The sequence below is a fragment of the Microtus pennsylvanicus genome, chromosome 9 (genome assembly GCF_037038515.1).
Source record: "Microtus pennsylvanicus isolate mMicPen1 chromosome 9, mMicPen1.hap1, whole genome shotgun sequence".
Classification (NCBI taxonomy): Eukaryota; Metazoa; Chordata; class Mammalia; order Rodentia; family Cricetidae; genus Microtus; species Microtus pennsylvanicus.
This window is the reverse complement of record NC_134587.1, coordinates 101,287,767-101,829,975: the sequence shown is the minus strand read 5'-3', so window position 1 is coordinate 101,829,975 and position 542,209 is coordinate 101,287,767. Positions and strand designations below refer to the sequence as shown.

At 42.4% G+C, this 542,209-nt stretch overlaps 3 protein-coding genes, 1 long non-coding RNA gene and 1 pseudogene across 5 annotated transcripts; 4 read left to right on the top strand and 1 right to left on the bottom strand.

Annotated features, from left to right (window-relative positions):
• Positions 1-43,046: 43,046 nt before the first annotated feature.
• On the bottom strand, positions 43,047-43,780 carry LOC142857053 (transcription factor A, mitochondrial pseudogene; annotated as a pseudogene).
• A 93,253-nt stretch (positions 43,781-137,033) lies between these two features.
• Klhl2 (kelch like family member 2) lies at positions 137,034-253,640 on the top strand. Of its 2 annotated transcripts, none has more exons than XM_075986879.1 (15): positions 137,034-137,195; positions 151,676-151,801; positions 163,352-163,458; positions 174,663-174,784; positions 209,520-209,682; positions 229,293-229,402; positions 233,889-234,005; positions 235,154-235,303; positions 240,099-240,216; positions 241,846-242,043; positions 242,767-242,868; positions 244,874-245,002; positions 245,576-245,716; positions 250,515-250,658; positions 252,523-253,640. In XM_075986879.1, the coding sequence occupies exons 1-15, from the start codon at positions 137,170-137,172 to the stop codon at positions 252,549-252,551; spliced, it is 1,782 nt and encodes a 593-aa protein (XP_075842994.1). In that variant the 5' UTR covers positions 137,034-137,169; the 3' UTR covers positions 252,552-253,640. The 2 variants fall into 2 exon arrangements, with proteins under 2 accessions (XP_075842994.1, XP_075842995.1); XM_075986880.1 differs by having other exon boundaries at positions 245,612-245,716; positions 252,523-252,699.
• A 7,025-nt stretch (positions 253,641-260,665) lies between these two features.
• Positions 260,666-276,735, top strand: Msmo1 (methylsterol monooxygenase 1). The gene is made up of 6 exons (XM_075986875.1): positions 260,666-260,778; positions 266,073-266,357; positions 270,520-270,668; positions 271,688-271,814; positions 274,271-274,425; positions 275,762-276,735. Exons 2-6 carry the CDS (start codon positions 266,103-266,105, stop codon positions 275,955-275,957), a joined length of 882 nt encoding a protein of 293 aa, XP_075842990.1. The 5' UTR covers positions 260,666-260,778; positions 266,073-266,102; the 3' UTR covers positions 275,958-276,735.
• A 5,089-nt stretch (positions 276,736-281,824) lies between these two features.
• LOC142856932 (uncharacterized) lies at positions 281,825-303,059 on the top strand. The gene is made up of 4 exons (XR_012911751.1): positions 281,825-281,882; positions 301,123-301,224; positions 302,163-302,302; positions 302,857-303,059. It is a non-coding gene; the product is annotated as an uncharacterized LOC142856932 (long non-coding RNA).
• A 4,445-nt stretch (positions 303,060-307,504) lies between these two features.
• Positions 307,505-401,174, top strand: Cpe (carboxypeptidase E). Its single transcript, XM_075986874.1, has 9 exons — positions 307,505-308,320; positions 374,062-374,258; positions 376,574-376,741; positions 383,714-383,831; positions 385,422-385,604; positions 387,810-387,949; positions 395,659-395,758; positions 398,823-398,941; positions 400,493-401,174. The coding sequence occupies exons 1-9, from the start codon at positions 308,014-308,016 to the stop codon at positions 400,589-400,591; spliced, it is 1,431 nt and encodes a 476-aa protein (XP_075842989.1). The 5' UTR covers positions 307,505-308,013; the 3' UTR covers positions 400,592-401,174.
• The last annotated feature ends 141,035 nt before the right edge of the window (positions 401,175-542,209 follow it).

Genomic DNA, 542,209 nt, shown 5'->3' with positions numbered 1-542,209 from the left:
TTCTCTTTAAAATATTAGCTTATTTCTGTTTCATAGTTTTGGTTTACAGCAGTAGCTCTGTGTTTGAAAAAAGACAGAGTAAAACCCTAGCTCCACCTGTAGACTGACTGAACTAGAATAAACATTCCAGTTTCTACAGCACGTTTGATAGATGTCTCCACGGAGGAGCAAAGCCGTTAGGTGTTTTAGGGGTTTTGTTTCTGTTGCCCCCTCCTCCTCTCTCTTTTTGAGACAAGGTCTCTCTAAAGAGTCCTGGCTGTCCTGGAACTCACTATGTAGACCAGGCTGGACTTGAACTCTCGGAGATTTTCCTGTCTCTGTCTCCCGAGTGCTCTGATTAAAGACGTGTGCAACCACACTAGCCCAAGATTCTGTCAGTTCTTTCCTTCCGCCATGTGAGTCCCAGGTTTGGTAGCCGGGGCCATTTGCCAGCTTTGTTTTGTTTTAATTAAAACAAGGTCTCATGTTATTCATGCTGACCTAGAACTTGATGTACATTGAAACTGGCCTTGAATTCCTGGTCCTCGGGCCTTTACCCATTGACACCTGGCATTGCTAGTGTATACCATCAACCCCATGAGTTTTGTTTTATATACAAAGTATTTCTTTTAAAATTGTTTTTATGTGTGTGAGTGTTTTGCTTGCATGTGTATCTGTCCACTATGTGCTTGCCTGTTGTCCAGGGAGGCCAGAAGAGGTCCTTGGATCCTCTGGCGCTGCAGTAAGAGACAGTCGAGAGTTGCCATGTGGGTGCTGGGAATCGAACCCAGGTCCTCTGGGTTAGTGCATTTGAGATATATGGAACCAAACTGGGGAGCCAGGTGTGGTGGCATACGTCTTTAGTCCTAGGACTTAGTGGAGGCCGGAGGATTGAGTTCAAGGCCACTCTTTGCTTTATGATGAGTTTGAGGCAAACCTGGGCTACCAGAGACTATCTCATGAAGAAATAAACAAGAATGTGAGTAAAAGTCCTCAAGGACTGTGGGTGACGACGAATTGGGGGGCAAAGGTATCACTGATCCAAGCTTACTGGACCTCAAGACAATGACTGGACTTGTCCATCGGAAAGAATGCCTGTCCTCCTGTCCTGGAACAGCTAGACAAAGCTCGTTGCTTCCTCCTCTCCCTCGGAAGCCTCTCTGCAGTCACTGGAAAGGAACAACCCTGAAAACCTCAAAGCATTTTCCCTTATTACTGTACAGTTTTAATTGACCTTTATTCTTTTTCAAAAGCTTCTGCTGGCATCTGTTAATTGTATGTAATGATAGGTTTCATTTTTATATGTGTGTCTGATCATACTCGGCACTCATGCCTTCTCATGTACCTTCCCTCTGAGTCCCTGCCTTTTCTGATGTGTGTGTATGTGTGCGATATGTGTGTGTGGTGTGCATGTGTGGTGTGTGTGTGTGATGTATGTGTATTTGGTGTATGTGAGATGTGTGCATGTGTGTATGATGCTATGAGTTTAGGATTACATACTTACAAAAACATGTGCCACTTACCAATTCCTCGCTCCTGAAGAATCTTTCTGTCTCCTTTGCATTTATTCCTTTGTTTTGCTTTGTTTTGTTTTCAAGACAGGGTTTCTTTGTATATCCCTGGCTGTCCACAGTCACTCTGTAGATTAGGCTGGCCTCGAACTCACAGAGATCCACCTGCCTCTGCACCTAGAACAGGTACTAAAGGAGTGCACCACCACCACCCGTCTTTGACTTCTTCTTTATTGAGTTAGGAAAGTTAAACCATAGAGTGGCTTAGCAGGTAAAGGTGCCTGCTTTGCTAGCCTGATCTGGTGACTTGAATTCAATTCCCAAAACTCATGTAAAGGTAGCAGGAGGGAACCTACTCCACAATGTTATCCTCTGACCCCCACATATGACTATGCCTTGGGTACCCCTACCCCACAAAATAGCAAAAGAGATAAAAATCTAAATACATTTGAAAAATCAGAAAGCTTAAATTCAGAGATGTAGTTTAACTGTTGGACTTTTTTCTTTTGCTTTTGGAGAGGCAGAGTCTTGTGTAGCCAAGGCTAGCCTCAGATGTGGGATTCCCCTCTGTATGCTGTGAATGCCATTGGTTAATAAAGAAACTGTCTTAGGCCTGTGATAGGGTAGAGTAAAGTTAGGTGGGGAAAACTAAACTGAATGCTGGGAAAAAGGAGGCAGAGTCAAGGAGAAGCCATGGAGCCTCCACCAGAGACAGACAAGCTGGAAACTTTCCGTTTGGCCACAAACCTCATGGTAAAATATAAAATAATGGAAACTGGTTAAATTAAGATGTAAAAGCTAGCCAATAAGAAGCTAGAGCTAATGGGCCAAGCAGTGATTTAAATAAAATGGTTTCTATGTGATTATTTCGGGAGTCTGGGCAGCCGGAAAACAAACAAGGGGCCTCCTTACAACAGGCCTCCAATTCAATATATAACCAGAGATGACCTTGACCTCCTGATCCTTCTACTTTCACCTCCAAGTGCTAAGATTACAGACCTGGGTCACCACCTCCAGCTTAGATGCTAACTTTTAACTTTTTTCTTTTTGACTTGGATCCCTGTAATAATTGCTTGCTGCAGTCACTAAGAGTATCGTGGTTATGTCTTGTTCTCACAACTGAAGGGCACATCTTGTACCACACAGCCCAGCCATCAACTTACAATCAGTGGCTGGGCTCAAAGAGAAATGAGGGCAAAGTTATAGACATTAGATACTACTGGAAGGTTGGGAGTGGGGTGCATGGGAGGCAGAAGAATGGTTACAGAGCTATGAGAAGGACAAATGGAGAGAAGCGGGTGGCAAGGAGCAGAGTAGGGCACTCATGCAGGCTGAGAATCTTCTCCAGTGTGAAAGAACAGGTAAGAAAGGCTACCACCTGCAACGCATGCCATGCTCCGTATTTCTTCCTTCCTTCTGTACTTCTTTCCTTCCTCTCTCTTCTTTTTTCTTTTCAGTTTTGCCTTTTTTTTTTTGAGACAGGGTTTCTCTGTGTAGCCTTGGCTGTCCTGGAACTCACTCTGTAGACCAGGCTGACCTCAAACTCAGAGATCTGCCTGCCTCGCTGCACAGCATTTTTCTCTTTCTTTATCTTGTTCTCTTTCCATTTCTTTCCTTTTCCAAACGGAGTCTCAATGAAGTCCAGATTGACCTTGAATTTTCTATGCAGTTGAGAGGATGACCTTGTTCTCCAGTGTTTATTTCTGTCACCCAAGCACTGGGACTACAGGCATGAGCCACTGTGCTAGCTGATTGTATAGTATATTATTATTCATATTTGTAATTATTGGATGTGTGAACATATGGGTGTATGCACGATCCATGATGTGTGGAGGTCAGAAAACAACTTACAGTGGTTCCAGTGATCACATTCAGGTCATCGGCTTAGATGACAAGTGTCTTTCCTGCCCTAGCCATCTCATCAGTCACGTCTTATCGTTTCAAGGAATCATTTTATTCTGAGGACATGTTTCTTGTCAATCTGCCCTCCTTCCAGGGCAAGCGAGGATGAGAGAAGAGCCTTGGAATTACCAAACTCAGCTAGGATTTGCAATCCAGCACTTTTCTTATCTGTAAAATATAAAATCAAATCATAAAGGGAGGGTGAGGGCTGACGTGTTAATGTGCGCCTTGCAGCTTGAGGGAGAGCGGCTTCAATCTCCAACACTGAAAAAGAAATCTCTTTCCTTGTGTAAGATTGTTACACTTGAGGAACTCATGAAATGCTGGCTTCCTTCCTGTCCTCGGCACCCAGTCTCTGCACTTCTCCATATTATGTATGGCCGGGGAGGAGGGGCCAGGTGCACGCAGTGCTCTTCCTGGACATCCAGCACTGCACTGAGCGCAATTAAGTACTTAATAAATGCCTTTTGATTAAGTTCAGCATCATCCTGATCAGGCGAAACCACTCCGCTCAATCTCCATGATTAGATGATTTCCCCAGCAGAAGTTCAGATGCTGCCAGTGCTAAATTCAGCGCACTGCCTTAGCCAATGGCATAACGAAGCTTCAGTTCACCTTCCTTGAGAAGGGATGATCACCGACACACCTGTCTTGCAGCCCCACCTCTATGCTTTCAGACAATCACATGTCTGGGATCTGAGACTCAACCTTTTGGTCAGTTACTTTTCTTGTTTTGCAGATAGACTTTCAGACAAAAGTAACTTAAGGAAGGAAGAATTTGGGCTCATGCTTCATATGTACAATCCATTAAGACAGGATACGTGGACAGAAGGAGTTATAGACAGTCTGTTACATTGGGTCGCACAGGGGGTGGAGCAAGTGCTCAGGTCACAGGGATGCAGCAGGTGCTCAGGTCACAGGGATAGAGCAGGTGCTCAGGTCACAGGGATGGAGCAGGTGCTCAGGTCACAGGGATGCAGCTGGTGTTCAGGTCACATGGATGGAGCAAGTGCTCAGGTCACAGGGATGCAGCAGGTGCTCAGGTCACAGGGATGCAGCTGGTGCTCAGGTCACAGGGATAGAGCAGGTGCTCAGGTCACAGGGAGGCAGCTGGTGCTTGGGTCACAGGGATGGAGTAGGTACTCAGGTCACAGGGATGGAGTAGGTACTCAGGTCACAGGGATGGAGCTGGTGCTCAGGTCACAGGGATGGAGCTGGTGCTCAGGTCACAGGATAGAGCAGGTGCTCAGGTCACAGGGAGGCAGCTGGTGCTAGGGTCACAGGGATGGAGTAGGTACTCAGGTCACAGGGATGGAGTAGGTACTCAGGTCACAGGGATGGAGCAGGTGCTCAGGTCACAGGGATGCAGCATGTGCTCAGGTCACAGGGATGCAGCAAGTGCTCAGGTCACAGGGATGCAGCATGTGCTCAGGTCACAGGGATGCAGCTGGTGCTCAGGTCACAGGGATGCAGCTGGTGCTCAGGTCACAGGGATAGAGCAGGTGCTCAGGTCACATGGATGGAGCTGGTGCTCAGGTCAGAGGGATGGTGCTGGTGCTTAGGTCACAGGGATGCAGCAGGTGCTCAGGTCACAGGGATGCAGCTGGTGCTTGGGTCACAGGGATGCAGCAGGTGCTCGGTTTACAGGGATAGAGCTGGTGCTCAGGCCACAGGGATGGTGCTGGTGCTCAGGTCACAGGGATGCAGCTGGTACTCATATCTCTGGGGGTGAGTGATGCGCTCAGGTCCTTTGCTCTTTTTATTCAGTCCAGGATTTCAGCCCATGGAATGGTGCTGCCCATATTTATGGTGTGTTTTTCTGTCTTAATCTTATCTAAAAGCTCTCACTATACAACCCCAGAGGTTTGTTTCCATGGTGATCCTAAATCTCATCAAGTTGACACTCGAGATTAATCATCACAGCCATACAGTTACGCAACCTAGAGCCAAGGAGGCTGAGCAGCGGAGGCTCATGGGCGAGACTGCTGGGTTCTTGTGGCTCATCATTGTCACCAGCCGCCTCACAACAGAGGATGAGCACACAGTTCTGGGGGAGAGGCTTTCAGAAGTAACCCACATTTCCCTCCTGCCATCGCTCTCCTGCAAGAAGCCAGTCTATACCAGATGTTTATCAATTCTGCAGAATTTCCGGAGGGGCTGGGGAGGGAGAACAGGGCCTCCTCTTGCTTCTGTCTCACTGGCTCTGCCCTTTTCTCTCCTCCATATTTCTCTCATTTGCTAAAAAACCAAAGGAGCATTTCTCCTTGTTTTCAGTATAAGTGTGTAGCTCACATTTTCTTGTCTGAGCAACTCTTCGATGCCCTAACCCTTCCCCAAAGAGGTTATCAATATGTGTGTGTACATATATATATATGTATATTAATAATATATATATAGTTTTATGTTTATTGAGACAGGGTCTCATGTAGCCCAAGTTGGACTCCAACTGTGTAGTCAAGGAAAGCACTGAACTTCTGATCCTCCTGCCTCCACTTCCCCAGTAAGTTGTGGGATTGCAGGTGTGTTTCATCAACCCCCTCAGACCCTCCCACCCCAGGTATTTCTTCCCTTCAGATGAGGAACTCTTTTTTATTATTATATATTAATTGTATAATAGTGTTTCATTACGACATCTTCATGCACAAAAGGAACGTATTAGATCACACCCGCTCACTAGCTCTCCTCCTACCTCTCCTGTTCCCTTACTTTCCCTACCTGGTTCCCTTTTACTTTCATGGGTGTGTGTATGTGTGTGTGTGTGTGTGTGTGTGTGTGTGTGTGTGTGTGTGTGTACAAACCTACATGTATTCACACACGTTCCTCTTTTCCTTCCTCTTCGTATTTTAAAAAACATTTTCTTGCTCAGCCTGGTGGCACATGCCTTTAATGCCCCAGTACTCAGGAGACAGAGGCAGGTGAGTTCAAGGCCAACCTGGTCTACAAAGAAAGCTCTGGGACAGCCAGGGATTCTACACAGAAAAACAAAACAAAAACATTTTTCTTTATTATGGCGCACGGGTGGGGTGGGGTGGAAGTCACAGGTGTATCATGGTGTAATGTGGAGATTAAAGGATCCGTTCTTTCCCTCCACCACATGGGTCGCCAGACTGAACTCAGGTTATCAAACGTGAGGACTGACACGGTTCCCAGCTGAACTATCTCCCAGACCCTGTGATGATACAGTCTCTCCACCTCTTTACATAAACCCCTACTGAGCGCTGTGCCCCCCACACCAGTAACTGCTCCCTACATTCAATCAATGGAGTCAGGAAAGGGTGTGATTTACATTGTGTCCTTTGGGACCTGGTAAGCTTTGGAGGGAGGTGACTTGCCTGAAGCTAAGAGAGAACTAAATTTTCTCAAAGCCAGCAGACGTTTAGAGGTGCAGTTTCCAATCTTTCCACTGAGAGGCGCTGTTCCCCTTTAGTCAGGTCAGCTGTAAACTCAAAAAAATCTTGGGTTTCTGGCTAAGCCCTTGCGATGGATGTTCATGCTTCCTTTCGGTGGTATATTTGAAGAGGATTTTGAGTGACTCTTAAGAAAGCAAAGTGATCCAGGCTTTGAAAAGAACTTAGTGTCACACTTGGTTATAGATAGATAGATAGATAGATAGATAGATAGATAGATAGATAGATAGATAGATAGATCGATCCAAAGTCCAACAACAGAATTCAATTAATTTGATCTTTCGGTTATGTAGCCCTGGGTGGTAGAACTCACCGTGTAAACCAAGGTGGCCTCAGACTTGGGTGATTCTCCTGCCTCTCTGCCTGCCAAATGTTGGAACTGCAGCCTCACTACCACACCTGGAGACAATTAAAAAAAATGTTAGCATTCCATAGGACAGAGTAACATAGACTCCAAAGCCCAGGCACCGGGCAAGAGGATCATTTGAGTCTAAAAGCTACAGGCCAATCGGTGCACTATAGTGAGCTGTATGTACATCACAGCCCTCAGAGCAGGAGACTTCAACCATTGGTCCCAATCTCACCATCACCAGGTCGCTGAGGCCAGACTTTGAGCACCCAGTTAGCAGTCCCTACATCTGCGTGGGTGGGACATTACTGTGAGTGGGCAGAAGTATGGAGTCAGGGAGAACAAGCAGAATACTTTAACTCCGGCTTTGAGGAAACACAGTCCAGGTCTCTTACTGTCCCTTTAACAAGAAGAACCCTATAGGAGAATCGATGTTCATTGAGGACACACTAATATCAAGTGCCCATAAAGTAAGGGGCATTACACTCATTTTGCAGAAAAGCAAGCCAGACTCAGATAAAGTAGACGCTTTGACCACTCTGAGCCCTACCGAAGAGTAAGCGCCTGTGAAAGCTGAATCCTAGGTTTTTCGCAGCCTCTAAGAAGGCGTGGTGATGGGCTGGGAACGGCCCCCACAGGCTCATATGTTTGCCTCTGCCTCCCAAGTGCTGGGATTAAAGGCGTGTGCAGCCACCACCTCCCGGCCTAGATAGCTTTTTTAAAAAAAAATTTTTTATCGATTCTTTGTGGATTTCACATCGTGTATCCTGAGCCCACTCATCTTCCTGTCCCCTCACATAGGTCCTCCTGCCATTGCAACCTCCCCGCAAATCAGAGCCAATCTTAAAAGAAAAATAAAAAGCCAAACCAAACCGCCAAACAAAATGAAGAAGAGGAGGAGGAGGAAGATTAATTAGAATCTGGTCGTGGAGACTGCAGTGTGGCCTGCAGTTTGCTCTTTAGTCTGTCCATCTCTTCCCACAATGATTCATTGTCTAGAGTCATTGGTCTGGCTGGGACCTCTGGTTACTCCTACCCTACAACAACGGGTTCTCAATGGGGCTCCTTTTGGATGTTCTGTTGTTGTCCTGTGTCATGGAGAGCCTGCTGTTTTGGGTCAGCAAGACCTGCCCCTTCACGAGCTCCAGCAGATTGTAGATGGGGTGGACCAACTCATAGCCCTGGTTCTGGGCCTGGGTGGTAGCTGGGTTGGTAGCTGGGTTGATAGCTGGGTTGGCCAGCCCACCAGCTTTCCCTCACTGTCACTATGGGGGCGAGATCTCCAGCACTGTCTCGTCTAGCTCATCCAACGCAGCCTACAGCAAGGAGCAGGGCCAGTTCTTCTGTTCTCAGGCTCTCCCTAGGGGTAGAGCCAGCTCTTCTGCTACTATATCCAGCAAGAGGCAGGTCCAGCTATCCCAGGGCCAGTAAAGGACAGGGCTGGTTTAGCATAGCGTGGTTCCAATGATTCCTTGTGTTAACATGGGTTATGGACATCCTCACAGATGCCAGCTGCAGGACTATGGACCCAGACATGGCCCTTGTCAGAGCTTGGGCCAGATGTCATCACAGCTCAGGGCCAGCTCAGGCCAACCAGATCAGTATGGGCTCCAGCAATGGCATGGTGCTTGGACACCAGCATGGTCTGAGGTGGCTGACCAGACCCTGATGATCTGCAGGGCCCTTGGTGGCCCTAGACATCAACTCAGACTCTGGATGCTACGGTCTCAGACGTGGTCCTCGGCAGCAGCCTTGACCCAGCTGACACTATGGCTGGGGGTGACAGACAGCACAGGCCATTCAGATCAGCATATCCCTGCTGGCAGCACCGACCTTGGACACCCTCATGGCCATGGGTTGCAGGCCAGAGCCTGAGCATCTATGTCGTCTTTTGATGGCCCAAGCTGGTGGCCCAGATCACAGGCCCTTTCATGGCTCTCAGCTGGGACTGGAGCCACAGATATCAACACAGGCGCCCTCCATGGCTCTAGGGCCCAGGGCAGGAAATCACTCTGCACTCAGGTGGCCAGCTGGTCATTCACAGCAGATCATTCCTCATCACCCTCGACTCTCTAGGTCTTCCTCTCTCCCCAGCCCGTCAAGAATCCTGGCTCTGCCTCTCGTCCACCTCCCCACCCTGTGCTTTCTTACTACAATGGTGCCTGACCACCCAGGACCAGGGCTCTTGGTTTGGTCACAGGTGGTACTTGGTTAAGTCACAAGGCATGACACAGAGCTGTCGCCTTTCCTTTCTGTTGTGCCCGTGGCCTGTAAGGTGCTGCTTCGTATGATGGTATCAGAACCCTTGGTGCCAGAGGCATCCAGCAGGCTTCTACTTGATTTTGCCCCTCCCCCCCAAAAGTCTGGGAGAGCCATCTGTGTCCTGTGCTGCGGATTCAGGGCCATTATGACATGTTTCATTAGATTTATTCTGTTTATTTTATGTGTGAGTGTTTTGCCTGTATATATTTAGGTTCACTATGTTTGTGCTTGGTACTTATGGATGTCAGAGGAAGCACTGGATCTCTTGGGACTGGTTATTGATAGCTGAACCACCCTGTGGGTTCTGGAAATCAAACCCAGGACCTCTGAGAGAGCAGCAAGTTCTCTGAACCTCTGAGCCACCAGTCCAGCTCCTCATGACTACAATATCTAAGAAGAATAAGAAGCGATGGAAAACAGGTTCAATGAAGATTTTAGGTACTGGCCCTTTCTTCCCATTTTCGAACTGATGTATCCAAATAATCGCAAATTTTCGGTAGTTTCATGTTTTGCTCTTTACATGTGAACATACCTACATAATAAAATTGGAGCAATGATTTTATGAGGCTTGGTCTCAAGACATCTTAATCCTGTTATAGAAAAGTAAAAACGTGGGCTGGACCAGCTGCCATGCCCCCATTCCTATATGGGCAGATAGCCATGGCTCAGGTGCAGGATATGCCAGTCAGAAGAACAGAGACACTCCCACCTGCTAGGCCAAAGAAATAGTAGCTGCCAAAACTCCAGCCTCCAACTCTCACAAAGACTTGCTGTGAGACAAGAGGTCATTCTGGGCCACAAAGACCAAAAGACAAAAGAGAAAACAGAAACTAAGGAACAAAATACCTATTCAATAAACACAAACTCAGAAATAAGCACCTAGACCTATATTCATCCTAAACCCAGATGTGTAGACACCAGTGTAAGAACACAACCAAGTACAGCCAAGGTAATAGGACACCACCAGAGCCCAGCTATCCTAGTAGTACAGCAACCCTGGAATATTCCAACATAGCTGGAGCCCAAGAAAACAACCTTAAAACAACTTTATGAAGATGATAGCAGGTCCTTTAAAAGAAGATGAATAAATCCTCTAAAGAAAGTCAATAAAAATGAACAAACATGCGAAGAAAATGAATAAAACTGTTCAGGACCTGAAACTAGAAACAGAAGCAATAAGAAAACACAAACTGAGGGAATCCTGGAGATGGAAAATCTAGGTAAGCAAACAGGCACTACAGAGGTAAGCTTTACAAACAGAATACAAGAGATAAAAGAGAGAATTTCAGGGATAGAAGATACAGTAGAAGAAATTGATTACCAGTCAAAGAAAATATAAAATCGAAAACATTCCTAACACAAAACATCCAGAAAGCCTGGAACATCATAAAAAGACCAAACAAAAATAATAGGAGCAGATGGAGAAGAATTCCAGTTCAAAGGCCCAGGAAATATTTTTTGTTTTGGTTTTGTGAGACAAGGTTTCTCTAAAGCTTTGGAACTTGTCTGGAAATCACTCTGTAGACCAGGCTATCCTCAAACTCAGAGATCCACCTGCCTCTGCCTCCCGAGTGCTGGGGCTAAAGGTGTCACTGCCACTACTTGGCTCAGAAAATATTTTTAACAAAATCATTGAAGAAATTTTTCTTAAATTTAAGAAGGACCTACTATAAAGGTTCAAGAAGTTACAGAACATCAAATAAATTGGACCAGAAAAGAAAGTCCTCTTGCTACATAATAATCAAAACACGAAACATATAGAACAAAGAAGGAATAATAAAACCTGCAAGAGAAAAACAAGATATTCCATGACAAAGCCAAATTTAAACAATATCTACAAATCCAGACTTACAGAAGGTACTAGAAGGAAAACTGCAACCTAAAGAGGTTAATTACACCCATGAGAACACAGAAAATAATTAATTTTACACCAGAAAAGACAAAGCAAGGTACACACACACACACACACACACACACACACACACACACACTCTACCACCACCATCATCAGTAGCAGCACCACCCTCAACAACAAAATAACAGGAATTAACAATAATTGGTCACTAATATTTTTCAGTATCAACGGGCTCAATTTACCAATAAAAGGACACATGTTAACAGAATGGATTCAAAATAGGATCCCAGCCTTCTGCTGCATACAGAAAACATACTTCAACATCAAAGATAGATATTACCTCAGAGTAGAGTGTTGGAAAAAGATTTTCCAAACAAATAGACCCAAGAATCAAGCTTGTGTAGTTATTGTAATATCTAACAAAACAGACTTTCAACCAAAATTAATCAAAAGCGATGAGAAAGAACAGTTTATACTCATCAAAGCACAAATCCACCAGGATTACTTCTCAACATGTAATATCTATGCCTCCAAATGCAAGGGTACCTATATTTATAAAAGAAACATTACTAAATCACACATCAAACCTCATACATGGATAGTGGGAGATGTCAGTACTTCTCTCTCACCAATGGACAGGTCAACCAAACAAACTTAACAGAGAAGTAAAGTACTTAACAGACATCTATAGAACATTTCACCCAAATACAAATGAATACACCTCACTGTACTTTCTCCAAAACTGACTACATAAGTAGCTACAATGCCAGTCTCAATAGATACAAGAAAATTAAAACTATCCCCCTGTATCCTATCAGACCACCACTGATTAACAGAAACAACAAAAACCCAACAAATTCATGGAAACTGAACAACTCTCTGTTGAATTACCACTGGTCAAGGAAGAAATAAAGAAAGAAATGAAAGACTTCCTAGAATTTAAGGAAAATGAATGCACAACATGCTCAAACTTATGGGACACTATGAAAACAGTGCTAAGAGGAAAGTTCATAGCACTAAGTGCCTACATAAAGAATCTGGAGTAATCTCACACTAGCGACTTAACAGCACACCCAAAAACAAATGCTCAAGAAGAGTAGACTGTAGGAAATAATCAAACTGAGGGATGAAATCATTAACACAGTAATTAAGAGAGCAATACAAATAATCAATGAAGCAAAGAGTTGGTTCTTTGAGAAAATATACAAGATAAACAAACCTTTATTCAAACTAAAGAACACAGAGAAACTATTCAAGTTAACAAAATCAGACATGAAAGGAAATATACCAACAGACACAGAAGAAATTCAAAGAATCATTAGGTCAAATTTCAAAAACCTGTACTCCACAAAATTGGAAAATCTAAAAGAAATGGACAATTTTATTGGTAGATACCATACACCAAAGTTAAATCAAGATCAGGAAAACAATTTAAATAAGCTTATAACCCCTAAGGAAACAGAAGCTGTCATTAAAAGTCTTCCAATCAAAAAAAGTCCAGAAAGCTTTAGTGCAGAATTCTATCACACTTTCAAAAAAGAACTCATACAAATACTCCTCAAATTATTCCACAAAATATAATCAGAAGGAACATTGACAAATTCATGTTATAAAGTCACAGTCACCTTGATACCCAAACAACACAAAGAAAGAAAGCAGAACAAATTCCCCCATGAATGCTGATCAAAAATACTCAATAAAATATTCTGAAACCAAATCCAAGAACACATCAAAAAAAATCATTCACCATCATCAAGAAGACTTCATCTCAGAGATGCAGGGATGGTTCAACTTATGTAGTGAGGGGAGCAGGCCTGCTTTTCATCCCACCTGGCTCCCACGTGGCTAGCTTAGCCCCAGAAATAACAACACACAAATTGTATTCATTTAAACACTGCCTGTCCCATTAGCTCTAGCCTCTTATTGGCTAATTCTCACCTCCTGATTAACCCATTTCTAATAATATGTGTAGCACCACGAGGTGGTGGCTTACTGGGAAAGATTCAGCATGTCTGACCTGGCAGCTGGCTCCATGGTGTCTGACCTCAATTCCCTTCTTCCCAGCATTCTGTTCTGTCTACTCCACCTACCTAATTTTCTGCCCTATCAAAGGGCCAAGGCAGTTTCTGTATTAACCAATGAAAGTAACACATAGACAGATGACCCTCCTCCATCAAACTTACAAAAACTTGTCAAGGTAATCCATCATATAAACAAATTGAAAGAAAAAACATGTGATCATCTCATTAGACAATGAAAAAAAAACTTTGACAAAATCCAACACCCCTTCATGATAAAAATCTTGGAGAGATCGTGGATACAAGGTACCTGCCTAAACACAATAAAGGCAATTTACAGCAAGCCGATGATCAACATCAAAATAAATGGAGAGAAACTCAAAGCAAACACACTAAAATTAGGAACAAGACATGGCTGTACAATTTCTCCATATCTATTCAATGTAGTACTTGAAGTTCTAGCTAGAACAATAAATCAACTAAAGGAAATCAAGTAGATACAAATTGAAAAGGAAGAAGTCAATGTATCACTACTTATTTGATGATATTGTAGTATACATAAGTGACCGCAACCACAGAGCTCCTACAGCTGATACACACCTTCCTTAAAGTGACTGGATACAAAATTAACTCAAAAAAGTCAATAGCTCTTTCATATATCAATGACAAGTGGGTGAAGGAAAAAATGAGGAAAACAACACCCTTCACAATAGCCACAAATAGCATAAAACATAAAGCATGTTGGTGTAACTCTAACCAAGCAAGTGAAGGACCTGCATGACAATAACTTCAAATCCTTGAAGAAAGAAATTGAAGAAGGTATGAGAAGCTGAAAAGATCTCTCATGCTCATTGATCGACAGGATTAACATAGTAAAAATGGCCATCTGACCAAAAGCAACCTATGCAATCCCCATCAAAATTCCAAAACAATTTTTTACAGACCTAGAAAGAAAAATACTCAAATTCATATGGGAAAACAAAGAACCCAAGACAGTTAAAAACAATTCTGTACAATACAGGAACTTCTGGAGGACTCACCATCCCTGACTTCAAACTCTACTACAGAGTTACAGTAATAAAAATAGCCTGGTATTGACATAAAAACAGATAGGTAGATCAATGGAATAAAATCTAAGACCCAGAAATAAATTGACACATCTGAGGACATCTGAGTTTTGGTCAAGAAGCCAGAAATACGCAATGGAACAAAGAAAGCATCTTTAACAAATGGTGCTGGTCTGACTGGATGTTCGCATCTAGAAGAATGCAAACAGGGAGTTGGATAGTTGATATTGAATGCTGGGAGGCCCAGCTGGTCAGAGGTCACAGCCTACCATGGCCTGACAGCTTTCTTCAAGCACAGCAACATGGATGATTCCCTCCCCAGAGAAGACTTTCTGCTCTCTTCCTACCCTTATTTGGAGAATGTCTCTCGGTCTGGAGGCCTGACATTATCTGAAAGTTGTCCCTAAGCCTGAACACCCAATTTATCTCTAGTGTGCCCCTCAGCACAGTTCCCTGCTAGAAGTTTTCCCTCTGCTGCCCAAGTGGTAACTAAGACATACCAGAAACTTGATGATAGGAACGTGCTGTTTAATGCAAATTAGGTGATTACCCAGCCACTGTCCCCAGCCTTTTTATCTCCCTCTCTAGATATGAAGGTGAAGCTGTGATGCTTAAGCTGTCTCTCCAGAGAGCAGTCTCTGTCAATTCGCAAGTCGCCGGACCAACCCTATTCATTTGCTTCTGCTTCCTCCCCCTTCATGGACCGGTAGCCAATGATTCCAAGAAAGACAGAGAAACACAATACATATCTATCACCCTGCACAAAAGTCAAGTCCAAGTGGATCAAAGATATCAAAATAAAACTAGATACACTGAACCTCATAGAAAAGAAAGTAAAGAAGCCTTGAGTGCATGGGCACAGGAGACAACTTCCTGAACAGAACACCAAGAGTGTAGTCACTAAGACTGACAGCTAATAAATGGGACCTCATGAAACGGAAAAGCTTCTGTAAGGCACCGCCAATAAAATAAAACAGCCTACAGAATGGGAAAAGATTTTCACCAGTTTCACATCTGATAGAGGGCTAATATCAAAAACATAAAAAGAACGCAAGAAACTAGACATCAACAAACCAAATAATCCAATTAAAAAGGGGGTACAGATCCAAGGTACAGATTCTCAAATGGCTGAGACACACTTAGAGAAATATTCAACATCCTTAGCCATCAGGCAAATAAATACAAATCAAAATAACACCGAGATTCCATCTTACACATGTCAGAATGACTCAGATCCAAACCACAAATAACAGTTCATGCTGGCCAGACTGTGGAGGGGGGAACACTTCTCAATTACTCGTGAAAGTGAAAACTTGGAAAACCATTTTGGAAATCAATATGGAAATTTATCAGAAAACTGGGACTCCATTTACTTCAAAACCCATCGATATCACTCTTGGGCTTATACCCAAAGGATGCTCAATCATACCACAAGGACACTTGCTCAACTCCATTCATTTCAGCTTTATTTGTAATAGCCAGAAACTGGAAGCAACCTAGATAACCATCAACCAAAGAATGGATAAAGAAAATGTGGTACATTCACACAATGGAGTATTACTCATCTGCTAAAAACAATGACTTCAGGAAATTTGCAGGCAAATGCAGGGAACTAGAAAAAAAACATCATCCTGAGTGAGGTAACTTGGACCCAGAAAGACGAAATTAGTATGTACTCATTGATAAGTGGATATTAGCTGTAAAGAATAAACATACTATAATCTGCTGACCCAGAGAGGCTAAGTAACAAGGATGGCTTAAGGGGGCTGCATGGATCTCTCTGGGAATGGGAACTAGAATAGATTTTGCAGGTAAAGTTGAGCAGGTGGGATGGGAACAGGTGGGGTTGGTGGAGGGACAGTACTGAGAGAGATGACTGGAACTGGGGGGCATTTTAGGATTGAGGTATAAACCTCATGTAATGGAAACTCCCAGGAATTCACGAGAGTGCCCCTAGCAAAGACTCCCAGTAGTGGGGGATATTGAGCCTGCAGTGGTCATCTTCTGCACCTAGGCAGGTCTTCTAGCAGAGGCAGTAGGATACCAACCCAGCCACAACATGTTTGACATACGATTTGTCCTGGATACACTGGGGTAAAGGAGGCACAGAAATTGTGAGAGTCACTAAACAATGACTGGTTCGACTTTTGAGGCCCCTGCCATGGAGGGAGTCCATGCCTGAGCACTGCCTGTGGTGCCAGACCCCTGCCCTGAGAGTCAGGATAGCTCAGAGACCTAGGATAAAACCAAACATGACCTGAAAAAAAGTCAATAAAATGATTCTTAATGATACTCTGCTGTACTCATAGATTGCCATCCAGAATAACAGTCATCAGAGAGGATTCATTCAGCAACTGAGGGGAGCAGATGCAGAGACCCAAAGCCAAACATTAGGCCGAGCTATGGGAATCCTGCGGAAGAGGGGGAGGAAGGATTATAGGAGCCATGGGGGTCAAGGACACCACAAGAAAACCCACAGAATCAACTAACCAGGGCTCATGGGAGCTCACAAAGACGGAACCAACAATCAGGGAGCTTTATAGGTCTGACCCAGGTCCTCTGCATGTATGTTATGGTTGTTCAGTTTGGTGTTCTTGGGGGCTCCTTCCTAACTGTGGGAGTGGGGACTATCTCTGATTTTTTTGCCTGCTTTTGGGACCCCTTTCCTCCTACTGGGTTGCCTCATCCAGCCTTAATATGAGGTGTTTGCCTTGTTCTATTGCAACTTGATATGCCATGTTTGGTTGATATCCCGGGAAAAGCCTGCCCTTTTCTGTAGGAAAATGGAGAAGGAGTGATCTGGAAGAGGGGGGAGGTGTGTGTGGTGGAGGACTGGGAGGAGAGGAGGGAGGGAAAACTGTGACCAGGATGTAGTATATGAGAAAAGAATAAATAAAAAGGGAAAAACAAACAAACAAAAATGAAGGGGACTGGAGAGAAGAGATGGCTCAGCAGTTAAAAGCACGGGCTGCTCCTACAGAGGATTTGGGCTTATCCTCAGTGCCCACACAGCGGCTCACAACCATCTGGAACTCCAGTTCCAGGGGTCCCCAAAATCTTCTTCTGCCCTTGAGGACACCAGGTACATATGTGGTGCACAGACAAACATAAAATAAAAAAAGTTTAAGATGGAAGAGAAATTGCCTCCTGGAGGGGATCTTTAGAATTCTTACAGTTCTCCTCTCCCGCCTCACTAATTCTACTTGAAATTGTGGGGTTTGACATACTTAGGAGTATCTAGCGCCTCTATAGATATCTTAACCTGTTTTAGAGTCTCTCTCTCTCTCTCTCTCTCTCTCTCTCTCTCTCTCTCTCTCTCAGTGTGTGTGTGTGTGTGTGTGTGTGTGTGTGTGTGTGTGTGTGTGTGTGTGTGTTGGAGAAGTCCAGAAGGAGAGTGCTGGGTCCCCTGGACCTGGAGACTGACAGTTGTGAACTGCCCTATGTGGGTGCTGGGTATCAAACCCAAGTCCCCTAAAGAGCAGCAAATGCTTGCTTAACAAGCAAGCCACCCCTCCAGCCCCACCCAGAGCAATCCTGATGAGCTTTTCAAATTCTCCCCCTCATAATTAGATAACAGTGACAAATGAATCAAGAGCAAAACTGTTTGAATTTTCGTATTACAAACGCTCTTGCTTCATCTACTTTTGAAACAATGTTTAAGGTTTCCTGTCATCTGTTTCTAAAAGAGGAAGAAAGGGAAATGATTTGCAAGTATTTGAAATACACTGTTTATATTTAGGTTAGGGCTGGAGCTCCTATTTTTGCAGTTTCTATGGTTTGGGGGGAAGATTTAGCTAGTTTTTGTTGCTCCAACTGACAAAACCCAAAAATATTTCAATTTTCTACTTTTTAAAATATAATATGTATGTATGTGCTTGCATGTGAACGTGCACCACACACACGCACACAGGAACTGGGGGAGGTCAAAAGCGGCATCACATGCCCTCGGGAGGAGTTATAGAAGGCTGTGAGCTACCATGTGGGTGCTGGCACTGAACCCCAGTCCTCTGCAGGAGCACTAAGAGCTCTTCACTGCTGAGCCATTTCTCAGCCCCTTACTCTCCATCCTTCTTCTCTGTGGATTTCTCTGTATTGTTAGATAGAAAACATACGCTTAGTTCCCTGCATCCGGACTTCATGGGTGTTAGGTGACACGCTGCTGTCCTGTGGTGAGCTGTCTGCCCTCAAACTTCATTCTCCAAAAATCTTTGGTCCAGCAGGAACAGGGGCAAAGCTGCAATACTTGATAATTTATCAGAGACGCAATTTCTTGGGTTCTGCTTCAGACCTTTTCTGTTTAGAAGCTTGGTTTTCTTTCTTTCATGGGGGTGGGGGTGAACAGGGGGTGGGGGGGAAGTAGGGATAGAGGGGTGGTGGGGATTGGGTTTTGTTTTGTGACAGTGTCTCACACAGCCCAGGCTGGCTTGGATCTCACTGCCTTGTTGAGATTGACTTTGAACCCCTGATTATTCTGCAGATTCTACTTCAGAAGAGCACGGGTTACAAGTGTGCACCACCCCTGATGGAGCCTTGATTTGAAGCCGAGCAGTGTGTGTTTCCCTATGCATGTTAGCACAGATGTAGTTCTTGGCGGGTTCAAATTTTAGAACCTAAGAACCGATTAAGATGTGTTAGGAAGTTTGTTAAAAGAACAAAAAGCTTTTGTGCCCCCAAAGTTGACCCACGTCTAACACACAATTTCAAAATACTTGTGGGGAAAATCTGTGAGTAATGCTTCTACAAATGTTCTTTTTGGTGAAAACCAGAAAAGTAGAAAATTTTCTAACAACTATGAAGGTCAACAAACTTGAAGGTAGCCTGTTTTCCAAACCAGGAAATTGGCTCTACTCATAAAATATATACAAAAAGTGGATTTCCTCCCCCCTCCTCTACTATTATTGAAAGACCTGGATAAATCCAGACTCCTCTAGCAGGAAGAGAAGAGCCAAAAATCTAGGATTAGCCGGTTCAGTGACTCTGTTTCAGGAACTAGCTGAAGATAAAGTTAGATTGTAATCTTGAGAATAATCTTGAAAAACATGGAGTTACCCCCTCGTGATTATCACTGGTATTTTTGGAATTTTCCAATGACACCCTCCCTACCCCCTTTGGATTACTGGGTTGTGGTTTCTTCCCTTAAATACCCCTCCTCCCAGCTACTTGAGGTCGAACTTCTCCCCTGTGAGGGTTATTAGTCTCGGGCCCCAGCTCTGGTACCTGTCAATAAACGTCGTGTGATTGCAGCAAGTATGGTCTCTCGTGAGTTCCTGGGGGTCTTGTGTTATCCCAAGACTTGAGTGAGAGTCTCCTTATACCGGGGGTCTTTTATTACCTTAACTTAGGCCATTAATACTTCTTACCTGGACTAATTCTGTTTGCTTGTTTGCTTGTTGGTTATTTTGTCAAGTTCTCACACAGCCCAGGCTGGCCTGAATCTTGGCCAGCAGCTCCAAATGCTGGGATTACAGCCTGTGCCACAATGCTCAGTGCTCCTGGGAACTTCAGTGGCTTTGTAAGCTATTTCTTTGTTTCAGTCCCAATTCTCATCCCGACCTGTTTTCTATACATTAGTCACAGTGATCTGCGAGAAGCAAAAATCAAATTATGATGTTCCTTTGTTCAAAATGCTCAAATGGCTTTGCCCTCACACTGAATAAAATCAGACTCTGTTCCGGGCCTTTCAGGACATGAGACATTTCATCACTTACTTTAGTCTGAAAGGTTCTAGCTCTCCACCCACGGGATTCTTACAGAGGCATGATGGTCCTGGGGCATTTGGATAAGGCATTTAAGGTAACATACCTTAGAACTGACTACTGAGAAAAAACCCTGAGCTTCTACACTTCAGCTTCAAAAGGAGAGTCTGTGGAGAGAGGGAAGTAAGTAACTAAGCCCATCTGCTTTGAAAAGTTGAGGTATTCCCACACCCAGTACAACTCCCACTCCTGTAGTGGGAGCAGTGGGCTGCGTTCCGCCACCCGGCTAGCTTTATACTCAAAATAATTACACAGGAACTGTATTCTTTTAAACACTTCCTGGCCCATTATATCTAGCCTCTTCTAGGCTAATTCTCACGTATTAATTTAGCCCATTTTTAATAATCGGTGTAGCACTTCTAGGTACACTTACCGGGAAAGATTCAGCATGTCTGACCTGGCGGCTGGCTGCATCACGTCTGGCTCTGAGAGAAGCTGCCCTGCATCTGAGCTCACTTCCTCTTCCTCCCAGCATTCTGTTCTGTTTACTCCACCTATCTAAATTATGCCCTATCAGATGGGCCAAGGCAGTTTCTTTATTGACCAATGAAATCCCACACCCAGTACAACTCCCACACCCACCCTCACGCCCACTCCCACTACCATGGTACTAGGGCCCAAATTCAAGACCGTGCACATCGTAGGCAAATACGTTGCCATTGAAGGACATAATAAGAGTCTGTCTTAAGGAGTAATCATAATATTCTTATGAAGGAATAAGGGCCTAGCTCTTTATTTACTTTTATCAGAGTGTGAGGTTAACATCCAGTGTTTCTGTGTGACATCTTCATGCTACTTTGTTCTTGTCTGTTCCTTCTTCGATTACCCTCCCCGTCTGTCCCCTCCCACTGACTCCCTTACCCGTTATTCTTTCTGAGATAGTGTCTTGCTAGATAGCTCAAGCTAGCCCTGAACTTTCTGTGGAGCTCAATCTAGTCTTGAATTCACAGTACTCTTGGTTCAGCTTTCTGAGTGCTGGGATTACAGGCCCCTTCCACCATGACTGCCTATGTCTTTTTTTTGTTTTTATTGCAGCCCTTGCTGGCTAGCACCTTTAATTTTTTTACTTAGTAAATGGAAACATTAATCATATCTATTTTAAAGAGTTGTGGGCAATAGTACACATTTGATGCTTACAACTTGTCCTCATGCATTCAAGGCATCTCAGGAACTTTACCTAGTGTTAAGAGACCAACAGCCTCTTGCCATAGCCATTGGTAATTGATGGCCTCGTTTCAAGCAGGAGCTATTTTTACAGGCCTACACTGATCATCATCAGCTATTTATGCAGGCTGTGACAAGGGCGAGTTTATCCTAGAAAACTTTGATGAAGCATAGTGGGTGAGCAAGACAACCTGTGGAGTTTACAAAGTCATGGTTCGTGAGGTCATTCTGTAGACCTCTAACTGCGAGTGGGCGTGGTGAGACTGCTCAGTGGGTATGGGTAAAGGTGCTAGCCGTGCAAGCCTGACCACCTGTGTTCAATCCCGACAACCTAAATAGAGGTGGAAGGAGAGAACTGATTCCATGGAGGTCTTCTCTGACCTCCGTATTTGTGCCTAAGCATGAAAGAAAGAGGTAGTGGGAAAAAATTGTCTGTGCACAAGCATGTGCACACAAACAAACTTAAAAAAAAAAAACCCAGCAGACTTCCCGATGCAGTAATCACTTGAGCACATCCCAAGTCTCAGAAGTGAGGCAGCTGTACATTCTTCAAAAAAATCTTTTTTTTCTTAATTTTTTTCATATGATATATTTTGATCATATGCTTTCCCTCCTCCAACTACTCCCAGATCTTCCCTGCCCACCCATCATGTTCTCAATCTCTAAACTAAACAAAGAGTGCATAAGAACATGGAGTTTATTTTGTGTTGGCCAACTACTCCTGGTCTTGGGGCCCTACCCGTGGAGTGTGGTCGATATGTACTCCATTGGGAGAAAATAAGAAATATAAGAAATATAATTGCCTTTCCCAGCAGGCATCAGTTGCAAACAGCTTCTTGGTTAGGGCGGGACCCCATGTCCACTTCCCCCTCTCAGGGCTTGAACCTGTGCCTGTCTTGTGCATGCTCTCACCATCTCCATGAGTTTGTACATATTTGATCCCATTGTGTCTGGAAGACACTATTTTCATGGAGTCTTCCACTGCCTCTAGCTCTTACAATCGTCCCATCTCCTCTTCTGCATGGCTCCCTGAGCTCTGAGGGAATGCGTTTAATAAAGACATCCTACTTAGGGCTGAGTGTGGCAAGGGCTCTCACTCTCTGCACAGCGTCCAGCTGTGGATCTCTGTGTTAATTCCCAATGACTGCTGGTGTCTAGTATGAGCCCGTTTGTTTGTTCCCAGCTTCTCTGCCCTGAAATAATCATACAGAAACCATATTATTTCCAATACTGTTTGGTCAATATCTTAAGCACATTTCTGGCTATATCCCAAACTAACCCATCTCCATTAACTTCTGTATCACCACGTGGCTGTGGCTGACCAGTGAAATTTCAGCATGTCTGTCTCTGGTGGCAACTCCATGGCTTCTCCTTGACTCTGCCTTTTTTTCTCCCAGCATTCAGTTTAGTTTTCTTTGCCTAGTTCTACTCTGCCCTATCAACAGGCCAAGGCAGTTTCTTTATTCATTAACCATAAAAGCAACACATAGACAGAAGGACCTCCACACCACAGAAGGAGGAAGCTTCTTTGAGGAGGGTTGAGGAACACTCTGGTTTATGGGTACAGCAATAATATAAAAGTACCATGAGAGGTTGTTTGGAAGTTCAGGAACAGCACTGAGGAAATAGCTCAGGGGGTAAGATCACTTGATATACAAGCATGGGAAACTGAGTTCAGATCCCCCAGCACCCAGGTAATAAGATAGATGTGGTTGTGCATGCCTATAACCCCAGTGCTGTGAGGACAGGGACAGAAGGATCACTGGGGTTTGCTATCCGCTTTCCTACTTCCAGGTTCTGTGAGATACCCTGTCTTCAAGGGAATAAGGGAGGCTGATAGGGCAGAAATCCATATAGTCTCCTTTAGCTTCTACATATGCATGCATGGCGCATACATATCTGGAAACACACTTACACATATACCACACATACCAAAAATCACGAAAGTGTCATTCTCTGTCTCTGATCATGGAGCCCCAGAGGCACGCTCATGGGGCAATGAAGAAGGACGAGGACATCAACCTAGTCAACCAGATCAACTCAATCAATTCAGGCTGCCCACTGGGTAACAGTGGTCTCAGTGGGACTGCCCTACAGCGTATTTTGAGACAAGGTCTTATTATATAGTCCAGGCTGGCCTTGAACTCAGGATCCTCTTGCCTGCACACACCAAATGCTGGGAATATATTTGCATGATGCCATACTCAGCTCATATTCAACTATAATTTTGAGTGAGAACGTTGATACTGAGAGGATAAAAATTGGCAAAAAGGTTTACCTTCGATGAGTTCTGCCATGGTATGCCTCTAAGAGATGCCACCCTACCCTGTGCAACAGTTAGTGTAAGAGGTTTATTGAGGAAGGGAGGAAAGCCACAGAGTGAAAACCCAACTCAGAAAAGGGGACAGGAAAGTGGCAGGCAGGGAGGCAGGCAGACAGACAGAGCAGGCAAGAGAGAGGACTGTGGCGGCCAGGCACTTTTAAGAGATGAGAATGTTGCATAGCTGACCATGGATATGCGCAGCACCTGGCCGCAGGTGATGACGTAACTGTCAGCCTGTCGGAAGCATCATTCCTTCCCTTTGTTTATTATAAAAAAGTGAGGAAATAGGCAGGGTGACTGGTGAGGCAGAAATAGGGGTACCATGCTCCTTATACTGCTTCCTGTTGTCTGGAGACATCTGTTGTCTTGGATGCTGACCAAGTCCTGGGAGAGCTGGCTGTTTCACTCCATCGTCCAAGCCCTGAGGGATGGTCTCACGCTAGGAAAGTGCAGGCCTAGTTGGGGCGGTCTGTGAAGTCGGACCACCTAGGGGACCCACTTTCAAGCTGTCAGAGATGCAGATTTTGGGGGGACACCTAGACCTGGCACGATGTTGGCAGAAGATAAAGTTCAGGAGTCCGGAATGTACTTTTGAAAATTTTTGGACCACGCTCTTGGTAGCTAGGGGAGGGGAGTTCCAAAGTCAAGTAAAATGGTGGTGGAGACCCCACTCCCAGGAACAGGCGGTGGTGGAGAAACTTAGGGTGCTGATTGACAGCATTTACCTGAAGCTCATTTGAGAGGTGGAACAGGTCAGTTCCCCAGAGCTTACAGGAAGTTTTTGAGTCTACAAAATGAGATAACTTTTAGATATATTAGCATTCACACTATGATCTGTACTGAAATCCACACTGTAGAAAAGGTAGTTGACTCGGGCCATTTAATCATAGTAGAAGCTTGAGGACCCAAAAATGAACGTGGTTAAAAGCATTAACACTCTTTCCTCTATCCAGAAGATTGGGTGTACATAGATTAGAAAGACATTTTTTTGCACAATGAAAAGAACTTTTAAGTCTATACTTAGAAGACCACCAAAGGAAATATAAAATCTTGAGCTCATGACTATGATAATACTAACCCAGTGCTTTCCCTGAGCTAGATTAATAGCTTATCAGGACTCAACTGATCAATATCAAAACGCTGAACCTTTGAAGTCTTAATACAACAGTAGCACAATGAGGAAAAGATGTCTGAAGCATTTTTCATTCTTTTTATCTTCCTTAGATGACTTTTTTTATCACCACGTAAGCTTTCATATCCTCCGACCTTAATAACTTTTATTTACACATCTTACAACACCTAAAATATCTCTTAGATTTTCACAACTTAGGCTTCCATGTCCTCACATAAACTTTACACCTTAAAACACCTTCTTAGGCCATAAAACATTCCCTGCAACCTGCACAACTTAAGCTTTAACATTCTACCCTTCTTTCTATCTAATCGGTCACCAGGAGACACAGGTGGCTGATTCCTAAGGGCAACTATCAAAGAGTAAGTTCTTCTTGATAAAGGGATAGTAAAAAGTTACATTGAAATCTGTTTTGTGAGTTTATCTCTTTTCTGAATCTGGTAACAATGTAACCGTGTACAATTCTGGGCCCTGAATTTTTTTTTTCCTGTGCAGCCAATCAGCATTTATTTAAAACATGATTGACAGAATATAGACAATTCTCCCGGCCAATCAACTGATGAGTGGACAATGAAAATACAGTATTTTTACACAGTGAAATATTATACAGCAGTTGGGAAAAATGAAATTTACAGGTAAATAGATAGAGCTAGAAAAAACACCCTGAGTGAAGAAACACAGACTGCAAAAGACAAATATTTTTGTCTTATACAAGGGTATCAGCTCTTAAGCCTTTTCTATGAGTGCTATAATCTGAATAGCCTCAGAATTTAGGTACATACTAAGGCAGCAGGGTGGAAGGAAGGATATTCCAATGAAGGAGAGAAATATAATATATTGTTATGGAGTGACAGAGGGCAGACTAGAATCAAAGTATGAAGTAGGAAGAAGGAGGGAAAATAGGGGGAAAGTAGACCATACAGGGAGGGGAAACTAACAATAAAGGCCATTTGAAAACCTATTACTATAAAAGCTTCTTGACAAATATATGTATGTACCAGAAGTTAAAGAGAGACCCCAAATAAGGAGAAAATGCCTCCAAAACATCAAGTAAACCTTCAGTATCAGAAGTTACACCTCATAGAGTCATTGGACAAAGATGGCTCATTGAGAAACCCATAAACATCAAAAACTATTGCTTAATTTCCACATCCCAGTGGTAAGGTCCAAACATGACTGTTCAAAAAAAGTCTATGAAATGATTCCTAATAATTTTTTACTATAATTATAGACCAAAGTCTATAAAAAAATTTCCCCAGAGAGGCTTCATACAGAAACTGATTGGAGAAGATAAAGAGAGCCACAGCCAAACATTAGGCAGAACTTGGATAGTCCCAACAAAGACGGGGAGAAGAAATTGTAGGAACCAGATGCATCATGGACATCACGAGAACATGACCCAGAGAATCAACTAAGCAGGGTTCGTAGAGGATCACAGAGACTGAAATGACAACCATACAGCCTGTATTGGTCTGATCTAGGTATTGTATTATACAACTGGGCCCTGAATTTGACGAGGCTGCTGGACCTTGGTTGCTGCTGTTAAGCTGACAAAGTTATCACCAGCCGAGTTGTCAGAGATGGAGGACTGTTCCCATTCAGGCGTTTATCCCAACCTGCTCTTGGGGACCCAGTGATTACAACAGGAAACCTCGGCAGCCAAGGTGTGACACTGCAGCTATCACTGCCACTGAATCAACCACTCTCCCTATGCACATGCGCTATATCCCCCGGTAAAAATCAAGTGCCTTCTCTCTCGCTCTCTCTCCCTTCCACTCTCCCTCAGGGGCCTCATCTATATGCCCTTCCCCAGTAACCCTCCCACGTGAGCTCTGCTGCATGGGGTGATTCTGTGGTGCCCCTTGACTCCAACCCCCTAAGGTACCTTCTGCCGTTAATCATTACAGATACTATTTTAATTAGTATTATTATTTTGCACAGTAGATGCTATTAGGGCTGGAATGATGACTCACTGATTAGAAACATGTACTGCTGTGCCAGGGAACAAGAGTTTGGTTACCACGTCCACACTGGACACTCACAATTGTTTGTAACTGTAGCTCACAGAGACCTGATGTCTTGTAGCCTCTGTGAGTACCTGTAAATACACACACACACACACACACACACACACACACACACACACACACATACTCATGCACACACACACACACACACACACACACGGACTGGTAGATGTGTTTTCTAGAGTTCATTTCCACAAGATACTGTGGAATAGGGACAGGCTTGGGGACAGCGCTCTTGCGTGGCTACCTGTGTAATCTAACTGAGACTTTTCCTAGCACACTCGGGAAACCCCGTGCTGTAAGACATCAAGGATTCAAACAGTTCTCCATGTGTTGCCTGGGGAAGAAGACAAAGGTAAGCTGCAGGATCAGAGTGACTAAAGGCCCACATCGGAAGGCCATTCATAAGTTAACTTTGTTATAAAGTTTGTCTGTGGCAGTAGTTCCGATGGAAAACACTGGATTCCAGGAAGAACAGGATTTATCCACTCTGATGACTACTTTCAGCACTGCCCCATTTCCTGAACACTTCCCCACCCAGACACCTTCCTTTCCCCTTTCTTTCTCTTTCCTCCCTTCCATTCTTTCTTTTTAAATTTAGCTTACAAAATGAGAAAGGTTCTTACCATGCAAGTGTGGAGATCAGGAGTCAGTCCTTCTTCTGCCCACCATGGGTGGCAGGGGCAGAACTCTGCTCAAACTTGCCCAGCAAGCCTGACAAACTTGACACTGAAACCTAGACATATCATACACACACACGAGAGAGAGAGAGAGAGAGAGAGAGAGACAGGGACAGAGACAGAGAGAGAGACAGAGAGAGGGACAAGCATGATTCAAGGATATATGGTGGACTAAAATGATGACCTATTACATCACCACGAACCAAGAAAGCATGCCGCCTGATTTCCCATCTTCCATCTTCTTTCTACCCACGGAGCTCCTTTGTTTCTCTGGCCACATGGCTCTCAGGGCTTTTTTCTCTGTGCTGGGTTGGAACTCAGGACACTGGGGAGGTCAGACAGCATCCAATCTTTCTTAGTCCACAGATCAGCGAAACACCGACAGAGTTCTTCACTGACGACTGGGGTTGGGCCCTTCGGGCACAGATGGCCACAGTATTAACGGTCACTTAGGTAAGTTTTTACTGAGGAAGAATGTTCAAAAGAAGACTAACCTGAGTTATCAAAAGGCTTTCATCAACTGGGTGTGGCAGTACAAGCCAGTAATCCTTGTACTTGGAAGGGGGAGGCAGGAGGATCTGGAGCCAGTCTTAGCGAGTTCAAGACCAGCCTGGACTATATGTGTCCAAACCAAAAGAATCAAACAACAAAAAAATTGGCAGAAATGGAGAAGATGGCTTAGTGGTTAAGAGCATATATTGCTCTTGCTGAGGATCATGGTTCAGTTCCCTTAACCATTGTAACTGCATTTTCAGGGGATACAATGCACTCCTCATGTCTCCACAGGCACCAGGCACACACATAACACATACACATGCACTCAGGCAAAATACTCATACACATAAAATATAATAACACATGAAAATAATGAATAAAATATGTAACTCATACCCATAAAATATAATAATAAAATGTTATTATAATAATTATGTTTTTTAGAATGGGATGGTATTATAGTAATCTTCAAGGTTTAATCCATATCCATCATATAATTAATGCTTGAGAGTTCTACATTTCTCTACCCTCACAACCTTAGCCAGGAAAGAAAGAAATGTACTGACTACCCTGTTTGAAAATTAATTAATTAATCAACATTGAAGAAAGCAAGGAGCCTACTCAAGTCATAACTGACAGAAAGGAACAAAGACATGGCCTGGGTGTGATAGCGCACATCTTTTAATACCAGCACTCCAGATGAGTGAGTTCAAAGCCGGCCTCATCTACAGAGTGAGACTCTGCCTTGCAAAAGAAAACGATATGGGTCTGTTCATCTCAGTCTTTGGAGGAATCAACATGAAGATTGACTACAAACCAGCACCCAAGATAACAGAGGCTCCGTTACTGGCTGAGTCTCAGGTATCCACTGGAGTTTTCCATCCTCTCATTTAAATAATGAAGGGCTATCAGGATCAGAAGCCAGATGCTTTTATTAAGCAGACACAAGCCTGACAGGACTTTGAACAAAGCCATCTTCTGACGAGAGCATCGCTATTATGAGTCTAATTTGTCATAGTGTCTTTACTATTGCTGTGAAGAGACACCATGTCCACGGCAACTCTCATAAAAAGAAAACATTTAATTGAGAGTATCTCGCTTACAGTTTCAGGGGTTCAGTCCATTATCATCAGGACTGAGAACACAGCAGCGTGCAGGCAGACCTGGCGCTGGAGCTGAGAGTGACGCATCTTGCTGGCAACAGGAAGTCAACTGTGATGTGAGAGTGTCATATATCAATCTGTTCATTTCATTGGCTAAGCAATAAAGAAACTGCTAGGCCCATTGGATAGGCCCACCCTTAGGTGGGTGGAGTAAACAGAACAGAACGCTGGGAGGAAGAGGAAGTGAGGTCAGACTCCACAGCTCTCCTCTTGGGAGCAGAAGAGAGGCCATGCTCCGCTCTCCCAGGCAGGCGCACGCAATGAAGCAAGCCGCCAGGTCAGACATGCTGAATCTTTCCCGGTAAGACCGGTGCTCACAGATTATTAGAGATGGGTTGATTGGGATATCAGAATTAGCCAGTAAGGGCCAGAGCTAAGGGCCAAGCAGTGATGAAAAGAATACAGTGTCTGTGTAATTATTTCGGGGCATAAGCTAGCCGAGCCGGGCAGGCGGCTGGGGTGTTTGGGGACGCAGCCCCACCGCTGCCATATTACTACACAACTGACTCTCACAGTGAAGGAAAGCCCGCCCCACAGTGATGCACTTCCTCCCACAAGGCCATACCTCTTAATAGTGGCACACCCTTTGGTGGCTTTCTTCTTTCAAATCACCACACATAGATCGCCTTAAGAAGGGATTTTAAAAGTGGTCTGTGAGGGCTGAGGGAAAGGCTCAGTGTGTGAAATGCTTACCGTACAAGTTCTGACTCCAGGAAGTCGCAAGTTTAGTGAGGTAGAGAGACTCTATCTCATAAAAAGTAAGGTAGAAGCTGTAAGAGAAGACATCTAACACTGACCTCTGAGTTCCACACTCGTGTATAGGCAAGTGCCTTCTCACAAACACATATACCACACACGTGTGTGCACCTTGTGGGATATTTGTACACTGCGTGAAAATGTCTGCTGTGATTGGCGTAGACATATACCACACACGTGTGTGTGCATATGTTGTGGGATATTTATACACCATGTGAAAATGTCTGCTGTGATTGGCGTAGACATATACCACACACGTGTGTGTGCATATGTTGTGGGATATTTATACACCGCGTGAAGATGTATTGCTGTGACTTGCGTAATTAAAAGCTGAATGGCCAATAGCTAGGTGGGAGGTTTTTGAACAGGGAGGACTCTGGGAAAAAGAAAGGCAGATTTGCTAGCAAGACGAGGTGAGAAAATCGAAGGTGGGAGACGGAAAAAAGGTAACGCCATGTGACAGAATGGAGTTTAATATAAATGGATTAAGTTAAGTTACAAGAGCTAGTTGAGAACAAGCCTAAGCTAAGGCCAAGCTTTCATCATTAATAAGTCTCAGTGTCATTATTTGTGAGTTGGGGGTCCCGACGACAAAGTGCTGCTACACGCATACTATGAAATTATCTATGAAAAAAAATACAGCTCAGTTGGAAGAATGCATGCCTGTCACACACAAAGGCCTAGGTTCAATCTCCCGCATTACGTAAACTGGGCATGGTGACACAAATCTACAATCCTAGTACTCAGGAGGTAGAGGCAGGACCAGAAGGTTAAAGTCTTACCTGAGCTACATTTGTGAACTTGTGCTCTAGAGTCACCCTAGGCCTGTAGGCATGTTTTGAGAGACTTGTCTGGATTGCTTTATTTTAAGTAGGAAGACCCAGCCCTCTATGTGCAGCGCCATTTCCTGGGTTCGAGTCCTGGACTGGAGAAAGCACGCCACACATCGTTCATTGTCTCTCTGTGCTTTCCTGTGTGTGTAATATAACATCTACTCCAACTCCAGCTGCTGGTTCTCCCACACAGTGAAGGCTACAGCCCGAATCGCTAGGTAAAATAAAACCTTTCTCCCCTAGGTTGCTTTCCGTAGGCAATGAAAACAGGACACCGGCAGAGCAGAAGCGTTTATGTCTCTCTGCTGTGTGCTGTGTGCCTGTTAATGCAATGTGGCCAGCCTGCCTCAGCTTCCACTGCCATGCGAACTGTATCCTCTAAAACTGCGAACCAAATAAAGTCTCCCTCCTTTGGTTGCTTTTGTAACAGCAACAAGAAAACGAACACAGGGACAAATCACTTAAGTCCCTAGTTTGCCTATCTCTTTCACTTTCATTGCTACAGCCCCGTCATGAGACCCCTCCCCCACTTCACGTTCATCCGCACATTTATCTATAATTTGAAAAGAATTGACAGGTTTTTATTTTTTTTACTTTGATTTTTGTTGTTATTGTTTTGTCTGTTTCTTGAGACAGTAGCCTAGGCTGGCCTCAACTTCCATGCGTAGCCGAGGAGGGCCTTGAATCGGATGCTCCTGCCTCCTACTCCCAAGCGAGAGAATTGCAGGTGTTTGGTATGGCACCTGGCTGAACACAGTGCTAATTAGGACCGTTCCATAGTCAGTACTCCAGCTGCGTTTCGTATGCATCATCATAACAGAAAGAAAGACCCGAGGCAAGATCAAAGCAGCCTTTCGGCCCCCCTTCTCTTTGATTCTCCAAGCCTGTGTACATTCCTTTCTATCCCATGTCTTCTGCACCTCCAAGGAGCCATTTACTGTCCTTTCCCTCCACCAGTAAACAAATACCGTCCAAGGAAACAGCAAACCCATTCACTGTCTCCGCCCGGGCAACACGGAGAATGCTGCGTCAGCTGAGATAGATTTGCACCCAGCTCTGCCGTTTGCAGTGGAACCTCATGGCCCTGCTCCATTGGGAGCTCAGTTTCTTCCTCCAGAAAACGAGGCCGTTAGTGCCCAGCCTGGGCTTCCGAGAACCACCTAGGATAATTGTGAGAGAGTGTGTGATAAACTGCTAGGTTAAATCCAGGAATGGGGAAACTCAGTAAGGAGGACAGCTAGACATCCAGAGCTTCTGGGTACGATGCGACTTTTATCCAGAATAGCATGCATCAAACACATTTGTTTTTTTTTTTTAATTTAAATTAAAAAAAATAACACACAACGAGACTGCAATAAAAACACCTGGCTTGTGGATATATCACCCTGTCAGTCTCTGGCTTTTTCTTGAGAATTCGTTCTGTGCTCAGCATTTCGGTTCATCATGACAAGTAAATCCCGGCTCCTTAAAAGTTGGCAAGCAAAATTCTTGTCTCTGGGGATATTTAAATCTTTCTTGGCTCCTGATTGTTCCCTCTTGGGTGTTGAAATGAAGCGATGCCTCCCAGCCTCTTGAAATAGAGCTGAGAGAAACACTGGCGGTGCTCGGATTTTGACAAAACAATCTTCATAAATCACAGATGTAATGGGCTGTGGGCACAAGGCACAGCTTCTTTAAGGTCTCTCTCTCCTCCCCTCCTTTAGTTTCAGATTCTAGCTATTTTGATTCCCTTTCTCCTTCCTTCCTACTTTTAATTAACTGAGGATATTTACTTGGTATTTTTTCCTATGTTTCCCCCCCTAATGCTTCTTCCCTCCACACAGTTCTAACAGACCATCTGTCAAAATTTTTGCTGGCTTCTTTGAAGCATCATGCTATTTTTTACACTTATCTGTTATTAAAAACATATACAAATGACATTTACCATTGCAAATGGTTCACACAGTACTAAATTTATGAGGGGCGATAATAATTCACCCCATTTCCCTTCCTGATTTTTCTCCACGGTTAACCACCACCGACAGTTTCATCCATAGCCCCACTGTTTTTTCTGCACACAGGAGTCATAGGCACACACACCTGTTACACATGGGTGCTCATTTTATCGCCTTTTTATTAGGCTAGTGTATTTACTAGATAAAGTAGTTGGTTTCATTCTGGCATTGGCATACACATTTGTTTTCATTTATCCCTCTTTCCCACAGTTAGTCTCCAAACTTCCTGTCCCATGCCTCTACTTCCTTTTTGGGGGGAGTCTCATATAGCCCAGGCTGGCCTCAAACTATATGCAGCTGAAGATGGCCTTGCATTCCAATCCTCCTGCCTCCACTTCCTGAGTGCTAGGATTATAGGCATGTGCTATCATGCCCAGCTTTTCACCCCAGTCTTTCATTGGCTGCTTTTTTCCTCTTTCTACTTTATCATTCCTCCGGTGTTAGCTGTTGTTGACATAGAAAATGGCTCCAGGATTTTACTTGTGCCTACGTGGATTTCAGAATGTGTATAAATCTGAGCATGGTTGTTCACACCTGGAATCCCAGCGCTTGAGCACTTGGAAGAGCAGGTGAGGGAAAGGGGAGTCTTCGGTCACATAGTAAGTTGGAAGTCAGCCTGTGCTATGTTTCACCCCATCCCTAAAAGAAAAAGGGAAAACATTTAAGCAAACTTGTAGCGAACTTCTCGACCAGCGAGGAAGAACAACCACCACACGAGGATTCTTCTCAGATCACGCTTTAATGAAGTGCCTCTTGGTTGAGGGGGAGCAGGAAGCGAGGGGGCCGAGAGCACTAAAGCAGCTGCTTATATAGGGAGTAGGCACACGGGTCGCCCTGTGATTGGTTGCCACCATCAGCTGTCACCAGACTGCATTGGGATAGGTCCAAGGGCCCTTATCCACCGCGCGCATGCGGCAAGCAGGGGACACGCAGCTCCCAACGGGACAGGATGTCAGAGCCATCTTGTAATGGTGATTCTGTCCGGCTCCCTGCACAAACTCAGTACACCATGAATAAATCTCTGGAGCAGAAGCACTGGGTTAAATGCATCCTCTGGCATGTACACTTTTGCTATTACTGTTGTTTTTGAGACAGTGGCTCACTCACTAGTCAGCCCAGTCTAGCCTCAAACCCATAATCCTCCTGTCTCAGCTATTCCCACTGATAGTAGTAGAGTCCTGTGTCACTACATCTGGCTAGAATATACAATTAGCCAAAACAAATAATTTGTTTAAAGTTTCTTCTATGCCAGGCAGTGAGGGCACATGCCTTTAATCCATATACATACATTATTCTTATGAGAATAAAAATATATATTATATTTATTTGTTGTGGTGGGGGGAAGGTGTCTGTCTGTCATTGGACAACTTACAAAAGTCATTTCTCTCTATTTGCCATATGTGCTCTAGGACTGGAATTCAGACTAGCCAGGTGGGTAGCAAATGCCTTTCCTGCTGTGCCTCCTCCTCTTCTTCTTCATGTCGTGTATTGAAGAACACAGACTCCCGAGCAGAAAGGGATCCATGGAAGTGTTATCCTCACCATTGTTGTAACATGAATGGGGCCTGCTTGTTGGGGTTTTTATCCTGCCCAGTACCCCACAGCTGCCAAGCCCCAAAGAAAATCACACAGAGATCTCCATAAGTTATAAAGCTGATTGGCCCATTAGCTCAGGCTACATATTAGCTCTTGTAGCTTATATAAACCCATTGTTCTTATCTATGCTAGCCACATGGTTCAGTACCTTTCTCAGCAGGACAGCTCACATCTTGCTTCTTCGGAGTCTAGGCAAGAGTGGGAGGAATCAACTTCCTCCTTCCCAAAATTCTCCTGTTCTCATTGCCTCGTTTCTACTTCCTGTCTGGTTTTCCTGCCTATGCTTCCCTGCCTGGCCAATCAGTGTTTATTTAAAACATGATTGACAGATTACAGACAATTCTCATGCACTATATTGTTCTTTATTATTATTACTCTATTAGCACCTTAAAATGTAAGAATGAAAGAGACCGAAGAGATCCCTAAGAACTTTTTTCCTACCTGATCTATGTTACCACGTCACATGACCACATCACAATGTCAATCTAAAAAAAAGAATAGTCTTCATTCTGAAGCCAGCCATATTTTCCCATACTTTTAGCTCAAGTTCCACCCATTCTTTAACTACCTGGGCCATATAATCTTTTTTTATTTGTTTACTTTTTTGTTTTGTTTTTTGAGACAGGGTCTCTCTGTATAGCCCTGGCTAGCCTGGAACTCACTATACAGACAAGGCTGGCCTGAAACTCATTCCATAGCCTGAGGCTGGCTCTAGGTTCCTGATTTTCCATTCTCCATCTCCTAAGTGCTAGGAAGAGGTGTGCGCCACACTTCTTCCTTTGCAGGAAGCACCCTGCACTCCCCTGAACACTCATTCTCCACATGGACCCTCTCTGACAATGCAGCAAACTCCAACTCTCTCCCCTGCAGGACACCAGTCTACACAGCTGCCTGGATGGACCCCACTTTTGTTCTTCCTCAGTAGTTACAATAGAGGAACTCTCTCTCCATCATCTTCTCAACACAGTGGTGGTTATCTGTAAACCCAGCACTCAGGAGACACAGGCAGGCAGATCACAGGAAGATCAAAGCTGGTCTACACAGCACATTCAGGCCAGCTAGTGTGGTGTTATAAGACCCATCCTAATCCCTCCCAACCCCAGCTTTACCAAAAAAAAGTGAATGGCATGTATAATTGTGTGATAAAATAAAACTGAAGAAATCGATGCTCCTGGGTTGAGATAGTCCTGTCTATGCTTTTCACTGAGATGAGACCCACCTCACACTGCTTCTCTTTGCGTGCAGCTTCTTTCTTTTAAAGGGTTTTTAAGGGCCAATAGGATGACTCAGTAGGCAAAGGTGCTTGCTGCCAAGACTAAGGACCTGAGTTCCATCCTTCAGTCCCACATGGTGTAAAGAGAGAACTGATTCTGGCAAATAGCCCTCTGACTTCCACATGCACGTGTGTGTGTGTGTGTGTGTGTGTGTGTGTGTGTGTGTGTGTGTGCTTATGCAAGTAGTTTTCTTCGTTCCTGGTCCTGGGTATCAAACTCAGGGCCTTGGAAATGTTAGGCAAGTACCCTACTACTGAGAAATAGCCCCAGTTCTAAAACATTTTCAGCATATGGACTGAGGATATACAGCTCAGTGGGAGAGTGAATGCCTCCCATGTGTGAACTCCTGGCTTCGGTTACCACCCCTCACACACCAAAAGCAACCACCAAATGATTTTGGTTTGGGTGGGAAAGCCTGTGCTTTAGCTAAAGTGAGGCCAAGGCAGACCAATCACAGGAATCCAGAAGTTGGGAACCAGCAAGGGCAATATAGTTAGACCCTATCTTAGAGAACAATCTGAACATGATAGACCACAACTACCTGTATCTGTAAGTTGCTGAATTAAAACAAATCTGAGACAAGACTTGGGCCAAAGTGCCTGGGAATTGCCTGCAATATTGTTAGGGGAATATCTAAAAGTAGCTTGAATACAAAAACATGATGCAACTCAATTGAGCTCTTGTCTTATGAAATGGTTCCATGAAGTATAGCCGAGACAGCAATAAAAATAGAGATAACTCAAAATCAATTTTCTAAGGAAAGAAACCTCTATTCTGTTTAATATAGTTTTCTAATCATTCTGGCTATAACTTAGGCTTTTTAGAAACACAGATAAGTTTTATTTTCTGTTACTTTTGCCTGCTTTGGTTACTAAGTTCTACAACAGTGAGACAGCTCTCTGTATCCAAGGACTTCTGAAATTGGATTCTGGTTCTCCAATAGTCCCAGACAAATGAATAGGCAAACACACAAGCATATTGGTTGCTTGGCACAAACATTTAAAAAATAACGGAAAAATCAAAATAAGATTTGTGTTGTGCCTGGTGATGAACACTTGTAATCCCAACAATGTGAAAAGAAGAGTGGGTGCTCAAAAACAAATAATCTTGGGAGACCAATAATCTGCCATGGAAGCCCAAAAATGTGAGCCTATTTCCACCTTGTCTAAAGGTCAGACAGTTTCAGCTTACTCAAAGTTGTTGCCATTCAACCTCAACCAAAGATCAGAGAGCTGGAACTTACTTTTCTTCTTTCAAGGTTATTGTCTGTTTCTACCTCAAACAGAGGCCCCACCTAGATTTAGAACAGAGAGTTCTGCTCTCTCAAGGTTATTGTCAACTGGTGTGGCTAACTGCCAGACCTTACAGGTAAGGAATAGAGTTGTAGAAGTGTTTCAACCCCAAACAAAAGTCTAAGGATCCAACCGAGTTCTTGTTCCCTTAAGGAGATAACAATGAATTCCACCCAGGGAGTAGTTTGCCTACAGAATGTTTTGGTCTAGGGTGTGAGTGATACTTGTTTTGTTCTAGCAACAGAATGTTTAACTAAGAATGTACCCTGCAATTTTCAACTCTTATGTTGATTTCCTTGTATCATGTTAATGCATTTTTTTTATCTTACTCCTACATTTTGGGGCTGGGGTATTTTAAGTAGATGGAAATTAAACATGAGAAATTTCAGTGTTCACTGGAACTCCCTCCCAGTACTAATCCTAGGTTTTCTGTTTTATTATTTTCACTCACATCTTTATTCTTTTAACTATTTTTCTAATTCCCCCCACCACCACTTTGCCTGCTGGTGACTTGTGTAGCTTCTGGTTTGTGCTCCCTGCTCATGAACTCTGCGTTCCTTAATATTCTGGCCGCCAAAAAAATCTCTCTGTGTGTACAGAATTGATTTAATTGCTCTTAATTTGTCAAGCAAAGCATATTTGTCAGTATTTAAGCAGGCACCAATGTGGAACTGAGAGGGACTATTCACGCTGCCCCTGGTTGCATCTCTCTGTCGCCGGTTGCATCTCTCCACCATGTGGCTGTAAACCATGACACTTGCTGGCCAATAAAGATTATTACTGTCACAACAATTTACTGAAATCTGCTAATGAGGTAAGTATAAAAAAATTAATAAATTTGAAAGTTTTATGATTATAGACAATACCACCATGCAGGAATTTAATAACCTTTTTGCTTACACTATGGTTGGCATTCTGCAAGGCTTATGTAACATTTCTGATACATCCATTTATTTGATATTGGGAATTAGCTTTTCTTTTCATATTGTATCCTTAAGAAAATGGTTTGATAACAGAGCTAAGAATGAGGCACTTTTAGAAACGATACAGTCTTTACAGACTAATAATGAACAGTTAACTGACAGGATTAATGCCATCAAAAATCAAGTTAGCTGAAAAAATTAATAGCATTGAAAAGGATAACATTAATTTGACAGACAAAATTCAATCCATGTCAAAGAGTGCTGAGAAATTATCTGAAAGAATTCACACTGTTGAATTTGACAACCAAAATCTGTTAAAAAGTGTAATAGGTTAGCAGATAGAGTATTTTTCCAGGAAGGCAATCTGCACACTGTTGTAGTAGGCCACTTGTTTGTTCCTAGATGCCCAGACTCAAAATAACCCCACAGAAACTGTATTAATTAAATCACTGCTTGGCCAGTCACTTAAGCATATTGCTAGCTAGCTCTTACATCTAGAATTAACCCATCTCTATTAATCTGTGTATTGCCATGAGGCTGGGGTTTAATGGCAAGGTTCCATCTGGTGTCTGTCTCTGGCATGGCTACATGGCTTCTCCTTGACTCCACCTTTGTCCCAGCATTCAGTTTAGTTTTCCATGCCTAGCTCTGTTCTGCCCTGCTATAGGCTCATAGCCATTTCTTTACTCATTAAGCAATAAAATCAACACATATACAGAAGGACTTCCCACATCAGCACTATATCCAAATAATGTCCAAGGATGAGATGTTATCTTTACTGAAAAATTTCATATCTTGAAATTGTATATATAGAATAAGGACCAGAGGCTAGATGACTCAACGAAAACACTAGAATTATACATAGATCAAGAGATTTAGGCTTTACAAAAGGGAGTGGTGAAAAAGATTTGAAATGATTGAGGAAATCATTGAAATTGATAAGCAGGGAGAGAACGTACAAGGACAGGATTTAATATCACCAGTACATGTCAGAGTCAGAGGTGAGTTCCTTAGGGTTTTAGCTTCCTACCCTGTAATCACCTCTGAAAAACCATCAAGTTCTAAATGCCCAAAAGAACCCAAAGAATATAGATGGAAATCTAAAGGTATAAGCAATATAAAAGAAATTAAGCAAGCAGTAGTATCTATGACATGCATTTACCATTTGTTAGGGAAATGGTGATAACGTGGGCTTCATGCAATAAGGCTACCCCACATGAGGGTCTCAGTGGTCCTTGAAGATGGACCTCAACTGCTATGGAAATGCTATTAGTGAGAAGAGGCAAAAATTTTTAGAGCAACAGGAAAAAACTGACAGGACTTGAGGCTTCCCATGATCAAATTCTTGGCCAGGGCACTTATGCTGACCCACAGGGTCAAGCTCTTTATAATGAATGTGTCCCTATGCCACACAGCAGCCTTAAATGCTTGGGACGGGAGTCAAAAACTAGGAAAAATAATTGACTCATATATTAGGATTAAGCAAGGTCAAAGGGAACTCTTTAGTGACTTTTTTCAAGACTAACTTAGGTTGTACAAATAGGAGTAACAGATCCAGGAGCTAGACGAGTACTTATTGAATCTTTGGCTGTTTAAAATGCCAACTTAAAATGCAAAAAGATACTTGGACTTTTAAAGGTTAATCAGCACCAATGGATGAATAGATTCTGCATACAATGAAATTTGAGATATTTGACTATAATATTGAGGCTTGGGTAGGAGAAGCAATTTCCAAAGGTGTAAGAAGACATCAAGATACCAAATGTTTTAATTGTGGCAGATTATGACATTCAAGAAGAGATTGTTGACAAGGAATTTCTAGAAATAATGTCTCCTCTGGAATTGGCAAAAGTAGTAGAAGGTCTCAATCTTCTGGACGATGTAGAAGATATGGCAAAGGCTGACATTGGACCAATGAATGTAGATCGAGAAAAGACAAACAAGGCAACCCAATACCATTGGGAAACTCCTTGGGGTGGCCTCTCACAGGCCCCCAAGTCAAACATGGTTTAGTAATTTCTAGTCATTGTTGAGGATGTGTCTCATCAGGAAAAATTTAAAATTCCATTGCCTGCCAAAAACAAAAAACAACCAACCATACTGTTCTAGAGGATGGAATAGACATGGAATCAAAAACTCCGGTAAGAAATAATAAGTGTGTATATTTTGCAGACCTCTATAAATGATCAAAAACCAAAGCTAAGGGCACTTATGAATCACATTGTAATTGAGGGTTTACTGAACACAGGTATGACTGTTACTATCATTACTCCAAAATTTTGGCATCTGAATTGGCCTCTTCAAGAGGCAGATGTTTGCAGGCAGTGGTGGCACACGCCTTTAATACCAGCACTCTGGAGGCAGAGGCAGGCGGATCTCTGTGAGTTCGAGACCAGCCTGGTCTACAAGAGCTAGTTCCAGGACAGGCTCCAAAACCACAGAGAAACCCTGTCTCAAAAAACAAAAACAAGAGGCAGATGTTCAATTCCTAGGAACTGGAACCCTATCTCAAGTAAAACAAAGCATGAGATTGATTGTATGCATAGGGACAGAAGGGCAGAATGAAAAGCTGAGGTGATATATGTGTAATATCACAGTGAATTTATTGGGTCATGATCTGCTGCATCAATGGAATACCCAGATTAATATTCCTGCAGTCCCAGAAACTTATGTTTCTGGGAAGAATATTATAAGGTATTATAAACCAAGGTTACCAGCCATTCAGTTTGTACAAAAACACAAGGCAACTAGCAAACTTTTGGAGGTACCATTGGCCCTACCTTTAAAATGGTTAACTGAGAAACCATTATGGGTTAAACAATGGCCTTTAACAGAAGAAAACTGTAGGCTTTAAAACAGTGGGTACAGCAACAACTAGATGCTCACCATATTGAAGAATCAAGCAGGGGCTGGAGAGATGGCTCAGAGGTTAAGAGCATTGCCTGCTCTTCCAAAGGTCCTGAGTTCAATTCCCAGCAACCACACGGTGGCTCACAACCATCTGTAATGGGGTCTGGTGCTGTCTTCTGGCCTGCAAGCATACACACAAACAGAATATTGTATACATAATAAATATTATTTTTTTAAAAAAATCAACCAGCCCTTGGAATTATGTATTTGCTGTTAAAAAGAAATCTGGAAAATGGAGAATGGTGACAGATCTAAGAGCTGTCAACAAGGTAATTCAGCCTATGGGCCCTCTCCAATATGAAATTCATTTGCCTTCCCTATCCTTTAGACATAAAGGATAGCCTCTTATAGTTATTGATTTGAAAGATTGTTTCTTCTCTACACCTTTACAAGAAAAGGACAGAGAATAATTTGCCTTCACATTGCCTACTTATAATAATTCTCAGCCTACTAGGAGTTATCAATGGATTATCCTTTCACATGGAATGCTCATTAGCCCCACCTTGTGCCAATACTTTGTAAGTCAGCCATTGGAAATAATATGTAAACAATTTCCTAAATCTAAAATTTATCATTATATGGATGACATTTTGCTATATGATTGAAACATAGATACTTTAGAAAGAATTTTTGAAGAAGTAAAGAAAGTTTTGCCAAATGGAGATTATGAATTGCTTCTGAAAAAATAGAAAGAGGAGATTCTGCCAATTACTTAGGTTACAAAATAGGTTTACAGAAAATTAGAACACAAAAGGCACAAATTAGGAGAGACCAATGGCGGACTCTTAATGACTTTCAAAGATTGTTAGGAGACATTTCCAGTCTATGACCTGCTGTTGGGATAACGCCTGATCTAATAATTCATTTAAACCAAACCTTAGATGGTGACAAAGACTTAAATAGTCCCAGAAAATTAACAACTGAAACAGAGAAAGAATTAACTGTGGTTGAAGAGAAATTATAGGAGACACATATGGATCAGGTGAATCTAAATCCTAATTGTGTTCTAGTCATATTGTCTTCCAGAATTTCCCTTGCAGGAATTTTAATGAAAAGGGAAGATATTATCTTAGAATTATCTTTTTACCATGCAAATTAAAAACTTATGTGAAGAAGGTCTCTGAATTAACTATAAAAGGAAATTGAGACTTCAACAACTAGCAGAAATAGACACTGCAGAGATTATAGTGCCTTTTATTAGTGATGAAATTTAAAAAATTATGGGAAGACAATGAACCCTGGTAAATAGCTTGTGCTAATTTTTTAGGAGAGATTAACAGCAATTATCCTAAAAGCAATAGAATTAACCTTATAATAAGAATTACTTGTATCCTTCCCTGAATTGTATGTGACATACCAATAACTGGAGCATGTACGTTCTTTTTATTTTTATAATTTTCACATTCTTTTTTTAAAAAACCTATTTAAACTATAAATACATTTCTAATAAATAAGCCCTGAGAAAGAGGTCAATAAGTGGCTGGACTTGGCTGGCTCAGCAGCTGGCTCTCTGTTAGCAGCCATGGACAATGTTTCAGGACTCTGACTTTGGAGACTTGTTTTTTCATATTTCTCATTTAAAAATTTAGACCACACAGCTCTGTGAACAGTCTCACATGAAACAGTAATTCAGGAAAAAAAAATCTTTACCTTAAAAGGAAAAATCTGTTAACCAAATAGTTCATCTTAAAATACATAATTCAGAAACATGTTTGGAAAATTAGAATTTTTATTCTATGCAATAAAGACAATGTGCATTGACTTGGTACATAATTTCTTAGTTTTTGCTTTAGGGAAAAATAATGAGAAAGGTTTGTAAATGTCTTTGTTTAAACTATAAACAGCTATTATAATGTCAGCAATCACTTACATGTATAAACATCAACTCTACACGTGATTTATGCCTAGGAATCACTTCATCTAATGAGTCTGAAGGCTTCTTTGAATACACAGTTATGCCTCAGCTTTGCCATAGCTGTGAAAGCAGCTCTGGCCCCAGAACATGGAGGGGGCACACTTCATGCAACCATCATCAGTGTACGAACTTTTCAAAACCACATGCACCTGTTACGAGTATAAAAGTTACTTCACAGTCTATCTACCTCCATAAAACCTGGAATGATTCATCCACCACTACATGAAGATGCATGGACAGTCCCATCCCAGTTCTTAAGTAAAAAGCAGAACTCTGCAGGATATTCCACTATCAGGGCTTGAGATCATAACAGAAATTCAGTGGGTAAAAGTCCAAGGGCTACAGAAAAAGGAACTGAGCATCAAATGTTAACAGACCTTATCCTTTCTAATTTGACAGCTTAAGGCATTGAGACCTAATTGGTTTTTTGTGTCTAGTTACAAAGACAGCTCCATCTTCTATCTTAATTCTCAGGGATGTCTCCCAATAGTTTCACACTGCTACTGATGAGATCACTTCATCCAACTTCAGCCATTTGCTCTTCCCAAGACTTCATTTCATTATCACAACAAATTCTGTCATCTTTAGCAAACTGAATGCATGCCTGCCTTTCATCACTAGATAGATTTTTCCAAGCCTGATTTATAGTCTTCAGTTTTCCCTGAGCAGACTCGTGTCTAGCCTCTTGGAAGCTTTCAGACACATAAATGTTGTATGCTGATCAAGGTCCTTTTGGTTTTCCAAGCAAAGTTAATTCTCTCCTTTTTATTGATGCTTTCTTTTTTAAACGTTTTTACCTAACTTCTTTCTCAAAAGATACTGAGTTGGAGTCAGCAGATCTTTAAACTTTCTCATAGCTTCTTTGTATGCTTTCCATTCTGTCTTAAAATCAGCTTCATACACTTTTTTTTTTTTGCATCCAGTAACTCCCTCCATACAGCTGCAATTTTTTCTGACCTGTTCTGAAAGATTTGCATCTGGGTGTGTAGCTTTAAATCCAGTAGTTGTTCTGTAGAAAATCGAAGGTATGAGGTCTTAGGTTTCGTTGGATAATTATCCACGCTAGATGAAACACATTTCAGAACACAGACAAGGCTGAGCCGCAAGGGCATGTGACCCCATGCAGCCCACGCACATCTCAGCACCCAGGTGTCCAGGTGCCCTTAGCACGCCCACATTCCCCGGGGACAGCACCATGGCTCAGGCCAACGATGCTCTGGCTCAGTATTGTCATGACACACACCATGGTACACACACAGCTGAACAAGCACCAGGGGAACCCTGGGAATTTATTATCATGCCCGATGAGCTTGGGCGCCGAGTATGTACATTCTATACTGATGCAAATAAATCAGGAAAGGTAGGTTACAAATTAGAAATATTAAGTTAAGTTGGACAAAGCTCTTATAATTCTGTCCAAAAGACAGAATTATATGCTATCCTCATGGTTCTAAGTGATTTTAAAGAACCTCTCAATATATTTTCAATTCACAATATTCAGAAAGAGTTGTTTTGCATATTGAAACCACTGAATTTATACCAAATGATATGGAATTGACTTCATTATTTATTCAGGTTCAAGATATAATCAGGAATAGGCTTTTTGCCATATACATAACACACATCTGAACTCATATGGGTCTGCCAGATTCTCTAGCACAAGGGAATGTGGAAATTGATCCATTATTGATTGGAAATGTGCTGAAGGCCTCAGAATTTCATGAAAAGCATGTCAATATCAAAGGTTTAAAGAAAGTTTATATTACCTGGCAACTGTTGGCAAAGTTTCTCTCCTGCCTAGTCACACAGAAACTATATTGTTTGCAATACTGTTTGGTCAATAGATTAAGCATATTGCTATCTAGCTCCTATATCCTAAACTACTCCATCTCCATTAGTCTATGCATCACCACGAGGTAATGGCCTACTGGCAAAGTTTCAGTGAGCTTTTGTGGAGGCATCTGTCTCCTGTGGGCAGCTACATAGCTACTCACTGACTCCATCTACTCTCTCTATATATCTTTTCCAGCCTGGCAATATTTATTAAGTCATTGACCAAAAGCAGCTTCTTTATTCATTAACTAATAAAAGCAACACATATACAGAAGGACTTCCCAAATTATCTCCCCTTTACTGTCTAAATGAAATGGAAGGTTTTAACTTTAGAATAGTAAAATTGCATATAACAAAACAGGTATCAAGCAAGAATTACAGTTACAATATTTAATCTATTTTATCTTTTATCATAACTACAGAAAACTATAACTATCTATTCTTCAACTCCATCAAAGACCCCAAGATATATTACCTAAGTTAACAGGAAGTGCAGCGTAAGCAACTTCCCAAACTCTAGAATTGACAGAGACATCTCACTGCCTAGAATATCACCGAAAGCTCTTCTGTAACACTAAGGCACCTATCTTTAGCCTACAGGCCCATAGTATCCAGAAGATTTTTCCTTAAAGCAGGAATTTCAAAGACAGTTCCACCTACATTGGCAGTTTGTCAGTCACTTTCTTCTGTGTCCTACAGAATGTCTGAAAGACTCCTTCACGAAGTAGGAACCCTGAAGGACTCTATCACATTCTTTAGGCAAGTTCAGAAGTCATTTTTCTGTGGGTCCTGAAAGTCAATTCAAGCAGTTCTGACAAGAGCAGTCTCTTGCCCAAATGGTGAACAAATTTCATAAGGAACCTCTTCTATGCCCATCATCCTCTTGAAGTAGATTGGTGCTTCCAGGAGCTGATGTGTCTCACTGTAGTAAGAAGTCCTAAGTGTTCTTAAAACATTTTAAATGGCATATTCTCTAGCCTTTGAAAGGTTTGAAGATGATCTATCCATCTGAAATACATCTCTGTACATCTAGAAAACCTAACTAACATGACTACAAGCTTAGTTATTATAGATGACTCTCTATTAATCTATGTTTCTTAATTATATATTACACTTTTAAATGAGTTGCACAAACAAAATACTTTAATCAAAAACAGAAATATATATATAACAAAAGTGACATAAAATTTGTACAATAGACCAAGATCCATACCAATGCAAATCTAATTAGCATATCCCCCTTTAAATGTAAACAATCATTTATAAACAATATTCGAAATTTTGGGCATAATTTTCTCCAAACTGCTTCCTGCTTTTTGTTAGGTAAAGTAATTTTTGGTGGTGTTCACAGAAACCTTCCAGGGATGTCTCTTGGTCGATTAAACCACATTAGTCTGGAAGGAGTCCATAGGTTCTCATTCTCTGTGGAAAATAAAGAACCTCTTTTTCAAAGCAACAAATCATAGACCCAAATTCTGGAGTCAAGATACCGTTAAAATATATAGGTTGGTTTAAATTAGTAGTCCATATAATGAAATGTCTCTCTGTACTTAGCTCCTTCTCCGCGAAATACTTTTTAAAAAACACAATAGTATACATAATCCAAACTCTGTGTATATTTCATCTTTATGTGGCTTATTTTTCTTACTCTATTACTTTTCTACAAGTTTAATATTTATTTTATTATTTTTACTACTTTAACCTATGACTGGCTATACTTTTTTATATTATAACTGTCTATACTCTTTTTCCTTTCTCTCAAGCTTATGTACATTTACCCAACACTGTGGTTCATTTAGAGGTCTTTTCCCATCTGGATATGTTTTTATTGTGTATCTACAACTATCTTTTTAAAAAAAATGCTAAGCAGGTATGGCTAGGACCAACTCAGCAGTCCTGCCTGCTTGTTCTGCTCAGTTCAACATGGCAGAGGCATGTTTGCTGCTTCTAATAGTCATGCACATTGCTCCATTTTCAGGCATACAGTGGGACTATGTTGCCATTAAATAAGTTGTAGCACTCTGCTCACAAACCAGATTTAAATGCTCAGCCTCCTGAAATAACCATACTTCAGTCCATGGCAGCATGGACCAGGGAGCCACTTTTTGGAAACCACACTTTCTCTTTTTCTTTTTCTTCTGCCGGATCAGGAAGACCTCTCTTAAAGAAGCTGTAGCATGCTGCCAGCAAACAGAGTAAGAATCTGTCTCAAACTCTGTTTTTTATGTGTCTAGAATTCCTTCCCAAATTCTCTCAGGTTTTAAGTGTATTTAGTTGGCCATGTTGGCACCAATTTGTTGGTAGAGGTTTCTGTCCTGCCTGGTCCTGCAATAAACACATAGAAACTATATTATTTGCAATACTGTTTGGTCAATAACCTAAGCATATTGCTAGCTATCTCTTATATCCTAAATTAACCCATCTCCATTAGTCTGTGCATCACCATGAGGTCATGGCTTTCTGGCAAAGTTTTGGTGGACTCCAGTGGAGGCATCTGCCTCCTTGGGCAGCTATATGTCTTCTCACTGACTTTGCCTACTATCTCTATATATCTTTTCTGGCCTGGCTTTATCCTGTTAAGTCATTGGTTGAATACAGCTTCTTTATTCATTAACCAAAAAAATCAACACATATACAGAAGGACTTTCCACATCAGGCAACAAGATAAGGAGATTATCAAGAGATGCCCTACTTGTTCTTTCTATAACCAAATACACTATCTGCAGGGAGTAACCTAAAGGTACTCAAAGGAATGAAATCTGGCAGATGGATGTGTTCTACTTCACAGATTTTGTAAAATTAAAATATGTACACTGTAATATTGACACTTATTCAGGTTTACAAATGGTTAACTGCTTTGAGCTCAGAAAAGGCTGATTCAGTAATCATGCATTTATTAAAAGTTATAGCCATCATGGGTATACAAATAAAGACAGATAATGGTCCAGCATATGTCTCTAAGAAAATGAAACTGTTTTTTGCTTATTATAATATTAAGCATATTACAGGTATACCAAACAATCCTATAGGCCAGGTAGTTACAGAAAGATTAAATTAGACTATAAAGGATATGTTAAGCAAACAGACAGGGATGGAGAATACCCCAGAAATAGATTGCATAATGCTTTATTAATCTTGAATTTTTTAAATGCTAATGAGAAAGGAACAATAGCAGCAGAGAGACATTGGTATTAGAAAAATCTTCTGAATTAAATCAGCCAGTGTATTTCAAGGATATGTTGACCTCACAATGGAAACCAGGAGATGTGCTACTTCAGGGAAGGGGTTTCACTCTTGTTTCCACAAGGAAAGAAAAACTATGGAAACCATAAAAACTAATAAAGATTCAGTTTGAAAAAGAGAAACCTCTTGAGAAAGAGAAATGACAGCTCATCTACAAAGGTGACAATTATACAGTTGGTAAGGAAACCTCATAAGGGTTGGGGCAGAATCTTATTCTTGTCTTTGCAGGGAAATACACATCTTCAAAATATCAAGAGACCTTAGACATCTAGTTGCCTAAGAAAGAAAGATACTTATTCAGAAAAGATCACTGACCGAAGAGAAATATGATTTATGATGATATTCATATGGCCATAAATTCAATGATGATACACACACACACACACACTTCCCAGTAGAATAATAGTCATGACTCACTTAAAAAAATCAAAGCTGGCTTTGGAGTTGGACAATAGCTATCCTTCTCTAAATCCCAGTATGTTGTTAAAGAAAAAATTCAGAGTTTCTGTCTCATATTAGGAGCCATCTGGTATGGGACAGAAAAAAAGAAAGAGTTTAGGAAAAATTTTACTTTTCACCATACCTATTATTGTCTCTATCATATCTTTCATTGAATTTATGGCCATATGAATAATATTTAAGTTTTCCACAATGAACAATAACTTTTCCTTCAGTAATCTTTGAAGCTTCCAGGAAGAAGATGGGGACCCACAACAACAATTTCACCGGGTTGATACGTTGTGATGGTGTTGATAGAGCTACTTTGAGATTGATTTTGGGTACCAGCTGCTCAAAATGATTCCAACTTGGTTAGCTGAAATGGTGTACCTTCTTACTTAATTCTGGCCAGAACTTCAAAAACCCCTGTCAACTACTCAAAGACTATTTATAATTATACCAGACAGTAATCTTGTAATTTAACCATTATTTTAGTTTTGCAGGATCCCAGAGAAAGAACATTGCCCCCATGACAGTTGGAAGAAATTCTAGAAGAAATCGTCTCCTCCTAACAAAGTTTGTCCTCAGGGTTAGGGACGTCATTTAGGGTTGAGGGTTGTGTTGGAAATTATGTAAGCTCGTGGATCTTTTTTTTAAAAAAAAGAGGGGGAGAGATTGGGTGGGATAATAGGTAGATTAGTGTGAACTCACACGAATAATAATAGTAATAGAGTGAATATTTGCAAGCTATTATTTATAGACAATTTACATTGGTATAGATTCTTGTATATTGATACAAATTCAAATTATATTTGTTATATTGAATATGCTCCTATTTCTGTTTATAATATTTCTACACCTAGGCAAAGTTATTTTGTCATATTGTATGCATGCATGCTACTACCTCTGCTTAAGACATTTTGTATATTGCTACAATTTTATGATATATTTATCATATTGCAATTTGAATTTCTACCTCTGATCAAGATACTTATACTTGATCTCTGATCAAGATACTTATACATTGTTTACATTTTGAAGTCATTGTCCTCAGTTGCATAATATTCTAATATGAAATCTTAGTCTTTAAGCTATATAGGTATTACAGTCATCCCTGTTTGTCATACTTATAGTTAGACTAATCAGGTTCTTTAGATACATAGAGATTATATTCTGCATAGATAAGTAATCTTCAACCACTTCAACGACCTGTAGAATATGGCATTTAAATAATTTAGGGTTCTGTCGTTTGTGAGACACAATTGCTCCTGGAAGCACCGATCTATTCCTGAGAGAGTATTGGATACTGAAGACACTCTACTTGGAGTTTGTTTTCTTCTTGGAAAAATTGGCCTTTGGGCAAAGAACTGCCTCTGCCTCAACCACTGACAAAATGCATGGTGTCTGACAGGACAAGCAGGATACAAGACAAAAGATTGTCAAAACTTGCCATGACAGGGTAAAACAGTTTTGAAAATTTTTCTGCCTCTGAAAATGGTCTGTTAGTTACTTGAGGCCTTAGCCAAAGTTGGCTATTACAATGCTGCAAATAAGACTATGTGTGATTGCCCAGGTAGCCAATTGTCTCTGTCATTTATTGCACATTTGGAAGTAGCTTGATTGCACTTCCTGTTTACTCAAGTAATATTATTCCTTTCTCATGGGGTTGAAGACTAGATAGTTGTAGTTACTTTCCCCTCATGACTTGGCCAAGCCATTTCTAATACAAGACTTAGACTCCTTAGGATAGGATAATTTTTGGAACATTCAGCATGTTTCTTGCTTGATACTGTATATGCTGGTTGTAATTCTAATTTTTATACTTGATATTTGCTCTTATTGTACATCGTTTTGTATTAGGCTTAGAATTCTCTTATTTAAACAAAAGGGGGAGGTGCTGTAGGAATTCCTTCAGCCAGTAGCGGGGGAGGGAAATGGGAGGCGGTGGCGGGGAAGAGACAGAAATCTTTAATAAATAAATAAATTAAAAAATATATTAAAAAAAAAAAGATACCAGCCTACTTTGGCGTGGTCTCTTATACTATAAATGCAGCTGGAAAGTGTGTGTGCTCTCTCTCTGGATTCCAGTGAGTCCTGAATTCTGTTCATGCAGAGGACTGTGAGCTGTGAGTTCCCCCTAAATAAAGAACCCTTCATTATACTCAATTCTGATCTAGTGCTCTCCAACTCTGCACATCTTGGGAGAGATTCCAGAATACTTAGACTAAGGATGCAGGAGAAGGAGGGTCTGGATAGATGGCTCAGAGGTTAAGAGCTATTGGTGCTCTTCCAGCTCACTCATGCTGGGTGGATCACAACTGCCTGCAATTCCAGCTTGAGGGGATGTAATGGCTACTTTTGGCCTCTGCTGATAACTACAAACACATATCCTATACACACATATACATAAGTAGCAATGAACACACTAACTAAATAAGTAAAACCCACTTTTTAAAAAAAGAAGCAGAAGGAAGAACAAGTGAAGCCTCAGGAAAAATAAAAATTAGGAGATGTCTCAGTATGACAGTCTTATACTATGACATGTTAAAATTAATGTAAAATAGACACAAGCCTGTAATCCCAGCTACAGCAGACAATGAGGCATAAGGATCACAGGTTCTAAGGACTGCTTTTGTGACAGAGTGTGTTCAAAGCCAGCCTGCGGAACTTGATGAGATCTTGTCTTAAAATATATAAATAATAAATAAATTTAATAAATTTTAATAAATAAACACCAAATATCACACTAAGAATAGTTTTTAATATCATTCTGTGGCCTCTCGAAGTCTTTGGTACAATCGTCAGCACCAAGCAAATAAAATAGGACTTCAAACTCGAAAAGCAAGTTTCCTTTAACACAGCCAGACTAAGTAGAATCGAGAGAGAAATTAAAAAGAATCTCACATGAACTTTCTGTTCTTTTTAAGAGTCTCTTGTTGTTTGCCACAGTAACCCGAGTACTGGCTTCTCTGACGTCATCCTGCCTCCCAGCATTCACATAAAGCTATCTCCTACACCCAGAGCCCAGTGTTGCTGGCCCTTTTCTTTTCTTTAATATTGTTCTCAGTTAAACACAACGGGGACTTTTTAAAATATCTGATCCTACATCTTGGGAAAGGAAAAGTCCAGATAAGCCTGGACCTTTTTCTTGCAAAGATGCTTTCAAAGCTGTGTAGTGTGAAATAGGTAAAGAGGCCGGTCTGAAGAGCAGGGGCCCCTGATGAGAAGCTGAGGAACAAGGGAAAGAGCCATAGAGTGGAGTTGTGGCTCAGATGGCAGAGTGCTCACCTGACATCCACAAAGCCCTGGGTTTGATCCCCAGCACCACACAGTACCAGGCACAGTATCACAGATGCCTGTTACCCTGGCATGGTAAAGGCATGAGGACCTCAAGCTGTAGGTTATTCTATATAACCACGTCAAGGCCAACACGGGCAACTTTGGAATTTATTAAAAAAAAAAACAACAGGGAAGTAACAGAAACTGTCTCTCTGTTTCCTTCTGGGTGAGTCTCTCTTTTCCTCCCTTCTCAGGCAGAGTCCCACGTAGTCATGGTTGACCTTGAACTGTCTGTGTAGCTGAACTGCTGTTGAATTTCTGATCCTCCTCCCAAGTGTTTGAATTACAGGCAACATTTGTTTTTTTGATTTTCAGCACTGCCATTCTGGAATTTTCTCCAACATATGCAGGTCCAGATGAACCTCCCTCAGAAACCAGATTTCAAATGTTGCATAGACAGCCAGTATAATAAGTGAGATGAACAGAAAAATATGTTAATATCTGCTAAACAAATTATCTTTCTTTTTGTGGGTTATATTGCCTTAAACTCCCACAATATTTACTATATATATCTTGGTTGAAAAAGTTAGGTGTCTTTGATGCGTTTTTAGTATAGATTAATTAAACACACTAACGGGTTTGTCGTGGCATTTTCATATCTCTACATAATTTATTTTGATCATATTCATCTCCATTTCCACCACTGTTTCTTTCCCTTCCATTCCTCTGGTCCCTCCCTCTTCTCAACTAGTCCTTCTATTTCTATGTCTTGCTTTTTTTGCCTTTCTGTTTCTCCCTGGATCCTCCAGAAACAGTGATATCAACTGAACACAGTTATTATTGCACAAGATGCAATAAGACTAGGAATTAACACTCATATCAAGGCTGGATGAAGCAGAGTGTCCCCAAAACAGGCAAAAGAGTCAGACACACCCCACTCCCACTGTTAAGAGTCCCACAAGGGCACCAAGCTAAACAAACACAGCATGTTTGCAGAAGACCTAACACAGATCCATGCAGGCTCCTGATTGGCAGTTCAGTCTCTGTGAGCCCTGCTTAGTTGACTCTGTAGTTTCCTCAAGCTCTCTGGCTCCTACACTCCTTCCTCCCCTCCTCCAAGGGGTTTCAGGGGCTCTGCCTAATGTTTGTCTGTGGGTCTTTGCATCTGGTCCCATCAGATGCTGGAGGAAGCCTCTCTAATGATGACTGGGCTAGGCACTGATCTTTGAGTACAATTTAATCACTTCTGGACCTTTTGGTTAAAATCAAGTGAAGTATTTATTTTACTTATTTATTTGTATTTCATATATCCTAAACTGCCTGTGATTTGCTGCATAGCTGAGGATGACCTTGAATTTATCTCATTTCCCCCCTGAGTGCTGGAATTACAGAGGTGTGCCCACACCTACTTTATTTCATGTCGAGGATCAAACCCCAGACTTAGTGCTGAGCTACTAACTGAACTATATCCTCAGCCCTTGGTTCCCCTTTTGAACACAAAAATAATTTTTTGCTGAATGTAGAGGAACTGTTTTCCTAAGTTCTAGCCAAACCTATAAATAAATCCATTTTACTTCGCCAATTTCTATTTTTTTATATTTTGCTATACAGGGAAACTAAGGTTACAGGTTAATGGACTCGTTTTCAATAACAATACCTTCCTCAGACAAAGGAAGTGTGAAGCCTTGCAGAGCATATATGCAATCGTATAAGAGAGCATTGAAAGGATGGTCACACACCTAGCCATGCTCAGTCAAAGATTGCATTTCTGAACATGCTCAGCTTAAGGTCATTGTTCAAGAGATAGACACAATTTTAGACCTAGTGCAAGATCAAATGCTTCACATGTGGCCAGGACACAATTCATTAACTTCTGAGGGTGCTTTTAATGCCATCAACCAACATTTGGGTATCAGTTTGGGACCTGCTATGACTTCAATCTTACTTGAAGTCAGATTCTAACACTGGAGTGTTTGAAGGTAAAATCAGCACCTCACCTGGTTAGAACTGGGTCCTCCATGTTTGTCCAGTAGACCATAGAAACCCAGCCTCCCTCTCCTCTATGTTTTTAATCTTTTGGGGGGGACAGGGTTTTGAATAGTCCAAGTTGGCCTCAAACCCCTTATGTAGCTGGGGATGGTCTTGAATATCTGGATCTTCCTACATCTACCTTCTAAAAGTTGAGATTTAGGTGTGCACCACCTGGTTTATGTGCTGTTGGGAATCAAACCTAGGGTTTCAAGCATGCTAGGGAAGCCCTTCACCGATTGAGCTACACTTCAGCACCAACCTGTTTTCATTTCTCCTTCTTCTTTCTTCTTTTTCTTCAAAATAGGGTTTCACTGTATGGCTCTAGCTGTACTGAAACTCACTCCATAGACTAGGCTGGCCTCAAACTCAGAGATCTGCTGGCATCTGCCTCCTTGAGTGCCGAGATTAAAAGCATGTGCCACCACCACCTGGCTGTTCTCATTTCTGTAACTGAGTAGCTCACATGTTCTCTCATGAATATTAACTACTCAAGAAAAGTGTTGAGTAATTGCCCAGTGAATGAAATGAATATCTAGAATCAGCTAGTGTATCTGGCCATGGTAGAACACATGCCCATCATTATTACAACAGCTACGAAAAGGAGGTACGAGGATTAGGTACTCACAGCCTTTTTCACCTACGTACTGAGTCCAAAGTCAACCTGGGCCACATCAGACCCATTCTCAAAAGAAAAACAAAAAACGAAAAGAAGGAGCAGTGAAAGGGCTTGGTTGGTAAAGGTGGATGCTGCCAAGCCCGATGACCTGTATTTGAGGATCCATACCTACATGATGGAAGGACAGAACTGACTCTTAAATATTGTCCTCTGACCTTACCTTCCGTATGTGCTATGTTTGTGCTCATGCCCTGACAAACACAAAATAGATGAACGTAATAAAAATGTTTTTGAAAGCAATAGAAAGCATCAGCCAGTGTAAGCTAGTAACCAACCATATCGTATCTTAAAAAGATGTACTTTTTATTCCAAATTATTCTGGGGGCTTGGTTTCCCAGAACAATACCCAATCATTCCACTCTGCTGGCAGAGAAGGCATAAGGTATTCTGTTGAAAGCACAACGATGGCTAATACCTCAGGGGAAGGGTGAACTTCACTACAATTAGTAGATGTGTTCTCATTAGAAGGAATGCAAGCCAAATGCAATCGCTTTGATTCACTGATGGCTGGCTTGATTTTGTTCATAAAAAAATGGTAACAGTTGGCAATTAAACAGATGGACAGACTCAGTAAAAAACCTGCTGCATTATCTCTCATGGAGAAAACTGCTAAAATGGCACCGTCGTGTCGTGGGGTCTTGTAACTGTCCTGCTGTCACATGGAGTTTGCAGATGTGACTGTGCAGGTTTAATCTCATAGCTACACTTGAATCATAGAGAAGAGAATATTAATTCCAATAGCAAGTCAGGAAATAATTAAAACATGTTTTTTCTCCTCCTTCATATTTTGTATTATTCATTTTTTAAAAGGAAATTATTCTTAATCATGTGCATATATTCATGTGAGCGTGTGCACACTTTTGAGCCTGTGGGAATGTTAATGTGAGTACAAGTCCTCGAGGAGGCCCAGGGAGACTCAGGGAGGCCTGGGGAGGCCCGGGGAGGCCTGAGGCAGCAGATCTTCTGGAGCTGGAGTTATAAGCGGTTATGAGCCATCTGACATGATCAATGTGTGTGACATGACCAATGTGACATGATCAATGTCCCAGTTCTCTGGGACAGCAGTAAGTGATCTTAATCACTGAGCAATCTCTCCAGCTCCAACTTTCGTATTATTCTACCATGGAAATTTTGCTGGGTTTTGTTTGTTTGTTTGATTGATTGATTGATTGATTGGTGTGTCAATACACATGTAGACATGAGCATGCCATAGTACTCTTGGGGAGGTTAGAGGACAACTTTTGGGAGTTAGTTCTTGCTTTCCATTTTGAGAAAGGGCTTTCCTCCTTTCTTCATACTCCAAGGTGTGAGTGCAGCTGATTCTCTTACCTCTGCTCTCTGTATGTTATCCCAGAAATAGCAGTGAGTATCACAACCAGCTAAACTTTTAAATTCTATTGCTTTTAGAACATAAATTCAGTATGTTAGTCATTTTCATTGTTTCCGTGATAAAAAAAATACATAACAATAAACAGCTTAAGGGAGGAAGGTGAATATTGTCCCTCGCACAGGGAAGCTGTGGCAAGACCTTAAGGCATTTGGTCACATTGCATCCGCAGTCAGGATGCACAGTGTGATAAATACTGGCACCCAGCTCCTCTTCTCCCTTTTGTTCAGTCTAGGACCTCAGCCTATGGAGTGAGACCCCTACAGTGTGGTTTACCTAATCTGGGTGACCTCTTACAGCCATGCCCACAGTTTGTCTCGTAGACGAGTTCAGATCCGCTCAAGTTGGCAAACAGTACAAACTTCAGAGTGACTATATCTCTGACTTGCTGTATGTATGTAAAAGAGGACTAAAGACAAATGGGAGGAAAGGAAATGCTTCAGTCACCGATTCTTCTAATGAAGACCATGTGATCTGCACCTCGTTACACTGTGGTGAAGCCAAGTCTATTATTTTTGTTATAACCAAAACAGTTATTTGGCATAAGCTAAACTATGCACCTAATTTCCTACTACAGGTCAGCTTTATATGGATGTACTTTTTTTTAATTCTTCAATAGTTTCTTTGATGTTGGAACCTCCAGCTTGCCCCTGCATGATCTGGAAGGCCCCATTCCTCTCTGTCTCCAAGTCCCACCCACTCAGAATCCCCCAACAAAGGACAGGCACCAAAAAGCCCAGTTATAATTTTTGGTGGCTAAGGCAGCTTCTTCCCCTGAAGCTGCCAGCTTTCTAAGTCCTCACCAAAAGTGCTCAGCTTTTGGCCATACTTGGGCACAAACCCAGCTCATGTTGAACATGTCATCACCACTGGCCTACAACTTGTAGAGTCTCTGAACTTTGGTTTATGGGTGTGACTTCTCTGGACTTTATCTCTGGGACTGGAAAATCCACCTCAGGGGTTTTTTGTTCAAATAAATCTGTTGGTATACTTTTTCAGTTTGGCTTGATGTAGCTTACTGGGTTGGCGGAAAAACTATTTGGAAGGACCAGAAAACCCATTAGTTTCATACATGTCTATAATGAATTTTAGTCATTTCATGCCCCATTCCTCACTCTTTCTCAATGAGCTCCCTCATATGACGTGGGATTCCCCTCTGTATGCTGTGAATATGATTGGCTAATAAAGAATCTGTCTTGGGCCTGGCAGGGCAGAATAGAGGTAGATGGGGGAAAACTAAACTGAATGCTGGGAGAAAGAAGGCAGAGTCAGGAGACTCCATGTAGCCCTGCTGGAATCAGGTATGCCAGAAGCTTGCCGGTAAACCACAGCCATATGACGATACACAGATTAATAGAAATGGGTTAAATTAAGATGTAAGAGTTAGCCAATAAGAAGGTAGAACTAATGAACCAAGCAGTGATTTAATTAATACAGTTTCTGTGTGGTTATTTCAGGTCTGAGCAGCTGGGCAGTGGGAAAATGAACTAGCAGTCTCCCTACTACACTCATGCGTTTGTCTTCTTTTTCACATGTGACTCACTGAGTTTAGTCTGTGCTTGTAATAGTTGAGTTGCTCACATGAGCATAGATGGGAGGTTGTTTACTGGAGCATGGGCAACTTCTCAGGGACATTCCCTTTCTCAGCAACTATTAAATATCAATAGCCCCTCAGAGTTAGGTGGGGGTTAGAGCTGTTTTACTGAACTGGTACATATTGCCAACCTACTAACAAGGGGTTTAGAACATATATTACTTGGATTGTTTGTATAATAAGCTATATGCCTCAGTGTGACTGCCGTGATGATGATGACAATGATGATGATGATGTAAGTTCTAGTTTGATTGACATAGAGTTTATTTTGAAAGTTGAAAAAGTTCTGGAAATTGGTGACTGTACAAAGTGATAAATGTATTCAATGTTAAGGACCTGTGTCCTGTAAATAGTTAATGTGATTGGGTGTGATGGTGGCATGGCTGTAAAGGATCACCCAGGTTAGGTAAATCACACTGTGGTGGCCCCACTCTGCAGATTGGGATCCTAGACTGAAGGAAAGTGTGAAGGGGAGCTGGGTGCCAGCATTTATCATACTTTGCTTCCTGACTGAAGATGCAATGTGACCATGTGCCATAAACTCTTGCTGCCATGGCTTTCCTGGCATGAGCGACTGTATCCCCTGTGACTGTGAGCCAGACTAAGGCCTTCTTTCCTTAAGCTCTTTTTGCCTTGTATCTACCACAACAGAAACGATGAAGGTAACTAATACAGCTGCCAAGCTTACACCTTACATGCAACAGAATAGGAAGAGGGCAACAAGGTCATCCTCACTTAGAAGTAACACTTCTCTTTTAAATTAGGAGTTTTCTCATGGATAAAACTTGAAGAACTGATGTGAATAGATCATCCAGGAACATTTCATTGGCCAAATGGGTGTGATCTCATTATTTTTCCTGAACTACTTTTATTTGGTGGCTATCCCTGTGAGGGATGCTCTGTTTTCTTTCTGAAGGAAAACAAAGGAGGAGTTGATATTGGGCAGAGGGGAAGAGGAGGGAGAGTTTGGGAGGAGTGGAGTGAGGGGAAACTGTGGTCAGGATGTAATGTATGAGAGAAGAATAAAAGTTAAAAGCAAAAATTTTTTAAAAATGCCCTATGGGTATTGCTGAAAATTTTTTCAAAAAAATAAATAAATGTCTGTCTCAATGCTTTACTGCCTTTTCCTGGTAACAAGATTGTTTTCTTTCCTTTTTTTAGGTACCCAAGCACCCATTTTGTTTTTGTTTGTTTGTTTGTTTTTGTTTTGTTTGAACTCTGCAAGACTTTTAGGTTATATTCCACCCTATGACATAATGGATGATAGAGGTCAGATTTATGACAAGGACAACCTGTTTGCATTGTTCTGTCTGTGTATGGTGCTGAGGATTGAACCAAAACTCTTGCATTTGCTAGGTTAAGTGAATTATATATACCTCTTGCCCTACAAGAATGTTTATTATTTCAAACGGAAAGATTATTTATGTTTTGGTTTTAGTTTTTTGAGATAGGGCTTTAGTATCCAGTGAATACCCTCAGATTCTCAGTGTGGCTCAAATAACCTCAGTCTCTCAATTCTCCTGTGTCAGTCTTCTGAGCAATGTTACCCTAGCTTGGGTGACCTTGTGTGTGTGGTTTATGTGTGTACATGTGTGGAAATGTGGAAGCCAAAAGTTGACCTTGGGTGTTTTCCTCTATCTCTTCTCATCATGTTTTCTGAGTCAAGGTCTCTCACTGAGCTGGAAACTCAGTAACTGTCTTGATGGCCAAGGAGCCCTGTGGATTCTTACATCTCTGTCCCCTGACCCCGGGACAATGGGTACACGCTCGATACTCAGTCTTTTCTTTCATCTTAATGTGGGTGCTGGGGATCCAAATTCAGGTCCTCATGCTTTTCCCCGTAAGAGCTCTATGCATGGAACCATCTCCTCATTCCCTGGGGGTGACCTTTTGATTTTTCTCAATGACCTTTTGAACATTAAATCTGTTAAAACTGTAATATATTTAGAGCTGTTTTCTAGGTGGCTCCAGTGTTTCTGAGGATTTCAAAGTTAGATAAGCTACTTCTGACTCCTTTAGCATCCCTACATTCTCCCTTGTCCCCCGTTTGCACCGTCAAGTCACCAGCGATGTCACATTTTAGAGTACAATGTGAGCAGTCACCTCTTACTCTTACTGCCCCATGGTAGACTGCACCTGTCAACTTGGAGCCAAAATTAACCTTAAGCTTCCGTCACCAGATAGTGTGCCCCCGAATCATAGAAAACAACTAATACAATGTATTGTGCAACATCAAATTTATTTATTAATTAATTATTTATTTTTTTATTGATAAAAGGAGAATAAAGAAAAGAAAAAAAACCAAATTTCCACCTCCTCCCAGCCTCCCATTTCCCTCCCCCTCCTCCCACTCTTCTCCCCCTCCTCCCACCCCTCTCCCCTTCCCCCCACTCCTCTCCCCCTCCCTCTCCAGTCCAAAGAGCAGTCAGGGTTCCCTGCCCTGTGGTAAGTCCTAGGTCCTCCCCCCTCTGTCCATATCTAGGAAGGTGAACATCCAGACTGGCTAGGCTCCCACCAAGCCAGCACATTGCTTAGGATCAAAACCGCGTGCCATTGTCCTTGGCGTCTCATCAGCCCCATGTTCAGAGAGTCCAGTTTTATCCCATGCTTTTTTGGTAACAGTCCAGCTGGCCTTGGTGAGCTCCCAGTAGATCAGTTCCACTGTCTCAGTGGGTGGGTGCACCCCTCGTGGTCCCGACATCCTTGCTCATGTTCTCCCTCCTTCTGCTCCTCATTGGAACCTTGGGAGCTCAGTCCATTGCTCCAGTGTGGGTCTCTGTCCCTATTTCCATCCATCGCCAGATGAAAGTTCTAGGATGATATGCAAGATATTCGTCAGTATTGCTCTAGGGTAGGGTCATTTCAGGTTCCCTATCCTCAGCTGCCCAAGGAACTAACTGGGGACCTCAGCTTGGGCACCTGGGAGCCCCTCTAGGGTCAAGTCTCCTGCCCACCCTAAAGTGGGTCCCTTAACTAAGAATTGTGGTTCCGTGCTCCCCTATCCAACCTTCCTTAATCCCGATCCTCCTGTTTCCCCAAGTCCCCCCTCCTTCCCTTCTACCTTTTCTCTCCCCATCTCCCCTTACCCCCATCCCACCCCACCCCCAAGATCCCACTTTTCTCCCCGGCAATTTTGTCTACTTCCCTTATCCAAGAGGATAACTATATGTTTTTCCTTGGGTTCAACTTCTTACTTAGCTTCTTTAGATTCGCCTATTGTAGACTCCGTGACCCCTATTTATGGCTAGAAACCAATTATGAGTGAGTACATCCCATGTTCATCTTTTTGGGTCTGGGATACCTCACTCAGGATAGTGTTTTCTATTTTCATCCATTTGCATGCAAAATTCGAGAAGTCATTGTTTTTTATCGCAGTGTAGTACTCTAGTGTGTATATATTCCATACTTTCTTCATCCATTCTTCCATTGAAGGGCATCTAGGTTGTTTCCAGGTTCTGGCTATTACAAATAATACTGCTATGAACATAGTTGAACAAAGGCTTTTGACATGTGATAGAGCATCTCTTGGGTATATTCCCAAGAGTGGTATTGCTGGGTCCAGGGGTAGGTTGATCCCGAATTTCCTGAGAAACCGAAACACTGACTTCCACAGTGGTTGCACAAGATTGCATTCCCACCAGCAATGGATGAGGGTACCCCTTCCTCCACAGCCTCAACAGCAAAGGCTATCCTTGGTGTTTTTGACTTTAACCATTCTGACAGGTATAAGATGATATCTCAAAGTTGTTTTGATTTGCATTTCCCTGATTGCTAAGGAAATTGAGCACGACCTTAAGTGTCTTTTGGCCATTTGAACTTCTTCTGTTGAGAATTCTCTGTTCAGTTCAGTGCCCCAGTTTTTAATTGGGTTAATTAGCATTTTAAAGTCTAGTTTCTTGAGTTCTCTATATATTTTGGAGATCAGACCTTTGTCTGTTGCGGGGTTGGTGAAGATCTTCTCCCAGTCAGTAGGTTGCCTTTGTGTCTTAGTGACAGTGTCTTTTGCTTTACAGAAGCTTCTCAGTTTTAGTAGATCCCATTTATTCAATGTTGCCCTTAATGTCTGTGCTTCTGGGGTTATACCTAAGAAGCGATCACCTGTGCCCATCTGTTGTAGGGTATTTCCCACTTTCTCTTCTATCAGGTTGAGTGTTTTCGGGCTGATATTGAGGTCTTTAATCCATTTGGATTTGAGTTTTGTGCACGGTGATAGATATGGGTCTATTTTCATTCTTCTACAGGTTGACATCCAGTTGTGCCAGCACCATTTGTTGAAGATGCTTTCTTTCTTCCAATGTATACTTTTAGCTCCTTTATCAAAAATGAGGTGTTCATAGGTTTGTGGGATAAAGTCCGGGTCTTCTATACGATTCCATTGGTCGACTTCTCTGTTTTTATGCCAGTACCACCCTGTTTTCATCACTGTAGCTCTGTAATAGAGTTTGAAGTCAGGGATGGTAATGCCTCCAGAAGATCCTTTATTGTATAGGATTGTTTTGGCTATCCTGGGTTTTTTGTTTTTCCATATAAAGTTGATTATTGTCCTCTCCAGATCTGTGAAGAATTTTGATGGGATCTTGATGGGGATTGCATTGAATCTATAAATTGCCTTTGGTAGAATTGCCATTTTTACTATGTTGATCCTCCCAATCCAAGAGCAAGGGATGTCCATCCATTTTTTGGTATCCTCTTCAATTTCTTTCTTCAATGCCTTAAAGTTCTTGTCAAATAGATCTTTCACTTCCTTGGTTAGATTTACCCCAAGATATTTTATGCTGTTTGTGGCTATCGTGAATGGAGAAGCTTCTCTGATTTCCCTCTCTGCTTCCATATCCTTTGTGTATAAGAGGGCGACTGATTTTTTGGAGTTGATCTTGTATCCTGCCACATTACTAAAGCTGTTTATCAGCTGTAAAAGTTCTTTGGTGGAGTTTTGGGGGTCTCTTATGTACACTATCATATCATCTGCGAATAACGAAAGTTTAACTTCTTCCTTTCCAATTCGAATCCCCTTGATCCCATTATGTTGTCTTATTGCTATTGCTAGAACTTCCAGCACTATATTGAAGAGGTATGGCGAAAGTGGACAGCCTTGTCGTGTTCCTGAGTTAAGCGGGATGGCTTTGAGTTTCTCTCCGTTTAATTTGATGTTAGCTGTCGGCTTGCTGTATATAGCTTTTATTATATTTAGGTATGACCCTTGTATCCCTAATCTCTCCAAGACTTTTAACATAAATGGATGTTGAATTTTGTCAAATGCTTTTTCAGCATCTAATGAAATGATCATATGGTTTTTTTCTTTCAGTTTATTTATATGCTGGATTACATTGATAGATTTTCGTATGTTGAACCAGCCCTGCATCTCAGGAATGAAGCCTACTTGATCATAATGGATAATTTTTCGGATGTGTTCTTGGATTTGGTTTGCCAGTATTTTGTTGAGGATTTTTGCGTCAATATTCATGAGTGAGATTGGCCTGTAATTCTCTTTCCTGGTTGAGTCTTTGTGTGGTTTTGGTATCAGAGTAACTGTAGCTTCATAAAAGGAATTTGGTAATGACCCTTCTGTTTCTATATTGTGGAATACATTGAGGAGTATAGGTATTAGGTCTTCTTGGAAGTTCTGGTAGAATTCCGCATTGAAACCATCTGGTCCTGGGCTTTTTTTGGTAGGGAGGTTTTTGATAACAGCTTCTAGTTCTTCGCGACTGACAGGTCTGTTTAGATTGTTCACCTGGTCCTGATTTAATTTTGGTAAGTAGTATTTATCTAAAAAAGTGTCCATTTCTTTTACATTTTCCAGTTTAGTGGCATACAAGCTTTTGTAGTAAGATCTAATGACTCTCTGAATTTCCTCTGTGTTTGTGGTTATGTCCCCCTTTTCATTTCTGATCTTATTAATTTGCAAATTTTCTCTCTGCCGTTTGACTAGTTTGGATAGGGGTTTGTCAATCTTGTTGATTTTCTCCAGGAACCAGCTTCTTGATTCATTGATTCTTTGGATTGTTTTCTGTGTTTCTATTTTGTTGATTTCAGCCCTCAGTTTGATTATTTCCAGTCTTCTACTCCTCCTAGGTGAGTCTGCTTCTTTTTTTTCTAGAGCTTTCAGGTGGGCTGTTAAGTCTCCAATATGTGCTTTCTCTGTTTTCTTTAAGTGGGCACTTAGTGCTATGAACTTTCCTCTTAGGACTGCTTTCATGGTGTCCCATAAGTTCGAGTATGTTGTTTCTTTATTTTCATTGAATTCAAGGAAGACTTTAATTTCTTTCTTTATTTCTTCCTTAATCCAGGTATGGTTCAGTAGTTGACTGTTCAGTTTCCATGAGTTTGTAGGCTTTCTGGGGGTAACATTGTTGTTGAATTCTAACTTTAATCCATGGTGGTCTGATAAGACACAGGTGGTTAGTAATATTTTTTTGTAGCTGTGTAAGTTAGCTTTGTTACCGAGTATGTAGTCGATTTTCGAGAAGGTTCCATGAGCTGCAGAGAAGAAGGTGTATTCTTTCCTCTTTGGGTGGAATATTCTATAGATGTCTGTTAAGTCCATTTGCTTCATTACCTCCATTAATTTTCTAATTTCTCTGTTAGGTTTCTGTCTGATTGACCTGTCCATTGGTGAGAGAGGAGTGTTGAAGTCTCCTACTATTAGTGTGTGCGGTTTGATGGCTGCCTTGAATTTTAGCAAAGTTTCTTTTACGTACGTGGGTGCTTTTATATTAGGGGCATAGATATTCAGGATTGAGACTTCTTCCTGATGAATTGTTCCTGTTATGAGTATAAAATGTCCCTCTCCATCTCTTCTGATTGATTTAAGTTTGAAGTCAACTTTGTTAGAAATTAGTATGGCCACACCTGCTTGTTTCTTAGGTCCATTTGCTTGATAAGCCTTTTCCCAGCCCCTTACTCTGAGTAGGTGCCTGTCTTTGTGGTTGAGGTGTGTTTCTTGTAGACAGCAGAATGTTGGATCCTGTTTTCGTATCCAATCTCTTAGCCTGTGCCTTTTTATAGGTGAGTTGAGCCCATTGACATTAAGTGATATTAATGACCAGTGGTTGTTAACTCCGGTCACTTTTTTAGTAGTAGGGTTTGTGTGTTTCCCTTCTTTGAGTTGCGCTGGTGAAGGGTCTCTAGATGTCTGAGTTATTGAGGTCTTTGTTGGACTCCTTGGTTAGTGATTTTCCTTCTATTATTTTCTGTAAGGCTGGATTTGTGGCTACGTATTGCTTAAATTTGTTTTTATCCTGGAAAATTTTGTTTTCTCCATTTATAGTGAACGAAAGCTTGGCTGGATATAGTAGTCTGGGCTTGCATCCATGGTCTCTTAGTTTTTGCAGTACATCTATCCAGGACCTTCTGGCTTTCATGGTTTCCATGGAGAAGTCAGGTGTAAGTCTGATAGGTTTACCTTTATACGTAAGTTGGCCCCCTTCCTTTGCGGCTCTTAATTTTCTTTCTTTATTCTGTATATTTTGTGTTTTGTTTATTATATGGCGGGATGTTTTTTTTTTTGATCCAGCCTATTTGGGGTTCTGTATGCCTCTTGAACCTTCATAGGTACATCCTTCTTCAGGTTGGGAAAGTTTTCTTCTATAATTTTGTTAAGTATATTTTCTGGACCGTTGAGCTGCACTTCTTCTCCTTCTTCTACTCCAATTATTCTTAGGTTTGGTCTTTTTATTGTGTCCCATATTTCCTGAATGTTTTGTGATGAGAGTTTGTTGGACTTGCTGTTTTTTTTTTGGTCAGTGCATTTATTTTCTCTATGTTATCCTCAGAATCTGAGATTCTTTCTTCTATCTCTTGTATTCTGCTGGTTATGCTTGTTTCTGAAGTCTCTATTCGTTTACCTAGATTTTCCATGTCCAGCCGGCCCTCTGTTTGTGTTTTCTTCTTTGCCTCCATTTCTGTTTTCAAGTCATGAACTGTTTCCATTATCTGCTTGATTGTTTTTCCTTGCTTTCCTAGGGTGTCATTCACTGATTTACTCAATTCCTTGAACTTTCTGTTATACTTCTCATCCATTTCTATGAGGGCGTTTTTTATATGCTGTTTAAGGGTGTCAATCACTGTCATGAAGTCAGTTTTTTCTCCTTCTTCTTGATTAAGGTGTTCATGTCCTCCTGTTGTGAGGTCGCTGGCTTCTGGTGGTTTCATGTTGTTTTTCAGATTGTTGGGTGAATTCTTGCATTGGCGTCTCCCCATCTCTTCCTCCCAATATTCTCCTATGGATCTTCTTTTACAGGATCAGATCTTCTTGCCTACTGATGTACCTTCCCAGTGATGTCACTCCCCAGTGATGTTTCTCCTGGAGTCCAGTTCAGATCTCCCACCCTGCTTGCTGCAGGCAGGCTATGGGGACAAAGGAGCTACCGAGCTCCCCTTTACCCTCCGCTTTGGGTTAGGACCCAGCGCTCAAGCAGGCAGAGCAGGGAGGCGCTCTGCCACCAAGGAAGGGAGGGGGAGAGAAACAGGGGATGGGGGGATCTGGATGTAAGCTGGATGGGATAGGAAGAGAGAGGAGGTACCAGGCAGTATAGTCCCGTAGATTGATCAGGAAGTGTAGGCGCCATCAAATTTAATAATAAAATTTTATTAATAGAAATTTAATAAAAAATTTAAAAATATTTTGACAGGATTTCTCTTTATAATCATGCTTGGCCTGCAACTCACAAAGTAGAAATCAGACTAGCCAGGAAATCACTAAAATCTTCCTGCCTCTGCCTCCCCAGTGCTGTGTACCATCACACCCAGCTACATTAACCATTTACAGGATACAGTTCCTTAATACTGAGTACATTCATCACTTCATATGTTGTAGGAGGTTGCTTGTCTGTTCCCAGATTCTCAGCCCCAAAATAATCACACAGAAATCATATTATTTGCAATACTGTTTGGACAATTGCTTAAACATATTTCTGGATGACTTAATTAACCCATCTTCATAAATCTGTGTATCGCCATGAGGCAGTGGCTTATTGGGTCTGTCCGGTGTCTTTCTCCCATGGGGCTACATGGCTTCTCACTGAGTCTGCCTTCTTTCTCCCAGCATTCAGTATAGTTTTCATCCCATAGTTCTACTTTTCCCTATCAACAGGCCAAAGCAGTTTCTTCATTCATTAACCAATAAAAGCAACCCATACAGAGAAGGACCACCCACACCATTTCCCCTTTTCTGCTTGAATAAAAAGGAAGGTTTTTAACTTTAACATAGTAAAATTACATATAACAAAAGAGGTATCAAGCAAGAATTACAGTTACAATATTTATATTTACTTTTATCGTTTATATTTAACTAAGGAAAACTATAACTATTCTTTAAATCTATCAAAGACTCCAGAAGGATATATAATATTACCTAAGTAAACAGGAAGTGCATTGTAAGCAACTTCCAAAACTCTAGAATTGACAGAAACATATCACTGACTGGACAATCACCCAAAGTTCTTCTGTACCATTGGGATATCCATCTTCAGCCTACAAATCCATAGTATCTAGCCAACTTTTCCATAAAGTAGGAAATTTCAAAGACAGTTTTGTTATATTGGCAGTTAGTCAATGACCATCTTCTGTGTCCTACAGAATGTCTTGCAGACTCTTTAATGAAGCAGGAACCCTGAAGGACTGTTTCACCTTTCTTAGGCAACTTTAGCAGTTATTTCTCTATGGGTCCTGAGTGTTCAATTCACACAGCATAACATCAAGCAGTCCAGGCAAGAGCAGTTTATTGACCAAATGGCTAACAAACTCCATAAGGAGCCTCCTTGTGGCCCATATTCTTCTTGAAGTAATTGGTGCTGCCAGGAGCAGATATGTCTCATTGTCATGAAAAGTCCTAATTGGCCAAGCAGAAAGTATAGGTGGGAAAACCAGACAGGAAGTAGAAATGATGTAATGAGAACAGGTGAATTCTGGGAAGGAGGAAGTTCATTCCTCCCAATCCTGCCCAGACCACCAAAGCAGCAGGATGTGATCTGCCCCACTGAAAAAAGGTACTGAGCCACATGGCTAACATAGATTCAGAAAAATGGGCTAATCAAGATGTGAGAGTTAGCCAGTGAGAGGCTAGAGCTAATGGGCCAATCAGCTTATAATTTATGGAGACCTATGTGTAATTTTCTTTGGGGCTAAACACTTGTGGGGTACCGGGTGGGACAAAAACGCCAAAAACAAGCAGGTCCTCTCTCATGTTACAGTTATTAAAGCATATTAAATGCCATATTCTGAAGGTCTCTGAAAGATTTGAAGGATACCTATCTAACTGAAATATATCTCTTTATATTTAGGAAACCTAACATGACTACAAGCTTGAATATTATAGATGATTATTTATTAACCTATATTTATTAATTATACTTTACATTTTACGTGAGCTGCACAATCACAATACTTTAAGATCAGAAATACATATACACAGCATAACAAAATTAACCTTAAATTTGTATCAATAAACCAAGATTTATAGCAATACAAAACATCCATCTCTATAGCATATCCCCCTTTAAATGTAAACAAACATTTATAAATAATATTTGGGAAATTGGGCATAGTTTTCTCCAAACTGCTTCCTGCTTTTTGTTGGAGGAAGTATTTGGGGGGGGGTGTTCATAGTGACATTTCAGGGGGTCTTGGCCCATCAAACAATATTAGTCTGGAAGGATCCACAGGTTCTCACCCTCTGTGGAAACAAAAGAAGACCCTCTCTTCCAAAGCAACATATCTTTAGACCCATATTAGGAAATCAGGATACCTTTAAAGTATATATGTTGTCTTAGCTTAGCAGTTCCCAGAATCAAATGTCTCTCTGCAGTTTAAAAAGTCAAAGAAAGCACAATAATATACATAATCCAGACTGTGTATTTTCCATCTTTACTTGTCTTATTTTTCTTTACTCTTTTTAATCTATGACTGTCTGTACTCTGTCTCTTTAAAGGCTTTGTTTTTTTAATGATTTACTTCATTTTATAACTCTCTATACTCTTTTTCTTCTCTCCCCCAAGCCTACGAACCATATATCCAACACCGTGACCCATTTAGAGATCTTTTTTTTTTTATCAGAATCTGTCTTTATTGTGTATCTGTAATTATTTTCTGACCAGAAATGTTTCTTAAAATGCTAAGCCACTGCCTGACTAGTACTAAGGCTCCATCTGCTTTGCCTTTTGGTTCCACCCAGTCTATCATGGTAGAGGACCATTCACTGCCTCTGAGACTGCTGGGTAGGAGCAGTCCTCACCACCTCAATTCTGATAACCAAACTGGACCATGCTGCCACCAAGTAATTTGTAGTATGCTATCCACAAACCCCATTTAAATGTTCGGACGTCTGAAAGAGCCAGAGTTCATGGTGGTAGCATGGCCCAGAAAACAGCTGTTTTGAAACCGTACTTTTTTTTCTTGCTACCGCAGATTCAGGAAAACCTCTCTTAAAAGAACCACAGTCTTAAGCCATGGTTAACTCTGTTCTTTTGTGTCTAGAATTCCTTTTCAAGCTTTCTCAGGTTTTTATGTGGAAGTAGTTACCCTTGTTGATGTGCCAACTTGTTGTAGGAGATTGCTTGTTTGTTTCCGGCTTCTCAGTCCCGAAATAATCACACGGAAACCATATCATTTGCAATACTGTTTGGACAATAGCATAAGCATATTTCTGGCGAACTCATGTCTTAAATTAACTCATCTCCACTAACCTGTGTATCTCCATGAGACTGTGGCTTACCAGGTAAAGTTCTGGTGTCTGTCTCTGGTGGGGCTACATGGCTTCTCCTGACTCTGTCTCCTTTCTCCCAGCATTCAGTATAGTTTGCCCCGCCTATTTCTACTCTTCCCTATCAACAGGCCACGGCAGTTTCTTTATTAATTGGCCAATAAAAGAAACACATATACAGAAGTACCTCCCACACCATTCATATCCATAACAACCACACATTTCCAGGAATTTTTCATCTCTTCAACATAATCTCTGTGCCCATCAAACTGAACTTCCAAATTTCTTTTTCTGGCAGCCAGTGGTAATCTCTGTTTTATTTTCTTAAATGTTTTTATTAGCATATATTAATTAAATGTAGTAATAGGTTTTATTGTGACATTTTTTCTTCTTTTCCTTCCTTTCTTTTCTTTTCTTTATTTTTTTCTTTAAAACAGGGTTTCTTTATGTAGCCCTGGCTGCCCTAGAACTCACAGAGATCCACCTGCCTCTTCTTCCCAAGTGCTGGTTATTATGACATTTTCATAGATGCATACATTTTGGTCATATTCACATCCTGCTACCCTCTCTTGTCCCTTACATTTCTTCTGATCCCTTTTTCTTAACCATACTCCTTCTCACTTTGTTTTCAGGCTTTTCTTCCTCTTCGGTGGCTAAAGGAGCTTAATTAGAATTTCTCACAGGAGCACGGTTTGTTTACAGGAAAGTGGGCACCTTACCAATAGCTAAAATACTGAAGAGACCATCTCTCCCATCCTTAGCAACCACTAACTGGTGATCCTGTGGGGAGGGAAGGGACCACTACTCATGAGCCCCTCCCCTCCTGTGTAGATCCTGTTAGTAAGTCACAGCTTCTGAGAGGGAGTTCAAGAGTGTAACAGCTAACCTGAAGTGATGACTCAGCTGTTGAAAGTACACACTGCTCTTCCAGAAGACCATAATTCAATTCCTAGCACCCTCATCAGGTGATCCACAAGTGCGTATAACTCCAGCTCCAGGAGATCTGATATACTCTTCTGACCTCTGCAGTACATGGAAATATGTGTACATATAAAGTTAAATAAATCTAAAGTAAAAAGGAATTGATCAGCTATATCATGCCCCTAGACCATGTTCCGGAACATTCCAGGTTTCCCTCCAGCACCTACATTCTTTCCACTGCCTCACCCATGTTCTCTTTGCCTTGTAGGGATGATATAGATGTCTCATTTATGACTGGGCATTCAACAGTCATTTATTTTAATCACCTTGATCAGTTATGAGTTTCTGAAGTTATTGCTGATGACTGACAAGAGAAGTTTCCCTGACTGAAGATGGCAGCAAAAATAATCACTGGAGTCCATCTTACACTTCCTGCATCCCTTCCTTGACTTCTAAAAACCTGTCTTGTCGATGAGAACTCTTCTCTGTTCTAATTTCTATCTATATGAATTTTTTTTTGTTTTTTCGAGACAGGGTTTCTCCGTAGCTTTGGTGCCTGTCCCGGAACTAGCTCTTGTAGACCAGGCTGGCCTCGAACTCCCAGAGATCCGCCTGCCTCTGCCTCCCGAGTGCTGGGATTAAAGGCGTGCGCCACTACCGCCTGGCTATCTATATGAGTTTATAGATATATAAAGCTTATATATCTGTTATACTGTAATAACATTTGAGGAAAGAGAATTTTAAGGTATTTCTGTTGTCTGGCTTATTCTACTTTGCATAATGTCTTCTATATTCAATCATACATTAGAATTTCAGAGGAGGAATATACTACTGAAAGTAAGACACATAAAAAAACCAACCATTCATCGGTCTACCTCAAAATCCAGGTGTAACACATTTAGACGAGATACATTAGTACAAGGGTGGCACAAAACTTGGGGGAGTAACTAACAAAGACCTAATGTGACTTAAGACCCCATGAGATGGAACCCATACCCAACACTGTTTGGGTGGCCAAGAACCAGAGACTAGACAGCCCATGGATCTAGGGGAAAACCAAATATTGTTCTAATAAAGGCATATAGCAATAATATGACTCCCAATGGCAATCTGCTATACTTATGTATCAGGGCCTTGTGCAGTCATTGTTAGAGAAGCTTCCTCCTGCAGTAGATGGGAACAAATAGACTTACAGACAGACATTATGCAGTGAGAGACCTTGGACCACTCAGTCCTAAATGGGGTGTCTCCATCAAATCCCTCTCCTTGGTACTTAGAGAACCTTTCAGAAAAGAAGGCAGAAAGAGTGTGAGAGCCAGAGGGGACGGAGGACACCAAGATAACCAGGACCTCTAAACATAGGACAACTAACTCACCTACAAACTCACAGAGACTGAGGCAGCAGGCAAAGGGCCTGCACAGCTCTACCCCAGATGGGGTCCTGAAGCTTAAAGGAGAAGTGGACACACACTACTATCCATAACCCAGACACTAGCTCTAATTTATAACAACTTGCAAATGAAAACTTAGTTTTTTTTCCCAAGAGAGTCTCACTGGGGAAACAAACTACTCTTAAGGACAGGCTGTATACTCAGCAGCAGATGGGCCACAGAAAATGAACTCAGTGGCATCTTTGGATACCCCTTGTCTCATGAGGTCCTGTCAGGGCTTTTAGTTTTTTAATTTATTTTTGTTCTTATTTTTTATTTTTACTTATATTAATTAATTATTATTTTTCAAAAATATATTTAAGCTTAATACAAATTTTATAAAAAGAAAATGTGAAAAAATACTCCCATATTCTAAAAGCAGTTATTCTTCCCAAATAAGGCCAGCTAGGCTAGATTGTTTGTTTGTTTGTTGTTTTGTTTTCTTTCTTTCTTTCTTCTCTAGTGGGGTAAACTAGCTGGACGATGCACAGCTTGCGTTCTCTTAGCAACAATGAAGAGAACGTAAACAAAGATGAAAATGTACAATAGAATGTATTGAAAAGATATACAATTAATATACACACATCACCTGTTGCTTTGATTGATGCTCGTTTTATACAACATACAAAATGGGAATTACAGCAGATGTAGCAATAACAGACAGCATGACTGGTCCTGCTTTCTCTCACACTGCCTATGTTTCATGCATATATAAAAACATAGAGCTCCAGCATATAAATAATATATACATGCTCCATCCACAGGCTCACACGTCCTCACCGTGCACCTTGCTTTTGAGTCCTTGCTTGTGAGACATATATCTTTTCACAAATATGTGTGAGTAGGGGATGATTCAGGAGAGTAGGTCCTCTAGATAAACAGAACTTACAGAATTAAAAAACATACACAAGGGAGATTTATTTGTACTATTTATTTATTTACTTATTTATTTATTTTGATACAAGGTCTCCCAATGTAACTCTGGCTGCCTAGAACTTACCATGTAGAGTAAGCTCAAAGTCATAGAAGTCTATGTGCTTCTGTCTTCTGAGTGTAGGGATTAAAGGCATGTGCCAACATACCATGCTAGAAACATTTTTAACATATCAACAGATATAGAATTGAATAAAAACAGGTAGCAAGCATCCATGCTCTTGCTATACAAGCTGATTTTGAGATGAAAAGTGACTTTCTAAAGAAACAAAGGTTTAGAAGTCGAAAAGTCATTCTGTTCCTCTATTAGTTTTCTTTCATTTTCTCTGACTGCAGAGAAAATTGCTCTTATGGGTATGGTGTTTCTGGTTAATATTTTCATCTATTAATGCCCACAGAGTTGCAGAATTATTGACAAGAACATGGACCTTGATGTGCAGATGTGAATCTTTGCTCTTCTACTTACTACTTATTTCATCAAGGAAAAATATTTAACCCCTTTGTGTACCAGTTTTCTTGTCTGTAACAAGAGATTACCATGTCCTCCTCTAAAGGCAGGTTGTGTTTAACAGAAAGATTCCTTGGAGAAAACATCTGTCAGAAAAACAAGATAATGGGCCTTATGGTTACTACATACAGCATGATAGATTGCTCTAGAACTGAATTGCATGCCATAATACACACTTACTAGCCCAGGCTTCTGTAGAATATGGGGATTGGCTCAGCTGGGCTCCTAGGCTTCAAAGTCTCTCACAAGGCTCCAAGGAGAGCTTGTTTGAAGGTTCTAGCAAGGGAGCACAGCTACTGGCATACCCTTAACTCCAGAGTGACTCTCTTGAGGCTGGAGTGATGCTCACTGCTGAATAGGGCATACTGCTTTTGCTGAGTACCCAAGTTTAGTGTCCAGAACCCACACTGGGCTATTGGCTCATAATCTCCCATAGCTCCCATTTCAGGGATGTGATACTCTCTTATTGTCTCTACAGACACCTGAACCCATGTGTATGTACCTACATGTACACATATATACACATAATTAGAAAAAATAAAATCCTCTTTGAGAAGGTCATTCTCCTCTATGAAGCACAGTTTTAGGAGGTTTATACATGGAGTGGTGAAAGAAGAAGACATCTACCCATCCAGCTGACTCAACCCTTAATGATCAACGAGTAACAGTTATCATAGTAGATCATCCTCATGTCCAAGTTCTCAATGTCAGCCAGAGCTGTGATATCATTTTCTGATCAAACTTGACTTAAGTAATATATACATCCAATTTTACTCACCAGTCTACTGTCAGGATTCAGTCAGTAACTGTTAGGTTGTTGGATGAAGGCTTTGGTTCCTTACTGGATGTTGCCCAACATCACCCCATAGTTTCTTCCAACATGATCCTCTAATGGAGATAAGCTTGTGATATAAGAGCTGTCTTCCCTCACAGCAAAGGAGAAAGATATAGTGTTCAAGTTTGAAGTCATGGTGACCTTTTGCTTTTGTTTAACTCTCTGATATTTAAGGAGAATAGAGCTATGCGTGAAGGATTTCCCACATTCACTGTCTATGCAACATCTTTCTCCAGGAGGGTGCTCTGATGTTGAAGGCTTCCTTGTATTTGCAATTGAGGCAGGGTCTCACCTGTCCTAGGCTGGCCTCAGACTCACTACACAGCCACGGATGACCTTGAACTTAGGCTTTTTGTCTCTGATTTCTGAGTGCTGGGATCACAGGTGTATACCACCACACAGCTAGTGTATGTGGTGCTGGACTTACTTAGGACTTTAAGCATGTTAGGCAGGCGCTCAACCAGCTATGCTATATCCACAATCCCTAAGTTGGTTTCTTCTAATGTATTTGTGGGCTTCTGCTTTTGTAATTTATTATTGGCAATGACATCCAATATCTTTGCTGTGTTTTATTAGCTGGAGGCAAGACTCTAGGCCCAATCAACTTCACAAGGAAGAAGATAGGCAAGGATATGAGTACCAGGTGGTGGAGATCACTGGATTCCATCTCAGATACTGCCAGCTACAAGCTGAAAGGTTTGGGAAGGCTTGTCTGTGTGTGTGATCTACTTAGGTCTCTTAGTGGGGATGAAGAAGAGTTGGATAGCACGGTTACAGACTACAGCAATGTATTTGTTCTTTGTGCCTTGACCAGGCTTGGCAAATACTCCACCATGAGCCACAACCCTGGCCCCACAGCACAGTTTTAAGAATGTTTTAGCTAGGATAACAGTTAGTCCTTACACCAACATCACCCATCAGAGGAATCCCCATAAAACAGGAAGAGACTTGCCTTCAGACTCCTATCTTACTCATCCCTGACTGAGAGCAGCAAATGGTAAATGTGGCTTCAGAGTGAATGAGATGCTGGTTCCCAGCTGGTTCTAAGAGCTGGGCTGCCCAGTCAGCTCCATCCTCAGCAGCAGGTATAAGTGGTACATTCTGCTGGACTGCACTGAATAAAGATGATGTGTTCCTCACATGACTGGAGAATTAAATGGATTATAGGAAGACCACATGTGCCTTATGTACAATGAGCTCCATATAAACTCATTATCTATATTGCCTCAAAATTGTTGTAGTGCTTTGTTGTTGTTGCAGCAAGATTTTTTGTTTTCTTTTAAATGAGACAGAATTGCATACAGACTAGGCTGACCTCAAACTTGTGTCCTCAAGACCATCCTTGGATTTCTGATGCTCCAGTTCCTGCCTTCCATGGGCTGGGATTACAGGGAGGTGCTTTAATGTCTGATGTGTGTGATTCTGGGAGAATTTAATCTAGGACTCCATGCATACTAGGTAAGCACTATGACTGAGTTACATTCCCAACTCCCCTTTTTTGGAGTTTTTCTTTAAAAAAAAACAACAACAACAAAACAGGGTCTCACTATGTAACTCAGGTTATCTTTGAACTTGCTACACTCCTCCTGCCTCAACTTCCTAATAGTTGGAATTGTCAGTGTGACATAAGGCTTGGTTCTATTGTTGCTTTTTATTTGTTTATAAAAGTTTTACATATTCTTTTCTATTCCTAGATGCCTTATAGGTTTATTATAATTGTAAATGATATCTTAATTTTATAACATTTTCTAATGTAGAGAAACAATTTTGATTTCTAAAAATTAATGGTTCGTGCAGTAACCATGCTGAATCAATTTTATTAGTTTCTCTAATGATTTTGTTATTTTTCTAAGTAGGAATACACATTATCTTTAATAATGACAGTTTTTTCTCTTATTTTTTAATTTTTATATATTTTTGTGTCTTTCATTTTTTTCTGTCCTTTTTTCCTTTCCCTTGTTCTTTGACAGCAGAGTCTCATTTATCTTTGGCTGACCTCTGAACTCAGCATGTAACTTAGGATGACCCTAAACTTCTAATCCTCTGGCTTTCACCTCCCAAGTCTGGAATCAGAGGTGTGCATCATCAAATTCAGTTTTATGTGGCCCTAGGGGATCAAATCTAGGGCTTCATGCATGCTAAGCAAGCTTTCCATACAAACTCCAGCCCCCACATCTCAGTTCTCTTCTTCTTCTTCTTCTTCTTCTTCTTCTTCTTCTTCTTCTTCTTCTTCTTCTTCTTCTTCTTCTTCTTCTTCTTCTTCTTCTTCAGGTTTTTCAAGACAGGGTTTCTCTGTGTAACAACCCAAGTTGTCCTTTAACTAGCTCTATAGACCAGGCTGACCTCGAACTCAGAGATCTGCCTACCTCTGCCTCCCAAGTGCTGGAACTAAAGACATGCACCATCACTGCCTGACTCACATCTCATTTCTTTTTTTTTTTTTTGCTTCCATTGGAATGTCTAGGACCAATAGGATGGACTGTGTTAAACACAAATAAAAATGAGGATTCTTTCCTAGTGTTTGATCCTTCCACAATGCATTCATCAAATGCTACTGTAAGTTGGTTTCTAACCTTTAAGAGACTTGTCATTTATTCTTAACTTATTGCTTGAACTATGAGCAGCAGTAAAAAAAAATTATCAAATGCTTTGTTCTGTATTGATTCACATAATTGGACTTTTTTCATCTTCAGTCTTCTAAAGTGGGAAATCACCGTTTTCTCTGATGTTGAATTACTCTTGCTTTGAAAAGATAATTCCAGCCAGATCATGATATATTACTTTTTAATAACCCAATTAGACAGCAAATCACTAATGTTGTATTTAGGTACAGAGTAAAAGGGACCTATCATTTTCCTCCTTCAACCATCATTCTTTGGTTGTAGACTCCGTATTAATTTAGCCCCATGCATTTTCTTTCTTTGCACCTGTTACCTGTTCATGATGGCAATCCCTCTGAAAAAGAGTAAGGACTACCACCCAAATTAGCCAAATTTACAGTAGGCTTTATTATATGTGCACAAAATAGTCAGTCCAGTGGCTGCCTCTTCTTAAATGTGGGACTGGAGAGGTCATCCCCAAACACAGGAGAAGTGGGGTTTATAGTCCCGAGACTGTAAAGCAAAGGGCCTTCCAAGGGTTGAGGAATTTTAATTATGTAGGAACTTCAAAGAAAATATAAAAATTATTTGGCAGAACATCTTATCTTATGATGGTGCAGTTCAGGGTATAGAGTGTAGAGCATGGCAAATTCCAGAAACTTAAGTTTTATATTAACCAAAATGAGCTTATTTTGACCTTATGGCAAGATGTCTTCTGATCTTCAAATGGAGTCAGGCTGGCTCATCAGTGACTAGCTTCATTTCTGTTGGATTGTGTGGCCTGTCAGGACCTGTCTCCTAGAAGGGACTTAGTATGTGTTGTGTCAAGTTGAAGAGGTCTGTGTCTGAGTTACCAGAAGTGCCCCAGCATCTCACTGGTGTCTCCCTTCTTGTTATCCCTCCCCGTTCTTCTGCCAGCTCCCATAGATCACAGCAAGAAGGGGACACAGGCTCTGCATCGGGCCTTTTCATTTTCTCTGTTGTGTCTATCAAGATCAGGGCTTGTCAATCATGATGAAATCTAATTAATAAAGTTTTAAATTTATGGTTTGTACTTTGTGCTCTCAAGAAATCTTTATCTATTCCAAGATCACAAATTATGTCCCTATGTTTCCTTCTGAAAGTTTTTGTCATGAGATTTACTTATGATGTATACGGCTATGTAAGCTTTCAGCTCTTGTCTTAGTTTCTTTCCCTGCTGCTGTCATATAAATCTCCTGACAGGAGCAACTTAAGACAGGAAGGGCTTTTGGTGCTTCACTATTCAATGAATTATAGTCGATGATAGCAGAAAGGTGAAGGCAGCGTGGGTTTGAAGGAGCTGATCAAGTCATATCCAAAATCAGAAAACAGAGGAGCGAATGTATGGTGCTTCTCAATTCTCTTTCTGCATTTCAGAAATTATATTTTACTTATTTGTGTGCACATGTGAACGTGTGCAGGTGCATGAATGCATGTGTGTGCACCTTTGTAACTGTCCTAGTTAAGGTTTCTACTGCTGTGAAGAGACATCATGACCACAGAAACTTTTATAAGGAAAACCATTTAATTGGGGCTGATGTACATTTTCAGAGGTCCAGTCCATTATTATCATGGCAGGAAACATGATAGCATGCAGCCAGACACATGGAGAAGGAGCTGAGAGTTCTACTTCTTGATCTGCAGGCAAGAGAAGGAGACTGTGTCACACTGAGCGTGGTCTGAGCAGATATGAGATCTCAGAGCTCACCTCCACAGTAACACACTTCCTCTAATGAGACCACACTTCCTAATAGTGCCACTTTCTATGGGACAAGCCTTCCAACACATGAGTATATGGGGACCCGTCCTATTTAAACCACCACATTCCACTCCCTGGCCCCCATAGGTTTGTAGTCATTCAGAAATGTATTGAGTCCAACTTCAAAAGTCCCAATAGTCTATAACAGTCTCAAAATTGTTTAAAAATACAAAGTTCAAAATCTCTTAACTGCAATCCCTATAAAAAAAAATCAGGTCCCCTTCTTCCATCATATAATGGCACAGAATACACATTGCCATTCCAAACATAGGGCAGAGAGCATGGTGAGGAAATAGTGGACCGAAGCACAGCTGAAAACCAGCTGGGCAAGCTCCAAACTCTGCATCTCCATGTCTGATGTCAAAATGCTCTTCAGATCCTCCAGCTCCTTTCAGTTTTGTTGACTGTGACACACTTCTTTCTCTTAGGCTGTATGCACTCCCCGCTAGTAGCCTTCCTCAGCAAGTATCTCATGGCTCTGGAATCTCTAACATTTTGAGGTCTCTAAGGCAACTCAGATTTCACCTTTATAGCGTCATACCATGGTCTCTTTAGGCCTCCATGCATAGACACCCCTGACACATGCCTGGCTTCAACAGTTATCCTTAGTCACAAAGGGAAATTCCATGGCCCCTTTCTTCTATCCTTGTCTCTAAAGCCAGAACCACAACTTGAAGTTGCCAAGTTCTGCTGCTTGCTGGGGCTGGAGCATGGCCCCCTCGTTTAATTGCAACTTCATTAGCTTTCTGTTTCTGATGGTTTCCTTTGCTGCCTAAATTTGACTATCTAGAACTTGCTGGCCTTGAATTTGGACATCTATTACCCTCGGCTTTAGGGGTGCTGGGATTAAACGTGTGCACCACCACACTCTGCCCTAAGCTTTCTTTAATTCTTGTTCACAAGCTGGATATGTTAGTTGGGTGGAATCTTGCCCTGATGTCACCAATCCCTTTATATCGTTTAATACCAGGTTTTCCTTTAATCTTCTTATCTCCTTGAACAAAGAATTTCATTCCGCCTCACTTCCTGGTGCCCCTTTTATCCTAAAATTGTACATTTTGTATTTTCCCTGCTTGGTTTGCTCCTTTTCATTATAGATCTTCATAAGAGTGAATGCTAATAACTACACAATAGATAGTCTGTGCTTGGCTGTTTTGAGATTCCCTTGGTCAATGGAATGAATCCAAAACTCTTTACTTTAGCCTCAGGTAGACTTTTTGGACAAGGGCCAAAAGCAGCTACATTCTTCACTAAAATCCTTTAAGATCAATCCCTAGGCCACATACTAATATTTTTCTCCTCTGAAACCTCTTGAACCAGGCCACCACACTTAAAATCACTCTCAGTACAATTGTCTTCCAAGCTCCTATTGGGATGGCCCATTAAGCCCCACTTAAAGCTTCCAACTGCTTTTCTAATCCATAGTCCCAAAGTCCATATTCTTCCACACAAAGACGTGGTCTGGCCTATCACAGCAATACCTTAGTCCTGGTACCAACCTCTGTCTTAGTTTGGATTTCTATTGCTGTGAAGAGACACCATAACTACAGCAATTGTTATAAAGGAAACATGTAATTGGGACTGGCTTACAGGTTCAGAGGTTTAGCCCATTCATTGTGGGAAACATGGCAGCATGCAGACAGACATGGTGCTGGAGGGGCAGCTGGGATTTCTACATCTTGATCTTCATGTAGCGGAAAGAGACTGTATCACACTGGGCATGGTTTGAGCACACATGAGACCTCAAAGCCTGCCTCCACAGTGACACACTTCCTCCAACAAGGCCACAACTCCTAATAGTGCCTCTCCCGATGGGCTGAGCAGAGCATTCAAACACATGAGTCTGTGGGGGCCATTCCTATTCAAAACACCACAGTAACCATGTTCATCGAAGGTCAGAAGACTTTTGTGTTCTTGGGGTTCAAATCCAGGTCATCAGGCCTGGTGGTGGGCATCTTCATTTGCTAGATCAACTCACTGGCCCTCATTCTCCATTTTAACAGTCCAGTATCTCCCAAGAATAATGCTGCCCAACAGGGGCTAGCTCTTTCACCTATAGATAACCTCCCATAGGCATATCCAGAGGTCTCTTAGAGTCTATAAAGAGCTCACCTGTGCACACAGGCAAGGTGCTCCTGCACGTACCCACAGAGGCCAGAAACTGATGTTAGTTGTCTCCTATTGAGCTCTACATTATGTTTTGAGACATTTTTACTGAACCTGTGGTTTGCTGTTTCAGCTAGACTGGCTAGCCAGCAAGTCCCCAGGATCCTCCCCTTTGGGCACCTCCATCCAGAATACTGAAGTTATAGGCGTGGACTACCACAGCTGTATCCTGTGGGTTTAAACTTGGGTCCTCAGTTTTGTACAGACTACACATCACTCGCTGGGCCATGACCTCAACTGTCCCTATCTTTCTCATGAGTCTCAAACCAGATTTGTTCTTCTCTCACCAAGCCTTGCAGAGTTTGAGGTTATGGAAAATTGAGAGAAAAGATGATAAAGTGAAGATTGTGTGTTGACTGACCCCATCTGAACAATAACTCTGACCTTCCTAGCCAATATTCTCCCTGTAGCAGGATCTGCATGACATCCACCTGACATACTTGTGGTTTCTGAGTTATGAATTCCAGTTAGAATGTCTACCACACAAATCTTTCTCTAGTGAGAAAATCCTGGCAAGAAACAGACACGGCTCTGCAGAAATATGTCACCATTACAGAAAAGAATCGGAATATTTAAGCCAGTTATAAAGAATGGGGAGGGAAGGCACAGGAATATGTCACCATTGTAGAGAAGATAGATGGAAAGAAAACAGTGATTGGCAGCCAGGAATGGAGCTTCCCATATGTAAAGCCCGTATCTGGAATTGGAAGATCAGGAGTTCTAGGTCATCACCTTCTACTACAGAGTGACCTTGAGGCCAGCCTGGGCTACTAAGACCCTACTCCAGAATAAATACAAACAAAAATAGTGAATAGGGGACTGGCAATGGTTCAAGAGCTATCCAGGAAGTCCTAGGCTTGAAAATCAGCACTGGGAAAAGTGAATGGTACCATGCCCTGCCTTAGAAGATTGGTCTCACAATGCTCTCTTCCCCTGTGGTGCCTACAGCTGTAATAAATAACCCAGAAACTGTTATTTGATGGTTCAGGATGCTTTTCCTTCTATGCACAGACGACAGAGTCTATGAGTATTACAGAGGAGCAGCCTAGCTGAATGTTAATAACAATTCTACCACTCTGATTGTCGTACTAGAGCATTAGGGCTAAGGCAAGGAACTATACTTTTTAGGGTTATTTTTTTTTTAATTTTATGTGTTGTTTCTCAAAGCAGACTCAACTTTAAAACTAGCGTTTCAAACATCAAATACAACGATCCGAAGACACACGCGCATGCTCAGTGCTTGCAGGTGAGGGCAAACACAGAGGCAGATTGTTTTCCTTCGTGAGAACTGAAATCAAAGCTACTGCACCCTCAGGCACTGTAAGTTCCACATTAGCCCAGCTCATTAACATATCCCCCTGAATCGGGAATTAAATATTAAATGAAGATTTGATTACTTCTTCCTAAGAGGTCCCTGGGCCAGATTCTGATTGCCTGAAGTAACCATATTTAGACAATAACAACAGAAGGTTGAGCTGGGTTTTTTTGTTTGCTTGTTTGCTTTACTTTCTCTTTTGGAGGACGTGGGTGTGGAAGTACATCTTGGAGGGCAGGGAATGCCAGATTTCAACCTTGAGTGTAGTTCTTCCGAAGTTATCCCCCATTGGTTTTTAATTTTACTTGTTAATGAGTGTTTTCCCTGCCTATATGCCTGGTAACTCTTAGAAATAAGAAGACAGTGTTGGATCTCCTGGAACTGGAGTTACAGGTGTTTGGGAATGGCCCTGCGGGTGCTGGGATTTGAACCCACGTCCTCTGCAAGAGCAAGTGCTTTAAACCTCAGCCGTCTCTCCAGTCTTCACTTGGCTTTCTACATCTTCTACAGTTCCCTCCCACCTTCATGTCCTCTCCCCTTCTCCTTCCCTCCTCCCTCCGTCCTTCCATCCATTCCTCCATCCTTCTTTCTCCCTTTCCTTCCTTCATCTCTTCCTCCAAAAATCCACTTGAGTCAGTTTGGTGCTTCTCATATTCTCATGAGAGCAGAATCATTCACTGGAGTTTGGGCAATCTACCAGGTGACACACCCCTGAAAAAAATGGACTCCTCTTCCCCTCCTCCATGGCAGCATCAGCTACAGATAGCTAGATTTTCAGCTAGGGTGAGGCTGAGGGAGTCCCTTCTCCCACCTTATCTTCGAAGACACAGCCTTTCTTTGGTCTGGAGTCTACTGGGTAGGCTGGGCTGGTTGACCAGTGGGCCCCAGGGATCTGCCTGTTTCTCTCTCCTCAGTGCTGGGGTTCAAGGGTGGGGTCTATCACAAACACTTTACTGATTCAACTCTTTTCTCAGCTCTCTTTTTCCTTTTTTTGAGACATGGTCTTGCTATTAATCTCTGAGGATCTTGGTGTTCACTATGCAGTCCAGTCTGATCTTAAACTCATGTAATCTTCCTGACTTAGTCATCCAAGTTCTAGAATTATAGGTATGTGAAACTTTGTCCAGCTATGACTTGGATTTCTTTCTGTTTTGAAACATAATTTTTATTGATTCTTTGGTAGTTTTACATCATGTACCCCAATCCCACTCACCTCCTAGTCCCTCTATATCTGTCCTTCACCCTTGTAAAACCCTCTGAAATATAAAAATTAAAAAATATTAAAAAAGCAAACAACAACAACAACAAAAAATCTCTTCAACCCTCCCTCTTTACCACCTCTCCATTACCTATTCAGTCATCTTAGTGACATTGAAAGCTGTGGTATGTGTACTCTTTTTCCCAAATAGCTTTACTGGCAAATGTTTATTGTAATGAGTTGGTCTTTTTTTGAACTTTTGACTTCTGCTGTACCATGAATAGTAGACCCTCACTGAAACACTTCTTGAATATCTTGCTGTTTCCCTGAGTTATGGAGAGCCTGTAGCTATGGTTCCACAGGACCAGCCCTGTAGTAGGAGACTGTTCATTCATTTCCTGGGTGCCCAGACCTGAAATGAGTACACAGAAACTGTATTATTACAACATTTCTTGGCCTATTAGCTCACACTTCTTATTGACTAGCTCTTATATCTTAAATTAAACCATTTCTACTAATCTGTGTATCATCACGTGGTAGTAACCTACTGGTAAGGTTCTGTCTGGTGTCCGGCATCTGTCTCCTGCAGTGGCTACATGGCTTCTCTTGACTCTGCCTACTTTCTCCTCTGTCTCTGCTTGGAATTTCTGTCTTACTCTATTCTTCCCTGTGTTAAGGCCCACACGGCTTCTTTATTTATTAACTAAACATATTCACTGCATCCAGAGGAATCCCACATCACCTTCCCTTTTCTGTCTAAATAAAAAGGAAGGTTTTTAACTTTAACATAGCAAGATTACATACAACAAAACAGTTTTCAAGCAAAAATTATAGTTACAATGTTTATATTTACTTTATCTTTTATAATAACTAAAGAAAACTATAACTATTCTTAAACTCCATCAAAGACCCCAGGAGGATATAATATTACCTAAGTAAACAGGAAGTGCATTGTAAGCAACTCCCAAAACTCTAGAATTGGCAGAGACATCTCACTGCCTGGACAGTCAAACAAAGTTCTTCTGTACCGTTGGGCATCCATCTTTGGCCTACAAGCCCATAGTATTCAGCAGACTTTTCCATGAAGCAGGAAATTTCAAACACAGTTCTCCCTATATTGGCAGTTTGTCAGTAACTTTCTTCTGTGTCCTGCAGAATGTCAGGCAGACTCTTTCATAAAGCAGGAATCCTGAAGGACTGTCTCATCTTTAGGCAAGCTCAGCAGCATTTTTCTGTGGCTCCTGCATGTCCAGTTCATCAAAAAGTCCAGACAAGAGCAGTTTCTTGCCCAAATGGCTAAGCAACTCCATAAAGAGTCTCTTCAATGCCCGTCTTCCTCTTGAAGTAGATTGGTGTTGCCAGGAGCAGATGAATCTTGTCATGAAAAGTTCTAAGATCTTAAAACATTTCAAATGCCATATTCTGAAAGTCTTTGAAAGATTTGGAGTGTCCCTGTCCATCTGAAATATATCTCTATACATCTAGAAAACCTAACTAGCATGATTACAAGTTTGACTGTTATAGATGACTGTCTAATAACCTGTATTTCTTAATTAAATATTACATTTTTAAATGAGCCACACAAACACAATACCTTAATCAAGAGCAGAAATATATATATATATGTGTGTGTATAATATATATTAACAAAAATGACCTTAAATTTGTATCAATCAATCAAGATTGATAACAATGCAAAGTATTCATCTCCATAGCATATCACCCTTCAAATCTAAACAAATATTCATAAACAATCATTTAGGGAATTTGGGCATAATTTTCTCCAAATGGCTTCCTGCTTTTTGTTGGGAGAAGTAATTTTAGGGTTTATGGAGACCTTTCAGGGGTGTCTTGGTCCATCAAACCACATTTGTCTGGAAGGAATCCACAGGTTTTTCTGTGGAAACACAGGCAGAACCTCTTTTCCAAAGCAACATAGCCTTAGACTTAAATTTTGAAGTCAAGATACCTTTAAAATATATATGTTGGTTTACCTTAGCAGCGTGTACAATGAAATATCTCCCTGTATTTGGCTTATTCACAGTCAAAAAAGTCAAAGAAAACACAATAATATATATATATAATCCAGACTCTCTGTGTATATTCTATCTTTACATGGCTTATTTTTCTTGCTCTATTGATTTTTCAATAAGTTTAATATTTATTTTATTATCTTTATTCCTTTAATCTATGACTGTCTGTACTTATTTATATTACTTTTACTGTCTCTTTACTTTTTTCTTCTCTCTCTTAAGCCTACATACATTTATCCAACACTATGACCTAATTAGAGCTCTTTTCCATCTGAATTTGTCTTTACTGCATATCTGTAATCCTTTCTGACCAGGACTGATCCTTAAAATGCTAAGCATCTTGACAAGGTCTGAGGCTGCTTTGCCTTTTGACTCTGCCCAGTCCAACATGGCTGAGGTCCCTTCATTGCCTCTGAGACTACCATGTGGGAGCAGTCTTCACCACCTCAACTCTGGTAACCAGTTGGCATATGCTGCCACCAAATAACTTGTAGCATGCAGCTCATATACCTCATTCAAGTGCTCAGTCTCCTGAAAGAGACAGCGTTTGGGCTGCCCAAACCAGGAAGCCACCACAGTGCGATTTTTTTGATGCTAATGATGAATTAGGAAAACCTCTCTCTTTTTTTTTTTTTGAGTGGGTATAATTTGCTTATTTAAAACTAAGGTTTATTATTTGAAATTAAAATTAATTAGGTTTCTTGTATTTTAATCTCTTAAATCTGGCAGCTCTATTTTTTTTCTTTTTTTATGTATTTTTTTTATTGATAAAAGGAGAATAAAGAAAAGAAAGAAAAAAAACAAATTTCCACCTCCTCCCAGCCTCCCATTTCCCTCCCCCTCCTCCTATTCTTCTCCCCCTCCTCCCACCCCTCTCCCCTTCCCCCCACTTTTCTCCCCCTCCCTCTCCAGTCCAAAGAGCAGTCAGGGTTCCCTGCCCTGTGGTAATTCCTAGGTCCTTCCCCCTCCGTCCATATCTAGGAAGGTGAACATCCAAACTGGCTAGGCTCCCACCAAGCCAGCACATTGCATTGGATCAAAACCGCGTGCCATTGTCCTTGGCGTCTCATCAGCCCTCATTGTTCGTCATGTTCAGAGAGTCCAGTTTTATCCCATGCTTTTTTTGGTAACAGTCCAGCTGGCCTTGGTGAGCTCCCAGTAGATCAGCTCCACTGTCTCAGTGGGTGGGTGCACCCCTCGTGGTCCCGACTTCTTTGCTCATGTTCTCCCTCCTTCTGCTCCTCCTTGGGACCTTGGGAGCTCTATCCAGTGTTCCAGTGTGGGACTCTGTCTCTATCTCCATCCATCGCCAGATGAAAGTTCTAGGATGATATGCATGATATTCGTCAGTATTGCTCTAGGGTAGGGTCATTTCAGGTTCCCTATCCTCAGCTGCCCAAGGAACTAACTGGGGACCTCAGCTTGGGCACCTGGGATCCCCTCTAGGGTCAAGTCTCCTGCCCATCCTAGAGTGGGTCCTTTAACTAAGAAATGGGGTTCCGTGTTCCCCATCCAACCTTCCTTTATCCCGATCCTCCTGTTTCCCCAAGTCCCCCCTCCTTTCCTTATACCTTTTCTCTCCCCATCTCCGCTTACCCCCATCCCACCCCACCCCCAACATCTCACTTAAAGGAGCTAAAAGTATACAATGGAAGAAAGAAAGCATCTTCAACAAATGGTGCTGGCACAACTGGATGTCAACCTGTAGAAGAATGAAAATAGACCCATATCTATCACCGTGCACAAAACTCAAGTCCAAATGGATTAAAGACCTCAATATCAGCCCGATAACACTGAATCTGATAGAAGAGAAAGTGGGAAATACCCTACAACAGATGGGCACAGGTGATCGCTTCTTAGGTATAACCCCAGAAGCACAGACATTAAGGGCAACATTGAATAAATGGGACCTACTAAAACTGAGAAGCTTCTGTAAAGCAAAAGACACTGTCACTAAGACACAAAGGCAACCTACTGACTGGGAGAAGATCTTCACCAACCCCGCAACAGACAAAGGTCTGATCTCCAAAATATATAGAGAACTCAAGAAACTAGACTTTAAAAGGCTAATTAACCCAATTAAAAACTGGGGCACTGAACTGAACAGAGAATTCTCAACAGAAGAAGTTCAAATGGCTAAAAGACACTTAAGGTCATGCTCAACCTCCTTAGCGATCAGGGAAATGCAAATCAAAACAAATTTGAGATATCATCTTACACCTGTCAGAATGGCTAAAGTCAAAAACACCAAGGATAGCCTTTGCTGGAGAGGCTGTGGAGGAAGGGGTACACTCATCCATTGCTGGTGGGAATGCAATCTTGTGCAACCACTGTGGAAGTCAGTGTTTCGGTTTCTCAGGAAATTCGGGATCAACCTACCCCTCGACCCAGCAATACCACTCTTGGGAATTTACCCAAGAGATGCTCTATCACATGTCAAAAGCATTTGTTCAACTATGTTCATAGCAGTATTATTTGTAATAGCCAGAACCTGGAAACAACCTAGATGCCCTTCAATGGAAGAATGGATGAAGAAAGTATGGAATATATACACATTAGAGTACTACACTGCGGTAAAAAACAATGACTTCTCGAATTTTGCATGCAAATGGATGGAAATAGAAAACACTATCCTGAGTGAGGTATCCCAGACCCAAAAAGATGAACATGGGATGTACTCACTCATAATTGGTTTCTAGCCATAAATAGGGGCCACGGAGTCTACAATAGGCGAATCTAAAGAAGCTAAGTAAGAAGGTGAACCCAAGGAAAAACATATAGGAAAACCTCTCTTAAAGGAGCCACAGAGCACCTGCTCACCACCAGCTAACAGAACCCTTCCAAAAAAAATTGTGACTACCAAGAAGCTGCATTAAATTCTGTGTGTGTGAGATGCACAGAGGTGGAGCGGCGGCGCCAGACGCACAGAGGCGGAGCGGGGGCACCAGACGCGGCGGAGCGGCGGCGCCAGACACGGCGGAGCGACACCACATTCAGGAAGAGGCTTTGGGAGACCAGCAGGGCAGCAGACGCAAGCGGCAGGGTCAGGCGGGCAATAAGGAGAGCAGATCGCCCTACTACAATCAAATCAAAGAGGTAGGCCTTTGGTTGGCCAGGTCACTGGCAAACGGGGAGCCTGGTCCTGTCCTGAAGACCCTTCGGAGGGGTGAGAGGGTTCTTGGCCGGCGGCAGAAACCAGGAAACAGAGCTAGGGCATTTTGTAAGCGGAGCCCTGGGCCAGCAGGGAAACCTGATCCGGTTTTTATAAGACCCATTAGATAGGATTAATAGGAGGAGATGGGCAGACGCCAAGGCAAGAACTCACCCAATAATCTGAAAAACAACATGAAAACACCAGAACCCAAGGATCTTACAACAGAAGTATTTGAACAACCTAACACAGAAGAAGTGGAAAAAATTGACTTTATGAATGCAATAGAGTCCCTTAAACAACATGTAAAAAATGCCCTTATAGAAATGGATGAGAAGTATAACAAAAAGTTTGAAGAAATGAGTAAATATGTACATGATACCCTGGGAAACCAAGATAAAACGATCAAACAGGTAATGGAAACAGTTCAAGAATTGAAAACTGAAATGAAGGCAAGGAAGAAAATACAAAATGAGGACCAGCCAGATATGGAAAACCTAGGTCAACGAGCAGAGTCTACAGAAACAAGCATAATCAATAGAATACAAGAGCTAGAAGAAAGAATCTCAGATGCTGAGGACACCATAGAGAAAATAAACGAACAGATCAAAGAAAGCAGCAAAGCCAACAAATTCTCAACACAAAACATTCAGGAAATATGGGACACAATAAAAAAACCAAACTTAAGAATAATACGAATAGAAGAAGGAGAAGAGTCACAGCTCAAAGGCCCAGAAAATATATTCAACAAAATTATGGAAGAAAACTTTCCCAACTTAAAGAAAGATATTCAGTTAAATATTCAAGAAGCATACAGAACACCAAACAGACTGGATCAAAGAAAAACATCTCCTCACCATATAATAATCAAAATACAAAATATACAGGTTAAAGAAAGAATATTAAGAGCTGCAAAGGAAAAAGGGCAAGTAACTTATAAAGGTAAACCGATCAGACTTACACCTGACTTCTCCATGAAAACTATGAAAGCCAGGAGGTCCTGGATAGATGTACTGCAGAAGCTAAGACACCATGGATGCAAACCCAAACTACAATACCCAGCCAAGCTATCGTTCATTATCAATGGAGAAAACAAGACATTCCAGGATAAGAATAAATTTAAACAATACGTAGCCACAAATCCAGCCCTACAGAAAGTAATAGAAGGAAAATCACAACCCAAGGAATCCAACACTGCCAACACTGCCTACAATAACCCAGGCATCTAGTGACCCTTCACCAGCACATCTCAAAGAAGTGAGACACACAATCTCTACTACCAAAAGCAGTAAGAATAACTGGATAAACAACCACTGGTCATTAATATCACTTAATATTAATGGGCTCAATTCATCTATAAAAAGGCACAGGCTAAAAGATTGGATACGAAAACAGGATCCAACATTCTGCTGTTTGCAAGAAACACATCTCAACCACAAAGACAGGCACCTACTCAGAGTAAAGGGCTGGGAAAAGGTCTTTCAAGCAAATGGTCCTAAGAAAAAAGCAGGTGTGGCCATATTAATTTCTAACAAAACTGACTTCAAACTAAAATCAATCAGAAGAGACTGAGATGGTCACTTTATACTCATAACAGGAACAATTCATCAGGATGACGTCTCAATTCTGAATATCTACGCCCCCAATATAAAAGCACCTACTTATGTAAAAGAAATATTACTAGAACTCAAAGCAGACATCAAACCACACACACTAATAGTAGGAGACTTCAACACACCTCTCCCTCCAAGGGACAGGTCAATCAGACAGAAACCTAATAGAGAATTAAGAGAATTATTGGAGGTAATGAAGCAAATGGACTTAACAGACATCTATAGAACATTCCACCCAAATAGGAAAGAATATACCTTCTTCTCTGCAGCTCATGGAACCTTCTCAAAAATTGACCACATACTTGGAAACAAAGGAAACCTCCACAGATACAAAAAAATATCAGTGTCCACCTGTGTCCTATCTGATCACCACGGATTAAAGTTAGAAGGCAACAACAATGCTACCCACAGAAAGCCGACAAACTCATGGAAACTGAACAGTCAACTACTGAACCACACCTGGGTCAAGAAAGAAATTAAGAAAGAAATTAAAGTCTTCCTTGAATTTAATGAAAATAAAGAGACAACATACTCAAACCTATGGGACACAATGAAAGCAGTGCTAAGAGGAAAGTTCATAGCACTAAGTGCCCACTTAAAGAAAACGGAGAATGCATACATTGGGGACTTAACAACACACCTGAAAGCTCTAGAAAAAAAAGAAGCAGACGCGCCCAGGAGAAGTAGAAGACTGGAAATAATAAAACTGAGGGCCGAAATCAACAAAATAGAAACACAGAAAACAGTCCAAAGAATCAATGAAACAAAAAGCTGGTTCTTGGAGAAAGTCAACAAGATCGACAAACCCCTATCCAAACTAATTAAGCGACAGAGAGAGAACACACAAATAAATAAGATCAGAAATGAAAAGGGGGACATAACCACAGACACAGAGGAAATTCAGAGAATCATTAGATCTTACTACAAAAGCCTGTATAACACAAAATTGGAAAATATAGAAGAAATGGACACTTTTTTAGATAAATACCGCATACCAAAGTTGAACCAGGACCAGTTGAACAATCTAAACAGACCTGTTAGTCACGAAGAATTAGAAGAGGTTATCAAAAACCTCCCTACCAAAAAAAGCCCAGGACCAGATGGTTTCAATGCAGAATTCTACCAGAACTTCCAAGAAGAGCTAATACCTATACTCCTTAATGTATTCCACAATATAGAAACAGAAGGGTCATTACCAAACTCCTTCTATGAAGCTACAGTTACTTTGATACCAAAACCACACAAAGACTCAACCAGGAAAGAGAATTACAAGCCGATCTCACTCATGAACATCGACGCAAAAATCCTCAACAAAATACTGGCAAACCGAATCCAAGAACACATTAGGAAAATTATCCATTATGATCAAGTAGGCTTCATCCCAGAGATGCAGGGCTGGTTCAACATACGAAAATCTATCAATGTAATCCACCATATAAATAAACTGAAAGAAAAAAATCATATGATCATTTCATTAGACGCTGAAAAAGCATTCGACAAAATTCAACACCCCTTTATGATAAAGGTCTTGGAGAGAATAGGGATACAAGGATCCTACCTAAATATAATAAAAGCTATTTACAGCAAGCCAACAGCTAACATTAAATTGAACGGAGAGAAACTCAAAGCCATCCCACTAAAATCAGGAACACGACAAGGATGTCCACTCTCTCCATACCTCTTCAATATAGTGCTTGAAGTTCTAGCAATAGCAATAAGACAACATAAGGAGATCAAGGGGATTTGTATTGGAAAGGAAGAAGTTAAGCTTTCGTTATTTGCAGATGATATGACAGTATACATAAGTGACCCCAAAAATTCTACCAAAGAACTCCTACAGCTGATAAACACCTTTAGTAATGTGGCAGGATACAAGATCAACTCCAAAAAATCAGTTGCCTTTTTTTACACTAAGGATAAGGAAGCAGAGAGGAAAATCAGAGAAGCATCACCTTTCATGATAGCCACAAATAGCATAAAATATCTTGGGGTAACCCTGACCAAGGAAGTGAAAGACCTATTCGACAAGAACTATAAGTCTTTGAAGAAAGAAACTGAAGAAGACACCAGAAAATGGAAGGACCTCCCTTGCTCTTAGATTGGGAGGATCAACATAGTAAAAATGGCAATTCTGCCAAAAGCAATCTATAGATTCAATGCAATCCCCATCAAAATCCCATCAAAATTCTTCACAGATCTGGAGAAGACAATAATCAACTTTATATGGAGGAACAAAAAACCTAGGATAGCCAGAACAATCTTATACAATAAAGGATTGTCTGGAGACATTACCATCCCTGACTTCAAACTCTATTATAGAGCTACAGTATTGAAAACAGCCTGGTATTGGCATAAAAACAGAGAAGTCGACCAATGGAATCGAATAGAAGACCCTGACATTAACCCTCAAACCTATGAACACCTGATTTTCGATAAAAGAGCTAAAAGTATACAATGGAAAAAAGAGAGCATCTTCAACAAATTGTGCTGGCAAAACTGGATGTCACTCTGTAAAAGAATGAAAATAGATCCATATCTATCACCATGCACAAAACTCAAGTCCAAATGGATTAAAGATCTCAATATCAGTCCGAACACACTGAACCAGATAGAAGAGGAAGTGGGAAGTATTCTACAGCACATGGGCACAGGAGACCACTTCCTACGTATAACCCCAGCAGCACAGACACTAAGGGCATCATTGAATAAATGGGACCTCCTGAGGCTGAGAAGCTTCTGTAAAGCAAAGGACACTGTCACTAAGACAAAAAGGCAACCCACTTACTGGGAGAAGATTTTCACCAACCCCGCAACTGACAAAGGTCTGATCTCCAAAATATATAAAGAAATCAAGAAACTAGACCGTAAAAGGCTAATCAATCCAATTATAAAATGGGGCACTGAACTGAACAGAGAATTCTCAACAGAAGAACTTCAAATGGCCAAAAGACACTTAAGGTCATGCTCAACTTCCCTAGCGATCAGGGAAATGCAAATCAAGACAACTCTAACATACCATCTTACACCTGTCAGAATGGCTAAAATAAAAAACACCAATGATAGCCTTTGCTGGAGAGGTTGTGGAGAAAGGGGGACACTCACCCATTGCTGGTGGGAATGCAAACTTGTGCAACCACTCTGGAAAGCAGTGTTTCGGTTTCTCAGGAAATTCGGAATCAACCTACCCCTGGATCCAGCAATACCACTCTTGGGAATATACCCAAGAGAGGCCCTATCATACAACAAAAGTATATGTTCAACTATGTTCATGGCAGCATTGTTTGTAATAGCCAGAACCTGGAAACAACCTAGATGCCCTTCAACGGAAGAATGGATGAAGAAAGTATGGAATATATACATATTAGAGTATTACTCAGCAGTAAAAAACAAGGACTTCTTGAATTTTGCATACAAATGGATGGAAATAGAAAACACTATCCTGAGTGAGGTATCCCAGACCCAAAAAGAGGAACATGGGATGTACTCACTCATATTTGGTTTCTAGCCATAAATAAAGGACAATGAGCTTATAATGCTTGTTCCTAGAGAAGCTAAGTAAGAAGGTGAACCCAAAGACAAACACATAATCATCCTCATGAATATTAACCTTCATCAGGTGATGAAAGGAGACAGAGACAGAGGAGCACGGGACAGAAATCTCAAGGTCCAAATCAGGAGCAGAAGGAGACGGAGCACGAGCAAGGGCCTCTGGACCGCGAGGGGTGCGCCCACACACTGAGACAATGGGGATGTTCTATCGGGAACTCACCAAGGCCAGCTGGCCTGGGTCTGAAAAAGCATGGGATAAATCCGGACTAGCTGAACATAGAGGACAATGAGGAATACTGAGAACTCAGGAACAATCGCAGTGGGTTTTTGATCCTACTGCACGTACTGGCTTTGGGGGAGCCTAGGCAGTTTGGATGCTCACCTTTGGAGACCTGGATAGAGGTGGGCGGTCCTTGGGCTTCCTACAGGTCAGGGAACCCTGATTGCTCTTCGAGCAGATGAGGGAGGGTGACTTGATTGGGAGAGGGGGAGGGAAATGGGAGGCAGATGAGGGGGGAGGCAGAAATCCTTAATAAATACATAAATAAATAAATAAATAAATAAATAAATAAAATTCTGTGTGTGTGTGTGTGTGTGTGTGTGTGTGTGTGTGTGTGTGTGTTTAGAATTTCTTTTTATGCTCTCTCAGGTTTTATGTGGATATAGTCAGCCTCACATTGACATGCCAATCTGTAGTAGAAGACAGCTCATTAGTTTCCTGGTCCTCCATACCTGAAATAACCACTCAGAAACTGTATAATTACAACACTGCTTAGCCTATTCACTCATGCTTCTTATTGGCTAGCTCTTATATCATAAATTAACCAATTTCTATTAATCTGTGTATCATCATGTGGTTGTGCCCCACCCGCAAGTTTCAATCTGGCATCTGTCTCCTGTGGCAGCTACATGACTTCTTTATGACTCTTTCTACTTTTTCTTCTATCTCTGCCTGGAATTCACACTTTACTGTATTCTGCCATTGGATAGACCTAAGCAGCTTCTTTATTTATTAACCAAACACATTCACAGCAGGCAGAGAGTAATCCCATACTACAGTCCTTTTATATGTTCCAGCAGGTCATACATGGGGTGGATATTGGAGTGGGCCAACCATAGCCCTGGATGTGGGCCTGTGTGGTAGCTGAATGGATCAGTCAGGATCTCCACTGGGTCCACCTTCCTCAGGCAAGGGGAGGAGCCAGCTCTCCCATGCCCATGGTGAGAAGTGGGACCAGGTGTCCCAAGTGCAGGGCTAGCTCTCCCAACTGACCACTGGGGCCATATCTCCAATGAGGGGCATGGGACCAACTCGCCTACTCCTGCTGTTGTCTAGGGATGAGGCCAGGTTTCCCATGCCAGGGTCATCAGGCCTAGCTCTCCTTTGCCTGCACTGTGGCCATTGAGATGGCTCTCCCATGTAGGGCTGGGCTAGCTGTCCCAGGGCCAAATCAACATGGCCTGTGGACCTCAACATGCATGGTTCATAAGGCCCCCAGGAGCAACATGGGCCATGGGCATCAACACAGACCCCAGCTGTAGTAGGACCATGGACCCAGACATGGTCCTTGTAGCAGTTCAGTCCCAGACTTCTCCACCACCCCACATGCCAGAGCAGTATGGCAGGGCAGGAACATGGCTCTTGTACACCAAACATGGCCTTAGGTGGCAGCTCAGACCCTGAACATCTGAACAGCCTTTGTGTCAATAAGAGCCATGACCATCAACACAGGTAGTAACTGCAATAGGGCCATGAACCCACACATGGCCCTCAGCAGCAGCCCAGGCCTGGATGTCATTATGGCTCCAGGTGGCAGTGCAGGCCACTCAGAACAATATGGTCCCAGCTGCAGCATGACTTCTGGACTCCAAAATGGTCTCAGGTGGTGGCCCAGATGCTGGGTATTCACATTGCCTTCAGTGGTATCACAGGTCATGGACACCAACATGGACCCATACTGCTTGACTTGGGTTTCTAAATGAATTGATTTATTAATGTGTGAGCTCACACATGTATGATGTATGTGAGGGGCATGCATGCCACGGCATGGGTATGGAGATCAGAGAATGACTTTATGGAGTTGACTCTTCCACCTTTATGTAGGTTGAACTCGGGTCCCCAGAGTCGTGGGACAAGCATCTTTATCCATGGGGTCATTTTGCTGACCCATGATATCCCTTGGTGACTTGTGTGAATTGATATGGCCTTTTCAGAACTGCAGTGATGGCTAGAAATGGAAGGGTTGTTTGGTGGTCTGAGAACAGGTGGGGGCAGCCCTTCTAGGAAGGAGACAAAGTCTGGAGAAAATGCATGAATTCTAGAACACGTTTCTGAGAAAGTCTCAGTTACACACACCTCCTGCTTTGCAGTCCCCTCCCTCCACCCCCTCTAACCACGGCCAGCAGTGTTCTCAACACCCCAACATCAAGAGCAGAAAGACACAGACGCTCCACTTGGTGCAAGCATGCTTCACAACTCCATCTCCTAAAGCTTGAAGATTGTTGCTGGCAAAACTTGGCAGGCCAAGACAATTATTCACCCCCTTTTGAGTACTGACCTGTAGTTACCTTGGGAAACCCCCAACTTTGTCAGGCTCTTTTAGTCAAGAGAGATTTAGCATTTTCTTTGTTCTTGCAAGATTTCAGTATTCAACAGCAGGTTTCAAAATAAAAAATTCCTAGACTAGCCTTTAAAAATAAACAAGAAAGTAAATTGCTTTTCACCTGTGACTTAACTTCTTCCTCACATAATTTTTTTCTAACATGATAGTTTTACTGAGATGCAATTTATACATAATAATTTTTTCCTTTAAATCGACCAGCCTGGTAATATTGAGTACATCTACAGAGTTGTGCACCCATCATGATTTCCTGGTTTGGGAGGATATTATTCCTCTAAACAGGAACCTTATGGTGTGAGTAGCCTCTCTCCCCAGCTATGGTTGAGCACAGAATAACATCCTGCCTTTGTGGCCCGGGCTATTATGGACATTTTACAGGAATGGACTTAGACAATGTATGCATTGCTACTGCTGGCTTCTCCCAGGTTCTTACTCAAGCTATAGCGTGCATCACTACTTTTGTTTTGTGACAAGGTTTCTCTGTGTAACAGTCCTAGCTGTCCTGGAACTAGCTCTGCAGGCCAAGTTGGCCTCAAACTCACAGAGATCTGCCTGGTCATGCCTCCTGAGTACTGGGATTACAGGCGTGCACCACCACCACTCTGCTGCATCAATACTTTATACCTTTTACTGTTGAATAATATCACTTTATATGACTATGCCCTATTTTGTCTAATCATCAACTACTGGAATTTTTTTTCTAACTTGGACTATTTTAAATAAAGCAGTGATGTAGGGGATGCGGCTCGGTTAGTACAGTCCCAGCAGTGTAGTGTGCACTAGGCCCTGGGTATCCATCCCCTGTGCCATAGAACCAAGGTGGTACATACCTGTAATGCCAGTGTTGTGGGGGATGGGAAGCAGTAAGATTAGAACTTCATCCTAGGCTACATAGTGAGTTTGAGATTATCTTGAGCTACATGAGAGCCTGTCTCTAAGTAAATAAGAAAGTTGTGCATTATACATACATGTGCATACACATTTTTGGCACGTATATATGTTTTAAATTCTTTGGGTTTGTACATGTGACCTCTAAGTTTTACTATCAGCTATTGTTTCAGCAAATTCAGGCTACTTCACTTTCTAGAGCTGTGGTTCTCAAACAACCTAACACTGCAACCCTTTAATACAGTTCCTCATATTGTGGTAACCAGAACCCAATCATAAAGTTATTTTATAGCTGCTTCATAACTGTAATTTTGCTACTGTTATGAATTGTAATGTAAATATCTGATATGCAGCCCCTCAAGGGGTTGAGACCCACAGATTGAGAACCACTGCTCTAGAGGACAATTCCCGTGTGGGGAGAGTATTCTTCAATGCATACTATATTTTAAAGTTGTTGGATATGAGTTTATTGATGGAAGTAAAACTGAAAAAAAAGGTAAGTCCAAAGAATTTAAAACAAAGACAGCCATGGTTGTCCTGAAACTCCCTCTGTAGACCAGGTTGGTCTTGAATTCATAGAAATCCACCTGCTTCTGCCTCCTGAGTGCTGATATCAAAGGCATATACCATAACACTCAGCTAAGATACATTGTTTATGATCAGGTTATATATTAAAAATAATCATAAATTGTTAAATAAAATTCAGAAGTCCTTTAAAAGACTGATATTTTCGACCAGGTGGTATTTATTTCAGGAACAAAAATGTGACTTAGACTTATTAGTAAGTGGAAGGAGAGAAATGATATGTGCATCTTAATAAATGCCAATAATTCATCTAAAAAAGTCAGTGCCCATTTACCATGAGAACATTAAGATAAATAGAATTAGATAACTCTTCCTTAAGAAAAAAACATTAATTTTTTTAAAAAGATGTTTATATTTATTTATTTTTGGTTTTGTTTAGTTTTCAGACATGATCTCTCTCTACATAGCCCTTGCTGGCCTAGAACTCACTGTGTAGACCAGGTTGGTCTTGAACTCAGTCCATTGCAATCATGAAGGGGAACATGGCAGCATACAAGCAGTCATAACCTGGAACTGACAGTTCTTACATCTTAACTCAGAGGCAAAAGGAAGTCAACTGGCTGTCACCCTGAGTGGAACTTGAGAAAAGACCTCAAAGCCTGCCCCCACAGTGACACACTTCCTCCAATAAGACCACGCCTACTTCAACAAGGCCACACCTCCTAATAGTGCCACTTCCTTTGGGGACCATTTTCCCCCAAACCACCACAGTCCCTTTGCTGTTCACTGCTGCATGTGCCAGAGGTGAGCTGGCCTAAGAGCTTGCAGAGATTCTCTTGACTCCACTTCCCATCTCTCTGTAAGAGCCGGAATTATGACTGTATTCTACCATGCCCCGTGTTTTCTGGGGATTTGATCTCATGTGTTTAGGTCTGTGCAGCAAGTGTTTCACCCACTGAGCCATCTCCTGAATCAGCAGGAAAGTATACTTTCAGTGTTTTGCCATAAATAAGATGTATGTGAGGTCAAACATGTTAATGAACTTGATATACAGATTCCTAAATATATACGGACTTCAAAACTTCATGTTGTATAGCATACATTTATAATCTGTTGTCAACTAAAAAAGATGCCAGGAATTGAGTATGTAGCTCAATAATAGAACATTTGCTTGGAAGTGTGAGGTTTGGGGTTGAACCCCCAGCACTGGGAATACAAAATAATGTCACCGCTTGCATATAAATGCCTTCTGGATGGATGCATCCAGATGCACAGATGTAAGCATGATTGGAGGTGTTAGAAGGAGGGAAAACGATGAATAAGCTTCCTTTAGGAAGATGCCAGCCCTTTTAAAAAATATATGTCATCAAACCCTTAGAAGCCAAAAGAATAAGACTGATAACCTTGACTTCTTAAAACTTCTTTCTTGGAAACAAGAAAGAGACACTTACAACTTGCACTATAAAACAGGGGAAAAGACAAATTTGGAATGTACTTCATAACATAAAACATAACAAAGAACTAAAATTCTAAAATATACTTCCCATATGGGGCAAAAATAAAAGCAAGATGACCACAGAACATGAATAGGAAGTTTTTACAAGAATCTGTGCAGGGGCTAGAGAGACAGCTGCACAATTAACAGTGCAGGAACAGACTGAGTTCGCCTCACTGCAACCATGTCAGGCAGCTCACTACCGTCATTCTAGCTTTAGGGGCTCCAATGCCCTATTCTGGCCTCTTCAGGCACTACGTGTGTGTGTGTGTGTGTGTGAGTGTGTGTGTGTGTGTGTGTGTGTGCGTGTGTGTGTGTGTGTGTGCGTGTGTGCGTGTGTGTGTGTGTGTGTGCGTGTGTGTGTGTGTGAGTGTGTGTGTGTGTGAGTGTGTGTGTGTGTGTGTGTGTGTGCATGCACCCCCCAAAATCTTAAAAAAAAACTAAGCTATCCAGAGGACTAATACAATCTAGCAAACGATACAAAACTATTGCCAGCTTAGGCATAGTGGCACATACCTGTAAACCAAGCTGTTCAGGAGTTAATGCAGGAGGATTGCAAGTTGAAGGGCAGACTGGGCAACTTACACTGTTTCTAAAAATAAAAGTAAAAAGAACAGGAGATATATGCATATCTGCCTAGCACTGGGTTCAGTCCCCAGTACTGAAATAAAGTGCACACATATATGGAATTGAAATATCTTTTCTCTGTCTAAGTTATAATATTAAAGAGTTTAATAACATTCAGAGTTCAAGATATTTTTCAGAAATGGATATTTTTATTCCCAGTCAGTATGAATGTAAAATGATACAATAGCATAAGAATTTAGTTTGGCAATAGAGGTGACCAGACATATGAGATAGTCAACGGCGGCACATACCTTTAGTTCTAGACATGATCCCAGACTCCCAGGCTGAGGCCCACCTGTGATATGTACCAAGATCCTATCTGGAAAAATCAAACAGCAGAACATACAAAGGGAAGGAGAAGGAGAAAGCAGAAGAGGAGGAGAAAAAACCCTGACCGCCTATAGAACCAAATCCCAAAGAAGAAACTAAGCAAGTGATACCAGCCAGGCCATGATACGATAAGTTACATAGGTCAGGGACTGGAGCAATGGCTCAGGGGTTAAGAGCTTTTGCTGCTCTTGTAGAGAATTTCCAGTACCCACAAGATGGCAACCCCAGTTCCAGGTGCCCTCTTCTGGCCTCCACAGGCACTGAGTGTACATGGCACATACACATATACACACACTCCCAGGCACAGCACTCATATGCATAAAATAAACAAATGTCTGTGAGTCATTTAAAGAGAAAAGATGCATGATGTACAAAGGTGTGATATTATTAATGTGCCTGCTGACAAACAGACAACTTCCTGGGGTGCAATGTCAAGAGCATTGTAACCACGGTCACATGACCTTTTCTCATGGTCATGGTATGCTCTGTATTTTTTTTTTTTTTTTGGTTTTTTGAGACAGGGTTTCTCTGTGGTTTTGGAGCTTGTCCTGGAACTAGTTCTTGTAGACCAGACTGGTCTCAAACTGACAGAGATCCACCTGCCTCTGCCTCCCAAGTGCTGGGATTAAAGGCATGCGCCACCGCCGCCCGGCTTTTTTGTTTGTTTGTTTGTTTTTTGAGACAGGATTTCTCTGTAGCGTTGGAACCTGTCCTGTCCTCTTGTAGACCAGACTGGTTTCGAACTCACAGAGATCCGCCTGCCTCTGCCTCCCGAGTGTTGGGATTAAAGGCATATGCCATCACTGCCCGGCACTCTGTAAAATTTGTTATCTTTCTTTTGTTCATGCATCATGTCTAAAATACAGTAAGCAGATGTAATATACTGATTCTATGTGTGACTCCCTTCATCTTGAAAGTGTATATGTAAGGGGCCTGGTACACATCACATCAAGGGCATTTCTTCCTCAAACACACTTGACCCTATAGCAAAACGTCAAGAAGCCCAGTAAGTAGAGAGAATAATAGAAAGTAGTTTGTACACTATGCATAAGGAGTTTCAAATCAGTGAGACTACGCTCAACCCCAACTGTCCCCCAAAGGCTTAATGCAACTCCTTTAAAATAGTTTACAAATATTACATTGATATTCAAAAGTAGTGGTGCTCAGAAACACCTCTGTCTGTGTCTCTCTGTCTCTGAGAGACGGAAAGACAAAGACAAATATATATGTGCACACACATACACACACAAACACACACACACACACACACCTCCCAAGGCTGGGGAAAGTGTTACTGTAAAGCATTATCAGTTCTTATACAGGAAACTCACGCTGACACTCAGAGGCCAAAAACACATCTTGTGCAATGCCAAGTGCATTACACATCATTTTCAGAAACACATTTGTGACAAGGAATCAAGAGCTGGGTAACTGAACTATCAAATGTATTTCCAGAAGGTATTATGTTCCAGAGGGAATGGAATGGATTAGAAATAGATTTGGTCTTCTTCTCCTGACCCTACGCATTTCTGCAAACCAGCAACTATCAGGCAAGCTCGCTACAATGCTGCAGGCACTGTAGACTGTGAAAAGATCTCACGTGTGCTTATTCGGGGAGGGGAGTTTCTTCTGTGTAATGATGCAAAGGGACATATTTTTTAGATCAATTTATTTTTTTATATCTTGGCCACAATTTCTTCTCTCTCCTCCCAGTACTCCTCCCCCATACTTTCTTTCTTCCCAGTCCCCAATTCACTCCTCCATTTCTACTTAGAAAAGGGCAGGCCTCCCATGGGTATCGACAAAACATACCATAACAGTTACAGTAAGACTAAGCACCTCCCCATGTATCAAGGCTATGTGACCCAGTGTGAGGAGTAAAAAAAAAATGAAAAATGAAATATGCCCTGGCAATGCTGAAACAGGCATGGGTAGCCCATATATGTTGGTTCTGTTGAACTTGTTTGTCCATAATGGGTTTCACTGTCTAAGTTGATGAGGACAATTGACCAGGTCTCTTCCTCAAGAGAGCACCAGATCTCATTACAGATGGTTGTGAAACACCTTGTGGTTGCTGGGAATTGAGCTCAAGACCTTTGGAAGAGCAGTAGGATCCCAAAAAGAAGTAAAAGAGTTGCAGACAGCCCCCGTCCCCAGCGTTAGGAGTTCCACAGAAAGACCAAGCTATACAGCTGTAACACACATGCAGAGTGCCTAGGACAGTCTTATTCAGGCTCCCTCATTTTAGATTCAGTCTCTGTGAGCCCCAGTAAGCCCAGGTTAGTTAATCCTATTGATTTTCTTGTGGCGTCTTTGACCTTTCTGGCTCCTACACTCCTTTTTCCCCTGTCTTCTGCAGGACCTTGAACTCCACCTACTGTTTTACTGCAACTGCAGGTCTGCATCCGTTTCCGTCAGTTGCTGGATGAAGCCTCTCTGCTGACAGCTGGAATAGGCACCAATCTGGTCACAGTAGATGTGACCATTCAGGTTCTGCATCCGCTATGGCTAGGGATCATCCTTATGGATTCCTGGGAGATTCCCTTGTGCCAGGTTTTTACCTGACCCCAAAATGCCGCCCCTTTCCAGTAGTCTCTCATTACTCTCCTCCTCTATCCCCTCCAACCTGGTCACTCGTGTACCCATCCCCACCTGTTCTCAGTCCACTCATGAAATCTCTATTTCTCCTTCCCAGGAGATCTTCCCAGATTCACAGCCCCCAACCCCTGCTGTAAACCCTCCTTGTAAACCTAGTCTCTCTGAGTCTGTGGATTGTAGTATAGTTATCATTTACTTTATGTTGCGGGAGGTCCTCCCACTCCTCCAGCCAATAGCCGCTGAGATACCAGCCCATTGGGGCGTGGTCTCTCTCCCTTTAAAAAAGCAGCCACTTCCCTCTCCTCTCTCTCTTCACTTCCTGCTCCGCCGGTGTTGCATAGAGGGCTGTTGCCTGGGAGAGTGATCTGTAAGTTTTTTCCCCTTTAAATAAATATCACCCTATTAATCATAATCCCAAATTGGTGTGGCATTGTTTGTGACTTACGCCTTCAACTTTAGAGCTAATATCCACTTATGAATGAGTAGATACCATGTTTGTCTTTCTGGGTTACCTCACTCAAAGATGATTTTCTTCTCGTTCCATCAATTTGCCTTCAAATTTCCTGGTGTCCTTGCTTTCAATAGCTGAGTAATACTCGAAGTGTAATTGGACCACATTTTCTTTATCCATTTTTTGGCTGAGGGTTATCTAGGTTGCTTTCAGGTTCTGACTTTTACAAATAAAGCTACTATGAACACAGTCAAGCAAGTGTCCTTGTGGTATGATTGAGTATCCTTTGGTTATATGTCCAAGAGCTGTAGAGTTGGGTCTTGTGGTAGATTGATCCCAGTTTTCTGAGAAACTTTTGCACTGACTTCCAAAGTGGCTGTACAAGTTTGCACTCCCACAGGCATTAGAAAAGTGTTCCAAAAGGACTACATTCTAAGGAAAATATTTGTATTAAATGAAGTTTCATGAAATCATATATATGTGTGTACATACATACATACACACACATACATACATACATACATACACACACACACACATATTCTGGCACAAAATTTGTGTGTAACCTCCACATCAGGCATACACATGGTGCTCATACACACATGCAGTCAAAACACTCATATACATAAACTAGAATAAATCTACAAGAAAAATACGTGTGCATGCAAGTGTACAGCTGCATATGGTGTGTGCATATGCACAAGTGTGCAGCTGCATATGGTGTGTGCATATGCACAAGTGTACAGCTGCATATGGTGTGTGCATATGCACAAGTGTGCATCTGCATATGGTGTGTGCATATGTACAAGTGTACAGCTGCATATGGTGTGTGCATATGTACAAGTGTGCATCTGCATATGGTGTGTGCATATGCACAAGTGTACAGCTGCATATGGTGTGTGCATATGCACAAGTGTACAGCTGCATATGGTGTGTGCATATGCACAAGTGTACAGCTGCATATGGTGTGTGCATATGTACAAGTGTACAGCTGCATATGTTGTGTGCATATGCACAAGTGTGCAGCTGCATATGGTGTGTGCATATGCACAAGTGTGCAGCTGCATATGGTGTGTGCATATGCACAAGTGTGCAGCTGCATATGGTGTGTGCATATGCACAAGTGTGCAGCTGCATATGGTGTGTGCATATGCACAAGTGTGCAGCTGCATATGGTGTGTGCATATGCACAAGTGTGCAGAGGTGAGAGGTCAATTTTGGTTCTTCCCCAGTCTCTCTTCATCTGGGTTTTTTGAGACAGGGTCTCTCACTGAATCTAGAGCTCAAAGAGAGACAAGACCAGCTAGTCAGTGAGCTCCAGGAATCCTCCTGCCTCTACTTCCCCGATGCTATGCTCTACTTTTATGTGGATGTTGGGATCGAACTCAGGTCCCTATGCTTGCACAGGTGGCACATTACTGACTGAGCTGTCCTCCACACCCTAATCAAACTTTTATATTCCTTTATAAAATAACTGAATAGTCCACAGGGGGCAGTAGGAGCTAATGAAGTAATATTGATAATATCCTTTTAGCAAAAGAGGGAGGATAGCTAAGCATTGTGATATATCCTATAATGCTAGAGGCAAAGACAATCTGACCTCTGCAAGTTCAAGTCCAGTATGGTCTACAGAGCAAGTTCTGTGATAGCCAGGGCTACACAGTGAGACTCTGTTTAAAGAAAAATGCTATGGATATGTAAATTATGTACTAATAACTAAAGGATAAACTTTAGCCCCAGAAGTAAAACAATGCATAAGCTTTAATATATCGGTGTTTCACATTCATAGAGAGACCCTAACTCAGGACCTCGTTGAAGGAGGAAAAAAAAAAAACCAATGGAAAATCCCTCAGATGTCTACATGCTCCGAACCCCAAGGCCAGAACAATACTCACAGAACCAAGCTTACCGAGCCTTTCAATATGGTCAGCCTTTCACCACTGGTCAGTCCCTAATTTCTGAATATTACTTTCTTTTCAGTAGGAATATGCACAGGGCAATTTACAACATAAGTTACAATATAGATTTACACAAGTGGGGAGAAGGAGTAAAAAAGAAATTATTAAGACTGGCCAGTGCTAAACTCTTTTCAGTACATTTGGAAACACAAGGTTTCTCATGGACCACTGGTTTTTACTGCTGCACAAGCTAAAGTCATTATTGTAGGTTTCTTGTATCAACTGCAGAACCTTTGAGAAACTCCACCATTTTCCCCAGGGCCCAGCAAAGTCCCTTTTCATAGCCGAATTCTAGTTCAATTCTATCTGGGAAAGTGCAGCCATAACGGCTTGCCCATTCCCCTTTCTTTACGATTCTGGTAAATCAGCCCGCTGAACATGTAGTCCCGTCTAACCAGTGGTTCATAAACAGGGCCATAGAGAAGAGCGGAAAGCCGAATCTAGTTATGCCCTCTTCTCAGAACAGGGGCAGCTGAGTTTGAACCAGCCTGTGTGTGTTTACGAGCAAAATAATTCAACTACGGTAATTTCATATTTTGGAGAAAACATTTTGATTTTTGTAATAAATCCACAGTGGGCAAGGCTCTGAAAGAAGAAAGCTAAACTTATAGCATGGAAAAGATTGAGAAGAGTCTGGGGAGATGGCGCAGGCAATGCCGTGCCACTGCACAGGCGCGAGGACCCGAGTTTGGACCTAGAACCCATGGAAATAGCCATGGGTAATGGTATGGACTTGTAACCCTGCAGAGATAGTGACAGGAGGGCCCCTGGGCTCCCTGGCCAGCCAGGTATGCCCCAGGTGGCAGTGAGAGACTGTCTCCAAAATCAAGGTGAGTGGCTCTCCTTGATTACGCTCAGGGCTGACCTTTGGCCTCCACACACGTGTATCAGAATACCCCCCCCTCCCCGCCACACACCTCCATTCCCACAAAAAGGCAGAGAAACCTTATTATAATAAAAATTACTGGAAAGGAAAAGGGGTCAGAAAGATCTGATCATTTAGCTGCGAGCTTAAGAAAACATTCTTGGCAAAGGAGGTGACAGAGGCACGAGAGGATCAGGCAGTACCCGAAGCCTTCTGTCCTGGTTTCCTCCCCCATCCCGTACTTGAGTTCATGAGCGAGCTGTGAATCTGGACGGCTTCATCTGTGGCTTGATGCGCCTGATTAAAGGCCGAGCTGTGCAGAATTATCTGGCGCTATGTTTCAGAACGGAAACAGATAAACACTGCCTTTGCCAAGCGGCAGTTGCAAAACTTGAAGGGAGTTCATGGTTACACAGGTGACCCGGCACGGGAAGCGGGGAGACTTGGTAATGAGGACAGGGAAAAGGAAAGAGACAAGGTGGGGGGGGGGGGAGGGCTGGAGAGAAGAAGGAAAGGTAGAAGGGCGAAAAGGGAGGAGGCAGAAAAAAAATAGTCACTTGGGGAGACAGAAAATTAAGAAAAACTTTCCTAACTTTTAAATTTGCAAAGAAACACATGGACTAGGGAAGGAACTCTGTTGGAAGAGCGCTAGTTTAGTAGGCAAAAAGCCCGTGTTCTGTCCCCGTACTGCACAAACCAGAGGTAGTGGTACAGACTGTAATCCCAGCACTGGGAAAATGGAAGCAGGAGGGTCTAAAGAAGGGCCATTCTTGGGTGCCTGCATATGGAACCCGTAGCTGGGATGGATGAGAGTGCATCCCTGAATAAATTAGCTAAAAAGAAAAGAAAACGGGCTGGAGATACAGTTGTGGTCTAGCATTTTTCTAGGATGTGTAAGACCCTATGATCTCAAGGTATAGAGATTTGACATTGCAGAGTAATAAGCCTATTGCTATCAGAACCTGGAAATATAAAGTAACAATTAAAAGCACTATTGCTTGAAGGTAAACCTAATGGCAGGCATGTAATGTTTTTGTACTCACACACATTCACCACACAAAAATTAGGTTATCTAGAGAACTGCACTGAAGAGCAAGCAGAAATGTTCTGTGGTCCTTTAAAGGACCTGTGTGTGTGCGCATGTGCATACATGTGTGTGAGAGCACATGAAGGCCTGAGACTTCTTTCACGTGTCTTTCTCAACTGCTCTTCATCTTCTATGTTGGGGTAGATTCAGCTGAAACTAAAGCTCACGCACTTGACCAGTTGCCTTCCTGCTCCCCTTGGGGATGTTTGTCTCCATCTCCTGAGGATGCTGGGCCACCGCACCCACCTGGAATTAACATGGGTGCTCAAGATCTAAAGTCGGGTCCCCACGGTAGTGCGACGAGTGCTTTACCCACCGAGCCACCTCCCCAGGCCAAAAAGACATCCGCTGAGGTCCAAGTGGAGCCACTTTTAGATGAATGGCTTGTATCTTTGAGCTTCTTGTAACTCTCCTTTTTAGGCAATATGATTGAGTTGGGTCCTGTATACAAGTAAGTTTGTCTGGCTTGACTTATCTGAGTTAGACTTCAAGGGATAATTCCCATTTGTCACCTTCCTAAAATGCTTTGTTAAAACTCACCAGTAAGTGGGTGAAATCACTCAACACTCTGAAAATTCTGATTCGGAATAATCATCCCAAATTACCTGAAGGACTCAAGTGAATTAAAATCTGGCTTACAAAATTCCTTTTGAGATCTGTTTAAGTTTGTACTTTAACACATTCCTGGAATAACACAAAAATTCTCACAAATCCTCAAGGAGAGTATTATTTAGACCTGTTTTAACAAACAGATAAAAAATCATTTTAATTAGTTCACCATTCATATGCAAATAAACACTGTTAGCGAATGACAGGCTTCCTTAAAAGGGCTTCCAAGGTAAAGTTAGTCGGTCCTTGGTATGGTTTTTTATTTTCACAAGTAATTTCTGCAGCAGATGCTTTCTTCGGAAAAGGTACAGTAGCTGCGATCTTAGCAGGTTAGCATCACCCCAACCTCTTAGGTATCATGTTCATTTAGTCCCTGATCGCTACAGTCCTCATCGTTTAATCACTCAAGAGTGGCAACCGTGCCATATATTTAAACCTTGTGGGGCAGGGGAAAGAGCCCAGATGGCTGTTTCCTTATGGTTTCCTTTTAGCTGTTTCTGTGACATTTATTTTAACACTAAACAGAATTCTGAAAAATGTGGGTTTTGTGTTGATTTACTGAAGAATATTTAGCTGCATCTTTCTTTGTCTTCATGTGCAATTCTCTGGGAGATAGTGTAGACAATATGAAAATCCAAAACATCCATTTGAAAATGATGGCAAGAATAATAGCCCACTAAGGTTAGGAGTGTATGAGCAGGCTACCCAGCATCGTCCAGGCTGGATTAGCTCCTTAGGAAGTGTGGGACTGTGAGGAGTGTCATAAGCCACTCAACCATCAAGTGGCTTGTTATTCTCTGGTCTCATGGATTCCAGAGTAGCCTCAAACTTTCTAGATAGTCAAGAATGACCCTGAACTTCTGATCCTCCTGTCTGGTGCTGGGATTACAGGTGTGTACCACGGGGCCAGTTTTATGTGGCGCCGGAGATCACTGAACCCAGTACTTCACACATGCTAGACAAGCGTTCTACCAGTTCAGCCACATCCCCAGCATCATGGACGGGTTCGTTCTATGTAGGAAAATCATAGCAATGGCTGTTGAATGTGCTTCCGTTTACTGTGCTACCTTCATTGACTTACAGACAATAAGAGGAAGGGAACAGAGAAAGACGAAAAGGAGTTACTTAAAGATAAAATATGTGGGGAAGAGCTTGGTCAGACTCCAGGGGAATATTAAGCAAAGCTCAACAGAGCTGAGTCAGGGAAGGAGGCAAACCCTCAGGATAGACCCTCTAATCTACATCCTGTAGAGGAAGACATGGGTCTCAGAGAGCTGGAGCTATAGGCCATGTCACAGAAGAAAGAGGTGCCTATTCCCCTGTCCCATCACCTCTGCCATGGACGTCTTCATCTTTCAAGACTCTATTCAAAAGCCACTTCTGTTGGCCCTTCCCTATTTCTACCTGAAGGTGATCTTTCTCATTTGGGAATTTCTATAGTATTCATACAATATTTTCTATTTGGATTTTGGTCATTTGTGTGCATACATCTTAAGTTACTTAGACTTCTGTCTGCCTAACAGAGTACTGTATAAATATCAATAAAAATCTTCTGTTGAGGGGGCTGGAGAGATAGTTCAGCTGTTAACAGTACTGGCTGTTCTTCCAGAGGACCTGGGTTCAATTCCCACCACCCACAAGTCAACTCACCATTCTGTAAGTATAGTTCCAGGGAATCCGACACCTTCACACCAATGCACATTTCATAAATAGGTTCAATAAACTTAAAACAAAACAAAACAAATCTTCTATTAATACTATTATTCTGAGATGTGGTCTTGACATGTAACCCATGTTGTCCTGGAACCCTTTATGTATCCTAGGTTAGAATGGATTCTAATCCTCTTGCCTCAACTTCCCAAGTGCTGGGATTATAGACACACATTTCAGTTGGCTGTTGATGTGAATGTTTAGTAACTCCTAAACATCTTTTTAATGGATGTATTCTTTAACCCTGTCCAGACTTAAAAGAGAAACTGTTTTTGCTTTTGTTTTCTTTCCATTTTGCTATTCTTTTTTAAGATGGCCTGCTCCAGCTGTTAGAGAAGCACTCTCTGGCAGGCACTGATGATCAGTTCCCTGCAGACAAGACAAGATGATTTGCATAGTTTGTTCTTGCTGGAGGGCAAACAAAATAAGGAAGGGTTTCTGGATTCATTACTCTTTTCTTCCTTTCAATTAATGCCATACACAATTGCCACGTGTTTGCTTCTTGTTCCCATGAACGCAGACAGGAGAGCATTTAACATTTCCCTACCGAGCATTCCATTAACTCCATGTTGTGACTCAAATCAATCAACCAACCAATCGATTATCCAGAGGTAGGGGTCTTGGTGACAGTCAACTACTTATGCATCCAATCCAATCCTGATTCATTTTATGTTGCTAGTTGTCAGAGGACCAGCTGTTCAGTCAGATGTGAAGTAGCTAACTGGCCAACTCAGTGAGGAGGGTTTAAAATGTTTTCACTTGTTCTTAGGCTCAAAGAAACCCTTATAAGATGATGGTGAAAATTGTAAATATGGTTTACACCTTAAAAAAAAAGCTCATAGCTCAGAAAAAGATGTTTTCTCCTGTCCATGAACTCCTGGGAACTCCCACGCCCCAAGAAACGAATGACAGATAACATCCCAATAGATAAAACAGGGCTAATCTGCCATTTCAACTCCTGGGAAATGTGTCAGAGACTAAATGATGAGGAGGAGGATGAAAAAGACCACCACCCATCAAAGAGAGCGGTGAGACACTGAGTGATGAATGAAGGAATAGATTGAATCAACTGATCTAACTCAAACAAGCAGGAATGTGTTAGAGAGCCAAGCGCAGGGGCCTTGTGGGATTGGGGGCTGGGCTCACCTTCCCCAAACCCTGTGTTCCACTCAGAAAGCACTAGCAGCAGTCAGCACCGAAGCATCCATTGAAAAGACAGCCATGTTCTTGTTTTGTCTCCGTGGAATGTCTCTAAGAGGCTGCCAGTCCTTTCTGCTCTCTGCTTCACAAATTGGCAAGAGCAAAGCAGATGCCCTCCGACTCTCGTGCTGTCTGCTCTTCCCTGCAACTTTCCCCTTTCCTTTTGTTTGTTGAGTGGAGAAATGATGAGCTCTCAGGAAATCAGGAGTGTCCCTGTTGTCTCGCAAGAGGACAAACCAGGGCTGGCTTTCTCTCTCTAGTAAAAAATGTAATAAATATAAAGTAACTGCAATAATTCAAAAGGCTTCCTGGATTTTTTTTTTAATTTCCGCCTCTTTCCCGCCTCCCTTTCCCCCCTTCCCCCACTCCCCTCCCCTCCCTCTCCAGTCCAAAGAGCAGTCAGGGTTCCCTGCCCTGTGGAAAGTCCAAGGTCCTCCCCCCTCCGCCCATGTCTAGGAAGGTGAGCATCCAAACAGGCTAAGCTCCCACAAAGCCAGTACATGCAGTAGGATCAAAACCCCGTGCCATTGTCCTTGGCTTCTCAGCAGCCCTCATTGTCTGCCACGTTCAGAGAGTCCAGTTTTAATCCATGCTTTTTCAGTCCCAGGCCAGCTGGCCTTGGTGAGCTCCCGTTAGATCAGCCCCACTGTCTCAGTGGGTGGGTGCACCCCTCGCGGTCCTGACTTCCTTGCTCATGTTATCCCTCCTTCTGCTCCTCATTTGGACCTTGGGAGCTCAGTCCTGGATCTTTTGATGAGGACTTGGTCCTGGAGTTGAATGATGTTGTCAGCAGGCAGCGGGGAGAAGAGGGTCTGTCCGCTATTGGGAATCTGTCCTTATTCCCTCATCAACCCTTCTGCTTCACACGTACAAACAGACATTTAGTCAGGAGAGCCAATGAAATGTTTTGAAAATAAAATTTTCTTAGCTGGGCATTGTGGGCCGTACCATCCCTGCAGGTGGTCCTGGGTTGGAGAAGAAAGTCGGCTGAGCCAGCCATGGAAACAAGTCAGAAAGCAGGACCCCTCCAGGTTCCCGCCTTGAGTTCTTGCCCTAATGTCTCTCCACAATGAATTATAAGCTGAAATTGGAATAAACCATTTCCTCCCCAAGTTGCTTTTGGTCATGGTCTTTATTACAGTAATAGAAAGTTAATACACCAGCACAGTTCAGAAGTGGAAGCAGGAGGCTCAGGCTATGCAGTAAGGCCTCCCACTCCATCAGGAAACTCCAGTAAAATGGTCTTACTTTTAAATTGTGTTTGTTTGTGTGTGTGTGTGTATTAGTGAGTACATACATGTGGGTATGTGCAGCTGAGCATGCAGTGGCCAGAGCAAGACCTCAGACATCTTTGTCTATCTCCCTTGGCCTGCTGTCCTGGAGACAGGGTCTGCTGCTAACTAGAGGGTCACTGTTGTGGCTAGGCTGGCCGGCCAGTCAGCTCCTAGGCTCTGCCTGTCTGTTTCTACCCCACTGTTGGAGATACAAGCATGCATAGTCACGCTTGGTCTTATTTACTTCTATTCATTCTTTCTTTTATTTGTTTATTTTTAATGAGTGCTGAGACTTAAAAATTGCATGTGCACGGGAGTTTTTTTTGCATGAATACCTGTGTGTCACTTGCATGCCTGGTGACTGCAGAGACCAGAAGCAGACATTGCATTCCCTGAAACTAGCATTACAGATGGTTGCTAGGAGTCAAACCTGGGTCCTCTGAAGAGTGCTCTTAACCCCTGAGCCGGCTCTCCAGTCTCACTGTGCTAATGATTCTAATTCCAGTGCTCGAGCATATGGAGCAGGGCTCTTACCCACCAAGCCATACCCCCCGCCCAAATTTAAAAAAAATACACATTTTTACTGTAAAAAGGGCTAGCAAAGAACAGCATGGGGTGAAAATGATGTGGTCCTACCCACCACCACCCTAGGCAGCCTTGGGTGGAGGATTTGTGGGCTGGGGTCACATTCCCACCCTGTCACTAGAGGTCCCAGCTGATAACCATCTTGGTCTGAGAGATTTCTGACATGTCTCCTCGGCTGCAATGTTTGAAAACAGAAAAAGCTCACATTCAAAACAATTCTGTCTGTGCGCCTGCCAATCATTCGATTCACAGTTTTGCTGGAACGCTGGTCAGGTACTAAAAAGGAAATTTTAAAAATGCCTACGCCCAGCCCATCCTGTGCGTGGGACAGACTGTTAAGCGTACACCTTGTATTATTCTTCATACATCCTGGATTCCTGGGGAGAGGGAGTATGGTGTGGGCGGATTTCGTGTGCTTGATATCTATAAATACACTCAGAGGCTTCTCAAAGCTGCTAGCTGCTGTCTCGGCACCTTCGCTATTCCTGCTTTCCTCACGCACCGCCCCCTCCCCCCAAGAAAAGGAGAAAGTGAATTTCAATTCTGCTGTCATGACCACATCCCAGAAAATTGCCCTAAAAGCAGGTATTGATTTTTAGATGCACCTCCACCCTGGACAGGCAATATGAAGTCCAGTCAGTCCTTCAGCAGCCGCGGGCAGCGCCGCAGCTTCTGTTCTGTTCTCTTGACCTCCTTCGTGGCTCTCTTTGGAGACACCGCTTCTATTTATGGCGCCATCTGCTTTCTGTAGTTTGATTCAGGGTTTTCTCCCTGCCCATGACTCTGATTCTATTTTTTGTTTGAAGCTTTTCTCTCTCTCTTTCTTTTTTTTTCCAGGAACCCCAGCCCACAGATCCTCCACCCACTGCTGCCTAAGGCTTACCCAGCACTTGTACCTGTAGTCACCCAGAGGGTGGAACTTGCTGGGGTTCAACGTTCATTGAGATCTTCCCTTTCACCCCTCTGGCCACACCTTCTATGGCTTTCCTCTTTATAGCAAAGCCGTTCATAATCCAGTGTGTGGTCCACATCTTGGCTTTGCTTGGTCCAAGTTATGGATTATTTGATGCCTCACTAGGCTCAAATTTCTCAACCAAAAAGGGGGAATCCCTGACCCCACCTCAACTGGGTCTTCCTTTGTATCCTATGCTTGCTTCAAATTCCTAGACTCAAACAATTTTGCCACATCTTCCTCCCTAGCAGTTGAGACTATAGATACACACTACTCAACTTTGCCACCCTACCCAATGGGAATAGAGATATGCACTACCCAACCTGGCTAAAAATGGGAGATATTAATAGTACCTACATCACAGGGTGTTATGATTAATATTGATGCTTAGCTTGGCATGACCTAAGTAGTAGACTGTGAGGAAGTTTCTAGATTGGGCTCAGTAAGACAGAAGTTTCTTCTTAAATATAGGTAGCACCATTCTAGGGGTTATGGTCCTGGACAGACTAAAGAGAAAAGGGGGGGCTGAGCAGCAGTGTTCATATTCATCTTTCTCTGCTTCCTGACTGGGGATGCAATGTGACCAGCTGTCACCATGACGCCCCTACTATGATAGACTGTAGCCTCAGACAGTGAACCAAAATAAACCCTCCTCTAAGATGCTTTTGTCAGAGCAGTGAGACACATGCCTAACACAAGGTTGTGCTAATAAACATTGCAGTGGATTGATGGCAAACTGGGTGGACCATGCTTTTGCAAATCCAAGATCGTGTAGTATCCCTTTCAATATTAGTTTTATCTTTGGTCACATGGACAGATTTGGCCAATAGCACACAGAGATTTGGAACTCATACATACTGTGCTCTGTGGTCACATGACGAGTGCTTTGCAGAACCTGACTACAACCTGAAGAAGCCCGGGTTAGCCTGCTGGGTTCTGAGACACCTGTCCAGTTATAGGACACCTGGGAGCAGCCATATGTGTGGTTCCAATCACCACTTTTTGGAGAAGAGGTAAACCTTCCCAGTTCAAACTGCCAATCCACAGAATTTTGAAAAAATAAGCCATGATCGAATCATTATATTGCGGCCGGTCTGTTTTGTAGCAATAATTGGAGGATGCGAAAATAATACATTTGTTTGCGTGATACATAGAAAGTGCTCAGGAAAGAGTCCAGATTGTGCTTTGCCAGTGGCTATTTATCGCTACTTAGCATTACTTTGAACCAACCATTTTCTCATTCTGGAAACTCCCGACTAGGCTGAGTCTTCTTAGGCCCTTATGCTTTTGCAGATGGCTGAAGCTTCCACATCCATATTCGCCCACAGCCTACCTTCTTCCTTGTCTTCCAGACAAGAAACATTCAGAATATTTCCTAATTTACCAAGTTTACCTAATTTACCGTGACATGGACCAATCCCATGTCATCCACCTGAATGTCAGACCTGTCTTCAAGATTTAGATTGAGCCTCAGTCAGTATCATATGGCATTGGGTTTATTCCAACATCACATCAGATTTCTCTGCTCTGCTTTGCATGTCACTTGTCCCCCAGCTATATTTTGTTCTTAACACAGTATTTCTCTTAATTAGAACGAGCCTAAGTCAGAGGTTGAAGCTAAGTGTCTCTCAGTTGGTAGAGTGATTGCGTAAGATATAGAAAGTCCTGGGTTCTATCCAGAACACTGCACAAACTGGGTACAGTACTCGGTGTTTGGAAAGTGGAGGCAGGAGGATTAGAATTGCAAGGTTGGTGGTGCACATCTTTAATCCCAACACTCAGAACACAGAGGCAGGCAGATCACTGTGAGTTCGAGGCCAGCCTGGTCTGCAAAAGCTAGTTCTAGGACAGGCTCCAAGGCTAAAGAGAAACCCTGTGTCACAAAAACAAAAAGAAAAAAAAAAGAATTGCAAGGTCATCTTTAGGTACACAGCAAATTTAAGATCAGCGTGGGATACATGGGACTATATCTGAAACAAACAGCTAAGCAAACAAAAAGCAGACAGAGGCAGGAAGACCATGACTTCAAGGCTAGTCTAGGGTGCATATGTAAACTCTGTCTCCCAAAAGATTATATTACCCTGAAGAAAATCTAACATTACGATTGTTTTCTTGTTCACTCAGTAGATTGTGATATTTTTACAAAGGGTCAGAAATCTTACAAAACTGAAACCTGTTCTTGGTCCCCATCCTTCTGCTCAAATCCCCCTTTTGTAGGAAAGCTGAACTGACTCTCCTACATAGTCTTCTAGCTCTCTGGCTTCCTCGCGCTGTCCTGTGCTCCCATGCCTTCCTTTGCCTTTCACTTCAGTGTTAGTTGAGGATCCAGCAGAGAGCCAGAGCCAGGAAATACACATATGGAGAGATAGGCATAGACATACACAGAAGGACAAATGTGTTTGTGCGCACACACATGAACACATATACAGAGACAGGTGTACATATACATACACATAGATAGATGTATACATACACACATACTATACAGATGTGTACACACAGAGAGATGTATACACACACAGAGAGATGTGTCCATACACATACACAGAGACAGATGTACACATACAAAGACAAATGTGCACACATACAGGGACGGATGTACACACACATACACAGAGACAGACAGATGTACACATACAAAGACAAATGTGCACACATACACAGGGACGGATGTGCACACACATACACAGAGACAGACAGATGTACACATACAAAGACAAATGTGCACACATACACAGGGACGGATGTGCACACACATACACAGAGACAGACAGATGTACACATACAAAGACAAATGTGCACACATACACAGGGACGGATGTGCACACACATACACAGAGACAGACAGATGTACACATACAAAGACAAATGTGCACACATACACAGGGACGGATGTGCACACACATACACAGAGACAGACAGATGTACACATACAAAGACAAATGTGCACACATACACAGGGACGGATGTGCACACACATACACAGGGACGGATGTGCACACACATACACAGGGACGGATGTGCACACACATACACAGGGACGGATGTGCACACACATACACAGAGACAGACAGATGTACACATACAAAGACAAATGTGCACACATACACAGGGACGGATGTGCACACACATACACAGGGACGGATGTGCACACACATACACAGGGACGGATGTGCACACACATACACAGGGACGGATGTGCACACACATACACAGGGACGGATGTGCACACACATACACAGAGACAGATGTGCACACACATACACAGAGACAGACAGATGTACACATACAAAGACAAATGTGCACACATACACAGGGACGGATGTGCACACACATACACAGGGACGGATGTGCACACACATACACAGGGACGGATGTGCACACATACACAGAGACAGACAGATGTACACATACAAAGACAAATGTGCACACATACACAGGGACGGATGTGCACACACATACACAGGGACGGATGTGCACACACATACACAGAGACAGACAGATGTACACATACAAAGACAAATGTGCACACATACACAGGGACGGATGTGCACACACATACACAGGGGCGGATGTGCACACACATACACAGGGACGGATGTGCACACACATACACAGGGACGGATGTGCACACATACACAGAGACAGACAGATGTACACATACAAAGACAAATGTGCACACATACACAGGGACGGATGTGCACACACATACACAGGGACGGATGTGCACACACATACACAGAGACAGACAGATGTACACATACAAAGACAAATGTGCACACATACACAGGGACGGATGTGCACACACATACACAGGGGCGGATGTGCACACACATACACAGGGACGGATGTGCACACACATACACAGGGACGGATGTGCACACACATACACAGAGACAGACAGATGTACACATACAAAGACAAATGTGCACACATACACAGGGACCGATGTGCACACACATACACAGGGACGGATGTGCACACACATACACAGAGACAGACAGATGTACACATACAAAGACAAATGTGCACACATACACAGGGACCGATGTGCACACACATACACAGGGACGGATGTGCACACACATACACAGAGACAGACAGATGTACACATACAAAGACAAATGTGCACACATACACAGGGACGGATGTGCACACACATACACAGGGACGGATGTGCACACACATACACAGAGACAGACAGATGTACACATACAAAGACAAATGTGCACACATACACAGGGACGGATGTGCACACACATACACAGGGACGGATGTGCACACACATACACAGGGGCGGATGTGCACACACATACACAGGGACGGATGTGCACACACATACACAGAGACGGATGTACACACACATACACAGAGACAGATGTACACACACATACACAGAGACAGATGTACACACACATACACAGAGACAGATGTACACACACATACACAGAGACAGATGTACACATACAAAGACAAATGTGCACACATACAGGGACGGATGTGCACACACATACACAGAGACAGATGTGCACACACATACACAGAGACAGATGTACACACACATACACAGAGACAGATGTACACATACAAAGACAAATGTGCACACATACACAGGGACGGATGTGCACACACATACACAGGGACGGATGTGCACACACATACACAGAGACAGATGTGCACACACATACACAGAGACAGATGTACACAAACACAAAAATGTACACATATACACAGATAGATGTACACATGCGTACACCGGGACAGATGAACACACAGACACATACACAGAGGCAGATGTACACACATAGACAGATGTACGCACACATATACAGACAGATGTACATACACAGAGGGACAGATGTACATACACAGAGGGACAGACACACACACACAGACATATGTACACACACAAAGGGACAGATGTGCACACACATACACAGGGACAGAGGTACATAACACATACAGAAACACATGTGCACATTTTACTGTGCTTCTCAGGATGGCCTTGAACTCCTGGGACCAGTGATTTCTCTGTTTCACCCTGCTGAATAGCTAGAATGACAAATGTATGCCACCATGCCTAGGTACATTCATGTTTGATCATGTAAGGAATATATCCTAGTCAATGAGCAGAGAGATTTGGCCAGCATTCTTTCTAAAATGCTACATAATATTCTAATTTATTATGCTTATTGTTAGTCTCCCTAGTAAAATCCAAGTTCCATGGGTGTTGGGGATATTTGTTTTGTTGGTTGACATATTGCATAGTAAGTCCTTTATAGACCCTGGGAGATAGATAGTTCAGTCAATAGAGTACTTGCCTTGCTTGTGGATTAGTCACTTTCCCATTGCAGTGATAAAACACAAGGCAACTTACAGAAGCAAGGATTTGAAGGATGGAGAGCTGGCTCAATGATAAAGAGTACTAGCTGATCTTTCAGATGACCTGGGTTCCATTCCCAGCACCCACAGTGTAACTCCAGTTCCTGGAGATCTGATGCTCTCTTCTGGCCTCTGTGGGCACCAGGCACATGTGTGGTACACACACAGACATGCAGACAAAACATTCATACACATAAAAAGAAATAAATCTTTAGAAGAAAGAGTTTATTTGGGGCTGATGGTTCCAGGGGGATGTGTTAAAGAAACATCACAGCAAAGAAACATGGCAGCCACAAATGGCTACTGTAACAGCCGCTGTAACAGAAACATGGCAGCCACAAATGGCTACTGTAACAGCAGCTGAGAGCTCAGATCTCAGACTGCAAACCAGGAGTAGAGAGTGCTAACTTGAATGACACAAGTCTTCAAGCACCAATCACCAGTAACATCCTTCTTCCAGCAAGTGACATCCTTCTTCCAGAAAGTCCACAGCTCTTAAGCCCCAACAAAGACTTCTACCAACTGTGAACCAAGCATTAAAATGCCAGGGACTAAGGGACAGCTCATTCAAACCATCACAGCATGCCTGAAGTCCAGGATTCTATCCCCACCAACCAAATACTCTGGAGCACACTAGCACTCAGTAGGTGGAGGCAGAAAGATCAGAAATGCAAGGTCATCTTAGTCTACATAATATGTTCAGAGTCAGCTTGAGCTCCATGAGACCCTGTCTCAAAACAGTGCCCTTCTACTGAATAGATATATGTCGCGTCACACAGGAGCCTTAGAACCTTGGGAAGACTCTTCTGAAGGCATGCCTGCTTAGAAGGCATGCTCTACTTAGGTAGCTGTCGCTCATCATGCTTCCTGACTTTCATTGGCGCAGTCCAACCTCATCACAGTAGGTATCAGTGAACCCCAATAGTCTCTCGCTTAGTCTTCTTCTGACATCAACAATTTATTTTATATTAAAACCACACTTGCACATAGAAAGAACTCTTGAAGAAGTCTGACAATGCAGTTTTACATCTCTCCCCCAAACAATCCCCCAATCAGACAACACACATCCATTCCTGAGTAAAGTACTGAGAGCAGGGCCAGATGTGGTGGCTCCTTCTTTAATCCCTGCACTTGGGAGGCAGAGGCAGGCAGATCTCTGTGAGTTCAAGGCCAGGCTGGTCTACGTAGTGAGTTCTAGGCCAGCCAGGGTTACAAAGTGAAACCATGTTTCAAAAGACGAAACCAAAATAAAATTTAAGTACCAAGAGCAAAGAGATACAGAAGTCAAGGTCACTTCCTTCAAGCATAGTGAAGATTTCTAACATACTGCCCTGGGGACTAAATGATGCCTGTGTTAGTCAGGGCTCTCTAGAGTAGCAGAACTTATAGAGTGACTCTCTTTTCTACATATATAAAAGGGAGATATTAGAATGACTTACAGGCTATGATCCAACTAATTCAACAGTGGCTGGCTATGAATGGAAAGTCCAATAATCCAGAAGTTTCTCAGTCCACAACGCTGGATGCCTCAGCTAGTCTTCAGGAGATGCTGGAATCCCAAGGAAGTAGGCCCTGAGGCTAGTGAAGGAAAGGACTTGCTAGCAAGGTAAGAGCTAGCGGGCCAAGAGCAGAAGCTTCCTTCCTCCACGTCCTTATATAGGCTTCCAGCAGAAGGTGTGGCCCAGATTAAAGGTGCGGCTTCCTACCTCCAGATCTGGATCAAAGGTTTGTGTCTAACCACCTTAAAGGATTGGATTATAAATGGTTTTTCCCTCTTTAAACCAAGCAAACAAAAAAATCTCTCACGGGTGAGCCCTTCATTTCTGGATTGCAGTTCATTCCAGATGTGGTCTAGCTGACAACCAAGAAGAGCCATCATATGGCCCTCAATTGGATTAGTTCACTATTTTATTTTGATTCAAACTGTGTTGATCTATGTGGGGCTTAGTATTTAAATCAGTAGGCAACATGAAAATCAGGGTTTCAGGGGTCCCTACTGCCCAGGATACTGTTCCATTGTCACTGCATTTGTCTCCCAACAGGAGGGTCAGATCACATACCCTGACCTGACCTAATTATCTAAGTCACCCGCATGGCCTCCTACAGGTATCTGGTTGCTGGATTATCACTCTAATGTGAGATATGTATATATAATATAATATATAATATGATAATATAAAATGTAATATTATATCACATTAGACTCTATACACATATATTTTAAGATTAATTTATATTTTGTGTGTTTACTTTTTGCTTACATATCTGTCTGTGCACCACTTGTATGTACAGTGCCTGAAGAAGACAAGAGAGGGTGTCAGATCCCCTGGAAATGAAGTTACAGATAATTTTGAGGTGCCATGTGGGTGCTGGGAATTGAACCCAGGATATCTGGAAAAGCAGTCAGTGCTCTGAACCACTGATCCATCTACTTAGCCCCTAATGTGATAATATACATATATTGACAATGTACCATTATGACATTTTAAATTCTGTAAGCTAATTCTGCTTCTATAATATAATATGATATTTCTAATAAGCCTGAGAAGTAGGTAGAACCAGTATTATGAGCTACATATTTCACACAAGTTAATGGAAAATTGGAGTGGGTGATTTCCTGCTCCTTGGGTGGGGGAAGGGTTTCTAGAATGCCAGCTGTCTCCTTGACCAGGAGCTCACATTGAAGAGCATTAAAGAAAGACTCCCTGTTGTATCTTTTCGCCCTGTTAGGAGATTCAGATGGAAGAAGGTCAAGTATCAGAGAAGGGGGCTGTTTTCTCCTCCCTTGGAACTCCTCCCAGTCTCAGTAGGTTTGTTCTTCTTTCTCACTTTTCACTAATAAATCTGTGTTTGATCTGCTAAAACAAAGAAAGAAGAAAGAAATAAAGAAAAAGAAAGGAAAAAAGAAAGAACAATATAGGAGGGAAAAAGTAACTCAAAGTTATGATTGGAGTTTTGGCTATTACTTAAGACTGAGTTGTGGTTGGGTGGTGGTGCGCACGCCTTTAATTCCAGCACTAAGGAGGCAGAGACAGGCAGATCTTTATGAGTTTGAGGCCAGCCTGGTCTACAGAGTGAGTTCCAGGACAGATTCCAAAGCTACAGAGAAATCCTGTCTTGAAAAAACAAACAAACAAAAAGACTGAGTTGTGATATATTATATACACATATATGCATATAATGTTTAATATACAATATATGTATAGTATACAAATATATATACAACGTGTACTATGCAATGTATGTATACATACACATACACTTCTGTGTTTTACTTAGTTTGAGCTGGCTGCAGCAAGCTCCTCGGATTTATCTATTTCTGCCTCCACAGTACTGGGAAGACCACAACACGATGCCCAGCTCTATGGGCACTATGGATGCAACCGAGATCACCATGCCTGGTAGGCAGGCACTTTACTAGCTGAGCCATTGCGCTAGCCCGGCTTTCTGTTTTGCTTTTGTTGTTGTTGTTCTTGTTGAGCATGTCTTCCTAGGCAGCCTCAAGTTAGTCCTGCCTCAGCCTCCTGAGTGCTGGGATTCCAGGTGTGTGCCACCATGCCATAGCTAGAATTTTAATAGGATGGAGAACTTGTCGATTTAATTGAGTGATGGTCCTGCTCAATATTTTATATTAGGGTAGGATAATATCACACCAATAAATACTTATATCTAAGGGAAATAGAAACAAAAAATCGCATGTTAAAATGTCAGTTTTTTTTCAGTTTACCACCTACATATACAGATGTCATTTTTCTTCTTGTTACATATATAGTATCAAACAACATACAGTGTTTCATAACTTAATTTACTCTTAAACAATGCTCTATTGAAAGCTGGAATGATGATTCATCAGTTAAGATCACTTGCTGTTCTTCTAGAAGACCTGAGTTTTGTTCCAAGAACCCACACTGGAAACCAAACAACTGCCTATAACTCCAGCTTCACGGGATCAGACACCCTGTCTGGTCTCTGAAGGTAGCTGCACACATGTGTTTCACACATAGACACGCACACATACATGCAAACACATGCATCCATACATACCAATAAATCTCAAAAATATCATTGCAAATTTATTTATTATGTATACAGTGTTCTGTCTGCATGCATGCCTGCACACTAGGAGAGGGCCCCAAATCTCATTACAGATGGCTGTGAGCCACCATGTGGTTGCTGGGAATTGAACTCAGGACCTCTGGAAGAGCAGCCAATGCTCTTAATCTCTGAGCCATCTCTCCAGCCCTCAATGTCATCTTTTTATGTCATAAAATAGCCTTATACTTTATCAATATAATGGTCCCATATTAGTTCATTATGTGGTACTATTTTAATAATATGAATCCCATCACCTATATGCCAATTTGGGATTACAATGTATTACTATACAAATATGGTGTATTAAAATTTTTGTCAGCTAGGCCTGGAAAGATAGCTCAGTAGTTAAGAGCACTGGCTGCTCTTCCAGAGAACCCCTGTTCAGTTCCCAGCACCCATACGGCAGCTCACACCTGCCTGTAACTCCACAGTGGGGCGGGTGCTCTAACACCGTCACACAGACATGCATGCAGACAAAACACCAATGCACACAATTAAAAACCATTTTGGAAGCTAACTCAAGTGTATCAAAAATTAATTCTCTACAACAAATTCCTAGAAATAGAATTGATGTTTCACAAGGTCCATCTATTTTAAAAAATGCTTAGTGCACAGGTCATGGTCACTTAATCAATGCCTTTCCTTTTAAAATTCTCCAAGTCACTGGAGGAAGGTGGTGGAAAGTTCAATAGTAAGGCACTTGCTTATCATACTTGATACCATTAGATCAATATCTAAAAAAATAAATGTCTTGGGCCGGAGAGATAGCTCAGACGCTGAAAGCTCTTTCAGAGGACCTGAGTTAAATTCCTAGCACTCATATAGTGGCTCACAACTGTCTCTCAATGACACCCTCTTTGGTCATACATGGACATTGCACAGACCTATATGCAGATAGAAATATTCTTGTACGTCAAAAGAAAAATCCTCAAAATATTTATTAAAAAGATAAATGTCATTCCTAAGTTGTCTACTTCAGCTACATCAGTCTTACTTAAGCACCACACGAATAAGTAATTTCCTTATTTAAAAAGTCTCGGCTGTTTCTAAATAGATGGATTTAAAGCACCCTAGCTTTGGAGTGACCCCGAGAAAGAATATGGTCTTAGTGGTCCAACCTCACTTACTACCTCCGGCTCAAGATAAGACAGACCCGCCATTTCTGCCAGGTCTAGTGTTTGATTCCTTTTCCTTCTCTCAATGAACGTGGCTCTTTTCTCCTGCAGGAATCCGAGTCATCTATGTAACATATGTACATATGTCTGTGTAACGTATGTACATATGTCTGTGTAACGTATGTACATATGTCTGTGTAACGTATGTACATATGTCTGTGTAACGTATGTACATGTCTATGTACAAATCAAAGTATGTCTCTTCCAGAAAGTGGATCTGAGATAATCCCATCCCCAAATATCTTTTTGTTTTTGCACATGAATCATTTTCCTCTGTAATTTTAGATATATACCTAAAATTTCCTCGTGGTGGGCAAGCTTTTCCTGGCAGGTTAGATGTTTTTTAAATCTGCCTCCTTAGCGAACAAGAGTGCTAAGCATTAAATCTTGAAAATGTCTGTGAGACTGTACAATGAATTACTATAGTTCAGAATTCACAATATTCTCTAGTTGTATTTTTTTTTCTTTTTTTGAGACATGGTCACATATAGCCCCGCTGGGTTCAAACTCGGCTATGTAGCTAAAAGCCTGACTTTGAACTCCTTCTCTTCCTACCTCCATCCCTCAAGTGCTCCGATTACAGGCTTGCATTACTATGCTTGGCTCTCTGGTGTCTTTTATAATTTTTTAAAGTTTATTATGATGAGTGTCTGTGCACATGTGAGAGTGCACACATGTCACTAAGCCTGTGCCTGTGCATATGTGAGCATACGCATGTGCCGTTAGCATGTATGTAGGTTAGAGGACAGTTCATGGGGATCAGTTCTTTTTCTGTCATGCAGATCCTGGGGACAAACTCAGGTCCCCAGGCTTAGTGTCAGCTGCCTTTACTTACTGAACTACCTTCCCTGCCCTCTGGATATCGCTTCAAAGGGCCATCTTCTCATGTAAAATTAGGTGAAGGAACTAGATAAGTCTCTAAACTGGTTTCAGAAAGTTTTCTTACAATGCAATCTTAGTTAGTTATGGTGAAACAAGTAATTTTTATTAGCACAACCCAAAGTACTTCCACTTATAAAAAACATTTGAGGGGCAGCAAGATGACTCAGCAGGTAAAGGTGCTTGCTGCCAAGTCTGACATCTGGCATCCTGTCTCCATAATTCACAAGACATGAAGAATCAGCTCCCATAGGTTGTCTTCTGACCTCTGTGTGTGTCGTGGTACATGTATGTGTGAACATACAGAAAAATAAATGTGAAAACTTGGCATACAATTCAGAATAAAAGGAAAAAAGTCCCTCAAAGATAATTTAACCACAACAATGACAAAAATAGTCAGTGGTGGTCACGAGACATGGATTAGCTTCATTGTATAAAGATATTTTTATTCATGGCTTATAATAAAAACAACCAATGAATTTTAAAATTATCCTAGACACTGAACATTAAAAAGCTTAGTTCATTTAAAAATAAATTATTTTCATTCCACCCCCCCAAAGTGTGGTACTTCACTGTTCTAAAAATATTATACATTCAAATGAACTGTAATTATGAACACATATAGCTTCTCACAGTTAGAAGTGTAAAAATGGATTTGCTAAATAAAATACATGTTGCTGCAATATTTAAGCATGCTTTAAAGTAAATCATTATTATAAGGAGGCATGTAATTACTATAGGTTTGGGAGGCTTAACCAGGAACTAGAACTTAAGAATCAAACTTCAGTACCTCTTGACCAATGTACAATAAACAGATGATATCCACCACAGCTCAGGTCTCCTCCCCTCATTCAAGGGGATGAAAAGCTCAGAAAGAACACAGGCTAGAAGAAAAGGCACTAAAAAGGGAGAGGATCTAGAAGAATGGCGGGTTTGTGGCAATGTAAAACCCAACAAAATATCATATTTTTACCGGGTAAACAGTGACTTTCATTGTTGGGTTATGAATAAAAAGATGGGTTAAAGAGATGGCTCAGCAGTCAAGAGCCATTGCTGCTCTCCCTGAGGACCTGAGTTTGGCTCCCAGTGCCACACAGGCAGCTCACAGCCTCCTTAACACCAGTTCCAGTGGATCTGATGCCTCCGATCTACAACGGCATCTCTACTCCTGTGCACATTCTCACACTCATGCACATCACTAAAAATTATAAAAGTAAATATATTGATTGATTGATTGATTGAAAAAAACCCTGACATTTTATCACAGAGAAAAAGACATTACAATGATTTGGGGAGGCCAAGGACAGCTTCATGGAAATTATAGTTTGATTCTGTCCAGAAAAGACACACTGGAAGCACAAACAACGAGTAAGGATGTCTAGAAAGAAGGCCATTCTGGGGAAGACAAACAGTGGGAACACACGGGGGGCAGAAAGACGTTATCTGTTTAAAATGCAATCCAGAACTCATTCCTTTTAGGTGAATCCCAGATTTCTTTAGGGCTCTGCCTCTTTCTTAAGCAGCCACATGCATCAGAGACATCTGACTCCTTTCCTGGGTCTAAGCAAGGCCTGCCCCACTGGCTGACAACCATGGCCTTTGGTTTGGCAGTGGGAAGTTTGGTATTTGTGTGTGTCTTGATTCTGACCAATGAGATGTGAGGAGTTCTGTAAGAGAATTCCTTGAAAGTTTTCATTCCTCTTTTTAAAAATTAATTTATTCTCTCATATATTACCTCCCCCTAAATAAAAAGAATAAGCCTTAAAAATGATAAAAATATTATTTCCCATGTAGGCATGGTGTTATACATTTGTAATCCTGGCATTTGAAAAGATGAGACAGAAAGTTTGCCTTGATATTTCACATTCAATGCCAGCCTGGGCTTCAGAACAAGATTGTCTCTGGCCAGGTGGTGGCACATGCCTTTAATTCCAGAGCTCGGGAGGCAGAGGCAGGTGGCTGTTTGTGAGTTCAAGGCCAGGCTTGCCTACAGGAGCGAGTTCTAGGACAAGCTCCCAAGCTACAGAGAAACCCTGTCTCGAAAAACAAAAACATAACAAACAAACAAACAAAAAGACCCTGTCTCCAAAAAGTAAAAATAAACAAATAAAAAGAGTTGTGAGCCTGGGAAACTGATTTAGTGGGGAAAGACACGTCAAGCCTGACAACCAGGGTTTGATCCTTGGGACCTATGTGGTATTTTTCTTGCCGAAGAAACACAAGAACCTGAGCTGGCTTCCCAGAGCACACATACAAGCCATACATAGTAGCACACACGTGTAATCCTATCATTCCTGTGTCAGTGAGATGGAAAATAGAGACCAGAGAATTCCTGGAATCTTGCCAAGCTTGATAGGCAGTCATGAGGATCAAGAGATCTTATTAAACAAGATGGAAAACAGAGATGAGGACTAACGCCTCCACATGTGTACCATAGGAGTGCACCTGGTCTCACACATGTGAGTGCATATACCTGCCGATAAAGACAGAAACAAAAAGATTTCTGAAAGAATGTTCATGGTTTGCGGGAGGGGATGGGATGCTGTCTGTGGTACCCGGGTGTCCAGATAGGATGGAGCATCCTCACCTGGCAGCACCATATTCAACCTGATGTGTTAGTCTATCTTCTCGAGGCCACAGTCTTTTCCAAAATTTGTGTTAGCTTAAATCCCGGATGTACTGGTAATTGGCAGCTGAGCTCTCCCTGCCTGGGTTCCCTGCAGCTACAGCAAATTGGCAGTCAAGTTCCCTTAGCAGCTGCTAATGGCTGACGGTAGCATACAGCGTGGTTCCATTTACAGGAGGCAAACAAACGCAAACCCAGGTAGAGCTTTAGAGACCGCCTATGACGCAACGGCACAGAACTCATGAAAAGACACAGGTAGATTTATCTATGCATGCCACACTCGGTGTTATTTACCTAAACTTTAAAAAAAATGAACAATTCAAGAAATGTTAGGGTGTCCCTTATGCAGAGACATGTAGAAAAGAAGCTGGAGGAGCCAGGAACACAGGAGCAACAGAAAGTTGTGTTACCAGTTTCTGCAGGGGCCGATGACTTTAAGTGGTTGTTGTGTCTTTGAACAAGGACTCTTTATTCTGCTGGTTACTTCACTGGAACATCTTGCTATGACTGAAAACCCTTGAGTCTTGTCTTAGTGTTCTGTTGCTGTGAAGAGACACCACGATCACGGCAACTCTTATAAAGGGAAGCAGTTAATGGAGGTGTGCCTACAGTTTCAGAGGTTTAGTCCATTCATGGGCATGGTGGGAAACACGGCAGCACGCAGGCAGACATGGTGCTGGAAGGGTTGAGAGTCCGACGTCCATATCCACAGCAACAGGAAGAAAGAGAGCCTTTGGGCTTGGCTTGGGCCCTTGAAACCTCAGAGCCTACCCACAGTGACACATTTCCTCCTACAAGGCCACGTCTACTCCAACAAATAGTGCCACTCCCCGAGCATTCATATCTATGAGCCTATGGGGGCCATTCTTATTCAAACACCACAGGCCTGACACACACACACACACACACACACACACACACACACCAGCACCATCATTCAGCCCATGTGACTGTCTTAGTTTTGTCAGCTTCGTCATCAATTTTTCATGTTTCACATGTTAAGATTTTGACCCTTTTGCCTTCCTTGTTCCATATAACAAATTATTGGTTAAGTTAGGTGTATGTCATCCTTTCTTATTTGGCTTCCCCTTTTCTGTAGATCAAGTACTTCAACCTTTCATTATATCTTGAATTTGTGTAACTTTTGTCTGTTTTTAAACAAATCTCACTTCCAATTTCTCCTATTCGTACAACCATACCAGGTTTCCAGTTTCATTCCGGTCCCCGCACAAACACGCTTCTGCATGTTTACACACATACACAGACACAATCATTCAAGAATTATACATGCTCCATAGAACGTCTGAGATTCACCCAAGATATCTGCGATCTGACTTGGACATTAATGCTTCAACCTTCTGTCTCCATGTTTCACTCCCAGAATCACGGGTTTAAAGTTCTTCCTGTTCACTAAGAATATTTTCTTTTCCCACTTTGTAGCTATTCAACACACTATTTTCTAGAGATTATGTTATCTCGTATTGTTTTTAATCTATCCTTTTGTGTATGTTTATGTGTGTGTGTTAGAGCGTGTGCATGCTACACACGTGTGTAGAGCCAGAGAACAAACGTGGGATACAGTCCTCATCATCTACCTTGCTTGAGACAGGGTCTCTTGTTGTTTGCACCTGCATCTGTCCTGTGACTGTCCTGTCTCCACCTCCCGTCTATCTGTGAGCACACTTGGACACAGATGCACCACTGTGCCCTGCCCTGCCGTACATGGTTCCTAAGAACCTGAACTCGGGTTGCACAGCAACCACTTTACCCGCAGAGCACAGCTTGAAGTCTTCCATTTGTATTTAATATGTGGATCCATTGTTGTGTCTGCTGTTGGTTATGTGTTAAAGGCAGAATCTTTGTCTTAACCTTCATGTCACAGCTTAACCCCTTCTCCATTCTACTCACTGATCAGAGTGCTAACATCAAAGAAGGCGTTCTTCAATGGTGAGCTAGTTGGCTAACTGAAGGACAAGAAAATTTCACCATACCTTTATTATTTGTGGGAAGAATTGTTGATGAACTTCCAAAGGTAAAAGGAGAAACAAATGTTACTCTATAGATGTATTTAAAATGTACATTACATGAATCTGAGCTGGAATATACAATGTATTAGTTAGTGCCAGCTCAGCCATTCAATAACATCTGTTGAATACATAATGTGTGCTGATAAACCCTAGGGATATGAAAGTCATTACATAGACTAAATCTATGCCTTTCTGTGACTTCCAAAGGAAAGCATAGACAGTAAATGAAATATTATGCAATGTATTATGCAAATAGTTTATTTAATTTAATAAACTAGAATAGGTGCTTAGGAAGTGTGAGAGATATGTTGAGGGGGTGGTAGTTACAACTTAAAATAGTGTCCAGTGTTTTATCTTCTGGCATAGGAAAAAGTCAATATGTTTATGCATAACAGAATTAAGATTGACTTGAATAAGTGTGCCTCAGAAAACATGGCTATAAATATTGTCTTTATGGCTTAATTTTAGTTGTTTTTTAACAAAGACTTCAAAATGGCAGCTCAGGTTGATTTTTAGCTCAGCGGAGAATAGCTCTTGTACACATGCAATTTGGAGGCTGTCCTTCTCCGGCTGGATCACCAAGATCCTAACAAGGAAAATGAAGACATAGATGCTTCAGAAATTGAGGAACAACTTACCTTCTATCTCCAGCAAGCTTCTCCAGAGTTCACCGGGCCCAGATTGAGAACTAAGGATTTCTTGGCAAAGCATCTTCACTCGCAGAAAGAATCCTAAGACTTGGGCTGAACTCACATTTTGGGATTTATGTGGAAACTCAAGACAAATCTTTTTACCTTACCATATGCACAATTTGAATAAGCGATAGAAACTTCTGCAGGTTCACTCTCAAAAGGTTTGTGGTTCAAAAAAAAAAGTATGCTTTTTTAAAAAAAAAGTATGTTTTACCCCCTAAACTCAACATGGCCTCTTAGCAAGCAAAGGAGAGCATTCTTTTCATAATGTTGTGTAAAACCACTGTTAATGGGGACAACTTTTCACTTCACAATTGATTTCTATAATGGGATGTAAACAGCATAGAAGCCATTGGAATGCGTCCTAGAGTAAACAGAAGAGGAAACTGAATCTTATTAACTACAGTGATACCAATAAGGGGCTGGGGGTGTGGCTCAGTTGGTAGAGTGCTTGCCTGGAAAGTACAAACATCATGGGTTCCACAGCAATGCAAACTGGCTGTGGGGACACACCTGCAATCCCAGCACTTGTGAGGCAAAAGGGGTACACTCAGAAATTCCACACTTCTTGGGTACATGATGAGATTGAGGTCACTCTAGATTGCATGAAAACTGGTTTTGGTATGTGTGTGTGTACATGCACGCGCATGTGCGTGAATACGAAGTTATATGGAAGCTAACATGAAGTTATGTACTAGAACACGACCCTGTAATTGGTCTGCTGACTGATGCTGCATCGATGCAAATTTTCGTTGGAATAGGAAAAGAACACAGGCGGTCTGCAGACAGTGAGGGCTAGATGTGTAGAGAAGTACTAACACTAACCAGGAAGAAACTGAGCCACAACCCCAACCCCTTATTGCTATCACTGTAGCTAAATAAGACTCAATTTCCTCTTCTGTTTACTCCACGATGCAGTCCAGTGACTTATATGCCATTTAAATCACATTATAGAAATCAATTGTGAAGCTGAAAAGCTGTTTCCAGTACCAGTTTTTGAGAATGCCCAAACAAACTGATTCTCTAGCCTTCTTAGGGTCTGGGTTCACACTCTCCTCTGAGGAGCAGCCAGAAGCTGAGGGTGGCGCTCCTCTGCGTGCACGCGTGTGCATAAGCTGAGATGAAGGACAAGCTAATGATATTTTACAGGATTTATCAGGAATTTTGTCGTGCTTTTTCTTTCTTCCAGCACTGCTGACCATGTAGAAAGAGGTTTAGTTCTAGATAATTCTATAATGAGGCATTACATCACCAGACCACATAAATAGATACTATATATGCAAGTAAAAAATAGATCAAGTCAATTTCTTTTCTTAAAAAGGCACAGAAAATGCTTACCTGATATACATTAGTGTGAAGCCTATTTTGGGCTACTTCCTGGACCATTTCAAACAGAGTTTTCAATTAAACTTCACAGCAAACAATTTTCTTTCATTTCTCTGGGAGTTTTAGATACAGGCTAATGGGCAGGTGTGTTATGCTGGGGTGCAGTTGGTACCCTCAGAACCTAAAAACGAGGAAGCAAGCAAAATTTGTAGAGCAAACTGAAGCCACAGGCACAAAAGACCTCTTGAAGCGGTTGTTTCTGGATTAGTCTGAAACAAAGAGTCCCGTTACCCCACCTGGCATGGTAAGGCTTATGATAAATACCTTGATGTAGTCAAATCCCCTTGCTAGGCAACAAAGTCCCAGGAGAATATGTTGAAATGCCTTATAAGATTCTATGTGCAGTAAGTCTCCAACCTGTATGTCTACAAGCAAAACTTCCAGTTTAAAATTAGTGGACTTGGGCATGGTAGCGAAAGACCTGGATAAATCCAGACACCACCCCCCCCCCCCCAGCAGGAAGAGAAGAATCAAAAATCTAGGATTAGCCAGTCCAGTGACTATGTTTCAGGAACTAGCTGAAGATAAAGTTAGATTGTAATCTTGAGAATAATCTTAAAACAGGGAATTTCCCCCTTGTGATTTTCATGGTACAGTTTTAGGAACTAGCTGATTATGACCTTGGGAGTAGTCCTGAGAGGCAGGGAATTGCCCCCTTGTGACCATCACTGAATTTTCTTTGACCCTTTTGTGGTTTCTTCCCTTAAAAACTCCTTCTCCCAGTCACTCAGGGTCGAACTCTTCCCCTGCAGTGGGTTATGAGTCTCAGCCCCAGTGCACTGGTTCCCGTCTCATCTCATCAATTAAAGCCTTGTGTGATTGCAGCAAGGACGGTCTCTCGTGAGTTACTGGGGGGATCGTGTTATCCCGAGACTTGAGTGAGAGTCTCCCCAGCACTGGGGGTCTTTCAGTAGTACACAGCTTCAATCCCAGCCAGCTCTTGGAGAGATGGATGCAGGCAGCTCCGAATACAAGGCCAGGGTACTCTCCCTATGGAGTTCCAGCCATTCAGAGCTACTTAGTGAGGATTAGCCTCTGCCACCCCACCCACATTAAAAACAAACAAACAAGCTGGCCTGGGTCTGAAAAAGCATGGGATAAAACTGGACTAGCTGAACATAGTGGACAATGAGGACTACTGAGAACCCAAGAACAATGGCAATGGGTTTTTGAACCTACTGCACATACTGGCTTTGTGGGAGCCTAGGCAGTTTGGATGCTCACCTTACTAGACCTGGATGGAGGTGGGCGGTCCTAGGACTTCCCACAGATCAGGGAACCCTGATTGCTCTTTGAGCTGATGAGGGTGGGGGACTTGATGGGGGAGGGGGACTTGATTGGGGGGGAAGGGAAATGGGAGGCGGTGGCGGGGAGGAGGCAGAAATCTTTAATAAATAAATTAATTAAAAAAATAAATACAAACAAATAAAAGCGTGCAGCAATTTAAGTAATGCCCTTCAGGCTAACTGTAGTACAGAAGCTAAGACTTTTCAAACCGTTTCCTAGTTGTCTTTAATTTAGAGAAGGGTCTTTTCATGTTGCTCAAGCTGTCCTGGACTCCAGGACTCACATGTATATCTTTTTTTTTTTTTTTTTTTTTTTGGTTTTTCGAGACAGGGTTTCTCTGTGGTTTTGGTTCCTGTCCTGGAACTAGCACTTGTAGACCAGGCTGGTCTCGAACTCACAGAGATCCGCCTGCCTCTGCCTCCCGAGTGCTGGGATTAAAGGCGTGCGCCACCACCGCCCGGCTCCTCCTGTATATCTTAAGACAGAAAGTCTCACGTAGTCCAGGTTGGTCCTGAACTCAAAAAATAGTAGAGGGTGACCTTGAAGTCCTGACCAGCCTTCCCCTCCCTCCCCTGTGCTGTGATTATAGGTGTATGTAACGCACGCGTGCGTGCCCATCTATCCCATGGTAGAATCAAGCTCCAAGCCTCACTTCATGAGGTGCTGGGGACCAAAACCTACATCTCCAGCCCCAGCTTATCTATTTTTGAATGAGTGATTTTTTTTCATGTACTTTCCATCTTTCTAGTGGAACAGATTTCCAGTGTAGGACCTGCTCAGTGTTTTACAGAGATGTGCAGTCTTTTCCACACAGACGCATTCCCAGTCCTGAGATTCTTGCCGTGACACAAATGTCTGTGCCCGACATGTCCTGCCATCAGCTCTACTGCAACATCCAATTTCAACCCTGTTTAAGTAATTCCTGCCACGGCTACTGCCAAGCACTCGCTCACCTGTGGCTTCCATCTTCCCGCAAGTGATCCATTCTGGCGATATCACATTGATTAATGTCTGAGGGGCTGTTCTCTTTCACCAGAGTAACAAATGCAAGTACTTTTCTGAGGTCCATCCTTTTGTCAAAGGGTAAGGATTCATAAGAAATATCAGGGGTTTGGAAGGATGTCTTAGCTATTAAGGGCATCTACTATTCTCACAGCAGGTGGGAATTTGATCTTAGCACTCACATGGGGAGGCTCACAAATACCTGGAACTCCAGCTCCAGGTAATCCAACCTACTCTTCCAGTAGGTGCCTTTAGGTACCTGGATACAATGTGTGAATACTCACACAGATTTCCCCCAAACACATAAAGAATAAAAATAAAATCTTAAAGGAAAAAATAAGAAAAATCAAGGGCTGACATGCTTGTAAATTGTGAACCTGGGAAGCAGAGGCAGGAGGCAGAAGTGTGAATATTAAGCTCAATGGCAGCCTGGACATACAGCAAAAGCCTGTATCTAATAAAATCAAGGGCTAGGAATGTAAAGCAGTGGAGAATGCAAGAATCCCTGGATTGTTCAATCCCCTGATCCCTAACAATACAAAGAAACAAAAAATCAGCACTTAGGAGTGTAGATGAATGATTTAACATTTGGTTCCATGCTCAAGGCTGTAGGTCCATTTCCAGCAACACATTCCCCATCCCCAAGGTAGGTAAAATCCCAAGCAGAGGAAAGGTTAAATAGTGGTATGTGTAAATCAGTCCTTAAGCCAAGGGAAAGGGAACCAGAATCCTGTGGTGGCCTTAAGTTGTATTCCCAAGAAGAGGGCAAAATGGACAATTGAAGGCACTTTTAACAATCTCTCTGCCACCTTCCCTGTTGATGGATTTGAGTTCATCCTGTGAAGGGTTTTTATATACCTTCTCTTGTGAATGGGGAGACAGGGTGAAGTGTCGTGACTGCATCCAACCAAAGACTAGCTTTGCGAAATTACTTGGCCCACTTCAAAACGAAAATGGAACCAGCATTTGGGAGGTAGAGGCAGGCAGGTAGATCTCTGTGAGTTGGAGGCCTGCTTGGACTACATAGAGAGTTCCAGGACAGTCAGAGCTACACAGTGAGACTCTGTCTCAAAAACAAAACAAAACAAACAAAAAACTAAGGAGACTTTGACTTCATAAGCTGCTATTGATCTGAGGCCAAGTTTGCTTTGTGACTGAAAGCCAACATTCTGACAGGGTTTTTTTTTGTTTGTTTTCATTTTTCCCCTAAAACAAGGGCTCAGTGTGAATTAACATATTCAAATTGTTTCAAGATCTTTAAGTGAGACGCGTGATCAACCCTTGCCTGCTGCAGACACCAGCTTTTCTTCCTGTCCAGAGAAAAAGGGAGCTAGCTGGCATTGCCACTAGGATTCTAGACCTTCAGACTCATGCTGAACCCCAAGACTGAACTTCATATGGATTTAAAAAAGCATCCCTTCCAGGTTTACTCCTGAAACTCCAGAGGGAGTGCTGGTGAAAAGGCCGGTTAAACAATGAGGATATTAGAGGGACTGGATCCATTAAGTAGAAAACCGTGATGGACAAAGCTGAACCAGGGGGAGATAGATGTAAAGGCAGCTATCATTCATAGTATGTGCTTAGCAGATAGGCACATCCTTTACATTTTTTCCCTGAGGGCTGGCTGAGACTGAAGCCAGAGCTTTGTGTACACTAGACACTACCGCTGCACTACAGTCCCCTTTTTAATTTAATTTCATTTACTAAGAGACCCAGTCTCCCTACGTTGCTCAGTCAGGGTTTTGCATTCACCTTGAACTAGTGAGCTCAAACATGCTCTGCATCCCTCATTTTCTTCAGTCTTCACTTTATAAAGCAAGCATTCTTATGGCTCAGAGAAGTCCATCACTAACACCAAGCAACGCAGTCATCACGCAGGCCCTGTGGATGGTAACTCCATACTGGCACCAGGACATGGTGATGCTAGCTCACGGCAAGGAGTAGTTTCTGTTACTAAACCAGGCCCCTAGTGGGCATCCTCCCTTGACCTCCAGAGTGCTCCGATCACAGGCACACACCGCCACTTTGGGCAGCATCTTATTTTTATTTATGTATTTATTGACAATGCTAGGGATGGAACCTTGTGGTCCTTAGGCAAGAAGCACTCTATTCCAGAGATGTATCCCAGCCCTCATCTTATCTTCTTACTGTCGGAGTGCCCCAGGGCTCATTTCTGATCTCTGTTTCCGTAGCTACACTTAGTGCTGACTTCAACTAGCCCCGTGGCCTTACACATCATCTACATGGGGCAGCCTCCAAATTTAAGTGCCCGTGGGACACACGTACCTCATTGTCTACAGCTATCATGTAAGTGTTTAACACACATCTCAGTTTACTCTATTTCAACCTCTAAAATAACCCCTCCCCCAACTTGTTCTTTCCCACTCTCTTCAATTTCAGCAAATCAAAAGCCTTAGGACTGGGCCGGGCGGTGGTGGCACACGCCTTTAATCCCAGCACTCGGGAGGCAGAGGCAGGTGGATCTCTGTGAGTTCGAGGTCGGCCTGGTCTACAAGAGCTAGTTCCGGGACAGGCTCCAAAGCTACAGAGAAACCCTGTCTTGAACCCCCCCTCCACCACCAAAAAAATAAAACAAACAAACAAACAAACAAAAAACCTCAGAAGCCTCAGGACCATTTGGGACATTACTTTCTCTAACACCCAAGCCATCAGCAATTTCTACTGAGTGTTTTAGCTTCTAGCATCTGAACTCTTCTTCCAATCACTCTGACTCCAGACCAGGCCATTTTTCTTTTTCATCCTGGCTAGGCTAATCTTGTATGCTTTTGTCTCTGCCTGTGTGTATCACTTATACAGCTAACTGTAATCATTTTGGTCAGTAATGGTCTCGGCTCAGCTACAGTATAGAGTCTCAGACCTTAGTGGGCGCCAGCACCATCTGGAGGACTCCTTCAAGCAGGGAATCCTGGCTCTACCTCGAGGTTGTCGAGACAGTAAGTTTGGAGTGGAACTGGAGAATTCCCATCTCTAAGTTCCCAGGGGTTCCTTCCTCTAGCAGGCATTGGGAGAAGAGTCCCCTCCTTCCTGCTCTACCTTTTCCTCAACACGACAGGCATCTTGCTGACAAGGATCCTCACTGTTTTTGCCTCTGCCCTGGGCACTCATGCCTTGCGTTACTCAAGGTTCATGTTGATTCATCTTTGTTTAACCCATACCTCAGGAGGCCTTCCTGATCACTCAGCATCCAGCACGCCCTATCCTCACCGCAATTTAATTCTTCACAGCGGGCATCCATCCTCTGCTCATTGTTTCTCTTAGCACGTCCAAAAGGGCAGCTCGCCAAACTCAGCGACCCGCGTTTGCTCTGTCACATCCCCAAGCTCTGCTTAGTAGGTGCTCATCTCACTTGCCCAAGGACCAGATCAGGGACACCCAGGAAAAGACCCCTAGCTCCAGGCTTGGGACACTGGCCAGGCCGATCCCTTTTTTCTTGCCTCGCTTTCCCCCTTCGGAAAGGCAGCGGTTGGGCTGCCCGGGGCAAGGCACTCGGACGCACAGAGCAGGACGTGAACACGCCGGTGAATCAGAGCCAGCCGTGCCCAGGCGAGCGCCCTTCCGCAAGAGCCCTCCCCGCCGCCCATCCTCCAGCCTCGGTGCCCGGTCCCTCCGGGCGCCCGCCCGCCCGCCGCCACCTCCAGACGCCGCGGAGGAAGGGGCGGCGCCGAGGGAGGGGTCCCTCCGCCGCGGGAGGCCGCAGCGCCCGCCCGTCACGGCGTCGGCGCCGGCCGGGAGAACCCGGAAGTGGCCGAGCCGCGCGCTCGCCCGTCCCATCGCCGCCGCCGTCGCCGTCGCCGCCCAGCACACGGGGGAGCGCGGGAGCCGCGCCAGGCACAGGAGCGCGCGGGGCCGACGGGCCATGGCCGCGGGGGCCGCCGCCGCAGGTGGTGGCGCGCGGTGAGGAGCGCTGCGCCCCCTCGGGGCGGATGGAACGCGGCTGGGCGGGCGGACCGTGCCGGCGTCCGCGGCTGGAATGGTGCTGGCGGCGGCGGTCGCTGCCTGCGTTCTGAAGCCCGCGAGGAGCCACAATGGAGACGCCGCCGCTGCCTCCCGCGTGAGTGAGCGAGAGGGCGCCCGGGGCGCGCGGCGGAGGGGCTGTGCGGTTGCGGAGGGCGCGCGGCGCTGCGGAGGACACGCCGCGATCGCGGGGGGCGGCGGGCGATGGGGAGGCGCGGGGCGTGACGGGGCGCGGCGCCCGCAGTCCGGAGGGTGACCGCGGGACCGGACTGTGCCCGGCCAGGCGGGTATGGGCAGGGGCTTCCCGGTCTCGGGGCGAATTGAACGTTCGGGATGGGGTTGTGCGTAGGGAATTGGGGGGGCACACGACTGTGATCGCCCTGTGGGTACCCCCGGTGTCATGCATGGGCTGCTGCTGCCCATCTCGCCCACCCTTTTTCTAGTAGGGAGCGAGAGGATGCACAGGAAACTGGAAAGTACCAGACGCCTGGAGTCTAAAATGAATGCGATCTGAGGTTGCTTGCTTCTCGGAATTTCTAATAAAATTAATATCCAAGGAGCTTTTACATCACTCCAAATGAGCTGCGGCCGTTTTAGGGCATGTGATCTCTTACCTGGCACTGCAGAAAATCTTTTATCCAGAAATCAGAGCATCTCTCGTTCCCTTGGTACCCGGGGCATGTTGATAGTATTACCGACCTGTTAGGCACAGGTGTCTTTTTTCCTTGGTGCCCAAGTACATGCAAGATCACCTGCAGCAAAATTACTTTCTAGAAATAAGAACTGAAAAGGGGTTTTGTTTTTAAAACGCCTGTATAAAAGTAGCCTGTAAATCTCCAGGAGTTTAGACGTTCCGTGTTCCCACCCCCTACCCACCTTGTCCCTTCAACCTTTACGAAGGAGCAGAGTCCTTTGGATCTGACTTTTCAAACCGCAGACAAACCTCACTCTGAAAAGAGGTATACCTTTTCATTCGATCTGATTCATGGAGCCTTATCGGTTTTCAATGAGATTTGGCTACCTTCACTCCATCACATTTCTTCCTCTCCAGCCTCTTGTGGCTATTTGGCAGAATTCCAGCTAAAATAAGGCTATTTGGTTTGCGGTGAATATTTTTTTTTTTGTATTTTGAATCCTTTCATGAGTCCGAATAGGATTATAAAGCCACAGTTTCTGTGGGTGCATTACAGGATTTTGAGTTTGAGTGGAACAGGTCATGGGGCTCTGAAGAGTGGGTGACAGGAGTCTTGGCTTGCCCCTTCTGGGATGGTAGAAATGATAGAAGAAGCAAGGGATCAGATGCTGACCGATGGTGGTGGCTTTGAGGCTGTGATGTGCGCTCTCACGCTCCCAAGCAGGTTGGGGAAGCCTCCTGAGCCCCCTGGGAAACATATCTGTAGATTGCTTCAGCAGCTTGAGTGTAGTGGGAGCCCATGAGGTTTCCAGCCAGGTTCAGAAGCATTGGTGGCAGAATATACTCTCTGCATATAGACATCACACTGTGATACAAATGTGTAGGTAAGTTGCTGATGGTGAGCTTGCCCTCCCCACTGGCCCCATTGTATCACTTAAACACAGTCCCTTTTCACTTTTGGAGCAGAGAGAACTGAAGGACGGAACAAGAGGATCTTAGGATGAAGGTTCAAAAAAAAAAAAAACTGTGTGTGGAAAAACAGGCCCTGGAGGGAGAAGAGGCTGAGAAAATGGTTTAAATGGGAGAAATGGAATAGATGTTCAGCTCAGGCCTTTGGTATTGATACTTCATCTGTAGTTCTGAAACTAGATAGAGACTTGAGTGGAGGAGAAGCCTGGAGCGCTGAGCCTGAGGAGCAAATCGTAGAAACATTTTTCGATCACTGGAACTAAAGCTGCAGAGACTTCTTCATTGTTTAATCCATTTGATGAAAAATACAAATAAATTTTATTTTTGTTAGGTAGATCCAGAATTCCAGAATCAAACACCTTCTAGAACTCGCTAGCTTGCTGTTAGGTTTCTAAAGATTAGAAACAGTTTCTGGCTTCTGACCCTCCGCTTTCTTTGCCTCTATCCCATTAACTTCCTTTCTCCTTGGATTATGCTGTCTGATGGGAGAGATTGCAGGTGAGGTCTTGGCAAGGGCATTTGCTGGGTTTCCTGTCTGGAGCTGGGTGAGGATGGAGGCTCATGGAAGTCACAGGGCGCAATCAGCTTTTTATGAACACCGATGGTTAGCCTGAGGTTCAAGGCAAAGCAAGGTGTTTGACCTGGACTTAAGGGGCCTTAGATAATGTGGTGGGAAGCAGGGACTCGGAATTCTCTTTGTGTGTCTGTTTAGTAATTCATTCAATGTGCGAATTCTTGGATGCCGGTCCCTGCCTGGCACTTATCATGGTGCTTTTCTCTGGGCTTCTGTGGAGCTAAGTCTACATTGCCCTCTGGTCCCACCCTGCTCCCTTTAGCCTGTCTTGGAGTGGTGGCAGGCATCTCTGCCTACATCCTTATTTCCTCATTTTCATCTCTTTTCTGCCTTTTCCATTCTGCCTCCAACATTTTCTTGTCCTTTGAGGAGTCTCATTGATTGCCACTGTATTTCACATTTCTTGTTGTCTTTTTGCATACTTGAACATGTATGGCATGTAGGCTCTGTTTCATTGGAGGTCTAGGTGGTAGTAAGACCATGGGACTTTTACCTTTTGGTCAAATCTGAAAGATGTGCGACTAAAAAATTAGGTATGAATTAATGAGTCAGGGAATTTGGGGTAGTAAACGGAGCTGTGCAGAAGGAATGAAAACTGAACACTCCTTGACCTCTGGGGTACTTTTCATATTGTAGCTTTACAGTTATTTGCATAAGGGAGTTTCTGATTATTAGGCTGATCGAAGACTGTGAGGTTCCGATTGTGTGAATCCCTTTCATGTCCGATGGAACAGTTTTCTTAGCTCGTTTTCTTCCTAGCTCCTTCTTTCAGGCCGCCTTACTGGCCATGCAGTCTTGTTTTTATGTTCAGCCGAGTAGTGATGCCTCAGGTGCAGCCTTCTGTTTGCAGTGGGTGATTCTGCGTCTCTGGAGATGCTTGTCATCGGAGGTGTTCCAGCACAGCCAGACAACTTGTTAGCCATGCTCCAAGGACTCCAGCCTGCCAAGGATGGGCTGCATCAGATCACAGGCTTCAGGTCTTTGGATTTCAGTGACCTGTTTAAAGGAAAAAGTGAAGTTGAGCATATTTTATGTTTCAAAGTAGAAGTGCCTGTAGAAGAGTGATTAGCAACTGTTACCACTTATCAAAGGGGGCTATCTTAATACCATTCTCAAGTAGAAGGAGCATCTCAAAGGGATAGGACTTTAGTTGTATAGATTGAACTTGGTGAAAACTTGTTTCTTTACCCTCATTTTGTCACGGAAACAAAGTGGTTTGCTGAAGCCTGAGGTTTGTAGTGCATTGGCTATGCTGCGGGACTGCAGCTCTTTCTAAGGTCCGGCTGGGAACTGCCAGCCTTGCAGTGTACTGGCTCGCGTGTCATAGAGTCACTTCATCAGTCTTAGAGATTGAAGTAGAGTATCTCTCATTTCTTGAAACATTTTTGTTACATTTTTATTTTGTGTGCTCTGTGTGTTTGTATGTCTGTGCAGGTGTATGTTCGTACAGTCACATGTGATTGTGGACATGTGGAGGTCATAGGACAACCTTCGGGAGTTGGTTGTCTCCTTCTACAGTGTGGGCCCTAGGGACTGAATCCAGGCAAGGACTTTTCCCTGCTGAACTGTTTGAGTGTTTGAGTGACTCATGTCAGGTCAGGTTTTTTTTTTTTTTAAATTCACATTTATTGAATACCCAGTGTGGCTAAATTTTGGAGATTTTTCAGAAAACAACAAAACCTTTTGTCTCACAGTTGAAGCGGATAGTAAGCAAACATTTAGTTGTAGGGCATGACAGAAAATAGTGGGGGGTGTAGGACATGACAGAAGATAGATAGATTGATAGATAGATGATAAGTAGATGATGGATAGATGATAGATAGATAGATGATGGATAGAGATAGATAGATTGATAGATGATAGATAGATTGATAGATAATGGATAGAGATAGATGGATTGATAGATGATAGACAGATAGATTGATACATACATGATGGATTGATAGATAGATGATAGACAGATGATGGATAGTGATAGATAGATAGATAGATAGATAGATAATAGATGATGGATAGGGATAGATAATAGATAGAAAGATGATGGATAGAGATAGATAGACAGACAGACAGATGATGAATACAGATTGATAGATTGATAGATAGATAGATGGATGGATGTCATTCGGGTAGCCTCCGGGATGTCTTTGAAGAGGTGACCTGGTTCAGGCCGAAGGAAGGACGGTATTGGAGGTGGAGGGAAGAGCAAGCAGGAAGGCCGCCTTGCACGTCTTCCCACTGAGCTAACACCATTCCAGCCAGTGTACTTGGCATGCCGTGCACTGCACCTTCCTACATTTGGGTTGTTGACATCTGCTCACATATTCTGACTAGTTCTTTCACAGATTCTGTCTTGAGCAGCAGCCTTTGCTTTTTATGACACCACTTGTTTTGGCCTCCTCCTTTGGTTTTTCAGTTGCTGAATGTGATTTACATAATTTCATCCTTACTTAATCTTCTCAACAATCTTATCGTGTATGTCTCCTATTATTATCTTTCTGGCCGAGGAAATGCAAGTTAAATTGCTTTTCCTAGCTTATATGTATTTGAAAAACTGTTGGTCTAATCTCTGTGTCGATCACCTTCTTTTTTCTCCCTCCCTCCCTCCCTCCCTCCCTCCCTCCCTCCCTCCCTCCCTCCCTCCCTTCGTCCCTCCCTCCCTCCCTCCCTCCCTCCCTCCTGAGACAGAATGCTGCTGGGTATCTAGGTTGGCCTGGAGCTCTGGTCCTCCTGCCTTCGCTCCCTCAGTGCTGGAATTACAGGACTGTACCACCAGCCTTGCTCTGTGCTTTCTGCAGCTGTTCATAGGCAGCACTTGCTTCTCTTCCAAGTGGGTCCTGGCCAGTTCTTCTTAATCCACACTTCATCTCATCTATATTCCCATCTGTACCTTTTTGTTGTTTTGGGAGACAGGTGTCTCACCTAACATCAGTCTCACAGTGTAGAGCAGGTTGACCGAAAACACATAGGAATCCTTTTGCTTCAGCCTCCTGAGCACTGAGACATCTGTATCTTCTTTGAAAATGCCTTTTGTTATTTATTATTGCTATTATTATTATTATTTTTAAATCCCAACTGCAGTTTTCTTCCCTGTCTCCTCTCCTCCCCACCTCTCCCCATCCACTGCTCCTCTGTTTCTATTCAGAAAAAGGCAGGACTTCCCTGGATATCCACTAAACATGGCATATCAAGTTGCAGTAAGACTAGACAGATCTCCTCATATTAAGACTCAACAAGGCAACCCAGTATAAGGATTAGGGTCCCAAAAGTGTGCAAAAGAGACAGCCCTTGCTTCCACTGTTAGGAGTCCCGTAAGTAAACTAAGCAATAGCTGTCCCATATATGCAGAGTGCCTACGTCCGTCCCATGCAGGCTCCCTGGTTGTCAGTTCAGTCTCAGTGAGCCCCTCTGAGCCCAGGTTAGTTCTGTGGGTGGTTCTTTTTTTTTTCAGTTTTAATTTTTATTTATTTATTTGTGGGACACATCTGTATCCAAAGTCAACACTTATATCCATGTTTAAAGGATCTGGAATCTTGGGCTTCTGTGGGAGTGTCTACTCTTAGCTCCAGGGTAAAACACCGTGTTCAGTCAGCCTTTGACCCTTCCTTCTTTCCTCATGGTCCACGTCGCGTCTGTCTGCAGGAGCTGGAGAGCCCTAGGTTCCCGTGTCCATCGACTTCATCTTGAAACCTTAGTCACCTTCACCTTAAAGTCACCCTCCGTCATCGGCCCCTAGATCCTTCTGTTTCTGCTCATAGCCTTTTAGTCCACGTTAGACTTTCAGCACCCTAGAGTCATAGAACATGGCTAATCAAAGCCACATACTCAGCCAGGAGGCATTGGCCTGCCATCAGACTTTCCAGAATCATTGTATGCCTTACCCTTTGTAACATCCATCATAAGCCAGGGTCTGCAGCCCCGCCTGTTGCTCCACACAATGAATTTAGAGTTCTTGCAGGGCCCTATTGAGCCCACCTCCTTTACAGTTTTATTTAATTTGTGACTTCGGCCCCTTCTGGATCATTGTTAACTTCCTGTGGAATTTGCAGTCTTGCATATGTGTCCTGATCTGTGCCATTTCTTGGCATTTAGTGGTGACTTCCCTGTTGGATGGGAAACTGGAGCAGGGTCTTGGCTCAGCCCCGTGCATCCTGCTTTATTACAGATATACAGTGGGCATTTAGGCAGCAGTTATATGTGTGATTTACTGACAGCTATGATTATTTGTACATTTCTAATGACTTCAAGTTGAGTGTTGCAATTAAAATGGAAGGGCCAAGAAAGTGAATAAAACCACATGGCCATATTCAATTTAGTTCCTAACATCAACGTTTATCTTTTTTATGTTTGCATTCATAGGGGCTTTATTGCTTAGACAGATTCAGAGACAAGTAGACGAAGGGTAATTACCTTCCATATTAGTCCAGGGTTACTTGTTTTGTGTTTGACATAGTGGCATAGACGGGATTACCACTTGATTCTCCACCTGATTCCTGTCTTTGAGTAGCTTTTCTCCAACCCCCATGAAGATACTAGAAAATTTAGCCCATCATCTGAACAGATTGCTGCTTTGAGTGATGACCGTACTAGATAAAGTAGAAGAATTTACATATGTATGTATGTATGCATGTACGTACACATACACACCCACCCACACATATGAGTGATAAAAGACATGGACATGCTTAGAAAGGCTCATCACCCTCCTTTTCTCTATTTTATCATCTCAGAAAAATTCTTCTCTAGTCGTGCTTTGTTAATTGTTTATGAGATATTCTTTAAAAGATTGATCTTGCATAAGACATGCTCTTACCCCATCCCTTTCCTGGTAATAGTCACTGTCAGGGACAAAAAGTGCCTGATTGTGCTGTGTTTGTCATGTAGGTGGGAGGGGAAGAGGAGCGAGCTGGGTTGAACTGAAGTGGAGCTTTTTACAGCACCATTGTTCTACTATCAGAGAGCAATTATGCTCCAACTTCCATCAACCTCTCAACCTCAGACATCCCATCCACCTCCCCCTGCCAGCACTTCCCCCACACTCAGCAGAAGCCACACAGCCAGGGCCCAGGCAGAGAAGAGAAGAGATGTCTCCTCTGCCCCCCAGTAGGCTCAGGGCTCTAGTTTTTAACTGCTGTTCCTTAGTAAAACTGAGCATGCCTGGCCTTTCTAGACGTTTCCTTTCCAGCTCTGGGAAATCAGAGCTTGTCCCTTCAACAGTAACAGCAACAGCAGCAGCAGCAGCAACACCCACATTCGTATTCAGAGGTGGGATAGGAGGTTGTGAGGCCTTGTTCAACACTGGCAGGATAAAAGTTTAATCTCACAAAATGTGTCGTGCTCAATTCTAAGGACCTACATGCTGAAGATACAGCCCAATCTTTCTTATTGGGAGAACCCAGAGCCTCACACATCCTAAGCAGTGTTCTTCCACCCCTAAACTGTATCCTCCACTTGGTCTAAGCTCTGTGTGTTATAGGGAAGACATTCTCATTTTTTTAAAAGACACATTTATTTGGTGACTACCACAAGTTTATAGATTACAGTTTGTGCAGTGGTACAGTTAAAGTCCAATTAAAGCTTAAATTCCATACATTTGAAGAAAAATTGCCTTTAGAACATTGCAAAAAATTCACAGCTCCACCATGAAACAAGAGTTGAACGAGGAAAGCCTATTGCTTTCCCTGCCTCTCCGTAAGGTGATGATTATTAGGAGGTGCCATCGGGGAGCTCAGAGTTTTATTAGAGCGTGGCGTGACAGGTATTTGTGAGGACACTCATTCGATTCTAGTGTGCATTTCGAATAGCTGGTCTTGTTTTGAGCGGACCGTGGCTAATAACTTGCCAAGCCCCTGAACGTGAGTTTGGCAGGGAGGAGCGGGAGCACACAGGAGAAACGTTCTGAAGTCCGGGGGAACTTGAGAGCAGTACAGCACGGATGGTGACTTTGAAAACAACAGCTGCTGACGTGAACTTGGCAGAAATCTGTGAGTAGTGGTGGGTGACTCACTGCAAGCTGGGAGTCTTGCAGCTTTTGAGGTGAACAGGCAGAGGGGAGAGCAGAGACGGTGGCCACCTAGGGGCGGCCAAGTCTTTCCATCCTATATGTGTTGGTGTCTTTGGTCCCCTGTGAAATTTTGCAGCCGTTATCATCCCCATGACTTGTAGCATCATCTCTCCTGGAAAGCGCTAAACTTATGAACAACCCAGATTCTCTAGAGCGCATGTTCTCAATCTGGGATGATCAGTCTGGGGTGGGAGGTTAAGTGGGTGGTAGGGTGCATTACATCACCTGTTGTTGTTTTTAAAAATCATGCCTAGCTGCTCTCACCCCTACCCCCAGAGACGCCACCATTCTGACATGCCTAGTTCTGAAAAGGGCTTGCCTGGCTCTTTATACGAGGAGGGCTGATTTGTGTAGTTTGAGAAACTGATAGGGTTTTTCTTTGTGATGTGTGTGTATATGTGTGTATGTATGCATGTTTGTGTGTATATGCCTGCATATGTGTGTGTGGTATGTGTATGTATGTATGTCTGCATGTGTGTGTGTGGTATGTATATATATGCATGTCTGCATGTGTGTGTGTGTAGGTATGTATACATCTGTGGTGTGTATATATCTACATGTGTGTGTATGTCTGCATGTGTGTGTATGTCTGTGTGTATGTGGTGTGTGTGTATGGTGTGTGTATGTCTGCATGTGTGTGGTGTGGTGTGTGTATGTGTGTGGTGTGTGCATGCATGTGCCTGTGTGTGTATGTACAGGTCAGAGACTGACTTATGGAGTTGGTTTTCACCCTTCACTGTGTGCGTTTTAGAAATCAAACTCAGGTCCTCAGAGTCAGGCTTGGTGGCCTTTATCTGCTGAGCCATCTCAATGGTCCTCCATCCTAGTTTTTGAGACAGGGTCTCTCTTGGGAACTGGGACTTGCTGTTGCATCCTACTAAACTGGCTGGGTAGCAAGTTCCAGAAATTCTTTCCTTGCCTCCCCAGTGCTAGGATTACAGGTGTGTTTTGTATTCCCTGCTTTTCACGTGGGTGCTAGGGAATCAGATTTAGTCTCTATGTGTGCACAGCATAAGCTCTCCAGACCTAGACTGGATTTTCTGCTAACCTTTGTGTATGTGAGTGTGGTATGTATGTGTGTGATCTGTGCACACAAGCACATGGGCATGCCTTCCTGTATCAGAGGAAGATGCCGGCTGTCCTGCTCTGTCCGCGTTGACTTCTGTTGCTTTGATGAACACCATGACCAATTGCACGCTGGGGAGGAAAGGACTTATTTCATCTTTTAGGTTGTCGGCAGTCGGGCCAGGAACGTGGAGCAGAAATCATGGAGGCTGCTTGCTGGATGGCTCTAGCTTTGTCTAGTTTTCTTATTCTGCTCAGGCCTGCCACTCCAGGGATAGTATCATTCACAGTGGACTGGACCTTCCCATAATCAACAAGCAAGACAGTTCCCCACAGACTCACCCACGAGCCACTCTGATGGAAGCAATCCCTCAATTGAGGGTCCCACTTCACAGGTGACTCTAGCTTATGTCAAGTTGACGGTAAACACTTAGCCACATATACCCTGTCAGTCGCAACCTATTTGTTTTGAGACAGCTGCTCTCTGAGCTTGGAGCTAGGCGGTCACCAGCAAGTCCTGATGATCCCCCAGTCTCTGCCCCTTACAGTACTTGGGTTAGAGGTGTGTCCACAGCTATGCCTGGCTTTTCGTGTGGGTTCTGGGATCTACACTCAGGTTCTCATGCTTGCACAGGCGCTTTTAACCTCTGAGCATCTCTCCAGCCTGTTTGTGATATTTCTAGTCCTCATCCTTGAAAACAAAACCAAAAAGAAAAACAACAAAAAACCTACTGTTCCAAATGAAATCATACAAAAGAGATTATCGGTCCTGTCTAAGTTGGTGTGCTTTTAGCCCTATGCCTGGTCTTGAAATCGTCACTGTCTTCAGATTCTCCAGGGTAGAGTATTTTCCTGGTGTCTGAGGATGTGGTGACAAAGTCACCTCAGTTACAAAGCCAGCCTAGGGGGGGGTCTGTGGAGTCAGTCATTCAAGGAAGACTTGAGGATTGTCTCCTATACAGCCCAGCTGTGCACTGCAATTCAAATCCCCTTTCAGATACTTTTTTTTTATAACAATAGGCAAGCGAGTGGCTTATTATCAAATAAGAACAGGTGTGGAGTGTAGAGTTGGAAAGAAAGGTGAAGGAACCTGAAAAAGTATCTCCTTTTGATATTTTCAAGAAGGCAGGCAGTTTCCTGGATAAGGCTGCTTTTTGTTCAGAAGGGAAGCAGGCAAGGGTACCTGGACACACGCAGTGTAGTTTTGAGGGTAAACTTCTGCGCACACACCCCTTGCTGCGTGGATGTCTGTACACTCTGCTCATGCGTGGTGCCCACAGCCGGCAGGAAAGGGTGGTAGATCTCAACTGGAGCTACAGAAAGGGTCATGCGCTACTGTGTGGTGCTGGGAATTGAAGTCTGGGAGAGTAGCCAGTACTCTTTAACCACTGAACCGTCCTCTAGCCCTAGGACCCCTTCTTGAATCGTTCTGTACTCTCCCTCCCAAAGGCCATAGTTAATGGAGTGGGGCTCCTCTTACCTCACCCCAGCCGTGGAATTTGCCCCTGGAGGCAGTGCCCGGTGCTCATTCATAGTTGTTTAGCCTTAAAAAAGAAATCAACAGGGGAACGTAGAGTTTATGCCTGGTTTTGGTAGACAGGCCTGCTAGAAACCATGTCCTGCACTAGTGCTACTCAGGAACTAGGGAAATTGAGCAAATTATGCTGAATTTTCTAGGTTTCCTTAATGTTGAAAATCTGCTTCTTGGCTTCATATGCTGTCAGTGTATCCAGCTTGCTTTTTGGCTTTGTCTGTCTAACCAGTGATTCTCAGAATTCTATCACCCTCTAAATTCAAAAAAAAGAAAGAAAACAAATTACAGCACGCGCGCCTGTGTGTGTGTGCGCGCGCGCGCACGCGCGCATGCATATGTGTGTGTGTGTGTGTGTGCGCGCACATGTGCGTGTGTACAACTTTGGGAGTTGTTTCTCTCTTTCTACCATGTGGGTCCTGGAGATGGTTCTGTCTTTCTCCCATGTGGGTCCTGGGGATAAAATTTAGGTTTCAGACTTGGCAAATGTCTCTCCATGCTCAGCCATCTCACCAGTCTTCCCGCTTGATTTTTGCTTTTCCTGTTGATTTTTGTGTCCCCACGTCAGTACCAACCTGTGTGACAATCTTCCTACGTCACAAACTAATTCCGCCTGTAACCTTCCCTGTTTCAGTAATGGAAACCCAGTCCTCCATGCTCAGACTAAATTATGTTGGGGTCATTCTGACTCTTTGACACACACATCCATTCTGTCAACAAATCTTAGCCTCTTCCTTAAACACATCGGAAGCCGGCCATTACTGCCGAATCCAAATCCGGTTCCTGTTTTCACCTTTGACCCCCGTGAACTATTGTTCTAGTTTGCTTCCTGGTGCTCTGAGGCACTCTGTCTGGAAGCAGCCTAGGGGAGGAAAGGGATTCTTCCAGCTTGTATGTCCAGATAACAATGTCACCGAGAAACCAGAGCGAGAACTCAAGGCAGGAACCCGAAGCAGAATCCTAGAGCAACGGTCCTTATTGGCTTGCTCCCTGGTTCTCGTCCAGTTAACTTTCTTCTAGAGCCCTAGCCCACCCGCCTAGGGATGGTGTCACGCATGGTGGGCTGCGTCTTCCACAGCATCTATTAATGAAAGCAGTGTTTCACAGATATGGCCACGGGCCAGTCTGAGTGAGGCAGTTCTTCATTTGATGTTCCTTGGGTGACTCTAGGCTGTGTCTAGTTGATGATAAACCTAGCCAATGCAGCTGTGCACCGAGCAGTCAGTGGCCTTTTGAAAAGGTAGGCTGAAGCCCTTGTTACTCTTCTCAGCCCCAGTTGTTTACCCTGGCTGAAGGGTCAGTGGCACATACTGTCCTTCACTGCTAATGCCTTCCTCACCTTTGGGGCCTTTGTTCAGATCTCAATTCCCAGTTATTTTCTTCGATCACACTTGAGTACTGCAGACTCACCCTTCATTGCCATCATCCGACGCTTCCTGCTCTTGCCGTCTTTCCTGGCCTTTCTCCTGTAGCGCTTACACTTTGTGATATGCCACCTGCCCGCTTTTCTGATTTTGCCAGGTTATTGTGTCCCCTTCCCACAGACTGCAAGGGACAGGAATCTTGGCTTTATTCTTCGATGTGCTCTTAAAGTTGATTGCATGAATGAGTGCATAATATAGAGTTTTTACAAAGGAACCACCCTTTTAGAAGTAGGGCAGGAAGGGAGGAGCATGCGCTCTAAGGGATCCTTCCTCCTGTTCTTTGTGTAGTACATACATACACAAGCATGGTTTCCAGTGGGGTTATTGTGGTACCCTCCTTTTAAAAATGTATTGATTTTATCTTTGTGTGTATGAATGTTCACTCGTATGTGTGTTTGTGCACCATATGTATATGTGGTGTACAGAAAGGGTGTTGGAAGAAGGTGTTGGATCCCCTGGAAATGAAGTTACAGATTGTTGTGAACTGAACCCAGGTCTCCTACAAGATCAGCCAGTACTCCTAACCTCTGTGCTATCTCTCCAGCTCCAGTTTTTTGACCCCAGTTTTTTAAAGCATAATTTACATTCTATGAAAAATACACAGTTCAATTATTTACAGTAAATTTTCCAAGTTATACATTTATCACTCCCAGAATTTCCTTTTTGTTCATTTAATACTCAGTTTTTAATTCTCCAATTTTGTCAGTTTTTTTTTTTTTGCCTCCACATCTTGGAAGAATAGTTCATATAACAACACTCATAGTCTTGGGTTCTTGAATGTTGTAAATAAAGGGCTAGAGAGTTGGCTCAGCAGGTAAGAGTGCTTGATGATTTTGTAGAGGACTGGAGTTATGTTCCCAATCCTCATATCTGGTGACTGACAACTCTCTGTAGCTATAGCTGCAAGGGAGCCCACACCCCCTTCTTGCTTTCATGGACAATCGCCCCCAACACACACATGCACATACATAGCCACAAAATGAAAACAAAGCTTTCCTTAAAAAGAGAACATGAACTTAAATACTCTGGTCTAGGAAGTGGTAGTGGGCACGAGTAGTGGCAACTCAGGTCGGGTGGGCTCTATTTACTACGTCACTCAGGTCGGGTGGGCTCTACTATTTACTACGTCACTCAGGTCGGGTGGGCTCTACTATTTACTACGTCACTCAGGTCGGGTGGGCTCTACTATTTACTACGTCACTCAGGTCGGGTGGGCTCTACTATTTACCACGTCACTCAGATCGGGTGGGTTCTATTTACTACGTCACTCAGGTCGGGTGGGTTCTACTATTTACTACGTCACTCAGGTCGGGTGGGCTCTACTATTTACTACGTCACTCAGGTCGGGTGGGCTCTACTATTTACCACGTCACTCAGGTCGGGTGGGCTCTACTATTTACTACGTCACTCAGGTCGGGTGGGCTCTACTATTTACTACGTCACTCAGGTCGGGTGGGCTCTACTATTTACCACGTCACTCAGATCGGGTGGGCTCTATTTACTACGTCACTCAGATCGGGTGGGCTCTATTTACTACGTCACTCAGATCGGGTGGGTTCTATTTACTACGTCACTCAGGTCGGGTGGGTTCTACTATTTACTACGTCACTCAGCCTCCTCCCGGCCGCCTCAGTCTCTTCGTCTCTGAAATGAGCTAATCATGATAATTGGCTAATAGAATTGTCCTGGCGATTATAAATAATGAGATCATGCTGTTATTCACAGAATCAGCCATGTCTAGAACCCAGTAAACTTTAGTTGGTGTAGTTAATCTTTCTAATGTAGGCCCAGAATACACGTGCTAAGTGTCTTTGCCGAGAGCAAATCTGAATCAGATTTTGTATCTGAAGTTTGCATGAAGTGCAGCCGTGTTTCTTTCTTAGTTTGTAAACAAACTATACATACACACATATATACACATACATGCCATATATATATGTAGTCATATACATATACGTGTATATGTATATGACTATAGGTTGATTGTAAAAAGCAAGTTGATTTTCAACAGAGATCATTTTGCTGTGTTTTTGTTTGGGAAGATCTGTTAAGCCATTTCCTCCGAATCTTTCTTGTTTCTATTTGACAGATCTTTGACACCAGGGAGATAATTACCCACTTTTTTTGTAGAAACCATAGTGACCGTTCTGAATTGTGTCTTACTCTCATTTGAGGACAGCCTTCTTCTAACTGAGCAGGGGAGGGAGGGAGGCATTCAATTTGTCTTTTGTAGCTTGACAAGCCAGAACTAAATTATCCTTAATGAGATCTTTGTCTCTCTCCCCCTCCCCTCCTTTTTTTTTTTTTTCTCTTTTACAGATGCACAAAGCAGGGTCATCCGAAGCCTCTCGATTCAAAAGATGATAATACTGAAAAACACTGCCCGGTGACGGTGAACCCCTGGCACATGAAAAAAGCCTTCAAAGTCATGAACGAGCTAAGAAGGTAGTGACACGCTAATGCGTACATAGCCATTCGTCTTTTCCTTGTGGTTTTCATTGTGTGTAGGGTATGTACCACCTCCCTCCCTCATTGTTGTTCTGGTACAGGGAACAGCAAAAGCTTTTCTGCAAGATTCTTAGAGGAAGAAAGGAAATCAGGAGAGCAGATGGTGGGGCTCCTCTGTCCAGTAGAGTCTGGCCATGTGTAGCTACCGGAAGTTCAAGCATTCTCTAAGAAAAAGTACACAGTGGCTTGCCAAGGAAAATATTTACATTTTTAGATTATATGTAATATTATATATTTAATATATATTATATAATATTAAATTAAAATTTTTTTCCTTCACTCCATTCTCTCTCTTTCTCTCTCTTTTTTTTTTTTTTTGGTTTTAGTGTTTTTGATAGGTCTTGTACGTTCCAGAGTGAGGATGACCTTGAACTCCTGTTCCTCCATTTGCCACCTAAGAGCTGAAAGACAGGCATGTGCTACCACCATGTCCTGTTTAATATATTTTTTAATACTTAAAATACAAATTGTTTGTTATAATGATAGAGCATCAGATATTGTTTATTTATTTGCTTATTTGCGTGCTCACATGTGTTTGTGTGTGTGTACAGGTACTTGTGTTGGGGGCACATGGAGCAGTTAGAAGATAACTTATGCAAATCAGTTTTCTTCTGCCGTGTGGGTGATCCCAAGTCTTCAGCTTTGATGACAAGCACCTTCATCCTCTGAGCCTGTATATAGCTAGTCTTTGTCTCACTAGCCAGCTTCCAAATCACTTATTATTAATTATGAAACCTTGGCCAATAGCTGAGGCTTTCTTCTAACTAGCTCTTGTAACTGAAATGAACTCATTTCTATTACTTTACTTTCTGCCTCATGGCCTTATTACCTTTACTCTGTCCATGTTGCATTCCTGTCTCCTTGTGCCTGGAAATTCTGCCTACCTATTGGCCGTTCAGCTTTTTATTAAACCAATCAGAGTGACACATCTTCACAGTGTATAGAAAGATTATTCCATAACACGTGGACATAGGGATTTAAATGGAATGTCTTATTGAAATCAATCTTGTTTCTTTTTACCTTTTTATTTATTTTTATTTTTTTAAATATTTATTATGTATACAATATTTTGTTTGCGTATATTCCTGCAGGCCAGAAGAAGGCACCAGACCTCATTACAGATGGTTGTGAGCCACCATGTGGTTGCTGGGAATTGAACTCAGGACCTTTGGAAAACCAGGCAATGCTCTTAACCACTGAGCCGTTTCTCCAGCCCTCTTTTTACCTTTTTAATATGACTAATAGAAAATAGTCGCTTGCATTGTATTTCCATTCATTGATTCTGGTGACAGGCTTCCAATTCCGGCCGTATAGAATGTGGAAAGATACTTTAGACATGGAAATATGGAACTTGCCTTGGTGGTGGTAGTTGTGGTTGTCCAGGTGCCTGCCAGTTGCTAAGGTGGTTCTCATATATGATAAGGGTCATGGCCACATACTGGGCCATCTTGCTGCACACCTGAAGTCCTTGCACTCCACAGTCTGAGGCTGGAGGATCTCATGGTTAAGCCAGTATAGCCTATATAAAGAGATCTCATCAAAGCAGAAACAAAAACCTTTGATGAGAAGGGTGACGTTAAAAGCTGAATAAATTGGAGCTAGAGAGATTACTCAGCAGTTAAAAGCACTTGCTGCTCTAGGAGAGGTCTGTTTCCCTGCTCTTACAGTGTGGCTTTGAGCAGTCTATAACTTCAGTTCCTGAGGACCCAATGCCGTCTTTGGACCTCTTCAGGCAGCAGACATGCTGTAGTGCATACGTGTACACCCAGGCAAAACAATCACACATAAATAAAATAAATAAATCTTAAAACAAATTAGAAAGACCGGCTTTTAACAGGACCACTCCTTACCTCCTCACCCTCACCTCCCACTCTTGCAGGCCAGTGGCCTTGGTCTCTGGTTGACCTGGACCTGATTCACCTTGCTGCTGGAACACAGCACCTACTGCTCCTTCCCCTGAGGCAAATGATCACATTCCAGGCCAAACTGAGTCTTTGCTTTATCCTAGGATTGTTTAGCTCTGGCCATCCCTGACCTCTTGGGTGTGGGACAGCTGTGAAATACGATCTACTTGTTCATCCTGTTGTGTTAGTTCAGGAGCTAAGGTGATCTTCAAACCTAGGAGAGCTCTGTGTAGTTGCAGTGGCTGCTGGTCCGTGAACAGGCTTGCTCTACTGACGTCACCAGCCAGTGGGATTTTTATAATGAACTGCATTGCTGGGGAGATGGCTTTGTGGGTGAAGTGCTGGCTTTGCAAGAATGAGGCCCTGCATTTGGATCCTCAGAACCCACAGCAGTGGCCTGGAGCCTTAGCATTAAATACTTCAAAGGCAGACAGGAGGATCCCTAGGGCTCATGGCTCATGGGTTCAGCCAATCAGCAAGCTTTATAGAGAGATCCAGTCTCAAAGGATGAGCCAAGAGTGATTGAGGAAGAGGCTTGATGTTCACCTTTGGCCTTCAGATGTTGGCCATCTGCACAGTATGCCCACTTGTTAACACCCATGCATACATACTCTGACACAGAAGAATGAGCTGCCCAGCTAGGAAATGGATAAACTGTGGATAAGGTAAATCCAGGCTTTTATTCTGAAGAATTCTGTAGGAAAAGGTAGGAAGCAAGAGGGCAGACTTGTGTTGTGTGGGTGCCCTGGAACCTTTAAAAAATGTCATTCTTGTGTAGTGTGATACTAAAGGCCTGTAATCCCCACACTGGGGAGGCAGAGGCAGGAAGATCTCTGTCTACATAGTGAATTCTAAAGCTACAGGGTGAGACTCAGTCTCTTAAAAAATATCATCTTTATTTCTTCTCTTTTGTAGCCAATTTGTATAATTCTTTCAAAAATACTAACAAAGGAAACTCGATGAAGCTCTCTATTGTATAGCTGAAAGTCTCTAATTACTTCCTGTCCTTGCATCAGCTTCCTGTTGCCTGGAAAGGGTCGCCCAGGGTGGTTTCCTGACTTCTGGGAAGGGAGAACTTCCCTGTTCTCAACGGTCTGCTTAGGGTCCATTGACCTTCAGTCCTGTGGCTCTGGCCTCACTGTGGGAGGGAGATCACGGCTGTGCACTAGGGATTGCTTTTGTGAAGGTCTGGCTGGTGGGAGGAAAGTCACTAGTTGCCCAAGTACTGGCTGGGATCAAAGGGCTTTGTAACCTGCTCAGCTAGCTTGCTTCCCTCCCTCCCTTCCTCCCTCCCTCCCTCCCTCCCTCCCTCCCTCCCTCCCTCCCTCCCTCCCTCCCTCCCTCTCGTCCTTCATTTCTCTTTCTCCCATGAGACTGTTCTTATGTATCTCTGGTCTCCTTGCACTCACTCTGCAGCTAAGGATGGCTAACTCCTCCTCATCCTCCTGCCTGTACCTTCCAAGTACTCGAGCCACAGGCGTGCGCTCCAATCCACTTCAGAACTCCTGTTGGGAAATTTAGACTACCAACTCTTTAGAGATTAAAGAACTGTAACAAGCCTGGACAGTGGTGGCCCACGCCTTTAATCCCAGTACCTGGGAGGCAGAGGCAGGCAGATTTCTGTGAGTTCAAGGCCAGCCTGGTCTACAAGAGTTAGTTCCAGGACAGGCTCCCAAGCTACAGAGAAACCCTGTCTCGGGATAAAAAAGAAAAAGAAAAAAGAATTTTAACAAAAGGACAGCATCTTTAAAAGAAATTAAAGAAACATAGTTTATTTCTAGGATATATAATTCTACCTGAGCTTACAAATTTTTCAGTGCTTCTTTCTGGAGTGTGGGAGGTGGGCTGGCAGTCTCTTAGCTTTATTTAGAAGGAATATAATTTTGACCATCAAATGATATTTAGGGGTGGAAAGTATTCTGTAAGGATAACCTGTGCTTTTGCCTCTGTGTCTCACATCGTCCCTGCATCCTTAGTTATTCACCAGTAGTGCGGTTTCTATGTTGTAGAATGAGAGCAGAACGCTGGCATCTCTCTCTTAAAGGAGTGATTGCCATTCTCCTCCCTCACTGGACCCCAGGACTGACACAGCATGAAGGCAGCCTCCTCCTAGGATTCTCAGATCAGTGTTATAGTTGAACTGTGGCAATTTCTGTCTGGTTGTTCATACTTTGTTACTGAGAAGCCAAGGCAAGAGGATAGAACAGTGAAGTCCAGCAAGGCTGCCGTGGTGTTCATTCCTTTCTGTCAGTATTTTTAATGAGATTTTAGAGTAATCACATAGGCTGTGACTATTTCTGTTCTAGTATTGTTTTTATACGGTAGGATGTTCTCAGGACCTTTTTTTTTTTTTGTTCTGTGCACTACAGTGGAATATAAGGTCTTTCTTGAAGGGCAGAACAGTCAGAAAGCCCTTTGGTTCTTCCAGATGTATTTATGTAAGAAAGATTAAGAGACATCCTGGAGTACGGGCAGAATTAACCAACAGTATTCTGTGGGGTCTCGTAAGCACTGGTGGTTGATTTCTTTTTAATGGGCTTTATTGAACAGGGAGAGGATCATTAAACTCTTCTAGAATGTGAAGAATGGACAGTTGAACATGGCTTCTCCAAGACAGCCTTCTTTCTGCCCTCCCTCTTTCTGGGGTGCTGGAAACCCACGAGGCATGAATTACTTACCACACTGCCTGAATTTGCCTTTGGTAGCCAGAAGTCAGACACTCTTACCTCACCTCCTTCTGTTTAGAGCTTCTCTTGCCCCATCTCTCCAGCCCACAGCCCACATAGATTTATTTGTTTTATGTGTGTGTATGTGCACCTCTCTGAGTTTATGTGCACTACATGCATGGAGTTGCCTGTGGAGGCCAGAAGAGGGCGTTAGATCTCTGGAACTGAAGTTGCTGACAGTTGGGAGTGCTTGATGTGGGTGGGTGTTTGGGACAGAACAGCAGTAAGCCACTAGGTGCTCTTAACTGCTGAGCCATCTTTCCAGCACCCCACTCCCCTTTAGAGACAGGGTTTTGCTGTGACCAGGCTGGTCTGGAAGTCTTTAGTTGTTGAAGCCATGCTGCTCCGGCCTCAGTTTCCTGAGTTCTGGGTTTACAGGGCTGAAGTGCCATCTGTATTTCACCATGTTTTAAAAAACATGCTTGTAGCAAGGTGTCCTGTGTGTGTGCAGGCTCTCCCCTGTAGTGAGTCTCTCCCTCACACTCCAGACTCTGCCCTCTCTCCCAGCTTTGCTGCTCCCCCTCCCCCCGCAGTTGCCTCTGCTCCTCACTTTTCCCATGCTTTTCTTTCCCCAGTATTTCCTTCCATTTTATTCAGAAATAAATTGTCTTCTACTTAAGAGTGGACAAGTGTTTTTGCAAGTCCCCGAATCTGAAGACATCCCTTCCCTGCAGACACAGAGTTCATGCTTCCCCGTGGTCTCATTGTGGCTGTGCTAATTTTTCACTGTCTGAAGTCTATCTGAAAGGAATGATAGATTCTCTATTCTGGGACCCATTACTAGTTTCAAGCAGTCTCTAAATCGTTGGCTGTGACTGGCTCTCCTCTGAGTTCCCCTTGGACTGTTGCCTCCTGCTGTGTGTTTGAAAGTCTCCGGAGGTGTAAATCGAGGGGGTGAGGGGCCTCAGAGCTTTTAGCACACTGCTGAGTCCCTGTGTTTTTCTTAAGATTAGCTGTGACAGAAATTCACAGATGTCACCTGCCAGCATGGCTCTAAGAAAAAAGGGGAAGATAATGGTGACATGTATTGTACATGCTTGCCTGTTCTTTGAGAACACTGACATTTTAGCCAGAGTGTATCTGTCTTGTCTAGTAATGGACATTGTCGGTTTTAGATTTAGTTACATCTGACTAATTGAAATCACTGGGGACTCTGACCAGGGTCTCATTGTGGCTGTGCTAATTTTTCAGTGTCTGAAGTCTACCTGAAAGGAATGATAGATTCTGTGTTCTGGGACTCATTACTGTGACCGGCTTTCCTCTAAATCCCTGGTGGACTGTTGCATTGACTGTAACCGGCTTTCCTCTGAGTCCCTGGTGAACTGTCACATTGGCTGTAACCAGTTTTTCTCTTCACATTGGCTGTGGCCAGCTTTCCTCTTATGTCCCTGGTGGACTGTCGCAGTGGCTGTGGCCAGCTTTCCTCTTATGTCCCTGGTGGACTGTCGCAGTGGCTGTGACCAGCTTTCCTCTTATGTCCCCTGGTGGACTGTCGCAGTGGCTGTGACCAGCTTTCCTCTTCACATTGGCTGTGACCAGCTTTCCTCTTAAGTCCTCTGGTGGAACTTGAGGCTGGGGAAATAGTTCAGTCAGTTAAGTGCCAACGATAGGAGTCTGACCCCGTAGTCCATATGAAAAAGGCAGCGTCGTGGTATGTGCTTGTAATCATAGTGCTCGGGGCATGTAGACAGGTGGATCTCTGGGGCTCACTGACTAGCCAGCCTGATCTACTTGGTGAGCTGCAGGCTAGTGAGAAATCCCGTCTTTCAGAACAAATGTGGATTGCCCCAGAATGACAGTTAAGGCTGCCCTCTGGCATGAACACATAGGTATGAACACACAGACGGACACACACACTCACACACACTGATGCAGAGGTGTGCACCACTGCAGCCCCACGTGCAGGCATAAACAGCAAACAGCTCACCTCCCTACTCGGCTTCCCTAGTGCCCAGTAGCCAGGGCCATGTCCTGAGCAGGAACTCACCCTGTTCCACTGGCTGCTTCCCGGCCTGACCAGTTTTTCACTTCCTTGTGCTCTTGTTTCTCAGATGCATGACACTGCTCTCTGGTGCGGAAGCTCCGCAGACTTTGGGGGGCATGAATTCTGACAGGTTTTCTCAGCAGCCTAGCATCGCAGGGGTCTCTCTACCTTGTTCCCTGTGGCAGGAGGTGCCTCCAGACTTTTCCTGGCACCCAAGAGAGAAGGGAGAGACTCTTGTCCGTTTTCTGCTGCCCCTGCGTCCAGTCACAACTAATTTTTTTCCTATGACAACTAATTATTTTTGGTATCTCCCTTTGGATGGTATTTTAAGCCACACTGCATTTTAAAGGCAGTGATAGGTTTTCTGCTCTTAGGACTTAATCCATTTTATAGCACAGCACCAAACGATGTCTTAATATACTCAGGCAGCTTTCATCATTTTCAAAGTTTTTCTTTTTTTTTCCCTAAGAAAGACCAATGTTTTTGATATTGTTTCATTTAGAACAATGGTTCTGAACATTCTTCTCTGACCCCTTAAACAGTTCTTCATGGTATGGTGACCTCAACCATAAAACTATTTTCATTGCTACCTCATAACTGTAATTTTGCTGCTGTTATGAATCATAATGTAAATACTTGATATTCGACCCCTATGTGGTGGTGACCCTCAGGTTGAGAACCACTAATTTGGAAGATTAAGTCCCCCACCCAGTGTTGTGTGCATTTTATATAAGATCTGTAATCTCCGTAGTCTCTCTCTGGGTTTGACTTGTTCTCTGAAGTGTTTTCTTAGTTGGGTTTGGCCTCTTTTTTCCTAGATACTACAGGCTTTCTCCCTGGTACAATCTCTGTTTTTGTCTCTTTGTATCTTATATTTTGAGGCCAGGTCTGGCTGTATTGGCCTTTCACTGACCTTGAAATCCCCCTGCCTCCACCCAGGTGCTGGTGTCACAGGTGTGAGTCACCGTGCAGGCACTCCTGGGTTTATTTTTTTAAAATCGTGATCTATTTCCTTGTGTGCCTCTCCAGTCACCTGTAAAGTCCTTGCTGTCATGAAATTGTCTTTCTTGTGGTAAGCTGACAGCCCATGTATCTAGTAGGCACCCTTGGAATGCCTGAGGAATGAATGGATGTGGTTTATGGTCAATAACAACTTTATTTCATTATTTTGAAGTCCTTTTCTATCTGCAGTCCATTTTCTTATTAGATTTCAAATAATAGGAACATAAGCCTGGAAGTCAAAAAGACAGAGCTTGAGCTACTAAAAATGTCTTATTTTTATTGCTGGACTTTCCATTCTCAGTTCTCCCCACATCCAAGCCATCTGGCCTGAAAGAAAGCACCTTTAGGAAGAGGCGAGGGTGCGGAGCTGTGGAGATGGGTGGCTCAGCAGTAAGAGTGTTTGCAAGCCTTGCAGAAGAGCTCCTTGGGTCCTGCGCCCACACAGGCGGGTCACAGCTGCTCTGACTTGGGGTTCTGACACCTTCTGGCCTCTTGGGCACCTGCACATCCATGGCACATACTCACACAGATATGTATACACACACAAGTACACATACCCACAGGAGGTATACATTCTCACGGACAGAGACACACATGCGCACATGGGGCATGCTCTCGGACACACGCACACACACGAGGTATATACGTACATGCACAACACAGAGTGGAAATGAAGAAAAGAGGCTGAGGTGATGAGCTGTGAACGCTGATGTCCAGTTAGGGCACACTCAGCAGTACTGACAAAAGTTTGGTCAGGTCTTTGTTTTAAAATATGTTATTATTTGACACAAAAGGACAAAAAACAGGTCTAAAGGCAAGTGTATCCAAGATTTCTAACGAGGCCCTCAGCCTTCCCGCAACCTCACTCTGGGTGTGCCTGTGTAATATTTTGTTAATGCTTTAGCCTTATTAGTTAACTGACATCAGCTAATAAGGCAGTGAGGCCAAGCTCATTATGTAGCAACCAGCAGGTGCTATGCTAGGAGGTTTGGATCAATGAGTAATTGTAATTGAAGCCGAGCGTAATTAATTTTGTGGTTTTTGAGGTATTCAAGTGTAATGCTACTTAAGATCCATCTTTCAATGAGCTCAGTAGGAGGAATTGCTGACACAAGGAAAACAAGATGCCCTTGGCCTGCATTTGACTGGAGTCCAGATTCCCTGCTCACTATAGAAAAGCCAGGTTGGCCCCATTACGATGAGACCCTGTCACCTGCTGACCCTCCAACTCCCCCACTTATATCCATCCTTCTGTCCACTCTCTTTGGGCCACAGGTCCTCCCTGTCCCTTGCCGAGGGTCATCTTTCCACCAGGCAGAATGTTGTTATGTTGGGATTGTCTTGCTCCTTCCTGATGGCGCTGACTCTTGTTTGGTTACTTACAGGTGGCCTCATTATGTTGCGCAAGAGGCTTGTCTGAAGCTTGACATCCTCCTGCCTCAGCTTCCTGAGTGTTGGGGTTCCAGGTGTAAGCTACCCTGCCCAGCGTCCCCTGGTAGTGTTTTTTACTCTGTCGGTCAAGCCCGTGCTTTTGCTGGGAGCCTGAAGGACAGAGATTTTCCCGAAGTGCTTTGCTGAGTTAGTGGATAAACTTTATTTACTTTCCTTGTAAATATTTGTAGAGATGGTCCAGTTGAGCCTTTTATCAACTGTATGTAACACTTCATAACTTCTTGACGAGGTGTGGTAAAGTACACCTGTAACCCTAGCAGGAAGCCAAAGCAGGGTCATTAAGAGTTCAGGATCTGCCTGGGCGTTGTAGAGATTTTGGTTCCAACCTGGGCTACATAAAAATTCAAGACCAGTTGATTTTGTTCAAGCTTTAAGAAATCTTGTAAGTACCCTACTTAGGTGGTTGTATCGTTGAAAGAAGGTGCTGGGCTCAGCCTCTCTGGGTTTGAATAATGATATCAGTTCCGAGGGAGTGGGGGTGAGGCTGTAGACAGGTTAGCCTGTGTGTGCCTGGAGCTGAGGCTAGACCCCTAGTTCTCATACATAGTATGTAGTTTGGCGGGGAGGGGGAGCTGTAGACAGGTTAGCCTGTGTATGCCTGGAGCTGAGGCTAGACCCCTAGTTCTCATACATACTATGTAGTTTGGCGGGGAGGGGGAGCTGTAGACAGGTTAGCCTGTGTGTGCCTGGGGCTGAGGCTAGACCCCTAGTTCTCATACATACTGTGTAGCACTTTATCACTGTTCACTTTTAACCCTGGTTTCCTCAGCTGTACATTTTGGGGAATCTGTATGGTAACTACCTCACTGTATGAAATGGACCGTGCAGGGAAGGTGTCCATGCCTCTATTCATGTTGGTTTACCTGTGAGCCCTGGCATTCAGAATACAGAGCTTTTAAACCTCAGTGCTGGTAGTAGACTTGGCCATTGTCTGCCTAATCCAGAGGAATTCCAAATGAGTGCCATTAATGGTTCTAATAGCAGAGCTTCCCGATGCCTCATTCGGTGTCTGTTAGCCCCTAAGTCAGAGCCGCCCACAAGCCACCCTTCCGTCTAAATGGCACAGCAGGCTCATCAAGAATGCGGCTGTGGAACGCTGTCATATTTGGAGCTGGGTTGCTCCTTTTTTCTCCTAGTTTCTCCTATGCTAAGGAGAGAATAAGTGACAGCAAACTTCTCAAAAAGGTTTGGTGTGAGCCCCGCAGAAGCTTGTTACTGCAAAGATTTGCTTACGCGCCTGAGAACGCGCTGCTTGTGAGGTGATGGGAAATTAGCAGTAGGCTTCCCTTGAAGGAAAGAGGGAGCGGCCCCGAGAGGGAAGTGTAAACTGTGTACTTTAGAGACAAGTTCAGTGCTCACGTGCTTGTGAATAGGATGTGTGTGTGTACCACGAAGGGTAAACTGTGTACTTTAGACACAAGTTCAGTGCTCACGTGTTTGTGGATAGGATGTGTGTGTTCACACCTTGAGCGCCAACAAGGTGTGTTTGGGCTTTGAATCCTTCCTGCTGGTTTTGTCAGTAACTTTTGTTTGTTTGCCTTTTTATTTGGTTTTGTTTTATGTGGTTTATGTGTGTGTGTTTTCCCTGACACCGGATTTCTCTATGTAACAGCACTCACTGGCAGTTTTAGAATTTGCTTTGTAGACCAGGCTGGCCTCGAACTCACAGAGATCTGCCTGCCTTTCTCTCTTGAGTGCTGGATTTATAGATGTGCGCCACCACTGTCCAGTTTAGTAACATTTTTAGTTACCCAGAGAGTGTAGTATCGCGTAAGCACCAAAACAACACTCACCACACATTCTAAAGTGAACTAGAGTGGCTGTTTCAGAAGTGTAGTTTTGATAGCTGATGAATTTGTTTTAAGATTACATACTGCTTTTCAGTCTTACTACTAATAATACAGTTTGGCCTTGGGGACTAATACTCTGTACCTTGGTAAAATGGTCCAGGTTAAACTTTGCATGCCCAAATGCTTTCTGAGCAGCCATTGTAACTGAAAATAATTTCATCTTTGTATGGGGACCCAGGGGTCAGGTCCAGTATCTTTTTTAGCTTGGCAGGCAGGAGGGGCTATTTGGCCAGGTGGCTCGGCTTCTTCATGCCTCACCAGCGAGTGTTCTTACTGAGCTGTGTCTGCTGCAGAGAGCCTTGTCACTCTTCCTCCCCAGCTCTCTGCAGGGTGGGAGATCGCAGTCAAATTTGGACAGGTCTCTGTGACAAGGGCAGGCCTGGCAGAGTGGACCTTTATTCAGCATATTGCTTTCTGTGTCCGTATGTTTATGGATTCTGTTGGGAGGGAAGGGATCTTCTTAAAGTAAACAGACCTAAAAGTTTTTTTTACAGCAACAGCTTCATATAGGATATTGAACAATTTTATTATTGGAGGCATTTACATTTTCTTTTTCTCCCCGGGAACAGTCAGAATTTGCTGTGTGACGTCACGATTGTGGCAGAAGACATGGAAATCCCCGCTCATAGAGTGGTGCTGGCGGCCTGTAGCCCTTACTTCCACGCCATGTTTACAGGTATGAGATGGTTCAGATCTGGGGCTTTTCCAACCTTGCCTTTCTTTTCAGCACTTTGGTTTTAGGAAATGAAGAATTATAAAGGAAGGGCCGCCATCTTTGCATTGTAAACACACACGGACCTACTGCGCTTAGTTGGGTGTGCTGGACCTTGCCACTTCAAGTTTATATCGCATACATTCCCACAGTTTGCCTTCCTGCTATTTACAGCAACATTTTGGGGCCCTTGAGTTATTTTTGGTTGGTTTATTTTGTATATGTAAAAGGAAAGGCATTTTTACTATTTTGTATTTTTTCCAAATGGCTTTCCTATTTGCTTTATTCAGTATTTATAGTGTCTTAAGATCCCTTGTTTTGGAAATCTGAAATAAAGGCTAGTGTGTCCACAAGCTTCGGCTTTGGCATGGATAAAAACGTATAGAGAGCTGTTAGCTCTATTGGAAAAGAACTAATGTATGTCTGTTATGCTTGAAGCCTCATTAGAAAACAAAACAAAAAACAGCATAGAGCTGGACGTGGAGCTCAGTGGTACAGCACTTAGCATGCACAGACTCTGGGTTCAGTCCTCAGCACAGCCAGGGTAAGGGGAGAAAAGGGGAGGAGAGGGGAGGGATACGGATTTTCTTACAAAGGATACCTAAAATTATGGATAGATCCAAACTGAAAATTTCTTGTATATACATATGTACCTATAAAGTTTGACTTAAAAATTAGGCAAAGAGTAACAACATTGATTAAGAATCAAATGGGATAATGATAACATGCTATAATAGAATAGACAGCATCACTAATTTTGTGCTTTGGAGGTATTATTCAATAAAATATGGGTGACATGGAATAAGCCTGGCAATACCATGATAGTCAGTTGATACTCCAGCTAGCTATGAGTGACCAGTGGGTAGCATATACTCTGTGCCTATGCTCAGTAGAGAGATGATTCATTCCCCGGCTGTGACCAAAGCAGGGTGCCTCTGAGAACAGTGTCTAGGCTAAAACTTAAGAACTCTATTTCTAGAACTTTCCTCTTAATATTCTTAATCAGTGTTGACCAACTGCGACTGCAAAAACTGATAAGGGGCGATTAAGTTGTAACAGTGTGCAAAGAAATACGTTATCTGATCCGTGAGTTTGCTCTTAGTGTCTTGGTACTCGAAATAGAGTGTACACGGTAGGTATGTCAAAAGGTAAGCATATACAATTGTGCACACCGTAAACAGAATCTGTACTTTCATTTCCCGGCTGCCCAGACCCAAATAATTACACACAAACTGTATTAATCGCAACACTGTTTGGCCAATGGCTCAGGCATATTCCTAGATGGCTCTTACATATTAACACATTTCTGTTAATGTACGTATCGCCACGAGGCTGTGGTTTACCTGTAATGTTTGGGCATCTTTCTCCTTCGGCAGCTACATGGCATAGCTACATGGCATCTGCCTGACTCCACCATCTTTCTCTGCTGCTTGGATTTCCGTCTGGATTTACTCTGCTAAGCCATTAGCCAAAACAGCTTTGTTCATCAACCAATAAAAGCAGCACATACAGAAGGGCATCCCACATCAACATACCTTCAATCCCAGCATGCAGAGGCAGGTGGATCTCTGTCCTTTGAGGCCAGCCTGGTCTTCGTAGCAAGTTCTAGGACAGTCAGGGCTATGTAGAGAGACCCCATCTAGGGAAGAAATGTTCATGGCTTAGAGACTCTTGAGTATTTCCTGTGCCTACCATATTCCAGGTACATCAAAAAGATATAAACTGTATAATGGTGCTTCCTGTTCCAATGGCTTACCATGCAGCTAGAGAGACAGAGGGACCTAATTTAAACGTAGAAACTAGGTGCCGCCCAGTGATCCAGGTAGTGGGACAGCATTGAGAGGACATACCCAGAGATTACAGTTGACCCAGATGACTGTGAGCCAGGTAGAGGGAGTGGGCTCAGTGTAGGACTTAGCAGTGGAGGAGACCAGAGTCCTGTTGCTTTGCTCATTCTGAGCAGAGTTTAGTCTTCATGAATGGAGGAAGGACAGCAGATGGGTGTGAGCCAGGTCAGGGAAGTGCTGGAGGGTGCTGCCGTCAGGGCCGTGAAACGTCAATGCTAAGGAGGTCAGGGTGGGCACATTTCCATTGCCGACTTTCACTTTGGTCTCTTGGCTTATACTGTATTTATTATCTTGGATGTCATTCTGATGTCATCCAAGGGGCTTGACTTATGAGAGCGCTCCTCTGGAATGTTAGTCTCGCAGTGAAGACCTGTGCCCTCTGTGTGGCCGACCTTCAGGGGCCACAACCTTATGGAGACAGTTGGGTCTTTGGAGACTGGCTTGAATAATCTGGGCTTCACTTTTCCCATCTAGAAAATAGGGTGATAATATTACTCACATTCTGGATCTTTGTAAAGATTGGATGAGGACATATATGTGAATGTGTTAGCATGTCTTTTGGCTCAGTCTAGCTGGGTGTGGCAGTGCACACTGTAGAATCCCAGCTACTGGAAGGTGGAGGCAGGAGAACATGAGTTCACAGTCACCCATTGTCTACTTAGTGAATTGGAGGCAAGCCTCAGATGCAGGAGATCTTTTTCAAAAACAAAAACAAAAAACCAGTGTGTGTGTTGTGCTTATGGTAACTAAAGAAGTGGTCATGGATTTGAGAAGGAATGAAAGGAACAGAGAAGGACTTTATAATATAGAGGAGGGGGTGGAAATGATGCAAATATAGTATTTATGTGTGAAATTCTCAAAAATAATTTTTAAAAAGTTAAACCCAATCCAAACCCCAAGAGTAACTGCCCAGTTCATGCTATGCTGGAGTAAGTATCACAGTCATGTTAAACTAAATTTCATTAGGAGTGGGAAAGTGAGCAAACCCAAGGCTAGACAGCTACAGTTTTTCCCTTTGAAAACCCATTAGTAGATATATAAACTGTCCAAGAGAGCGAGCTTCACTGTGACATTTCATACATGCACATGACACTCCATAAAGGTTTTCACCCTCTGGTGCCTTCTGATCTTCGCTCCCACAGCTCCCCATGACTTCTGTAACTATTTCCTCATAGCCTCTCTTTCCCTCCCTCACTCCCCCCACTTCTTTCCTTTCTTTGGAGACCATGTCTCACGTAGCACAATCTGGCTTTGAACTCACCATGTAGCTGAGGATTCATAAACATTTTCTTTGATAATTTTTTTATTCTCTACAGAGTAACAAAAATGTAGCTATTTACTTAGCCCTACCGGGGATACCCAGTAGCATAGGCTTGCAGTCCCAGCCATGTGAGAGCCAGTGTCTAGGAGTTTGAGATACTATGGCCAACACAGCAAGACTGTCTCAAGGGGAAAACATTTATATTTACTTAGTTTTTATTTATGTGTATGTGTGTGAAGCTTTGGTGAGCTTTTGTACACCATATGTGTAGAGGAGTTTGCGCGGCCAGGAGAGCTGCTAACATCTCCTGGAGCTGGAGTTATGGGTGCCCTGATGTGGGTTCTGGGACCCGAATCCTGTCCTGAACAAAAGCAGTGAGCACTCTTAACCACGGAGCCATCTCTCCAGTCCAGGCCCTTATTTTTAATCTCCCATAAATTGTAGGTGAAAATTTCTTTTGAACTATAGGATATAAAAAAAGACTTCTGTTCCTCCTTGTAGTTTCAAGTATTGAATAGAGAAAGAAGGTGATAAATAATTCCACGATGGAGTTGCAGGTTTTCATCTTGTGAAGTCTGGGACTATTTAGAGCCAGGCCAGGTGGTTAACTATGACTTGAGAAAGAACATAGCAAATTGGGTTCTTTGTTTTAGACTGTTTGTTAGAAATGTAGTCTTTAAAACACTTTTATTTGACAAACACATTTAGTTTCATTTGGTGATACAGCTTAAAATTCTCCTTTTAAAAAGACTTTTTTTAAAAATTATGTGTGTGTGTCTGTCTGTATGTATGCATGTGAATGCAGCTATCCTTGGAGGTCAGAGGTCAGGGGTATCGACTCCACCTAAAGCTAGAGCTACAGGCAGTTGTGAACAGCCTGATGTTAATGCTGGGACTTGAACTTGGGTCCTCTGGAAGATTGGCAGGTGTTCTAACCACTGAGCCATCTCCCCAGCCTCACAGGTTAAAATTCTTAAGAAATATTTAATAATATGTACTTTTGGGGGGAGTATGAACTTTTGGATTTTTGTTTGTTTGTTTTGTTTTGCTTTGTTTTTCATGACAGTGTTTCTTTGTATAGCCTTGGTTGTTCTGAAGTCAGTCTTTAAACTACAGTGTCCTCGAACTCACAGAGATCCGCCTGCCTCTGCCTCCCAAGTGCTGGGATTAAAGTGTGTACCATTAGCAGCTAGTGGGAGTGTGTCCTTTTTGATAACTTCCTGTACTGTAGTAATTATAAATTAGCCAAAACTTAAGAAAGGTAAACATAGATTATTAGTGAGTGATTATAGAATGTAAACATTGAAAGTTATATGCATGGCTCTATTTGTCTAAGATTCGTACTTTCCTACATCGAGGAATTGAGCATCTTCCTTTTGCTGGATGTTGTTGTAGGCTTTGAGGACTGTGGAGATGAGCAAATCCATGGCTCCTGTTGTTGGGATCGAGATGGGAGAAGAGGCTAAGTTAGGAAGTGAATAAACTTGTTGAGGAAAGAGCGCTCTGCTGTTCATGGCTGCTGGGAAGAAAATGAATTAGGAAGCCGCATTCAGAGAGCCTAGGTGAGAATGCCTGGGGCTTCAAGAGGCAGGAATGCCACTGGAGCTGGGCCAAGTAGTAAGGAGGAGGCTGGGCATTGGGCACAGCTCATCTGTAGCCTGAGAACCTTATTAGGAACCTACTTCCTTCTGTCTATTGTTACCATCAATGAATACCTCCACTGGTCCTCCGGAATGCAAAATGCCTATAATAGTAGCCCTAGCTTCTTGGAGAAGGAGGGACATTGTCTCCTGTCCCTGCTCTTTTACGAGCCAATAAGACTTTGCCACAAGTTATCCTAACGAGACTAAAGCTATAAGTACATGGATTTACCATGTTTGTCTTAGGCTCTTGAAGAACTAAGGTGGCATGTTGATCCCTGACCGTTACAGTGGTGACTGGTGTGGCCTCTGGAGTCACCTGGCCAGGCTGACATTGCTGGCAGTTTCATTGTAACCCCAACTGAGAGAACAGAAGTCAGTGACGAGTACTGTCAATGGCGAGTGGAACTTGAAGAGTGGTCGAACTCTTCAGTTAAATGTGATTTTCAGCTTGTTCTTAATTTCTTTTCTGTCATTGATTTTTTTTTTTTTTTACGGTCTCAGTGTAATCAGCTCCAGTGTTATGTTTTTATTCAAGTACTCCTTAATTATAAATAAAATTGAAATTAGAATAATGGACTTCTTTTTTTGTAGTAGATTATAGAGTTTGTCCTAAACCTATTCACCTTTTTTTCTTTTTATATTTTCTTTATCTTTTTTAAAAAGTATTTTTAATTGAAATAGAATTATATCACTTTTTTTCCCCCTTTCCTCCCTCCAACCCCTTCCAGGTACTTTGCTTCCACCTATCCCCACATTGACTAACTGATAAGGGGACTCCTTCTGGGGAGAGGCTAATTCTGCTTCTCTGAGCAGTCATCCATTGTCTTTAGTTCTTGTCTGGTACCCCACAGAAGTCCCCCCTTCCATTTTAACGCATCCATTGATATTGCCATTGTTCTGACCTTGATGTAGCCATTCCCGGAGAGACTTTTTCACCGCAGCCTTCTTGGTATTCTGGCTCTTCTGTGATGTTCCCTGAGCTGTAGATGGAGGAGCTGCGATGTAGCTATATCTGTTAGGACCGGGCTCCTTGTGATCTGTTGATCTCCGCCTTGTGTCTAGTTGTGGTTTTCTGTGATGGTCTCCATTTATTTTAGAGAGACTTCTTTGATGAGGGGGTGGTTGCATGTATCCAAGAGAGGTGTTTCCACACATGTAGGTTTAATTTTGTTTTTAGTTATGTGTGAATGTTTATCTCTGTGTGGCTTTGTGCACCCGAGTTCAGTGCCCATGGAGACCAGAATGGGGCATTGGAGCCTCTGGATCTGAAGGTATAGACAGTTGTAAGTTATCAACATGGGTGCTAGGAACCGAATTCCATGTCCTTTGAAAAACCAGTATGTATGTGCTGCTACCCTCTGAGCCATCCCATCCATTCGCTTTTGATAAATCAAGTAGATGACGTGTTACTTAGCGGTGGATTACTTAATTCAGCTTGCAGTGTAGAGTGTCTTCTTGATAGCTATTGGGTGACTGAAGTCCTCACTACTCGCGATCAAGATGAACATAAAAACATTTTTATGCATGCTTCGTTTTTAGTTGGCATGCTTTCTCTCATTTAGTTATTAATTCATGCAACTGGTATTGGATTTTTATCAGGCATTGTGGAGTATAGGACTAAGAAAGCCTTCATCTGTGCCATTAGGAAGCCCCCAAAGAACAGGGGAGAGAGTTGATTCTGGCAGAGTGGACATGCATGAGGTCTCCAAGTGTATCTAAGGCAAGAACCCAAGCCAGCTGTGGGCCCCTAGCAGATAATGCATCTTGGAGAGGTTCCAGTGAAATCCTGAAGGATGTGTGGAGATTGGCCTGGGGAATAGGGGTGTAGAGCCCAGGAATAGGGGTGTAGAGCCCAGTAGGGCAGAGTTCAGCACAGGTACCAAGGAAAGAAGTTGTTTGGTCTGTGTGGGAAACTACGAACAGTTCCCTACTGGCGTATTTTATGGCAGAAAGTGAGTGAGAGCGTATATGGGGTTAAGGTGGTGAATTGGAGGCTGGCTATAGAAGGGTTTGCACACTTGGTCAAGGAGCAATGCACCAATTTTCAACATAGTAGTCCTATGTGTCAGGTTAGCGCCCAGGCAAGGTTAATCATTGGACAGTCAAGTTTGGTCCCCAGTATCTATGGTGGGGGACACATTACTGTCTGTAACTCCAGCTCTAGGGAATCCCAAATCCTCTTGAGACTCCTAGGACACCCGTACTTCTGTGCACACACCTACACACAGACCCGTGTACATATAATTGGACAAAAAGGGGGTAGGTACTACAGAGCTCTCCCAGAGATGATCGGGCTCCCGTGATAGAATGATGAGAGAGGGGATAAAGAGGTGGGAGGAGGAATTGTAGGTCTAATGAAGGTCAGTTCATTTGTAGGCTTTGGTGAAAGATGGATTGGTGGATAATGAAAAGAGAACAGTGCGAGGTGGCTTAGGTGTTTAGCATGGGCATCTGTGTGGAGATCTTAATAGAGTTCCTGAGTTAATCTTATAAACTTGGTCCATCGAGAGTATGCAAAGCTATAAGTGATCTAGGAAGAGCTGTAGAGTACCATTAGATAGCTCCCCTGTCCCTGAAGATTTATTTCCCGTGTAAGTGCTTGCCTGCATCTCTGCATGTGCATCCCATGCATGCTTGGTGCTCATGGAGGCCAGGAGAAGCTGTTGGATTCTTTGGAACTAGAGTTCCAAGACCGTGAGCTCCCCGTGTGGGAGCTAGGAACCGAACCTAGGTCTCTGTAAGAGCAGGAGGTACACCTGACGCGCATCAGTGTGGACCCATCTGTGCTGTGCTGTGTCAGTGTGGTCCCATGTGTGCTGTGTGACTGGAGTTGGTTCTCTCATTCCTCCATGTGGGTGTCCCCCCACCCCCCTGCAGGTATCCAACTCAGGTCACCAGTGAGCCGCTTATCCACTGAGCCATCTTGGTAATGGCTTATAAAATTCGTTACCAAACATAAATCTCAGAAAGTCATACTGTTTAAACATACGCTCTATAAATGTGGTTAAAGGATGGTAACTAAGATACCATGTAACACCTAGGATGCTTTTGCTTTTCTTCCCTATAGTTTGATTGTTGGAATTTTTAATCTGCTAATGCATTTGGTGGCAAGCTTTTTGTTTTTGCTACTTCTTTTGTAAGTTAAGATGAATAAAATAAAGATTAAGACGTTTTAAAAGCAATATATAATTGAGGTTGATGTTAGAAGCAGATGAATTTTCTGGGGAGACAGTCTTTAAAACTGACATGTAAGGAAGAGATGTGATTTAGCAAAGGGCCTCTACAAAAACATAATAATAAAAACCACCTGGCATAGAACTTTTTTTTTTCAGTCATATACATAAATTAAGAGATTTGATTGTGTCTAAGGCTTTTATCTAAACTAGCTCATGCTGAAATCTGGGAACTAGGTGTGTGACTTTACACTTACATTGCCCAGGGCACTGTGGATGAAGCAAGGTGTTTACTGCTGAAGGCATTTATCCAAAATCGTATTTGGAGGAGCAGTGGAGAGATTGCTTAGTTGGTAAAATGCTTGCTCCTAACCTATGTCAAAAAGCAAAAGTAGATGGTAAGAACCAGAGGTAGGGAAGACCAGAGCAAAAAAGTGAGCCCTCACCCCTGAGAAGTCTAGGCAGTCCATGCATTCTAAAGGGCACAAGATGACGTCAGTCAACATTCTAATACTTCAGGAAGTGAGCCCTCACCCCTAACTGAGAAGCTGTGGACAGTCGTTGAATTCCGAAGGAGGGAGAGTCAGTTATCTTTATGGGTGTGCCCTTGTGTACACTTAGAAGTTATGGACAGCATAAATTGGAGTCCATGTGTTAATTAAGTTTAAAAAGAAAAGAAAAGAAAAAAAGAAGACAAGAAGTTGGGAATAGGGAGGTAAGCGTGGATCTGGGAAGAGTTAAGGGGAAGAGTTGTAGGTAAATATGATCAGAATGCCTTGCGGGCTGGAGAGGTGACTTAGTGGTTAAGAGCACTGGATGCTCTTCTAGAGGACCGGATTCAGCTCCCAGCACTCACATGGCAGCTCACAACCAACTGGCTGTGACTCTGGTTCTGGAGCTCCAACACTCTTCTGACCTCTGATAGCATCAGACATGGTCTTGGCGCAAAAACATATATACAGGCAAAACACCTATACACATAAAATAAATACATAAATTAAATGGAAAAAGTACCATTGTATGAAATTCTCCAATAATTAATAAAAACATCCTTTTAAAAGCCAGATTTGGCGGTTCATGTTTACAGTCTCAGTCCTGGAAAGGTGGAGGCAGGTAGCCAGTCAGCTTAGGATAACGGGTGAGCTGCAGGTCAACAACAGACCCTATTTCAAAGGTGATGGCATTCCTAAGATACCTAGGAATTCCAGGAGGAATTGGAGGTTGTCGCCTGGTCTACACACACACACACACACACACACACACACACACACACACACACACACACAGAACTATAATTAGGAATCAGTATCTTAGCTTTTGACACTCTGTGTGCCTTCAGATTATATAAATCCTAGCAATCCATGAGACAGGGAGGGGGGGCATAGAGGAAGGCGTTCTATACGCAGTTGAATTGATTTTCTGTATTCCTCCTTTTCTTTTAAAGGCGGGGGCACAGAAGCAGTCCTGTTCCCATCCTTCTCTTGAAATGTCCTCTTCTGTAGCACAGATAGATATTTTCCCTTGGGGAGTGACAGGGCACTCTTTGAGGTAGTTCCGCTCTGAGAAGAGCAGCTTCTGTTGGAGCTCTTGTCAGGCTGTCTCCAGGGGAGCATGCAGTGAGATGTCTGTTGCTGTGATTACTCTCCCCCTCCCCCCCATACCCACCCAGGGCTTCTGTTTGCAAAGGATTCTTGTAAAATCGCCTTCCTGATAGTTTATGGTGCCAGCAGCACACCGCGTCTCAAGCAGAACCAAGCTTTCAAGAGCTCTTGAGTCCACGGTTACTTTTATTAATGTGAGACACAGGGTTCAAGTGTAGGTGATGGGTGTGGCACGGCTTTCCAGGCTTTCACCCCTAAACCCTAGTGAATCTAGAACAAAATTCTTCTGCTGAGGGTCACTCCTTCTCGGGCTTGCCTTTTAGAACTGGAGATAAAGACCACTTGCCAGACAAGCACTCCATAGCTGAGCTACGCCTTTAGCCCTTTTCTACCTTTTATTTTGAGACAGGGTCTTACTAACTTGCCCAGACTGGCCTTGAACTCACTGTCATTCAGGCAGGCCTTGGCCTTGTGATCTGGCTCCAGTCCCCTGAGTGGCTAGTCACATGCCTGTACCACAAGGCCTGGCTAGCTAACTGAGGATTTCCTTCCTCACCATTTAACTGTTTGTATCTCTTTGTATCCCAGGCTGTTACGTGGTGCTCCGTTGCTCACACAAAGTAGCTTGTGCTGTGTTGAAAGGACTTGAGGATGGCCAGTAGGAGCTGAACTTAGGTGACTTCTGTAATAACCCTCTGACTAACCTCAGCAGTTTGTGTAGTTGGCTTTGCACTGTGCGCCTACATGAGGGTTGTGGCTTCTTACAGACAACCTGAGTCTCCATGTCTGGCCCAGGCGCTGGGCAGGTGTCCGTGTGCTCTGGGAAAGAATGATGCTAAGTGAGTCCTTTTCACCATGTGGTCTTTGCCATCAGCCAAGGATGGCAGCATCGTTACTGTTACAGACGGGATTACAGATCTATAAGGAAGGAGCTGGAGAGAGGACTCTGCAGTTAAGGTTGTGCAGTTCTTCTGAAGGACCTGAGGTCAGGTCACACCACCCTCATTGGCTGGCTCAGAACTGCCAGTAAGTTCAGCTCCAGGGGATCTGATGCTCAGACACATACACACACACACATGCACACACACGTGTGCACACACACATACACACACACACACACACACAAGTTAATCAAACAAATAAAATCAAAGTCATAGAAAAATAAAAATAAAACCCCAGCCTTTAGTCCTATCATTTGAGAGGTGGCTCTCTGAGTTTCAGACCAGTCTGGTCTCGGTAATGAGTTTCAGAACAGCCAGGGCTACACAAAGAAACCCTGTTGCAAACCAAACCAAACCAAACCATACCAGACCAAACCAAACCAAACTAAAACAACAACAAAAACCTCAGGAGAAAGGAATCCATGAAGGACCCTGCGTGGGCAGTACTGAATGTGGTACATGGAGCTGGGTGCAGGGTACCCTCAGTCTTGCAATGTTATCTTCAGGCTCGGATGCCAAGCTGAAGTAATTTATGGTTTGCTCAGGACACCTTTGTGGGGGGTGGCTGAGGCCTGCAGCAGCGGCAGATCCTGTTGCCTGCCTACTCGCGTGAGTGGCAGGAATATGGATCAGCCTGTCTTGCTGTTGGTATTTTCACAGCAGCCTCCTGTTGTAACTTCACTTCGTTCCTTGGTGTTTTAGGTGAGATGAGCGAAAGCCGAGCTAAGAGAGTTCGAATAAAGGAGGTCGACGGCTGGACCCTGAGGATGCTAATTGATTATGTTTACACCGCAGAAATTCAGGTCACAGAAGAAAATGTACAGGTAACAGCAGACGCTCTACACCGCTTAGCTCTTTGTGTGCAGTTTTTCTAATCCAAAGCCACATTCCCACACAGCGTACAGTTCGTGCCAAAAGTAATAAAATTCATTGTTGGAATTTTATTTCAGAGGGACACTGGGGATGATTGCATCTTTTTTAATGGTGTTTCTGATTCCGGTACCTTTTCTGTCTTTGCAGATCTGAGACACATCCTTTCTCTCTCTGAGTAATGCTCTTTCCTTTGTGACAACACTGTCACATTCTTTATAGCTCCTGCTTCATGCTGCCCACAGTTTTTCTTTATTCCTTTGAAGGGTAAAGTCTACAAAGGATGTTTTTGACTAGCAACATTCATTAGTTCTTTATTGTTTGAGCATTCTCTTTAAATAATTCTAGAAGTTAGCCAGAAATTGATGCAGCATCTTATTTTCCAAAGAGAACAAATGTTTTATGTACGGTAAATAAATGTTTAAATGCTTTAAGTGGCAAGGAAGAATGCTGCAGAAAAAGGGAACATTTCTTCTTAAATGGTCCTGTGCTGATTTGAATATGAATGGCCCCCACAGGCTCACACTGTGAATGCTTGGTCTCCAGGGAGTGGAACTATTTGAAAGGATTAGAAGGCTTAGGAGGTGTCACCTTGTTGGAGGAAGTGTGTCACTGGAGGTGGATTTTGAGGGACCTAGCAGCTCTCCCTTGGCCTATGGATCAGGATGTAGGTCTCAGCTACGGTTCCAGCTCCATGTCTGCCTTCATGTCCTCCCCATCAGACTGATAATGAACTAAACCTCTGAACCTGTAACAAGCCCCAATTCAATGGTTTCTTTTGTAAGTTGCTGTGGTCATGGTGCCTCTTCACAGTAGTAGAACAATGACGAGGACAGGCTCTTTCCTGTGACTGTTCCCCACATATCCATCTCCTCTTCCTGAGAAGGTTGGCTGCTGTTCTCTGTCTGAGACAGCGTCTTTCAGCCATGTATTGGTTCAAGTACATGAGCGCATGAGAGGCATGCCCAGAATTTAAATTTTGAGTGTGTTTATTCTGTATTTGGCAACTTTTTTTTTCCTCAGCAGAATGGCTAGTTCTTTTGTGTGTGCACCCTGTGGTAATGGCTGTGCACGATGCTCCCTTTTGGTGGATTGCTGACGTGAGTGGCCATCGTAATATTTGCGGGCAAGAATTCCACAGGCTGGACTTCTGAAAGTGGAAGGGGTTGAGCAAAGAATACATGTATCTTTTAATTCCTGGTGGCTACACCCTACCAACATTTAAATGTTAGTATTTATTTTGTCCATTCGGTTGGGATACTGTGTTTTAAGGACAACAAAGAGATCTTAGAACCATGTGTGTGTTCAAGTGCCTGTGATCCCTGGAGCTGGACTTACAGGTGCTTGTCAACTACTCGACATGAATATTGAATATCGAGAACCAGACTTTGGTTTTCTGAAAGAATAGCAAGCGCTCACTCTTCCTGCCGAGCCATCTCTCCAGCACCTAGAACCAAACTAAGAAACAGTTTGTAAATTCTGTTCATACAAGTAAGATATGGTTTTCATAGTTTATGCCCCTGACTGACCAAAATGTTCTACCTTGTGTTTGAATGGAACTGAAGAGCTGCTATCATGGCACGCCACATGCTGTCTGCTTACTGTAAATGTTAGCAGGCAGAAGCTGAGCCTCCTGGCAGGCCTTTGAACTACTCTCATTATAGACTTGACTCAGACATCTCACTTAGGGGGAAAATGTTTGAAAACCCACGGTCTGTTTTGGAGTTGTGACTAAGGGTGATTGGTGATTGGATCCTATATCTAATGATCCAAGTTTTTTTTTTTAATTTGTGAGGGGGAATGCATGCTATGGTATACATGTAGAGGTCAGAGGACAGCCTTGAGTGTCATTTCTTGCCTTCCGCCTTGTTAGAAGCAGGTGTCTTTGTTGTTCAACGCTATGCCAGGTTAGCTGGCCAGCAAGCTTCCAGGGGTTCTCCTGTCTCTGTCTCCAGTCTCGCTGTAGGAACTGAGACTTTAAAGATACATCCTACTGTACCTGGCTTTATTTGGGCTCTGGGGATTTGAACTCAAGTCTTTATGCTTTCATAGCAACCACTTTACCCACTATCCCATCGTCAAAACCTTAAATGAACATTTGTTTCATTGTGGACAAGTATTGGTTGCAATATGTCATCTCCATCTGAACTTTTCTGTAGTCTTGAACTATTTTTGGGAGTACCATGGTTTTATTTTGTTGTTGTTGTTGTTTTGTGTTTTGTTTTGTTTTTGAGACAGGGTTTCTCAGTAGCTATGGAACCAGTCCTGGAACTCATTCTGTAGACCAGGGTGGTCTCGAACTCACCTGTCTCTGCCTCCCGAGTGCTGGTATTAAAGGTTGCACCACTGCCTGGCTTTTGTTCTGCTTTTTATTCATGGATGTGCATGGGTGTCGTATGCCCTCTACCTACCTAGCGAATGACTGCAGGTTTCTTTGGCACATACTGGCCACGTGGAGGGAAATTGCCACAGATGTGCAGGTCTGAGAGTTTAAACTGTAAGTTCTCTCCTTCATGGAGTTTGTAGCAGTTTTTACGGTGGGAACATTCCCTGTTTGGAGTGAGGCATCTCTCTCAGGTTTCTTTTAGTAACTGTCACACTCCAGACTTAATATTTTAGTTACAGCCTTGGAGCAAAACTCCTTGTCATGATGATTTGTATGCACTGCTTAGCCCTTGCAGAAGTACATTCTAATAGTTGCACTGGGTAGCCTTGTTCCATTTCGTAGCTTTCCTTTAGAGGGGGAGGAGTGCTTCTTTAGTTTAGGGATACCCTGGCTTAATAGACTCCTCATTTTGTCGTCTAGTGAAAAGCCCATGTTTTGAAAAGACATTTGGAACTTTCTGTAACGAGTGTTTTTCAGTGAATGCTAGAGTAAGTTCGTAGTCTATCTAGGCGAAGAGTAACCTTCTGCGGTTTTACTCCTGTCTGCAACAGCTGATGCCCCAAGTATTGATATGGAAACTGTTGTTGTAACTTTTCAGAAGCAATAACTAACCCAGCATGTGCTAAGGATTCTTGCAAGTCAGCAAAAGCCTCAAGAACTATTTCTGGGTCCTGTCCAGCTAATAGGACGTCATCCAAATAATGACTTATATACAGTTGAGAATATTTATACCTAATAGGGGCAATAACCCGTGCCACAAACATTTGGCAAATTACAGAACTATTGGCCATACCCTGGGGCAATGTTACCCATTGGTAGCGCTTGTATGGTTCTTTGAAATTTATAGAAGGTACACTGAAAGCAAATTTATCAGAGTCTTTTGGATGCAAGGGAATGGTGAAAAAACAATCCTTCAGGTCAATAACTAAAAGATAATATCCTGCAGGAATACCTACAGGCTGAGGCAACCCAGGTTGAGTTGCCCCCATAATTTCCATGCAATCATTTACTGCTCTAAGATCTTGCAATAACCTCCATTTACCAGACTTTTTCTTAATAACAAAGATAGGGGTATTCCAGGGAGAAGTGGATGGCACTATGTGTCCTGCTTCTAGCTGTTCCAGGAACTCACTCAGTAGACCAAGCTGGCCTTGAACTCAAGAGTTTCCCAAGAGCTGGGATTAAAGGCTCGTACTGGCACACCTGGCTTATTTTTTGGGCTGATTAACCATCCCTTTACCTGTAGGGCAGTTCCTTTTAATGTATCCTGATCTTCCCCATTGAAAACAATTCCTAGGCCAAGCTCCACCTTGGCCTTCCTTGAGGGCAGAAACAATGACCTGGCCCATCACGTGGGTGCCATCAATGTCTCTGCATAATCTGATAAAGTCATTCAAATCTCCATCTCTATGGGGGCATAAGACTTGCTGACAGAACTTGTTTGCATTTTCGAAGGCCAAATGTTTAACGACTGGCATAGCTGAATCCACATCCCCCAAAATGCGGCTTCCCACCTGTAGAAGGCGGTCAATGAACTCAGAATAAGGTTCTGAAGATCCTTGAAGGATCTTTGAAAGCTGTTCTCGTGATCCTTTGTTAGGTAAAGTTTTCCAAGCTTTAACGGCTGCTGCAGCTATCTGAGCATAAATTGCAGGATCATAAGCAATCTGTGCTTTTAAGCTAGCATATTGTCCTTCACCAGTTAACATGTCAAGGTTATTCTGGGGGAAACCTGCTTCAGCATTTTTGCCTGCAGTCTTTTTGCAATTTTCCTGCATTTCACCTCTCCATAACAAATAATCTCCCCCTGAAAGACAAGCCCTGCAAAGCTGCATCCAGTCATTTGGTATGAGGTTGAGGTCTGCAAAGGATTCCAATAAAGCTACCGTGAAAGGAGCATGAGCTCCATAGTCTACAACTGCTTCTTTTAACTGCTTAATATCCTTAAAGGCCAGAGGGTTATGTTGCCTGGCCCTCTGTCCCTGCTGATCAATCTTTTCCACAACAGGATAAATCTGCTTCTCTCCACTTAGATAATTTAACCTGTCCCGGATCTCTCGGATTTCTGCCTCTAAGTCCATAGGGGCAGAAGCAGTAGTGCAAGGATTATGCGGAGGCGGTCTCATGGAGACATCTCCGTTTGCTTCCTTCCTTTCCTCTTTTTCTAACTTCTTTTTTATCAGTGCGATCTCCTTTTCTAAAATTTCTTCTTCTTCTTCTATATCCTTTCTAATACTTCCTGTTCCTGTAACTTCCTGTTCCTCAAAACTCTTAATAGAACTCACAGATTCTACTTCCTGAATCTCCTCAAGGGTTTTGTTTAAACTCTCTAATTGCTCTCTCACTTTAACATCATCACTGAGAAGAGCATCTCTGACCAAGCGCCACAGTGAAAATATCGCCATGGGGAATTCTTGTGGCCCTCGCTCTTTCAGTGCATTTTGAAGATCAGCCTTTACCTGCTCCCAATCAGTAATATTAAAACCCCCTGCATGTAGGAACCAGGGACTAAACTCTAAAACTGTCTTAATGATCTCTTGTGCTGTCTCAACTTTAATACCGGTGCCTTTATTTTCCAAAAGACCTAACAACTGGCCTGTTAACCGGCCCTTTAACACAGGAACAGAATAACTTGCACCCATAACCAATACACCCTCGCCGCACAATTTCTTACCTGCTGGCCAGCCTTCCCGAGGGCGACCTCTCAGGGATCCCTACTTCCCGATCTCGCAGATGGGTCTAGTTGCCGATGATCATCCCAGCGGGGCCTCCAATTGTAACACCCGATTTGGTGTTACACCCTCGGTACAGTTCGCGCGCCACTGTACCGAACGCGAGTCGGGCAAGGGCCTGGAGATTGAAAAGAAGACACAGAGAGACCAGGGTCATTCGGAAGGAGATCAGCCGAATGCCACTTTATTCAGCGTTGGGGGAGTTTTTATCTACCTGACTGCAGCACAAGGATCTCCGCCCAGGCAGGTGGGGAAATTACCATATTATCAATGGAGTGAATGCCCTGCAGCTAACCACCAGGCGGGGCAGGCATAGCACAGAAACACACAGGAAGCTAAGCTGGTAGATAATAAACTGTCCCCACAAATGCACCACAGGAATAAGGGAGACCAGGGCCCTACAGCTATAGATATGAATGAGTATCAAACTTCTCTTTATTCTTTCATTTTTTTTTTTTTTTTGGTTTTTCGAGACAGGGTTTCTCTGTGGTTTTTGGAGCCTGTCCTGGAACTAGCTCTTGTAGACCAGGCTGGTCTCGAACTCACAGAGATCCGCCTGCCTCTGCCTCCCGAGTGCTGGGATTAAAGGCGTGTGCCACCACCGCCCGGCTTCTTTTTGTTTTTCAAGGCAGGGTTTCTCTATGTAACAGTCCTGGCTGTCCTGGAACTTAGTCTGTAGACCAGGCTGGCTTCGAACTCACGCCTGCCTCTGCTTCCCAATGCTGGGATTAAAAGCATGCACCAGCACTGCCCGGCTTCTTTATTCTTTTTGATTATCTTTCTCAGATTGATCTTTGTTTAAAGTTTCTTGTCCGTTCTGGTCCATTGTAAGGAAAGGGGCGGTGCAGTGGGGGTGTCTGGTGACCTCAGGAAAGTTATGCTGAAGTCTTTAGTGTTACCTGGTGACACCAAGCTGCCCTGAGTACTTTGTTTTTTTCTAGTGTGCACAGTGGGGACAGAACGTTGTAGGATGCAGATGTTTGCTGTTGTTGCTTGATTTTCTCATTAGATCTAAAATCAAATCTTTTGCAAGATGAACTTCTCTTTCTAAGCCTCTGATCTGGTAGTGAGGCTAAGTGACATTGGGACGGTGTCTCTGGGGTTGTGTGTTTTGCTGAGACCCTCAGCGCTTCCGAGTACTTTGGGCCAGCTGTCTCCCAGTCTGCTGGTGACAGCACAAAACCTCTCTCCTGTTCCTTCTGTCTTCTCGTTTGCGTTCCCTTCCCCAGCGGTCTCCTTCGTGCACACATTTAAAACACTGTGATTCTATTTGAGGTGAGGGTTGTTAGCGTTGAGTCAGAATGAGGGAATGAGTGATTTGAGGATTTCACTCCAAAGAAGGAAGAAGTTCTTCTGTATTATATAAGCAGTAGGGCTATTTCAGGTTTCCTTGGTTTTGAGTTTTTCCCCCTTGGTAGTACTGTTGTTGTTGGTTTTTGTTAGGTATTTTTAACTTTGAGTTTGGCTGTTGTGTTTCATTTATTTCAAAGTTGGCGAGTCATTTGAATTAAAAGTATGTACAGTAATTTGGATCTTTAAGGGGAGGTAGAAGCAAAACCTGTATTTCACCATGACCTTGCTCTAGTTTGGCTTCTTTGTTCAAACAGCATATTGTCTTTCCTGCCTCCCTTCTAAGTGGCTGACTTTGGAGGCTGCTTCTTTAGCAGACTTTATGAATGTTATAAATCTAGGGACTAAAAAAACAAAGCCGCAGCCTGCTGTAAGAGGGCTTTTAAATGTCTGGCAGTCACCGACACCTCCGAGCTATTCCTAAGGGGAGGTGCAAAAGAATATGCACGAACTTTTGCATACTTTCAGAAGATCCACTTACCTTTTCCTCCTTTCTTGCCACTTGAAGAAGCCCTAGCAATCCAAGCATTGTGGTGCACGCCTGTGATACTGTATGTGACCCAGGGCTACTTCCCAATGCTGTGACCCTTTAATGCGCTTTGTGGTGACCCGCAACTATAAAATTACTTCCTTGCTACTTCATAACTAATTTTGCTACTGTTATGAATCATAATGTACATATCCGGTGTGCAGGATGTCTGACATGTGACCCCCGTGGGGGTTATGAGCCACATATTGAGAATCTCTGCATGAGGGAGGTTGAAGTGGGAAGGTCATGAGTTCAAGTATAGCCAGGAATGAGGGGGCCCTGAAGAGATGAGAATGAAAGCCTGGCTCAGATTGACTTCATCAGCATATTTAAACACAGTGCAATGTGGGCAAGAGTTTCCGAGTTTACTATAAACTTAAAGTATGACTACTCAGTGTAATGGTGAACTGCTGCGGTTCTCTGAGGGGCAGCCGGTCCCACTGCCCAGGCTTCTGTGGGTTCCAGGCAGGTGGGAGTCGTGGTGAGAGACAGAGACAGATAGGTGTGTCCTGCAAAGAAAGTGGGTATTTATTTAGTGGGTTACTGAGGGGAAAGGGGGAAAGGGGGGAAGGGGAGAAGGGGAGGAGCAGAGAAAGAGAGAAAAAGAGGAGGTGGGAAGAGGAGAGGAGAAGCTACCTCCCAGAGGAAAAGGAGAGAGAGGCTGGAAGCAGAAGGAAGATCCTTGGTGGGCGGGGCAGGGAGTGGGCGAGGCTTATCTCTTGAAAGGACAGGACAGACCTTTACACTTAGAAACTCCTTTACAAAATACGTGTGGCTATGAGTGTGAATTCTACAGCTAACAGGCTGATCTACTGTGGTTTCTGATGAAAATAGCATAAAGGTCGGGAGTACATAAAATACTTGTGATGTCTCTCTCCGCTAAGGATGGCTTTAACTGAGAGTTAAAGACAATAGTCTAGGGAGGGAGAGTCTGGGGTCAGCGTTTTTGGGAGATTTGGGTGAGGTCTGCCTCCACTGGTGACAAAAGGGTCACCAACTCCTAAACAATATCCAAACCAGCCTTCTGGGTAGGAAAGAAGATATTTTATCTCTGCCATTGAGGAGAGGCTCCTATGTGTTTAACATTGCTGGTTTCCCTAGTGATTTGTATGTGCAAGGGCATTTGTGACCCTAATAGAGGGAATCATAGTAGGACCCGATCTCAGAAAATAAGAAAAACCCTTATTTATATACAAAAATATCAATATATGACTGTGTATGAATATTAATAAGGCAGAATTTTTTTCTTTTACAATTTTATTTTTTTATTATTTTTTTAAATTTATTTATTTATTAAAGATTTCTGTCTCTTCCCCGCCACCGCCTCCCATTCCCCCCCCCCCCCAATCTAGTCCCCCTCCCTCCACAGCCCGAAGAGCAATCAGGGTTCCCTGCCCTGTGGAAAGTCCAAGGAACCCCCACCTCCATCCAGTTATAGTAAGATGAGCATTCAAACTGCCTAGGCTCCTACAAAGCCAGTACGTGCAGTAGGATCAGAAACCCATAAGGCAGAATTTCTTTTTGTTGTTTTGTTTTTTTTTGTTTTTTTCGAGACAGGGTTTTTCTGTGGTTTTGGAGCCTGTCCTGGAACTAGCTCTTGTAGACCAGGCTGGTCTCGAACTCAGAGATCCACCTGCCTCTACCTCCCGAGTGCTGGGATTAAAGGCGTGCGCCACCACCGCCCGGATATAAGGCAGAATTTTTAACGAGGTATATCCAACCCTGTACCATGCATTTATTATATGTATGTATTGTTTATCTCATTTGATGTTTCTGTTTGTGGAGCCCAAGGCATCCTGGCCATACATACGGGGCCCAGGTTGCACAGTTGCCATGGCAGGCTTGATAGCGACCAGCTAAAAAGTAGGCCTGAGTTTTGTTTACTGACAGGCAGCACCGGGTTCCAGAAAAAGCTAGAGTTGACACCAGCCAGAGAGGGCCAGCATCTAAAGGGAAGTAACCTGACATTCCTACTGTTAGATAAGATGAGGAAAGGTCACCCGATGTCCCTGGGCCTAGGACTCATCTATTCTTCTTTTGCTAAGATCCCTAGACAAATGTCATCCATTCAGGGTCCTGAACCCTGGAAATACCCTCACTCCACTTCTTCTATGATAAAAACCTAACCTGCTTGGACCTGGGGCTCTCTGCTCTCAGCCCCTGCATCAGACAGACTGAGAGTCCAAGCTTAAGCTTGAATATAGACTCTTTGCTTTTACATAGAACGAACTCCGTGGTGGTTTTGGGGGGACCCCGTGATCTGGGCATAACACTAGTGTTATATGAGATATGTACCAATCTAATTTGCTATTGAAAAAATAGTCTCAGGATGCTTAAATAATTTGTTCAACACCATTCAACTTCTAAAGAAATTTTGTTTTATTTGTATGCATACACATTTGTGTATGTGCCAGTGGTCAGTGTTGGTGTCTTTATTGCTCTTCACATTGTGTGCGTATGTGTTGCATATTTGTGATATATACATACTTGTGTGTATGCTCACCCAGGACAGATGCAGGCATTGAATATCTTCCTCTATCACGATCTACCTTATTCTTTTGAGGCATGCTGTCTCTCTGAACCAGGAACTTGGATTTTTGCTTACAGTGGGATCCAGCAATCCTCTTCCCCACCCCTCTCATTGCTGGTGTTGTAGGTATATAGGGCCATGCCTGGTTTTATAAGGGTGCTGGGATCTAAATTCCAGTCCTCAGGCTACCACACCAGGAATTCTTAGCTGCTGGCAGAATCGCCGATTGAACCTGGAGCTCACTTCTTTGACTAGGGGCCAGCAAGCCCCAGAGATCATTGCTTCTCCAGTGCTGGAATTATACATGTATAGTGCCCTCCCCCCACACTTGACTAGCTCATCCTTGCTCTTTGTCTTTCTTTTTTCCCTTCCTTCCTTTCTCCCTCCTTCCTTCCCTCCCTACCTTCTTCCCTTCCTTCCTTTTCTTCTTCTTTGCTCTGGATGGTAGAGATCCAACCCAGGTCCTCATGTTTGTATAGCAAGTACTTTACCTATTGAGTCATCTCCCCAGTCTCTATAGACTTTTTTTCTTTTTTATAAATTAACAAATACTGACTGGGGATGTATAGTTAGTTCCATTGTAGAGCACTTGTCTAGAATGTGCAAGGCCCTGGCTTAGATCCCCGTACCACTAAAGATAAAAGAAAACATCAAGCCTTTTATAACAGAAAAGAAAATTTCCCATGTCCCAGAGTTACTTGAGATAGGCATCAGCATTTTTGGAGCCTATAAAACATTTCAATTTTTTTCTCCATTTATTTCTTTGCTAAATTTGTAGTTTTGTTCCATATATTTTGGCTTTTCGGCTTTGGGGCATGTTTTGGCTTGCCAAAAGTAGGTGTTTTTCGCTTGATGTAGGTGTGAAAAACAAAGGCAATAATAAGTAGTGCCGGTGTAAACAGTGCTCACTCACATGTTGACTTTAGGGACACTCCTCTCTTGGCTCCATGCATATTGGAGTGCTGTCACTAGAGGGGGATTTGATAGTTTTAAATGGATGAGTTTTAAGCAATTCATGAAAGTTATATGTTGTTGCTTAAGCAGGAATTGTTTGGGACAAGAATATCTCATTTCTTTAAAAATAGAACAGAATTAAATGTGATCATTTTCTTTGAGAACTTTAACATCAGTTCTTGGTAATAAACACAGATGGCAGTGGGTATGATTGTGGTGATAGAGGAGGCGATAGTGATGGAGGAGGTGATATTGAGAATGGCGGCAGTAGAGTAGATTGTGCTGGTGATGATGGAGGAGTGGTATCGATAACGGTGATGCTAGATGCGGGAGGTGATACTGATAATCGTGTTAGTCAAAGAGGTGATGATGGTGATGGTGGAGAAGATAGAGATGATTGCAGTAGTGGTGGTGGTGATGGAGGGAAGACTGTGGTGATGTTGCTGTTGAAGATGATGGTGCTGCTGCTGCTGCTGGTGGCGCTCCTGGAAGTAAAGGTAGAAGTGGAAGTGGTAATTGAGCAGGTGAAAACGGAGGTGGTGGTAACAGTACAAAATGATGGTGGAGATAGAGTTGGAAGAAGTGGAAGGGGTGGTTTGATGACGCCTCTCAGGCAGATAGCGGTGTCTGATACATGGAGAGCTACTGTTGTGTGGATATGGCTTCAGTCATGTAGCACCTGTATCCTGGCTTAGCTCTGAAGAAATGTGGCTAAGGGATAGGTGATTGACAAGACCAAAGTCGAGTATGTTTGGGATTTTGGAGTGTGTGTTTGTACGGGGGCTAGAGAGCAAGACCAAGATCTAGGATTAGTATGTGAGGCTTTCAGGCCCACATAGGGGAGCACACTCATGTGTAGGACATCTGGGTTCATGGAAACCAGACTGTAAACACTGGCTTCGAGTTTAATCAACTTGGCAATCTTGGACAGGATTTGGTTTTTTGTTGTTGTCGTTGTTTTCTAAATAGGACTGAACAGGAAGAAAGGAGGTTTTTAGGATCTGAGTGTAGACTAGGCAGGCTATCAGTTGGGTCAGGGTTGGTAACTATCACTGTCTCCTTCATATGACTTGTACTTTTTTCTTTCCCGCTTCCGAGCATTGAACTTGCACCCTTCATTTTTCCTTCTGCCATTATTGATCTAGATGAATTCCAGTTTTCGGTTGACCACTTGTTAAATATTTATGGAGTGTTTATTACATGCTAGGCAGTTTTCTATTCATTAACAACTCAATGTCAAACAGAGAGATAAGGTCCTTGTCTGGAAAGCCCTTGTTGTTGTTTGTGTATGGGGGGGCAAACAATGAACCCGTAGATAAGAGGATGATCATGAATTATTACTGCTCACTGAGGAGCACATACCTGAACAGAAAACTGAATGAAGACAATAAGGAGTGACATAGAGATGAAGCAGAGAATGTCCCCAGCAGAAGGAACATTAGGGATAGTGACGGGAGGAAGCTGAGCATACTTAAGGTCAAAAGTAAAAGATTTGCTGGCTTTTTTGTTCTGTTTTAGTTGTTTGTTAGAGTTTCTCTACATAACCATTGGCTAACCTGGAACTCACTGCATTGACCAGGCTGGCCTCTGCCTCCACATGTTGTTGGGGTTAAAAGCATGTACTATCGTGCCCAGCATAAGGTGATTATTGTTCGAGGAGAGTATATTATGGAAAGAAAGGAAAGAGATAACACTCTTTCCTGGTAAATAGATCCAGATGAAGTGGGAATTTACTTGGGGTTTTATTCTATATGTAGGACTTTAGACACTACTTCCTTCTTCCCTGTGGAAGATGCATTGAAGGTATACTAGTGAAAGTTGGGAGGGGGGGGTCATTTATTTTATTTTTTTAATCTTTAAAAAATTTTATTTATGTGTTTTGCTGTTGAATAATCTATATTCTCTGTAATTCTCTGCTGTAAACTCTGTGAATATGTGTTACTATGATTGGTTTACTGAACAAGCTGACTGGCCAGTCATTGAACAGGATAAAGTTAGGCAGAAAGACAAACTGGGAATGATAGGATGAGGAAGGGTGAAGTCAGAGAGCTGCCAGCCAGCTGCTGAGGAAGCAGGACGTGTAGAAATGAAGTAACAAGTCATGAGCCAGGTGGCAAAGCATAGATAAGAAATATAGGCCAAGTGAATGAAAGAGTTAGCTAGTAACAAGCCTGAGCTATTGGCCAAGCATTTACAGTTAATATAAGCCTCAGTGTGTTTATTTGGAAGCAGGTGATCAGGATAGGGGAACTTCTGCCTATACTGTTTAGGTATTTGCTTGCATGTTTATCTGTGCACTGTATGTATGCCTGGTGCCCGAGTAGTTCAGAAGAGAGCGTTAGATCCCGTGGGTCTAGATTATGAACAGTTGTAGCCTACTATGTGGTGCTGGGAATCAAACCAGAGTCATTTGAAAGAGCAGCAAGTGCCATCTCCAGCTCACAAGACATTCAGATGTCTGTTATGGTGGCCGCCTGAGAATGGGTGTTAGACAGGAAGTGGTGACTCATGGCTTGTAGATTTGGGAGATGTTTGGAGATAGGCCAATTAAACTGGTGTTTGCTTGGAAGGTGATGACGATTTATCAAGGATGGTCTGAGGAGTGGGGCAGACAGTTGTGTGTTATTTCTAGTGGTCAAGACATGGGATGGTGGCAGGAACGGAATACATTTTTGGGGTAGTGGGAAATGGGGTTTAGTTGTTCTCTTTTGGTGATTTTCACTTTGTTGAGGTGGACTTCTAAGTGAGGTTGAGCAGGTTTGATTCTGTGGTGGGAAAAGGTCAGATTTCACAGACGTGGCACGTAGGTGCTAGTGAGTCACTGAACTAGGTGCCATCACTTGGAGCAGCAGCAGAGAAACTGAAGGAAGAAGAGAAGGAAAGACAACCAGGGGCAGAGTTGAGTACTCTGCAGTTTGGATGAGCAGATGGGCGGCCGGTTACATAGTGGAAGGCTAGGCAGACGCTAGTTTTAGAGAAGGGAGCACTCTGAGGAAGGACGCCGAGAGTCTGACAGGCCAGGAGAGCAGAGAGTGAACTGACCGTGGCTGGGGTAGCATCGTCCGGGGTGTTAGTGCTCAGCGATTTACCTTGTACAGTTTCAGTTTGTGCTGATTCTTTGGTGTCTTGTCTGATTAGTGCTACTGTACTCAGTACGTTCTAGAGTGGATGGTGAATTACAGGTCATACTAGTTGATAATGACCTGAAAATTTGCATGCGATGGTAAAAGTGAGAACTTGATTGGAGTGGACTGAGGGGACTGCAGAGATCCGAGGCTGCTTATCCAAAGCGTTGTGCTCTGAAATCCAACGGAAGTGTGCTGGGTGAAGGGATGAGGAGGGTAATGGAGGGGATTGTTCCGTAATGCCAGTATCTAAAAGCAAGTTTCTGCAGCAGTCAGACTGACCCATAGCAAAGCCCAGGTTGATAACAACAGGAGAGAGCGAGAGAAAGGTCTACTTGGGAAGGTTTTATAAAACCGATGAAGGTTAAGATCTGAAACAAGGTAGAGGGATTTACCTGGGATGGGAACAAGAAAAGTTGTTCCACTGTTGAACCAGAGGAAATGCAGACATGTTTATAGGATTAACAGTCAGTGGCTTGGATGGCGGAGAGGTTAGATGTCCCGTCAGCCTGCCTGTGTTTATGAAGATGGGGGTAAATTACCTGCCTAGAGGAAGATGGGGAAGAGATCAGAATGTCAAGTCATCATCTTGGAAAGGACAAAGCACAGTAAGTAGAATTATCATGATGAGAGCTCCCTTGAGGCTTATAGGCAGAGCGATCAGCTAGAATGGCTGTGTGATTTTCCTCAGTCCCAGTCAGCCATCTCCATATAGAGATGATGAGTGTAGCTATTGCTATAAGATGCTGCACAGGAAACCCCCAGCGCTGGTGGTTTGATACCAAAATTATTCACCTTTAAGGGTGCACAGATTGACAGGTTTAAGTCACCTAAACTTGGCTGCGTGACTGACCGTGCTCCCCATTTCTGCCATCCTTCCGTACTAGTGAAGTCACTCGGGCAGGTGACTGAGAGCAGCGGGAGGAGACGGTTGTGTGATCGGCAGTTGCCCGCTTTCGAGATGTTGTGTTTTCACTCTCTCTGGGCCTGTGTATCTTCAGAGCCTGTCAGAAGCTGTGCTGTAGAGAATTGTGGGTTAGGTTTTTAAAAGACCCTTGGGAATTGACTAGCAGTGACTGATTTCCTTGGCTACGCCCACTCGGGAGAGTGAGAGGATGTGAGTTTCACAGAAGCTGGGTTTAGGGAGGAGAACTGACATCTGCATCTCACGAAGCACTGCTGTGTTTTAGGTGGGGATGGTTTCCAGTCAGTGGAATAATTTCAGTAAGCCATTTGAAGAAATTAGAAAGTTCTTTCATGCCTAAAGGCTGTCTCTGAAGTCTAAAGAGTAGAATAGGAGTTGGGTTCTGGAAAGTTTGCATGTTCTGTGAAACTTTTGAGTTCTAGATTGTAATGTAAGAAGTCTTACTATAGAGTATGGGTTTACATAGGGCGTGGGAGGAAACATTTGATAAATAGTAGGTTTGCGACTGAGTTTGTTACTAACTGCATAAACACATTTTATTGGGTGCACTTTCTGTTTCCTTTTTGTATCCCAGATGCATTATTTATTTATTGCACGTATGTGTACATTCGTGAGTGTGCATGACACAGTGCATAGATGTGACCAGAGGACAGTTTTTAGAGTCAGTTTCCTTCTTTCACAGTAGGGGTTCCAGGTCTGGAGACAATGATTCCTCGATCTGTCTCTCTAACCTTCCAGATTGCATTTTTCTGGGTTCATTTCTAATATGGAAATGCCCAGCATGCAACTATGTGACTACCCGGAAAGTGTAAGTACTCAGTAGTAATCCAGGAAGTAAGTTTTCCTTCAGTGAATAGATGCACAGATGGACCTGCTTGAGATGGGGAGCCGTGTAGATGACGTCAGAGAGATGACTGGACCCTTCTTTCTGTTTCTCAGCTAAGGTAGCCAACAGTAGAAACTGTTTCATTAGGGTTGATTGAGCTTTTGGGGAGTAGTTCGGGTTAGTCAAAATTAAAGGATTAATACATGAACCTTAATAATAAATAATAAATAGGTATTTTTATGGAGTATTTTATATGTATGTACTTTGTAATATGCGTGATCACAGAATCTAGTTAGTTATGTGATAGAATTTGCAATCAGAGTATCATGTGGGGAACGTGGATACCAGGGAAGAGAGACGTTGTCAGAGATGAAGAGCTGGGGGTGGTCCTCTTAAAGTTGCAGTCTATTCTAGAACCCATGTTTTACATAGTATTTATGGGTACTGACTCTGTCCCATGAAACCCAGTACCTCCACCTTTCATAGGCGGTACCTGGAAAACCTAACAAACAATCGCTCTTCACCTAACCTATTTATTTAGTAAGTGTGCTTTCTTTCCTTGCCTGGGTACATGTGGATGTAGATAGCTAACTCTATGAGCTACGGTGGATCACTGAGATAGCGATTCTCAACCAGAGAGCCCTGGAATTTTAAGCTCCTCTGAAATTCCTTGTGGATATTGATAATAATGTGCACGTCTACACTATTAAAAATACTTTCTTCTGAAAAGAGCTTATAACCATATACTTGGTTATGGGCAGCCCCACCCCCCCAAGCCCTGCTGAGGATTGAACCTTTAACCTCATGAGCATATTAGGTCAGCACTCTACAATTGAGCTGTGCCTCCAATCTTTGGTTATATTTTATGCTTACTGACAAGTCCCTCTCCAGGTCTTCTCTGCTATTAGTACCCTTTGGTCTTCTCAATAGGTTGACCTTTCTTCCTTCCCAGAGGTTATATGTTTAGAAGTTGCTCAAGTACCACAGGAGTGGAAGTTCAGTAGGAGACTTAGCTTCCAGGTGAACAAGAGCATCTACTGAGCAGTCATGTTAAGTGTCCTTACTGGCCTCTTAGGACTTAATCACTTAAGTGTATAATGCTGCCTGTTTAAATGACAGCTGAACAATTCAGAAAATAATAATAAGAGTGGTTCTCTGCTAGAAAATGCCGTGGGCCAATGGACCCTGGCTAATTATCATATGATCATTTACAGCTCAAGTCCTGAATTACCATTAGCGTCAAGAATAGATTTGAGTAGGGCATTAACCTTTCTCTCTTCTGAGTCATTAACTAAAGCCAATAATGCCTTGCCACATCACGGAAATGCTGTAAAATGCACCAGTTAAAGCTTGCAAAAATCTTAAAAGGCTTCACGAGTGTTGAACAGAAATAAGAAATGACCAGCAGTAAAAAAGATAAGACTGAGGAAGATGAACAACTCATTGCAATTGCCCAGTATCCCTTGGTAGAAAATGGCCTGTCTGACACCTTGTATTCTGAATCAGGGCGTTTATTGTTTTTCTTGTTAATTTGCTAGTGTAGTAAATTATAAACTCCATATAGTGAATTTATTAAGCTATGTGAATTAGCATTGAGATAAAACTCTGGAGTGGTTGTTGTTCCATGATTTATACTTGATTTATCATGACCTATTCCATTGGTTTGACACACAGGGGCTGGAGAAAATGTGCTCTTTCTCCCAGCATAGCATGCAGAGGGCTGTTGCCGTCTACTTAAGTTCTGTTTTACTGTGTGATAGAAAAGAAGTCCTTTGTTAGATGATGTGCTTAGAAAGCGTCATTTAAAACTTGAAAAAAATCATTCATAAACATCCCTTGGATTAAAACCTCAGAAGGAATGATTGGTTATAGTAAACCATTATAGCTACTGATCAGTGAGATTGTGTCATTGGTGTGTGTTACCTGGTATTCTAATATTTAATAGTCTTCTAACAGATTTTATCAACTTCATCAGTATGGCAGACATGTAGGCTTAGTAATATCCAAAGACAGAAAATTTTCAATTATTTACGATTGAGTAGTTTTGTGGAAATCTAATTTTGATCAAATATTTGAGTAGCTAGAACATGCTTTTTCCAGTCATTCCAATTAAGTGGTATCTTATTCTGTATAAATTAGGAGGACAGAGCACATAAAAATCTTACTTACATTTTGCCTGGGAAGGCTGTTACCATTAGCGAGTTGGGGAAATTTAAACCCTTATCCTAATATCATCTTTTAGAACTTGGTGGGTACGAGCCTTGAAGTACTCTAGGTCCTTGTTTGGGACAAGGCTGGGTGGTTTAGAATCTTCAGTAACTAACTTACATGTGGTTTTGTGTCACTAACGTATGCCATCTTTCAGGATGTCCACACGGCTGACATTCTGACACTGATGTTTTCAATAATTTTATGTGGCATGTGAAAGACATTTATCTTGATGGACAGAAAGCAACTTGACCCTTATTATAACATTGCAATCTATAGTGCTGCTGTAATAATTTTGAGCAGTGGTGAAGAAATAGAGGTAAAAAGCCTTAGCAGACAAAAGCTGTTCATGGCTTTTGATGTTTGCTTCTTGTTGTGTAGATATGAAGTCTAGGTATGGCAGAGCTTAACCAACCTGGCTGTCAGTACCAAGAATATGTCACTCCAAACAGGCGTGGAGATTAAGAGGGCCTGAAATTCACTTATTTTGTGGATCTGGCATGTTAAGTTTGAGATCAAACAAATTTTTGTAAAGCCTAGCATTTGCTGTATGCATTTTAAAATTAGTAAGACCTTTTGAAGTTTGATGTCTTAGTTGCATTGGTAGCTTAAAAAATTCCTATGCTTTTGATAATCCTTTTGATTCTGAAATTTCTGTTATGAAAAATGAATAATCATTAATATATATTCATGGTGTTAGTCTGGTACATGTGTCGCATTACTTTGTATGCAGAAGCCTGACGTCGACATTGGATGGCTTCCTTTATTGCTTTTCCACCTTAGTTTTTGAAACATGGTTTCTTATTGAACCTGGTGTTCATCAGTTGGCCAGACTGGCTGGCTAGTGAACCTCTAAGATAGTCCTGTCTCCGCTTCCCAGTGCTTAGATTATAGGCGGAATCCCTGCTTTTATTGTGGGTGCTGTGGTCTGAATTTTGGGCTTCAGGCTTGCATAGCAAGCACTTCACACAGAGTTGTCTTTCTACCCCAATTGCTGTTTGAAATGAAGTCGGTGAATGCTACTGTAGAAATTTGGTTACATAACTACATTTGATGTGATGTTTTTGTTTTGATTTATTTAAAATTTTGGACCCTACCAGACATCTAAAAAAATACCATTTAAAAAAATAAAACATCAGGTGTATGGCTTATGAATGCCACTTGTTGACTTCTGGCTACTCTCCAATGTGTATTTTCTGTTTTGTATTTTGATGACATGAAGGACCTATCATGTGTAGCTCCACTGCCAAGCTACATCCTCAGCCCTTAGTATGGATGCTAAGGGCTCATTTTCGTTTTCTTAGTGAAGTATAATTTAGATCTTAACTGTGTGGTTTGCAGAATTTTAATAAGATCAGCTGCTTATGACCCATGGTGCATGAAGATATCAAGCATGTAGGAACTTGGACATCTTTCCAGTAAATGTTTCAGCCTTCCCAGGCCGCCAGTGTGATTCCCATGAGAACAGTTTTGGCTGTCTACTTTGTCTAAACAGAAACATTCAGGACGTGATTTGAGTTGCCACCTATTGCACACCGTAGTCTTTATGAGCTTGAGCTCAGTGGTTTTTTGGCAGTTTGTTTCTTCTTTCTTGCTGAGTGATCCTTTTTCTGTGTTGACTATGTGATATAGTGTGTTGATAAGCACTCCCATTAACAGTTTGGGGTGTTATGAAAAGGTCTAAAGAGCTTTGATGGGTAATGCTGAGCTTAACAAATGTGCTGTAATTAAACTCTTGTTCAGGTCAGCCAAGCTTTCAGTAAGATGGGTAGACTTAATTTCCTATAAAGTAAAATCTAATTTGATTTTTTTGCTTAGGTGCTTTGCTATGTATTTTTCTTTCTATTTTTCTAGCAATAATTTAATCTTACTATCTGTCTTTTTATGTCTCACATTAGCTTTGAGATACAAAGTTGAGAAGTGGTACATGATTATTTAATGCAGACAAGATTCAGAGGAGAGATGTTTTTTCTTATGAAAACAGTATGCAACAGATAGGTAGCTATTTCCCCCTTCTAATGTGTGTGTGTGCGTGCGTGCTTGCATGCATGTGTGCGTATGTGTGTGTTTCATATATTACTCGCAGGGACACCGTCAGTCACCTGAGACAAGTTCTCCCATTGTCCTGGAGCTCATCAGTTGGGATAGATGACTGGCCGTTCCCAGGGTTGCCTCTCATCACCTCTGCATTGGGATAACAAGAGCATGTACTGTGCTTAGCATTTTTGTTTTGCTCTCTGGCACAGCTCTCTTATGCAGCCTGGGCTGTCCTAGAGCTCACTGTGTAGATGATGACACTGACCTCTAAATCCCAGAGATCCACCTGCCTCTGCCTCCTGGGCGTGGGGATTAAAGGCATGCACCACCATGCCTGGCTCTGGCATTTTTATGTGGGTTCTGCAGGTTGACCCCAGCCCTCATGTTTATAAGGAAGTACTTTCCAAACTCATGTATCTCACTAGCCCTTCAAATAGTTCTTCAAGGGTTAAGATTTTATTGTTTGTATGTATCTCTATACCTCTGTTTTAATTTAGTGTTGCTTCTAAGAAAGCAAAGCAACAAAAACGATTAGCCTTCTCTAAAATGTTGAAGACTCCCACGAGAAAATGCTGCGTGTAACTTAAAAGACGAAGCCAGGCATGATGGTGCATGTTCGCACCAGCGCTTAGGAGGTATGGGCAGGCAGAGCTCTGGGAGTCTGAGGCCATACACCTTGAGTTCCGGGCTATCCAGGGCTATATAGTGCTACTCTTGTGTTTAAAAGAAGAAGAAGAGGAGGAGGAGGAGAAGGAGGAAGAGGAGGAGGAAGAGTAATGAAGAGAGGAAGGATGAATGCTGGTGTAGAGGAAAGATGAAGGGGAAAAGAAAAGATCAGGAAGAAACGAGGGCAAATGTAATAAAGCAATCAGGGCTCCAAGGAACTCTCTGAATTACTTCCCTCAGTCTGGGAATGATTGCCATAAAATGAGGCAATGGATATAAGTTGTTTTGACAGTTGTATTTGGCACTTAATTGGCAGTTGTCATCCACTGATGTTAAGGTGCACGTGTCTACCCTTAGTTGCTCATCTGAAGACACATCTTACTTACCACTGTCCTCTGAATAATTTAAACATGCCTTTGATAGATGGTTGTGAGCTACCATGTGGTTCCTCGGCATTGAACTGAAATCCTTTGGAAGGGCAGCCTTAACCTCTTACTTCTGAGCCATCTCTCCAGCCCCAAACATGCCTGTTAATACTTTAATGTTTCAAAGGCAAATTCTGAGGTCTACTGAGGGTTGCTTACTGCTTTCTACTTTCTACTTTAGACATTGAATTGGCTCTTCAGCTTGCGGGTCTGATTTAGCCAGTCTCATTTTCTTGTATAGCCCGGGCTGGCTCTGAACTCTGTGTAACTTAGGATAGCCTTGAACTTTTCATGCTTCTGCTTCCTCTTCCCAAGTGCTGTGTACCACCAAGCCCTGTTTTATGTGTTGCTGGGGATCGAACTCAGAGCCTCCTGCCTGCAAGGCAAGCACTCACTGACTTTACTATGTTTCAAGCCCTAGGGTATGTTCTTGGAAGGTGGATATGAACTTAGTGGTAGTCTGTTTAGTTATCCGAGAAATTCTAGAGATGTGGGAAGGAAGACTTTTGAAGGCTTTAATGTAGACATAGAAGGCACATTTGATTGTGGTGACCCACAGCTGTGTTCCCAGCATGCTGGAGGCAGAGACCAGAGAACCTGGAGTTTGAGGCCAGCCTGGGCCAGAAGGCACAACCCTGTCTCAGAATATAAACAGTATAAACAAAGCACATCTAGCCTGACAGGTTTTTTTTTTTTTTGATGTTTGTTTTTATTTTGTTTTCAGGTAGGGTACCAACTCACTGGTACTTAGACTGAACTCAAACTTGATATCCTCCTGCTTCAGCTCCCGAATGCTAGGATTGTATGTATCTACATCTTCTGATTTGCAGTAATACCTCACAGAGAAAGCACTAACATGGATAAGACACGTGTACATTACGCTTGAGGAGGGATACAGGATAAAATAAATGCGTGTTTTAAAGGAAAGGGCTGCCTGTGGTCCGAATCTCAGCCACTTGGTCAAGCATCGACCCCCATTAGTTTTCACAGCATACCGGTCAGAGCATGTTTTACAAATGGGAAATTTGTGGCACAGGAGGACTGGATGGTTTTCCAGGACCACACAGTTGCTGTGGAACGATTCTAGATTCCAGGCCTGAGTTCTCTGACTAAAGCCTGTGGCATGGTGTCCATTCGAGATTCTTCTCAGTCTGTTCATGCTCTTGGGGCTTTCTAAGAATTCAGTGGCAGGTTGGTGTTAATATTTATAGCCCCTCACTTCCAACCTTAGTCTGTCCGTGGCTTTGGTCCGAAGACCTCTTGGAAGTTAGGAGCATTAGGGTGAAAGGACCTGTTAAATAAATTGTAGCAATCACCATTAGAATCTGAGCTCCAGCATGGCTAATGGTTTTGTCTGTTTTGTTAATTTCTATTTTCTCTGGAACTTAGATTATTAGTTAGTATAGAAGTGATTGTTCAATACAAATTTGTCAAATGAATAATAAGTCGTTATCAAATGGATAAATACTCATTGGTCCTTTAGGGTGAGTACAAGTTGAGCTAACAAAGCGCCCTGGCCAGGCAAGGCAGAAGAAGTCTGACGGGAGACATTCCTCAGGCTCAGGCCAGGACTGTTCTGAGTGCTGCAAGGCTGGGTCAGGTAGCTGTCTTCTTGTAGGAGAAAGATCCTTATTGGGAGTAAGGGAGGGTGGGGGTGGGAAGGGGCAGCTGGGCTGCAGCTGGATCTGGGGAATAGTATATCATAATGCTAAGGCCACAGTAGCAGTGGCATTAAGTCAGCCGGCTTTATTGGTTCAGAAACTGTCCTGTTAGAGACAAGATTGGACTCAGATGGAGGGTGTAAGGGCAGGAGCCAAACTGTCATTAGAAGACACCAATGGGTTCTGTCTTTACTCATGTATGGCAGGAGAAATTGTGTGGGACTGTCCAGCTGTTTCTTTGTGTAACTTGCTGGTCATCGGGCTTTTCTAATGTGGCTGGATATTAAACTATATGTCCACTTTATTTTATAATATTTTATATCTTTATTATGCTATTATAATAAATAATGACAAACTTTATTATAGGTTATAGCAACTATTTTAGAAGTTTTATTTTGCTACATTTATGTTATGGTGCTGGAAATTTAACCCAGGATCTGGTAAATGCTAGGCAAAGGCTGTTCCATTCAACCACATCCAGAGCCCATTATTTTAAAAGCCATACTAATCTTGATGCCTGTGTGTCAGCACATGCCAATAATATGGAGCTTATGAGGTCAAGGCAGGTCAAGTGTGAGTCTAAGGCTTGCCTGGGTTACCTCACGGCTCATCACATCCGTCTTCCTTATCACTGGTTGATTTTATCATGCTGCTTTACAATATTTGACTCAAACATTGACACATTGTTGCATGTTTTTCCTGGACATATGAATAATAAACACTAAAATAAATGTATTGATATAACATGTTTTGTTTTGTGTTTTTCCCCCTATTTTTCAGAGTGCATTCCCAAACATGTACCTGTAGAGTCAAAGCTTCCAACTCTCTCTCTCCCCCACCTCTGTGTGTGTGTGTGTTTTAAATAAACATGGCTTATTTACTCTCTAAGAGAGGCTAGGACCCAAGTGGTATGCATACGTATGTAATTGTACTGGTAGTTATGTTCCTTTCTCGTTGTTTTAATTCATATGCATTTGTAACTGATGGACCCCTGGCTGCTCTGCTCATTTCTTAGGTGTGCTTTTTCTTTTATGAATGACCTCTGATCACATCTGCCTTTTGTCTGAGGAAGGGTCTTGCTCTGTAGCCTCTGCTGGTACTTAGGAGAGCCCAGGCTGGCCTAGAACTGGAGATATAGCCCAGGCTAACCTGAAGCATTGTAATCCTATCCTCCTGCTTCTGCCTCCCGAGTGCTGAGATTACAGGTAGGCACCTGATTACATTTTTAAAGAATATTTAAATTGTAGTAATACATTTTTCTTTTTTAAATAAAAATAGATCTTTTTCATACAATATGCTCTTACCCAGGTTTCCGTTCCCTGGACTCTTTTCAGATCCCCCCCATCCACACATTTTTTATCTAACTAGAACAGTCATCTAAAGAAAATTAAATAAAATAAACCACAATAGGACAAAAACAAAGAATAAGCCCAAGAAACACATATAGAACACATACATTCTCTCATACAGAAAGCTCATAAAAGCACAAAACTGGAAATTATAATATATAAGCAAAAGACCTGTAAGATTAAAGGAAAAAAATATCTAGACGTTGCATTATGAGACAACCCCTCAAAATACCATTGAGTGTGTGTTGTTGGCCGTCTCCTGCTGGGCATGAGGCCCCCCTTAAGTGTGGTTTGAGTACCCAATGAGATTCAGTCGGAGAAAATGGCCTTTTCTTTGTAAGCAGTTGTTAACTGGCGATAGCTTCTGGCTTAGAGGGTGGGGGCTTGTTACTAACATATTAATTATGGGTAATGATGGGTTTCATTTTAAGAACATTTGATCAAAAAAGGAAACCTGAACAATGTTTGACAGAATATCATCTAGTGAATGAAAAGAACAGATTGTAGCGATCCTTTGTCATAGAATTGAGTCCTCAATTCAGCTCCAGAAAACAAAACAATGCCCTTAAATTAGAGGTGGTGTTAGTGGACATGGGCCAGCCCTGTGTTAGTGGTTGATTGACTTTATGTTTTCAGCCAAGCTGCACATAAGGCATGCATTGTCTGCCTTGTATGTTTGGGCCACTGTCAGAGACAGCTTGGGGTTACAGAAGACGGAAATAGGAGCTTTAAGAAGATGGACTGGACTATGTTGCCCCCCAGTTTTTCTTTCCATCTGTTTGATTATACCACTGGAAAGGCCAGCAATCGCAGGCGTGTTCTGTTAAAGAGTCTCTCTTGAGACTCTAAATGCCTCTGGGCGAAACTTACTCTGAAGGTGTTTTAATATTAACTACAATGTGAACAAATTGAACCAAGATCTTTGGTAGATATCTGGGGATGGAGGTTGGGTAAGGACATGTTGGCCAGAGGAAGTCAAGGTAGGTGTGTTTAGAAGGTGGCAGGCAGGTTACGGTTCAATGATGAGGACAGAGGGCTGCTTCCTGGTTGAGGCTTCCAGTTCTGAGAGGTCGAACTGTGACTCAGAAGAAGGCACTTCCTGTTTCCAAACTGCCCGTGTGGTCCTGCATCCCCGAAAGAGGAAGTGCAGTCTTCCTGTTTCTTTCTTGTACCCACTAAGGTCTCAGCAGTCAGGTGCTAGAGCTGCTTAGTGGTGCTTCAGCTTGGAATCATCGTGTGTCTGTAAACAAGCAGTGAATTGAGAAAGCAGCTTGGGGAGCATGACTTCTTAGAATCTGGGAGTTGGGTGCGTGCATTTAAAAGATGCATGCTGGTGAAAACCACTGATTTTATTTCACAATGAGATTTTTGTATGTATATGTATGTGTGTGTATACATATCTGTAAGCATGAGTATATCGGTGCCAAAGGTTAACATGTTGGGTTTTTTCTTTCTCAATCCCCTTATTCAGTCATTCACCTATTTATCTGAGATGGATTCTCTCCCTGAATCTTGAGCTCACCTATTCAGCTAAACCAGCCCACAGGCTCCAGCAGCCTCCTGTCTCTGCTTGCCCAGCACTGGGGGGATTGCAGGTGCATGATGATCGGCTGATCGGCTTTGCTTTTTTTTTTAAAGTGTGGGTTTTAGGGAATTAAATTCAGGTCCTTATGCTTACATAGCAAACTTTTGCCCTTTGAGTTATTTTGCTGATCTTCATAATGAGACTCTTAAAGTTCAGCGTTCAGCTTCTTGTATGGAGATAATGTCATGTCATTCTTCTCTTCGGGCCTTTGGGCGTCTACTTCCTTGTTGGCTTTCAGGCCCTCGTCTCTGAGACACACATAGAAGGGCTGACAAGTTGATAAAGCCACAGTTGAGCGGTGACTTTGTGAGGTCACAGTGGCTGAGCCGTCAGTTTCAGGGTCTTGTTTTCTTGCTCAGTGGAGCATCCTGTGAACACTGTACCCAGAACCTCCATTGTCTCTTCTTAGTAAAGAGAGCGCTAATGGCTAAGGTTCTAAAAGATACTCTAGAAATGATCTTCCCCCGTGGTGCAGCACATGCCCAAGCTGAAAGGATACTCCAGGTTCTACCCCACCCCAGAACAATGCGCTTGTGTGTGAGAGAAGCCTCGCTTCTGTCATTTGGCTTGTCAGCCTGAGGTGGGATGAAAGCCTCTCGCATTAGCACAGCTGGTGGAAGGAAGTATCCCGGGGATGCGGATTGTTTGGCTAGAGCAGGCTTCCTTGTCAAGCCACTTGTCTTTGCTAATCAGCAGTACCTCCACGTGCCTTCATCGTTCATCACGGAACGCTCTTCTGAGTGTAGTCTCTGTAGCCTTTAATTTGTCTTTATGAAATTACCTTACCCAAATGAAAAAATATTTATTTTCTAAAATGATAGCATTTTAGATAGCATTATGTTAGGTTTGTTTAGTTAGCTGCCGTGCTCCTCTGCTTCATCTTTCCCTAAACATTGAAGACTCTGCTGTCTACAAGAGAGCGCTCTTCTACAGAACACTGCCCTTTCATAGATGCCTGACACCTGTGCTGCTCAGAGGTCAGACCAAAGACAGGCAGTCTGTTGAAGGGGTGGCCAGAGTTCACCCAGGGGAGCGCCTGTCAGCAGCTCCCGGCATTTGCTGCTTGCTGGCTAGAGTTCTCCAGGTAGAAACAAAGACATTCTTTTGCTTGTGTCTTCCTTTTTAAAAAAGTGTTATGTGACGATCAAATGCTACATTAACTACTAGAATGGTATGAAAATTTTTACCGACAAAAATAATCAAAAACTTCTCTATTGCCACTAACTTGAGATAAACAGTAAACAGTTGTGGTATTTCCTTTTAGACCTCTGTTTGTGTTTAAACACACACACACACACACACTCACACACATACACACACACACACACACAAAGGGAGGGAGGGAAGGCAGGAGGGAGAAGATAGGGCCTAGGGAGATGGCTCAGTGGCTAAGCATTTCCAGCTTTTCCAGAGGACCCAATTTCAATTGCTAGTACTTCTATAATCCTGTTCGCACCCACCTGTAGTACTGGTGTGATCCTGCTCGCATCCATCTGTAGTACTGGTGTGATCCTGCTCGCACCCACCTGTAGTACTGGTGTGATCCTGCTCGCACCCACCTGTAGTACTGGTGTGATCCTGCTCGCACCCACCTGTAGTACTGGTGTGATCCTGCTCACACCCACCTGTAGTACTGGTGTGATCCTACTCACACCCACCTGTAGTACTGGTGTGATCCTGCTCACACCCACCTGTAGTACTGGTGTGATCCTGCTCACACCCACCTGTAGTACTAGTGTGATCCTGCTCACACCCACCTGTAGTACTGGTGTGATCCTGCTCACACCCACCTGTAGTACTGGTGTGATCCTACTCACACCCACCTGTGGTACTGGTATGATCCTGCTCGCACCCACCTGTAGTACTGGTGTGATCCTGCTCGCACCCACCTGTAGTACTGGTGTGTTCCTGCTCGCACCCACCTGTAGTACTGGTGTGACCCTGCTCACACCCACCTGTAGTACTGGTGTGTTCCTGCTCGCACCCACCTGTAGTACTGGTGTGATCCTGCTCACACCCACCTGTAGTACTGGTGTGATCCTACTCACACCCACCTGTAGTACTGGTATGATCCTGCTCGCACCCACCTGTAGTACTGGTGTGATCCTGCTCACACCCACCTGTAGTACTGGTGTGATCCTGCTCACACCCACCTGTAGTACTGGTGTGATCCTGCTCGCACCCACCTGTAGTACTGGTGTGATCCTGCTCACACCCACCTGTAGTACTGGTGTGATCCTGCTCGCACCCACCTGTAGTACTGGTGTGATCCTGCTCGCACCCACCTGTAGTACTGGTGTGATCCTGCTCGCACCCACCTGTAGTACTGGTGTGATCCTGCTCGCACCCACCTGTGGTACTGGTGTGATCCTGCTCGCACCCACCTGTGGTACTGGTGTGATCCTGCTCGCACCCACCTGTGGTACTGGTGTGATCCTGCTCGCACCCACCTGTAGTACTGGTATGATCCTGCTCGCACCCACCTGTAGTACTGGTGTGATCCTGCTCACACCCACCTGTAGTACTGGTGTGATCCTGCTCGCACCCACCTGTAGTACTGGTGTGATCCTGCTCGCACCCACCTGTAGTACTGGTGTGATCCTGCTCGCACCCACCTGTAGTACTGGTGTGATCCTGCTCACACCCACCTGTAGTACTGGTGTGTTCCTGCTCGCACCCACCTGTAGTACTGGTGTGATCCTGCTCACACCCACCTGTAGTACTGGTGTGATCCTGCTCGCACCCACCTGTAGTACTGGTGTGATCCTGCTCGCACCCACCTGTAGTACTGGTGTGATCCTGCTCGCACCCACCTGTAGTACTGGTGTGATCCTGCTCGCACCCACCTGTAGTACTGGTGTGATCCTGCTCGCACCCACCTGTAGTACTGGTGTGATCCTGCTCGCACCCACCTGTAGTACTGGTGTGATCCTGCTCACACCCACCTGTAGTACTGGTGTGATCCTGCTCACACCCACCTGTAGTACTGGTGTGATCCTGCTCGCATCCACCTGTATGTAGTACTAGTGTGATCCTGCTCACACCCTCCTGTAGTACTGGTGTGATCCTGCTCACACCCACCTGTAGTACTAGTGTGATCCTGCTCACACCCACCTGTAGTACTGGTGTGTTCCTGCTCACACCCACCTGTAGTACTGGTGTGATCCTGCTCGCACCCACCTGTAGTACTGGTGTGATCCTGCACGCACCCACCTGTAGTACTGGTGTGATCCTGCTCGCACCCACCTGTAGTACTGGTGTGTTCCTGCTCACACCCACCTGTAGTACTGGTGTGATCCTGCTCACACCCACCTGTAGTACTGGTGTGATCCTACTCACACCCACCTGTAGCCCTGGCTCCAGGGGATCCAACACCCTCTTCTGACTTCCATGAGCATGTATACTTATGTTTGTGTGTGCTTACACATAGGCACACACATACACACAGTTAAAAGGAATCAAGTTTCCACCATATTGATTCACACAAGCAGTGAGCTAATAAGAGTTCAATCTCTATGAGTTCAAGGCCAGCCTGGTTGTAATAGTGAGCACCATGCAGCCAGAGCTATATAGTAAAATTGTGTCTCAAAAAATAACTAAAATAAGTTCTTTTTTAAGAAAAGGCTACTACACTGTATGTTCTGTTTAGAAATTGTTTTTTTTTTATTGTGATATGTGTGTCACACAGGAGTGTGGCAGAGGCTTAGGGGCAGGGTGCTTTGAGATATGGTCATGAGGTGATCGGTCAGCTCAGGAGATGGTCACTATGATAGTGGCTTTAGTAAGAGGTCAGGCTGAAAGGATTTTGAGGTAGAACCAAAGAAAAGTCACATGCAGATATGTTCCTAAAAATCATGTGCGTGATTCTGATTAAGAAGCACTCCAGATTTATTCATTTTAAAAGGCAATAGCAAATTGATTTCTATGGAGGTTGATTGTTTTCTGATACATGTAGGTATTCATCTAGGACCTGAGAGTCCAGCAGGAATAAAACAGGTTTGATCTCACAGCCATAGCATTTACTCCTTAGGGAGATAGACAGTCAACACAGGGATCAATCCATAATTTGGTCATGAAGTATAAACGTTGTTAGTAACTGGAAGGGACCAAGCTGGTGCTGACGATGCCTGGCTTCAGGTGGACCTCAGTACTGATAGAATCGAGAGAACGAGAAGCCACAGGAAGAACGGCTCCGTTCACTTCACATTTCTCCTAGAGAGTCACGTACCTCAGGGGGGGCGTCTTGGCTTGAGAATGTCTTCTCTGAGATGTTGTCCTGCACTCCTGTCAGCTCTGTGGGGGATCACGATGGCTTTCCTTGATGTTGGGTCACTTCTCTCGGTCTCAGGGCCAATGCCACCGAAGCTGAGAAAATGGAAAGTTTTTATCAGATAAATGAGAGGTTTCTGGGAGGTCAAGGAGTCGGTGTAATTCCGCTTTCACACAAGCTGTGCTGGGGCTGTGGATGTGGCCGAGCAGAGCACTTCATAGCATGGATGAGGTCTCCATTTGAGCCCCACTTCTCCTTCTCCTTTCCCCAAAATGTTTCATTGCTGAGCTGCTTCGTTAATCTAGAAAGTTCAGAAAAGCAAATTTTAGGAGAATAAATCTATTTTTTGGATTTCTTTTTTCTCACTATGTAGCTCTGGCTGGCTTGGAATTCAGAGATCTACTTGCTCTGTCTCCTGAGTGCTGGGATTAAAGGCATTTTCTCTTGTGGTTGTCCATGACAAGATATTTTTATGACTTCTAGCAAATCTGAAGATTACCTCTTAGGTGTTCAAGGCAGCACATACTTGTAATCTTACCACTGAGGTCCCTATAGTAGAAGGTGACATGTTTGAGGCCGATATGAACAGTTTGGTGAGACACTGCTACCAAAGTTAAGGAAAGAAACTGCTTTGTCAAAACTCCTGGGTGTTTCTTGTCTTCTAATCAATAGTACAATTTACCTTATTCAGGAGAAAATAAACTCTGGTATTATGAGAATCATCTGCCCTTTTATTGACCTGTAAAAATCACAGCAAATATTGAAAGATTGTGTAGTAAATTTGATCTCACAAATCAGGGTTTTACGAATTACAGCCCTGTGCCCGCCATCTTCAGGATCCTACCATGTTCTGTACTGGGAATCCTAGTGCGTTTTTACTTCACTTCTCTATATTGGCTTAAAAATGCATTTTTGCTTACTTGCACTTAGTAAGAAGGTTTATATTGTTAAGGAGAAGGTAACCTTTAAAATGTTACTCTATATTTTTAATGTAATACTTTATTAATTCTTTGAGAATTTTATATAATGTACCTTGACCATATTCCCTATATTACCCCTAACTACTCCTAGATCCATCCCCACTTCCTATGCCCTCCCAACTTTGTGTCCTTCTTTTTCAATTTAAGTACTCATTGAACCATATTGGTACACAACATAACAGATTTTTATTTTGTGTGTGTGTGTGCGCATGTGTGTGCACATGGGCATGTGTGTATATGCATGTGCATGTGTGTGTGTATGTGTGTGTGTGTGCATATGTGGGTGTCCACGGAGGCCAGGAGAGTGCATTGAATCTGCTGGAACCATTGCCCTCTGGAAGAGCAGGCAGTCTTAACCTCTGAGCCAACTCTCCAGCGCCTGGTTACATTGTGAACCATGAATGCAGAATGTCTATGTGTTGTCTGAAGTAGCTGGTTAGTATTACTCACATAACAGGCTTGGCTTGTGCCGTATCAGCTGTATGACCTTAGGTGAGTTACACTCCTCCAGGGCCCTGCATTAGCTTCTGTATAGTAACGCCAATAATGAGGCGTTATTGGCGTTAAGTGCTTAGCTCTCTGCCTGCCTTGGTACTCCATCACGGAAGCTACTAGAGTGATTTTACTGAAGTGATTGTGTTTAGCACTGTGACAAAAGGATAGTATGGGATAGTGAGAAATTATGCAAATATTTACATCCCATACCTAGAGATGGTACTGAGGGTGTTGGAATGGTATGCTAAAGGGCTAGTCAGCTGTGTCCTATCCCCTCTTGCCATGGCATGGCCATATGACTTAGACACTCTCCAGCCTCACTTGAGTCTGGGTTCTTCCTGAGACGAATGGGAAGCTTGATTGATTAGATCCAAACATTCACAACCACAGGCTGTCAGTGAACTGAGTGAGTCTGGTACCGAGGTGTGGCTCATTTTGTTTTGTTTTAACAAGCTGTTTGACTGTTTGAAAGCTAGGTAGTTTCCTGGTGGTGTCATGAGTTACTGATGGTCACCAGATGTCATATTAATGAACTGGGACAGGAATTGTTTGTTTGTCCCAATGAGGACAATATGAGGACAATAATGAGGCTGTATGTAACTAATTACATAATTATGAGTTATTTCAGTTTGGTCCTAGTAAAATTACATCACAGAACTCAGGCAGTTTTGAAGAGTTTACTAGCAAGATAAAAATAGTAATAAATGTTTTATATAGTTGACTCATACATTTAACATATATTTACTAAGCCTGAAAATAATGAACTCATTGCTCCATCCATTAAAAAAAAAACAACCCAGGTAATCCCTCCTCAAAAGACCTTTGTACCTCTGCTCTCAAGCACGTGTGCAGACTTGTACGTCTATAATTTTAATGAATTTCGTTCTTCTGATAAGCTAGCTCTGGACTTCCTAGTGATTAAATTAAAATCAGTAAAGCAGAGGAAGTAAAAATATGAGGGGCTGGAGAGCAGGCTCGGCAGTTAACAAGGGCCTGTTGTGCTTTCCTGAGGCTAGGAGTACAGATTCGAGGATCCGTGTCACAAGCCAGACGTCCAGTGTATCCAGTGTGTCTGCCACCCCAAAGAGAGTGGCAGAGACAGGATTGCAGCGGTGTGATGGCATCTAGATTAACCAAGAAAAGGAGAGCCCCAGATTTAGGAAGAACTCTAACTCAGAAACAATAGGCTGAGAAACAGAGGAGGACACCTGATGATACCCTCTTGTGGCCACTGAACATATGCACAAGTGCATGCACATGCGTGCACACGCACGTGCCTTTAAAAAAATCTTTAAAGCATCCACTAGCAGTTTTCTTGGATCGCTATACACATGTGTGAATGGGTATGTCTGTTAGAATACACACACACACACACACACACTCTGCTGAAATTATTTCACCGGATAATATATTGTAGACAATGTTGTTTGTATAGTTTTTTGTTCCTTTTCATGACTGTAAGGTGTTCCTTTGACTGGATGGTGACAGTCCTTTAAGCAGTCTCTGTGTGATCAGGCCCCCACTGCCAGCTTCCACAGTAACACTGAAGAGGGGGACTGTGTGCATGTTAGTGAGTCAGCTGCTGAGTCAGAGGAGATAGGCCTTGGCAGTTTGGGTTGAAATAAACAAAATGTTCTTCATGTGAGTTCACCCATCTGTACCCCCACCAGCAGGGTGTGAGCCTGTTTCTTCTCGGCTACCTTGTCTTCCACATCCGATCCGCTGAGTTATCACTCCCGGGGAGCCTGCTGAAAAGCACCGCGTCCTGGCTGGGGAAACGCTGATTAGATGGGTGATCATTGCTGTTTATTTGCATACATTCCAAAGAGTGAATATTGCTCCGAAGACCACTTTTTACACTATGTGTTTGCCGAATTAAATGGCTGTGTTGTTAAATGTCTTGGAGAGTGTTTTACTTTGCTTCAGAGCACAATTATAGCAGCCTAGAAAATCCTTCCAGTGTGAACGTGATCAACAAATTAAAGTTTCCATGGAGAGCCTTTCTCATAATGTCGCGAACCACACTCGCACATCCTGCTGTAGGATTGGCTGCCCCCACCTTATCATGTTATTCACATGCTGCTTTTCTTCTGGTATCTCTACGTGTTCTTTCTGGTGGTAGTTAATAGACTTGGGTTAAACCACAATTAGCCCTCTTAGTCTTCAAGTCTGTTAGCTGCTACTTGCTGTGTATAGCATGTATATCCACACACAACCTCTACATCCCAGAGTGAAAGCCTCAATGCTTCATGTATGAAAGCAAGGGTAGCTTGGTATCCCCCACAAAAGAAACCTGTCTTTCTTCTGCAAATTTAAGTCTTATTACCTAAACCCCGGAAAATCATAAGAGATATCCATGAGGACTTTTAGTCTTTGGGTTGTAGTGTAGTGCATGTTAAGGTAATAATTTTTTTTTATTTGCACATACTCTTCCATTGAGCTACATCCCAGCTTTTCAAATGTAACCCCCACAGAAACTTGGAAGGTTATTTTTCATGCTAATGTAGTCTCTTTTAAAATGAACTGTTATTCTGACAGTTGATTTGGGGGACAGGGGAGGTAGGTGGCCTTTATAAGAACAGCAGGAATTTCACCACTTTTTAAATGCTTTTTTTTCCTCCCTAATTTGACTTTCAAATGTGGTCTTTAACATGGCAACATCCTAATTCATTTACAGAGAACAGTGCTCCCATTGCCGACCCATTTGGGAGGAGTTGAAGCCATGGTGGTAGTGTTTATGGTGATGATTATACTTAGGGTCTCCAGAATAACTTAGGATTAATATTAAATTGCTTGGAGTTATTTAAACACAAAGACACACTTAAAAACTACGAGGCAGTTACCTTTTATGCCTTATTTCATAGCATATATATTACCTTCTATGCATCATTTCTTAGCTTATATGTTATCTTCTGGAGAAATTGTCTGCTTGTAGTTTCAGACTTGTGTTGAATTCAAAATTGCTTGATGCGTATCCACCCCAAGCCCTGCCACCCAGGGAAAGCAGATTGTTCTATTAGTCAAACCGTAGAACTTTGAGCCTTCTATGAAATGCAGTTTCCTTGTGTTATGTGTCTCTCCCGGCCCACCCCTTTTCCACCCATCCCAAACTCAGTGGCTGCTTGCACTAAGGGAACAGAAGCACTTTTGTTGTGCCATAGCACCCCCTAGCATCCTAATAATCTGGATTTTAAAAATCTCAACAAAGACTGAGGAGATGGTTCAGCGCATAAGGACGCTTGCCTGGCAAGCCCTGCAGCTTAAGTTCAGTCCCTGGAATCCATGGAAAGGTGGAAGGAGATAGTGGACTCTACAGTTAGCCCTTCTACCTCTGCACAGATGCTGTAGCACACCCGACCCTCATATCTGTCACATATGTGCACGCCAACAGGTAACATTCAAAGACTTAAATGAACGTCTTATGTTTTCAAACAAGCCATTAAGAGACTCCTGTGTGATATCTCGGATGTCATGGAGACCTGTGAAAGATCCTGTGGAAATGGCGGAGAATATGAGAGATCGCCATGGTTTCCACAGTCATTTGCCTTTGTTTGTATGTACTATGTGGTTACAGTCTGCAGCTGGACCTGCCTCGTAGTGGGGCGGGGAGAAGGTGCTGCCCGCTGTCGCCTGAGTGTCTCGCTTGTGTGTTGCAGGTCCTCCTCCCTGCAGCTGGCCTGCTGCAGTTACAGGACGTGAAGAAGACATGCTGCGAATTTTTAGAATCCCAGCTTCACCCTGTCAACTGCTTAGGAATCCGGGCTTTTGCTGACATGCACGCATGCACAGACCTCCTGAATAAGGCCAACACGTATGCAGGCAAGTGTAACAAGCCTTTGCAGGCAGGGTTTGAGACTGACGGGAAGCAAACCCCTGAGATCTCTGTGACTCCACAGTGCACTGTGGAGAGTCGTGTCAGGCTTCTGGGTCTGGGTGTAATAAAATTGTGTCTAAAACTTTAGAATGACAGAACTGCAAAATTGGAACGTAGGCTTAGGCTGGGGTCTACATGGTAGAACGCTTGCCTGCTAGGCATGGAGCTGTGGGTTTGATTCTCTAGAACCACAGAAACTGGGAGTGTTGGCTACAAATCCTTATAATCCCAGCACTGGGAGGCGGGGGTGGAGGACCAGGGGTTTAAGGCCATCCTTGTATACATAGTGAATTTAAAGCCAGCCTGGAGTACATAAGACCCTGTCTCAAAAAGTAAAACCAAATGAAAGTATTGGGACTGGATGGTAGGCTAGTTTGTTTATGGAAACACTGATGCCCTGAGCATTCATTCTCTCAACTGCATAAGCATATGAGAAAATGTATGCATGCCTAATTAGATTATTTTGCCTTTGTGATGTTTTATACCTTTTCTGCCGTATCCATGGAAACAATTTTTGTGGCCCAAAAATCTTCAAAGCACTGAAATCTTGTGTGTAGGACCCGGTTATGGCCTGTTTGTAGACACGGTGTCTTGACTGCCTGTGGTGTCTGCAGAGGGACGCCTGTGGCTGCTCTGCAGCCTGCTCAGTGTCCCTGTCTGCATCTAGAGAGGGGGGACTGTTTGCGTCCTCAGATGGAGCTAGAGGCCACAAAGGGAGCTTGTAATCTTTCCTTGAGTTTTTAAACATTAAAAATGCATGTTAAAATGGTTACAAAGAAGCTCCATAGTTTTTCAAACCATCTTCCTGGGAACAGCCTGACAGAGTCTGTGATTCACTGTCCGCTCGGTGGGAGCTGCCTTCCTTTGAGACTGGGTCTTACAGTGTCCTCTAGGCTGGCCTCATGCCGTAGCTGCTCTCCGTCACCTTCCCAGAGTGCTGGGGTTTTGACTATTTCACGTCACTCCTGGCTTGCAGATTCCTTGCTTAGTCGTTTTGTTTCTTGATGTGTGGGGTTTTGCCTGCATATCTCTGTGTACCTACCACATGTGTGCAGTGCCCACGGAGGCCAGAAGAGGGCATCAGAGCCCCCATGGTTGCGAACAGCAGTTTGTGTGCCAAGAATTGAACCTGGGTTCTCTGGAAGAGCAGCAAGTGTTCGTAACTGCTGATTCATTTCTCCAGCACTGAATTTCTTTTCAGTATTAGGAATTTAACCCAAGACCTGTGCTAGGCAAACTCTCTCCCAAAACCATAGTATCCCTTTCTCTTTTTTTTTTTTATGTTTTTACTGCGGCAGTCTCACTAAGTTGACTAGGAGTGCCTTGTACTCACAAAGCCCAGACAGGCCTTGAACCTGGGATCTACCTGCTTGGGAGGTTCCTGACTCAGCTGCCTCAGCTACTCAGCTGCCTCAGCTGCGGGTGTAAACTTTACAAATGTGCTGAGCTTCTCTGATCCTCCTCCCGAGTCCTGGGATTTCAGGCGCAAGCCACCATGCCCTGCTACTGCTGCCTTCTATATAGGCCCAATAATGCCTGTATTTTGTAGGGGGACCACCTACTGGACTAACTGTCCTTTGTAAAATTGCTTTGGGGGAAAATTCAAGCCGAGTTCCAGGAGGCTGATTTAGAAATGAGCTTTTCAAACCTGTGCTTAAGTAAATTGAGGAGTGTCCGTTACAGGCTGATGCCCAATAAACCTCTTCCATAATGTGAAATGTTAAATTCACTGATATGTTCCCTTTGTCAACAGTTCTGTTGTTCAGCCAAATAGAAAATATTCCTTACAGATGCAGTTCCTATTAGATGCGGTGTATGTGCTTTAAGGGGTTTACATTAGGACAGTGGAGGAGAACTTGTGTGTGCTGAGGTAGGGTGTTTTGCTTGTTTTGGAGCTTGTGTTATGTGTATAAAGCGATCATTGTTTAATGTGTTTGCCCCGGAGTCCCTGCTTGTTGATACTGCACTTGATAAATGTTGGTTCTCAAAGTGGAGGAGGGGCACCTGGGGAGAAAGTAAAGCGAGATGAAAAGTTAAGTGGCGTGTGGTTTTGTGCTGAGCTCGAAGGGGGGGTGTGCTGCTTCCTCGGGCCAGAACCAACTGCGGCACCGCTTACTGTGAATCTTATCTGTTCTTATCTTACTTAATTTCAGCCAGGTAGTGGTGGTGCACACCTTTAATCCCAGCACTCGGAGACAGAGGCAGGTGAATCTCTGTGAGTTCGAGGCCAGCTTGGTCTACAAGAGCTAGTTCCAGGACAGGTTCCAAAGTTACAGAGAAACCCTGCTTGAAAACCAATAATAATAATAATAATAATAATAATAATAATAATAAATCACAGATTTTTTTTGCATACTGCAGACTCTGAAGAAAACTTCTATGTTTGGAACATCTATGTCTTACTTTGTAGAGTCCTTCATAGTTATCTAGATTTCTTTTGAGAAAAAAATGATGTCTATAAAATTACACAGAAACATGGATTCTTCACTTTTAGCATGTTATATTTTCATTCAGAGTCTAGTCTTAAAGATTATATTGCTTTTGTATCATGATTCTGACTTTTATATTTGCTTGAGTTTCTTAGGTTTATAGATAACATTTTAAACTAACTTTTACTATGAAAAGGTATGTATGTGTGTGTGTGTAAATATATATATATATTTATTTATAAAATTGTGCTTCTAATCCAACCTTAAGAACTGTCAACTCCTAGATAATCTTTCAGCTATAACCCTCTTTCCTTCCCCCTCCTCTGTTGTTTTTTCACACGTAAACTCTGGAAAGAGATATACACATAGAATGTCATGTTGTCTTGAAGTAGTTGTCATAGTTCGTGCTTCACTACGTGGGGGTTCAAGGCCACTCTTGACTACATGAGATCCTGTCTCCAAAGAAAAGGAAGAGTGGGGTGGGGACGAGATAGGCTCTAAGGCTGCCATGATGAAAGCAGAGAATTGATGCCCCAGTTTAACCTCTGATGCCCACGTGTGCTGGAGCATCCCATACAGTAAACAAACAAACAAATAAAATATTTTTAAAAGAAGTCACAGATCCACTCATTGACATAATAATTGTGGATTAATGATAGCAGTAAAACTTTTTAAGTGGAAAATGTATCATGACTTCAGTCTGCTGACATACTGGGAGTATGTCGGTTTGGGGCAGTCTTCTCAGGTTTTTAGATGATTTGCATATTTTAAACATTTCCCAGGTCATTGAGATTTTAGTTTTTAAAGCTCTTTTTGGCAAACCAGAGATACAAAGGAGCTAAAAGTGCAGCATATCAGTTTAGAGGCATTTTAATAATTCTAATGAAAAAGACACCTTGGAAATTGGACTTTAATTATAAGTTGAAATATGAACCCTTTTTAGCCTGTCTTGCCAGTAGTTGAATTTCAGTTACAAGCAAATACGAGGGGAGAAACGTCTCTGAGTCCTAATCGTAGCCAATCGTCACCTGACTCGCCACTCTGAGGAGGAGAAACTACTTGGTTCCAGTTGTTGCTGAACTTTGGGGAAACTGGAAGGATCTAGAGCGTGTGCCCCAGCTGACATTCTGGGGTACTCTCAGCACTCCAGGCTTGTCAGCGCATGCCCCCTCCACCCTCCCCCTGGCATGGCACTATCTGCTCCCCATGTTTGAGATGTCTCAGTATTTTTATATGTGCTCTTTCCAGTGTCTTACTGTGGCATTGCTCTCCAGCTGCGTGGTGGAGGCAAAGGTCCCTGAGGCCACTGTGTCCAGTCCTTGGGGAGTCATCCAGCCCCTTAACCATTGCTCTATCTTGTCACCTTGTCATCTTGGTTCTGCACTCTGACCAGTGCCAGCGTTCTCTCTGCAGCCCATCTGCCCTTCTGTCTTTGCCGCCTGGGTTATCTCTTTCCTTCATGGTTTGTGCCTCCTGTCATCGAGTGTAGTATTGACACGTCGAGGCCCTGTCATCGCCCTGCAGCTGCTGTATTTCCTGCATGAATTGACTTGTCACCTCAGACTCTAATTCTAGTGCGTTCCCGGCTTTGTCGATATTCAGAACCTTTGTGCCGACCATCGTTCTCCCTTTTTTATTGTTCCATATTTCCTCATAAATCTGCCGTCTCTGATCGCAGAGACAACCCATGAATGCCCAGCTTACATCCACTATGATGTGTTTCAAAGCCAGCCTCTGTTCTGTGTCTGGCTCTGCCCAAGCGGCTGTGGGTGGTAGACAAGCAATAGGTTCCGTGTGCTTTGCTGCAGCTCAGAAGGTAACTGATATTTGGACTATGCCTTGCTCTATAAAAGTGACTCTGTCTGGCTTCCTTTCTGTTTTCTTTCCTTAAGACAAGCTCTCTCTCTGTAGATGAGGATGACCTCAGACGTGCACCAATCCTCGTGCCTCTGCCCCCTTGAGGGCTGGAATCACAGGTGTACCACCATGCTTGCCTGAAAGCAGTTAGACAAGATTTTATGCTGCTGAAAAGTTGAACTTAATTCAATTTTTTTGTGTCTACCCTCCTACAATTTAGGCAAGCAATCACTGCTTGGTATAAACATGTGTCAGACTGATTTGAATGCTGCTGTCTTGAAAGAAACACCATGTTGAGTGAGTGACTAAATAATGGTATTACCGGGCTTGGCTGAGTGATGTGCAGGCTGAAGCTGATCTTTGACGGTCTGTGCAGTGCTGATGTCTGCACAGTATCTTCAACGCAGTCCCCTGGAGAAGTGAAAGCACTGAGTCTACAGCACTTCTTAACCAATGCATGCAGACTTCAAATGCTGCTGCTTGTCGAGAGAATTAATCGTTCTCAGATTCCTTGCAGCCATCACGGCCCTCGCTAACTTCTTCCTAACCTGCACCCACGCTCTGCTCTGCTACGCTGGTGGTTTTCCTAGCAGAACTGAGTGATCTGTTTCCGTCCCCACCAAACCCCTCTGTTCACAAAGGTGTGGCAGTTAATATGGGAGGGTTTTCCCCCCCTAGAGATTGAGAATAAGACTCAGTGTTACCAGTTGTAGGTCCAGGTGCTGTCATTATTCATGCCCTTGCTGTGTGTTGCCTTGCTTTATTCACTTATTGAAGAGCTGTTTCCTTTGCTGGAGAGACACAAGAGAAAAGTTCAGCTGCTTTAGTGAGGGCAAGCCCTCACACACAGATGCGCTCATGAAGACGGCATGTATGTCTTGTGCATTATATATTGTAGTAGCTATGTCTAATATGTATTATATAATAATGATATACTATATAGGGTTGGAAATTATGCACTTGCCATATGTTATTGGCTCCAAGGGGGGAAAGCTTATTAAATGCCCGCAGGCTTTATTCAGTGGCCAGTGGTAGACAACTCCAGGCAGAATAACCGCTAGTGTCGCAGTGAAGCTGTGTGCTGGCTTGAGAATGTGGGAGGGAGAGGAGTAGACGTGATGAGCTGATAGCAGAGATTTGTAATAGAGTTAAGAACCAGAGTTAAAAAAATAGTACTTTAAAAAAACAGTTTATTATTTTTTAAAAATTGTATGTAGATGCGTATCTGCTTGTGGGTATGTGCCCATGAGTGCAGGTGCCTCTGGAGGCCAGAGGTGTCAGATCCCCAGGGTCTGGACTTATAGACGGCTGTAAACCACCTGAAATAGGTGCTGGGAACTGAACTTGGGTCCCTGGAAGAGCTGCAAGTGTTCTTAACCACCGAACTTTCTCTCCAGCTCCAAAGTAAGCAGTAGTTGAGTGAAGCAAGATGGTAAGTATGAGAAGAGAGATAGAAAACTGTGAAATGACCTGCTTCTCTGTCCTCTGAGATGTGAAGAGTGTCTTCTCTGGACCTTGTGACAGATACTGAGCTTGTGTTGGGCGGGTTAATCCAGTCATGTTGGCCTTCAGTTGATGGGGTATTCAGTGAGAGTCAGTAATTTAATCGTGCCCGTGGACATGTAAACTGCTTATCCCATTCTGTGCCCACATCAGATCATAGTCATTGTATTAAACCAGTTTCTTGCTGTGACAGAATACTTGAAAAAGCAAAAGAGGAAGGCTTTGTTTGGGTCCGTGGTTTCAGAGGGCTCAAGTCTTTTGTCAATGGGCACGTGTGTGGTGGGGCAGGACATGTTGGTAGAAGCACATGGCAGAGGAGAGAGGATCCTTTTATTTATGCAGGAAGCAGGGAAGCCAAGACGAAGGGCCTGGCAACCAGATATCCCCTTTGTGGGACAGAGAGATGAGAACACTGACTGTTCTTCCAGAGGACCCATATTCAGTTCCCAGAATGCACCCGTGGGTCACAACCATCTGTAACTCCAGTTCCAGGAGATGCAACACCCTCTTCTGTCCTTTCTGGGTACCGGACAGGCATGCGATGCATAGGCATCCATGTGGGCAAAACATCCCTACACATGAAATACATAATAATAATTTTAAAAGAAATTTAAATTTCTTCAGCTATAGGTCCTTCGGAGATAACCCTCCCCCCATGTTCTACTTCTTCCATCTAAACCCTGCCCCTAAAGAGATCAAAACTGTAACAGTTGTGAAACCAAGTTCATTTCTGGATTCCCTGTTCCGGGAAAGCCTGGTCATTGAAGCCTACGTTCATAGCCAGTGTAGTAATGAAGATCTCTGGCCTTACTGTACAGAGAATTCCCCAAAACTGGGAGTTCGTAGGATAGGGAAAGGACATTTGAGAAAAAGTGGATACTCTATGAAATTTTGAAGAGGCTCATAAGAGATGTATATTAATTTTGTTCTGCTGAATGTGGCAGACAGAAGTAACATCGGTATTATAAGAGGCAGAAAAATAGAACGTCAAGAATTAATGGTTAAGGCTGGAGAAATGACTCAGCAGTTAGGAATGCTTGCCGCACCAAGCAGTGGTAGCACATGCCTTTAATCCCAGAGGCAGAGGCAGGCAGACCTCTGTGAGTTTGAGGCCAACCTGGTCTACAGAGTAAGTTCCAGTATATAGTCAGACTGTTTCACAGAGAAACTTTGTCTCAAAAACAACTACAACAGATTCCAGCACCCATGCTGGTCAGCTCACAACTGCTGCGGGTCCAGCTCCAAGGCATCTCATGGCTGCTTCTCCCTCCAGTACACATTGTCAGTACACATTGAGCATGCTCACACACATGCACGTAAAGGAAAATCTTTCTTGCTGAGTACGGTGGTGTGCGCTTTTGAGTTCAACACTTTGGAGGCAGAGACAGGTAGAGCTCTGAGTTTGAGGCCATCCTGGTCTACATTGAGAATTCTAGGCCAGCCAGGGCTAGTTTTTATGTCCTTGGAGAGGAGGGAACTCAGTTGAGATTATACCTCCGTAAGACCAGGCTATAGTTAGACCTGTGGGCCTGCCTTTCCTTAATTAGTGATTGATGTGGACGGGTCCAGCCCCTATGGGCGGTGCCATCCCTGGGCTGGTATAAGAAAGCAGGCTGAAAAGGTCATAGGAACAAGCCAGCAAGCAGCACCCCTCCATGACCTCTTCATCATCTTTTGACTCCCCAGGTTCCTGCCCTGACTGCCGTAGGGGATGAACTGTGAAATGGAAGCTTAAACAAAATACACCTTTCCCCTCCAAGTTGTGTTTGCTCATGGTCCTTCGTTACAGTGGTAGTCACCCTGATTAAGACACCGTGTGCAGGGGGTGCATGCGAAGGAACTTCCGGTAGTTGCTCTCGCGTTGATGTGCCTGTCCCTTCATTTTGTTGACGGCCTAATGATTCATTATGAAAAACTTGGAGATTGTTCACACACACTGTGCAGCTCGTTTCCGATGGCTTTTAAATTTCTTGACCCACTCAGTGTTAGGTTTGTTGTGGCACTGCTGAGAAAGAGTCAAGAGGACTTGCTAATCCACGTTAGTGGCTGAAGAGACCGTGGGGCAGGAGGGACAAGCAGGATCATTCGCATATCTGCAAGATGAAAAAGTTCTAGGATGTGTTTTACGACAATATGTGTTTGTGACATTACTGAACAGGACCTTGGAAAATAAAGTGGCACATTCAGGCACAATTAACAGAAGGAGGGAGGGTGGTGAAGTGGCCCACCAGATACAGCACTTGCTGGACGGACCTGACCGCCTGAGTTGAGCCCTGGGACACACGTAAAGGCTGTAGGAGAGAACAAAGTTGTGGCTCCTGTGCTCAGTGGCATGTGAGTACCCCACGTCACACATATGCCCACACACACATGTACACGCACACAGAGAATTTCTTTTAAGAGAGGGAGAAGGAAGAACAGTCAACCCATTTAGTCTTGGCATCAGTAGAGCCATCAAGACATGAAGGGGACCTGGGATGTCAAGCAGGTGACTGTGGGCTTTGATTTTCTTTCTTCTACTGATGAATTATGCTAATGTTTTTGTAATCTTACTGGGCATTTGTGTATGGTCTTTGGAGAACTGTCTATTAACCCTTACTCATTCTTTAAATTGCGTTGTATGATGTTTGTTTTAGATACAAACTCATCACATATGTGATTTGCACATGCTTTTTCCTATTCCATACAAGATTTTATCAGTTACTTTTATGTCTTTCTTGTGTATATTGTCATAGACACATATCTCCCTTCTTTTGGGCACCAATTTGTTGGGGGAGACAGCTCATTTGTTTCCCCGCTGCTCAGACCCAAATAATCACTCTGAAACTATATTAATTATAGCACTGCTTGGCCTTTTAGCTTAAATGTATTTCTAGATAACTCTTATATCTTAAATCAACCCATTTCTATTAATCTGTGCATCAGCATGAGGTCATGGCTTACCGGCAATGTTCCACTGTCTGTCTCCTCTGTTGGCAGCTACATGGTGTCTCCCTGACTCTGCCTTCTATCTCCCAGCATTCAGTCCTCCCAAACCCCCGCCTAGCTCTTCTATGCCGTAACATAGGCCAAAGCCACTTCTTTATTCATTAACCAATAAAAGCAACACATATACAAAAGGATTTCCCACATCAAGCATACACGATTTGTATAACATTGTATAGCTAGCATATTATATATACTAGTCTACCTTACTTTCTCTTATTTAGTCATATTTCCTAAAGCTATTTTTATATTGTGAGCTTCCCTTTTAATATATGCAGAGTATTCCAGTGCATGACTATGCTTCATTTTAAAAATCATTTACTGATGAACTTTTAATAATTATATCTGTGCGCGTAATATGCTCAAGACTCCAGATTTGAACCCAGTAGTGTCATCTCCTAGTCTCTGCCCCCAATAGTGTGACAGTGGATAACTTGGGGCTTGTCATTCCCAAATGACTAGTGTGCTTATGGGAGGAGATTGAGTACAGCTCTCTGTGAAACTATGCCCATGTACCCTCTAACCTTCAGTCTATCTCTGTCTCTCTGTCTCTATGTCTCTGTTTCTCTCTCTCACACACACATACACACACTCAAACTCATGGTAGAGGTTTTTAAGACTCTTTGGTCTCCATGGTTTTGCGGATTAAGGCTGGAGAGGAAATGTTCTACCATGTCATTTTTATTTTATTAGTAGTGGTTATAATATGAGAAATTTCATGTCAGGAGCTAAGCACCAGAGCGCAATCAATTGGATCCACAGCATGTAAGCATACAAAATAACAGATGGGCGGTTATCTTCCTGTCTGCCGTGGTTTCCATTCAGACGTGTTTTCAGTTGGTTTTTCATATCTATATATTTGCACATGCATTGAGAATTGCCATTATTAGTTAAATAAGATTCATAGTAGTTGTTCGTGTGTGTGTGTATTAGGGAAGTCGCTTGCCCTATGCTGAGAGTATCATATAAACTTGAAGTATGTCTTCCAAAGGTCCTGAGTTCAATTCCCAGCAACCACATGGTGGCTCACAACCATCTGTAATGACGTCTGGTACCCTCAGAATATTGTATACATAATAAATAAATATTAAAAAAACTTCAAGTATGGTTTCATCTCAATCAAAGCTTAGAAGGCCAAGAAGTTTTCTTTAGGGATGTATTTTGGATGTTGCCTGTTTCCATAACAACTTTGTACAGCTTTTTTTGCCCTTAAAAGTTTGATAATTAAACTTTTGCCCCTAAAATGATAAAATTTGCTTTATTTAATTTTTGATTATTATCTGTGTATATGAGTGTGTGTAGGTGTGGTGCACGTGTGGAGGTCAGAGGGTGGCTCTCTGGAACAGTTCTCCCCGTCACTTTTATGTGGGCTTTCCCAACTAGACTCAGGGATTCAGATTTGTGTAAAAACACTTTACCCACTGAGCCATCCCATCGGCCCTTACATTTTAAATTTACTTACTTGTGTATGCCTGAGTGTCAGTGTTGGTGTAAGTGTGTGTGTGTGTGTGTGTGTGTGTATATATATATATATATATATATATATATATATATGGAGCAGATGGGGCATTGAATGCCCTCCTCTGTTGCTTTTCACTTGTGCCTTTGAAGCAGAATCTCTCCGTAAACCTTGAGCTTCTATTTTCCTGGCTAGGCTAGAATCCAGCTAACCCCAGCCATCCTCCTGTCTCCCTCCATACCCTGACCTGGGGTTCTAGGCACTCACAGTATGCTTGGGTTGTTACGTGTGTGACAGGACCTCAAGTGTGGTTCTCGTGGTTGCACACAGCAAGCACCCTTACTGCTAAGCCATCTCCAGCCTCTTGCTTCACTTCAAAGAGAGTATGCCTAGATGCTTTGGGTCTTTTTTCCTTACCCCAAGACGTGTCCAGCCTGTCCACAGCCTTCATGCACACAGAGATAACTATGAACGTGTCCCACCACAAAACCAATAAACTACTTAAAACCTTGTGAGATTGTATGTGAGTGTATGATTTGTTAACTGTTTGTTAGTGCTGTACTCAAGTGTGAACTTTGTAGATGACGACATCTGTAGCCATGTCAGAAGGTTGGGCAATTCTGCATAGCATCCTGGGGCCTAACCTTCAGTGGCCAGCATGACCGGCAGATCCATATAAACGTGTGTGTATGTGAGTGTGTGACAGTGCACACGTGTGCAATGACTCTTGATCGTGGGTCTTACCATTGCGGAACACTTGTCTAGTGTTCCTACAGGAGCTCCATTCCAGTTCATAATAATTTAAAAAAAAAAAGGAGGAGCTTTTTTTTTTCTGTTGTTTCTGGTTTCTGGCAGTGCTTGGCAGAAGGTCACACCAAGGATCCGTTCTTCACCATTTTTTTTTTTTACTATAAAAGATTGTAAAAGATGAGAAGAGATAGAGCTAGGCCTTGTGGCTGGGGCCTGTAACCCCAGTACCGAGAAGGCTGAGGCAGGAGGTTTCTGTGAGTTCGAGGACAACCTGAGCTATAGAATGAGACTCTCTCAAAAAAAAATCAAACTATGAAACTAGGAAGAAGGAGGGAAGAGTGAGACTATCTCCCAAAAAATCAAACTATGAAATTAGGAAGAAGGAGGGAGGGAAGAGGGAAGGAAAGACCAAAACGGGGGAAACAGCAAATGGGAGAGAGGGAAATGAGACCCAGGCGTCGGGAGTACATCCGACGAGCAGAGAGCCATCCTGGGCTGGCTCAGGGCTGGCGGCCCTGGGTACACATGAGCCACGTTGCTTTGTGTGGCGGAACCAGCTCCCTTTAACTGGTTGTAGGCCAGTGTGTAGAACCGTGTTGTAGCTGTGACCGTCAGTAAGTACTGTGACTGGATAACATCGTCAAGGTTGCTTACTTGTACTGGAAGTCTAAGGACCAGTAGTGCTCATCTTCACGTGTGCCTTCCAGAGACTCAGACAGTCCCTTGGTGCCACCTGCTGGACTGGAGTACCTGGTCCTGGGCGATGTGTCACAGGTAGCAGTCAGTACAGTGGCCAGTTAATGCAGCAGCAAGACTTTAAAGCAGCCATCAGCGCCCCCGTGTTTGCTGCTGCAGTTGGCCGCTTGCCTTCGAAAGGAAGGGTCACGTGGGGAATAGTGATTCTGCTGAGGGAAGACTAGCAGTGGGAATTAGAAGGGCTGTCGCTGAAAAAAACAGACAAAAAAGAATTAGAAAGAATTTTTAAAGCATCTGTATGTCTGCAATTGGACAAGTTAAACTTGAATTTTTTTTTGCTTTTTGGTTTTTTTTTTTTGCTTTTCCTTTAGACTAAGTTGTTTTTGAGACAGGGTCTTAAGCAGCCCAGGCTGGCCTCAAACTTGCTGTGGTAGCCAAGGATGACTTTGAACTCATAGTCCTCCTGGCCCTGTTTCCCAGCTGCTGGGGTGCGAGTGTGCTCTGAGGCACGGCCACACCCAGCTGTAGCTTTGTTAATACTCTCTAAGGAGTGGTCTTCTGTGTCAGGGCGGCTGTGATGTTTCTGCAGTGATGTGATGTTTTGTAGTAACTGACTGTTTTCTGTGCCCCTCTGACCTCCTGATATGCTAGTACAGAGTGCACCATGGATGGAGACCCCAGGGCTTGGGATGGAGTTTACTACTGCTCTGAGTTCTAATTTATGTAATTGCCGAAGTGTGGTTTGTTTGTTTGTTTTTTAATTCACCAAGTCTTGTTTTGAGTGAGTACTTTTTTTTTTTATCATGAAGCAGAGACTGAGATGAACTATATAGTGGTAGCGCAGGAAGATCGTGTTCCCTCCATTAGCCTCATCTGCTGGAGTACGTTTGAGAGGTGCAAGAGCCTAGCAGTCTCGCTTTCATTTCAGATTTTAAGTTTGCAGAAGAAACTTAGCAAAAAACATTATAGACCTACTCGTAGAGGTGAAATACTGCTAGGACCGAGGGGCCGGATTTTATGTTAGTTTGCCATAGGTCTAGTATCTGCTGTTTGTTTTTCTATTTGAATTTCCAAATTGCTGCACATAAATATTTTTAGAGTTATGTGCCAGTTTGCCATATTTTCCACAAAGTGAATTTGTTCCTCGGTGTTCAGAGCTTTTGGTATAAAGACTCTCGTTCTAAGGCCTGGGGATGTGTTCAGCTGAGAGGTGTTTGCCGAGCATGCATGAAGCCCTGCATCTCCACCACTAGAAGAGCTGGGTGTGGTGCTGCCTGCCTGTAGTCTGAGGTAGGAGGGGTAGAGCTGAGTGGTTCAAAAGTTGAAGGTCATCTTTTGACTACGTACCAAGTTCTAGGCCAGCCTAGGATGCATGAGACCCTGTTTCAAATTTAAAATTAAAAAAAGGAAAATGTCATTAGGCTTTCTAAAAAGTTACTTTATGTGTATGAGTGCTTTATCTATGTACATATATTTCTACCATATCCACGCAGCAACTGTGGAGGCCAGAAGCAGGGATGTTATTCCTTTGAACTGGAGTTAGAAACAGTAACGAGCCACCACGGGGTGGTGGGAACCAAACCTCTGCCAGAGCGGCTGGTGATCTGAACCACCAAGTCCTGGCTCCAGCCCCCTTTAATGCTGGCTGACACAGGATGTTGCTATGTTGCCTAGGCTTCTGTAGCTCTCACCGTGTCCATGAGTTCTTCATCCGTCTGCCTCAGCCCCTCAAGTGTGTCCCACCATGCCATCTTGCTATGCTTTTCTCATATGTATTCTTTCCCTTTCCCATACTGACGTGTTTTGCATGGGGTGGAGACTTGCCCCAGCCAGAGTGTGGGGGACAGTAGACAGTGTGTGGTCAGTCATTCTCCTAGGGATGAAACTCAGTTCCCCATGCTGACGGCGTGGATGGCAAATGCCTTTCCTCACTGCGCTACGTTGCTGCTGCTGTGTGATTATTGTTTTATTTTCTCCATTCCTTCAGACAAGAGTCTCTGTACCTCATGCGAACCTGGAACTCACAGATAACCCCCTGCCTCAGTCTTTTAAGTGCTGGGATTACAGGCACTAGCCGCTCTAAGGAAAGGCTGGTGGCTGGTGAGATGACTTAACAGGCAAGAGTCTTAGTATCCTGAGTCCCATCCCTCGCACCTACCCGGTGAAAGGAAAGAGCCAAGTCATGCAAATTCAAGTGGCTCCCCCCCCCCACTTGCATGCATGCACACACTCAAATAAGTGAATAATTTTGTGAAAGCAAAACCTTCAGTGTGACTTTTTTTTTTTTGCATAAATGTCTGGTGAGGTCATGGAAATGTAGAATGGTGTTTTCTGATGTAGAAGGGATTGTGGTCCATTCTTCATACCCAAAACCCCACTAAATGACTTTTTTATACTACTGTTCCTTAAATACTAGATATCTCTTGATTCGTATCTTGGATTTTTCCAATACCAACTTGACCTTTTTTTGCAATTAACTTCTGCAAATTTAACCACACGTTTCTCATTCATATTGTTTTATTACATTGTTCTTTTTAAAGTGATTTTATTTTTAGAACAATTTTAGGTTTACAGAAAATACTAGAACAAAGTACATATACTATATACTTCTTAAGTTCCTCTATTCCTGGTAGCTTCCTGTTATAAACACTGTGGGATATTTCTTATAGCTATTAGGCCAGTATGGACATTATTAGTAAAAGTCTGTAATTTAGCATGATAAACTGGACAAAGAAAAACCTCAACCCTACACAAAGAACTTTAGGTAGCTAAGGAAAACTGGGAACACAAGAGGTGGCCGTCCCCAAACACAGAAATTGTTTTGCTTGTTTGTTTTTTGAAACAGGGTTTCTCTGTGCAACACCTATAGCTGTCCTGGAACTCCCTCTATAGGATCTCGAACTCACAGAGATCCACCTGCCTCTGCCTCCCATGTGCTGGGATTAAAGGTGTGCGCCACCACCGCCCGACCACAGCAATTATTAGTGCAGTGCCAGTGAGTTGTGAGAACATTCATATAGCATTATATGGACTGAACAGGTTATATTTAGGAATATGTGTGTGTACAAATAAATATGCATGCAGTAACAATTAACGAATGCACAGGCCATGAATCTGAAGGAGAGGGATCAGGGAGGGGGGCTGTATGGGAGAGCTTGGAGGGAGGAAAGGGAAGGAGAAAATCTCAAAAAATTGTCTATAGTTTATAGCAGTATTCATTCTTTGTGTTGTTCTTTCTGTAGGTCCCGGCATATGTGTAATGACACCCACCATTCTGATCTGTAACTTTCTCTGTAGTTTTTACTATTCTAGGGTATCTTCATCTTCTAATTGTATAGTTTAATAGCTGTTCAGATTGTCTTCCTTTGTTTAGTAGTACGTACTGAAGGGTCTTTATTTTGATGGCTCATTGGCTCAGTTATGTGCCATTGAATGAGCCAGGTCTGGTGACGCAGGCCTGTGATTGCAGCAGCTTGGGAAGCTGAGGCAGGAGGATTGTAACTTCAAGGCCAGCCTGGGCTACAAAATGAATTCAAGGTCAGTCTGGGCAATTTAATAAGAGGCTGTCTCAAAATAAAAAGTGGGAAGAGGGCTGATGATATACTGCTCAATAGTGCTTGTCTGGCATGAACCAGGCCCTTAACCCCTAATTCTGTTCAATAATGTTACTGTAGTTTGTGTATCCAAAATGTCACTGGTTACCTCAGAGTCTTTTGAAGTTGTTAGTGTGTCCACATGAAACATATAACGATGAAACTCCAGGTGAGATCATTTGGAATATTAAAGAATAACAATTTGGGATACAGAGTATAGCTCAGAGGCTGATATGACTGTGGAAGAAAGGAGAAGGTCAGAAGGATGTGTGTGTGTGTGCGTGCGTGCATGTGTGTTGTAATATGAGCGGCGGGGCTGCGTCTCCAGCACCCCAGCCGCCTGCTAGCTTATGCCCTGAAATAATTACACGGACACTGTATTCTTTTAAGCACTGCTTGGCCCATTATATCTAGCCTCTTCTCGGCTAACTCTCGCACCTGGACTATCCCATTTCTAATAATGTGTGTAGCACCCCTAGGTGCACTTACCAGGAAGATTCTAGCCTACATCCATCCTGGGTCGGAGCTTCATCAATTGTGTCTGCCTGGGAGAGGGGAGCATGGCCTCTGAGTTCACTTCCTCTTCCTCCCAGCATTCTGTTCTGTTTATTCCACCCACCTATGTTTTAACCTATCAGGGCCAAGCAGTTTCTTTATGACTTAACCAATGAAATCAACAGATTGAGATATGACACCCCTACATCACATGTGTGTGTGTGTGTGTGTGTGTGTGTACACATGTGTGCACGCGCATCTATACCATGCATGTGGAGCCTCAGCTGTCATTCTTCAGGAGCCCTAGAGATCCTCTTCCCTCCATTTTGCTCCCTCCTGAATCCCGCCGCACACCACCATACCTGACTTCCTTTCCCCCCCATACCTGGCTTCTGGGGCTTGAACTCAGGTCTAAGCACTTTACTGACAGCTCTGTCTCCATCTCCCATATCAGGGTTTTATTAGGAAAGAAAGATGTTATATAAGTGGTTTGGCAGGGAGCCAGCATGTTGCAAGATCTGTCCTGTTCTGATTGGCAGGCTGCAGTGGTTTCTAGGTAAGAGGACTTTGGAGTTCAGCCCTGGTCTTGTAGTTTTGAACTGGGCTTGAGTCTGGGGAAGACATAAAGAGCTTGAGTGGTTTCTCTCTGGACAACTTTGACTTTGTTTTGGTTAAATATGATATAAATGACTCCATGTTGTCTGATAGACATTTATAACTGCGGCAAATCTGTTTTTAAGTTTAAAATTTTTAATTACTGTACAAAGTGGCCCATTTTCTTGTGTCATTTTCATACATCTTATTTTCCTTGATTCCCTCCAATACTGGGTACTATTTCTCTTCCCCCTCCATGCTTGTTTCTTTCTCCCTCCAGTGTACCCATCCCTTCCACTTCCATATCTCATGTGTTTAATTCCTCTCCCTTTCTGCCCTCCCCCCATCTCCTGGGTCCTTTCCTAGTGTCTTGGTCCTTATTCCTGTGTAGATATACATATGTAAACATTGAAGCAAGGATCTGCATAGGAGAGAGAACACACGGTATTTGTCTTTCAATTCTGGGTAATTGTTTTTAATAGAGTTTTTTCCTTCAACTTTCATAATTTCATTTTAATGACTAAATATAAAGATGTAGGGCAAAGGAACCCTTACTCACTGTTGGTAGGAGTGTGTACTGGTGCAGCCCCTAAGCAAATAAATATAGGGGTTTCTCAAGAAGCTAGAAATAGATCTCCCACATGGCCCAGCTGTACCAACCCTGGACGTAGTCTTAGAGGACTCCGCAACTTACAGAGACTGCTTGTGTGTTCATTGCTGCTCTGTTCACAGCAGCCAGGAGGCGGAGTCATCTGCCTGGATGTCCATCCGCAGATGAGTGCTAGGTCGTGAAAACGGGCCTCATAGACGCAGTGGAAGTTTATTCAGCTGCTGTAAATCACTGTGTGTGGGCTTTTTAAAGTTTGTGATGTTATTGTATTACAGTGCCGGGGCACATGCCATGGCACATGTGGAGGTCAGAGGTCAGTCAATTTGGGAGTCAGTTTTCTCCTTCCACCCTGTTTTTGAGGCAAGGCATCTTTTTTCTGCTTGATGCTTACTCCAGGCTGGCTGGCCCACGAGCTTTTGGGTGGTTCTCCCGCCTCCATGTCCCATCTTGACTTGGTGGTTTCTGGAGCTCAAGGAGAGACTTCTGTGGCCAAGGTTACTTGCTGTTCCCAAGTTAGTTTTTGCTTTTGTTTTTCTTTTCCCTTTCTCAAGGCAGTGAGAGTTTCTGTTACCATGTATCTTTGCCAGTATTTGATATTGTCAGTGTTTAGAGTATTTTATTTGTTTGTTTGGAGACAGGGTCTCACTGTGTAGCTCCTCGGTGGCCCGAGGCTGCTGTATATGGTGAGGGCATCTTTTGATGTGCCTATTTTTCACCTTTACATAATCTTTGATGTATCTATTTAGATCTGTTTCCCACTTGGAAAATAGGAGTGTTTTCTTGTTGAATTTTGAGATTTCTATGTTTTACATAATGGTCTTTTGTAAGATAAATTTTTTTATAAGAAATTTTTCTTGAAGGTTATAAATTATCTTTTTTATTTTGTAACATGGTTGTTTGGGGCCAGAGATTTAGTTTTAATGAAGTCCAACTTGCTAATTGTTTCTTTCATCATCTTCTTCCTGTGCTGTAAGGAACTCATCAATGTTGGGATCCGCTAGGTGTTTCTCCTGCCTTGGGTTAATTTTTGTGAAACACACAGGTCTTTATCTAGGTTTTCTTAGTGTACAGATGGCTGCTTGTCCTGGCTTCCTCTGCAAAGATCACCTCTGCTTCCCCCCCCCCCCCCCCCCCCCCCCCCCCCCCCCCCCCGTCATTGTCGTTGCAAAGATCCCTTTGTGTGGGGCAGTTTCTGGGCCCATTTGTTACTTGTTTCGTTTTGTTTTTTCATTTACAAAAGCAATTCAATCTTCCATTTTCATGTTTATTTCAGTGTTTTTTTTCTTGCCTAACCCAGACACTGAATTTGCAAAGCAATGTGTCTGTTGCATTTTTATAAATCCGATCATGTTATAATTACCCCAAGAGTTGCGCATTGTGTTCCAAGCCTTCTTGTGAGGAACCTTTTATGAAGTGAGTAGGTATTCAGAGGTCTGTTGAAATACACATTGTAGTTTTTAAATATTCTAAAGAGGAAGGCAATAATCTTTGAGGTTTCTACAAATATGTATTGAAAGGAAGCATTTGTTCTACTTGGAAAAGTCTTTTGAAAGTACTGTTGGCGTATGGATAATTGTGCAGACAGACAAACAGATAAGGAAATAATGCAGACTTTCTAGCGGATGTCTGTACTTGGAGGCTGCGGCGCTAACAGGCACTGTTAGAGTTCTCAGCCCTCCCCCACACGTAGTTCCTCATGCTTGACAAGCCAAATGTCTGCTCATACACAGCACTCGTGTGGTATGTAAGGTGTTTTTCTCAGCCTCTACATGTATGGAAGCCATGGTGTAGGGGGTTATGCAATCACCCCTTATTTTACCAGCCGGCACATGGTGGAGCTGAGATTTGAACCTGGTGTGCTTGAGTGCAAAGAGCAGGCCACAGTCTTGAAGTTCCAGCTCATCTTTTGTGAGAGAGAAAGGTGAACTTGTAGAAAAAGCTGTTTGTATAGGATACATTCTTTATAAGCTTTTGAATCATTGATTATGTTAATAGAGGTATGTCATTGTGTTGTTCCCCCATCACAAATAGGCATATTTAGAAAATCAAGGAGAAGGTCTGAGTATTTTAAGAATTACCAATTTTACCACATTCCCGGGAAGGACTTGAGATATAAAATCAATCATTTTCTTCCCAAATAAATTACTTATATAGAATTGAGACTTATTTTTGTTTTATTTTAATACACTAATTTTTTAATGCTATCCGTATGTTCATATTGCGCAGTGTTTAAGGCTTTTTGTTAGTTCTCAAACAAGCAGTTTTCTCCCTGTAGTGGTCTCAAGCCCTCTAATGTTTTACGGACTGCATTCAAGGATGTGGCTTTATACTACCGTGTGCTTCGTGTGACGACAAACTTACAGACGTAAACATTGAGTGCCAAGCTACGTGAGCAGTAGCTGTTTAGTGTGCACCGTGTTAAGCCCTAACACAGTTCTGACCAGTGAGTGCCCGCTAAGGCCGCCTTGCCACCTCTTCTCTCCCAGAAGAGATGCGGTGGCGTTTCCTCGTCTCTGGCTGGTTAAGAGATGTGGCCTCTTCACTCTCGTGTGATGCTGATGGTCTCTTTCTGGCTTTCCAACAGAGCGGCATTTTGCGGATGTCGTACTCAGTGAAGAGTTTCTCAACCTCGGCATCGAGCAGGTGTGCAGCTTAATCTCAAGTGACAAGCTTACCATTTCCTCCGAAGAGAAGGCAAGTGACACTTTTTCTCTTCCCCTCGCCTCTCCTGCTTTTCCTGTCTGTCTGCCACCATTTCCCTTCCCCTTCTTTCTGTAGTGCTGGCTAAGTCTCTGACTTTTTTTGGGGAGGTTGGGGTGTCACAAAATGTGTGTAGAACAGAGGACAACCTCCGGTTTGTCCATCCACCTCCTCTTTTTGAGATAGGGTCTTTCACTGGTCTGCAACTCTCCAATAGGCTGGGCTGGCCGGCCAGTGAGCCCCAGGCCTCCCCCGTCTGCTGAGATTACAGAGAAGTGCCCCCATGTCCATAAGTTTTTCCCTGGGTTTCTAGGATGGGAGTCAGGTTCTGATGCGTGTGAAGATACATCTGATGTATTTGCCCAGACCAGCACTTCCTCTCTTTGTTTCAGTTGTCTCATAAAGTGCGGTCCTTTGTGACTAGAAGCACCAGGGATCTGGAGGAAGTATGTGTGACTGCTACAGCAAGAATTGAATCAAGTGCCTCTGGGGGCGAGGGTATCTTTCTATAGCTAGATGCTTCTAGAAGTGCTTGATGCAAACACACTCGAGAAAAACCCATTAGTTTTGCAGTCTTGTGAGTTGAAAGAACTTTCTTTAAATTTGTTTAAATATTATTTTTATTTATGTGTACGGGTGTCTATATGAGTCATAGTCAATGTTGAGTGTGTGTGTGTGTGTGTGTGTGTGTGTGTGTGTGTGTGTACCCAGGGAGACCAGGGAGTTAGAGCCCCTGGAGCTGGAGTTATAGGCAGTTGTTTACCCAAGTTGGGTGCTAGGAACTGGTCTGGTCTCTGCAACAGGAATGTTCTTAACTGTGGAGCCAGGTCTCCAGTCCCTAAAAGAACTTACTCAATGCTCGAAGGTTCCAGTAGTTCTAAAGTGAACATCCCTGACTGCTATCATCCTTTTAAGTTCCTGTTTGAAACTTAAATGTCAGCCCTATAGGTGAGCCTGCTGTCTGCCTGTTTTCCTTCCTTCCTTCCCTCCCTCCCTCCCTCCATCCCTCCCTCCCTCCCTCCGTCCCTCCCTCCCTCTCCCTCCCTCCGTCTCTCCCTCCCTCCCTTCCTCTCCCTTCCTCCCTTCCTCCCTCCCTCGCTTCCTCCCTCCCTCCCTCGCAGTAGGTCTTTCTGACCCCACATTTACAGTTGCCTTTGTCAATTTCCTGAACCTTTCATGTGGTTGGAGAGAGAAGCTTGGGCTGCTGCTCTGTTTTCTCTGGTCAGTTTTTAGCCCGTGGGAAGCAGGAGACAAGAGTTTACGGAGCTGGCCATGATGATGATATACACCTTTAATCCCAGCACTTGGGAGGCAGAGGTGGCTCTCAATCTGTTTGAGTTTGAAGCCAGTCTGGTTTAATGTAGACTCAGGAGAGCCAGGGCTACCCGGCTGTTGGGAGACCCTGTCTCCAAACAACAAGAATAGTGAAACCACCACCACCACAACAAATAGAAGCTTATAGAAATGGTATATGTCCTTGGAATGTAAAGTCATAGAGGCTCGGATTCTGTTTCTTGGGACATTCATCCCATCTGGGGTAAAAGCATGCATTCTCTCTAGGATTTACAATGTGAAAAACTATGCAGAGCTGTGACATACACAGTCTTAGCACTTCAGAGAGGGTGACACTACTCACATAATAGATGAAGACGGAGTGCCTGCTGCCCCCATTCACTGCCTCAGGGCCCTGGATATGGGACTGACAGCTCTCATCATACACGAGTGGAAAAACCCGTCTCTGTGCGGGGCACTGTAGAAGTATACGGCAGCCTGGTTCAGATACAGGATCCAGGTCGTTCAAAGCGAGCTAGCACATTTCAGAGAAATGGGAATTGCGTGGGATGGGAAAAGCACATAAGGGCAAGGGAGCAGACTTCAGATGTAAAGGCTGTGAGTGAATGATTGCTCGAGGCTGGCTGGGGTTAGAGTATGTCTGTGAGAGTAATGGGAAAGGAAGTGGGGAGGGACCATCACGAATGCCTTCAGCTGTGTGCAGTATTACGACCTTTCTTGCGGTGATGAAGAGCAGTATACTTCCAGGCTTTAACCAGGAGATGGATGCCACGATAAGCCCTGCCTTAGAGAAAGATCACGAGGACTGCTGTCGTTTTGTGCTGATACCTACTGAGCCCTGGGGTGTAGTGGCACACTCAGTACCCGTCTAGCACATGGTCAGACCTCACGGAGGATGCAGCGGGCAGCCTTTTCCTGCTTTACAGCATCCAAGGCTCCTGTCAGAGTGGTCAGATGACAAAAAGTGTCTGGCCCGATTCTCCTGGAGCAGTCTGGGACTTCCCTTCTTTTTCGCACTCTGTTTTGTGAGTCGTGACTATCCAGAGATGCTCCTTCATAGACATGTCAGGCTTGAGAGCTGGGGGGGAGTTATGCTGTCTGTCTCCAAATCCCTGTCTGCCTTCTCTCTTCCTCTTTTGTCACTTGCTGGGGGTTGTAATGGTGTCGCAATTGCTGCAGGTAACCATACTTCTTATGTGGATAGATGGCTGCCCCAGCAAGCCATTCAAGAAACCAAAGGGAGAGCGGCTGACTCCTTCTGACCCACCCACCTTCAGAAGTCACAGAGTTGCTTCTACCGTACATGCTGTGTTGGTTGCACAGGGAAGGTTTAGATTACTTGTGGGAGGATATTTATTGCACAGTGGTGAGTCCTCGGCGATGAGACTGACTGAGGGAGCAGCTGCAGAGACTAGCTTTCATGGCCATGGTGATCGGGAGCTCTCCTTGCCATGTGGGCCACGTAGGAGAGTGTTGAGGTGATAGCAGAGGAATCTGGTGCAAGACATTGGAAGCAGCACCACGGAGCTGATGGGACTGCACAGCAGTGGGTAGAATCGACAGTGTGGACGCTCTGGTGCAGAGAATTTCGCAAGCCTTGTTGACAGGATAAATTAGAGAAAGGTGATAATTAGAGCGTGCGCTATTTTTAGTTTCATGCTGCATCAAAACAACCTGTTTTGTTTCCAGTAACCATTTGCATATCGCCATACATTTCCTGCACCTTTTAAAGATGATCAGGAAATGAATCCGTCAGTCTGGGAGGAAGTTATGGAAAAGGCATGCCTCGTTATTAGCTTAATTTTCTCAGAGGAATGATTGTTTGGTACTGCTCTCTCCGCTGGTTGTAAAAATGTCCAGGTTATGACATTTCAATGTGTCTGTTCTGGTAAAGGAGGTTTCACCCATTGCATAGACCCTTATCACCCATTGCATAGACCCTTATAACCCATTGCATAGACCCTTATCTATAGTGTGTCATCCAAAATATGTTTGTAAACCTAAAGACACTTTCTAGCTTGAGTTAGTTATAAAGGTGCATTTCTTTGTGACTCTTGTGTTGCTGTGATCACAAGCCTTGGCAGAAGCAACATAAAGGAGAAGAAAATTCTTTGGTTCGTGGTTTCAGAGTGTTCAGGCTCTCATGACTGGAGGGCATAGTAGAGGTGCAATTGCCCATCATGGTTAGGAAGCCCAGAAGGGGATGCTAGCACCCTGCTGGCTTTCCCCGCCCCCACTTATTCCATCTGGTTCCCATTTATGCAAAGGTACCTCCTGCATTTAAGATGGGTGGTTCCCCGTGTCCCCAGTTTTTTTCTCTCTGGGAACACCTTCACAGACACACCAGGAAAGATTGTAAAACCAGCCACATTAAAGGGGAACATGAGTCAGGGTTTGGTGTAGTCACTTGAACGAGAGCAGCCCCATAGATTTGAAATCTTGGTCCCCAGCTGCTGGAGATATTTGGGGAATATTCAAAGGTGTGGTCTTGTTGGAGGAGGTGTGTCACTGGGGGTAGGCTCTGAGGTTTCAAAAGACATCTGCAGTTAGCCCTCTGTGACGCCTACTTGTGGGTGAGGATGTAAGCTCTCAGGACTGCTCCAGAGCCCTGCCTGCCCGCCCGCCCGCCCGCCCGCCCGCCCGCCCGCCTGCCTGCCTGCCGGCCTGCCTGCCTGCCTGCCTGCCGCGGCCGTCATGCTCCCTACCATGAGGGTCATGAACCCTAACTCTCCGGAACCAGATTAAATGTTTTCTTTGATAAGTTGCCTTGGTCATGTTGTCACTGGGGTGCCTCTGTGCTTTATTATCCTGGATGCTTTGTTCTAAAGGAACTTCAGTCTGTAATTAGAGCCACAGAGAAGAAAGCTGTGTATTATCATTTCTCACAGCTCCCATTTAGGTTCAGTAAGATTTATGATGACCTTGGTGAAAGGCTTAGGAAATACAAAAATGAAAAGTGCTTATTGCGTATACAAAGGTACTTAATGAAGTACTTACTGAGCTGACATATGTCGAAAGAAAGAGAAGTTAATGGGATGAATGTCTTTGTGTGTCGCAAGTCAAGATTTCAGAAGTTTTCATCCATGGACTTTTAGTGTTAGCAGCGCTGTATGTAAGATGTGTTTCATCATATTGTATCTGCATGCTTTGGCATAGAACTCATGTTTTCTCTCTCCATGCTTTTAAGGTATTTGAAGCAGTGATAGCCTGGGTAAACCACGATAAGGATGTGAGGCAGGAGTTTATGGCTCGGCTCATGGAGCACGTCCGGCTACCTTTACTTCCACGGGAGTACCTAGTCCAGGTGAGTGCATGCCCCAGTCATGGGGGTGCGCACAGCGTGTGTAGGCCTGCTAACATGTCGAGCCCCTCCACCCTGTGGGCAGGGCTTCAGACTGCAGATCTTTGGAGTGTAGGAAAGAGGACAGTTTAGGCACCAGGCACCTTGGCAGCTCCCTCTGAGCCCATCCCTGTTCCTAGACATAGGGTTCCACTCTTCCTGACTTAGGAAAGTGTGGAGGAACATTTGGAGGCGGCATCTGGGACTCTCCGAGTGCATGCAGTAAACGTGCCCGAATTCTTCCCGCACTAACGTCTCCTTACTGTTCGCCCTTTGATAGACACTGCCCAGTGGGAATGAGCTTTGAGACTGGACCAACCACTATTTAATTCCTCTTCATAGTTTCACAGGGACATATCTTTGGCTTCTTTATTTCTGAGCTGAAGAGAAGCAGGCTGTTTGAAGTAAGCAGGAGCGAGTGATTCTTAGTCATCCCTGAAGTATTTTAAATTTGCTCCTGGTTGCTTATTAACAGTCTTTCAGGAACATCTCAGCATCATTTCTGTAGTTGAGACCATTTATAAAGAGACATTTTTGATTAGCAAACCAAGCTTTAGCATCTTAAGGTTTTGTTATTTAACATGGTCTGTATGGTATCTGGATGCTGTAGGAAATTTAAAAGAAAAAAAAAGAACAGAAAGCTCAATACTGAGGTTGAGCATTGCCAGGGGAACAAATAAACAAACAAATGAATAAATAATAAAAACTGACATAGGTGGACTATTTTTAAGTGGTTTGAGTCTCTTTTCATTTACTCTTCTGTGTTGGAAGGGAGTATCATGAGGTAATAGTATTGTCTCGCCCAGTTGAAGAACGTGCTCTCTATTTTTTCTGAGAGCCCAGATCAGAATTTTTGCGTCTCCAAATTCACTTATGTTGGGACATCATGGGGGGTGAATCCCAAGTAAAACCCCAAAGCCCCAAGTCCCATCCCGCCTTTCACTGAGATTTCCTCTTTTTCTTTTCTTATCATGATCCTTCATAGGCCATGTTCCTGCGCAAAGATTGGTCTGGACAGGACAGATGCTTTGTTTCTTCCCTGTGTGCTCCCGTAGCATGTTCCCCCGCACTAGCTCTTCCCCTCACAGGGCCTGTCTGCTCTCTTCCCGCAGAGGGTGGAGGAGGAAGCGCTGGTGAAGAACAGCAGTGCTTGCAAAGATTACCTCATCGAAGCCATGAAGTACCACTTGCTGCCCACAGAGCAGCGCATGCTGATGAAAAGCGTGCGGACCCGGCTGAGGACGCCCATGAACCTTCCCAAAGTAGGACCTATTGTTCACAGTTGTGCTTGCCCCATCCAGAAGCCCACAGCGCATGGTTCCACTGTTTGACCATCTCGATGTCTGTCTTGTTTCTGTTTTCCTGCTGGGGAAATGTCCCTAGGGATGCATCATAGAATGTGTGGCTTAGTCTCAGTTGACTACATGCTAAGGATAGGAGTGTTCAAGTCATTTAATTTTTTTAAGGTTTACTTATTTATTATGAATACAGTGTTCTGTCTGCATGTTTCCTTGCAGACCAGAAGAGGACACTAGATCTCATTATAGATGATTTTGAGCCACCATGTGTGCTGGGAATTGAACTCAGGTCCTCTGCAAGAGCAGTCAGTGCTTTTAGCCACTGAACCATCTCTCCAGCCCTCATTTAATTTTTTTCAAAAACATTTTCCAATTCTTTTTAAGGTTTATTTTATTTATTTTTGTGTGTGTGTGTGTGTGTGTGTGTGTGTGTATGTATGTATGTATGTAGACACACATGTACACAGGTACCCACAGAGCCCAGAAGAGGGCATTAGATTCCCTAGAGGTGAGTTACTAACCGTTGTGAGTTATTCACCATAGATGCTGGGAGCCAAGCGCACACTCTCTGCAAGAGCAGCCAGCGCTCTAAACAACCGAACCATCTCTAGAGCCCCATCAGTTCATCTATGAGTTCCATGACACCACACTCCTAGAAGGGAAGACAGTTGTCCCTTCTGAGTACCTCTTACAGTAGCAAGTGGGAGAAAGAGGGGAATCAGACTAAACAGCAAGATTTCTCTGTGGGCAGGATGGTTTATACCTGAAGTCCTGGAGTTTTCTTAGATTTACATTAGGATGGAATATGATCAATAGCTCCATCGGTTCCTGCTCCTACTCCTTGTTGTATACAGTTTGATGGTTCCATAGATTTCTTTTTATTCATTTTTTATACTTTTTTATTTTACTTTATGAATATGACTGTTTTGCTTGTATATATGTCTGCATACCACATACATCCCTGGTGCCTGCAGAGACCAGGACTTTGTATCTCCTGGAACTAAAGTTAAAGATGGCTGAGAACTGCCGTGTTGCTGCTGGGAACGAAACCCAGGGTCCCTAGAAGAGAAGCAAGTGCTCTTATACACTGAGCCATCTCTTCTTCCCCAGGTTACCATTTCATTCCTGCTTGTTAACTTTTCTACATTGTGTGTGTGTGTGTGTGTGCGCGCGCGCGCAAGAGGACAAGGCGCCAGAGGACAACTTGGGAGTCAATCCTCTCCTTCCCCTGTGTGGGTCCTGGAGGTTGAACTCACAGTCTCAGGCTTGGTGACAAGCACCATTCCCTGCTGAGCCATCTCCACACCGCCACTCAACTTCAGTGCTTCATAAATATTTGATATCTGCGAGGGGACGAGTACAAGCCTTCTTAGCTCACACTCCATCGCTAGCTTCTTCAGCTGTACTGCAGAGAGGCCTTTAGAATAAAGATGAATTCTGCCTCATTTCCAGGCTAACCATGGCACTTGTGCAGAGCTAAGGAGCCCGTGGTAAAATCCTGTCAAGTGTTTTATTATCTCTTTGTGAGGCCTCCTATTCCTTTAAGTTTTCTCCTGGGCCTCTTTGGTGTGGCTACCCTTTCCCACTGTTGGATACGTCCAGGTTTGCCATGCGTTTGCTGTTGTCTGTGGTGTGCACATGGATTCATGGGGACTCTCTGGTCTTTCTCCTCCTCCAGGTTCCCTCCCTTGCAGTGGGAGGAGTAGCAGACACAGCCGACAGTTCAGGCAGCATTACTGCTTTGAGTATACACCTTCTGTGTGCGCTGTCCCTGCTCAGATGTTTGCTTATGCACATGGGTTTTGGAAAAGGCACTTGTGGGAAGTTTTTCTGTGGTACCATTTATCATTTACAGTGGTTATATTCAGAATGTATTTTAAGTAAGTCCGTCGGACTGAAGCAGGATTATATTGTATGCATGTATGTCTTGTAGTAATGATATCTTTAGTGTAATCTCTAAGGGTCAAATAGAATAAAGCACAGTAGCAATGCTGAGGAAATTGCCATAGGTTCTGATACAGTACCACAGTAAATGTTTATCTTATGTTACCTTCTGAATAGCGCTCACTAATTGCACATATGACTTTTTAGGCGCACACATTAATTTTGCATTCTAGGTAAATGGAAAGATTGTGTGAAGCATCCTTATATTTGGATACCATAATGAGGAACTATATGCTTTTTAGATTTATTTTTAATTTTTATGTATGCGTTTGTGTGTACACATGTGCATGTGCATGCTGGTACACATGATGCATGCTCCCGAAGAGAGCACTGGAGTTTGTGGAGATGGAGTCACAGGCAGTGGTGAGCCACCCAGCCTGGGCGCGGGAGCTGCACTCAGTCCTCTCCTAGAGCAGTACCCACTCATAACCACTGAGCCATCTCCAGCCCCACTGCGTATGTTTTGGTACTGCGTGCATTGTTATCTGTTACCCACCTCCCCTTGGTAAAGAAACATCGATGTGTTTCTGGGTGACGAAAGTCTAAGTGACCTGTATTCAGGATAATCATTGGAATTTACTTGTCTCCCCACATCTCGCCCTCCTCGGATGCGTCTTTTAACATTTCCTGTCCTGTCGTTCCTTGTGTGCTGTGACACACGATGTGGCCTTTAGGGTTAAGAGTCTTTTACAAATAAGTAACGTCCTGTGATCTAAGCAGCCCCTTTGCTGATCTCAGCACCCGAGTTTCCCGTCCAGTGCTGTCCCTGCTCTCTCATGCATTTCTCCAGTTTCCTTTCCTCTTGTCCTTGGAGTTCACATCTCTATCGCAGTTTCTTTCTTGGAGAGGTACAGTGAAGATGTTCCCGCTGCTCCCTGTAGCAGCGTGCATTCTCTCTGTTCCCCATTCACTGTGGAATCCTGAGTCAGAGATCGGTGAAGTCTATCCTCAGTACGCTGGTGAGCATGCTCACCTATTCCGGGGGCTGGAGAGAGGGCTCAGCGGTTAAGAGTGCATACTGCACTTGCAGAGGACCCGATTTGGGGTCCCAGCACCCTCATCCTCTGGCCTCTGCAGGCACTGCACTCAGTGCCCACGAATCCACACTCAAACACACACATATCCTCAGAATTACAACTAGAAACAAATCTTTAAGATAACTCTATTGTGTTCTGAGGTTTATGTTTGAATTGGTTTTCATTGGATACGTCACTGTGGATCCTTTCTCTACTATGTGAATGTCCGGTCAAGCTTTGAGGATTGAGCAGACATCTGTGTACAGGGTCGATCTTGATGTGCCAGGCGAGACTGACTTTACACTCTTGCTCCTGCTGGTTTATTGTTTGTTTGTGTGGCCTTTTGGTAGTAGGCTATAATGATTTTCTCTAACTCTTCTTATTTATTTGAATTCAGAACTAGAAGAATCAACTGAAATAATTGCCCCATTGGTCTGTGCTAAGCTTTAGCACCCTAATGGTTTTTCTGTTCTACCCTGTAACTAACATGGGCTACTTTTTTTCTTTTTTAACTTGGGGTTTACTGTGAATCTGGAATCATGATTTCTATTGCATTTTTCTATAGTTTTAAGAACAGGTAGGTGATCATGTATTCACAACCACAAACCTCCCAGTTGGGTGAGCTTTTCCACTTTGGTTTTGTTGTTGCTTGTTTTCAGTATCCATCTCTCTTACACGATCTCCTCTTCCCCCGTAGCCCTGCCCATTCTTTATAGTTTTCCATATTAACTGTGACATTCTCCCAACATGATAGTTTTTATTTCCCATTGCCGGAAAGTGCCCGTGTGTGTGGCAGAAGACAAAATTCCCATCTACCTTCCAACACCTTTGCTCCCCAGGAAACTTTCACTGACTCGAGGTCACTCTTCCTTTTCTGGTCCCCAATAGCAGCTAATGTCCTGTCGGGTTTTGATTGTATCCAATTGCACATTGGCCTTGAATTCCACCCGGGGTATTAGTTCCTCAGTGTGATCTATATGCTCTTGGCATGTGGCGACTGTGTTCTGTGTAATCCCTAACATAGTTCTAGTCAGCTAGAGGTGTGGTTAATCAGCTGTTCTCTTGACCCAAGGATACCCCACAGCCCTCTTGTTGTGTTCTGATGATGGTTTATTTTATAGAATGTCTTTCCTTAAGACCCATGATCGATCCCACATTCTCACCTATTCCAGGTCCTCTCTTTTCCCAAACAGTTTCTTCATCTACGGATGCTTTACAGTTCTTTCTCTCGCTGTCTCGCAATGCTCTTCCGTCTGTCTCTTCTGGAGTCCTCCCTCCCATCACTGCTGAGCCATGGCCTGCTTTACAGCAAGCTCCGTTACGCCCTGCAGCCTTGCCAGTGTTGGCTGCCCACTGTTTTTGCCTTAAATATTACTTTGGCTTGAGTGGCTCAAAACCTCTTTAAGTTTCCAAAAAGGCCTGGGGAGAACACTGGCTGTTCTTCCAGAGGACCTGAGTTTAATTCCTAGCAGCTATTTAGTGGCTCACAACCATCTATAATGAGATCTGGTACCCTCTTCTGATATACAGGCATACATGTAGGCAGAATACTATATATAATAAATAATAAAAATATTTTTAAAAAAAGTTTCCAAATGCTATTTTTAAACTAAATACGCTAGATGATAGAATGGCAGTTCTCACACGTCTCCCTTGCTGATGTCGTGTACGTGGTAGCTAGGTAGCCATTTTCCCCCAACTTGTGGTGTCCTTTCCATCCCAGCGTCTCTGTAGAATATGGTCAGTCTCTTGAGTAGGTGATACCATTGGTTCAAGTACTTACATTTCCTCCCTTTTAGTTGATGGTGGTGGTCGGGGGCCAAGCGCCAAAGGCTATCCGAAGTGTGGAATGCTACGACTTCAAGGAAGAGCGATGGCACCAGGTGGCAGAGCTGCCTTCCAGGCGGTGCAGAGCTGGTGAGCACGGGCGTGATGAGCAACTGGCTGCTTTTGGGTCTTTGGGGGCTCTCAGGTCTTACTTCAGCCATTAGGAAAAATGTCTATTAGAAAGCCAGACAGGGTGGTCTGTGCTGTTAATCCCCGTTCTCCAGAGGAGGAGGAGGCAGGAAAATGAGCGCAAGGTTGTCATAGTGAGTTCACGGCTAGCCTACACTATCTGAGACTGTTGAAATGAAAGAAGACGGCCATGTAAAGCCTGACTGAACCCCTTCTGTGAAAAGGATAGCAGCTCTTTTTATTTTTAATTTTTTGTAGACAGGGTCTGTGTCTCTGTAGCCCACGCTGACCTTGAACTTGCTGTTCCTCCTGCCTCAGCCTCCCAAGCACTAGGATTACAGGTGTCTTCCACTGTGCCCGACTGTTGTGCTGTCTTCTTCATCTTTAGGCCTTGTTCTGGTTTTCCAGGACAGACTGGCAGAGCTGGCCGTTTGCTGGCTGATTTCCTCGTTACCTTAATGGAATATTGAGAGAGAAAACTCTTAGTTCTAGGGACTGTCCAGCCAAGCTGTACATAGACTGCTGCTCCTGTTCTAGTGTGTGTTTTCCACATGTGTTGTAGTAGAGGCTGTTTGGCTAAAACTACTCCAAAGAAGCAGTTACAAATCCTGAACAAACCCCGAGGCTCCCTGCTGGGGATAAACTATGGCCTAGTGTTCTCTTCTGCTACGAAATGATTTCTAAATCTGTCCATCCGTCCGTCTGTCCGTCCATCCATCCATCCATCCATCCATCCATCCAACTGTCTGCCTATCTGTCTGTCTGTCTCCCTGCTGGGGATAAACTATGGCCTAGTGTTCTCTTCTGCTACGAAATGATTTCTAAATCTGTCCGTCCGTCCGTCCGTCCGTCCGTCCGTCCATCCATCCATCCATCCATCCATCCATCCATCCATCCAACTGTCTGCCTGTCTGTCTGCCTGCCTGCCTGTCTGTCTGCCTGCCTGCCTGTCTGTCTGTCTGTCTGTCTGTCTGTATGTATGTATGTATGTCTTTCCACGACAGCTGCTCCCTAGGAAGCACACCCTGTGGGATGCTACATGCCAATATCCTCAGTTACTTCATTCTGTAAGAGTGAAGGGTCAGGGCTGTAATCCAGTCAGAGTTTCTGCCTGGCACATATGAGGGCCAGGATATTCTCTGTGTGTGTGTCTCTGTGTCTCTCTGTCTCTGTCTCTCTCCCTTCCTCCCTCCTTCTCTCTCTCCCTCTCTCTCTCTCTCTTTTCTCCTCCAACCCCCTCTGTCTTTGTCTCTGTCTATCTCTCTCTCTCTCTCTCTGTTTCTCTGTGCCTTGGCTGCTCTTTAGTTTTATTTGTTTACTGGGTGCAAGGCCAGGCAAGCACTTTACCGCCGAGCCAGATTCGCCCACTAGTTTTCACCTGGACACTGACACTTCTCGTCTTATCTTACAGCAGGCAGCGGCAATGGGCATCTAGTGCTACCTCATGCTGCACTTTGATTTTATGTTTCTTACAAATGTCAAAGGATTTGTGTGCTGACAGACACTGTAGACTTTGTTGATCACAGCCTGCTTTCAGGCGGGTGACTGTTGGATAGCATGGTCACCCTGGATTGATGTCTTCCTTTGCAGGGATGGTCTACATGGCCGGGCTTGTCTTCGCTGTCGGTGGTTTCAATGGTTCGCTCAGAGTTCGCACAGTCGATTCCTATGACCCCGTGAAAGACCAGTGGACCAGCGTTGCCAACATGAGAGACCGGAGAAGCACGCTGGGAGCAGCTGTGCTCAATGGGTTGTTGTATGCAGTGGGGGGCTTTGACGGTAGCACAGGTAATTCCTCCTCCCCTACAGTGCTGTTAGAATTAGATAACCACACTTACGGAACAGATGATGGTAAAATTGGCATGTAACTGAGTGTTTGTAGCAGGAATTTTGTTTACAGATATTTTATGGCTACATCAAGAATTTTTTTTAAAGACCGGTATGGTGAAATTTGGGGGCAAGGATTGTAAGTTTGAGAGTAGCCTTGGTTACAGGGTGAGAACTTGTCTCAAAACCTTACATTAAAATTTTTCTTTAAAAGATGTGAGTGAAGGTTGGAGAGATGGCTATGTGGGTCAGAATGCTTGCTGCTCTCTTACAGGACCAAAGTTCTGGTCACAGCACTCAGGGGGAGCAACTCACAACCCACTCAAATTCCAGCTCTAGGACACCCAGCGCCCTCTTCTGGCCTGAATGGGAACTGCAGCCATGCACACAAATCCATGCATAAATAATTGTTTTTATATAGTGCAGATTATATAAATTTTGTTTCTTATGCATTAATGTCCATCACTGTTCCATGTTTTAAAAGCTTATAAGCAGCAACACGTTGAGTAGAAGCTTCTGTAAGGAAGCCACTCCTATCATGTAATTAGCATGTTCTCCCATTTTCTTCTTTTAATTTTGGCTCAATATAAAATATCTGACGTTATTTCCCCAAGTGATATTTATACAAAAGAGCAACCATGTCTTTTTGGAAGAGGAAATGAAGGGTATTATGCTTTATCACAGGTTTATCGTCTGTAGAAGCGTACAACATAAAGTCTAATGAGTGGTTCCATGTGGCTCCCATGAACACGAGGAGGAGCAGTGTGGGCGTGGGCGTTGTTGGAGGTAAGTCTGGCGGTTCCCCCAGGTGAGCGTTTCCAGGTGCTCTGGGCTGCCGGGGTCCAGAGAGCACTTCATCTGGAGATCTGAGCACGGACGGAGGGACAGCCTTGGTTATATATTTTAGTTTTAAAACTAGCCCAGTTATATAAACTAAACTATTAAGCAAGCCCCTTCTGCCTGCTGCCCCTCCCTCCCTCCCTCCGTGGTACTTATATATTATATCAACAACTTTTTTACCTTACTGGAACTTGAACCCAGACACCAGACAAGTAATGGGGAATATTATTTTAGGTGTGTGACTTTTGTTTATGCTGCATTTGTTTAACTCTGTGAAGCTGTGATTCTTTGCCTGCCTAAAACACCTGATGGCCCTAATAAAGTGCTGAATGGCCAGTAGCAGGTGGGAGAGAGGGTAGGCAGACAGTATAAATAGGGAGAGAAAGGGAGGAGCAAGAGAAAGAGGAGGATATCGGGCCAGCCGCCCAGCTGCATAGCAGGCCACGGAGAAAGAAGTAAAGTAAGGTATACAGAAATAGAGAAAGATAAAAGCTCAGGGGCAAAAAGTAGATGGGATAAATTTAAGATAAGACAACCTGGCCAGTAACAAGCAAGCTAAAGCCGGGTATTCATAACTAAGATAAGCCTCCTTGTGTAGTTTATTTGGGAGCTGGGGTGTGGGCCCCCAAAGAGCCCAAAGAGTAAAACATTACACAACATTTTGGTGCCCAAAAGTTTACAGAGACTTGCAATAATTTTTTGTTTTTAAGACAGGGTCTCGAGACTATTTTTTTTTTTTAAGACAGGGTCTCACTCTGTAGCTCTGGCTGCCCTAGAACTCACTATGTAGACCAGGCTGGACTCAAACTCATAGAACAACCTACCTCTGCCTCTAGACTGCTAGGATTATTAAAGGTGTGCACCGCCAGTTCCAGCTTTTAAAACTAGTTTTCAGGGGGCTGGAGAGATAGATGTCTTAGCTGTTAAGACCATCTTCTCTTCCATAGGCCATGAGTTAGGTTCCTAGCACCTACATTAGGCAACTCCCAATGGCCTGTAACTCCAGCTTTAGGGACATCCAGTGCCTCTGACCTCTGTGGGTATCGGTATTCACATGCAAGAGTGTGGTGTGTGTGTGTGTGTGTGTGTTCATAATTACTCATGATAAAATCAAATCTTTTTTAAAAGGTGACTTTCTTAAAATGTAATTGAAATGTCATAAGAATTTCCCATTTGACTCATATGTATCTATCATCACAATTAATTTAAGAATAGTTTTAAAAGCCTACTTCCCTTAGCTGTCCCTGCCTCCTGCCACTATGTACATTTCTCTCTTCTAGACGGTTTATATAAATGAAATCATATAGCATATTTATGGCTGGCTTTACTCACTTAGCATGGTGTATATTGATACTTCATCCATAATGTAGTGTTATGACTTCATAGCTTTTTCTCGCCAGATATTTTATTGCATTCTGCATTGCATTGGGTAGTTTTTTGTTTTTTAATGTATATGGGTCTTTTGCCCACATGTGTACCATGTCCATGCAGTATCCATGGAGACCAGAAGAGGGTGCCAGATTCCCTGGAACTGAAGTTGGAGATGGGTATGAGCTGCCCTGTGGGTGCTAGGACTCGAACATGAATCTTCTAGAAGAGCAGCCAGTGCTCTCAACGGTTGAGCCATCTGTCAGCCCCTCTGCTGCTCCCTCTTGATTTAACTCCCTGCCCACACTTACTAAGATAACTGTTGTTCGTGAGTCATCTATCTAACCTCATGAGTGGACTTCTTGACGCTGTCAGTCAGATCAAAGTGCACCCTCCATCCCATATACTCTTGGTAATATGATTTGATCATTCCACCTGGTACTCTTTGGCAAGACTATTTATAGTATATTATACAATTAGGATTACTTTAAGGGGAAGCCCTGTTATCAAAGAACAAGTTATAATATCTTATGATGAGGAAACTAGGCCATTGATTTGGGTTTCTCTGTGGTTCCGTGTCTAGGTTTGCTCTATGCTGTGGGGGGTTACGATGGAGCGTCACGCCAGTGTCTTAGCACGGTAGAATGCTACAACGCTACGGCAAACGAGTGGACCTACATAGCAGAAATGAGCACCAGACGGAGCGGAGCAGGCAAGTAGCGGCTGGTCAGCAGCTGAGGGGAAATGACTGGGGCATCTGTGGGGTTTGAAAACGTCTGCTGCTTTTACTGGCTCTCCTAAGTGCTTTTAAGAGGCAGAGCTAAGCAGCACGCCTGTGCGCTTCTGCAGGGTGGAAGCTTCCAAGTGCTGAAAGGCCCCTCTGTGCTAGTTACATAATGCCCTTCTGTCGTGCCTTGTAGGTTCTTGGTTTTGGTGTTTATTTGGGAAGTTGTTCAGTAAGCAGGTCTTTTCATGGCCATCTCTTTCAGATCGTATGCTTTTAGAGACTACTGACTGCTTCAGAGGGAGCTGTTTGTGAGAGGGTTTTATTAAAGGGCTTTGTGCTGTCTTTGACTTCCTTCTCTCAGTAGAATCGCGGTTCTTACCAAGGTCGTTCCCAGTCCATTCGCTTCCCGCTCTGCAGGGACAAGCTTTCCCATCAGCGCCCTTCCAATGAGTTATGACGACAGAGGTTCATCCCACGTCATCGTGCCAGCTGCCCTGTACTGCTGCAAGTTTCTTGGCTCTGTTGCTCTACTGTCACCTGCTTGGTTGTGTTTCACAGGTGTTGGCGTCCTAAACAACTTATTATATGCTGTAGGAGGTCACGATGGTCCTTTAGTGCGAAAGAGCGTTGAAGTATATGACCCCACCACCAACGCCTGGAGACAGGTTGCAGATATGAACATGTGCAGAAGAAATGCAGGTAACTGGCAAACCCAAAATCACGCCATCCATACTGCATTTTTAGGGATGTTTTCCTGGTTTCCCCTGTGTGTTTTCCATTGTTCTTTGGCTGATCTCGTTCCCTGGTAGACTTAGAGGGTTTCCAGTGCAGAAGCTTATTTAAGAAGCCCTTAAATGTGAATGTCTAGGGCTGGAGCCCAGCTCAGTGGAAGTGAGTGCCTAGGGTTGGAGCCCAGCTCAGTGAAAGTGAGTGCCTAGGGCTGGAGCCCAGCTCCGTGGATGTGAATGCCTAGGGCTGGAGCCCAGCTCTGTGGATGTGAATGCCTAGGGCTGGAGCCCAGCTCTGTGGATGTGAATGCCTAGGGCTGGAGCCCAGCTCTGTGGATGTGAATGTCTAGGGCTGGTGACCAGCTCAGTGGATATGAATTTCTAGGGCTGGAGCCCAGCTCCATGACAGTGTACAGCACTCACCTCACATGGATAAGACCCAGCGTTTGGTCCCTAGCACCACCAAAGTATTTTTTTTAACAATTAAAAAAAAACAGATTTGGTGGCTCCTGTTTGTAATCTTAGCATTTGAGGTGCTGAAGCAAAAGGATATATAGAGGGTTCTGGGACAGCTTGGACCACTGCAGAATAGGACCTTGTCTCAAAACAGGGAAACATATTTAAGGCCTATTTAGTAGAGTGCTTTTTTCTTTTGTGAGGCCCAAGGTTCAATCACTAGGACCACATCAATCAGGGTAGTGGGAAATGATATAATCCAAGCATTCCATTGATGGGAGTGGAAGCAGGAGGCTCAGATGGTCAGCATCATCGTGTTTGTGTGTGTGTGTGTGTGTGTGTGTGTGTGTGTGTGTGTGTGTGTGGTGATGCCTTGCATAGTATCTAGACTATAGCATGTTGTCTTGATACTTTAGAGACCTTATATACTAGCCCGGCTTTGGTGATGTTTGTAGACTGATTAGATTGCTGGCAGACCCTCTTTATTTGACACTTGCATTCATTCATTTCTAATGTACACCTGTTGAGTGCCTACCACACATCACATATTAGTGAGTTCAGTTCCGAGTGAACTTGCCCAGTTGGGTAACTAGCAACAGCAGGTACGCTACTTGAGCCAGGCGCAATGGTGCATACCTGTAACACCAGCCCTGGGAGCCAGAGGCAAGAGGATCCTGGGTCCCAGCCAGTCTGGACTATGTAACAAGACTTTATAAACAAAGCAAACATTATCTATCTGGAGGAAAAGTCTTTTAAAGAGCTTGCCTTGATTTAACATAGTTCAGGATTCATGAAGAAACTCAAAGCCGCAACAACAAATAGCTTTAAGAATACAGAGGTCTTTGAGGTCAGAGTCCTGCAGCCACGAGCTTCCCATGGACATTTTGAGGAAAGGGTTTAGCTGCAAGTGTGTTTAACATTGTGTGGACACCACGCTTACATAAGCCAAGCAGTCATAGGCCATTGCCCCATGTGGCCTTCTGATGCAATAAAAAAAAAAATAACCACAGTAGACGTAATCTGTAGGGAACTGCTGCCTCCGCCACAGTACACTGATTTACAGTACAGGTGTCTTTGATAAGTAGAAGGATATTCTTCCTGGAAAAAAAAAGCTACAAAATCCATGAAACACTAGCATGGTTATTTTCCGTGAAGTAGCGTGTGCTGGTAACCATGCATGCAGTGTTTTTACAGAAGGAAGTGCTGTGGTGTGTACACCAGCATTACCAGAAACACATGCGACACTGCCAGGCTAGCTGCCCCAGACTGCAGCATCTCTAGACGATAGGAATTCCCAGCTCTGTTATCCTCTCTTGGGATCAGCACTTTCTGTCCAGCCGTGGCTGCCCATGACTGTGTTAAAGGATTCCTGGGAGGGAAATGCCAGTCTTCTCCTGCCCTCCCCACAGTCTGAATTCCTGGTGCTTCTCGAGGTTACCGTGCACCGTTGAATTCGGTGGCTAGATGTATTCCCTGAAAATGCTTTTTTTGGTTTTCTTTGTGGCCCGAGGAGAACACAAAGTTCAGGACAGTAAGGACTGTCAATAGCAGGGCAGAATTTATAATTAACTATTCAGCCGTACACTTTACCCAGTCAGTTGCGTTTGGTAAGATATTAAAAATCTTTGATCGAGAGATACCCTAGAAGCCTTGCGGCACCCACAAGTCTGGGCCTTTGGTAGAGAAAGAGCTTGATTCAGGGCGTAAGGATTCGGCATTAGAAACAGTAGGTAACCTTCATTCTGTGTTTCTGATCATCTGAAGCAAATGTGTAATTAACTCTGTCCAGATTGTCTATACTTAATCTAGGATGAAGGCCTTATTCCTGCACCTCCTTGGGGAAGAAAGGGCTCGCCTGGCAAGGAGGGGGCAGGGCATGTGCTAATTACTAATGGGGAAAGGTGAGGGCATCACAGAAGTTTGAGTTAGCAAAACTAGTTTACAAGTCATATTTCAAAGTTTTCATAATCTTAGTAAACTATATCAAACCTGAACAAAAAAAAAATCCAGGCATGGTAGCACCTACCTGTAAACCCAGCCCTGGGGAGACAAAAGCAGAAAAGTCTTGTGTTCCAGGCTGCACTGCGTGGCATAACAACTCCCAGGCTAGCCTGGGCTACCCAGGGAGATACTGTCTGAACACCACCAGCAACAAAGACGTGGAGAAAGGGAAATTAAGTCATGGAGAGTGGAGGGACGAGCTGACTGCGGTTACCAGCAGCCTCATAGTGCTTAGAAGACATCTGCAATCGGTTCTTGGTACATGGTTGGCTGAGATAAAGAAAACCAAACAGAACCAAGCTGTCAAGTCCTTTTGGCAAAGTAGTTTGGTTTCCATCTGCCTAAAGGACTGGAGTGACTCAGTAAACTTACTATTGGACGAGCAAGCCGTGTCGCTGGCAGGGGGTGCGGAAACTGACCTCCACAGTGGGAGCCCCTCGGAATCAGTGAAGGACCTGAACTCTCTGGACCGTCCGAGCCTGCTGGGTTTCCTCACCTTTTGTTGTCTGCCTCAGTTCGCGTGGATTTGTGTACATGCGTGGATCTCCAGGAGCTTGTCTGCGGCGTCTGCTTTTGAGTGTTTTGAATTGTTTGAAACAGTGTGAGTCTGATTCTTGTGAAAAGACTAGAATAGTAAAACAGTTGAGTCTGAGCAAAAGAGAGAAAGAAGGTTCACTCTGTTTTAGTATAGTTTTGAATATGCATGTTTGAGTAATTATTTTGGAAATCTCAAACATTTGTGTGTTTGAGGCTAGGTCTCACTATGGACCAGATTAGCCCCAGACTTGATATTCTCTGTCACCCAAGTCCTGGGAGCTCAGGTATGTGTATTCCACCATGCCCAGCTCTTTACTTAAAAATAATTCCATTGACTTAGCAAAAAGTTTATCTTATGTGTGTGGGTGTTTCACCTGCATGTACATCACTTGTATGTCTGGTACCTGTGAAGGCCGGAAGAGGGAGTAGGATCCCCTGGAACTGAAGCCACAGACAGTTGTTGTCACAGCTGCCATGCAGGTGCTGGGAACTGAACCAGGTCCTCTGGAAGAGCAGCCAATGCTCTCAACTGCTGAGCCATCCCTTCAGCCCTAAACGAAATTTAGTTGAAATATAGTGTTTACTTCTGAAGTTTTCTTTAAAAAAAGAAAAACTATAGTAAATTATTTTATGAATATTTAAGCACATAGGTGCTTTTTGTTCCTCGTTTTAAATAACCACCAGTAAGGAAGGATTAGATAAGCATGGTTTTACACATGTGGAAATGTATGCAGCCACTAGATTATGTAGATTAAATTATTTGGGGGCAGTGTTTGAGGTGTGGTGTTCGTCAGACTAAGTAGGTTATGTAAGCTCGGCAACATGGGCTACACGGCAGCCCCAGCACTCAGGAGGGGGTTACTGTGGCTGAGTCCAGCCTGAGCTACAGAGTGAGACCTTCTCTCAAAAAGAAAAGAAGAAGTTTGGGTCTGACGGCACAGGCCTACGAGACGGAGACAGAATCAGGGATTAAAATCACATGGCTCCATGATGAGTTCAAGGCACAGGGAAACCCTATCGCCTCCGGAAGGACCTGTGTGGGGCTAAGAAAAGTGCGTGTGCTGTACATCTATAGTAGAGATCAGTGTTTTAAAAGTTGTCCTGGAAGCTTTTGTGCTTCACCAGGCCTGACAAAAGTTATTCTGGTAATCAAATACATAATACCATGATCCCCTCCTCCTCTTTTTAAAGCCAAGGTTTCAGTATGTTGCCCAGGTTGCCCGAGCCTCCAGAGTGCTAGGATTACAGCATAAGGCACCATTGTCTTTTGGCAGTGCCGGAGACTAAACCCAGCACCTCTTGTTCAGAAAGTGCGCTGCCACTGAACTACAACCCAGCTCCCTTTAAAGAAAACAAAATGGCGACCTTCTGGGCAGCCGCTCCCCGACTGAGCTGTACAGCCCCACTCATGTCTGCCTTCTGGGCATAGATACTGTCTTAGAATTCCCTGCAAAGCTGACATTGAGAACCTTTTTACTTTGCTCGCTTGCTCTCTGTCTCTCGTCTCTGTCTCTCTCTCTCAACAAGGACTGAAATACCTTCTAACCTCCAGGTACAGCTGTTGTGATGACTGAGTGAACTGTCATAGCTAAAGCAGCCCCTGCAGTAATGGTGCACAGTAGGAGCTTTGATCGCATACAGAGTAGGTCTCACATGGTGTCACCCCCAACCTCCTTTTAGGGAGCATCGCTTATATCACCTGAGAGAACATGGGGGTTGTTTGTACTTGCCTGAAGGTTGAAAGTAATTGTTTTCTCTCTGTTAACGTTTTAAAGGTGTTTGCGCAGTTAATGGTCTGTTATATGTTGTCGGAGGAGATGACGGTTCCTGCAACTTGGCCTCCGTAGAGTATTATAATCCCACAACAGATAAATGGACAGTTGTGTCCTCTTGTATGAGCACGGGGAGAAGCTATGCAGGTATGGTTTCTTTTCTTCCTTCTCCTGGCGTGCAGGTGACATCCTAGTGATGGAACGCATCCTCCTGTAAGAGGAAAGTCTTCTGTATCATACACACTGCATGGACTGACAATGAAGCACACGCACTCTCTTAATGCAGTACTGAGGATACCTAACCCACAGCTCAAGAGTTAATACATTTTAATGACTTAAAACAGTATAAATGGTTGAGAACAGTTCACTCCGCAGCAAGGCTTTAATTCCTTAACCACGATGAGCGTCTAAGGGGCTAGCAAGAGCGAGCGTTGAGTGGGCAAAGGCTCTCGCCAGGCTTGGTAACCTGAGGGGTCCCTGGGACCTACATGATGGAAGGAACAAAATGACTCCAAGTTGTCTTCCTACCCCTTTACCTGTGCTGTGACCCATACGCCCTCTTTGCCCCTAAAAAATAAAATAATTAATTAAAAACAAGTATGCCCATCTGAGTGCACTGCCCAGGAGGCTAGTACAGTGCCTTTCTTTATAAACCACTGGTTGAATTATGTCATTTTTGGCCCATTATCTCAATAAGAGAAATTATAATTATCTCTAATATAATGGTGTCTTTACAACTACATATTCTACATTTACTAATTCTGATGATGTTTTAAATGTCAGAATGTAACACAATTACTATAATACTGGGGGTAAAATTAATTCTTACTCATTAATCATCACTGCTGTTTATCCATCCTCCAAAATGACACCTCACAGGAAACTATATAGCAGGATCCCAGAGTAAAGTGATGCAGTATAGGTGAAAAATTTCCAACAACTTCATTGAGTCCTAACTGACATAGACACCCACAGGACCACCACCACGATCAAGCGGATGGACACACACACCCTTCAGCATGTTTTCTGACCCTTCAAGTATTAGGTACAATTTGTTAATTTCTGACTAAAGCAAATTCTCCCCAATAATAACTTCAAAGGAAAAAAAAGTTCAGGGCAACAAGTCTAATGTGGAACTTATTCCGACCTCAGCAGAGCTCTCCCAGCCATATGGGTTAAATTGGTAGTGCAAGGGGCAGGAGAGATGACTTGGGGCTAAGAGTCCTTGCTGCTTTACAAGGTCCAAGACAGCCCATAGCGTCTCCTAGACTCTCTGGGCACCTGTGGTCACGGTGCACAGGCCGTACTCGCACGGGCATACACACAAACATAATCAGGTAGCGACAGTACAATTCTTTTTTTTTCTTTTTAAAGAAAAAGCTTTATTTAAAAGAAGAAGAAGAAGATGATGATGATGATGATGATGAAGTCTGGAGAGATGGTGCAGCTATTAAGAGCACATGTTGCTTTTGCCTGGGACCCGGGTTCAGTTCCATAGGGTTTCAATGCTCTGCTCACAGCCACCCCTAACCCAGTACCCAGATATCCGTGCCTTTTTGACTCCTGAGTTTACCAGGCAGGCATGTGGTACATGCAGGCAAAACACTCATGTACGTAAAATAAAGTAAATGTAATTTTTTAAAATTACTACTTTATTTTGTATGCGTGGGTGTTTTGCCTGCATGCGTGTCTGTGCACTGCATGTATGCCTGGTGTCCACCCAGGCCGAGAGAGGGCACCAGATCCCCTGGAACGCTAGTTACAGATTGCTTTCACCCACCATGTTGTTGCTGGGAATGGAACCCAGGCCCTATAGACGAGCAGTCAGTGCTCTTAACCACCGAGCCATCTCTCCAGCCTGAACAAACACGAGGTTTGAACGTGGTGCTTGTTGTCTGGGGAAAAGGCACTCACAAGGTGCCTTTGGCCGTAGCAGTACAGAACCCAGAATTCTCGCAAAGGCCGAGAACGTGTTCTATGACATGTTTCATTTCTGCATTCCCTCGTGCAGGGGTCACAGTTATTGATAAACCATTATGAGCCTGGAGGGTGTTTCTGCGTATCTATTCATGAGAACCTGCCACCGTTGACCAGGATTTCTGAAGTGACTGAGCGCCTGGCGCTTCTCCTCCTGTAGCTGCACTTTAAGTCTCAGCAGAAGACGAGACCATCTGCCTCTAGAGGCCTCGGATCCTGAAGATTATTTTTGGTAGAAGCACCGTGTAGGCTTTCTCTGCACCGAGCAGCAGCTGACTGACTTAACAAGAGACCTAGACTACAGTCGCCAAGCTGTGGTTTTCAGACTGCAGTTGCTTTCATAAAAACCGGTTCCTATCAGCCTCGAACGACTACGGATTATTTTGTGAAAGAGCATAAAGTTAACGTGTGTTCTTGCAAAATTAAGTTTTCTCTTTCTTCCTCCTGAACAATCTCTACTGGGAACAGAGAATCTCTGGACAGACTAAAATCTGTGTAAGTATGCAGCATAGTTGGGGGATGAAACTGTCTGCTTTTATAAATATCTTTGATTACATGAATATAATAAATTGTGTGCATATAAATGTGTGTCTATATGCTTTCCTTTAAATATGTTTGAAAAGATGTTTGAAACTTGATTATCTATTTATAATTGGCACAGTACTTTGAATTATGCCAGTACTACATTGTAAAACAGAGTTGTATTTTTTGATATTTAACAATGCTTAACACTTTAAAACGCCACTTCTGAGGAATGAACATGGTGTAACACACTTTAATATGTGTGATGCCAAACTTTTTTAAATAAAATATAAATTATGCTTATTTATTATTTTCTTTAGTTTAATCTTGGTCATGTTTTGGTGTGTGTTTTTCGTTTTTTTTTTTCTTCTTAAAGTAACACCTTTGGCATGAACATACCTGCAGGTTTTTGATGAATATAATGAATGTATGGAATTCAACTGAATTTGCATGGTCTTAAGAATTCTTTCTGTGTGTATAAATTTAGCTGCTATTAACGGAAGAGAAAGCTTTCTGTGAGTAACCATGTGTATTGAGCAGATAGTTTTTCTGAGATCTTCGATTAATCTCTTTAAAGATGACCAACATGTGTCTTTCTTGAATTATCTTTGAATAAAAGTTTGTATATTATTTGTTTCACAATGTCCTTGATTTTAAGCTGTGTGTCTCCTTTGCCTGTTCCTTTTGCAAAACTTGGGTCCTCCAACTTCTGAAATCTCTATAATTTTTTTCATGTTTTTAACGAAACTGTATCTTTAGTTTTTTTGTTTTGCTTTTGCTAAAGTAACTTGTACTCTAGAAATATTAAAGCAATAACTGCTGCCACTGGGAGCTGTTCTTGGAGAGAAACTGACCTCAGCCATCAGAGTAAATGATTGGTCAGATTTAAACTTTCTATATTTTCTTGCTTTTTATGGTCAATAGCACACAGATTTTTTAAAAAAAGGTAGCCTTGATGGAAGGGGGAACCCAGTTGAGAAGCAACTGGGACACAGCAGAAAGGGGGCATTGAAAGAAAGTAATAAGACACTGTGGCTACTGGTCAGGAGAGGAATCTAAAAAGTTAACACACTGTTGGCAAGTTACCATCATTAGGAGAGAAATGTGCGATAAAAATTTTTTGTCATTGATATAAATTGTTCCAATGTAAACAGAACCACATTTCACAGTTGAAGTCTCCATTATAAAGGAAGATAGAATTTACTCAGGGTTTGTGTTCACTTGATGAAACACGAGTTCCACATTAGTGTAGTTTCCTGGCAAAGCCATTGTCAGCAAACATGGGACCCAGCCATTTCTCACAGCAGCAACAAGAGCAGGATACAGACCTTCTCTTTCCCAGTCAGTTCCTATAGCAAGAAGGGAGAAATGGTCCTCTCTCCCCTCACAACACAGAATATTTCCCTGATTATATGCGTGCGGAGTGCCATCACACACCACTGGTTCTCCCAAGGCTATTTTCTGGGTAGCCAGGAGTTCAGTTCTACCGTCAGGAGACAGTGTCAGATCCCGCAACGTCCAGGGCTCGGCTCCACCAGCCTCTCCACTCTGCTCCAGATGCCATCACTGGCACTGTAGGAACCTGCTCCTACAAAGTCAGCCAGAGTTCCTGGATTGGGGTCATCAAGACGGAGGAAATGTCAGATGAAAGGAACTAAGACAGAAAATACAGGATAGAATTGGGAGGTCTGTTTGGTCACGCCGAAACAGCCAAACAGCCCAGAGTTTATTTCAGAACATTACACACACACACACACACACACACACACACACACGTTTGTTTGTATATTTTCAAAAGGAGAACATAGCTCAGCACAGATGGTCAGTTTATCTGACAAGGCCATTCCTGTCCTTGAGTGAGCAGCCTCCTCTCCAACAGGTGCTTGCTGCTCGGAAGCAGCCTTGTTTTCTCTCTTGATGTCCTGAGGTTTGTTACCAACAGTATACTGTCTACTAGATAGAGTGTTCTTCTCTCACGGGCAAAATCAGAAGTCTCTCATATCCCTCGAGGTTATTGGAAAAAACAGAGCAGGCAAGCTTGGACTCTAATGACTTATAAATCAGAATGGACTTTGGGTGGAAACTGAGTCACACAATGGGCTCCCACATGCTACTTCTTCCCAACCGACTAAAAGCAGACAGCAGTGACACTCCCTTGTGTGACATGCCTTTGCTAGGCTAGCTCACAACTTGGGAAGACGTGTTCTAGTTTGCATGACTTTATTTATTATTTTTAAGACTGGGTCTCAAATGTAGTCCTGGCTGTCCTGGAACTTGCTATGTAGACTAAGATAGCTTTAAGCTCCACCTGCCTTTACCTCCCGAGTGCTGGGATTAAAGACGTGCACTACCACACAAGGCTTGTATTCTGGCTTGGTTTTAGAGATACTGTGAAGTGTGCAGCATAAGAGGCCTGCTGAGGTGAGGGGTGGGGCTCTCTCCTCCTCAGAGCTACCACTCAGCACCGCCTCAACCACTCTAACAGGGCTTGCTTAACAGCTTCCTTCCGTCTCTGGGTGGGACTGGAAAATCCTCCAGTCATTTAGTCACAGGTGACTGGTGCCTTCCTTAGGGATCCCGGGGGCCCCGCCCTAAATCATCTCATTAGCATTGATGGAGGGGAGAGCAAACTGCTCATTGGGTGATCGATCAGAGGGAACACAGGACCTAGTTACAGGCACGGGACCAGTACCAAGTACATTTTGCGTTATGCTTCTAAATTCCCAGTCAACCAAAGTTTTACCTACAGTTTTTAAAGTATTTCTTAAAATGTAATGTCAGTCTGTTCGGATAGCAGAGATTAACTCCTTGGCTTGTCAACCAGCTCTTTGTCTTGGCTTTCTAGTTCTTTCTTGCTTGCCAAAGTTTGTTGCTGGATTCCTAACTGGTGGTAGAAGACTTGGGACGTGCCTCCCTTTCTCATTCCAACCTTCATCTTCCCAGTTTGAAATATCTTATAGTTAGTTTTTTGCCTTTCCTGTGACGTGCAGAAGAATTCCCAGCATGTCTCTTACTGTATAAGAAAGAGCTCAGAGTTGAGACTGAGAAGATCATAGAGGTTTTTCTAAGAAAGCAGCACACTCTTCCAAGTTAGGTGTGGTTCTCACCCCTTGGCAAAGAAACTTCTCTTTCCAGCTGACAGAGAGCCTTACAGAAAACCACAACTGATCAGAATGTAGAAAATGAGTTCGTGTGGTTCTCAATCCCACAGTCCCAACGGTTTCAACACCTCCAGCAGCTGAAGGTCAGGGATCATTGTAGAAGCTGGTGGGAAGACTAAGCACCTGAAGAATAGGATGTTTGCTGTAAGATTATGTCTTTTAAAGTGTCAGAGACACTATACCCACGAAGTCTCAGCATGGTTGCCTACACAAGACCTGAACAATGAAGATGGCAACAGGCATGCTAACGTGAGACGGGAAGCTCAGGATGCCTCATCTTTAGACAAAGAACTATAGGCATCGAAAGACTGTAGAGATCAAGAGAAATAGTCTTCCTTAAAGAGGACCACATCCCCAACTGGTGTGTTATCCAATACCAAGAGTTCACTCCTGAAAACATATCCAAGTAACATTATACAGACTGGTTGTATTTTTATATGTAGGAATATATAGCACCATTAAAGAAAAAGCCAGGAACTTGAGAGAGAACGGGGGGGCGGGGGAACATGGGAAGGGTTGGAAGGAGGAAAGAGAAGGGGAAGATAATTTGATTATAATTTTAAAAAAGAAAGCAGTCCCAGGCTTGAGTAAAGTTCAAGGCCAGATCAGGGTCCTTGTTTCTCAAGGGAGCTGTGCCGCCTGCTACCCTTGAGTCTGCTTGTTGCCCGAAATTGGAGGTCTCCTGTGTGGACAGTGGCGTGCGTGCTGCCAGCCAGCTTGGTTCTTCACCATTCCTTCAGGCTCTGGCCCAGCCTCTGCTGTGTATCCACAACACGGCACTACCCAATCACCTGCTAAGAATGCCTTATTTCAGTTTGCTCTTAAGCAAATGGCCGTCCACAGACTTCTGTGGGCGCTGGGGCCTCGCTTTGGAGCAAAGAATATGCATGAACAGAACCATACTTTAGAGTTGGGTTTCTCGAATTCTAAGCCTAGGCTGCTGCATGTTTTAAAGGGAATTCTCCGTGTGGTAAACCCTCAGACACAGAAACGGGTTTGGGACCTTGTACTGTGTGTGCCAGGTATGAGTTTTAAGGCATTTCTTAGGCTTTGGCTCTCATTATTGCAAAAACTAAGAAAATGAGAAGTGTTCTGTCTCAGAGTTTCACAGGATTTGAAAAAAAAGGTGCAGGCAGGCGGATCTCTGTGAGTTCGAGACCAGCCTGGTCTACAGAGCTAGTTCCAGGACAGGCTCCAAAACCACAGAGAAACCCTGTCTCGAAAAACAAAAACAAAAAAAAAAAAAAGAAGGTGCTTATTTCGTACCTGACTCCCTCGATAAGTTGCATTTCACTGTGCCTAGCCTTTGCTGCAGGGGAATAGCCAACTGGGTTGCCATAGCTCCACATCTGTCCAGCTGTAAATCTTCAAGGTTTAAGATAATAGTTGGACTAGTTTATAGGGATGCATGTGGTTCAATTAACAATGTATCTCCTGGGGTATAACCCTAAATCTGAATCCACAACCAATGTTTCCTGACTATTTTTTGACTCGTGGCTTGATTCTCAGCACTCTATGCCATGCAGGGGCTCTAACTCCTAGCCTACTGAATTTGATAACTGAACACACGTGCCTAGCTGTCTACTACAAGCCTGCTCAATCTGAGCCCACAGTTCTGGTCTTTACCATACTTCAGACACTGCAGGCTTGGGCGGAGGAAAGAGTTGGCCTGCAATCCAGTGATGGTCACGGCTTCAGACAACAGGAGGCAGGAGATCTGGAGCCGGGATAGGTAAACAAAGTGGCTAAACTGAGGTGAGGAGCTTCAGTCTTATACCTCAGACCACTAGAGACTCTGACTGCCCGGTGGCTTGGGAGAAGCAGCTCTGGTTACACTTAGTAGCAGAAGGAAGCATTGCTTATGGAACACCTCAACCTTTTCTATGGAACATACCTCACCTGACTCAGGCATCCTAACAGAGCTTGACTTCACAAGGGAGAGGTTCTATTTCTTTTCTTTTGAGGTGACCTCCTTGCTACCCTTCTTTACAAAGAATAAGTGTGTTAAAGGTACGGAATACTTAGCCATGAGTACAGGGTACCATTGGACCCATCAGAAACACCCGTCAATGGAACTTGATTGGAAGATGATATCAGGGTAGATAGGAAGGGGAGGGAGGACTGACAGGTCCAGGCAGGAACGGGGGGACAGTGGCATCCTTCCTTCAGAAACTCTGAGGACAGCTTTCCCACGGTCTGCACCTATATGAACACATTCGCACAGAGGACACATTTGGATGGCAATTGTACTCAAGTAGATAAAACAGGGCCAGTCCAAATGATGCCCTTGTACAAGTTTTTATTAGATATTTGCGGCCGTGTATGCCTTTAATACAGCGCTCAGGTGGCAGAGGCCCAGGTGATGGATTTCCTCTGCTCAAGGCTGGCCAGAGCTCCAGAATGAGACCCAGCCTTGGAAAGGGGAAAAAAAGAAAGAAAAGGAAAGAAAAAGAAAAAAGTTGATTTTAAGATAAAACCATGTAATGTAGCACAGTACAATTCTCCTGCTTCAACACCCCACACACTGAAATTACAGGAATGTGCCACCATGTCTATATTTTATTTAGTTAGTTTTGCTTGGGGGTTTGTTATTATTGTGACATAAGGCCTTAGACAGGCTGGCCTTAGTGTGGTATGTAGACGAGGCTGATCTTAAATATCTGACCCTTCTGTTTCCACTTGCCAAGTGTTAGGGTTACAGGATTGCACCACTGTGGTGAAACATTATTTTAACTAGGTAAAGGTGTGTTACATTTGTTTATGATGCATTTGTTTAATTAGGTAAAGATTGTGCTGTTTCACCTTGCCTGCCTAAGGTACTGGTTTGATCTAATAAAAAGCTGAATGGCCAACCGCTAGGCAGTAGAGGATAAAGGCAGTAAAGTAAGAATAAGTAGGAGAATAAGCAGAGAGAATAAGTAGGAGGAATCTAGGCTCATGAGAAGAGAGAACAAGAAGGAAAAAGAGATAGATGTTTGGAGCCAGGCAGGCAGGCAGCTGCCCACCAGACAGACAGAATGGGGCATACAGAGTGAAAAAGAGCCCCCAGGCAAAACGCAGATGAAGAGAAACGGGTCAAATTAAGTTATAAGAGTAAAACAAGCAGAAGTCCAAGCATTTCATGACTAATAAGTCTCTGTGGCATGATTTGGGAGCTGGTTGGTGACCCCAAAGAAAGCCTGCTACATACCACCACAAAGGACATGACTTCCTTAAGCAAAAGGTTAGCATCCCGATAACACATCATCTCTACACAACTGTACACAGGCGACGCCATGATGTAAAATGAGTCTAGAGCTATAGGTTAAGCTCTCCTCTGTCTTGGGGTGTTTGCTGCCCCACGCAGCAACTGCAGTCATAAGCTTGGACAGTCTTAGCTCACTTCCTGGCTCAGGTCCAAGTCTTGACACCCCAAAACAGACTTTGAGCTTTCTGCTTATGGAACACCGGGTCCCTAGAATGCTAAGAGTGAACTTTACCACTGAGCTACCTCACCAAGGCCTCAGCAGAATCAACCCTAAATGTCTCCAACTTCTGTTCTCTCATCTACAACATGGAAATATTGGCAGCTATCTCTCTGGGTTATTGCAGGAGCTCCATTGCCCCATGTTCCATATACAGAGATTTATTAAAAGATAGTTACTGGGCTCAGGGAACACATCTCCAGACCCATGTGGTGAAAGGGGAGAACCGACTCAAGCTATCCTGTGAACACCCATAAAGGCACTAAATGTAACAAAAAATAAAACTTTAAAAAAGTTTCACTTAGGCCGGGCAGTGGTGGCGCACTCCTTTAATCCCAGCACTCGGGAGGCAGAGGCAGGCGGATCTCTGGGAGTTCGAGGCCAGCCTGTTCTACAAGAGCTAGTTCCAGGACAGGCTCCAAAGCTACAGAGAAACCCTGTCTCGAAAAAAAAAAAAAAAACCAAAAAAAAAAAAGTTTCACTTATTAAAGTAAGTGAAAAGCAAGATAGGTGATCCAAGGCAGAAACAGGATTAGAGTTCAAGGTCATCCTTAAACTACCCTTCCTGTTCAAAGGCCAGACTGTATGTGAGTGCTGTCTCAAGAAAGATCGAAATCCAGTTTATTACCCAGGAAGGTAAAACTAAAAACTCAATAGGATTGCTAAAAACATCGCCACCACATTTTCCCCTGGCTCTAGGTGAAGCAAGCCTACGAGAGGCGCGCCCCGGTGCGCCCAGAGCACTGCACACCCCAGGCACCCGCAGTTTGGTTGCCACGGCGACGCCCGGCACAAGGCGGCCCCGCCCCGTCACGCCGTCACGCGCTCCCGCGTCGCCCCGCCTGCAGCTGCGCTGCGACGCCGACGACTGGCTGTCCGCGCGGGTCTCACTATCCTCACTCCATCCGCGGAGCCAATTGGCGGGCGCCGCCAGGATTCGTTGACTCGAGTCACACGCTGCCGGGACGCGGCACGGACCAATCGCTGCGCCGCGAGGGCGGGGCGGAGACAGGGCGGACCAATGACGGCCAGAGGGTCCGGCCGCGCCCTCCGCGCTCCGCCCCTGGGCCGGGAGAAGTAGCAAGGAGGCCGCTTGCACCTGCCCGGTACTGCGCCCAGACCGCGGTCCGTCGCGGACGCCAGGTGAGGAGCCTTTCGAGCCGGGGCAGGGTGGGGCGCAGCCGAGATCTGGGGCTGCGGGGCGGGTGAGGACGCGGTGGGAAGGAGCCTGGCTGTGCAAAGCTGAGAGAGGGAGGCGAGGTTCTCAAGTGATGGAAGTGGAATGCCAGCACTTCCTGCCCTTTAAAGAGTTTGCAGGCATCCGGGGTCTGCATCATTGACTGAAGTCTTAGAAACTTATTACAGAAACACAACTCCCACGAAGGAGCGGGGAGTAAGGTGTTGGGTTTCTGGCTGTGGGAAGTCTCTGAAGCACTAACGGATGGGTTAGGAGGCCACAGTCAGTAACGGGGGATGGAGTGCAGGAACAGCATGCAGCATGTGGGCCTTGTGAGACGGGGTGCATAGATGAGGGGTCCGGTCTTCACCTGTAATGCTGCTGCCCGCTTGGACCGCGAAGGTTTAACTCTTGTTTAGGTGGCACCTGACTCTGCCATAGGCCTTCTCTAAGCTGTAGTGCCAAAAGAGACACTCAGATTGTCAGCCAGACTTTGAGTTAATCCGAGGACCTACGAATACATTTCTTTCTTCCTTTTTTTCCCTTCCCTTGAGTATCTAGTCAACCTGTTTGAGATCAGGTTTCCAGGCAAGCAGGTTACTCAAAGATGAGGAGGCAGGGTATTCACTTCAATAAAAACTTTCCTGTTTGGTTACTTTCTCAGATGCTTTGTTCAGTGGACAGCTACATGCCCATTTCCCACCCTTCATTGCAGAGCTTAAACTCGGGATAACTGAACTGTTTCTCAACGTTGTGTGGGAGGTGGAAGACTTAATCGAGAGGTCGGGAGAGAGTAGAACACTTTCGTTGGGAGATGATGGAGTTCCTCAAGTTAGGCATTCACGCAGGTTTGGGAGGAAGTGAAGTCTGATAAACTTAAGGATGCCTTGAAGTTTAATCCAGATCCAAACTAGCTTTGAATGAAGATGGTCAGCAACCTTCTGGATGTTCAGAACCTGGATCTGGAGGGGAGTTATAGATGGTGGCTATCAGCATGTTTTTGAAGCAGGCAGTAGGATTAGCCAAGGCAGTGTGGGTTAGGAGAAACTCCAGGGCTTCCTGTAAATCAGAACACCAGATTCCTTGTCATTGTATGTGGGAGCACCTTTATCCCCACTACAGTGCTGCTGTGACCCGGGCCCTCTCCGTCATGTCCAGGTCTCAATGTAGAAAGCACTCTTGCCCAGAAGCCCTGTGCTCCTTTGTCCTCACAGCTCTCTGTAGTTTCCCTTGTATCCTACAGGTCACATCGTTTTGTGATGCTTTGGAACATTTAGGAGGAAGGGCAAGGGTAGCACATCATAGATACAAATATTTGTTAGAGGGAAGCTATGTGAATTCCATGAGCTAAGGAAAAAATGTCAAGTAGAGAAATGTCAAATCCTCCACTTTGCTGTTGGGTAATCCCAGGCCTCGGTGGAGGCTGGAGAGTCAGGAGTTCAAGGCCATCCTTATTTTCGTGGTTGAAGGCCAACTTGAGTTAAAGCCCTCATGAAGAAAGAAAGAGAGAAAGAAGAGAATTTGTCATCCAGATTGGTCAAATGAAATGATCTCCAAAGAATACTGGACTTGACAGTAGGGAGGGTCAGTGATTTTTTTTTAAGAATAAGTTGAGCCCACTGATGAGAATAGAAAATAATAGATGGGAAGCGAGAAAATGAACTCTCCGTTTAAGACGAACCTCTTCAGAGGCCTGGGTAAGCTATAGACTTTTGCTGTACTCTTTATTGTGGGTGTTGTTTAAATGACAGCATAGCAGCATCCGTGAGTGCAGGGCCCCCTTCTCTCGTGTCTGTGTCACTTTGGAACCTCAGCTTGTCATTTGATAACCAAAGATAATAAACACACCTCTGCTTCATGATGGTGTGGTGGGGTTCAGCTTAAAATGACAGCACGTCCTTGGCATGCAGAAGGTGCTCAATGATGGGCAGCTTATTTTAGGTGCCGTGTGCGAGGTCTTCTGTCCGGCAGCGAACATGTGATGCTCCTTGGGACTACTAGAAGAATTACTCTTGAGTATTTTTTTTCTGTGATAAGATTGCAGTTCAGAGTTTGATCATCCAGGAAATCTAGGGCATGCAGCTAGGAAGTAGTGGCCATGCTCAGATTTGGTAATGGCCTCAGGAAAATGGAGACAGGAGTGAACCATCTAGTATTTTGCAACTCTGTAGTAGATGGTTGGCAATGTCTTGGTGAGGGTGGGGAGCTTGGGGCTAAGATCAGTGTAGGTGGAGGAGGGTGGCACTTTTGTCTGGAACTATCCTTTGACTGGAAGAGATGATAGGGATTGGGAATTCTTTCCTGCCTCCTCCCCTCTTTCCTCTCCCCTTTCTCCTCCTCCCTTCCCTCCCCTCTCCTCTGTTTTCCTAGGTAGACCTATCTCACCAGAGCTAAGCAGGCCTGAAACTCAGCATTTTCCATTTCAGTCTGTGAATGATGGTTAGGGAGCTTTTCTCTAGAAAGGCAGACTTGAATATGGGTTTGTTTTATTATTATTAATTAAAAAGTATCTGTTTTATGTAGATTGAATGTCTTGCCTGCATCTATGTCTGTAGATTCCTGGTAACCTTGGTGTCAGGATTTCCTGGAACTGGAGTTGCAGATGGTTGTGAGCCACCAAGTGCTGGGAACTGAACCTGGGTCCTTTGCAAGAGCAGCAAGTGCTTCTAACTGCCAAGCCCAGTCTCCAGTCCAGCATGTATTTTCAGATTGAAGGAAGTGGGTTCATGTCCGTGAAGGACATGGAGTGAGGAAGGATAAAGGAGAGACATGTCCTTGGTGAGAGGAGGACACTGGAACGTTGACAAGAATGAGGACAGATTGTGAGGCCAGTGGGTACATGTCTGGTGCAAGCCATTGGCTAAGGGGGCACAGAACGTCCTAAGAGTGGTCTTGAAGGCCTGAAAGAAGATGGTTCAGTTTCCTGCCATCTCTTGTATAGGATAGCATAAAAAGTGAATTTTAGAAGTGATAGTGCCTTTTGTGAACTCTTCTAAGGTTATAAAAATGCTTTTGTTTGCTTGTTTGTTTATTTATTTATTTATTTTGAGATTATGTCATATGTATCTTGACTGGCATTGAACTTACATTGTAGCCAAGAATCACCTTGCACTTTCGATCCTCCTGCCTCTACCTCCAGAGTGCTGGGATATACACTACTATGCCCCATTGATGTGATGCTAGAAAGGGAACCCAGCGCTTTGTGCATGCTGGGTAAGCACTTTACCCATGGAGCCCTAAAATAGGACTTTTGGTTTGGTTTTGCTTTTATGTGCTGGTCCAACAACTCATAAATTAATAGTTGCAGGGTTGTTTTTCATAAAAGTCAGATTCATAGTAAAGTTCATTGTGTTCGATTGGTGGCCAGTTAGGCTACCATTTATTAAATAGGTGAAATATAGTCTCATATAAGAAATTAAAATGATTAAGTTAAGGTGGGTGTGGTATCTTTAATCCTAGCACTCAGAAGACAGAGGAAGGAGGATCTTGTGAGTTCAAAGCCAGCCTGGTCTACAAAGTCAGAGAAACCCTGTCTTGACCCGAAAGAAAGGAAGGAGGGAGGGAGGGAGGGAGGAGGGAGGGAGGGAAGGAAAATTGTAAAGAAAGTATAACAGGGAACGCTTTTGCCCTTGAGTCTCTTTTCACAGACCACTGCTGTATTAGTGGATCTGTCCTGTACTTTGTGTGTTGGTATGTACATGTACATGTGCATAGAGGAATTAAATGATTTTGCCAAAAACCAGGGACTTCTGTTTGACAGAACCGTATTTGGCTTTTACTATACATGCTATTCTGTAAATGTTCCTTTGGAGTTAAGACTAGATTTTTTATATCATCCTATACAAAATAGGATTTTTAATCTAATTTTTTAATTTTTATTTTCATCACCTATATATGGGGGGCAGTTGGGGAGAACGACCTCATACATGGAGCTACAGGTGCCTGAGGTGCAGAAGAGGGAATCTGATCCCTTGGAGCTGTTTCATTATTGTTGTTACTTTGTTTTATTGGTGACATCTTGAAGATGTCTTCCTGTGTGGTTGAGGCTCACCCTGACCTCTCAGCAGCCGTCAGCCTCAGGTTCCCAAGCACAGGGCTTGCAGGTGTGAGGCGCCATGCCTGGCTTCCTTAGCTTGTAAACAGCTGTGTAACTGTCTGTGGAAGGAATTGGTTGAACTCTTGCTTAAGGGCTTACATATTCTTTTTGAATCTGTTGCTAGTTAGAAGCTATACTGTGCTATCCCAAGTCAGCTGTGTGGTCAGTACCTCTTTGCACACCAGTTGTGAGCAGTGGCTATTGTTGAACTTTAAAAGGTTTGCCACTTGGGCAAAAGTATCTCCTCGGGGTACAGTCCCTCTTTTGGAGAAATAAGTTTCTTGGTTTGTGTGTGCATGTTTGTGTGTGCATATGTGGAGGCCAAAGGTCAAGGTTGGCTTTTCCCTCAATTATGTGCCTTATTTATTTCTTCAGCTGGATTCTTTCCTGAATCTGGAGTCCCGCAGTTACAGATGTCTGCCACTGTGCCTAGCTTTTATGTGAGGGTTGGGAATCTGAACCCAATACTTGTGCTGCTACAGCAGTCTCTGTACTGCCCGAGCCCTCTCCTCAGTCTCTAACTAAGCCTGTGGGGTTTGGGGGGCCATTCAGCTTTACTGGTCAGTGAACTATGATGAATGACCTTAGATATTTTTTTCCACTGGGTTTTTCTAAAGCACACTGTGTCCCTATTTATCATGTGTTGGGAGACTTTTTGTAGTTTGATATTGATCTCTGGCTTTGTTTACGAGTGCCATTTTGTTCTTGTCAGAATTTAACTTTTACCTAGTCACTTTTGGCAAGCTTTTTGGTTTCTTTTTCGTTTTAAGTTTCGTGTGTATGTGTGCCTGTCTATCTGTCGGTCTGAGTAAATCAGAAGATGGTTTTGTGTAGTCAGTTCTCTATTTCCGTCTCTACTTGGGCTCCAGGGATTGAACTCAGGACGTTGCGTGGCAAGTGGGCACTGAGCCATTTTGACATCCGAAAGTTGCCCTGGAACTGCTTTCCCATTGTTCTTTTAGATATTGCTGTAGAAAGGAACATGGAGTTTTAAATCAGTGTCTACAAATGGAGATGATAATAACATTCAGTGGTTATTTTAATCACATTTATAACCTAAGAAATTAGTCCTTGTTTAGTAATTGTCACTTAAAAATAACATAAGTTATTTTTATGCTATTTTTCATAATTTCATTGTTTTACTTATCTCCTTACTTACTACAGAAATAAAAGGCTCCTCACAGAGACTTGAAAATGGCCACAAACAGAAGTGTCAACATCTTCAGCTCAGCATCGCTGGCTGTGGAGTACGTGGACTCACTGCTGCCTGAGAACCCTCTGCAGGAGCCCTTTAAGAACGCTTGGGGCTACATGCTGGATAACTATACAAAGTTCCAGATTGCTACGTGGGGGTCCCTCATAGTTCATGAAGCCATCTATTTCTTGTTCTCACTACCTGGATTTTTATTCCAGTTTATACCTTATATGAGAAAGTACAAAATTCAAAAGGTGAGTGTGATACGCTTGTGATCAAATGCTGTAACTGATACTGTTGGGTGTTGTTCAAGAACGTTGAGCTTTGAGAGACTCGTATCAGTGCGGTCTAGGAGAAATGTAAGGAGCCCACGGAATACATTAAGATGGCAGCGGGAAAAGGGAAGTTAATTTTTATAACATGTTGAGTTCAACCCAGTAAAGCTAGGCTATTATTTTACCAACTAGCCCAAATTAAACTACTTCGAGAGACGTTTGAGTATTTTTATTTTCATAGTTGTGTGAGTTTCTCTGTGTTTGCTACTTTTGAAAGTGTGGTAGCCTCACACTGCTAGTTAGGCAAAATAAATGTAGATCATTATTGATAGTGTTTCAAAGAATTTTCTGAAGGCGGGTTTTAGGAAGGTGTGATGCTTATCTAATTGGGGTGTATAAATTTTAAATTTTAAGTTAGCTGACAGGTATAGCTTATGTAGTTAAACATGCACAAGGCATGTTTAACCTCAGCACACATATTTTTTCAAACCGCACCTCTGCACACCCTCTCATCCTAGATAAAAAGATAAACGGTTGTGACTATGCTGCCGTTCCTCCACTCCTACCGCCTCAGCAAATCTAACTGCGTGTCATATGGGAAGATCCCGTGCATGCATCAGTGGTGTGTCCGCAGCTTTCTTATGGTCCCATGTGCCTTGTTCTGGGTGTTTGTTTCAGTGTCTTAGATGTACTGTGTACACAACAAGGTACTCAGGTATGCATGGTACGTCGTCTTAGTTTTGAATAAAGGTGACAGAATGAACTCTTACTACGATGTGGGCTATTGGCTCAACGTAGTTTTAGGAGACAACGTAGTTTTAGGACAAGTGTAGACTGAAAGGATTTGTCAACATTTCCTACAGCAATATTAGTTCTTGTTTGTTTAGCCCAGTCTGGCCTTGACCTTGGGACCCTCAAACCTGAGTGCTGATAGGCGTGGACCATCTCCAACTCCAGAGCTTTTGTGTGTGTGTGTGTGTGTGTGTGTGTGTGTGTGTGTGTGTGTGTGTGTGTGTGTTTAATGCCACCATTGGCTAATCAGAACCAGCGAAACTCAGGAGCACACCACAGTGGTGTGATGCTGAGTGTTCCTCTGGTTTGTTCAGGCTGCGTCTCGTCAGTCTCTTGGCTTTGTGGCCTCTCCCAGTGAGTCACTGTAAGGAAGGACTCACACAGGTTTCTCTGCAGCTAACACAGGTATCAGGTACCTGCAGACTCCAGGCCACAGAGAGAAGAGAAAAGGGAAAGGACCTAAAGAGGGGGGTAGTCCAGAGGATGCCTCTGTCCGCCTCAATTAGAGCACTTCCTAGGTGCTTCTGAGCTGGAACACAGCTGTTTTAGTGTCTTAAATTCTGCATCACTGAGGTGATTCTGGCCGCTGTGTGTCATCCGCTGACTCATTTATAAGTAAGGCTGATTCATCGGGTGGCCAGCTAGCTGAAGCTTGCTTTCTTCCTCCACCGACCTCTGCAGCTGACTGCCTGGTGATAGGTGGTGGTACCCTGTCCAGAGGAGAGCTCTTCAGCCCAGGGTGTGTGGGCGGCCTTGGAAGGAAATGTGGGAGGAAAAAGCGTAAGTGGGGCTGAGGATGTGGTCAGGGTTGGAAGGCTTGCCTAGCAGGCGCAAGGCCCAGGCACTTGAAGTCAGTGCAAGCACACACAAGTGGACCAATCCCACAGTCTAATTGGTCACAGCTAGTGAAAGGCTGGGTGGAATGGCTACAGTCGTCACAGCACAAAGGGCTAGAGAAGAAGGTAAAGCCTAGAATCGTAGCTCAGTAGGAGAGCATTTGTTTAGCCTGTGCAAGGCCCTGGAGCCTAGAGAGGCAAGTGGATCACAGTGAGTTTGAGGCCAGGCTGATCAACAGAGTAAGTTCAAGGCCAGTCAAGGCTGCATAGTGAGAGACCTTGTTTCAATAACAACAACAACAAAAACTGTAAAATAGAGCAAAACGAAAAGAGGATGGGCAGACAGATCCTGGGCTCTACCCTCCCACCCCCACAGCACAATTAATTAAATGAAAAATAAAGTCGTGTAGGTTAGTTCTTGCAAATTCTGAAAGCACATACTGTGATTGAAATAAGCACAAAACAATTCATGTCTATTGCTCAGTGCTTTAGAAAGTCCATCATAAAACACTCAAGAATTATATTATTTAACACATTGAACACTTTTAAACTTTTTTCCCTTTTTCTTTATTCTTCTCTCATGTACTACATCCTGACCACGGCTGCCCTTCCTTCCTGTCCCCCACCACTACCTCTTCCCTTCCCTCAGATCCACTGCTCCTCTAGTTCCTTCAGAAACGAGCAGCCCCCTCCCCCCGGGAGAGCCTCAACAGGTGTGGCTCACACCTCTAATCTTAGCACATGGGTGGAGGGAGGCAGGAGGATCAGGTTAGTTTGAAGTTACCATAAGACACATGAGACCCTGACTCAAAAATAGTGTACACCTCCCCCTCACCAAAAAAGGGCGGGGGAGGTAGGGGCTGGAAAGATGGATCAGTGGTTAAGAACACTGACTGCTTTTCCAGAAGACCTGGGGTTGGGTCCCAGCACCCATGTGGCAGTTCACAAAGGTCTAGAACTCTAGCTCTAGGGGTCCAATGCCCTCTTCAGCCCTCCAGGGACACAGGCATGCACATGGCACACAGACGTACTTGCAGGTAAAACTCCCTTATACTGAGAAACTGGGATGGCGGTGATCACATAGTAGCAACACTTCCCACTTTGGAGAGACTAGCTGGGCACTGACAGTTGATCTGTGTGCTTGAAAGTCAGAGGAACATTTACATGCGTGACAAGTAAAGCAGACACGTTTTGCTAAGTTTGCTCAAATAGAGATCTAACTAAAGCATCAGGGAAGCCCATGGCCCCAGTGAGGGTATCCCTTCAAGCTAGGGTGCAGATGTACATATTAAGTAAACAGTGGTAAGCTTTGCTATTGTACTAGGCAAACATTTAAATGTCTTCTTAACCATCGTGAGCATACCACATAAACAACACAGCCTATGGTTTTATTCCTTATAATAGTAGTTGGTTATTCTATTTCACACACATACCCCGGGGCTGGGGTCAGCACCATGGAAGCTCAGGGTTCCACACATGCTAGGGGACATTGCTACTGTTCTTGTTCCACCCCCTAAGCTTTGTGTTGTTCTTAAAGCTCCTTGAGAATCAGGGTCTAGCCAAGAGCTAGTGGCACCTGCTCAAATAAGCCTGAGAGTTCAGTTTAGTCCTTGGTCATAGATGAGAGGTTTGGAATAGGGTCAGAATCCTTAGATAGAAATACAAAGGCAATCTAAATTACTGTGTGTCGTCCCCTTGTTCTAGTGCTGGGGAAACAGGTTTCATGGTGAGCATCACAGCTGATTACTTGGTTAATTCAATATTCCAGTCCAGGTTTATAGGTTGAGTCTTAGATTAAGAATTACTTTTGTTTTGTTAGGTATTTTATTGTTTGTGCTTTGTGCGTGCACACACACTCACCAAAGCACCCACTTTGGGAGGTCCTGAGTCTTAAGAAAGCAGGTAGCTCTCATCGTGTGCATACAGAAGGGGCTTCCGTCTTTATGAAGACCTCTGAACACCTGGGTGCCTTGAGTTGCCCTTGTAGTGACAGCTGTCAGCTGCTGTGAGCTTCAGTGCGGCCCTCAGTGTAAACTTAACATAATTTACTTCTTCGCTGTAGGCAGCAAAGTCTGGACAGGTAGTTACTCATCTCGTGCTTCTCAGGGTAGTTGTAGGTCATTGTCGTTCTATTTGTCTATTAACGATCTTTATTTTTTTTTTTATTTTTTTGGTTTTTCGAGACAGGGTTTCTCTGTAGCTTTGGAGCCTGTCCTGGAACTAGCTCTGTAGACCAGGCTGGTCTCGAACTCACAGAGATCCACCTGCCTCTGCCTCCCGAGTGCTAGGATTAAAGGCGTGCGCCACCACCGCCCGGCTATTAATGATCTTTAAAACCTCTTAGAAGTATTGTAGTAGTTGTCAAGATCCCTCCCTATAGTATGAACAGAACAGAGCATAGAGCTGAGGGATCTTCCATGCTAGAGAAAATTTCAAGAATTTATTTCTACTTATTCCGCTGAACTACTGATAACAGACTAGTTTTAAACATTGTAACTTTTTTCTCTCCGTAGGATAAGCCAGAAAGCTTTGAAAGCCAATGGAAGTGTTTGAAAGGAATTCTCTTCAATCATTTTTTTATCCAGCTGCCTATGATTTGTGGGACTTATTATTTTACAGAGTATTTCAATATTCCTTATGACTGGGAAAGAATGCCAAGATGGTATGTCAGTGATAATTTGATGTTTATATTCACTCATGGCTTATTTTTCTTTTTAAATCCTTTTTTTTTAAAAAAAAGATTTATTTATTAAGCATATAATGTACTGCTGGCAAGGAAGGCACCAGGTCTCATTACATTTCAGATGGTTGTGAGCCACCATGTGGTTGCTGGGAATTGAACTCGGGACCTCTGGAAGAGCAGCCAGTGCTCTTACCCTCTGAGCCATCTCTCCAGCCCCCTCATGGTTTATTTTTCAATTAAATTTTGCTTCATATTTATCTTCTTCAGTTGGCTAATACTCTGAAATTTATTGTGACCCGATATAACTGGATGTACGTGTACCATAACCTAGGTCCATAGTCTCTCCTTGTCTGTGGTTCTATATTCCTGTAGCCAACCAACTACAGATCAAAAGTCTACTTTTTTAATTGAATCCTTTAAGCAGGATGTGGTCCCACACATCTGTGGTCCCAGCGCTCAGGAGGGGGTGACCTGTAGCTCCAGAATCTTCCTGGGCTACATAGGTAGTCCATAGCCTGCCTAAGAGGCCTGAGTACATGTGTATACAAATTATTTTTCATCATTTTATTTAAATTAAGTGTATCTGTGGTAGAAAAAGTAATTGCTTTACCGTTAACTTTAGACTTTGGTTTCCCAGGCCTCCGAGAACATAAGATGTTATGGAAATAGAGTCAGGCTCTTTAACCCCCTTTCAGACTGTAGCATGTAGCTTCATCTACCAATAGTCTTTGTTTCTGCACAGGTCTCGCTGTGTAGCCCTAGTTAGCTTGGAGCTCGCTCCGTAGACCAGGCTAGGCTCACTCTTAGAGATTTGCCTGCCTTGGCCTTCCATGGGCTGGAATTAAAAGTGTGGACCACCACACCCAGCTCAGCTGTCCTGTGGCTTGGAGAATTACTTGTGAGGTCGAGCTGATAACTGGGCATTCGGTTTATAAAATGTCTGAACTGTCTTTCTAAGTCATGGTTACTCTGTATTTGTTACTGCTTGCCTCTCACAGGTATATGATTTTGGCAAGGTGCTTGGGCTGTGCGGTCATTGAAGATACCTGGCACTATTTCCTGCACAGACTCCTTCATCACAAGAGGATTTATAAATACATTCATAAAATCCACCATGAGTTTCAGGTATGTTAGAATCACATTTCAGCTTTTTCTGCTGAAGTGGAGAAACCAGGTTTGTTGTTTGGGATTTTAGAAGCACCAGTGGTATTTTATCTCACATCCTGTTAAGAAAAAAAACTTTATTATGTGTGTGTGCGCATGCATACACCCACATGATATGTAAGGTAGGACATATGTAGGGTCAGAGGAAATCTTTGTGGAGTCAATATTCTCCTACCTTAAATAAAAATTATAAGTGTATCTGCATGTACCTGAGTGTATGGGTGTTCAGTCCGTGTGTGCAGATGCCCTCAGAACTAGAAGAGGGTTTTGGATCTCCTGGGACTGGAGCTACCCAGTGTGGGTATGGGAACTGAATCTGTGTCCTCTTGTAAGAGCAGTAAGTGCTTTTGACCACCAACCCATCTCTCCAGTCTACTCCCCCTTCCACCTTTTGGACTCTAGGAATCAAAATCAACTCTGCAGGCTTACATAGCAAGCACATTTACCCACTGAGCCATCTCTCGGGCCCTTTATTTCCTTTTTGACTGGCATTATAATGAAGAGTATGATGTACATATATACGCACAGAATCAGACCCAAAAGTTTTCTTTGGTGTCAGATTTTCATGGTAGGAACTGGAGAGACAGCTCAGTGGTTAAGAGCACATCCTGCTCTTATGGAAGACCTGAGATCAATTCCTAGTACCTGTATTTAGGCTACTTATTATATCCATGGGGCACCTGCACTCATATACACATGCACATAGTTAAAGGCTTGTGTGTGTGTATGACATATTTTTTATTCATGGTTCACTATAATTGAGACTTTAAAGACTATTACACATAATTGTTCAGATTCTCATCCTACTGTGGACGTCCTGACAGACTGGCAGATTGGTACTGGCTATAGTAATGTAAGGGTCATTTAGATGAGATGCACAATGAAGTGTTTAAACTATTTAAACTACAGCCATTAGTCAGTCGAAGTACATTTTCAGAGCAGATTACTTATTTTTACTCTGACCTGCTTTTATATAGGCCTCAGTGGATACCCGAAAACATGGCTAAGATGCCATGCTGATAACTGGACAGCTAAAAGAAACTGCTGGACAGGAAGTATATTGGGGATATTACACTTCCTGTACAAAGTATATTGGGGATATTATACTTCACCGGACAAAGGAGTGAAGCTTCTTGGGGGTGGGGCTGAGACTGATGCTGCATTACTCACAACAGTTCACAGTTTGGATCATTCTGAGTCTTCCCACTCAGTACTTCAGGACATTAGTTAGTATAGGTAAATGTAGGGTAAATGTAACCTAGAAAACAAAACCGTGAGTAAGGATTGAGTACTCTGTGTGCTCCTATATATAATGTGTAATCATTTCTTTCATAAGTTAAAGATTAGGAGTTAAAGGCCTAGCGACTTGAGTTTGATCCCTGGATCCTCCAGGGTGGTAGGGGAGAACTCCTGAGGGTCGTCCCCTGAGCTCTGTGCACATGTGCCCAAACACACACATAGGTAAATAGATGTTTAATTAGAGTTGAAGTTAGATAAAAGATGGACACTAAGACATTCCTATCTCTAGACCTTTTGATTGATAAAACATTTACTGAGAACTATTGTTATTACCTGTCTATGTACAGCTGGATCGCCATCACTACTCTTATAAACAATATACGCTTATAAAACTATGTATAAATAGAATAATTAAGTTCTTTGTAGTCAGATTTTTCTTTGGGCCTCCAGCTCACAAATAACAACATGGAGCCTTCTTATTAATTATGAAATCTCGGCCATAGTTAAGGCCTCCCTCACTGGCTCTTATAACTTAACTGAACATGCTTCTATTAGTCTATGTTCTACCATGTGGGTTTTACTTTTCATTCTGTATGCTCGACTTCCTCCCTGACTTGTCGGCTTCTCGCTGGTGTTATTCTCGCACCTAGATTCCTCCTCCTCTTCTCAAATCTACAGTCTCTCCTGTCTAGCGATTGACCATTGGCCTCTTTCTCAAGCTAATCACTGTGTCACATCTTCACATAGTGTAAACAAACATCAGCAACAACTCTCTAGAGACAGGGTCAACACAAAGCTACTGTGCACATAGGTTTACTTAAAATCTGGAACACTGAAGCAGACCGGGTGTTATGAGTTCAAGGCCAACTTCAGCTACATAGACCGTGCCTCAAGAAAGAAAAAAAAAGATTTTGTTATCTGAGGCCCAAATTTTGCAGAGGAACAAGCCAGAAAGTGAGGTATGGTGTCTGTGGTTGTTATGTGGATCCCCTCTTCCTTGGGAAGCCTCATCCTTGCTCGGAAGACCTCTCCCTGTCAGGATGGGCTCTGCCTTCATGAAGAATAAAATCTGCTGGTTCAGACATTAACTTCATGACAGCATAGTTGGATCCCAGCACGATTTGACATGAAATTAACCATCACAACATACTGAGGAATTCTTACTCTTTCTGGTTTAGGCTCCTTTCGGAATTGAAGCAGAATATGCTCATCCTTTAGAAACCATAATCCTCGGAACTGGATTTTTCATTGGCATTGTGCTCCTGTGCGATCACGTGATTCTTCTTTGGGCGTGGGTGACTGTCCGTTTGCTAGAAACTATCGATGTCCATAGGTGAGTAATGCTTTCTATTCAGGCGGAAGACATCTTTTTCATGTGGGGTGTTGTGCTTGTGTGTGTGAATGCATGTTTTTATGTATGTGGAGGTATTATGTAAACATGATTGCTTTTGTGTGTAAACACATGTTTTTTTGTGTGTGTGGGTACGTGTGAACATGTTCTGAGACAGGGTTTCTCAGTCAAATCTAGAACTCCCCAGTCTTTCCAGCAAGCTTGCTCCTGTGAGTGTATCCCATCTCTGCCTCCTCAGGCTTAAATTGCAGGCAGACCAACCAGCTTTTATGTGAGTAAGAGAGGGTCATAATCATTGAATAAAAGTTCAAATCATAGATGTTTTTGTATAGACTGATCTGTTATCATTTGTCTTGTCAAGCAAAGTGTTCAGGGCCAGCAGCTATCCTGGTCTGGTGAGCCTCACTCCCCAGAGAGTGTTGGGGCCCGTAGCCTCTGCTGTTAAAGGTCACTGCTCATCTCTGGCTGCCTCTGATGAGAGGAAGGAAGATGCCAATGAAATATGGACATGTTTCAGATGCTCCCTTTCCACACACTGGAGACGTGATAAAGAGTTATGTCTAATCTCAGATATCAAACTAAAGAGAATAGACCAAACAATACTCTTTTGAAGTATTTGTTCCCCAACTAAAACAGCAGAATGTATTTTAACTTTTTAAATACTTGATGCTGCCAGGTGACAGTGGCGCACACCTTTAATCCCAGCACTTGGGAGGCAGAGGCAGGCTGATCTTTGTGAGTTCGAGACCAGCCTGGTCTACAAGAGCTAGTTCCGGGACAGGCTCCAAAACTACAGAGAAACCTTGTCTTGAAAACCCAAAAAAAGCAAACAAACAAACAAAATATTTGATGCTAATTTCCCACAACTTTTCCTTGAAAACATAAGTAAACTTGGTTTATACCTTCTCTAGGTTGTGGTGGACAGGCTCCTCTAAATAGAAAAGGTGGTTTTTGAAAATGAGTGATTGCTTTACTTACTGTAATTAATCCCTGTCTTTCATGTCTTGGTGTCAGATTTCCATGTATCTTACATGGTTTCCCAAATTTCCTAACATGTACCTTTTCCTATAAGGTTTTATTGTTCTTTTTCTAGCTGGGGCCTCGGAGCCCAGGCTGAGCTAGAACTCGCTCTGTAGCAGGCCATTTCTTCTGCTCAGCCTCCCAAGTACTGGAGCTGCGGTGTCTGCACCACACCCTGCCCAGCTCTGTCTTTTGTAACCTTGAGGAATGAGTGGTTGGGATGAAGTGGAGTGCTGCTGCTGTCGAGCGTGTGACTGTCGATGTGTCTCACGAGTAACCTGTGTCGTTTTCATTTCAGCGGCTATTACATTCCCATCAACCCATTGAACTTCATCCCCTTCTATACGGGTTCTCGGCACCACGATTTCCACCACATGAATTTCATTGGGAATTATGCATCCACCTTCACATGGTGGGATAAAATCTTTGGGACAGACATCCAGTATCATGCCTACATTGAAAAGATGAAGAAGCTTGGGAAAAAGACTGAATGAGCGCCCCTCGCGCACCTTTTGGAGATGCATTTCCTCAGCTGGAGCTAGTAACTAACACTGCTTCTGGGGAGCAGGAAGAAGCACGGGACTTGGCTGCTAAGTGATAAAAAGAACATTAACGACCTTTAATTATCTTCCAGATGGGAACTTTGCTACTTCACATTCAATTTCTGTATATGTGGAAATAAATAAATATATATATTTAAGTACAGTTTTCACGAGGAGGTTTTAAAGGCCATATTGCTAACCTCGCCAAAATGTTTCAGGTTTTGGAGGAAGTATTAATGTATAACTTACCACTTCATGCCACCGAGGCTGAAGTTGACATTGCCTTTTAATCCTTTTACATACGCTGGTTAGTTAAAAAATTTCTCAACAATAATGTTTGCCTTCTAGTTGACTTTAGACTTGAGTGTTTTTTAGAATTTACCCAAAATGACAATATTGGGAATTGAATATATTAGCTGACAGAGCGAGTGACTGAAACCCCACTCTGGTCTGGGGCTGACCAGTTTATACTATTCTTTCTGTGAAGGATTGTTTGATTGTAGTAACTTTATTGGCATCTTGTAAATTGACTCATTTCTTACGTGATGTATATAGAATATTATAGTCTAAAGATTTTCAAATTACTTGAGGTGTTTTTTAAACTGAAGAGCTCCTTTCTGCTGTTGACTTCTTGTGTGTGTGTCAAGTGTTCATTGAAGTTGTCTTGAGCTTTGTAAATTGACTTCCATCTGCACCCAGAACTGTTGAAATAAATGTGATTTTTGTCTGATTCTCTGTTTTTCAGTTGTGAAGATTAGCTGTCATGTTTTATTCTTGTAAGGGAGAGCACAGAAATCATTAAAGGAAGTTTTACAATAAAGGAATGATTCTGTTTTTTACTTGCTACACTTTGCTGGTAGTTGCTGCATGCCCTCGGCATCTGGTCCATAGTGGAAATTTCATTGACCTAGCGAAGGTGCTGAAAGCTTTCTGGCCTGAGATGGCTTCCATTCAGATGGAAGGATATACCTTCTAGGCAAAAACTACTGACCGCATCCCAGTCCTTAGTTTTTGTCTTTGTTCTTTGTCTATTTTTGACTGACCTTGAATTTGTAATTCTGCTTCAGCTTTTAAAGTGCTGGGATTATAGGACTAACTGGCCATGACTGGCTAGCCATGCCTTTGGAGGGTTCTTACTATGTGGCCCAGGATGGCCACACTGCTAATTCTCTTGCCTCAGCCTCCCAACTGCTGAGGTATAGACAAGAATCACCACACTGTCCTTGGCCAGGTTTGTTTCAAACTATTGTTACCATAAATGCCTCCTGTGTATGTGTAAATTTGACTTTTTCTTTGCAGCTGTTTGGGATGCAACATAAGATGACGTCATGCTGTTTGGTTATGAGATCACCTGTAAATTGTCCTTTTAGTCTTCGCCTTTCACTTTCTGTCCGGTACAGCATACAACAAAGTTTCTACTGCTAGGAATGGTGGTAAATGTGCTTAAATAACATGGTGCATGCCAAATTCACTTTTTTTCTATCTAGGTTTGATGCTGGGGAATCAAACCTAGGGACTTGTGCATGCTAGACCAACATTCTACGACAGCTATGTTACCAGCCTACTCAATATAAGCTAATACTCACTGAGCACTTCCCATGTCCTGATTGTGTATCTCTTTGGCCTCAGAGGGAACCCATACATGTTAACACATACACACACTGTCCTCGTAGGCCAACATTGTCAACTAACACAGCCTAGCAGCCTAGAGTCTTCTGAGGGAATCCCTGGATCAGATTGGCTGCAGCTATGTTTATGAAGGATTGACTTGACTCATGATTGATGTGGGAGGGTCCTGTCTCCTGTGGGCAGCACCATCCCTAGGAAGCTGGGCCAGGTCTGTAGAAAGCTACCTGATCATGAGCTGCTAAACTAGCCCCGGAGAGGCAGAAAACATTCTTCAAGGTTCTCACCCCTGGGTTCCTGCCCTGCCTTGGTTCAATGAGTGTAACCTGGAAGTATAAGCCAAATAAAGCCTTTCCTCTGCAGGTTACTTTTGGTCAGTGTTTTTATAACAACAGAAATAAAACTAGGACACAGTAATAAAAATACATCTTCAAAAGATTGAACTTCACAAATATGTCACTACAGAATAGACATTACATGGCCGAAACTTCCAATAATTGAAATCTGAATTAATACGAAGGCTAAAATACACAACCGCTATATGTAGTCTTGAGTCTACGCTGGAGAATCGTTGATAAAAGCTGGGTGTATGATACATGCCAATAATCCCAGCTTGCTCTCATGATGCTGAGGCAGGTAGATTACAGATTCTAGGCCAACCTGCAATATATATAGCAACACTATTTTATTCCTCTCAAAAACAGAATTTCTTTTTAATTCTGAAATATTTTCATCTTGTATATGTATAGGAGTTTTGCTTGGATGTATGCTTGTGTACCATTTGCTTGTCCAATCTCCTTATTCCATCCAGCCCCCAGCTTATGAAAGGATGCCAACCAAACTCACTTCCTTAGTTAGTGGTCTCTGGGAACTCCCTCACAGACAGACGCACCAGCAGGTTCTGTGTCACCCTATGTACGTCCTAGTCCAACCAAGACGACAGGCGACATTCACCATCATTTCTAGGCTGACTTTTATTATTTTCAGAGACAGTCTTACTATGTAGTCCACGCTGATTTTGTAGTCCATTTAAGATTTGATGGTTCAGTGGGAAAGGGCACAGCCTCCCAGCCTGTTCGACTCCCAGGACCCCCTTGGTAGAAGAGAATCAATCCCTGCAGGCTATCCTCTGATCTCCACAGGCATGCTAACACACACACACACACACACACACACACACACACACACGCCCCAACCCCAACACTGGATGAGAGTGACCTCCATAGGCTTCTGTTTGAATGCTTGTTCCTGTGGATGGAACATTTGAGAAGCATTAGGAGAAGTGGCCTTTTTGAAGGAAGAGGTAGGTCACTGGAGATGGGTTTTGAGGTTTGGAAAGTCCCTGCCAGGTCCAGTATCTCTCCCTCTTCCTGCAGACCAGGATGTAAGGCTCTCCGCTAGGGCTTCAGTGCCATGACTGTCTGCTTTCTGCCATAACGACCATGGACTAGCACTCTAAAACTGCATTCAAGCCCCCAATTAAATGCTTTCCTTATGAGTTGCCTTGGTCATGGTGTCTCTTCACAGCAATAGAACAGAGGCTGAGACACACACAAATAAATGATTTTGTTGTTGTTTTTTGTTTTTATTTTTAAAAGAAATCCCGGGGCAATTTGTGCTACACAATGAGTTCTCCTATTTCAAAAGTTAATTAATGGTTTGATATAAATACCAAATATACTTTTATATTTAAGGTGTATATACATGCCTTAATATATATTAATTCACATTAATTAATATATTAATAATACACAGCAATTTTGTTAAGGAAACATTTAACAGCTTTGTTTTTAATTTCATTAGAAACTTTATATTAAAATGATATTTATATATTATCCTTTGGGGGTGTTGGACAGGGTTTCTCTGTGTATCCCTGGCTGTACTGAAACTAGTTTTGTAGACTGGGCTGGCCTGGGAATTAAAGCTCCATCTCCCTCTAAGGCCCTGATGCTGAGACTAAAAGACCACCTTCCAGCGGTCTTCCTTATTTCACTCCACAATCCCTTTGTCCTCTCTTCCCTTCCTCTGTCCTCTCCCACTCTCCTGGAAACATTTCCAAAAATAAGACTGAATTTCTGTTGTAAGGAGTCTTATACTGGGTTGAAAAAGTCAAGTAACTATAGAATTAGACAGTGTAGGCGACAATGCCCCAGAGAATTTAGTTTACCAAGTGATTGTTTGATCTTAAAATTTCCCTTATTTATTTATTTATTTATTTATTTATTTATTTATTTATTTATTTATTTATTTATTTATTTATTTGATCATTCAGATAGGAGTGTTTTTCTGGTCATGCTGGATTGCTCCACTAAACTCACACATTAGAAAGTCCTGTCCAGATGGAAACAAACTCTGCAAGTCAACTGTTTGCTTCATGGAAGAAAGGACAAGATGGTGGCAGTGTTGATGTCATACTCTTAACCCTTTAGCGCGGCAGCAAACCTGTCCTGCAGTTTTAATTGTTTACATCCTAAAAAGTCCCAGGCTGAGAACTTGGCAGATATAACATCTCCTGCTGGCCAAGAGAAAGATTCTCTGCCCAAATAAGGAACAAATTAGAACTAAAGAAAAAATAACCGATTTCTCGGTCTTCATCAAAATAATAAACTAAATCCTTCTCCCCTCCTTGCTTCCATCCCTTCTTAGTGTGCGAGCCATTGCTATTTATTTTGGTTGCAGTGAAACAAGACCTGACTGGTTCACCACATAGGACTTCAAAGCCATGGACTTTGCAGGTCCCCGTGGTTACAGCACGTGAATCCATGTGAAGGTACAGAAGTCGTAGGTAGTGAGCTCAGAACGCTCGTCTAGATCTTCCTACGTCCACAGTCACCGCTGTTCCCAGTAATTAAAGAAATGATTTCACTATGTTGATCCTCCCAATCCAAGAGCAAGGGAGGTCCTTCCACAGCTCTAGAGATACATATGTATACATTCAACAGTTGTGTGTTCAATAATTGTCTATGTCGATTGATATCCTTTGGGTTAGTGGCCATGCACTGTCTTCAAGGTGACTGTCGGGGCAGGTTACTTATTGTCACTAAATAGCCATATTTAGAGAGTAAAGGACTTGAACTGTATCCTTTATAAGGATCCTTCAGACTCTTAAAGAGACTTGATTTATCTATTTTTGTGTTTAGCTTTGCTTTATAAACACACAAAAAAAAGAAAAGAAATGATTTCAGCTTAAAGAATCCCAACAAGCATTTCACCATGAAGCCATGTCCTCTGCCTCTCCCCTCCCTTCCTTCCTCCCTTCCTCCCTTCCTCCCTTCCTCCCTTCCTCCCTTCCTCCCTTCCTCCCTTCCTCCCTTCCTTCCTTCCTTCCTTCTTCAACTGTTAAATGTCAGTTTGAAGAGCAAAGGACCAGACTTCAACATAGGGGTGTGGTTTGAGCACTTGAAGAACTTAGATATTTATTTCGTCTGTAAACACCTAATGTGTCAGCGATCAAACTTTACGGAATTCTGAGTTAACTAGATGGTCTCACGTGGGCGATGGTGAGAGGAAGATTATCACTAATTGAGTAGATAATTATTAAAATCTCTGACAGAGAGACTCGGGGAGCTCTGGCAGCCCCCGTTAGGGACCGTTTCCATAATGAATAACTTGTGAGAAGAAGGCGCCAAGAGTTCCCCAGAAGTGAGTGGGCTGGCTGGGAAGAGCCATGCAGGAACAGGGAACAATGTGTGCTGAGATCCGCCTGTAAGAAAGAACACAGATTGTATTAGACCAAAAGAAGCTCGCAGCGGGGACTGGGAGATGGTGGGGCAGGGAGTGGAAAACAAAACAAACTAAGTCAAGGTGTTCTTGGAAGTTCATTTCGGAAGCTTTGAGAGTACTCTGTTCCAAGGTTCTGCGAAAGAAGCAAGCTGAGGTGGAGAGATGATTATGGGACTCTGGCCTCTTTCCGTCAGAGCGTTTGTCATTTAGCCACCGGTTGCTTTCTGTTTCCTGTCTTGCAGATGCCGGCTGTATAACGCACCCTGTGAGTCTTTCTGTGGTGCTGTTACCTAAGTTTTGTTGACTGGGTAGTCCCACACCAGCTCATCAAAGACACGGAGAGGAGGGGCAGTAGAATGGATATCAGACGGGGAGGTGATAGAGGCAGTCTGCACAGGACAAAAAGCTGGTTCCCAGGAAACAGATTGACGTGGCAGGGTCCAGCCCACTGTAGGTGGAGCCACGCCTGAGCAGATGAGCCTGAGTTGTATAACAAAGCCACCAGAGCGAGCCATGAGGAGCAAATCAGTAAGTAATATCCCTCCATGACCTCTGCTTCACTTCCTGGCTCCAGGTTCCTGCCCTGACTTCCTTCAATGTTGGATCATGACCTGGAAATCTAAACTGAAATAAACTCTGTCTTCCCCAAGTGACTGTTGGTCATGGTGGCCTATCATGGCAATAGAAAACAGGTTAGGGCACCTGACATAAGCTTGTACCTTAGCTACTGTGAGACAAGCAACAAGAAGCACAAGTGCAACTTCGAATTGGCTTCTGGGGGAAGATCAAGTCTAACTGAGGGTGGGAATGCTTCTTCATGGCGTGGCTTGGCTGTGACCGTCCAGGGGGAAAATGATCTGGGATGTAGTTTTTGTACACTTGGACATTTGTGTGTCTGCTTTAAAGACATGCCTATTCAGATCATTTTCCTATTTTAAAGTGGGGTTATTTGAGTTGTGCTACTATTTGGGTTTCTTACACATTCTGAATATCACTCTTATGCCAAATAGTTTCCAAAAATTTTCTCTCGTTTTATAGTTTGTTTCTCTGTTCTGCTGACTGTTTTCCTGTATGTTGTTTCTCTGTTCTGCTGATTGTTTTCTTGTAGGTTGTTTCTGTTCTGCTGACTGTTTTCTTGTAGGCTGTTTTTCTTTTCTTCTATTTTCTTGTAGGTCGTTTCTGTTCTGTTGGCTGTTTTCTTGTAGGTTGTTTCTCTATTCTGTTGACTCTTTTCTTTGCTCTGCAGAGAAATTTCCTCTAATTTGGTCTCAGAGGGTTGACATTTTCCTTTGTTGTTTGTATTTTGGGAATCATATCTAAGAAACTACCTGGTCTAATGTCATAAAGGTTTCTGTCTGATTTGTTCTAAGTAATTATAGTTCCAGGTCTTACAATTAAACCTTTAATCCTTTTTGAATTAATTTTTGGGTGACTGCTTCCCCAGTACTGCTTGCTGAAGAGAATGTACTTCTACCATTATTGACCAAGACCGTTGGGAGGAACAGACGACTGTATATGTGGGTTCATTCTAAAATATTTATTTGGTTCCATTGGTCTGGATGTTTGGGGGTTTTGCTGTTTAATTTGTCATTTTTTTTGTTGTTGTTGTTTCTGTTTTTATTTTTTTCAAGACAAGGTTTCTCTGTAACTTTGGAGCCTGTCCTGGAACTAGCACTTGTAGACCAGGCTGGCCTCGAATTCACAGAGATCCACCTGCCTCTGCCTCCCAAGTGCTGGAGTTAAAGGCATGTGCCACTACCATCTGGCGTTTGTCTTGTTTTGATGGTGCTAAAGCATTGAACTCAGGGCTTTGTACATGCTAGGCAAACACTCTACCCTTGAAACACAGCCCCAGGGCTTTTTGTTGTTATTTCAGTGTTCCATGCTGCTTTTAAATTTAATTTATTATTATTATTATTATTATTATTATTATTATAAATGATTCCCTCCTGCTTTCCTGTTCCCCCTCTTTGTGAGCAGCTGCCATGCTGTGCATGTGGCGGTCAGAGGGCATCTTTATGTAGTCTGTTCTCATCTTCTGACTTCTATTGGGATCTGAGGATTTAACTTACTTTATCAGGATTACATAGTCAGGTAACAAGCTTCTTTGCCCTCTAAGTTGTCTCACTAAAACGTAAATATTTTCATTGCTCACTTTATATTTATCTTGAAGTCAAGAACTGATACTTTTGAACAAACTCTTGCTCAGACTTGTTTTGGCTACCGCAGGTCTCTTGTGGTTCCTTGTGAATGTTAGGATTTTTTCTTTTTCTATAAAATGCCATTAAGAATGTGAGAGCTCTTACATTTAATCTGTAGATTGTTTTAGGTAGTATGGTCACTTAAACCATATGTCTATTTTATTTGAATCTTCTTTGGTTTCTTTCATCAGTGTCTTCTGATTTTCAGTGTTTGAGCCTTTTAGCTCTCTGATTAAGCTTGCTCCTGAGTATTTTATACCTTTTGATGCTGTTATAAGTGGGGTTACATTCCTCACATTTCTCTCAGTAACTTGCATTTATATTCAGAAACAATTGGTTTCTGTAGGTTGATTTTGTTTCCTGTACTTGAATGCATTAATTTATTAGACTAATACGTTTTATTATGTCTTTAAGATTTTCTATGTATTTTCATATCACCTGCACAAAGGACCTATTTTATTTTGTTGGACCGTGAAGTCCAATCATTGAGGAGGAGTCTCCCCAAGAGATTACTCTCACACCACAGTTGATGTAAAAGCAAGAGGATTTAATTAATTTTGTTGTGACAGGGTCTTTCAGAATTTGAGAAGCCAGAAAGACCCTGAATAGCTGGTACAGGCTACTTTTTTTTTCTTTTTGGTTTTTTCGAGACAGGGTTTCTCTGTGGTTTTGGAGCCTGTCCTGGAACTAGGTCTTGTAGACCAGGCTGGTCTCGAATTCACAGAGATCCGCCTGCCTCTGCCTCCTGAGTGCTGGGATTAAAGGTGTGCGCCACCACCGCCTGGCTTACAGGCTACTTTTAAACCACAGAAACAAGGGGGAGGCTGGGGGCTGCTTTTCATCCTAACTGTATCTGAGAAACTGACTCAGTATCTCCTGACCAAGGCCAAGGAAATGAGTCAATATCCAAGGGTTATCTTGCCCCATTTCCAATAACTGAGTCCTATCTGGAGAACATCCACAGGGCACAGGGAGATGGAAAATTCCAGTACGTGCATGTGAAGTTGTTAGGTCCTTGGTTCCCAGGGGAGGGGAGAGCACGACAGCTGAGAGTCCTCAGAGTTGTCAGAAGTGGCTTCAGAGTTATCCTAGAGTTTTACAATTTCTCCTTCTTCTATTTACATGGTGTTGGGTTCTTTCTCTTCACATTAAGTGCTCTGGCTTTCAGGGCCAGCACCACACTGAGTAGAAGTTACAAGTGTGCCACTCTAGTCTTTTCAGGTCTTAGAGGAAAGACCTTCATTTGTTTTCCTGTTCAATAGAATGTTATGAACTTTTCAAATAGAGCATTATTTGATTGTACTGTGGGGGAATTCTTGTCTATTTAGTTTGCTAAAAGTTTTTTTTTAACCATAAAATAGTGCTGAATTTTGTCGACTTTTTTTCCTGAGGATATAGCTCAGGTGGTGGAATGATTGTGTATATATATGAAGTCCTGGGTTTGCTCCCCAGACCATGTAAATCAGGCATGATTGTCTTTGTTTACCATTGTTTATGAGTGTTGTATAATTTTCACACATTTGTGAGATTTCCATGTTTCCTTCTATTTATTTTTAGTTTCATTCCACTGTGGTTATAAAAGTTACATGGCGTGATTTTACTCTTCCGAAATTTACTGAGACTACCATAGTGAGCTAATATGCAATCTGTCTTTGAAATGTTCCATATACACTTGAAAATATGTCTATTCTCTTGCTGTTGGGTGGCAAGTTCTCTCCCCCTCTCACCTCATGTGTGTGTGCGTGTTACTGGGGAACAGGGGTTTGTTTTGTAGGTCTTTAGTCTTTTTTATTTTAGTTTTTTTAATTCATTTTACATACCAACCACAGTTCCCCCTCCCCTCCTCCTGTTCCCCTCACTCCCCCATCCACTCCTCAGAAAGGGTAAGGCCTCCTATGGGGTGTCAACAAAACCTGGCACATCAAGTTGAGGAAGGATCAAGCCTCTAACCCCTGCTTCAGTACTGAGCAAGGCGTCCCACCATTTTGGAATAGTCTCCAAAAATGCCAGCATATACACCAGGGATAGATTCTGGTCACACTGCCAGGGGCCCCACAAACAGACCAATCACACAACTGTCACCCAGGAGCAGAAGGCCTAGTTTGGTCCCATGCAGGTTCCCCAGCTATAGGCTCAGAGTCTGTGACCTCCCACTAGCTTGGGTCAACCGACTCTGTAGGCTTCCCCATTTTGATCTTGACACCCTTGGTCTTATAATCCCTTCTTACTCTCTTCAACTGGAATCCAGAAGCTCAGCCCAGTGCCTGTCTGTGGATCTCTGCATCTACTTTGATCAGTTACTGGATGAAGGATCTATGATGACAAGGTAGACATCAATCTGATTACAGGAGAAGGCCCGTCCTGGCACCCTCTCCACTGTTGCTAGGAGTCTTAGCTGAGGTCATCTGTTCTGACATTCTTCAATGAAGGATCATGATTTGGAACAATAGATTGTTTTAAATTGATGGAGATGTAATATCAGTTTACTTTTTCTTATCCCTTTCTTCAGTTTGTACTGTTTGACCCCTTGTGCTTTCATGTCTACTTTGGCCTCTTTTCATGTCAACTTTAAAGAAGCCCCTCCCCCTTTTCCCCAAGGAAGCACAAGTGATGATGGGTACCTTAACATCTATTTGTTTGGAAAAGTCTTTCTTTTCTCTTGCTCATTTCTGAAGACATGTAGACGCTGACAATTTTCTTCTTTTAGCACTTTGAAATGTCATCTACTTCCTTTAGGTTTACAAGGTTCCTGTAGAGAAATCTTCAAATAGTCTTATGGAGGCTCTCCTGTATGGAACAGGTCATTTTTCTTTTGATATTCTCAAAAATCTCTTTCGACTTTATTTTCCTTCACTATTTGTTTGTTTATATATTATATTTCTGTATATTATAATACTATATACATACACACAATATATATACATACACATACATATATACATACATATGTATATAGGATTGGAGAGATAAATTGGTGGTTTCTAGTCATAGGTTAGTTTTGCTCTTACTTTTTGTCAGAGTGTAACCATGGAAATCAGGGGTTCACCTATAAGGTTTTGGTCACATTAATAAAGTATTTTTTATTATTTTTATTTTTTATGTGTATGAATGTTCTGTCTGCATGTATGTCTATGCACCACTTGTGTGTCTGGTGCCCAGCGAGGCCAGCAGAGGGCATCAGATCCCCTGGAACTAGAGATAAAGATTGCTATGAGCTCTGCTTGGATGTGGGGAATTGAAAGCAGGTCCTCTGGAAGAGCATCTGGTGCCCTTAACTACTGATCTATCTATCTAGCTCCCAATAAATATTTAAAACTGACCTCAGAAAGAAGTTCATGAGCAGTTTTATTAGAGTTTGAGAGGAAAACAAGAAGGTCAGCAAGCTGTCAGTCTTGAAAGTTGCTGGAAGGAGGGAGATGGACAGGAGGGAGGGAGAAAGTCAGTGTTTTAGTTAGGGCCAACAAAGCCACCATGTTTAAAAATGGAGGCTGGCAAAAGGATGCATGGTAAAAGCAGCAGGGTCTACAGGAAACGACAGAGAGAGCCTGGGGCATCAGAAAAAGCAAGCTCAGGCTTGCTTTTTGGTCAGTATCTAAATGGGTGAGGGGTTTGGCAGTTTGAATGTAAGCTCATAGGGAGTGGCATCATTAGGAGGTTGTTGGAGGAAGTGTGCCACTGTGGGGGTGGACTTTGAGGCCTTCTATGTTCAAGCTATGCCCACTGTCTCCATTCACTTCCTGTTGCCTGAGGATAAAAATGTATGATTCTCAGTTCCTTCTCCAGCACCATGTCTGCCTGCATGCCACCATGCCCTGCCATGATGATGATGAACTAAACCTCTGAACTATAAGTCATCCCAATGAAATGTTTTCCTTTATAAGAATAGTTGTGGTCATGGTGTCTTTTCATTGCAATAGAAACCCCAACTGAGACAGGGGGTTACACTTTTCTGAGTAAGATTCATGAAAGGCACCAAACTACTTGGCAGAAACATTGTAAGTGCTGCATGAGGAAGGGGCTGCTGGAAAATATAAATGCATTATCTCCATAAGAGGATAATTATTCTTTCCATCTTTTAGTATGCCTTCAAGTAAGTCAACTTTCTTTGGGGGGTGGTGAGTGGGGTGAGCTTCCGGCTATATGATTGACAGGCCCAGCTGAAGTAACTATTAAGGGAGTAGACAATCAAATGTAATGTTCTAATCCTTGAAACAGCTAAATGTATCTCTATCCAGGGCAAGAAATATTTCATTCTTTTAACCAGGAGGCCAAGAAAAGGGGCAGGTGTCTTCTTTTCTAGTGTTATCAAAGAAGGATTTAGGGTTCAAAGCTAATGCAGGGAGAAGTCCATGCTCAAAGACTTTTAAGGATATTGATCCCTTTTTAGCTATCCAATAAGAGAAGGTCTTTTGTTTTGTTTTTTTGTAATGGGCAGAAGATAATATAGAGGTTTATAATTGGTCAAAGTACCAAGAATAATTGACTGTTATTCAGTTCTACCTGTGCTCAGCCCTAGATGGGATATTGGTGTCTTCCCCTCCATGGCTCAAAGAATATCATGCAAAAGTGTGTGGAAAGAACGTAGGAGCTTAGAATGGAGAGGTATTGGGTGAAACTCATGATCTCACAGCAGTTATTACTGCCTGTACAAGATCTGAATGAGACAGGGACTGCCAACACTTCCTTGTGGTGGAGAAGAAGCTCATGAAGTCCCACCTGGTTCTAAGGTGCCATTGGTAGTTAATGATTGCTGGGGAATGAGGACATCATTTCTTTAATGGTATAACCACTGATAAGTTATCCATGCTCTAGGAAAGATACTCATGCAAGCAACCCTAATTAAACTCAGTTGGTTACAAATAAAGTCATGAAAATAAGAGGGGAGTTGTTGAAAAGAGTAGTTTCATCAGGAGAAAAATGTGAAAGCAAAATCGAGGGATGGAATATGACCATATTCCAATACATACATATATAAACTATCAACAATAATAATTAAAAACAAAGGAGTTATTCCTAGAAAGATGAAATGATTATAAATATTTATATAAATGCATACATTTACATATGAACCCAATGCCAGAGCACCAAAACAAACAAAGCAAGCACTTTGAGATCTGTTTGAGGGAGGAGGCTCACTTGTTCTTTCTGGCTGCGCAGCTATATTATGCAAGGAGCTGATTGTTCATCCCGGTCACCCAGAACCAACATAATCACACAGAAACTGTATTAATTAAATCACTGCTTGACCCATTAGCTCTTGCTTCTTATTGGCTAACTCTTACATCTTAATTTAGCCCATTTCTATTAATCGTGGCCTACCAGAGAAGTTTCAGCCCATTTATCTCCAGTGGTGTCTCTCCAACTCTGCCTTCTTCCTCCCAGCATTCAGTTCCATCTTCCCTGCCTACCTAAGTTCTGCCCTATCAACAGGCCAAGGCAGTTTCATTATTCATTAATGGTAATCAGAGAACACAGAGGGGACTCCCACATCAGAGATCTAAGAAGAACAGATAACAACACAACAATAACAGGATATTTCAACACCTCACTCCAAACACTATGAAACCTCCAACAGTAACACAGGAGACTGATATATTAATACAGTCAGATACAGTGTTGTATTAATACAGGCAGATTTGAACAGCACTGTATATAAAATATACATGCGAGCCCATGCACACACACACACATGACTGTGTCAAGTAGCTAGGCAGGCATTAGCAGTCTTGAAGACTGTCTTAGTTTGGATTTTTATCACTATAAAGAGACACCATGACCACAGCAAGTCTTATAAGAAAAACATTTAATTGGGGTGGCTCGTTTACAGTTTCAGAGGTTCAGTTTATTATCATTATAGCGGAGAGCATGACAGCAGGCAGACATGGTGCTGGCTGCATCTCGATCAAAGGCAACAGGAAGTTGACTGAGACACTAGGCAGTACCTGACATAGGAAACCTCAAAGCCTGTCCCCACTGTGACATATGTTCTCCAATAAGTCATTTACCATTCCAACAAAACTACACATCCTAATAGTGTCACTTTCTATGAGCTCATGGGGATCAATAACAGTCAAACTACCACACAGGCCGTTCAGGATGGACTTCACCTTAAAATTTGAAAAGGAAAAGGAGAGAGGTATCAGGGCTCTCTAAATACCCATTTGAAACTATGTTGCCTGGTCGAAAGAATAGGTCTGGGTTTTGCCTCTGGCACTGAATGAAGATGTGATTTTTCTCAGCTCCCAAAACATTATGTACTATTATCTCTTCCCTTAAGAGGTAATCCAGCTAGACCTGTCCATCACCTGGCTAGGATCCAGCCCCTCAGGGAAGGTGAATCATCTTAAAAGTTACTAGAGGGATTGAATAAATAATCCCTTAATGAGATAAGGTACTTAGTACCTCCCTCCCCATAGAATTCCCTTCCTTCATGCAGTTGCTAGCAGGTTTCCCCTACTAAATGAACTTTCATTTCAGAGTTCTAATTCAAAAAATAGATTCTTTCCTTTTATCCAATTTCTCTCCACTCTTTGCATACTGACTAAAATCCTAAATACGTGTGTGCTGACACTGGATATTCTTCTCTGAAGAACCCACTCCACGCACTGCTTACCAGCCTCCATTGATGGATATACCTGTTTCCTAACTCAAGGCATAGCTATCTCTTTTCCTCAAATCCATTTCTCTTCTTCTAGAAGCCACAAAGTTTTATAGCTTGCCTGCCCTATTGCCTTTCTTCCAAACTTCTGTAAACTGTCCCCCCTGTGGCTGTTTTAAAATTATTTTATCTACATGACTAAAGACACAAGCCCCAGCAGCCAGTCAGCAGGTAAGACTCCTGCAGGTAGGCTACTCCACCATGCCACCTTTGGACTCTGTAACTTCCAAGTACCACTCCATCCCCCAAACACACAGAATCTATCATCCTCCCCACTTAAGCTCTGGGGGACCCAATGCCCAATGCATACATATGATGTACACTCACAGGAATACAGATGTACATAAGAATAAAAATAAATCTTGCCAGACAAGGTAGTACATGACTTTAATCCCAGAACTCAGAGGGCAGAGGCAGTTAGATCTCTGTGAATTACAAGATCAGTATAGTCTGTACAGAAAGTTCCAGAATAGACAAGACTAAATGGAAAGACCCAGCCTCAAAAAAATAATTTAAAAAACTTGAACAAAGCAAAACAAAAACCCCAAATAAACAAACCCCTTTTCCTTTATTTGTTTTTTCCATTGTCTTTCTGATACCTACAAAAGTTGTTTTGGTTTGCAAAATGTTGTTTAATAATTTCTTTAAACTATATGCATCCTTTTTCATTCTTCTCATTTTGATGGGATACTCTCAAATAAACATTCTATGAGTTCATTAATTTTTCTGCTTGATTAAATTTATTGTTGAACCCTTCTGGTTAGTTTTTTGGTCAAGTTACTGTACTATATAGTTTTTTAATTTGTTTGGTTCTGTTTAACTATTTGTCTTTGCAATATTTTTATTCATGTATTTTTTCCTAAGATTTTGTTTCCTTTATAATTTACTGAACTTCAGTGAAAAGTTTCTGTACTCCAATAAGCATCTCCGCCAACGCAGTGATCTAAATCAGACCAAATCAAATCAAATTAGAAAAAGCCCAGGTTTAATGGGGAAAATAGTCCTGGATGATTTTCCAGTCCCCCAGAGAAGAGATGGAAAAGAACGACCGAAAAATAATATGTCTGTTTTCTGGGGTGGGCGGGGGAGTTTAAATACCTTATGGGTGTGCTCTTGAGCATCTCTGGGGGAGGGGTCATCATTTGTCAGGCTTTCAGAGATGCAGTTTGGAGAGAGATGGGGAAGGGGGCTTGGGGTGGAGCTTCTTCCAGAACATTCATTTACACCTTCACTTGGAATTCTTTGTCAGAGAGTTTATAGCTCTTCATCTGTGTAGGGTTAGTTAGTTAGTTAGTTATATTTATCTTATTCTTTCAACTGTGTTTTGTTTCCTTGGCTCTTCAAATTTCTAGCATCTTGGAACTGATGTGTCCCTATCTGAAGAAAATGTCTCAGATGTATCTCAGGTGGTAGATTGCTCCTCTAGAATGCAGGAAGTCCTGAATTTGTAAAGGTCCTAGGAAATGCTGAAGGAGATCTTCAGATTCAAATAGCATGTAAAAGCAAAGAGTGATTATTAGTATTCCAACATGCATGCAAGGTTGACACCTGTACAAAATGGTAATGACCCCGAGAGGAGCGTGCACAATCTTGGGCAAGTCTGGACGCGGCTCAGAAGGGGCAGCTGGATTTGTCCTTGAGACCTTGTGGGCCTGGCTTAGGCCTTGTGTTTGCTCTCTCCCTCATCCCTGAATGCAAGGGTATTGTGGATAAATGGCCCGTCTCAGAGAACTGAAACTTTAATTCATTTGGGGGAGTGAGAGAGTTTAACCACTTCAGATTCAATCCCCAGCACTGTGAGAATGGGGAAGCCCCGAAAGCGCCACTGTTGGCAGAGAAATGAACTGCAAGAGGCAAGAAGGAAAGCCATCTCAGCACAGCTTAGCCGGTGTTGGCTCAAGTTTCTAGAGTCGGACCCTGAGAAGTTGATTTTTGACATATTTAAGCACAATACAATCTTGAATAAAGATTTCCTTGCGACAATTATCACAACAAAGCTTAAGGAATGAGTCCATTGAAAGTTTTTGCAAAGTACATGTCTTTTGCAGAATACCTGTGACATCCTTCACAAAAATGGAGTCTATTGACTGAGAACAATGCTCAAGATCAGGGTCTAGGGATAGTACAAGAGTAGACTTGAGGCACGGAGGCGGAGCTGCGGCGCCAGACGCACAGAGGCAGAGCAGCGGCGCCAGACGCGGCGGAGCGGCACCGCATTCAGGAAGAGGCTTTGGGAGACCAGCGCGGCAGCAGACGCAACTGGCAGGGTCAGGTATGCAATAAGGAGAGCAGATCGCCCTACTACAATCAAATCAAAGAGGTAGGCCTTTGGTTGGCCAGGTCACTGGCAAACGGGGAGCCTGGTCCTGTCCTGAAGACCCTTCGGAGGGGTGAGAGGGTTCTTGGCCGGCGGCAGGAAACAGAGCGAGGGCATTTTGTAAGTGGAGCCCTGGGCCAGCAGGGAAACCTGATCCGGTTTTTATAAGACCCATTAGATAGGATTAATAGGAGGAGATGGGCAGACGCCAAGGCAAGAACTCACCCAATAATCTGAAAAACAACATGAAAACACCAGAACCCAAGGATCTTACAACAGAAGTATTTGAACAACCTAACACAGAAGAAGTGGAAAAAATTGACTTTATGAACGCAATAGAGTCCCTTAAACAACATGTAAAAAAATGCCCTTATAGAAATGGATGAGAAGTATAACAAAAAGTTTGAAGAAATGAGTAAATATGTACATGATACCCTGGGAAACCAAGATAAAATGATCAAACAGGTAATGGAAACAGTTCAAGAATTGAAAACTGAAATGAAGGCAAGGAAGAAAATACAAACTGAGGACCAGCCGGATATGGAAAACCTAGGTCAACGAGCAGAGTCTACAGAAACAAGCATAATCAATAGAATACAAGAGATAGAAGAAAGAATCTCAGATGCTGAGGACACCATAGAGAAAATAAACGAACAGATCAAAGAAAACAGCAAAGCCAACAAATTCTCAACACAAAACATTCAGGAAATATGGGACACAATAAAAAAACCAAACTTAAGAATAATAGGAATAGAAGAAGGAGAAGAGTCACAGCTCAAAGGCCCAGAAAATATATTCAACAAAATTATGGAAGAAAACTTTCCCAACTTAAAGAAAGATATTCATTTAAATATTCAAGAAGCATACAGAACACCAAACAGACTGGATCAAAGAAAAACATCTCCTCGCCATATAATAATCAAAACAAAATATACAGGTTAAAGAAAGAATATTAAGAGCTGCAAAGGAAAAAGGGCAAGTAACTTATAAAGGTAAACCGATCAGACTTACACCTGACTTCTCTATGGAAACTATGAAAGCCAGAAGGTCCTGGATAGATGTACTGCAGAAGCTAAGAGACCATGGATGCAAACCCAAACTACTATACCCAGCCAAGCTATCGTTCATTATCAATGGAGAAAACAAGACATTCCAGGATAAGAATAAATTTAAACAATACGTAGCCACAAATCCAGCCCTACAGAAAGTAATAGAAGGAAAATCACAACCCAAGGAATCCAACACTGCCAACACTGCCTACAATAACCCAGGCATCTAGTGACCCTTCACCAGCACATCTCAAAGAAGGGAGACACACAATCTCTACTACCAAAAGCAATAAGAATAACCGGAGTAAACAACCACTGGTCATTAATATCACTTAATATTAATGGGCTCAATTCACCTATAAAAAGGCACAGGCTAAAAGATTGGATACGAAAACAGGATCCAACATTCTGCTGTTTGCAAGAAACACATCTCAACCACAAACAGGCACCTACTCAGAGTAAAGGGTTGGGAAAAGATGTTTCAAGCAAATGGTCCTAAGAAAAAAGCAGGTGTGGCCATATTAATTTCTAACAAAACTGACTTCAAACTAAAATCAATCAGAAGAGACCGAGATGGTCACTTTATACTCATAACAGGAACAATTCATCAGGATGACGTCTCAATTCTGAATATCTACGCCCCCAATATAAAAGCGCCTACTTATGTAAAAGAAATATTACTAGAACTCAAAGCAGACATCAAACCACACACACTAGTAGTAGGAGACTTCAACACACCTCTCTCTCCAAGGGACAGGTCAATCAGGCAGAAACCTAATAGAGAATTAAGAGAATTATTGGAGGTAATGAAGCAAATGGACTTAACAGACATCTATAGAACATTCCACCCAAATAGGAAAGAATATACCTTCTTCTCTGCAGCTCATGGAACCTTCTCAAAAATTGACCACATACTTGGAAACAAAGGAAACCTCCACAGATACAAAAAAATATCAGTGTCCACCTGTGTCCTATCTGATCACCACGGATTAAAGTTAGAAGGCAACAACAATGCTACCCACAGAAAGCCGACAAACTCATGGAAACTGAACAGTCAACTACTGAACCACACCTGGGTCAAGGAATAAATTAAGAAGGAAATTAAAGTCTTCCTTGAATTTAATGAAAATAAAGAGACAACATACTCAAACCTATGGGACACAATGAAAGCAGTGCTAAGAGGAAAGTTCATAGCACTAAGTGCCCACTTAAAGAAAACGGAGAATGCATACATTGGGGTCTTAACAACACACCTGAAAGCTCTAGAAAAAAAAGAAGCAGACGCGCCCAGGAGAAGTAGAAGACTGTAAATAATAAAACTGAGGGCCGAAATCAACAAAATAGAAACACAGAAAACAGTCCAAAGAATCAATGAAACAAAAAGCTGGTTCTTGGAGAAAGTCAACAAGATCGACAAACCCCTATCCAAACTAATTAAACGACAGAGAGAGAACACACAAATAAATAAGATCAGAAATGAAAAGGGGGATATAACCACAGACACAGAGGAAATTCAGAGAATCATTAGATCTTACTACAAAAGCCTGTATAACACAAAATTGGAAAACATAAAAGAAATGGACACTTTTTTAGATAAATACCGCATACCAAAGTTGAACCAGGACCAGGTGAACAATCTAAACAGACCTGTTAGTCACGAAGAATTAGAAGAGGTTATCAAAAACCTCCCTACCAAAAAAAGCCCAGGACCAGATGGTTTCAATGCGGAATTCTACCAGAACTTCCAAGAAGAGCTAATACCTATACTCCTTAATGTATTCCACAATATAGAAACAGAAGGGTCATTACCAAACTCCTTCTATGAAGCTACAGTTACTTTGATACCAAAACCACACAAAGACTCAACCAGGAAAGAGAATTACAGGCCAATCTCACTCATGAACATCGACGCAAAAATCCTCAACAAAATACTGGCAAACCGAATCCAAGAACACATTAGAAAAATTATCCATTATGATCAAGTAGGCTTCATCCCAGAGATGCAGGGCTGGTTCAACATACAAAAATCTATCAATGTAATCCACCATATAAATAAACTGAAAGAAAAAAATCATATGATCATTTCATTAGATGCTGAAAAAGCATTCGACAAAATTCAACACCCCTTTATGATAAAGGTCTTGGAGAGAATAGGGATACAAGGATCCTACCTAAATATAATAAAAGCTATTTACAGCAAGCCAACAGCTAACATTAAATTGAACGGAGAAAAACTCAAAGCCATCCCACTAAAATCAGGAACACGACAAGGATGTCCACTCTCTCCATACCTCTTCAATATAGTGCTTGAAGTTCTAGCAATAGCAATAAGACAACATAAGGAGATCAAGGGGATTTGTATTGGAAAGGAAGAAGTTAAGCTTTCGTTATTTGCAGATGATATGATAGTATACATAAGTGACCCCAAAAATTCTACCAAAGAACTCCTACAGCTGATAAACACCTTTAGTAATGTGGCAGGATACAAGATCAACTCCAAAAAATCAGTTGCCTTCCTTTACACTAAGGATAAGGAAGCAGAGAGGGAAATCAGAGAAGCATCACCTTTCACGATAGCCACAAATAGCATAAAATATCTTGGGGTAACCCTGACCAAGGAAGTGAAAGACCTATTCGACAAGAACTATAAGTCTTTGAAGAAAGAAATTGAAGAAGACACCAGAAAATGGAAGGACCTCCCCTGCTCTTGGATTGGGAGGATCAACATAGTAAAAATGGCAATTCTACCAAAAGCAATCTATAGATTCAATGCAATCCCCATCAAAATCCCATCAAAATTCTTCACAGATCTGGAGAAGACAATAATCAACTTTATATGGAGGAACAAAAAACCCAGGATAGCCAGAACAATCTTATACAATAAAGGATTGTCTGGAGGCATTACCATCCCTGACTTCAAACTCTATTATAGAGCTACAGTATTGAAAACAGCCTGGTATTGGCATAAAAACAGAGAAGTCGACCAATGGAATCGAATAGAAGACCCTGACTTTAACCCACAAACCTATGAGCACCTGATTTTCGATAAAGGAGCTAAAAGTATACAATGGAAAAAAAGACAGCATTTTCAACAAATTGTGCTGGCAAAACTGGATGTCACTCTGTAAAAGAATGAAAATAGATCCATATCTATCACCATGCACAAAACTCAAGTCCAAATGGATTAAAGACCTCAATATCAGTCTGAACACACTGAACCGGATAGAAGAGGAAGTGGGAAATACTCTACAGCACATGGGCACAGGAGACCACTTCCTACGTATAACCCCAGTAGCACAGACACTAAGGGCATCATTGAATAAATGGGACCTCCTGAGGCTGAGAAGCTTCTGTAAAGCAAAGGACACTGTCACTAAGACAAAAAGGCAACCCACTTACTGGGAGAAGATTTTCACCAACCCCGCAACTGACAAAGGTCTGATCTCCAAAATATATAAAGAAATCAAGAAACTAGACCGTAAAAGGCTAATCAATCCAATTATAAAATGGGGCACTGAGCTGAACAGAGAATTCTCAACAGAAGAACTTCAAATGGCCAAAAGACACTTAAGGTCATGCTCAACTTCCCTAGCGATCAGGGAAATGCAAATCAAGACAACTTTAAGATACCATCTTACACCTGTCAGAATGGCTAAAATAAAAAACACCAATGATAGCCTTTGCTGGAGAGGTTGTGGAGAAAGGGGTACACTCATCCATTGCTGGTGGGAATGCAAACTTGTGCAACCACTCTGGAAAGCAGTGTTTCGGTTTCTCAGGAAATTCGGAATCAACCTACCCCTGGATCCAGCAATACCACTCTTGGGAATATACCCAAGAGAGGCCCTATCATACAACAAAAGTATATGTTCAACTATGTTCATGGCAGCATTGTTTGTAATAGCCAGAACCTGGAAACAACCTAGATGCCCTTCAATGGAAGAATGGATGAAGAAAGTATGGAATATATACATATTAGAGTATTACTCAGCAGTAAAAAACAAGGACTTCTTGAATTTTGCATACAAATGGATGGAAATAGAAAACACTATCCTGAGTGAGGTAAGCCAGACCCAAAAAGAGGAACATGGGATGTACTCACTCATATTTGGTTTCTAGCCATAAATAAAGGACAATGAGCTTATAATGCATGTTCCTAGAGAAGCTAAGTAAGAAGGTGAACCCAAAGACAAACACATAGTCATCCTCATGAATATTAACCTTCATCAGGTGATGAAAGGAGACAGAGACAGAAGAGCACGGGACAGAAATCTCAAGGTCCAAATCAGGAGCAGAAGGAGACGGAGCACGATCAAGGACCTCAGGACCGCGAGGGGTGCACCCACACACTGAGACAATGGGGATGTTCTATCGGGAACTCACCAAGGCCAGCTGGCCTGGGTCTGAAAAAGCAAGGGATAAATCTGGACTAGCTGAACATAGAGGACAATGAGGAATACTGAGAACTCAGGAACAATCGCAGTGGGTTTTTGATCCTACTGCACGTACTGGCTTTGGGGGAGCCTAGGCAGTTTGGATGCTCACCTTAGGAGACCTGGATAGAGGTGGGCGGTCCTTGGGCTTCCCACAGGTCAGGGAACCCTGATTGCTCTTCGAGCAGATGAGGGAGGGTGACTTGATCGGGGGAGGGGGAGGGAAATGGGAGGCGGATGAGGGGGGGAGGCAGAAATCCTTAATAAATAAATAAATAAAAAGAGTAGACTTGAAAAATATGCAGTACCCATTTTATAAGGATGGGTTCTGTTGACTGAGAAAACATGCCCAGGATTCTCGGGGACTCCAATGAGACTTGGCTCTACAGAATAGCAAATGTTTCCAGGCTACTAACAGCATCCACTCCAATCTTCTGGGGGGAAGACGGGTGTAAATCCTTTCCACTGAAGAGAAAAGCCTGCGAGTTTAACTTCCTTGTTTGTCTAACTCTGTCTGTGACCACGAGGACCTTGTGCCCTTCTATAGAGCATCACATAAACTGGGTATGGTAGTACATGCCGGTGTTCCCAGAACTTGGGAAATAAAAGCAGGAGGTAGTTCATGGCCATTTTTAGCCACATAGAAAATTTGAGGCTGATTTGGGATGTTACATGAGAGCCTTTCAATAAAAACAACCCTTGAATAGGCAATCCCTCTCCAGGACTGCCTTTGACTGGGAAAATCAGTCATGGCAAAGATTCTGAGCAGGGCTGTGTTGCTTTACAGGAGGTGAGACAGGAAGTGGTGCTCTACAGGAGATGAGGCAGGAAGTGGTGCTTTATAGGAGGTGAGGCAGGAAGTGGTGCTCTACAGGAGATGATGCAGGAAGTGGTGCTCTACAGGAGGTGAGACAGGAAGTGGTGCTCTACAGGAGGTGAGACAGGAACTAGGACCTTTCGAAGTTGCATGAAAGGTTGGGGCATCACAGTCATGATCCTTGTTTGTTTTCTTGGAGAATAAGACTCTATTCTGTGCCTTTTCTAAAGGGTACAGTAACAGTAGCCATGCCAGAGGGGCAGAGGTGGCAACTGACTTCAGGAGATGGGCCCACCAGAAGGCAAGACACTGGTGGGGAATCTCAGACAGGCAAGACCCCAAAGGCTTCGGCTCCAGAGTGTCTCTTGCTACTGCTGTGCCTTCATCTGTTTGCCACTGCCATTTTTTTCTCTGGCATGGTACAAATGGATGTGGGGAGAGCCCCACTGCTTTTAATGTAGTGTGATTAGCTCATGGAAAGATCTCGTTCTACCAGGCATTTTTACCTGTGGTTATTTTGAAGATGATTTCCTCTTAAACTGTACTGTTCAAAGTGTTACCCCCACAGCTGATAAAACAGGGGCTGCAGAGGATAGAAAATAGGACTAAGAAGTGTCATGCAGCAGGGGCTTAGGAATTTCCCTTGAGGAGCCATATCGACTATGGTTTAGGTTAATGATTAAGAAAAACAATTGACTCCTAGGAGTTAGCTCAAGTTCTTCCTGATATTGGGAAATGTGTTTGTGTGTTTTGGTGCACAGCATAGCTAAGACAATGCTTTAAACAACTGGCTTCATGTAACTAGAAAGCAAAGAACTGGATAGTTAGTTAAGATAATTGGATAGGACTCTAAAATATGAAGAGTGAGACTAGAAACCTGTATTTCTGGAAAGTATAAAAACTGCTGCCTATGTAAATGGTCGTGGCTGAAAGGCTTCTGACCTATGAGATGTGTAAAATATAAATGTTTAACTGTGTGTGGGCTCTACAAGATATTGGTTTTTCACCTCTAATAATAAAATATTTATTCTTGTAAGGGATATGAAAAACATGTTGCTTTTTACTTGTATTCATTTTAATCATTCACTTAAAATAGATTGTAATCATACTGTAATTTTTATATTGCTTGAAAGATTCTGCTGGGGTACATAAACTGTAAGGGAGAAAGTAAAGAAGGTAGAAGGACATCAGGAAAGATGTACAAGGAGAGACGATGGAGAAGGAAGCCATCAGGAAGTAGAGGAGAAGGAAGTCATCAGGAAAGAGACAGAGACATCAGGGTAGAAGAACAAAACAAAAAGTGAATAGAGTATAACAAGCAACAGAAAGAATAATAAAACAGAAGAGAAACTTTTATCTCTCAGAAAAAGAAGTCTACGTGTTCTTCTCACAGACTCTGCTTCTCATTCCCAATCTCTCTGACCTGCAGAAGGCTCTGCATTAGAGAGACTTTCAAGACAGGAAGGTGCTCACTGTAAGTGTACAGCTCTGAAGGGAAAGGTATCCTGGAATTTGGAAATCAAGGAATACCTATGTTCACTTCCTCTAGTTTTTCTGGGCATCTTTTCTTTCACCTTCTAGAGGTACACATTTTCCTATACCTTTTCCACTCACCATTTTGTGAGCTAGACTCTGACTCCCTCCCCCTGAACATTTAACCCCTTCCCCGTCCCAGGGAGAAGTTGCAATTCCTCTGGATTCTGAACTGTGTGGGTTTTTAAAGTAGGGGTTGAAACAGGTAAAAGCTGTTATTGCCTGCTTTCAAATGTGGCTAACCTTGACTCCATACTTGCCTGGGTACTTTAACATCTTAAACACTTAATTCTTGACTTGTAATGTAATTAAATCTGTGTTTCTGTGGGAAAGTAAGAAGTAGGACTTTTCCTTCTGCCTTCTTACTGATATTACTATTACAGATGTCAGAGATGGAGTTCTTGGAGCTGGACTGAGAAATTCACATTAAGCCCAATTGCATGATTAGTTGTTAGTTGTCCTCACTTCTTCAGCGATTATGGGACAGATGATATTAGGTCTTTTTAGGGTGTCCTCTGGAGGCCTCATGTCATGGTTTGAATATGAAGTTTATCAAAGATTCCTGTTGAAGGCTTGACCACTTGGTGTATCCAGGGTTCATGGCGGGGGAAGTGGATTACTGCAGCTCTAATCTCATGATAGGTTAATTCATGGATGATGTAATAGCTGAGTGGGATATAAGAAGTGATTCCAGTTGGATGAAGTAGGGCACGAGTCCTTGATCCATTCCTTCTCTCTTTCTGCTTCTTGGTCGCCTTAGATGAGCAGCTTCCCTTCATTACACTGTCCCAGGATCATGTTCCTGCCATGCCACAGCCAAAAGCAATGGATTCAGAAGCCCTAGTACTGCATCCCTGAAATGGTGAGTCAAATGCGCGTCTGTGTGTGTACATGTGTATGAGTGTGTATGTGTGTGTGTATGTATGTATGTATGTATATAAATTGTTAATATCAGGTATTTTGTTACAGTGATAAAGCCTTTTTTAATATGGAGCTCTCTACAACACAGTTGCCAGTTGTCTTAGAATAAGTCATATAAGGAGGGAGAGACAGACAGACAGAGAAAGTCAGAGAGACAGAGAGAAAGAAAGAGAGAAAGAGAACAAATAAGATCGAAGTTATAACAGCTTTGGAAGATACATCCTATTATTTCTTTTGTTTTTATTTTTGAAGTTCTAGAGAGCTAAGTCTTGACTTTATGTATGCTGGACAGAGAATTTACCACCAAGCTAAACCCTAAGCCCAAATTTCCATCATTTCTGCTTTATTATGTTCATTTGAGTGAGTTACTAAGTCCTGCCTACATCCCAATGGAACGAAATTAAACTGCATCTCTTTGAGTGGAGGAGAATACAGAATTGGTGCCCATCACTGCTCTGTATAGTAGTTTGCTATTGCACATTCCTGAGTAGCATTTTTGATAATGTCGTGTTGGTTACCGGAGGCTTTGCCATGATGGGAATATTTGCACCATGTAACTGAGCAAAAATTCTGAAATCAATCCGTTTCCTACCAGAGAACTATTAGCCATTTTTCCGGCACACAGCAGGACAGAGGTAGAGCTCCATGTTCACAGGATTTCAGTGGGGGTAGATAGACTGTAGACAGAGCTGAGGAAGACAGGAATCAAAGCTTCATACATAGAGAGAGTTTCTGAACTTGGTGAGAACAGAGGTGAAGCTGAAAGTGGGGGTTATAAGAGTTTAAACGCGCAACAACGATGTCTAGAAGGGACATTACAAAAACCAGCACTGTCTCTTTCAAATTATTTTTCATGTTTGTGTGTACACTTCAAAATAGGTTCTGCATGTTGAATTTACCAGAAACTAGGAAATCAAGATATTTTACAATTCTGTAATGAAGACGAGTAAGCACATACATGACTATGAAGCACAAAGGCGTGATGCATGCTCCAGTAGAATGGATGCAGCTGGCCCCAGGTAAAATAGCCCAAAGTGCAAGGCCCAAGGTTTAATTCCTTTGCATCAAAGCTTTAGTGTATGTGGTATGCCAGCCATCAGATTTGTGGAAAATCATCTGAGAAAGGAAGCTTCCAGAAACACAGCATTTTAGATTTGCAATAGATCTTAGCAAACATTAATACACGCATCATTATTTCCTAGAGCACGTGTTGTGGGTATTTTTTTTTTGAGACAGGGTTTCTCTGTAGCTTTTGGAGCCTGTCCTGGACCTAACTCTTGTAGACGAGGCCGACCTCGAACTCACAGAGATCCACCTGCCTCTGCCTCCTGAGTGCTGGGATTAAAGGCATGCACCACCACCGCCCGGCTATGTGTTGTGGTTTGAATGAGAAATGTCTCCACAGGCTCAAGCAATTGAATACTTGGACCCCAGTTGGTGACTCTGTTTGGGAAGGTTATGAAACCCTTTGGAGGTGGAGCCTTGTGAGAGGAAGCATATCACTAGGCCAGGTCAGGCTTTGAGAGTTCATAGCTTTGCCCTGCTTCCAGTTTTCTCTTTCTGCTTCTCGCAGGTGGATGGAGATGTGGTCTCTCAGCTCCCTGCTCTGGCCCCGTAGGCACCTGCTGCCTGCCCGCGGTTGTGATGGACTCTCCCTCTGAAACGGGAAGTCAAACTCAGCTTTCTTCTATAAGCTTCTTGTGGACAAGCTATTCCATCACAGTAAGAGAGAATTAGCTGATATGACATATTTGTCAATCAAATATTAAAATTACAATCCCCCACCTTATCCTTTTGCTTGTTTCTGACAGGGTCTCCTGTAACCCAGGCTGGTTTCCAATTCATTGTAGTGGACTCAGGGATGAATCTCTTGACTCTCTTTCCTTCATTCCTAAGCACTGGCGTTATAGTGATAAGTCATGCTACCTTGTTGTAATAAGGAGCGGCGGGGCTGCATCCCCAACACCCCAGCCGCCTGCTCGGCTAGCTTTTGCCCCGAAATAACAACACACAAACTGTATTCATTTAAACACTGCTTTGGCCCATTCCTATCTAGCCTCTTCTAGGCTAATTCTCACATATTAATTTAGCCCATTTCTAATCATCTGTGTAGCGCCCCTAGGTGCGCTTACCGGGAAGATTCTAGCCTATGTCCATCCTGGGTCGGAGCTTCATTGCTTGCGTCTGCCTGGGAGCTTCATAGCGTGCATCTTCCCTGGAGCAGGGAGAATGGCGTCTCTCTCTGAGGCGTCTGCTCCGGAGAGGAGAGCTGTCGAGTCTGAGCTCACTTCCTCTTCCTCCCAGCGTTTTGTTCTGTCTGCTCCTCCCACCTATCTTCTAACCAATGAAATGGGCCAAGGCAGTTCCTTTATTAGCCAATGACCTTCCTCCATCACTACCTGGTTCTTTTCCTGTTTGAAATCAAGAACATTTTTAAAAAATTGTCTTTAAAAAAAGATTTTAATACTTTTATGGGTGTGTCTGCCATGGGTGTGCAAGTGTGCAAGGAAGTCAGAAGAGGATGTCATGCCCCCTGGAGCCGGAGTGCTAAGTGATCATATGCCTCCTGACATGGGTACTGGGAATCAAACTCAGGTCCTCTGGAGGAACAGGAAGCACTCTTAATCAGTGAGCCATCTCTCCAGATCCTAAGCCAAGAATGAATATTATTAATGCCTGAAACTCACCTCGAACTTTGAGACTTGAAAATAGATGCATTTAAAAAATATATGTAGGGGCTGGAGAGATGGCTCAGTGGTTAAGAGCATTGCCTGCTCTTCCAAAGGTCCTGAGTTCAATTCCCGGCAACCACATGGTGGCTCACAACCATCTGTAATGAGGTCTGATGCCCTCTTCTGGCCTGCAGACACACACACAGACAGAATATTGTATACACAATAAATAAATAAATATTAAAAAAAAATATATGTAGGCCGAGCAGTGGTGGTGCACGCCTTTAATCCCAGGACTCGGGAAGCAGAGGCAGGCAGATCTCTTTGAGTTCGATGCCAGCCTGGTCTACCAGAGATAGTTCCAGGACAGACTTCAAAGCTACAGAGAAACCTTATCTAGCAAAACCAAATATGTACACACACACACACACACACACACACACACACACACACACACGTATAAGTATATATAATTATTTGAAAATTTAAAACAATGTCTTTTAAATTTTTATTTTTACTGCTGGGCTGGAACCTTCCGCTTGCCCCAAGCTGGATTCCTGAATCTCTCTCCCCAAACTCTGCCCACTCAGAGTCTCCAAACAAAGGAAAGGCAGCCATAAGCCCAGTTCTGAATTCTTGGTGGGCACTACAGCTCCTTTCCTGAAACTGCCAGCTGCCCAAGTCCCCACCTAAAGTGCTCATCTTTTGACCACATGTGGGCCCAAACCCAGCCCCTGACTCACCGGTCACCACACCTCACCTATAACCTATAAAGTCACCCTGCATTCATTTGTGGGTGTGGCTTCTCTGGCCTGGATATCTGGGACTGGAGAACCCACTTGGGAGTTTCTTTGCTCAAATAAACCTGTTCTTGTACTTCTTCAATTCATCTCGATCTGACTTACTGTATCAACAGTGAAACCTAACAGGGGGAAGAGGGAGGAACAGAAAATCTATTATTAATTATTATCATTGTTTTAAGTGTATATGTGTTTTGTCTGTATACCGTGTGCCTGCCTGCTAATGGTAGAGATCAAAATAAACCTTTGAATCCCCTTGAACTATAGTTACCAACCGTTGTGAGCTATCATGTGTATGCTGGGAATTGAACCTGGGTACTCTGGATGAACAGCCAGTGCTCTTAACTACTGGGTCATTGCTCTAGTCCCAAAAGTACATACATTTTGTAAGTCACCTAGATGGTTCTTTTATAAATTGAGCCACTTTTTTTTTTTTACATATTAGGGCCACAGACATCTAAGATGTCAGAGGCAATATTGTATAGCTAGTGTAATCCCACCCTTTTCCCCCTTTAAAGTAAAAACAAAACAAAAAATTCCTTAGGGGACCTATAAGGGGACACATAAAAAAAAGTCAGCCAAGGAACAAGATAGGACTTCAATGAGAGGGTCTTGTTTGTGTGTAGTTACGAGTCAATACACCCCCACCCAGCCGCAAACTAGTGAGGTTGCTGTAAATTACTAACAAGAAAATCTTAACTCTATAATTTCGAAGTCATTGGTTTTAGCCACATTGTTTTCTTTTCTCTGGTTTTCCAAGGTTGCCCTTTGGGGAATGAGTTTTTAGAAGTGTAATTGTAACTTTGCTTTCAAGCTTCTGAACTAAGGAACAAACCCAGGTTGGCCATAGTGGGAAGTATAGAGGGTTCTTCTTGGTGTTGCTGCTTTTCCTAAAGCTCTGTCTACTTTAAGGAGGAAGTTGGGTGGCAGCTTGCCTCCTCAAACATCCCCCACCCAAATCTGTGGTAGCTGGCTAAGGAGGCACATAACAATAATACACACCAGCATTTGGGAGCTTGGAGATAAGAGATCAGGAGCTCAAGGCTAGTCTCAGATTTGTACTGAGTTTGAGGTCAGCCTGGGCTACACGAGACCCTGTCTGAAGAGGAGATGTGACACAGGATTTGAAGCTATCCTCTCTGCTAGCATCTTGCCGATATGCCTGTCTTTATTTATTCACTTTTATTTACTTATTTGAGGTAGCCTCTCACTATTATTAATTATTATTAATTTTAATAGTATAATAATTAATTATTTATTCAGGACAGAGTATTATTAGGTAGTGGAGAAAAAGACATCTGAGTGAAAAAAATGTCCAACATGAAACATTAGCCAGCGGATGCAGGCTTTCTTTTTGTTGGCTATACTCAATGGATTATTTATTCAGATCTGTGCTGTCATTAAATCCAAATGGCAACCTTTGTAGGTGTTGCTCCTGCTTCAGGCTCCTGAATGCAGGGATGATGGGTGTACACTATCCTGACTTGGATTTTTACTTCCTGTAAAATTTATATGTGTGCGTGTCCTCATTTATTTATGTATATATGAGGGTGCTCAAGGAAGTTCGAAATGGCATCAGACCCCCTGAAGCTGGAAATGCAGACAGTTGGGATCCCCTGGTTTTGGGTGCTGGGAATGGAACTTGGGTCCTTTGCAAGGGTGTTATGCGCTCTTTATTGTGAAGCCATGTCTCCAGCCACTGGAACAGTAGTATTTATTTTAGGACTGATTGTTGACATTCTCAAGATGAGCTGGATGCCCACAACGACTGCCTTCTTTGCCTTAGGGCTGTTCCTTGAATGAGTGACAGACAATTTTTTAGGAGCCTCATTCACCAGTGCCACTAAAATTTCATGCTTTAGCTGTGACACTCCGGTTATGATTTCTCAGGGGTGGAGGGTGGGATGCGGTGTGGGGTGTGAGCATGCCAGCCACATCTGCCACAGGTCGACTTTGGAAGGCAGTGGGCATTCTTAGAGCCACAGAGACCACACAGCCTGTTAGTCTGATGGGTGCCACTTCCCAAGCATCTGAGTTCCCTTTGTCCTCTAGCTGCTTCTGAGACCAAACTGTCTGGAAGAGAAGGTAGGTCCAGCCAGTGTTTCATGCTGCACTAAGAAAGAAAAAAAAAGCCCTAATGAAGCTATTTATAGATCTGGATTCGTTTCCAGGTGACAGGTTTTATCCAGGACAGTGTATTATTAGACAGTGGAGAAAGAGACATCCGAGAAAAAAAATGTCCAACATGAAACATTAGTCAGCGTGTTCAGCCTCTCTTTTTGGTGGCCATACTCAATGTTTTATTTATTCAGATCCGTGCTGTCGTTAAATCCGAATGGCAACCTTTGCAGGTGTTGCTCTAAAAAGGCAAGCCTTACCCTAGGGTGGTCATTTAAGCCCATGCTTTTAGATTTTTGCAGTCACTTTGTGAACAGAATGGAGGTGCCATTTGCCTGTATTTCCTCCAGTACAGGACTTAATCATAACACCAAACTAAACCCTATGTCTCGTTCAGAAGCAGAGTCTGATTTTGTGTTTTGCAGGGCGTCACAGAGGGCATCTGGTATAGGTCGGGCTTGCAAAGGATGTTGTCCCGCCTCACTCCCTATTCCCCCACGGGACACAGGAGTATGTCTGTTAAAGACAGTATCTATTAATTGATAGGGAGCATCTTTAAATCAAAATGCAGTGTTCTGATTTAGAAATCAGAGCCTTGCTATGATGAAATCACAACCCTTAAATTTGGACTATTGAAGCAGCGATGATGGGGAGAGAAGGCAGCAGCTAGCTGCTTCTCAACCCCACCCCACATTCTGTTGCGTCCAGGTAGAAATCCTGAAGATGAAACCTTTAAAAGCTCTATTAACAACCCAAGAATGTGTTTTCTACAACCACGGTCCTGGGTCATGGTTCCCTCTCACTGACAACAGCCTTCCTGAGCCAAGGCCTTAGTTGTCATTCCACCTGCCCGGTCCCTGGCGCCATTTGGCTTTTGACGTGGGTCTGAGCCAAGGAATAACGCCAGCATCCCTGGTGGTTGCCAGCCCTGTGCTGGGCCTCCTGGCTCCCGCTTCCCGGGGAGGGTAGGGCAGCGCGCAGAGCCGCCGCGTCGCCGCTGTCCTCTGGGTGGCCCCAGCGTGCACCACCACTCATTGAGCCCTGGAAGGTGAGGAGAGAGGAGGCTGGTGCTGAGCTCGCCAACTCCACCCGGGCCCGGGCAGACAAAAGAGGCCTGCGGTGCAGCTTGCGGGGGACGCGATGGCCCGACGCGGAGGACGGGTGCTGCTGGCGTTATGCGCTGCCCTGGTGGCCTGCGGGTGGCTGCTGGCTGCGGAAGCCCAGGAGCCCGGGGCACCCGCGGCTGGCATGCGGCGGCGCCGGCGACTGCAGCAGGAGGACGGCATCTCCTTCGAGTACCACCGCTACCCCGAGCTCCGCGAGGCGCTGGTGTCCGTGTGGTTGCAGTGCACCGCCATCAGCAGGATCTACACGGTGGGGCGCAGCTTCGAGGGCCGGGAGCTCCTGGTCATCGAACTGTCGGACAACCCCGGGATCCATGAGCCTGGTAAGTACCCTGCCTGCTGCGGGACCCCGGTGCCCGTAAGAAGAGGTGATTGCCGTTGGAAGATGCTTGGATGGAAGGTGGGAAGTGGGAGAGGAACCAAGCGCCCAATGTCTCCCCAGTCATTCTTATATCCGACCCCTTTTTGGCGAACACAGGCAAGGGAGGTTGGAACGATGCTGGCAGGAGTAATAGGCAAGCAAATCCCAGAGCTCGTTCCCCGGGTGTTCACCCTCACATATGGGTCGAACTCCAAACAGAATGAAATTGTGAGTTCTCAGGAATGCCAACACCTTTCCCGCAAACACCAGTGGAAAATAAGGTGCAGAAGGCGGGGTCTCAGAGGAAACTAAAAAGAGTCATTGATCATTTGTTCTAGAATTTCCAAAGGACCAGCTTATTGGGCGCCGCAGGCTTTGCGCACACACCTCTACGTTTGTGTGAACCTTAGGTGCACTCTTGGCTGTGGATGATGTCAAATTTTAAAAAGATAATGATGATCTAGGTGTCGTGTCGTGTGCATATATATCGCTCTTCCTACCATGGTGGAAAAAGGGTCTCTATCAGGCATACAAATTCTGAAACTGCAGATGGCCTTACTGAGAGAAAAATAGAACATTACGTTTTGTCCCCTCAGCTTTAGCCACTCCGAGATTTTCATGACTGGCTTTCAGCTCCTGTAACCATCGTGTTAGGCATTTTCCTTTAAAGTATGTTAAATAAAGCACGTTTTGATTTATGCTAACGGCTGTGGGCTTAGTATAACAGGCATATTTTAAGCCGTGTTTTGGGACCTTTTGGGTTATGTTTATGCTCTTTAGAATGATTTAGGCCTGAGCTTTCTGTTGATAATAACAGCCTGCTAGAGCGATCTGGGCACTAAAATCAGTATGGGATGCTTTTTATTTTTTTTTTAAGGCGAAGGAAACACAAAAGCTAGGCTAAAAATTCTCAGTGCAGGACATGAAAAGTCTCCCTTCCTTTATCTTCCCCTCCCATTTTCTTTCCTCACTGGGTCTCTTGCTTAGCTTGGCCTTGAATTTGAAATGCTGTGGGGGCTGGCCTTGAAGTCCTCATCTTCCCTCCAGCTTCCAAATCCTAAAGGAATTATGGGTTATGGGTGTTTCCCATGACTCCTGACTTTTTTCTTTTCCTCCTCTTTTTTTTTTTTTTTTGACGTTGTAGGATGAAATCTGCAAAGGCTGAGTAAGCCTCTATCGCTGAGCCATGCATTCAGCTGCTTGCTTTGATTGCCCAGCTGCCAGCAGTTTCCCCATGGTATATACGAACCAATCTGAGACGGGATTACAACAGGCACTAATAGAGACACCTTGGTCTTTCAATGTGGAGTGTACATGTTGATAAATAACAAGCATTTAGAAAACATTTCTTGCCTACGAATAAGGTAAATGAGAGGACGTGAGTGAACTTGCTGTGAGAATCCTCAAGCCAGGTCCTAGAAAAATCCACACGGGGTTGCAGCCGGGTTCAGTGTGGAAACCAGAAACTCGATGGCTTGTGTTTGGGTAGTTATTGGGAAATTAAGGAAACATGCTAACACGAAGAAGAGTCTTTTCAAGCAAGTCACGCAGTCAAAGCTGGCTGTCCCTGACAGTTACATGACTCTGCTGCTTACTCACGATCCTCTGTTTGGAGTCTCCTGAATTATTTAGAGATTTTATGAAAGCTATGGTTTAACGTTATGTGGCTTTATATGTGGAGACCAAATGATAGGATGATATTATTGTAAGATATGATAGGTTCTGCAAATGAAAACGAATGATTTTGCTTGAAGATGTGGAATGGATAGTACATTAAGATCTACAAATATGGCTGAAAATGATCATTTTTTTTTAAAAATGTCCTTCAAATTCCTTTTAGGTTAAACAAATAAAAAAAGTAATAGCCACACGTCTTCTGAGGCAGAAATGGGTTCAATCAGTGTTTTTGTCTTTGTTATTTGAAATCTTACACCTTCAGGGTGAGCTAAGTTACACGAATTATCCCCAAGGTAGTTCCTGCCCTCAGGGGCATGGTGAGTGGGACATTTGGCATAAAGGTTATAGGGCAGTAAGTGACTGGTAAGACTGGAGAATCATAGGTAAGGGGGACTGGAGAATATGTGACAGAAATCAGGAAAGGCCCAAATTACTGAAATTTACAAATTCTAATATTGCTCAGACCTCTTTTGAAGGCAACTTAACTAATTTTATCTCAAAAGTATATCTGAGATTTGTTTGAAATGATGCTAGACATTTAAAAGACTTTATTATTTCTTTATTTGTGTGTGTATGTGCAGATGTGGATTCTTGATGTGGTGTATGGGCGGAGGTCAGAGGACAACTTTCAGAAGTTGGTTCTTGCCTCCAACATGTGGGTCCTGGGAATAAACTCAGGTTGTCAGGCTTGGCAACAAATGCCTTCACTAATGGGCTCTGAAGTAAAGTAACACTTTTAATTCTTCTTTAAGTTCATTTGACTTGATTAAAGATTTCCATGCTGTTTGAATATTCATTTTATTTCCCAGCATGAAAGAAGAGTCAAGTTGTTGGTTTTCTTTTCTTTCTTTTCCTTGATCTAGACAGTTTGGGAGATAGCTGAGTGGCAGAGCACCCTCTTAGGGCTTTGTGTTGGGTCCCCAGTACGGAAAAAACTATGTGTCTATTTCTAAGGATTTAGTTGCTGTAATGGAGCACAGAATAACATCCCCACCCCCCCCAACAATGACAGCAACAACTGAAAGTTTCCTTTGGTTAGATTAGCATTTTATGGGCAGACACTTGTCGAAACCCCCAGCTTTCTTCTTGGACAGAAGGAAGCAATCTCGGTATCTGTTTGGCACAATCTGTGAACCGAGTTTAGCATCTCCCCCAAATGATGTCCTTATTTATTCACCCTTTGAGCTCAACCAAAGGGAAAGGAGGTCAGGGAAGATGGTTCAGTCAGTGAAGTGCTTCTCTCCCAAGCATGAAGGCCTGAATGGGATCCCTCAGAACTCAAGGAAGAAGCTGAGCAGAGAGCACTCAGTGCTAGCGATGTAGTCAGGGGACCCTAGGAGCTTATTGGCCAGCCAATCCAACCAATCAACAAGCTCCAAGTTCAGCAAGAGTCCTGCTTCAAAGAGTGAGGTGGGGAGTGATTGAGGAAGCTACCAATGTTGGCTTTGTACCCTCCCTCTTGTGTGCAAGCAAGCAAGAAGGCGCACATGTCCACACTGATGCATGCATGCACAATCAAGAAATCCCACTTGGAATCATCAGTGGAAAACATCTATACATATTATGTGATGATTTAATAGGAACCAGCTTGGTTTTTGACTTGCTAAAATATGCACAAAAGAAACCTTTATTAATTTATATCTAAGTAGTAAAATCCAAATGCGCAGACTATGCTTTCCAGGGTTAAAAATCCATTGTTTGGAACAATAATTGTTTACATGTAATTCAGGTTTGCTTTTGTAAAGTCAACTTGATTCACAGCTGAAATTCCATTTTAAATGCATTCTTGAGAGCACGGATTTTCTCTTTTACAGCCTGGAATGATTATTTTGGACCTATTCCCCCCAAATCTGTAAAAATTTAAAGTTCTTGAGTGCCAATATGCATTTGCCAAATGTTGTGATGAAACATGTTTTTCGCTTACAAAATTCCTGCAAAGCTTGAAAACACAACAAACAAACAAACAATAGAGATTTTGATGACATGTGTTTTTTTCCTTTCCTTTCTTTTTCTTTTTCTTTTCTTTTCTTTTTTGCCTAGCAAATTTGGTATAAATTAGTGTGAACCGATTACAACTGAGCAGGAACTGACTGTCAGTGAAGATAGATGTTAGATTCTGGAGAAGAATCTGAACCAAATCACACAAGGTCAAGAGTTATTTTTAGACTGGGTGAGTCAACAGGACTTTTGCCAGAAGCTACATTCTTGATTGACTTGGGATTGGCCAGTGGAAGTGGGGGAGAGATGAATCTGGCCTATAGCCTTCTATTTAATGCTCAGACTACTCACTCTTGAGGTAGAACCCAGGGCTGGTATAATCAGGCCAGCACATCCCCAATCCAAAGGGACAGCTTTTTATGGAAACCGACATGAGAAGTAGCAAAGAATCATTTCTATCACATGCCACATTGGTTGACCTAAGGGATAAAGTCCCTTGCCCTTCACACACATCTTCTTTGGAAAGATATTAAGGAATACAGAGGCACCTTAGAAAAGGTAACATGTCACCCCAGACATTTCCTAAGTTCATTTAATGCAGCATTGATGCATGGCTCCACAGGCATTAGACAAATAAGAAAACCAGGTTTGTCTGTTTAAAAATTTCTCAGGATCATTAATAATTAATAGCACTCTTTTACTGAGCTATATCATCCCCAGTCCCGTTGGGTGTATAAAACACAGTATTGGCATTTATTATCTTATTATTAAGGATTCATTTGTAAGTCTTCATCAGAACACCTCATAAGGAAAGCTCGTCATGAGGTGGGGCATGGGATTATCGTTTCTGTTATTGTTGTTCATAAGTACCTAGTATAGTGATTTATTTATTTACTCATTACATTGATTACAGAAACATGAGGAAGATTCTGAGACCATGAAGCATAGGATAATTTAATGAGAAGGCTAGTAAGACTGAGTCATTGTAATTTGTCTTTTCATATTAGGATATATATATATACATTATATATATATGTATATATATATACATTTTTATTCTGTGTATGTCTCTTTGTGGCATTGTGCCCATGAGAGCAATGCCCAAGGAGTCCAGAAGATGGCAACAGATTTCCAGGAGCATGAGTTAAGGATTGATTACAAACCATCCCTCATGGGTGCTGGGAAGTGAACTCAAGTCCTCAGTAAAAGCAGCAAGTGCTTTTAACTGCTGAGCCATCTCTCGACTCCCCTTGCTTTCTTTTGTTATAGACTCACACCTCACAGGAATGGCAGGAGGCCAGAGGAGCATAGTCTATACCAAAGGTCATCCTGAAGTTGCTTGTGTCTATTAGGAGATGGGCTAACTAAAGACGTTCCCTTCCCTTGGCGGCTCTGGAACTGTGCTCCATTGACCCAGACTGCTTAGGCCCGCTGCCCACCTCTTACTGCTAGTGCTATACTGACCTGGTTGACGGTTCTCCTGGTCTTACTATTTTCTTCTTCACAGACGTTTGCCTTTAATTTGTTTTAAAGTGTGGGGTCTTGCTTTTGTTCCAGTCTGACAGACTATTTTACTTAATAGAAACAAAGTGCTTCTTTTTTGAGACTACCTTCATGATGGTTCCTTTAGGTGAATAAATGCATCTAGGGTAAATTTGGTATTTTCATTGGCGATCTAACTTGTTTTCCTAAAGAATTTATGATGGAGTTGCTGAAGGTCATGGCCTGTCTGTCCATCTCAGCCCAAGTGAAAGGTATCTGGAACTGGCTTTTCCATGCCTTCCCAAGTATTTCTGTACTGGGGTTCATTCTATGTGTTTCTGCGAGTCTTTGGAAAATACAGGGTAAAGACTACAGTGATGATTTTGATGTTAAAAAACTGGAGTTCAGATCCTGTGTTTTGTTTTCAGCTGAGTGCTCGTGAGAGAGCCGAAGAATTATCTTCTCACCAGTCCACATATCTGTCACCTGTGAGATGAGATGATAAATATTAGGTTCTTGATCCAATATGTAGTAACAGTTAATGTCACCTCTGCTATGACAATTCCTTTGTTGGCCCGTGTGCTCTTCTAGCAACTATGTGCTTAGGGGTTTTACTCTGTTTTTTTTTTTTTTTATATCTTAAGTGTCTAGTACAGTTCTTGTGGTTTAGATATGAAATGTCCCCTGTAGGCTCACGTGTTAGAACACCAGTGTACTGGTAGCACTGCTAGGGAGGGCGTGAAACCTTTCAGAGGTACACCACTTCTGGACGAAGTTCATGGGGCACCCATTGAGGATTTGTACTTCGGTCCTACTCCTTGTTCACGCTCTGGTTCTTGAGTGCCAACCAAGTGTGAACTGCTGGCTGCTTCTCCCATCATGCCTTCCCCACCATGATGGAATAGATCTCCAACTGCAAGCTGCAGGAAACCCTCCTTTCCTTAACTTGCTTTGGTGGCCAAAGCCGCAAAGAAGCTAACGCGGCAATGCTTCAGGCACACGGTTACTCAACGGTTATCTGTTGAAGAAATACGCACTTTCTCAAACAGGCAAAAATGCTCACTACCAAACAAGGTCACGAAGAAGGTCATGACATAGTACCTGTGAGCATTCCGAAGTGTGAAGACAAAGAATCACAGGAATGCCTCTAATTATATTTCATTACATACTTTTTTTTTTATAATGGAGAAATTGCCAACTACTGTCTTCTCAAGTTGCAAGGATGTCCTTGCTGTGTTGTTGAACTGGAAAGACTTCGTTTTGGGGCTTCTTTACTTTATAAAGCTAAATTGCCCTTTAGAAGAAAAGTTAAATTAAAGTTTAAAATGTAATCAGCAAGAATTTCTTCATTGAATTTTGACTTTTAAAAGAAATCTTCATGAGTAGCTAGTGAGATGGCTTGGTTGGTAAAGATACTTAAAGCCAGCCTGAAGATATGAGTTCACCCTCCAACCCATGCTAGAGAGAGAGAGAGAGAGAGAGAGAGAGAGAGAGAGAGAGAGAGAGAGAGAGGGAGAGAGAGAGAGCTGACTCCCCCAGGCTGTTCTCCGATCTCTACACTCAAAGTGATAACACACGTGCCCCAGCTCATGGACTCTCACACAAACCAACCAGAAATGAATAAAACATGCACCAGGGATTAGTGTTGCACAAGAAGAAATGCACACTTGTTTTAAACACCGAAGCTGCACATCTCCAGACTTTAATTTTATTTTCTTCCAGTACATGATGTTGACAATGTCACATGGAAGACCGCCCAGAAGCTGGCTGATAGATCAAATGAACTCAAATGTGAAAGATGTTTAAGTGTGTTCTTCTATTCCCAGTAATTATTGGAATGGCAGGAATTCACCAATGTGTCAATGTTTCTATTTCTTTAAAAATTCATGATATGACTCTTTCTAACAACACCTGGCCCAAGAGAAGAACTGCTTATGTTGCTAGAACTTTTAATTATTTTCAGATGATCACCTACATCTTAAACTGTCCCCAGATGAGTTATCCTGAAAGAAGAATTGGAGTATGTAGACTATTACAGGGCAAAAGCCCAGACAGCTGCCTCGGACAGTACACTCAGAAATAACTTTCTTCTTATGAAAACCTGTTTACTGTAAAAAGCATCCTGGTTCTACAGCAATCGCTTAAAAATCTTCATTTAAGTATATTTTATTTCAAGTAAAGGCTTTTTTTTTTTAAAAAAAAAGGGGGGAACAGATCATGTATTTTTAAAATGAACCTAAATAGAACTTTCAACTTAAACTTAGATTGCTAAAAAAATAAAATAAATGCATTGCTGTGGTTTTGCTTGGCACCAGAATTGGGATAAACCCATAATTTATTTGATTTGCTTGCTCATGGCAGATGACTCCCTCATGTTCAGATCTAGAAGGGATGCTGTCCTGGAGAACTCTACCAGTTCCTCTTTCTGTGTCACACTTACTGTGTAAATCAGAAAGTTTCACTTCTACCCAGTAGTGCCATTTACTGCAATTCCACTCCCCCTCCCCAACAAGAAGCATCTTGGACCTACCAATAGACACAAATCATACATTTGAACATGTTTAGGGCAGTAAGCCAGTATTATTTTTTGAGGACTAAGTAAGGGTTTTTATTTTATGCGTTTGTGGTTTTTTCCTGAATGAATGTATGTGCACTTTGTGTGTGCCTGTTCTTAGTGGGGGCCAGAAGAGGGCGCTGTGACCCCTGGAACTGGGATTTCAGATGGTTGTAACCTCTGGATGGGTGCTGGAAACTTTGGTCCTCTGCAACAGCAATTGAGCTATAACTTTATTTTGCCATTAATTAATTTTTAAGCTTTTGAGTGTAACTGTCATTTCACAGCAAAATGGAATTCTTAAAAATGAAAAGAAAATGTATCTCTGATAATGCAAATAATACTTCCACTCTAATTTAGGCATTACTTAATAAATGTTATATATATATATAAATAATATAATATATATAATGTTATATATATATATATATATATATGTCTTTTATTGTGTTTATCAGGTCCTTTGAAATAAACCCTTTGCACATTAAAAAAAATTTTTTTTGCATGCATGCATTTACTCTCTCCTCTCTGCCACAACATCATGTGGAGGTCAGAGGACAGTTTGTGCATTCTCCCTTTTCTTACGGATCTCTAGGATTGAGCACTGGTTTTCAAACTTGATAGCAAGTGCCTTAACCCACTAAGCCATTTAGGAGGTATCTTTTTTAGTCTTTCCTCTTTTTCCTTCTTTCTCTCTCTTCTTCCTTCCTTGTTTCCTTCCTTCCTTTCTTCCTTCCTGCTTTCCTTTCTTCCTGCCTTCCTTCCTTCCATCCACAGTAAAGGGGCGTTTCATCACATATCTAGGATAACTGCTAACTCACTATGTATACCTCACGCTGTCTTCAAAAATAGCAATGACACCCCTGCCTTAGTTTCCCACCTGCTGAGAGCATAGACCTGAGACTTGCATCCAGCCCTTTGTTTATCCTGCCTTGGGTTTACCCTCTACAGATAAAATTCACTATTACACTCCAATAACATTCTTCATTCTGGAAAATGTCTGTTACATACAGATTCCATGGTTATGGCCTTCCCCATTCTATCCCAGACAGGCAAACATAAAGACACAGGACACAGGAGAAGCTGCTAGAAATGCTAAAGGCATTTACAGAATGAATGGTTTGTGTTCTTGGAAGCAGGGTTCAATTTCTGGTTTTAACGTGCAGTGGTCCTAACAAAATAGTTTCATTTGTCATGTTAGCACAGATGGTTTCTGTTTACATTTACTAGAGGAAATCAGACTTATTATTGTGGGAACTCAGTAAATGTTAATCCAGATTCTGGACTTTCCAGCATTGGGGGATTAGACACTGCAAGTTTTGGAAACAGCTTGAAAAAATTGGCACAATCCAGTGACCATCACACACTCCTGCAAAGAGAAATCAGTGGGTTAAATGGATTTTCTCAAGACTCAGCTCTGCTTGAGCAAACTAACAAAGCAACAATAAAATAATTCTCATGCATTTGCTGTATAGGCGTAGGTGCAAGAACACACTTTAGAATACGACAGACACACATATTTTGTCTAAGTTTTGATTGTGACAAGACAATTGTTAGAGAAGATATCATCTTAAAATGCTTACATTTTCAGATTGGTTTTCAATATGTATAGATGTCTCATACTACTAATTTAAAAGGTAAAGAGCAATCATTTCTAAATTTTATTTATTTGAAGAATTTTCTTTGGTTATTGTCCCCTTAAAATTTGGTCACATATTCTCCCAAGGTTTTTAAGTAGTTGATCTGAAGTTGCCTCCACTTTTGGGTGAGTGCTCACTGGGTGCCTTGGGATCAGCTTGGAGAGGCCGGGGAACATTAACACATCTTTCTCTCGTCTCTCACTCCATTTTTGTTGTGGCTATGAAAAGAGGAGAGAGGAGTAGTCCTATCTTTATAAATCTTACTTCTTTTATTATTTTATGTGAATAAGTATTTTGCCTGCTTGTGTGTATTGTGCATGTCTGGTATGGAGGTTAGAAGAGATCCGATCCCCTGGGACTGGAGTGACAGATGGTTGCAAACTGCCGTTGGGTACAGGGAATAGTACTTGGGTCCTATGTAAGACAAGTGCTCTTAACTGCTGAGTCAACTCTCTGGACCCTAATTTGTGGCTTTTGTCTGCTTAGTTTGAGTCACAAACAACCAGGCGTGTATCCTCATGCCCAGGCACATCTGTGTCTGTGGTACATTTGCTGCCAGTCATTTGTCCATAGCTGTCTTCCTCTAGGGATGTCTCCACATTGGGTTCTGAATTAGCCGCATCTTTGTGTCTATGGCACAGAAGGAATTAGTGCTTACCTTCAGAGGCTTTGGAGTATGCAGGGTCTTTCTTTTGTTGAAAGGTTGAAAAGAAAAATCAGGGGCTAGGGATATAGTTCAGGTAGTAGTGGGGCACTCGCTTGAGTGTTTGCGTTCAGTCCCAAGCCCTGGGGGAGAAGAGAAGAAAGTACCTGAGTTTTCTTCCTTTTAAAGGATATTGTCGCATGGTCTTATTCTCTTCAAAATGCAGACACCCTGTTGTCATTTTATAGCTAAATGTACATATACATATGCAGCAAAACATTCACTTACATAAAATAAAGAGTAAATTAATCTTAAAATTATCAAGAGATTTATTTTAAGAAAGTTAGGTAGTTTGGCTATTTATTTTTCTAGTGTGCTATTTTTAGGAGAATTTATGGAGACCCATGTCTTAAAATAGTCATATTTTGGTTAAGTCTATGTTTTCTTATTTCGTTGGAAAAGGATAGCCTGTGGCAGGCTACACAAAGGAGCTTTTTTCCTTCTCATCCACATCCTTGCACTCCTCTGCTCTTTTATGACAGAACAAAGAGCTCTGAAAAGGACTTTAAGAATGTATCTCTGAAATCCTCCGAGTGTCCACGGTTTGAGTATTGCTTGTGCTGGAGCTTTCTTCTCTCTGGAGACCCATCCTTTCCTTTAATTTCTTAGTCAAACATACATCCCTTGGTGTTGTTGGTTCTCTCCTTCTACAATGAGGGTTCTGGAGGTTGAACTCAGGTCATCCAGACTATTGGCAAACATTTTCACCTCCTGAGCCAGCTTGTTGACTTTTTCCCATTTCTTAAAAATAGATTTCCTAACCGATCTGTGGTTTTCTGGATCCAGGATAATGACTGTATGTCTTGAGGGTGGACTATCCGAGGTGTCTGTTGGGTCTGTAGTAGGTTCTCAGTGAGTGCATGAATGAATACTTCAACATGAGCGACAAAACATGTTAGATGTGCCCACTCTTGCCAGTCATTACTTGTGAGTGTGCAAACTAGTAGTGATGTCAGTGCAGTTTTGTCTTCCTTCCCATATTCTCAGCTTTATTGTTATATTCATAGTGTCTGACACACGTAATTTTATCACCAGTAGGGCCCTGCGGTAATGCCCTAGGTTGATCCTATTTCTTATTCTGTCCTTTATACATAAAGGCCTCACTCACATGGACCTTTAGATCTGTTTATTCTTCAGACATCGTTCTGGGCAGGTGAGATAGCCCAGCAGGGCACCCACCCCTGAACCCGAGAGCCCGAGGTTGGTTTCTGGAACCCACACGATGGAAGAAGAGAATCAGCTGCTGGATGTCCTCTGCCCTCCATACACACAGTCTCCAAAGCACAGCCATATTTACACATCTACCCACTCGTGCACACAAAACAAGCAAACAAATGTGAAAACAAAAACAAAGCAAAACCTGGCCCTTCTTTGTATGCGGTGGTGCCTTAGTCTGTACAAAAAGACTTTTTGTACCCTAGGGAACTATCCTGGAGACTGTGAAGGAAGGACCACACAACCCCATGTGATACTTAATTTCCAATTAAACACCATTTCAATATTTGTTGAGAATAATGTGGGGGGCTGGAGCGATGACTCAGGCGTTAAGAGCACAGGCTGCTCTTCCGGAGGACCTTGGTTCAATCTCAGCACCTATACAATGTCTCAGTGGCCTGTAACTTCTGTTTCAGGGGATCTGATGCCCTCTTCTGAACTCCACAGGGGTCAGGCGCCCACATGGTGAACAGACCTACATGTAGGTAAAGCATTCACACAGTAAAATTAAAGATATAAAATAATAATATAAAAAAGAGTAATGTGGCTCTGTCAGGCAGGGTGGTAATGAGGAGAAAGTCTTTGCAACAAGAAGGACAATTGGTTATTAAGTATACCAAGGAAGTATAGTACCAAATACTGTCACCTGGGAGGAACTGGCAATTCCAACTCATGTTGAAAATTAAGTCATAATAGGACATAAACCTATGAATATGGGTTGAATCACTAGCATGCTCTTTGTCTATGGGAAATAGAAACTATAAAGAGTGTTCAGTGTGCCTGTCGAGCAGGGAGAAAGTTTGCCCTGTCGGTGGCTTCAGGTGTCATATTTGGTGGAACTTCAGTTGACACAGTCTCTTCCTAACTTTTCCCTACCTTCCATGTGTGTATAAATGTCTCTAACACAGCAGGCCTTGGCATACTGTGTGCCTTTGGAGGAAGAACCTTTAGCTTCAAGAAAATTTAGAAAAAAAATAAAGCAGGAAATATGGGGACTGTTTTTACCTTTTATTAAATCAAATCTAATGCCCAATGATATTACAAGACAAAAGGAGGAATCCAGGTCACATTTCCAGCTACTCCACTGTCCCTCAGGGGACCCAGCTCTCTGGCTGTAACCTCTTCCCAAAGGGCCAAGGGAGCTCCAAGCCATAGCTCTGCTGGTCCCACACTGTCCCAGAGGGTGTGTGACCTTTGGCCCTCAGTTCTTATTCTGTCACGTACTCAGAAAAGACAGTGCTCATAAGGCTATATCACCCCAATACCATTGGCTTATTGGACCCAATTCCCACCACAAAATTATGTGTCTGCTCAGTATTTTAATTACATTTAAAACCTTATGATAGTTAATGGAATTTGGCACATTGCAGTGTCTAAAAGCTAACCTGGTAAGATAAAAACCAACCAACCAACCAACCAAACAAGCATGTAACTGCTGAAGTTTTGTGTGTGCAGTAGGATCTCATGGCTTCCAGTTCTCTGTGCAGCTGAGGTTGACCTTGTCTCAACCCACAAGCGTTGGAAGTACAGGCTTGGACTAGGGCTCTGCAAGTGAGACAAGCCCTCTGCTAACGAGTCGCAGCTCCAGGGTGAGGTTTGTTTTGTTTTGTTTTGTTTGTTTGTTTGTTTTTGAGAGTGTAGGTATAATCTAGTCAGTCTTCTGATCTCTCTATTTTTTTTATTTAATTTTTAAAGACAAGATTTCTCTATTATGTAGCGCTGGTGGTCCTAAAACTTGCAGTGTAAACCAAACTGACAGATCTGCCTCCCAATCCCAAGAGCTGAGATGAAAGGCACTTCTATACCTGGCTCCAGTTTTGTGATATTTTTAATTTGAAAATTTTTAACAGTATTGAAAGTGGTAAGGCTTGCTCTAAGTTCTGTTGTAGCAGTAAAACCCCGTGAACTGTGATTATTATTGAGAAGTATTTTTGTGGCCTCCCTTACTATCTCTAGGCTTCTGGGTGTGCTATTGATAGTTGCTTCAGGGAATCAATGAGATGGTTCAGTGCATAAAGGAGCCTGCCACTGAGTCTGGGGACCTGGACTCGAGCTTTGGAAACTAGTTGGTAGAAGAAGAGAACCAAGTTCTGAAAATTGTCCTCTGACTCTCTCTCTCTCTCTCTCTCTCTCTCTCTCTCTCTCTCTCTCTCTCTCTCTTCTCTCCTCTCCTCTCTCAAAAACTTACATATGTCCCAACACACACACAGAATAAAATAAAGAAAACCATGAAACAAGCCATGTTGCTGGAGAGGACTTTGGTCCCTAATGATTTTTAATTTTGAAAGCGTTTTCCTTTCTCACTTATCTCTGTTTCCGTTTTTATGCACTGTATTTTAAACCTCGTGTGGCATGTAGGAGTATAAGTCAGAGTGAGTTTGGAGCTACTTCTCCTAAGCATTTAAAATTCTTATTTGGTTGCTGTTATTCCTTTAACGTTGAGGTTGATCTCACTGGTTGCCATAATTCCATAAGGGGAGGGGATGGGCGAGAATGTGTTTTTTAAGAGAGTGCGCAGGAGGGTGAGGCTTGCTGGTATTTTCTCAACAACTTATTGGATGAAGTTAGTGTGTTTGTGGACTCTCAAAAGACTGTAGCGTAAGGAAAACATTCATCCTCCAGCCAGAATTTGCCACAGGCCGAGAAGGCTCTCTTTTGTGGACTATGTAATATTTTCCATGATGTTCTCAGACCCAGGTCATATGCTGTGGTATCAAAGGGCCCTGTTAGCAACATTCAGGTACAAACACCCTAATAGGAAAGATCACCAGAAGAGAAGAATGACTTTCATTCATGAGGTATTTGGCAATGCCACAGAGAAACACATTTGAACCTGTTCTCATTTGGAAACCAAACTCCACGTCCTAGAGGGCACTACCTCATCTCTGTGTCTCTGTATCCACCTCAGATTCAATTTAGCAATAATAATTCAGTGCTTTGTGAGTGACAGTCAGCAAATCAAAGAGATGCTTCAAGAGCCAGGAACAGAACCTGGTGGCATGGTGGCTCTTGCCTCTTATTCTGCACTCAGGAGGCTGGGTAGAGGATTGCCATGAGTTTGAGACCAGCCTGGGCTCGGAGCAAGACCTTGTGTTCATGGCCAAATAAAAATAAAGGAGCAGAATAAGAAATAAAACAAACAATAGTGTGTTGGTATGTAATTAATAATAAAGGATTGAAGGGAGAGTGGGAAGAGTGGAGGGAAAGAAAGAGGGAATTAAGGGATACAGGGCTAATTTATATCTACTATATGATATATGTTGATACATATTAAAAATGGGTATATGAGCATTGAAGAAAGGGCCAAAGGGGATGAGGGAGGGGGCAGACAGGGTAGTCGGTGGAAGAGATAAGCAAATATTATGTGTTTTCTCTTTAGGTAGAATCCACACTTCAAACGCTAAAGCGGAAGGGAGCTCTATGCTGAAGCAGGAAATCAGGGAAGTGAGGGAGAAGGGACAGGGGACAGTGATAGAGGGACGATGAGGAAAGTTCAGTGGTACATACGTGTGACACGTCATAGTGAAATCCATTGCGCTATAGTATGCATGTGTGAAATGTCATTGTGAAACCCATTGTTTTATAGTATGTACGTGTGAAATGTCATAGCGAAACCCATTGTTTTATAGTATGTACGTGTGAAATGTCATAGCAAAACCCATTGTTTTATAATATGTATGTGTGAAATGTCATAGCGAAACCCATTGTTTTATAGTATGTACGTGTGAAATGTCATAGCAAAACCCATTGTTTTATAGTATGTACGTGTGAAATGTCATAGCAAAACCCACTGTTTTATAGTATGTACATGTGAAATGTCATAGCAAAACCCATTGTTTTATAGTATGTACGTGTGAAATGTCATAGCAAAACCCATTGTTTTATAGTATGTACGTGTGAAATGTCATAGCAAAACCCATTGTTTTATAGTATGTACGTGTGAAATGTCATAGCAAAACCCATTGTTTTATAGTATGTACGTGTGAAATGTCATAGCAAAGCCCATTGTTTTATAGTATGTACGTGTGAAATGTCATAGCAAAACCCATTGTTTTATAGTATGTACGTGTGAAATGTCATAGCAAAACCCATTGTTTTATAGTATGTATGTGTGAAATGTCATAGCGAAACCCATTGTTTTATAGTATGTACGTGTGAAATGTCATAGCGAAACCCATTGTTTTATACTATGTATGTGTGAAATGTCATAGTGAAACCCACTGCTTTATAGTCCATACGTGTGAGCTATCATAGTGAAACCCATTGTTTTATATACTAACTAAAGCAATTAGAACAATGGACACAACACTTTTTGAAAGAAGATCATTTTAGAAGAAATTGAGGGTTTGGGTAGGGTTAAAAGATGAATTTAAAATTTTTTATTTTGGCTTGGTGATGGTGGCACATGCCTTTACTCCCAGCACTCATGAGGCAGAATCAGGTGGATCTCTGTGAGTTCGAGGCCAGCCTGGTCTACAATGTTGTTCCATGACAGCCAAGGCTGTTACACAGAGAGACCCTGTCTCAAAAAACAACAAAAAAATTTATTTTATTTTGTTTTTGGGATAAAGTTTCTCATTGTGTAGCTCTGACTGTCCTGGAACTCATTATGTAGACCAGACTGGCCTTGAATTTATAGAGATCCACTTGCCTCTGCCTCCTGAGTTCTGGGACTAAGGTGGGCCTACTATGTCTGGGTTGTTAGAGACTTTCTAGTAATTCATAGAGTAAAAACATGTTAGATAGTTTTGATTTTGCTAAGCCAATTTCTACCAGTTAAATATAGCTCAGTTAGCATTCTGTTTTCACCCTGCAATTAAAAAAAAACATATTTAGTGTTGAGCAGAGCGGCTTTGCTCACAGGTCCAGATACTCAGGACACAGAGATGGTTGAATGTCTTAAGGCAGGGGATTCAAGGTCAGCCTGGTTCATGTATCTATACCTGGTCTCAAAAGTAACACAACGAACGTGTTTTTAAAAACTGTGCCACAAATAGAAACAACCAAAGTGGTGGTGTAGCTGAGGAGGTGAGGGAGAACCCAGGCTTCAGCGTTGCTTTCCGAAGTGGTGGTGTAGCTGAGGAGGTGAGGGAGAACCCAGGCTTCAGCGTTGCTTTCCAAAGTGGTGGTGTAGCTGAGGAGGTGAGGGAGAACCCAGGCTTCAGCGTTGCTTTCCAAAGTGGTGGTGTAGCTGAGGAGGTGAGGGAGAACCCAGGCTTCAGCGTTGCTTTCCGAAGTGGTGGTGTAGCTGAGGAGGTGAGGGAGAACCCAGGCTTCAGCGTTGCTTTCCAAAGTGGTGGTGTAGCTGAGGAGGTGAGGGAGAACCCAGCCTTCAGCGTTGCTTTCCAAAGTGGTGGTGTAGCTCAGGAGGTGAGGGAGAACCCAGGCTTCAGCGTTGCTTTCCGAAGTGGTGGTGTAGCTGAGGAGGTGAGGGAGAACCCAGCCTTCAGCGTTGCTTTCCAAAGTGGTGGTGTAGCTGAGGAGGTGAGGGAGAACCCAGCCTTCAGCGTTGCTTTCCAAAGTGGTGGTGTAGCTGAGGAGGTGAGGGAGAACCCAGGCTTCAGCGTTGCTTTCCAAAGTGGTGGTGTAGCTGAGGAGGTGAGGGAGAACCCAGGCTTCAGCGTTGCTTTCCGAAGTGGTGGTGTAGCTGAGGAGGTGAGGGAGAACCCAGCCTTCAGCGTTGCTTTCCAAAGTGGTGGTGTAGCTGAGGAGGTGAGGGAGAACCCAGGCTTCAGCGTTGCTTTCCGAAGTGGCAGCTGCTATAGAACATTGGCCCAGCTGCACCTAACCCTCAAATAATGATCATGTGGTCTGTCGGATGATTGGTGGGAGAGATTCACTACTTGGAAATATTTAGCATTTAGCTAATTTTTCCAATTATAGGTTTTTGATTAGGGCAAATTTATTTTGAATGACTCCTAATGTTGGACCCAATCTTCATTAGCATCCCTTAGAACTGTCAAACATTAGAACTATAGCTTTTTTTTTTCCTGACTGAAAGGAGTACTCTCTTTCTGTGGATGGTTGTATTAAGGGTCCGAGAGAAGTGAAACACCCTGTGCGATGTTGTGAAGCCTAGATCGCCTGGACCTGATTGAGCTGAGGAGTGGATGATGCTGTCTCTCATGGCTGTGAACTCTTTGTGCAGACTTGTCTGCAGAATTTAATGGAGTGTGACATATTAGTGTGCTTTCCGTTCTGTTGAGCAGTGCCTCCCGACCTGTGTGATGTGAATGCTGAAGGTGAATGGGCATGGCTTGGGGTAGAAGAAAGTCAGGAAAAGACTGCATACATCACTCTAGCTCAGCATAAGCAAATGCAGAAGATATTATTTTTCTTGGCTGTAAAGTCCACTCTCTGGAAAGAAACAAGCTTTTGTTGGAAGACTTCTCTGCACTTGTTGAAGGGTTGGGCTTCCAGGGCAAAGAACGCAACTAACATAAATAAAAAACAGAAACATGCATTTGGAGTCTGGAAAGGAAGGAAGGGAGGGAGGGAGGGGAGAGAGAGGGAGAGAAAGAGAATGAGTTGATGGTGGCCAGGATTTAAGAAAATACTGGGGATTAGCAGATTTACTTTAATCACAATATCATGCTTTGTGAATGGATGATTCTGGCAGATGGGATGAAGGATTTAATTTTGCTTCAAGATACGTATGGCAGTAGCTGAGAATGGAGCTTAGTGGTAGATCATGTGATTTAAAGAATATAGTAGGCTCTAGGTTCAATGCCAAGTATCAATATAAGAAGCACTAATCTTACAGAAGAGAAAGTGGGGAATAGCCTTGAATAGAAGACAATTTCCTGAACAGAACACCAATAGTGTACACACTAAGATCAACAATTAATAAGTGGAACCTCATGAGACCGAAAAGCTTCTGTAAGGCAAAAGACACTGTCAACAGAACAAAACAGCAACCCACAGAATGGGAAAAGATTTTCACCAACTCTACATTCAAAAGAGGGCTAATATCCAAAATATATAAGAACTCAAGAAACTAGATATCAAAAAAACAAATAATCCAACTTAAAAATGGGGAACAGATCTAAATAGAGAATCCTAAACAAAGAAACTCAAATGTCTGAGAAACACCTAAAGAAATGTTCAACATCCTTAGCCATCTGGGAGATGTAAGTCAAATCTACTTTGAGATTCCACCTTACACTTGTTAAAATCAACAACACAAGTGACAGCCCATGCTGGTGAGGATACAGAGCCAGGGAACACTCCTCCATTTCTGGTGCAAGTGGAAAGTTGTGCAGTAACTATGGATGATATATATGATATATGGATATCAATATGACGGTTCCTCAGAAAACTGGGAATGGATCTACCTCAAGACCCAGCTATGCCACTTTTAGGCATATACTCAAATGACACTCTATCCTGCTACAAGGACACGTGCTCATCTATATTCATAGCAACTTTATTCATACTAGACAGAAACTAGAAACAACCTAGATGTCCCTCAACCAAAGAATGGATAAAGAAAATGTGGTACATTTACACAATGGAGTACTACTCAGCTGTTGAAAACAATGACATCATGAAATTTGAAGGAAAATGCAAGAAATTAGGAAAAAATCCTCCTGAGTAAGGCAATCCAGGCCCAGAAAGAAAATCATGGCATGTACTCACTTATAAGTGGATATTAACTATTAAGTAAGTGATAACTATTCCACAACCCACAGACCCAGAATGGCCAAGTAAGAAGGAGGGTTCTGTGTGGGGCACATGGATCTTACTGAGAAGGGGAAATAGAATATACTTTGGGGATAGACTGGGGGTAGGTGGGGATGGGAATAGCAGGATCAGGTTGGGGGAGAAATGGATGGAGAGAGAATTGAGAGAGGACTGGACTGAAGGACATTTCGGGAATGGTGTGGAAATTGAGTGCAGTGGCAAGTCCCTGGGATCTATGAGGGTGACGCTAGTGAGGACTCTTAGTAATGGATAATTGAGAGCTTGGTGTGCTGACCAACTCAGCAAACACTCAGTCCCAGACCAGGGCTATGAGTTGGCCCATCCTAACATCCACCTCATCTATGAAATGCTGGAGCATATGAAGGGCTCATCCTGCAGAATCAAAACTGCGGGATCTCCATGGCACAGGGTAACAAGATATCCAAGAGGAGCCCAGCGAGGACCCAATATTGGTAGTGCAGCAGAGACCAGAGCCTTGAAACAAACCAATGACTCTTCATGATGAACACTTGCAAGTGAAGAAGCGTGAACTAAAGAGCATGCTGTGTGATTCACTGTATCACACTACAGATTCCAGGGGGAGAGTTTTCTTTCTTCCTTTTTCTTTTAAGCCAGGCAGTTGTAGTAATAAGGGCGATGGTGGGGCTGCGTCCCCAACACCCCAGCCGCCTGCTCGGCTAGCTTTTGCCCCGAAATAGCAACACACAAACTGTATTCATTTAAACACTGCTTTGGCCCATTCCTATCTAGCCTCTTCTAGGCTAATTCTCACATCCCGATCAACCCATCTCTAATAATCTGTGAGCACCGGTCTTACTGGGAAGATTCTAGCCTAAGTCCATCCTGGGTCGGAGCTGGGGCATGGCGTCTCTCTGAAGTGTCTGCTCCGGAGAGGAGAGCTGCGGAGTCTGACCTCAGGCAGTGGTGGTGCACACCTTTAATCCCAGCACTTGGGAGGCAGAGGCAGGTGGATCTCTGTGAGTTCAAGGCCAGCCTGGTCTACTAGAGCTAGATCCAGAACAGGATCAAAAGCTACAGAGAAACTTTGCGTCAAAAAAACCAAACCAAACAAAAAAAAAACAAATTAAAATTTTATTTAGTTTTATCTTGCAGGGTTGGGGAGGTTGCAAGGGCAGAGGGTGGATGCGGGTGGATGGGAAGATGAATGGGATCGAGATGATGTGAGATCCACAAAGGATCAATACAAAGTTAAATTAGGAAGAAAGCAATTAGAATAACTAAGGTAGGAAGACCCAGCCTGTTTTCAGCATTTCATGGACCGGTGTTCCAGACTTCATAAAAGGAGAAAGTCAGCTGAATCCAGGTGTTCATCTTCCTCTGTCCTCATTGTGGCTGCAGTGTGACTAGGTGCTTCAGACTCCTGCTGCCATCACCCGCCACCTCCATGGCAGACTGTATCCACCAATCCTGGGCCAGAGGAAACCGTTTTTTTCTATAAGTAGTTTTCAAGAGCTATTTTATTATAGCAAGAGACAAGAAACCAAAATGGCAAGTTATTTATCAGTTATAACACAGTTAGGACCAGCTTCTCCCGGACCACAGCACTGGTTAGAATAAATATATAAAACTGATTTAGTGGGGATAAGTTGAAAGAATTGAAGTTGGCTATCTTCCATCAGATTTTTTTTTTTTTTACTAATTTAGGGGGGATAAATTGAAAGAATTGAAGTTGTTTCTCCGTGTAACAACTCTAGCTGTCGTGGATCCAGCTCTGTATTCTAGGATGACCTCGAACTTATAGAGATTCACCTGCCTCTGCCTTCTGAGTGCTGGGATTAAAGGTGTGCACCACCACTGCCCAGCCAGAATAATTCTTAAAAGGTTCCTGAGTTGTGTTTTCCAAAGTAGAGTCCTGGTCCCACGGGAAAGCAAAAAATGGGAGAGGCCCTTTGGGAAGGTCCTGTGGGAACAGCTCCTGTTGCGTGCAGGGTAAGACATGCATTGTGCCGTCAGAGGTTAGAAAGTGAAAATAAATAACCCATATTTAGAGGGCTTTCTTTTTTTTTATTTATTAAAGATTTCTGCCTCCTCCCCGCCACCGCCTCCCATTTCCCTCCCCATCCCTCGATCAAGTCCCCCTCCCTCATCAGCTCGATGAGCAATCAGGGTTCCCTGACCTGTGGGAAGTCCAAGGACCACCCACCTCCATCCAGGTCTAGTAAGGTGAGCATCCAAACTGCCTAGGCTCCCCCAAAGCCAGTACGTGCAGTAGGATAAAAAACCCATTGCCATTGTTCTTGAGTTCTCAGTAGTCCTCATTGTCCACTATGTTCAGAGAGTCCGGTTTTATCCCAGGCTTTTTCAGACCCAGGCCAGCTGGCTTTAGTGGGTTCCCAATAGAACATCCCCATTGTCTCAGTATGTGGGTGCACCCCTCGCGGTCCTGAGTTCCTTGCTCGTGCTCGGTCTCCTTCTGCTCCTGATTTGGACCTTGAGATTTCTGTCCGGTGCTCCAATGTGGGTCTCTGTCTCTGTCTCCTTTCATCGCCTGCTGAAGGTTAATATTCAGGAGGATGCCTATATGTTTGTCTTTAGATTCACCTTCTTATTTAGCTTCTCTAGGATAGCGAATTATAAGTAGAGGGCTTTCTATGAAGAAACCAGCCCTGTGTTAACCTGTTCATGTGTCTACAGGAGCTGGCAATGCAGGAAATTAATTGTTGAGACTATTTTCCAAACTAACCGTTAAGAACAGTTTCTTCAAGGAGGCTGCTTCCATATTTGTGACTGTTATTTCTGCTGAAGTATCTGCTGATCATAGCTCGAGTGATCTGAAATTTTTAGATGGGCAATTTGTCTTGAAAACCCAGCACTCTTGCTGAAGTAGCGTTGCCATGGTGAGAGAACAGCTTAGCAACCGAAGACTGATCTCATTGGCTGAGTGTCACCTCACAGCATCCGTATATCCCCTCCTGTTATTTTTTTTTAATTGAGGAGACCATCTGGCATTATTTAAATGTATAGTTCTGTTGTCAGAGAACCCTAGACAATATACACCTAGTTGTTAGGCATAGACATGGCAGATAATCAATGTTTTAACCAATCAACTAGTCCATCATTGCTACAACTAGTTAATTCCTGGACCTAAATTTGGGCACTAGGATTTAAAGGGCTTTTCTTTTCCTCTTATTTATGTAACAAAAATTGAATTGCCTAAATATTCTTCATTATATGATCACATTAATCTTGATTTACCTAGAAAAAGATTCATTTGGGACACCATTCTCCTCCATTATATATCCACATGCCAAATAGTTTTACATGTTTTTTTCTTTCCTTTTTTTTGTTTTTTTTCTTTTATTTATTTTTTAAATTTTTTTTTTAAAACAAGGTCTTGTGTTTGGTTGATGTCTTTGAGAAGCCTTTTCTTTTCTGGGGGATGTGCGAGAGAGGAAGCTGCAGTCAAAATGTATCATATGAGAGAAGAATAAAAAAAATTAAAAAAAAGACAGGGTCTCACTATGTGCTCTGACTGTCCTAGAACTTACTTTGTAGACCAGGCTGACCTCAGACTCACCGAGATCCATCTGCCTCTGCCTCTGCTTTCTGAGTGCTTCAATTAAAGGCATGTGACATTATGCTTAGCTATACATGTACTTTTAATTACATTTATTCTTGTTTTGCTTTTTAAGACAAGGCCTCAGTCGGTAGTCCAGGTTAGCCTTCCTGATGTTCCTACCTAAATCTCCCAAATGCTGGGATTATAGGCATGTATGGCACCAAGCGTTTTTTAAAAAAAAGATACAAAAATTATTTGTGCATATTAATGGGGGAAATGAGATATTTTTACACAAGTATACATTGTACTGTGTTTACATGTATATATTTAAGCTAATGATTACTGGTGGTGATTAGTGTATCAGAATATGAGTAATTATTAGTGTTTTCAATTTAATGATTTCAAGTGAGATTTGTAAAGGTGGTAACTATTAATTATAAATGATAAACGTATGTTGTGCATCGATTTAAAAATATGCAGTCTTCTACTATTTTTTAAGAAGCTTCTGCTATGTAGCTGTGAGGATAAGACACATACATATGTTATGACAAGCAAGACCCAACATAGCTGGTACTTTCAGAGTAATTGAAAGTTCCAAGTTCAGAATGGAGGGATATCCATTTAGTGGGGGCAGTGAGGAAGAAGAGATGTGGAGGGAATGATGTCTGTTCAGCTGAATTGTGGCCAGTGTTGGTGAGAATTCTAGAAGAAGAGCTCTCATCTGGGTTTTAAGTCCATCCTCTGTAGGCATGGTTACCAGATCCTTTTTAGGGGACAGCCATAGAAGGTTTTGTGCATAGACCACGCAGTACAGGCAGGGGGAGTGCAATCTCAAATGATGGACTTTGTCCATGTTATGAACGTCCCTGAATGCCAGGCTGAGAATTTAACCTAGTTGTTGGTTTGTACAGAAAGTAGCACATGCTTCTGGTAGATTTAGGGAGACACTGGGACCAGCCACCTGGAAGGAGATGTCTGATCATCACTTTGAAATGAAGATCTTCATTTGAGTCAAGATGCTCTTTAGGAACCTTTGCCTGGCTGGTGAAGGTAAAATGGTATCGCATCAGCCACTAAAGGAGAGAGATTAGCTAGGGAAGCAAGGGTATTTCAGGACAAAACCTTAGCCTCACCAGTACCTTAAAGACTGCAGTAGTCAGAAGAGAGCAGAAAGGAAGAGGCAGAGAAAGACAGACGGCCATGCATTAGTAGCACAGAACTCGTATCATATCAAGAAAGGGTTGGGCCTGTGATGACTGGCTGGATGAGCTGGTCTATTTGCAATACAAAAGAATCTGATAATGCTAATGGTGGCAAACACGTTCTGCCAATTCACTCAGTGTATGCTCAGTCCCTTTACCTCTTTACATCTTTGGGTGGATTATGAAATTGACTGGTCCCAGCGTTACAGAGAATCCTCACGATGTACATAAAGTTACTCTTGGTGGATGATTTTGCCTGTGTGGATGCTGGACTGATAAATGTAAAACATATTACAAAAAGATTTATTCTCTATAGAAGAAAACATAGCAAATCAGAAAGCCCCAAGAAAAATTGTAGGTTGGAGGATAGAAAGGAGAAAACCATTTGTTTTTAAAGAAAATGGTCTAAAGATTGTTTTGAATAGAATTTTATTTTGAGGAGGATAAGTATGTGTGCATACATATCTGTTATTGTGTATAGGGGGTGTACAGGTGTACCACAGAGATCAGGGACTTTGGGTGCCATCCTCAGGAACCATTCACCTTGGTTTTGGAGGTAGGTCTTTTACTGGGGCCTGGGGTGTAATGATTAGTCTAGGCTGGCTGGAAAATGAGTCCTAGGGATGGCACACACCAGCATGCCCATAAAGGCTTTTGTTGTTGTTGTTGTTGTTCTTTTTGTGGGGATAGAATTCAGCTCTTTAAGATACACAGCAAGCATGTTATTGACTGGCCCATTTCCGCAGGCTAGATTGTTTTGAAATTTGAAATGTGGAATTCTGGAGTCTTGTTCCATTTTTAGAGATTTGAGGTACGCAACACTGGGCTATCTTTCGTATTGCACAGGCACACCAGATTGAGAAAAGGTTTTAGAGGTCACCTCTAGACATCTACGGCTAGTAAACAGTAATTATGAACATTGTTTTGATTGCTACAGTCTTTCCTGCTCCATGCAACATATTAGTAAACCATGGAGAAGAACTATCTGGGTCTGATGAGCTAGCTCAGTGCTTAGGAATGTGTGCTGCTCTTGCAAAGGGCCTAGCTCTGTACATGAAGGTTCGAGTCCAAATGGTTGTGTGTGTTCTTACTCTAATCAGTTTTGTTGGGCTCACTTGAGAATGTGAGCATGGAGGATAAAATATTTACTACATGTTGACTACATATCCAGGATGGAGGATAAAAATGTCAAGGCAGTAATATTTATCGGAGAGTTCGCCTCTGTCAGGAGCTGTTTCATGTTCTTTCATTTCACAGATGAGGAGATGCAGCTTAGACTGATTTGTTCAAGGTTGACAGCTCAGAAGGAGTGTCATATGAGTGCAAACCTGTCCATGTTCTGTTTCAAAGCTTCACCCTTGTTTCAATATATCTGTCTTTCAACCTGGAGTCCACGTCATTGCCCTTTTTAGAACAGATTGATTGACACTCATTATAAGTTTCTGACTAATTAGGTCCAAGGTGGGTTCTGAAATTTTGTATTTCTGTATTCCCAGGGATGCTTATCTTGTAGACTCGGGGATAATTACAGACCCTGGAATCAACAGGGACACTCGACCCATTGCCCTGGGTATCACTCCCAATACCCAGAAGACTTTCTGGTTAAAGGGCTAGGAGTGTATAGAAGAGGAAGGGCACTGTCCTGCAGGAGACACTGTGGGTACAGGCTGCTGACATCAACTCAAGTGTTTGCCTCTCACTGTGAACTCATGAAACAACTACTGTACCTCCTGACATTTGACATGTCACAAACTTACCTATTGTAGGTAAGTTCTTACCTTGTATGGAAGCTTATTCTGGATTGCCTAGGGCAAGGAATGCAGAGAGATCAGAAAGATAATTACACCAAGTACAAGAATATAACACAAGGGAAGCTTGCTAGACTTTTCTAGCTACGCTTAGATACTGTGGTCAGGAAAGTTGATGTTCCTTAGAAGAGAGAACAAAATTAAATAATAGGTTTTAATATTTAATTGTTCTTGAGACAGGGTCTCATGTTCCCAAGGCTGGCCTCAAACTCTTTATGTAGCCAAGGATGTCTTTGAACTTCTGATCCTCCTGCCTTTACATCCAGAGGGCTGGGACTGTAAGTGTTTGCCTCCATGCTTAAATTATTTTGTTTGTGCTGACCAAGGACCCTGCCGACTGAGCAGCATTCTTGGCTCCACACATTTTTTTTTTCCATTCTGAATCTTTATTTCTTTTTTTTCCCAGAATTTATTTATTTTCGTTTTATGTGCATTGATATTTTGCCCAGATGTAGGTCTTTGACAGGGTGTCAGATCTTGGAGTTACAGACAATTGTGAGCTGCCTGCCACATAGGTACTGGGAATTTAACCCAGGTTCTCTGGGAGAACAGTCAGTGCTCTTAACCACTGAGCCATCTCCTCTAGCCCTGTGGGTCTTTCAATGTATATATATATATTAAAAAATAGCAGTAATATTACATGTCAGTGAATTTCTAAGAGTCTATGAAATACTGTGTAGTTATTATCTGGGAAGAGATGTGAAGAGACCGTTATTATGCATGTTATACTACGGTTGGTTTGTGCTTTATGACCACCCGGAACTCTTACTTGTCCCTGGATTCTGTACAGTATCACTGCAGGATCAATGTCCATGAAATTGGCGGACCTCAGGATTGTTTAGTGGCTGCTCTTCTTTAGGAAGTTGCCTGTCAGTCATAGAAAACTCCGCTTCGCACAACCTCAATAGAGAATTGACCGACCAATATTTAAAAATTTATAACTTAATTAAAAATGTAAACACTTATCTATTGTGTGGGGTCTCTCTCTCTCTTTCTCTCTCTCTCTCTCTCTCTCTCTCTCTCTCTCTCTCTCTCTCTCTCTCTCTTTCTGTGTGTGTGTGTGTGTGTGTGTGTGTGTGTATGTGTGTGTGATAGTACACATGTGAAGTCAGAGGGAAATTTATAGGATGTGGTTCTCTCCTTTCAACATGTGGGTTTTAGGGCTCAAACTCAGGTTTTTAGGCTTGTTTGCAACTGCCTTTAACTCTGAGCCAGTTCATTGACCCTAATTTAATTTAATTTAAAAATACCTCAGCATACAAAGTTTTAGTATCATTATGGTTCCTATTCCTCCTGCTCCTTCTCCTCCTTCTTCTTCTCTTGAGACAGGGCTTCTCTGTGTAGCCCTGGCTATTTTGGAACTCACTCAGTAGACCAGACTGGCCTCAGATTCATAGATATCCACCTGCCTTTGTTTCCTGAATGCTGGAATTAAAGGTGCGAACCACCACTGCCCAGTTCATTATGGTATTTTCAAATGACGTGTTTTAGTAAATTCCCATCCACCTAGTCTCTCCCAGTCTCTTGTCCTTCCTCATGATGACCCTCTTTTCCACCTTCATATCTCAAGTCTTTTTGTCCTACCCATCCTTAACATCTCTTCTTAGCATCTCTTGATATTCTTTCTAGTTTTCAGACTTAACCACATTTATAGTCATGTGTATAAACCTATGCATTCCAGACCAAAACACATATGAGAGAGAAAGTGGCTTTTGTCTTTCTGAGTTTGGGTCATTTCATTTCACCTCAATCTTTCCAGATTCACCCATTTTCCCTGCACACTTTGTGTCTTGTCAGGCCATGTTATATGAAGCCCTCACTCACATGAGTAATTTCTGTTTGTAGAAGGAAAGCGACAATTCTCCGAGTCCCACAGTTCTGAACGACCTCTTGTGCCCAGCTTTATTATCCAGGGTCTTAGTCATGGCAGGCTCAAAGGAGAAAGTCACGCTCAGCCCAGGTGAGTAAGCGCCAGGGCCAGTGTTCGCTCAGCTGCCACACACCCAGCTATTAATGGCCACTTCTTTTTATTACACATTTACAGTCTTCTCATACTTGCAAATGCTGAAATAGAAACTCATTAATACTTAAGACGCAAGGGTTGTATAATCTTGTGGTTATTTTTAAAAAGAAGACAGAAGAAGTATGATATTTGTCTTCAGGCTTGCTCTGTTTATCAGACGAAAGTAGAATAATCCAATAGAAGGCATTTGAAAGATCTCGCAGGCACGTTGAGTTTGGCTTAGCGGAGAAGGACATCTATCTCCCCGTTGGTTTTCTTCTTTCCATTTACAGTGCTGCTGTGCATCCTAGGATGAGGGAGGGAGGGTGTGTGAGCATAGTTCCTGTCAGCCTGGGGGCACATGTGCTGGCGGACTTCCCTCTTGTGTGTGATTCAGGACCACACAGTGGGAAGCCCATTCCCAGGGACTGTCATGTGCCCATGCACTCCACAAGGTTTCCATGTGTGTTATGAAGATAAAAACCAGAGCAACCAAGTCCAAAAACAAGTGAGAAGCTGTTTTCTCCTCAGTTCTATCTTCATTCAACCGTGAAGAGGAAGATGCATCCATTGATCAGAGCTATTCTCACCGATCATTTGGTACTGATTAACCAACTGTGCACAGAGTCAGCTGTACCTGCCAGATGGTTGGCTGTGTGCGAGCTCTACTGCTTAAGATAAGCAAAGTAGAACAGGAATCACGGAAGGCGGGCGGGGCATTTCCATCATTTCCTGGATTGTTTGGTCAACAAACTCAGGCTGGAGAATTTATATGGGAGAGAGGAGGAAAAGGGGAGTGTGGGAACCTTATCTTCCCAGTCCCTAAAGAAATGGGTGAAAATGTCAGTATTGCTCCCAGGGATGTTGACCACACTCTCACCCTGGGATTTCTTAAGATAGAAGTCTGACTCTCTGCTTTGGAGAGTCTGCCTCTTTCTCTTCACCAAAGGCGCTAGTTTTTCCCTGTCCATGGAAAGAAGTTATTGTGCCTAGAGAGGTTGCTGGGAAGGCCCCTTCCGTGGTGGGAGAGGGACTGAGAGTCAGTATTCATCTAAAAGACAAGGCTCCTGTGAAAACTGCTTTTCCCTTCTTCTCATTCTTGTCTTCATTTCTCCTTCTCCTCTTTCCCCTTCCACTTTCAGACTTCCCTCCCTCCCTGGCTCCTGTTCTATTTAGTTTATCTTATGGAGTAGATCTCACGATCTGAGGGAACACAGAGGAAGGGGTAACTGGCAGTGCTTACGGGGTCCAGGGAGATCCCACTGAAGCCCCGTCTTTATCTTTCTCAGTTTCTTGGCACAGAGGTGCCAGGAGGCATCTGAAAACTGGGCAGCTGTTGATCTTTCTGGCGGTGATTGGTCAAAGGTCTTTTTGAACTGAGAACTGTGCAGGTGATCTGTCCATTTACAATTCTGCTGAGTTAAATGATTCGTAATGGCCTTTCAGGAAGACTCTGCTATAATGTAAACAAAAGGAATGCCTGGTTCTAAGTGCTTACCAAGCTCGCTTACAGATGTTAGGGACAAGTAGCTTGGTATTATTATTTTCTCAGAGTGTTTATTTTTTCCTCCTGCTGTGTAATGAGAAAAGCAAAGTCTGTGTAGATTTTAGCACTATCAAAGCTGTATAATCCGTGATTTAAGCTTTTCTTTTTCAGAGTTATTAAAATAACGGAAGGAATTACTATTCGGGAGAGTCATAGCATATCAAATTGCATTTATCTTCAGAGAGTTCTGCATCTTTCAATAACATCAGTTTTTGAAAGAAAGTTTTGTTTTAAGACAGGTAAAAAAATAAGATATGATGTTTTACGGTGATGAATCTATTTCACAGAAAGATGTGAATAATGTGTTAATATTTGCACAAACCTTGAAACCACATATGTTTTGCAAAATAGCTTTTACACATGAAAAAACGAACAAACAAACATGCAAATGGTATAGCCCAGAGGCTAAGATTATATTTCTGTCATGTATTAGGCTTTTGTTTTTCTTGTTGCTGAGTCTGAGTAACTGAAAGAAGCAAGTAGAGGAGAGAAGCACAAGTTAAGGGTTATGCAGAGGATTTATCTTGGCTCCAGGCAGGGACAGTCCCTCAAGGCAGAGGAGGCATGGCTGCTGGAATGGGTCAGTGTGTGGCACTGACCACAGTGGCAGCTTCTCATGTGGCATCTGCCAGGAAGCAGATGGTTGAGTTGGAATCAGTCCGTCAGGCTACATTCCTCCAAGACCTGCCCGCAGTGACCTCCTTTTGCCAACTACGCCTCCTATACTACAGAGTCCATACTCCCACCCTTCCCAAAGGTGCACCACCAGCTGGGGTCTGGGTGTTCAAACACAGGAGCCTCTGCGGGATCATTTCACATCAAAACTCTAACATGTCATGCATTTCTAATTCATCATTAAAGTAGTTTGGTGACTACGAACCAGTTAAAGCAATTTACTTGAAGACATTTTGAATATAGCATACATATATAAATAAATAATTTGCATTAAGAGTGCACCTGGAAATAAAATCTAGCTTGAAAAGTGGCATGTGACAGGATTGCAGGGGTGATTGGTAGTTTTCTTAGCATGCATTTGCATCTGCAAGTGAAGTGCAGTGACCTTGGGAAATGCTGAAATGGAAGAGCAGGAAGTCAGCCTTTTCTTTCTTTTACAGTATAATGAACACTACAGACATGAGTTGTTTTCACAGTTACCTCATTATTCCACATTAATTTCAAATTACTATGTTTGAATAAGCTGGACAGATGGCTCAGCAGTTAAGAGTGCTGCCTGTTCTTCCAAAGGTCCTGAGTTCAAGTCCCAGCAACCACATGGTGACTCACAAACATCTGTATTGAGATCTGGTGTCCTCTTGAGGAAGAGACCTGGTCAGTCATCCTCATTAACTTAGACCATGAAACCCAATATGGATAAGTTCAACAGAACCACCATATACGGGCTGCCCATGCATGCTTCAGCATTGCCAGGGCATAAATTTCATTCATGTTTGAATGAGACATTGGTTTTGTATCTTAGTTCACAATTATTTTTGGTATTCACAAACTTGGTTAATAGAGAAAATTATGGAAATGTTAATAATGTTAATCCTAGGATAGTGGGGAAAACCTGCTGAGAAGGCTCTTGACAGGTTCCCACGGTAGGCAGGTAATTTTTCTTTTTTCCCAATAAGAGGCAGCAGAGACTGTGCTCCTTCCCATCGCATGCAAGATCTGTTGTTCTCTGGGGATCGAAAGAGCTGGTGTTGTCCTAATTTAATAAATTCTGCTGTCATTTGGATTAAGAGCAGCAAAATGAGAAGGCCATTATTCGGCAGGGCTGTCACCACAGTCATTACTGTTTTCTGAGTATTATTTTTCCTTAAAGTATGTTTTGGGACAAATAATAATGACCAGTAGATAACTTTTTACCCCAAGTTAAAGCTTTTTGGTAAACATAATAATATTCCACATCCCTCTATTATTCCTGATCATTTCCCAATTACTTCATAACGCAAGAGTGAGGTAACTTCAAGTATGTGCACACACATAGATCAAAGTTAATACAAGCACAGCTTGTGACATGTGACACGTTATGCTTGTCATTTATGGTCCTTCTTCCTGTGTAATAAAGCATCCAGTTCTTAAATAAAGTTGACTTTTTTGTTTGTTTAGTTTTTTTAAGGATGTATAATAAACGTTAAATATAAATCATGGAGCTGGAGTCTAGGTTTGGTTCTCCAGTTCCAGACATTGCATCAAATCCTTTCCTTTTCTTTCCTCTCCTCCCCATCCTCTGTCTCCTTCTTCCCTTCCTTCCCTTCCATGATAATTAGAAAGGATCTCATTATAAAATCCAAAATGGTCTCAAACTTGTCATTCTCCTACTTTAGGCTCCTGACTGCTGGATTTATAGACTTTTTTGGGGGGCAGCTTTTTATGTTTTCAAATTTAGGCCCCAGATAAGACAGTGGATTCCTATCTATAGTTTCTTATTAACTCACAGTTTTTCATATTCCCGTAACATCTCAAGCCTAAATTTAAATAAAACTAAATCATTACTTTAAATGAAGGCACAGGGACGCCTTCTGATCTCCTTAATAAGGCTAAGTTAGACTTTCCCAGCTTGGCAATGGAGATGGTTTAACTGTCCTTCGTCCCTGCATTTGCCCAGTTTCCTTTTACTTCCTGCCCCAGGAAGCCCTCATTACTACAGCTACATTAGCTGGGCTTGGGTGGAACAATTCCCCTTAATAAGCTTCAGTTTGTGGAGGGGGTGTAATATGGTTTTAAATTTCTGAAAGCATAGCTCATGGCAAGATGAAGTCCATATGCTCATGGCAAGATGAAGACTGGAGGCTCCTTGGGAACAAGCAAAACCAGCACAAAGAGCCAGTGAGGCAGACACATGGGGCTGTTTGCTGTACTTTCCTCGATCTACAAATCACCAGCTCCTGCCCCGCATTTCCAGGCTCTCTACATGTCTTCTCCAGGGAACCAGTTTCCGGCATCACTGCCTGGCTCTCTTTTCCTCATTCCTTAGATTGCACGGTGTTACGCCTCACTGCATTCCCAGGCCTGGATTAGCTTGTCCCTGCACAGTTTAGGGATCCCAGCTGTGCCTCCTCATTTATCGAATTTGCAGCTGTTTATCTGTTTATGTCATGGCAGTGATGGGAACTTTTATGTTTCTCAGTACCGTAATCAGCACCCAGGACAGCGCCAAACACACAGTGGGCTCTCAACAAACACGTTTGGATGAAAGAATGTGTTAAAGAGTGCATGGAATCCTAGAAAGCTGAGTCAGATTTCTGACGCTACCATAGGGCTCTTCTTTCATCATAACCATGGAGGACTGGGATTGGGGTCTTTAAAACAACAACCTGAAAGATTTCCTTCGGAGGCACAAGTTAACCGTTGGCTAGGCCCAGGAAACAGAGAAGTGGTACTTTCTCAGTATAGAGAGAATAGATTAGCGACATAGGATGGGTTATGTGGGTGGAGTGGATAATCAAGAGGTGCCATGTGTGTGGCCATTAGTTATCAAAATTCACAAGCTGTCCATTTTTCCTTAGTTTGTTTCTTTTCCCCTCCATGAACTGTTTAGATGTCAAATGTGCCACAGGAAATTATTTTTATTAAGTTAAATGTGACTTCCTTGATAATCTAAAGTAACATTTGACTTAGAGAAAGGATTTCTCCTTTTTGAGCTATTTCTGTGGGTATTTGTGGAGATTTTAGCCTTTAAAAAACAGAGAATTACATTTCCATTATAGTTAAGAAAAACTGCTCAGGGGACTAATTAATTTCAGGATTGTAAAACTAACAAACTGAACAAAAGATGTTCATTTGTCCCCTTCTTAAATATTTATTGGCAATAAAATGTTTTTTTCCACCATGCCATTCTTTATTCAGTGGCAACACAGAGAAGTCTGTGTAGGCAGGAATATTGAATTAAGTAGATCCTTTCAGCATAAATGAGAAACTTCATCATTTTGCTCATTCAAAACTTAATTGGCTTTGGCTAGGGAGATGTCTCAGTAAAGTGTTTTCCATGCAAATTGGACCTCCAGCATCAATGGAAAAACTGGGCATAGTGACATGCATCAGGACCAGGGAAATAGAGACAGTTGGATCTTAGAGCTGCCAGCCAGCTGGCCTATCTGAATCAGCAGCTCCACTTTAAGTGAAGAGGGAGCAACTATGGAGGATATCAAATGTTGACCTCTGGTCTCTCTCTCTCTCTCTCTCTCTCTCTCTCTCTCTCTATATATATATATATATATATATATATATATACACACACACACAGGTACAAACATATAGACATATATCATATACACACAAGCATGTAGGCTTTAAATCCAGTTCTTTTTTTATTAGAATCTTAGTATCTCATCTGTATTTAAAAAAAGTATTTTCGATTTATGTATTTTATTTTACAAAAATTTATGTGTATGAGAATTTTGTCTAGTTCATGTGTATGAGAATTTTGCCTGCATGTATGTATGTGTACCACATTCATGCCTGTTGCCCATGGTGGTCAGAATTGGGTATCAAGATTTCTTAGAACTGCAGTTACAGGTGGTTATGAGCCACTATGTGGATCCTGCAAACCAAACCCTATAGGCAGAGTTTTCTGTCTAGTTCTGGACCACTGATTAGGTCTGTCCAACCAGCCTCTCCCCAGATAACCAGATGGAGGCTTAATATTAATTATAAGTGCTTGGCCAATACTTTAGGCTTGTTTTTTGCTAGTTCTTATAACTTAAACCCATTTCTATTCATCTATGTGCTGTTTCATGTACACACGTCCCATCCTGCTTGCTCTGTGTCTCATGGTGTCTTCTCTGATTTCACCCTTCTTCTCCCCAGCATTCTCTCTGCCCCCCAAATCCTGCCTAGCCATGGACCAATCTGCTTTTTATTAACAACAAGAGCAACATCTGTGCACACTGTACAGAAGGATTATTCCATGGTAAAAACCATGTCTTTGACAAGAACAACAAGCACTCTTAACCCTTGAGCCATCTCTGCAGCCCCTGTATCTTTGTTCTACTGAATCATTGGATTCCCAGTTCCTGGAGCCATGCTTAGGACATGATGACCATGATGTCTTAATTAGGGTTTTTATTGCTGTGGAGAGACAATGTGACCATGACAACTCTTATTAAGACAACTTTTAATTGGGGTGGTTTGCTTACAGTTTCAGAGGTTCAGTCCATTTTTATCATGTTGGGGATCTTGGCAGCCTTCACACAGACATTGTGGCTGAGTAGCTGAGATTCCTACATCTTGCAGGCAACAGGAAACCAACCGACACTGTGTAGTATCCTGAGCGTAGGAACCCTCAAAGCCTGCCTGTACAGTGACATGACACACTTCCTCCAAGAAGACTGCACCAATTCCAACAAAGTCACTCCTCCTAATACTGCCCCTCCCTTTGAAATTATGGGGGCCAATTACATTCAAACTGCCACAACCTCCTAAGGAACATTTTACGGTAAATGAGAGACTTGAGGACTGTGAATCATTTACTCTGTATTAACAGAGCCTGGCAGTTTTGGTTGTTTTTCTATATAAGGAGTATTTCACTAAGTGTGAACTATGAGAGACTTTTGGGGTCCAACTCCTCAGCTGCTGTTACAGGCAGCACTGGAAATGAATTCTAAGGGATCTGAGAGTCTCTTGTCCTCTGAGCCTTTCCTGAAACCAGTGATCACCATTGCAATAATCACTGGGAACTGTAGTGAAGACGATTGGAAAGGTGCTGTGTTCAAAGCCCCAGTGGGTGGAGAGAAGGCTCAGAAGGCAAAGTCGTTGTTGTGCAAGTATGAGAACTTGAGTTTGGACCCCAATACCCAGAGAAATGTAGGGCCGGAGAGATAGAGACAGGAAGGTCTCTGGGGCTCATTGACTAGCTAGTGTAACCGACTGGTGAGCTCCAGATTCAGTGAGAGACTGGAGGGTGATAGAGAAAAATACATTAACCTCTGACCTCCATGTGCATGCATGCGTGCATACACACACACACACACACACACACACACAGAGGCGGGGAGGGAGGGAGAGAGAGAGAGAGAGAGATCAGCTAATAATGTTGCAAACACTGTATGAATGAGAACTCAGCCTCCTGGTTGGCATTCCAGACCAAATGGGAAAATTAGGACACAGGGGAGTGGGAGGAGCTTAGGTGACTCAGACAGGAGCGGCTCTCCAGAATCCCAGAAGGCCAGAAGGTGGTGAGAGAAAATGCCAGACAGCAGACTGGTGAAAAACAAGCCAAGGAAAGAGAGTGTTGGCCCTCAGAGAACCAGATGGTAGCAGGGAGTGTTCAGTGAGGGCTGGTTGTGATAAAAATTACAGACTATGAAATTACCTCTTTGTAGTTGGAGGTTTTGTGAGGAAATTAAAGCTCTTTTGCTAGTACAGCAAGGAAGGGTGGTAACACAGCAGCAGAATATTAAGTACCAGTGTATTTGTGTCTAAAGAAAGAACTGTGTGGCCTAGTGTATTCTGTTAGGATGGAAATTTTGCTTTGAGATCGTGACCAAAATCGTACAGTGTAGTGCTGCTCGTAAAAGCGATTGGATTTACATTAAACGTGCTTCTTACACATCTTCATGCAATAAAGCATCCTGCTTGATGTCTAAGGCCGAAATGACAGGTTTCTAACTATAGGAATAAACGCTTTGCACAGTGTTTGCTTTCTACTCCATCCATTCCTCCTCAGAAGGATATGATAGAATAGGATACAGGGAATGCCAGTCAGGGTGGCTTACGCCTTTAATCATGAGACAACTTTTTCTCTATTATTTTGAATAAATATGCCAAAGTATGAGTTTTGGGAAAATGGAAATATTTTATATTTTTCTCTTTTAGAAGAATATAGCAGGTTTGCTAATGTGGTAATATGTCTCAGTCATTCCTATGCAAATTATATTTTTATTGCTACTGTGGATGAATTACCGCCCCCGCCCCACAATTGCTTTAGAGGCGACTGTCTTGCTTTGTATCTTAGACTAAATTTGAGGACATTACATAGTCCAAGCTTGCCTCACCCTTACGTTCTTCCTGCCTGGGTTGCTCAAGGCCTGAGTTCACTGGCCTCATAACTCCTGAGATATTTTTAACATGCCGAAGATCAGAAGGAGTTTCTCCAGACAGAAGGCTGTGGTTTTCCGTTGCCTTGTGCAGCCATCTACATTTAACCTCACCGAGGCCCACTGTGTGAGACAGCCAGCCTATTTGCAGAGAACAATGCCAGCTGTGACATTCTTTCTAGCAACCTCTGGAGCCATGTCCCCAGCAGGCCTTCCTCTACCACCGCCCTGCCATGCCCCCAGCAGGCCTTCCTCTACCACCGCCCTGCCATGCCCCCAGCAGGCCTTCCTCTACCACCGCCCTGCCATGCCCCCAGCAGGCCTTCCTCTACCACCGCCCTGCCATGCCCCCAGCAGGCCTTCCTCTACCACCGCCCTGCGGAGAACCAGAGCTTTCTGCTGCAGTAGCTCAGAATACTGTTTGAGTGGCAGCCATCTGGTGCGTCTTTGGGCTTCCCACTCTCTGGGATTCCCAGACATTTACCGACTACTCTGCAGCCATTTCTCCTGTTAACTTTTCTGTGGTTGGTTTCTTTTCCGGGTTCAATGATTCCACTTTGAGGGTCTGGGGGGAAGCTTCTCCTGCCTACTTCCCAGGCTAGGGTCTGGAGACTTCATGTGCTTGCTTTCTGAACGGTCCTGTTACCCCACCTAATATTCTATCGGAAGTGGGGCACACTCTGCGAATGGGGGAGCTGTTCTGGACAGCCACTGCTTCCCTGAATCCGTCTCCCACATGGAGATGTGTGCACGTCTGCGCGACACTGTATTTTATACTCTTTCCATCTATCCCTGATTTCCTTTCTATTGTCTCTAACCTAATTAATTATTTCAGTGTTTTTTCTTTTGTAGGCTTGTAAGAGGCTTATCTGCCTCACTCAGCCTTTTCCAAGCAGAAAATGCGTTCTCATTCTCTGCAGAATACTAAAAAAGTGGGGCGGATTAGCTTGGGAAATTGTACCAAACACCCGATTTGAGGATTCAAAGTACACATTAGCATAAGAAAAGAACCGAGAGGGGTTTAAGTGAAAGAGAAGAGAACTTTTGAAGTTGATTTAAGGATTCCAAGAACTTCAAAAGTAAGGACTTACTGTGTAGAAGAAGACTTTTCTCCAGTTATTGAAATCACCAACCAACTTTGATTTTTTTTTCTTCAACACCAGTTTGAGGAATGCTGGTCTATTTCTTTATTATTTAAAACAAGGAGTTTTGCAATTTATTTATTCAAGCCATTGTTTTTTTCTTCTGATTGTTTACCACATGACTTACCTTTAAAAAGGAACTTTCCCACCAATTTTTATTATAAAAGTTGTTTGTTTCATTTATTTTTTATATTCACACTGGAAAAACAATTGAATGCTATGGCATTTTCTTTGAATATCTATTCAACTCTTCCTAAACATATTGTTCACTAAAAATGTCAATACTACTGTTTTGTAAAATATTTTAATTGCTTTCCTTGACTTTATTTTGAGATAGGGTCTCACTATGTCATCTTGGCTAGCCTGGAACTTGCTGTGCAGACCACATTGGCCTCAAACTCATAGAAATCTGCCTGCCCGAGGCAAGCACCTCATTTGGTGTGTGTGGGGGGGGGAGGTGAGAAGGCTCAGTGAGTAAAGGGGCTTGCCCCCAAGACTGATGACCTGAGTTCAATCCCTGGAACCCACAATGTGGAAGGCAAAACCTGAGTCCTGAAAGTTGTCTTCTGGCTTCCATATGTCCTGGATGCATAAGGTTGGCCTCTCCCAGGTCCTCAGGTCCTCTTTCCAAATCAATAAATAATTAATACATTTAAAATATTAAAATATCCAACTCTAAATTTCCTTTCAGTATATAATGCTTTTTTTTCTTTCTTTCTTTGCCTTTCTTTGGTTTCTTTTCTTCTCTTTTCTTTTTTGAGACAGGGTTTTACTTTGTAGCTATCGCTGGTCTGGAACTCATCCTGGAGACTCTACTGGCCTTTAATTCACAGAGATACATGTGTGCCCATGCATGCCCATGCAGTGGTGTCTGTCTTATTTCACTGCTGTGGAGCTCAGAGGACAGCTCTCAGAAGGAGGCTTTCTCCTGCCACCTTGGACTCACATCATCAGGCATCTGTACAAATGACTTATGGAACCATCTCAATATTTCTCTTTTACTTTTGGTTTCTGTAATTATTAAAAAAAATACAAAAAACAAAACAAAGAAACAAAATACCCCAAACAACCCAAACCGTTAAACTCCACTGTTGCTTGTTATAAAAACAATATAAATTTATGACTTTGTTATTATGAGAACATATTTTCAATATTTGATGGCACTTTGTATTTGAAATTTTAATTCTTATTTTTAAGTCTCTGTATATTTATTTTTTCAAAATAGTACCAGCGATTCTTTTATATAACTTACAGTTCTTAGGTTAATCTCTTGAGTCTAAATATTATTTCACTATTTTATTTTTATTTTTTTACAGTTTCACATGGCTCAGGCTAGTCTTCAATTTCCTGTGTCAGTAAGAATGACCTTGACCCCTGATCCTCTTGTCTCCACTTCCCAAGTGTAAGCTGAGACTGCACATTTATATCCTGGCCACCCAGAACCCAATAATCACACAGAGACTACATTAATTACAACATTGCTTGGTCAATGACTCAGGCATATTTCTAGCTAGCTATTACATCTTGAATTAACCCATTTCTATTAATCTGTGTATCACTATGAGGCTATGGCCTACCAGTAGGTAGGTGCCATCTGTCTCGTTTGGCAGCCACATGGCATCTCTTTGACTCTACCTGCTCTCTCTCTATTTCCTGCCTGGCTTTACTCTATTAAGCCATTGGCCAAAGAGCTTTATTCATTAACCAGTAAAAGCAACACATATAGAGAAGGACATCCCCCAGCTTCTCCTACTTTCTGTCTAATTAAAAAGGAAGGTTTTAACTTTAACATAATAAAAATTACATAAACAAAACAGTTATCAAGAATTATAGTTACAATATTTAGTCCATTTACATTTGACAAATTAAGGAAAAAATTCTATTATTTATCCTATCTTTGTGAGTCTATCGTTTTATATCTAATTTATCTTTTATCATTAACTAAGGAAAACTATAACAATCTGTCTTCAATTCTTCAAAGACCCCAGAAGGATGTAATATTACCTAAGTAAACAGGAAGTACATTGTAAGCAACTTTCAAAACTCTAGAATTGACAGAGATGTCTTACTGATTGAATAGTCACCGAAAGTTCTTCTGTAATGTTGGGGCACCCGTCTTCAGCCTACAGGCCCACAGTATCTGGCAGACTTTTCAACGAATCAGAAAATTTGAAAGACTATTTTTCTTATATTGAGATTTTGTCAGCCACTTTGTTCTCTGGTGGAGCAGGTACCCTGAAGTACCATCTCACCTTCTTTTGGCAAGTTCAGCAGTTATTTTTATGTGGGTCCTGCATGTCCAGTTCATACAGCATACCATTGAGCAGTCCAGACAAGAGCAGTTTCTTGCCCAAATGGCTAACCTTGTCACATTGAAGGCAAACTCCATAATGAGTTTCTTCAATGCCCATCAGCCTTTCTGAAGTAATTGATGCTGCCAGAAGCAAACACATCTCAAAGTTGAGAAAAGCCTAAGTTTTTAAAACCATATTCTCTAAGTCTTTGAAGTGTTGAAGATTATCTATCTAACTGAAATATATTTCTATATATATAGAAACCTAACTAACATGACAAGTTTAATTATTATAAAAGACTATTAATCTGTAATTTCAAATTATACATTACATTTTAAATGACCTGTATAAGCATAATACCTTAAACAAGTACAGAAATACATATACACAATAAAACAAAATCCACGTTAAATCTGAATTAATAGACCAAGATCCATACCAATTCAAAGTATTCTTGTCTACATCTTATTTCCTCTTATTTTTTTCTTTTTTCTTTTTTTAGAAGAAGATTTACTGTAATAACTCGCCACTTATAATCAACCCCCTTTAAATGAAAACAAACATTTATAAACAATCATTTTGGAAATTTGGGCATTATTTTCTCCAAATGCTTCCTGCTGTTTGCCAGGCAAAGTATTTTTAGGGTTCATGGAGACCTTTTGGGGGTTCTTGTTCCACAAACCACATTAGCTTGGAAGGAATCCAGAAGTTCTCATCTTCTGTGGAAACAAAAGCAAAACTTTTTTTCCGAAGTATCCTATACTTAGACTCAAATTTAAAGTCAAGATACCTTTAAAATATATATGTTGGTTTAGTTTAGCAGTTCCCAGAATCAAATATCTCTCTGCGGTCAAAAAATTCAAAGAAAGCACAATAACTTACATAATTTAGACTGTGTATATTTTCATCATTATGTGACTTATTTTCTATTACTTTTTATTATTTATTTTATTATCCTCACTTCTTTAATCTATGACTGTCTATACTCTTGTCTATACTATTTTTCTTCTTTCTCCCAAGTCTACATACATTTTTTTTAAAACATACTGTGACCCATTCAGCATTTATTTATGTCTGAATCTGTCTTTGTTGCATATTTATAATCATTTTTTGATCAGGAACACCTTTTTATTTTCTTAAATGCTAAGCAGGCATAGATAGGATTAACTCCACTGTCCTTCCTGTTGGCTCTGCCCCTTCCAACATGGTGGAGGTACATCATCATCCCTGTGAGCCATTCTCACCACCCCAGCTCCAAGGACGCAACAGATCTATGTCTCCATTAAGCCACTAGTAGCTCGCTGCTCACAAATGCCATTTAGGTTAGAATCTTCAAAAGAGTCAGAGTTAGTGCTGCCAGCATTAACTATGAAGCCATCTCTTAAGGAAGCCATCTCTTAAAGAAGTCATGAATTTTTGCTTTCAATGATGAATCGGGAAGCCTTCTCTTAAAGTCTTAAAGGAGTCACACCTCTGCTTGCCATCAGCAAACAGAGCCTATCTTGAAAAAATGTGGCTACCAAGAGGCTCCGATTGACTCCCATTTTTTGTGGGTCTAGAAGTGCTTTTTTTTTAAGCTTTTTTGATCTTTATGTGGATTTATGTTGCTGAATGTTAGGCATCATTTTGTAAGCAGAGACTGCATGTTTGTTCCCTGGGCACCCAGAGCCAAAGAGAAACTATATTAATTACAATACTGCCTGGTCAATGACTCAGGCATATCTTTAGCTAGCTCTTACATCTTGAATTAACCCATTTCTATTAATATCTATATCATCCTGAGGTTATGGTCTACTGGTAAGGTAGGCACTATCTGTCTCCTTTGGCAGCTACATGGCATCTCTTTGACTCTGCCTACTTTTACTCTGTTTCCTGCCTGACTTTATTCTGTTAAGCCATTGGCCAAAACAGCTTTATTATTTAGACAATAAAAGCAACACATATACAGAAGGACATCCCACATCACCCTTGTGCTGGGATTACAGGCATTCATCATCAGATTTCAATAGACTAAGGACCATATAATCATTGCCAGATGTTTTCTCAAGGTGTTTGCGTAGAGAGGGTGTGATAAAATCAGTGTTTCCTTTCTCTTGTTTTGGAAATGAGCACATTCTAGCTGTCTAAGAAAGAGGAGCTGTAACAAAAATCTTCCAGTTATCAGATGCCGACAAATCACCTAGACTTATTAACATCAGATCCATAAGCAACGAAAATAGTTCCTGGAAAACCCACTTACATTCCTAGACAGTCAAAGATGTTTCCAGATGCAGGGTTCTCAGCTGGAGCAGTTTTCCCACAGCCAATGTCTGTGCTGTTACACTGAGGTCAGGCTAGGTGCAGACAGTGGTTACTGAAGAGGACTCTGGTAGGTAGAGGTGGAAGACACCACTGAACACCGTGTGATACACAGGGTGGCTTCCCAGCAACACAGAATGTTCTGGTTCCAAATGCCAACAAAACAAAGAGATGCCTGTTTGAGCTTGGGGGATACTACAGATGTCTTCATGAGCAACTTGAAGAAGGCAGCAGTAAGCTTTTACAGAAAAGCTTCTCTGCATTTGGAGTTCAGGACTCTCGCCTGCTGAAAAAAAAAAACTCACTGTGTAGACCAGGCCAGTTTCAAACTCAAGGAGATCTTCCTGCCTTTGCCTCTTGAGTGCTGGGATTAAGGTCTGACTCCCACTCCTTGCCCAAGTGTCTCTGGAGTTAGTCTCAACACTTTGTTTAGAAGCTGACTATTCCCAGAACTTCTCTTCACTCTGCACCTTGTGCTGATTGACAGATGAATTCACAAGGTCCAGCAAGGTGTTCCCTTTGGAGACAGTGCAGGATTTTCCTGCTTCTTCCATTTTTAATACTTTTGCCAGTCCAAGTTATACAAAAGTATCCCTACAATAAGCATAATGAAAAGGTTCTTTTTTTATTTTCAACATAGTTTTAAAATTATGAGACCTAAGTAAACAACACACAATGTAAAACCCATATCCAGTCAAGACACAGAGTCATTCTATGCCTTCGTTTATCCTGTGTCTGTGACTCAGGGATTGCTTTTCATACTGTGTGCATGACTAATAGATAGGTAAAAAATATCTAAGCCTTAGGGAAATCAAGTTGTTGTTTGGGCAGCTGTGACTTGGTTAGGAGCTTGTCTGTAGATAATTCTCATGAACCTAGACTTCTTCTTTTTTAATTATTTAAAAACTGAATGTAAACAGGAAATATATATATATATATATATATATACACACACACACACACACACACACACATACATACATACATATAACTGTTGTTGGGAAGCTCTTTAAAATGATTGGTTGGGACCCCACACACATACATGCACACTGGTGTTGAGGTCCAAACCCCAGAATCTGAGCTCACTAAACAGTTCTGTCACCCCACAGTCTTTGTCTTTAAAATCACCTTTTCATGGCTGTAGAAATCCCATATTCTGAGGACAGCTTTCAGCCTAGGAGTTACGGCTTGTAAGTAATAAACTACCATCTGTGCTTAAATTGATTGCATGTGTTGACTCAATTTTTGGAAGAATAATCTTAGTCATACTTGCTACAAGGGCATCTTGTTCTCCAAGGAAAATGTCACTTTGGGAATTTTGCACAGAGTTTCTCAAAGTAGTACAAAACAAACTGTGTAGCAAAGTAATATAGAAGTTTCTTTGGTGAGGGGCTTGACTTTCTCAACGTAAGGGCTCGTGTAGGGTTTCCAAGTGATGTTTGTTTCGACCCTCAAGATTCTATTTCAGGAGTGCTTTGAAGTTAACACATTAATCTTGTGTTAATTAATATGCAAGCTGCATCATTTCTGGTGTACATTCCCACTGGAAGATATCAAGGGCTGTCTGGAGCTTATAATTGATGGTGGGAAACACTTTGGTATTAAAATATAGTCTTTCTTTCATATTGTATTTGAAAAACATATAAAGCTAAGGGCTGGGGGTGTAGCTCAGTTGCTAGGGTGCTCATCTAGCATGCACAAAGTCCTGGGTTTGATCCCCAGCATCCCATCAAACTGGCAGTGATAGATGCTCTTAGGAAGGGGGATTAGATATTCAAAGCCATCCATGGCAAGTTCAAGGCTAGCCTGGGATATATGAGACTCTATCTAAAAAATCATATGTAAATATTTACATATACATATATTTCCATATATATATATGTGTGTACTTTTTATATTTAATACACATCATGTAAATGAATCTTGTCTACAAAATTGTGAAAATGTTACTAACTGGTACCTACTTTCTAAGCCGATAAAGAGAGAGTGAAGTTTAGGGTGAGATTATTTGATGTTGTATTTCAGAAAAAGTAAGAAGAACCACCAGGAAATGATTAGAGTTAAATATTTGGATTGTCTGAAAACACTAAAGTTGACCACCACTGGCACCATTCAGAGGAAACTAGTCAGAGAGGGATGCTCTAAACAAGGCCTGGCAGTCATAGCTGTACTACTGGCCCAGAGATTTTTGTTTTGTTTTGTTTTCCCTTTGGATTCTTTTATTCTCAAGATTATGATGCAGTTACACCACTTTTTCCTTCTCTTTCCAAACTCTCCAAGATACCCCTCTTTGCTTCCTTTCAAGGTCATGGCCTCTTTTTTCATTAATTGTTGTTATATGCATATCAATACATGTAATTATATACATACATACATTCCTAAATATAACCTGATTAATCTGGACAATCTTGCTGGCATGTATGTTTTCAGGGCTGGCGGTTTGGGATTAAATAGCCAGTTGGCATGCTCTTCTCTGGGGAAGATTGTTTCTCCCACCCTTGGTATTCCTTAGTTGCATGTAGTTCTTTGTGTTGGGTTGACGTCTCACAGTTCCCCGCCCCCAGGTCCATGTTAGCATGTCTGTTGTTGAACTTGTTCAGCTCATGTTTAGGCAGTCATGCTGCTGAGACTTTACAGGGTAGCTTCTGACGATCCTAGGAGACCCGCTGACACAGCAAACTCATGATCCCTACTCCTACAGTCGCTCAACACAATTTTTGTTTGAATATGAAGACATTCAAAACGTGGTAAGTAGGAACTCTGCCAAAGAATAATTAGAAAGCCATATCTCTAGCCCCACAATCCCACAATTACAATAGTTATTTTTTGAGACAGGAGATCACTATTACGTATCCCTGATTGTTGTGGAACTCACTCTCTAGACCAGGCTGGCCTGTTCCTCACAGAGATTTACCATCCTCTGCCTCCTGAGTGCTGGGATTCAGAGTGTGTCACCAGGCCTGGTTCAAGTCTATTTTTCAGTTGTGCTGGTTGCTCTTCACAACCCCCTTTTCCATCCCAGCTTACGTCAATGGGTCTCCTGCACAGGCTTTTCCAGTGCCCCCTGACTTATTCTCCTGGCTACCGACTTAGCCTTCTGATGGATTCCTAAAACCAGAAGTCATCGAACATCTGTACAGGGCCAGCTAAAGGTTTCTAGCTTCATTGTCCACAGAATCTCAGAGCTCCTTTCTCCTAGTGGAAGACAAAGCAGTCATAGATGACAACAAACACACAAGGCTGTGTTCTAAAACAACATTGCTTGCAAAACAGACTGTGGGATTTGGTGCTCTAGCTGTGGTTGCTAGAGATCTCTGCTCCCTGCTTGCAGACTGTCCCTGTGACTTACAAATGGCTTTTGTCAGGTTATTGCTTAAAGCTAATTAGTTGCTTCAAGTTGCTCAGGAGAATGATACTCCTTGTTCCTGCTTGTCCTGATCCCTTTGGTTTCTTTTTCTTTCTTTCTTTTTTTTTTTTTTTTTTGCTCCGTTCACACAAATTCTGTTGACTTGTTTCCGGCATAGCCTGCTGGCCTTCTTTCTGGCATAGCCTGCTGGCCTTGTTTCTGGCATAGCCTGCTGGCCTTATTTTCTTCAGATCCTTGAAAGTTCTGCCATTATGTTTGAAGTGGGCTGTTTTTCCTCTCCTGAAAAACTTAACTCCCACACAACTGTCTGTTCTCAGCTGAAATGCCACTGTCTGAAGGAAACTTCCCCTGTCCTTCCATCCTGACTTAGGTGCTTCTGCTATATCCATAAATCTTTGTAACTTTTACTTCCATGATGTTTTGGACAGTTTTATGTCAATATGACATAAGCTGGGGTCATCTGAGAAAAGGGAGCCTCAATTGAGAAAATGTCTCCATAAGATTAGGCTGTAGGCAAGCCTATTGGGCATTTTTTTTAGACTGGTGATTGATGAGGAAGGGCTCAGCCCATGGTGGATGATGAGGTACCTGGGCTGGTAATGCTGGGTTCTATAAGAAAACAGGCACAACGGGCCATAGAGAGCAAGCCAATAAGCAGCATTCCTTTTTGGCCTCTGCATCAGCTCCTGCCTCCAGGTTCCTGTGCGGCTTGAGTTCCTGTCCTGACTTCCTTTGATGATGAATTGAGATGTGGAAACATAAGCTGAGTAAACTCTTTCCTCCTCCCCAACTTTCTTTTTAATCATTGTGGCATTTCATAGTAGCAGTAGAAACCCTAGCTAGGACACATTGTACCAGGAGTGGGATATTGCCGTGACAGATCTGAGCATGTTGTATTGGAGAGGACTGTGGAAGGACTCTGGAACTTTGTGAAATGAAACTCACCGAGTGTTCAATGCTTCGTGACCTGTTCTGTAGGAGCTTGGAGGATAAGAATGCTGAAGGCAATGCAGGAGATGCGGCCTTGCTTGTGAATTCTGTGGCTTTGGTTAGCTGGCACCGAAGGATCAGCTGTGATTAACGAGATCCCAGAACTACTGAAGTGAATCTTTCCTTTTCTGGGACACTTTATGCTGCTTGGCTGGAGCTGAGAAATTAGTGGTGATTAAGAAGAGACCAGCATCACTAAGATGAAATCTGGAAAGCCTTTTTTGAGACTCAGCACACAGAAGCTGTGTCCCAGAGGTAGCCAAGGTTGTACCTCATGTTGACAGCCAAACTTGGAAGTATAAAAGTCACTTAGGCGGTACTGGTTTTGAAGGTATGAAGGGGTCATGAGGATTGGCACTACGAGAAGCCAGGAAACAGCATTTGTGAGGGTACAGCTCACTGGCAATTGAAGGCTCAGAACTGAAGGGATCATGCAGAGTAATTGAGGCTTAGTACCATGAAGAGAGCCTATGAGAAGCCGTTGGTGAAAGTATAGCAAAGTTGCAGCAGAAAATCCTCATATTTTTGGAGATGCCAGTACTGTGGGATGGTAACCAAGAACAGCAGCCGTAGTGGGGTGGGTAACAGCTGGAGCCTAAAAGACAGCTGTGTGCTGCAGAGGGCAGAGCTGGAGAAGCCACCCAGGAATTGCGGAAGAGCATGAGTGGACCCAGACACTGAATGTTGGGTTATTTACATCTTTGGAGTTTGTTTTTGCTTTGATTTGCTTGTGACTATGCCCTGATTCTTTCCTTTTGAAGTAAGACACAACTTAACAAATTTTTAATTTATTTTGAAGAAGGCCATAGTTGGGAGATTTTGGATTTTACAAGAGATTGGCAATTTTAAAGAGACTGAACTTTTAATGTGTTTGAATTTGTAAAAACTGGAAATTTTAAAGAAATTTATATTTTTAATGTGCGATTTTGGGGATGATTGAGAAAAGAAAGGTTGTGGCTTAACAGTGATTTAAGTGTGTGTCAAACTGACAAGGGGTCAGTTGTTCTGGAACAAACCAAAAATGATTGATATGAGAGAAACATTTTTAAATTGGAGAATCGCAGTGAAAACAGAGACACAGTGTTGAACTGGAGCTATAGAGGACACAATGATTTCACAAGAAAAACAGGCTGAACCACGCACAATTGTTTACGTTTGACTACTTGCGACACACATCCAATATCATGCCGTTTGTTTCAGCTCTAGATATTGGGGACTCTATATTTTCAGTGCTTTATTTCCAGTACCTGAATGCTTGATGGGGTAGGAAACACAGCACCCATGTAGCACATGTTGCACTGAATTCTGATTTTAAATTTTATTTACTATTATTGTGTGTGAGTAAGCATGCTTGATTTATGTGTGTGTGTGGGGGGGCATGCAATGTTATGTGTGCTGTGTCTTGATAGCCCTGAATGCTGAATTTAATAACCTCTTGATAGCTGTGAAATACTGGAAGTAAGAAAGAGATACTCTACCAGTCAAGAGGCTGTGCATAGGAAGAGTAGCTGCAGGCACACCTGATATCTAGGAATGAGTTAGCCAGATCTTTGGAGCTGGTTGGCCACGGTTGTTGGGAGAGTTTTGCTGCACATCCATGATAGAGTCCGTAAGATGAAAGGAGTATGGCTTTGCACATAACAGCTTTCTGAGAGAACAGAAATGTCAGGATCTTTCAATCTTTCAGGCTACAAGAAAAAAAAAGCAAGAAAAGAAAAAGGTGGGGTAAAGGAAGGACAAGCAAAATGCTTTGGGACAGATCAGAGGAGGAAGAGTTCATTGTGTAAATCCCGGAATTCTTGTGCTAAAGCACATTGCACATTGGTAAAACCTCTTTGCATTGCATCATTAAAATAGAGTAAATAAGAAACAGCTGGGTACTGAAAAACTCTGGCCCAATCATACATGGTAATGTTATTCTCAAAATGTAGTTTTACAATGAAATTGGCCATACGTCTAGGGGTATTTCAACAGTCTAAAGGCACTTCAGTGACCTAAAGAAAACCCGCTTTAAACATGAAAATGCATATTGGTATAGAACGCTCAAATGCTAGATCCAGTAATGATGCTTGCAATTATGGGCACCTGTGTTCACAGGGTCTTGGAGAGGGCGTCTGGCTGAGCATCCTTCCTCTTTGGCTTCCAACTAACCATGGGTAGATGAAGGCTTGGGCTGGAAACAAAGCAGGGTCTCTTAGGAAAGCCAATTCTTTTGAGGTTCATCTGTAGCCGGTTGGGTAAATTCCAGCTGGAGAACAGACAAACAGAAGAACGTGTCAAGTACCAAGGAAGCAGGTAGGAGAGGGGACTGATAATCTGAGAGCAGGATGTGGGATGGGGGAATAATTCAAAGAAGAGATTTTTTCCTGAAGGAGCTAACACTTGAGCAGGATAAGTAAGAGATTCTGCACGAGGTAGGGGGAATGAGGCAGAGGCCACGGAAAGCACGTGTGGAGGTGAGCAGAGCTCTAAATAATTTTCCGTGGCTTGAGGATGAGGCGTGGATCAGGGAGTGGTAGACGAGAGCCAGATATTGGAAATCGGCACAGGCTGCATACCAATGGATGAGTTCGAGCGAAAGAATTCAGACTTCTGAGGGAGAAGCTCTGTGGGGAACGATAACTTAGGAGGACATAGTCTGCTTTGTGTTTGAAAAAAAATCTCTCTGATGCCTGGGAAAGAGAAGTCGGCTGGTGGCTTCTGGAGGCAGAAGCCCAGAAGAATGTTTTATAAGCTACTGAGAGATAAGGAGGTAGTGAATGGAAAGAGAACAGATCTGATTCACATTGGCGAAGTTTGAAGATGAGATCTACTGTGTGGTGTTATTTGTAATCTAGGGATTCTCCCAGATACAAGTGGATGACATCAGAAGGATGCTTTAGTCTAGGCAATCCATAGGGCTATGTGAAAGTACACAAAAGTCCCCGAAGAAAGAATCGAGAGCCACCTGGGCAGCATCTAACCTTTATCTGAAGGACATTTATGCGGAATGAGTTTTCACCTCCATTCATTTCAAACATCTGTCTGTTGTCTCAAGACTGAGATACTTAGGATGAGCAGAACAAAGCAGCCCCTGTCTGCATGCCTACAGTGTCTGGAGGGAGACAAATGATGACTTTAAAGGCACAGTGTCAAGCATGATGGGTGTTATAAGTGATGAAAATGATAAAATGATAAAAATGGATTGAGAAAGAGAAGACAGTTCTAATCGGATATCAGGCCTACCCTGGCTTCAGGGCTAGCAAGTGCTGTAAAGGTTAATGCCAGTCACTGTACTGGGGCTACCCATGGAAACACCCTAGGATTTCTTGGAAGAATTCACAGACTTGCAAGACACATGAGCCCCAGGGTCAAAAGGGCAGGTAAAGGGCCCTAGCCTACATCTAGCACAAAGCCGGTCCCTTTAACGCTGAGTAGCCCATACAGAGGTGGGTCTGATGCCAGGGCCTTCCGACTGGAACGTGTGCTGGCGTGTTAAGAGCGTTGTTTTCACAAGTGTCTGATTTACATTCAGCAAGAGAATTAAAGCTCCAGAGACTCTGGCTCCTACGATTCTGCTTGAGAAAAGGAACAGTGAGAAACCAGTTGTGAGCCAAGCACACGGAAGATGATCTTGGATAAGCAGCCTTCTTCATGCTAGAAAAGCAACAGGTCCTATTGGTGATACCAACACCAGCACCAGCATAGAAATAACAACACAAAATCCGGTTGCCTGCTAATTCCCCAAAGGTGGCTTGCATTTGGGCCAGCTTTAAATCCTGGTAAGGCAACACAGGGAACCCATGCAAGAAAAATTGATAAGGGAGAAGAGATGGGGAAAAGGGAAATCAGTTGAGGGGTTGTGAGGAGAGGCAGCCAGACTATTGTTGTTTACTGTTCTGATTTATAAGTCAGCAGAAGTTTCATTTCCTTGTGAAATCGTAAGAAATAAATTATTCACAGGAGAGCCATCTGGGCTCCCTGGTGCCAGTTTTCCACTTCAAAGGAGCAGTGTGTTGTGGCAGCAGAGTGGTGGAGTAACTTTCAAAATATGACTTGTGTCACTTTAAAGGTTTTCTTCAGCTTCAAACTCGTCACATGTCTCACTGTAATGGGGGATCATGTGTGATTTTGACACTGAGAAAAAACCCCAGGGATACAAGTAATCAAAGAAGGTCATGAGTGCAGCTGACATATGTGATGTAGTTTTATGACACATCCCTCTGTAGGAAGACAGTGGAGGTGAAATTCAACCAGAAATCCATTGGAGGGGACGCCAGCATTCTAGATGAACAAGACAAGAGACTAAAAGCACTTCTTTCAGGAATCACATCAACGGATGCAGTCAGAACAAATCTTAAAATACCCAGTCTTAATAACAGTCATATAAAGAAAGTGTTACCTCTGAGGAAGGGGCATCCTGAGTAGGGAACTTGCCAGCTACAAGGCACATTCTGAGAGAGGCAAGAGGGCAAGACTCAAGTATTGAAATTTTCCCTGGCTTTGACCCATCTATGAGGGCTTAGTGGTGTCCTCAGGTCAACTCATATTCAGATGAAAGGACATAGGCCATGCACTTGTTTGTGAAGATGACTTTGCTGCTGTTTTGAATTTTTAGATTTTATCCCCTTGACTCAAAGATAATCTTTGCGCAATGCAACTGTTCAGTCATAGTGTTTCTCTTCAGCTTTCTTCCATTTAGGTTCCCATCGACTGAAAACAGGCATGCCCCTGTGTTTTCTGGTTTTCCTGTCTGTGTGCCCTTTCAAAGTCTCACCATGCCCCGTGTGCTGTGAAGCCTTATACCAAAACACTTGTGGCGTTCCTTGACTAGTGATGTGTCATGAGGTTGCAGCAAGAATGGTGGCTTTGACACATTCATCATCACAAAGAATAACTTGAGCTATTTGTTTGTTTGTTTTTTCTGCTTCCTTTTAAAATTTGGAGGCAGGGTCTTACCGTGTAAACCCATGTTGGCCTTGAACTGGACTTGACTTGTTGCTGTTTCTATATGTTGGGATTAAAGGTTAGAACACCTAGCAACTCTATCTCTTTTAATCATCTAAAATTCTAATCAGTCCAGGCGAGTCCCTTTTACAGCACAGATGATGCTCTACTGTACAAAGTAGATGGGTTACACAGGTTCATCTGCAACAGAGATGAACCAGACGTCAGCTTCAGAAGCTCTCTCTGCAACTGCTGAACCCCTTTCAGGTGACGGTTCTTGGGGTACTAGCCTGATTTGCAGGATTCTGGGAAATGATACAGATTGTATATTTCAGAGGAGTAACACGGGCCATGAACAGGAGAAGCGACTGACAATTTAGGTACTTTGAGTTTATCTGCCTGATGGGATCTGTTTCTTGTGCCCTTTCAACAGTTTCAACTGTTTCAACAGTTCCCAGTCCCCAACCATCACTAGCGTCAGTGCTGGGAGAATTCCAAGCAGTGGTCTAGAAAGCACTGCCTCTGCCTTACTTCTCAAAGTTGAAAACACTTGTCTAGAAGGGTCTCCCTCTGCAGTATGTGTATTCTTCTCAGACGCTGGCTCGTTAGTGCTGGAACTTTCCCTAGAGGTTTGGAGATGCTGGAGCAAGTGTTTCTTTTTCCATGTATAGCATCAGCAAATGTTAACAGGATGGAAACTGTCTAACGTCCTACTCTCAACAATAGCAATACTATGAACTTTGTATTTCCCAGGATGCCCCTGGATAGAAAACATTCCAGGGCCAAGAACATCCTGAGGGAAGGAAAGGTGGGGAGGCTTGGGTACTAAAATGTCTCTCTGCCTCTACCTAGATTGTTGTATAGTGAGTTTGAGGCCAGTCTAGACTTCATAAGAGACTGTATCAGCTGTCCCCTCCCTCTGAAAAAAAAAAAACTGAGGAAAGTGAATTTGGCACAATAGAATCCTAGCTCCCCCCACCCTCTACTGGCACAAAGCTGTGAATTTGAAAATTAAAATACAGTAAAATTTTCATTTTTATTTGCTTAATTTTTCTTATAAAGAGAGAAAGCACCAGATGACATTTAAGAAATGACTTGGATGGTTTTTATTAACAAATTATGAGCTTCTATATGGAAGAATGCATGATAAAAGAAAAATATGTTTAGAGAAAACAGAAGACTTATGACAATTGAAAATATAATGTACTTATTATCCATGAGATTTCGTGAAACATTAGGAAATGTAGGCTAGCCATATTGCTGACACTGGCGTGACCGAGGAAGGTAGGTTTAAGTTTGAGACCCACTAAGGCTACAAAGTGAATTCCTGGCCAGTTGAGTTTCTGGAATAAGACTCCGTCTCGTGAGAATAAAAACATAAAATTAAAATATTTCCCAGGAGTTCTGGGTTTAAGGCCCGCTTGAGTTAGTCACATGGTGAGGTTGAGCCTGAAATACAGAGTAAGATATCCATGTCTCAAGACATAATGCCCTATCAAACCCAAGAGCTAAGTTCATTTTTTTTGTGAGCTCAGATCTTATGGAATCCTGATACTACCACAAGTAACCTCTCTGATACAGAGGAAGTTAGTCTCCCAGCATATCCTAGGGTCCTTGAGTTCCTCGCCTGTAAAATGTAGGTAAGGTAGTTCCTAACCATGAAGCGTGTGTGCATGAGTGCCTCTGTGTGTATATGTATGTATACACATGTATAGTGTGTTTGTGTGTGTGTATGTGCATGTGACTGTGCTCAGTAAGTGACTAAGCACACAGGGGATCCTTGGAATAATCCCTGACACAGTGAGTGCTTTGTACTCTTAACTATTACGATGACACCAAATCCTAGGCTCTAGGTTCTAGATGATCGTCTGCTTTGAACACGATTGGCCCGTTTGCAAGGGCACAATGGCACTGTCTGACTTTCACCATCAATTTAAAGAAGGGGAAGATGAGGCAGAGACTAAGGGACACTTTGAGGCTGACGTGTCTGTGAGTGTGCACTAGTGTGGCCATCTTCTTAATGTCAGACAGAGAAACGTCCATTCGGAAAGATGTAGAATCAGTAGAAGGCGCTGAGTGCGATGACCCTGATGGTCTTTCTACTGGCCTGCTGGAGACAGGAGAGATGCATGTGAAGTACGTGTGAAGACAGCGAAGTGTTTGCTGAGTGGTGCAGGCGGAACAGGCGTACGCAGAAGACAGCAGTGTTTCCCGTTTTCAGGGTTCTGAGATGACCAGATAGGTGAAGAGCTACATGCTTTTTGTTTGTTCTTTTGGCTTGTAGAACTTCCTTGGCCATTTGTATCTCTTGATCATCTTCCCAGGGGAGAAATTCTTATCTCATGCTGAACTTGAACTGTACTTATTTTTATTTCCCGAGCAGTTAAGAGCACTTAGACAATCTGAGAACCTTCGTCCAGTAACCGATGAAAGCAGAGCCAGAGATCCACAGTCAAGCACTGGACCAAGCTCCAGGAGTCCAGTTGAAGAGAGGGATGTGGGATTCTATGAACAAGGGGGGGGGGTGTTTCAAGATCATGACAGGGGAACCCACAGAAATAGCTGACCTGGGCTTGTGGGAGGTCACGGATTTGGGGACATATGACTGACCACTAGGAAGCCTGCATGGGACCAATGTAGGCCCTCTGCATGTGGGGGACAGTTGTGTAGCTCGGTCTGTTCATGGGGCTCCAAGCAGCGGAATCAGGACCTGTCCCTGGTGCTTGATCTGACTTTTGGGAACTTGTCAGGAACCTGTTCTCCATGTTGGCTTGCTTTGCGCAGCCTTGATGCAGGGGAGGAGTTTGATCCTACCTCAACTTGGTCCTGTCATGCTTTGTTGATGCCTATGGGAGGTTTGCCCCTTTCTGAACCTAGGTGAGGATGTTTGTGTGTGTGGGGGGGGGGCAGATTGGAGGCCTGGAAGGGAACAGGAGGAGAGGAGTGAGGGGAAACTGAGGTCAGGAAAAGAACACATAGAATAAATAAAAAGAAAGTTAAAAAAAAGGAAATCTGAAATGGAAACTTGGTATGTCCATTTGATGATTTTTATTATTAAGCATTAACTAGAAAATTTTTTGCTTTGTTCATAAAGAGATACTTTCCATGCGGCTGTGGAGATGCCTCAGTTAGGAAAATACTTGCTGTACATACATGGGGACCTGACTTCAGTCTCCAGCATTCACACAAAAGGCTGGGTGTGGTGGCCCATGCCTGTAATTCAAACTCTGAGAAAGCAGAAATGGGAGAAAAGCTGGGATTTGCAGCCTAGTTAGTCTTGGTGAATCTGTACTCCTCAGGTTCAGAGGGAGACCCTCTGTCCGAAAAGGTGGAGATTGATAGAGAAAGACACGTGTTCATGTCTGTACTCTACACACACAGACACAAACGCACACACATGCACACACACACACATACACACGCAGACATAGACACATATGCAGACACAGACACAGACACACAAGCAGACGCAAACACACACACGCAGGCACACACACGTAGGCACACACATATGCAGATGTACACACATATGCAGACATACACACACATGCAGACACAGACACACACACAGACACACATAGACACATTATATACACATACCACCAAACAAATACACATACACAAATAAATACTTTAAAGGCAGAATGTAGGAGGCTCGCCCCTGGAGACAAGCCTGTGCTCCATAGGGAAACCCTATAAAAAGGGAAGAAACATTTCAATAAGAATTTTTGGACATCACATATTAATCATCATTTGATTCGAAAACTTAAGTATCTTTTAAAAATCTGTGACCTTTTAAAGCAAAAATCATGATTTTTTTTTGTTACCACTTTAGGTCTATAGATAATATTGATTTGGGTGGCACATAAAATTACAAACAGCAAATTTATTTATTAATGTTGTTTATTTCTTTATTGAAGTGGTTATGTTTCAATTAGCAAAACATTTCACTATCCTCTACTTTTGTTTGTGAATGTACTTTAGTCTTTAGTACTTTAGATTCTTACAGGAAGGGAAAGGTAAAATACTTGTGCAAACTAGTAATTGTTCAATATCAGGAATCTGAAGCCTTTGTTGAGGTCATTGTGAATCTGTTTAGTTATATACTTGACCTTGTTTGAAATTTCCTTCTCATTGTACTACTTATTTTTCTTTTGGAAAGCAATTTTCTAAATTTTCTCTTGTCTTGGTCTTTGAGGAAATAAAGCAAAAGATATCCATCTTCTCCCACCGAGTAGGAGATAAAATTGGAATTGCTATGATCAGTAAAACTGTTGAAAGCCCTTCAGTGAGAGAATAATGGAGAAAATATGATGATCAATCTCCTGTAAGGAACCACAGTTACTTATAACTTATTCACGAGTACATTAAAAATGTAATGCCATGCATAATTTTTTAATGTATGTTTAAAATTTAAACATTGAATTGAAAACCAAGGAGAGGGGTGCAGTCTCTTAACTGAACAGTTCAGGGGCACTGCACTGCGGGCATTTCAGTAAATGCCCTTGGCTGGGTGGATGCTCAAGCTGGTTGGAATAGTCAAGAATAAGAACAGATGCTTGACTTTTTAGGTTTTGTGTTTTTCTCGTTCCCTGTCTGCATTCTTCCTATCTCCCTCCTTTTCTTAAGCCTCTCTTGCTCCTTGTTCTGCTTGCCCTGTAATTTGGAGCTTCAGATAACCTTTCTATACTCAATGGTAACAGCCCTGGCTCCCCTGAGAGATCATTTTTCTGTTTGGTTTTGAGTATGGGGTTTTATGTAACCCTGGCTGGTCTTGAACTTGATTTGTAGAAGAGAATAGCCTTGAGCTGCCCATCCTCTTGCCTCCACCCCTAGGGTTCTGGGTTCAGGTTTGTGCTACCTACTCCTGGGCCCCTGGTACCTCACTAGGCCTGCAGCTCGCAGGCAGTGGTATATTGCTCACCCAATATTTTGTTCATCTTTACGGTAAAAGATGGCATGGGGAGTTTCCTGTCTGTTTGAGATCAGAAAACAAGCATGAATAATCCACGCTTGTGGATATCTCCTGGGCGTCCATGATGGCTTTTTCTTCATTCTGCCTTGTAAACATCTAGAACAGATTCCTTAAAAATGTAATATTTCCAAATAATATAACTTTGGGGGAGCACATACAAGGGAAGGGAATTTGTACTTTTGTTTAAATCAAAATTTCTGAACAGTAAACACGATCTTCCTCAGCCTTCAAGCCAGTGATTTTCGGATACTGAAATTCCCACTTGTCAGCTGCCACCTTGGGATCCCTCATGCCTACATATTTCAGACGTCAATTCCCATCTGTTCCTTCTCAACCCTGGCAGCAATCATGATCACCTATAGACTCTTTAGAGTGCTGGAGCTCAGACCTTCTCAAGGATGGTCTTTGGGAGTGGAGCTGGGAAATCTGTGTGTGTAACAATGTGTATAGACAAGACTACTGTCAGCACAGTTTTAACTTTGAACTTCCCACAAGTTCGAAAGGGGATGTTTTGTATGGAATCATCTGCCCTGTGGGGATCGCCTAAGGAGAGGTGGTCAATAGAGCCAGCTTTCCCAGGGGTTACTCATCACCAACAATCGTGAACCAGAGAACTCCATTTGACCCTTCCCACCCTTGAAGTCATGGTCTCCTTATGAAATGCGGGATGGCCTTATTTGTAATCCTCTTGCCCCAACCTCCCACGTGCTGGCATCATAGGCATGTAGCTTCATTCTCAGAGGCGCTTTACTGGTTTAAACAAATGTATTATATTGCCTACTGTTTCTGGAACCATTGTGACATTTAACACAGTTTCTAAGTTATATTGTTGAAAATGTAACATCCTGAAAACACTCTGTTATCTTCGTTCTGAGAGAAAAAGCAAAACAAAGCAAAACATTTCTGAGGATCATTTGAGGAGCAGTTCAGACAAGCTTTAACGTGTTGATTTCCGTGGTTAATCCTACTTCCTCTTTATCAGGTTATCAGCAAATGGAACGCTTTGTTCTGGTTCATCCCGGTCTGCCGGGACTGATTCCCACCCACACAGGTGCTGATGACGTCAGTTTTACTCATCCTCCTGTCTGTACCCTTTTCGGTAGATGAGCTGTTCATTCATGGGCACAAAGAGAGGTGATGAGCGGAAATGCACCAGTGTTTTTCCATTGCATCTTAGAACCCCATTCTAAGTCACTCTACTGACCTATATAGCCTCATTGTTCTGGAAAACTAACAAATCTATCAACGTTTATGGACAGTGGTTTGTAAAGGACAATATTGAAGCTTAACTACCAATAGTTAAGCAAACAAAGGATTTAGAACCCACTTTTATAGACTCTAAAAGGTCTTTTAGTCCAAACTCCAAAAAACGTTTCCTAGAGACCTTTCTGTCTCTGTGGGAATTAGTCACTTCCCAGCATTTCCTCTGCCTTCCAGTGGCTCTAACTGAAAGGAAGTTTGTTCTTCCGCTGCGCTAACTGCTGTCTCTGAACCTCCTAGTTACAGATTCTAGCTTTGCCTCTGGGCTTCTGCAGAATGAACCAATTCTTTGCTACATAACGACTTTTAAAAGCACAAATTACCTTCAATCTTTAGAAACTTGGTAGTGCCACCCAAAATTCTCAACTCAAGCCATAAAGTAAATCCTCATGAAATGATTTTCCCGAGTAGATGTATAAAGTTACACACGGACACACACACACACACACACACACACACACACACACACACACACACATGCACACCCCTCACGCTGTCACACACATTCACACATACACTCTCACATGCATACACACATACACCCCATGTCTGTAAAGACCCAAATCACATTCACAGACATGGTTTACCCACATGTCTCTCCTACATACTTTTTTTAAAACTTATTTATTTTTAACTTATCTGAAAGTTAAGAAATTATTTTATCTTTAATTTTGTGTGTGTGAATGTGTGCTTGTGTGATTATGGGTGTCCACACAGTCAAGGAGAAGGAATTGTATTCCCTGGAGCTGGAGTTACAGTCCATTGTGACGTTGTGAACCATCTGACTTGGGTGCTGGGAACCAAACTTAACCTTTGGAGCACTTTTGCCATGCTCTCAGTCCTGTGTTTTTTAATCTTTCTTTTGTTTGTGTATTTTAAAATCATGCCTTATACAAGAAGACACAGAGGAAGAGAGAGAATAATGTGCAAGTAGTAGAAGGAAGGGAGGGAGAAAGGAGAGAGCGAGGGAGGATCAAGACATCACAGGAGCTGAGCCTCGTGTGGTCTGGAGTTCCACATAAATAGGAATGACAATCTCCCTTGTTATTAGTGTGACTGCTGAGTTTATATGGACATAAGTTTTCTCTGTGTAACCCTGGCTGTCCCTGAATTCTGCTTGCCCTTGCCCCCCACCTCCTGAGTGCTGGGATTAAAGGTTTACAACAAGAACACCCTGAAATTTTTTTAAATTTATTTTATCGTCTTCACTTATGTGTACACATATGTGTCTCTGTGTGCATATGCCATGTTCTTATATATGTCCATGGAGGTCAGAGGTCCAGTCCCCTGGAGCAAGGTGCTAGGAACCGAACTCTGGTTCTCTGAACCACTGAGCCATCTCTCTTCTTCTCTCAAATATGTTTTAAAACTTCACATGGACTGAACATGTGCAGACTTTTTGTGGTCCCTGTCCCCTAAGCGGCACTCCACAGACAGAGATTTGCATGGTAACTGCTCTGTGTTACACATCCCGTGTGGTCCGGGTGATGTAAAGGATGGAACAGAAAGTGGGCAGGGTGCATATAAATACTCTGAGTTATACGTGAGGGCCTTAAGTTTCCCCGATTCCCCGAGTCCGCTCTTTTTGGAGTGTTCTACAGCCAACCTCCCTCCGTGACTGAGTGGTGAGTGTACAGAGATGCATTTTTAATAAAATTTTGGTGGACAAATAGATTCATCCCGGTGAGTGCATCTGTGTTCCGGCTGACTCAGGGGAAGATTTGATTACCATAACTCAAGCTTGTCTTCTCTTTAACCTCTATTTTTCCTAAGCAAAGAGAGTGCATTGGTGTAGAATTTCACAATTTGCTTCCCAGTTTTACATTCGGTATCTCATTTTCATAGGAATGTTCCCTGTGCTGTGGCTCTTCAAGCTCTCTAACTGACTCTGTGCGCAATGCTTAGTTAGCCTGTCTGGCCTTTCTGAGAGGGCTGAATTAACCATCCTAATCATCCATCCTTCCTTCCTTCCTTCCTTCCTTCCTTCCTTCCTTCCTTCCTTCCTTCCTCCCTCCCTCCCTCCCTCCCTCCCTTCCTCCCTTCCCTCCCTCCCTCCCTCCCTCCCTCCCTCCCTCCCTCCCTCCCTCCCTCTCTCCTTCCCTTCCCTCCGTCCCTCCCTTCCCGCCTCCCTTCCCTTCCCTCCCTCCCTCCCTCCCTCCCTCCCTCCCTCCCTCCCTCCCTCCCTCCCTCCCTTCCTGCCTCCCTTCCCTTCCCTCCTTCCCTCCTTCCCTCCCTCCCTCCCTCCCTCCCTGCCTCCCTTCCCTTCCCTCCGTCCCTCCCTTCCCGCCTCCCTTCCCCTCCCTCCCTCCCTCCCTCCCTCCCTCCCTCCCTCCCTCCCTCCCTCCCTCCCTTCCTGCCTCCCTTCCCTTCCCTCCGTCCCTCCCTTCCCGCCTCCCTTCCCTTCCCTCCCTCCCTCCCTCCCTCCCTCCCTCCCTCCCTCCCTCCCTTCCTGCCTCCCTTCCCTTCCCTCCGTCCCTCCCTTCCCGCCTCCCTTCCCTTCCCTTCCTCCCTCCCTCCCTTCCCTCCCTCCCTCCCTCCCTCCCTTACTTCCTTCCCTCCCTCCCTTACTTCCTTTCTTCTTTCCTCCCTCCCTCTCTCTATCCCTCCTTCTCTCCCTCCTTCCCTCCCTCCTTTCCTTCCTTTCTTCTTCCTCTCTCTTCCTCCCTCCCTCCCTCCCTTCTTTTCTTACTCCCCTCCTTCGTTTTTTTTGTATGAAATATAGTAGGTAATAATATCTTTTTAGTTGTCCATGACTTCAAAATTTTTTTAGATAAAATTTTATTCATTTCCTGTGTATGTATGTGGAGGATTGAACTTGGATCCTGATGCTTGACAGCAAGCCCCTTTTCCAGATGAGCCATCTCGTTGGCCCCTATTGACTCTTTCAGTCTAGCCTCTTGGGCTTCTGCTTTAAGGTCTCGCTGATCACGTCACAGTATGTCTTCTACCTCTGAGAGCATTGTTAGTTTGTGTCCTGCTTCAAACACATGTACATGCTAAGCCTAATGGGTGTGCTTCTCAGCTGTAAAATATTAGCATTTTCCTTTCTGGCAATAAAACTTTCCTTAAACTGTGTCTTTTGATATATTTATTTCAGGTAATACTGATATACAGCTCAGCAAATAAAGATAATAAAGATAGACTTAAAATCCTTTGCTGTTCTGGTTTGGGATTTATGAGGTCGTTCTGCCTTTATCAAAACTGGGGTTCTTGCCAAGTGTGGTAACATCTGCCTGTTACAATTCAGGGAGGAGGCATGTGGGGACATCTCGGGCTACTTAGCAAGACTATCTAAAACAAACAAACAAACAAAATCCACAAACCCAAAGATCCTATTTTTAAAATTGAGGAATTGCTCTTTTCTTGTGCTAATGAGAATGCAAATCCAACCAAGCAGATTCGCTCTTCTGTGCTACAGATGACATGAATAACTAGGTCCAATCATATTACATGGGGCTCTCGAGAGGACTGCCTGTTATTAACCGTCCTCCTGATGGAAAGAACTCGTGAAGAAACTGCAATTCTGAGAAGTTAAAAGCCAAACCAAGCCAACAACAACAACAGCAACAGCAAAAATAAAAGTAAAGGAAGCCTGTGTGGAAACTGATGGAACAGGAAAGGAGGGCTTTCTGAGACCGTCCCCCGCCCCCGCCCGGTGTTATCTGTCTGCGCTTGTGCTAATCTTCAATTGTCAAAGGTGGAGCTCGGGATTTGTTATGTAAAGATGAGAATGAACTTGATAGTGAGCGAGGAAAAGCAGATGACTGTAAGACACCTATTCCCGAGTGTTCGGCGAATGGAGCTTCCCGGTGCCCTTTGCTCCTGTTGCTGGGAGAGAGCTAAGCGAGCCCTGGTGACTGTGTGTCACCAATCACATCCGTTAGCTTTGACGCACCTGGTAGCTTCGGCCCTGGAGAACTGGGGACCTAGGACACACTGTAAACAGGAGGACAAAGGCCACCACCTGTCCTCACCGCGGAAGAGAAAAGCCCGGTTGAAAGCTTCACTGCCCTGAAGACACTCTGGCACCTAGACGACCATCCATTCCCACCCCAGGGCCTTCATCTGAATCTCTATTTTGGGATTAAGGGTTCAGAGGGCCAGTTTCTTCTTAGCCTCCACAACAAAAGTAGGGATTAGGGAGCTCTTGCCTGGCAAGGTTCTGTGGTGACCATGGAGATTAATCTCTTCCTTGGGAAATCAGCTGCTTACAACACCGCTGTCTCCACTCCCACCAAGAGGAATTTCCGTTCTAGTTTGGAGATGTTGGATACGGCAGCCAGACATGGAGGCTTCTAGATACTCGGCACGGGATACAGGCGCAATGACGCCTGAAGCTCCCGTCAGTTTCTCACTTACTCTCTTGACTGTGTGGGAAGATGGGACATTTAACCTACCACTTACTCAAGATTTCCCTGGCTTACCATTTGTTACGCTCTTTTCATATTACAGGCTCTGGACCCAGTATGGCTGGCAGACTAACAAGCTAACGTGGATATTATTTCACCGCTAGTGGACCTTGCAGATTTAGTGTGGGAGAGGAGAGAATCACATCCTAGTGATTTATGCATAATTTTAAATCGAGGTATTAATCATGCCAGGGCATTTCTATTGATGTTAGTTGATGGCTGTGAAGACAAAGCAGTGTGCACTTGTGTTAAACTGAGCATTCTAGCGCGGTGGCTGTAGGCAGTATGACTGGAAGAGAAAAGACGACGTCCAAGGGATTGATGATGTCCAAGGGTCAAAGCTAGGCCACGTAGAGAATTTTGGTATGGTCACAAGAAGAAAATGGGTAGTATTTGGTGGGATTTTATGAGAATTGTAATCTTAAAAGATAACTTGGGTCCAGCAAGATGACACAGCAGGAAAAGAATTTGCTTCACAAACTTGGTGACCTGAGTTCAGTCCCTGGTCCCATGTAAAGATGGAAAGAGAAAACTGATCCTATGTTGTCATCCTTTGAGATCCATGCATTTGCTGTGGCCCCCACACATCATACACACAGAGACATATGTACAACAATGATAGCAGAAAACTATTTCTTAACAAAAAGGTTCACTCTGGCTTTAGGTGGGACCAGAGCTGAGAAGAAGCCAAAGAGCTGGGAGAGTAGTGTGGCTTAGAACCTTGAAGCAGGGTCATGGTCTATCCAGCATTCTGTCATGATTGCTTCACCTCAGACATAGTTCATGCATACAGCTGTGTCCTCAAACCCTACAGTACTTGAATTTAGGAAGTTTTTATTCTCTTCAGGGTCCCCTGTAATCTCTCCTACAAAGGAATTTATATGCTATCCAACAAATGCTGCATTTAAGCATCGTGGCTGCTCTCCATCACTGAAGTCATGTCAGCTCTCTGGGAGGAACTCCGCTTCTCATATTCTGGTACTAGCACTGTGTAGAGGTCCAGTTGTCTCTGTGGTCAGGGCTGACTTTTCTTTGTTTGTGCTGTGTCTTCAACATTGTGCCTGCATCGTCTCGTGCTCACCCAAAACTCAGTTTTTACCTCCTCACAAGTGTGATAGATGCTTTGGAGGAGAGTCTCCTGCACAGCTGAAAGCCAGAGGCCATCGTGAAAGTTTCTGACCGAGAAATCAGGAGTTGCAAACAAGTGTGAGACAGGGAACGGAACGGCGACCCCCACAGCAGAACTGTGGAGAACATGCTGAGTACCAAAGCATTTGTGTTCAAGTGCAAACTGCCCAGCTGAAGCAGATGGGGCCAATTTGGCTAAGTGATGTAAATTTCATATTTTTCCTTTAAGTAATTAAAAACTGAAACTCAGAGAATTAATTTAACAAATTCAGTGCAGTCATCGTTTCTTTGAAATGTGGGACAAGCTCACACCTCCCCGTGATGTGAAGCTTCAGGCCCTGCTAGGGTGAGGACCAGGGTTCCTCCCACAGTCTTCTCCCACAGCTGTGTCCATGGCTTCGCATCCTTTCCTCTTTCTCCATCCTCCTCCTCCCCTCTCATCTCTCGCCAGTTTTTCATCTCGATTCCATTTCTCCTCTCCTTTCTCTCTCCACCCTCTCTCCTCTCTGTACCATCTTGTCTCTATTATCTCATCTATCCATCCATTCTCCACCTTCTTTCCCCCCCTCTTCTGACCTGATTTCCATTCTTTCACCTCTCCTTTCGTCTTGTTTTCTCTGCTCCTGTCTCTTCCCCTCTCCTCTCTCTCCATTCTCTTATCTCTATTTCTTTTGTTTCCTTCTCATGCAGCAGTTTCTTCTGTGCCCCAACCAGATGGTACATACAGTAAGGGAAAGTGTCAAGTGCAGATGTTACACACTAGAAGGGAATGTAGAAAGTGCACGCTTTTCACAGAAAGAAAAGACGGTGTGATTTAAGGCCAGAAGCAAAGAGAACATCTCCCCTCTTTCTTCCCCCTCTCCATGCCCCTAGACCAATCCGTAGCAGGTAGTTTAGTTATAGACTCTTCCTCAAAGGAAAACAAAATGAGTTGCATATAAATAGCACTGACCCATTTCCTACCTGATCCTTAGATTAAGATTAGCATAAACCCAGGAGGAGAACAGACAAGGACACACAAAAGTAGGCTTGCACAGTAAGGAGTCCCTGCAGTCAGATGGCCTGAAATCTTAATCAAAGATTATTTGATTAATACATATGAAAGAGGAGGGGAGGCAGAGACAGAGAATGGAAATGTCTCATTTAATATCCAAGGAGTGATCCTCATGGCTTTATAGGTGGGAATATCTTTTCCACTGCAGAATTTGAGGCAGATGATGTAGTTTATGGGAGATCACTTGGTCGCCATGTTCTGCAATGCAACCGAGAACAGCAGAAATGGCCAACTGCGTTCCATTTCAAAGTCTACGTTCTTTCCTTGGGCTTCATCTGTGACATCGTGATAATAGAAATCTCTAGCTCCCACATTATTCTGTAATTAATTATAACGAACAAATTAGGTTATGTCTGACAAAGTATCTCACTGTGACAAGATAATGTCGCACTAACAACAATACTGGTATGGATAATGATAACAAGCTCACAGCAGTTCCTAGTTCCGGTACAGGGTGAGGCTTTTGCAGTCATTATTTCTTATCTTCTCCACTCTGCCATTTGCTCTGTTTTTAAATGGGGAAGCAGAGAAAAGGAGAGCGGAATGACTTGCAGAAGGTCAGCCAGTATGAACTGGTACCAGGATTTGATCCCACAGAGACTGTCTCCTTTTCATCTTTACGGATCAGGGGAAAGAGAGAGTAAAAACCTATTACTAGTGCAGAAGGCCAGGATTTGAATTCTGGGTTCATGGGCTGTACCATTTTCATCAGGTTTAAGCAGTGTGGATTTCAGTCCATCCATCTGTAAATAGGAGATGGGTAACAATATCTTTAGATGTTTGCTGAGGATTGTGTAAGAAAACAAAGCCTTCTAGGGCACAGAGTACCTTATTGGTATGAGTACGTGGGCCTGGTTGGACTTCCATCATATAAGACTACAAAGGTGGCTTGGGCAACAGAGATCACTCCCTCCCTGGGTTTTGGAAGCTAGAAAACTAAGGTCAAGGTGTGGCAGAATTGATTTGTAGTTGAGACTTCCCTCCTGGTATACAGGCAGAAACCTCCTTACTGTGTCCTCACAGGGTCTTCCCTCAGCGAGGGAACCTTATGCAACCTTATGCTCCTGTAAGGACAACAGATCTAATTCAGGAAGAATCTCGGGACTTTATTGACCCTTAATTGCTTCCTTGATGACTGTGTTTCCTAATGCAGTCACACCAGGTGTCAGGTCTTCACACCCAAAACGTGTGTGGACACAGATTTGTAGGAGGTAGTCAGTAGGGAGAGGGACTGGAAGGATGGAGCCATAGGATGTTTGGTTAGCTCTAACACCCTGGGTGGAGTTCTTAGACTCCCTTTCTAGAGGGTTAATCATGATAAATTAATAGATACATAATATATATTTTGGGTGGCCATCTTAGCTTCTTTTATATTTGTGTGGTAAAGATCACGGCCAAAAGCACCTTGGGTGTGTGGTGTGGGGGGTGGGGGTTATTTGGCTGACATTCATCATTGCAGTCCACTATCAACAGGGCAAACACTCAAGGCAGGACTATGGGGACAGCAGCTAAAGCAGAGGCCTTGGAGACATGCTGTGTATTAACTTGAGCTCCACGGCTTGCTCAGCCTCCTTTCTTGTGCTATTGAGGACCAACTTCCCAGGGTGGCTCAATAGTGAGCTGGGCCCTCCCACATCCCTCTTTAATCAGGGAAGAGTCCGGCAGATTTGCCTATTGGCCAATCCTATGGAAGCAATTTCTCCATTGAGAGTCCCTCCTCACAGACATGCCTGTTTGTGTCGGGTGATAAAAGTCAACCAGCACAACACGTGTGTCATCTGCCTTCTCTTTGTGGACACTGAAAATATCTTTTACCGTCTATTTTTCAGGCGAACCTGAATTTAAGTACATTGGGAACATGCACGGCAATGAGGCGGTTGGGCGGGAGCTGCTCATTTTCTTGGCCCAGTACCTATGTAACGAGTATCAGAAGGGGAACGAAACCATCGTCAACCTGATCCACAGTACCCGAATTCATATCATGCCCTCCTTGAACCCCGATGGCTTTGAGAAGGCCGCGTCCCAGGTGAGAGCCAGGCAGGGTCAATGTGACCTGCTGTCTTCATCCTTCTGATATATTAGTATGAGTGCACTTGTCTATCCACAGCTCCGTGTCCAGCATGAGGATCACGGAGAGACAGTCCCTTTTGCTGCTAAGAAAAGGGTATTGCTGTAAAGGATGCTTTTCTTCAGCAGAAGCTTTGCTGAAGAATCTTGTAAATAAGTTAATACTTTAATAATGTTTTGCTGGACTGTGAAATAAATAACATTGATTTGTCCGTAGTTGCGAGTAGGCAAAGTTGCTTCTAAAGCAGTGGTTCTCAATTTTTGGGTCGCGACCCCCTTGCGATTGACTGACCTTTTCACAGGGGTCGCCTAAGACCATCAGAAAGCACAGATGCTTACATTATGATCCATGACAGTATCAAAATTAAAGTTATGAAGTAGCAACAGATGTACTATTATGGCTGGGGTCTCCACAGCATGAGGAGCTGTATTAGGAAGCTTTAGAAAGGCTGAGAGCCGCTGCAAGCAATGCTTACTGCCAAGCCTGTAACAGCTGGGTGAGTTGATGTCATAGCGCTCTCTGCTGGAAGGAAGGAAGAATGACTTGCAACTAGATCAATATAGAGGATTAATTGCTGGTTTTATTAAAGATCAGTGAAGAAAACAAAACAAAACAAGTTCTCCGTGTTTACAATAAAAATAATTTTAAACCTGACAACATTTGGGAGCATGGCATCAGGGGGTAGAGAGAAGGGGAGATGGGGAAGAAGAGAAAAGTTTAGGAGAGCTTGAGGGAATGGATAATTGAGATTGAGGAAGGACAGATATGAGAGCAAGTAAAGAGATATCTTGATTGAGGGAGCCTTTTTGAGGTTAGTGAGAAACCTGGATCTAGGAAAATTTCCAGAAATCCACAAGGATGACCCCAGCTAAGACCCTAAGCAATAGAGGAGAGGGTGCCTGAACTGTCCTTGCCCTGTAGTCAGACTTTTGATTATCTTAAATATCACCATAGAACCTTCGTCCAATAGCAGATGGAAACAGAGGCAGAGACCCACAGCAGAGCACTGGACTGAGCTCTTAAAGTCCAGTCAAAGAGTGAAAGGAGTGAGATTCTGAGCAAGGAGGTCAAGACCATGAGGGGTTTACCCACTGAGACAATGTGCTTGAGCTAATGGGAGCTCACCAACTCCAACTGGACTGGGAATAAACTATCATGGGATTAAACTAGTCCCTCTGAATGTGGTTGACTGTTGGAGCAGATTGTGTGGCCAATGACAATGGCACTGAGATTTGTCTTTACTGCATATACTGGCTTTTTGTGATCCTATTCTCTTTGGATGTATACCTTGGTTAACCTAGATGTAGTGGGGAGGGCCTTGGACTTTCCACAGGGCAGAGTTCCTTGACCTCTCATAAGATTGGAGGGGAGTGGGAAAGAGGGGAAGGAGGGGAGAAAGTGGGAATTTGGATTGTTTTTTTTTTAAGTAATTTTAAAAAGAAATAAAAAAACTCTGACATCTAAAAAAAATAAAAATAATTTTATACATTTTAAGTGTCATGATAAAAAGTAATGACTTTCTTTTTGAGACAGAGTCTCACGATGTTGGTGGCCTGGAACTTGCTCTGTAGATCTGGCTGTCCTTGAACTCACAGAGATCCTCCTGCTTTTGTTTCCCGAGTGCTGGGATTAAAGGCATGCACCACTCTATCTGGCACTAACGGCCTTGTAAGAGACTATGTGTGTGCTTCCATTTTGATTGGACAAGATTGGGGGACATGGTTGTTAAATATACTGTTTATGGTATAAAATGTAAAATTTTGACACATGCTATATAACAAGCATTATAAATATATTTATCTCCTCTCACGCTGGTCTTTTTTTCTATCATAAAGACTTTTAGAATCTTTTGTTCTGGATTTTTAAACAGAATGCATATTTTTAAAGAAGCCTGAGAGAGGCATATAAGCTATTAATACATGAGACCCATATCCAATATTCTAGTTCTTAGTATTAATTATTTAGAATATTTAAAAATCAGGGTGCTGGATTCACAGAGGCAATTTCACTTAATTCTAACTATTGATGGTGTGATTTTAAAGAGGTTGGAACTATTATTAGTTAAAAAAATTCATTGAGATACCCCCCCCCCCAAATGCTTATAACAAATATTTTAAACTGTGTACCTTCAGGAGTACATTGATAAAATAGCGAACACAGCAGTGAGGGAGGATATTGTAACAGATAATCTCAGTAAACTATTTTTGAGAGCAATGATGGGACCTTAAGTAGGAACTGACTGCTGTAATAAATAGCAATGTTGTCTTTCTTAGCCAGGTGAACTGAAGGACTGGTTTGTAGGTCGCAGCAATGCCCAGGGAATAGATCTGAACCGGAACTTCCCAGACCTGGATAGGATCGTGTATGTTAATGAGAAAGAAGGTGGTCCAAACAACCATCTGCTGAAGAACCTGAAGAAAATTGTGGATCAAAATGCAAAGGTAACACGTACATGGCTCTTCCGGGGTCCCACGTACAGAGCTTTCCAGGGGTCTCGCGTGCATGGATTTCCCAGAGTCTCACATGTTCGGCTTTCCTGGGGTCTTATATGCTCGGCTTTCCTGGGGTCTCATATACACGGCTTTCCTGGGGTCTCATATATTAGGCTTTCCTAGGGTCTCACATGCTCAGCTTTCCCGGGGTCCCATATGCTCGGATTTCCTGGGTTTCACATAGCTGAGTTTCTTTCACTACTCTGTCTTGGATGCGACACAGCCTTCCACCCAGTTCCACCTTATGATTACGTACTTCTCAGTATGTATACCCTTCTCAGAACTGTCCCAGTCAGCTGCTGTGTAAGATTTCCTAGACAGGCACACATAATTACAAAAAAAAATCTTAAAAAGTCATGCCTATGCACTTCTAAAATGAGAATTTGCACTTAAAAACCTCAGTGTCACTTTTACATTAAAGAGAATGATGCAAAAAATTCAACTTTAATTTATTCCCTGAGAAATAAGCAGAATTTATTTGTAATGGTAAACCTTTACTGGTTTGAATGAGAACAGGCCTCGTGGACTCATATATTTGAATACTTTGTTCTCAGTTGGTGAAACTGATTGGGGATTAGGAGGTGTAGCCTTGTTGGAGGAGAGTATCACTGGGAGCCATGCCTGTCTGCTGCTGTGTTCTCTACCATGTTGATCATGGACTCGAACCCTCTGATACTATAAGACCTAAATAAATTCTTTCTTCTACAAGCTGCCTTGGCCATGGTGTCTCATCACAATACAAAAGTAATCGATACACAAACTGCCCATGTCTCGTTCTTTTCCTCTCCACCTGTGACATTAAGAATGACACAGCATTTAGACTCAGAGCAAGTATTTAGTTAATGGTCTTAGATAGCCCTCACTTCCAAGTTCCCATTTTTGAACACAGTATCTTATCTTTACACCTTAAAAATGACTTTAATTTTCAAGGCTTATTTTGTCTTGTGTATCAGAAATCACAGCTTAAGGATGTAGAGGTCTCTGGCTACAGATTCAGGGTCTTTGGAGTATGTGTATGACCGTCAAATGGTAGAACGAGACTCCTAGGGAGTCCTACAGATGCTGGCACGTTCCACTGAGACACATGGCTAGAGGTGGACACACAGCATTCTTCTGAGACTCTGGGGATAAAAATCTTCACCTGCTTCCCAGAGCTCTTCTTCTAAATCATTTCTCATCTGGCCCGAGCTTCACTGCCTGGCTGCCTCCGTGGTTACTTGAGTTCAGCATCTGAGCCTTGGCCTGAATTGCTTGAAAACAGCAGGGCTTAAAATACTTCCGATAATTTATTAGTGTTATGCTTTTCTTTAATGGCCGGAGTTGTGAAGGAATCTGAGAAAACACAGCTTTAGCATATTTTAAATGTTAAAGCCGTCTAATTATAGAACATGTCATCGAGCTCTACTTAAAGTCTTTAAAATGGGAAGGTTCAGAAGTTTTAAAAATGTTATTACGTGTGTGTGTGTGTGTAAGCTTACATGTGTGCACAGAGGTCAGAGGACCCCTTGGGGAGTCAGTTATCTTCTTCTGCCTTGTATGCTCTTTGGATAAACTCAGATTATTATGCTCAGCAGTAAGTCGTCCCCCTGCCCACTTCCCTCTGGGCCATCTTGCTAGCACGTTTACAGAAGTTTTGAAGATAAGTCACAAACAGTTCTAAAATTTTCCAGGCTCATGCTTTGTGGGGCGCTCTCTAGAGTGGATTGATTAGACAGACCCAGGAACTCTCAGGCTGAAGGACTCTGTTTAAAGTCAAAGAGATTGTTGTTGATTGCTGTTGTAAACAATAACATGCACATTAGCCATAGTGTACACATAGCAGGAGAGCTTATGGGAATATCTAGCAACTGCATGAAACTTAGTATGTTCATGACAACATTGGAGCTTTTTAAGGTTTTAAGTTTTGAAAGTAATATATTGTTACAAAGGATAAGGCAGATGTAAATAAGAAGAAAAATAACCCAAGTGTTGTAGTCTTCAGTAATCCCGATTCACACGTTGGTTTGTGTTCTTTAAACGCGTTTCTATACACAATACTCTAACAATTCATGTAGGGTCCCTATGTGAGGAAGAATGTGAGTCCTTGGTCTTGCTCATGCTCCAGTAAATAGCTCCCACCCACACTCATCCACTAAGTCTACTGTTTTAGAATGGTATTCATTGACAAACGTTATTTGTTATCTGTATGCAGCAAGAAAAGAAATCACACATAGAAACGATCACATTTAAAATATCACTTAGGTATAAATATTGTGTAAGATGTAGTGCAGTTGATAGACTGCTTGCCAAGTATGCCTTAGCCTTGGGTTTGATCCCCAACATTGCACAAACTTGACATACTTGTAATTCCAGCACTTGGGAAGTAGAAGCAGGTGGATCAAAAGTTCAAAGTCATCATTAGCAACATAGTGAGTTCCTGATCTGAGTGAAACCCTGTCTCAAAAATAAAACAATAGATTGTTTAAAAAAAAAACCTTAAAGGACATATATGAAATGTGTCCTAGTTAGGGTTACTGTTGCTGTGATGAAATACCATGACCAAAGCAACTTGAGGAGGGAGTTTATTTATCTTACTCCTCTATATCATCATCAAAGGAAGTCAGGACAGGGCAGGAACCTAAAGGCAAGAGGTGACACAGAGGCCACAGAGGAGTGCTGCTTATTGACTTGCTCCTCATGGCTTCTCAACTTGTTTTCTTGTAGAGCCCAGGACCACCAGACCATGGGTGGCCACACCCACAATGGGCTGGACCCACCATCCATCATGAATTAAGAAAATGTCCTACAGGCTCGCTACAGTTGGGTCTTCTTATGGAGGCATTTCCTCAATTGGGGTTCCTTCCTCTCAAATGACTTTAGCTTGTGTCAAGTTGACATATCTAGCATAAAATGTTAGCAGTAGGTGTCTTTAGGTGGCAAAATTATGGAGTCGCTTAAATTTTCCACTTTGCGCATATATGTCTTTACTATACTTTCTACATCCCAAATTTATTGGCAGATAAAATCAACCACCCAAATAATAAAAATAGTGCACATTTTTTTTTGGTTTTAACACATAATTTTGCATTTGTGGGGTGATCTAGGAGAGTGATCAGCATTTCCACTCCTTAGACCTCTGTTATCTCTTTGTAATGAGAATCCTTAAGCATCACTCTTCTAATTCTTTTATTGTTTTAAATTTTTCTTATTTATTAGTGTTATTTATATTTTTTTGTGTGTGATATGCACATAGTGTCTACAGAGGCCTAAAAAGAGTGTTAGATTCCCTGAATCTGGAGTTACAGGAGGTTGTGTGTTGGGGAAAAGACTTATTTGCCGTCTTTAAATATCCTTTGGCATCAGCTAACTACACCTTCTTCTAAATCGTACTTTCTCATATGTGGAAATCAGAATATATTCAAGACTGAAGAACTGGTAATCTAAAGTCAGGGTGGTCCCTACACTTTGCAGCCTGGGTTTGAATCCTTGGCTAATGAACTTGGATGTATATGTTACTTAACTGTACTTGGTCTTAACACTCTGTGCTATGAAATGGCGATGAGTTTCTGCACATCCAGTGAGGATGCTGCTGTCCTCAGTAAAAACGTTGTATCCAAGACATCATCATAAACAGTACATGGAGGGGTTTTTAATCTGTCCTGCCTGCCAGATCCCAAACACAACATGGAGAATTATTAGTTATGAAAGTTTGGTCTATAGCTTAGGCTTATTCCTAACTAGCTCTTATAACTTAAATTAACCCTTTTCTATTAATTTACATGCTGCCATGTGACTCATCTCCTACATTTTATGCTTCTTTTCCATCTGGCTGGTGACTATACCTTCTTCCCAGCTTCTCTCTGCCCTGAAAATTCTGCCTACCTATTGGCTATTTAGCTTTTTATTAAAAACCATAGTGACATATCTTCACACAGTGTAAAGGAATATTCTACAACACTTCCCCCTTTTTGTCTAAATAAAAAGAAAAGGTTTTAACTCTAATGTAATAAAACTATAAACAATAAGAACAATTTTCAGGTAAGAATTATATTTACAATGTCCAGTCCATTTGTATTTGGCATATTTAAAGAAAATACTTCATTGTTTATTCTATCCTGATGAGTCCAAAGGTCTGTACTTAATTTTCTTCTATCACAAATGAGGAAAAGTATAACTGTAACTACTTTGTCTTCAACTCCATCAAAGACTTCAGACCTGAGTAAACAGGAAGTGCAGTGTAAGCTGCTTCCAAATTTATAGAAATGGCAGACATTTGACCCCTTGGATGGTCACTCATCCTCTGCAACGGTGGGGTATCCAATTGTCAGCCTACAGGACTAGTATATCTGGCAGATTCTTCTATGAAGCACAGTTTTGAAGGACTATACCACCTAGTCTTGGCAAAGTTAAGTGGTCACTTTCCTGTGTGTCCTGCTGAATGTCTGGCAGACTTTTCTGTGAAGCAGGTATTTTGAAGGACTGTCTTGCCTTATCTTGGCAAAGTTCAGCAGTCTCTTTCCTTTGTGATCTGCTTGTCCAGTTTGTACAGCATGCTGTCAACAGTCAAGGCAAGGGCAGGTTCTTGCCCAACTGGCTAGTTTTGCCATATTGAAATCAGACTCCATATGCAACTTCTCTGAGGCCTATCATCTTCTCTGAAGTAAATAAGTACTACATATTCTGTAGGTCTTTGAAGTGTTTGAAGACCATCTATCTAAATATATCGGTTTAACCTTGAAAACATATCTAAAATGACTATAAGTTAGATTGTTATAGGTGGCTAACTACTAACCTGCTTTTCTTTATTATCCTAAATAGTTTATAATAATAACCTTCAAGAACTAGAAATTTACACTATACTGTTAAATTAGCTACATAGGCACACTATGTCAAATAAGAGTAGACATGTATGTATAGTATGTCTTAATAAAAATAACCTTAAATTTGTATCAATATACAAAAGTCTATTCCAATGTAAAATATTTGAGACTAGTAATTATTCAAAAGAAGACTCAACAATCTATGCTTTATCTCATTATTTTCATACCATGCCTCCTTTTTTCCTCTTTAGAAAGAGATCTCTTAATATCCTTTGTTCAGTTTATTTTGACCATGACCAAAAATATTTGTAGCCACCCCCCCCCCCAAACAGGGACAAACATCCATAGTCCACCAAATGACCGAAAACCACCCACCCTACCTCTTAGGAATATGGGAGTTGTGTTTTCTAGACTGCTTCCTGCTGGCATCTTTAAGGGACCCTGAGAAAATTAGGATAATGATCAAGCTCACAATCAAAAATTCAAAGACAGCACAGTAACACACAGAATCCAGACACCCTATGTATTTTCAATTTCTAAGTGGCTTATTCTTTTTTTTAAATTAGTTTCTCTTTCTTTAAAAGCTTTACTCTATTATTTTAACTATTTATTTAATGACTGTCTATATCGTTTTTCTTTTTTTAAAGCCTCCACACATTGTTAAGCACACTAACCTGTTTGCAGTTTTTGGGTTTTGCTTTGTTTTGTTTTTTCCATCTGAGCCTGCTTTACAGTCTATCTGTAACCTTTGCTGTCTGCATGAGCAAAATCTCAAATAGTGACACAGTTTAACTCATGGTATGCTGGCTGTTCAAGCCCAAGGGCAGTGGATGAGAGATCTATCTCTGTACAGCATGCATTTGGCTCTTTTATTGTATGCTTGAAGCCTTTCTTTTAAAGCTTTCTCAGGTCTTATGTGGAATTATGTGCCCAGGTGTTGGATACCGTTTATAGCCAGTTTTTCTCCCTCCTGTCAACCAGCTTCCAAATCACAACATGGAGTCTTATTATCAGTTATGAAAGCTTAGCTGATAGCTTATGCTTGTTTCTAACTAGCTCTTTTAACTTAAATTAACCCATCTATATCCTGTCACATGGATCATGGCTTTTATCTCTCTTACTCTGCCTCTAGCTGGCAACTCTGCTTTTTTCTTCCCAGCATTTTTTTTCTGCCCTGAAAATCCTGCCTAGCTATTAGCCATTTACTTTTTATTAACTCAATCACAGTGGCATATCTTCACCCAGTGTAAAAGCACAGAAACGCAGAAGTTTAACAACGATACAACTAGATTTTTCCATCCTGAAAGAGCAGGACAGAGTGCATCTCAGTAAACCCTTGCCTTTTCATCAGAGTGTTTGGAGGTCTGAGGTCCGTCTACTTGTTGTTAATGGCTCGTCACATTACGTAAAAGAATCAAGGTTTTTTGTTTTGTTTTTATTTTCTTTCTTTCTTTCTTTCTTTCTTTTTTGCTCTAGATTCTTTTGTTAATAATTTCTTCTTTTTATTTTCTTCCAAGAAAGACCATGAATCATTGAAAATATCATGAATTCCTGAAACTTGGGTTTCTGTCTACATTTTAAGATGCCCATTCCAAAGTAAACTGACATTTTGTGGTTAGTTCTCAGTGAGACTTGATCTATTTTCTTTCATAAAGACAATGTCTGAAATGGTTGAAGGGAATGGGAAAAATAATAAGAAATAATGGGAAATAAAATTTATCATGTGTTTGAGCCACTGAGGGAGAAAAGCATTGATTTTTGGTTCAACAGTATTTTCTCCATCTGCTAAGGATTACTGTAAGTCTGTAATCCTTATGGCCAACAGAGGAAGGGACCCTGATGTGATTTATATATTATTTTCAAACCCGAAGAGAGAAACATGTGCATTTCCCCAATGTAGATCTTTTAAGGAAATGTAAACGTGATGAAAATATTTTTCATAATAAATGTGGAAATATTGACTGTTGTTCCTATGCAAACTTTTCTCCCTCTGTAAAGTGAACCCAAACATGTTTGAACTGTGAGCAGTTTCTGATACTTAGTCTTTTCTGTGTCTTTCCTGGGATGTCACCAATGACAATTATCAGCTTCTGATCCGTGTGACCCTTATTCTTTGTTGCAGCTTGCCCCCGAGACAAAGGCTGTCATCCATTGGATTATGGACATTCCCTTTGTGCTGTCGGCCAACCTGCATGGAGGAGACGTCGTGGCCAATTACCCGTATGATGAGACAAGAAGCGGTAGGTAGTCCCCTCTCCTCTAAGTGGCTTAAGGCCTGTAGGTTCCAGTCAGGAATCACAGCATGATTTCCATGCTACTATTTGTTTTGTTCTTTAAAACAAAATCTTTCTCTGCAGGCTGAGATGGCCTTGAACTTTCAATTCCTCTGCTTCAGCCTGGGTGCTGGCATTATAATAGGTGTGTGCCACTATGCTCCATACTCTATTAGGGAACCAGCTCATATAAATGCTTGCATTTATGAGCATTTCACATGGTAATCGCGTAGAGAGGAAAGCAGCAGAAGTGATTATAATGCTTTTTTTTTTGGTGAAGGAAAATAGAAGCTTAATTAACTCTTAGGGAGGAAATAGAATAGGAGCCCTAGAAGAGTGGTTCTCAGCCTGTGTGTTACGTCGCCTTTGGGAGTGTGTATCAGATCTCCTACATACCTGATATTTACATAACAGTTCATAACAGTAGCAAAATTATAGTCCCCACAGCATGAGGAACTGTATTAAAGGGTCACAGCACAGGAAGTTTGAGAACTATTGTGAAGCCAGTCCTGGCCTCTGGAAAGGTGGACTGCATACAGACACTAGATAGATTCATGCACAACATGGCTTAATAACGGAGGTAGCCGTTGACACTTCACCCTGCCGTGGGAATGCACCCACGTAGCCAGCTCTCACGTTTCTGCCCTGGGTCCTCTTCTGCTAGTGCCAGAGAGGAGGAGCGACATTTTGACTTTTCTCTAATGTGTTTCAGTCAGGCTTTAGGTACAGCAAGTGAGTGAGAGAAATTCCTGCTTCGATCCCTTTGCCGAGAACTCAGAAGGGTAAGATCTTTGTACAGGATGGTAGTTTTAGGGACAGAAAACTCAGGTTTGGAGAAAGTCAGATTGGAGGGTATTATTAGATAAACTTGAGATTCTGTGGTTTGCCATTACCTGGGCAACTTGTCAGCCAAGTATATTTTATAACACATGAGTAAGAATACAGGGTATCAAAAGAAACATCCTCTTCTACAATACACACAGGGAGAGTTTAGAAACATCTGAAATTAAATGCTGGCTAGTCTGGGTGTCAATACTTCATAATGCTTATAAAATGGCTGCTGATGAATCCAAGGATGGCCTTGAACTACTGACTCTTTCACCTCTCTCCTAAGTCCTGGTGTCACAGGCATTGCGCCCTACTAGTAAACATTTTATTAAACTAAACAGTTTTAATAACGGAAATGTTTCTATCTTCTCAGGTCTACTGTAGCCTCATCAGCTCTTCTTGCGAGGCTTTCAGTGGGATGTGTATTCTATCTCACCTCTTATCCAAGTACTAACCAGGTCCCCCCCTGCTTAGCCTCTGAGGCAGGGGCATTCAGGGTGGTATGGCCATAGGCATTCTGCCTAATCTCTGTATTTTCGTGTTAGGGATGAAAGTCATACAGCCTGAAACCTAAGTGTGTCTGTTTGACATTTTAACTTTCATCTTCCTGAAAGCTTCCACCTTCCCGAGAGCTACATCAGCAGGAGCTCAGCGTTGAAGGGCTCTCAGTAAACAACCATCACTCTCGGTTGCTGTCCACGTCTCCCATCTTGTGAATTCATTTTCTAGGTACCGCTCATGAATACAGCTCCTGCCCTGACGATGCGATCTTCCAAAGCCTGGCTCGCGCATACTCTTCTTTCAACCCCGTCATGTCTAACCCCAATAGAGCTCCCTGTCGCAAGAATGATGATGACAGCAGCTTTGTTGACGGAACGACCAATGGGGGTGCATGGTACAGCGTCCCGGGTGGTGAGTTTTGCTCTCTGATTATGTGAACTTGACTTCCTTTAATTGCCATGTAGACTCAGAAAGGGATTTCCACCTATAGAATTTTCATTATTCCTCAGCTGTTTTAAGTCGGTGGAACTGACAGGTGGCTCAGCAAAGCCATTGTTACACATTACTTTGTATTGAATTAAAATGGGTGTGCTAACATCTGAAGGAGTACACTGAGAAACTAGAAAGAGAATGGTGGTAAGGGGCCACTTTTCAAGTTCAGCCTTCTGCGGTAAGAGAACATCTTTATATCAGGTTAGTCATGCCTTTCATTGCAAGCAAGTGTGCATCTTAGAGGCTGTGCAGCAGTCTTTAGCAGACCTTGTATGGTGGCTTTAATGAGAATGGCTTCCATAAGCGCTCTCTCTCTCTCTCTCTCTCTCTCTCTCTCTCTCTTTCTCTCTCTCTCTCTCTCTCTCTCTCTCTCTCACACACACACACACACACACACACACACACACACACACACACACACACACACAGCGAGAGAGAGAATTTCATAATTCCCTAAGAAAATATCCATGGTCTCCAGATTTCCATTGCACACGTTTCTTGTTTTCACTCATATTTTGCATTTGGACAGATAAGATCTGGTGTATCTGGTATAGTCTCCTCTCCTCCCCTTGATAAGTTGAGAAGTATGGTCTTCGTAAAATTTAGGATTTGAAGTACATCAAATACATCTGGTGGAGAGTGATAGATCTTCATTTTATATTTGAAAGCAATTTTGCACTTTGACCCCAGATACTGGCTTTATTCACAATATAGAGAATTGGCATAAATCACATGAGAAGAGAACCTCAATTGAGGGAGTGTCCAGATTACATTGGCCTGTGGGCGTGTCTATGGCGACTGTCTGGATTCTTAGTTGATGTGGGAAGATCCATCCTGTTGTGGGTGGGATAGTCCCAAGATGGAGAGTCCTGAGCTAGGTGAGACAGGAGAAAACTAAGAGACTCGGCAGGCACAAGGTGGAGTCATTTAATTTTAAAAAAGAAATCTTCAACGATTTCTTTGGAGCAAACCTGCTAAGCTAGTAGCATATCACCTGCATAATATGAACTAATATGCATTAGTAAAGCACTGGTAATACTCACAGTAAACATAGCAATGCATTAGCCAATCATTATGCCCCGCAGTAAACATTCAAGGGAGGTTGGAAGATCTTTAACTCCCTGTGGTCATTTTATTTCAATTGTTATGACAGATCTGCTGACCAAAAGCAGCCTGGAGGGAGAGTTCATTTGGCTTACAGTTCTGGGTTGTAGCCCATCATTGTGGGCAGTCCAGGCCAGAGCTTAAAGCATCACTTCCCCTGTCAGGAGCAAAGAGATGCTTCTAGCCTTGGCCTGATGCTCTCTGTAAAGAGCCCAGACAGGAGGTCATCTCCGTTAGAGAAGAGAGACATCTTGGGCTGCTCCATTGTTTCTGGGAGCTGCTATCAGCCATTCTCCAGGAAGGGGGGTGGGGTTGGGGGAATTGTCAATTCTTAAAAGCCAACACAGCAATAGAAGGTTGGTACTTTGGCTTCAGGAAAGCAATCTGGTAGGCAACAACATACCCAGTGAATCTGAACGATAGCCTCATTAAAATAATTCTGAATATCAAATCTTTTCTGTTGTCTGGTTTGCAATACAATTCACATTATGTCGAATACAAAGTAGATATGCCATGTTTATTGAATTAATATATGATGTTACATATCATATACTATGATATATCTTATAAATCATACACTATGATAGAGTTCTAATCCCTCAGGAATGCACTTTGATGTTGGTTGGGTTTAGAAAGTAATAGCATGCCATGTCTCCTCATTAGACTCTCCCAGTTCCTGCCTCATAGGAAGGCAGCTTAGAGGGGCTCACATTTCTTTACTAGGTCAAGGGATACAATCTTTCAGCTTGTCTTTCCTGAAGTCTACTGAGAACTGTGGGGTGTGGATGGCGTCTGCTTTTGCTCCCACCCTACAACGTGGATGATCATTTAAGACACAAGAGGTTGTTCTTTTAAAACAAGAGTCTCCCAAGTATGTTTTTGGTTCCCCCATGGGAGGACATTTCTGTGCAGATTCCTACAGGGCCAGTCTTCAACTTAAGCTCTCAGCTAATCAGTACAGCATGTGGAGAGTTACACCACTATGTGTTCATATTGACTCCCCGTCTGGTGCTTGTGCAGGAATGCAAGACTTCAATTATCTGAGCAGCAACTGCTTCGAGATCACTGTGGAGCTCAGCTGTGAGAAGTTCCCACCTGAAGAGACCCTCAAAAGCTACTGGGAAGACAACAAAAACTCCCTCATCAGCTACATGGAGCAGGTAAACCCAGTATCCAGCATCAGCTGATGGAGGAATCTTTAACCTTGTAGTATGTTCGACTCATCAAATGGTTTCTGTTCAGGGAGGTCCATCTGAATGGGGGTGCCACTATGGGAAACAGATGGCTGTGGTGTCTCAGTAGAGGTTTATATGCTAGGTCTTATGGTTCATGCCTGATCACTGAGAACTGACTACATGGGAGAACATTCAAATGAGACATCTTGGTTTCTTTTATTCATACTGTGCCAAGCAAGGACAGTCTTTTTTTTGTTGTTGTTGTTTTTTTCAATTTTTTTTAGTTGTTGAAAAAAATTTCCACCTCCTTCCACACATCGCCCCTTCCCCCCACTCCATTCCCCCTTCCTCTCAAGACTGAAGAGCAGTCCAGATTCCCTGCCCTGCGGGAAGTTCAAGGTCCTCCCACTTCTATCCAGGTCCAGGAAGGTGAGCAATCAAACAGGCTAGGCTCCCACAAAGCCAGTTCATGCATTAGGATCGAAACCTAGTGCCTTTGTCCTTGGCTTCTCATCTGCCTTCATTGTCCGCCATGTTCAGAGAGTCCGGTCGCATCCCATGCTTATTCAGTCCCAGTCCAGTTGGCCTTCGTGAGCTCCCAATAGATCAGTTCCACTGTCACAGTGGGTGGGTGCACCCCTCGTGGTAAGCAAGGACAGTCTTAAGACACTCCCTTAGCGGATCACCTTGGGCTTTGAAGGGTGCGTGGCAGAGCCAGGATATAAGTGAGGTGAATGAGTCAGGTAGGTGTAGGACGATTGCTGAGTGAGTCTCCTGGATAGTGTGCCCCAAATGCCTCACTCACTTCTCGGTATACTCAACTGGATCACAGGTGATAATTTACTGAGCCCTTTTGTCTTTCTCAGGCATTGTTCTGAATGTCTTACACGTAATAATTATGTAGTGGATCCTTGCAGCAATTCTGGGAATCACATGAGATCACAACCACCACCCTCTTCTGTGAATTAGATGAAGAATCTGATACCAAAAAGGTTGACCAGTTTTCCTAGGTTATGCACTAAAGACCTGAACCCAGGAAGTCTTGTTCTAGAATTGTCCTGCTGTCATTGTCTATCAAGACAAAAATCTTAATCAGAGTCTCCTACATGTCTGATTGTAGGTGACCTACATATCATTGCAAAATATTGGTATAGAATTTCAGGGTATCTCGCAGTCTGTCAAAATGAAATCCGTTACCTACTTGGAATGGTCTAAGCGTTTCTATCCCTTCTATAGTATATATGGATGCTGGTACCAGGGAATAATAGTGGACAGACCAGAGGATATCACTCCTTGCCCAACTGTCTTCAAATTCTATTCTCCATGTGGCTATTTCCCCCTGCAATCCACTTGAATGATGCTTATTCCTCACATCCCTGCCCAGGTAGCCAGGTGTCTCTGTCATTTTTGCACCTTTTGGAAGTTGCCTGATTGAGCTTCCTGTGTACTCAAGTAATATTATTTCCCTTCTCAGGTCTTTGATGGGGTTGAAGACTAGATAGTTGTAGTTACTTGTTTCTCATGATTTAGCCAAGTTATTTCTAATACAAGATTTTGACTCCTTAGAATAAAATAACTATTGAAACATTTAGCATATGTTTTTTACTTCATTTGTTTATGCTAGTTGTAATTTCCATTTTTATACTTAATATTTATTCTTATTGTATATAGTTTTGTATTAGGCTTAGAACTCTTATTTTAGACAAAAGGGGGAGGTGATATGGGAATTCCATCAGCCAATAGCCTTTAAGATACCGGCCCACTTTGGGCGTGGTCAAATGTACTATATATATAGATACCAAAATGAGCATGGCCCCTTGGCTGTTGGATTTGGTTCCTGTTTCCCTGCTCATGCAGATGACCACAGATCTGTGAGTCTACCCCTAAATAAAGAAGCCTTTATTATGCTTCATTCTGAGCTAGTAGGGGACTGTTTTATTATTATAATCGACAACACACCATAGACAGTCTAGACTAATCAAATGGATTCAATATAAACAAATATCCTCAAATAAACATTTAGCTATGCCCTAGATTCTTTTCTGTTCCTGTGACCGAATACTCTGATACAAGCAACTTAGGAGAGAAAGAATTTATTTTGTCAGAATTCCAGGTCATGGAATGTTGTGAGGAAGTCAGGAGGCAGAAATATCAAACAGCTCCTCATGTCCACAGTTAAGAGCAGAGGGAATGCATGCATGCATGTGTAGGTAGCTCAGGCAGCTCCTCATGTCTACAGTCATGAGCAAAGGGAATGCATACATGCGTCTGTAGGTAACTTGGGACTGAAACTTACAGCATGGTATTTCCTACTTTTAGGTTGGGGCTTCTTACATCAATATAATCAATTAATATAATCCAGAAAATCTGGCAGAGTTGTGCCCATAGGCCAATCTGATTCAGGCTATTTCTCATTAAGAAATTAATAATTTAATCATTAATGAAATGAATAATTCTACATTTTATGAAGTTGACAATTGAAATTAACAACCAGAGTGATTTACGAATATAAATACATATAGAAATGTACACATAAAACCAATGCTTATTTTTGTTTGTTTGTTTTAAATATGATCTTAACTATGCAGCTCTGACTAGCTTGAAACTCACTGTGTAGACCAGGTTGGCCTCAGTTTCAGGGACTGTCTGCTTCTGCCTTTCAAATGCTAGGATTAAAGGTGTGCAGCACTATGTTCTAAAAACCAATGGTTTTTAAAAAGAAATTTTTTTAAAAAATGGATTATTTGACACATATCAGGTGTCAAATAGAATACCTTATCAAACAAGATTCATAAAATAGATCCATCAATGATGACTTTTGGTAAAGAACACCTATTCTATAAGATTTTTAAAAAAGAGATCGAAAGACTTTTCCATTGCATTTAACCATTAATGATTTTGGATTAATAACATTTGAGAATAATGAACCATATTGACTTTATAATAACTCTGGTAGGAAAGTCTGCAGGATGTTTTGTCAGAAGAACTGTTTCTCTGAGATCAAAAATTAACTGTTTTATTATTTATTTATTTTGGTGGAAGAAGTCAGATGGGCTCTTTGTGTTCTCTACTGATATCAAAGGATCCTTTTCTGATAAAACATTTAGCTTTCATTTGCCCATTTTTTTCCTCAACAGAAATGTATAAAGTTGCTTTTATATCCCAGAAACCCTGGGAGGTGTCTGTAATGTGTTTTCTTGGCCAAACCTCTCCACCAACGCAAATAATCCCAACGAGACCAAATCAGATCGAATTAAAAGATCCCAAGCTTAATAGATGACAATACTCCTGGGTGGCCCCTGGAAAACAGGGAGAAGGGAAGAGAAAAAAGGGGAGACCACTGAGAACCTGAAGACCATGTATTCATACTCTGGGTGGGGGGGGCAGTTTAAAGAGCCTGTGGGAGTGGTCTCGACCTTCCCTGGGGAGGGTTACCCTTTGGCGGGCTTTCTTGACCCTCCTTGTGGAGGGGGTCACCGTTTAGTGGACTGGGGCAACTCCCAGGGGAGGGAGTTTATGCCAGGAGCTGGGGTGAAGCCCCCAGGCAAACAATCCAGACTTTTTGTATAAAGCGGTTCCAGGGAGCTGAGGTGATGCTTCGGACCAAAGAGTGTCAGTTGCAGAGACCGTCTTTCAGAAGGGTCTGAAGTAGTGAGTGGGGTCATAAACACTAGTGAGTACCTAATCACGAGAGGCTGTAAATGCTGAAATAAGGGAAAACTACAGGAATCACTGCAAAGGTTGGACACAGAAGGCTCCTTAACTCAGTCACAGTGGCTTAGAGCTGTATGGAAGATTCCCTGTGGTTGCTACCATTGAGATCGTCACCTTGAACCACAGTTATAAGACAGGTTCTGTTGATGCCTATACCTCTTCAGAAGAAGTATAATCCAAAGCTAAATAAAACGTGAATCCATCCTATCGGGAGAGGGAATATTTGCTCTTTCCACATTGCAGATTCGTCTTATGGCAGAAGCCAGCTGAGAGCAGAAGGGACGGAGTCACGTGGCTCTGTTTCAGGCCAGCTGGAAGGAGGATTTGCTCTGATCTGGCATCAGTGCTATGGTGCAAGCTGTGTAGAGACAGGAAGAGGCCCTTATGATAAAAGCGCTCAGGTTGCGCCACGGGATGCTCCGGTTTAGGTAGGAATCAAGGGCCCATAAAACCCCATGAAGACTGCCGGCAGTTCTCCGCCGTAATCGCTTTCTTGACAATGGTGCTGATTAGGGAATGAACACCTGGGCCTGAGATCTAAGTAAGGCCCATGTTCCCACCTCCTGGCAAACAGGTGATTAGGTCTGGTTTTGCCGTTGGTGCAGAGGACATTTCCTGCAGAGTTTCAACAGGGATGTTTGCAGGAACTAGACGTGTGAAGATAATTAGAGCCAATGGCTGGAAAAGCTCCGCAGTCAATCGCTTTGCAAGAGCTTAGATCTCAAACATTCTCAAAGAGTGTCTCAGACTGCTCCCGGGAACACTCGAATTAATATCATCTGCCGTGGACCAGTTTCGACAAAATGTGTAAGTTCCAGGGTACGAGCGTGCGGATTAGAATTATTAGGCAAAAGGATCAGAGATATAGGAGAAATAAGAGACTGGAACACAGGAGAGTACAGGGAGGGACACCCAGTGAATAGTATATCCCCCTCATTTATCCTTCCACACGCTTAAATACTCCAACGGGGTGTGGTGGGGGCAACTAGCTTCATTAGCATGACACAAGGAATAGACTTAAAATCTCTGACCTTTGGTCCTGGAGGAGCAGATCTACTTCACACTCTAAATACTTGTTATCCACTCCCCATTATTATAAAAGAGCCAGAATCTCTCATTATTAGCCACATCTGTTAAGTTCAAACTCTCTGACTTCCAGACAAGATGGAACAGGCTCGCGTCTGTGTGTGTCCCTACAGCCATCTAAGGATCCTGGTAACAATGAGCTCCTGTCCTGTCTCAGGCTTACACTTTCTGCAGAACTTACAGTGTGTAAGCCACTTGGGGGACCGACACTTCAGAGGTGTTTAAATGCTACTGATACAAATAGACCTTAGGATCCCTGGGAGAATCTCCCTGGGGAATGGAAATGTCCTGAAGTCTGGGGAGAGATTACCACAAAAGGGGACCAGAGAAACAGGAGGGGACAAGGGCAGCTTCTCCAAGCCGCAGTGAAATGCGAGCTTCGTGGTTTTCTTTGCAAAAACCATAAAACGATAGCGGTTCCTAGTCTGAATTCCCATCTACGCACTTACGATGACTTGCGACATTTCCGGTTATTTGTGCTACAGCAGGAATTTTCAAACAGAAAATTTTCTATGTCAGAAAAAAAATAACAAAGTTTAAAGAATAGTAAAAACATTGACATGTCAGAAAAATTGCTCATAATTGATATGTAAGAAGAAGATGTTTAGAGGCAGGAGGATATCTGTGAGTCCAAGGCTGACCTGATCTGCAGAGAGAGTTCCAGGATTGGCAATGTATGTGGTGAGACTCTGTCTAGAGAAAAGCAAAGGAGTGTCAACTTTGATTTTGGGGTTAGAGAGACAGTTCCGCAGTTAAGAGCACCGGCTGCTCTTACAGAGGACTCAGGTTCAGTACCCACATGGCAGCTTGCAACTGTAAAAATTTACATACATACACACACACACACACTAAAAAAGTCTAAAATGGGGAAAGACATTTATTATTTGATCATGTATTTCACTGCATATTCTAAGTTCTATGTGATTGATACAAATAGAAAAAGTCACGAACTTTAACTCAGCATATTTGTGCCTACTGCAGACTAATCTCAGCTTTGGGGGAATGATTGCAAGAATTACTTTTCAACGATAAGGGAGATTAAAAGTTTCATCTTTTAAAGCTTCACAAAAATCTGGGATGTCAAAGTCACAGTGTCTCAAGACGGACAAAGCACTTCTGGACAAACAATCCTGCTTTCACAGACTGGGGTCATTTTGAATCTTGCTCATCGGTTCTCAATGAAAAACCCTCAGCCTAGTTAGGAAATTTCTGATTTGTGATATGTCTAGTTCTCGGAGCTGTCCTCGGCCTTCTCTACAGTCCATCTGATGAGGAATGACTTGCTCACTTTTCATTCAGAAACCTAACCTTCCTGTTTCCTGGCTCAGAGTCAATGGTTTTCAGTTTTGGCTGGCTGGTTCAGAACCAAAAAAGTAAGAGATTCTCTAGGCCCTGAACAAAAATTGAAGTTGTAAATTCTCCTCTCACTAAACCAGCTGCCATTGAAAATGGTCATTTGTTGTTTCTGACAAATGCAACTTAAAAAAACAAAATAAAACAAAACTAGAAATTTCCCTGAGAGGAAAAAAACCTACATGCTATTTTTTAGAGCTTCAGAGATTTAAAAAATGCAAAAATTTTTATAGAGAACTGCAAAATCATGCATGACTTCCAAGTTTACTCTTCAGTAATAAAAGGGATGTCTGGGATTTAGTCTATGCTCTGTAGGAAAACATTTAATCAGCTCAGGGAGAAAAGGGATTTCACTTTATTTATGTGACACAATGTCTCCTGTACCCCTGGCTGGCCTTTGAATTCCATTTGTTCCTGAAGATGACCTAAACTGTTCTCCTGACCCCACCTCTTTCCGCCTGGGATTACAGGCGTGTACTCTGTGCCAGTTTATGCAATGCTGCGGTTTCAGATATTAAAGTATCAAATATAATTAATTGCATTTGATTTTCTAGAAGGTGTACTGCCTACAGGTTTGAATTGGTCTAGGGAGATGGCGGTTGGTAAATGTCTGTTGGGCGAGCATGATGCTCCGAGTTTGGATCTTCCATGTAAAGGCAAGGTTTCTGGCACTGGGAACCCTAGTGCCGGGGCAGCAGAGACTGGGTGATCCCCAGAGCTCAATGACTAATCACTGTAGCCAACGGTGAGTTCCATGTTCAGTGAGAAATTCTGTCTCAAAATACGGCAGAGAAAGACACTTGGTGTGGACCTGTAGCCTCCACAGGCTTGCGTGTCTGCACACTTGCATCTGAATGCATACAGAATACAGGCTTAGATAAGTCATGTTATAAAGATTATAATATAGATGTTTTGCAGCTTGCATCGCAGTAATTAGCTGCCGACTTAATTCAGAGGGATTGTTCTCCGGAGAAGCGCTTTTCTTTCCATCCTGAATTGGTATTCAGTTTTCAGTCTGAGTTCACTGATCTATCATTCACTTATTTTCAGTCAAAACCACGCTGGAGCTTGAAGCAAAGGCAGGCACAGTGTACGTCGTCTTTTCTTCCAGCTCAGATAGCATTAATAGGCTGTGCTGCGCTTGTCAACTAACAAACAGCACTACACAAGGTTCGAACAGCTGACCCTGTTTGTAAGAGAGAGAGAGAGAGAGAGAGAGAGAGAGAGAGAGAGACACTACTAAAGTATGCACAGGCTAAAATGTCACCAACACAGCAGGTTTTTTTTCTTATTCAGAATGTCCTTTAAAATTTTTGTTTGACACAGAACATGACATTCATTCTTAGAAAGTGACTTCTCATTTGTTTGTGGAAGAGCCCAGAGAAGAGTGCGCTCAAACACTCGAGGTCGGTTTGTGCCTGTTCTGTTTCTTAAACAGCGAGGTTTCGGTGTACTCCTATAAAACAAGAGGATGATTGACATGGAACGCATTGTAAAGCCATTTCTATTATGAATTTTTTGGCTGTTTTTGACCTTCACAGATACACCGAGGAGTTAAAGGATTTGTCCGTGACCTTCAGGGTAAACCGATTGCCAATGCCACCATCTCTGTGGACGGGATAGACCACGATGTCACTTCGGGTGTGTATTTACTATTATTATTGTTGTTGTTGTCACTGTTATTTTGCCTTGATCTGGACTAAACTACTAATTATCATAATTATAATTATGTGCTAATTCTAAGCATAGCAGTTAATTGATTCATCTGCCTTTTCGCCTACTCGAAACCCCCAATTCTTTCTGTGAGAATTAACAGAAACCCAGGAAGTCTGCGGCATGTAGAAGTCTCGAACCAGCAGGTGGCTCCCTTTCCCCAGAGCAGGCAGCCCTGTCTGCGCCCTGCCCTGTTGCGGCGAACTGTGGGAGTTCCCAGCATTTGGTGTGTCTGAGTACCCAGCATGAACTTCTATTAAGCTCTCTCTCTCTTTTTTTTAAAGCTCTCTTTACTTTAACCGCGACCCACTGGAATCCTTTAACCAGAGAACAAGGATAGGAACAAGAACTCTCTTCTTGGTCCTTAGAATTATTTAACAGTTACTTTATTTTCCGAAGCCCCGTTGTCCTGTAAAATTAATTTATACATTTATTCAACAATATGCATCACTGTCCCACCAAGTCTCGGGATGCTTTTCCAGTCAGCAGTCTAGGAACCATGCCAGGACCCTACTCCCCTGCGCCCCTCGCAAGGGTAGAACCTAATCCTGATGTCCTCTGGCCATAGGATATCAGTTCTGTTAACTCGGGGATGCTGTTTTCTTTGCATCCCAGGATGCAAAATTGTGGGGGAAATCTAATCTAGAGAATAATTCCTAGAAAGGAATGAAACGGAGGATTTATAAGCGTTACAGCTCGGTCGGGAAAGCTTTCCCTAATAAAGTGTTGGAACTCTGAGGGGAAATCCCCAACCCAGGTATTACAGCTCTAAGGGGAGTGTGGGATCTCTGAGGGGAGAGGATTTCCCTATATAAGTGTTCCAGGTCTGAAGGGAAAGGTGTCCTGCCCATCGGGAGCCAAGGAATACCACAGAGTCACACCTCCTGATAAACCTCACACAAGAGCTTTATTGGGTGAGACACAGGAGGGTGGCTGCTTCTGTTAGGGTGAGGAGCAGAAAGGAACCAAGCAGGAGACAGGTTTTTTTTTTTTCCCCCTTCAGGGAAGCGTTTTCTAGGGTAGGGAAGGTGAGATTTCAAGTCCTGAGCTTAGGGCAAGCCTAGGAATTGTTGGAATTTTGAACCTAGGGATTGGTGGGTTTTCAAACCTGAAGGTGAGCTCTGATCTTTTATCCTATAGTTTGGCCTGGAACATTAGTTCCCTTTTGAGGCTAATGGCATACAAAAGAATAAGAAATGAATCCTAACACAGAAAATCAAGTGTGTTGTGCTAGATGCCCAGAGATGCTTCAAGAGGGAGAAAGTGGTCAAAGATTGCCCTTGTGAGTCAATCCCTGGATTTGGCAGCATGGAGACTCTTGACCAAACCTCTATCAACAAAGCGGGTGATGTGAGTGGAGCTGGTCCAGGGCAGACCAGCGAGAAAGCTGTGAGTGCTGGAAAACATTGACATTTTAGTCAAACTTTGTTGTGAAGTGCAAATGATAAATGTATTAATGACAGAAGGGAAGTGCTGGGTATGCAGGAAGACAAGGAAGTGATAAAGTAACTTACAGAATGCCAATTGAGAGTGAGGACAAGCGGGATGTAGTAGAGGCACAGGCAGAATGGAGAGTGTAAACTTCCCAGTAGGACTTTAGTTACTCGAAGTGTGAATCTCGAGACTTCAGCATCATCCTGAGGGTTAGGTATGTGGAGTCCAAGGCCTCAGCCCTGAGCTGGTCAATCAGATCTTGTATTTTTTTTTTTTATATCAGCTTTCCTGTTTGGTTGACATGTATCTGAGTATGAGAAGAACTGACACAAAAAATGGGAGATTGATGGGCCAGGGAGGCGTGGGAGAAACCTACCACCATCTGCCTGAGCAGGGGTGGTGTTTAGGGATTAGAAAGTGGCCACTGTCGGTGTTTGCCCAAGCTTCTTACAGCTGTGTTGGTGTAAGCAGAGTACGGAGTGGTAGTTTGTCATGGTTCTTAGATCAAGGGAGAAAGACAGGTGAGCTAAGGCCCATGCACGAGCTCAGTGTAAGGTGTTGTAGGACCCAGGCTAGGTTTAGAAGAAACCCGGGGAGGGTGGATGAGATTGACTCATAGCTTTCCTTAAGAATTCCAAACACGGTTCCTGAACAACATTGCAGATCGATGTCTTATACATCTTTATAAATCTTTTTGTAACATGAAGGGGCCTGTTTGTTTGGGATTTCTGTCCTCCCACCAGGTACCCCACAACTGTTTAGTCCCAAAGAAAATCACACATAGGTCTCCATAAATTATAAGCAGATTGGCCCATTAGCTCTAGCCTCTCACTGGCTAACTCTCACATCTTGATTAACCCATTTTTCTGATCTATGTTAGCCATGTGGCTCTCTGATCTATGTTAGCCATGTGGCTCAGTATCTTTTTTTCAGTGGAGCAGATCACATTCTGCTGCTTTGGTGGTCTGGATAGGAGTGGGAGGAACCAACTTCTCAGAATTCTCCTTTTCTCATTACATCATTTCTACTTCCTGTCTGGTTTTCCCGCCTATATTTCCTGCCTGGCCAATCAACGTTTATTTATAATATGATTGACAGAATACAACAGTTCTCCCGCACCATTTTTTGCATTTGGGATTACTGTCAAGGACCCAGGGAATTCTAATGAGGTTATCTTGGGCTATGCTTTGTGAAACATCAATCTAGAAGACCCTTGGGACCTGAGCTCTTTACCTGGTAAGAATGAAGATATGGTGCCCAGGTGATACTTATCTACTGGGGACTTTATGCTTCTTCTTACCCATGCTACTCCTGATGCGATGAGAAAATTCATATATGGTAAGGCTTATTAAATATTTAGCATGGGTGTCTCTTATCTAGCTCTCAGACATGAGGCTGGTGGGGAGACATTTGCAGTCTTTCACCTAGAATTTCCTCGGTGAAAGTCAACCACACTAATGACGTACTCCATCCTGAGTTGGTGTGACTACCAACATCCTTCGTTGGTGTGACTACCCTTTCACATGTGTGCCTGGCTTTGATGTTCTGTTTTCTGCAGCTAAGGATGGGGATTATTGGCGATTGCTTGCGCCTGGCAATTACAAACTTACAGCCTCAGCTCCCGGCTACCTGGCAATAACAAAGAAAGTGGCGGTTCCTTTCAGCCCTGCTGTTGGGGTAAGTTGTCATGAAAACAGCTGAGAATAATAGCCATAATCTAATAATAACTCAGCACTTGCCACTGTCAAACACATTTAAGAAATTTATATTTAATCTTTACTCTAGCCCTACAAAGTAGGCACCATTATTATCTCCATTTAACAGATGAGAAAACTGAGGTCTAATAAGGTTAGGTGACTTGATCATAGTCTCTTGATTCTTGGAGAGTTTCATAAGAACACAAAAGCAATACTTAAAATATTAGTTTTAATTTTCTAGCTTTGATTGCAATATAAATGGGATTCTGTGCTGGCTATCTCTCTATCTGTAGATTCCAGCATTGTTCCTTACTCAATACGCATGGGAAAAACATGCCAGTAAGATAATCTTAGGTGTTAACTAACATTTGTTATGAACCCTTGATGAGGGCTAGGGAGATGACTCTCACAGGAAAGCACTTGCTTCCCACATGTGAGGACCAGAGTTGGATCCCCAAATCCAAGAGGGTTTGTCAGCCACCTGGGACCCATGCCCCACAGACATGGGAACCCTGTTGGAATCCAGTGCTTGGAAGGAAGAGATGAGGGAGCCTCAGCAAGCTGCCAGCTAGACCGGCATATCAGTTGCCTCTGGATCCTGCCCCAGAGAGTAAGGTGGAGAATGACGGAAGACGGTAGATGTCAGCCTCTGGACCATACAGTAGCCTGCAGAGTTTCCAGTAATAGGACTCTCTTGGGGGAAACTTCACTGTAATTTTGTTTTCATACCAGGAATTCAGAGCATCAATAGCTATCTTGTGTGTGTGCTGTGTGATGCACTCATGTGACCGTCCTTCAGATCTGCTGAGCAACAGCTCACACTAGTTTTTGCAAACAAAGGATATTGAGCTTTGAAAAAAGTTTATTAAATTTGATTGTGTGTGTATATACATGAGGCTGTGCCCTGTGAAAGGCAAGAAACAGATTTAGGCACAGGTTGGGAAAGGTTCAACTCTTTTTCTTCCTAGTTTTTCAAATAGTGCAAGGATGTAGCGAGTGTAATCTTATACCTAAATAAGCAGGTACTGAAGTAGGCGTATCAGGGAACACTTAGTTCCATGTAGCATGGGAGGCAGAGGAGGAGTGGGTGGAGACTTGGAGACTGTGACCAGATCAGCATTCATTCATTCTGTGTGGACAGGTTCTCTGTAGACTGGAAGGAGACCCCGCCCCCCGCCACCATTCACCAGGACAACAGCTTTGATTTGTGTTTAACAGCACTTTGTAGACAACTTGCCAGCACATTGAGCTGCATTCCATCAGTTTAAACCCCAGCCAGAACAGAATTCGAGGCTGACAGGCAGAGGTTATGAGATAAAGGGCCGTCCTGGAGGGGGGAAGATGGGTGTGGATCTCACAAAGCTAGAGCCTTTTGAAGCTCTCACATTTAAGCACTTTCTGAGCAGAACTGACTTCTGAATTTTGTTCCTATAAAAGTATATTATTACAGATTAAAAAAGCTTACATTTATCCTACTGTACTGTAAAAACCATGGCATTTGATGGCAATCTCTTATATTTCCCCTCTTCAGGTTGACTTTGCACTGGAGTCTTTCTCTGAGAGGAAAGAGGAGGAGAAGGGAGAATTGATGGAATGGTGGAAGATGATGTCAGAAACTTTAAATTTTTAAGAAAGGCTTCCAACTGATTGCTTCAATCTATCTATCTAATGTAGTAAGATGCAATGCGGCTCTTTTATTTTAGATTGTGTGCAGTTAAGATTTAGCAGTGATTTATGTTTAATCATTTTAGTAGTAACTGATATTACTTGAGTATACTCAGATGAAAACATACGGTCTTGACCGACTTTGTTCTCCCATTAGCGCTCTCTTCCCCATGTAGCTGAAAAATAGAGCTCTTTTAATGTCACTGGTGACAACGTCCCAGAAGGATGCCGTGAAGAAGCCAACGGATGTGGTGTGCGTTTTGAGCACTGTGCTGCCAGAATCACATAGTTACGTATAAGTTGTCATTTGTCTCCATGCCGATGTGCTTGTATAAGCATGCTCCTGCTAATGTACCTTTGCTGGGAAGAAAATGGACGTGTTCCAAAGCAGTTTTGAACAGAATGAAAACCCACTTCCTGCTTGTATTTCGAAGAGTAGTGTCGTTTCATTAGTCAGCCTGTGAATGCCCCTTCAGAGTTTGGGGTTTTTGTCTTGATTGCAGATTGGCCCAGAATCGCATTGTGAATGAATAAAGGCTTAAAAACAATTCTGTGGTGTTTGTTTTCTCTATGATTTTTTTTTTGGTCTAACACTATGGTTTCATGATGAAAAAAGTATTTCCTTCACAGTGCCTCTTGTTTGTTTAGTTTTTACATTGGAAAAAATTTATGCGAAGCTGTGTGCAGGCTTTGAGTGTTGAGCGAAAGGTTCTGATTCCATGGAGTTTACCAAAAAAGATTTTATTTTTATGTTTAATTATGTCTACATGTATGTGTCTGTGTGGGTTTGTACACCTGAGTGGTTTACAAAGGCAAGAAAAGGGTTTCTGATTCCCTGGTGCTGGAGTTACAGGTGGTTGCTGTCTCCAAACATAGGTTTTGGAATGTGGCTCTGCCTCTCTGGAGAGCAATATATACTCTTAACTGCTGAGCCATTGCTCAAGCCCCCTGATTCTGTGGATCTTAGTGGATCCCTTGTGGATGCAGACTTTAAAGAAACATATACAAAGTTATTGTGTAAGTGTGTATTATTGTAATCTGCCTTGCGGTTCAGTTATTCCAGGGTCCCTAAGAGGCGCTATCTGAAAAAGAGAGGAAGGAGACCAAGTGTTGTTGTTTTTTTTTTTTTTTTAAATGCTGCAAGATCCCCGCGGCAGTAGGCAGCAGAAATGCTGTAGGTTCCAAATGGTGGTAGCGGGCCATGTGGGTGGCAGGCAGCGTGCTCTGGGAGCAGCCAGTCCCAGGCAGAAATGGCTGCTGGTCCCAAAGCGGAGGCCCAAGCGGTGGTGGAGGGCCATGTGGCAGCAGACAGCGGGCCCTGGGAGCAGCCAGTCCCAGGAAGAAATGGCTGCTGGTCTCAGAGCAGTGGTGGTGGGCCATTTGGCAGCAGGCAGTGGGCCCCAGGCAGAGTTGGCTGCTGGTCCCCAAGCAATGGCTGGTTCCAGGCAGGGAGACACATGGCGGGCGGGCAGAAGACAGAAACATGGATAGACATGACAAGCAGGGTGAGGTTGAATGTTTATTCAGGGGGTTATGGAGGAGGAAGGGTGAAGGGGGGACAGAGAGAGAGGTAGAGAGTGAGAGAGAGAGAGAGAGAGAGAGAGAGAGAGAGAGAGAGAGGGAGGGAGGGAGGGAGGGAGGGAGGGAGGGAGGGAGAGAGAGAGAGAGAGAGAGAGAGAGAGAGAGAGAGAGAGAGAGAGAAGAGGAGAAAGAGACAGAGAAGGGGGAAGCAGAGAAGTGGGAAGAGAGGCAGAAGCGAAGCTGCCTTTCCGAGAGGAAGATGGAAAAAAGAAAGAGCTCAGGCCGGAAGCTGAAGATCAGCCTGCCTCAGCAGATGGGGAGGGGAATGGGTGTGGCTTGTCTTTTAAAGGGATCAAAACCATAACACCAAGCAAAAGCCAGACAAGATTCTGTTCTCGATTTGTCAAGGTCTCACTTTATTAGCGAAATGGTTGTGGCTTATATAGCCCTTGAATGAGGAATTTGGCTTGGGATGGGAGCAGGGGCAAGGCAAGGGCAGGAAGGGATCTTGCTGGGGCAGCAATGGTCACAAGTCGACACACCTAGTGTTCTCTATGCAAGCAGAATTGTTCCTTTTGTGATTCCAACCACAAACAATTCTCTAGATAGTTGGAGTGTGGGGCGGTTCCGCTAACAGATAGCTCTCAAGATAGTTGGGTGTGGGGTGGGCTCCGCCAACAAACAGTTCTCAATACAGTTAGGGTGTGTGGCTCTCCGTAAACATCCCCAGGACAATGGTCCCTGCCATCATCCCTGGAAAATGGCTCCCAACATGTTATCATCAGGAAAATGAAAGGATGTGGCAAGAAAGGACAATAGAGCATCCTAGCTGAGATTGGGTGAAAGGAGTCAGTGGTGGCCTCTTAATGCACACAAACCCAGACTTACATTATGTAGGAGCAATGAGGAGACTGAGTATAGAAGTGTGTGTGTGTGTGTGTGTGTGTGTGTGTGTGTGTGTGTGCCACTGGCAACGGTTGTGGTGTGGTTGGTTAATGCTCCAGGTATAATAAGGGTTGTGTTAAAATAACAACAACTGCCAGCCTGGTCTACAAAGTGAGTTCCAGGACAACCAGGACTATTACCCCTGTCTCGAAAAACCAAAAGCAAAACAACAACGACAACAACAAAAACCCAGCAACTGCCATGATACCAGAACCCAAATACCTAGAGGCTCAAACAAAACAAAAGTGTTTTTAATGCTTATTAAGTAGTTCTGAACTGAGCAGAAGACAAAAATGAGGTGGCCTTTCTCCACACTCTGTGAGACCAGAGTCCATGACTCTTTTTTGTGAAAGATATGCCATCAGCTTGTGCTGTCTATCAAAGCTGCATTGGCGGTCTTCTTCAGCACAGCCGCTGGGAAAGGGGGAAACACCCAGAAGGGTATATGAGTATAGTTTCACCAATAGGCCTGGGGATGCTATGCACTGATTAAATAACATGGCCTAGAATTGCATTCCTGATTGCATGGGAATCTGGGAAATGTAGTCTAGCAGTATAACTAGAGAGGCAAGAAAGCATATACTCTTACACATTGCTTAGAATTATAGTCCTACCTGCAAAGGCGCCTGGGAAATGTCATCTAGCAGTATTCCTAAAGAGGTGAGGTGAATTCAGATGGCATGAAGATTTAACAGTCTGTCAGTTGGCTGGGCCCACAGATAAAAGAGCATTACAATGGGAAAGAACAGCAGTTTTGAAGAACTTAGCAGAAAGAAGGCCTGCAGCAGAGAGATGGGCGTAGTGGTAAGGAGAGCCTGGGAGACAGGTGATCTCACAGAGCAGAATTGAAGGTTTGGAATTTTGATCTTAACTGAACATTTTTTAGCTGGGAAGGAACATGACCTAGTTTATACTTTAAAGAACATTCTGACTACCTTGTTGCAAATAGAAGAAGGAACAGGGACCAGGTAGGAGTCTACTGCAGGGATCCAAAGGAGGTGCCAGGTAAGGCTGTGACAGTGAAGGTAAGACGTGGTGGGTTGGGATGTATTTCATAAGTAGGGTTGACAGGTCTTAATGAGGAACCCGTGTGAATGGCGAAAGATGGTGGTTATGAGAGATGAGTCGGTGCTTGAGTAACTGGGTGCTTGTTATGTGGCCCAGTGAAAAGAAACGGATTGGGAAGTGTGAGAAGCAAGGAACTACAGTGCAGGGATGTCACGTTTGTGATGATAGACAAACGGAGGTGCTGAGTCAGTGGCTGGGTTTTCCATGCTAAAAGATTCCAAGAAAAGATTTGAGATTGGACATAGATATATGGACGTGACTGGCATGGGCTCAAAACTTAATCATCCCGATTGGAACACGTGAGAATGAAAAGAGCACACTAATTATGTGCAGACAATTGCAGTGGTTCGGTGCTCTCTGGGTAGTCTGTGGACTCTTGTCAGCACTGTGGAGATGCTTTCTAAAACCATTCAAGCACATATAATCTCCCACGAGGAGCCTGTAGAGTTAGAAAAAACAATAGGGCTGAACCCTAAGGAAAATCAAGATTCTGCTGCCCATGGTTTCCATGTAACACAAGACAGTTTCCCCCCTGTCCTTCCTGACCTCTGCTTCTTACAGTCTTTCTGCCTTCTCTTCTGTGATCTTTCCTGTGCCTTATGATGTAGATGTCCCACGTTTAAACAGACATTTTTATAGACCACTGTTTTGAGGGTTGAAAGCATTCCTCGCAATAAGCTTTCTTGTCGGTCTATCTTTGGACTACCAACTCACAAACAATGACCCAGTGACCCAGAGACTTATTAACTATGAAAGCTTGTTCTTACCTTAAGCTGTTCTCCAAGTAATTTATAGCTTAATTAACTCATATTTTTAAACCTACGTTCTGCCATGTGGCTTGGTTACCTCTTCTTAGGCTGGCACATCTGACTTGCTTCTAGTCTGCCTGTTAAATCACATGCCTGGATTCCTTCTCCTAGTTTCTCTCTCTCTCTCTGTCCGGAAGTCCCACCTAGCCTCTCCTGCCTAGCTATTGGCCATCTAGCTCTTTATTAAACCAATCTGGTGGGACCTTATGCAGAGATACATATTCACAGTGTAAATAAATATTTCAAAACCATTCCTGGGTTTGGAATTGATTACTCATTGTGGGAAAATTTCTCCCTTCTTCTATTTTTTGTTGTTATTGTTATTGTTCTTGAGGGGACTAATTTTGTTCTCTTGGGCTCTTTTTCCCATTCACTCCGGACCTAGATTAGAGGAGGCCCCACCCTATATACCTGTGTCATTTGCAATTCCCCCTGCTCCTGTTGGAGGGAGGAGAGCATAGAACCAATTGAACTCATTACTTTGTCTGCAGGTAACGTGTCCATCTACTCACATATTCTTGATTGGCATTGGTGACACAGCCTTGCCTAGATGAACCAAATCCATGGAGAAACATCACTGCCTCTAGAGACCAAGTGGAATAGTCACGCATATACAAGAAGCTGGGAGTGGATTCTGGGTGGTCTTGCCTTTTAATCATTTGGGGTGCCCAAGAATATCACTTCAATGCAAATTTTTTGGACACATACATGCATAATATACTTGTACATATGCACATACATAAATGTATTTTCTAGATTGCCCTTGAAGTTACTATGTAACCCAAACTGTCCTTGATTTGAAAGCAATTCTTCATTATCAAGGTTTTAATGTCTTTTAATTTTACCTAATGGGAGGTAGATTATATGGGGTTGCCCTGGCTTCATGGCAATGTGGTGAGGTATCAATACTGGAACAAGACACCCAACCTTAAGTCTTAAACCTCACTCATTCTTTGAGAATTTGCTTATCTAATTGTTAGGTAACACCAGGTAAGCCAATCAAGGGCAATAAGTTTATCAAAGGCCTTAAGTACCCAACCTCCATTTCCTTCCTAGAGTTAGATGCAAGCTTTCCCCTGGAAAGGTCTTGTAAACTTTGAGGACTTTTCTGGTGTGGTGAAGGAGGCCAGGCCGATGAGCACAGAGAATTAATAGAGTAACTGGTAGAGCTAACAATTTCTTTAAATAATTTATTAGTAAGAAAGTTGTGTTAGTATACACCTAGTCTATTTCCCAGCTGGTTCTAAATGAGGAAATGGAAGATATGGGTCTTATGTATTGAACCCCTAAACTCCTCAGGGACATAACATTTCAGTAATTTTGCATCACATCTTTTTTTCAAAAGTGAACTTTTAACATCATCACTGTCTTTCAAGTGTTTCACATCTCTTACTATAGTCCTGGATGAGCTTGATGTGGTGGCACAACCTTTAATCTGGGCACGTGGGAGACAAATACAGGTGGGTCTCCAGGAGTTTGAAGCCAGCCAGGTCTGAACAGCAGGTTTCAGGACAGCCAGGGCCAGGTAGAGAAATCCTGCCTCACTAATAATAATAATAATAATTATTATTATTATTATAATAATAACAATAAAAAACAAAACAAAATTTAAAATCTCACTAAAAAAATATAAACCTGGATGATAGGTCATTTGAGGAATGTTTTTCCACACTGTTGCTAAACTTACCATAAATAAAAACAAACTAAAAAATGCGATGTGGTTTTTATTGGAGATGTAAGTGAAGGGTCACACACATGTGGGTTAACAGCAGCCAAGTCATGTTGCTCTAGGCAACAAAAATCAGAAAGGGAGGGGCCTGAGAAGTTGATTTTAATTCAATAACACTTTTGAACTTTTTTTCTCATGGACAATGAAAACCAGACACATCACTGTGCAGGGAATAGCTACATAGACTGATTTCCAGTTCTTGACATAAACAAAGAGAAACATTATTTGCAGAAACAGAACTCTGAACTTTGGTATTCATATTTTATTTATACAGACAGTCTCTGAAATCTTCCCATGATTTCATGTGGGAAAGTTGAAAAAAAAACCCCATCATTTAATACAAGTTTTTCAGCTCCTCTTTTCAAGGTTCTCATGAGGATTGTCTTCTGTGGTTAAAATTGGAAGGCATTAGGTATTTCTGCCTCAAAAATGTCAAGATAGAATGTTCTCTGAGTTTTGTGTCTCACCTTGAACATATACAAAACCCTGATTTAGATATTTTAAAATAAATGACAGTCTAGGTTTTTTATAAGTGCTGCAATTCCTTTCTAGCCTCTCTTGCCCTCCCTTTCTCCAAGATGAGTGCTGTGTGAATGAACTGACTCAATTATGACTTAGTTTCCAGGATATGTGTGGTGTTATATGATTAATTTATGTCAGGGTAAAATTCCCCAGGGATCTGTGTTTGTAAAACAGGACAATTATCTGGATTTCGTAGGGTAAAGGCCATCAGAATGACACAAGCTGATGCTGGATATAATCTATAATGGTGACTCTGAAGAGAAAAATCACATTGATGAAATTTATTAGAAGTTTTTATATGTCAGGAGCTATAAGACTCTAAAGTATTTGAAGGATTCTGTAGTTTTATTCTTTTTTATGATTTTAAGCTACTTTGGTTCTGCTTGTACTTTCTTCATGTCCTTTCCTCCATTCACACAGTGCTTTCGAAGATTCATTCAGTAATTACTAGGTGCTGAGTTCTCTTCCTGGAATGGGAAAATTGCTTTGTCCTGAAATGAGGGATTATGACCACGACTGTTTTTGTCATTATCATTCTTACTGTCATCACTGTGAGAATCTTCACCATCTCACTCATCCTCACCACCATCACTGTGAGCACCTTCATCATCTCAGTCATCCTCACCATCATCACTGTGAGCATCTTCACCACCATCAGTGTGAGCATCCTCACCACCATCACTGTGAGCATCTTCATCATCTCACTCATCCTCATCACCATCACTGTGAGCACCTTCATCATCTCAGTCATCCTCACCACCATCACTGTGAGCACCTTCATCATCTCAGTCATCCTCACCACCATCACTGTGAGCATCTTCATCATCTCACTCATCCTCACCACCATCACTGTGAGCATCTTCACCATCTCACTCATCCTCACCACCATCACTGTGAGCATCTCCACCACCATCACTGTGAGCATCTTCACCACCATCACTGTGAGCATCTTCATCATCTCAGTCATCCTCACCACCATCACTGTGAGCACCTTCATCATCTCAGTCATCCTCACCACCATCACTGTGAGCATCTTCACCACCATCACTGTGAGCATCTTCATCATCTCAGTCATCCTCACCACCATCACTGTGAGCACCTTCATCATCTCAGTCATCCTCACCACCATCACTGTGAGCACCTTCATCATCTCAGTCATCCTCACCACCATCACTGTGAGCATCTTCATCATCTCACTCATCCTCACCACCATCACTGTGAGCACCTTCATCATCTCAGTCATCCTCACCACCATCACTGTGAGCATCTTCATCATCTCACTCATCCTCACCACCATCACTGTGAGCATCTTCATCATCTCAGTCATCCTCACCACCATCACTGTGAGCATCTTCACCATCTCACTCATCTTCACCACCATCACTGTGAGCATCTTCATCATCTCAGTCATCCTCACCACCATCACTGTGAGCATCTTCACCATCTCAGTCATCCTCACCACCATCACTGTGAGCATCTTCATCATCTCAGTCATCCTCACCACATCACTGTGAGCATCTTCACCATCTCACTCATCCTCACCACCATCACTGTGAGCATCTCCACCACCATCACTGTGAGCATCCTCACCACCATCACTGTGAGCATCTTCACCATCTCAATCATCCTCACCACCATCACTGTGAGCATCTTCACCACCATCACTGTGAGCATCTTCACTATCTCAACCATTCTCACCACCATCACTTTCTTCTTCCTAACTAGGAGAAGCCTCATGAGCATCCACTTCTGTCTGTCACTATCCTCACCATCTTTCTCTTCTTCACCGCTGCCGAGCAAGTATCTTGTGCCACATTTCATGTAGAGCACTGAGATGCACCATTTTCAGAGCACCTTTAATGGTAAGAACTCTTTCAGTATTCTCATGTAACTAATGAACAAAATAATTTCAAATGAAGTTCCTTACCTCAATAAGTTGGTAAACAGCAGTACAAGATTAAAAGTCCCACTAACCTGTCTTTGAGCCCACCCTGCCTTGCTTTTTTTGGCATGATTTTATTTTTCTATTTAATGCATTCAGCTGACATTTTCACATATGTCAATGGGTATACTCTGGTGTCAGGTAACTCTTTATTAGCTATTCAAAAAGAAGATGTTTTAAAAACACCATTTAAATAGGTGCAATGTCTTATATCATAGCTTCTTGCCATGAGAATTTCTGGGAATCTAATTAGCTCAACCAATTTCCGCATGGAAATGGTGATGTTTGGCACAGATGTTACCCTTAGTGAATACAGACATGTTTCAGGATTTACAGGGCAGGCCAGGCACTTACATCATCCCAACAGAGGAAGACCCAGTTCTGCACCTTCCCACTGTCTCCCAGCTTCCCAGTGAGGGGAGAGATTTCCTGGGAAGCCACACAGATGCTGGTATTGGTCGAAATCTTGTCTTACAGTTATAGTCGGGGGAAACTGCCCTAAATGAAGAACAGGAGTCTTAAATCAGGTGGAAGACTGGTGCCAACAAGACCTGAAGACAAAGTCAGATTCTCACAGCCGTGCACAGTGAAACTGCTGCTCAGTGAATAACCTAGAAAGAAGGCTGGCTGTGAGTGTCCTGTGTAGCACATGTTAAACATATCAGTATATGAAAAGCATTTAGGAATGGACTGCATATAACGTGCTCAAAATGAAATCAAGGTTATTATTAGCACTTCTATCTCCCAGGATGCCGCTGTCATTTAATGCTATGCTCTTATCTATTGGGTGTGTGTACCTGATGGTGTGTGCATGTGTGTGTGCTGATGTGCATGCATCTCTGTGTGAGAATGAGTGGAGACGGGAGTGTCCCTTTACAGTCTTTCTCAATCCCTCCCCATCTCATATCTCTCATTGGAATGTGGAGCTCCCTGGCTGAGCAAGGCTAGCTGAGTAGCAGTCCTGAGATTTTCCTGTGTGCCCTTAGCCCTGGGGTTGCAGACATGCACTTCCAGCTTTCTTCCTCCCTCCCTCCTTCCCTATTTCCTTCCTTCCTTCCTTCCTCCCTCCCTCCCTCCCTCCCTCCCTCCCTCCCTCCCTTCTTCCCTATTTCCTTCCTTCCTCCCTTCCTTCCTTCCTTCCTTCCTTCCTTCCTTCCTTCCTTCCTTCCTTCCTCCAACGTGCATTTTTGGAATCTGAATTCAGATACAATTGCTTTTGTGCCAAGCACACTGTTGTCGGAGGCCACTTCATTATTCCCTGAAACACTATCATTTTTATAGTTAAAAAAATAAATGAAATGCCTTGATACTAAGAAATCGGGCCTGATCTAGGATGCTAAAGGCCCACAGCCGGGAGTACTTGCATATGAGGTAAATGCTTCCTTATTGGAAAAGGGATGTGGCATAATATTGAGGTATAAGGAGTACTTGGTTCCACTTAGATATCCCTGCTATAGATCAGCTTGAGTTTAATGCCCTGCACTTGATGAGCCTGCCATGAGCCTTGAAGAAACAGCAGTGAAAACAACATAAGGACACTGGTGGGATTTCATGCAGAACGATTTTAGCTTTCAGTCATAAACCCAAGTACCATTCACAGCAGTCCTTGGAAGCCTCTGGAAAATGAGATATATATTTTCTATTTCCTATTCTTTAGTCATCTACTACTTAATATCAAGACAGAAACACGTTTAAAAAAGAGAGAAGCTGGCTGTGGTGGCACATTCCTGTAATCCTAGTGCTTGGCAAGCTGAGACATGCTGGTCACTGTGGATTTGTGGTCAGCCTGGACTACGTACTGAGTTCAGAATTTCAGGCCAGCCTGGGCTACAGAGTGAGCGTATTTAAAAACAAAAGAAAGCAATTTTCTCTCTTGCTTCCACTTAAATATCCCTGTGAGAGAGAGAGAGAGAGAGAGAGAGAGAGAGAGAGAGAGAGAGAGAGAGAGAGAGAGAGAGAGAGGTTAAAGTGTTGGATAAGTCGATGTTTCTGCAGATCAGTCACCCAAGCATCCACTAGAGATGAACCGGTATAAGACGAGGAAGTTTGTCCAGATGTTCCGCGTGCCTGGAATGTGATGTCTACCTGCAGTTGCTGCTGAGAGAGTGAGTGCTGTGTTTGGCCGGCGATGAGCAGCACACATCTAAACAAAGACGTACCAATGTGAACTTTAAATAAATCCAGAGCCTCATCACCAACAAATAATCGGACATGGACGCAGCCACGACTCTCCCTGTTTTACTTCACAAACTCCTGCGACACCTAACATGTGCCTGTCTTCTTTGTTGTAAAACGGAGAGCTTTAGTCTTTTCCATGTGCTTTTTTTTTTTTCAAAATGAAAGCTTGACAGACTCCCTCTCTTCAAATCAGCCAAGGACCAACAGACAAATTAACACTGTATTTAGTGAATCCCTGGGAAGCCAGGGATAATAAATTTTAGTTTATTACCCTAAAACAACACACATCAGGGAAAATGATAGGACCTCTTATGGGTAGCTGAATCACTGGTTTGAGGTCAAATTTCCCAAGTTTGAATAAAAATATGTTTCTTAGGCCAGGCGGTGGTGGCGCATGCCTTTAATCCCAGCACTCGGGAGGCAGAGGCAGGCGGATCTCTGTGAGTTCAAGACCAGCCTGGTCTACAAGAGCTAGTTCCAGGACAGGCTCCAAAACCACAGAGAAACCCTGTCTCGAAAAATAAACAAAACAAAACAAAACAAACAAACAAACAAAAACAAAAAAATGTTCCTTAGAATTTTCTGCTGGACTCTGACTACAGATGCTCCTTCTTCTTACATCAGTTTATAGCTAATCTAGAAATTTCTGAAAAGTCAGACCTACCCTGGCAGCCTCAATTCTGTTCCCTGCAGTGGGGCTATCTAGGGAGGGGACACAGTAGCCACCCCCATCAGTCACCCACTGCTGTCTTTTGCTATAGAAATCTCTTCAGCTTTTACCTTGGTTGGTTTTAAATCTTGACTTTAAAGAGCAAGATGGTGAGAAAATATCGCATTTTATCAGGGTTTCCTGTAGCTGTTGCGATGGCTTCTCTGGGTCTCTTAAATACTGCTGTGAGATTTGGGGTCTAATAAAAGCTGCAGGCTCTCTCTATGGCGTTCTTTGCTTAAAACCCGAGATGCACTGCGGTGCGTATTAAACAGAACTACTGTGAAGCCAAGGCTGTCTGTCACGAAGGTAAGAAGAGGTCTCCAACTCCACACCGGATAGCTCTCGGTGAAGCCGCTGGAGGGGTTCAGGACACTGAGCTGACAAGCAGATACGAGGAGACAGATTACTTGCTGGAGGTTTTGGTTCAGTCATCCTTAACTAGATCCTGTAGGGTTGTGCTATCACTGACAGCTGCCCCCTGTCCTCCTCCTTTTTCTTTTCTTGCTGTGCTGGGATTGAACACAGGGAGGGTTTCACCTACAAGACAAACACCGCCCTTTGCCGCTGCATTCCATCCCAGCACCGCTAACTTGGTTTTCATGTTTCTTTCCCCTCAACAATATAGAAAGGAGGATCTGGTTCTGGAAATCACCTCACAGGAGTCTGCACTCTCAACGTCATACCGGGGCTGACAGAACTGACTCCTAGGGAGCTTCGTGTGACCTCGAAGGTGAAGAGGTAGCATGACAGCTATTGACATAATTTGGATTCCTTGAGATTCACTGTCGGGGGCCATGAGGGAGGAACAACAAGCAGCTTTGGAATTCAGAACATGGCAAAATCTTGCCAAGGGAGTTGCAGAGAGGCAGAACCACCGAGGACTCGTCTTAGGGACCTCTCCAAATGCTATTGACCACAGCTCTGCTTATTGCCCTAGTGGGTACCAAGTCCCTCCTAATCTCTGAGTTGTATGGAAACTGAGGAAGTTTCTAGCCCCTCACCGGGCACTGCCACTGGTTCTTACAATAATAGTGGTTGACTATTTCCCAAGACTTGCTGCTGGAGCAGATTAGTGATTCAACCACCACCCTTAGAAAGATTTTTGACATGTAGATTGTTAGTGACGTTAAGATAAGTTGTTTTTACTAATGGCTTTGATGTAGAAAATATTGGGAAACAATTTAAAGTATAGAAGGGCACACTTTTAATTCTTGAGTGAGGGACTCATTGAGGTCAAGGGACAAGAACAATGGCAGCCAGGTTATTACCGGCTGGCATGCCTTTCTTGCTCAAGGTGGGTTGGTGAGCCAAGGCTGTGATTTATACCTTGTATCCAGTTTTGCCCTCAGCTTCCTGATACGGTTTAATCAAAAACTGTTGAAGAGTGGGTGTGCTCCCTGAGGATTTAAAGTAGAAATCCCTGGCTGTTTTCTTAAATAAAAGTTTAGATTTGTGATTTAAGATTTTTTTATAAGATAATCCTTTTTAGATAAATAATAAAATGATTGATCCTTTTTTTTGTAACTGCATAATGCAGCTTGCCAGTAAAAGAACTGATTGAGAAACATACTTGCTTACACACTGTTAACTTATAGCAAGTTACTTAGGTGTGAATGTATGTGGGTTCTAGGGAATAATTTGTTATTCAACTGTACTATGTAAAATGTTTAATCATGTAAGGGAAATAAGAAACATGCTGTTTTTTTTACTTGTATTCATTTACTCAAAGAAAAATAGAATGCAATCACATTGTAATTCTTATATGACTTAAATATTTTGCTGGGGTATGTAAGATGTAAGGGAAAAAATAAAATTAGAAAGGAAGACATCAGAAAAGAGGTAAGGAAAAAATAAAGAAAAAAAAGACCCTAACATTTTGAAGGTTTGTGTGTGTGTGTGTGTGTGTGTGTGTGTGTGTGTGTGTGTGTGAGAGAGAGAGAGAGAGAGAGAGAGAGAGAGAGAGAGAGAGAGAGAGATGTCCCCAGAAAATTAAGTTTTTTCTCCTCACATAAAAAAGTCATTTGTGTGATTGCCAGCTCAGGCCTCCTCCCCAGTTCCTGAGTGGGCCTTACAGCAACAGCACAAAAGTGAACAAACAGAAAACAAAAGAAAAAGGGGTAGGGGAGGAGTCATTATTTTCCTATCCAGGAGTCACTTTCAAACCTAGTCTTATATTAGTCTTTCAACCACTGTTATGATAAAATTCCTCATGCTAGGCACTTTATTGTAAAAATCAGATTTTTTATTAAACCACTCGAGGGATTCAAGTGCAAGATGTTGAAATCTGTTGAGATTTGGCGAGGACCTGGTAGCAGAGGGCATCCTGGCAGCACAGCTTATGTGGGGTGAGTCTTCCCGACCAACAGGAAGTCAGAGCGTGGGACACACATCATGATCTTCTATAACAAACTCTCTGTCAGGAACTAACTGGGCTCCCAAAAGAGTGTCCTTGTTAATTCCTCCTGAGGCACACTACTGATTGTCTAATTATTTCCCCCTTCTTCAAGGCTCTAGACTAGCACACTACCAATAATGTAGTTATTCTGCACCATTCTCCACTTCCTTGAGGTTCTAGACTAGCACACTCCCGATGGTGTAACTACTCTGTACCTGTGTCCACTTCCTCAGGGTTCTAGACTAGCACACTCCCGATGGTGTAACTACTCTGTACCTGTGTCCACTTCCTCAGGGTTCTAGACTAGCACACTCCCGATGGTGTAACTACTCTGCACCTGTCTCCACTTCCTCAGGGTTCTAGACTAGCACACTCCCGATGGTGTAACTACTCTGTACCTGTGTCCACTTCCTCAGGGTTCTAGACTAGCACACTCCAAATGGTGTAACTACTCTGCACCTGTGTCCACTTCCTCAGGGTTCTAGACTAGCACACTCCCGATGGTGTAACTACTCTGTACCTGTGTCCACTTCCTCAGGGTTCTAGACTAGCACACTCCCGATGGTGTAACTACTCTGCACCTGTCTCCACTTCCTCAGGGTTCTAGACTAGCACACTCCCTATAGTCTAACTACTCTGCACCTGTGTCCACTTCCTCAGGGTTCTAGACTGGTACACTCCCAATGGTGTAGTGACTCTGCACCTGTGTGCACTTCCTCAGGGTTCTAGACTGGTACACTCCCGATGGTGTAACTACTCTGCACCTGTGTCCACTTCCTCAGGGTTCTAGACTAGCACACTCCCAATGGTGTAGTGACTCTGTACCTGTGTGCACTTCCTCAGGGATCTAGACTGGTACACTCCCAATGGTGTAGTGACTCTGCACCTGTGTCCACTTCCTCAGGGTTCTAGACTAGCACACTCCCGATGGTGTAACTACTCTGCACCTGTGTCCACTTCCTCAGGGTTCTAGACTAGCACACTCCCTATAGTCTAACTACTCTGCACCTGTGTGCACTTCCTCAGGGTTCTAGACTAGCACACTCCCTATAGTCTAACTACTCTGCACCTGTCTCCACTTCCTCAGGATCTAGACTAGCACACTCCCGATGGTGTAACTACTCTGCACCTGTCTCCACTTCCTCAGGGATCTAGACTGGTACACTCCCTATAGTCTAACTACTCTGCACCTGTGTCCACTTCCTCAGGGTTCTAGACTAGCACACTCCCAATGGTGTAGTGACTCTGTACCTGTGTGCACTTCCTCAGGGATCTAGACTAGCACACTCCCGATGGTGTAACTACTGTGCACCTGTGTCCACTTCCTCAGGGATCTAGACTAGCACACTCCCTATAGTCTAACTACTCTGCACCTGCCTCCACTTCCTCAGGGTTCTAGACTAGCACACTCCCAATAGTGTAGTGACTCTGCACCTGTGTGCACTTCCTCAGGGATCTAGACTGGTACACTCCCAATGGTGTAGTGACTCTGCACCTGTGTCCACTTCCTCAGGGTTCTAGACTAGCACACTCCCGATGGTGTAACTACTCTGCACCTGCCTCCACTTCCTCAGGGTTCTAGACTAGCACACTCCCAATGGTGTAGTGACTCTGCACCTGTGTGCACTTCCTCAGGGTTCTAGACTAGCACACTCCCGATGGTGTAACTACTCTGCACCTGCCTCCACTTCCTTGAGGTTCTAGACTGGTACACTCCCGATGGTGTAACTACTCTGCACCTGTGTGCACTTCCTCAGGGTTCTAGACTAGCACACTCCCGATGGTGTAACTACTCTGCACCTGTGTGCACTTCCTCAGGGTTCTAGACTAGCACACTCCCGATGGTGTAGTGACTCTGCACCTGTGTGCACTTCCTCAGGGTTCTAGACTAGCACACTCCCGATGGTGTAGTGACTCTGCACCTGTGTGCACTTCCTCAGGGTTCTAGACTAGCACACTCCAAATGGTGTAGTGACTCTGCACCTGTGTGCACTTCCTCAGGGTTCTAGACTAGCACACTCCCGATGGTGTAACTACTCTGCACCTGTGTGCACTTCCTCAGGGATCTAGACTAGCACACTCCCAATGGTGTAGTGACTCTGCACCTGTGTGCACTTCCTCAGGGTTCTAGACTAGCACACTCCCGATGGTGTAGTGACTCTGCACCTGTGTGCACTTCCTCAGAGTTTTAGACTATCACACTCCCTATGGTCTTATTAAGCTGCTTCATTCCCCACTTCTTTAAGGCTCTAGTACTAAGCTTCTAGTACAAAAAACTCTGTTGTTTTTCCTAATCCACATCCAAACCTGAACACATTATTGTGATTTTTTGCAGCATGTGCGATGGTAGTGATTTTGTTTGTGTATTCCACTCACCTAGCCCTTGGGTGTATATTTTCCCATCAGAAACGTCCATACCTTCCCTTCTTCATCTCTCCTTCCTTCTCTTCTGTCTTCTTTTCTCCTTGGTGTTCTCTCCCTCTGCTTCTCTAGACCTCTCTGTGTTAAAACTAAATTTATCTTGCAAAGAGGCACGGGAACTCCACTGCTCCACCTCCAGACTCTCTCAGCGTAGCTTGATTGCTGGAGACTACCTTGACCTTGTCCATAACCTTCAAAAAGCTACACCCCCCTACCCTGACTACAGGAGCTAACGTCCCGACTCCGAGTTCTGCCACGCCTAATTGAAATCTCTGAATTAAACAGAAATCTAAGAAAGAGTTAGGATGCTCCCTTCACTGTTGAAGAATATGCAAAACTGCAACTAACTTACTAATTAATTAGTTGACTAATTGACTAGAAGCCAGTGGGGAATAGCTCAGAATTTCAGTCAGCATAGGAGAGTTGATGGGGCTCAGACCAGTGATCTCAAGTTGTTCAGCTGTAAGTGCCTCTGGAGAAGAGTAACGGAAGGCTTGGGGTACTTTAGCATTGCATGGATAACTGGAAGTCTGGGGTACTTAGTGCTGCATGGATATCTGGAAGCCTGGGGTACTTAGCCCTGCGTGGATATCTGGAAGTCTGGGGTACTTAGCCCTGCATGGATATCTGGAAGTCTGGGGTACTTAGCCCTGCATGGATGGCTGGAAGTCTGGGGTACTTATGAAAGGTCTTTCCCTGTAGTCTCCTAAGTCATACAGGAAATTTCCCATGGAACGTAAGTGAAAGTGAAAATGGAAAGTGAACTCAATTTTATCTTTCTTGCTCTCCATTTTCATGTGTGTTGTGTTCGGGCATATGTTTGTATATTTGCCTGTGTGTGGCACATGTGTGGGTGACGTGAACATGCACATACATGCATGTGGAGCCTGAGAGAAATGCTGAGAATCATCGTTCATCTTGGTTTCATTTTATTCAGCAAGACAGGACCTGTTTATCAAACCCAGAGGCAGATAGGGCTAGTGTTCCTAGCCAGCTTGCTCTGGGGACTCTCCTCTTCCTTCCAGGGCTGGACTCAGACAGGAAGTCACACCCACCTAGCACTTAGGTGGTTTCTGAGGGATCTGTGCTATGTTCCTCTTCAACCATGGAGCCATTGCTTCAGCCTTGGATCTAAAATCTTTACGGTAATGTTGAAAATGGAGGACAGGGTGACATGGAAATTCTTATAAGTGGTTGGAAGGGATGAAAATAAGTACAGCCATCATGGAAACTAGTTGAAAAGTTCCTTTAAAAATTAAAAAAAGAACAATTATATTTGAGAAAGGAGTGCTATCTAGACCTGTATTAACATTTATAAATGAAACCATGTGCAACTATTTGTAGGAGCTGTTAGCATCTCTTCCTTGTCAAGCATGGAGGTGAGGGTGAAGTGGGCTGGATTGAAGCCTGGGGTGGACCATTCCCTGGGATCTCAGGTGGGAGAGGAAGGTGGGATAGGCTGCCATCTTTAAAATTTCTCAGTATTAAATAGGCTTGCTACCTTTCATTTTTAACAATCTCGGGTTAAATGTGAAAACTGAAACAGCAGTATTGTGAACTCCCCTGGCTGGAGGCATGTGAAACTGTATTACTACTTACTACTGAAACACAAAGCAAACTCTGTGAAAATGTACCTGTGCCCTTGACAGGGTGATTATGTGCCAACATATCTTTGTATGTGCAAACAGTTAAGATCCTGGGGGAGGATTATGCTTAATTTCTTGAGGGGAGAAGTTTTCTTACATTTAAAGAGGGGTTTCTCTCAGTTGGTTGCTTTGCTCAATGACAAAAGCAAGTGTAACAGTGTCTAAGTAGGTAAAGGACACTGTCTCTTGCTGCTTTGTGGGAACATGTGGCCACAAAGATTCCTCATAGGACAGGTACTTTGTAGAATTTAAAGTATGTGACCTTTTAAGTTTAAAAGTATATTTCTATTTATGCAAATTTCTGAGGACTGGAGAGATGGCTCAGCCATTAAAAGCTAGGCTCACAACCAAAGAGATAATTTTTTAATGCCAGAATTTGCCTGGCCTCCTTGCAGGGTTTCTCACTGTGTCCCACTGTGTCCCATTGTAACTTGTGGCTAAGTACTGCAGGCTGCCGATGTAAACCTGCTAGCTAAACCTCAGGTCTCTGCTGAGGGGAGGTAACTCTTAGCTCTTCGCAGTTGTTATATGGGTGGTGTTTATCATGGTGACACGCTCAGCAAATACTACTGGGTCTGTGTCTGGCTGGTCACAGAGCTTGGCAATTATTTTAATAGTGAATTATACCACATACAAAAGTGTTAAAGAATCTGTCAGGATTATATTCGAAGCCTAAGTAAATTAAGATGTGAGAGAATGAACTCATCGGAGAACACGAGGGAACAAAGACAGATATTCCCTTCTGCTGTCTCCCTTTGATTGGATTTGGTTTGACTGGCCTTTTTGAAATCTCCGTTCTGAGCAATGAGCCCATCCAACCAGTAGGGACTTTCTCCTTCTGATGTCTAAGACAAGCGGTACTTAGAGGGATGGCCGAGTATACAAAAGAAGGAGCACATGAAAGACAAGGCCGGAGGATTGGTAGGACCAGGACTGGGTGGGAGAGTTCCAGTGTGTGTGTGAGTGACCAGATAATATGTGTGCCTGTGTGTTCATGCATGCCCATATGAGTTCTTGAGTGTAGAGGCTGCAGGTCACACTTCCCGTCTTCTTTTCTGAGACTTTCCCTTGGATCTTGCCACTTCTGTTTTCTAATGAGCCCCTTGGATGCACCTGCCCCTGAAATGTTGGGACTACAGATATGTGCCGCAAAGTTAGGTGCTGCTTCTTCCTCTTCCTCTTCTTCTTATTCCTCTACCTCCCCTCCCTCTTTTTAAAAGGAGTTTCAAAGTTAATTTCTTGAAAAGTTAATATGTGTGTATGATGTATCTTGATTGTGTGGCATACCTTACCACTTTCAAAATACTACCACCCCAACTTTGAGTTCCTCTTCTTTTAAAAAATTTTTAGGTTTTATACCCGGCTGAGTCCAGTTAGTGTTACCCTGAGTGTGCATGTACACTGGGGTCATCTTCCAGAGCATGGGCAACTTACCAATGGCTACAATCCAGAAGAAAAATAACCTCTCCCTCAGCAGCTAGCAATTGCTGATAGCTCTCAGCAAGGGTGAGGCCTCATGAACCTTTCTCCAGTTCCCGATGGAATGTTGACTATGCCAGGCTACTTACACGTGGGTTCTGGGGAACTGAATTCTGGGTTCCTGTTTGTATGACAAGCACTTTACTGACTGAGCCATCTTTTCTGCACCTCATATTTGTTTTTAAGGTCACAGGAAGTAAAGACTCTGGTTAGAGAAGCAAATGCCTTTTCGAGTTTTAGTCACAGCAGGCTTGGGCAGAACCTCAGTCCATGAGAGTTACTTACTCCACCAACCTACAGTTTCCTAATTGGCTCCAGATGTCCTTTCTTAGCAAAGACCCAGGTGCCGAGATCCGACTGCTAACTGGCAGCACGGACAGTCCTGGGAAGGACATTGGCTTTGCAGCGAGCCACACCTGCATTGAGATCCAGCTTGGACCACTTGCTTAGCCCTCAAAGATACCTGAGGAACCAGAAGTTCTCTCAGACTTAGCTTCAAAAAACAAAATTAAAGACCCTGCCTTGCCTTGTGGTTCTGAAACTCCTTTGCGATCAGGCATACAAAATCGATGCATGATCTTCACATAGGACAAACAGGATATAAGAAAAAAGACTGCCAAATCTTGCTAAGATAGGGTAAGATGGTTTTGAAAAATTTCCTGCCTCTGAAAATTGTCTGTCAGTTACTCTAGACCTTAGCCAAAATTGGTGCTCCAACATGTGCTAGCTAAATCCACATAAAACTTGAGAGGGCTTGGAAAGGAATCCTAAACACTAAAAAAGTTTAGCTGCATTTTTTTTTTCTGATGGACTCTGCTTGCTGGTGGCATGCTGCATCTCATTTAAGAGAAGTCTTCCTGATTAAGCGGTAGCAGAAAAAAAAACCCAACAAAATGTGTGGTTTCAAAATGGTGGCTTCCTGGTTTGCCAGCACAAACAGCTCTGAGTCTTTTGAGATTTCTGACCAAGGAGCATTTAAACAGGGTTTGTAAGCAGCATGTTACAAATCGCTTAATGGCTCGACATAGACCTGACTCATACTTGGAACTGGGGTGGTGTGCACAGCTCACAGAGGCAGTAAACATGCCTCCACCTTGTTGGACTGGGCAAAGCCAAAAGACAAAGCAGCCTCAGTCCTAGCCATGCTGCGGCCTAGCATTTTAAGAAACACTCCTGGATAGAAAAGATTTCAGATACATAATAGGACATAGTCAGACATAAAAGACCTCTAAACAAGACACAGTGTGTTTAAAAAATGTATGTAGGCTTGGGAGAGAAAAGAAAAAGAGTAAAGATATAGTAAAAGTAATAGAAAAGAATACAGACAGTTATAGATTAAATATTAAACTTGTAGAAAAAGTAACACAGTAAGAAAAATAAGCCATGTAAAGATGAAATATAGACAGAGTCTGGATTATGTATATTATTGTGTTTTCTTTGAATTTTTTGACTACAGAAAGATATTTGATTCTGGGGGCTGCTAGGATAAACCAACATAAAGGTATCTTGACTTCAAAATCTGGGTCTAAGGATTTGTTGTTTTAGAAAAGAGGTTCTGCTTTTGTTTCTACAGAGGATGAGAACCTGTGGAACTCTTCAAGACTAATGTGGTTTGATGGACCAAGAGCCCCTGAAAGGTTGTTGTGAACACCCCTAAAAAATTACTTCACTCAACAAAAGCAGGAAGCAGTTTGGGGAAAACTATGCCCAAATTCCCAAACATTGTTTATAAGTGTTTTTATATTTAAAGGGGGATATGCTATAGAGATCAATACTTGCATTGGTATGGATCTTGGTGTATTGATACAAAATTAAGGTCAATTTTGTTTATATATATATATTATGTATAATTATGCATATATTTCTGCTCTTGATTAAGGTATTGTGTTTGTGCAACTGATTTAAAAATGTAATATATAATTAAGAAATATAGGTTAATAGATAATCATCTATAGTAGTCAAGCATCTAGTCATGTTAGGTTTTCTAGATATATAGAGATATGTTTCAGTTAGATATATATTCTTTAAATCTTTTAGAGACCTTCAGAATAGAATATGGTATTTAAAATGTTATGAGAATTTAGTACTTATCAAGTCAATGAGGCATATCTGTTTTTGGTAGCACCAAGCTACTTCAAGAGGATGATGGGCACTGAAGAGGCTCCTTATGGTATTGGTTAGCCATATGGGTAAGAAACTGTGCCTGACTGCTTGATGCTATGCTGTATAATCTGGACAGAGAAATAACTGCTGAACTTGCCTAAAGGGAATATGGTCCTTCAGTGTTCCTGCTACATTAAAGAGTCTTCCAGACATTCTGTAGGAAATGGGAGAAAAAAACTGGTGGACTTTGCCATTATAATTTCCATTCAAATTTCCTGATTCATGGGAAAGTCTGCTGGATACTACAAGCCTATAGGCTGAAGATGGATGCCTCAACGGTACAGAAAAACTTTGTGTGACTGTCTAGGTAGCAAGATGTCTCAGTCAATTCTAGAGTTTTGGAAGTTGCTTACAATGCAATTTCTGCTTACTTAGGTAATAAAACATCCTTCTGGAGTCTTCGATGGAGTTGAAGAATAGATATAGTTGTTCTTAGTTATGATAAAAGATAAAATAGATATAAATGTTGTAACTGTAATTCTTGCTTGATACTTTTTTTTTTTTGGTTTTTCGAGACAGGGTTTCTCTGTGGTTTTGGAGCCTGTCCTGGAACTAGCTCTTGTAGACCAGGCTGGTCTCGAACTCACAGAGATCCGCCTGCCTCTGCCTCCCGAGTGCTGGGATTAAAGGCGTGTGCCACCACCGCCCAGCTTGATACTTGTTTTTGATACATGTAATTTTACTATGTTAAAGTTAACACTTTCCTTTTTATTTAAACAGAAAAGGGGAAATGGTGTGAGAAGTCCTTCTGTCTATGTGTTTCTTTTATTGGTTAATGAATAAAGAACCTACTTTTGGCCAATGGCTTAACAGAACATAGCCAGACTGGAAGAGATATATATAGAGAGTAGACAGAGTCAATGAGATGCCATGTATCCACTGGGAAGAGACAAATGGGTTTTATTCAGCAAGACAGGACCTGTCAATCAAACCCAGAGGCAGATAGGGCTAGGTTAAGATGTAAGAGCTAGCCAGTAAGAAGCTAGAGCTAATAAGTGAAATAGTGATTTAATTAATACAGTTTCTGTGTGGTTATTTAGGGAGTCTGCGCAGCTGGGAAATGAATAAGCAGCCCAGCAGACTAGTGTCTTTTTCCTAGACAACGTCACAGTTTAGGGACAGTAGACTTCAGTGCTTTTAAAAGTCTTAGGATAAGGTAAACATACTTAAGTATGTTTATACAATCCTGAAAACAGCTTATTTTATATAAAATAATAGAAGTACTTCTTAGACACATGGCTGGGTAGTGAGAAATTCAAACTTATTCTGGCCAAATGAAGAGGAAACCAATAAAGGGGTATAGAGCCCCCATCTCCTTTTTTTAAAAAAATATATTATATCATGTATGTATGTATGTATCATCTATCTATCTATCTATCTATCTATCTATCTATCTATCTATCTATCTATCTATCTATCATCTAATCTTAATGAAGGTTTCCATTGTTGTGAAAAGACACAATGAAGACAAAAACTCTTATAAAGGAAAACTTTTAATTGGTGATGGCTTTTAGTTTCAGAGGTTTACTCCATTATTGTCATGAAGGAAAACATGGTGGCATGCAGGCAAAAATGATGCTGGAGAGATAGCTGAGAGTCCTACATCAGAATCTGCAGGAAGCAGAAAGAGAATGACAGTGGCCCAGGCTTTATCATTGAAATCTCAAATTCTACCCCCAGTGATACAAGTCTCTAACAAGACCACACATCCTAATAGTGCCATTCCCTATGGGACTATGGGAACAATTTTTATTCAAACTAACACACACACACACACACACACACACACACACACACACACACACACGTATACAGGGAGACGGAGAGAAAGAGAGAGGGGGAATGCAAGTCTGCTGTCTTGGTAATCATAGTTGGCAATACAAGGAGAGTGTTTCCATTCTGTTTCTAGTTTCATTTTCATATATTTTATGAAAATAGTTTTTCAGTTGCTTTTAGGTTATGTTAACTAAAACAAGAAATTTGCCTTCCTAGAGATCTCATTGAATCAAGTAACATCAATGCAGAAAGGATACGAGTTATGTGGAAGCAAAGGAGAGGTGGGGTGAATGCCACTAACCCAAGACTCAGTTGGCAGCAGTCCAAATTACAGTATGATGGTAGCAGTTAACTTTACCGCTGAGTCACTGTGGGTAGGGATATGCAAGTCCCCTCTCTATGCTGTTAGTATGTTTTATTACCATTGGTTACAAAACAATAGAACAATAAGCTGCTTTGGCCAGTGGCTTAGCAGAACAAAGCCAGGTGGGAAATCTGCAGAGAGATATATAGAAAGAGTAGATGGAGTCAAGGAGATGCCGTGAAGCTGCCTAAGAAGACAGATGCTGGATCCTTACCAGTAAGCCACAACCTCATCCTGATACACAGATTAATAGAAGTGGGTTAATTTAAGATGTAAGAGTTAGTTAATAAGAAACCTGAGCTAATAGGCCAGGCAGTGTTGTAATTAATATAGTTTCTGTGTGATTATTTGGATCTGGACATCTGGGAATGAACGAGCAGTCTCTGCTTAGAGGCAGAAACTGTGGTGAGCTCACGTGCTAGGTTTTTTCTTTTCCTCTCTTTAGTGCTATTTCATATTCTTAATTCAAAGACAAGGGGTCTTTATTACGTGTGTGTGTGTGTGTGTGTGTGTGTAGATACCAGAAGAAGGAATTGAATTCCCTGGAACTGTAAGGTAAACCACCTGAATGAGGTGCTGGGAAGCAAACTTGGGTTATCTGGAAGAGATGCCAGCACTCATGACCTCTGAGCCATCTCTCCAGCTTCAGCACTGGTAGATCTTAGTGTTATTGTCTCTTGTCACTTTTAAAAGGCAAATCATCCCTATAGAAATTACAGTACCTGGAGGGACTTTTTTTTTTATGTGTGATGTTTGTTTTATAGGATGATGTGACGGTTCATTTTTATTATCAATTTGAAAGGATTTGAAGTCATCTAGGAGACACACTCTGGTGGTATCTCTGAGGGTATTTCCAGAAAAGCTTACCTGAAATGACTCACCAAATGCGGTAGGGACCATCTCACTGGCTGAATTGCAGATCCGGTAATCTGGAAAAATGAGAGAGCCAGCTGAGCACAGGAAACCATCCTTTGCTTCCTATGAGTGGGCACAATAAGGCCAGTGTTCACAATTTCCCACCTATGCCTTCCCTGCTGTGTGGTAGACTTGACTCTACAAACCCTTCATCTTCTAAGCTGCTTTTTGTCTGAGTGAAGAGAGAAGTAACACACATGGTAACATCTGCATGTCGATGCTGACACAGGTTCTAGGTGTATTACATACACAATCTTAGTTTTCTAGGGTACAAATTGATACAGATGTAGAAAGTTTGAAATAACAGAAATCTATCCTTTTACATTTTTGGGGACTAGAAGTCTGAAGTCAAAGTATTGGCCAGGCTGTGAATTCTTCAAAGACTAAAAGGAAAGACCTAACTTCTGGTGTTGGAAATACCCAGGTCTTCCTTGTCTTATAGACACATGGTTCCAACCTCCCCTTTTGTAGGCACATGGAATTCTCTCTGGCTGTGTCTGTTTAGATCTCCCTCTCTCTTTTCTTTTTATAAGGATGCCAGTCCTTATAAGGATTAGGTTAGGACGCACTAATGAAATATGACATCACTTTAAATTGACAATAGAATCCCCATTTCCAAATAAGGTCACAGTTTAGGCTTTAGAGACTGGCACTTGGATATTTCTTTCTTTGGGATGCATTCTTTTATCATGGAGTAAATGCTACAAGAATTTGTGGATGTAACTGAAGCTGTATTCTTATTTCCTGTGGCCATCTCTCTATGTCAGTACCTTCTCTTTTCCTATCTCTACCAGGACCTTCATCACTTGATTTAGGGCCCCCTTGGATAATCCAGTATAATCTCTTCATGTCTAGGTTCCAAATTTTAATATGTCTGCAAAGATACTTTTTACAAATAAGGTAACAGCCATGAGTCCCAGGGATTAGAACAGGGCACATCTTCTTAGAAGACCCCCATTTAATACACCACAGAGGTGATGTGATTTAAAAATAGGTTAAGTGTTTATATCTTTGTAGTGGTTTGGGGACAGTAGTTTTGAAATAGAGCAGGTCAAAATTGTTCTGTTATTTAATTCTATAATTGTTTTATTAATTAAATCTGTTCTTTGACAATTTTATATATGTATGCAATACATTCTGAATATTTTCATCCCACTCTCTCTTATCTCTCTTTCGCTGTTGTCCACCCTCATCCTCACAGGTCTTTTTCTACGTGGTGTTTTGCTTTATGACTCACTGAGTTTTACCAGGGCTCTCTTCACATAATTGAGTTAATGGAGCTAGCTAATGGAGCCTGATCTTATTAGTGTTGTCAAAATGTCTGTTAAAGAGAAGAAGAAGAAAAAAACCTCTCAGAAAATCACACATGAGTAAGATATAAGAGATTCCAGTCTTAGTAGATTTAAATTCACAAAATGATTTTTTATACAAACTTTTGAACAAAGAAGACTTAAAAAATATCCAGCAACTCAAAGATGACCCAGTTTGTATCCACGATGGATAGTCACGAGGCACAAGGTACAGCTGTCTGAGGGGCCAGCCTCCAGTAGCACAGGCTTTGAAAGGAATCCAACAGAGTCTGTGTAAACTATTCTAAGGGGGGTTTAGGAAAGAAACGCTCACTCTCTGGATGGCTTCCTTCTTTGTTCTTTGTTCTCGTGTTCTCTCTATGTTCTTTCTCTATGTTTCACTACCGTGTGCTTCTTTTCTACAGCTTATACACTCCAACAAAGTTTTTCAGGGAATGTAGGAATTACAATGTGGTTACATTTTGTTTTTCTAGTGAATGATTACAATGAATACAAAACAAACAATAAAATCAACATGTTTTCCATATCCCTTACATGATTAAACATTTTACATACTATAGGTGAAAAACAAATTATCCCAAGAATCCACATACATTCATACCCAAGCAACTTGTTATAGATTAACTGTGTGGGCAAGGAAGGAGTTCTTGTCAATTCCTTTATTATTGGCGGGCTACATTTTGCAGTTACAAAGAATGGGCTAATTACTTTATTACTTTTCTTGAAAGTTATTCTTATAAGGAATCTTAAAGGAATCATAATCCTAAACTTTTATATACGAAAAAGAATCAGTCAGTTCTACTTAAATCTTTAGGGTACACACCCACTCATCAATAATTTTTTGTACCACAAGACTGAGGGCAGAAATGGGTATACGGAATTAATCATCACCTTTGGTCATCAACCAGACCTAGTAGGGGGAGCTAGCAACAATCAGGCCGTTTGTATTTTCGACCCTAGCTTAATGAGTCAGACAGTTCAGCTAAGTGTCCTTGTGAACTTTTGCTTGTTTTCTGGGGTTATTTATCTTAAAACTATTATCAAGGCATGTGATCTAACCTGAAGTTATTTTGAAGCTTTATGTTAGTTAATGACCATGACTATCTCTTTTCAACATTAAGAGAATCAGAACCAGCCTGGCTCTGGGACTCGGGTGCTTTCCTTTTAACCGTTAACCTGAGTAGCCCCTACGGTGGAACTCATAGGCCCCAACTGTGAAACATATCCTTGTATTTATTTTTATTCATCAAAACTTTGTATAGGCTATCATTATGATCATCAAATTAGACAGTACTTTTTAGGGAGGGGTCTTCTTCTTGACAATCCACAGGTAAAAGTTTCCAAGAGATAAACACATTATATTACAGGCAGTGGGGAATCTCCCCACATCCACTCACACCAAGCTAGACACCAGAGAGAGCCGCAGCAAATATGAAAAGGCGAGAGTTTCCTTCTGGTGGGCTGACACCCAGAACTTAAGATGCTACTTGCTGTTTCTCTGGCCTGGCCAATGGCAACAACGATTCTCAATTCCCTGTGCCAGGTAGGTCAGGCCTGGGTGGTTAGTAGTACAGGCCAGGGCCAGCGCCAACACAGTGTTCGTTCCCACAAAATGCTGAATAAGGATGGTCTGTGCTAACCTGTCTCCTTTTTACATGCTCTGCTCTGGGCCGTGTCCATGCCTCCCCTGTCTTCAGATTTCCGTGTGTGAGGCCCATGGGGGGCATAGGTTAGAGGCCGAGGTGAGGGGGAAGCTGAGACCACAGTGTTCCTTTCCTATGTTCTAACCTGCCAGCTACTGCGAATCAGCTGTGTTCCTCCATCTGAGCCTACAGCGGTTGTCAGCCGGGCACAGGCTCTGTTGCGGCCCCCAGCCAGGCATGCGCTCTGCTACCACAGCATAGCACTACACCCTCTAAACTGTTTCCCTGAGCTTCATCTGCCTCTTTGTGTCAGTCTCTCAGCCAGTTGCTCTCTCCTTTGCTAGGCCTTGATGGATATGATGCCGAAACACAGGGATCCTTTGTTTAGGAATGGAGTCTGTTTGTCTCTTTAAATTGCATTAAAAAAAAAAAAAAACCCTTCCCCTTTCTTAAATGAGCAGATGATGTTTCTGACAGGTTGGCACCGGGCCACACCCGTGAAGACACACAGCTGCCTTCTGCTTAGTGTTTGGGTTTCTTTTCAGGGAAACAGCAACGGCCTTGGGGATTGGCTTTTTTTGCAAGAATTATTTTATGCTTTATCCGTCCTCTCCTTGAAAACTCACCAACTCTCCTCTGCAGTGGCCCTGGTGAGGACATTGACCTCTGTGCAATTTAGAATCACACCACTCAAATTTTATTGATTAAAATGAAAAAAAATTGCATTTCTGGGTTGGCTCAAAACAGCCACTTCAGTGCTCTGTGATGGGTAACATTTTCTCAGATCAGAGGTTCTGGGGCTCTGAGAATGGATGAGATAGTGCCTCCCTGATCCCATGCACCCAAGCCTTCTCATACGTCCTAAGTTTACCCACCTGCTGATGGCAAAACCTGCAGCAAAACATATTCACTTTCTTCTTGCCTCGTTCATCCTCTCTGCAGGTAAAGATCAGGGTTGGGAGAGAAGGCATGTCAGCAGACCGTGGGCACTGAGGACGGAGAGCAGTGGTTCTGCAGGATGGCTTCTGTGGCTTTACTGCCTGTGAAACTTGGCTTGTACAAACAGACATCTTAAAGACGTGTTTTATTTAGTGTATGCGAGTGTCTGTCTGTGTGTGTCAAAGTGTGTGTGTGTCAGTGTGTGTGTCTGCATGTGTGTGTTTCTGTGCGTGTGTCTGTGTGCATGCCTGTGCACATGTCTCTGTGTGTTTGTGTTTGTGCATGTTTTTGCATGTGTGTGTCTGTGCATGTGTGTCTGTGTGTGTCTGTGTATGTGTGTGCAGCTTTGTTGGTCTCATGGAGTCCCGAAGACACTTTCAAGAGTCACTTCTCTCTTTCCAGCATGTTTTCTGTGTTCTGGGAATTAAACGCAGGTAGGCAGGCTTATCTCACAAGGGCTTTTCCCCAGTGAACCATGAAATATTCAAATTGGTGGCCCTGGTGGCCCTGAAATATTTTGATTGTATAGGGACTTGGGAGTTCTGGGGGGACTTCAAATGTACCCTCCCCCTTCCTTCTTGTGTTGACTTTGCTTTGACCTAGGTTCTGAGCGCACAGCACATGGCTGAGCATGGTACATGGGGGCCAAACCACTCATGTGCAGTGAACACTGTCTGAGACACCTCTGCTCAGCTTAGAAATTATGGTAAATTATAAATTGCTGTGGTTTTGCTGTTCATACAAGTTTTTCTTCTCTTACAGAAGCATAATTTTGGTTTAATTATGAAAAACAAGGGTTTTAGATATTTATCTACCCTCTTTTTTCACATGTAAGAGTTGTTTGTATTCCTTTCTCTTTGGAGGATTGTATTGTATTAGAATATTTGATTTTAAAAGTGACAGAGTTGCCGACTTAGTTTCATAAAAATTGTTAAATTTTGGCTTGGGATTAAGAACTGGTGTATTTATATGAAACAGTGTTCTCAGCATTAATAATTATAGAGCTAAAATATTAACCAAGTCTGAAAAACACTGAAGGTACTCTATATTCTATATTTTTTTCATATCAACCAATATTTAATTCTTTTTGCAAAAATAAACAAGCACAGCATTTGTTAGTATGCAAATTTTCTATAATCTCTTATAAGTTGTAAAATTAAATGTGTACCAAAGAATTATTTTCAAATAAATTTCTTTATGACTAATTTTATCAGTAAATGTTTAATTGGCATACTTATATGCCAGGGTTGAATAAAGATTATTTTTAGAAGAAAGGTACTGTAAGTGGGGAGACCTCAAGAAGCCCTGATCTACACTACACATGGCGAGACTGTCTGTGCTTGGCGAGGGGCCTGGCTATGGCTCACAGCTTTGGATGGGATCAAGTCACTTAAGAAAGATCAACCATGTGGTTGGAGGACTGAACTTTTGTCATGGATCAGCCAACCTGAAGGTTGAGCTTCTACTGTGTAGCTAATCAATCAATAAATCATTCAAGCCTAACAAATAAGTCCTTAATAAAATTCTGCCTGTGGAGACACAGGTCAGCTTGACTTGCTGGTGGTAAGCTGTGTGTTCTGTCATAAACAAGGCTGAGAAGGGGACAACCTGAAGACAATGGAAGCTTCACAGTTGGAGCCACAACTTAACATTGTGAAATAAAGGACTTTCAAAAAATGCCCTGGAATTAGTTTTCTGTTGGCCATCCAGTGCTGGCCATGGGGGCCTACTCTTAAGAGTTTGTTTCCCCAGTGAGACTTCCTTGTAGAAAGCTAATCTTTCATTTGCAAATGGCTACCAATTGGCGATAACTTGTGAGTTAAGCTGGGAAGCCCACATCTCCCTTCAGATCTATCAGATCTAGGACATTATCTGGTGCAGGCCCTGTGTTTTATGCTACAGTCTGTGAGGTCACCTATTTGCCAGCCCTGGTATGTATAGAAGACCTTAATTCTTTGGTGTCCTCCATCTTCTCTGGCTCCTACACTCTTTTTTTTTTTTTTTTGACTTTTGAGGCAGGGTTTCTCCGTAGCTTTTGGTTCCTGTCCTGGAACTAGCTCTTGTAGACTAGGCTGGCCTCGAACTCACAGAGATCCTCCTGCCTCTGCCTCTCGAGTGCTGGGATTAAAGGCGTGGGCCACCACCGCCAGGCTGGCTCCTACGCTCTTTCCGCATTCTCTTCCCAAGGGTTCCCTGAGCCCTGAGGGGAAGGATCTAATGGAGACTTCCTTTTTAGTGCTGAGTGTTCCAAGGTTTTTCAGTCTCTGCACGTCTGGCTGCAGGAAGAAGCGTCTGTGATGGTGGCTGAGCGAGACATTGATCTTTTAGTAGACTAGACTGCTTTTTGGGGGTGTTTTTATTCTATGTTCCTTTAGAAGAACAGTTGTATTTGGTCTTCCCCAAGTTTCCTAGTCTATCTAGTCTCAGGTTCTTGGACACCCAAAGAATGTTGGGGTTGAGTTCCATCTCATGGAATGTGCCTTTAGTCAGATATTTATTGGCTGGTTGTTCCCACAAGCTTTAGGCTATTATTGAGCCAGCGTATTTGTAGGCAGGACACCATTGTAGATCGAAGGGTTTGTGTTTGTCTTTGGTAATGCACACCTCCAATACTGTTAACACTCATCTGTAGGGTGAAGGCTCTAGGTGGGCACCAGTCCAAGATCTTGTCTTCAGCAATAGGGCCTTACTGTCAGTTTGTGGAGAGCAACCAGTAACTGTTAAAACAAAGTGGGTTGTTTGGGGATTCCCATGGGACCCCTTTGGTCAAGAACTTGGTTAGATGCAATCCATTCACAGTACTGAAGCTCCATTTGGTGATGAGAGATGTCCAACTGGGTCTGTGTCTCCCCCGTTATATGGTGATTTTATTTAGATTGCCTTCATATATGTACATATTATGGGATGCTTTACTGTGCTAGGTTCCCATGACCCCTCAAATGGCCCTTGGTTTTAGCTGTCTCTCCCCTTACTCTCTCTCTTGCATTCCTTCTTCCCCTCCCTATTTCATTCCCCCATTTCGGTGCACCCCCTTCCATCCATAACTATCTGTTCTATTTCCTCTTCTTGGGAGGTCCATTTCTCCTTCCCCCAGTCCCTTGCTTTCTGCCTATGCTTTGCGGTGATATGGATTGTAGCTTGCTTATAAATGATTTAATAGCTAACATCTCCTTAGAAGTGAACACACTCCATATATGTCTTTCTGGGTCTCAGTTACTTCACTCAGGATGTTTTTCTCCTCCTAGTTCCATACATTTGCTTGTGAATTTCATTTTTTTCGTGGTTGAGTAATATTCCATGTATAAATGTATTACATTTTCTTTACCCAGAAATCTATTGGTGGACATCTACTTTGTTTCCAATTTCTGACTATTACAAACAAGGCAGCAATGAACATGGTTAGCCAATTTATCTGTGGTAAAATGAAGCATCTTTAATTTTGGAAAGATCTTTTAGAAGAGACGATGCTCAGCTCAGTCCCTTTAACACATCTGCAGCCAGGCCCCAGTTGACTTTCACTCAATGAAAACTCCCATCAGTGTTGAGTTCAAGAGTTCCTACTGGTCTCAGATAGCAACACCAAGAGATGCCAGTATTGCCAGATGCCAAGCCCCACATCCCTTGGCCTTCAGGTTGTGACAACCCGGCCCAGCAGGATGAGCTATGAGGTTAAAATGCCAATCACATCTTTCCCCCACAGGTACTAAATTATTACTGTTTTTCCCATGAAGTGTCAAAACTCCAGAAAAAAGAGTAAGTCTTTGATAAGAGGGTGATCACTGTGAAGCCATGCTACACACAATGAAACCATTCTCAACCACTTTCAAATGCCCTGGAGCACAGTGAGGATTTGTGCTTAGCCACAGCACAGTTTCTTGTTCAAAGAAAACATCAGAAGCAAACTTTAATCCTCCGTAAACTCTGCTCTGACTTTAAAGCTTTTTCACGAGCTGTCAGTTTAACCATTTAACTTGAGCAGTCAACTTAGCCTAGAATTTGTGTCAGGTCTTATGGAAACCTAATACAAATAATATCTGAATTATTTGACCATATTATCAGGTCAGATTATCAGGCTCTGGAGAACCATCATGTTTGAGTAGTTGTGTGGGTGGGGGAAACATTGGGGAAAGGGGATCACTGGTGTCCGCCGGACACTAAGCATTTTGCTTATTTCATTGGCTTCTCACAACAACCTCTGTATTATCTTTATGTGTAATGATCCGTGCTTTCCATTTGCCTCTGCCACCCAGAGAGATTAAAGAATTTGCCCAAAGTTATAAAAAATACAGTGAAAGTGAGGCTTTTCTGTTGTGAAGTCTTGTCTTCCTGGTATTTCACACTACTTGCCTATTACAGATTACACACAATTTAGAGGTGTGTTGTACTATCTAATTATCCAAGGAAACCATCAATTCAGGAGTCTAAATTAGGAATTCTGAGATATGGTCTACTCTACCTATGGTTTATGAAAGTTTATGTATATGAATATATATATACACACATGTCAGCTAATTTCTTCTTGATTGTTGTAGTACTCAAGTTAAATGTTCTCTAAATATTTCTCTTCATTGGAAATATTGATCTTATATATAACATTTGATTGATTGCCTTTGTAATATGTTTTATAATCAATATATTATATTTCATAAGAAATATATCAATGTATAATTTTCCAACAGTCTACTTAATTGTCCTTTCTAGAGTACATACCTAGGTTTTTTTTTTTTTCAAGACAGGGTTTCTCTGTAGCTTTGGAACCTGTCCCGGAACCGGCTCTTGTAGACCAGGCTGGACTCAAACTCACAGAAGACCCACTGCCTCTGCCTCCAGAGTGTTGGGATTTAAAGTGTGTACCACCATTGCCTGATTGAGTATATGCCTAGTTTTGCTTATATTATCTTTGAAGTGGTTTCTGTTGTGGGTGTAAAAGCAGACCAAGTCTATTAACATTTTTTAAAATTTATACTTAGGCTATTTATATTTTACCTCTTGTATTTCTTTAAGGTGCAAATAATAAATTATTATGAAGGAAAATGAAGGTGGGCCTTTAAGAGGTAATGAGGGAGATGGGGGTGTGGCCCTCTGAAATGTCTGTGCCTCTTGAGTGATGGTAACTTTCCTCTACTACCATCGTGTTACTGTAAATATGGTTTATAGTTGTAGCTGACTCCTAGAGATGTGTGTAGTGATAGTTCATTTGTATTTTAATAAATAAAGCTTACCTGAAGATCAGAGAGTAAAACAGCCACCTTGGCCAGTCTTACAGACCAGGCAGTGGTGACACACACCTGTAATCCCAGTAGCCACACTAGTTTGCCATAGAAACCGGGTGGTAATGGTGCATGCCTTTAATTCCAGCACTGGAGAGGAATATAAGATGGGAGGAGACAGCTCTTAGACTCTGAGGATTGCTGGAGGCAGAACCACCATTTCGCACCGAGGTAGAGGTTAAGAGCCAGTGACTGGCTGTTTTGCTTTTCTGATCTTCAGGGTGAACCCCCAAATCTGTCTCTGAGTTTTTATTAATCGTGCTACAGATGTGTACTTTCTACCAGTCATTAGTGGCCTCCAATAAGGTTCATGGTTACTGTACTGATAAGTGTTTTAATTGATTAAGCCAGCCAGTTTCCTGAATAAGACAGGGTTCCATCTAGAGGCTGCTGGTGGCCCTCTGCGCTCCTGGCATTGTTCTTTACTATTCCTGCCCAGGACTGCTGCGTTGACCTCATCTTAGCCAGTACACTCTTGAACAGGCCAGCTGCCCTTGGAGTATATTCAGGATCACTATTGCTTCCCTCTAGAAATGGATTCCCCTTTCAATCAGTTGCCTGATTTGGTGGCTTACTATTTCTTTTTAACCAGGCCATTTCTATGGAGTTCAGAGTTGCCTCAAGTGTGTGATGCTCCTGATTCAGCCTGCCTAAATATGGGAGCTACAAGCGCTAATTACCCATGCCTTGCTTCACATGGAGGCTTTCTCCTATCCACAACTCTCAGTTTTACACTTCTCGCTTAGGCAATATGCCTGGCACTAAACACAGACATTAGTTAGACAAACACTTCTGGGGTGAATAAACAATGACTTGTGGCGGAGGAAAGGGGAATGTAGCAGGACATCTGACAAAGAGCACAGAGAGAAGTTCCTGCTTTCTCAGTGTTCAGAGTGATTCGAAACAGCCTTAAACCACAAGGAAAAACCAGATGTCATCGTGATTTTTCACACATGCAAGCTGTCAGAAAGCTTTGCAACCATTTACAAATTTTATTATGCTTTAAAAAAAATGAGAGAGACAGAGTGACAGTTGGGGACAGAGAGACACACACACAGAGAGAGAGGAGAGTTATATAGGTTGTAGTTTTCAGAAATTCTTCTGCGGTTCTTTTTATTAATACTAAAAAGTACTGGAAAATTGCTGACATGCATATGTCATACACACATATATCATTTTTGCTTTATATGTATGTGTGTTTTACCTGCATGTATTTTTGTGCATCATATGTGTGCATGCAGTACCGTGGTAGCCAGAAGCGGGGCGCAAATTCCCTGGGACTAGAGCTACAGATGGTCACGAGCTACCAGGTGGAAGCTGGGAACTCAATCCAAGTCCCTCAGAAAGAATGGTCAATGTTGGTAACCCCCAAGCTATCTTTCCAACCACTAGGCCATTATATTTATATTTTCAAATAATTTTTCTGCCTTGACTTTCTCTCTTAGTCCTTGAGGATCTTAACTACCTGTTTTCACAAAGCAAATATTGCCCATCAAAAGAATGCTTCATCTGTGGATGGTGTTTTCAATTGCTGCATTTTCTTTGGCTGTTATTTCTCCCTCTTCTCTCCTCTCCTCTCCTCTCCTCTCCTCTCCTCTCCTCTCCTCTCCTCTCCTCTCCTCTCCTCTTCTTTCCTCTCCTCTTCCTCCCTCCCTCCTTTTTCTTCTGCTTCAATGCCATGCTGGCATTCCCATTTATATACACCTACTTGACTCCTATGTTAGATAATTTAGCGCATTAATTATATCTTGACTAGGTGTTGCTGTATTATTTTTGACAGTGGGTGCTTTTTTTAAAAAAATCTTATTCTTTTGGATGTTGTATCATTTTTCTCACTGAATGCAGCTCTTATGTATAAAAGAAGAATGAGGATGAAGATTATTCATATGACCAGAAGGAGCACACTTCTTATTCTCTGAAGTCATTAATGCATTTGTGTATTTTGGTGAGGAGCATAGTGCTTCTTTGGAACTTTACTATGAAAACATCTCCTGATTCCTCAAAAGTATTGCTATGGCCTGTGTTTAGTATGAGAGAGGGAGAACCAGTTTTGCTCCACCCTCTGAATTGCATAGCTGCTGCAAGAGTCTTCCATGAAGCAAGTCTTTCTCTATGGACTAAAGGCAATCATTTATAGTTGTTCTTTGGTGTTTGCCCTAAGATTTGTTGTGAAGACAGGAAGCATTCTCAGTTCTCCTGTTCTAACTTCATTCTTCAAAGGATCTGATAGGACTGAATGTCAGGGATAGAAACTTAAAAGACAGCCTGATACTTCCCAACAGTAGAAACCGTTTGAGTCTTATGTTGTGTAGGATCTGGAGTGTAGCTGGGTGTCCATGCCACCTCGGGAGCAGGAGCGTCCTGCTCTGCATCGCTGCAGGGTCCTGGGGTGGTGGATGTCTTTCCTCTTTCCCTTCTTCACCATCAGCAGATGGCTACTGTCCAGGAACTGGAGAGGACAGGTGAGTTCCTTTCCTTCTTCCGCTGATAAACAACTTCTGATGGTGATAACAAGGGTGATTTGCATCAACAAATTGTCATTCTCTTTTTGTGAGAAATTTGTGTTTTTAAGACTTTTCCCAGGAGAAATACTAGGATATTGGGGTCTGTGATGGTAAATTTTAATTGTCAACTCTACATGACCTAGAATTACCTGTGAAGGGAATCTCAATGGGGGATTGTCTAGGTCAGCTTGGCTTGTGGGTATGTCCATGGTTGACTATGTTGATCATGTTAGTTTATCTGGGAAGAGCTTGTAGTAATATGAGTGGCGGGGCTGCATCCCCAACACCCCAGCCGCCTGCCCGGCTAGCTTTACCTGAAATAATTACACGGACACTGTATTCTTTTAAACACTGCTTGGCTCATTTCTACCTAGCCTCTTCTAGGCTAACTCTCGCACCTGGACTAGCCCATTTCTTATCATCTGTATAGCACCGGTCTTACCGGGAAGATTCTAGCCTAAGTCCATCCTGGGTCGGAGCTTCATAGCGTGCATCTTCCCTGGAGCAGGGAGCATGGCGTCTCTCTGAGGCGTCTGCTCCTGAGAGGAGAGCTGTCGAGTCTGAGCTCACTTCCTCTTCCTCCCAGCGTTTTGTTCTGTTTACTCCTCCCACCTATCTCCTAACTAATGAGAGCCAAGCAGTTTCTTTTTATTTAACCAATGACCTTTCTCCATCAAGAGCTAGCCTAAAAGTGGGTGGTACCGTTATCTGTGTTCTGACCCTTAATTCTGGTGCAGGAGATTTGTCTGTATTCTGTCAATAAATAAATGCTGATTGGCCAGGCAGGAAATAAGGTGGGAAAACCAGACAGGAAATAGAATTGATGTAATGAGAACAGGAGAATTCTGGGAAGGAGGAAGTTGATTCCTCTCACTCCTGCCCAGACCACCAAAGCAGCAAGATGTGATCTGCCCAACTGAAAAAGGTACTGAGCCACATTGCTAACATAGATCAGAAAAATGGGTTAATATAAGCTACAAGAGCTAATAAGTAGCCTGACCTAATGAGCCAATCAGCCTTATAACTTATAGAGATCTTTGTGTGATTTTCTTTGGGGCTAAACAGTTGTGGGGTACCGGGTGGGACAAAAACCCCAACAACAAGCAGGCCCCGTTCTTGTTACAGAATTGTACCAGAGTAGAGAAGATGAGCTGAGCAGAAGGTGTGGATGTCTTCATTCCTCTCTGATTTTGACTGTGGATGTGATTAGTAATGTCCCTGCAATTATAGATTTTAACGTAGGCATCAGTAAACTGGAAAAACGCTTTCTCCTCTAGGTTGTGTTAAGTCAGAATACTTTACTGGGTAGGGAGCTCAGGAAGGGCCTGATTTTGTTCTGGAAAAGCAAATAATTTTTTGAGTCCTCTCTGGAGTTTCTGAAAATGACCTTTCCTCATAGATGATTTATAGTTTATTTCCTCCTTAGTTCTCAGGTGTTCTTTATCACTTTCTCTCCCATGCTGCCTTATGAAAAGAGTATTAACCAAGAATTTAGTCAAAAGGAATGAAAGCTACCAAAAATCCCAGGAGCCGACAATGCTACCTGAACTTGGACTACATAATGGACACATTCTAGTTGAGTTGTGTGAATAGCAATTGATCCAATGCTATGCAGCTTTAAAATTTGAATCAGGTAAGAGAAAGATGCAGGGAAGAAAGAGATTAGAAGTTTAATACCTAGTTCTCCCGAGGAAAGAAATAAGGCTCAGGTGATAAATATTAGTTGGAGCTTCAATTTTAGAAATATTTTTCTATTATATCATTGAAATTTTACACAATATTTTAATCATATTCACCCCACCCCCACTCCTTCCCTTAGCTCTGCCCAGATCCACTTTCACTTCCCTAACTACCCCGTATGTGCATTTCATATCCTTTAAAAAATAACCTATTGTGTCCAGTTCGTGCTGCCGATGGAGTCCTGGGCATAGGGTCATCTGCTGGAGCATGATCGACCTACCAGGAATTACCCTCCTCTGGACACCTGACTTCTCCATCCTTGAAGCCGTGGACTTTCAGTAACTCCCCAGCAAGATTGGGGTCTTCTGAACCTCTCCCCCCTGATCTAGAGCTCTGACTGGTTTATATTGGATGCATCTTTTATAGGCAAACCCCGCTGCTCTGAGCTCCTGTGCACGCTGGCCCTGTCACCTCCTCCACCTCTGGATCTTAGAATCATTCCACCCCCTCATTTACAGAGGTCCTTGAACTTTGGGGAGGGGGTGATAGAGATGTCCATCTGTTGTCCAGCGCTCTGCAAACGCTTGTTCTCTATGCCTTGACCAGTTGTGTGTGTGGAGCCACTATCTGCTGCACAATAAAGCTTCTTTGATGAGATCTGAGAGCTGCACTGATCTGCGGGTATAGAAAGGAATCTAGAGGGCAGCTGCTGTTGTGTGCATTTACAGCTTGTGTATTTATTTCATTAATCTGTTTGTGTGTGTGTCCAAATGTTTGTGGGTATACAAAGAGGCAAGAAGAGTGAGTTGGATCATCTGAGACTCAATTTACAGGTGGTTGTGAATTCCCTGACAGGGGTGCTAGGAGTAGAACCCAGATCCTCTGCCAGAGAAAGTAATTCAACTGCTGTGCCATCTCTCTAGACCCTCATTAGAGTCTTTCTTTCTTTCTTTCTTTCTTTCTTTCTTTCTTTCTTTCTTTCTTTCTTTCTTTCCTCTCTCCCTCCTTCCCTCCCTCCCTTCCTTCCTTCCTTCCTTCCTTCCTTCCTTCCTTCCTTCCTTTCTCTGTCTATGTATCTGTCTTGTTATGGAGTTTGTGAACCCTGGGGAAAGACCACAGGCTCAATCCAATTATAACTAAAAGATTTGTTGATTAGCCGCTAGCAGGACAAACAATCTTTGAGCCAAATTGGAGATCGGTGTGAAGGAGGGGTGTAGGGAAAGACTTTTAAAGGGAAAACCACATGAAGATACTCCATATGCAAGCAAGTAAAAACTGTTGTGTTCTGCCAAGTTCAGTGATTAAGGCAACTCTAAACAATCTTTGGGTATCTGTGTAATCAAGTTACAAAAAAAAAAGCAGTTAGTCATATCATAACAAGTAGATAGTCATGTCTGTAGATTTCTGGGTCAGAGTTACTGAGAACTTATGTTTCAGGGACTGGAGTCAGAGACAAATGGCTGGTGGATAGCAAGGTGGATGCATAGCACAAAATGGAGCTTTTTTAAGCCATGACATTCCCCACTGGCTCTAGATCGTTTGAATCAAACCATCAATTCACATTTATGTAGGGGTAAAGGGTGATATTTTAATTACATGTTTCAATCAGATCCCGGCCCCCATCTCAAGTAACCCTTTTTGTAACTCTCTGATTTTAACAGGTATTTATAATACTGAGGGAGCCTGAATGCCAGCATGAGCTTCGGTATGCTAACGAGCACAAAGAGAGTCACTTGTCCCTTTTGACAATGGTAGGAAAATGGCTCTGGCAGAGGGGAACTGTTTTTCTTTGAATCTAACATTCCAGAGTTTAGCTAATGATAAGGGGTGATCTAGTCTCTTCTATAATCATTTCTCAGCTGAATAGGATGTTGCTGTCAGGCCCAGGAAGGCTGGATTGCTGGGCGAAAGCCTGGAGGGGAAGGGTACTTCTAGTGTGCTGATTTTTTTTTTAACAATTTTTTTTATTAAAAATTTCTGCCTCCTCCCCGCCTCCCCCCTCCCCCGACTCCCCTCCCCCTCCCTCTCCAGTCTGAAGAGCAGTCAGAGTTCCCTATCCTGAGGGAAGTCCAAGGTCCTCCCCCCTCCATCCAGGTCTAGTTAGGTGAGCATCCAAATAGGCCAGGCTCCCACAAAGCCAGTACATGCAGTAGGATCAAAATGCAGTGCCATTGTCCTTGGCTTCTCAGCAGCCATCATTGTCCTCCATGTTCAGAGAGTCCGTTTTTTTTTTAATTTATTTATTTATTAAGGATTTCTGCCTCCTCCCCGCAACCGCCTCCCATTTCCCTCCCCCTCCCCCGATCAAGTCACCTTCCCTCATCTGCTAGAAGAGCAATCAGGGTTCCCTGACCTGTGGGAAGCCCAAGGATCGCCCACCTCTATCCAGGTCTCCTAAGGTGAGCATCCAAACTGCCTAGGCTCCCCCAAAGCCAGTACGTGCAGTAGGATCAAAAACCCACTGCGATTGTTCTTGAGTTCTCAGTATTCCTCATTGTCCTCTATGTTCAGCTAGTCCGGATTTATCCCATGCTTTTTCAGACCCAGGCCAGCTGGCCTTGGTGAGTTCCCGATAGAACATCCCCATTGTCTCAGTGTGTGGGTGCGCCCCTCCCGGTTCTGAGTTCCTTGCTCGTGCTCTGTCTCCTTCTGCTCCTGATTTGGACCTTGAGATTTCTGTCCCGTGCTCCTCTGTCTCTGTCTCCTTTCATCACCTGATGAAGGTTAATATTCATGAGGATGCCTATGTGTTTGTCTTTGGGTTCACCTTCTTACTTAGCTTCTCTAGGAACATGAGAGTCCGGTTTTATCACATGCTTTTTCAGTCCCAGTTCAGCTAGCCTTGGTGAGCTCCCGTTAGATCAGCCCCATCGTCTCAGTGGGTGGGTGCACCCCTTGTGGTCCTGACTTCCTTGCTCATGTTCTCCCTCCTTCTGCTCCTCATTTGGACCTTGGGAGCTCAGTCTAGTGCTCCAATGTGGGTCTCTGCTTCTATCTCCATCCATGGCCAGATGAAGGTTCTATGGTGATATGCAAGATATTCATTAGTATGGCTATGGGATTGGGCCATTTCAGGCTCTCTCTCTCCTCCCCTGCCCAAGAACCTAGCTGGGGACATCTCTCTGGACCCCTGGGAACCGCTCTAGAGTCAAGACTCTTGCCAATGCTAAAATGGATCCCTTAATTAAGATATATACTTCATTGCTCCCATATCCACCCTTCCTTTATCCCACCCGTTTCACTCCCCCAAGCTCTCCCCATCCTTCCCTTCTCACTTTTCTCTCCATATCTCCCCTTTCCCCCATCCTACCCCACCCCCCAGTTTCCAGTTTTTGCCCAGCAATCTTGTCTACTTCCAATATCCAGGAAGATAACTATATGTTTTTCTTTGGGTTCACCTTCTTATTTAGCTTCTTTAGGATCACGAATTATGGGCTCAATGTCCTTTATTTATGGCTAGAAACCAATTAGGAGTGAGTACATCTATCTGACTTTTATTGGACCATCTGAGGCTTGAGAATTGCAGGTAGCTTTGGAGCACTCTAGAATGCCCATCCAATGCTGGGGCTGGAGGTGGTAGGATATTTTGTCAGAAGCCTATGGTTTTCACTGGCTTCAAGTACAGGGCTTGCTAGTGTCGAAGGATCACCTGAGTATGGTGTGTTTGGAGCAGTTTCCAGTCTTTAGCTGTTTGGGAATCTGCTGGGACAATTCCTATATAGACTAGGAATATAAATTAAAATTTAAGAACTTAAAGGACCTTACTTATAATCTACACTAAACACCATATTGCAGAAAAAGCAGCTAACCAGTGTGTGTAAAACAGCGGTGGTAGATTCATGCCTTAAAGTCACATCAGAAGCTATGCCTTTCAGTTAAAAAGTCTGAACATTTTTTCCTCTGTCCAGAGAGTTGAATAAGTATAGATTGAACAAGAATGCTGTCAGTCTGATGAGAAGTACCTTCAAGTCTATACTTAGAAGATAATAAAAAAAATTGAATTTGTGATTGAAAAAGTAAGTAGTCAGTTCTCTACCAGATTGTCATAACTCCTTTTATCAATGTTAAAAGCTGAACCTTTTTAATTGTGTTTTGAGACAGAGTTTTTCTGCATAGTCTAGGCTGTCCTGGAACTAGCTCTATGGACCATGCTGGCCTGGAAATCAAAGAGATCTGCCTGCCGCTGTCTTCTGAGTGCTGGGAAAAACTGAATTTTTGAAATTTTAGTTTACAACAGAATAAAAGGGGAAAAGAAATCTGAAACATTTCTCACTTTTCATATACCTTAAATCATTTTCTCATATTGTTGGTACAATTGCATTTGTATACCTTAAATCATTTTCTTAGATATTCACTATTTACTTAAGCTTTTACATCCTCAGAATTTTATAAACTTTAGAATACTTACTGAGACCCTTAGAACTTGCAATAACATTAAACATTTTTCTTTTCATCTAATCATTTATTGGAGAGAAGAATATTTATTATTGAGAAAATTCAGGAATAGAGACAGTAACAAAGCAAAGGAAATTCTTTTAAATAAAAGAATAGTAAATAGTTACATCTGAAATCTGTTTAACCTTTAATATGAAGCCTGTTAGCAGGACAATCCTATCTGTCTGTTCTCAACAGGATACCTAGTAGCTCTATAAAACACAGGGCCTGATTTTTACATATGGAATGAACTAACAAGGTAGCTTCATCCTTGGGAGAAGGAGCTAGTACTGCTGCTGCGAAACTGAGAAAGTTAGTCTATCCATCTCAGAGATCTGAGAAGGATAAATTATAACAAAAGTATAATTCAAATGGCCTATGTATCAGTTGAAATGACCAAGTCTTGCCATTACCTAGCTGCCATCCCACCAGGCTCCCTTGGTGTTGATGGCTTCACTAGGGACAGAGGTCCCAGGGCAGCACTGGTGTTGGCCACTAGGCTCAGAAGCTCTGAGAGGTTTTCCTCTAAAGGAGGAACTTTGGGAACTGTCCTTTCTTTGTCTAGGCAAAGTGGGGCAATCAACTTTCCAGTGTCCTGCTTGTCCACAGTTTGGGCCAGGTCCTGGTGGCAAGCAAGGCATTTGGGGGTGGTTTTACCCAGTGGTTAGCATCACCACAATCCAGGTGGAGTCACTGTGCCCCATCATCATTTTTGGAGATGGGATCACTGCTAGGAGTTGGGGTTCTATCACATTCAGCAAGTTTTAGGACCAATATCTGTTAAGTATAACTGAACTAAAGAAACTTTGTTGCTTTTTAGTTATTTGCTTTAGGCTTAACCTTGAAAACATATGCAGGAGGCTAAATAGAGCTTGTTATTGATCATGAATTACATTCGTACTTATCATGATGATAAGCATAGTTTTGAACACATTAAGGAATTTGATCATGTATAAGATGACTGAATATTAACTTACATGTCCTAATTATCCTTAATAGTTAACTATGTACTAATTGATTTAATTATTAATAGCTTTTAAGATGCTAGAAGCTTTAATATCATTAGGAATTTACTATTTCATCGCTATTGTGTTTTAACCTTTAAAATTGTAATTTTTGAATTGAGGTACTTTTAGTATCAAAATAAAACTTTAAATCATAAATATAGCACAATTTTATAAAACCATACATATAACCCATAGAGAGATTGGAAATCTTATTTTATTTATTTTTGATTCTTTTATAGTACACTATTACAGAATGTTATAACTTCTTTTATGACTCAGTTTATCCAAATAGTTAAAGTGTAATGAAGTTAACAAGGACAAAGAGGCTAGACATAAATCTTTAAGTCAGTTATTTTTAATCCAAATAGACCTTAGGAATTTATAAACCTCATGTATCAAATATGCTTTATTTATTAAACATATGTTGTTTTTATTTTAAAAAATTTCAGGACAAAAATCATTATAAAAAATTCTGTTCTAATTCAAAATATCTTGGGGACCCATCATTGTCTCCTTAGCCTAAAAAGGAGATAAGCAGAGTTGATTTTAGCTTACATATAAGCATACAATAGTAAATTCAGATTACCCCTGTATAGAGTTTTAATTATTAATCTTTTCATTGCAAGTTCTAAGCTGATTCTTTTGCTTGGAATTTTATAGCTTTCTGCTTATCCATCCCCAATGGCCTTCAGATCCTGAGAGAATGAACATTTTCACAAGAGTCTTGAATATCCATGACCTTGCATGAGGGAACAATTTTTGTAAACAAGAACCAAGGGAGGAGAAGTCAAAGAGCTAGACATCTGTAAGTACATTTGGCCATCTTAATTTTCATGTAAGCCCCTTTAAAAATTGAAATGACATGAGACATAACAGTAACAAATAATTTACCCTTTGCTGTAAGAATTTTTTTCCCAAGGGGTGTTAGACAATATCTGGAGCCTTTATCCAGTGCATGTAACAGCGTTTCCATTGCTGCATAGGCGGATCCCATCCACATTCTTGGTGTTTAGCCTGCACAGCCTAGTTTGTTCCGAAAGCCTTGAGGCTTCGTGCAAACCGGCTGTAATTGCTTCCAACCGGCTCTCAGGAGGGACTGAACGCTTCGGTGAGGGTCCAATGACCTTGCTCATCTCCTTCTTCTGAAGGAATACTAACTTTTAACAAGCTGAGCTCTGATTATTTTAAGCAAGCATATCTAGAGCTATTATTGAGAGATTTCAGACAGAAGATTTTATTTTATTTTATGACCAGTGTGTGTCTGTCTGCAAATGGAGACAGAAAACCTGAAAAGTTTAATAAGTATTCTTTATATTCTTATAAAGTCATTAACTCGTAGAATAACATAAGTATTTGTAACTTAGAGGCCATTAAGCAGAAAACTATGAAAGTCAAAACTTCAAGTATTGTATTGAATAGATATGGAGAGAGTGAACAACCTTGTCTTGTTCTTGATTTTAGTGGAATCACATTGAGTTTCTCACCATTTAATTTTTTTCCCCCAGAGTGCCGAAAACATTTATTTATTTATTTTTATATTAATTTTTTTAAATTAAAAATTCCCGCCTCCTCCCGGCCTCCCTTTTCCCTCCCACTCCCCCCACTCACGCTCCCCTCCCCTCCTCCTCCCTCTCCAGTCCAAAGAGCAGTCAGGGTTCCCTGCCCGGTGAGCAGTCCAAGGTCCTCCCCACTCCATCCAGATCTAGGAAGGTGAGCATCCAAACCGGCTAGGCTCCCACAAAGCCAGCACATGAAGTAGGGTCAAAACTCAGTGCCATTGTCCTTGGCTTCTCAGCAGCCCTTATTGTCCACCATATTCAGAGAGTCCGGTTTTATCCCATGCATTTTCAGTCCCAATCCAGCTGGCCTTGGTGAGTTCCCAATAAATCAGCCCCATCGTCTCAGTGGGTGGGTGCCCTCCTCGCGGTCTTGACTTCCTTGCACATGTTCTCCCTCCTTCTGTTCCTCATTTGGACCTTGGGAGCTCAGTCCATTGCTCCAGTGTGGGTCTCTGTCTCTATCTCCATCCATCGCCAGATGAAGGTTCAACCACTCTAATGGGTCCCCCGGAACAGGATCAGTTCCTTTGGTGGCCAGGAACCTCGCTAAGAAAGGGCCTACCTTGCTGCAGACAGGCTATTGAAGCAAAGCAATTCCCGCCGGCCCCTTTGCCCTCAGCACCCCATCCCAGTGCCCAAACAGGCTGAGCTGGCCGATCCTCTGGCCCCACAGAAGGGAGGAAGAAGGGAGGAGGTTCTTGGGTGCAAACTGGGATGGGTTAGGGAGAGAGAGACCCCAGCAGAGGGGAGCAGCCCCTGCTGCATGACCAGGGAGTGAAGGGGGTTGGGGAATGCCTCTCTCTCCATTTAATTTGGCTCCATTTATGTTGGCTCTTGGCTTGCTATAAATTATCTTTATTATGTTTAGGTATGTTCCTTGTATCGTTAATCTCTCCAAGACCTTTTTTTTTTAAAGATTTATTTATTTATTATGTACACAGTGTTCAGCCTCCATGTATGCCTGCAGGCCAGAAGAGGGCACCAGATCTCATTATAGATGGCTGTGAACCACCATGTGGGTTGCTGGGAATTGAACTCAGGACCTCTGGAAGAGCAGTCAGTGCTCTTAGCCTCTGAGCCATCTCTCCAGCCCTCTCTCCAAGACCTTTATCATGAAGTGGTGTTGGATTTTGTCTAAGGCTTATTTCAGCATCTAATGAGATGATCATGTGTTTCTTTTCTTTCAGTTTGTGTATATGATGGATTACCTTTGTAGTAGTAGGAGCAGCGGGCTGAGTCCCCGCACCCGGCCGCCTGAACGGCTAGCTTTACCCGAAATAATTACACGGAAACTGTATTCTTTTAAACACTGCCTGACCCATTAGTTTCAGTTTCTTATTGGCTAGCTTTTACATATTGATCTAACCCATTTCTATTAATCTGTGTAGCCCACAAGCTGGCTTACCAGGAATGATCTTAACCTGCGTCTGTCTGGAGTGGGAGAACCATGGCGACTCCTAGACTCAGCTTCTTTCTCCCAGCATTCCATTCTGTTTACTCCGCCTACCTAAGGGTTGGCCTATCAAATGGGTCTAGGCAGTTTCTTTATTAATAAGAAATCACTCCCACATCATACCTTGACAGATTTTCATATGTTGAACCATCCCTGCATCTCTGGGATGAATCATGGTGGATGACTTTTTGTGTGTATGTGTTGTAGGAAGAGCAGCGAGCTGTGTTCCGCTGCCCAGCTAGCTTATACCCCAAAATAACCATACAGAAATTGTATTAATTAAATCACTGTGTGGTCATTAGCTCTGGTCTCTTATTGACTAACTCTCACATCTTGATTGAACCCATTTTTTTAATAATCTGTATGTCACCACGAGGTTGTGGCTTATAGGGAGAGATTTTAACCTACGTCTATCTTAGGCTGGAGATTCATGGCGTCTGCCTGACTCTGCTTCTTTCTCTCAGCATTCTGTTTGGTCTACTCCACCTATCTAAATCCTGCCCTATCAAAAAGCCAAGGCAGTTGCTTTATTACCCAATGAAAGTAATACATAGACAGAAGGCTCACCTACTTCACAATGAAAGCAACACACAAACAGAAGAACTTCCTACACCATGTATGTGTGTGTTTTTGGATTCTGTTTGCCAGTACTTTACTAAGTACCTTTGCATCAATGTTCATGAGAGAGACTGGTCTGTAACTCTCTTTTTGTATCTTTTTGTGGTTTGGGGCCATAATGGGATTAGGGAGAAACCTGGTGCTAGGGAAATTCCCAGGCATCCACAAGGATGTTCCCAGCTAAGACTCCTTGCAATTGTGCATACAGTACCTGAATTTGCCTTTCCCTGTAATCAGACTGATGACTACCTTAACTGTCATCATAGAACCTTCATCTAGTAACTGATGGAAGCAGATACAGAGATCCACAGTCAAGCACCACGCTGAGCTCCAGGAGTCCAGTTGAAGAGAGGAAAAACGGATTCTATGAGCAAGAGCATGACAGGGAAATCCACAGAGACAGTTGACCCAGACTTGTGGGAGCACATTGACTCTGGACTGACAGCTGAGAAGCCACAGGGACAAAACTAGGCTCTCTCTGTGTGGGTAACAGTTGAGTAGTTTGGTCTGTTTGAGGGACCCCTGTCAGTGGGACCAGGACCTATTCCTGGTACGTGAGCCTATGAGCCCTGCTACACTGGAGTCCATTCAATATGGTGGGATGCCTTACTCAGCCTTAATGCAGTGGGGGAGGGTCTTGGTCCTGCCTCAACTGAATTGCCAGGCTTTGTTGACTCCTCATGGGAGGCTTTATCCTTTCTGAGGAGTGGATGGAGGTGGTTTGGGGGAAGGTTGGGAGAGGAGAGGGAAGGGAGGGGAAACTGGTTGTATACGAAATGAATAAAAAATTTGAAAACAATATTTCAATAAATTACACTAAAAATGAAACAAAAAGAAAACTATAAACTATAGGAACTAAAAAAATTGGCATCAGTTTTTTTTAATGGAATTTTGTTTTGTAGGTTTTTAATCATATCTAATAAACTTACAAATCTTAAGGCACAGAAAGTTTATATTTTAGCTGTTTTATAGCATTTACATCAGATAGTGTTTTTTCTTGGGCTGTTTTGTTTCTCTCTTTGTCCTTGAGTCAGACTGTCCTAGGACAGAGATTTAGGAGGGAAAATTTAAACAACCATGCATGGGTTGGAAGAGGAAGGCCATACCTCAACTCCAGAGTCAACTTTTTAGTAAGGAGGAACAGCATAAAACAATATTTTAATATTAATCATACTCCAAAGACAACCTAATCCCTGAAAACCAGAATCCATTGACCAGAGAGAGAGACAGGGCAAGCAGAGAAGGAAGAAGGCCAGAGGTAAGAAGTTCTGAGCTCAGGCAGCCGCAGCAGTACAGTGAGCAGCAGGTGGCAGAACAGGGGCTGATGGTGTCAGGGAGGGTTTCAGTGTCAGGGGTGCCCACATTGCCCCAGCCCAGAGTGGGGGAGTGGCTGCAGTCAGAGCTCCATGGGGGAGCTAGTAGAGAGGCAGCCAGGAGCAGCACTCTGAAAAATCCTGAAAGTGTAGCATACAGCTCAGGGGCACTTTGTGCTCAGTTCAAATCCCCAATTCAACTCTGCAACAAAACTTGATAACACAAATCCAACAGACAACGAAGAACAGGAAAAGACAATACAGTGACACAATCAGAAAACAAACAAACAACAAACAAACAAACAAACACTAAACAAAAAGCCAGATGAACTCAGACATACGGTGCCCACCTTCACTCATACACCAAAGCCAGAAGGACAGTAGTGTCCCCTCTGTCCTAGAGACTGTATCTATGATGTCATCAGTTCTTTCCTTTTGTCTGTTCAAATGTCCAAAACAGAAGAGAACAACTCACCAATTGGTCCAAACTTCAGAAACACATTTGTTGGCACTGCTGGCTTCCAATTTGTAAGTGTGGGCCATTGCGGTGTGGGCTTCCCAGGGCCTATCAATTCTGCTTTGGGCTTTATCCCTCTGGGCCTATCCTAGACCCCTGAACCTCGAGTCTAGAGTTTCCTAGGGGTCTCCCTGGGGTTTCCAAATGTTATGGAGTTTGTGACTTTAGGAAAACACCATAGACTCAAGCCAATTATTATTCAATGGTTTATTGATTAGCTGCTAGCAATGAGCAATCTCTGAGCCAAACAAGATTGCTGTGAAGGAGGAGCATGGGGAAGGATTTTTTAAAATTGTTTTCATTGAGCTATATATTTTTCTCTGCTTCCCTCCCTTCTTCCCCTTTCCCCTTCTACCTTATTTATGATCCCTACGCTCAATTACTCAGGAGATCTTTTTTTCTACTTCCCATGTAGATTAGATCCATGTATGTCTTTCTTAGGGTCTTCTTGGTTGTCTAGGTTCTCTGGGATTGTGAATTGTAGCATTTATGTCTAAAAGCCACTTATGAATGAATACATATTATATTTGTCTTTCTGGGTATGGGTTACCTCATTCAATATGATGTTTTCTAGCTCCATCCATTTGTCCACAAATTTCAAGATGTCATAATTTTTTTTCTGCTGTGTAGTACTCCATTGTGTAAATGTACCACATTTTCCTTATCCAGTCTTTGGTCGAGAGGCATTTAGGTTGTTTCCAGGTTCTGGCCATGACAAATAATGCTGCTATGAACATAGTTGAGCACATGTCCTTGTAGTATGATTGAACATTCTCTGAGTATATACCCTAAAGTGGTATTGCTGGGTCTTGAGGTAGATTTTTTCCTAATTTTCTGAGAAACCACCATACTGATTTCTAAAGAAGAGAAAACCACATGAAGACATTTCATGTTTATGTTATCAAGTAAAAACTGTTCTTTCATGCCAAATTAAGTGTTGAGTCAGTTGAGTGAAAGAATATACAAATTTATTGGAAACGAAGCAGAAGTACCCGGGCTCACACACTCCTATATGGAAAATATCGTGTTAAGTTTGCCCCACCCCCTTGTCTCCCAGGTTCCCTTCACAGTGGTGAGGAGAAAGTGCTTGAGGCCCACTTGACCTGGAGTCTGTGTTTGCTGTGAAACCAGAGCCGAGGAGAGTCAATGGACACCATTCCCTAACTAGAGAAGTTCCTTTCTAAGTCCAATTATAGTGATTTATTTCAAAATATAGGCTCAAAATGTTGACAATTTGGTATATAAAACATAGAAATTAAAAATTGTTGGAATTTTGCTAGCTTTCTCTCCACTAAAGGGGGGGAAAAAATCTAGATCAGTTTCTTAGGGATTTTGCCTTGGGAAGTGGTATTCAGTTGTTCAGGTGAGTAATACATCTTAAGACCACTAGATGGCAGAATAGCACTAGTGGAAAAAGCGTTTCTCCCCGCAACAAAGCAAGCTTTTAGCTCAAAGACTCTAGAGAGGGGCAGCTGTGTGTTAGGAGAAAAACTATATGAACCTATTTTTAAAAATGCATACCGCTGGATTACTCTCAAGAGGAAAAATATATCTTAGCTCTTCAGTGTTTTGGCTCCCAAACAATTTAGTTTTATAAACTGAAATAAGCTGAAACAATCTTATAAAACTTCATTTTTTTTCTATTTTTTTTATTTCCTGGAGAACTTCTGCTGCCTCCCAGATGTAAGCAACTCCGTAAAGAGAGACTGGAAGGATTTAAAAATAGAGAACTTCATCCAAACCCAAACACACAGGCCTTCTGCTTAAACATCTGTGTCTCACTGTACGCAGTCATAACCAACTCCTTGTGACCTTGCCCTCACAGGCAGGTAGGAAACTGGCTACTGTCTCATTGGGATGCTCTTATATAGAGCTTGTGTGAGAGTCCAATCCCATTGCCTTGTGGTCCAGTTCTTCAGCCAACAGATATCAGTTAGCTTCTGCTTTGTAACGTATACTGTTACTGTGCACTGTTACTGTGCACTGTTACTGTATACTGTTACTGTGTACTGTTACTGTGTACTGTTACTGTGTACTGTTACTGTGTACTGTTACTGTGTACTGTTACTGTGTGCCGTTACTGCATACCGTTACTGTATACTGTTACTGTGTACTGTTACTGTGTACTGTTACTGTGTACTGTTACTGTGCACTGTTACTGTGCACTGTTGCTGTGTACTGTTACTGTATACTGTTACTGTGTACTGTTACTGTGTACTGTTACTGTGCACTGTTACTGTGTACTGTTACTGTATACTGTTACTGTGTACTGTTACTGTATACTGTTACTGTGTACTGTTACTGTGTACTGTTACTGTGTACTGTTACTGTGTACTGTTACTGTGTACTGTTACTGTGCACTGTTACTGTATACTGTTACTGTGTACTGTTACTGTGCACTGTTACTGTGCACTGTTGCTGTGTACTGTTACTGTATACTGTTACTGTGTACTGTTACTGTGTACTGTTACTGTGCACTGTTACTGTGTACTGTTACTGTATACTGTTACTGTGTACTGTTACTGTATACTGTTACTGTGTACTGTTACTGTGTACTGTTACTGTGCACTGTTACTGTGTACTGTTACTGTATACTGTTACTGTGTACTGTTACTGTGTACTGTTACTGTGCACTGTTACTGTGTACTGTTGCTGTGTACTGTTACTGTGCACTGTTACTGTGTACTGTTACTGTGTACTGTTACTGTGCACTGTTACTGTGTACTGTTGCTGTGTACTGTTACTGTATACTGTAACTGTGTACTGTTGCTGTGTACTGTTACTGTGCACTGTTACTGTGTACTGTTACTGTGTACTGTTACTGTGCACTGTTACTGTGTACTGTTGCTGTGTACTGTTACTGTATACTGTAACTGTGTACTGTTGCTGTGTACTGTTACTGTGCACTGTTACTGTGTACTGTTACTGTGTACTGTTACTGTATACTGTTACTGTGTACTGTTACTGTGTACTGTTACTGTGCACTGTTACTGTGTACTGTTGCTGTGTACTGTTACTGTATACTGTAACTGTGTACTGTTGCTGTGTACTGTTACTGTGCACTGTTACTGTGTACTGTTACTGTGTACTGTTACTGTATACTGTTACTGTGTACTGTTACTGTGTACTGTTACTGTGTGCTGTTACTGTGTACCGTTACTGTGTACCATTACTGTATACTGTTACTGTGTGCTGTTACTGTGTACTGTTACTGCATACTGTTACTGTATACTGTTACTGTGTACTGTTACGGTGTGCTGTTGCTGCATACTGTTGCTGCATACTGTTACTGTGTACTGTTACTGCATACTGTTACTGTATACTGTTACTGTGTACTGTTGCTGTGTGCTGTTACTGTATGCTGTTACTGTATGCTGTTACTGTGCGCTGTTACTGTGCGCTGTTACTGTGTACTGTTGCTGTGTGCTGTTACTGTGTGCTGTTACTGTGCGCTGTTACTGTGTACTGTTACTGTGTACTGTTACTGTGTACTGTCACTGTATACTGTCACTGCATACTGTCACTGCATACTGTCACTGTATACTGTTACTGTATACTGTTACTGCATACTGTTACTGTGTACTGTTACTGTGTGCTGTTACTGTGTACTGTTACTGTGTACTGTTACTGTGTACTGTCACTGTATACTGTCACTGCATACTGTTACTGCATACTGTTACTGTGTACTGTTACTGTGTGCTGTTACTGTGTACTGTTACTGTATACTGTTACTGTATACTGTTACTGTGTGCTGTTACTGTGTACTGTTGCTGTGTACTGTTACTGTGTGCCGTTACTGTATACTGTTACTGTGTACTGTTACTGTATACTGTTACTGTGTACTGTCACTGCATACTGTTACTGTATACTGTTACTGTGCGCTGTTACTGCATACTGTTACTGTGTACTGTTGCTGTGCACTGTTACTGTATACTGTTACTGTGTACTGTTACTGCATACTGTTACTGTATACTGTTACTGTGCGCTGTTACTGCATACTGTTACTGTATACTGTTACTGTGCACTGTTACTGTATACTGTTACTGTGTACTGTTACTGTATACTGTTACTGTATACTGTTACTGTATGCTGTTACTGTATACTGTTACTGTATACTGTTACTGTATACTGTTGTTGGGGACTCAGCGATAGGAGGACTGTCGCCAGCATGGTGCTAATTATCATCTGACAAAGGCAGATAGAGACATTAAATAATTTCACCCTTAACAAAACCCAACCAGTTAAAATATGAGAATGGCCACAAAAAGAGGAAGGCAGCTGAGTTTTGTCAGGGAGTTTAACTTGATTTATCAGCAAACATTGATGGTTTGTACAAATCATTCACCCAACAAACATTTGTAGCAGGTCCTTGTTTGGGCGCCAGGGGGTTCGATAGTGAAGCAAACAGTCACTGACTCTTGGCAGCATGGGGTGTTTCTTCAGTTGGAAGCATCTAGACAACGTATGAGTTGGTTTCATTGCAAATGAGAAGGCAAGGAGTATGGCGAAGAATAGAGCTGGAGAGGAGAGGGCTAGCATGGTGCGGGTATGGAGGCACTCCCTGAGCATGGGGAAATAGGAATTGGAGCATCAAATAAGTCAAGGGAAGAGCTGGATGGACACTGGAGCCTGTTTGTTCTGGTCAGAGATGGGGTAGGGGCTCTCAAGGACCTGGAGCAGAAACTGTGATGAGCTCAGCCATCTGGATAAGGGGCAAGAGCTGCTGGAATGGAAGGAGCAGAGGCTGAGGGTGTCATGGAGGCAGTTGGCCATATGAGACCCTTGCAGTCTACTGAAACATCTAGACAGAACCGGGGAGCTACTGAACACTGTGAGGAAAGGGTGATTTGTAGGGTGTTGGTATGAAAAGGGCTTTAGGGACCAAGCAGGGAGGGGCAGTGATCCAGAAGAAAGATGATAGTGTAGTCCTGGATAGTCCAGGTGGATAGGACTCAGGATGGGTTTTGAAGCCGGGAAGATATTCTCATGGCTTACGTGGAACCTATGGCATAGAGACGGAAATTGAGTGTGACTGCAGAGGCTCATTCCTGACCAGCCGAAGGATGGGGGAGCTCTCAAGTGAGGGTAGAAGACCAAGGTACACGAGGTATGTTGGGCAAAGTACAGTTCTATAACAGACATAGTAAGAGTCCAGAGTCATTTGCCCATTCAAAGAAAAATATTCTGTATCATTTCGAGTGCAAGAAAGAGATTGAGGTTGGAGGTACAAATTTGACAATTGATAGCATTTAGATGGCATTGAAAGCTGGAAACTTTGTGTATGGATTGTGAAGGGGTATGTTAGTTTGAAAGGAAATGGTCCCAAAGGAAGTGGCACTATTAGGAGGTGTGGCCTTATTGGAGTAGGTGTGACATTGTTGGAGGTAGTGTGTCACTGTGGGGGTGGGTTTTGAGGTCTCCTATGTCTCACGCTACACCCAGTGTGACACACCAGTCTTTGCTGCCTGCATATCAAGATATAGGACACTCAGCTACTTCTCCAGCCCCGTGCCTGCCTTCATGCCACCATGTTACACCATGATGATAATGGACTAAACCCCTGAACTGTAAGTGAGCCAGCCCAACTAAACGTTTTCCTTTGTACAAGTTGCCTTGGTCATGGTGTCTCTTCACAGGAATGGAAACCCTAGCTAAGACAGGGGGTGTACGTGAGGAACTGGGGATGCTCTTTGAATGAGTGTGGCTCCAGAGAGACGGTGAGGAAACCAGGAAGGACTCCTTAGTGGCATGAAGAAGAAGAACCCTCATGGAGGTTGTGGATACTGGACGCGATTCTTTAGGTAAGAAAGTTTTATTGGCTCTCCCATTCATAGGGATAGCCTAGAATGTGTCTTGTGAGTGCCTATGGAATTTTAATAGGAATAAAGTGTATTGTTTATGACTGACAATAGCTCCGTGACACCTATCTGTAATAGAGGGCTTTGAACAATTGCCATAGACTGCTTGCATATCTTCCTCTGTTTGAGCTAAAGGATTTTTTTTTCTGCTGTTGGTTGGTGGTTGTGGAAGCAATAGCTAGCAATAGCTGATAAGAACAGTGAGGCTTGGATTTGAATCCAGGCCACCACTTGTTAGCTTCAGAACCTCAGGAAGGCCGTTTTTACACTTTTTTTTTCCTGTTTGTGGTGCTGCGGTGTGAACCCAGGGTCTTGTGTTCTTATGCATGCCACGACTGAACTATATTCTAAGCCTACGTCTCAACATTTTGTGCTCAGCATCTCTCTTAGTAAGACAAACATAAGGCTAGTTTTGCCATAAGGAATCAACGAGGCTATGATTACTCAATGTATCTACAAACATAATAAGGCTTGCATGACTAGTTTCAGTTTGTAGTTTCATTGCTGTGAACCACTGTAGGCTTACTATTTTTTGTTTATTTATTTATTTATATTTATTATTGACAGAGTCTTTCTATATCCCATCTTGATCTCAGTTTATGATGTGGCTGAGAATAACCTTGTGTTTCTGACACCCTGTGCCTCTACCTTCCAAGTGCTTGGATTGCAAGCATGTCCTATCACCTCTGGTTTATGTGGTGTCAGCGACGGGACCCAGAACTTTGCACACTTTAAGTGAGCACTCTACCCGCTGAGCTACACCTCCATCCCACACAGGTTTAATTTTTAAGGTAGAGGATATAGAAACGGTCAGATATATTTGCAGTTGAGGAAACTAGATTGGAATCAATGAGAAAACATCTATTTGCTACTTTCCATGGTTTTGTCTAGCCTCTAAAAGACAAGCTGACGTTGGGTCTCATGTCCTCACAATGCCCGCAGCACATAAAGCTGTTGTTGATAGATCACTTTCCTGTCCCAGTGAGAAGATACCAACCGCTTCTGAACAGGAAGTTAAAAATCTCAGTAGATATGTGGGGGTTCGCTTTGCGTTCCCAGACAGCTTTCCAAGAAACAGATCTGGGGCAAAGGGAGAAACACTCTGTTCACATTTTTCTTCTAGAATTACGTGTTTTTCGGTCCAAAAGGCCACGCTTTGGAGTGCATCCAAGTCGTCGTGTGCATGTCCTTTCTTGACCACAATTCTTGCAACACAAATCACATTTAGAAGCCTCCTATAGTTCCAGATGGTCAGAACTGGAATGTGTCTATTTACCGTTTCCCACCGGAGTTAACGCCAGCTAGCGAGTGGGCTTGTGCTGAATGACAGCTACATTCTCCCCTTGTGCATCTAATTAAAATGTGTAGCTTGCTCCCAGCATCCCTGGCTTTATTCAAAGAGGAAAGTTATCATGTTTCTTTTAATTTAAACTGTATAAAGGTGTAGCATTTTAAAAAAGAGCAGATAGGCCTATACAGGATCTTGTACAATTTCACCTCTTTTCGTTCTGTTCTGAATCAGGCTGTGTGCGAGGGTTTGCAGAACTCGTCGACCCTCCCTCTATATATTTAGTATCTGCTATGTCTACTGACCTCGGTTAACTATTGTGAAAGTCTAAATAAAATGGATGAGCTTGTATTCGCTCCTGTAGGAACTTAAAATCCAATTTTGAAGTAGATATGCCCTGAACAACATAACCCTATCTGCTCCATCAGAATGAAACCATGCTTTGGTAAAGACATGGACATCAGTGGACAGAGGTCTGAGTTCTGAAAGTGTTGTCCCGTCTTCATAATTATAAACAATCTAGGTAATCTTCCCTCCCTCCTTCCCTCCCTCCCTCCTTCCCTCCCTCCCTCCCTCCCTCCCTCCCTCCCTCCCTCCCTCCCTCCCTCCCTTTCGCCCCCTCTTTCCCCTCTGCCCTTTCTCATTCTTCTTCCAGCCAAGGCTGTTCTCGAATTGACTACATAGCTTAGGATAATTTGCTGTCTCAATCTCTTGAGCGCTCGGATTACTGCTGTGCACCACCACATTCATGCAGTGTTAGGGATGACCCTGTGGTCTCATGCATGCAAGCACTGTACAAACTGAGTTCTATCCCTAGCCCCCAAATAAGCAATGTTATAAAACTAGAAACAAAAAAAAACCTCCACAAGACAGAATGTCAGGTGTTTTCATAGAATTGAAAATAAATACCCAAAGGGAAGAGTCATGGATAGAACTAATTCTCTGGGACCTGAGCGGTGTTTTGTGGAGCTATTCAGATGGACTGAGGTAGGTCAGAGGACCTGTGTTACCGAGATGGGAGGACTTAGGCAGCTGAGGTGGGAGGTGATTCCATAGGCAGAGAGCACAGCACTACACATCAGGAGGCAGAGACTCAAAGTTTAGCTCAAAAACCTAAGAGAAAAAGCAACAGACCAAATAGTTTATAGCAAATGGGAAAATTCTTTAGAATCATGCAAAGGAGTTTTAAACGTTTCTTTAAAAAATAACTCTGTGGAAAGAAATGTGGTGTTTTTCCACAGAGTGAGAAGTTATATGTTGTAAGTACATCTAGGTGTTGATCCATGTGTGCTGCATAGATTTGCTCATTTCATTATGACATTTGCAAAATAGGTATTACCATTACTCTCATTTACATTTAGGAAAACTGAGGTACCAGGATGTTGAGAAGCATAGCCAGGGCTGTGGGCTTACAAGCACAGTAGTTCCTCTTTATGTATATGGTGTAAAATTCCAGAAATAACATGCAATCTGTAAGTAGTGTACCTCCTCAGTGGGGCAGGAGATCCTGCATATCATGCCTGGCATGTGAATCACTGCACTGTCTAACGCATTCACGCTGTGTACACGATCTGCCCACTTATCAATCCAAGGTCTGAGATCAGCTCTTGATGTCTTGAGGAATCTCATCACTTCTATTCAGGTAATCCTTCCTATTCTTAGTATTGGCTCTATGCACCAAAAGTAGTGATGCCGACAATTCAGGTGTGCCGCAGGAGCCTCAAAGGGCTTCCCCGAGTGAGAACTGAAAGTTCCTGGTATACATAGTTCATTCCACATTGCTTGCTTTTTCAGGTGCCCACAGGAGTCTTGAAATGTATCCTGGGAATAAAGGATAATGGCTGTAGAAAGGTTGACATGAACCAGCAATCTGGTTGCATGGTCCATCTTTTCAGTCACTGTAGGTTGTAGCCCCTTGGCACTGTGAGGTAATGGGAAGCGAGGGAAGGTCAAAAGAGTGACTAGATCAGAGCCCCTTCTTCTCAATACCTTACCTATGGGGCTACGATCCCATCATGTGCAATTTGGAAAGATACAGACATTCAGATGTCTATCCCTGTGTAGAGACATGGTACTACAGAGGTAGGATGCTCATAGTCGATGCATGGAGCAGAAGGCACACCACAGTTCATTGCACTACTCTTGACTTTTGTGTGGGTCTGAACTTTTTCAAAATTAGAAAATAAACCACGGGAGTCACTGGAAGGAAACACTCTTTTCTATCTACTTTTCGAGTCCCCTTTCTTCCTCTCCTGTTGTAATTCCATGAAGAGAAAGTTTGTTTTGTTGTCTGTTTTTCCCATTGTGTAGCATTTAGCTTTAAGCACTCTGACTCATTGTACTTCCAAGTGGGTGAACTACATGTCACAGTGAGGACTTTGCATTTTAGGCTCTATTTTCTTTTGGCTCTAAACTTTGATTCCTATATGAACTGACAGCAAGGGACCTCAAGACCTTTTTGGTTCTTGTTATTCCCCACAACTGCAAGAGTGGGTTTTGGAGGAGCAGTGAAGAAATGTGGCAAAGGCATGGTACATTCTTCATGGTTCAGGGGAAGGCTAGAAACATCTCTGGAATGGGTAGGGGAGAAATACCTTGAGACCTCTCCATGCATGTCTGCTAAAGCCATCATGTCATAGTGTTTTATAGGGTTTGGTCTTTCTCCTTTGGTTGACAGATTTTGTCAGCCCTAGCATTGTAGTTATGCATTTTGAACAACTTTCAAGGAAGGATGCCTTCTTGGGTCATTTCACACAAAAGAGAATGGTAGAGGGAGAATAGGAGTATTATTTATTTTATTTCTCCACAGAGGAGTAGAACTATATTTGCAACTTATGGTAGTCTCAGATCATTTGAAAACTCAACTGATTGGTAAATATAATTTTATTAAACAATTATCCAGTGAAGAAGGAGAAAATGTGGCACTGTGAAATTCTCTGCTAAATGGCTATTTGAAATAAAAATTAAAGATATTTGTAATGGTGATTTTATTCAGTACCATCTGTGTGCTCCCATTGAATAATATAACTTTATATTACTAACATTTCTTTCAAAAACACCTTTTGGTGGTTTGAATGAAAATGGCCTCTCTTTGGAGGCTCATAAATTTAGATGCTTGGGTCCCAGTTGGTGGAATTGTTTGGGAACTATTTATTGGAGTAGGTGTATCACTGCGGGTGGGCTTTGAGGTTTCAAATGTCCACGTTAGGCCTTGTCTGTCTGCCTTCCTTCATGTCTACCCATCTGTCTGTCTGTCTATCTCTGCCTGTGGATCAGGATATAAAACTCTCAACTACTTCTCCGGCACCATGCTTGTCTGCTTCCTGCCATTATGATTACAGACTAACCCTCTAAACTAAGCCACTACCCAGTGAAATGATTTCTTTTATAAGAACTGCCTTGGTCATGGTACATCTTCATAGCAAGAGAACAGTAACTAACACATACTTTAATGACCTCGTGGTGATGCACAGATGAATAGAAATGGGTTAAATTAATATAAGAGTTAGCCAATAAGAAGCTAGAGCTAATGGGCCAAGCAGTGATTTAATTAATACAGCTTCTGTGTGATTATTTCAGGGCTGAGCAGCCGGGAACAAAACAAGTGGCCACCTCCAACGACCTTCTTTGTTTTATTTGTGTACATATGTATTGTGTTGTATATGTAATGTATACATTTTGATGTGTGTGTAGTGTATGTTCTTTGTGTATTTTGTGTGTTGTGTTGTATATGTGTATTGCATGCTACGGAATATTCCTTTACACTGTGTGAATATATGTAGCTGTGATTGGCTTAATAAACGAGATGACTGGCCAATAGCTGAACATGATAAAGTATAGGTAGGACAGTCAGACACAAAGGACACTGGGAGGAAGAATGGTGGAGTCAGAGAGGAGATGCCAGCGAGTCACAAAGGAAGCAAGACACATAGAAAATTAGGTAACAAACAACAAATTATGTGATAAAGCATATATAAGAAATATGGGGGGCTGGAGAGATGGCTCAGTGGTTAAGAGCATTGCCTGCTCTTCCAAAGGTCCTGAGTTCAATTCCCGGCAACCACATGGTGGCTCACAACCATCTCTAATGAGGTCTGGTGCCCTCTTCTGGCCTGCAGGCATACACACAGACAGAATATTGTATACATAATAAATAAATAAAATAAATATTTAAAAAAAAGAAATACGGGCTAAGTTAAATGTAAGAGCTAGCTAGTAATAATCCTGAGTCATTGGTTAAGCACTTATAAGTAGTATTAAGCCTCAGAGTGGTTATTCAGGGAGAGAAATCACCTATTACACTTGCTTGCCTGCACATGTATTGGAGGCCAGAGGAGGATATTGGGAATATTTTTGTATTGTGCTCAGGGTCTCTCACTGAACCAGAAACTCACCATTTAGGCTACATTGGTTGACCAGATAGTTCCTGAGATCTGCCTGTGTCCACTCCCCAGTGGTGGGGTTTCAGGCATATGCAGCCATGCCAGTCTCTTTTCTGAGTTCCAGAGATTTGAACTCAAGTCCTCATGCTTACACTCTTACCTACTGAACCATCTCTCCAGTTCCATCATTTTTATGTGAGGCTGAATGCCTCACTTTATATTTTTATTAAGTTTAAGAACTGTTTTGGGAATTGCAGTCTGATAAAGGTCTTTGGCTTTCGTTTCTCATCTCCCTAAGTGCATTGACACAGCGCGCCAAAGATTAACGACAGCTTAGAGGGAGCTAGGATGTGCAGACTGTCTTTGATATCATTGAGTAACTGTGTGGAGCAGCACCTTGTCCTGGGCACTATGCTAAGAGATGGCATTCCAAAGAATCTATTTGGTGACTGTCAAGGACACAAAGACGTGCATTTGGAGGAATGTCCTGCTGTGACCGCCTTCCTGGATAAATGTTACTGCTCTCTTTGTACATTAAGTCTATAGACAGAAAGCTCCATCCAACTCCTTCTTGCATTGCTTCAATGTTGTCATATACAATTTATTGGGGAAATGAGTTCCAGATGCTTAGTAAAATTGTTGCAGAGCTACCTTCTTTTCTGGCTCATATTTTGTATGTTGGAATTTGGTGGCTGTATTTATGGTCAACAAATGCTTGCTCTTTATGACTTTTATGTCTTCTTCAGTGTATATACACACACACACGTACACACACATACCTTGATCTATTGAAAATAACTATGAAAATCTTTGTCTTCTTTTTCTAATTAATTTTTTTTCTTATTTTATTTTATTTTTCCATTCAAAATTTTACACTTCCTCCCCTCCTCCCATTCCCCTCCACTCCCCCACTCCTCCACCTCCCTCCCTTCCCTCCTTAAGAGAGGGCAGGGAATCCTGTCCTGTGGAAAGTCCAAGGCCCCCCCCCCCCCCCTACATCCAGGCCTAGGAAGCTATGCATCCAAATAGGCTAGGGTCCCCAAAAGCCAGTACATGCAGTAGAAACAAGTCCCAGCCTTTATCAATGTAGAAACAAGCCTTTATCAATGGCTTCTCAGTCAGCCGCCATTGTCAGCCACATTCAGAGAGTCCAGTTTGATCACATGCTCGATCAGTCCCAGTCCAGCTGGAGTTGGTGAGCTCCCATTAGCTCAGGCACACTGCCTCAGTGGGTGGACCAACCCCACATGGTCCTGACTTCTTTGCTCATCTTCTCCCTCCTTCTGCTCTTCAACTGGACCTTGGGAGTTCAGTCCATTGCTCTGATGAGGGTTTCTGTCTCTATCTCCATCTGTCGCCGGATGAAGACTCTATGGTGGTATTCAAGATAATCATCAGTGTGATAGTGGGGCAAGGCCAGTTCAGGCACCCTCTTCTCTGCTGCCCAAGGACCTAGCTGGGGACATTCCCGTGGACACCTGGGATCCCCTCTAGAGCCAAGTCTCTTGTCAACCCTAAAATGCTCCCTTAATGTAGATACCTTCTTCCCTGCTCCTATATCTGTCCTTCCTCCATCTCCACCCTCCCACTTCCCCAAGCTCTCCCCAGTCTTTGCCTTCTCTCTTCTTTCTCCCCACTCCCCTTCTCCCAACCCCACCCCCATCCCTAACTCCACTCCAACTTTTGCCTGGCCATCTTGTTTGCTTCCAATTTCCAGGAGGATCTATATATGTTTTTCTTTGGGTTCACCTTGTTATTTGGCTTCTCTAGGCTTGTAAACTATAGGCTTAATGTCCTTTGTTTATGGCTAGATTCCACTAATGAGTGAGTACATACCACATTCATCTTTCTGGGTGCACACAAAGTATTTGGCCACACATACATACTTTATTTTTGTAGATTTGTCGTTCTCTTTCCCTCCTGTTGCTCGTTCCCTGCCTCTTGTAGCCCCCGCCCCTCTTCAGTGGCTCCCTTTCTGCTTTCATGTTTCATGGATTCTGTTACCCTTTTCCAGCTCCACTTTTCCATAATCCCTATTTTTTTTCTTATTTTTAACTTCATGACTTGTATTCCACATATAATATAGCGTTCGTAGTCCATCATAATTTTTCCTTCAAACTTGTGTGGCCGGCATTCGCAGCCCTGGGTACTCTTCTTTCCACCTAGTCCTGCTTACTATGGAAGAAAACTGTGAACTTAGTCATTCGAAGGTAAGCAGCTGTTTTCCTGTAACCTCTAAATGGAGTTCTATTATCACCACCAAATAAAACTCTAGCACACGTACATAACATACCCGATATATCTATTTTAATATTTAATATTTATCTATATTTAAAATAGATAGACACTGGGATAATCCAGATCTTGGCTATTATGAATATTACTGATGAAAATATTTCTATAAATCATGATGACCAAAAATATATGTGTTTACCCCTGCAAAGCTCTATGTCAGTCTTCACGGTTGATTGAAAGCTTGTGGAGTTGGTGAGTGGCATTCTAAGATCACAGAGATCTGGCTATGCTGCTAATTTCCTTTCCTCCAGGATTTGAAATCACTGATCTTTTAAATTTCAGTAACTTTATTTTATTTCTTTTATTGCCCATGCAATGAAGTACTGATGTAAATTGCATTTTTGTTAAATTTATTCATCAACAGACCAAGGTAACTTTATGATTCTCAATTATTTCTTCCTTAACTAGATGCCCTTTATAGAAACGTGGCCTATTTCTTGTTAAGGAAAACTTCCATAACTGGTTTTCAAAATAATTTTCATTTGGGCCATTTGGGCTAGCCTAGATGCAGGCAATTCTTATGAGTTTTGCTACCCACTATCTTATTTTATATTCTTTTCTCCCCTTCTTCATGCCTTCAAAATTTTATTTCAACACAATAACCTCACAATACAGTTGTATCATTTGAAAAATTATTTTTTGCATGCTAATTTTTACATTAACTTATATGTTCCATTTCATTGAAATTACATTATCCTATTTAATGATATGCCATTATTTAACCCTATGTTAGACATTTCTTTCCCTTATTCATTGTAGAAACGAAAAATTGGCATAGAAATGAGAGTCTCTGGGTCTAAAAATTTTATATCTATTTGTCATCCTTTCTTCAGATTAGATTTTTTTCTGGGATTACACTACACAAGGATCATGATTATGTAGTAATTAATTATGTAGTAAATAATTTATGTATTAATTAGTACATCATTAATAATGATTATTGTTATTATCATCATCACCATCATCACATTCTTCAGTGATTCAGTACCTCATTGTATGTTAAGGAAAATCACTATGTCTTAATTGCCATATTCAATTCTTGCATATAATTGACAAATTATATGAATACTGCCGATAAAAAACATTTCTGGACTTGTCTCATTGCACAAAGATAGATTTTGTCTTAGTCTCCAGGTATCTTCCTAATGTCAAATTTCAGGACATTTCAGGGCCAGACTGATCCAATATCAGGCTCTACGCTCATTCCAGTTATCTAGTACCTAGAATGCCAGATAATTTTTGACAACAATGACACGAGTTGATCTCCTCAATAGGATGTGTATTTGTTGCTCCATATCCAATCCGTGACATTATTTCAGCAAATTTGTGGTAGGAAATACTATCTCTTTCTGGTTTTAATTTCATTTCTTTGATTAAGAGTGAGGTTGATTCATGGGAGTTGTTTACATATGCTGGATATTAATCCTCACTTGGTCACTGTTATGCTCTGCATGTTTATGTTCTCCTCAAATTCACATGTTGAAACTCTAACCCCAATATAGTGGTAGAAGGAGATCTTGCTGTAATTTGGTTAGGCAGGGTCAGGACTGTGGGGCTCCCATGGTAGAAAACCTTTAGAGAGAGTTGTTTTTCTCAACCAAAAAACAAGAAGGCAGCTGTATACTAATGAGAAAGGGAGAGGGGGGGAGAGGGAGAGGGAGAGGGAGGGAGAGAGAGAGAGAGAGAGAGAGAGAGAGAGAGAGAGAGAGAGAGAGAGACTGTTGCAAACCCCAAATCTGCCAGGGCCTTGATGGTGGATCCCCCAACCTCTATGACTGTGAAACATGAGTGCTTGTCATTTGCCCAGTCCCTGACATTCTGTCACAGCAGCCCAAGATGACTAAGAGAGTTGCTTACGTTACAATTGTCCTTTGGCAGTTTGTGGCTTGTTTTTATACTGCTTGGGGATGTTGTTTTTGGATGAGGAGTTCTTAATTTTAATGTGGTTGACTCTATCGGACTTTTCCTTTATGGTTAATGTCGTGGTTGGTCATTGTGAGTAGATCTATCCAAGCTTCTGGTCAGCCATTACTGTGGGTGTGTCTGTGAGAATGTTTCTGGGGGATAATAACATTTGAATTCATAGAACATAAACGGGCCCCCTGAAGCCAACTGTTGGTCAGATGAAATTGACAGGCTGACCTTCCTGACAGTAGCCAGGGTCTTCTATTATCTGACTGCAAGGATCAGAGACACTAGCAATTCTGGCTGAACTTTGAACTGAACTGAGGCATGGTAGGTTAGCCAAGCCTTTGTAGATGTAGCTCTGTTAGGACATTGGCTCCATAATCACAGAAGGTGAAAAGTTCCTCTGCTCTACAGAACCAGCAGCCATGACGACTCAGTCCAAGAAGTCAGAGCCCTTAGTTCAAAGCTCAGAATGCACAAACATCAGAGGGCATCTTAGTCAGGGCGACTATGACTGTGATGAATACCATGACCAAACCTACTTGGGGAGGGAAGGGTTTATAGGACTCACACATCCATGTCAGTGTTCATCATCAAATGGAGTGAGGACAGGAACACAAACAGGGCAGGAACCTGGGCCAGGAGCTGATGAAGAGGCCATGCCAGGACTCTGTTTACTGGCTTGCTCCTCATGGCTTCCTCAACTTGCTTTCTTATAGAACCTAGGACCACCAGCCCAAGGATAACACAATGCACAATTGGCTTGGCCCTCTCACATCAGTCACTAATTAAGAAAATGCCCCACCGGCAGGCCTGCAGCCCAATCTTACGGAGGCATTTTCTTTTCAATTCGGCTCTGAGGTTTCCTCTTTATTGATGTGCCTTCTACTCCCCCTGCCCCACAATACCAATCCCTTTGGTCTATCTCTCCCAAGAAAGAAGTGAAAGGAAGGAATTGGGTTCTGAGCCCACTGGGCAGTTAGAAAGGAAATAAAAACCAAAACAATCATTGGATGTGACAGAAACTGACAATCAAGACGTCTATAGCAGAGTGGGAAATGAAGGAAAAAAGGAGAAGAGAAGTATAGAGGCTGTGTCTACCATGACAGGTCCAGAAGAAAAAAGGTGTTTTCACCTGAAGGAGAAAGTGGATGTTAAGGAAGGATCGCCACCTCTCTTTGTACATGGACCCCCCCTCCCCCACTTTGGAGATAGCCATTTCACACTGAAGGCAATGTGTAGAAAGAAGTCTTCTTCATGATGCTCCTGGTATACCTGATCCATTGTGGCTCTGTTGGGTATACTGACACTGTTGACAAAAACAAGGCATCCTCAGCATGGAGATGAATTCACTTCCTGATGGAGAAGTAGAATCAACCAATTGTAAGATCAGAAGGTTCTTTTCATCTTCTATCTAAGCTTTAAGGGATTTTTCCACTATCACCAGACCCAGTGTGGGCATTTCTTACAGATTTTCTTGCCCTCTGAGATTTTCCTCTTTGTATACGACCTTCATTCTCTGGAGAAAACTGGCTGGAACAAGCTTGACTGAACATTCACATCCCACCCCCACAGGTTCGACGAATCTGGAGGTATTTTCTTAAACGAGGTTGCCTCCTCTCAAATTTAGTTTATGTCAAGTTGACATAAAACTATCCAGCACAGAGAGTCCCTGGGCGAGTCCGAGAAACTCATCAGTAGAACCTAAAATCCAAGAGAATTTGAAATTCAGGATAAGCAGTATCAGAAATCACATTTACTCATGGAAGAAGAACTGGGAGTGGGAAAAGAGGAGAAAAAAGAAGAGGCGAGGAGGAGAAGGAAGAGAAAGAAGACAGAAGACAGGTAGAGAGATACCTGTTCTTACTGCGTTCAACTCCATCTGTTGCCACCAGAGGATGCAAACCCACACCCTGGGGTCCTCGGGTCCCCTATTCTGTTTACCATACACAAGCCTTAGCTGGAAACAGTCTCAGTGACACTCTGCACCTTTGCATCTTCACACAGTCTTCAGGCGTCCTTCAATCCAGTTGGCATGACGACCCAAACTGTTGGCCACTCGTGTCCTCTTTCTAGTGTTGAGCTGGTTTGAATTCACAGAGCCAGAGGGCCACCTTCTGTTCTCAGGCCTTTCGACTGGGGTTCAACAGCGTTCTGAGCTCTCGTGGGTCCATGGGTGGTAGACCGTAGACCTAGGAGTTGAGAGTTCATAACCACTTGAGCCAAAACTTTGTTAAATCCCTTTTCACATCTCCATGGATTGTCCTTGAAGGATCATCTTCTTGTTAGCCCTGACTTTGTTTTAGAAGTCTTCCACTCTCAAGTCCTGTGGGTTCTTTTCAGCATTGTGCTCTCAATGTTTCCTAGCGTTGTCTTTTAAGCACAATTTTCTTCTTCTGACCTGAATGAGATTTTGCACATGTTATATAGACTAGACAAAATTTCATTGCTCTCCACATGGTGACTGAGAATGTTTATTGGGCAGTCCAATACACATCCTTTCTGGAACAAGCTGCAGTGAGTAGACATTTATAAATTCAATTTCAAATTCTGGGATGGTTAGCAGTTATTGTCACTTTACCTGGATTTAGAGTAACCATGAAAACATACCTCTGGCTGCATCTGTGAGGATCATTCTAGAAAGATTTAATTGATCAGGGAAGCCCCACGCTGTCTGTGGGAGACAGTATTGAGCCGTGTTTCAGACTAAGTACAAAGGTGGAAATGATCAGAACACCAGTATCCATTGCTCTCTGCTTCTTGACTGCAGATGCATCGAGACCAGCTGCCTCTAGCTCCTGTCACCCTGCCTGCCTCACTGCAGATGCATCGAGACCAGCTGCCTCTAGCTCCTGTCACCATGCCTGCCTCACTGCAGACGCATCGAGACCAGCTGCCTCTAGCTCCTGTCACCATGCCTGCCTCACAGGGGGGACGGACTTTCAAACTGTGAGCCATGATAAACCCTTTAACTTGCTTTTATCAAGTATCTTTTTTACAGCAATGAGAGACACTCACTAATAGCTTTTCCTTTAATTTGTTCAGTGTCTTAGTTAGGGTTTTGATTGTGGTGAAAAGAACACCATGCCCACAGCAATTCTTATAAAGTAAAACATTTGATTGGGGTGGCTCCCTTACAGTTTCAGAGGTCCAGTCCGTTATCATCATGACAGGGAACATGGCAGTATGCACGCAGATGTGGTGCTGGAGCTGAGAGCGCTGTATCTTGCAGGCTACAGAAATTCACCTGATACAGTGTATGGTATTCTAAGCATAGGAAACATCAAAGCCCATACCCGTGACACACTTCCTCCAACAAGGCCATACCTACTCCGACAAAGCCACACTTCCTAGTAGTGCCACTCCCTATGTGTTTACGGGGATCAAGTAGAAACTACAAGATTCAGCTTGCCTGCCTTGCGTTCCCTAGCAAACATAGTTTAGCATAGTCTAGTACTAGAGCTTCACAATTGGCTGAACCATGCTCTCTGTTTTCAGAGTGCTTTGGCTCTTCTTGGTTTCTTACTGTCTTAAGTGACTTTTAGGTAATTTTTTCTTCATTTCTCTCCTAGGAATAAAACCCAGTGAGGGGCACATGTTAAAAAGGTGCTGTAAAGTATTGAGTGCTCAGTGTCATGAAAAAAAAATGTAACGAATAGAGTTGACTCCTTCTTCACTGTGGGTCCCTTTCTATTTTCATAACCTAGATCCCATTCTATATACCCATACACAGAAATTTAAAATCTAGAATCCAGACAGCACAGAAAACATGCAGTTTTTTTCTGATTCTGGATTATTTCACTTAATATAATATTTCCACTTCCATCATCTACCTTTCAAATTTCACTTTTCTTTATGGCTGACTAAAATTCTTTGTGCTGTATACCCCATTTTCTTTATCCATCTGTTGGCAGAAACACAGATTGATTCTGCATATTAGCTTTTGTGAACAGTGAAAAAATAAACATGGATGTGCGAATATCTGTATCAGACTTCGTTACTCACCAGTGGGATGATGACAGTCTTGGCACTAGAGAGATGGACACAGGAAGGTCTAGAATACGGGGCCAGCCTTGGCTAGATAGTGAGTTCTAAACCAATCAGAACTACAAAAAGACACTGTTTCATAAAATAAAATAAAAACATAAAATATTGTGGATTACATTTGAAAAGAGTCTCACACTGGGGTGAAGGTAGAGACAAATATGTCTGAAATCAGATTGTATCTATTACTCAAACTGTTAGGAGAAATCTCTGTGATATTCAGAGGGAAACCATGAACTGCTGTCTATATTTTATACGCTCAAAATTTATTCTTTGCTCTTTGATTTTTGTGTCTGGTTATTTGTTGCTCACTTGATTTTTAATATGATCAGAATTTATTTTCTTGGATATAAATTATGTCTTGTATCAAACTGAAGGAAATTTCATTTATTTTTTCTTTAAAATGTTTTTTCTCATTCTGTCTCATTTCCTTCTGAGAACCTAGTCACATGTGTGCTAAATGTTTTACTAATGTTTCACGAACCCCAGAGACTCTGTTCTGTGTGTTTTTCAACACTGCCCCAATTACGTGTTGGTACTGTAATTTCAATGGTTTCATCTTATGCTCACCTGCTCCCTGTTTTCATTATTCTCTTGAAACCATTCTGTCCAGGATTTAGTTCAGTCTTGGTTTTTACAATTTCCATTTGTACTTTTCTGTATTCTTTAGTTTTCCAGTGAGATTTCCAATTTTTTTTGTTTTGATTTGCTTTAATTTTTTGAGAACAGGGTTTCTCTGTGTTGCTTTGGAGCCTGTCCTGGAACTAGCTCTTGAAGATCAGGCTGGCCTGGAACCCAACAGAGATGCATAAGATTTCCATATTTTTAATTTTTTTATTATAAGTTTGATTTCCTTTGTCTCATGAGACAGTGGCGGCAGCTACCTGAAGATCTTATTCAGTGAATCTCATGTTTGGATTTTGTATCTCCATTGACTGGTTTTTCCCATTTGAATAATTTTGTATCATATCCTGGAACTTGTGGATATTATGAACTATTTGTTGATTTTCCTACATTTCATCAAAGAATGCTGGTGTTTTTCTTTGAGTAAGCAATGCATCTTGCATGCAAACATTGTGTCCGTGTTTTTAGAAGCTGATAAAGTATCATTTCAGACTTTCCTGCCTGGTTGGAATGTGTACACTTTTTCTCTTGTAGATACATGGAAAAGCTGTATGTTTGGATAGAATTTGGAGCTCCTTGTCTCTTTCTTCTCAGCTTATACATTTTATTTTCCAGAACCTCTTCTTGCCCTTGGTTCTTTGTTTCCTGCCTTCATGTTGTGTTATGCAGGTTTTCACAGCTGCTGAGAGTCACTGTAGCCTGCCCACATTAGAGCAAGCTGAATGTAAGAAGTTTGTGATCTTCTCTCTCTCTCTCTCTCTCTCTCTCTCTCTCTCTCTCTCTCTCTCTCTCTCTCTCTCTCGATTATGTACAGGCAAAAGAGGGATATAAAGAGAATTTACACATCTAGTTTCAATTCTGTCTTGGTTTATTTTTTTTGTTTTCTTTGTTTTGTGTTGTGCTTGTGAGTTCAGCTTCCTATGTATTGAAGTAGCAAGAAGCATCTTTACATTCCAAAAGAAGCCAGCATGTCTTAACTCCTCTGAGGCAGTGACTGTGACTGTCCCAGTGATCATTAGGGCAATCAAAATCAAATTCTCTTCCTTTTGTTTAGGAATATTATCAATAGAGTCAATTGATTAATGACTTACATGGAAGTATAACTTCCTAAAACCCTACCTTCTGGTTGTCTCTAATTGATCAATCTAGCTGCCAGCTTCAGTTGCAGTTACTACCTGTAATGGTTAGTGTGACTGTCAACTCGAATCATTGAGACAGCAAGCCTATGTTTGGATTCTGTCAGTCTCTGGGTATTGCCATGAGGGATCTTGTAACTGGCTTGATTGGGGTAGGAAGAATAACCCTGAAGGAGAGTGGCATGCTTCCCTGGGCCTGGGCTTGGGTCTTGGACTAGATAAAGAGGGAGGACTGAGAATGAGAATTCACCTTTTCTTTTTCCTTTTTTCCCTCCTAAAATCAGGATCTCACTGTATAGTTGGCTATCCACCAAATCACAATGTAGAGTGGACTGACCTTGAACTCACAGAGATTTCCCTGTCTCTGTGTCCTGAATGCTGGGATTAATGGTGGGTGTATGCTGCCATGCCAGCCTTGCCTTGGTTGTAATGTGACCTGTCGCTTCATACCTATGTTGCCTTGACTTCCTAGCCATGATGGACTTTACTCTTGAGTTGTGAATAGAAATGCATCCCTTTCCCTTAAGTTGCTCTGTCAGGGTATTTTTTATTGTAGTGGCATAGAAATTCCATTTGGTTCAACATTGAAATCTGTTTTTCTTCTTTGCTATTATTTTTAAAGCTTTAATTTTGTTTTGCTTTTGACCAAATATTTTATGATTTATTAAAAACTATTTAAAGGAAGAAAAACATGAAAAATGACTTATAGAAACTTGAATATCAAGTATGAACCAAATTATGGGGAAAGGTAATATTTTTAACATTAAATAAAAAGTACCCAAAGATATTTGAATAGAATGAATTCTAATATTATCAACTGTCTTTAGTTTCTTGAAGAATTTGTAAAAAATATTTTCTGGGGAAATCAACGGACAAGGCACTGGGAATATGGTCTAACTAAAATTGGAGCATTTGTTGGAGATGTGGTATGAGTCAGGGGTCTTGGCCTTCTAACAGGAATATACTCAAGGAATTGGCTTCTCTGGTTTTTTCCTTTACAATTGCATTGGCTAGACTTCAGTTCTCAGAGGTACCTCAAAGTAGAACTATTTTTTAAAATGGAATAAAGAAGAGTGTTGTCAGCTGAATCACCGTCTCAGCATGAAGGACACCATAAAGCTTTCACCAGGACAATGTCCAGACAAGCCAAAGACAGACAAAAACTGGGCAGGCTCACTTGGTTATTGTAAGTTTAGAGTCTTCACTAAGAAAGTAATGTTTATCTATCTATCTATCTATCTATCTATCTATCTATCTATCTATCTATCTATCTATCTTCTATCTATCTATCTATCTATCTATCTATCTATCATCTATCTATCTATCTATCTATCTATCTATCTATCTATCTATCTATCTATCTATCTTCTATCTATCTGTCTATCTTCTATCATCTATCTATCTATCTATCTATCTATCTATCTATCTATCTTCTATCTATCTATCTATCTATCTATCTATCTATCTATCTATCATCTTCTATCTATCTTCTATCTATCATCTATCTATCTATCTATCTATCTATCTATCTATCTATCTATCTATCTATCTATCATCTATCTATCTATCTATCTATCTATCTATCTTCTATTTATCTATCATCTATCTATCTATCTATCTATCTATCTATCTATCTATCTATCTATCTATCATCTATATCTATCTATCTATCTATCTATCTATCTATCTATCTATCTATCTATCTATCTATCATCTTCTATCTATCTATCTATCTATCTATCTATCTATCTATCTATCTATCTATCATCTGTCACCTATCATCTTATAGACAGGGTTTTTCTGTGTAACAATCTTGAATGCCTGGCTATCCTGGAACTCACTGTGTAGAACAGGCTGACCTTGAATTCAGAGATCCACTTGCCCCTGCCTCCCAAGTCCTGGGATCAAAGGTGTGTGCTACCACAGCCAGGGGAAAGCCACCTTTTGTTGGTTATGTTCAATATCTTTTTCTCTTAAATCTCATGTGGTCAGGTTTCTTATAAAGCAGTGTCTAGCTTTGATCCTGGGGAATACCAACCATTCTCATTCTCTTTATCTTTAGTTTTTAGAGGCTGTTTCTATTTTACCTGCCAAAACTTCTACCGGTTTAAAATAAACATTTCCTGTCATGTATCTCTATTCTAAAACCATTGAATTCTCACCCAGTTAAAAATAATATCTTTTTTTAAAATATTTCACATGTATGGGTATTTTTTTGTATAGTTATGTCTGTGTATCATGTGTGTGCAGTTTGCTCAGAAGCCAGAGGGTACTGTATCCTCTGGGACTGGAGTTACTGATGGTTGCAAGTTGCCATGTAGGTGCTAGGACTCAAATCTGGGTCCTCTGGAAGAGCAGACAGCAGTTTTTTTCTGTTGAGCCATCTCTCAAACTATTCTGGTTTTGTCTTTAAGGTTAATTTTGTTATTTTTTTTTTACTTCTGTGTATATGTGTGTATGCATTGTATGTATGTGTGTCCATATGCTGGTATGAGCCAGAAGAGGGTGTCAGATTGCCTATAGTTGGAGTTATGCACAGCTGTGAACTGCCCTATATTGGTTATGGGAATTGCACGAGGGCCTCTGTGAGGGTGGATGGCCTTAAGCACTGATCCATCTCTCCAGCCCAATCTTTTCTCCTGTCTTCGTTTTAGATATTGTTAGTGCTAAGCCTTTAATCTTTGAAATTTTATTCTCCTTGTACAGTCTCAACTTTTTTTCTTTTTCCTGCCTGATGTTTTATTTGCTTAATTGTTGTGGTCTCTATCATCTGCATCAGAAGATAAGCAAGTGTTCCTCTCAATGCCCCTTCCAGGATTTCCTGCTCTCTGACTCTCGCAGATTTCTGCTCCCATGTGTGTCCTTTGAGTTAGGCAAGTACCGATAACTACCTGGGCCTACACCTTGCTTCTGCCCACTGAACTTCCCAGTTCCCCATCCTCTTTCTTTCTGCTTTTTTCTCTACCTCCATGTTTTACCCCATAAAACATATTGCATATCTTATGAGTTCTTTGTTAAAAGTTCATTTTTCTCTTCTTAAAATTTATGTCTAACGAAGGGAGCGTTTCCAGGCGTCATTGAATTTTATATTCTCACACCCTCAAGTCAAAGACTGCCTAAAACACGAAAACATTTCAACAGATATTTGTTGGTTCTGTGACACATTATGGCAGAGTCTGGATGCCTACCTTATGACTTAATTTCCTTAATGGTGTTTAGTTCACACAGTCACTGTGAAGTACGTATTGTTGCTCTAGCCATCTTCTAAATAGGAATTTGAGCATTCATGCTATTAATTTATGTAGTCATAAAACTAAGTACCAAAACTATATTTGAATATAAGCACATTTTAACACCCAAGGCTTATTGCTGAACACTTGATTTTTCACTGTCATCAATGGAAATGACCAAGTGCTGTATGGTTAATTTGTAAGCCCGTGAACCTTTTAGTTTCACAGGTACTCATTCTAAGTCATCAGTGAATCTAGCTTACCTCTGCAGGGTCTGAAGTTTGACCAGAGAAATGTGAAGTATAAACACTAGAAGAAATCCCGAGGGTCTTCTCTCATATTTGTGAACATCTAGCTTGGTCCTAAGAAGGAAATGGGCTCCTTTATAGCGTTATTTTGCTAAGAGAATGTATCCTCATCCAGAGCATAAGAGAGAGTAAAAACATGTCACATGTAAGCCTGTGGGAAAAATAATACTGTGATTAATAATGAAAAGAAACAGAGCAGTGTTCCCACAATAGGCAGTGCACTAAAGCAAATGGGAAACGACACCAAAAACAAAGCATGGAAAGTTCCAGATGCAGAAGAACAAAGCCATAGTTTCCCGCTGGCATAGTTAGCAAAGCCACGGTGGCAGCCGACTAACGAGTAAAGAACAGAGCATACCAAGCACTCGTAGAGACAGTCTGACTGGCCGTGATGTGTTAGAATGAGATGCCGCTTTCCACGTGCCCAAATATTAAGTATTGCAGCAGACAAAGCAATGCACCCATGAGAACACAGACAAAGAGACACTCACTCATGGGTGATAGAATCTACATTTTAAAAACAAGTGTTCAAAATGGAAATTTGATCTAAAAATTTAAAAAATTTTAACCTTAATTTTATCATTTTATATTTATGGATGTGTCTACATGTATCTACATGAATTATATGCATGCAGTGGCCATGGAGGCCGGAAGGGGGAACTGGATCCCCGGAACTGGAGTTACAGATGGTTGTGAGCCACTATGTGGATGTTGGGAACTGACCCCAGGTTTTCTGGAAGAGCAGCCTGTACTGTACTTTCAACCACTGAGCCTTCTATTTAACCCCTGATCTCAATGTTTAAAAAATATATTGCTGGCCTGTCTTTCTTTTACTAACAGTCATTCTAAGAAAAGCTGAAACGCAAGCAAACATTTCTATCCATGAATGTTCATTGAGAGTTTACACATAGTAACAAAGTATTTAAAGTTGCTGAGTAAGATGAGGGACCAAATAAATTATGATACATAGAAGGAGGCTGCTTGTTCCTCCAGGCTGCCCAGAACTGAAAAAAGATCACGCAGAAACTGTATCAGTTAAATCATTGCTTAGCACCATTAGCTCTAGCTTCTTGTTGGCTAACTCTTACATCTTAATTTAGCCCATTTCTGTTAATCTGTGTATCACCGTGAGGTTGTGGCCTACCCACAGAGTTTCAACATGTCAGATCCATGGTGTCTCCTGACTACACTCTTCCCTCTCCCAGCATTCAGTCCAGTCCTCCTGCCTACCTAAGTTCTGCTCTGTCAACAGGTCAAGGCAGTTTATTCATTAATGGTAATCACAGCACACAGAGGGTACTCCCACATCAATGGTAGATATATATAGAAGACAACCGAGTCATTAAAATGCAGATTACAGACATTTGTAGTACAAAAACCTAGTGCCTGCACTTCTGAAAACCTTTGTGATCTGCACTATAATTCACTAAAATAATAGCGTTAGCTAGGCGTGATTACATGTCCCTTTAATTTCAGCACTCTGGAGGCAAAGGCAGGCTTGATCTATGTAACCAGTTTCAGGTCACCCAGGGCTGTGCAGTGCAGCTGGTTCCTCCCCTCCTACTCTCTCTCAAAAATAGAATTTATAAGAAAAGATAGCAAGAAAGCAAACTGTTTGCAACTGGTTGCACCACAGGAGTTATCATAAATATGAAACCTGTAGTATTTTCTTCCTTCTCTCTCTCCCTCCCTCCCTCCCTCCCTCCCTCCCTCCCTCCCTCCCTCCCTCCCTCTCTCCTTTCTTCCTTTCTTTATTTTTGTTTTCAAGACAGGGTTTCTCTGTCCTGGAACCAGCTCCACAGACCAGGCTGACCTCAAATTCATAGAGATCTGCCTGTCTCTGTTTCCCGAGTACTGGGATTAAAGGCCACCACAGCCTGGCCTGTAGTATTTCTTTAAAGGAAGAATCAGTATAACAACTGTTAAAAACTATTGGAGAACTGAGAAATTAAAACTTAACAACCATAGGAGATGTTGTTAGAGTGACGGAAGGACCTTTCTCCCCGTTCAGAGTTAGGAGGGAAAAAAGGAAAGAAGACTAGGAAGAAGCTAATGGATCTGGTACCTGAACCTACGAGTCTGGCACCACTTCTCTGAAGCTCTGAAGAGTGGTGCATGCACAGACCTTTCAGGGCTTGGATAGAGCTGCTCCTGGGATTAGCACGTAATTGAAGATTGAACCACTGTGCTATCAAAGCAAAGGGCTGTTGGTGAGGCAATGCTGGGAGGAACACGAGCACAAACAAGATAATATCTTCTTCAGCGTCTCTCTCCTGTTCAGACCATTCTAGGAAGATCATAAAAGGGACCACAAGTACACATGGTGACACTGAAGAACGGTTAGTGGAATCTCAGCTCTAACACTGTAAAGTCCAGCTTAGGAGGGAAGGGCAGCAGTCAGAATTCTAAGATGGTCTCCTAGATTCTCTCTTCCTGTTTCACATGTCTTGTATAGAACACCTACTCTTGACTGTGAGTAGTAACTGTGAGTTCAATGGGATTGCAGTTTCCTTGGTTAGGTTATGCTAGGTATCAAGTAATACTGGATAATCACTCCAGAGATTGCAGTACACCTCTGCAAGACTCACTCAGAGCCAGTGGGAGAGGGGTGCGGGCCAGAGATGCATTCTGTCTTTGGCCTAGAATAAAGCAAGAATTTAGATGGCGAGCAGCCCATGCAGCCACATTTTGAAGACCTGTAAATCAGTAGCAGTAGCTGAGAATTTTCTTTTATTGACTGCTAGTGAGAAAACTACAGTCTTCCAACTGCTGCCTGCTTGCAACTTGAGTGGACTTGGAAGACAAATCTCAACTTGAAGTGATAACTGTGGTGCTGTTGGCCCCAAGACTGCAGCCTTGCAGTCATTAAGAAAACAAATTAAAAAGACGTGGTGAGGATGTGAACAAAAGGCTAACACTGTTGTAATAAGAGCGGTGTGCTGCGTCCCCAGCACCCGGCTGTCCACATGGCTAGCTCTAGCTTATGCTCCGAAATAATTACTGTATTCTTTTAAACACCGCTTGGCCCATTATATCTAGCCTTTTCTCGGCTAACTCTCGCACCTGGACTAGCCCATTTCTTATAATCTGTGTAGCCCACTAGCTGGCTTACCAGGAATGATCTTAACCTGCGTCTGTCTGGAGTGGGAGAATCATGGCGACTCCTGATTCAGCTTCTTTCTCCCAGCATTCTGTTCTGTTTACTCCTCCCACCTATGTTTTAACCTATGAGGGCCAAACAGTTTCTTTATTGCTTAACCAGTGAAATCAACAGATTGATATATGACACTCCCACGTCATAACACCACACACTTCAACTGGGAATGTAAACTAATTCAGTCCAGCAGTTCCTAGAATCGGTATGGCGATTTCTTAAAAATACTTTAAAATATACCTTTCTTATGACGGAGCTATGCCACACCTGAATGCTTACCCCAAAGACTCCAAGGCATCACAGAGTCACTTGCACAGTGATATTTATTATATCACTATTTACAGTTGCCAAACTGTGGGACCCAGTGTCCAACACCAGAGGGGTGGGTGAGGAAATGGGCATTATATACCCAATGACATTGTTTTTATAAGAAGAAATAAGTCATGTTGCTGGTAGGAAAATTGATGCAACCGGAGGAAATCATATTAAGTAGATTAAGCCAGTTCAGAGAGATGAATAATATATGCTTCCTCTCATTTGTCATTGCTAGATTTTATATAGATCTGTAGAATCATGTATGTACTTGTGACACGAACATGGAAGTGAAACTGTGTCTAGGGTGGGGACAGAGGCAACTAATGGGACAGAGGATGAGTGAGAAATGCGAGGGAAGGAGGCCATGTGAGGGAACAGCTTTCAAAACATACATGCATTAGAAATCAACAAAATCTCCTCCTCCAAATTGAAGAAAAGAAAGAAAAGATAGGAAGACAGAAAGAAAAAAAAAACAATGTAGCCTTGTGTCACCCTTGTCAGAGAACTATTCTGAGCTATGCACAGTCTTCTGACCCTAGAAAATTTGAAACAATAAACGAGTAATGTTTAGGTTACAATATTGTGGTCATTTGTTTTATAACATTAGGAAATGAATACAGGCAGGCTCAGAGTGGAAAGCCAATAATTATAACTTGCACCAATAGCAAACAGAACTCACAAACAACTGTTGGTATGTCAGACAAAACTTTGAACATAGCAGGGTAATTCAGTGTGGTCGGAAGCTACTTAATGGGTATTTAAAATATGAAAACCAGTGGAGTATAAATGCAGACTGCGGATGCCAATGTATTAGATGGAAGTGTATTAGAGTTGGGAGTGGGGCTTGTAGAAATGGCATTGCTGTAAAGGGGCACCCAAGAAGAGAAGTGTGTCTACAAGTATGGATGGCAAAGGTGTGTCAGATCCAGGAGACAGAAGCTTTGCAGGCTTCTTATTAACTCTTAAAACTTATATTAGCTCATTATTATTATCTATGTTAGCCACATAGCTCAGTACATTTTTCAACGAGGCAGTCACATCTTGCTTCTTCTGTGGCTGGGCCAGAAAGGTGTCCTCTTCCCAGAATCCTCCTGTTCTCATTGACCTGCTCTACTTCCTGTTTGGTTGTCTCACCTATACTTCCTGCCTGGCTACTGACCAATCAGTGTTCATTTAAAATATAATTGACAGAATATAGACAATTGTCCCACACCAGCCAATAACAAAACAAATATATAAAATGATGCATTTTTTTCAGATGAGCCACACAGATTTGCTTCAGGGGAAGCCCCAAACACAGTGTATGTATTTAGTAGTTCATGTTATCTATGGATAGTCAGATTAAATTTACATTATAATTAAATACTCACTTATTCTCCTCTTACCCTCATATATTTGGTCATGAGAATTACTGGGCTGGTTTTGACCCTATTTTAAAAACTTGGAGTGATCTAGGCTCAAAATCCAATATTTCTCAGCTCTAGGCATGGAGGCTTACCCTGAACTTTTACCCTTATGCTCCTCCTTATTTTCAAATTAAAATTTCATGCTTTTCTGTAAATAGGATTTGCCAACTTTCCCCACATCCCAGCTGTGACTCCTGTTGCTTCTCTTTGACAAGAAGAGGGAACTTAATGCACCTTGCTTCACTCTTCTCCACCTTCTCTGTGTGCTCACTCCAGGCTCACTGATGTCAGGTACCATCAAGGTGAGCTAATTTTAAACATTTGGGATATGACCTTCTTTCTAAGTAACAGAGGACTCATCTACCCCATGGCAGTTCACACAGTAGGCTGAATAATTTCACTTAAGAAAATCATTGTCAGAAGGTTTACATGGCAATTTAAATTTATAAATTGTGTCTACTTTCCAATTGATAGAACACTCCCATTTTCTTCTTTCTTTATTCCAGATCTCAGGCAGGATTATGGAGACCTTTTGGTACCTAGTCTCAGCTTTGCAGAGGATGCACAGCTGTGGCCTGAAGCTCTGAGAAGACAGAAAATTAGTTGGAAGGTTTGTGAAGTTAGAGACAGATTTAGTAACAAAAAAGCATGGGTCAACATCTAAATAGATGTGATTTGGACTGTGATGTTCAACAAACTTTGAGAAGGCAATTCTGGTGAAATGGCCCAACAGTGAAGAGCACGGCTCTTGAAGAGAATCTAGGTTTGGTTTCCAGTGCTTAAATGGCAGTTCACACATGTGTGATTCCAGTTCCAGGGGATCCAATGATATCTTTTGGTCTCTGTGGACACTAGGCATGTATGAAGTGCAATACATATAAACAGTAAAACAGTCATATATATATATATATATATATATGTGTGTGTGTGTGTGTGTGTGTGTGTGTGTGTGTGTATGTATATATATATACTAAAAAACTAAATCTTTATAAATCTGAATAGGTATGATGAACATGCAGAATCAAGGTTGAGAAGGTAGAATCAAGGTATGTATGTGCATGTACATGTGTTGCTGCGGATCAAACAACCCATGGTCACATACATACTATTAACACACTCTGCCATGGGATTACTCAGTCATATCTAAGAATCAAAGTTGAATGAATTTAATGGGCTGGTTGAAAACCTAGCCCCAAGTTTAAAAGGCTCTACATCAAGCGGACCAAGCTGTTTCTGCTCCCTGGATCCCAACTTGCACAATACAGTCTTGTGTGCATCTGGCAAAATGGCCCTGTAACTGACTCCCTCAGTTCCTATAGCTTGTTTAGAAACGGCATGTTAGAAAAAGATAAAAAACAGCTCACTAGGATCCTTGGTGAGCTCTCTATGAATGTGCCTGGACATTTCCAGCCTCTGACTCATGTCTACCGATTCAGAAATGTCTGAGTGCAGTGTCCATATAGCAAGAAGTAAACACAGCAATATACCAGTTCAGCTGTATTAGCCAGCTGACTAACCTACTGTGTTTCCTAGAACAGTCAGTCTGCCATGCATGTTTTAACAAGTCAGTGATTAAAAATATGACTAATTGAGTTTTGGTAGAAAATGCTCATAATGTTCTGTTCAGGAAACGACATGACTCAATGCTGACTTTTTGGCATTGATAAAGCAGTGACATTGCCCTAATAATGTGCAGCCACAGCTTTATCAGGCTGTTGAGCATGGTTGCCTAAGTCTCACAGCAGTGGGAATTTTGATTCATGTCAGGATGATGTGTTTTCAAACCCAAGTTCCAAGACAAGGTGACATTATTTCTGGGTTTTTGTAATGGTGGAGTTTTAAGAATGCAGGAAAAGCAATCAACAGCTATTGTCCAAGCTGATTAAATGTAAACCAATTTCACAACAAACTACCTTTCCCAAGCTGAGCCACTCAGGTTTAATAAAGGCAGTGCGAGCTATTGCTATAGAGTGAGATAGTGCCGTGTTTGCTTATGGAACACATAGTTTTGAAGAAATGTGGCAAAGCGCAATTATTGACTTTCCTTTGGATTTCCTGTTAAGAATAAAATCATTCAAAAATTTTATTGCATTAAAATGTGTTTTGAAAGATGACTCTTGACATTCAAATAACTGGTCATCCCCCACTTCATTACAACATATTAGAAATAGGAAGCTTTCGAAGGGAAAGAGGTAGCACCTTTCCCTTTGTTCTGTCCTCTTCTGTTTTCAGCATTAATCACAAAATCTAATAGAATGTAAGCAGTATACATTATTCAGCAAGCAGTTATTGAAGTACATGTCAGCATCATGGAGGTTCAGTGACCAAGGAGACCTGATGAAGTGAATCTGGAAGGAGCATATAGATGAGGTGAAGGGGCAGTGAAATATGCATGATGTCCTCATAGCGGCAGGGTGTGCTCTGGGCTGTGACAGAGGTTAACAAAAAGCACTTTTGATAAAACTAAGCCAAAGGAACAGAAAGGTAAGAAGACTATGAAACTGAAGTGGATTTCATGTGAACGGGGCAGCCACACATTGCTAGGAGCCCAAGAGACTCTTAAACCTGGTGAGGAGTACATGGATACGTATAAATGACTCTCAGAAATAATTTGTTGGCTCTCTTTTCACTGATCTTCACTATCATTTCATATGTAAAGAAATGATGTAAAAGAGAATCGTTCCAGGCACTCATTTGATATGCTAATGCTTAGCTTTAAATTGCCTGAATATTTTTAATGTATATTTAAATATGCAAAGTTTTTTATTTTAATTGGGGAGAATCGACTTTTTGGTGATGCTGAAATAATTTTCTATTGATTAGAAGCATTCATTTTCTGTTTCATCTTTAAAACAAGCCATTTAAATAGTTCCATCACCTCCCTTTTCTGGTGTGTGTGTGTGCGCGTGTGCACATGTGCACACATGTGCACTTGCCTATATGTATACATATGGAGGCCAATGACTGATGCTTGGTGCTTTACTCGGTCTTACTACACCCTTTCTAAGAACCAGTGTTTCCTTGAAGCTAGTTTCTCCTAAGAAGCAGTATCACCATTGTCACTAGGCTGACAGGCAGCAAGCCTTCCTGGATCTACCTGTCTCCATTTGCCTCTATAACATCAGGGTTATGGTGTGAGTCACCAGCCAAGGTTTTATGTGGTGCTGGGGATTCACACTCAGGTCCTCATGTTCAGATAAGAAGCCCTTTATCCACTGAGCCATCTCTCCACCTCCAATCCCATCATTCTGGACAGATGCATTACTGCTAATACATATGGCATGCTGATGGAGGACACTAGCTTTGAGTAATTAACTTGGGAGACTGGACAACAGTTACAAGTTCTCTTCTTGACAAGTTCAAACTTTACCTGGGGGAATGGGACACGAAGAATTGGTAGATTGTGTTATTGTCTTAGGATCACCCTCTTAGAAGTTGAAGACTAGAAAGAAGGGAACATATTGGTAAAGGGTGAAGGACTAGGAGGTTATTATATGTGAGAGACAAGAAGAGTCCAAAATAAGGGCATAGAAAGGTGATGGGAGCATAGGAAGAATAGGAAACATAAGGAGCAGCATTGGACATGTGAGGTTAAAAGGAAGGTGTCATGGAAAGTTCAGGTGTTTGGCTTGAGGAACAAGGTGAATGGAAAAGTTATTAAATTTTGGAATAAGGAGAATCAGATTTGGGAAAAATATACGAACTCAGTTCTGTACCATGTTGAACAGATCAGTCACAGATATGGTTTGCAGGAAAATCATTGGCTGGGAAATACAGTTATGTGAGATGAGTCAAGCAGGTAGAAGAAAGGAAAGACTTTGTGTGCAAGCTAGTGCTGAGGTTCTAGGTCGAGGTATCACACAGTCTTCCAGCAGAGTTTGGATCCAGTGAGGAACTAGATACAGCAGTCTTGGAAACTGGACTTGGAAACTCTAACACTGGTTGAAAACAGGGCTTGAGTTTTTATTTAAGACAATCTTTCTAACATTTTATTCAGTAAGTGGTTGTGTTAATGGATTTGAAAGGGGAAGTGAATGGAAGCATTAGCTGTCTGCATAAAGACAAAAGAGGGAGGTTCTCTTTTTTAGACTTGCCAAAGATATAAACTTTTCTTCTTTCAATGGGGAAGAGTGAGCAGGGGATGAGAGAAATGAACATTATTGTGCTACCTGCAGTTCTTACACTGCAAAAAGGCCAGTAGAGATGGATTCCCAACAGCATGCATTTGAGAGGGTGGCAAAGGAAGAGACTATGGAGCAGTAAATGCTGGTTTTGCAAACTACTACAATTTCTTAAATTCACTGGGCACCCACTGCATCCCAGGAGCAGTCTTGAGACCTTTATAACCATCAGCTACTTTGATTCTTCTATGCCGTGTTGGTAGGGAAAAAAGATTGAGAAATGAAGACAAAGCTGAGTGGTGGAATCCAAATTTGAATTGAGACAGTGTGGTTCAAAATCTGAGTTCTGAAGAAATAACATTGCAGGAAGGAATGTGTGAAGATAACATATATGTGTGAAAGATAACACACACATACCTATCTATGTATATATGTATACATACAGACACACACACACACACACATATATATATATATATATTATATATATAGTTGTTTACTACAACAGTGAAGGAAAAGCTAATTAGTATTTAGTTATTATAAGTGACTAATCATAGTAGTTTCATATTTGTTTCAATATTAAATTACTTTTGCTTGGGAATGTTTAATAACTTGGAAAAGAGTTAATGAATTGTGCATTCCAGATGGCTTGCTTGAGCTTGTACAACCAATGTGGATTGTGCTTTAGCTATGAAGATACTGGGAATTGGATCTTGCTGTTATTTAAGGAGCTAAACTGAGCTCCCTGACCCCACTTCTTCCCTTGGGGGGCAGCTATATATTATCTTCACATGTATTCCACAGTCATATTTGGAAAGTGCTGTCAATCCTGACTGAGACTTTACAGTTTGCTGAGGTTCTCTAAGTCTCCTCCCTGTCAGATAGGGATGCCAGGAAATGCATCACCTCATGAACCAGGTTTCTTAGATATTTCTGCAGGGAAAAAATAGGGAGTAGATCAGACATTCCATTTACTTTATGGGATATCTCTTTTAAAGGACCCTGTGGCTCAAATTACACGTCTTCCACATGAAATCTAGACATTTTCACACTGAACCATGTGCCAGGCAAAAATGTCTAGACCTTGTGACTTGTTGAAAGTATAGCAAGACTGTAATCAGTGTGGTGTAATATTTTCCTAAATGGCGATGTAGTGCGTACCGTGCTTTAGCATGCTACCCCAGGACTATCATCTGCAGTTTCTTCTATTAGTCTCAGTTGGGAATTTCAAGATGACATATATCTCTTTGTTTCGTTTTCTTTATTCTTGTTTCATATATTACATCCTGACTGCACTTTTCCCTCCTTCCTCTCTTCCCAGTCCTCCACCACCTTGCCTCTCCCCTAGACCCACTTCTCTTTTTCTTCCAGAAAAGTCATCCCAGGGATATTAACCACACATAGCTTAACTAGACACAATAAGGCTAAGTACGAACCCTCATACCAAGGCTGGATGAGGCAACCCAGTAGGAGGGAAAGTTCCCAAGAGCAGGGAGAAGAGTCAGAGACAGCCCCACCCCCACTGTCAGGAGTCCTAAAAGACCACCAAGCTACACACCATAACCTATATGCAGAGGACCTCGGTCAGTTCCATGCAGGCTTCCTATTCATCTCTTCAGTATCTGTGCACCCCTGTGAGCCCTGGCTAGCTGATTCTGTGGCGGTGTTCTTAGAGCATCCTAAGCAAGCTTCAGTCCTCATCAGGTTGTTGTTTCTCAGAATAAACAAAATGGTTTTGAAATCATCTGTGATTTATAGCATCTTGCTTTTCTGAAGATGTTGGACATAAATATATGAAAAATTTAAATTTAATTTCCACTGCCTGTCAGATGCTATTTCTGCCTGTTGGGGCTGCTTCTGACCATGGGAAAATGATTAATAAGGTAAAGAGCAGCTTTCAGATGGGCACAGGAAAGAGTGCTTATGCTGTGGTGAGAACATCAGGATTAAAAACTTCTTTCTCACTCTTTTTATATGCACTTTCTCACTGAGATGACAAGAAAACCACACTTGGTCTTTATTAGGCACCATTTGATTGGTCATTAAACATATAGTGTCATTGAGTAGACACTCAGCTAGTCAATGTAATCTAATAGACTTTTTCAATACATAAGAATGTACTTATATTTACAAAACCAGTTTGTTTCTGAATATAAAGACCTTTAAGAGATAACAGTGTCAAAGTTTAAATGATACAATGTAAACAAAATGCTAATTATCTCCACAAAATAATGGACTTGCTTCTGTCTCTTACTCTCTGGGGAGAACACTGATATGTAGTTATGTATCTCCTACGTTCCATTACCACAGAATCTCCTATGTTGCCACAGAGGCAGAGATTCTGCAGAAAAGCCGAAATACACTGTCCCATTCATCAGTTCAATAGCCAAATAAGCCACCCTTCTTTCCATGGGGAAGGAGGATGAGGTGGAAAAAAAAAGGAAATGTCAAATTAAGTTAACTATCTTTAGATAGAAACATGAGTACAGAAAAAGTGGTTTATCAGGATCAGTATTTCAGAGTACGGTTGAGGAGGAGAAGGTAGGCCAAGATGATGATGATTATGATGATGATGACAACAACCACTGACCTGTGTAGAAAGTGAGATCCAAACAGAGGGTGTGGCTTATTTCCCTTCTGTGTCTATCCCTAACTTTGTTAGACAGTGCAGGGTGTTCTCAGATTTTCTGGCATGACAGTCACAGAGCTAGTTATGCATCTCTATCCTTTGAAATCACACCTGGAGGAAGGGAACAACAGGTCCTGTACTAACATCTCAACCTGTTCTAGCTCCTCCACACTAACAATTCTGAATCCAAGGAAGGATATTTCTTCTCCTAGTGGGGTGGTAAACGATAGCTTGTCTTATTCAGCTTCCTTAGGCATTTTATGGTAATCTTTCACAATCTCTCTTTTTTTTTAAAATTTATTTATTTATTAAAGATTTCTGTCTCTTCCCCGCTACCACCTCCCATTTCCCTTTCCCTTCCCCCAATCAAGTCCCCCTCCATCCTCAGCCCAAAGAGCAATCAGGGTTCCCTGCCCTGTGGGAAGTCCAAGGAACCCCCACCTCCATCCAGTTCTAGTAAGGTGAGCATCCAAACTGCCTAGGCTCCTACAAAGCCAGTACGTGCAGTAGGATCAGAAACCCATTGCCATTGTTCTTGAGTTCTCAGTAGTCCTCATTGTCCGCTATGTTCAGCGAGTCCGGTTTTATCCCAGGCTTTTTCAGACCCAGGCCAGCTGGCCTTGGTGAGTTCCCAATAGAACATCCCCATTGTCTCAGTGTGTGGGTGCACCCTTGCGGTCCTGAGTTCCTTGCTCGTGCTCTCTCTCTTTCTGCTCCTGATTTGGACCTTGGGATTTCAGTCCGGTGCTCCAATGTGGGTCTCTGTCTCTGTCTCCTTTCATCGCCTGATGAAGGTTAATATTCAGGAGGATGCCTATATGTTTTTCTTTGGGTTCTCCTTATTTTGCTTCTCTAGGATCACTCACTATAGGCTCAATATCTAAGACACAAAGGCAACCCACTGACTGGGAGAAGATCTTCACCAACCCCGCAACTGACAAAGGTCTGATCTCCAAAATACATAAAGATCTCAAGAAACTAGACCGTAAAAGGCTAATTAACCCAATTATAAAATGGGTCACTGAGCTGAACAGAGAATTCTCAACAGAAGAACTTCAAATGGCCAAAAGACACTTAAGGTCATGCTCAACTTCCTTAGCGATCAGGGAAATGCAAATCAAGACAACTTTAAGATACCATCTTACACCTGTCAAAATGGCTAAAATAAAAAACACCAAGGATAGCCTTCGCTGGAGAGGTTGTGGAGAAAGGGATACACTCATCCATTGCTGGTGGGAATGCAAACTTGTGCAACCACTTTGGAAAGCAGTGTGGCAGTTTCTCAGGAAATTCAGGATCAACTTACCCCTGGATCCAGCAATACCACTCTTGGGAATATACCCAAGAGATGCCCTATCATACAACAAAAGTATATGCTCTACTATGTTCATAGCAGCATTGTTTGTAATAGCCAGAACCTGGAAACAACCTAGATGCCCTTCAATGGAAGAATGGATGAAGAAAGTATGGAATATATACATATTAGAGTACTACTCAGCAGTAAAAAACAAGGGCTTCTTGAATTTTGCATGCAAATGGATGGAAATAGAAAACACTATCCTGAGTGAGGTAAGCCAGACCCAAAAAGAGGAGCATGGGATGTACTCATTCATATTTGGTTTCTAGTCATAAACAATCTCTTTATTCTAATCCTTCACCACGGCTTTTTAGGCTACAGGAATTCTTCTTCAGAACTTAGGTCTTGCTCTGAAATGAAAGCTGGGGCTGTTTTTATAACTCTAAAGATGACAGTTCTCTTTGGTACTGGGTTCTGTTTCTTTCTAAATGACGAATACCTTAGTCCTATCAAGAGACTACGTATTAGCAAGAATTACCAGACAGGAAATGATTAGATGACACTTCATAGCGTGTGACTGATGGAACTCAGTGAAAAACAATATCCCTTCCTTCTTACTCCCTGAATAGAAATCAGTGACAGTCGCTTCCTGATGCACATTGCATCAGTGTCTCTGCCAAACACTAACCCTACTCTAGTGCCTTTAGTGCAGTTTTTGATGGAACACACTATATCCATACATAATGATGATCTGTTTATCATGGTGATGATAATAATGTATGAATACATTATATATATATAACACATACATGTGTGTATATATAAATTATATACCTAGAATAATAAAATTGGCATTGGACCTAAGGTCCTGAAAATGCTAAGCAAGCATTGTACCACTGAGCTGGATCCCAACCCCCTAGTTTGTGTTCATTTATCTTAACCACATCATGTATATATAAGGCTCTTGATTCATTTCCAGAAAGATTCAGAAATATTCTTCATTATGTAGGCCTAACTCACTCAATGCCTATTATGACTAAATAGAAGAGATCTAAGACCTATTTAGCAAAAACACAAATGCCTATTAGAAAAATTATTGAGCCTAAGACTGTGTAGTGGCTCAAAGAGGGCTGTAGAGAATCTGTTTTGATTTTCAGAGCCTTTGAGGTCACTTCCTGGCCATGTGACTAGCATTTGCCAGTGTAATTAATTCTCCTGGCAAGGAGTTAGTTCAGGCAATGACCGCACATCTGAGAAGCACATTAAGAGTAGGGTTTTAGGAGTGAAGCATGTGAAATCTCACGTGGAGCTGGCCTTCCTTTTGCCCTTCTGGATACACACCTGTCAGCTGGAAGCCTGGGCTCTGTGCCAATTTCAGATGCGGCTAGAGGTCTGCCGGGGCCAGGCCGGGTCACTGTACTCCCCTCATCCCACACAGCCTCTTCTGAAGAGCTGGAGAGGCAAGTTCTATTTCTGTTTATTTGGGAAAAGTTTTGATTTTCCCTTATTGGAGTTTTTTTTTTCTGTTTGTGTGTGTGTGTGTGTGTGTGTGTGCTCTTAGTTGGAGTGGAGTTACATACATTGTGTTACATTCCTTAGTTCTGGTCCTTCACAATCATGCCCTGAAGCCCCAGCAATTAGAAACTTTAGCTTTCTACTCTTTGTCCATCATGCATGGTCCTGTCTTCATAGGATGTAACTAATCATCAGTGTTCTTTTATGCTTACTCTCTTCCCTGGCTCATGATCCCCATGAGGAACTATCTTGAAACTCCCACTTCTTCCCCAGCATTGAAATTGGCAACATTTACAGATGGGCCAGGAAGAACGGGCTCTCCTCCATCTACCTTCAGGACAAAGCCTTTATTAAATCTCACAACATTTGGATATGGAAATTTCATTTCTCTACCAGATAGGATGTGAATTTTTATCGTCATTTAACTTTTTGTTAGCTTGTAAGAATATGATATCTTCTGCCAAAGTTTAAATGATTAATAACCCAGGTAGGTATTGTGGCTTATGTCCCAGAGCTTAAGATGCTGAGGTGGGAATACAATGAGTTTAAGGCCAATCTGAGTTACATAATGAATTCAAGGCAAGCCTGAACTACATGGTGAAAAAAAAAAGGTCTTAAGCAATTTGAAACCAAACCAAACCACCATCACTGGCAAAGGTTAATAGTCTAAGCATCTACCCTGGGCTATTGGCTAGTTGGAATTTGTTCTCTGGTAAGTTTAACGAGCAGAAACTAAACCAAAGCAACCATTTCTGTTCATATTCCTTTAAGAAGAAATAACTATGAATCTTCCTAAGTACATGTGCCCTTAAGAAACCAAAGAAGTAATTACTTTATCCTGTGTGCACAGCACTTCATAATTATCAATAAGGCAAATGACTCCTAGAAGAACCCTCTGAAAAGCCATCAGTAAGCATTTCCACTAGCGTCCCATCAGCTGGCATTTCAGCGAGCCCCATCTGCAAAGTGCCTACTCTATGTTGTTGAATCTTTTTCTTGATGGTCATTCCTCGCAGTTCTTTATCTTCATCTCCCCCTTCCTCTCATCTCCTCTTATTCTTTTTCTCCTCTCGACTCCCGTTCTTCTTGACACGAGTTCTTCTTGACCCCATTCATTGTAGACTGGCACTTCAGTTGTTTGGTGGCACACCTGTGCCTTGCCCCCACAGACTGCTTGCAGTTTTGTTAATACTCCCTTCTTTCCTCTGTAAGCAATATTATGTCCCGCCCTTCACAGGCAGCTTCGTTATTTGCAGAAACCTCATCTTGGTAACTCTAGTAGGCTTTTACTTCCCTGGATATTTCTGAGCTGACTTTTGGCCAACTGTGTCTTACAAAGTCAGCAGGTTTCTCCCAAATATTATCATTAAGTGTTTCCTGTGTGAAATCCTGTCCTTTTCAATGTACTTGGATGAAGGAAGCAGAAAAAAACAACATGGGTATTTATATAGGATCTTTTCTCTTTACAGCCAATTGCCCTTAGACAGTTTCAGTGAGCACAGAGAGCAGATAGGAGCTGGGCAATAACAAAGAAAGTGGTTGAAGTCTTTCCCAAATGTTCCACAGGGGCCGATCTGGTTTGTGTGACCTCCATAAAACTGAGTCAATTTCCTTGGTGTCATTGATCCAGATGAAGTTTTTAGAATTCAAGGCACTGACTGCCCTGTGTATAGAGAAGGACTAGACTCTAGCATCCCACCCCCACCCCAGCTCTCTTGGCAAATGGCAAGTGGTTATGTAAAACCTGAGTCCTGGGAAGGGTTGAGCTTGGCATAAAAACACATGTCACACAGCATCTACTCTTCAGAAGTTAGGTATCTGAAGTGGAGTGGGCGGGGTAGTTCTTAGAAACTTAAAAGTAGGATTCACATACGAGAGAGACCGTGAAATTTAGTTTTCTTGAGCTTGCATTCCTTCACTTACTATAATGTTTTTTGAGAAATGGCACAATAACTTTTAAATGAGCATGATGTGGTAAGAAAGCATCAGGGAAAAATTGGACAGGAATTTTCGATTCAAGCTATTATTTTAAAAAAAAGAAATATTGAATATGGGACATGAAAGTAAGCTTGAAAAGCTGAATTTTGAAATTTAAGTGAGTCTGAGAAAACTACAATAAGTCTTCCCTTTCAGTTCACTGCATGCTTTTTTTAGTACATTGCATTCTTATGCAAATCATATTAACATAAATTATGTATAATCACTTCCTAAAGCTTTTATAATAGTTAAGAGATATATTTGCTTATATTTTCATTTATTAAGTAATTTTTTGCTTTATTATAGTTACATTTAACATTTGAAATAATCTCAAAAATTTCTAATGTGCTCAACTTTTATAATGTTAATATATAAGTTTTGTCCTGTTTTTCTCCAGATTAATTTGAATAAAATTAAGGTTTATTATGCTAGTAAAAGAAAGAGAAAGAATGTAAAATCCTTAATATTTTGTTATACAAAATACAATTATATAGTAGGACTACTTTCTTTACTCTTCCTTTTTCTTTTTTTGATTTTTGAGACAGGGTTTCTCTGTAGCTTTTTGGTTCCTGTCCTGGAACTAGCTCTTGTAGACCAGGCTGGCCTCGAACTCACAGAGATCCACCTGCCTCTGCCTTCCGAGTGCTGGGATTAAAGGCGTGCACCACCACTGCCCGACTTTTCTTTACTCTTTCTTAAGGAGAGTTTCTAAACTTATTTTCTCCTTTTAAGGTATTATTACCCAATCCTGGAAGAATTACTTTATAGTTTATTTTTTAAACTGTGTTGAGAAAATATATCTGTAGGCAAGGGGAGTATATTCAAGAAGAGGAGAATATACCACGGGGAGTCCATCCCCGTGAATGGGTCCTATGTACAGTGAAAGCAGGGGGCAGATAGGACACATAGCTCTTGGGATTGCATGTCCTGATTTTCCTGCCCATGTTTAACATACTATAGGAGACCCTAAGGAAAAGGAGTGAGAACTCTAGAGAAAGAGTGTTTCTTGTGAACATCCACCAGCAACTTAGTTCTTCCATGATGGAGATGGAGTCTTAACAGCAGCTGAGGGTAAGGAGGGGAACATTGTGGATGAGGGGTGTTCCAGCAGGATAAGATGGCTGTATGCTATAGCTGCAAAGCAGGTTGCACAGCCCTGGCCTGCATGTGATCTTCAGTCTTTGGAGAGAGCTAGTGAATCAGTAGAAGCAGTGAGGTACGCCTTGGTATGGAGGGTCTCCAGGAATGTGTCTGAAACAAGAGGTGTAGGCTTCATGGTTGCTGTGACTGAAGGCTGCCAAGATGTCTAGCATCACTAGATCCTGGTACAAGATACTGGTAAACGCTGTAAGATACTGGTCTCTCAAAGTACTCTCATTCTTAGATATCAGCTACTATTAAAATTATTAGGTTGGATTTAGTGATTGTTACTTGGTCTTTTTTCATCCCTCTTTTTAAAATCAATTTATTTCCCGCCTTTAAAAGGGAGAACAGATTTACTCTTTTGCATTTCCCATTTCTATTTTTTGGGTTGTAACTCTTTCTCCTTTCTACTGTAGACCACCTTCATAAAGAGTCCCAGTGTAATCTCTATACCTTCTGTCTCATGATAAAACAGCATTAAAGTCTCCCAGTATTTTCCTTCACATGGAGATATTTATACATAACATTTGTAAAGGAAGGATTCAACATTAAAATTAAAGAAAGAAAGCAATAGCAAGCTTTGAGATTTCTCCAGTAGTTAAGCAAAGAATTGAGACAGAGTCTTTCTTTCAAAACTCAGCACATAGGCATATATTTCAGTGGGGGAATGCAGCACCTACGAAATGGTTATTTATTCCAGACCACAGGAATTTCCATTATTTCAAAGTTTTCATTTCTAGAAGATGAAAGGTATTTGTCTGGGTAGCTGTATTACGGGATACACATGGCTAGCCAAACGTGGGGGAATAGGAGCCAAGTACAAAGCATTCTGGTCAGAAGGATCTGACCAGAAGGGACGGCATCAGCCCTGGTCTTTCCCAAGGTGGTTTTGTGGATGGGATGTCATCAGGAGTGCACTGATGAATCCTTGATGAGGAGCAGAAATCAATGCCATCCATCTGGCAGTGGGTGAAGGGAGCTGAGGGCTTTGCGATCATCTGGAAATACATCTTCAAATATCTTTAGCTATTATGCAGATAAAGTCTGGATAACCTTATGAATGTGTGAATCTCATTAATTTTTTACAAAGTGCAAATCTAGGGTTATTGTTTGATCTTTGTTGACCATAAATAGTAAATGTCAACCTAAATTATTACAATTCTAAGTTTAATAAATAGAACATAAAGAGTAACAGGGGTGCCAAGGTGAGCAAATCCTGCTGTCTTTGTAGTCATAAGCAGGTAGATAAAATTCCTAGACTATAATTACAGAATATATTCATTATGAACCACGAACAAAGAGATCATAGAACATGTTAGAGGAGTCTCAAAAAAATTTCTAGTAATTGGTATATTAGTACATTACAAGCTGAAGTGTTCTAGAATAGTGCACCTTACAAATGGGACAATATGTATACATTTTGATGTTCTAGATTTAAATTCCAGTTTGAACTCTTTTATTGGATGAATCAATTTATGCAAATAACTTAAATTTTATGACACAGTCTCTTTTGCAAAACTAGTGTTAGCAATTATTAATTATTGTTTAACCAGGCAGTGGTGGTGCACACCTTTAATCCCAGCACTGGGGAGGCAGAGACAGGAGGAACTCTGAGTTTGAGGCCAGTCTTGTCTATGGAGTGAGTTCTAGGACAAGCTCCAAAGCTACAGAGAAATCCTGTCTTGAAAAACAAACAAAAAGAATTGATTTTGCTGCATAGTTTTCACTTATAGACTAGGTAATTGACTAGGGAATCATGAGAGATCTACTCTGCTGGCATTTAGAGAAACACACACACACAGACACAGACAGATGGACGGACGGACAGACATACACACAGAGGAAATCCAGAGAAGTTCATTCAAAAGTGGACCAAAAAGTTGGCAAGTGCTATGAAGAAAAAAATTGTAGGATACAGAGGAATAAATATCATTAGTTGTAGGAAGATTTTATAATTTTCAAAAGTGGTATTTAAGAGAATCCTAGAGGAAATAAAGGATTGAGCCATGTTAATCATTGGGGAAGGTGTGATACGGAAGGGGTAATATAGAGAGATGTTTCTTGTGTCTCAGCAACATTACTGGACACAAGTGAGCAAGGATGCCTGGTGTCGCAGGATGTGAGAACAAAGAGGGATTAGATATTCTGAAGCCTTGCAGATGATTCAGACAATTTTGGCTCTTCCTGTCACTGAACTAGGATGCAATTAGAAGGTTTTGTTAGGATTTCTTGTATTTTAGCAAGGTCAGTTTGGCTGCTACACTGAAAGAAACTCTAAAGAGACACCCATTGAAGTTACGGAGTCCTGGTGGGAGGCTGTCAGTGATCTACACAGAAGGTGAAGCTGTTGGCGGAAGAATAGAAAGTAGTTTGTACGAGCCCAGCAGCAGCTTGGTGTGCTGACAGATTGCTGTGTATTTTAATGGGAAGAGAGATTTCAATCCAGGCAGAGGATGGAGTCCATATGTATAAAAATGGGGGAGAAGGGCTGTGAGGGAAGGTGAAACACTTAGGTTTAGGATATTAGTTTTAAACGCCTGTTAGACATTCAAGTGAAGTTATGGAGTAGGTGTTTGGGTGTATGAATCTGGAGTTCAATGGAAATGTCCCAGCAAGAGAAATAAATTTGCAAACTGTCAGCATATAGATGATATATAAAACCATGATGTTGGATGAGATCATCAAAGGAGTGAGTATAAGAAGAGAAATGGTCCAAAGACTGAGCCTCAGCACACACCAGCATTAATATGTTAGAAAGGAGGGGGAAGAGTAATAGGGAGTCAGAACGAATGGCCAGCATGATAAGAGGAACGTCAGGTGAATACAGTTTGCCAGACATTAAGTAAATAAAATGTTAACAAGGAAGGAATGAAAAATAGTCTCAAATCCTGCTGAAAGCGAAGGAAAAGGAAATCCTAGTATTTAATCGTACTTTTGGCTATTTTCAATTTTTCATAAAAATTTATGCATATATGTGGACTCCTTCAAACATGTGTGTGAACCAGGTAGAAACCTGATGCTGTGGAGGTGCAAAGAAGGCATAAGGTCCACAGAGAACTGGGACTGCAAGCGGTTATGAGCAGCCTCATGTGGGTGCTGGGTCCTCTGCAAGAGCAGATGTGCTCTTAACTGCTGGGCCACCTCTCTGTGTTGCTTTTCATAACTGAGTGGTTCTGTGTGAACTTACCTAACTGTGGGCCCGAAGAATGAATGCAAGAGGGAATAGCATTTTATTGAAGAAGGACGATGAGAAATGGAGCAGGAAGTTGAGATGTATATGTGCTCAGGCAAAGCTCTCAGTTTAATGGGAGACATATTAACATACCAATGTGCTATTGGAAAAGACCCATGTAGGGAATAAATGGGATGGACCATGAACTAACACAGAAAAACTTTCAAGCAGAGGAATGGAAATGGGAGTTAAGATTACTAAGTGAAGTATTTGGGCTTTGGTAAGTAAGACAGGGGCTGTTCGTTCGGAAGTTATACAGGGAATAGGGACAACAGCGTCACACAACTTGGGAGGTGTAATGGAGCAGAAGTTTAGGAAGTCTTTTGTGATTTATTCTGTTCCATAAAAGTAAGATGAAGCTTGGGGAGATTAGGAGTGTAGAGGAGGGGAAGGTCCAGAGAAAAACAGAGGGCTACTGGCAAGCAATTAGGCACCTCTCTCTGAGTCTAGAACAATGTCATCCACTATGTAAACACTTTGTCCTCTGTTCTAGGAGTAGCCAGCCTATGGTCTAAGCCTGAGGCATGGTGGACTGCATGCAGCCATGAGAGCTGTGAGTTTGGCTCAATACATCTGTGGGTAAGAAAGTCATATAACAAAGTCAGATGGGTTAGTCTGGTCTCATTCATTTGTGTCAATGCACACAGGCTTATTAGTGTGTTAGATTTAACCGGGATTAGATGATTGCCAAGAAAGCATGAGGTCACAAGAGAGGCCCAGTAGATTTGAAGACATAAGCAAGGACTGACTGCAGTGAGTGACTGTGAGCTTCAAACGGACTATAGAAATGAACAAGAAAATGATGGACAGTGAATGAGGCTGTGGTTGATGGATTATATATCACAGTGGGTCAAAATACCACAGATATGGGAACCAAAGGGAAAATGGAAAGACATAAAAACTGGTAGGTACTGACATCAATTCTTTCTATGAAGATGGGTAAAAATATTTTATGTTTTCTTCTTAAAGTAAGGTTTGTTTTTAGAGCTTTTAAAAATGAAAATGGCAAGCCCTAACTCTTTTTTTCCTAACTCTTTTCTTTAAAAGAGTCCTTGCTGCTCCACGGAGAGTGTATTGTAGTAGGGCTGGAAATAAAATCAGCAGTAAGTGGTGATGGAAACTGGGAAGCTTGGAATATACTTTTGGGTGAATTTGACAGAGATGATGGTGATTTGCTGGGGCATGAGCAAAAGTGAATAATCAAGTATCATCTTTACATTTTGTGGTACAGATATTGGGTGGCAAGAATTATTGTGATTTCCTCCAGGAAAAGAGCAAAAACTTCCTTTCCAGGTTACACTGGCATATTTCCCAATGGCAGAGATTCACTTCTAAAAGAGAATCATTAGGGAATTTTATCACATGAACAGTGTGGAGAGTATATTCACAAACATACATGGGAACCATCCTAGAACATGCATGGATTGTATGGTGTGCCAGTTGTTTCTAGCACACGTGGTATACTCCTACACACATGTATGATATACCAGTTATTTATAGCGCCATAATGAATGGAACAAGCAATTCGACAGAACATTGAATAAAGCTTGAGGGAAACCATTGCACATAGCAATAGGGTAAACATGAGGTGTAAAAGGCCACCCTAGCACAACATGGCATTTTTTTTTACAGCAAGCTTGTTTTGTGGGTAAAACTAAACTTTGAGATAGCTGTAAGATATGAAAGAGTTTATCTGGTAAACAGCAAGCAAGAGAATACCTAGCATTAGGTAAAGAGAAGCAGCAGCTAGGCAGCAGAGCATCAGATCACATACTCACACCTCTAGCAGAGATGAATCGAGTAAGGGCCGCACCATCAAATTAGGGGCTTCCAGATACCCAGCAGAAGTAGACCAGGATGTCCTCAGTTAGGCTGTCATCTGGTACTGATCAGACCAGAACGTTCCCTCAGGTGAGGCTTCCAAGCGAAAGAATGGATAACAACAGACGGCTGCACTCAGATTTGATACTTATGACATCCAGCAAAACTGCCTGGGGTAGTTGAGACAGTAGTGTTTATAGCTTTCTCGTGATTGAGCTTCCTATGGATGAATTTGCAACTTCTTTTTTCCACTTGGGTCTCTTTATAATATGAGATAAACCATAGTAACTTCTATTGGATATAGTTTGCCTTCTAGCTATTCTTAAGTGCACAATGTTTTTAATACCCTTAGTGGATTTTCTGTTTTTATTCTTCCCTATCACAGAATTAGGGGCAGGCAGCCCATCTGTAGACAAGTGGCATTGGAAGATACTCTGAGATAAACATGCTAGGGGCTGGAGAGATGGCTCAGTGGTTAAGAGCACTGACTGCTCTTCCAGAGGTCGTGGGTTCAATTCCCAGCACCCACATGGCAGCTTACAACTGTCTGACGATCCACACCAATTCACATAAAATAAAGTTAAATAGACCATAAAATATTAAAAAAAAACATGCTAGAGTATGAAATGAGAGGGCAAGGGCAACCTCACTCCTAGAGCCAGATTCTCAGTGAACTCAAACAGTACATGACAATTTACCAAAATAATGTGCATTGTAGTTTTAACGAATGACAGCATTAAGTTTGAGAGGCTTGTTAGATGTCCATAATAAAAGACAAAATAGTTTGGCATAGTTCAGAGAAGGAGGTTGGGCTTGCAGTTTGCGGGTGATCAGGAGTGTGCTGTGTAAATTGTAGGCCTGTGTGAGGAGTTCATTCAGGTTTGGGAGTGGAGCGAGGGGAAGAGCGCCACAGGTTCTTCAGTGAGCAGATGTTTGTGCATGAAAAGGAAGAATGAATATCTCTGAGCAAATATAGAGCAAAAATAAGTAGCACTGAGAAGGAGGCTTAAGGAAGATATTCGATCTCTTCCTTAATTCCTTCAGGAAATGAAAAGAAACTGCTTTCTGGGCCAGGTAGAACAGGTGGGAAAATCTACCTTTGGCCTCTATAAATGTTTCACAACCTTAATATTTGCTTCAGCCAGCTGGCACCAGTCAGAGTCACCTAGGAACTTACTTTAGACCTCCAATTTTGACAGTAGAAGCTTTTGGGTGTTTCTAATATATAATGTTTGTTGAATCATTTGACACTTGTACTCATTGTGTCTAATGTTCAGTTTTAATTTTATAGCATTATTTTAAATTAATTATGAGATTAATAAACAATAATATTTAAGTTAATATTAGAATTATGAAGACATAGGCCAAAGCATTGGATCACCAAAACAATGAAGTATATGAAGATAGAACTCTTAGCATTTGCGTTATTTATCATCTAATAACATCTTCACTAATGATTGCTTTTACATGGAGACAGAGGAATCTTGTAAAATTTCATAAGACAATAACAATTGCACACACCATGTTCCTCCTTCTCCACATAGAGAGCTTACCTTTATTTTTTAAAAGTTCTTTTAGTAGTAGCCTATTAATATAGCAATGTAATATATTATTATATATTAATTATATTATATATTAGATATTAATATATCTAATCACAAATATATTTATTTGTAATTAGATAATGACTTCACTCAAAAGACCTCTAAGAATTTTAGTCATCAAACAACATTTGACTCTCCTATTTGCAGCAAAACACACAGAGACACTTATAGAGAGATTTTTTTTTAATATTCCAAAATAAATCCAATGCAAAATATTCTTCTTCTCTCCTTTTCTTCCTCACTCCTCGTTTCCTCTTTCTCTTTATTTCTTTCTTTCCTCTCTCCTTCCATTTTTGTCAGAACACTTCTTGCTCAGAAACACCTATTTACAGACTCACTGGAAATTATTTCCTCCTTTAAAAGGCTCCACAGAGAATTAAGTTCAACAAACCTGTAGAGTGTACTGCAGTTGGTATTGTGTGGGTTCAGTCATGGTGGAAAAAAAGTTCACATATGAATATTTCCTAGTATGATAAGTTTCATAATGGAAGAAGAAAGGAGTTGTGTTGTAGAGATTAAGTGCACAGATTTCAGAGCCAGAACGTGTGGTGCTCATATGTGATGTTAGGCAAGTTAGTTAGCTGCAGTGTGACTCAGCTTCCTTGATGATAAAAAGTAATATTAATACTTGAAAGATTTTAGTGGAGTTTCAGTAAGATAAACATTAGGACCTTATCTGGTGTATAGTAAGGATTATAAGTATAGGCATTGTGTGTGTGTGTGTGTGTGTGAATAAAAAGTTACAAAATTCTAGCCATAGCATTTTTTAACTTGCTTGACATTGTATCATGCTGGTGCATGTTGGGAATATGAGCCCCTCCTTCTCTTTCACGTGTCCTCTGCCTGACTGTCCATTTTCACTGATGTGTGTCTGTAGTTTATGATGGTTGGTACACTTCCTCTTAACTCTTACCTTTCCTTACTCTATTTTCTCCACCAGCCTCTCATGGCTCCAGCAGCTATTGCAAAATGATCTCAACTCTACATCAAAATTCTCAATGTCTGTCTTATGTATTAGATTCCATCTTTGTCCATATATCTGTGATCTGTGAATTATAGGGGACATATGCCAGGAGGCAGCATAGCTTTCTCTCTGTGGTTCCTCCTAAGGGCTTCCTGTTAAATACTTCTCATCTGGTATGGTTATAGCTGAGTGTAGAACACAAGGATCCATGCACAGAATGAACTTGGAGGGATGCTGATCACTCAGAGGTTGATCATAGCTGCAATGAAGAAGTGGGCTATCTTCTCTTGGAAGTGGGGAGGCTGGGTTGTCCAAAGACTCTGTAATGCTTTCTTCTGTTCCATTCCCATTCCCTCCGATGCTGTCATCCCAGCTTCTGTGCTCAAGGGCAGCCCCTCTGCTGCTTCCAGGGTAGCATGTAAAGCAAGGTCCATCATCTGTGTAATTCTATTACTCTGGCCACCATCTAGATGGGGACATACACTTGTTAAAAGTCAATTCAGGGAGTTGTATAAGAGCTATTGGGAAATGGCCTGTATTGCTAAAGTGGGGACTTTCAGGATATTACTTCGACATGTGAAACCTTAGGAGAAGAAAAATGGTGTCACTAGGCATGTCCAACCTGCAGCCTGTGAGCCCCCCGCAGCTACATGTAACCTAAGATACCTGTGAATGCAACCCAACACAAACTCATAAGCTGGCACAAAATATTATGAGATTGTTCTGTAACTTGATTGGACAATTCTCAAATATAAACTTTGTAGAAGACAAAATAGTGAATCAGTGTTAAAAGGTCAGGCATGCATGGTTGATACTTAGATTAAGCCATCCATGGAATCTTGAGGTATCTCCTTAATGTAATACCTATGACAGTACATTTTTTGTCACTTGCCAAGTATAGACTGTTAGCTAGTATAAGAGTATATTATACATGAAACCCAAACTTTTATTTCTTATGTGCTTGTTCATGCCTATGTGGACACACATGCGTGCATGTTTGTGTACACATATGTGTATGCTTGTGTGGAGGACAGAAGCCAACCCTGGGTGTGACTGATAGTGCTTTTCACCTTATTTTGAGAAAAGGTCTCTCACTAGAACCTGGAGCACATTAATTCCATTAGGTTGTCTTGCCAGCAAGCTCCAACCAACTTGGCCTCCTCAGCACTGGGATCATAAGCACACACCACCATGCCTAGAATTTTATGTTATTGCTGGGGTTTGAATTCTGGTTCCTCATGCTTGTGTCTTAAGACTTTACCAAAAGAATACCTTCTCACAAGCCCCTCAAAGGCCACTTTTTAACATTCCATGCAACTAGCATTCCTATCAAGGTTATTTTTAGCTACAAATTAAATGATAAATAAACATACCTCATAACCTTAATGTTGAAATGCAGCAGGGCATGGTGGAGGCAGAGGCAGGTGGATCTCTGTGAGTTGCAGGCTGACCTGAACTAAGTGGTAAGTTCCAGGTCAGGCAGTGACACAAAGCAAGACTCTGACTCACAAAAATTCTGGAATGTAAATATTTCCTGTTTTGTTTAATTCATTGGTGCACTAATGTTCTTAAGCATCCACATTTTCCCTAGTTCTCCAGGCCAGGCCGCTGGCCCAGTTGTTTGATCTTGTCTCAGATCCACAAGAAAGTTACGCTCCAAGCCTTGCACCCAGGCAGAGCAGGCAGAACAAAAGAAGATGTAATATAATTTCCTCAGTTCTTAGTTGAGAATGTGAACATACGTCTCAGGTGTTCGCTCCCTTTTCAATGTCCCCTAACTGGGTTACATGCCTACTCTTAAGACACTCATCCCCGAAGATAACGGGCTGAGACTTGCCGTGACTTAACTATGGTTTGGGGGTAGGATTACCTTCCCTTGAGCTGAAACTGAAAATAAAGACAGTGTTAAAAATGCACAACTAAATATTAGAAACTCTCTTGAGAAAAATTGATATATCATGCTCATCAAAAGACAATAATCTTTAAGAGGCAATTTATTCCCTTTGACCTCTTAAATCTCACTAAAAAAAAACATTCACTAGGAGGAAATGTTTATATACTAGGATATATTTATTACAATGTTATTTCTAATAAAAGAATTGAAGCCATTGTTAGCAATGCCTAACTGGCCACAATGTTAAGTAGCCATGAACCCCTTATTATTAAACTAGGTGTGGCTTGCATCTTTTATTCCAGTGCTTTGAGGCTGAGGCAGAAAGGGCGCTGTGGGCTTGAAGCCAGCAAGTTCCAGGAAAGATAGAGCTGTTACACAGAGAAACCCCGTCTCAAAAAATCAACCAACAAACTAAACAAACAAAAAAACAGAGCCCTAACTCATTATTAATGTATTTTGAATGAGCTTGAAAAATACCATTGAAATTGGTTAAGCAAAATATAGAAATCAGTCTCTATTTTGCTAAAGATGTGTGTGTTTGGATAAACAAGTATAAGCTACTTTGTAAAATATAGTAGTATGTAATTATTATCTTCATTACTCTCTGAACGTCTTTTAAACTTTATTGAGTTACCATGCATGGCAGTTACACAGAGAAAGTTATGTATACATATCACATTTTCAAAAAGGTAACAAATGTTATTTATATACCAAAAAAAAAAGCAGAGTTCTGTTATAAGGCAGGAGGAGAAAACGGGTGGAGTGGGCTACCACAGAGAAATGCATGGTCTTCAGTCACATACAGGAGTAAGTCACTTGTGCCCCTGCTTCTGAATTCCCACCTTTCTTCCATCTTCTCTCCAAGAGTCAGAATGACCTTTACATAAATGGCTTTGTGTGCACAGTCACTGTCCTTGAGAACAGTGTGCCCATAGTTGTAACAACTTTCGCCTGTGTTGAGCTTGGGCAGTTTTGTTTTTGTTTCTTGCCCCCTTATCAGATTTAAGTTAACATCTTTCCTGTCATCAGATTCAAACATCTCCATGTAATTCTCCCCTAAACATGTCTTCTACTGGTGTCCTCCCATTAGACAAATCTCCCTAGCAAACTTGGGAATCCATGCACCCTGCCACTGTCCAAAGCTCACACAGGACTCTGTCCAGGGCCTCCCAGGATCTGATGACTGCTTCCCTCATGCATGGGGGATGCTCCTGCTCCCTTCCTATGTAGCTTGGGCTAAGCAGCTGGAATTGATACTTCCTTGTGCTTTTAGCTTTTGTAGGCCATTATACTTGGCTCTCGTTGTAAATCTATCTTCTTTAAGACCCAAGTAAATATTGTAATTAGTTAGCTTCTACTTCCCCTTCCAAAAACCTGGACAATAGTATATTTATATCGAGACTTTTAGTACCCATATCATCCTTTTTCATTCTTATCTTAGCCAGGACTTAGGGACTTCAGCATAACAAATGATTATTGTTGGAGCTTGTCATAGCCCCCCTCCTAATTTTTCTGTCTCTTTCCTCTTTACATCTCTTACCACTCTTCTTTTCTTTTTAACTGAGTGTAAATTGATGTGCGACACACTGCACACACATTTAAAAGATATAGCTGGATGCATTATAAGAGAAACCTCCTTGGAGGATTTCCACTGGCCTCGCTTGGGTTGAGTGCCCATCCCTGTTAGTCACCCAGGGTCCCATGACTCATGGAGCTGGAGATCATGGTTAATGGTAACAATGGAAGCAGACCATGTGGAGGGGTGTGATGCTGCCCAAACAAGCAGAGAGAAAAAAAAATCCTCCTGTGTTCTACAGCTCTTTGGTCTCGAAGACACTCTTTGGTCTCTCTTCCGCTCTTGCTACAACTAGCAAATACCCTAATTAAAATCATAATTACATTATAATTGTGTGTCTTAGCCCTATCTGATTCCTCCTATGAATATAAATTCTGTGAGGGCAAAAGCTACTTATTTTCATTTCAAGATCTCCATTGAAAAGCATAATTTCCTGTTTACAACTGCTCCATGAATCTTCATTATTGGAAATTTGTTTATTTAATTTCATCTCACGAATTGTTCTTTTGCTGGGGATATCTCTCTCTACCCAAGTCTTTTTCAGGTCAGTGACTTTTGGGGGAAAAAAACAAAAAAAATCAAAAAGTCATGTTGAAATTTCATTATTTTCCTTTTGCCAGTATAATGACTATATTACTAAAACCCAAGTGACTGGGTACACCTGTGAGATATTTTTTTTAATTGCATATTTTGAAGTGGGAAGACTCACCATAAATCTGGGCCACACCTTCTCATGGCAGCCTATATGAAGGACACAGAAGATAGAAGCTCTTGCTGTTCACTTGTTTGCCCCCACTCTTGCTGGCATTAGAGCCTGCTTCTTTGAGATTCTAGTATATACTGAAGACCAGCTGTGACATCCAGCCTGATGGGCTAAACATCTACTGTATTCTTGGATTTTCCTTCCAGAGATAACCACGGCTGGAATAGTCAGATTATAACCTGTAAACTACTCTAATAAATCTCATGTATATATGAATTCTATCAGTTATGTTTCTCTAGAGAACCCTGGTTAATACAGACAGTGTCTCTCTTTTTTAAGTTTCTCTTTAAAGTTTCTTGGAAGAGTTTCTCCAACTTTCTTCTTTGTTCTATTTATTTTTCTCTTCATTGTCACCCAGCATCCTCTACAGTCCACCAACAGTTTCCATTCTTGGTCCCTCTCATGATATGACCAGCGTGAATTGCCTTTGACTTTGCTTGTTCTCTGTGTTTCTGATCCTCTTCTTATACCTCTGTCTTCATATTAGTGCTTGTTTGTTTGTTTGTTTAGGACAGGGGTCCACTACACTTTCTAGGCTGGACTTGAATCTTGATCCTCAACCTGTCAAAGAACTTTCTTGGCTGCATTGATTTTTCTTATACACTACAAAGGATCAAGGGTATAAACAATGATCCTGCTACCAACAGCTTTAAAACTAAATTATTTATTATTGTTAGTGTGTGGTATGTATGTATGTATGTTTAGCATACACTTGCAAAGGTCAGAGGACAATTGAGAGTCAGTAGCACTAGCCATTTTTTTTCCACAGTTGATCTGTAGACTGAAATCAGGTCCTCAAGATTACACATCAACTTCCTTTACCCTCTGAGCTATCTTGCTGGCCCTAACAGAAAGTCTTAAAGTAGTTATTCCTGCTTTATTTCCAACAAAATTTTGTACCTGAGTTGGTAGTTTGGTCTTCAGGTCTTAAATGGTGGATGTGGTCCTATATGATGTTTTATAACTGAGTATGGTGCTCGTGAAGAATTTGGCAACAGTAAAAGGCTTCTAAATGGTCAATGACCAAAAACTGACTCAAAATCACACACACAATGAATCTGACGGTTGATTGTGTGTGTGTATGTTGTGTGTATGTGTCAGAACTCATGCCTGTTTCATATCTCGTGACTTCATTCCAGCTCTAAACACACAGCATGCATAAGAGGCCACTCAACAGCAAGACGCACTGCCTGGAACACTCTGCTAAACTAAGACTCTGGACTATTCTATCTTGTGAAGTGTACTGTTTTCACTCTATAACCCAAGCTCTCTGCTTCTTCAGATAAGAATTTCATTATGGAAAACAGACCTAGTATTTTTCTACTGCCAATCCTCAGCGTCTAAGCACTGAGTGCAGTTTTGAATTGAATTGTGTCAGGAAGTTTGAATTTAAAAAATGCTGTTTTAGTTGCTAACTTGAGTTTTACTAAAATCAGGAAGTTGCTTTTAACTCGGGATTACAACAGATTTTTCAGGAATTTCTGAAATGACCCTAAACATACTTCTGCTATTCTGTGCTATGTGTTTATGTGTAACAATGTTCTCAGTATTAATGAAAATAAAACCAAAACATCAGCCAAATCTGAAAAACGTTGAGGATGGTTGGTATCCTGCATAACAAGTATTCATCCAAAATTAAATTCTTTTTTTTTTTTTTGTGGTTTTTCGAGACAGGGTTTCTCTGTGGTTTTGGAGCCTGCCCTGGAACTAGCTCTTGTAGACCAGGCTGGTCTCGAACTCACAGAGATCCGCCTGCCTCTGCCTCCCGAGTGCTGGGATTAAAGGCGTGCGCCATAAAGTAAAAATTAACAAGCACCTCTGTCTCACTAATATCCAAATTTGTTTTTATCTTTACCAGATGGCAAAATTATATAGCTATGAAAGAATTAACAGTAATTTTCTGTATAATTTCCTATTCGTAAATGTTTCACTTGTATTCTTATTTTATATACAGTTAATACCAGAAGTTGAATAAAAAGTCCTCTGACAAAAACAGTTGGTGAGTGGGAAAAAGAAGTAGTGATGGAGTAGACCACCAACTGAGTCTATCTATTTGTCTGTCTGACTGATTGTCGATCTATAACATCTCCTTACTAGCCCGGAACTTGCTATGCAGACTAGGCTACACTGAACTCCTAGAGATACCTCTGTCTGTCTCCATAGTATCAGGATTAAAGGCATGTGCTCACAGGCCTGGCCCATTAACTACCTCTTGCGTATGCTGAACCTATCCGTCCAAAATGTTAAACAATATATCCTATGCAAAGGATTCTTAGCTAGGAACCTTCTCTGGATTCTCACTGCTAGTAAATAGAATCAAACCATCCTTTGGTATTTTCCTCCTCCCTTGACAAGGGTCACCTTTTTATGCTTCTTATGCATATATGTTTTCTAGGCAAGTTTATATAGATCCTACTTAAACATTTACTTTCTAAGTTTTGTATTTTTGAGTACTATGATTTCATTTTTAAATTAAGTAAATTAAATCAAGGTCGAGTTAATGTATAATATAATTACTTTCATTAGTACATGAGATAAATCCGCATCACTGCTTTGCTCATTTCCTCTTTCACCATCCCTTTTTGCTTTTCCCTAATGGACACCTTTCTGCCACCACATAGTTGCACATGCTTTCATGCCACATTTGTGAGTGCATGTGTGTGTGCACATACATACACACACAACCTGCATGTGTGTGTGTATATACATACATACATACATATATATTTATATATTTGAATTTAGATTCTCCATTTTGTATTCTTTTCCATTATCCTCTCTTGTCTCCATTTGGATCTTACCCTCTCCTCACAGAACTCTCTGACTTCCATGTTACATGTATTATCTAAATGTAGACTCTGCCAAGGAGAGGAAACAGGCAGCATTGGTTTTATCTGAGTAGGATGCATTTTTCCTACCACAATGCTCTCTGGTCACATTCATTTCCCTTCAAATGACATTATGTCATACTTCATAGCTGAATAAAACTCCCTTAATTTTTTGTGAGATTGTATCTACATTTTATTTGGTCATCTGTTGATTTGGCAACTAGAAAATGCTTTTGTAAATGTGAGCATGCCTGTGACTTAGTGTGACTCAATCCCTTTGGGTACGTCAAACATTCTATTATTTATACACATAATTTCAGACATTAGTTTTCATCACAGTTCTACATTTTATAGGATTTTCAACCAATTCTATGTTTCCTTCTTGCAGGCTCCCCCCCTGGGCTTCCATTCGGAAGTCATTATTCCCTGCTGGGAATGACAGTGTGTGGATTATGCTACTGCAGTGTGTTAGGAGTCTGGAGGAGCTGTGTTTCCAGTGTGAGTCTAGGACCCAGGCGGGCAGATAAAGAATAAAACTAAATGAGAGCATTTGCGGGGTTACAGGTTATACCTAGATGAATATGAGATGAGTATTTGGAAACAGCCCTGCAGGAGCATTCCGTGTTTGTCTAAGGACGCTTCAACTGGCCACAAAGAGCCCAGACAGCTCTTTCCCATGCTGCTCTTAGTGTGGTGCCAGAAACAACATAAATCAGCTACCACTGAACACAGGCCTTTCACAGACAAAATAAGGAGAAGCTGGAGAAGCAAGCAGGACTGTACTATGCAGCTCCAACCCTCTGACCTGCTGAGACTCCATCATCTTCCCCTGTGCTCCATCCCTCTGACCTGCTGAGACTCCATCATCTTCTCCTGTGCACCATCCCTCTGACCTGCTGAGACTCCATCATCTTCTCCTGTGCTCCATCCCTCTGACCTGCCGAGACTCCATCATCTTCCCCTGTGCTCCATCCCTGTGACCTGCCGAGACTCCATCATCTTCCCCTGTGCTCCATCCCTCTGACCTGCCGAGACTCCATCATCTTCTCCTGTGCTCCATCCCTGTGACCTGCCGAGACTCCATCATCTTCCCCTGTGCTCCATCCCTCTGACCTGCCGAGACTCCATCATCTTCCCCTGTGCTCCATCCCTGTGACATGCTGAGACTCCATCATCTTCCCATGTGCTCCATCCCCGTGACCTGCTGAGACTCCATCATCTTCCCCTGTGCTCCATCCCTCTGACCTGCTGAGACTCCATCATCTTCTCCTGTGCTCCATCCCTGTGACCTGCTGAGTCTCCATCATCTTCTCCAGATGGAAGGGAATCAGGAGCAGGAAGTCATGTAATCATTCACTCTGGGATGTTGGAGCTTTAACAGTTAGGATAGGCTGGGTTGTTAACAGCATCAAGTGAAGTAGTGGGATTGTCTGGCATCATCAATATAGAAAAGTCCTGCTTAGAGGGTTGTGGCTTAAGAGCTCAATAGAGCAGTTTTCTTTTTAAAAGATGATAACATTTTTACATCATCTAATTTAAAGGATAATGTAAAAGTAATCACATTGACTACAATAATTAAAATTACCTATATCACGTGACTCTAAGAATAAACCCGCACTATGGGGTTCACAAATCCCTTCTCATGGGGAGTTTATAGTGGCTCTCTGCCTACTAATGGTGAAGGAGTGAGCCTTGGTCTTGCTGGCATTTCAAAGCGATGGCTGTGACCTGTTGTGTTTCTCTGAGCTCATAGCCTTCTCTGTGAGGGAGAATTCTTTCTGTCTCCTGGTGCAGTGTGTGCCATTTCTCCTCAGCTCCGATTCTTCTCACAAAGCTTTGTTGTCTTTGCTGCGGACCCCAAGACATATGCAACCCCACTTTGTCTTGTGTTTTTCATTTCAAGTTGGCTTTATTTCTCTGCCTTTGCAAGTCCCATTTTTTTTTACAGCTCCCCCTTCCTTCTGCTCTGTGTCCCTCACAATAAAATATAAGAATTTCCCCCTCTAGGCTGCCCTTTCCCAACACACATTGTTGTCTTTTTATTCTCTCATCTGCTTTTCAGTTCTGAGCCTGTAAAACGTCTTCCTGTGGCTACTGCTATTTCTCTCTTCCTAACCACACCTAATTTATGCTGACAGCATTCACATGAAGACTCACACACTCCACACATCTCTGTCAGCCTTCAGCGTCTTCCTGACTTCCTGCTGGTAAAAGGATTTACTTTCCCCGAGGAAATAGGGTTTTGAAAGCAAGACTGGCATTTGACAGAAGATTGAAAGAGTCCGTGTTCTCGAGAGACAAGCAAGCAAACAAACAAGCAACAATCACTTCACAGGCTTTTTTTCCTTTCTTTTCTTCTGCGAATTTTAAATGCCCCTCCCCCACTGAGAGCACACCAAGGCTGCAGCCAAAGCAGGAGAAACAATACAATCAAATAAGCAGGAGTACCCCCAAGGGTGGCAGGCTTTCTTTATGCCCTTCGCAAAGTTTATAATAACAGTCTCCTGGTGTGTGATAGCTTAAAGTGTAGCACAAAGCGGTCAGGTCTTGATCTGTTAGTTTGTTCTGTGCGATCCAGTAGAGGCTCTGGCCGCACTTCACTCCCAGTTTGCCTGCACACACTCCTGCCTTCAGCAAAGCATTAGCCCCTGAAGGTTAGAGTTAAACCCGTCAGCTTCATTCTGGTTAATCAGGTCAATGGCTCTAACATGTTTATGTGAGGAGAGAAGAGCATCTTTTCACTGACTGTGTGAACTGCTCAGATGACCGGATGCTTCATGGCCAATGTTGTAATTAAACCGCATGGTAAATCCATGAGGAAGTGCGAATATGCACAGAGCAGAGCTCCTTGGGCTTTTCATTCAGATCTTCGGGCTGCTTAGGACTGGGTCTATTCTCTTTTGAAGAACTGCCCATCAAACTCAAATACATAATGGTTAATGTGGATGAAAGAGCAGCATGCATCTTTACAAAGCCACAAGGTGTCTTTTCATCATTCACCTCTATCTGGGATTTACATCGAAATTCATCAAAGGATAAGACAAAGGCTGTGAAAGCATTATGCTCTTTAAAAACTTTAGCAGTTGATTCCAGAAAAATGAACAAAATGATTTAATTGTGCTTCAATGAAAAAATAAAAAAATAATCTTTTTATTTTAAGCAGACAGACATTCTATGCTGAGACATTTGTGTGCAGAGGCATCACAGAGTATGTGGTCTCTCACTCCCATCTGACTAGAAGATAGAACTTGCTTGTGCATTCATTTTTTTTTCCTGAGCCTGGGTCTCTTCTACAAGATTTGCGATAAAAGGTATGTGCAAATTTATTAGCAGTTGCATGCTAATTTATCAGAGGTGGCTTAGAAGGTATAGCGTGCACAATATTTGAATGAGATCACAAAAGTGAAACAGCACTAGGTCTCATGCAGATCAATCACCTAGGTGCAGTCAACAGAAGAGGGAATGGCTTGCCATGCACAGAAGACACAGTTCGTGTGGAGTCTGGGGTACCACCTTATGCTTTCTGTTCATAACAATACATGGCTATATGTTTGAATTGTCTGACCTGGGCATGGTGGTGCTTGCCTGTATCCCATTCAAGATTCAGGAGACTGTGGCAAAAGGGAAGTTCCAGGTCAGCCTGGGCAGCAGAGTGATACCCTACCTTTAAAGGAGAAGCCCAATTGATGAACAAAGACAGTTTGTAATGCAAAGGGAGGAATCCAGAGTCACTTGTAGGGCCTGCCTCTAGCTTAAGGCAGCATTAGTCATCCCTTGGACTGTAAATGGTGTCCCTGTGTCCTCCTCTCTAAGTTTCTCTTTTTATAATGACACCAGCTATACTGGATTAGGGTCCATCCTAATGACCCCTTTGAATTGGTTGCACTCAATGACATTGCCACCGCCGTTATTAAGGAAAGGTTCGGAGGTGCTGGGATTTGAGCCTTATGTTTCTTTATAGGACAGACTTCAGAGTGTAGCAGTATAGCATGAAGAGTTGTGCACTTGTTGCTGGAAATGAGGCTCCTTCAGTCACCAAGGGTTTCAGCTTGTGTTGGCTTCATGTGCCTCTGACGCCTCTCTGCTTCCTGCAGGACAAGAAGTGATTGGAATGCACTTTATTTGTACTCTCATAGGCTCCACAAGTGTGCTGGGCAAGGGGTTAGTGGAATGAAGGAATGCTCCTTGCTGCACGAGAGGAGATGGTTTATCACTTTACCCCAGTTAACACAGATTTTTCTCAATTACCATGCCTATTGCCTTTAATGGTAAAATAAACAACTATTTATAAAATAGATGAGTAGAATGTACCCAAATAGAACAAGTGTATAGAAGACACAATAAATCCGTCTTTGGTTCTCTGGCAGTCCTCTTTGGAGGCATGAAATATTGAACGTTTCTTGTATTTACTCTCAGAATACTTTACTATCATTTTCCCTTAGAAACCAAAGTGTAGTTTGTGATGTGGGAGTGATTTCTTATTAATAAAGAAACTGCCTAGACCCATTTGATAGGCCAACCCTTAGGTAGGCGGAGTAAACAGAACAGAATGCTGGGAGAAAGAAGCTGAGTCAAGGAGTCGCCATGATTCTCCCACTCCAGACAGACGCAGGTTAAGATCATTCCTGATAAGCCAGTTCGTGGGCTACACAGATTATCAGAAATGGGCTAGTCCAGATACGAGAGTTAGCTGAGAAAAGGCTAAATATAATGGGCCAAGCAGTGTTTAAAAGAATACAGTTTCCATGTAATTATTTCTGGTAAAGCTAGCCATGCAGGAGGCTGAGTGCCGGGACGCAGCCTCGCCGCTCTTATTTCAACAAGTTTGGATTTCACCAAAGACAAAGACTCAATCAAGTGTTCGTGTAGATATGAGATAAAACATAAACTTACGATTACTATGTAACTAAATGCTGTCTAGGGGCAACCTAATACCAACTTTTGGATCTGCCATCACAGAGAAAGCCAAAGCCTTTTTAAAAAATGCGGAGCATGAGCAGTTGCATTGACTGCACAAGGCCTTAGGAGGGCTGGGGTAGAGCTAGAAAGCAATGAAGAGGTCTGGGTGCTACTGAGAAGTTTTTGGAGAGCCAAGAGTGAGGCCAGGAGGTTATGCTCTTCTTAGAGCCAGAGAAAGTAGTATCTCTGGCTCATGATTCTCCACAGACCTCCTTGAGCAGAATTAGATGTGTCACAATAAGAGTCTAACATTCAGTAAGATCTTCCAAAACCTAAGGAGAAAAGAAGGAAAACTGCCAGAATTCTCAGCTGCAGCTGAATTGCCACAAATTTCAAATAGAAAACAATAGTACGAAGAAATAGAACTTCAAAAACAGCAATTCTCAACTTGTGGGCCATGACCCATTTGGGGTGGCATATCAGATATCCTGCATATCAGATATTTACATTATGACTTACAGCAGTATCAAATTTACATTTATGAAGTAGCAGTGAAAATAGCGTTATCATCATAACACGAGGAACTGTATTAAAAGGCTACACAGCATTAGGAAGGTTGATAACCTCTGTTTAAATGGATGACTATGATGCCTTTGTTTTCAAAGATGAAGCTATTACTCCACTATCTATTAAGAATAGTATTGATGTTAAAGCCATATTTAGTAGCTAGTAGAACGAGGAAAAGGGCACCTGCTCTGGGGAGGGATGTTATCGTTGGACAACATATCACCCCACAGCCCAGAGCCATCAGCTTGTTACCTGAGTTGACTTGGCTGGCTCTATTCTCTTTGTACATGTTCAAAAGTCAAAACATACGTATTGTAGAAAAGAGATCTGTTTCTTCTAATAGATTAAATAGGGAAATACTATTAAAATTATTAAATTAAATTATTAAAATTATTAAATACTATCAAATTTAAATAGGAAATTTTTTCTCTGGTATATTTTTTAAAATCAATATTCTATGCAAGCATAGATTGAGGAGTTGTAACTTTGCAAGCCAGCAATTTTAGGATACCAATAAGCAAAGTGGTCCTTCCTTCCTTCCTTCCTTTCTTCCTTCCTTCCTCTCTCCCTCCTTACATCACTCTCTCCCTCCCTATATTTCTCTTTCTATTTCTTTTATTAAAAATAGATTATTTTTGTGCATACAATATATCCTGATTACAGTTTCCCCTCCCTCTACTCCTCCCTGTTTCCACCCCTCCCATCTGGATTCACTTCTTCTCTGTTTCTCATTAAAAAAGAACAGACTTCTAAGAGGTCATAACCACCAAACATAACAAAATGAATTATAAAGAGATAAGACAAAAGCGATCACATTTGAGTTGTACAAGGCAAACCAAGAGACAGAAAGAAACCCAAGAAAACTCAGAAGAATTTGACTTTCCTCTTTTGAGAAGTATTTCTTTAGATCTGTACCTCATTTTTCAATTGGACTATTTGATTTTTTTGGTATCTGAGTAATATATATATATATATATGTATATATATATATATATTAGATATTAGTCCTTTATCAGATGTGAAGCTGGTAAAAACATCTCAATGAAAATGGCTGTTACTTTGCTTCTTTTCAAATGATCTCTCCACCAGAGCCAAAAGTTTAGTGGAGAAAGGTTTGTGGTAGTCTCGCTAATACATGATACACAATACGCGATAGTATTTCTAAGTCATGCTCTAAACATCCTTAAATTACTAACTTAATTGGAAATTTTTCTTTCAAGATTTCTCCCTAAAGATTAACAAGGATTAATTCCTACAAAAATTCCCCATGCCCAAATGTGTGTGAAGGATTTTACACATCCTACTCTTTCGTGATTAGGTAAAAATTGAAATAGTTGCTGAATACTCATAAGCTATTGTTGTAAAAGGAGTGGCGGGCTCCTTCCTGTCGCTGCCCTGCTCTGGGCTAGCTTTACCCGAAATAATTACATGGAAACTGTATTCATTTAAACACTGCCTGGCCCATTATATCTAGCCTCTTCTTGGCTAACTCTCATATCTTGCTTTAACCCATATCTAGTAATCTGTGTATCACCATGGGGTCGTGGCTTACTGGGAAGATTCTAACCTACATCCATCTTGGGCCAGAGCTTCATGGAGTCTGCCTGACTCTGCTTTCTTCCTCCCAGAATTCTGTTCTGTCTACTCCACCCACGTAAGGGCTGGCTTATCAAAAGGCCAAGGCAGTTCTTTATTAACCAATGAAAGTAACACATAAACAGAAGACCCTCCCACATCATTTCCCCTGTTTTTGTTTAAACAAAAAAGAAAGGCTTTCACTTTAACATAGTAAAATTACATATAACAAAACAGTTATTAAGAAAGAATTACGGTTACAATGTTTATATCTACTTTATCTTTTATCATAACTAAGGAAAACTATAACTATCTATTTATTCTTCAACTCTATCAAAGACTCCAGAAGGATATAATATTACTTAAGTAAACAAGAAATAAGAAACTTCCAAAACTCTAGAAATGACAGAGACATATTGCTGCCTGGATAGTCACCCAAAGTTCTTTTCTACCATTGGGGCATCCATCTTTAGGCTACAGGCCCATAGTATCCCGCAGACATTTCCATGAAGCAGGAAAATTCAAATGCAGTTCAGTCACTATCTTCTATGTCCTACAGAATGTCCCACAGACTCTTTCATGAATCAGGGACCCCAAAAGACCATCTCACCTTTAGGCAAGTTCGGCAGTCCTCTAAGACCCTCCCACATCCAGCTATAAAATTTTATTTTTGTTGTAGATCTCTACAATGGAATTTGATTTATGAATATTTATTCCTACAGGCTTCTTACAGCCAATTTGAATACCTTATTAGGGTCTTTTGTGAGGAAAATGTCCATTGATAAAAGTGATTATCTAATTCAATTAGCAGTCTATTGTGATAGCATAAAAAAATAGAGGACTGTGCCTATTCTGGAACCAACTTCTCCCTGCATTGTTGTGATTGGTGGAATTGTTAAATGGTTTCTGAGATGTATGTCTCGCCTCAACTGCCCCACCCCAAATGTGTACATCCTAGGAGTTCTTTGCTTGATGGTATATGTGACCTGTGTAAGCAATGTGCCAGACATTCTAGTTATTATGGTATTTTATAAAATGTCCTATTCTTTTTAACTGAGTTAAGTTAACATTGTCTGCATACTTATGGATGTAAAGCCTCCTACTTGAGTATGTGCCACCTGCTACTGGCCACGATTCTGTAGTCAAGCGATTCCTCTTTCCTCACTAATCCCTAACAGTCAATAGCTCCCTGGCTGTGGACTAGAGCCTCAGGAACTTCTTCTCCATCCATGCTGAGATGCTGACTGGCTTGATCTCGTGTGATAGCTGCTCTGAGTTCACGAATGTCACATCCATGTGACAGCACTTGCAGCATTCTCTCCTATCCTCTTCCACAATATTACATGAGTTCTGGGATATGTTTCTTTGATATAAGTGTCCAATTTAGGGCTGAGCACTCACAGTCTCTTATTCTTAGCACGTTCATCAGTCTTGAGTTCCTGCATTGACTGCTACCACTACTCAAAGAAGTTTCTCTGACCATGATTCATACATAACGCTATGCATGATTATAGAGCTGTGTATTTAGATGACAGTTTGGCAACATGTTAATTTAGCAAAGCAACAGTAATTGGCTCTCCCTTGGGCCCTCTGACCTCCCTCACCGTGGGCCTTTGACAGGTTTACAGTACTGCACATAAATTTCTTCCTGTTGATCAAACTAATCATAAAGTGGTTGGTTACTCCCAAAGCAATCATTCCAGTTTTCTTTTTATTTCTCTGTGTCCTGCAATCAAAGTATATCATTTCCTATGCGACAGGGTCTTATGGTTAATTCTAGGGAACAACTAAGAACAACGACAATAGCTTGCATTGTGTGTGTAGGGATTCTATGAGCTCTCCCTGTGTGTGTTGTTTTACTCTACTAAGTGTAATGTTTGGTGAGTTATATGTAGTACTGGAAAATTAGCACAAGGTCTTATTACGTGGACACAGTACTTATCACAGATCCTAAAATTTGACCAGGTTATATTTGGTTACTATAGGACACCGACCACTAATGCTAGTGCTAACTAAAGGGACTTGCGATCAAGTATTATGCATCATTTTGTTACTGAGGGAATATAAAGATAAACATCCAAGCCAAAGGCAGAAGAAGCATGGCTCAGCATTCTGTAAAGCATAACACTGACAAAGTCCATCGGTGTCAGAGATCTCTAAGCAGAACACAAAGTTTCATTTTAAACCTTGCAATAATTTTTTTTACATTAAAAAAGGAGAAAAAGAAACACGGGGATTAAAATGAGTGAGCTTGAAAGAGTGAGGATAGTGAGTCTTCAAGCATTTCAAAGAACATAGTTATTTTCACTTACCAGGATGTTGGAACAGCCTCGATGCCAGGATTCTGGGTGAAGAGAACTAGAGGAGTTAAGAAATGGGCCTTTGAGTTTGATTAGACTTTAGCCTGGACACTTTGAAGTGGGGCTAATGCTGTTTAAAGTTCTGTGCTCAGATGGAAGGGAGCAATAGAAATCCAGTCAAGTGTTCATCTAAATTCTTGATAATCACATTCATAGTTTTTAAAAGTTTGTTCTTCAGCAGCTTTTAAATTCAAAATGTCACTTTCTTAACTGCTATGAGTCACCACCCCCTGAGGATGCTGATGCTTGTATCGACTTTATTCATAGGCAATTTAATTATCTTCTCATAGCCTTTTTCTTAAACTGCAGTATAGGGTGATTATTATGCCTACTTCTGTCCTTCCTAGACATACTGGAGAAAATAATTGAGGAGTAAAAGGGATAAGTAGGTGGGTAGAGAGTGTTGACCTGATATGTGGCCATGGACTGTTGGAAGAAATTGCCAAGATATGCAAGTTAAACCTTGTGTTTTATCTGAGGAGCCGACAAAGAAGCGAATGAGAAGACACATGGCGTATAGGATATGGCACACACAAAAAAAATAAAAAGAGTCTGATAATCCCAGCAGAGTAATAACGATATGTGACTCAGCAAACTGCAGACAGGAAACCAGCTTCCTCCAGGTAACAATGTCTTTATCTGGTGGGAGATAGTGTTGGCAGAGGGGAAGAGGGCTCATTGGGAACTTGAAGAGGAAGGAATTGTCACAATCAGTAAATATTTGGGTGACAGGGTCCTGATGCAGATCTTTGTTAGGAAGGAGAGGTGAAGAAGTCTGGGCCACAGCTGAGTCCTCAGAAGCGCTCATTGTTTTGGAAAAAGGAAAATGATAATGATGGACAGAGATCTGGAAAGAGGATTAGAAACATGGGGGCGGGGAGGTGCGTGAGGAAAGTTTCAGATCCACGCACTGGAACTGTTTAACAAAAAGAAACAAAAAATAATCTTAGGAGAAGATTAAGAGGATAAATGTAACCAAGTCTGCCAGTGTGAGAAAGCTGGGTAATTAATATTGCCGGATTCTTTCCCACAGAACAGAGTGGACACAGCCCTGTGACAAGGGCACAGGAGAGTGCAGTAAACTTTGCACTGGACTTGGACCTCCCTGCACACTGTTCTCACTGCCTTCATCTACTCATGGATGCAGAACTGTTGAGGCTGAAGATGAAATGATTTTGCACTGTTGATAATGCAGAGTAATGTCAAGGAGGAACTTGCGAGTGTTTTGACATTATTTTAATTAATTCTTTGAGAGTTTCTAATAACATAATTTGGTCATTTTTATTCCCTACTTTCCCCCCTACTCTCTCCAGACCTAACACCACCTCTTTTCTCACTCAGGCTTCATGTTCTCCCTCCATCTCTCACCTCTCTGTTGGTCCCCCCCTCTCTCCACACACTTAAAATCTACCTAGTTCATATTGCTGTCCGTGCAGTCATGGGTGGGAGAAGGCATGCACTAGAGCATGGGAGACTTACCAGGTGTCCCACTTGAAAATGAACTCTGTCTTCTTCCAAAGCTATCAGCTGTCAATAGCTTCTCAGTTAGAGGTAGGTGGACTCTTCAGCCACTTCTTCCTCCGTGCTCGAATGTTGACAGCCTTAAACTTGTGCAGGTCTTAAGCAGATAACCTCAGCTACTGTGAGCTCTAAAATGAGATTTATAGACCTAATTTATGCATATTAGTTTTATCTTATAAGGCTAACTCATAAATTACTAAGAATTAGCTATAATTTTTATTTTAGTAGGAAAATGTACAAAATACTAGAATCAGACTGAGTGATATGATGTAGGATGTCTTTCTGTATATGTATTGCTATTATTGGTTAGTGAATAAAGCTGCTTTGGTCTATGGCAGGGCAGAATATAGCCAGACTGAAAGAGATGTTTATATATAGAGAGAGTAGGTGGATTCAAGGAGTTGCCATGTAGCTGCCAAAGGAAAAAGGTGCCAGAATACCAGAACCTTGCCAGATAAGCCACAGCCCTTACGGCAATACACAGATTAATAGGCATGAGTCAATTTAAGATGTAAGAGCTAAGTAAAAATATGCCTAAACTGTTAGCTAAGCAGTGTTGTAATTAGTAGAGTTTCTATGTGATTATTCAGGTCTGGGTGGCAGGGAACAATGAACAATCTCTGCCTACAAAATGGCACCCACCATCTGGGGCATAGATCCACATAAGACCAAAAAACGCTTATGAAAAAAAGAGGACATCTAGACACAAAAATGGGAGCCAAGCACAACTTCTTGGTAGCCATATTTTTTCAGATAGGCTCTGTTTGTGGGCCACAAGCAGATGTGTGGCTCCTTTAAGAGAAGGCTTCCAGACTTAGCATTAGCAGCAAATACTGCAAGGCTTATTTAAGGGAACACTTTCTCTTTGACTCTTCTGGGAGGTCCTGAACCTAAGTGGGGTTTGTGAACAGTGTGCTACTAGTTGCTTAATGGTGTCATAGACCCGCTGTGTCCCTGAAGCTGGGGCAGTGAGCTTGGCTAGCAGGGGCAGTGAACATACCTCTGCCATGTTGGGCAGGGCAGAGCCAACAGGCAGGGCTGTGGAGTTGGTTCTAGCCATGCCTGCTTAGCATTTAGGAAAAAAAAGCACTCCTGGTCAGAAATTATAAATTCATAATATAGATTATATGTCATTATAGATTCACAATAAAGACAGATTCAGATCGAAAAGACAACTGAGTCACAGTGTTGGATAAATGTACAATGGGCTTATGAGAGAGAAGAAAGAGTACAGAAAGTCATAGATTAAAGTAGTAAATATTTTAAAAAGCCACATAAAGATGGAATATACACAGAGAATCTGGATTATGTATATTATTGTGTTTTCTTTGAATTTTTTGACCATTAATGAGCTAACTACAGAGAGATATTTCATTGTACAGGCTGCTGAGCTAAACCAAATATATATTTTAAAGGTATTTTGACTTCAAAATTTGAGTCTAAGGATATGTTACTTTGGAAAAAAGGTTCTGTTTTTGTTTCTATAGAAGATGAGAACCTGTGGATTCCTTCCTGGCTAATTTGGTTTGATGGAACAAGATTCCCAGTAAGGTCTCCATGAACCCTAAAAATACTTCACCCAACAAAAATCAGGAAGCAGTTTGATGAAAACTATGCCCAGATTTTTAAAATAGTTGTTCATAAATGTTTGTTTTCACTTAAATGAAGACATGATATAGAAATGAATACTTGACATTATTATGGATCTTGGTCTATAGATACAAATTTAAGGTAATTTTTTAAAACTTTGTATATGTATTTCTGCTCTGATTTAAGGTATTATGTTTATTCAGTTCAATTAAAATGCAATGTATAATTAAAAATTACAGATTAATAGGTAGTCATAATGGTCAAAATTGTAGTCATGTTAGTTAGGTTTTCTAGATATATAAAGATGTATTTCAGTTAGACAGATAATCTTCAACACTTCAGAGACCTACAGAATATGGCATTTAAAAGGGTTTAAGAACTTAGACTATTTAGACTTTTCTTGACAGTGAGACATGACTTCTCTGGTAGCAACCATTATTTCAAGAGGATGATGGGCATCTAAGAGGTTCCATATAGAGATAGTTAGCCAGTAGGGCAAGAAACTTCTCTTGCCTGAGCTGCTTGATGGTTTGCTGTATAAGCTTAACATGCATGGCCCACAAAAAAATGACTGTTGAACTTGCCTAAAGAAGGTGAGACAGTCCTTCAGCATTCCTGCTTCATGAGAGAATCTGCCAGACATTCTGCAGGACACAGAAGAAAGTGACTGACAAACTGCCAATCTAGGCTAAACAGTCTTTCAAATTTCCTGCTTCATGGAAAAGTCTGCCAGACATTATGGGCCTGTAGATTTGAAGATGCGTGCCCCAATATTACAGAAGAACTTTTGGTAACTCCAGGTAGCCAGATGTCTCTGTCAATTCTAGAGTTTATTAAGTTTACAATGTACTTCCTGTTTACTTAGGTACTATTATATCCTTCTGGGGACTTTGATGGAGTTAAAGAACAGATAGTTATAGTTGTCCTTAATTATGATAAATGATAAATTAGATATGAAGCTTTGGATTTACAAACATAAAATAGACGATAAATATTTTCTTTAATTTTGCTAGATGCAGATAGACTAGATATATTATAATTCTTGCCTAATACTTGTTTTGCTATATGTAACATTACAATGTTAAAGTTAAAACCTTCTTTTTTATTAGACAGAAAAGGGGAGTGATGTGGGATTACCCATTGTATCCTATGCTTTATTACCATTGGTTAATAAAGAAACTTCTTTGCTATATGGCAAAATAAAGCCAGGCAAAAAATCCGAACAGAGATATGAAGAGAAAGTAGGTGGAGTCAAAGAGATGCCATGCAGTTGCCAAAGGAGAAAGATGCCTGAAACCTTTCTGGTAGGCCACAGCCTCATGGCGATACACAGATTAATAGAAATAGGTTAATTTAAGATGTAAGAGCTAGTTATGAATATGCCTAAGTTATTGTTCAAACAGTATTGTAATTAATATAGTTTCTGTGTGATTATTTAGGTCTGGGCTACTGGGAAACAAACATGTAGGGTCCACTTTTTGTGTGTGTGTATTTATATGCCTATATATGTATACATATATATATATATATAATACATCATATTAGAATCTATATGTGATATCTATCTGTCCATCCGTCCATCCGTGCATTCATGCATCCGTCTATCTATCTATCTATCTATCTATCTATCTATCTATCTGTCTGTCTGTCTGTCTGTCTGTCTGTCTGTCTGTCTGTAGCTCTAAAACCCTCAGATATTTAACTCCCTTGTTTATTTCCGGTGCCAGCAAGAAATTTGTGCTCTATACAAGTGGAGACAGTTCCCACATGCACATTGGCTATAAGGACAATTTCAAAGCTGTGAAGAAAATTAGAAGAGTAGATTATCTCACTTTAATTTAGAAATAATGAAACAGGGGCCAAGGGTTAATTCTCTAAGTAAAATAGAAAAATTTCATTGAGAAATAATTTGCAATGATGATTCCTTCAAGATAATAGAATTTGTATTACTCTGTCAAAGAAGTTATATTCTAATTTTAATTTAGAATACTCTTTTAATTTTATTCTTTGTTGATGAAGTTTCCTTTGGGTCACCCAGCTCACAGAGATTTATTATTAATTATAAAAACTTGACCTATTACTTAGGCTCATTCCACTAGCTCTTATAGTTTGAATTAACCCATTTCTATTCATCTACGTGTTGCCACATGACTTGTGACTTTTACTTCCCCTGCTGTATGACTTGCTCCCTCTGTGTTCAGCTGGTTTCTCTGCCTTTCTTCCTCTCCCAGTCCTCTCTTTTCCCAAAAGTTCTACCTAACCTCTTCCTACCTATCTAATGACCATCCAGCTCTTTATTAAATCAATCACAGTGACATCTTCACATAGTATAAAGGAATATTCTTTAAGAGAGCTCTTTGAGACAAGGCCATGCTATGTAGCCTTGGCTAGCTGGGAACCTGTTACGTAGATCAGGTTGACCTCAAACTTCCCTAGATCTGCCTGCCTTTGCCTCCTGGGTGTTGGCATTAAATTCTTTAGTGGAAGAAAATCATGAGAATCTTGATCATTTCTTCTTTCTTTCCCTCCTCCTTCTCCTTGTTTTCCTTTTGCTTGCTTTCCTTTCCTGTCTCTGTAGAGGGTAGAAGGCTGACCTCTAACTCTCTGTGTAGCTCAAACTGGGCTCAGACTCGTGTTCTTTTTTCTATAGCTTTTTTCTAGGTAGTGCTGAGATAACAGGCATGAACTATCAGGCTACCTTAGTAGGTATTCCTTCCCTGTAGCCTAGTTTCAGTCTTCAGTTCCCAAGTACTACTTTCTCCATTCTATCTAAACCTCAAATCTTGTTTTCTGAATTCACTTTTTTGATTGCTTGCTTTGAAATGATAAGATTGCAGTTTAGTAGCCATTCTTTGGAGTGCTTAATATTCTGTAGCTTTGAAATAAAATGCCTTCAAATATTTGAATGTTGGCTATCATGTGGATGAATTCTTGCTTTTATGCAATTCTAACTAGCAGAAGTGATTGGAAGTTGTAATGATGCCCAGCACAACTCAATAGTTAGGATCTAGCCAAGCAGGACATGTTTCTGATGTTTAGAATTTATAGCATCTGGGAATTAAATGGTAACAAAATTTACTCTGTTTCTTTTGTGCTTGTATTCGGCTTGTATCACCTAATTGAATGATAGACCAGATGACAGTAATATTATGAGAAGACATGAAGAGCAGCAGGAGAATGGAAAAGGCTTGTTCATTTCGTCTGAGCAGGTGACACTGAAGCAGAGATCTGACTGTATGTAACAGTCATGCAAAGAGCTATTTCATCAGCATAGGCCAGAGCAAGTAAAAGGTCTTGAATGAAGAGTTTGGTTTCTTTGTGAGTTAGCGGATTCTTCCTCTTAAAGCAGTTGAGTGTTTGAATTACTTTTCAGGTTGTTTAAGAAAATAACCTCTGATACTAAGAAGTTAAAGTTGTTAGCCTTGAGGTTTTTTTCCAGTTTGGAGATCCTATATATTTGCCTTGCATCACAAAACAATTTAGAACTTACAACAAGAGAAACTTAAAAAGAGAGAATGTGCAAATTCTGTTTTGGGTAGGAAACAATAAAACTGTGTGTTGAGGGCTATTTGTGAATAAGCTTGCTAGGCATTGACATTGCAACTCGGCGAGAAAAAAAATAGAGCTAAATACAAAGATAGGATGGGGCGTGATGAATCAGAAGTTAAAGTAATTTAGATCATCCAGTTAGACACAGATGCGTAAGTACTCTCCAAACGATTCAGTAATTGTAGGAAATGACTTATAAGAGCTGATAGGAAACTTTGTATGGGAAGTAATTTTTCATGAAACAATTGATTGCAACTGTGTCATGATGCATCATTTTAAACCAGAAAATCATAAATGCTTCCAGGAGTATTTATATTTCTTTGAGCTTCTCTAAGGACAAGCGTTGCTCCAGATTCTCATTTTAATAATAGATTTCATTTCATATGTAAAAAAATCATTTTTTGGCTTTTGCTTTTATTTTTTAATTCAGGCATTTCAAGAAGATGATTCAAATTCAAAATTGTTTACTGTTGAAATGAAAAAAGGAAAGTCAATTCATTATTTTGGCAACTTTATCAGGGGACTAAGAGAAGGAAATGTATTTTTAAAGTTAAATGGAAGGATGTTGACATTTTTGAGAGAAATTTTGAGCATTAAAATGCTTGGGATATAAAAGAAATCCCACCAGCATGAGATAAAATGATGAGCCAGATTTCTGCGCCAGATTTTGGCATCCAAGATCAACTTTCATGGATAGAGTTTGTAGTCTGCATCCTGACTTAAATCAGGTTTTTCCAAACAAAAAAGTGCATTCTTTTCTTCTTACAGATACATATCTTCTTCCTCTAAATGGAACACCTTTCAAAACCTGTGAAAACTGCACACAGAAATGGGGAAGAACTCCTAACAGGATAACGGGGGCCAGAAGGCCATTATTGCCACTAGATAGAAGAGAACAATTGAGCATCAAAAGAGTCAAGTATTGGTGAAGCAAAACATTACAAGTCAAAAGAAAGTGCCAAGACTTGAATGCATGAGAGCTTCTCATCATTGGGTCAGCTCCAATCTAATTCTGTTCCCTAGCTGATGTTTATGGAGAACAGATGTGGTGCCACTGTGGTCTATGTGAAATTAGTTCTGCCTACTTCTATTCTGAAAGCACATATGTATTACACATGTATATTTAGCTAAAATGGGCCATATTTCATCAATTTCTCATGTAACATCTTTTTTCTGGTAGCACAGGGAGTGACTAGAAGAACTTGGGAATGAGGCCAATGGAAGATAAATGAGAGGGGCCAGACCAATATGAAGGTAGGAAGATGTAATGCTTTTAGCACGCATGGTTGATAATATTGTTTTTGTCTTGCTTTTGTATTTTGAATGAGGATATTGTCAGGGAGACCAATGAAGCCGAGTCATATGAAATATGAAAAGTTAGAGAAGAGAAACAGCTGCTCAACGCCAAATCTGCTCTCAAGACTGGCCGTTTGTGGACATGTTTGTGTCCACCCTAGGCTGTTGATGTAATAAATGAAAGCAGTTCAGCAAGTGCAATTAAACAGCAGATCCATATGGAGTCAGGCATTATAGGTGAGAAAGAACGTTGTTTTGGTTTTGGGGTACAGCCACACAAAATGTGGTACATAAACTATTGCCATTTTAATTTAAATACATGTGTATCTTATGGTTTGTTTGGGTGTAGAAAATCTGTGGATCTTAGGACTACCTAGAGGAGCAAAGTTCGAGTAGAGAACTCATTTTCCCATCCACTCACTGTGACTGGTGTTTGGATCCCACAGGCAGATTGAAGAAACAAAAGAAAGTTTGCAGTGTGCAAAGAACTTGAGGCCTTCACAGTGTCCAGAGAGCACTTGCTATGCACTTACTGTGCCTAACACTTAGGCATCTCTCCCTGTTGCTTTAGACATTTTCCCTGGAAAACTCTTTTTTTTTTAAAATTTATTTATTTATTAAGGATTTCTGCCTCCTCCCCACCACCGCCTCCCATTTCCCTTCCCCTTCCCTCATCAAGTCCCTCTCCCTCATCAGCTCGAAGAGCAATCAGGGTTCCCTGACCTGTGGGAAGTCCAAGGACCGCCCACCTCCATCCAGGTTTAGTAAGGTGAGCATCCAAACTGCCTAGGCTCTCCCAAAGCCAGTACGTGCAGTAGGATCAAAAACCCATTGCCATTGTTTTTGAGTTCTCAGTAGTCCTCATTGTCCGCTATGTTCCGCAAGTCCGGTTTTATCCTATGCTTTTTCAGACCCAGGCCAGCTGGCCTTGGTGAATTCCCGATAGAACATCCCCATTGTCTCAGTGTGTGGGTGAGGTAAGCCAGACCCAAAAAGAGGAACATGGGATGTACTCACTCATATTTGGTTTCTAGCCATAAATAAAGGACATTGAGCTTACAATTCACGATCCTAGAGAAGCTAAATAAGAAGGTGAATCCAAAGACAAACATATAGGCATCCTCCTGAATATTAACCTTCATCAGGCGATGAAAGGAGACAGAGACAGAGACCCACATTGGAGCACCGGACAGAAATCTCAAGGTCCAAATCAGGAGCAGAAGGAGAGGGAGCACGAGCAAGGAACTCAGGACCGCGAGGGGTACACCCACACACTGGAAAACTCTTTTTGACTTTCAACGGCATTTGGTAATCACTGTCCTGAGGTTGTTGCGTGTGGCTCCTCTCATGTATAATAATTCATTATTTCCTTTAAGGCAGGCATAGTTAACTGCAATAATCTAACAAAGCTTTCAGATCTTCTTGATTGGTGGGGGTTTTAGAGTTGGTGAAGTTTGGAGTCAAGGGGAGGAATGGGAAAGAAAAATGAGATCAAGGGGCTAAAAGGATAGAAGTCAGCGAAGCACCTACGTCACAGGCATGAGGGCCTGAGATGACTTCCTTAGAACCCACATAAAAGGTGCGCTGTAACACCAGCACTCGGGAGTAGGTCCCCTGAAGCTCATTGGTTTAGCTCAATCAATGAGCTTCAGGCTCCCTGATAGACCTGATCTTAGAAAACAAAAGTGGAGAATGATTGAGAAAAGATGCAGCCTTCACCTGCCTGTGTATACATGTGCATGTAGAACTGCAAGCACACTAAAAAGGACATATAGCACACACATATAACAGCACACATGTAAAGACCCTCTCAAAACCTAAAAAATTAAAGTAACATTGAAGAGCTCTATTCAATGTAAAGTCCTGCTTCTAGCAATGCTAAAATGTTCTGTTACTTTACATTGCTAACAAGTCAGAGGAGAAATGACACAAAGATTAAAACTGTATTTTGTGCTAGGCTACATGAGTCCATGGGAGCCACTGAACTCTGTGGTACTTCTCCTTTCATGGAGCAAGTTCTGACATTTTGTGGAAGGGTCATCTCTCTGTATGCTGAAGAGGAGGTGATCACTAAGTGGAGGGTAGTCTTGCTTTGTACCATTCCCTGTCTTCTCCTCCCCCTGCTTTAATAATACTACATGTTTTGGAGCCAAAGGCAATGACCATATTTTCATCTGAATTCTTTTTTCCTTGCCCTGTCAGCACAGCCATTTGCTCGTGTTTATACTTGGAGGTTCACTGTTAGTATGTCTACTCTCTAAAAGGTTGCTTTCCTAGTCACGCATGGCAGAAGAGATCATAATAGAAGAGTTGCGTGTTTTAGACATCCAGTGAGAGCAGCAGTGAGTACCTTTTGAAGACTTGGACTCATGTCTGTTTTGAAGAACAACATATTCACCGACTTCTGTTATTCTAATTCATCTATATTTCTTTTGTCTCTGTCAACCTCCCATGACTGGTAAGAGTGTGGTTTTAGTTTTCATGGGAGTTGTATGTGTTCTGCTACGGATTGTAGGAAGCAAATTTTAGCCAGCTCTATGAATTCTGAAGGGATTAAAATATTTTTGTTAATTATTTGGGAATTTCATATGATATATTTTAATCGTAGCCTCCCTAATTCCTCCCCTAAGTCACATTCTCAGAAGTTCATGCTAACTGTGGTTTAGGTCAATTGAGAGAGACATAAATCTAACAAGCTCTTCCCACAACAACTAAAAACAATATGGTGGTTGAGAACAATAGCCCATAAAGGGTTAGACGTACTGGAATCCTGCTGGCTTTGACACTGATCATTTAGGAAGCTCCAAGGAAGTCCAGATGGAGGCAGTTTCTCGTGCTCCCTGCAGGAGAGGAATGAGGGAATAGCAGAGTCTGAATCACTTTATGCAGAACAGGAAATGTTATTGAGGATTTAAAGAAGTCTCTCAGGTATAACCTAGAAGCAACAGCTGCAATCACTGCCTTTGGCAAATATAGGCTCAGATTTGCTCTTTGTTCTTTGAAAGTTCTCAATAACCATAAAATATCATTTACAGGAATAAAAGAGAAGCAATTGGATAATCACACACTGTAAAATGTAAAGGCTAAATTAAGATCAGCAGAGTTTTTCAAAAGTATTAATGCATGACGTCTGTAATTATAATAAATGAACTTTAAAATTAGCCCTGAAAGTGGAGGAAAGACAAGTTCAGATTAAGAGGTCTGCCCTGTGACCTATGAGAGAACTAACCTCTCCCCAAATTCAGGAATTCAGATAGAAGACTAGCTTCTTGGACACCGTGCATACATTGTTTATAATCAGTTCAGTAATGTTAAACTGATGTGGGTTTTTCCCTCAGTATGCTATGATTACCATTAATGAATAAAGAAACTGCTTTGGACTTATAGCAGGGCAGAACTTAGCTAGGTGGAGAAAACTAAAATGAATGCTGGGAGAAAGAGGTAGTGTCAGCCCAGCCAGAGACAGATGCCAGTCAGTTTCAGACTATAAGTCTTAAAAACAAATCTTCTGTACAATAAAGCACACTCCAATTTACTAAATTTAGATAAAAATTTATTCCTAAAGAGATCACAAATACAGATTTCTTTTTATATTAACTCTCTGATATATTTTTATCTGAATTTTTAATTTTAATTTTTGAGAGAATTGGTATCAAAGAGTTGTAGGTTTTTTCTGTATAGGAATAGACAAAAGGAATGAGCCAATACAAATTTGAATTTCTTCTATCAATATCTAATAATCACCATGTTTATACTATGATACAAAAATAGTAATGAACATCAAGACAGTTGTTAAACATTATGTTCTAGTCATGAGTATAATCTGGGTATTCCTATGTTCATATTTAATTTGTTTTTAAGCGCAGCACACAGTGTGCAAAGCTAGGGGCACATGGTTTTCAGCGCAGTGCTGGTGACTTCATCAGCAGGACATCCTGGCACTGTCCTTCCACAGCTCACACTGAGCTGAGAGCGCCTGCTCCGAAGGGTTTCTTTCTCGTTCACTTACACTTTTTGCTTTTCACTTGCACTCACATTGTTTGGCTGTCCTAGTGTTGGCCACATGTTTAAGGCTGCATTTAGCAATTTAATCGTTCAATTTAACAAAACGAAATTTTGGAAAGTTCCATCTTTGAGAAATAAATGTACACATGTATTCTTGTTCAGTTCATTATCTTCACATAACTCCCAGGTATTTTCCCAGCGTAAACCTTTCTGTCTGTGTAAAGTTCTCTAATAACTTGGTAACTGTGCTCACATCGAGTGGAGGAGATGGTGTATCTGTGCAGAGATTTAAGCCACGGGGGCGTTTTTAAAAATACTCGATGAATGACTGACCTCAAGACTCCTGATTAGGAACATTGTTTCAGACAGACAGAGCAAGCATGTGAGCATCAATGAACAGAGCTGACTTCGAGGTTGGAAGCCGGAAGCTTACATCCCTGTTCCTAAATTTGAGCAGTGAGTAAGAACTGGGGGGTCTGGTCTGCTCTGCTTTGGCAATGTGGCTATTGTAATGCAACAGCCACATTGAATGGGAGGCAGAATTTTAGGCTTTCAGCAAATGTACTAGTATTCTGGGTTGGGTGACTTCTGGCTCATTTGTTTATATTATTTTCCCTAGAGAAAAAGACTCCTGCTGTTGAACCTTAGCGTCGTCTACTTGAAGTCACCAATAACTTGAACATGAAGCATGTGATCCCTGGGTCGTCTTCGCAGCATGCATGATAGGTTGTAACCATCGAAATGTAAATGAAACTCCTTCCACTTAGTGGGGAAAACTGGGAGTAGTCCCAGGTCCTAGCAATGACCTTCGCTAATGGCACAATTTGCCTCTCTAGTGCTGGGACATTGATTGGCAGGACAATGTCTTAGTCTGTTTGTGCTGGTATAACAAGATAATCAAGCCTGAATACTTTGCAAATAATATGGATTTATTTTCACCTAACTCTGGACGCTGGGAAGTCCATGATCAAAGTGCCTATGGATTCAGGTCTGAATCCAATGTTAGGGCTAATCTTGTGTCTGTTGTGGCTGCATCCTCATATCACAGAAGACATAAGGAAGAAATAAGCTGTCCTCAAGAGATAGAAGCCATGTAAGGACAAAAGAAGTCCTACATCCGTCTCATCATCCCTTTTACTAATAAATAATCTGTCCGTGGGAGAGGATTTCTCTCGACACACTCACTTCCCAACAGACCTTCCTACTCTTAATGCTACAGAGAGGATAAGTTTAAGCTTGAGTTTTGGAGAGGGTAGAAAATTAGCAGGGTATGGAGTGGGTGTGGATGGTGAGAACAGCATGCATGCAACTTATTTCACAGCCAGAAAGGCTGGGAAAGCTGCTTACCAGGTGAGGTGATTTGGTTAAAGCTCCAGGCAGGGTAATTAGTAACAGCCACTGCCGCATCTTTCTATTTAGAGATGAGACTTTGGACAAGTCATATATAAACATTTTGGACTACAGCTTTCTACTGCAAGCATCAAGTGTGTTCAGTTTCGCTAGTGTTAAATAGAGACTCTGTATGTCTGAGAGCCTGAGTTTAGAATGTGGAAGCAGCTATGTTGCCTCATAAAAGACACACTTGGCAAGGAGAAGACAATTATTTCTTAATGATAAGTGGTCTTATGTAACAGAAATAGAAACAGGCCTTGTTTTATTTGCACTCATTCTCTGGGCAATGGATCTGCTTGCCAAATCCCTGGGACCTGAATCCAGATGCTAATCATTGGACAGGATTTACCACTCGTGGGTGGATCTGTATCAGCTGCCTTTTGCACATGGCATCCTGGGATCTTCTCCAACTCGGGAGCCTTTGGCTTTGAGTTTTATTCTAGGTGTCCCTTTGCCAATCAGCTCTGTGTAGACTTGTTGGGCATCGTAGAACTCAATTAATTCTGTTCTCTTGATGTCAATAAAGGTCCACGAGGAGCAAAGCCTGGGTGTATGGGACTGGTTTATATCAATTCATGCAATTCCTTCTTGTTCTATAGTCAGAGTGACAGAAGACACAAGTCACAAGGACTACTCTAAAGGCTGCATTCTCTAGAGTGAAACATGAAAAAACAGAGACTGATCTCAGTATTTCTTAGCATGGTAGTTTAGTTGTGTTTAGTAACATGTTGCTTTAATTTTAATATTTATTTTTTCACATTAGAATAATGCCAGGATAGCTTGATTTTACTCTGTGTAGTTAATGTGACTACTGTTACAGTATTACAAATGGTATGATTGTCTTATTGAGCATAGCTTTGTTTGTAATGATTCCTTGGAGTTTTGTATAAATTTGGAGCAAGGTGGAATTGCTGAAGTCAAGTCTGGCAGTGACTCCAGAGGCAGGTTGGTGAGTGTGATTGTCATTGCTTTGACAGGCAGCACTGGCATATAGACAAAGAGTAAATACAAATCTCAAAAGATAAATAGGGATGGAAGGGGATTGGTAGTTATGTAGCGATAATTTAAAATCAGGAGGCTGTTGTATTAAAGGAAGCTGTCCCTAATAACATCAGTTAAAAATAACTCAAGAGATTTTTCCTATGATTTATATCCTGGCACTGGATAGTAAAGATTGCTAAACCAAATAAAGCAACATCATCTGAAGATTTGGAAACTCTGATTGGGCCATCTCAGGTAGGTTATAGATGGCAGAGCAGCAGATGTGAGCTTCTTGGTCAAGTTCATGCATGGACATTTCAGGTCGCAAAGAGGAGGAAAAGAATTTGTCTTGTTAATGTGGTAGGTTACACAGAGAGGGGAGGGATACCACCTCCATAGATTGTGAAGTTCCAGAACAACATATGTAAGGCTTATAATGATATTGGAAACAGGGGGGACTATAGCTTAAGAGAAAACCCAAGTTCTTGAAAAGCACTGAGTATGTACTCTGAACATGAGGGCAACAGTCTTGGAGGAACACCAGCCCTTAGGGGCCAATGAAAAGGAAAATCAGTTGGGGAAATATACTCAGTAGTGTGCTCTTTGAGTAAATGTAGACTCCATATTTAAGGAAATAAAATTAAAAACTTAACTTGCAGCTGAGAGGTCAAGGAGGAAGACTGTTGAGAAAAATACCAGAATTTGGAGATGGTTTCAGAACATCAGTAACAATAGAAAAGCTGGTTGTAAGCTCTTAATATTGATGTCACAGTTAGCTTCAACTGTCAGCTTGACATGAACTAGGGAGAGGGAACCTGTGACCATGACTGTGAGAGACTGACTTCACTGATGATTGATGTGGGGGGCACAGCCTACTATGGGTGGTGCCATCCTGAGGCAGGTAGGTCTGGGCTGTATATGAAAAGCAAAACAAACAAAGAACGAGACCTACCTTTGACATACCTAGGTATGACACAGGCAGTAAGCTAGTGGGTAGCATTCTTCCATTGTTTTCTGCTTCAGCATCCTACCTTGAGCTCCTGCCTTGGATCCTCTTGATGATGACGATAAACTGTGAGCTACTATGAAGTTTTCCAGGTTGCTGTTGGTCGTGGTGTTCTCTCACAGCAACAAAGAAACAAGCAGATATGAGGATGTAGATGAGAACGGAGGCTAAGAGCGGCTTCTGTTTGAGGAACTTGAGATCCACGGGTCATTTTCATGCCTCACTATACCCACTGCGGTCTCTTTCTCGTTCTTTGCTGTGTTGTAGGGAACAGCAGTTTGTAGGTAGGAATGAGTTCATTCCACTCATTTGCAACCACCAGTTCTTTTTCTCATTCCTTTTTGCAGGTCAGGATCTTCTCTGAGGATTACAAGTTAGCGACCTGAAAGGGATGGAGTTAGCTTAGTTAGCCTGTGAAGAAATCAACTTGAACTTGACCACTTTCCTCACCTAGGAAATTATCTGCCAGAAACTGCTCTGCATCTGCTCTTACTGTGTTTCTCTCCCTAATTCTTTGTTCTGGGACAAAAGAACTGGGGTCTCTTTTCCCAAGGGCTGTCTCTGAACCCCCTCACCAATTCCTGTACTCCTAGAGAGAAATGCTCTTATCTCCTCCAGGGCTGATTTTATCCCAGTCTTCAACAATTTTTGGAATTATTATGGCATTATTAATATGGTATTCAATCTCAAAGTATATTAGCTGGCGTCATATGGTTGTATTATGTGTTTATGTATTTGGTCATTTGATTGAAAGCTCTCTTGTTTATTCCATTTTTTGTAATATTGATTCATTTTTCAGTTAAGTGAATTTATTTAATGAACTAAATGCATTCATTTTATCATATATTTTATACATCAAATACTTCTCAAATAGGATTTTATATTATTTTTCATTCTAAATTCTTGAAAATATTTATAAACCAATGCTAATTTGGTTCTAAAAATAGCTTCTTGGTCTTTTTGGTTTGTTTATTTTCGTTAGCTTTTGAGACAGGGTCTTATAATTCAGCTTGGGATGACATAACCCAAGATGACTTTCTGGAACTTGTGACAATTGTCCTGTCTCCGTCTCCTGAATGCTGGGAATACAAACCTGACCTGGCTAACATTCTCAGCAGTCCTCTCTGATGCTGAGTTTTCTCATTAGCTCATCTGCTGTGGGTTTAGCTGATGGAAACTCCGCCGCTGCCTGATCCGCCATCCTCTCTAGAACCGCGCTGACACACCAGTAGCGAACAGTCCTAAATGTTACTAAGTTTCCTTGTTAACTTGAAGTTTTGGACAGGAACATTAATTGCAACTCCGAGACATCGATTTTGAAGGCTTGTTGACCTGTTGACATTCTAGTAAGTGCCTCCACACGGCAGCATTTCTTCTTGCCTGTCCCTTCCCTTGCATTAGTATACATTTGTTAAAGCTACCTTTACCTCCTTCTCCAAACAGTATTTCTCTCTAGATATTGTGAGTTCTGTCTGTTATTGACAAAAGATCTTGCTGCCCAACAAAATATGAGTAGAAGAGTTCTGAGTACAACATTTTCCCTTAAAATCAGCAGATTCATTTTTTCCAAATGATGATAATAAAAGAAATTGTTCTCATTTGCCTATCACCAGTTATGCTTCCCTTTTATTATGATTTTTGGTACTGAGGATTCAACTTGGGACTTAGAACTTGCTAAGCATGTCCCTCTTCTGAGCTACACCCTAGCAGAGCATCTTTGTTATTGCTTATATGGTTGGGATTTCCAAGTGAGAACCCCTTTCAACTGTCTTTTTTCTGGCCTGTGAGTGGCTTCCTTGCAGACTTCACTGCATAAAGAGACAAATCTTCTTTGGCGTAGAAGCTGAACCTTGCTTCCCTGCCCTGTGAAGTTGAAGGGATAATGAACATTGCATCCAGTGCTAATTCATCCTGACAGACTTGCCCAAGTCCTGGAGACGGGTGCCTCTTAGGAGCAAGCTTCTGTGCCCTATGCAATATGTTGGGAATTCTGGAAGTTCATATGGTGTCTCCAAATGACTCAGCTGAGTGTTTCCAAAGCCCTTTGGCCAGTATCTAGGTAAAAACCCCAAGTTTCAAACTAAATGATGAAAGCAACTTAGGACATAGTCAAGAAAATCTGAGAGTGAATTAATCAACTAGTTTTATTTGGAAAACAAGGATGAAGAAACTCAAGGTCAATTAGAGAAGACAATAGCGGCAGCAGGAAGGCTGCCACAGACGGTTTTCCTACAGGAGTGCTTTCCTATAGATGCATTCTTATTCCTCTGGGCTATGTTTGGCACAATTGAATGAAAAGCTCCAGCTGTTCCAGTAACTACTACTTAATGAGGTCATTAAGGGTTGGTAGTATAGCTTGTCCAAGACAAAATGAAAAGAAACTGTTGACAAATGTATTAATACAGGAAAAATAGAGAATGGCTTCACATATTGGATGTATCATGGGCTTAAATGCTTTTACTTTGTGTTATCTGGAAGTATGAGAGCTAGAGGAAGAAAAAAGAATGATACATTTTTTTCCAGGCTAGAAGGTTAGAGATGGTGTGCAACACTTTGACCATAAACTATAGCCACCAATAAAAATGACAAAATAAAATGCTGAATCTTAAGCATTTATTATATTAAATTAAAATCTTAAGCATTTATTTATTAAATCTTAGGCAATTTATACACAGAACACCAAGGGAAATTGTACCAAGTCAATTTAGCATGGTATATTTTAAGACTATGGGATTTGGAGGTAGACAAAACTATAGCTGAACCATAACTGTGCAACTGTAGAGTTTCCCATCAGAGATGTTGGATTAGGATAGACTCATGGTTCTGTTTTAGTCAGGATTCTCTTTTTCATCTGGACACACCAGAAAATTGACCACCAGTACCTCAAATATTAAACAAAATTTTATTCAATGAGGATATTGAAGGACAGGTCATTTTGGGGCTGATGCATTCAGGAATTTGACAGTCGCCTGGCTCCAGTTCCTTCCAGTTTTGCTCTGCTATTCTCATCTTCTTTTTTTTTTCCTTTCTCTTTTTTTCTGTTCTTCATAAAATTTCTTCATTGTCACTCATGTCCTGAGGGGATAAAAGTCCTATGGAGGTGCAAACTATTTCAAAAAAGAAATGACTCCTACTGTAAGCAAGTTGTCAGCAAAAGGAAACATTTATTGGTATTCAAAATGGTTTCTTTGTTTGGGACTTTGTCAGTTGCCATCTTTAGCAGGTGGGGAATGGGACTGTTTTATTGAGTTGTGACCAGTTATGACACTCCTGTGCCTGGAGAAGTCTAGCCCTTCAATATCTCAGAGGGCCAGTACATAAACCGGCTTGTTTCTGTGTGTGTCCAAGGCTATGGGGAAGACAAGAATTACTCTTACAGTATGTGATTTCTTAGTAAGCCTGAAATAATGGATACATGTTAGTATACCCTTTGAAGAATTTATGTTTAATGGATATTATATTATTTAAGAATAATGAACATGAAACACAGACAGGGAAGATAGATGAACTTCAGTGCTAAGGTCTAAAAATTTATGTCCTCAGAAAGCACATGTGTTGAAGCTGATGCTCCAAGCTAATGGTTAGGGTTAGGAAGTGCATCATATGCAAAGCCCACAGAGGTGGAATTTGTACCCCTATTCAGAAAGTCTGAGAGGGTGTAGGGACACCTTCTGCTGGCAATGTTCCAGTAGAAACTTGAAGCAGACCCCACCAGACACAAACTCTTGCTGTCTCGGCCTTAGACTACCCAGCCTCTAGAAGTGATAGACAAAACTTTTGTTTATCATTCACCTACCTCTTTAGTATTTTGTTATAACAGCATGAATGAATTAAAATAGTCAGGGGACTGATTGCCAGGAAGTGGTGTGAGCAACATTCTCAGTACAGAATAAGCCAATGAAATTAGGAAAGAGAGCATAGCTAGATATGTTGATATAGTAACACAGAATGAGTACTAAACAATGCCACCCAAACTGATAATTTTCAGATTATATCATTTTGGTCAACTGTTGGTCACACCCACCCATTCTGGTGCCTTGTATCTTTCCTGAAAAACAAAACCAAAACCCCTATAGATCAGAGATGTGGCTGTTTATTATTGGTAACTTCAGAAAGAAAGAAGTGTTTGTTGTAGACACCTCTCATTTGTTAACCCCTTGCTCAAGGTCAACTCTGCCTTTTATAAGACAGAGACTATACACTTAGTGTTGTATGAGCTGACCCCCAAGACCACCCTGAGAAGACTTCACTGAGAGTTGGAACACTGCCTGACAACATTTCATGGACACTGAATATATTTTGTTAATTAACTATAAAGGATTAAATATGAATTTCATACCTAAAAGAATTAGATTCAAGAATCTCACTTTATTGATAAACTCTGAAAATAACATTTTGATAAGCAGAATGAATTTTTAGTTGCTTTTAAAAATTAAAAATAGTGATTTATGGCCCTGATAAAATCAAGAATTTACCTACAACTCTTCTTTACATTAATGCAAGAAAGACTTTGCCCCTTTCCCTTAGGAGTTACAATGATGTAAATCACTTACTACATGTTCAAGTCAAAATACGCTGCCTTATCCTGTTTGATCCCCATACAGAGGTAAAAATAATGGGAAAGTGAACATCTGTAAAATCAAATTGAGCTTGTCAGAGGCTGTGCAGTTTTCTTGAGTCAGAATTTCAGAGTATCCATTCATTTCTGTATCTATAGACAGAACTGCATGCAAATTCCTGCTACGTGTGTATAGGTCAAAAGTAAATACTGAGGATCTACCCACATTATTTTTTGATGCCTGGTCTCTCACTAGAACCTGGGTCTGCCTGATTTGATTTGGCTGGATGCTCAGAGAGCCCCAGGGGATTCCCCTACCTCTGTCTTCTCATTTAAAGAATTACACACTGGTACCACTATGCTCCCATGCTCGCATGCCCAACTCTTGCCTTTCTGCTCATGTCATAATCACGTTATCAAGTCAGCCCCTCTTTCCCCATCCTCACTCCTATGTGACTTTTGAACTAATAATAAGAGCCAGTGAATAGCATGGTTTACCAAAGAGTAATTCTCAAACATAGGGAAATAAAGGAGACTTGCTTCTCATTCCCAATTTCATTCTTCATTTTTGACTCAATGATTCAGAAAAAAAAAGACAATGTTAGATAAGGCTAAAGCGAAAACTGTTCTTGGTTGTAAAGCAAGACAAGCAACCTTCAAGAGAAATCATAGGGTTTGCAGTTTATAAATAATGGGAAGACATTTAAAAAACTAGTCATTGTCATGGTGGAAGGTGGACATGTTATGTGCTAGCATGATGAGGGGCGCTCAAGCACATTACCTAAAGAAATGTCTTCGCTGGGTGGAAAGAAGGCTCGCGGCAAAGCTAGAAGGGAATTAAGAGAAGTCAGTCTTTTTTAGGGTAAAGTTGAGTGGGGTTACAGTTTTAAAGGAAGAGCCAGATTCAGTCCTTTTAGCCTCATTGTTCTGCCACAGTTGTCCACTGAGGTCACTTCCTCCCTAAGGTTTTTTGTCTTCTTTAAGCTCTGCTCTGTTGGCGTGTTTAGTGTTGCTGGGTACAGCTTCCTTTGGCAATGACAATGAAACTCAACCAGAAACACTGCCCTTTTGTGGGTGAATTTAGCCTCCCCTTATTTTCCGAATGGCAAAGAGTCTTGACTTCTAATATAACATAGGAAATCCTTAGTAAGAGCTTTATCATCTCATTAACTCTCTATTCATTAGGAAACTTGGACAGGCATCCTGTCACTTTTGTATGTGCTCGCCCACTGTGCCAATTTGTCTATCCATTCATGCATTTGACATATTCATAGGAATTTCTACACAGAGCATGAGAAAACTGAAGCAAGAGTTCTTATTACACTGATAACAGTAGACAGAACAAATCACTTAGAAAACTTCAGTAGGGAATAACACTAAAAAAAATGAATAGTTTTTCTGTAGGTCTTATGCTCTTTTGAAAATGCCTTAAAAATGGACTTGCTTAGGGTAAGTGTTGAAACACTTCAAATAAATGATTCTACATACTAAGTTGATTTTTCTGACCCACCAGTAGAATGAAGACCACATACTCAAGACAGAGGATAATGGTCAAGTTGCATTAAAAATCTATGAGTTTTGGAAGTCTTAACAAGATAATTGATAATTTCCCTTTGCACTTCTAAGTTATGGTTTTCCAAGCATTCTCAAGTAACCCAAAGGGCTAAATTTAATGGGAGTTTGAAAATTACGTTTGCACGAAAAGAATGTTAATTGACAAATGTGCCCTTTAAAAATCATAATAAAAAAGATTCAAATCCAAATCCAGAACAATATTAATACAACTATCATCTTCTGGTTTTTGTGTATATATTCACTTCTTTATAAATAACAATCAATAAAGATGTATACCATAGTGTTAAAGATTAATTAGGATAATTTTATTATATTCTGTGATTTTTCCTTTTCTATATACAATAAATAATTATTTACTTTATGGAAAATTGTTATTTATATGTAACTTTGCCCATTTGTCAATTTGATGGTGAAAAGAGTAAGAATCTCAAGAAAAACAGTGATCCACTGTCATTCTAGTGTTATGTGAGGACAGCTCAGAACTCTACCGCTGTATTTGCCCAAAGGTAATTTCTGCTTGACTTTGTTAATGAACTGACCTTGGTTAAAAAATATGTTATCTGGGTTGGATTTGATAAATGTAGAGTCCATTATGTCAGGGATGTTTTTATTTTGAGGGCTATGGAAAAATCATATGCTTTATAAACTCCTCACTTACCTAGAAGTTGGAAGACTTGAATAGAAGATTAAAATAGACAGCAAAGTTGTTCTTACAGCGTAAATTTAAGTAACGTAATCAAGGGAGACCAGTTTAAGTTGTACTAGGTACCGCCCTCCTCCGTGTGTGTGTGTGCATGTGTGTGTGTGTGTTTGAGAACTCATTTAGGTACACATGTATGTGCATGTGTATGTGGAAGTCAGAAGTCAACTTCAGGTATTCATCCTCAGACGCTGTCCACCTTGTGTTTGGAGAAAGATCAGAGACTTCAGACACTAAGTTTAAAGCCCAACACTTAAAAATAACTCTATCACTCACATAATTTGGGGACCAAATGTAAACTTGAGGATTTTTTGCAGTGCAGAGTAGAGAAGATATACGTATAAGCCCCATTGCCTCGGAGCTTATGCAGTAAGCTGTGCTGTGTGGGCAGGGATCTATCCGTGTCCACCTCTCCAGCACAGGGTTTACAAGTGTGGACCACCATACCAGCCTGCTCTTTAAAATGATCTAGGTTTCAAACATAGGTCCTTATCCTTGAACATCAAATACTTCAAAGATTGGAATATAAACAACACTGTCAAATCCACGTTAGAGATGCAATAGTTGAGAGTATTTATAGTGTATGTAAATACAGTTTATTTACAGTAGCAATGTAACCAAACAGCTGACAAGATGCAACTCGGGAAAATGAGGTTTATTTTGGCTCCTGGTGCAAAATAGTACTACAGTCTATCATATCAAAACAAGGAAGGCATGGGGACAGGTGATTGTGAGGTGGTGTTTGGCTCTGGAGGTATAGATAGTGCTGGAGGCATGGAGGCGGGTGGTGTCTGGTGTTTGGTACTGGAGACACGGAGGTGGGTGGTTGATGCCGTGGAGGTGTTAGCACTCAGCTTCTAGTTTTCCATTTCCTAATTTTATCCAGTCCAGACCCGAGTCCCAACCCCACACTCTCAAGAAACACTGCGTAGGCATACCCAGAAGTGTGCCTATACATCTCAGGCATTTCTTAACCCGGGGGCATTGACATCAGAATTAACCATCACAGCAGCGTATAGTTTCATCAAGTATCACTAGAGAGATTTCACAATCCCAGAAAGATTGAGGTTGCTCTCTGTAGCTGGTGTGTTTTAGTGATTTCTCCTCTTGGTGGGATTCTTTGGCCCTTACTATATTGCTGCAATTGTTTGCTCCCTTCTAGTCATGTGATGGCATCATTTACAGTCTTTATTTCTATACGCTGATCTCTTGTTCCCATTTATATATGTATTTTCATACACATGAACATACATGAGTCATTTGGGGCAAAGTGTACATGTGTGTGCAGGTAAACTCAGCTAGACTCACAGATGCGTTCATTCGATTCAACAGTTCAGTGAGAGCACAGTGGACATGGTCCTTTCTCTGCTGATAAAGAAAGAGAATGTTGATTGATTTAAACATGGTCACATGGCTGGTGAAACAGCCAGGGCCAGGGTAGATTCTAGCTTTCCTCCCAGATCACCATGTTACTTTTTTCAGCAGCTATTTTCAAAGGAACATCAAAGACAGTCCTCTTTTCCTTAAAGTGTCTGAGAGGTTTGCCCATCATGACATATACTCATTCAGTGCCTAAGTTGTCAAAATGGAAGAGATGGGAAATTCTAACATTTGTGGATTACACTATATTCACATCTATTCAGCATGGGGGAACCCTGGTGTTTCTATTTATTGTACAGTTGTGTAAGCAGTAGCGTTTTGATTGTTTTTAGTGTTAAGAATGAAATCTAGGGTCTTCTACAAGCACTCTACCACTGAGCTATTTTCCAGAGCACCCTTTCATTTATTTATTTTTTAGGGTAGGGCATCATTAATACTCCAAACCAGCACTGAGCTTATGATACTTTTGGCTCAGTTTTCCAAGTAGCTGGGATTGTAAGTCTATGGCCACCAGGGATTGCAAATTTTTTAAAAAAACAAAACAAAACAAAAAACCCCAAACAAACAAATAAACAAAAAACCAAAACCTCCAAGATTTTAATTCACCAGTATAGTTGGCTTTCAAGATAACTCTGTCTTGTAATTTATCACGTACACTCCTGACATTAAAACACAGGATTCACAGTGAGACTCAATGGCTAAAAAGAATAAAGTGGGCCATGAGTAGCTTCTGCCTTTAGCAGAGGCATTTAGTGGACAGGGATGATCTATTAACAGTTACCTTTTTCCTTGAAATGAACTACTCTAACTACAGAGAGGAGTACCATCTTAATCTATAACCCATTAACCATATAAACGATATGTTGGAAAATTATGAAAACGTCTTGTGCTTGTTATCTTAATGTCAACTTGTCCCATAGTACAGTTTCTGGGGAGGGGGGCTTCCATCAGATTGACATTTACATAAGAAATGTCCACCGGGGCATTTTCTTGATTAATGATTGGTGTGGGAAAGCCAAGTCTGTTGTGAGTGATGCTACCCATGGGCAGGTGGTCTTGGGTGTGTATAAAAAAAGCAAGGTGAGTGAGTCATGAGGAGCAAGCCAATAAAGAGCGTTCTTCCATGGCCTCTGCTTCAGTTCCCGCCCCCAGGTTCCTTGAATTCCTGCCCTGATTTCCCCCAATGATAGGCTATGTCATGAATGTAAGCCAAACAACCTTTTCCTCTCCAAGTTTCTTTTTGGCCAGCATGGCTTTTATCACAGCAATAAAAAGCAAACTAGGACACTTTCTTAACAATTGCACAAAATGAGGAAAAAGTGAAGGCAGGGATGCTCTGACATTGGATGATTGAAGAAAGCAAATTGGGGACTCACTGAAAAGGCCAGTGTCCATTTTCTGCTCCCGCATTGACATACGCCTTGGTGTCTTTCCTGCAATAGTAACATGCTGCGATTTTCTCTGAAGCATACAACACTCTCTGGACAAATTGTCAAATTTAATTACTTTCATGGAGTACGGGAAATCCTCAAACTTTAGAAGACGTGTACAATTCTTATCAGAAACCATGCAAGTGATTGCTTCTCATGGTGCGGTGGCATGGGTTTGGAGCAAACTGGGTGCTGCTATGGGTAAATCTTGTGTGGAGGGACAGCAGAAGCCGTCGGACTCTGACACTGTTGCGTTAACTGGAGGACTCTTTCTCTGCAGGATGTTCGGAGGCCAATTGCTAGAAGGTCAGCCAGGGCTGCCCTGGGCCTAACATTTTCCATATTTGTATTGCGTGGGCTCTGTCACTTTGCGTATTGGCTCGGAAACCTGTTCTCTTTGGTTTGAGAGTTTTTTTAGTTGCTTGTTTCTCAACTTAAGCAATAATCCCCTTTTTCTGACAGCATGTTAGTTACTGTAGAAATGATTATGTTGTCAGAAACACAGCTTTAGGGTTTCAGGTCGAAGGGAGGCGATCAGAGGGTGCTGAGAACGTAGCTCGTGTTTCCACCCAAATACACCCACCTAAATACTTACAGAAGGTTTGGGGGAAACAGAAGCAGAATTCTCTTCCCCGTCTACTTCCCCAAGTTCTTTTTGTCGATGGAGTCAGATGTTTTTAATGCATATTTCAAAAGGCCCCATTTAACCTCTGAAAATAAACAAACCACAATTCTGCTCCCATTGCTTTCTCTCAATTTAATGATTTGTTCCATTTTTTTCTACCTTTGAAAGCAGATGATGCAGCTCCCCTTTCTGCCTTTAGTTTGGCATGATCCAAACGTCAGTAGCTGAGCTCGGTTTCTCAGCCGTCCTTATTTTTATATCTTAATCACCTTCGTATGTGCCCTATCTTTCTGTACTTCCCTGATGTGATGTTTTTAACTTTGCATTCGACCTGTTCTCTCGGTGTGCGCATTTCCTCCTGTGTGTCAATCCGCTCTTCGTTCTCACTCCAAGGGTCAGAGCCTTTTGCTCCCATGGCCTCAACCTTCTT

Excerpts from the sequence above, each read along its gene's own strand:
- Klhl2 (XM_075986879.1), top strand. The coding sequence starts at position 137,170 with ATGGAGACGCCGCCGCTGCCTCCCGC. Across the intron at positions 229,403-233,888 it reads CCATTTCCTCCGAAGAGAAG|GTATTTGAAGCAGTGATAGC; the intron begins GCAAGTGACACT and ends CATGCTTTTAAG. Across the intron at positions 235,304-240,098 it reads CGCCCATGAACCTTCCCAAA|TTGATGGTGGTGGTCGGGGG; the intron begins GTAGGACCTATT and ends CCTCCCTTTTAG.
- Msmo1 (XM_075986875.1), top strand. The coding sequence starts at position 266,103 with ATGGCCACAAACAGAAGTGTCAACATCTTCAGCTCAGCATCGCTGGCT. Across the intron at positions 266,358-270,519 it reads GAAAGTACAAAATTCAAAAG|GATAAGCCAGAAAGCTTTGA; the intron begins GTGAGTGTGATA and ends TTCTCTCCGTAG. Across the intron at positions 271,815-274,270 it reads AAATCCACCATGAGTTTCAG|GCTCCTTTCGGAATTGAAGC; the intron begins GTATGTTAGAAT and ends TTTCTGGTTTAG.
- Cpe (XM_075986874.1), top strand. The coding sequence starts at position 308,014 with ATGGCCCGACGCGGAGGACGGGTGCTGCTGGCGTTATGCGCTGCCCTG. Across the intron at positions 383,832-385,421 it reads GTATGATGAGACAAGAAGCG|GTACCGCTCATGAATACAGC; the intron begins GTAGGTAGTCCC and ends TTCATTTTCTAG. Across the intron at positions 398,942-400,492 it reads CTTTCAGCCCTGCTGTTGGG|GTTGACTTTGCACTGGAGTC; the intron begins GTAAGTTGTCAT and ends TCCCCTCTTCAG.